This window comes from Bactrocera dorsalis, chromosome 2 (assembly GCF_023373825.1).
Source record: "Bactrocera dorsalis isolate Fly_Bdor chromosome 2, ASM2337382v1, whole genome shotgun sequence".
Taxonomy (NCBI): domain Eukaryota; kingdom Metazoa; phylum Arthropoda; class Insecta; order Diptera; family Tephritidae; genus Bactrocera; species Bactrocera dorsalis.
In genome coordinates, this window is record NC_064304.1 from 100526851 (window position 1) to 100989436 (window position 462586).

At 34.9% G+C, this 462586-nt stretch overlaps 10 protein-coding genes and 2 non-coding genes across 41 annotated transcripts; 6 read left to right on the forward strand and 6 right to left on the reverse strand.

Annotated features, from left to right (window-relative positions):
- Window positions 1–474: 474 nt before the first annotated feature.
- LOC105226063 (extended synaptotagmin-2-B) lies at window positions 475–27774 on the forward strand. 4 transcript variants are annotated; one of them, XM_049449055.1, is made up of 12 exons: window positions 475–748; window positions 3971–4222; window positions 12915–13386; window positions 13570–13611; window positions 13678–14229; window positions 14301–14471; window positions 16995–17080; window positions 25406–25454; window positions 25517–25693; window positions 25764–26192; window positions 26268–26756; window positions 26824–27774. In XM_049449055.1, the coding sequence occupies exons 2-12, from the start codon at window positions 4218–4220 to the stop codon at window positions 26908–26910; spliced, it is 2559 nt and encodes an 852-aa protein (XP_049305012.1). In that variant the 5' UTR covers window positions 475–748; window positions 3971–4217; the 3' UTR covers window positions 26911–27774. The 4 variants fall into 4 exon arrangements, with proteins under 4 accessions (XP_049305012.1, XP_049305010.1, XP_049305011.1 ...); XM_049449053.1 differs by lacking the exons at window positions 475–748; window positions 3971–4222; window positions 16995–17080 and adding exons at window positions 4249–4583; window positions 18072–18169; XM_049449054.1 differs by lacking the exons at window positions 475–748; window positions 3971–4222; window positions 16995–17080 and adding exons at window positions 4249–4583; window positions 20669–20754.
- On the reverse strand, window positions 20761–25399 carry LOC125776530 (uncharacterized). The gene is made up of 3 exons (XM_049449056.1): window positions 22935–25399; window positions 22651–22834; window positions 20761–21206 (listed from the first exon to the last, which is right to left on the reverse strand). Exons 1-3 carry the CDS (start codon window positions 23201–23203, stop codon window positions 21057–21059), a joined length of 603 nt encoding a protein of 200 aa, XP_049305013.1. The 5' UTR covers window positions 23204–25399; the 3' UTR covers window positions 20761–21056.
- Window positions 23935–24041, forward strand: LOC125776936 (U6 spliceosomal RNA). Its single transcript, XR_007422050.1, has one exon. It is a non-coding gene; the product is annotated as a U6 spliceosomal RNA (small nuclear RNA).
- Window positions 27775–28817: 1043 nt separating the features above from the next.
- LOC115066140 (U6 spliceosomal RNA) lies at window positions 28818–28924 on the forward strand. The gene has a single exon (XR_003845769.1). It is a non-coding gene; the product is annotated as a U6 spliceosomal RNA (small nuclear RNA).
- Window positions 28925–39005: 10081 nt separating this feature from the next.
- Window positions 39006–109916, reverse strand: LOC105226062 (protein CREBRF homolog). Of its 16 annotated transcripts, none has more exons than XM_019990186.3 (8): window positions 109765–109916; window positions 94051–94101; window positions 43908–45666; window positions 43275–43833; window positions 42989–43209; window positions 42615–42870; window positions 42415–42540; window positions 39006–41826 (listed from the first exon to the last, which is right to left on the reverse strand). In XM_019990186.3, exons 3-8 carry the CDS (start codon window positions 45396–45398, stop codon window positions 41720–41722), a joined length of 2760 nt encoding a protein of 919 aa, XP_019845745.2. In that variant the 5' UTR covers window positions 45399–45666; window positions 94051–94101; window positions 109765–109916; the 3' UTR covers window positions 39006–41719. The 16 variants fall into 16 exon arrangements, with proteins under 16 accessions (XP_019845745.2, XP_049305009.1, XP_049305008.1 ...); XM_049449052.1 differs by lacking the exon at window positions 109765–109916 and adding an exon at window positions 96927–97281; XM_049449051.1 differs by lacking the exons at window positions 94051–94101; window positions 109765–109916 and adding exons at window positions 73280–73892; window positions 78105–78695.
- Window positions 109917–110131: 215 nt separating this feature from the next.
- On the reverse strand, window positions 110132–112537 carry LOC105226061 (BUD13 homolog). The gene is made up of 2 exons (XM_011204810.4): window positions 110368–112537; window positions 110132–110304 (listed from the first exon to the last, which is right to left on the reverse strand). The coding sequence occupies exon 1, from the start codon at window positions 112434–112436 to the stop codon at window positions 110370–110372; it is 2067 nt and encodes a 688-aa protein (XP_011203112.2). The 5' UTR covers window positions 112437–112537; the 3' UTR covers window positions 110132–110304; window positions 110368–110369.
- A 324-nt stretch (window positions 112538–112861) lies between these two features.
- Window positions 112862–335625, forward strand: LOC105226060 (mucin-5AC). Of its 4 annotated transcripts, none has more exons than XM_049448617.1 (6): window positions 112862–113079; window positions 140807–142887; window positions 304817–312767; window positions 317676–317825; window positions 318060–318857; window positions 333273–335625. In XM_049448617.1, exons 2-6 carry the CDS (start codon window positions 141487–141489, stop codon window positions 333896–333898), a joined length of 10926 nt encoding a protein of 3641 aa, XP_049304574.1. In that variant the 5' UTR covers window positions 112862–113079; window positions 140807–141486; the 3' UTR covers window positions 333899–335625. The 4 variants fall into 4 exon arrangements, with proteins under 4 accessions (XP_049304574.1, XP_049304575.1, XP_049304576.1 ...); XM_049448618.1 differs by lacking the exons at window positions 112862–113079; window positions 333273–335625 and adding exons at window positions 134115–134269; window positions 324789–325231; XM_049448619.1 differs by lacking the exons at window positions 112862–113079; window positions 333273–335625 and adding exons at window positions 134115–134269; window positions 324830–325231.
- A 4323-nt stretch (window positions 335626–339948) lies between these two features.
- On the reverse strand, window positions 339949–341868 carry LOC105226059 (syntaxin-18). The gene is made up of 2 exons (XM_011204808.4): window positions 340614–341868; window positions 339949–340531 (listed from the first exon to the last, which is right to left on the reverse strand). Exons 1-2 carry the CDS (start codon window positions 341685–341687, stop codon window positions 340343–340345), a joined length of 1263 nt encoding a protein of 420 aa, XP_011203110.2. The 5' UTR covers window positions 341688–341868; the 3' UTR covers window positions 339949–340342.
- A 977-nt stretch (window positions 341869–342845) lies between these two features.
- LOC105226058 (ras-like GTP-binding protein RhoL) lies at window positions 342846–369493 on the reverse strand. 3 transcript variants are annotated; one of them, XM_011204805.4, is made up of 3 exons: window positions 369006–369493; window positions 344505–344851; window positions 342846–344392 (listed from the first exon to the last, which is right to left on the reverse strand). In XM_011204805.4, exons 2-3 carry the CDS (start codon window positions 344736–344738, stop codon window positions 344069–344071), a joined length of 558 nt encoding a protein of 185 aa, XP_011203107.1. In that variant the 5' UTR covers window positions 344739–344851; window positions 369006–369493; the 3' UTR covers window positions 342846–344068. The 3 variants fall into 3 exon arrangements, with proteins under 3 accessions (XP_011203107.1, XP_049304578.1, XP_049304579.1); XM_049448621.1 differs by lacking the exon at window positions 369006–369493 and adding an exon at window positions 365409–365520; XM_049448622.1 differs by lacking the exon at window positions 369006–369493 and adding an exon at window positions 348658–348736.
- LOC125776175 (uncharacterized) lies at window positions 353369–354257 on the forward strand. Its single transcript, XM_049447077.1, has 2 exons — window positions 353369–354181; window positions 354249–354257. Exons 1-2 carry the CDS (start codon window positions 353369–353371, stop codon window positions 354255–354257), a joined length of 822 nt encoding a protein of 273 aa, XP_049303034.1.
- A 7749-nt stretch (window positions 369494–377242) lies between the features above and the next one.
- Window positions 377243–424009, forward strand: LOC105226056 (TBC1 domain family member 4). 7 transcript variants are annotated; one of them, XM_011204799.4, is made up of 11 exons: window positions 377243–378639; window positions 393386–393871; window positions 414933–415208; window positions 415298–415896; window positions 416948–417175; window positions 417517–418422; window positions 418492–418637; window positions 418694–419286; window positions 419343–419765; window positions 419856–420002; window positions 420069–424009. In XM_011204799.4, the coding sequence occupies exons 1-11, from the start codon at window positions 378520–378522 to the stop codon at window positions 421197–421199; spliced, it is 5055 nt and encodes a 1684-aa protein (XP_011203101.2). In that variant the 5' UTR covers window positions 377243–378519; the 3' UTR covers window positions 421200–424009. The 7 variants fall into 7 exon arrangements, with proteins under 7 accessions (XP_011203101.2, XP_011203102.2, XP_049303118.1 ...); XM_049447161.1 differs by lacking the exons at window positions 377243–378639; window positions 393386–393871 and adding exons at window positions 400518–401639; window positions 401717–401884; XM_049447162.1 differs by lacking the exons at window positions 377243–378639; window positions 393386–393871 and adding exons at window positions 400518–401639; window positions 401731–401884.
- Window positions 424010–426256: 2247 nt separating this feature from the next.
- LOC105226055 (transcription factor castor) lies at window positions 426257–432398 on the reverse strand. Its single transcript, XM_011204798.4, has 4 exons — window positions 430670–432398; window positions 427702–428533; window positions 427225–427628; window positions 426257–427163 (listed from the first exon to the last, which is right to left on the reverse strand). The coding sequence occupies exons 1-4, from the start codon at window positions 431795–431797 to the stop codon at window positions 426696–426698; spliced, it is 2832 nt and encodes a 943-aa protein (XP_011203100.2). The 5' UTR covers window positions 431798–432398; the 3' UTR covers window positions 426257–426695.
- Between the last annotated feature and the right edge of the window lie 30188 nt (window positions 432399–462586).

A 462586-nucleotide genomic window follows, 5' to 3' on the forward strand; every position in this document is an offset into this window, starting at 1 on the left:
CGTCGCATGCCAACTTGACAATGGCCTATCTGCGAGCGCTGCGACCTATTGCATTCATGTCGCTTCCAAGCCATTTGCGGTAGCTATAAATGGCGCCAAGAGGTTGCACCAGCACATATGCGAGTTTTTGCTAAAAATAGCTCAAATAAAAGAGCTTAAACTGGCGATACACACGGTTGTATTTATGCATGTATACAACACAGTTATGCGCGACGAATTTGCCAAGCAAAACAAAGAAGCTGCAAGAAATGCTTATGTTGTGTACATATGTTCAAGTCTGTACGTACATGATAAAGAGAATAAAGCGCGCACACAACATCACTCACAACTCACTCATTCTTAACAATAAACACGCTCACGAAAGCTTTTAGCTGCTCAGTAAGCTTTCACTCAAATCATAAAGTTTTCTTTTAGTGCTTTTCAGCGAAATAAATCTTAAAGCCACAAAGTTTATGCGCTTGCTACAACAATCTTTCGGTTTTCTTCAGTTTCAACTCGGTCGATGTGTTGTGCGCTTTGTTCTTTGTTCTTCGCTCGTAGGCTCGACGGCTTCGCTGTAGTTCTGCGTTGATTCATTGTTTGCTTAGCGCCAAAGTTAAAAGTCAAACTTACCCTCTGATATACATACATACATATATATTAACTCTTTATATATAATAGTACAAAACGTATCGCGTAAAGGTTTTTGTGTTGTGGCCCGTGGATTTTCGGCTTCGCTGGTGCATTGTGCGGCTTTCTGTGCGCGCAGGTAACCAGAAGTGAAGCTCTAACAAAAGAGCAGAAACCAAGAAAAGTGCTGTAGTATATAAATTTACATTGACGTATTGTTTGTTTTACAAAGCCGGTTCCTTTTTTTCGTACGTTTTTCTTTTCTCGTCTTGTTTTTGGTAGTTTCGGTCGACGCTTTCGGAATTTTAATACACAAACATCGAGAACAACAAAACCGCTTCTGCTTTGTAATAAAACTAATGAAATCCATTTTATTCAACCGCCTTGTGCTACGTCAATTGTTATAATGAGGAAAAGCAAAAAAATATTGAAGGCGAAATGTGAATTTGTTTCTGCCAGAGAGCGGCGTTGAAAAATAAAACGCGGAGGCGGCAAAGTTTGGCAATTCGAAAGGCAATAAAGTGTGCGAAATTAAACATAAATTAAAATTAAAATATCAAAATATTTTTAGCATTAAAGCACATAAAGAACATTTTTAAAAATAGTGTTTGAGTGAAAAACATTTTATTTTAAGAATTTAAATAGTCTATGGAATACAATTATGAGCAAAATCTCGTAAGACTTTGTTCATAATTCGAAATTCTTAATATTTCTTCAAACTCTATGTCGTCCCCTCAAATTAATTCCCACTTGGCCCCAATACACTTGTGCCAACGTTTTTTTTTTTTTCAAATCCTTGAAGCAGTTGTTAAAGTCAATTTCCGGCATAGCTTTCAATGTGCGCAGCGATTTACGTTTGATATCTTCAAGCGGAACAGTCGTTTGAGTTTTCTGAATAGCCAGAAGTCACACGGAGCTAAATCAGGCGAATACGACGGTTATGGACCGATATTGGTTGAAAATTTGGCGAAAAACTCGCGTAGGATCAATGCAGTTTAAGACGGTGCATTATTGTGGTGCGAAAACCTAAAGTTGTCGACCCATAATTCCTACCTCTTTTTACGGACAACTTTGCTCAAACGACGCATAACACTCAAAAAGTATTCCTTGTTGACAGTTTGGCCGGTCGGAAGGAATTCGGAGTACACCACAACTCGTTAACCGAAGAAAACTTGCAACATAATCTTGATTTTACACTTTTAATGGCTTTTAGCTCAACCGTAGGTATCTTCACGAGCTACTGATTGAATAGAATAGAAAAGAAAGCTGAATTAAGTGTCTCCTTTTATAGGGCCGTTCACTAAGTAATTTCGTTTGATGACAACAGCTAATCATATTCCATTTTTTGAGCCAACTTCAACACTGAACCGCTTTATCAGGACAGCTGAACATGACTGACGCGTGAATTGTCAAAAAAATGTCATTGAAAAAAGTACTTCTGCGTGGATCACCCTTAGAACTAAATAATCTTCGAAACACAGTAAATTTTTACCTTTCCATGTTGTACTTTATTTTTGCTTCCTTTTCTTCCTATGAAGCCTTAGTGTAAAGCTCATTTACCTCTCGACCTATTTCCTTTTGGCAAAGCTAGACATTTTTCTTTCTTTTGCTTTCCTTGGTAATTTCAATAAACGAAACTTGATTGATATCAGAAGAGAAATACAGAAAAAAATCGTTTTAATATATTTGTAAGGTTAGGTGCCACCTCATTTGGTTGCCTTAACATTCATTGTTCTATATTATTTGTTTTCATATTGCTTCTGCCGAACACACAGCGTGAGTTTATTATATACGTACGTATTCGTCAGCGTTGCTGAGCGTTCGCCCACAGTCTTTAACGACTTTACTTTCTAGTTTCTTCAAAGTTGTGCAGAAAGATAATTTTTGTTTTCAGCGGAGTAGAAAGTTGTGTTGATTGCATTTTTAACAAAATCTTATAAAAGTTTTGAAGAGATGACAATTTTTAGAATATTTTAGGAGTTAGTTTGCTTCGGTATAAAAAAAATTCTGAGCTAAGAGTTGTGCTGAGAGAAAGTGCTGGATTTCACTGTGTTAAAACCTGTGTCTGAAGTAAGGGTTGTGCTGAAAGTCCTGAATCTCTCTGTGTTAAAAGAGCTTTCTTTTCTGCTTTCGAAATTGTATATTTTTGAAGACTTTTGGGGAGCGAAAGTCCCCTAAAGGTTCAAGTGTACGCTATTACTCATTTGAAATACCCAGAAAGAAACGTCGAAGACTTTGTAAAGTATATACATATATAAATAATTAGCATAACGGGGGAGTGAGTCGATTTAACCATGTAGTCTAGTATATCTTTCGGCCCCTTTGTCTGACCCTATATACATATGTATATACCGAACAAAGTCGCACAATTTTCGAGATATCGATCTAAAATTCCGCACACGTCATTTCTTTCGCAAGAAGCAGCTAATTTGTCAGAACGGTCGATATTAGACAACAATAGCATATAGCTACCATACCAACTGACCGATCAAAATCAAGCCTTTGTATGAAAACTTTTTTATTTGACGAGATATCTTCACGAAATTTTGCACAGATTATTGTCCAAGACAACACTTTAATCTCCGTAAAATTTTTTTAGATCGGACGACTATTTCATGTAGCTGTCATACAAATTGAACAATAGGCATCAAGTGCTTGTATAGAAAACTTTTTCATTTGACGAGATTTCTGCATCAAATTTGGCATGGCTTTTTATCTATAACAGTGATGACTTTTTTTGTTTTTTCTTTAAGCATGTTGAAAATCTTATAAAATCCATCATAATATATTTGAATTCTTCAAATATTTCATTTTCGAAAACTTTCGTGTGATTTTTCTAATTAATTTTAAAAGTTGCAAAAAACCAAAAATTCCAAGTAATCGATTACCATATGTTGATCGTCGAGAAAGGCGTCTGTTTAATTTCATTATGACCCAATTAAGTGGCCACCAGAACAGGCTCACGCACACAAACACAAATCAACGGTAACCCAACGCATATAAGAATGCAAATGTCCGTGAAAATGTAAACAAACGCTGCAAAAGCATGTCAACGCCCACATACATACATACATGCATCCTTATATGTATATGAGTGTGTGTGTTATTGTATGTAGGTGTGGAAAAGTAGCAACAACAACCACTTGTTGGTCAAATGGTCGGGATTAATTTGTGTTTTCAACGCCTGGGCGAAATGATACATAACGGTAAAGCGTTGCTTTTGTGCGCACGCTTGTGTGTGTGTGTATGTGTAATTAACAGCATATTTATTGCCACTTTCGTATTGCCACTTTGCCGGCTGCCAACATATGTTTCATCAACGTGCTGTAATTAATTGGTTTTGATTGCGTGCAATTTACAGTTATCTAAAACTCAGCAAACAACACAAATACAAAAACCAATAAATATTCGCTAAAAACAATAACAATAACATCTAGTGTAAACACGTCGTTTTTATTGACACACATACATATTTACATAAAAACACAAAACTTTCGTGCAACATAAACAACATTACCAAGAACAAAAACAGCAAAAACAAGCAAAACAACAACACTGCATAAGAAATAGAAATCACTTGCTGTCTGGCAACGATAAACGCGGCGAAAATGAGGTGAGCTTTGAAATTGGGTCAATATCAACGAAAACAACAACAACAACAACAACCGCAGCATCAACAACAAAAACGACAACGTTAACTTCACTAAACTCTACAGCGAACATTTACATCCCGGAAATTTCCTCAACAGATGCCTCCCAAATACTCATAGCAATCGTGCATCCTCGCCGGCTTTGCAAAGCTAGCCGAACAATTTCGATAAGACAACAAAGCAACGACTCAACCAAAATTCCATAGTACACACACATACTTTTGGCAACGACTGTATTCGTGACTGCGACTGTTTGGCGATGCGCGATCGCCGCCACGCGAAAATTTCGTTAATGTCGTGCTGCCGCGGCTGCTCGGACGATGTGTATGTTCATGGTTTGATGCCCGCCCCCGTGACACGCCCACTTTTATGGCACTTTGGCAAATATTGTTTTAGTTGTTGTTGTTGTTTAACCACTAACTAACTCAGCTGGTAACGGTACTATTAATGCATTGATGCGTTGACAGCAAAAACTAATTAAGTACAGTTAAGAAAGTTTGAGTTTTTCTTATTATTATTAAGTATAAATATTAAATTGCGTTTTTTTATTAAATTTTTAACGGTTTCATTGATATTTTCAACAATATTTTTGCTTATTTTTGCAAAGTTAATATATTTACATAGAGCTTTACTTATGGAAGTGCGTTTATGTCTTCAAAAATAAAATTTACTTTTCTAATTTGTACTTAGTACGTTTTTCATGTTAACTTGCCGCTAAATTTACTTTTAGTATTTTGTATTTATTATTTTTGTTTATCCGTATTATTATTTTTTGGCAGAGAATCTAATACTCGGAAGTACCAAATAACGTTAAAATATAGCTTAAGGACATGCTCAGATCTGTGTTGAAACCTTGTTGGGTATCGAACGGCTCGGAGAGCTCCTTTCCGATCCTAACGAAGCTTTTGGTATTGCTCAATGCCAGTTTACACAGCCGTATTAATTTTGCGGGAATACTAAATTCAGACATCCCGGCTTAAAAGTTGCTCCTTTTTGTGCTGTCAAAAGCAGCTTTGAAATTAGTCCTCTTTTCATTGGTATTTTCCAAGATTTGACGCATGATGAATATCTGGCCAGTTTTTGATGATCCAGGCCTAAAGCCACACTGATAAGGTCCAATCGGTTTGTTGACGACAGGCATTAATCTTTCACATAATATGCCCCGTAAAACCTTATATGCGAAGTTGAGGAGGCTTATCCCATGGTAGTTGGCGCAGCTTGTGGATTGGACAGAGCGCACTTAAATTCCAATCGTCGTGCATGCTTTCGTCCGATCATATTATACAGAGAAGCTGATACCTGCTCTTTATCAGTTCTACGCCGTCGTATTTGAATAGCTCGTCCGGCAGTCCATCGGCCACCGCCACTTTCTTAATCTTCAGACAGCTAATTGCTATTCGAACTTCTTCACGGTTGAGTAATGGAACGTCCGCTCTATTGTTATCGATTGAGCAATCGGGTTCGCCTTCTCCTGGCATTATGCTATCACTGCCATTCAGCGAGAAGTGCTGCCTCCATAATTTGATTATGCTCTGGGCATCAGTCATTAGATCACCTCTGGGACTTGGGCCTAAGACAAGTGAAAGCACAATTGGTTCAAAACTCACCCAATTTTTTCGAAAAACATGGTCGGGTTAACGTCTGTGAATGTCTGTTATGACACGTAGTATTGGCGCTGAGTTTTGGATCTATGTATGCTTATGACTCGGAAACAGACGATAAATCGGTCAAATATCGTGACAAAGATGAGCCGAAGCCGAAAAAACCACGTCAAAGTAAGTCAAAAATCAAGGTTTTGTTGTCAATTTTCTTCGATTATCAAGATGTGGCGCACTACAAATTCATTCCGACTGACTGACCAATTTGTCAACAGGGATTACTCCTTGAGTGTTAAATGTCGCTTACGCGAAGTTATTCGTAAAAAACCGCGGGATTGGGGCCAAGAGAGATTACATTTGTAGATTTTAAAGAATAAATTAAGAATTTTTAAATTAGTCTTACTACTATTTGCTCATAGTTGTTAGTATATTTATACTGCTTATAATAAACAAAATTGTTTGCACAAACAATGCTTTAAGTTTCCAACAATTCTGTCACATTAGAAATTTCCGCACGAAATCCAATTTGTTTTTGCTTGTGGATATTGCTTTTGTTTCAAAGATTTATGTGGCCAAAGAAGCAACAGGTGCAAAAACATAAATTTGTAGATATGCATGAATGTGCGAATATGTATATTTAGGTGTATATATATATTTGTATATATATAGCAAAAGCATTCGTCTCTACTGAGAATTCATTGCTGTTGTTGTGTTGCTGTTGGAAAGCAGCCACTTGTTGAGTCACCTTTAAAGGAAATATGTGTCAATATCAAAGCGTGTGCAAGTTCGTGTGTGCTTGAAGGTTCTTTGTCTCCTCTTAGAATATGTTCGTATGTACGCAAATATGTCGGTATTGAAATAATAATTTGTTTATTTATTTTGTTTTTTATATTACTCATACAGAAATTCAATTAAATCGCGTCTGCTTGAGTTTGTTTTGCTGAATTGTTTGCTGATGTCTTTGGTTCTCTGCTCATATGTCACCTTTATCTTCCTTTTAAGACACTTGCAAATATTTGTTTGTGCATTGACATGCAAGCGCACATATTTTTGGCATTAAAAGATAACGCGAAATTTTCAAAAGCGATTTTTTTGGGGTTAAAAATTTCAGTTATGTCTTGTATTAATATTTGAAAGAGATTAACCGAAAGCATTTAAGCTATCTTGAAATACGTCAACCTTCCTCCATTCTACGTTAGCCCTGTTTGTACTCAATATTTTGCCAGTACAAAGACCTCTTCGGCTATGCGAATTCATCTCCATTCGAGACAAATAAAGGGTGATTTTTTAAGAGCTTGATAACTTTTTTTAAAAAAAAAACGCATAAAATTTGCAAAATCTCAGCGGTTCTTTATTTGAAACGTTAGATTGGTTCATGACATTTACTTTTTGAAGATAATTTCATTTAAATGTTGACCGCGGCTGCGTCTTAGGTGGTCCATTCGGAAAGTCCAATTTTGGGCAACTTTTTCGAGCATTTCGGCCGGAATAGCCCGAATTTCTTCGGAAATGTTGTCTTCCAAAGCTGGAATAGTTGCTGGCTTATTTCTGTAGACTTTAGACTTGACGTAGCCCCACAAAAAATAGTCTAAAGGCGTTAAATCGCATGATCTTGGTGGCCAACTTACGGGTCCATTTCTTGAGATGAATTGTTGTCCGAAGTTTTCCCTCAAAATGGCCATAGAATCGCGAGCTGTGTGGCATGTAGCGCCATCTTGTTGAAACCACATGTCAACCAAGTTCAGTTCTTCCATTTTTGGCAACAAAAAGTTTGTTAGCATCGAACGATAGCGATCGCCATTCACCGTAACGTTGCGTCCAACAGCATCTTTGAAAAAATACGGTCCAATGATTCCACCAGCGTACAAACCACACCAAACAGTGCATTTTTCGGGATGCATGGGCAGTTCTTGAACGGCTTCTGGTTGCTCTTCACCCCAAATGCGGCAATTTTGCTTATTTACGTAGCCATTCAACCAGAAATGAGCCTCATCGCTGAACAAAATTTGTCGATAAAAAAGCGGATTTTCACATTTCGAACCGAACACTGATTTTGGTAATAAAATTCAATGATTTGCAAGCGTTGCTCGTTAGTAAGTCTATTCATGATGAAATGTCAAAGCATACTGAGCATCTTTCTCTTTGACACCATGTCTGAAATCCCACGTGATCTGTCAAATACTAATGCATGAAAATCCTAACCTCAAAAAAATCACCCGTTAGTTGCAGACTTGAGTCCATGCTGCCTTTTCATGGATAGGAAGCCGAATATCGAAGAGAGAGGACAAACGAGGCATCGATTGCCCTATAGTGCTGTAGAGGAGCCATTGGCCAGAGGTGGGGTCTTTCACCGAAAGTGGTGCTCTGGCTCTATGCCACCATAGTCAAGCCCTTTATGTTCTGTGGAGTCTTTATGTTGTGGAGAGCTCTACAAAAGACCATACTTGCAAAGAAACTCGAGACAGGCGGCGCTCATCAGCTTGTGTGATGCACTAAGGTCCACTCCAATAATGGCACTTAGCGGCATATTGAACATAGTGCCTTTAGACATCGCCGGAAAGTGTATGATTGCGAAAATGGCCATTAGACGCAGAGGATATGGATTCTTAAAAGAACGCGTATCTGAACACTCGCATATCCTCACACATTTTGACTTCATACCAGATCACTTAGATCATGGAGTCGCCAAACCGAACTCTGGTGGCTGCTTTTCTGTCCAAATACCGACGGGAAAGTTAAAGGTGGGAAGAAGCCGTTGAAGGAGAGGGACAGTGAGCTTCTTTCCGGAGCGGTCAAAACTTGGGAGGAAGGTTGGTGAGAGGAAAGGCACCTTAGAACCGCCATCGGTAAAATTTCCTCCTGTGTTCTACTACTATATAGCTGGGCTTCGCGGAAGCTTGGCCAGCGCCGGGCCACCATCGGTACTTGCACGATCGCAAAAGCAAGATTGATCACAGGAGATCTTGTGACCTCTTTGCCATCAGTAAGGCTAGCTTCTCCCTAATTGTGCGACTTTTGACAGGCCATTTCCCTATTGTTGTCCATGCTGTAAGGTTGGGAATCTTACCAAACGCCATCTGTAGAAACTGTAATGAAGAAGATGAGGTGAAAACAACTCAACACTTCTTTCTTGGCTGCCTCGTGTTTGAGAGGTTAACATTTAAACACTTGGGTGCGCATATCTACAGACATCTTACCGAACTACAGACATCTTGGCTACAAAGCCTTATGCTTATCTATAAAACCAAGAACAGGAGTTTTTCTTTTCTATAGCTTCACAAAGAACTATATACATGCATACATATGTATACGCAGTTCAGGGAATAAGTCATCGAACCTAACCTAACAGTTCTCCTAAAGTTTGAATTGGTTTGCTGTCCCATACATTTGTCACTTCAAGGTCGTTTTGGCGAATTTCAAAAATAACTGTGAAAGCTGTCGCAATAAGAGAATCACTTCCTCCATATAACGGGTGATTTTTTTGAGGTTAGGATTTTCATGCATTAGTATTTGACAGATCACATGGGATTTCAGACATGGTGTCAAAGAGAAAGATGCTCAGTATGCTTTGACATTTCATCATGAATAGACTTACTAACGAGCAACGCTTGCAAATCATTGAATTTTATTACCAAAATCAGTGTTCGGTTCGAAATGTGTTTCGCGCGCGTGTTTTGTTCAGCGATGAGGCTCATTTCTGGTTGAATGGCTACGTAAATAAGCAAAATTGCCGCATTTGGGGTGAAGAGCAACCAGAAGCCGTTCAAGAACTGCCCATGCATCCCGAAAAATGCACTGTTTGGTGTGGTTTGTACGCTGGTGGAATCATTGGACCGTATTTTTTCAAAGATGCTGTTGGACGCAACGTTACGGTGAATGGCGATCGCTATCGTTCGATGCTAACAAACTTTTTGTTGCCAAAAATGGAAGAACTGAACTTGGTTGACATGTGGTTTCAACAAGATGGCGCTACATGCCACACAGCTCGCGATTCTATGGCCATTTTGAGGGAAAACTTCGGACAACAATTCATCTCAAGAAATGGACCCGTAAGTTGGCCACCAAGATCATGCGATTTAACGCCTTTAGACTATTTTTTGTGGGGCTACGTCAAGTCTAAAGTCTACAGAAATAAGCCAGCAACTATTCCAGCTTTGGAAGACAACATTTCCGAAGAAATTCGGGCTATTCCGGCCGAAATGCTCGAAAAAGTTGCCCAAAATTGGACTTTCCGAATGGACCACCTAAGACGCAGCCGCGGTCAACATTTAAATGAAATTATCTTCAAAAAGTAAATGTCATGAACCAATCTAACGTTTCAAATAAAGAACCGATGAGATTTTGCAAATTTTATGCGTTTTTTTTAAAAAAAAGTTATCAAGCTCTTAAAAAATCACCCTTTATGTTTGCCATATGTGGCTGCATACCGGCATTTATTTATTCGTTGAAGCACGAAAGCTCACATATTTTAGCCACACATGAAGACTTTAAATGATATGAGTACAAACCTACATATAATATACATATGTATAGAAATATATGCATCTATATAATATACATATATAGTACTTGTAAATATAAACGCATAAATATTGTAAGTCCTTACCCATTAGAACTCATCGCCATCTAAACCAGGATCTTTGTGTGCGTGACTATAGCCGGCTGGCTTACAGAATGTTGTTGTTACTTTAGCCGAATAAAAAACGTAAACATTTTTTACGGCTTTTTACGACCGCCACTTTGAGGCAAATAAAAAAAGATGGCTGTCATTACAATTTTACTCCAATTGTTACAGTTTTTGTTATCCCTCACCGCTTCACTGCCTTTCTTCATAAATTATTGTCGCAAATCGTTTTATTTGAAAGTAAAACAAACCTAACAAAAGTGCAATTATTTCACGTTAGGAGAAACAGAAAATTATTTTGTTGTTTTCTCAAATTGTCTACTGTAGATCTTATTGAATTTTGAGCTTCACTTCTTTTATTAGAGACAAAGGAGTGGTGTGTTACCCGTTAAACTAAATGAACCCCACCTTTTTTGCCAAATAATTAACTTATCTGAAAAAAAGATTTAAAAATGTTAATCCAAATTGAAAAGCGTAAAATTAAAAAAAAAAATATTTTCACAACTGACTATTTTGTATACAACGGGTATTTTATATCTCAAAGTAATCTACTTCTTTCAGCTTTTCGTTCTCTACAATTTTTCTCTAAATCCTGAAAGAATGCTTTTGTTTCAGTCATTACCTGATTCTGCACTTGCTTTTAAATGATATGAAACCGTGTTTCCATTTCGAAATAGAAATTACTCCACAATGTACTGTAAGCTGATGAATACTTTCCGGTATCATTCCATGCCTGTGGATTTTCGATAAATATTCGAACCGCTTTTGAAAAATCAATAACGCCTTTCTCTAGCGATCTTTGTCGAGATAGAATTTTTTACGAGATATTCCATGACAATTTGGTCAATACTACCTAAGCAGACCTGGATTTAGTGCTAACCAATTAAGCCTTATCCAACAACTCTTTGGGTTTGGTAAAAACCCTGATTTCGTCCACCCCAGCTACTCAACGTCTCATAAGGTACTGCATTATGAGCTAAAGGTTTATGTCTCAGCTGGCTGAAGGCTGGGCATTCGCAAAAATTATGTCCAACGTCTAGACATCCTCCATGCATGTTCTGAATTCCGTCGTATCAACTTTACCATTCACCTTAAGGGTAGATGCCCCGTGATGTACAAATTCAGTTGATATCGTTAGAGTGCCTATTATCACGAACAACTTCAATTTACGGTCAGCGAAAACTATTTTGTAGACTTTTTTGATATTTTCGTGGGTAACAACCATAGACAGTGACCGAAAACTCGCCAATAAACCAAGTTACAATTGTTTTTCTTTAAACAGCAATATTCTATCAACACGCGAAATTACTTTTTATCCATTTTTTCACATTAACAAAAGTTGCTTCACTTATATTGATTCACAAGCTAATGATCCAACAGTTGTCAATTCTACTAGCGCCATCTATGGCAGACCACGACTTTGACCTGTTATTAACGAATACTTATATAATTCATTGCCGGCATCTCAAAATATTTCGACATTCCAAATGTATTTTTTATTTATATGAAGTAAGTATTTCAAGGTCAATGCAGTGGCTACGAAAGAAATTTCTTATCGGTTCTGTTTTTAATTATTTCGTTGTTTAGCGAGTATTATCACAATATGTTACGAAGTATGCCAAAGTCAATTTTATTGTGCTAGGCACTGGGAGATGACTTCATCGTGATCCATATGTAAACAGTTGTCCGTATAAACATACATACATACATACATTTTTATATGTATGTGCCACACGATTATCACGAATTTTTCTCGGTTGTAGTGCTAATTTATCTGAACTGTTTTCTTTTTCCCTTTCATTTATCTTATTTATACGATTTGCTAAACAATTGTTGTAGCTTTTTTCGCTAAATTTTCATATTTATTATTATTTAGCGAGAGACTTTCTCGAAAGCTTCGCCACTGATAAATTCGCCTAACGCTTTTGCCTTTTATTAATGCTTATGTACTCATTATATATAAATATTTATATGTTTGTGGTTATAAATAAATATATTTGCGACGCCGCACAGCTAGAGAATTCTAAGTAGCGCCACACAGATTCCGCAGACCGCGGCAGCCGACGGCAAAGCACGCCAACAGTCACACAGTTTGTCGGTTGATTAGGCACAAGCGTACTTATTTCACAATTTGTTGTTGGCGGTGTCTGTAATCGAAATTGCGTGACTCAATGAGAGCGTGATAAACGTTTTGAGCACTTCAATTCAAGCTGGAACAGCTGCCGACAGCCTAAGACACGGCACAGTAGATTGCGTGCACAAGACGTCAGCTTATGTGTAAGCTTGTGCTTTTACTCCATATAAAAAAATCACTAAAGTTCACTTGGAAAGCACGACGCTGGCTTGTTGACTTCTAACAAATAATTTAACTAATAAAGCATTCAAGAATGCACTCTCCACATACGCCGATCTCATGTGCGCTCTTCTTTTTAGCACCATCGAAGATATCCCCGAAACCCAGGAGGTCAGCTCCACCACCACCACTGCCCAACCAGAACCTGTGTCGACCACGGCAAACGAGGTATACGACCCCAATACGCCCATACCACGTCCACCGCTCGCCGAACTGACCGCACGCCCGCCAACACCCGTCGATGAAAGTGAAATGGCTGCAGCTAGCAAGGAAGTAAATCCCGAAAAGGCCGTCGCCACGACATCCGCCAGCAGTGATAGCATCTTCTCTATCATCTATACGGTTTTCAAGAAGGTCGCTATTGTGGGCTCCATCTATTTGGTTGGCTATATGGGCTGGAGTGTCGCGTGGCTAATCGCACCGGTAATCTTGTCAGTGGCGCGCGATGAACTACGCAAAACCACCGAGCATAAACGCAGTATTGCCAAAGCTTCGGCCATGGCCTCTGAAAAGGATGTGATACTGGCGCGCATCGATGAGCTGCCAGCGTGGGTGAGTACAAGTCTAGAATTTAAAGAAAGTACCGAGAATGAACAGTAGAATCATAACGCTTTACGAATTGGTGTATCTGCTGTAAGAAGCGAGCTTTCCTGATATTTTTTCCTTTGAATCATCTCTTCCACAACTGTTGATCGGATTGTCTCCTATTTTTACACTCTTGCATTACGTTTACAGGTCTACTTTCCTGATGTGGAACGCTGTGAATGGGTTAATAAGGTACATATTTCATTATACCTAAAAACACACCGGCACAAAATTTATTTTTACTTCCCTTTCGCTCAGATTCTCAAGCAAGTGTGGCCCAATGCTAACCATTTCGCACGCACTCTCGTCAAAGAGACCATCGAACCGAACGTAGCGCTCGCACTCGCTAATTATAAAATGAATGGCTTCCGTTTCGATCGCATCATTCTGGGCACGATACCACCACGTATAGGCGGTGTCAAGATCTACGATAAGAATGTCGATCGCAACGAGATCATCATGGATTTAGATTTATTCTATGCAAGCGATTGCGATATCAATTTCTATTTGGGTAGCATGAAGGGCGGCATCAAGGACTTCCAAATACATGGCTGGGTGCGCGTGGTCATGAAGCCACTCATACGTTCCATGCCACTTGTGGGTGGCCTACAAATATTTTTCCTCAACAATCCGAATATCGATTTCAATTTAGTGGGTGTTATCGATTTTATGGATATGCCCGGTTTGAGTGATTTGTTGCGCCGCATTATTGTGGAGCAAATTGGTGCGGTCATGGTCTTGCCAAATAAGCTGCCAATAACTTTGAGCAATGAGGTGCCAGCGATTAGCTTGAAGATGCCAGAACCGGAGGTACGTAGCAAGGTTGTGTGTTTATTGGGAAAATGTGGATGTTTCATTTTTTTCTTTTTGTTGTTTTGAAGGGCATTCTACGCATTCATGTCATTGAGGCTAAGGATCTCATGAAGAAGGATATCGGTGTTTTAGGCAAAGGCAAGTCAGATCCCTATGCAGTGATCAATGTGGGCGCACAAGAATTCAAAACGCAAATTATTGAGAATAATGTGAACCCAAAGTGGGACTACTGGTGCGAGGTAAGTGATTCTTAATTGATATTTATACATTTTTATGTTTTAAATGTATTTAAAATATTATTTTTAAATACTTTATGTTGTTTATTTATTTTATTTTATTATTTTACAAAATTTATAAATTAACATACATAAAAAATTAACTATTTTATACACATTAAAACAAGAAGTTTTTACTTGTCTTATCGATTTCTAAAATATGTTTAAAAATTTTAAAAATGTATATAAAAATTAAAAATAAAAATAAGAACTTTTTATATTAATTTTTGTATTTTTACAAAATTTATGAAAACTAAAAAAAATTAAATTAATGAATATATATAAAATAAATTCTTTTATACACATTTTTTTAATTTAAAAAAATCAGATAATTCAAAGAAAAAATAAAATTCAAATTTATTAATTTATTTATTATTGTTTATTTATTCTAAAAAAAATTAATTTATTTTTATATTATAAACTTCTTTAAAATAAAAAAAATAAAATAATTAAAGCGGTTTAATTTTTTTTAAATAGATAAATTATTTTTTTTATTTAAAATCAACTGTTAAGGAAAAAATATAAAAATTTAAAATAAAAAAAAAAAAATAAATTAAAAATATGATTCTTTTTTATTTTTACTAATTTTATAATATTATATTATAAAAATTAAAAAAATAAACTTCTTCAAAAAAATAAATTATAATTTATAATTAATTTATAATTAATAAATTATAATTTATTTTTTTTAATTTTACAAACATTAAAAAAATTAAAGAAAACTTCCTTTAATTAAAAAAAATTTGCAATATTAATAATTAAAAAAAAATTTTTTTTTAAGAAAAAAATAAAAATTTATTTACTTATTTATTCTTAAAAATATTGTTTTTATACACACCTTAAAAAAATAAAATTAATTAATTAAACAAGTTTCACTTTTTTTAATTTTTATATAAAGTTTTAATAATAAAAATTAAAATTAAAAATAAAAAAAAAACATTAAAAGATTTTTGTTTTTACAAAATTTATAAAAATTTTACAGTGTGTTATTGTTATTCTAAAAAAATGTAATATTAATTAATAATTAAATAAATTAAAGAAAAATAAAAAAAATATTTATTTATTTATTTTCATTTAATTAATTTATTTATTTTTATTTAATTATTCTAAGAAAAATTAATTTATTTTTTATGCAAACCTTTACCAATTAAAAAATAAAATAATTAAAGAAGTTTCTTCTTTTTAAAAAAAATTACGGAAAGTGTTTATATAAATACATATATTTTCTTATTTAAAATTAACTGGGAAAAAAGATTAAAAATACAAAAACATCTAAAAAAACTTTACTTTTCTTACATATATTTTATTATTTTTACAAAATTTATAAAAACTAAACAAAAGAAGTTTTATTTTTTTTTTAAATGTGTCATTAGTAAATTATTTATTTATTATAAAATATTAAATTAACTTATTTATTTTCTTTTTTGATTTATTATTTTTTATAAAAAAATACTTTCTCTGTACATTTTCTTAAATTAAAAGAGTAAAATAATTGATGAAAATGTGTTTATTTTTTAATTACTTTTGGTTTAGAAATTTTGTAAAAATAAAACATAAAATAAGTTTAGCTTTTTAAAAAAGTTTATTTTAAATATTATTTTTTATAAGTTAATCTAAAATTTTTAAACATATTTTAGAAACTTTTCTTATTAATAAAGAGAAAAAAAGATATGTATTATAATTTGTTGAATATTTAATTTTTTTCTTATAAATTGTATGTTTTTGCTCTCGTATTGATAAACAAATTAATAGTTATTGATTTTTGATATAAATAATATTTTAAATATTATACAATTTGTTATCACATTTTACTTTTTATAATATTTTGAATATTTTGAATATTTTTTTAAATCTTTTTAAGAAACTACATTTATTTTACAAGTCCAAATTGGCTGCTAAATTTTAGATTTTTATTTACTTTTCTGCTGTTTTTTTTTTTAATTTTCTTTGCTGCTTTTTTTTATTTGAGTTTTTTTTGTTGAAAAATTTTTATAAATATTACTAAATAAAATGTATAATATTGAACAATATTTCTAATAATTAATGATATTTATAAAAACTAGCATATAAGGAAGCATTTTAAATATTTAACACAAAAAAATTTATTCCACGCACATTGCAAAAGCTGAGTTATCAAAAACAAAATTTTGGCAAAATAGTTTTGATTTTTCACATTTGGCATGCCTAAACAGTTTTTGTTTGAAATTTTTGGACACCTCCAAACTTTTCCTCTCACACCCCCAAATGAGTGTTTTGTGAGTGTTTGCAAACTATCGCACCTTACTCTATCTACATACATATGTATGTATTTATATATGTTTATACTATAGTTCTATTCTCCTGATACTAATTTTTATTTTGTTTCATTTTTGGTTTTCACTTTGCATTTTCAAAAACCAAACCAATTTCCTAAACGAAAAAAAATCATACAAAAATATTTCGAAACATACTATCTACTAAAAAACAAACAAAAACTAAATTAAAAAGGCAAAAATATTTGTTGAACTGGGTCAAAGCGTTGATATAACGGTATTCGATATGGATAATGGCAGAGATGATGAGCGATTGGGCAGGTAAGTTAACGAGAAGCATTCAAGTAAAACAATAATCATTAATAAATAAATAGAATGAAGCAAATTAAAGCAATAAATGCGTAAATAATATAAAATAAATTTACAGAAAATAACTAAAAAAAAAAATAATAATGATAATAAAAAAATAAAAAAAAATTGTTAAGAAAACAATTAAATTGAAAAGAACTTCTATAGAAATAAAAAAAATTAAAAAAAGATAAAAATATAAAAATAAAAATAAGAAGAAAATTAAATATAAATTATAAATAAATGAATGTTTGTAAGGAAAACAACTAAAATGAAGTGAAATTCTACAAAAAAAATATTAAATTCTATGAAAATAAAAAATAACAAAATTAAATATAAAAAAAATAAAAAGAAAACTTTTTTTATCAAAATATCAAAGAAAAAAAAATTTAATAAAAAATTAAACTGAAAAAATTATAATTACAAATAAAAAAAAATTAATTCAAAAAATCTACTCAAAAAAATACTACTCATTCAACTTCACGCATTTTTATTAAAATAAACCTCACTTTAGACCGACAAACTCATATATATGTACCTACACACATACATATCATACTCATACCATAAACCATTATTACCATCTCACCCATACCTCATTTGGCTCCACGAACACCCACACATGTAAGTGTCGATGCGTGTTTACCGTTATTAACGTGAGTAGTTCGCTAGCTTGCTTAAGCGCTAAGCCGCTGTACGTGTTTTTAATTTTATTTATATTTACACTTCAATTAAAGAATTTCCATGCCTCTTACCCGAAAACTACCGTAAATATTATTTGCATGCCATATCCCACCAACACTTTTTGTACAAAACTCCGTTCCTTTTTGTGTTTGGTGTCACTTCAACTTTAATTAACCCGAAGTACCTACGCGTATATGCCAACGAGGCGGCACTATATGCGTGCCGCCGTGAAAATGCTGTCGACTTTATGCCATATTTACACAAACATATGTTTTTGTAGGCCCCTGCTTTTGCTGACGGCACTTTGGATCTGAAGGCCGTCTTTCATCTGTGGGATTCAGATATTCCCGGTAGTCCGAACGATGATTTTCTGGGCAGGTTTGCTAATCGCCTTTATTAGAAGTTCGTTTTATGTTGTTTGCGTTTCTTTAGTTATACCGTTATTTGCTTTATTTTGATTTCGTTTGCTGTGCTTTTTACTTCCTTGATTCCAAAATAGCTAAATGTTCCTTACTAACCCGTTTTGGTATAAATATGCTTAATATGTTGAGTTTTTTTAAGTTTTTATTTTATAAAATTGATTTTGTTTTGTTAAACTTAACCATGTTTTATTCAAATGTTTCGTTATTATTATAAAATATTTGTTTTAAGTCAGGCGGTAGGAGATCTTACCACATTAAACGGTGTTTTGTAATACTTCTAACAATAGGGTACAATATGACTTCAGAAATTCTAACGGGTTTTTTCGAAACTAGAGAAGAGTTTAAATTTAGCAGGCCAAGAAAGATACTAAAAATACAATAACTGACAAGTGCTCAGTATTTTCTCTATACATCAGTCCGCATGTAGTTATTTAAATGCTTTCTCCATAGATAAAGTATGGTACACACCCTGCTCCAAATGATACCAGAAGGATTTGGCAGAAGTAAGGTAATCTCTTCCCAACGCATGAAGGACCAAAATGGCCACTGATCATTCTCCCAAGGGGTAGCATTACCAAAAGGGTTAACTTCACTAGGAAGTTTAATGTTATCCGCAGCAATAAGACTGAATGGAACTATCGATCCACGCTCGAGCTACTGCTAGGGGACAGTACAATCATGTCCTACACCGACGACTCGAAAATGTCGGAGGGAATTGGCGCAGGACTCCACGGACCACGCACAAAACTCTCCAAACATATAGGTAGCTTTCCGAGCATATTCCAAGCAGAGAACTTTGCAATAAGTCGGTGCGTAGAGTTAAACCTCCAACCTACTAAGCGATAGCCAAGTGGCACTCAAAGCGATTTCAGTATACGCGATTAAATCGATATTAATGCAGGAGTGCATAGAACGGCTGAATAGTTTATCATATCGTATCTAAATGCACCTTACTTGGGTGCCTGGTCACAAATGTATAACCGGGAATGAACTGGCTGACGAGATTGTCCACTTACAACCTTTAAATTAAATTTAAATTTGTAATCAACCTCCCAAGGGAAAAAGTCAGACTACTTGTAAACTCAAGAAGTAGTTATGTATCTTGAGCGTAGCTTCTTTCGCGAATTGCCGGTTCTGCGACTTGGTGTCTGAAACTCCGGAACACCTGCCAATTGACTGCACAGCTGTCTGTTGACGCAGGATAAAGGTTCTTGGATCCAAATTGGGATCACACCGCCTCAATAGGGCTAGGCGACCTCCTTAAAGTTCGTAGCACAAAAAACTTTCTTATGATCCACACTCATACTAGAGTCCTTATTAGTTATTGAACTGCTTTCTCTGTAAATAGAGTATTGTATACCCACATATCAGTAAAAATATGACATTTGGTTCCGAACTTAGATGTGTAAACTAAATAAACTTGATCCAAGACTCCTAAAAGCTCGAAGTGCAAAATACTTTCCTTGGATCTACATTCATACCAGAGTTCCTTCTAAATTTTGGAAATTAACAAATTAGCTGTAGCAACGAATATCGGGAGCATGACTTGTAGTAAACTGTCTTCAATTAAAACGGTTTACATCCATATGTAGATATTAAAATAGACTAACATTGCGACTAAATTTTTTATCAAGGCGAATTCTTCCAACAGATGAGTCATCGATAATCTAGGTAACATTTTATTTCAGAACACGGCTATATATATCCCATAAATTGGACGAATTTTCGGGATAATGTTTCTAAACTCAATTGCCTTTAGAAGTTATATTTACTTAAGTATAAATTTCTAAAATTGCTCTGAGGAAACCACTGGAGTTTAAGTCTCTAGAGGCTTTTCAAAAAATGGTTTTTGAGTTAGCTAAAAACACACTCTTCCATCAATCTCTGTCTTCCAACAAACACACTACAAATAAACCCAGCAAACACATACATATGTATTTAGCATGACATCCGACCTTTCTGTGTCTCAGCTCGAATCCAAAATTGCATGAATTTGTACAATAAAGTAAACAAACAAAAAAACTACATCCTATACTATGTAACTAAGCACATGTTCGTTTGCCCGCAGTAGTCAAAGCAATGAAATTAGTATATAAAAATACACTCTTTAATTTTGGTAGAGTTCTTAGCTCGCTGAACTTTATATGAAAATTTTATTTTATACTCATTTAATTATGTAAATGGGCGTCACAAGTAGCAGGAGTTGGTAGAGCAATTATGCAAATATTGTTAGTTATATATTTAACGGTATACTTGTGTATAACGGTACATGCAATATTGTGTTTAGACATTGTAAAAGCAATTGAGCGAAATATATTAAAAGTTTTTATTTGGCTTTTGTTCTTGTATATCCCTCTCTCTCTCTTCTTTCTCTTTCGCTCGCTCCAACCATGTAAAATTATGCCACTAACCGTAATTATAACCACTCCATCACCCACAACTACCGAAAACGCAGGCTGTGGTTGAGGTGACACAACATACCTTCTTGGTGTTTAGACTGTATGATTGGGATCGCACCGGCGATGATGAATCACTTGGCAGGTTGGCAATTACTTATGCACCTAAACGCTCTCTAAGTAATTTATAACGTTAGATTTTCACAATAGAAGCGCATAACTCAAAATATTACAAAATTATGTTATTTTATTGGTGTTTCATTTTGTTTAATGAATCTCAGTTGGTTTTCGAAATTTTTTTATTACTTTTATTTCAATGATTTCGCGTATATTCTTGACCATAAGCTAAAAATTATATGCACTTTTTCTCATTATTCTTTCAAATCCGCTTACTCGTTCTTAAGTTAATATATTCCTCTCTATTCTCAATCTTTTCTAGCCTTTTCATTAATTTTCCTCCTTTGAATCCACGTTCATTTCAACCGCTTTCTTAGGGTGCCCACAATGCAAGCAACGCTTCGTTGTACAATTCTTCTCAGTTTGCACATTCCGTGAGACACGTGGCGGCTCCCAAGGGATACGTTTCTCGGGAATGACCTTGATATAAAATGAGAATAATATTTATCACTGTTAAGAAATGCGTTAGTAACTTAGATTAATTTAGGTTAGCTTAGTTTAAAATGTTGCTCCTAAGAAGAATCTCACTAAAACGCCGGTCCGTTGTGGTACCTATAATGCTGGTAAAATATTGGGTAGTCGAAAAAGTATTTTCGTATTTTGTCAATAGATGTCGAAGTTGAAAAAAGTTACAGCTGTTCAAAAAAGAAGAAATTCGCTATATTTTGAAATTTTTATGTAAATAAGGGAAGAATGTCACGCAAGCCAGCAATGAAATTTGTGAAGTTCACGAAGCCGTTGCTGTATCAGTTCGTTTAACACAACAATGGTTCGCTCGCTTCCATTCTGGAAATATCGATGTGGAAAATGCACCTCGCTCCGGTCGACCTATCGTTGAAAAAGTCGATGAAATTATGGAAAAATTTTACCAGGACCGTCACATAAGCTGCCATGACATCGCTAAGGAACTTCAAATTTATCATCAAATGGTTTAGAACCGTTTAAAAAAAGGCTGGCTACAAAAAGAAGTTCGATGTTTGGGTACCACATAAATAGTCTTTAAAAAATATAATAGACCGAATTAACAGGAGACGACAAGAGAATCAAATAAGACAATAATGTGCGAAAAGCGCAGTACAACTCAACAAATGGTCATAAAACCCGAACATAACCTATGTTGACTGTTTGCTGGGTTTGGAAAAGAACCGTCTACTATGAGCTGCTCCTGCCTGGTCAAACGATTGATTCTATATTTTACTGTCAACAACTGATGAGATTGAAGCAAGCAATCAAAAAAACAGCTAAAACAGCTTGACTTCCATTAGGACAACGCTAGACACACACATCTTTGATGACTTGGCAAAAACTGGTAGAGCTTGGCTGGGAAGTTTTGATACATCCACTATATAGCTCTGGTTTTGCACCATTGGACTACCATTTGTTTCGGTAGGCAGAACTTCCTTAATGGAGTAAAGTTGGCTTCAATAGAAGCTTGTGAAAATTACTTATAACAGTTTTCCGATAAATCAGAAAAGTTTTACACTGTTGGAATAATGTCTCCAGTGGAAAATGGCAAAGAATTACGAAAAGATTTTTTCGACCCAATATTTTAAAGGTCAGATGTTCGAACTTAATGAAAAAAAAGGTTTTACATCGGTCTGCAGTCCAAGTATGCTTCAGAAGCTTTATGCTCACTCTGACAGAAATTGATTAATCCTACGATATACATTCTGGCGAGACACTTCAATTAGTCTCATCTTATATTATGTGGTACATTTTTTACCGCATACAATTGTTTTTTGAAAAGTTCACACAAAGCTACAAAGTCCGAACTTCCGGTTTTTGACTTTTTCAATTATAAAGTTGCAATCCTGCTTCAACTTCAAAGTTCTTCTACAATCTTATCTTTATTTTTTCCACTCACCACTTGCGTACGCTCGGGTCTACCGCTACAAGTTGGGCATCGATGTGCTAATTTCGAATTCGGTGACTTCAAAGCACTTGTCGGTTTCGTCGCAAGTTCTGGCGATGTTGGTCCATAGATGGTAATCAGTTTCGGTAAACTCGAATAAGGGCGTGTTTCAAATAGTTTTTCGCGATTCAAGAAACTGCACAAAGAAAGTGGAACTAGTATATGGAAATCTCATACAAATTGAAAAATATAAAAGCTCACATTTGAGGATCCTACACTACAAAATCTCTACTCACTTGGGTCGCGGTGCCAACCACAAATCCGACATACGCTTCGTCTTCATAATATCACCCAATTTCTGCAAAAGTCGTACATTCTCCACCTCAATGCGTTGCAGGCGCTCCCTCTCGTTTTGCACCTTCTTCGGCTTGAGTATGACGTGCGAATAAATGGGGGGCGCACGCATATCAATGGCCGGTTTGGCTGAACGGAGATTGGCACGATGATGTTCGTAACGTTGTTGAGCCCAAGGCAAGTTCAAAAGCTTATCGCGTCGCGAAATCATTATGAAGTGTTGTTCTTGTTGACTCTTGAGATGAAGTGCGTTGTTGTGGTTATGTTGACACGATGGATTAAGTGCCGCTTTACACCCCAAATGATGTTGTGTTTGCTCTGTAGTAAATCAACTGTGTGTGGAATATCTTAACTTAGTATTAGCTGTAGACACTTACTAAACAAATATGCGCTTAAAAGTGGGAGGCGGCTTATGGCTTGTTTATGCTGTTACTCAGGTGGTTTGTACGTATGTATTTTAAGTAGTCGCTAAGTCCACTAAGTGATGTGTGTATGTACGTATGTGACAGTTTGTAGCTAAGCTAAGCGCTACCTGGAAACCAGTGTCAAGGACACCAAATTTGTGTGTTGTTAATGGGTAGCTAGGTTTTGCATTGAATATACAAATGTATGTGCTGCTACAAATCAATCATAAACGTAAAATAATATTTTTAATTTATTTATAAAGTGAGTGGTAACATCCCTTGAGTACCTGATTTATTGAAGTATTGCTTTACCTAGTGACATTAATCTCAGCATACGCGCACATACATACTTTTCCTGGTGTTCGTTCAATAGTTATACCTAACGGACTCATCCCTTAAAGGACGAACACACTGCAACATCGCAGCAATTGCATCAATGCATGCATTTTTCATGCACTTCTACTTTGAACTGCTGTAATTCTCATGTGCTTTTTCGTCATAAGATTAATATAATTATCCACTAAAATATTACAACTTTGTTCTTGCTTCGGCAGAACATATACTAAAATTGGAACGATACAGAGAAGATTAGCATGGCCCCTGCGCAAGGATGACACGCAAAATCGTGAAGCGTTCCACATTTTTTTGACAAACCGAGCTCAAAAAGTACTGAAGATAATACTATAGGTAGTGGTCAAATTAATAAAAATTATCCATAAAAGACAAAAAAACTAAACTAGCCATTTTTCGAAGTTAAATCTGATTTTTTAAACTAGGGACGTATTATTTCGAACAAGAAAGCAATTTTGTCTTTATAAATGTGCTTATGGCTTAAAGTTCTTAAGTTTGCCGAAAGTTTTTCGAAATTTAACATACTTATGATTAATTAAGAAGATGTCCTCAGTTCTTCTCCACCAGAGTGGAAGTCCTCCTCTTCCTCTGCTTCCCCCGGAGGATACTGCGCCGAATACTCTCTGAGCTGGGATGTTTTCAGCCATTCGGATGACAGGATCTAGTCAGCGTATCCGTTGTCTTTTAATTTGCCGAACTACATATGTCAATGTCGTCGTATATCTCGTACAGCTCATCGTTCCATCGACTGTTGTATTCGCCGTTGCCAATGCGCAAAGGACCATAAATCTCCCGCAGAACCTATTTCTCGAAAACTCATAACGTCAATTCATCAGTTGATGTCATCGTCCAAGCCTCTGCACCATATAGCAGGACGGGAATTATTAGCGGCTTATAGAGTTTGGCTTTTGTTCATCGAGAGAGAACTTTACTTTTCAATTGCCTACTCAATCGGAAGTAGCACCTATTGACAAGAGTTATTCTGCGATGGATTTCGTGGCTGAGGTTATTTTTGGTCTTAATACTGGTTCCAAGATAGACGAAATTATCAACGCTTTCGAAGTTATGACTGTTAACAGTGACGTAGGAGAAAAGCCGCGAATGCAGCGACTTTTTGTTTGATGACAGGAGATTTTTTGTATTGCCCTCGTTCACTAACAGACCTATTTGGATAGCTTCTTTGTCCAACCTGGAGAAAGCAAAGCTAACGGCGCGGTTGTTATGGTCAATGACATCGATGTCATCGGCGTACGCCAGCAGTTGCTAAAATCAAATGACTATGATCAATATTCAATAAAGGACAATACTCAAGCCTTCCCTAACACGCAAGCCAGAGATGGTCTCTCATCTATATTATATCCCTACTGTCATGGGCTCTGGCTAAACATATAGAGTATATTATCCCATCTCGCCTACAATGCTGTCTGAACTGTGCTCTCCTTTCTACCATGGAGGCCCTTTTATTACAAAATGATACCAGAGTTAAATTGTTTTCACAAAAACTAACCACAACGAGCCCAAACTATCTTTTCCGTCAATAAGATCATTTTTTATTCGAGTTTCATTGTTTTTAACACGATTTGTTTGATTTCTTTAGTTCATTCAAAACTTTTAAAATATATAATATAGTCGACACTAATATTTTGTATAACTTCTAGAGCCACCATCGAGATTTTCAATGTGATCAAGCGCGGCATAGTAGATACGGTAAATACATTAACAAATAGTACCCTATTTCTATAGTTTTTCAATACTACTTATTTTTACAGTGGCTGACATTGGAAGACGCCAAACACGGTCTCTTACATGTACGCATGCAATGGTATAAACTGACTGCCGAACCTAACGATCTACAAGCGGCGATATTGGAAACCCAACAATTGCGAGTAACTTCCATGAGCACTGCACTGCTGACTGTCTTCATCGATTCCGCCAAAAACTTGAAGGTACTAATTACACGTTTATTTTAAACAAACATACCAATATACATATATCTTCTACACTACCACGCAATAGCAAGCTCGCACCAGCTCCAAACCCGATCCTTACCTAATTGCCATGGTTGGCAAACATAAAGAGCAAACTGCCATGATTATGCGTGATGATTCGCCGGTTTGGGAGCAGGGCTTCACCTTTCTGGTGAGCAATCCGGAAAACGAGTCGCTACAAATACGCATTGTCGATCAGAAGACCGGCAATGATATTGGCCAGTACACTTATCCGTTAAATCTATTGCTACCCAAAAAGAATATGGAGTTGGTGTCACAGCCTTTCCAACTGCAGAAATCTGGACCCGAATCGAAATTGATTATGTCTCTGTCGCTGCGCATACTCAAGCCGGCCGAGATACTAGAGGAGACCGAGCAAAATACTGGTTCACCAGACTCCTCAGCAGCACTAACACGTTCGAGCTCACTGAAAACGCCCACGCAGGAAAGCGCTAAAGTAAATACACCTATATATATTAACAAATTTGAGCGATATTTGATAGATCTGCCTTTTCATTATTTCCACGCTTAGGATCTGCAATCACAAACTAGCCGCATTTCGATTGAATCGCCCATTGCCGAGGAACAAGTCACAACAATGAATGCCTCACCCGCTACCACACCTTACTCAGCCGCCCTCGAGTCGGGCGAAGCGGTGCTTACCCATCGTATGCCCGATATGACCAGCTCGGCCGGTGAATTTGGTCTCGGTCGCATACAACTTTCCATACGCTATAGTGTACAACGTCAAAAACTCTCCGTTACGGTGCATAAAATCATGTATTTGCCATTACGTGATCCATCTAGCATACCGGATCCCTATGTAAAACTCTATCTACTGCCAGGTCGTAGCAAAGAATCGAAACGCAAAACGATGGTGATCAAGGACAATTGCAATCCCGTTTATGAGGCGACATTTGAGTATCTCATTTCGACTGCTGAACTCGCACAAACCGAACTGGAGGTGACGGTGTGCTCGCAAAAGGGCTTCCTCTATGGCGGTAGTCCCATTATGGGCATGGTAAGTGGAGGTGGCAGTATCTGTTAGTAAAAAACTAAAGTTTTTTTTTTGTTTTTTTATTTTTCAGCTTAAAATTCCTCTGAATGATTCAGAGATATCCAGTAGTGGCCTAAACTCTTGGATGGATCTGCAGCCGGAGATAAAACACGATTAAGCGCATAGCTTAGCGCAAATGTTGATATGTAGCGGCGATATGTTTGGAGCTGCAGTGTCGGTATCAGCTTACTGCCGATCTGTATGGCGCTTCAGGGTCCATCTTTTAGCTGAACAATTGTTATATATACTACCTCTCCAAACCGATTCTGTCGATTCTTTTACATAAAAACTCGATGTACTCTCTCGGCTATGCTGTCTGTAGTGCCTATTGTATCAAAAACTTAAATATACGTATATATTTTAACACACAGGAATGCATAGGTCTTTCGAAGATCAACCTGTAAAACAAGATAATCACAATTTTTTCTTAAAAAAAAATAAACATTATTTCTTTTAGTGTAGTTTTATTATTTATAAAAGAAAAAAAATTAAACTAATATGCATTTAAAAAAGTATAAATAAAAAATTGTTTTAAAACGTTTTATTAAATAAAAATTATAAAATAAAATTTTTTCGCCTTTAATTAATTTAATTTTCACAATAATCTCGCTGAATCCATTATTTTTTATTATTATTCGAAAAATATAATATTATTTGTATAATTCTTACGTTTAAAAAATTTTTTAATATTTTATAAGCTATATTTAACAGATATACGTAAATATTCAACTCCTATTATTGCTCTGAGTATTAATTATTTAATTTATTATTTGCTCTATCAATGTCTAACCTCACTAAAATTTAATTATTTTTTACAAATATACACTACTATGTGCCTTCTTCACTACTGCGTTGTTGAGCACAATCTCTTGTGTATACATACTATATAAATGTATCAAATAAATGTGTATGTATGTATTCGCAAAATTTTCAGAAAATAATGTTTTAAATGTTTGTTACTGAAATTAAATAAAAATTTAAATAACTGGAGATAATTGTGAACTAAAATTAATAGTGGATGTAAGCCAAATAAATTAATAAATGAAATTATTTGAAAATATGTATGTTTGAATAAAAATGTTTAAAGTTTTAAGTAAAACGAACACTATTACTTTCGAAAATACTAATTCTAGTATCTTGAAATAATTGTTGTTCCTACAATGACAGAAAAATTCCCCCATACAATGCGAAATAGTGTTGACATGCCGAGGCGTGGTCGGATATAAATTACTCAGCCTATATCGACGAAAAAATGCATTCCCTTTATTTACTATCAGTCGTAAGAACATTTTTTGGCATTTATTTTTTAAAGGCTACCTCTTTCAAAAATATACCGCGGCTACGTCTCAGGTCCATTCCGTGGAGTCCAATTTTCGGTTACTCGCAACTTGTGAATGACACGCGCGATGCTTTGCTTCAAGGCCTGAATCGAAGCGGGCTTGTCGCATAGGCCAAAAAGAAAAAGGTAACGGTATAATATCACACGATCTTGGTGGCCGATTAACCGGCACAAAACGTGAAATTAGCTACTCTCCGAAGTGTTTTTTCAATAAATCCATTGATTCTTGCGATGGCTCGAAAACGACGGATCTTCTTGGAAAGGTTGAGCAGCTTCAGTTCTTGCCCAAGCTGTATTGACTCGCTACTGTCTTCGTGTACACTCTCAGCTCTCTTTACAGAATGTGATTTTTCGTAATAATATTTAACGATTTGTAAACGTACTTTCCACGATGAAATGCCAAACAATATTTAACGAAAATAACATGACAGCTTGACACGACTCTCGCGTAAGCTGTCAAAAAAAGACTATTGAGAATTGAATCTTTACTTGATCACCCGTTATAATCAGAACTACCGCTGTTTATGACAGCCAAATCAACTGTTCCCTAGGGTAAGTGTTCTCACTTTTCACTTTTGTCAGCTCACTGAATGCGGTGATTTCGTTCGTTTCTCTGTTATCTGTAATTCACATATGCTTTTTTGGTTTTTGGTTAGTACAAATATCATAATATAAATGCAACAATTGTTCTTGCTTCGGCAGAACATATACTAAAATTGGAACGATACAGAGAAGATTAGCATGGCCCCTGCGCAAGGATGACACGCAAAATCGTGAAGCGTTCCACATTTTTTTGCGAAATTTTTGTTGAATTTGATAGAGGTGTAGGTGCATAATTTGGTTAACTTTTCTGTGTACAAATTTGTGTTTTAATTTATTATTTTTTTTGAAAGTATATGAAAAATAATTTTTAGATTTTGTAAGGTCAATGCACATAAAGATGAAACTGTTAAGTTTAAGGAATATTTTAGTTTCGTGGTTAGAGTATAGACTGTTCTTCAAAGAATATATAGCGGTGTTTTTGTATAGAAATTTCCAGAAAATTTGAAAAATGTTTAATTTTTGTAATGAATATTTCAAGAAATTTTGAAAAATGCTTGCTTTTTGTGTATAACCTTACTAGATAATTTGAAAAATGTTTGTTTTTTGAAGAGAATATTTCTAGATAATTTTAAAAATTATTGCGTTTTGTATAGAAAGTTTCAAGATAATTTGAAAAATTTAATTTTGAAATTTTATTTTTAAAATTTTTCAAATACATTGCGAGCAGAAATTTTTTAAAAGAAAATAATAAAAATATAAATAAAAATGCTTTTCAAGTTTTTCGTTTGTATCTTTTACTTTTTTATTTGTTACTTTTTTATCATTACAATTTTTATCATCAATACATCAAACACCATGAAATTTTTAAATGTGTTTCGATATCCACCTAGAATGTTTTAATTACATACATACATATATGTTTGTGTATATGAAATTACATATATATGCTTATTAATATGTTTGTATGTTTATATAAATATATTTTTTAATGATTTTTAAGCATTATTTGTTATAACTGTTTATTCGTAGCTTTTTTAATATGGCAAAGCACATTATCAAATTGGCTGCTTTCTAGTTTGTAGCATACAAAATTAAAAAAAAAAATAAAATAAGTTATTTCTAGTGATGCCATAGTTTTAGAAAAACGCTTATAAGAAATTTTAATTTTTGTGCTTGCAAACATAAATTGCTGGGCTTAATACATACATATGAATACATGAATAAGCTTAAAGCTGCTTTAATAATTATTTTTTCAAAATTCAGTTTTTATTCAAATTATTTTGCATTCCATTTTTTAAATTAATTTCTTAAAAATAAATTCGTAAAATATTTATTATTTTTAATTCTTAGAAATTTTTAATATTTAACATATTTTTTTTGCTTTTTTAAGTATTGTTGTTGCAGTTGCTTATAAAAAATATATTAACCGGCTGAATTTTAATTATTTTCCAAATATATCCTAAACATATACTTTTTATTCTTATTTTTTATTTTTATTCGTAAAGAATTACGCATTTTAATTGTTGTTTTTTTTTTTGTACCACAGTTTTCAAATATTTTTTCATTGCGTACAATATCTTTGTAATTAAACGAAAGCTTTTTGTTATGAAACAAAAGTCTTTATATAATATACATACATATTTAATATATTTCTGAAATGAAACACAGTTTTTTTGTCTTACTTAGGTTTGAACCCATATTTTCACAGATTTTTGCGTTTCGAATATAGCTTAGTTTTTAAAATAGTTTTTCACCAAATTCTTAATATAATTTTTTTATTCGTTAGAGAATCTTTTGAATTTTGTTTTATGAGCATTCAAATAAAAAATCATAATTTTTAGTTTTGAACTTAAATTAAATATAAAAAAATTATTTTTCAAAGTTTTGAAATGTTTTCGAATATTTCTGCTGTTTTTTGTAAAGCCATATAAAAAAATAATTTGGCAAAATTTTGAAATTTTTTCGATTATTTTGTTTAGATATAAAAAATCAATTTTGGCAAAGTTTTGAAATTTCTTCAAAATTTTTGAAAGGTCTCGAAATTTTTCGAATAGGGTTGCCTTTTTTTGTAAAACCATTAAAAAATTATTTTGATTAAAATTTTGAAATTTTTCGAATATACTTGTTTTGTTTTTGTAAAAATATAAAAAATCAATTTTTGCAAAGGTTTGAAATTTCTTCGAAATTTTTGGAAAGTTTCGAAATTATTTCAAATAGGTTTGTTTTTTTGTAAAATGATTAAAAATTAGTTTTGACATTTTGTAATGCTATAAAAAAAATAAATTTTATCAATTTTGAAATTTCTTCGAATATACATATGTACATATTTTTCGTTTTATAAAATTATAAAAAAATCAATTTCTGTTTTGAAATTTAATTAACCAACATATTGCTTTAAAAATAAGTTGAAATATTGTCAATATCTAATACATATCTGTGGAATAAATTTTTTTTGAATTTTTTCTAAAACAAAAAAAATAATTTTGACAAAGTTTTTGAATTTGATATTTATAATATTATTCAAACATATTGCCTGAAAAATAAATTGAAAAACAATAAATATATTTTTTTTGATAAAAAATATTTTTTTTAGATATAGTGAAATGTTTTTTATAACTTTTTTTTCAAGCTTTCCACTTTTTTAAATCGTAATTATAATTTTTATTAAAAAAAAAAAAATATTTTAATAATTTTAAGAAAAAAATACTTAACTTTTTCTATATTTTTTTCGAAAATATAAACTTTTACAAAGTTATGAATTATTAAAATATAAAATAATAAATATAAAAATTTTTTTTTCTTGAAAAAAAATTGTTTGGCAAAATTTTGAAAGTTTTGTTTGAATATTTAGCTGTTTTTTTGTAAGAACTGAATTATTATGCAAATAAAAAATATATGACTATTTTATTGTAAATATGTTTTTTTTGTTTTAAAGATGAATAATGACAAGGATGTAGTATGGCATATTACAAACAAATTTTTTTGTTGAAAAACCTAAGCACATGGTGCAAAAAAAAACACAAATTTGCCTTATAAATAATTTTATTATTTTTTAAATGTTTTCTTTTGCCCTTTTTGATTACCATAGAATATTTTAACTTTATAATTAACAGCTATGAAAACATTTTTGCCAGCGTTGTTTGTTTTTACATTGAAACACTTAACATTATTTGCTTGCTTATGTATATAATGTTGTTATTTTATAGTGAATTTTAATGCTAAAATTTATTTCATATATTATGAAAGTAAGACTTGTTGTTCAGTTCTATTTAGTACCGTTAAGTGTGTGCTTTGGCGAAGTGCATGTTCTACTTCACCTTTCGGTAATCAAATTTTCAATTCAATTCAACATTTTTTTATTTTTTTTTAATTTGTTCTTTTCAAGGTACTTGGAATTATTGTTAGTCCTTTCACTTATTTTTTGTTTTTTTTTGTGTTTATAAAACAATGGACACTATGTTTCAGGCTTTTGGTTTTCGAAAATTTGTTGTCTCCTAAATTAAGTTGCTTATATTGTTTAGATTTTTGGATATTTCAACAGGTTTTGCGAGTCTTCAGCAAGTGCTGTACAATTTGCTTTTATTCTAAACTTTTTTTTTTGCAAAAAATTTATTTATATTTTTTTTATGCAAAAATATTTTTTTGAAAGTTTTTTGAAAAAATTTTTTTTTTAATTTTGTTTTGAAAAAAAATATATATTTTTTTATATTTTTTTTCCATAAGAATAATAATTTTTTTCACTTATTATTGCAGTTAAATATTGAATATTCTTCATTGAAATATTAAAATTCAATTTTCATTTTGTTGCTTTACTGCTCTTCTATTAAACGTTTTTTAATGTTTTTCTTTATCTTCTTCTTCGTTTTTGGCTTGTGTGCAGTTGAGCTCTGGAATTTGAGGTTATGATACCCAAATATTGACTTATGCATATTTTTATGCCAGCTTAAATGGCTCCTATGCATGTATGTGTATATAGTTATATTCAGCATGCAAATCATAAATTATTTCTCTTATTATATAAGCAGTTAATTTTGTTTTTCGTTTGTATTTCAAGTCACCTTGATATCCTTAGTATATTAATATGTATTTTTGTATTCACGTATATAAAATTTTAAATTTTTTAATTTTTTCACAACTTAAATAATAACTGCATGTGCATATGTACATAGTATGTATATTTAGGTCACACATTTTTGTATATATGTTGCATTTTTGTTAAAGTTCTACTGAGGTAGTTCTTTTCGCTTACACATTTGTTTGCTTTTGTTTTTGGTTTTTCATTTTATCTTATTTTACTTCAGCGCTGCACGGTTGTCTGCTGTTGTTGCTTTCTACTTGTCTGCTTTCTAATATTTAAAATGCTATAAACAATTTTTTTTTCAATTTCTTATGTTTTTATTATTCTTGGTTTGCTTATTATTCTCCATTTTCGCTTGAATTAATGAAGCACACTAATTTAAAGCACATTTAACATACTATGAATTATAGTTTTTAAGTTCAATTTCCCTTTCGAATTAAAAAAAATCTTAAATATATGTTTATATATATTTGAAGTCCTTAATTATTTTTTGTTAATTTTATTTTATTTTTTAATTTCATATTAATATTCATTGTTTTTACTTTCTTAATTCAGGTTCAATATATTGTTGAGGAACTTACGTGCATGGTTTAAATTCTACTGGCTTATATATTAAAAAAAAAATTGTATTAAAAATTTAACAAAAAAAAAACATATCTTATGAGGCTTCTTATGTCAAAAAATATGGATATTGATCAGCGAAACAATTTTCAAAATTTGTGAGAATATTTATGCTCATTAGTAATACTGCAATTGACTGCATTCGTGGAATTTATAAACAAAAAATATAATAAAATAAAAAAATAAAAGAAATTAAAAAAATATAAACAAAATTATGAAACAATTAAAAAAAATATTAAAAAAAAAATTATTAAGAATGTATAAAAAAACTTAAAAAAATTGATAAAAATTATTATTAAAAAATAAAAAAAAAATTTAAAAAACAATATAAATTTTTTTTAATTTAATTTTTTTATTATTTATATTGATTTTTTAAATAAAAGTAGTTTTTTACATATTCGTAAAAATTAAGTTTTATTAAAAGAATTTTATTTGGAAATATTGAATTTTTAAAATTTTAATAATAATTAATTAATAAAAATATTTTTTAACTTTCTGAAAAAATTAAAGATTATTTCGAACAAAAAAAAATTCTTTGGAAAAATTAAATTAAATTAAATAATTTAAATAAAAATAATTATTTACAAATTCGTTAAAATAGAGTTTTATTAAAAGAATTTTATTTGGAAATAAGTTTTTTTAATAAAAATATTTTTTAACTTTCTGAAAAAATTAAAGATTATTTTGAACAAAAAAAATTTCTTTGGAAAAATTAAATTAAAAATTTATGCATAACTTATTTTAATTTAAAAAAAAAATATTGAATTCGTCAAATTTTGTTTTGTCAAACATTTTTTATTTTGCTGCAGAATATATATAATATACGCCTCTGGGTTTTTATATTATTTATTACAAAAGGAGCCTCATCATCAAGTAATCAATTCAATTTCTATTTTATTACGTTAATTTCTGCTTACTAATAATTTTCAAGCCAATTTTTTTTATTATTTTTTCATTAAATTATGCCTTTTTTACTGCTACTTGTACTTTAGTTGCGATTTTAGGTTATGTTAGGACCATATGAATTGCGGATCTCTTTATATGCCTTAAATAAGCCTGTGTCAAGATTTTTTTGCAAATATATTTTTAATATACTTTTTTAATAAACATATATAATATATTACATATACATATATATTTGTTTCTTATTTTTAGTTTCAATCCCCTAAGCCTAGATGCCTTACTTAACCCCCACCACACCTGACTTTTGTAGCCTCCACTTTTGTAGTTGACGAATTTGAAAATTCTTATCACTTTTCATTTGTATGTGTGCTCTTATTACATATAATCCACACATCTCATCACTTTACGTTTGCTTCTCTCTTTCCTTTCTTATTTTCTTCTTCCTTTGCCTTCTTGCGCATATTCCATATGCGCTTGCATGCCAATTGTTAATTCGAAAACTAAAGCTAATTTGGTAAATTTGAAAATCCTAAATTTTAATATTAAATTTCCAAACACAATGCTTATTTTATTTGTTCAAATTGTATGCTCTCTTATAAACTAATTCCTCTTGCTTTCTTATTCTTTTGAACACTCTCTTATACACTAGTAAATTTCTCTTTTCTGGTTATTCAAAAATGTGCTTTCTTCATAAATTCATAAATTTGTTAGCATAACTACCTTAAAGACAACAGAAGTGTAGCTTAAAAACACCCAGAATTCTACAAAGTATTATAATTTTATTTTTCTTGCTTCGCTCTTTAAGCGTTTTCAACTTTTGTCACCTTTCTTTCGAGTGTGCTCTCTTCGTTTAGTGCTATCCCTGTGCGAAATGCTGTACTTATTATTTGCCCTCGACTTTGCAGCGTCGCATACATTACCACCTGCATTACAAAAGGCTATATAAAACTAAAAACATAACCAAAAAAAGCTAAAAAAAAATAGAGGCATTGAACTTCTGGCTTTTGAGTCATGCCTGCAAATCTTCATGATTTCAACAATATTTTGTTTTTAATGATCAGTAATACTATACTGAATTAAGCCATTTGAGCCACGTGGTCATCTTAGCTCTAGCGTTTAAAAATTTAATTGCAGTTTTCTACTGTGTTCCTACAGGGTATATGAACATAGAGGTTGTGAAGTTAAAAAATAAAATTTTCGAATTTTTTCCAATAATTGCAGCTGCGTTAACACGCTATGTTACTGTTGCATACTTTCAGGCGCAGCAAGTAAAATATGCTACTAAATTATTTTTAACACAAATAATTTAATTTTATTTTTTAATTTTTATCTTAAAATCTTAGAACGAGTTCTAAAGCTTACTTAAACCCAAAACAAACTTTAGCCAACTAATTTTGATATTAAACTGAACACAAAGCGTTATCTAACAACTAGAGGTACTTAAATGTTGCAAAGCAAGAAGTCCCGTTCGAAAAAAAAAATTTTTTAAATTATATTTTAGAAAAAAATTATTTGATGGACGACAACAACAGCATTGAAGCTTTGGTAACAGTTTAAAGCAGCAATCTAAAAACCTGGTAACAGACGTGGAATATAAATTCCGCACTCTTACCGTTACCTTTGCATGGGTTGGGGAATAATTATTTTAAATGACATTTATCATCGTAAATAATGTAAAAATTTAGTGTGTATTTTTGACGCAAATAGAAATTGTAAATTATGCAGCAAGATTTAGGTGTCTTATAAAGACATAAAAAGATATGACTTAACAAATTTTTAGAAAAATATCTACATATTTTTTATATAAACGAAACGCAATTGACCAAACATTCCACCATGGTAACAGCTATTTTCAACTTTTTTGTTTTTCAACATTTTTTTTTGATTAGTACAGTACCACCTTGTTACTTTTGAACTGGACTTCCTTTATATTTTTGTACTGAAAATTTCAAATCACAAATGAGCTGCTATAAAACGCAAATTTAGCATAATTTATGTACAACACTACTTTAATTTTTTTTATAAAACTAACTAATAATAATCAGAGACAGTTTAGGGCAAACAAAGAGCGAGAAAAGTAAGGAGTAAAGTGAGTAGCAACGTCTACTAAATGCGGAAAACTGTTTATGCAATTAACTTTGTATATTGTTGTAGAGGGTATAATAAGAAAATTATATGAGAATGTTTTCAAAAACTACGTTTTTATAAAAAAGTAAAATTTTTATAGCAAAAAAAAATTAAAAACTTCTTCTATAAAAAATTTTTATAGGAAAAAAATACAAATATTTGCATAAAAACTTTTTATAAACAAAATCAATTTCTTTCAACAAATTTTTTATGGAAAAAATAATAAATAAAATTTTTTTATAAAACGTTAAAATTTTTTGTAGAGAAAAAAATACAAATATTTATATAAAATTTATTTTTAAAACATTTTTATAGAAAAAATAAAATTTTTGTATAGAAAAAATAAAAGAGCATTTTTTTTTATAAATCAATTAAAAAAATATTTTTTTTTAATAAAAAAAAGTAATAAATAAATTTTCATTTATAAAAATTTGTGACCCCAGAGTGTAGGAAACAACTTTTTTTCACTATAGTGAGCAACTAAAGTGTTTAAACGCCCAAATCCATAAAAGAGAGAACAACAAAGCGTAACTAAAAATAAAAGCACTGAAAGTAATAAAACTCAATAGCATCTAAGTTGTTTTTATGTTTCATATTTTAAAAGTATTTTTTCATCGCATTAAATTACTAAAATTAAAATTTCTATGTTTATATAGCGCATGTACTCGTTTTTATGTGTGTGTATCGGCATGTTAAGTTAAATTATATATGTATATATATAAATATGTAGCTAAGTATGTACATATTACAGTAAGTTAAAATATATTTTTATTTTTGCATACATTTTTAGTTTACTATACATTTTTATTTCTTTTTTTATTTTTAATATTTTGTATAATATGAAACCCGTTATAATTTTTTGTTGTTTGGCTGTTTGGTTGCTTGATTGATTATTCGGTTACTGTTATATTTATGTATATAAATATTTTTTCTTGCTGCTGTTGCTTTGTAGACAATTTAAGTAATAAAAATAAAAATTATATTAATTTTATTTAAATAATTTATTAAAAAATAATTATTATTTAATTATTTATTTAAATAATAAATTATTAAAATAAAAAGACAACATGGAATAATAAAAAAAATCATTTAAGTAAAAGAATAATATAAAAATTATTAAAAAATGAAAAAAAAATTTGAATTTCGAAAGACCTTTTTCTACAAAGTATTAATTTTGTTAAACATTTTATATTGTTTACATGAAAAATTATATTTTGCTTGAATATTATGATAAACGAAATAAATATAAAAATTAATCAAAAAAAACATAAAAACATACGAAAATAAAATAAAATTAAAAAAAAATATAAATAGAAAGAAAAATAAAATAAAATTATAAAAAAAGTTAAATTACAAAAATAAAATTATAAAAAAATAAAAACAAAAAATAAAAAACTGAAAAAAGAAGTATTAAAAAATATGATTTGAAAACATTAAAAGGCAGATTCATAACAAAAAAAAATAAGATTTTTAAATTTATAATTAAAAACGCTTAACATTTTTAAAACAAATAAACTATTTAAAAAAAATAGTACGTTATTCAAACTAACAAATTTAAAAAGAAAATATTAAATTGCTTCAGCAAATTAAAAAATAAATAAATAAAGTAAACTTGTTAAAGAATACAAAAAAGTGAGCTAAGCGGTTCAGTATAAAAAAAAAAACATATTAAAAATAAAAATATTAACAAACAATATAAATAAAAAAATAAATAAATGAAAATCAAATAAATAAGTAAATAAAAATTAAAAAAGGAAAGAAATATTATTTAAAACATTAAATATGCAAATTTCCTAAAAACCCAACAATAATTATTATGAAAATTACCTACATAAAATATAATAAAAAAATTTAAAAAAAAATAAATAAATAAATAAAATAAAAGTAATTAAAAATGCTATTATATTAAATTAAAAAAAATATATATATATTTAAAGAAAAAATTGTAATTTCTTCAAACTAAAAATATTAAAAAATAGAAAGGAAAATTAATAAATTTTAAAAACCAAAAAAAAGCAATACAATATTGCAAAATTATAATGACATTTAATTTGAAAACAATAAAAACCTTTTTAAAATATTTTTTTTAGGAAAATTGCATAAAAGATAATAATTAATATTAAAATTCAATTAAAGAAAAAAGGTATTAAAATAAAAATAATAAAAAATCGTTAATTCTTCAAACTAAAATAATTATTAGAAAAAATAAATATTAAATATTATATATCCATACATACACATGTATAAAATTTATAAATACATATATACATATAAACTGCTTCATTTAGAAATATTATTTTTTATTAAAAAAAAACATTAAATTGCCTAGCCCACAACAACAACAGTGTACATATGTAAAATCTGGCGCTGATCAGTTACACTCAGGCACAAATTTCTAACAAATATTATTAAAAATTGCTTGTAATAACATATTTAAGTAGATATATGCATATATACACAAAAATACATATATATGCACACATATAACACCAATAGCAAGTATTTTGCAGCGCAGTTAAATGTTGTGCTTTCATTTTATTAAACAAGTTTAGAATTTCGCTCACGAGTGTTGTTATTCAGCGCCAGAAATTAAAAAAATAAATATTTCAGTTGCTTGCTTTATTATTTTTTAATATTTGCATATGTATATATATTTTTTATTTAGTTATGTAGTTTATTTCAGCAATGCATTTGGTTATAAAAGTGCCTTTTCATTCAAGACTATAAAATATTGCGCAATATTTGCTAATTTTCAGTGACAATATTTGATGCTTGTATTTATTTATTATTATTTTTTTTGTTATTGTTTTATTTACTTTTTTATATTTTTTTTGTATGTGCCGTATTGAAATATATTTGTTTATCGTTTTCATATATTTTTTAATTCCCATTTTTGTTTGCTGCTAAACGCTTGCTATAATTTAATTCACATTTCATTGAAAGCAATTGCGTTAATCAACAAAATTGTTGTTGTTTTTCATGCAAGATTTGCGTGCTTATGTAAAATATGTATAAATCATATAAATTTTAAATTATATAAAATTAAGCAGAACTCAGCCAGTATAGGCTGGTAAATAAAACTTAAAAATAATATTTAATTAAAATTAATATTTCATTAAAATTAGGCAAAATTTTTATTTTATTACTATTTATTTTCGAAGCATATATGTTTAAAGATAATAAGTGTAAAATTAATTAGCATAATTAGAATTATATCACCCTGTATATGTTGAAGTTCATAAAACTTATAGTAATTATAGCATTTGTATATTATGTATATGTAAATATGTATGCGTGTTTGTATAGGTGCATGTACAATTAACTGCTGGTTACGTATAAACTAAAGCAACCAAATACCCATAATTATATAATGCAAACAGTTACATAACGTCACTTAAAATGCAAAATAACATCGCTTTTCATAAGTTGATTGGAGAAAGAAAAACCATTTAATAGTAACCGCTCACATTGAAACAAAATTTGAGTTTTGGTTATAAAGTGGTTATGTATTGGTTATATATTGGTTATAAAATGGTTATATATTGCTTATGAAATAGTTATGTAAGCTATAAACAATTCAATTTCGTTTGTTTTGGTGAAACGTTATTTTGCATTTTAGTTGACGATATGCATATTCAACGGTAAATGGCTTGTTTGCATTTTTCAATGTTTTTGTATACTTATTTTTATTTGAAAAAAATTTTTTTTTTGGTAATTAACACGCATATTTGTAATGCAAGTTTTTTTTATTAAATTATGAAGGTAGCATTGTTATAATAAATTTTTAATATTCATATATCTGCATATTTATTAAAAAAAAAAAACAACTTTCTTAGCAAACATTATTCGGCTTTGCATCGTGCGTTCGTGTCTAAGTTCGCTACAAGTTGTGTGCAATAAAAATTAAGGTACATGTAGGTGTTTCTTTCTCAACAAAATCAAGCAACATAAAGTTCAAAAAACAACTATTAATGCATAAAATTACACTTATAGCTGAAATGAGCGCTAAATTACATAACAAAAATATTTATTCACGGAGAATTAAAACACAATAAATCGGCGCTATATTTCAAGAAAGTTATTATTGTAAAAATTTACATTACTTTCGATATTTTCTGGGTTTTCACACACGCCGTTATATACATCTGGATGTATGAGTGTGTTTATGGTACTTTAACAAACAAAAAACTTAAACGCAAAACAATAGCAGCCAAACTAAACTTAAAGATTTTTCATCAAATAATTCATTATATTTTTTAATGATAATGTGTGTGTGTTTCATTTATAAAATACAACGATTATTAGAAAAAAACGCTTAATATATAACATGCTTTATATATATATATATTGTATATATAAACGTATATGTGTATTTAAAAATATGTTTTAACAACTAAGTGCACGGCTCGTAGCGGCGCATATGCTTATGCGAGCACTTTCATGGCGCCACTGCACAATTGGTTTCGTTGACGTTCAGGCGCCTAAAAGTGCACCAACACATTGTTGAATGTGTGTGCGTGTGTTTGCAACAAATTTCTCATGTTTCTTTGCTTATCACTAGCTTGAATTCATTCTTCCATGCCTAACTCACTAAATTGTTATATTTAAAATAGTAGTGTTTATTTCTATATATACATATATGTATGTTTGTTTGTATGTATAGGTAGTGTGTTAAAAAATGTCTGCATTCATTTGCACGTGAAAGCAAAACTTAAAAAATCCTCAAAGCCTTGGCATGTCGTTAGTTTGTAAGCCAACAAGAACATTTATATATGTATATGCTTCCAGTTATATATATGTATATAAGTATGTTTGCATGCGTGGCTCATATTTAATTCCATAACGCTCCAGACAGCAACAACAACCGCTTATATTGTTTTACATCCACTCCTTAACCATAACTTTTCACCGCATAACATTAGCACTTAAAAGCTAGGTTATATATATATGTAAATATATATGTATTTATATAACTGTGGCCTCTTTCGTTTCCATTTAACAACTTTTTTTTTACATAAAAACATGCTTTCTGCGCCTTCTTGCAGCTGATAATCTTCTTTGTAACACAATTTTTCCGTAACTCCCGTAAATTCTTCCCTTCTTTCGCCAGTTAGCATTCACACCCCTTTCACCGTTGTTTGTGTGCAACTTTTAACTCGTTTACTCCTCAGCTACAGTTGTCATTACAATATGTTTGCTTTCGTTTTTACTCTCCTCACTCTTCATATCGCTTTTCATTTTCACTTTTGAGCCTCCAATATTTATCCTTAATAGCTATTCACATCTTCGATTTTTCCCTTCTCGTTTCTCACGCTTCTATGAGTGCTTTAAATCCTCGAGACCGCCATTTGGTACGCCACTCTTCACATTCTCCAGCACTTTGTTCACGAAGTCTGTGGTATCGCCAGCTATACGCAGACCAGCTGGAAGATAGGAAGGGAAATTATTTAGTAAAACAACGAAAATATGGTAACGACCCTAAAATTAGTCAGTTAAGTAACTAATGATTCCGTGGTAAGTCTTGAAAGTTGTCGCCATGATCTTTGTTTCGATTCCCACAACAGCCTGTTCTATGGTTGAAGAGGTAGCCGTTCCCGTTTGATCTAACCTCGTTTGGATCGGTAAGAGTTTTTTTAAGATCTTTGTTTCAAAAATTAATATAATTTATAGGTTAGGTTAACACCGAAATGGAAGAACTGATTAAATTATTAACTCAGGAAGACATAAATAAATTTAAAGTTAGTCAAGATTTCGAAATATATTATAATTGTTGTATTTGCCGTAGCAAACAATAAACTAAAAAGACCGAGCAATATATAGAAAAGGATAATCTATTAAAAAGTCCATGTTTTGAAAGCGTAAACTCAGTCGCGAGCTTTTAAATATAACAACTCATAATATTCTTAACCACAACAACTTTTACTGCCCACAAAAAGTGCATTTTTCACAGCAGATCTAAAGTCCCCAGAGTCCAAAATACCTAGAACACATTTCCATAGAACCGTACTCACTTTGTGCTGTTTTGTAGATCTGTTCGATGCGTTGATTAATCACCTCGGTGTGCTCGACATTATTTTGATTTTGATATTTGAGCGCTAAAGCTTGCTTCAGTTCGAAAATGCCATTAATTAAACGTTCTGTAAACGCAAAATATTCGGAAAAATTTAGTATGAACTTGCAGCTTGGAGCTTGAAGCTTGTGGAGTACTTACTGTGTTCAATTTCCAGTCCAAAAAGTTTGATTTTATTCGCCTCGTGCTGAGCCTTCTTTTTGAGCCGGCAAGCGCGTGAGGCCAACTTATTTTTCTCTTTGCGCGACTTCGGACGCACATTGAAGGGCAACTCGGACACGGGCGTCATGTCGTTGATGGTACGACCCAATTTGTCCAGCTCCTTGCCGATGACGTGCAATTTGCGAGGATTCGGTGTAAGATCATTGCCATCACCCTTGCGCGCCTTGCCGCTGTGCTGTAAATATGTTAGAAAAATGTCGTTAGTACTTGGAAAACCATTAGAGAACTACAGTTATTAGCAGTCTGCACTAAAACTGCTGCTGTGGTTCGATGACGCAATTGGTTGTATTTACTTTGAATACCTTGATACCACGCACGGAACAATTAGGGCTGAACACCGGATCGGTGGCCTCGTTCAAGACGTGCGGATCCTCCAGACGTGACTGGAATACAAGCCGTTTGCCCTTGGGCCCCTTAGCTTGTACATTGTACTGCCAAAAGTAGCGCTCTTTGCCTTTACCGCCTGACATGTGGCCGGAAATGGTGGTGCGCGAGTCGTCCTCATTATCAGAACCTGAGTGAGAAACGTAAAAAAAGTCATTAAATGTACTCTAAATTTCTAGCGCACACCAAACATACCATCGCTGGATAGGTCATCATAATTATCGCTATTGTAGTCTGTCGACGCATCGTCATCATCGTCCTGCGAGAAATCAATACCATCCGGCGACAACACGCTGCCGGTGCTAAGCGACGAGAACGATTCAGCCTCGGCCAGCGAGCCAGTAGACAGCAAATGCTGTCGCGGTTCACGTCGCATCCAAATATGTTCGAGTCCGAGATGTGTGGGCGCCGATGAGGACAAGCGCGATATGGATGTATCACTGGGATATTGGAACGATTTGCGCACCGAACCACCAGTGCTGCTGCCACCGCCAGTGGTGCTGCCGAAACCGCTACTACTGCCACCGCTACTGGGGCTGAGCGCATTACCGGAGAGCAGCAAGTGACTATTTCCCGGCACCGACTGACCCAACAAACCGGCACTGCTGCCATTGACACGATCGGGCGACATGGAGAAACCCTTCTTCTGCAATTCCAACATGTTGCGCGACTTCACCTGCAAGCTTTGTGAGCGATTGCCATGCGGCGGTGGTGGTGGCGTAATGGAATTCAACTGAAGTGGTGAATGCGAGGCCTGTTGGTAGAAGTGAACAAAAAATTATTGTAATTTCAAATCGACCTGTGTAACTTTCTAAATTTTGGACTCACCTGACTGCCCGGAGAGAATGAGTTCGAGCCCGAACTGCTCAACTGATGTTGCTGCTGCTTATTTGGTGTGCTATGGTAGATTTCGTATGGACTAGACGAGTTGTGGTGGTTATTATGGTGTGTGTGTATGGCACCACCAGCGCTGTTGCTGTGCTGTATACGTGGTTGTTGTTGTTGCTGCTGCGACTGCTGCTGTTGATGTTGCTGTTGCTGAGCTGTTTGCAGTTGTGTCAATTGTTGTTGCTGTTGTTGTTGCTTATGCATCTGCAACAACTCCATTGGTGGTGCACCACTAGGCGAGGCCTGTGGACTATTCAACTGTTGCAAATTATTTGAGCTATTATTCTGTTGAGGCGATAGAATGAAGTCATTCTGTCCAGCACCGCTGTTCAAGAGCTCATCAAAATTATCAATCACATCGAGGAAGTGTTCATCGGGTATATCACCGAAACCGGCAGCCTGTATCTCAGCCTTATCTATGGGAAAAATATAGTCCTCCTCCAGTGTAAATGGTTCATGTTTGGTGATGATAGCATTGCTGATGTCACTCCACATTGCGCTCGAGTTGGGCGTGCCGGTGACATCGAACAGCAGCGAATTGTTGCCATCATCACCGGAGCGTATGCTATCATTTAGACCCAGCAGCGTGCTGGCCGAGTCCACGGTACCAACGCTGCCAACTATGCTATTGCTGCCGCTGTTGCTGACCGGCGAGGCGTCGGCCGCATAGAAGCCGTTCGACGTGATGCCGTGCAGTGGCGAAGCAGCGCCCAAGCTGACATCTTGCAGCAGTGTTGGCGACAACGAGGCAGCGTCCAGCGAGGCGACATCCAAACCGTAGTCGGAGAAATCGACAAAGAGACGTGGCTGTGAGTGCTGCAACGATTGTTGTTGCAGCTGGTGTTGTTGTTGGTGCTGTTGCTGTTGGTTATTTTGTTGTTGTTGTGCAGACATCATGGAAGAGATTTGGTTGTGATTATGGCTATTGAGATGATGGGGATGAAGCTGCAATGGACTTGGGCTGGGATGATGATGCGAATCGCGTTCTTGCGTCCAGGGATTATGACTCTGATTTGGATTATTACTGCGCGGTATGCTTATGGCATTGGTCAGCATCACATTACTGCTACCGCTGATGCTGCCGCCACCAACACTACTACCAACGCTGTTGCCGCCGACACTGGTGAATGTGTGTTGCGACTGTTGCTGCTGCTGTTGGTGTTGTTGGTCGTTTGGTGTGTTGGCGTTCGAATTTGAATTCGTAAGGTAATTGGAATTGGGACTGGAGTTGGAATTTGTATTGAAAACGGTATTCACATTCAGCTGCTGCAATGGGCTAAGTGCGGGCAGCGTCGATGTGCCGAAGAGTAGAGTGGAAGTGTTGCTGTTGCTCAGAGCCAACGAGAAGATATCACACTTTAGTGGATTGCTGCTGTTGGACGAGGTGTCGAATAGATCGGTCGACATGGAAAATAATTGATTCTCGGTCATTTTACGACAAGTGCTGACACTTTTGCGGCAGCCGGTGCATAGATTGCGGTCACTAGAACGCTGCTGCTGCTGCTGTTGCTACTGTTGTTGTAGTATTGTAGTATTGTTGCTGGTGCGTCGATTTGAAGCGACACACGCTGTCACTCGGCTCTTAGACGGTATGTGTGAAAAGCCTTTGTTGTCGGCTGTGGTTGGGCGTTAATTAATGGCGTTGGCGCCGACGCCGCGGCCTGTGGCGGCTAATAAACGGCTCCTAGTAGAGATTGAGCTGTAAATAGAATCAATATAATCGTTAGGTTAATTTTAGCAGACATAAATAACTTATTTTTTAATATACAATTATTTATGAAAAACTTTTTTAAAATAGTATAAATAATACTATAAAATTAAAATACGATAGAAAGATAAAATACAAGAGAAAGAGGTTATAAAAAGATATTTATTTTGATTTTGATTAGTCAATTTGGATGATAGCTCTATGTTATAGTGGTCCGATCTCCCAATATTTTCGGAAAATCGCAACAACTAGTTCTGGACCTTTGTGATACCAGATGGTGTTCAGTTGCTAGGTCCAACAGGAGTGTTCCTTTAGGATGCCTGCGCTTGACGCGAATTTTAACAGACTCTGCGGTCTCACTGTCGATACCTCCTTCATTCATTACTAGGTTACTGCTTTGATTGCTGCTTGGCTAGTTGAAAAGTGGGGTCATGTAGTCGGTTTTTGCCCAACCGCCATTACCCCTCAAGCTATGTCCGAAGGTTCTATATGTAAATTCACCAGCAGTCAATAGTCGTCGCGCCGAATTTGCTGCGCAGTTTTCAGCTAAGAGGTCTTTAGGTGGCAGGTTAATACGAGCTCAAGAGTCGCCATTGGAGTTGTTCTTAAAGCTCCCGTTATGCATAGGTATCCTCTGAACGCTTTCCATTGGCTTCCGGTAAGTAGATTTCCGCAGTCAAATACTGTCAACTAACTTATTAATTGTCTCACCTAATTGAGCTAATTTAAAATTTTTTAAGAATATCTGTAAAATAATATAAAATACAACCCTGCGTGTATATAAATCTTAATTCGCTACAACTTCGAAAACACTAAGAGATTGCTTACTGCCAGGCATTTATTGAAAACTCATTAAGAATATTGAAAACGGTTTGGCCTTCTCTCTTTTGCACAGTTATGCTAGGAATTAAAATGCCATTAATGAGCGGCTAATGCAGACAGGGCGTGGTAACTCACCGCGCAGAGATCAAGTTCATTAAGTAAGCAAATCGCAAGCATAACTAAATCAATCGCCATTCAGTTATTTTTATTTTAATGTGTACAGCTACTATATACAGTTATATTTGCATATGAAAAGCAATAACAACATGAGTTATAATATATAGTACAGAAAAGTGTATAGCGACAGTTGGTCAAAACGACAGATCAAGTAATAATATAGTCTGTTTATCGACGTTTGGTGATTTTTATTACTCCAATAGAGATAGACGATGGATTAAATCCGCAAAAGCATATTTAGATGTTCAAAAAGCTACCCTACATATAACCTACAACTGTACGTCTGATCGAAAATATAGATATAGTTTATGGGTAGATATTTATGTATCGATATGTATCGAGATGTTGGTGTAATATTAGATATTTGTGGAAAAAGTACAACCAAAAAATAGTTTATCTTGTATATTAATAAATAAGTTAAATATAACGACTTATTTTACTCGATAAGTACAACAAAAATATCGATATTTATATAATTATATCGATAATTATCGATAAAAATAATTGAATGATATGTTTCTTAGCGCTGTTGTCGTTATGATTGTATTTTTCTTGATAAATATCTAAAATGTTGATATTTATGTAATAATCAATCGATAAATATCAATAAAAATTTACTACTTACAAAAGTGTTTCTTGGTACTGTCATCACCATGATTCTATTCTGTTCGGTAAATATCAAAATATCGATATTTATGTAAATTAATCGATAAAAATTTACTACTCTTGTGTGTTTCTTAGGAAGGGTAAGGTTTTCATGGTAAAAAAAATATTTTTTTGCGAATTTATTTCTTAAATATGGTTTGAGTAATTTTATTCGGACCTTTTGTACATTATTGAGCATACTATCGATATTTATGTAAAATTGAAGATAATTATCGATAACATTTTACTACTCTTATGTGTTCCTTAGTACAGTTATGACAACGATTGCAGTTTGCTTGATAAATATCCAAACTATCGATATTTATGTAAAAATATCGATTATTATCGATAAAATTGTTATCGATAAAATTTTACTTATCACCTGTATTTTTTAATATAATTATCATTATAAATTTGTCATAAAACAATCGAAACAATAATTCATATGGCAACCACGTTTGCGACACTCCATTTAAAAGCCATAATCTATATTTAATGTCTATTATAGGATGTTTCAGCGTACGAACGAAAATGTATCTAAACATAGAAATAATAAATACACGCGCCGCAAAGTGTGATAATCCACAAAGCAAAGAAAAAGCAACCGTGTACAGATCAGTCTGTCTGGGAAGAGTGCTTATTATTTACTGCTTTATATTATTTTTCTATTAATTTGCCATTAATAAAAGCGATATAAAAGCGTGCAACATAAATATGTTCATCTTTCATGTGTGTATGTGTGCGTATGTACATGTATGTGTACACTTATAGCCCATAATTGCGCTGTGCACAGCAAGCGCCAAGAAAATTGTAAACAAATTAAAAATTGCACTCGAGAAACGTGTCGGCAATCTATATGAATGTGCAGGTGTGTGTGTGTTTGTTTGTATGCATTTCTGTTGATAAACAGTTACTTAACTGCACAACATTGTATTACCAACTAGACCGTCATTAGCATTTTTGCTAATTTTATCTAGCTTGTGGGAAAACATGCTGAGGACGATCGAGAGTGACGCTGAGAGAGTGAATTCGCGGAGGAGAGTGTGTGAAAAAATAATGACGAAAAACAAAATACTCTAAATGTAAATGTAATTGAAGTTGGTGGGCAAACACTTGAGATGCCGCACGCCAATGCAGCGAGTAAATGTAAATATACATATTTACTTGTGTAAATACAGACAGATGAGAGTAAAAAAAATACTAAAAAAAAACAACGAAAAATCAACACGTGCCAATATAGCGAGAAATTATAAGTATATTTATAATGCAGTTGAGTAATTTTATCAACGCAACGAAATGCCGCGCGTTTCAGCAAAAACAATAACAATATAAATAAACAGAGGCATTCAAAAAACAGTATGGCAGCTTTGTTTTTAGTTTGATAATGGGTTTAATAAAAAAATTAAAGAGAGAAATGGAATAGAAATAGAAATAAAAGTAGAACCGATGACTAAAAAATAAATATACAAACAGTTTATATAATTTCCCTTAATTTAATTAAAAAATGAAAGATAGAAATGGAATAGAAAAATAATTAAAACAAAAAGAGATGAATAAAAAATAAACATATAATCAGTTTATATAATTTCCCCCATAGTATATGTATTTTTTAATACACAATAGTGCAAATAAAGAACTTTTTGTTGAATTCAATCAGCCAGTTGGTATGGCAGAGATATACTATAGTCGTTCGATTTGAATAATATGTCCAGAGATTGAAGCCTTGCCTTGGACAATAACCTGTACAAAATTTCGTGAAGATATCGTGTCAAATAAAAAAGGTTTCCATACAAGGTTTTGCTTTTGAGCGATCACTTTATATGGCAGGCATATGCTATAGCGGTCTGAACCGAACAATTTGTTCAGACATTGTAGTATTGCTGTAAACAATATTCCAAACCGAATTTCGTGCTGATATCTCAAGAAATAAAAAAGCTTTCCATACAAGGTTTTAATTTTGGACGATCAGTTTGTATGGCAGCTATATGCTATAGTGGTTCAATATAGGTAGTTCCGACAAATGAGTATCTTTTAAAGGAGAAAAGTATGTGTGCAAAATTTCAGAACGATATCTCAAAATCTGAAGGACTAATTCACGAAAAATCGATAATAAGCATACAGCAATATTTAAAGATTTACATATTTACACAATTGAATTGTGGCGAAAAAATTAAAATTATAAAAATTCCACAATTTAATGTGTCTGATGTTGCTCATAGCTGTTGTTGTTGTTACTATAAATGCTTCACATGAATACCACACGTCTAAGAGGCGCATGGCACTCGCTGCCCCCAAAATGCACTTACAGCTGCACAGCTTTGCAATTCATTGTCAGGGCTATGCACTAGCAACTAGAAATATGTATACATGTAAATACATATGTTTGTACACTTATTATATGTACATATGTATGTGTGCGCTTTGTAACCGCCAGCAAAAAAGAAGCATCATTGCTTGTTCATCATACGCCCCGTTGTACCGCGACAGTTTTATTGCCGTCTGCGGGTATCGATGTCAATAGGAGTGCATATGTACATATGTATGTACGTATGTATACAAATGTACATAGCACATGTGTGCGTCAGCAAATATTTTCATATTTGTTGTAATTTTTTTTTTTTTTGCTTTGCACCGCCGTCTGCAATGCAGCCAATGCAGTTTTTTCGCCCGCCCGCTCAATTGCAAGCAATTACTTTGGCGATTTGTTTTGTTCGTCACGCCCGTTGTTGCTCGCTTCGTTTGCCATTTCTCGCTTGCTGGCTGCAATTTATTGCATTTCGTTTGTTTGCTCATTCTGCAATGTTGATGTTTGCACTTCTCCGCTTTGTTTTTTTCCGCTTATTCTTGTTTCTGGTTTTCGCATTTTAATTTGTTTACAGAATTTTTTGTTGTTAGTATTGTTTCACCGATGCAGCGCGTGATTGTAATTTGCATTTTTGCAATTCATGTACACACGCTTTGGATTTGCGCGGCGGTGTTTCGAGTTGGAAGCGATTGCAACAGTTTTTACCGCTTGAAATAACAGATTTCTTAACGAACTAATTGGAAAGCCGGTAAGAGGACTTTGAAAACTTAGAGCAGATAACAGTTGTTGTTTTTGCATAAAAATATTTCACTTACATAATGTCAAAATTGACAAGTCTGAGCCTGAGATAAATCGGATTTCGTTCAGGTCATTACCGTGAGCATGAAAAAGATGAGACGTCGTATCTTCTGTTGCAACGCCGGCCGTTTAGATCACTCAAAATTTGTATAGAAGATGATATCTTATTAAAATCAATTTAGAAATATACATCTCTCTTCTTCGAATAGCTCATATTTGGTGAGATTTATGACAATTATTTCACTTTTGAGACGGTTTCGAACAGGTTAACTGAAAAGTCTCCGGCTTGAGATATAGAAGGCGCTACTAGAATTAAATCCATATGATTTTAGTTAAGAACTGAACACGACGAACGCGGTCCAGAAACGAAAGACCGTTAACACTGACTGTTACATAGCGTTACTGAACCGTTTGAAGGACGAAAACTTACCGAATTTGAAGAAAAAGAAAGTGCTGTTTCACCAAGACAACGCACTCTGCCACAAGTTAGTGTAAACTGTGACAAAAATTCATGAATTGGGCTTGTCAGCATCGACAGCATTTTAAAGATCTGACCTCCAGCGACTGTTTCTTGTTCTCAGATGTGCGCTGCGAAGAAACTTTCGCCGAACCAAGAGATGATCAACGGAACTGAGGCCTATTTTGAAGCAAAGAACCAATCGTACTACAAAAATGGTATCGAAAAGTCGGAGGGTTCTTAGTAATGCTTACTTCAATTTGCATTTTTTTCGAACCATTTTCATTTTTAGAGTGGTTAAATTGTTAAAGGTTCCTTAATTGCTCAATTAAGAGTCTGAACATGGTATAATGTAGATATATGTATGTATGTATATAATTGTCAGAAATTGAAGTGACTAATTATTCTAAGAAGTTCAGCGGTAGCAATTGTTGAAAGCTCTTTCTTGGATTTAGAATTATATTATTAGTATACTATATGTACATTTTAGTACTTTAGATAGTTCAATCTCTTAAAGGAGCACTAATTTGCTTGTGAATTGCTGACATGATTGAACTTGTATGTTAGTTAGTGATTTTTTCTAGTTACTGTTGTACTATAATATAGACCAGTTCCAGATCTGAGAACCTCTATTTCCATATTGGTACATAAAAATTCATCAGAAGTAGTTTCAAACGCGTTTTAATACAATAAGTAATCCATATACATATATATATCTATTATTATATACTCGTATCAAGTATTAATCAACACCGCTTATTCAACACTAGTTCTCCCTAAAGAATTGTTTTACAAATTAATGAGCTCACGTTTTTATACCTTCTATGAGATAATTACCAACGAAATTTTCCCTTCGCCCTTTAAATACTGAATCGTGTGATTTGATGATGAAATTTGTTGACTGAATTGTCATCACCAAGGCTTTTAATACGCAAATTTTACTCAATTTATAGCGCTTGACTCATTTAATTATTTAATTATAAACAATTTGTTGATATCACTTATTTATTGAAACAAGTAAAAGTTTGCGAAAAAGAAGCGGCAATTTGCAATGATTTCAGATTTATAACTCATTACACTAGTGTGTTAAAAAATTGTACAGTAATTTTTTTTTATAAAATCCATCATAGAGTTAGATCTCTTCTTGAAAAATTAAAAAAAAATTTTAAATAAATTTTGTTATTTAATATATTATGGTCTAGAGTTGCCAACCCTTAATTAATTTCTGATTTTTATTATTTATTTATTAAATTTCTAATTGTTGAATTTGATAAATTTCTAATTGATGATTTTGGTCTAGAGTTTCCAACTCTTAATAATTTATTTATTAATTCTTTATTGAAACTAATTGTTTATATATTATATTTTGGTTTAGATTGCCAACCATAACTAAATTATTAAATGCCATATTTAATTATTAACCTCAAATTATATTTACTTGCCCGATCAGGGCAAAAAAATAATCATTTCGAAAGCTTACTCTTTGCCTTTTTTTTTGGTTTTGAGCTCTGAACGGAGAAAAAATAGATTTATGTAAGAAAATATATTGCTTATAATTTAGTATTTAATTGAGTTAATGGTTTATTATTCAATTACATCTACTATAGTTTAATTATTAAACATTTTGCTATTTTATTCAATAAGAAATTATATAATTATAATTATTTTTAAAACAAAGAAGAAGAAAGCAAAAGCACAAATATATTTATGTATAATTGTAAAAACTGTTTTTTAAACATATTAATTAAATATAATTGCTCCACAAACAACCATTGCCACTCCATACTTCATGTGATATTTATCACAATTATGACAGCTAGGAAAATATGTGGCAAAAAGTGGGTGTGTCAACAGACGCAATAAATTGCTTACACACAAACAAAACATTATTAATTAAATTAATTTTTTTTCTAGAATTTCTTTCGTAACATGCATATCATATACATATGTACATCTGTAAATGTTAGAAGACTTTTGTTGTTGTTTACATGTGCTTCATTCTTCAAAAGGCGAGCGAGCAAAACAATATTGATGACGATGGTGTGAAGGGGAACGTCTTGAATTATTTGCCCCATGCGGAATATTTAGATGTAAGAATGAATGATCTAAGCCATAAATTTGTAATTATGAAAACAATAACAAGATTTCGAATATAAAAATAAAAAAAATGTTAAAAAACATATATTTGTTTGCATGTATAGTATAAAGTATGCTTGTATTACAGTGTTATTTCCATCATAACATTAAGCAACAGACGTCAATATAAGTACGATTCACAAATTAAGTTATTCATTTAACGCTATAAGTGTGCGCGTCTCTGTATTCGTGTACCCTTAACAGTCGTTTGGACTTCCGCAATTGATATCGGCGCGTTGGCTGTGACTACGGCGCCCGCACAAATTTGGCACAGTTTCACACAGATTGACGTCGGCAAGTCAAAAGTCGCGCGCAACGGCCCGCCATGTTACATATACAAATATTAAGCGGATTCTACATAAACAAGATAAACTTCTAATCACATTACTTATGTATAAGCAGGCAGTTGATATTGAATTTGTGGCAAAGAGTGCTACTAGTTCTTTCTAGTCTCATGAATATGAAACTAGTTCGCTTTAGCTGAAATAGAAAGTGGTGTTTATTACATGATAAGTACCTCGAAAAAATATTAAACAAGAAAACAGAAAATATTAAATATTTTTAGCATTTTCGCATGTTCGAAAGAATTTCGAATTTTCGAAATAATGTAATAATGTTATAATCATCCAGCAATTTTCTGCTGTGTATATTTCACTCGACTTCAAGTACCACGAAGTTTGGTTTATAGCTTATATTTGCATACATTTATTGACGATTATCAGAAATCGACTTAAGAGTACTCCTATCATTCATGAAAAGGTTTTTAAATGTTACTACATACATATATTCAAAAAAATTAACTGTTAAAAAATCACAGAAAATATTAATTTTTACCATTTTTGCATGTTCGAAAAAATTTCGAATTTTCGAAATAGCATAATATTCATCGAACAATTTTCTGCTGGATATATTTCACTTTACATCATTATTTTCGTGTGTTTTATTTATAGATTATATTTAAATTTATTGAGTTATCAGAAATCGGCTTAAAAGTACTATCATTCATAAAAAGGTTGTTTAATGTTAATCAAAGAAAAAATTATGAGAAAAATATGAATTAAAAAAAAATTAAAAAAATATTAATTTTTTCAACTTTTTGTAGAATTTTTGAATGTTCGAAAAAATGTCGAATTTTCGAAATAATGTAATTATCTCACAACTTTTACCCACTGGGTATATTTCACCTAACTTCAAGTTATTTTCGTGTTTTTTATTTATAGTAGCGATTAGTCGACCGTGCTTTTTTATTTATTATTGTGCCTGTTTTTATTTTTGAATTGAAAGTGCGTCCTAATCTTTTGGCACGATTATGTCAAAACAATTTTTGCGTTCTGTTCAATTTTGTTCCATACTTATCTGCCATATATCTACAAATATAGTTTGTCTGCAACGTTATTGTTATTTAAAAATATTTTGTTTACAATTTTCAACCCACTCTTTATTATAGATATGTATATGTATTTATGTATGTTTCCTCTCTTCGACCCCACTACAGCTACACAAATCCCTTTAATTTTATTACTTTTTCTCAATTTTTGTTTTTTGCGAATTATTCGCTTGCCTAACTGGAATAACAGCCACGATTGATCGTTTTACCTGCCTCTGTTCGTCAACCGGTTTTTTAATGGAATACAAATTATTTCCAGAATTATTCTGACGTGCTTTGTTTATGAAAGAGCTGCCAAAACAAGATTACGAAATTAGTTGAAACAGCTGATTTAGAAGCTGCTTAGTAAAAAGCTAACGAATGTTGGTGCTGCAGGTGTTGAGGTTTTAAGGCTTTTCTTTAAAAAATAATATAGTTTTTTTCTTCGAAAATTCATCATCAAAAAAAACATTCAAGGTATGTTGCTAGATACTATGTATACATATATTTGCATACAAAATGATGTCAGTCTTAGTTTCAAAAACCATGATTTCTTGACATTTTTTGCAATAAATCAGGAAGACAAAATATAAAAATATTTTTAAGACACGTGTCTATACATACATATACAGTTAAAAATAGGATCGTACAATTAAAAAAAAAAACATTTTCAAACATACATATCTGACAAGCAAAAGTCAGAAACATTAAATATATCGTCAACTGAAATGCAAAACAACGTATCACCAAAACATCGAAATTGTGTTTTTATTGCTTACGATTCACTACAACACATTATACATATGTAGTATAAAATTTTCAGCCTCCGCTGTCAGATATAACCAATATATGACCATTTTATAACCAATATATAACCATTTTATAACCAATATATAACCACTTTATAACCAATATATAACCACTTTAACGAAAACTAAAATTTTGTTTCAATATGAGTAGCTTCTACATATTATATCGTTTTTCCTTCGCCTGTCAACTGAAAAGTGTTATTATGTTATTTTGCATTTTAAGCGAAGATATGTTTCAATAATCTCGCGCCAACCTATTTTCGAAAACACTGTACTACAAAGTTTTTAAATGAACTAACTACTAGCAACAGTCATTTATAAAAAAAATTATTTCAAATGTCAGCTAAGAATACGGAACATTTATGAAAACACTTAGTCATAAAATTCAACAGGGACATTTATGTCATTTATGTGCATACCTGAGCCGTAATTTATGTTGCGCTCATAAAAATATTTACTTACAGGTGTGGGTGCACTGTATATGTCTGAATGAAAATATGGACTTATTTAAATTATGCTCGCTTTGTCGCAGAGGTGGTCAATAAAAATCATATGCAAGTTCGCTAATTTTATGGATTCACATACTAACGAACATACCTGCGTACTTAGATTGCTGGATTTTTAAAACATGAACATAACGGCGCTTTACTTAAGGTGTGCTGTTAAGACTTCCTGGTCGTTAAATTGAAAATAGCAGGTAGAATGTTATGGCTAGCTGTTAGCATGATATTATTTCTAGTTTTATGTTTCAGTTAGGTGAGAAAAATAAAATTCTGGGTGTATGTTTACCACATAAGTTTTTAAAATAATAAAAAATCGTGTTGGTGTCGGTTTCTAGACATAATTCGATGAGTAATTTAGTGTGAGAAACAATTTACGAAAAGTTCAATATTTATAGGAATTTACTTATATTGTCACATGAAGGCAAAACATATATCGGATATATTATTCTATACTAGATCACTTCGAAATCGAGGCATTTTGTCATTAGACAAATGTTCCAAGTTTTTGGTAGTTTTCATTAGAGATCGTATTCGGTGAAAATTTTTATCAAAAAAAAGTAAGAAATAAAAAAAATTAAGTAAGGTTGGAGAGGTTATGATATTGACCGACTATAAACAAAAAATTCATATCAAATTGTGACCGGAAATTGTAAATAAAACTCAAAATAATCCTCATCAGATGTAAGGGGATGCCAACGATTTTTTCAGTCCTCGAAACACTTTTCATAAGCAATTTTTGGTAAAAAGGTTTCCATTCCGATGTCCCATGTCCAATCGGCAATTTAAGCATGTCCAAAGAGACCTGCTGAGTACCGTACTTTTTGACGAAAATTCAGCTTTATCGGAACGAGTTGAGCAAGAATGTGTTTCATATTCACCAAAATCCGTAGAACGGACTCTCGAGAGATGTCAAGCTCTCTTGCCATTTCTCTAACACTAGACTGACGATTTTCAAGCACCATATCCTTCACTATTTTAATAATTTGTTCAGTTGAAGAGGTCGAAGGTCGTCCAGAACGAGGCGTGTCTTTCACGATCTTTTGATCGTCTTTCTCATAGGCTTATGCCTACAGGTCCTTTGTAATGCGAGAAAGAGTTTCATTATTAATATGAGCCGAAGTTTAGGTCATGCAGAATGTCTACACTTTTTGCAAAGTTTAATAGAGACTTAATATTTAATCCTGATACTTTATCCAGCACCTTGAACAGCGAAGGATATTTAGAAGATGTAAGCCGAGTTTCAGATAGAGGCAGACATAAACAGAGGATATGATCCACCGGATATCTTTTTTCCACATACATAAGTAAGCGAAGTAGAAAAAATTAGCGGATCTTATTAATCTTGATGTGCGCACCCCAAATGAATAAGAAGGTGGCCAAGAGATTTCGTAAGCGACCTAAAGGTTAAGAATTCATTCATCTAATATAAAATAAGAGATCCTAGGGGTGAAAGGTATAGAAACACATACAATCAAATGTTAGCTTGTGTTGAAGATAAGACCTGGATTAGCTTTTTAAATGAACTACGTGATTTCGGAGTAGTTTTGTTGAGTTAAAGCGAATAAATTTATAAAGACCAGAGAGAGAAGCTGATGATAACCCCACCTAACGAATGCATCAACACAGGGAGCCCTAAAAACCTTAGAACGGCAAAAAATCTATCGATCTAGTTAAGAATTATAGAATATTTTAGGAATAAGCACAAAAAAATTGAATAAATCTGAAACTAAATTGCAAAAATAATAACAGCAACAATTCAAATCCCACATGTCAACGAGAAAGCGGGAAAGGGGACCCAAAGTAAATAAATAACTACAATAATCCTAAAAAAATCCGAAAAAAAGAATTTTATATTATAACAAAGCGAAGAATTCTACATTTTACGGCATTTGCAAAATACATACTAATGAGGAGAGTATCACAACGCTTGGCATGAATGCTTGAACTGTTTAATCGCCACAAACCAATACTTAAAATCGATTTTTTTCGCTATTTTGTTTAACATTTCGGATATGAGGTTATTGAACTCGCCCGTTCCGAAGGCTGACTACATTCTTTTTTCTGGTATTTACAGCTATATAAGCGTGTTTGTATATACACAAATGTTTGTATGTATGTTTGAGGAAACACAATTATAATAAAAATATTAAAATTTGGTTTACTTTGCATGTAAAATAAATTATTTCAAGCATACATGGAAATTCATATTTAAAGATTAACAAGCACATAGGCATTTAATTGTCTAAGTGATTTGGTGAGTATGCGAATGATTCCTTGTTCATAAAAAAAAGTGGACTCGATTTTTGTTTAACAAACTGAATGTCAAAACACAGCTGTCTGCGATAAAAAATCGATTAATTAAAGTTGAAATGAACTAAATGCATAACCAACGTATGGGTTAGCTATTTTCGAACTAAGTAAAAAATTTAATGTTACTCAAATATGCAAAAGAGAAAGAAAATAATTAGAAATATAAGTAAATGGAGAGGAAAGGTAAATATATCGATAACAAGTTATGCCGCAATGATCAAAAAAGAGTGTTGAGTTGCTGCAGGTTTTCTTGAAGAATGTATAATCATCCAAAAACCATATTCTACCTAAACGAGTGCTTAGATACAAACAAATAGAAAGAAAAACTAGCTTAGAGCTAGCGAAATATATGCAAACATCACACACGACCAAACTCGCCGGTTGCTGTCAGTATTAGTAGCCATTTAAGCTAAAGCAGAGTTTGAAAGATAATGCGAAAAGCCGAAGAACATATGACTGGAACATAAAAAAATTAAAGCAAAAATAAATAAAAGCTTATAATTGCACAAAAAAAATAACCAAAGAAAGATAAAAAACTAGAAAGAATGCAATAAAGTTGAAAATTGGCCGTTTAAACAGAAGACAACAAAGGCTGAACTGAATGGCAACAAAGAAAGCGCCAAACTTGGAAAGGCAATAACAAAAATGAAAAGATTTCGATTACATAAATATATACATAAATATGTACTATAGTATATACATATACATATGTATGTATATAGATACTATATAAGAAAAGCAATTGGGTGATAAGTGCAAAATGTTCGGACTGCTAATTGAAGATCAACAGACGGAGCGAAAACGGTCAAAGAAGTGCTGGAGCGATAGGTATACATACAAGTATAGAATATACAAGATGTATGATATATAATATATATATAGTATAGATATATAATGTACATATATAGTATGTATAATACAGCATTCGAATAAAAGCATATCGGCATAAATTAGTGGGTAGCCAAAAGATCTTCTAATATATTAGATTGAAGGCTGCTATATACCTAGGTGATGAGATAATTTAAATTTATACTAACAAAGAATATTAAAAAGGAAGAAAATAATAGCTGGACCAGAAAGTTTTACACAAGTAAAGAGTAAGATTATGCTTTACAGTTAATAGTATCTCATTAGACTAGACAGTAAAATACTTATAAATGCTCAAGGAGCGGTGTTTCTAAGATAACTGCGTTTGCAAATGGGAACACTACCAGTTTTATAACAGCATTCCATGCAGTAGTGTCCGCTAAAACTTATTTGGAAAAATTTTGCTTGACAATAACAACAATACAATTTATGTTCCTTTTTAACGAAATTGAAATTAAATTAGAGTGTCAGACACTTAACTAAGTTAATTAGCATTTTTTCCCCTATCTATAGCCAGTTTGCAAATTAACTAAATTAAGGATGTGGTAAGTTTATACAATTTGCTAATTAACTAAATTAATTTTGACCATTTGCTAATTGACTAAATTAATTTTGACTATTTGCTAATTGACTAAATTAAGGCTAGATTTATTGTTAATGGATTAAATTAAGGATATGCTATCTTTAGTTAATTTACTAATTGACTAAATTAAACTCGACAATTTGCTAATTGACTAAATTAAGGATATGATAGGTTTAGATAATTTGCTAATGAACTAAATTAACTTTGACAATTTGCTAACTGACTAAATCATCTTTGTCTATTTGCTAATTGACTAAATTTAGAGGAAAGAAAAAGGGCTTAAAACATCACCAGAATCTCAGAAGCTGAAGCAACTATTTTTTGCCTAGTACTTGTATAAAATTTATAGGGATATACCAAAACACGTTTTTTTTTAGAATATTTTCCGAAAATTTTAAGTTGATCTGCAAATAGTTTCGGAGATAGGAGCGTATTTGTATGGACTCTTAGCGAAATCGGCGCCAAAAACTTTGAATGCGTTTTTTCGAAACACTGTTTTCAAAGTAGGTGAAGAACATATTTGCTAAAACTATTATACCGATCGCCTTGAAATTTTTACATAACTTTCTCAGATATATTTTTCAGGAAATGGTTGAAGGAATGAAATTTTTGATAATTATATCTATAACAATTTTATAATTTATCTAATCTGAAGTGTATTTTGATGTAAATTTATTTTTTCGGAAGCTGCCATTTTAGCGAAAATCAAAATTTTTCTATATTTATCGATTATAACAATAATCTTGATCTTAAAAAAATAAAACTTGTTAAAAAAATTTCAACATTTTTGTAAAAAAATGTCAAAATTTTTGTAAAAAAAAATATCAACATTTTTGTAAAAATATTCTCCTTACGGCAAACTAGCCATAGATTTGGGTAGGATGAAATAATTTTAAGCAGACAAATTTTCTTCGCCGACAGACACTTTTTTCGGAGGTGCTTCTGGAGATCGGCTTCGAGATCAAGAGAATCCAAAATTTCTGATAATATACTTATAATTGTTATATAATCAGGTACAATTTTGGAAACATTTGCTCAAAGATACATATGTATGTATGTGTTTGTACATATTTTAATTTCATATGATTCTATGTAAGCATTTCCCTGTCGAAATTGTCAAAGCAGTTTCGACCAGACCGATTACTGAACTAGTGGCGTACAAATAAATAGAGCAGTCATGGCATGACAGTGTGGCATATATTATATATAAATACGTATGTATGTGCATATATGTATGTAAGTATGTATGTAATTAATAGCTATCAATAATTTTGAAGAATATATATAAAGTTATGTAGGTGTTTGTTTAAAATCGTGCATGCCTGTGTTTGTGGACGAGGAAGCGTGACAGTTTATGGTCGCCCGCCATGATGAGACGCCATATTTAAAAAAAAAACACTTAAAACATTCATATACATAAAGTGACGGCAGATTGGTGCGGTGGGCACAGATACATACAAACAAACAAGCAAACATAAAATAAAATGTTTAGCGAGTGTCAGTGTACTCAACTAAAATAAACGATGAGCGATAAAACCACTGAACTGAGGACAAAAACACAAATAAATATTTCAGAAAATGTTTTTTTCTGGTGAAAAAATAACAACAATAAAAGGTGAGTTTAAATTAAAAAGAAAGCACTCAAAAATGAACGTACATATACATAAGTGTATAACTACACACAAGACACCTAAAAAATGCACACATAAAAATTGCCGAAAAAATAGAATTTTTGCTAGAAGCCGAAGCTTGTTAAATAAAAAATGTATGCATGTACGAATCAAGAGTACGAGTACAAAAATAATTAAGCAAAACTAAAAGGCGCACACAAAGTAATCTTAAAAGTTCTGCCAACGTCAACAAAGCCAAGCAGCTGTATTTTCATTTAATGAGCGCGAAATGTGCTCGTAACAAATAAGCGAGAGCGAGCGCACAAATATTGTAAACAGAGCGGGAGGGTGCCTTTATTTATTTATTTACCTTATTACTTTTTGCTTGAAACAAAAAAGGTAATCGAAAAATGTCAACAGAGCACCAAAGTGAAGCTTTCGTGGCACTCGTAACATTCCCGCTCACAAGTTTAGGTGCCGGAGCGTATCGCTCTCACGTAATACAAGTACTTGCGCACTCTTTAACGCTCTCTGTATACTTGCATGTCTACTTTGCTTCCATCGTTTATCGCGCTTTACTTTTGTTAATGAAATTCTTCTAACGTATAAGTGTATGTATGTATATGTGCGGGAATAACACGATGTGTGATGAATTCAGAATTCAAAACAAAATATAAAAAATAAACAGTATTGACCTTGAGTGTGGGTAATAACTGTGTATTCGCTTACAAGCGAGCGAAAAATTTAAACGAATCAAAAAAAAAAAAGGTAAACTGTTTTGACTGACAAACGACTGACTGAATGTTTGACTGTCGTGACTCTTTGTGTTGTGAGCTGACACGCTAAACTGCTCGACGAAGACTGAAGTGTTTGTGGACGTATGGTCGTGTGTGTGTGAATCGTAAGTGTACACCCGCATACAGACGCATATTACATAAATTATTTATTTATTAATCACTTATAAGTAAGTACATAATACTCATTCCATGCATACTTTCAATGTAATTTGATTAGGCGAGTCTCAATTGCACAATCTGCTAGAATTGTATAATGAACTTGTGCTTTTTTATATATGTACATATGTATTTGAGACACTTTATTACATAATCTACGCCACTATGAGCACACCTGAGAATTATTACATGCAAGATAATGAAGTTAACAGTTTGGACTCGCTTCGATTTTGTTTTATTTTACTTCCTTTAACTCATTTAAGTGCATTTTAATAAAATTTTACTAAATTTGTTTGGATTTCCTATTTTTTAACTAAATGGATATTTAATTAGAGTGCCAGACGACACTACTTCTTTTTCTTTATTAGCGAAGACACCGCTTACGCAATTAATGAAGTCAATCAGCAATTTTTTTCTTCTATATAACTTATATGTAGTTTGACAAAATTAAGGGTAAACTAAGTTTATCAATTAGCTAAATTAACTTTGACAATTTCCCAATTGACTAAATTAAGGATATTACAAGTTTAGACAATTTGGTAATGCACTAAATTAACTTTGACAATTTGCTGATTGACTAAATTAACTTAGAAAATTTTCTAATTGACTAAATTAAGGATATGGTAAGTTTAGACACTTTGGTAATTGACTAACTTAGGTAATGCTAACTTTAGACAATTTGCTAATTGATTAATTGAGATTTGCTAATTTACAAAATTAAGGATATGGTAAGTGTAGACACTTTGGTAATTGACTAACTTAGGTAATGCTAACTTTCGACAATTTGCTAATGAACTAGAATAACTTCGCAATTCGCTAATTCACTAAATTAAGGAGATGTCAGCTTTAGAGAATTTGCTTATTTACTTAATTAACTTTGACTATTTGCTAATGGACTAAATTAAGGATATGCAATGTTTAGACATTTTGCTAATGAACTAAGTTCAGTTTGGCAATATACTAATTGACTAAATTAACTTTGACTATTTGCTAATTGACTAAATTAAGACGTAATGTAGGGAATTGTTTAAAAGTAAATTTTATATAATTGAGCTGTATAGAGCTGAAATTAAATTAATTGAGTTCAAATGAAGTTAATTAACTTAAAGTAAAACAATTTACCTATATTTTCTTTTATTTTTATCGAAGAAGTAATGAGGATAACTATGTAATTGACAACTATTTGAATAACAATTAAGTAAAATTACGCCAACTCCAATAAAGAGACTTAAAATAAATTATATTAGATTAAAAATAATAAAATAAAAATAAAGGATTTAATTTAAGCTTAAAATAATTAGATTAAACTTAATTGAATTAAATTACAAATTAATAATTTATTTTGAAGTAAGACTGAATTGAATAAATATTAATTAAATAAGGGTTGAAAAAATTAAAAATAAAAATAACAATAACTCTAAGTGAACGGGTAGTAATGAAACTTTTCTTAAAATATACAAAACTAAATTTTATTCGATCGCATAAGACTTAATTAGTCGCTTTAAGTTCACAGAATCAAGTTATATATTCATTTTGTTCATAATTTCTAGATCATGTTACTGGAATTTCCGATATTTACTGAAACTCGCTCTAATGTAGTCAATTAATAAATTATACGGTCGCGGACACATGACTAATTAACTAAATTATGGATCAGTTGCTCCATAACATTCAGCACTTTCAAGATCGAAAATTGCGATTTATGAAATTAATTTCAATTTCAAAAGAAGTAACTAAAATAGAATTAAATGAGGTTAGATGGCGAAATTGATATAAAGAATAAAAAAAAATTAATTAAAAATAATATACAAAGCAATGTACTGCTGAATGAGTCGTTTACTCTAGAAAAAATGAGTCTTGACGGAAGAAAACGCAATGAATGAAACGGCACGCGTTATCTCTAGACGCGCTTTGAAGCTCCGCAATCGTGGCGTTGTTTAATACAATATTTAATCAAAAAAATATAAATAATAAAGGCAAAAAGAATTGAACAAAAGGAAGTGACTGCGAAAAGCATTGCAAAAAATATACACAAAAGAAAAATGCAAATTATGCAAAATCAGAAACAAGCGTTTAAAAGAAGCAATCAAACTATGGCTTTTGTTAAATGAAACTTTTTGCATATTCGCTTTGTAACAAAAACGTTCGGATGGGCGGGTAAGAGCTGGTGGCAACGTACGATTGATTTAGATTTTCATTCAATTGATTGTGCGTGCTGTGAAATGAAATCATGAAATATATATTTTTTTTAATATATTAAATATAGCATTCTATATATATCTTGACGGGATGCTGACGCACTGATAAAGTTGCCACATATACATATGTAAAAATGCAAGCGTTCAATAACATTTGTATGTATGCACACATACTCCAGTTGCAACAGGCTCGCGTTTCGCTGATAAACCACATTCCTTTCAACATAACCGTTAAACATTTTTCGAAGAAAATTGTGCATAGCACGAATTTACTTAGAAAAAGTATATATTGCCATTATACATGTATGTACATATATTTAATAAGTGTGACTTCTACGTATTCATATATAATATTTTTCGTATAGTAAATAAGTAAGTTCACTTACTTTTTAATATAATTTAATTTAGTTAAGGTCACTTTATGGAAATTAGCATACTTTTACTTAATTGCCCTTCAAATATTTCAATTAACTGAAATTATTTACAAAGTTGTCAATTAACTCATTTATCTGCATTATTTCATATCGTTAAAAATAGTGGTAGATCGGCTTAAGTTGTCTTTCTATAATTCAATTAACTTCATTTCAACTCAATTAATCTGATTTCAACTGAATTTAACTTAATTATTTACATTTTTTTAAACTGCTTCTTAATTTAGTCAATTAGCAAATAGTCAAAGTTAATTTAGTCAATTAGCAAGAAAATTGCCTAAACATAGCATATCCTTAATTTAGTGAAATAGCAAATAATCAAAGATAATTAAGTCAATTAGCAAGCAAATGGCCTAATTATCTTAATTATCCTTAATTTAGTCTATTAGTAAATAGTCAAAGTTACTTTAGTTTCGTAAAACATAGTTTGCAAATTTTTTACAACATTAAATTTTAAAGCAACCCTGTTTTGTGAACCAAAAATAATAAAAATTAATAACAATAAAAAAATAAAATATAACAAAATAATAAATAAAAAACAATAACAAAAAATAAAATATAACAAATAAAATTATTATTTAATGATACTAATATAAGTTTTTGCTATCAAACAAAAATTACTTTATTACTAGTGTAAAATAGAATTTAAAAACCAGTAAAAAAAATTAAATAAATAAAAATAAATTTAAAAAATTAAGTTGATGATTAATTAATTAATTTTCTTTAAATTTCTTTTTTAATATTTCCATTTCCATTTTAAATAATTTTTTAAATTTTAACTATTAATCTCAGTTACCATTCATTAAAATAACCTCCACGTAAAATACCAAAAACTGGCAAAAAGTGAGAAAGAACAAGAGAAAACACACAAAAAATCATTCAACTGTGAAATGTGATTTTCATATATTGCTGTCGATTCGAAAATGTGAAATGAATTCGCACGAAATATTTACTATTGACATTGTGGAGCCTCCTTTTTTAATATTGCTGCACAAATATTTGTTGTGGCCTTTCTCATTTTTATTGGCTCGACTGCTGGGCAGCTCAGCATTCCAACACAGTTAAATTTGCGTGAAGTAACGAATTTCTGCGCTTAAATCAATATAAATTGTTTTTAATTATCGATTCTATTAGCACAATATATTGCAAATTATACGTATATACAAGCAAATGGATATTTGTATGCTTGCACCGTTGCCAATACCCGACAGTTTTGACAACTTTCGCATAGAAAATAATATAGGGTGCTGGGGAAGTGGTTAAAAGCGATACAGATAACATACAATTCATGTTAAATTATGTATAAATATTGTATAAATTATGTTTATTTGAATCAGGTAGAACAAGATAGATTTCATCGACATAAAAAATTTCTAGAGCTTTCACCGATTCTTCCAAAAGCTTTCACCAAAAGCTTTTATACATTTTTATAATAACATGATGTTTATTTACAACTTATGGCAAATACTAAAGTATTTCATATATAAAAGCTTTAAAAAGCTCAGAGCTTAAACATAATCCTAAAATAATTACAAGTAATTCCAACTGCTTATATTGTTTTCTTCTTCGTAAAACACTAACAATATTCGCAACTCTTTCATATTTTAGTAATCATTTAAACTCTAATATTTCATTTTTTCACATTCAGTTCTCAAAAATACTTACTTTCTTATAAAAATAATTTGGAGAGTCATAATTGCGTTTTGAAGTAAAAATCAGTAATTACCTGCAATGAAAAAGATAATAAAATAAAGCTTAAATAAAAGCCGTTACTTGTATATACTTAAATTCAGATTTTTGAATGCCAAGCTTTCATTAAACCTTTTTGTTTGGATACATATACTACTTTTGAATAAGCTTTATAGAATATAATAAATATTTTTGCTTAAGATGTTGAAAGCTTTCTTTGAAATTTTTAAATTATATAATAAAAAAGCTTTCATTAAAGCTCCAAAATGTTAGTTTGGATTTTATAATTCATGCTTAATAGAATAAATTAATTATTTTCGTTTAAGGCTTGAACGCATTTTTTAAACGTGTTAATTTATATAAAATAAAAGCTTTTATTAAAGCTCCAAAATGATTGTTTGGACGTTTAAGGTCTTAAAAGCTTTCTTAAAATTGTCAAATTATATAATATAACAGCTTTTATTAAAGGTCCAAGACGGTGGTTTGGTTTTTTTAATTCTTCCTTTATAGCATTAATTTAATATTTTCGTTTAAGGTTTGAAAGCTTTCTTTGCTATATAATATAAAAGCTTTCATTAAAGCTCCATAATTTTTGCTTATTTTTGAAGCAGCTTTAGAAAATACATATATGTAAAATTTTTCCTTAAATTTTGAAACTTTCTTGAAAATTGTTAAATTATAAACTATAAAAGATTCCAGCTTTTTGCATGAATTTTCAATTTTTAGCTTCTAAAGATTAGTGTAATAATTCTTTTAAGGCTAAACAAATTGCTTTAAAATTGTTAAATCATATAATTGCTTGGGAGCTTTTGTCCGCGCCTCAGAGCTTTTTCAAGCTTTCGTTAATTGCACTAATAACGCTTACTTTCTTAATCATTTCTCATCAATCAATGGATTTATTGTAGGAACACTTCGGTGAGCAGATAATTTCACGTTTTGTGTCGGACGATTGGCTACCAAAACCGTGTGATATCACCGTTAGACTTTTTTCTGTGGGGATATGTAAAGTGTAAAGTCTATGCAGACAATCCCGCTTCTATTCAGACCTTTGAGCGAAATGAACATAAAATTTGTCTGACTGCCGAATGTGCTTCACAGATTTGTATATAAAACACCAAAATTTACTGTTATTTACATTTGTGTCTGTATGTATGTGAAAAGCTAACAAGCTATAGCCTTGACGTATGTAATTTACTAATGCAATATAACAACAACAACACCTAGTACTTTTAATCTCATCAAATTAACTGTTAATGTAGCACATATTGTCGCATATGTGCGTATGTGTTTCTTCACACATCTTCACATCAGCAATCAGGCTTCAGACATTAAAGTAGAACAGTCTAAAAATATGCTGACATTATCTTATCGATCAACAGACATGTACATATGTATGTAGACTTTTGCTTAGTGCTGTGAGTTGAAGGGATTGTTGATAAGTAACGGTACTGAAAAGTGAAAAAGTGAAATTTTGGGTAAAGGTCAGAGTGAATAATTTAAAGAACAATTTATATGAGAGAATAAAAGTAGTGAATTAAAGTAAATAGGAGATTAGAGTTAGTTGGGGGGATCGCACTAGCCAATGTTTTTGTCTATCTAAGAGTATCATATTTCAAATTAATAAATAAATAACACAAAAGTCATATATAGCTTTTATATTCAATAAGCAAATGCTCCGATTACCTTTTCAATTATAAGCAAAATCATTGCTATTCTTAATTGAAACATCAAAGGTGATTTCACACGAACAAAAATTTAAAAGTGAGTTAATAAAACCACATTTTTTATTTAAACATTTTTAATTCAGTCAAAATCATATAGATTTGTATAAACAGTTTGAAAAACGTGTAGTAAATTGCTCGAAGTCATTGCATTAGGCTGTCATCACCTCTGTTGTCAACATCACACAAATACATGCAAATGAGTAGCACACTAAATTTGCCTATAGATAGCACACACACACACATACATGTACATATGTATAGAGCGGTATTTGCCCAGATTGCTCGGTGTTTTAATTTGAACCTTTTTTTTTATTGCTGAAAACAGTGCACTTCGGTTGAAGGTCGCGGCCGACGCTTGCCAACCGGCAATGACCGATTAAATACACTTGAAATGCAAATGTAAAACAGCAGCGTAGAGCAGAGTGAGTGGCGCTAAAAGTTAGCAAGCCATAAAAATTATTAGCAAAGATGGAATTTGAAGAAAGTAAAGACGAGCGCAAAGTTTGTAACTGATTTGAAAGCAATTTGAAAAAATTAAATAAATTGTTAAAAAAAGCACGCAAGTAAAAACTGGGAGCAATGAACGTGAAATACGTTGTGGAGGGAGAGAGGGAGGGAGAAAGAGCGGGAGAGAGTGAGAGGCGTATATAATATGTTTCGCCTTGGAACACATTTTTGGAGCCTTAAAGATTTGTGACTTTCCAAACATGTTTGCCTACATTTAGGAGCCCATAAATTTTTGGATTTTTTGAAATTATATTTAGCTGAGAGTCAATAAACTAATATTTTATATATGTCAGTATTTGGTTGATAATTTGTACACGTTATCACTTTGTTATTACCATAAATCCTAAATGTAGGCAACCATTTAGAAGAGATTGAAGTAATAATTTCGCTTTTGCTCAAAACAGTTATCAATCAAAAGAATAAATGCAGGCAACAGTAATATATAATTAATTCATAATTTTATTTCTTATTATTGAAAATAAATCCCAAGAACGCCAAATGGCAAAAAAAATTTCTTTTGATGCTACCAAATAAATCGGGTGCTATCGCTGATTCGTTACAATTGTGAGCACATTAGACTGGTGGCCTAGCTTATTACTATTTTCCTAACTCTCTTCATCTTTTGGGCTATGAAAATAATATGTCATCAAAATGCAGGAAATACGGAAATTCTAAACTGCAATGGTGGGCGTGCTACCTCATTATATGCGCCAAAATGTAGGCAAGGCTCTTTGCACATGAAATGCTATATTCATGCTTATTTAATAAAAAAGAGCAAATTATCGCATTGAGGCAATTATAAAGCTGCATGTTATCACCCACCATTCACTAATACAATCTATAACGAATATACTTGTATATACATATGGATACGTACGCCTCGGCTACTATACTCCTAATCTCAACAGCCGCAGCACATGCTCTTAGGCGTGCCACGCGAATGCGATTTACATAATGAATTAGAGAAATATGTTTGCAGAAAGCAACAACAACAACATTCATAAAAAAACAAAAACAAAACATGATGCAATAAACAACGGGAAAGCATCAGCGGTATGCAAACGCAGCCGAAGCGTAAAACAAAATGCTATCAATAATAATAACAACAACAAAGGATACGTCAGCGCAAATCAGCGTGTATAACGATAAATGGGCAGCACACACTTGAGCGACAGCCATCGATGGAGCGCATTGTCAACCAAGTGTGAATGAGTCAAATTTTGTTTTTATTTTATTTCATTAGCTTAATATACATACAAGTATGTAAGTGTCATTGTGAGTAATTATCATAGCGGGTCATTGCTGTCAGAGGAAGAGATGTAAGGATGTACGTAAATAGCACAGCAATGTTTATGGGCCGGGAAGGCGCGATCACTTGCCATATAACGTGTGTAAATGTAAATATTAAATATATACTTTTTTAACCAGTAGGAAAATTTCGACTAAAAAAGACAAGAAAAAAAAGACTGACGTTTTGAAGATATCTTGTCAAATAAAAGAGTTTTCCTTACAAGAACCTGATTTGGATCGGTCAGTTTATATGGCAGGTATATGTTTAAATGATCTGATCTCAAAACTATATTCAGGGATGGTAGCGTTGCCATTGGACAATAACCTGAACAAAATTTCCTATATCTTGTCAAATAAAAAAGTTGACCAGTGAGTTTGTATGGCAGATATACGTTATAATGGTCCGATCTGGACAATATATTCAGGGATTGTAGCATTGCTTTATACAATAGTATATGCCAAATTTAGTGTAGATATCTTGTCAATAAAATTTTGTCCACAAAAGAACTTGATTGGGATCGGTCAGTTTGTATGGCAGTTCATAATTTCAAAATTCGTATTTCTTCAAAATCTATGTTGTCCGCCTCAAAGTAATTCCTCTTGGCCCCAATAAACTTGTACCAACGTTTCTTCCAATCCTTGAAACAGTTTTTAAAATCAATTTCCGATACCCGTTTAATGTTTTCAATAAACTCAGAACGGTTTCCCTGGAGCAGACGTTTGAGTTTGCTGAATAGCCAGAAGTCACATGGAGCTAAATCAGGCGAATACGGCGGTTCCGGCACGATATTGGCGGAAAAGTTGTCGAAAAACTCACGAAGAATTAATACAGTATGCGGTGCATTATCGGGGTGCAAAACCAAGAGTTGTCGGGCCATAATTCCGACCTCTTTTTACGAACAGCTTCGCGCAAAGGACGCCACGCATAACACTCAACTAGAATTCTATGTTGAGTCAACATTAATGATTATTTTAATGTAACTTTTGGCACAGATGTCTCTGAAAGTCATACCAATATAGAAAAATGTATTTCCAAGAAGGGATTTTTGGACGAAATTTAAATTACAAAGTCTTACTATTTTTTGCCTGATCCGATATCGGCAATTCCGACAAATCAGCGGCTTCTTTATATGAACGTGTGAAAAGCTACAGAATAATATCTCACAAACTGATAGACTAGTTCGATTATATACAAACAGACAGACATACTATGCAGATGGACCTGGCTAAATCGACACTGCTCGTCACGCTGCTCATTCATACATAAATTTTCTAGACTCTCCGACATTTCTTATTGTGTGTAACAAACTTCGTTACAAACAAGCATAACACATCAAACACTTCAGCCGCATTAAAAAACCGAAAAATATAAAAATAAAATACCTCAACCCTCACCAATATACAGGTAGCTTTAATAACATTTAAATCCGAGTGGCTTAAAAGAGTTTTAGTGGCTTAGTTTAGAGTTCAAATGTAATTTGCTTAATCACACACAACACTGTAACGTTATAAGCAGACACACGGGCAATAAATCGCCCAAAAGAGCCATTTTCCCTACAATCAAAAGCTTATATTTCTTTCTTTGGCATACAAGCCGCATTGGGGCGTGACTGTAAGGCGCTTTTGACCCTTTTTCGATGCCGCCACTTAGCGAATGAGAAAAGCAGCACTAAAAAAGTAATAAAAACGTCCAATAGGAGCAAACGAAACAAATTAAAAGCAAAATGAAGAATTGCTCATTGACATGCGATGCGGTTGGTGGCGGGGCAGCAGTGAAAGCGATTATTGAAATTAAGTGAAAACTGTAAAAAAAAGCTGGGAACAAATAAACATATAAATATCATAAAGTGACTTTTTATTGTGATTTTTTGGCGCTTTGAACTCTTAGCCATTCTGTCAACTATGAGCTGGCAATGAAAAATTCGATTTCAAAGCTGCAGCGGAATTAATTTAATTATTGAATTACATTTATTAAGCTCTTAAATATTACGGCTTCAATAATATGAAGGAAGATGCGCAATTTTACGCCAACAGTCAGCCTCCACGTTAGAATCTCAGCAGTAACAACAAAAGCTCTCCCACAAACATCAATATGGCACAATATATTTGCATTTTCTTACAAAACGCCCACTAGCAAATGGTCCTATTGCTTTCCCACACAGGTTCAGACATAAATGAAGACGCGTGTGTCCTTTGTCCACCATTTGCCACTCCCTTGAAGAGACCAAGTGACGCGCTTCTAAAAATAACCAAATACTAATCAAACAACCTAAAGTAAGTGTGTATGTAATCCAACACACCCACGTATGTAGTATGGCAGCAAAGAGGAGATGCACAGAAATGATTAGGGCTGAGAAGGAGCACAGGAAATCGAAAGCTCCTACGAAAAAGTAGCTAAAAATAGCCAAACCTCGAAATGGCATAGGGAAGCGAAACACGTAAGCTGAATGCTACAGAAAGCATGAATGGATTTGGATTGCGTTTGAAGGAAGAAATTTTGACAAAAATGTGTGAGTAGTTGTCGGTTTTTGTATGGAAAATATAGGAGTAGCTTATATGAAATAGCATATTCTAACTGTAAACACTTCTGATAACTTTCTATTGAAGTAAATAAATATAACGAGTAGTGATATTTTTCCGTTTCGACTATGATTTATGAATTTTATGAAAAATTTTATAATTTATAAAATTAATAATTAATGTTCTATAATAAATATATAAAAAAAATTATTTTTCATCTAAATATTATCGATAAAATTTTCTTACATATCGATAACTGGGTTGTTACCCAGTGTTATCGATTAAACTCTGATTATTAAAAAATACTGTAAAGTGACTTTCTTTAAAAGTTTGCGATATTTTTTCGTTTATCAATAACATGGTTTTCCAGTTAAATGGGGCATGAAAATTTATTATCGATTTAGCTCTGAAGTAGGCTTAAAAATACTGTAAACCGAAATCAGCCACAAAAAAACGTATTTTTAATAAGAAATGAACTTACAACTGTTTATAATTTGAAATCAGCTACAAATAATTATTGATATTTTTCATATATCGATAACATGATATTGAAACCAAATACGAGATGAATAATTGTTATCGATTTGACTCTGAAATAGGCTTAAAGATACTATGACTCGATTATTTCCTCATATGTCGATCGTATGATTATACAAAAAGGCTTAAAAATAAATTTCAAATCGCAATCAGTCATAAAACACTAATTTTTGCTTTGAAAAGTATCGATAATTTTTGCGTATATCGATAACATTATTTTACAACCAATGTGTGATAAAAAATTGTTATCGATTTGATTCTGAAATAGGCTTAAAAATGCTGCAGCTCGAAATCGGCCGCACATATGACTGTAATTAAAAGACTCTCAGATATTATGGACACCATAAATTCATTCAAAGCCATTTACCTTTTCCCACAAACGCCGTGCAATAAGAATAAAAAACCGCGCTGGTTAGGCTGTTAGGCCTGCTGGCCTTCGCACACCACTTCTTGCCTCGCTGTCCCTGCTGCAAATTTTGTGCTCGAATAACACGGTCGAACTGAATTTTCTGGACCTTTCAAATGGAGTCACGCTAAAATGCGTGCAAAGTTCGCGGGAAACACACAAAATCACTTATCGTTTGCTATTCTACGCTGCTTTGATGCCGGCTAAAGAATTAGATAATAAGGGAGATGGGTAGAAAGGTCGCTTGCTGTGTTGGTGAGTGTGATGAGCTCAAGCCGGTTCACTGCTGCCGGTTTTTCGTTGAATTTTATGTGTTATTGTTGTAGTTTTTATTATTATTTTATGCGCCGTTTATAGTTTCGACTGTTTGTCAAACACTTCCTTGTTTTTCTCTACACTCTTTCACCTCTACTTATGTACTTCTTCATATGAAATGATGTGCTCAACCGAACACTGTTGTTTGGAACTTTTTGTTTTTCTATTTTTTCTTTAGCTTCCTTAGTATCAGCTATTTTTAGACACTTTTTATTTGATTTTAAAGTTTCTTTTTTTTTTAATTTTCTGTTAAAACCTGCTATTAAACACCAAAAAGCGATAAGTAAATTTGATATAATTTGTGCGTTTTGTCTATCAAACGCCATCGAAAGTGTGTCAAGCAGCGTTTAGTTGTTACCACTTCTCTTTTGCTTGAAAATTTCGTTAATCTTTGCTGTTCATTTGCTAGTTTGCCACCTATTGTGTTTGAACTTTTTATTAAAACTACACACACATACAAGCACAGGCATTCCGAAGTGGACAAGACATAAAAAGTGTATCTTATGTGTGTGTGTTTATATGTATGTCTGTAGGTAGCTTTAAGCGAATGTTCCCCTACTAAACCCGAAATCTCGGCGAAACCGATTTTTTTGTTCGCACACTGTACACACACATTCATGCATTCATACATATATGCATATATATACACCGCGATGATATATTTGATTATAAATTTGTGATAATTTGCCTAACGAGCAAAAATTCAACCTCAAATCAAAATGCCTTATCAAAATTTGTATATTCGATTAACGTTTTGGTGCTGCCTCACTTGTCTAATTCGTTTGAAAGCTTTTGTGAGTTTTTTACTTTTATTTTTTGTGACTTAATCGACGGTTTATGAAGGCTGGTATACACACACACACAAAAATGATTTTTCTTAATCTGTTTTTTGTATTTTTTTTGTGGGTTTTGTAGGCTACTTATATTATTTACTTTCGCGGTCTTCTTTTTTTACCACATTTAGCTAGTGCCTTAACAATACATATTTCTTCCAAAGTGTATAAATTAGTACTATGGCTGATTCCATTTTATTGTCCGTAACAGTAGTCAACATAGAGTGCATATAATTTTATTTTTACTTGATTTTTTATATATTTTGTACTTATAACATACAATCAATTTAAATTTAATTTATTTTTAAGATATTTGAATTTATTTTTATTTATTTAGTTGATTTGAGGGCTTATATTCACTACAAATTAAAATAAATGCGTTTTTGAAGATTTTTTTCATGAAACATTTAATAAAATAATAATAGTAATGTATGTTTATAGAATACAATGTATTTTCATACGCAGCGATTATTTTCGAAAAATTGTATATCCCATAGCCGATAGCCGTAGGACCGCAGAAAAAACTCTGAAACTAACTATTTGCCGGATTGACCGCAAATTGCCGGGAATATCTTCAAAAATATGCTTTTTCGAAATATAAGCAAAAAATTTCAATTTTTTTTTAATTCACTAGTAGATATAATCGCTTATTTTATTCTAACTCTTGAACGATTTTAAATTTCTTTTAACATTTTTACTATATATTTATTATTTTTTTATGTTATAATTTTTTTTTAATTTATTAGGATACAAATGAATATAATTAATATGATTTAATTATATATTTCAAATATGCAATTGTAGTCTTTGTGATATATTTCCAACTTTTTAATTTCATTATATATATATGATTACATTACAGGTATAAAATAAATTGCATTACATATTAAATTAACACTCTCTACTCTATGCAAAATTTCTGTTAATAGAGTGCAAATTAAGCGTAAATTTAATTAATTAGCGCCAACCATCCAGAATTTTCGAAACTCCTTTGTGCCACTCTCCACGCACAACACTTCCACTACGGAAAATATGTTAATACTAGCGAGGGAAAGGCTAATTGTTTATGTTATCAAAGTAGAAGTAAACATGGAAAATGCAAAATTGCTTGTGACGTCATTGCCATAGTGAATTGACGATAATAGAAATCTAAATTATGCAGTTCATGTTAATGCTCTCTGCACTTCATAATGACAATTAGCAATTACTTTACTGTTCCAGTTAAAGAAAAAAATAAAAACAAATTCGGTTTAATTTTTTTTTAATTTAATTTTTAAAATAAATTAAAATTATTTAGAATTTTCGACATATTTAGAATTTTTAATTTAATAATTATTAATTTTTTTTTTAATTTTTTAAAATTAAATTATATTTTTTTAAATTCGCTTTTTTAGTTTAATAATTTTTATAGTAAATTAAAATTTTAGAGTTAAAATTATTTAAAATTTTTCATTTAATTTAGTTTTCTTTTTTTTAAGTCGCATTAATTTTTTATTTTAATTTTTTTATTTTAATAATTTTTAAAATAAATTACAATATTTAGAATCAAAGTTTTTAGAACTAATATTATTTAGAATCAATAAATTTTTTAGCATTTTTAGTTTAAAACATTTTTTAATTTAAAAAAAATTATGAAGAAATAAAAAAAATCGTTTTAATATATTTATTAATTCATTTTAACTTTAATAATTTTCAAAATAAATAACAGTTTTTAGAATTAAAATTATTTAGGATTTTCAATTTATTTACAATTTTTAATTTAAAAAATTATTATAAAAAAATTCTTTTTCGTTTTAATTTTTTAAATTCATTTTAATTTTTTTTTAATTCTTTCTAAATATTTTTTTAATTTAAAAATTTTTTAAATAAACTGCAATTTTAGAATTATAATTATTTAGGATTTTTAATCCATTTAGAGTTTTTTAATTTAAAAAACTATTGAAAAATAAATTCCTTTTGTTTTCTTTCTAAATCATTTTGATGTGGTTTAAAAAAAATTAGTTTTAATCTTTTTTATTTTTTTTTTTAATATGTGACCTGGTCTACGGAAAGAGGGCTTAGGTGTCAAAAAATCATTTTCACTTTTTAGTTGATTAGAAAACTAGTTTTCGCACGTTAGCTCCCTTTTCGTAGACCAGGTCACATATATTCGAAATTATGCTAATTTTTACTAACTCATGAATATTTCATTTTGTATTCATGATTATTTAAATACAAAATTTGACACAATTACTCGTATATTAAATTCGAAAATGCGAAATCAATTAGAATTGATTTATTTAAAAAACTTTTTTACTATTATTGTTATTATATTTGTATTATTAGTTATTTTTATAATTTTCAAAAAAAAAATGAAATATACATATTACGTTGGCAATAATAATTAATTTTTGAATTTTGTATTATAATTTTAGCGATTTTTTTCTTAGTTGGAGATTTAACAATTTTTTTTAACTTTCTTGTTTGTATTTATACTATTTATTTTTGAGTTAATATATTTTTTATTCAGCACAGTTTTATTTTTTACTATTATTTTTATTTATATTTCAACACATTTTCATTTTTAAATTTGTTTTGTTTTGTTTTTCTATTTTTTAAATTTTCTTTCAACTCTTCCAGCATCTCTAACTTTACCAAAATGTTTCTCTAACTCAATACACAAAGAAAAATTTAAAAATCTTAAGAATATAATTCTGTCATGTTTGCTCGATTTCCTCTACCTTTTCAGCACTATTTCGCAAATTCTAAAGTGCTTTCAACATTCGCGCGGCCTCGCTAAATGCTGAACTGAGATGCCGATGCCGAGCAGAGCAAATGAATGAATATATGAATGAGCGGCGAAAGACTCGGCCGACTGTCTAATAGACTGATATTGAAATGCATGAATGTCTTGCCCCGTGACCTGCCTGGGCGACCCACCACAAATCGCTTATATTATTTATATACATACAATTATTGCTATATAAAAATACATATGTACATATAGACATATGTATGTATATGTGTATATATTTTGCTATTGTTGTGAAATTATTTCATTTCGCGTGGTTCTTATTGCTCGAGTCATTTGTTCTATAATATATTTTTGATATATACATACATACATATGTAAATATGTAAATGTTTATATTGTACGAGTATATATGTATGTATGTATGTATGTATGTGTGCGTTTTATTTTGCAACTTTTAATATTGTGCTGGTGTTGTTTGTATTGTGGCTTTTTGTAGCAGTAATCAGCATGATTTTCACACACACACTTACACATACATGGAAATATAGATTTTTACATACATACTTATGTCTATGAGCACAGATATTTATTCTGATTATGCCTCACGTTGTGTTTGCACTTGTAATCCGTGCATATTTCACTTAATATTATTTGTTTTTTGTTTTTTTTTTTTTAATCTGTTAAAATTACTTTGATATTTGTTGTTGTTGGCACTGCTGTTATACAATGTTCACTGCACATTATTTTATATTGCCTACTATACACGTTTCAATTTTCTTTGTTTCAATTATTTTGCGATTATTTTTCTAAAAACTTTTTAATCATACACAGTCACACACAAACACAAACGCAAACGTCAAAATTAATAACAAAACTCACTCACAGCTGTTTTTTGTATACATACACAAGCAATATTTATTTATGCATATACATGTTTGTATGTATGTAAGTAGTTGTTATCGTTGTTTTTGCACTTCATCACTTCTGCACTTGCTGACTTGTTCTTTTTGTATTCATATGTAATTTTAATTAAGATCGACTTTTTTCTTCTGCACAAAATCGAACGAAATCAATCGAAATTCCTTCGGAATTCACATACTCGTATATGTATATATATGTATATCTCTTTTGCAATTGAATTTCTAAGTTTTTGTTGTTTTCGCACACACTTTATTGTTAAACAATTAGTTTTATTTATGTATCACACATATACACACACTTGCGTATGGGTGTATACAGTATAAGCTTTTCTTTTGTAATTTGGTGAATTTACGCGCGACCGCGTTTTAACGCGTTCAACTTCGACAAACGTTCTTGACCGATTGATAAAAGACTTTGGTCGCACCACTCCAACTGGCCCGAGTTCGCTTTGGTGGCGGCGGCGGCTCCCACACTCGCGCTCACACGAGCACAAACACTCTACGCTCTCGCAGTGGGGCACACTCACCCTCGCTTTTACGCTCATTTTTCGTGTGCTCCACATATGAGCTTGTAGGGATCTACTTTGCTCAAATCGACTGGCTGATTTGAAATTATACAGTATCTGAGCATAAAAATAGTTCAGGTTCTTCGTTTAATGTGAAGAAGGCGCCCACACAACCAATGGAGGGATCAAGCGCATGGCGATTTGTCTGCACTTGGAATGTAAAACTGACGTGACCGCGCAAAGAATAGAGGTAACTGGCGAAGAAACTTCACTTCTACTGGGTACCAGGCCACTGGCCACAAGGCATCGAGGGCAATGAAATAGTGGACGATATTGCCAAGAATGATGTGCGACTAACATCCGAAAACGTGATCAACATTGGGAAACTTATGCATTTTCAATAAGACGATCTCGACAGAAGCATGGTAAAGAAGATCAAAACAGAACGAGCTATCTGGGTGCAAAACGGCAAAAGTCATTTGCAAAACGATAGATCGGAAGTACACAAAATTCCTATTGCCACGCGATAGAAGAGACTGTAGGAACATGATGGGAATACTAAGTGGTCACTAGCTGGTGGCAACACACGCCCGCAGGATGAGGCTGACAGATCGAGAAGACTGCAGGAAATGTCTAGAGCAGAGCATCAGAGAAACAATGGAGCATCTCATCTGTACTTGTCCCGCATTGGCAAGACTATGTTGTAAGCATCTGGGGTTCCCACGGTATGATACACTGGAGGATGTTTCGACAGACAGTGAAACCGCAGGGTCTGTTGAAATCCACATCAAGCGCAGTTATCCCAAACGATGACTGCTCCTCTTGAACTTAGCAACTGAACTCCATCTGGTATCGCAAAGGACCAAACTGGTATATGCGTGGCTTATTGGCCTACCAGATTAACCTAACCTAACCAAACCTAATAAAATTAAAACACTAAAGTTCCCATTATTAACATACACATACACATACATACTTCCTTGTCCGTATACTGTATTTACCACTCGCCACTCACCGGAAACACTCTTATTATAAAATTAAAAGCTATATCAACGACTGCTTATGACAGCTCTCATCATTCAGTTATTTGTGTTCCACTGTTTTTCGCCCATTCTCCTTTAACCATATTTCGCTCCCTTCTGTGTCACACTAACACATATGCTTGCCATTATTTGATCAACATACGATTTGTTCGTGTGGCTATATAGCAGCTGCCGTGCCTATCTTCACTCTTCGCTTGTTTACACATTCGTCTTTGTCTCTTTTATTTTGCTTTACACATTTATTTGCTCGTCTTTGTTTTTGTTTTAATATATTTTTCGCAAATGCCTTTCAAATCGGCTCCGTTGGTGCTCAGCTGTTTGCTTTGTTGTGCGCGTGCTCGTACATTTGGCTCCCGATCACGACCGCCCCCTTACGACTGCTAAATGTTATACACACACACATTCACACACACAGTGGCATTCTTTGCGGCTTCTCTTTGCACTCACCAGTAGTTCTTTATTTCCTTTGTTCGGCAGCGTAAAGTTTTTTAGTCAGCTTTCTTGCAAGCGTACAACAACAAAAACCCGCGAGCAAGTATCTCACAGTTACACAAATACGAGTGTATACGAATGTAGTTGCTCATTTTTGCTCGTTTGTTTTCCTATGATATTTCGCATCTTATTTTCTGTTTTTCACCACAATTCTACACAGCTAATACTGGTCGACGGCTCGTTTCCCATCGGTGTTCTCAAAATTGGCTCGTATTTTATTTATAATGATTATTTTATTCATATTCGCTTTCTTTGGAATGGAATTTGGAATTTCTTATTTTAAATTTCTTTTTCTTACTTTTCCTTTCCACGAAGACATAAACACTCATCCGTTTGCACTATAACTTTTGCCCCCAAAGGTTTTCTTTGTTCTCCTATCGGTTGTTGTGAAAAAGTTGACGTTAACCACGAGGAAAGGCACTGTGGGTCTGACAGCTAGAAAAACTAAACTTTGAGCTCGTACTTTTCTTTGGAAAAACTTTAAAGTAGTTCTATCTAGGTCCACATTTTCCAGTTATGTGCTTTATATTTGGTAGTCGAAAAAGACTTTTCGTATAAAAGATGTCGTTGCAGTCGTATATCTCAAGTTCTACCAATCACATTGTGTCATACCACACAGTATTGGAAAGGTGAGACTTTAAGCTTCATTCAAAAAATTAAATTCGGGGAAGTTGGAAAAAAATTACAGCATTTAAAAAATGAGTGAAAATAATGAATAAGTACGCTATATTTTGAAATTTTTGTATAAAAAAGGGAAGAATCCAAGCCCCGAATAAAATTTGTGAACTTTACGAAGACGATCAATTCGTGTAGCACAACAATGGTTCGCTCGCTTTCGTTCTGGAAATTTCGTTGTGAATGATGCACCCCGCTCTGGTCGACGTATCGTTGGAAAAGTTGATGAAATTATGGAAAAGATCGGCCAGGACCGTCACATAAGCAGTCATGACATCGCTAAGGTACTTAATATTCATCATCAAATGTTTTTGAACCATTTAAAAAAGGCTGGCTACAAAAAGAAGCTCGATGTTTGGGTACTACTTGAATTGTCTGTGAAAAATTTAATGGAGCGAACTTACATCTGCGATGCTTTGTTGAAATGAAATGAAATTCAACCATTTCTGAAGCGAAAGTGAATCAAATACGACAATGTGCGAAAAAGATCATGGTCTAAGCATGGTGACGGTCAACAAATGGTCGCAAAGCCAGGATTGACGCCTCGAAAGGTTATGCCGAGTGTTTGGTGAGATTGGAAAGGAATTATCCACTATGAACAGCTCCAGCCTGGTCGAAGGAGTGATTCTACATTTTAATGTCAATAACTGATGAGATTGAAGCAATCAATCGAAGAAAATCGGCCAGAATTGATCAACAGAAAGGCCTTCGTCTTCCATCAGGACAATGCTAGACCACACACATCTTTGATGACTCGGCAAAAACTGGGAGAGCTTGGCTGGGAAGTTTTGATGCATCGACCATACAGCCCTGACTTTATACCATTGGACTACAATTTGTTTCGGTCAATGCAGAACTCTCTTAAAGGAGTAGAGATGGCTTTAAGGGAAGCCTGTGAAAATTATTTGTCGCAGTTTTTCGCCGAGAAACCAGAAGAGTATTAAACTGATCGAATAATGTCTCAAGCGGAGAAATGGCAAAAAGTGGTTGACCAAAATGGCACATATTTGGTTCATTAAAGTTCATTCTCTTCTTCTTTACTTAAAGTTGGCTGCAAGAGAAGTCTGTAAAAGTTACTCGTCGCAGCTTTTCGCCGAGAAACCGGAAAAGTTTTACACTGCTGGAATATTGTCTCTAGCGGAAAAATGGCAAGAAATGGTTGAACAAAATGGTACATATTTGGTTCATTAAAGTTCATTATAAATACAAAAAAATAAGTTGAAGTTTGTTTAGAAATGCGAAAAGACTTTTTCGACTACCCAATAACTCCACATATCCAAATGTATTTTTTTACCGAAATTTTTTTCTTTGATTGTAAGCATTCAGTGTCACTGTGCAACTGCTACACCACCTCCGCTTGCTGGTGGGTGTCTTTGTAGCTTGTAATTCGAAAATTCTTGCTAGTTTGGTCATTCACTTCTTTTTGGGGGTGGAAATTTTAAATTGTGCATACATACATAGTATATAGGCGTATGTTTTCTATATGTATATGTATTTATGAGAAATATGTGGTACATATGTATGTATGCAATATATGAGTTTTGTAGAATTTATATCATATTTTTATATAAGTATATATAATTTCAAATAATGCATATTGTTGTGAAATCCGTCTCTATGTACATATATACATATGTAAACATACATATGTTAGTCTATGAAACAATATTTACAAAATTTTCAATGTTTCCTTTTCGCTTATTTGTTTTGTTGGCAATTCACTTGTTTTGCTTTCCACCGATTTCTCGCCACTTTTTGCCATATTGAAGTGGTAAATTCTATCTATTTCAATGTGTGTGTGTGTTTAAGACTTTAGCTTTTACATACATTCCATCATTATCAAGTACAGTCGATACGTACAACAAAGCAATTTCAATTTGACGTTTCTACATCTACCTAACACTCGTATTTACATATTAATTTATTTTTGCTTAGTTTCTGTTTTGCTGACGACTTTTGTGATTTGTTTTCATACTTTTGCTTTCGAATACATGCATAGCATGTACATATGTATGCATGTATGTATGTGTGTTATATAGTATCGTTCCGTAGTGTTTCCCACACTTTGCCAGACTTTTGCTTATGTTTTGATTGTCGGCTTTCTGACGTTTGTTTATTTTCGTACTTGGTTTGATTTTTGTTATGGCTACTTTTAGTATTTTTATCTTTTACTTTTCACCTTTTGTTTGCACAATTTATGATGTTTATATATGCATAAATTTATATGATTATTATAGAACTTTTCAATGTAATTTACAAATAGACTGAGGCTTTGCAGTTAACGATAAGGCGGTGTTCCAAGAAAAGTTTGTTACGGCTTAAGATTTAATCATAGACATAATATACATACGTACTATATATAGAAGGAAGTTTCTATAAATGTAACCCCAACTTTATCAGTTAACAATAAAATAAACTTCATAATTAGTTCTTCTTCTTTATTGGCGTAGACACCGCTTACAGCCGAGTTTACAACAGCGCGCCTGTCATTCCTACTTTTAGCTGTTTTGTGTCAATTTCAGATTCCAAGTGTAGCCAGGTCCAGTCCACCTGGTATTTCCAACGGGAAGCAGAGGATACGATCTCCATCCTTTTCCTCTGTATTCCCCGGAGGCTACTGCGTCGAATGCTTTCTGAGCTGGAGCTTTTTTATCTATTTGAACGACATGACCTAGCCAGCAAAGTTGTTGTCTCTTAACTCACTGAACTACGTCAATGTCGTCGTATATCTCGTACAGCTCATCATTCCATCGAATGCGGTAATCGCCATTGCCAATACGCAAAGGACCATAAATCTTCCACAGAACTTTTCTCTCGAAAACTCGTAACGTCGACTCATTAGATGTTGTCATCGTCCATGCCTATGCACCATACTCGTATTAGCAGGATAGGAATAATGAGTGACTTATAGAGTTTGGTTTTGGTTTGGTCTTTGTTCGTCGAGAGAGGACTTTATTTGTCAATTGCCTACTCTATCCGAAGTAGCGCCTGTTGGCAAGAGTTATTCTGCCTTGGATTACGAGGCTGACGTTGTGGTTGATGGTGATGCTGGTACCAAGATTTACAAAATTATTTATCTAAGACTTTGAAGTTTTGACTGTCAAGTGATGTGGGAGATAAGTCGCAAGTGCGACGACAGTTTGCTTGACGGCAGGAGATATTTCGTCTTGTCCACTACCAGACCCATTTGTTCGCTTCCTTATCCAGTCTGGAGAAAGCAGAAGTAACTTCGCGGTTATTGAGACCAATGAAATCGACATCACCAGCGTACGCCAACAGCTCTGTACCTAGAATTATCTTCTCCATGAGTAGATTGAGGAAGTCGCACGAAAGGGAGTTACCTTGTCTGAAACTTCGTTTGATATCGAACGGCTGGGAAAGGTCCTTCCCGATCCCAACGAAGCCTTTGGTATTGTTCAGCGTCAGTTTACAGAGCCGTGTTAGTTTTGTGGAGATATCAAATTCAAACATAAAGGCATAAAGGGAGCTCCTTTTCGTGCTATCAAAAGCAGATTTGAAATGGACGAAGAGGTAGTCGTCACGCAAGTCCGGACAGTTTTCTGAACGCCATTCACTTGGGAGTGGGCAGAAACGATTCTTTTACATATGGCTCAAGCAGCTCGCGACTTCCGGTCTTAGACCAAGTATCCTCTGGGTAGCTAAAAAACATCCTTTTGAAGGCGAAAAGGCTGAAGTGAGAAAGCAAAACGTGCCTCCCCAAAGTTGTGTGCAGTACTTTAGAAGAGAATTGGTTTTTTAGAATTGCAAACTCAAATTATTGTTCTGAGATTTCAATAAGTGGTTTGTAATAACTCGAGAGAGTTGACTGTTAGCATGATAGAAGAGGTTTATAAATGACTCTCCATAATTTCACAAAAACATATATTTTTTAGTTTTTCTTTATTAGTTTTTACTATTTTCCATGTTTTAATCATTAATTACTGCAACAAATAGACTACTCCTTCGCGTAGCTCTCGGCACACTCGGCATCGCCATTTGACGTAATTTGTTTGTTTACATTTTCAGGTGTATGCAAACGTCAACTTTTATTATGAAATACGCCAATGTGGTCGCACCTTTTCATAAACAACAACACTTCACGCCTGACCACCTCCCTTTCTCTCAGCCAAACAAACATAGCCGCAAAGTAGTTGTTTTTGCAATCACGACAACAAATTCATTAATTTACATTCGATTCTCACTTTTGTGTTAAAAAGAATTTTTGCAGTTATTTTTGCAATGGATAAATAATGCTTGCGAATTTCCGAGAATCGCAAGAAAACCAGAAATAATGTAAACTCATTTAAATACAAAATATATAAGGTAAATAAATAAACATATACATATGTACGAGTATATTTGTGTATTGCAAGCTCAAACATTTGCTCACGCTTTAAGCACTTGCACTTATGCACCGGTTCTAATGACACCATTAAGCTCTTAATTGTGAAGTTATTGAAATTTGTTTTTCGAGCAAATCACTTGTATTTTGTGAATCCCCTCGCGAGTGCATTGTAGGTACATACATATTCATACATACAATTATTGTTTGTGTTTCCCATAATTGTGTTTATTTGTATTTTTCGATTTCTAAATATAGCTCCGATGGCACATGTGTTTCACTGTGAGCATCGCGTGACAGAAAACAGCCGGCGAGTGTGGTGAGCTGAACGGCGCCTAGCCTACATGCTGTCAGACGATTTGGCAGCCCACCAGTCGATCAGTTGTGGAAGTAAACATACATACATATGTATATATACATACATATGCATATTCATGGGGAATTTTATGGCGACAAAGCTTTTAATTTTGAAGGGTACAACGAATTTCACCGAGTATTTACATTTTCAAGAATTTTTAGATTGTCACCGAAAATTGCCGCCATACCATACATATGCTTGTCAACTATCTTGTATGTTTTATTCTATAATATCAGTTTGAACTTGGTCAGCAATATGCCGCAACAACAACACCAACAACAAAAGTATTTTCGGTATCCCGAAAACTTGAATTTCCAATTTATATGAATCCAATTTTAGTGAAACGATAATTATTAATACAAAACGATTGCATTATTCTCGCATGCAATTTATATTTTGAAAATTTCGGGATCCCGATTTTTCGGGATTTGAGATTTCTACTATAATTCATATTTCTATGATTACTTTATGGAATTATTGAGCTTGGCATCTTAATGTGGAAGCCTTTGATGGAGTAACGGACAGAAAATTTCGGGAGCACGAAAACTTAAATTTTAGATTTTTATGAATACACTTTTATAAATAATTACTTCCGAAAAACAATTAATACTGTCGCATGCTATTTATTTATTAAAAATTTCAGGATCCCGAAAACTTCTTAATTACATTTACTATTATAAATCAAATTTCTAGAATTGCTTTAGGGAATTAATCAACTTTATATACATATAATAATGTGTAAGCAGTTGAAGGGAAAACGACAGAATTTTGCCGCTACCACAACAACAAAAGAATTTTTCGGTATCCCGAAAACTTGAATTTCAAATTTATATGAATAAACTTCTAGAAATAATTAAAAAAATTAATATTTCCGCATGCTATTTTTTGTTGCAAAATTCGGGATGCCGAAAACTCAGCTTCTCCATTGCAAATTTACTACTAAAAATAATATTTGTATGAATGCTTTAGAGAATTAATGAACTTCATATATGTATGTATAATAATGTGTAAGAAATTGATGCAAAAACAAAGGATACATTTTTCGGGATCTCGAAATTTGGATTCCCAGTTCATATGAAAATGTTTTGAAAACTAATAAATAATAATGTGTAAGCACTTGATGGGAAAACGACAGATTTTTTCGGGATCCCGAAGCTTATACTTTATGGTTATATAAATATGCTTCGAGAATAAATAATTACTACCACAAAAAAATTAATACCCTCGCTTGCTATTTATTTTTATAAATTTTCAGGGTCTGGAAAATCAAAATTCGAATTTCTGGGATTTGTATTATAAATAATTTTTGAAAAAATATTGTAAGAAATTAATGAGCTTAATACATATATTAAATATATATATTTTTTCAAAGAATCCATTGACTCCCTTAGCTTCTGTGAAACAAAAATAATGCTTTTCTTGTATACAATGCGCCTAATTATAGGCAACACTTTTTATATAATGACTACATTTAGGAGAATCAATGGCGGATAAACCAAAATGCCTGCAATAAAGGATAAAAATTGGTAGTGTGGTGCTCTTAACCTTCATAGTGATCCAATTTGTTCACCAAAATATTATTTTTCACTAAAAATCATTTTGAGAAAAGAAAAAAATATTGCAATATGGAAAAAGTAAAGCAAATTCCCTTCATAAACAGAGAAAGAAAGTTTATTGGAAAATATTTATATACACATGTATATAAGTATTGGAGAAAGCCCTCACAAATGAAAGCAAAAGCAAATACACAAATAAATAGTATACATAAAAAAGCAATATAAGGCAAAACCGTCCTTGAACGCTGCATATAAAGTTCAACACAAAGAAGAACTGAACAAGCAAAACAAAATATATCAAAAACAAAACATAAATAAATGTAAATAGAAGTTAGAGAGGCCAGTGCATAATGGAGTACATGGAGGAGCAGGACGCCATCTTTCGCATATTTACAACAAAATAATAGCACGAATAGGCGCCGAAGGTGAAGAGGGGCTGGATTAAAAGCGAAAGTGGGCGATGAGTCAGCATATATGAGATGTATGAGTATTTGTGGTGGATATAGGCGATGTGGTGAGATGAAGTAAGGTCAGTGATGCTAGCAGCCGAGCAGATGTGGGGAATGGTGAGGAAAAGGTAGGTTTTAGGTCATAAAATGGTAAATACATATATAAAAAATATGTATATGGAAGGTATAGGAATGCTTTTGTCTAGTAAAAACCCAAAATGTAGTTTGAAGCAAGCGGCAAAAACAAATGAGAAGTGAAATAAAACACTTTGGACGCTTAAAAGAGACGCGACGTCGCGACAAAACCAAACAGCAAAGCAGAAACAAAGAGGAGTAAGCGACGAAATTTACTCAATGAATTTCGGCAAATAGGAGCTGTTGCGGCAAACGAGTAATGCAGAAAATTTTCCACTACCAGCGCTTGTAACGTACGAGTGACAACAGTTGTCCTTAGCAGAAGGCAGCACTGAATGAAGTCAGCGCGCTGTGAGTAGCGTGGTATTGACACGGGTGTAGGCGTAACGAAATGGCCTTGGAATTGAGTTTACGTTAGCGTTTTCACTTTCTCTTTGCATCACAACATTAACGTTTATTTTGTTTTGTCTTTTTCTACTTTTTATGTACATACATTTTATTACAACGTATTGTTATTTGTTGTAGTTGTTGTAGGATTTTATTGGACTGAACCGACTGGCGTTGCACACACACACAGCTGCAAGTGTTTCATAAATATTTACCAAAACACACACGCTAGCCGTGGCCACAGGCATACAGCAGTGGGCGCACAGTGCGTATACGCAACCTACATGCTGCTTGTAATTATGTAGTACTTCTTCAAGCGCATGAAATACAGCAGCTGCGTGGGCACACAAAGAAAAACGGCGTTACAATAATGCAATATGCGAAAATTAAGAAAAAATGTTTTATTTACAAATCATAGAAGCGTGAAGTGAGTTTGTATGCTCAATCAAATGGTGCCACGGGCAGCACAGATGCGTACTGTACCCACGGCAGTGAAGGTCGATCTTAATGAGCTGTAATCAAATGGACATTATTCATAATTAAATGTAGATAAGAAATTATTGCAACGGGATATTATGTATGTATGTGTGTGTATATATGTAATTAGCAATTCCATCAAAGTATATATGTATGTAATGCCGTATAAGAGTATAATGGAAAAATTTAATTTTTTTTGCCAAACATTTTCGTAACAAAACTCAATTAAGTACCAATCAAGTCCTAATTAGACACATAAATGCGTCAAAAGAGTTTATTTCAACATTTTATCGCAAGAATTTGTTTCGGCTAAAACTTAAATCTATAAATTTTCATTTTTAACCGAAAAAAGAAAACTTAAGAGCCTTAAGCTCTTATCTCTGATTGGCAAGTTTTTCGATTTTCCTAATTTGCTGACATTAGCTAGTCTGTCTGTCGAAACCCACGAGTAATTATTTGCTCACGGCGTAAAAACACCAACCGTTATTCAACAAAAAATCCTCAGTGAAGAAATTACAAATTTCTGTTTAAAACCGCTAAAAATTTTTATAAAATTTCCTAATTTGGGTTGTATTTGGTTTTCTATTAATTTAGCTGGCATTACAAGAGCTTAAAAGCTTGCTAAATAATGAAAAGATATAAACGGTAAATACTGGGCTAAAGCAAAGGTGGATGCAGAGAGAAAGGTTAGCTCCGAGTATGCGGAGAAAATAGAGAAATTCAGGTAGCTTGTTGCGAAAATAAAGAATACAAACAATAAAATGGGTAGATAAAAGCAATAACGAATGAATGATTATTTTCTATATATTTGTATTTTATATAAAATTATTAACAACATATAAGAGAGTTATACAATAATCATGTAGAAATTTTTAGTAAATTTATTATTGTATGTACTATGTGTGTGCATGTATTTGTATGCAAGCATAGTATCCTTCAGTATTATTACTGACAAGGACATGCGTAGGTGTATACATACAAATATATAAAGTTTGTAAACAAATACAACGAATTTTATGCGAGTATACATAAATATATATGTATGTATGGTATATGTATATAGTAAATATATATTTCGTAGGTAGTGTGCGTGAGCAAACAAAATTTAAGGGTGTTGAATGTAATGCGAAAGATGGCGAAAACATAAAAAGCATAATACATATACATATATGTAAAACAAGTGGATTCAAGGAGTGGCGCGCAGTGGAACACTGCACGCAACAAGATTATGGTAGGCATCCTGTGGAAGTTTACGTTGTAATATTTTGCATTTACTTTATTTATTTTTATCCTTTATTTTGCGTCGTAACGCGTTTCTCAGCTACCGCATTTATTTAAAGCAGAATGAGTACATTAGGTAGAAGTTCGGCTGCTAGGAGGACAAAAAAAATGTATTCGGATATGTTTTGACTGGCGATATCGATTTGTTTACATTCGTGTAAAGTACGTACATAAATATATGTATGCTTTTACATATTTATATAACTGTTATACATGACATTGCTTATTGTATTGTGTAAAAAACCACACCTACGCACGTTAGCTAGTACGCAGGCACCGCCGAGCAGTCAATGAAATAGTAAAACAAAATAAAGCGTTAAGGGTAACGGTAAAATATGGTGAGTAGGTGTCGTGTTAAAACAAAATATTTTCTTGTTTACAATTAGGTAAAATAGCTGGTGTATATGCCAATTACATTGTTGACAGTTAGAATACGAATAAATTTCCTAATGGTTGTGGGGGGCGTATACGCGACTAAATAATGAAAACATTGAACTTTATAAGGGCAAGTGTGTGGTTTCGCAAGGGATTTGATAGCGTTAGGGGTATTAAGTGGAGAATTAAATAAATTAAAGTATATTTTAGGCGAAATATTTGCTTTTTATATTTTGTAGAAAAAATAACAACTTATTCACTTGAAAAAAAATTTTTGTGTTTTAAAAATTATAATAAAAACAAATAATAAAAAATCAGATAAAAAAAAATTATAAATAATTGTTTTCTAAAATAAAATTGCAAACGAATAATATTTAAAAGCAAAAATTACCAAATTATATTTTATTTTGCTTGATTTGGTTTTTGTTTTAAACAAACAATACACATTTTTTTATTTATGCAGCATATTTTTTAAAATACCATTTGGATACAATAAAAAACAAAAATTTTATAAAAATTAAATTGTATTTGTATTTTTCCAACCAAAAATAGCATTTTCTGCATGCCCACATGTGGCTAATATAATTGCCAACCATGCAACAAAAATAAATAAAAGCTTCTGAAGAAATTGAACAAAAAATAACGCTTGAAAATTATTGCCTTGAAATAATTTCGATGAAACGCCAGCGATTGGAAAACCATTTTTGGATATTTTTAGACAAAGAATGAGTTCATGGACATGGGGGTACAAAGATTTTCAAAATTTGGAAAATAAAAAGTATAAAAATAAAAATAAAAAAGTTAAGAAGTATTAGAATTAAAAAATAAAAATAAAATATAAAAAACAAAAACAAAAAAAAAAAGAAAAAACAAAAAGAAAAACAATTAAAATAAATGAAAAAATAAAAATATATAAAAAAAATATAACTAAACATATGAAAAATTTAAATAAAATATTCAGCAAAAAATTTAACAAATTATTATTAGACAAAACTTGAAATGAAATAAAAAAAATTTAAGTTAGATAAATTTTTCTTAACATTCACTAAAAATTTTCTAATTTTTTTTCACCACTTTATTTAAAATAAAAATTCTAAAACTCTCAAAAATCACATTCACAGCAAGACAAGCAAGACTATGTTCATAGCACAATTAGCTCGCCATTCTCCAAACCCATTAATTCTCTCGCGGCAATTAGATAAAAATGTTTATGGAAAACTTAGCGATTACCGCACATCACAGAATTGCATAAATTCACGGAGCAAAAACAAATTCAAATGCTTTCCGGCAGCTTCTAATAATAACAACGGATTGCAGGCAATTAAATGTTGTATGCATGCGAAATGAGTACGGGGAAAAACGTCAGGCACGACATGGCATGAGATGACAATTTTTAAAAATAATATGCAAAGGCAAAAAAAATGCTCGAGCAAAAGCACTGAAAAGTAAACTAACGTAAACAAATTACCGTAATTTGTAATAACTAGCATGAGCAGCTGTAAATAACGGCACAAACAGACAAAGGTGCTCAGAAGCGCTGGCAACTCGTTGTCGACGCCGCCGCAGGGGGTGCGCGACTGAGCTGTCTGCCGCTCGCAGACGACGCACAAAAGTGCAATTGCTCATTTTGTTTGTGTTTCTGTTTGTTTTTGTTTTTGTTTTTGTTAATGAACGCTATTTTCAAGTTGAATGGCATTTCGCAGTCATGAGCGTTTTATTGCAAAAAAAAGTTGGTATTTAAAAATTAATAAACAAAAAAATGTAAATTAATATGTATAATAATAATATTTTTGCAATTTTTACCCCTCTCGCTCTTTTACCGCTTGAAAAAGCAGAAAGCTAAGAAAAAAATTTAAAAAGTTGTGGAATTTCATGCAAAAAAAGTATCAGTGAGATTGTATTTTGTATTCAAAAGCCAACCAAAGCCGGACGATAACAGTTAGTTTACACAAAGTGTTGACGCAGAGTTGCAAATGGATTTTGAGCGGAGTGGGCGAATTTGCTTGTGTTTATTTTTTACTTAACGCTGATCTAAGCTGCTTTGGTTGCCTAATAAGCTGTGTGATTGAGCGCTAGAAAAGTTTCCATTTAAGTATATATATTTGTTTATTATTAATGGAAAACAAAATTTAATAATATTATCTCTTTATTATTAAATACATAAATTAAAAGATATAGACACACAAAAATTAAATGAAATAAATAAATAATAAATTATAAACCCGATTAAAATTTTTTTTAAATCCTTAATACACATAAATAAATGGAAATAAAACTTAAAAGAAGTAAAAAATAATAAATATAAATTTGAAAAATTAAAAAATAAATAAAAAAGGTTAAAAATAAAAAAAATAAACATTTAATAAAAAAAAAAAACGATTAAAATTTTTTTAAAAATACTAATTATCTATAAATAGATGTAAAAATTAAAAGACATAAATAAAGTAAAAATTAAGACATCGAAAACAATAAAGAAAATAAGAAAAATTAAATAAAAATAAATGACAATAAAAAAATAAAAAGTAAATATTATCTAATTATTATTAATTTAAATAAAATAGAATATTACAAGCATAAAAAAAGATTTGGTATTCAAAAATGGAATTAAAAGCAATATAACACATAAATTAATTATTGGAAATATATAAAAAATAAAAATAAAATAAAATTTAATTTAAAAAGGAAATAAAAAAATCAAAGAAATAATAAAACAAAAATAATATATTAAATAATTATAAATGATTAATTTAAATTTAAAAAATTTAATGAACTTAAAAAGGATATAAAGGGTAGCAAAATTCAAAAAAAGAAATATTAAATGTATAAAACAATTAAACAAATGTATATGTTTATAAGAAAAAAATATTGAAAACACAAAAAATATAATAATAATCATTATCAATTTATTTTAAAAATAAAAGAAAAGAAAATATTCAAAAAAATAAGAAAAGATAAAAAAATACATTGAAAACTAAAATAATAATATTTAAAAAATAATAATTAAAAAAATAAACAATGGATCGATAGTTCCGGATAGGGATCACATTGCCTCACTAGCACCCGGCAGGCTGTTGGATTTTATTCATGCGCTGGGGCTGAGTGAGTCAATGTGAGTCAGGAGAGAGCACAATAGACCAAAGGTCGCAGTGCATTCCTCAACTTTAATTCATTCATTCAAATAAACAATATCATAATAATAATAAATAAAAAAAACAATAAAAAGGTAATATTAATTAATTAATTATAAATACAAAATAACTGTATTTATAAAGAAAAATATCAAAGAATAATAATACAAAATTAAAAAAAAAAAATAAAAATAATTATTATTATCTATTTATTATTTATAAAAGTTAAATTTAAAAGGAAAATAAAAAATATGTGGAAAAATTTTTACATATACTATGTATATATTTCAAACAAAATAAGTAAGAAATAATTATATCAAAAAATAAAAACAAAAACAACAATAAAATAATATAAATATTGTCGCTTTATTATTAAATATTTAATAAAATTTAATTTAAAAAGGAAATAAAAAGAAATTAAAATTAAAAATATTTTTAGTTACAAGAATTAAAAAGATTGAAATTATTATTATTTATTATTAATTCAATATAAAACAAAATTTAACTCCAAAAGAGAGTAAAATGTCAGAAATTAAAAAAAATTAAAAGATATTATATAAACACAAAAAAAATAAAAAAGAATATAATAACATAAAAATTAAGAAAAACGCAACTTCAAAATAAATATTATCTCTTTATTATTAAATATATACATAAATTAAAAGATATAGACACACAAAAATTAAATGAAATAGATCCACCAAATAATATATTACCAAACCTTACCTTAACTAAAAATGATGCGCCGTCTGCGTTTAAACTGGCTTTCTTTTGTTGCTGTAAATATAAAAAGAAAAATATAAGAGAGAGATATTGTTGTTGTCAGAGAATTAATAAAAAATAATAATGCTTTTGCATATATATTTATTATATAAATTCATATACATACATATATATCGACGTGGGTATATATACATACATACATATTTACAATAAATGCATTTATTAACACAGAATTGTTGTGTGGCAAGAAACCAAGTCCAAAGTGCAATTGAAGCACCGACGACTTTGTTATGTTTACAAACGCTTTCATATACGAATATGTACATACTTATGTAAATATATAACAAATTTTTATGATCTCGTTGAAAGCTATGAGCTTCATTTTTATTTTAACCTGGTAATTAGTAATAAATATGAAGAAATTTGAACAAAGACTTCTAATAATAACAATATTTCAGCAGAGATATATCTAGACATACTATACATATATTAGCACATAAAAGCAAGAAACGCTTAAGTACACTTTTGAATTTTTTTGAATTGGATTAAACATATTTTAATTAGCACGAATATAGAACCAAATTAAATTTTGGTTAAAAAAAATATTTTTATTGGAAAATTTTATTATTTTCGTAGCTAGCAATTCAAGTAAAACTATTTATAAAAAAAGGTTTTTGTGTTGAGAATGTAATTTAGACATCCAAAGACATTTTAAAGGGGGAAAACCATAAAAATTAAAAAAAAAATTTAAAAAACATTAGAAAAAATTAAAAAAAAAATAAGAATACATTAAAAAAAAAATATTTATAAATATATATATAAAAATATATATTTATAAATATAATAAAACAAAATAATAAAAAATTTATTTCAACCAAAAAATGTTTTATTACAATTTTTGGAGTCTTTTTCTAACTAAAGTTTTGCATTTCTAATGTAAAATACGTTTAGGTATAATATAAATTTTTAAAACAACAAAAAACACCATATTTAGAACAAAAGCACATATTAGCAAGGAATTTCCGAAGACAACAACAAGTCAGCCAACTAACCAGTAAATGGATGAATCAACACTTGGTACATGCGCCGATGGCAAATGCGGAAATGAACGAAAGAAACCGCTTTGAAAACCAAATATGTCACTTCATAGAAAAAGAAGCAAAAGAAAAAAGGAAAAAATCGGCAAACAACGGGTTAACACTATACTGAAGAAAATATATTGAAGAAATAGCAAAATAACATCTGTAATATAAAATTAAATTACACACACAACAGTAGATATGTACTTATTTGCATATAGTATACTACAGACGTGCATGTATGGGTGTAGATTGGGAGAATTAGAAAATATAATGAAATATATTGTTAAACGTACATTCATATATGTATGTATATGTATATAAGTAAATCCATTTATATGTACATATGTATGTAAGCTGAACAAAGACTGTGCTGATGTCAATATGTGGGTGAGAGGCGGACAATAGGAAGCAGCACATTTTTGGGGGATGATTACCCCAATTCAGTGGGAATGTATTAGATTGTGGAACGTTTCGCATGAAAGACATATCGACAAAGTACATATAAATTTATATATAGATATATAGAAAAAATGTATGTATATAAAAATTAAAATAAAACAAAATACATATATACATACAAGAAAATAAAGAAACAAAGTTTAATTTGCTTTAACTTAATTAACTTAATTTATGAGTTTATTAACCTAACTTTAAAAATTTAGGTAATTAATTAAAAATTAAATTAAATTTTGTTAATACAATAATTTTATATTAAACTAAATATTAAAAAAAAAAATTAATTTAGTTAATTTAAATTAATTAACGTAATTATTTGGTTAATTTAATAATTTTATATTGAACTAATTTTTTATTTATGTATTTTAATTTCTAAACTAATTTAATTACGTTAATTATTTTTTTAATTAATGATTCACTAATTCTACATTCAATTAAATTTTTTTAACATTTATTTAGTTTTGCAACCCAAATTAATTTAATTTAGGTAATTAATTTTGTTAATTAATTTTATATTGATAATTTATGCATTGATTTTGAAAAAGATTAAATTTTCTTTTAACAATTATTTAGTTCTGTAATTTAAATTAATTTTATTAAAGTAATTAATTTTGTTAATTAAGGTTTTTCATATCGATAATTTATGAATCGAATTTGAAAAATATTACCCTTTTTAACATTTATTTAGTTTTGTAATTTAAATTGATTTAATTAATGTAATTAATTTTGTTAATTAATTAATTTTACATTGATAATTTATGCATTGAAAAATTTGAAAAAGATTAATTTTTTACATTTATTTAGTTTTGTAATTTAAATTGATTTAATTAAGGTAATTCATTTTGTTAATTACATAATTTTATATTTATAATTTATGCACTGAATTTGAAAAATATTACATTTTTTTAACAATTATTTAGTTTACTAAATTAGTTTAATTATGGTAATTATTTTTGTTAATTAAGTAATTTTATATTGAATTAATTTTTTAAAGATTTGTTTAGTTTTCTTATTTAGTTTATTTTAATTAAGATAATTAATTTTGTTAATTAAGTAATTTTAAATTTCAAAATAATTTAGATTCAGATTGATTGGAAATATAAAAAATATTTCAACTGAATCAAACATTATCTTCATTATATTCGCTTATTCAATTTTTCTTAATTAAATTCGAAAATGAATTAAAGGCAGTTTTTCTAATATATTATACATAACTTAATTTAATAAAATTTATTAATAATTTCTCTAATAATTATATAAAACTCTAATTAAGTCTACATTGTTAATATTTCTTCTATAGTTTTATAAATATTTAAATTTTTGTAAAGCATCACAACTCACCGTCTTATAAACTGAGTCCCTAGCACCAAGAAATGGTTCATTAAAACTCGTCCAACAAAAAATAACAAACTTGCTTCAATAAAACTGGCGAATAATAACAAGTCAACAAGTAAACAAAAACGTTCGTAGAACATAAGCGGCCGGAACAAGTTCCCTCCAAACCGGCTGTGAACACAAGCACCTAAACCAATCAGGTACCACAAAAACTAACGACAATCGGAGCGTACAACTACACTACTACACGTTAGGATTGCGCGACGCGAGTCCCTATCAACGAAGCAAAACAACCGCACACTACGCGAGGACACAACAAAAACGTAAACATCCGACTCCGTTGGATTGCACTCGAAAACTGTGTCAGCGCTCAGGGCAGCAATGCTCAGGAAGCTAAGAATTTCACCAACAAGCATTGTCAGCAATCGAGGAAATGCAACCACCACTTTGCTTCAGGACTTTCAGGTTGTACGCTGCTTTGGTGAGCGTGTGCGCGTCTCCCCCTCGCCTTGTGCTTAACGCTCGGCGCGCACTCACTGCAGAAATAACTGGTCGATGAAGCACAACAAGTCCTTGCTTTCCTTGTGCTTTAAGAAGTTGTAGAGTAATAGCGAGCACTAAATGAACGCCAACAACAGGAAAAGAAGTAATCATACAACTCAAACACAGATAAATCAAAACAAGCAGTGGAGGAAGAAGAAGAAACAGTGGAAGAGACAAAATATATAAATTCACTGAAACATACCCTTATGGCGAATTGACAATTCAAGGATTTCTTATGATTTTCTAAAAAGGCAAAAGCCAATTGAGTAGACGAAGGCCACAAGGGGAACTTTGAAGGCAGAAGCGAAGGTGAAGCTGAGCCACAACGTTGCAAGTCCTTGTGTATGTGAATTTCCATTGAAACATACAACTAACCCTCTTTCATCGTTTTGATTGCTTGTCTTCCTCCCGGGCGCCGCGCATCCTTGCTCGGCAGCTCGTTAAATGCCAGCAAACAGTGCCGACACGAATGGCGAAGGGTGGAAAAGCATTTGTTGAATGCTTGAAGGTCTCATCTAAAGAACACAATCATAGCAACAGGAGGAAAAAATTTGCGATAGTAAATCATTTGGAATTTATATGTACATATACACATTGTCTGCCCGATGAAGTTGGTTTTTATTAAAACGAGAAAGTGCTTTTCTTGGCAGTACAGTTAAGGAAACTACACAATTTGGGGTTTCAGCTTTGGCATAGTTACAAGAGAAGAGACATTACAGTGTCCTAGAGCTTAAAACTTAGATAATTAAACAATGTCTCAGAGTACACCTAAACACATACGAACATTATTTCCGAAGAAGAAAAATTAAGGAATAGGTCCCTTATTCTCACTTCTAAGAAGTATACGTAATTTAATGCATTGTCTTAAAGCTTTGGAGAGTGGCGAATCGAAGAAGCAGCTAACGGCTAAATTAAAAGTGTACAAAATACAGCTTGTGCAAGAACTGGAGTCGCTCGAAGCGAACATCACTTCGCTTTGTGGGCTCTTGAAAAGATCCAAGAAGATCCGACGTTTTCCAGTCAAATTTTTCTCAGCGATGAGGCCAATTTTTGGCTCAGGGGTATGTAAACAAGCGAATTTGCTGCATTTGGGACGAAGAGCAATCTGACGAGATTCAAGAGCTGCCATTTCATCTAGAAAAAATAATGGTTTGGTGTGGTTTATGGGCCGATGGAATCATTGGTCCATATTTCTTTAAAAATTATGCCGGTGAGAACGTTACCGTCAATGGGGATCATTATCGCGTCATGATAACCGACTATTTGATGACTGAAACTGAAGCTCGCGATCTCGGCGACATTTGGTTTCAACAAGACGGCGGATAGTTTTCGTGGAAATACAAATCAAGACCACCAGTATCTACCTTACTTAATACGATAAGCTTCAAAATAAACAGCAGAAGAACGGACACTGAGTTAGCTAGAAAAGATAATATATGAAAAAATTTTAAAGTATAGTTCTGTCTTCAATTTATTTGTGAATGTTCCACTGTACTAATATGTATATTGGCATTATACAAGTATGTGGAACATAAATTTATAGAGGAGTTGAGTCATTCTACAGGCACAGTACAGTGTTCGTACTCTATGGGATAAGGATAGAGCACTTACACCTCTCTATTATGGCGATGGATGCCATACATATATTTATGAGTAAATACCAAAATTTCCTAGGTGCAGGTAATAAATAATGAGATTTAATCGTTTTGTGCGCCTATACTACTAAGCTATGAGGCCATTTCAAGTACATTCAGAGTCTTCCATTTTTAGGAGGAATGTTAGAAATCTTATGATCTCTTTACCGACAATTATTAAACACCGGATGGAGCCATAGAGCTTTAATTGGTAACTTATAAGATTTTCTTTCATAATTCAACTTCTACCTTGAAATTCACACCTTTAATCATCCAGGAGTGCTAGTTGGAAGTGAAAGATTAAACTGGCCTGATATGTAGATGGAGCTACTAGAATCAAATCCATATGATTTTTGAATTAAAATTCAAACGGCACGTGTATATATTTGGTGGCTGTCGGATCATTAGTTTGAGAATTATATCGCTGAATTGAGCACCGAAGACGGTGAATACAGTGGACGTCAAAAAGAGGTTATTACTGAAGAAAACATCAAAAAAGTCCACAAAATAATTTCTGATGACCGTAAAATGAAGTTGTTCAAGATAGCAGGGACTCTAAAGATGTAAACTGGACGTGTACATCGTATTATTCACAAATATTTGGGTATAAGAAAGCTCTGTGCAAAGCGTGTGCTGCCCGAGCTTACTTTTGACCAAAAAACAACGGCGAGTTGATGCTTTGGCTCAGTGTTTAAAGATGTTCAAGCGTAACAAATCCGAGTTTTTGAGTCGATATGAGACAATGGATGAAACATGGCTCTATCATTTCACTCCGAAGTCCAATCGATAATCAACCGAGTGAACTGCACAAATGAGCCCGCTCCAAAGCGTGGAAAACCCAACAGTCGGCTGTCAAGGTTTGTACAATTGACTGGGCCTTTTCGTGAGATAATACGTTCAACAAATCTAGTTTTTAATAAATCGATTGTGATATTCGCTGTGTGGCCGTCCTGTTAGAACCATATATTGTCCAAGACTACATCATCCAATTCAGGCCAAAAATATTCGGTTATCATTGAGCGGTAGCGATTCCCATTCACAGTAACATGCCGGTTTTGATCATCACGATAGAAGTACGGCCCAATAACGCCGCCGACCCATACACTGCATCAAACCGTAATTTTTTCGGGATACAATGGTGACTCATGGAGTACGTGTGGATTGCGGTCTGACCAATAAAGCGTATTTGGTTATTGGCAATGCCATTCAGCCAGAAATGAGCCTCATCGCTGAAGATGATTTTTCGATGAAAATCCGGATAATTTTCAAGTTGTTGCTCAGCCCAATTCACGAACATACGACGATTCTGGTGGTCAAGCGGCTTCAGTTCTTGCGTCAATTTGATCTTGTAAGGATGTAGGCCAAGATCTTTTCGCGAAATTCGCCACAACGACGTCACAGAGATGCCCAACGCTTGAGAACGACGTGTGAGAGACTGATTTGGGTCTTCCTCAATTGATGCGCTAGCGGCAGCAATATTCTCGACACTACGGGCACTTCTTTGTCTCACTGGCACGGGAACATTTTGTACTGTGCCTGTGGATTCAAATTTTTCTATTAGACAGTCAATTTTTGAACTGATAGAACGATTATGACGACCATAAATTGGACCCACAGTTCTTAAAGTTGAGGCCTCTGACTCCGAACTTCGGCAGTAAATTTTAATACTTTCGTCTCGTTCGATCGCGGGAAGAAAAAAGAGAGAGTTGATAAGTAACAATAAAAAACTGACGGGTGAGCAGCAATTCTTTCGTAACACAGTCAGCCACGTTACTTAATAACCCTACCTCGTACACACATACGCACACATAGACATTTCCACATCTGTGTCTACACATAAATTTTACTAAATAGTAAACTCCACTTACCATTCTCCTCACTTATTTAAGATTTACAACTTTTTGTGCTTTTTACAGCTCGAAACGCTTTGATTTCGCATTTTGCAGCGGATTCGTTGTGCTAAGGAATCCATGCAAACGAACACATATATACACACTTTCTTATATGTATAGATGTATGTATGTATGTATATTAACTTTATGTGAAATCCTATTGTTTTGCAAACAAAGGAGGGAAGAAAATGCCTGTGGGGCAGAGAACATGTTGAACGACAGTCACACACAGGACGCGCGCTTGCGCATAGCATGAACGCTACACACATACAAACACAGTTATATACTTACGAGTAATATCACATACACGTGTATGTATGTATGTATGCATGTATGTAGGTCGCGTTGTGTGTCTTTAAGCAGATCTGAGGACAATGGAGTAGGAACAGCAGCAACAGGATTCACGCACATGTAGCGCGTTGGGCCGAGAGCCTGCCGCCGCACGATCGCTTGCCTAATAAGGAAGATCACTGGCGTACATGCATGGTTGCCTGACTATTGGTGGATGCTACACTATTCTATTTTATTATGATTTTTATTATTTTTGGTCTATTGTTGTGCATTTGTTGTTGTTGTTGGTTGCTGTTTTCAACCTCGCGGCGAAAACTGATTCGCAGCGCCACCGCTTTTCTTTCAACTTAATCCCGACGTAGAGCCGGCGCGTTGAAAAATAATGCAAACAAAGCAACAAAAAGAAAACTCAGCTTAAGCCACGGCAAAAAATGGAAAACATTAAATACAGTAGCGTTAATATTTGTAGAAACACGCATACTCCAGCGACTTATTTGCCTGTAGATCAGTGTATATATAATATGCATGTGTGTGTGTGGCGTGGAAATGCTGCTTCGGCAAGCAAATACAATGTTGCAAAACCCTTTAGACGGCACAACAAAGCGCCGCGAAGAAGAACAAGAGCAAAACAAATAAAAGCAAAAACTATAGTTCCTTAGTGACTGCCTACTTATGCTCGCGCCATTGACATTTAAATGAGGAAAATCATCGGGAAATTTGAATGCAGCCAACCCACTTGGCAACTGCTCAAAGGGTGCCCCCGAACAAAAGCATATTAGACATGCAGAAGAAATGCAGAAAAAAAATGATTAACAAAAAGTGGTCGCAAGAAGGGGTCCGTATTTTTTCTTGAGTACTTTCTTTCTTTTCGCTTTCACATGTGCGCTTACAAATTATCATAATTTGGCATTATGCTTATTGCTCGCGCTGCCGCCGTGACTCACGTTCGTTTGGGGAGTGGCCACAATGCAGCCAGTCAGGCAGACGCCGTCGCGACATTCAAGAAATGCTTCCCACTGTGCCCGCTCGCAACTCCACGGCGAAGGGGTGTGTGCATTGATTTATGTTATAGGTTTTCCTAGTTTCTTCTAAACTGCATTTTGCATCTCATTACTTGCGAAATCTTGACGGCAATCAATATCGGGAGAAAATTCATATTTATTGCAAACCGCTGTGCTGCCGCGGGGCTTGAAACGATAAAAATAAATGTGTTACGGAATTCTGAAAACCACAAGTAATGATTTGCATACAATCTTATTAGAGGTTATGTTTGGTTATGAAATATTTGTTTTGAATGTTTTTAATTGCGAAGGGAGTGGTACAGTGTTCTGCAAGAGGGGGATATAGTACAAATGAAAAGAGAGTTAAAATTTGGATTTGTATTAGGTGCACAAAGATGGGATTTTTGGAACAATGGTTGGTAAATTCAGCCCCGCGAGGAAACATCCCCAATGGGTTGAGGCTGATCGATCTCGCCGGGGCCCGAAATATAGGGTTTGTCCGGAAAGTAATAGAACTGATTCGAAAAAAAATTTATTGAACCAATCGTTACAATTCTTTAACAACTTTCAAAGTAGGCTCCTGCTGCGTCGATGCAGCGCTGCCAGCGCGATTGCCAAGCATTGAAGGCGTCATGGAAGGCATTTTTCGGAATAGCCTTGAAAGCCGAGATGCATGCTGCTTGAATCCCCTCTGTCGTCTCAAAATGCTTGCCTTTCATCGGCCTATTCAGACAAGGAAACAAAAAATTCCGTGGGGCCACATCTGAACTGTAGGGCGGCTGCGAAAGCGTTGGGATGCCGGCCTTAGTTAGGTAGCTCTTTACAAGAAAAGCGGTGTGAGCCGGGGCGTTGTCGTGGTTCAACTTCCAATCGGCTTCGATGTCTTGTCGGACCCGATTGACTCTTCGTTTGAATCTCTTGAGGACTTCCACGTAAAACTTGGTGTTGACGGTTTGTCCAGGAGGAACAAATTCATGGTGGGCGAAGCCTTTGATGTCAAAAAAGACAATGAGCAGCATTTTCCCTCTGGCCTTCGGTCTTCAACAGCGACCTCTCCTCGGCTCGCCAAAAAGGCCTGGTGTACCGCAACACACCACTTCTTGTTAAAGCAAGATCTGGGTAAACCTGCTTGATCATATCAAACGTCTCTGTCACAGATTTGCCGAATTTCACACAGAACCACCTCAACTCTACCGAACGCTGCATTTTCGGCTTGCACCACTCACAGAAACACGTCTCGCAAAAATTTTTGTCTTGACTCTCCAGGTGCTCCGAGACATCTGTCCAGGCGCTCGTTTGTTAGCTAGAAACGCCCTCTATCGTATCCTACCGCTGGTATGATGTCGTGTCTTGTCGTTGTGGAGAGAAAACAGACTGCTTAACTCGCAACGTTACAATCGACCACAACACGTGCGGGATGGGATAACCACCGAGGGTTGAAGAGGAAAGCGAGACGCATTTACAGATAAAAGAGAGAGAGAGACCGAAATGAAAGAAGAAACGATTGATGGATTCAGCAGCTGGTGGTGATCGATTTTCATATATCCAAAACGTGATAAGCTTAACCTTAACTTAATATCTAATAACCTATGTATAAATTTCTCAGATCTAAAGCCAAATGGATACAGTCCATTTACGTTGTTGACGGTGGCCGTTAAGATTTCGTGATTCCGAGGTTTTGTAGAATAAGTCCACTAACGTTGGGGTATCACCTTTCTTGTGGATTGTGAGCAAGCTGTCCAGTCAGTTCTTTCCCGTCTACACCCTTGTGACCTAGGTGAGGAGTACTTGGTTGTGAACTGATAGACTATTCAGCCGTTCTTTCGTGAAATCCAGTTGGCTATCGCTGAATATGGCGATACTTTCATGGCGATGCTTGCGTGGAAGGTTTATCTCTACACGGATTTATAGCCTAGACTTCTGCTTAGAAAATGCTCGGAAAGAGTCCCATAAATATGGAAAGAGTCCCATAAATATGGAAAGTTTGGTAAGAGGTTCTGCGATGTTGGTGTAGGTGCCTTCAGACGTATTCGAGCCACTAGTGTAAAACTTAATAGAGCTATCCCTTAGCATGAGGTCAAATTTGGAGTTATTCAATTTAGCCTTACTTTTCTTCTTAGTAAAGTTCACCCTTTCGTAATACTGTCCGGTGTTCCAGCACTTATGGCCTGTTCAAAGAATTTCTCATCATCGATGGCTCGCAGTCAGAAATTAATATGTATTTTATTGAAGTGTATTTCGATGTAAAAGTAGTCTCTGCAACACAAATTTTCTACAATAACCTCAATCTCAGCACGTATTATTTTCTCCCAAAGAACACTCTTAAATTACCCCAATTTAGAAGGGGGAAAACATAGTTGAACTTAGAATGCCGCACTTCCTTGCATAGGTAAAAGAAAGCTTAAAGAACAATTTCTAAGAATTTTGACATTTTGAACTCAATACAACAACACTCCCCGACAGTTTTGACATCACTGAAGTGGCGAAATGATCAAAACAAAAGTTAATTGAGGCAAGATTAATGATACACTTTCTTAATGAAAGTTTTCTTAATTATTGTTGTTGTAAAGTCTAGTAACTATATATTTCAACAACAACTAATGATGGGGCATAAATCATAAATTAGCGTGCATAAATGCATAAGTAGACAAAAAGTAGTGATTTTAACGCAAACCAGCCGAACCGGTTAGAGCGATGTGAGCGGAGAAGAGAAGCGCAGCACAAGGAGGACGTCATTACATATAGCTGGCTTTGTGACATGCTTAAGGAGAGTGCCTTTCATCTTACAATTAGGATGAGGCGAAAACTTGTCCACTCCTGAAGAAAAAAATTTAGATACGGCTTTCATTTACAACAACACAATAGTCGCGCTCTAAAGACACACAAAAGCAGAAACTATTCATAAACTAAGCTCTTCTATACACATGTGTAGGTTTGTAAGACATCGGTCAGCTGAGGTGCAAATATGGTGAAGTGAAGGACAAGAGATTTATTTGCACGTGTTCAAATTAGCAGAACCAGTTTTCAAAGGACTTTTCGTGATAAATTTGAGGGAAATCGCGTTTACATGCCAGCACTGTGGCTATTGTTTAAGCTGCGAGAAAAGCCATGAGGCAGAGCACACTCGAAGCACAGGGGTGAATTACATAATTTCGTATTGAAGGGACTTGCAGTAAATGTAAGGATAAAGCAATTGTAATTTGAATTGAAAATGAATATAAAAAGCATAAAGAAAATTCCTATACAAAGCACACAACTTTACGTACCTTATACAAACATACAGACATTCATATATATAAATATATATCTGTAGTACATAGTACATTTTCTTGGCTTAAGCTCTTCAAGAACAATGATCATAATTTGGAAGCTTGTGCTGCATTGTTGGGCCGTACTGTACTCTCCACACTCGGATTGCGCGAATCAATTGTCGTAAATACTATAAATTCTTGGAGTGATCGCCGCATAGCTATACACACTTGGCAATGTTGTTAGTGTTTGCCGAGTTTCTCTTATTTATTTCTTATATCTTTGGAAATTTTACATTAAAGCAGGGTGTAAAGCAATTAAAACCACCACCAAGGGATAGGTAAAGTTCTTAGCTCGTACTGATGTAGAAAATACCACCAACACCTTTACAACTACAATGCAAGTCGAAGACAGAAATTCGTATTCTAATTACATCTGAAAATGGGGTGGCACGAAAGTACTCTTATTTTTTTTATAGAAAAGCGAGGTCTAATCGGAAATCTAGATAGGCTGTTACTTTTCAGAGAAGACACAGCACTTGCACATAAGTGGCTCGAGATATCTTTTGTGGTTATTTTTAGGCCCTGAACAAAGTTAAAAAAAAGACCCCACAATCTGCGCCAACTACCGTAGGATAAGCCTCCTCAACATCGCATATAAGATTCTACCAAGCATATTGGATGAAAGATGAAAGAAAGTCCAGCGTCAACAAATTGATAGGACCTTATCAGTGCGGTTTTAGGCCTGGAAAATCAACAACTGCCAGATATTCACCATGTCAACGCGGCTACGCAGGCTAGGTCATGTTGTGCGAATGGATGAAAACACTCCAACTCCAGCAGAGGAAGAGGAAGACCTGCACTCCTTTGGAGAGATCAGACCTGCCTGAACTTAGTATCTCGAAAATTACGAAAAGAAGAAACGAGTGGCATGCTGTTAAGCTTCTTCATTTGACAAGATAGGCTTAAGGCCCTTGCATCCATTTACGTGGACAGGGGTCACATAACCTCAATACCGATGAGAAGGTTCCTGGAATTCATCAGAGCGCTGGGCTTTTGGGAATGCTTGTGATGGAGGAGATGGGGAATTAGGGAGATGGGGAGAGGGGTGTTCGCTGGGCATACAAAGAAGTCGTTAGAGTCGTGAACTCTCTGCACGTTGGACATATATTTGGTATGTCACGGTCGATTCTGGATAAGCGGGAGTTTAATCTCCTACAGTATTCTGAACGAAATTGCGCAAGGGTCACTCTAGATTCTCGGAGCAACTCGAAGTCATCGTCTCTAATGGGTGATGGTTTGACTCCAGGTAGGCCATTTAGTGAGAGAGAGTTGTTGAACGTATTGATGGCTCCACTGTGAATGACTGTCAGTGCATATCGCAATGTTGTCGTTGTAATCAAGGAAAGGCCTTCTGATGTTTCTAGTAGGCGGCTTCGCTTCAAGCAGACGATTGCCGGGATGGTTTATGTCAAAACAAGATACTTCAAACTTTAGTGAGAATTTAATCGTTTCCCAGAACAACGGTTCTACTTTATCGGAATTGACTTGAATTTTATCCGGCCAAGGGCTGTACTTTCGGAGATCTAAACTCGTTTGGATCGGTAAGTTTTAGAATAAAATTTTTGGAATTGAAATTATTGCCAAAATTACCAAAGGTGTTGAGATATATTTCGGTTTCCAGGATAATCGGGCCTTAGTAACCAGAACTGACTCGAATTCTTATCCGGCCAAAGACTGTCAACTCGGCACCATACCACAAAATTCCATCAGACAACAATATACTTATTTCTGTGTGATGTTTATTTTCACTAGTCGATTTCATACAGGGTGGTCGCAAAAATAAAGAGCGAATTCTGTTTATAATTTTGTTTTTGGATTACCGAAATCACTTTTATGAATTCGAAGGCACACCATAACTCTTACCCTTGTGAAGAAGCATGTTCTAATTATAATAATAAACAACACCAGAAAAATACATGCCCTAATATGTATGTATGTACACATGTTTACAATTGTTGCGGGAAAATCTTAATATATTTACACTCCTGCTGTTTAAGCGCTTTTCTAGCAACAATGCATCGCCTCCTCTTGCACCTCCTCCTACCATTTTTCATAATTAATAATACGCAATCATGAAAAGCTGAGGCGAAATTAAAAATTTTGGGCAAATACAGTATACTCTCGAAAAGTAAATTCTCAGAAAGTAAATAATCGCGGAAAAGTAAATCACTTTTAAGATTACACATGCACCTCGAAAAAGTAAATATTTTAATTTACTTTTCAGAGAATGTGATAAAAAATTCGAAACGAAGCAAGCAGCGTTTTTTACGATGTTGCAAAAACACTTACTCTCTTGTTTATCGCGTCTGTTTAGTAAATAAACTTTGAGATATGTACATATGTAAATGGTCAGGAAATATATTGCAAAAGAAAAAAAACAAAAGAATATTCAAAATTTTTTCTCTTCATAATAAATACATATGTTTTTCATGTAAATCCATATGTTTTATTGAAGCAAATAAATGAATGAATTTTTTAAGTTTAAAAATGCATTTAATATTATAAAAACAGATAATTTATGTATATATTTGGAAAAGTAAATTATTCGAAAAAGTAAATTACCCAAACTACCAATCGATTTACTTTTCGAGAGTATACTGTACTTAGCGTACATACAAACAAGCGTACTTAGCAATACATACATATAAAAGCAAGCCCCCTGCGGTTCGCTTACTGCTAGGAATCTATATTACATAAAATCAATAGTTTAAATTTCAAAATACTTGCGTTGAGTTTATACACACATACATACATATGTACGCATGTGCCTGGAAAACAAGCAAACTCACTTAGAACTGGCGCCCAGTTTAAGTACGAGTATCAGTAAGTTCAGACATTCCAACAGTCTACAAAAACTCTTAGTGTAAATTCTTAGACTAGTTTTGACTTTGGGGTTTACCATATGATGTCAAAGAACTTTTAGAGGTGAAATACCAAATATATGCACAAGCATTTGTCGCTGACGTAATACTTAAAATACCAAGCAACAATTGTTGTCATAATGTAACTGTGACGTCAACTGTTCTGTGAGGGCAGCAACAACAAACGTTTACATACAAAATTAAATAGCAAAACTACTTTAAAAGCACAACTATAGTTGAGTGAGCAGATGTTGCCTCAGTGCTGTAGTTGTATGAGTGGGCCTGATAAACATTAGAATTTGTTCAAATATTGTAAATTTCGTATTTTTTTTGTGTTTACTACTTATGTTACAGTCACATAAATGTATTTCGGATGTGACGAGTTGAAGGAACGAATTCATGGTCAGAATGTAAAGAGTGTGAAACAATTAATAAAACAACACAGCCAAGGGTAGGAGAAGGTAAAGGGCTGCGCTCGCACTCGCTAATAACAAGAATCCCACGATATGTACAACTATAGCAAAAACAATAACAATTTATAAGACAGTAGTAGATTTAAAAGAGAATAAACTAAATTAAACAAACTGAATATACTTATGTACATATGTGTATGAAATATATAAAACATTTAGCAAGTCATCAGTTAACGAATATAAAATAGAAATGAGTGAGATACATAGTCGCGCACATCAACGAACTTTAACAGCAAAGTCAAGTTGAAGTCAAGTTCATGGCAAACAGAGTATTTGAAGTCACAAAAGCTAAACATGCGCACATAATACTTACCATATTTAAAGGCAATCATCTCAAACATTATAAACGCTTGGAAGATTAAAGCACGGATGGTTAAATAACTGATTAAAAACAAGCAAAAATCTATCAAAATTTTGAATTCCTTTAAGATGAGAACAATATAAACTCAAAACATAATAGATATTAGTTCTAATGCAAGCACTATCTTACCAAAATATTATAAAATGCCTCAATTGGATATTAAATCAGCATTAGAGGCGAACAAAAAATAAACTTATTTAAAGTTTTTTGGTTGCATTCTAAAATTTGTGGTAAGTTGGTTAAACAACGTCTAATAAGAAGGTTCTGTTTTTTGTATCTGCCTACATATTTGCTTCCAAGTAAGTATCCAAACAACTCAGTGTAATAATCAAGTGGAAATATATTTAGCTACCTGGAGCAAACAACCACCTTCATCAAGTCCCTTAAATTGTACACAAACATACCATCAATTCCAGAACTGTTCAAAACAAAGCGTGTAAATGTGTATAAATTTCCTTGCTGTCTTCGTCTACTTACCAATTGCACAATGTATTGCTTTTAATGAAATGTTTTAAACGTTTTCTATATCTCAAGCACAAATGTTTATACAAATTAAAGCACTATATTTCACGACTATATTTGCAGATATAAAACAACTGGCACATAATCACAATAAGAACCAACTGTTGTTGTTTTATTGTTTAGTACGTCCATTTTGAACGCTGCTTTATCTCGCTTTTTATTTTGGTTCTTCGGCTTTCAGCGCCAATTTGGAGTTATCGATAACAACTATTATCGACCAATGCAACGGGTAGAGTTGCATGCAATTGTTTAACAAAATGAAAAATTAAATGAAAAAAAAATTAACTAAAGCAAACATTTCTTAAAAAAACCTTCAAGAAAATTTTACATATAACGGCAGTAGATGTATTTGCGCAATAAATAATTTTATTCTCAAATATTTTGTTTTTATTTTTTGCATTTAAGAAATATAAGTTTAAAACAGCAATATGGAATGTCCACTTTACTGAATCTTGGTCTTTGATGCCAGAATTATATTGCCCCGCAAACGTCACACTGAAATTAAAGACACATTATTTTTTGTAAAATAAACCACTCGCTTGCTTATGCTATGCTCACCTTCACATGTCCTCCACACTGTAAAGATATGCTTCTACTTGAAGCGCACGTTTCTCATTTTGTACATCAAACCATTTCTTTTCAAAACCATTCGACCTGTCAACGCCATCCCACCTATAACCGGGACGTATACCGAAACGATTTTCTGGATAGGAGCCTTTGTACTTGGGTATTTCGGCCAAAGATCCCTCCTCCTTTTGACGCTCCTTTTTCTTCTTTCGCATATACTCCAACATTGGATCTTCAGCGCGCTCTTGGTCTCGTAGAAAATTATCCAAATCTTTGTCGTTCTCATAGCGCGCCAAGGGTTTACTACCTTCGTAGTTCTCAGCTTCAGTCCGTTGTCGATACTCTTCAACTTGCTTCAAACCTTTGCCCCAACGATCATATTTCTCTTTTTTCTTGCGCTCATGTTCTTCTTTTCGTCTCCGCACCTCAGGGTCTTCTGCCTCAGCGTCACGTGCACGTTGTCCCTTTCGTCCCGTGCTACGTACCCGCACCTCAGCATCCCGGCCAGATACTTCTTTAGACATTTCATTGTACATGCGTTCCTCTCTGCGGCGACGTTCTTCCGTTTCATGTGTTAGTGCTTTTGCATCTTGCAGACCAGCTTTCTTACCATCAAGCGTTTTAGTTGCTTTTGGCTTATGTGTAGGTGGTGGAGATTCGCTAGCTCTCTGTTCTATCTTAGACCACCGACTATGTTTTTGTGGCGGCGAAGATGAGCGCTCTTTTTTCACAGCAACTTGACGTACTCTTGATGGTGATTGTTTTGGCGAAACTTTTTCACGTTTTATACGAGGTGGTGAAAAGCTTTTTTGGCGCTTACCATCGTAACGTCTTGGAGGCGATTGATCACTTGAATTTCTTCCGTTTCTCTTAGTAGGTGAAATACTTCGCTTTCTACTTTTTTGTAAATCCTTTCGCCTTGGTGGGGACTGATCAGAGGATGAATTCCGCTTATTACGACGCTGTGGGCTCAAATCAACGCTTCTACTTCTACTTTTTCGACTTTTTGTGAGTTTTTTGGTTTCTTTTCTAGGCGGGCTTTGGTCAGAACTGGAAGATCTATCCACATGCTTTCGATTAGATCGATTTATTTCTCTATAAGGTGAACCATACTTTCCTTTGGACGAGACTTTTTGTGGTGATCGACTTCTTCTCGAATTTGGGCGATATCCAACTGAGAAATTGTTTCTCTTATGGCTTTGGTCTGAATGTTGACGTCCATTAAATGTTTCTTTAATTCGATTATCTCTTCTCGGTGGACTTTTATCAGGAGTGCCTTTCCGTCTTCTCTGAGGACTAATGTCAGGAGTGGACTTACGTCTTCTTGGAGGACTTTTATCAGGAGTACCTTTACGCCGTCTCTGCGGACTTTGATCATCATTTCGATTGCATCTTCTAGGTGGACTATTGTCGGGTGTGCGTTGATTTCTACTTCTGTGCGCCTGTTTCGATATGTTTTCTGTTTTTCTTGGTGGGCTTTGATCCGATGAATATCTTCTGTCTTTGTCTATTCGACAATGTGGGGAATGCCGTTTTCTCCTAGATCCACTTTCATCCGGCGATGTATTATTTCTTCTATGCTTACGTGACGCCTTATCGCTATCTTTTCGCCTTTGAGGTGAATTGTCCGGTGTACTCTGATGTAAGTCTATATTTTTATCACGACGTGGCGGTGAAAATTCATCCTTTATTTTACGTTTTATTTGTTTCGGACCCCACAAATCCTCTTGTGGCTTACTATTAAAATTGCTTACATTTTCTTCAACAGGCTCATCCTTCACAACAATGCTGCGCCATTTGGGCGCATTTGCAGCACTGCTAACTTCTTCTATATATTCACCAACAATTTGTGGCGCATCTTCACCGCCTAAAATAAGTTCCTCATCGAATTCCTCTTGCGTTTGATTATAAGCGACATCGTCATCAATGATTTTCACTTTAGCGGCGCCAAACTCCTTCTTATGCTTCTTGTCCTTCTTTTTCTTCTTCACTTTATCGCCGGACAAATATTTTTTTAAATATTCTTTTTGATCAATCTTCGTAGCCGCATGTGAGGACATAATTTGTTGTATATACGAATAATAAATTTATTTTATTAATAAATAAAACGTTTTGAAGTAACAAACAAACAGCTGGTTTGCTGAATTTTATCCGCTCGATAGCTATTCACAATAGAGGCGCACATGTGAATGCCTTTAGCTGTTTTATTACCAGCGACCTCTGCTGTTAATATAATCACATAGAAGTTTGAAACTTTGATAATTTGTTTGAAAAACAATTTTTAAAAATCCGAATTATACCTACATTTGATTTTGATATGTTGAGAAAACCGTTTGGAATTGTTTTTAGCACACGAATTTTATGTATGCTGTGCTTATTGTTTTATTATAATCCTTACATCTTGTCTAATATTACTAACACAGCATAACTTGATAGCACTGTTCGATTATCGGTTTTCAGCACATCAGCCGGTAGTTAAACGTCAAAGTGAAAATGTTAAAAAAGTTCCCGTGATTGCAAGGAAATTGTCTAATTTGAATGATTTGAATTATGTACAGATCTTTCTTTAAAGAATTATATAGTTTGAAATGATTTAACTCTCTTTCCAAGATGTATGTGTTCGTTTTAAGCGAAATGGTGTAATTTCATTTCGTTTAACAAATATGGATATTAATTTCAAAACAATTATGCCTACAGATTTTGGTAAGTACATTTGATTTTAACTAACCTCAAATTTATATTAGAAAAGTATTTAACTTTTTTAATTGAATGGCAGTTATGGATTTGTAGGTTATGATATTAAATTACCTATTGCTAATTCTACCTTCAGCGCCAAGAAGCTGCAAAATTGTTGCGCTTATTAGTCTACTTTCTTATGTTCTAAGCGCGTCCGTTGTTTGTGTGTGCGCTCATAAAGTGAATCGCTCATTAGAAACTATTGCATCAATTAGCGACAAATCAATTTATGTAAATTTAAATTGTCTATTTGTTGTTTGTTGTAATTCACAATTTTCTGTTAGTAATATTGTTCTTACGTTTGCTATTGTTGTAATTTATTTCTTATGGAAATATATACATATGTATTCATATGTACTTAAGTAGATGGATATATATATGCGTATGTACATAAGTATGTACATGTGTACATATATGTATTTATCTAGTTTGGAATGTGGACGCGCATTCATTTACATAATATAGAAACTAGCTGCCCATGCAAATTAGAAAATTGTATATGGAAGTAATTAAAAAGGAAGGCCTCATAACATAGGTGAACGCAGTGCTCCTATTTTGTTAAGAATTGTTACATAATTTTAATGGAATGCATTTGCATATGTACAAACTTGTGATAAATTCTATTGTTTTTTTTTAATATAGCAAAGCTATAATTCTCTCCACAAATGCAAAATAAAAAAGTTTTCATTTTCCATCAATTTATATCGCAGCTACTGTAATAGTCTGAACAATTGCAAATTGCATCGTTGCATTGGACAATAATCCGTGTCTAATTTTGTGAAGACATCTTAGCAAATAGGAAAGTTTTCCATACAATAACTGGATTTTGATGATGATCCCACATCCCAATTCCAACAAATGAGCAACTTCTGGGATATAAAAGGACGTGCGCCAAATTTTAGTTCGTTATCTCAAAAACTAAGGGCCTAATTGGCGTATACCCGATTCATTTACACTACTGTAGCCGTTTTAATGATTTTGTTCGTAATAACCTAATGTATTGGTTGTACAACCTTTACAGGAGCATATTCGTATCTGTGCACATATGCGTTATGTCTTAAGCATATTGTATTTCATTTGGAATTGTTCGAAATTTGGCTGAAATGCCAAACACGTGGCCCACGAAAAAATAATTTCATCATACATACCTATATATGTATGTACATACATACTTATGCACAAACAAGTGCACCCAATTGCCTCGAAATATTTGAAAGGCGCCAACAACTTGGTTTTTGTTGTAAAAGCAATTGAGAGAAAGGCGATAAAAATTTGAAAACAATCAGCATCCTAAAGTAAAGTAAAATATATACATGTATGTATATAATATGTATTTATATAATATGTATTTATATGTATATAGTTATTTATGTGCGTAAATAGACGCTATATTTAAGCAGCAAGTGTTTGGTCTCGGTGCTTATTTGTTTTCATATCTGCGCTTTTATAGCCCACAGCAGCAGTTTCGCCAGTGTTATTGTATACATACATAAAAGCGTCCAAAAATAAATGTTTGACGAAATGTGCAAAGGATTATACCTAAATGCTTTGACAAGTGTAGCTACATAAGTACATATTTGAGTACGCGCCAGCCAATATCTTTGTTGAATTATTTAAACCACTCAAGTGACCACATTAAATGTCTTTCGATTAGCTTCTATCTTTACAATCGACAATTCGACCTAACCGATACATTTCATATGAAATGTAAATTAATATATAAATATTTACTGAGCTGCAGTTGTGGAGAAAATAAAAGCAGCGTGTAAGGCGATATTTCCTATATCATATAAAAGGCTTTAGAAAATGTCACATATTCACATTAATACATGTCATTTTGAAAAAAATTAGGTTATGTGTTATTATATACTTTTGGAAATAAAAGGTTAGGTTATGTTATGTTTTTGTAGTATGGACGTTAGTGGTACAAAATAAAGCTCGAAAAAAATTTTAAAACAATTTTGTAATCTTTTAAAATTTGTAATCACAATAAAATGCTTCAGAAAATGCCACACTGCGTGTAAAAGTGAAAAAATATTCGAGTTAGGCAATATGGGCTCTAGCGATACAAAAGGAAGCTCGAATCGACATGTCAAGAATTTTGAAAAATTTTCAAAATAGTTATTTCCAAGAAAAAATGAAGTTTGTATCATATAATTTTTTTTACACAGCACTGTACTCATGTATTTTTACAGCAACACTTTCGTTTTTATATTTATTGTCCGGCAATGCTGTATTTTGACCGCAGATGTGCATAAACCGTTAGTCGCGTAAGTAAAAGTGACAATACCGAAAAATTATTGGAATTTGGCAAAGAGAGGGTTGAACTTTAGCTTTGATACATGCACATTAATATATCCGTAGACGTGTATCTATTAAATAAATGCCATTACAACTACCCGTTTGTCACACTCCTCCAAAAATGCGTATGCTATGCAACCCCATTGTGTCCCACGCATTACTTCCTCATGATAATCAGCTGCACAAAAGGACTAAATTGTTTAAGCAACTTTTTTTTGCCTTCACTTGATTTTGTCATCGATAAGAACCGAAGTGTCAAACACACACATATATGCATATGGCGGACCATGTTTAGTGTAACGCAGCATCGCATCCGACACGTTCATTACTTCATTACTGTTCGCGTCATTATCGCTGCTAAATACATATAGAGCTATAGTCAAGCATAAAAGTATACGTACTCTTATTTTTTGAGATTGAGATTAACCTTTAACCGATTTTTTCAAAAATTGTTTGATCGGCCATGTCTTTCGATTATCTTCTATCTTTACAATCGACAATTCGACCTAACCGATGCTTCGCGCATTATCTCACGTCTAGGGCCTGTGATAAAGCCTCCAAGATCGTGTAATGTAACACCGCTGACCTACTTTTTGGTTGGCCGTTCCCACGACAGTCAGGTCAACGTAACCGGAAAGGACCAGGATTTTTTTATCAATCAAGGACTGTCAACTCTCCCGAATTGCGCCGCTACAACAACAACAACAACAACAACAACTTTTTTGGTGGGGTTATGCAAAGTCGCCTGAGGCGATTGACGTCTTGGAAGAGAATACTCGACGAGTCTTTTCAGTTGAAGTGGTCGAAATTGGCTTCACGGTTGGAATTTATTAGAGCCAGCCGAGGGCTCACTTGCTTGAAGTCATTTTTAAAACATAAATTCTTGGTAATAGTATTAAATTATGTGTATATATTTTATTTATTTTTGAAAACCACAGGTCTAAAAAAAACTTTAGATTTTTATACCGTAAAAATGGCTCCTGTGAAGAGTATTATAGCTTCGGTGCAGCCAAAGTTACGCTTGTTTTTATTATTTTTGTTTTCTTAGTTACTATTTTCTTTTTTTTCAATATTTCATTATTTTATTTTTCTTTGTTTTTGGATTCTTATTATTATTATTTTTGATTTTTTTTTATATTTTTATTTTTATTTTTTTGAATATTTGTTTTTTAATTTTTTTTTAAATATTTTTAACTTTTTCTTCTATGTTTTATTTTATTATTGTTTTCATTATTTTTTAATCGGTGCAGCCAAAATTAATGTTTTTTTTATTCTTAAATTTTTGTTTTCTTTTTTTCCATATTGTTTCTTTTTATTATTAGTTTTTTCGAATGTTTTTTTATTGTTATTTTATAATTTTTTACATACATATGTACATATGTGTGTATATTTTTTAATTTTCTTTTATATTTTATTTTATAATTGCTTTTATTATTTTTTTTGTATTTTTTTTATCGTAAGCTAGCGTTTTTTTTTAATTGTTCTTTTATTTTTAATTTTTTTTATTTTTAAATTTTTTTCTATTTTTAAACTTTTTTTTTATTTTAAATTTTTTTTTATTTTTAATTTTTTTTTGTCATTTCTAAATTTTAGTTTTTCGTTTTTTTTTTTGAAAATTTTCAAAATATTTCTTTTGGGTATTTGTTTCTTTTAATTTTTTTTAACTTTTTCTCTTATATTTTATATTATTGTTTTTTTTATATTTTTTTTTTTTACTATTTTTTATTATTTTATTATATTTTTTTATTATTTTATTATATTTTTTTTATTATTTTAAAATGGTTTTTCGTTTATAATTTTGTGAAATATATTTAATATACATAGCTGTGTTTTTGTCATAAGCTCCTGCTCCTGCAACGCCATAATGCCAACAGCGTCATCACTTTTGACCCGCACTGTCTTGCCAAATCGTAGTGTATAATGTTATTGTGTGTCATAGGGATCGGAGAGCCTGTGCGAGATAATCGCATAGGCAAATAGAAAAGCAATCAGCAAAAATAACAAAACACAAGCGCGTTTTCATCAGCCATTGTATGGACTAATGCATGTATGCATGGCTGTGTGTATTCACACAACAAACAAACACCGAACATTTCGTCGGCGGAGGAGCGACCCATCTCTGCCTTGGTCCATTGTGCTAACTAAATTAAAATTTAACTATATTTGAGCATTTCTTTCTAACTGACATTTACACATACACGCGCGCGACTTCCTTTATGTACACTGCAAATAGTTATACGCATGTGTTTGTGTGTTTATGGGTTGTGACATAGCATAAAAGCGTACAATCGAAGAAAAAATCACGTTCGCATAAATAACCAACATAAACGCATTGATTGCTTGACGTGGGACAACAATTTTATAGTAAAATTCAAGCTCACCAACGCAAGCGCGTTTCTGTTTGTGGGTGTGTGTGTGTGCATGTACATGCGTTGTGTGTTGACAGGCCGCAGTGTCGTCGGTAGACAGCATCAAACCCATCAATATATGGAGAGTGGTTCGTGTGTGAAAAAAATAACACACAGATTTATCCCCCCTCCAGTTTGTTGTTGCTATTGCTGTGGGCAATCAATATTATGTATTTGTTGTTATTACTTGAATTTAAATTATTTTTTTTCGTGCAACCATTTGTTGATATGGTGATGATTTAAAGCCGAGCGGTGATAGTTGCTGCCGATACTCACACTCACGCACACACACACATATATGTACATAAAAACAAACAGTGAAGCATACTTGCCGACAACGGCATATTATGTTCCACGGTGCTTTGCGGTGTCCATTACACAGTACAAGTTCGGCTCAGTAGTAGGCCAAAAATAAGCACAATAACAACAACATACATATGTATGTATGTATGTATATGAAGCAAACCAACAGAGCAATTCAAATCAAAATTATAAAGTGGTTGTTGTTGTGTTGAGTAGCAAAAGGGCGCATAGTCGGCGAACCGGACAATTGTTATGTGTCAAAGGGGAATAGGGTTGCCACCCCCAATGCGGCCATGGGCACAAACATATACACAGCATTTTACTTTATTTTTTTTTTTTTAATTTCCTGTGTAGCGGTATTTGCGGGGTGAGAGGAAATCTGAGTGATTTTATCTCCCATACACACATTCATACATACAAACATACATATGTACATGTATTTACCGTTTATTGCTTTATTTGCCTTGCCGGTACTTGAAATTGAGACCTTAAGTGCAGAAATTAAGATTAAGTGGAACAACAACAAATATACTAATACACACGCACACATACACACTTTGCTAGTAAAGTAACCCAATCAAATCGTAAGCCGATTCTGCGAAACGCGAATTAATGAATGCGCACACATACAGAGGCATGCGCTCAATAATTATATCTCTCTGTGTATGTGTGTGTTTGTGTGAATAGTGAAATTAATGCAACAATTGAGATTATAATTTGGCGCACAATGTGTGTATAGTGTGTTAGTGAACCTTATTGTGGGATAAAATGATATTCATATTCATGTCATAAGCCAAAATATTTTTGGGTTGTCAAAAGTTGGGTTATGTCGAATGGAAACTACAAAATAATTACCTATTTTCTTAAAGCTGTGGTTTATGTTAACGTAAGCAGGCTGGTGGGGTGAATTTCGGGACTTGTTTGTGAAATTTCGTAATATTTACTGATTTTAAAATTCTTCCAAATTTACATACATACATATATCGTCGCCTCAAAGTAATCCCGCTTGGCCACAATACACATGTGCCAACGTTTTTTCCAATTCTTGCACCAGGAAAAACCTTCTATGCGTGTAGCAATTGACGTTTAATGACTTCAATTAACTCAAAACGGTTTCCCCGAAGCGGGGGCTTAAGTTAGCTGAATAGCCAGAAACCACACGGAGCCAAATTAGACGAAAACGGTGGTTACGGTACGGTATTGATTGAAAATTTGGCGAAAAGCTCACCAAGACTCAATGCAGTATGCGACGGTGCATTATCGTGGTGCAAAAGAGTTGTCAAGAGTTATCGGCCCATAATTCCGGCATTTTTTTTACGATTAGCTTCGCGTAAACGACGCAGTTTGGTCGGTCGGAAGAAATTCGGTGGCCACCACAACTCAATAATCGAAGAAAACTGTCAACTTAACACTGATTTTTGACCTGCTTTGACGTGTTTTTATCGGCTTCGGCTTACCTTTGCCACGAAATTCGACCGATTGATCGTCTCTTTCTGAGTCGTAAGCATAGATCCAAGACTTAGCGCCAGTAATAATACGTTTCATGACATTCTGTCTGTTTTACATTCGTTAATGCTACGGTGTTTTTCGAAAAATAAGTGATTTTGCTACCAATTGTGTTTTCACTTTTGCTTTACTTTTCCTTTACAAAGCTTTGGACTAACATTTCATATGCTCCTCCTCTTCTACCTCCTGATAGCTTCTAGAGCAGTCGTTGTATGGTGTTCCCAGCCTGCTGGAAAGTGTTCTAATTAGACAGTTACCTCTTAGCACTTCTACTAGAATTCTTATGACATTCCTTTAAATTTAACAGTCGGCATATGGCGGCCCATATTCCATTCACCTACTTATTTAGCATGTCAGGGATTGATTCCTGAGACTCTGCTATATTTTATAAGATGTTTATTAATTAAATATCTACAAGTAGCCAGAAGAGGCATATAAATTCCCTCTCTCCTGGAGTCTATTTCTAAGTTGGTGCGTACTCTGGCTAGTCCATAGGCCAGGAATATTTACAAGAAATATCACTATGTCCTGAACCCTTTGTAGGTTTATGGTGGCATTGGATGTTAGATCCACTAAGGAATCTTTGACGAGATCAAAAGATACTTTTGTGATTTAAAATTTGATTTGCTGTCTGTATATATAATTTTTTTTCTTTGTTGAGAGCACACTCCTTGGCTTTCTTTAATTGCTGTGATCTCCGCTTGGTAGACACTGCAGTGGTCTGGCAGTCGGAAGGCGATTCTGGTATCTAATTCTGCTGAAAAAACAAAACCTCCCACTCGATTATCTATTTTGGTCATAACCCCATAAAGGTTTATCCCTGCGTCTCTGTCCACCTCGCCCCTTTCCACTCTCCTCTCGAAGGGATATGTTCAATAAAGCTTTCCGACATGAGGTTTCCTGCTCCCTTTCTTCTCACAATTCTAATTAATTACAAGTTCATTATATTAAACAAATGCCAGAGTTAGACAGAATTTCTTACCTTGACGCTTATCTTTAGATCCATTCATTTTGGACATCTTTAGCATAAATGTACCTTACAAACCTGAATATATGCTCGCCCAAGTATTCATCGAAGTCTATGAATGGGGAAAGGCTCCCCACAGACTGATCATCAACCATATCATCAAAAGTTGCTTATAAAGGGTTATCCATTTCGAGGTTCTCTACTTTCTTTTTAAAGAAAGAACACGGAAACTTCAAATTTAATGGCGAATGTTTATTCATATTTTAGACCTTACATATCCCTATCAGAAAAAGTCTAAAGGTGTAATATCACACGGTCTGGTAGGCCACTAGTCTGGCCCAAAACGTGAAATTATCTGCTCATCGAAGTGTCCCTCACTAAATCCATTGATTGATGAGATGTGTGGCAAGTGGCGCCGTCTTGTTGAAACCAAATGTCGCCGAGATAACGAGCTTCAATTTCAAGCAACAAACAGTCGGTTCTCGAGGCGCGATAACGGTTACCATTGACAGTACCGTTCTCACCGGCATCATTTTTGAAGAAATATGGAACAATGATTCCACCAGTCCACAAACCACCGTTGTTTTTTTCTGGATAAAATGGCAGCTCTTGAATCTCTTCAGGTTGCTCTTCGTCCTAAATGCGGCAATATTGCTTGTTTCCATACCCATTGAGCCAGAAATGGGCCTCATCGTTGAACAAAGTTCTCAAGATGTTTGAAGACATCAAATTCGTTTTTAGTATGAAAAAGTTTCTATAGAAACTGCACAGCTGTTCGGAGCCAACTCATTACTTTTAAATTCTTCTCTACGCGGGACATTGTTAATAACTGGAACACAGATCGTAGATAACTGGCGTAAAGATTTCAGTATTTTCTTAATGTTTTTCTTTTATTTTTCTTTCCTTTTCCGATTTCGCGGTAAATGTTTCTACTGCCCTTCCGGGATGATTTATGAACCTTAAAGCATCAATACATACATATGTATGTATGTATGCACATGCAAATGTTTGCCGTTACCAACCGCACGGATTACCTAAACAGCGTTTCGAATTAGCACGCTCATTCTCTACGGAGTCATTTTTAGTCAAAACAACATTTTTTTTTTTGCATTAATTTTCTCCACTTTTTCATGACATCGTCTTTTGTTGATTATTAAAATCATATCAGAATTTTCGAAAATTCATCGACAAAAACCACCCTTCCCGACAATTGTTGTACTAAACAAATATACAAATATATGAGCAAACATACAGACAGAACAATCGCATGCATATTTGTTGTATATGCGTGCGTGTGTGTGTGTGTGTGATGCGCTTATGATTGAGTAACGTGTCGAATTTTGACCTTTTTAGCGTTTGTCTGGGGCGCACAGCGTATTCGCAATGCAACATACTACATAATTAACCGCATAATAAATTCTTTTCGTTCCGATGTGTGACGAATCAACCCTTTACCGGCTGCAATCTGCGCATCTACACACACACACATACACGCGCACGGTGTCGTGTGCTTGTGTGTGTGTGTGTGTCCTTGCCAAGAGCAAATATTAAACGTGCGAATGCAAAAACAAGCAACAGTGGAACTCAAAACATCTTGTACACCAATAAATTCACGCTCGCCTTCTCCATATGTGTGTGTGTGTGTGCGTGTGTCAGCGCATACACGTGTATTTATGTATTGGTACATGTGTATTAATATTTTTTAGAGCGTGTAATCATTTCTTCCTCACATCTCATTTCGAGTTTCAGGTATTTTTTCATGTTTTCTTTGCATTTCGCTCCTTCGGGGTTGTTGTTGTCTTATTGTAATATGCAGCTTATCCGCCGTTAGAAGGACTCAATATGTTAAGGACATTATTATGATTATTTTCCTTTATTTTCCCCCGCGGTGTACCGTACGTGTGTGTGTGTGTTGAGGTGCGCACGAATTTCAATTAATATTTTCTTTTATTTCTTTTATTTTAGTGCGACGTTCGTTCATCTTTGCTATGAAATTGAAATCGTCGATCATTTACTTTCACTTGAGGAAATTGCGAACATTGTTGTTTCTTTATTATTATTTTTTATACCGTGAACAGGGTTTATTAAGTCTTGCCATGGAGTTGGTAGCAGTCAGAAGAAAACGTTAGAGGCGCTTAAAAATCTATACATACATAGATGATGATAGACGGGAGCAAGTCTCTTGGTTTTTGAGATACGAGTATCGATTTGAAATTTTGCACACATCCTTTTCTATCCAAGAAGCTGCTCATTTATTGAAATCGTCGATATAAGATCACTAGAGTATACATATACATATGTAGCTGTCTCAAAATCCTTGTATGGAAAACATTCTATTAGTCTACATAGTATTACATTCCAAGAATGTATGTTCAGCGTCGTCTTCTGTCGCGTCGTTGTATAGGCATGATGGCTCTTCGACTTTTCCCATTCTGTGGAGGTACTTTTTGAAGTATCCGTGACCGGATAAAAGCTGGATGGTGAAAAATTCTACTTCTCCGAATTTGCAGCTTGTCCATAAGTCTAGAGCTTTCATTAGCCTAGCCGTCCATCTGCCGCGACTTTCATTCTCCCATCTTTGCTGTCATGTTATTGTATCTTTCCTTATTTGTTGCATTACACTTTTGTTATTATCGGATGATTTCTTAAGCTCCCACAGCCTTTTCCTTTCACATGCTAGAGAGTCAATAGGGGCATTACCGTTTATAACTAATATTTCACCGCCTGATACTATTCAGTAGGCTCATACAACTCTGAGAGCTGCGGTACGGTGCATTCTGGCCACTACCTTACGCCGGTTTTCCCTTTTAAGCCATTAATCGGCTCAGTTGAGAGGTGACCTTCGCTATCTTTCCTGCGGCGTGCTGAATTTGTACCTTGAAGGTTAGTCTGAGGTCCAGCCTTACGCCTAGGTAGTTTACTGCTTTTTGTGTCCTAAGAGTATCCAAAGTGGTTTGCATGCTTATCTCGAGGTGTGTGTGCTTGTTTGTTAGCAGTAGTAGCTCTGTTTTTTCCGTAGCAAGCTGGAGATTGCGTGAATCAAGCCGTGTTTGCTTCCGTATCATGAACTGATTAAGCTTTCTTCGCGCTTTTTCTGTGTCTCTTGCTGTAATGACTGCTGCAATATCGTCCGCGTCACCAATTAAGTATGATTCATTTGGCATTTCTAGCTTTAATATAGCGTCGTAGATAATGTTCCGCAGCTCTGGGCCTAGATTGGACACTTCCTGACGTAACCGCTATTTGTCGTGATTCCTCTCTAGTTTCGTACGGCAGTTTCCTGTTGCTGAGGTAGCTCCGCACATCTGTTCTGAGGTAGTCGGGGATTTAAAGCTTTTTTCGAGAGTGTCGATCATATCCACCTATCTCGTGCTTTTGAAGGCGTTGAGATCGAACTACTAAAGCATATTAACTGTGATCAATCAAAATCAAGTACTTGACACTTTTTTATTTGTGTAGGGTATTATAGCTTCGTTGCAAGCAAAGTTAAAATTTTTTCTTAGTTTTTTCCATTTTTTCCAAATTAAGCGTCGTCAACAGATGATTCTAATTTCCTTTATTATTTCCTTTGCACTTTGTGCGCTCTGCCGTAACCCGCAGGAAGGGGCGACAAATGTAATAACAAATATATTATGTTGTTCAATATTTTTCACAGCGGGACGCTTAATGGCAATTATTATTTTTTTTATTGTTTTTGATTGTATAATGTGTGGGGCATTGCGACTAGAAATGCAAATGTCAAACCCTACTTTGGCTTGGCTGAAAGTTGATTACTCTTACCACGGGTTGTTGGTTAACGGAAAACAGACGTATTATTCAATTGTCTTCTAACAGCCCTTAACTGTAAAGGTGTGAGGGAGAAGTGAAATAATTAAGTGTATTCAAATTTGTTGAAGTTTATACTTTTACCGAAAAGTTTTGTTAAAAGAAATCCATAATTTTTTCAGCAGATGGTTTTGGTAATCTCTCGTTGTACTATACAAACGGATCACGTTATATAGCGTTATGTTAGGTTAGGTAAATAGGCTGATATACGTGAGACCAAGAATAACTGCCAGAGACACTTGCTTGTTGTGATGCCCAGAACTCCTAAGTACGGATCAAAAATACCGTCGTAAATTTGCAAAGCGCCTAGAGCCAGCCACAAATTTATTGAGTTGGCTAATATCTACTCCAGACAATTCGCCGGGTTCGTAAAAAGTGTGACAACCAAGATGCTTCAACCTTAGTTTGGCGAAAGCTGGACACTGAAGGAGAATGTTTCCACCTCATCTTCCTCTCTGCGCCTCATCCACCTCCCTGCAATGTTGACAAGTTGCCTCCTCCTCGTGAGTGCACGATGACAAGGGAACATCTGCTTATTCCCATTCTATTTCGATTTGGGTAAGAGTGCCCTTTCTAGCGAGCCCATTGGCTTTACAGTTTCCGACGATTTCGCTATGGCCAGTCATCCAGACAAGTTTAATATAGAAGTAGTTTGATGCCTTAGATAGCGAGATCATACACTTCTTGACAAGCTACGAGCTCACTTTCAGCCGCTAATGTTGTCAAAATCATCAACGTACGCCAGCAGCACTCTTATACAAGATTGTACCTAATCGATTCAGCTCTACAGCGCGTATTATTCGCCCCAGCAGTATATTGAAGAAATCTCACGATAGGGAGTCGCCTTGTCTGAAACCTAGTTTGGACTCGAAAGGCTGGGAGAGATCCCTCCCGATTTTGACGGAGATTTTGATATTAGTCAACATAGCGGCATAAGGGCACCTCCTTTTCGAGCTGTCATAAGCAGCTTTGAAATCGATGAAGAGATGATGTGTGTCAATCCTTTTTTCCAAGATTTTGATCTTGATTTGGCAGACCTAAAGCCATACTGTTAAGGTCCAATCAGTTTGTAGACGTTGGGATTTATTTTTTCACACAGTACGTTCGATATAACCTTATATGTATGTGATGTTGAATAAGCTTATCCCACGCTAGTTGGCGCAGATTGTAAGGTCTCTTTTTTGTGGATTGGGCACATCGCACTTAAATTCGAATCGTTGGGCATGCTTACGTCCGACCATATTCTACAAAGAAACTGATGCATGCTCCTTATCAGTACTTTGCCGCCGTATTTGAATAGCTCGGCCGGCAATCCATCGGTCCCCGCTGCTTTGTTGATTTCTTGTCCAATAGACTATTAAGAAAAGCTTAACTAATCTCCATACTAATATGGATATAGAGGGCAGTGATATATAGGCGCAGTATTTCACTAAAAGTTCCCACAACAGCCAGGTGTGCGTAACCGGAAAAGACCCGGATTTTTGATCCGATCAAGGAATGTCAACTCGGCAGAATTCTACAACAACAAGAACTAGAAGGAATTGTCTTCTGCAGCACTCTCCACTACTTTTGTTCAATATCGCGTTATCAGTTGTAGATTAGGGGATGGGAAGGATCCATCCAAGCCCAAACAAACCAATTGACCGGCGAAGTAGCGTCCCGAAATGCATTTTCTAACAGTCAATGATGCGAGAAACAATTCTGGATTATAAAGCTTTGATTCAAAGGTATTTCAAGTTATACTAAAAACTCCTTCTGACGACTTAGTGCTCTCTAAAGTACTAGCGTCTTTTGTGAGAATGTTTTCCATTTAATTTTTTTAGAAAGTACATCTTTTATAATCTCTACAATACATAAGTTTCAGCCTCCAAACCACTAACTGTGGTCCGAGGCAGATTTTACACTTCATCGTTTGGCTTGACAACTAAATCGCTTACCTTAACACTCAATACCACAAATGTAACTAGAAATACCTTCTACGCTAGCAATATTTTCTTGAAACGACAACAGCAATAGCAAAATAAAAGAATTGCATTGCTTTAGATCCGATTGGATGCCTTTCTGTGCCCAAATGTCAATCATTTATCAAGACAAACGAATTTTTCCCAGAACATTCCAGCTGTTTTCCAAACTAACACATCACATAAACAACCATTCCTCTGCCACCTACTTATCCGCCCCAATCGCATCGACATTGCGCCGACTCACCCCCTCTCGCAAACAACGACATGCACATAGGACACTCGACTTTCTTGCAATTAGCTAGAATTTTCTAAACATGTGGCAAGCTTTTGGCATGCATAAAATGATTTTTCGCGGATAAAAGTGCGAATATGCACTTTTAACCTTTTTACTCGCATAATCACACACACACAGAAACTTATGCATTTGCTTGTATAACAATAGCAAGCGCAGGAACGCATCTAGAAGACAACAACAAAGTGCATACTATAAATTTCGTTGAGCAACACTGCATGAGGTGTCGATTACGCGGAGCCTAACGATACAAGCGCTCAAACTTACATACATATGTACATACATGCATGCATATGAGCGCATAAGTATAGTGAGTAGTACTTCGCAGCAACTGGCCTCCAGGGTAGCTGACTTCTCAGAATCTCAAGCAGCACAGCAACAATAAGAGCAGCATTATAAATATATACAACAATAGTAGTGGCAATCTTTAAGCAGCGCGCATACTAAGCGCATACGTATATGTGTGTGTGCATAGAGGAATTTCGCGTCGGTTTCGCATTTCGAGCACGTTTTTGATTCCATCTTTTAATTTCTAATGTGCGCGCCGACACCGCCAGCTAGTGTATCAACCGGCGCGCCAACAAGCACCGCAAATGATGCGCTACACAGTGTCTGCTACATATGCTGCATGCTTAGTAGGGAGTACTTGCAAACATACGCGTACACAACGGCATACAATGTATGCGCGCATGAGGCAGCAGCGACAGGCTGACGTCGCCATCGTCAACATTGGCGGCGGCGTTCATGACGCGCTCGTTGGCTGATAATAGCATCTCGAGGGGCGCAAAGCAAATACACAACAAATGAGACAGCGCAGGCGGCACGCAGAGGCGCGCGGTAAATAAAAAAAGTTAAAAATACGGCGGAAACAACTTTATTGTTTTAGCGCAATTTTTATGATTTTTCAATACAATTTATATGCTTTTTTATTCTATTTTTTTTGCTGCAATTTATTTGTATTTCCAGCTTTTATTTCATTTGCACGTGTTGTGCGCCGTCCTCATCGTAATCGTGCATACGTTCGCCACAGCTTCAACCCTGCGTAGCTACTAAACATAATATAGTCGCATCTAACATGGCACACGACGCGCGCCTCCCAACTCACCCTCCCAATCGCCCACTCGCGCCGCGCATCAAACATCGCACAAAACACCTATCACTTGTGTCTGCTGCCGCCCGACGTCCACCGCGCTTCAGCTACTTCGACAGGCGTGCGCGCGCCTACAATAGCTAGTGCACAGCTTGGTATCCACCTTTGAGTGTACTTGAGCAACTCAATTGAATGTGATTTATGCTGTAAGATACATAGAACGAAAAATACTCCACATCACATCAACATTTCAGATACATACCGCTTTTCTATTGAATTGTCTTATGAACTCCTTTATGCACTACACCCAGCCCAGCGCCCAACGCTCAGCGCGTCGAGCTCGCTAACTGCTTGGCTGCTGTCAGCCACCCGAACCCAAACGCCCCACACTCGCCACATTTCTAGCAGCATATGTACATTGTTCGGCATTTCTCATTGTCGTTCGTTGGCAGCCGTCGCGCTTGCCATTGCCGATGCTGTCGATGATTTCGCGATTTGTTTGCTCGTTCTTCGTGCGCCGCACGTACATATATTTGTGCAAATTTTTTCCTTTAATTTAGGGTAAATCAACACATACAAAATGATTTCCTTTCGTGCTGCTAGAACAATGGGCAGCGCGGCGCAAGCAGATCGGCACTTGATGACAGCCGTTGACCCCGCGCTCGAGAATTTTTGACTTTTCGCTAACTCGCAAACAGATAATCGCATTCATTGAAGTACACACTTCAGCGAAAAAAACGCAACAGCGACAGCATAGTCATCCTAAGACTCAGTCGCGTTGTTGCTGAGGACTTAGCTGATGGGTTCCACGCCGCGCTGTGATGGACTGGTTGGTGAGCGCGCGGATTATCGCGCTACGCATAGTTGCTGCAAATAATATACTGCACTATTTGACTGCATGAACTCGCTAGCAACGAACTATTTATTTGTTATGTGTATTTATTTTTGCTTTTGTTATTTTTCATATTTTTTATTTTTCATATTTTTTAGTTTTTATTTTTTGCTCCTGCGCCTATTTGTTATCAGCGCTGTTGGGTAGCTTCATCATGACTTGACAGCCTATGCATGTATGTATAGGCGCACTCGTCAGAGTCAACGTTGTTGCTGCTGCTGCATATTGCCATGTTGCCGTATATGCCGTCAGTATTGTTGCTCTTTCTTTTCACATGTAGCCAACACAAATACAGCAGCAATTCTAATATGAGAGTACATGCCATGAATGTGTTTGCGTGTGTGAAGCACTGCTATCGACCGGTAGCAGGTAGCACGAATGTTGAGTAAACAATAACAAAAGAAACAATAAAAAACATTAATAAAACAAATGCCCGCAGTGCTGCCGCGGCGCGCTGCGCGCATAACGACATACACCCAACGGGGCACTCGGCTGCGCTCGCCTTATCCACACCACACGAGCAGCATACGCATACACACATGCATACATAAGTGTGTTTGTTTGTTTGGCTATGTGCGCTAAAGCTTTTGCTGTTACAATTGCAGTTGTTGTTGCTGCTGCTGTGCTACAGCTGTTTGTTGGATAACTGCTGCTGCTGTAGCCTACGCTCTCGTTATTGCTGTTGTTATTATTTGTGCTGTTTTTGTTTTTGTTATTCATTCGTTTCATGCATTTTAAGCATATTCGCTTCGGCTCCTGCGCATTTTGTCCGATTTTGCAGAGTTGATGGGTCGTACAGGCGTTTGGTCGGCCGGGCGGTCGCTCGCTTGCTCGTTCGTGCAACGAGTCACACGTACACGAGCAATGCACATACGCTTACGTAAATTGGAACAACAAAAATGCATATAAATAGCGTGTAGAATGAGTGGCATTAGTGCGCGCTCTGTTTTATGATGCATTGCCGTTTGTGGAGACGCCGTGCGGTGCAGTGCGGTGCGGTGGGTGTTCACACTCAACCACCAGACAGTCAGTCGGCTGATGGGCCTGTAGGCGCTTTTCTTACTTACTGTTGACTTGTTGTTGCTGTATGTAGTTGCTGATTACTTTTCTGCTGTCGCTGCCGCAATTGTTGTTGTTGCTGCGGCTGCCGTGCTTGCTTAGTGCTCGTGCTCCCTGCTTCCAGTTGTTATTGTTTTGCATGTTGGTTTAGCTCAACAATGCCGCGACACGAGGCGAGTGTGTTGTTGGGTTAATGTAGTTGTTGCTGCTGCCGCTGTCGCTCTTGCTGCCGTCATTGCAGCCTATTGTCCTGCGTAGGAGCGAGCATATTGTGCGCTATATCGCACACATCCGGCGCATAGCACTCGTGGTATTTGAGTGCACTTTTGTACTCGGCAAACGCCGGCGGGAGTGAATGAGTGTGTAAATAAGCCACATTGAGTCACAATTGTGCGCCGTGAAAGTGCTCTCACTTGACGATGTACTCTCGGTACAATACAGAGTTTAGATGGTAAATATTATGTGGGAAAAAAATAGCCGCTGTCTATAATTAGATGACATTAAATGGAGTGAAAATCATTGGAAATTATAAAAATAAAAACACAAACAACAATGCGGTAATTTCATAAATTTGAGATTTCAAGGTTTCGTGCTCATTAACAATTTATTTTTATCCAATTAATGCATACTATTAATAGCAATTATAATATGGTTGTATGATAAATAATTTAAATTTAAATTTATCTGTCACTTTTGCGAAGAAAGCCGGAAAGTTTGTGATTTAATTTTTACTCTGCGACTGCAATGATGAGAAAATCTCGCAATTGTTTATATCTGGCACAGTTAATTCATTTTATAATAAATACAAATTTATGATTTGAGCTTTTGTCATAATAAAAATAAAATCTAGATAAGGTGAAATTTTATTGATAATTTTTGTTTGTGTATATTTTTGAGAATATTCTTCCTTGTTACGAAGCAAAAATTGAATTGTGTCTAGAAGCTTTAGAGCTGATTTCATAGAACAATTTAATCAATAAATTTTTTCATTAGTTTTCAAAATTAATAAAGTCTCAAAAGCAATGTCTTATTAAAAACAATGCTCAATTTAGAACTCTCTTTAAAATCATTTTCGAAACATTTTGATTTTTTATTTAGACATAGACGTAAAAAAATATACAAGTACATATGCACGTAGAAAGTCTTTTGCTCTAGGGAGGTTCAGTCAATTTAAAGAGAACTTTTAACAAAGAAATGCTGGACAATTTTTATAAATCGAAATTTAAAACATAATAATCGGTATAATTATCAAATAGAAGTACTTTACATATCTAGACTACGCATGAACATAGCTGGGTACCACAGTAGGATGCACTGGGCATCGATAGTGAGACCGCAGAGCTTGTTAAACTTCGTGTCAAGCGCAGGCATCCTAAAGGATGGCTACTCCTTTTGGACCTGGCAGTTAAACTCCATCTGATATCGCAAAGAACCGAAACTGGTATACGCGTGGCTTATTGGCCTACAAGATTAACTTAACCTAACATAACCTAACCTCGAAACCGTTTATTCAAAGTTTTTTGTCAAAATTTCTTGCGAACAACTCAATCGATCCTAATGAAATTTCACGCCGGTCTTCGAGTTATAATTTAAAATTGTGAACGCAGAATTTTTCATGTTCAACAGCAACTATTTAAAAAACCCCTACCAAGTTTCTTTGGAATAATAAAAAATTTGAATAAAATATTTCATTTTTTTATTTGAAAAAAAAAAATGGTTTATTGCTCGAGGAAGGTCATTTAACCTCTTAAATCCAGTGAATTCTACCGTGGGACCCCATATGCTCACAGCGTAGTCTTACCAATGCTGTACAAGTGCACAAGAAATGCTCCAAATGTTCCCCTGGAGACCTGCTTTAGACATTTCGTGCAGTTTCTCACTATCGATACCTCCTTTAATGTATCATACCGTGGTGACCCCAAATGCTTAAAGCATAGTCTTGCCAATGCCGGACAAGTGCAGTCCCTGGAGTGCTGCTCTAGACATTTCCTGCAGTCTTCTCGTTCTGTCAGCCCCATCCCGCGAGCGTGTGTCGTCAAAGTTTCGAGAAAAACGCGCTTAAGGTTTTAAATGACTATATAACTGATCTTGAGCGCACAACTTTTCAAGGCTGTGTTTCCAAAAGTATTAATCGGATTTTTATTTTCAAAATCTTTAATTCTTATAAATCCTGATCCACTTACATATATAAAGTTATGTCGATAGCCCATAAACAACAATTTGTCAATGTTTTGTTTGTTTGCTTTTTGTTAAGACTCAATACGGTGAGATCGAAAATTCTTCAAAATCAGGAAAAGGATCAAAAAATGTAGGAGAAAAACATAAAAAGATTACATTATTTTTGGATTACGAAACATTTTCGTAAGAAGCAGCACGCTTTCAAGTATCATAACTTTATTATAAAATTGAAGCATGATTTCAATCATGGTGTCTATCTATGACCAACTTCCAGCTATTTTTCTAAAATAATTATGTTAGAGCGTAATTTTTGCTAGCAACCAAACTACCGGCTTTTGAGCCTAAGTCTTCAAGAGCACGTTCAGCATATTGCCATAGTAATATTAAAACAACTCAAAAAATATAAAAACAATTAGATAAATATAATGAAATTCTTTCGCCACGCGTAAATGCTTTCGTCCTTTGTTGCTCCGCATGCCAACTTGAAAGCGATACACTGTAAAATGTTGAGTGCTTTGCAACAAACATATATGTATGTACATACATACAGTTTTCTGTTTGTTGTTAGGTGGAGTGGTTAGCGGTCGAACTGCGGTAGGACAGCACGTCGGCTATGCAAACGTCATTAATGCCGGTGCATTCCCCCAATTGAATGAGCTCAACAACAATGCAACCGAGAAGAGGCTGTCCCATCACTTGAGATTCTGTAACAATGCGTTGAGCTGTTGAGCTGTGGATGCAACTGATGTTGCTGCTGTTATTGCTGTAGCCATGCTGCTGTTGCTTATCAACGGCACTTTAGTGTAATTAGTCGCTGCAGTGAGCAATGATGCGTGCGTGTGTGCCGCGGGCTGCCGCAGTGAAGGGCCAAATTCTACAAGTACTCACGCTGCCACTCCAATACATACATACTTATAGATATGTATGTACATATATTTTTATACATAGTTCATATGCTTATCTATATTCATATGGCAGGTTTCTTTTTTGTATACATTTTGGTCAAGTGTGGAAGTTCTGCGGAGCATTCTACTCTACTAGAGACACCGTCCATCCATCCATCCATCCTTCCTGCTGCTGCTGCTTCTGTTGCTGTTAGCCGCATGCCTGCTATCACTAGCTGGCTGTTATGTGTTATATGTACGGTTTGGTATATACAGAATTGCTCGCAAGTACTCAATTGAGCCAGAAACTATTACTCGCTGTGACCGGCAACTATATACGTTTGTATGTGTGTGTGTATGGATGTACATTCGTGCGCACATAAATATAACAATGGAATTGTGTGTACGATGACGGCGCACAGCAGGGGCGCATTTTACGCTGCTTTGCCCAGCGCTGTGCGCTCGCTCTCCACCTTTATGCGCTCATTCATTAGCGGCGAGTTGCCAGATAGGATGAAAAAATGTACCGATTAGTGAAATGAAATGTCAAATTCGGTATTGCGGAGAGCGTGTTGCTTATTGAAGCTGGGTGCTCGAGGGAGATGTGCGAAAGAAAGAGTGTACATATTAAGAAAATGTAGACTTGATTAATAATTTCATATTCGGTAGGTTAGGTTAAGACGTGGGGTTGATCCTCACGTCACAGGTAGTTTTAGATATCAGTTGCAGGACTGTAACGTTGATCTTTGCGATAGCCACAAACTTCTGAAAATGAATCACCGGTCATTGTTTAGAAACAGAAAATCCGTTTAAAAATTACTTATTCGATTTTATATATATTGTTGTTTTATTTTTTTTTTTTTTGTTTTATATTTTTGTATTTATTTATTTCAGGGGCGGATCCACAATCCAAAGGTTAAAAGTTATACGTTATTTCCATCATAAGTGAAACTCCTCAAAGAAAAATACCTGGGGTTGCAAGTACAAAACTATATATGTACTTCCCTTCCCAAAATTCTACTCTGGATCCGCCCCTGTTTATTTGTTTTTTATTTTTTATTTATATACATATATATATACATATATATATAATATATTTTTATGTTTTCTTCTTTATCTTATTTATTTTACTTTTTTCTGTAAAAAGAAACACTGCAATTTTGCGACAAACCAATCACATATCACATGTGGCAACCTTCGCTTGAGCTTCCAAACAGCTGAGCGCAGCACAAAATCAAGCTGAAAATGAGTTGGTTTCCTATTGTTATTATGAGCGTGTAGACGTCGACGTTGACAGCGCCGGTAACGACGTCAACAGCGATAGCACCAGTCGACGACAGCCTCATTGCCTTATTGTCTCAGCTGACTGTGGCCAGAAGTTAGTATCAATTCGTCTTTAGAAGCGTACGGTACAATAGAGTGAATGGTGAATAATAAGTTCGGAAATTTTTGTTAAAGACCAGCGCCCATAGACCAAGTAAACCAAGAGTAAGTTGTTGGTTCATTGTGGTTGGAATTAGAATATTTGAATGGAATGGCAAGCCGACGAGCGCCTCGCGAAGGCGGTTGGGCAACGAGGGGGTGTTTTGTATATGTGTGCGTGTGTATTGGCATACTAAGACGAAAATTTAAAATATTCGTGTATCTTCGAGACGGTCGAGTGGGCGCGCGTATATACACACACACACACGTCTAAACAAATGTTTGCGCTTACACGTGGGGCTGCCGTTGAAGTGCTTAACGGTGTAGTTGGGGTGCTATTGCTGCCTCCCTTGCTTTCTATGCGTTGGTGTGCGAATTGTTTAGCTTTAACACGTGTATGAATTGGGCGCAGGGATTTGGGTGGCTTTGATGGCTAAACATACCTGGGCAGATGCACGTTTGGTCAGTCGTGTGCCCGAAACAATTACTGCCGCTACGGTCGTGTGGTTGTGAGGACGGGCTTTAATTTATTTAAGTATAAAGCTGCTAGTGATGTGCGAAGTGAAGAGTGTAGCTTGTCCATTGTGAGCGCTGCGAGAAACGCAAAATCCAATTGGCAACCATTGTTCAAAATCTTAACTGACAACTTCCCGGATGGGTGCTCTGAAAGCTAGCCTCTTGAGAAAGTAATATAAAACGAAATTGTATACATGTAGCAACAAAAACAATAATACGAAAATACGAAAAATTGCAGTCTGATACAAAAAAATAGTGAACTCGACGTTGAGGACGATTTCGAAATCAATTTTCAATGAAATACGCTGTGCGGCAACAACAATGTAGGCAACCAGTGCACTCATTGAAAATTGCTGATGAAAGCTGAAATATGTACATACATGAGCGCTGTGTACAAAAAAAAAACAGCTTTGTGTAACGGACAACGAAATATAAATAAGGCGAGTAGAAGAGTCCACCAGCAACGTCCGAAAAACCGCCTGAACAACAGCTCACTACTCTGCGTCCACCTAGTGTGTACATAGTTTACAAGATTTGGCTGCTCAGCGAAATTGTAGAAGGTGAGAAATTCAATTGAAGGAAAGGGAAAGTCATGGTGGAGCTCGTTTTTTGCGGACACTTGCTGATTTTGATAGGCGATGCTTTGGTGCGGTGGTGGAAAGTACAATGGAAATGTACAAAAAATACTTATGCATAAGCACGTATATGTGTATGTGTGTCGTGTATGTACAAATCGAGTGTACAAACAGACGTTTGATGGTTGACGCTGGCGGCAGTTTCGCAAATGCAAATCGCATGCGAAGACATCGCACGTTAGCAACGCTAATAACAGCAGCAACAACAACAAGAAAACATATGAAAGCAACAACCACAGCAAGAGCGCGATGAAGGCTTCGACACAATAAACGCTGGAGGCCGCCCCTTCAGTATCACTATCAAAACTCGAATTGTTTGTTGTTGTTTTGCCTTAAATTTATGTGGGATGTAAATAGTAGTTAGCGAGTACTTTTTGCGCCTACTCATTGCAATCGCGTGTGCGCGCTGCAGTACTAATTTGGGAAAAACTCAGTGATTTTGGTGCTTCGCTTTTGCCAATTTTAGCAAATTTTTTTTCCTGCTGCGCTTAGTTACCATCATTGAGTAGTCAAAATCGTGTGCCCAAATTTTTGGATGAGTATGTGTGTGTATATTTTTGGTAACTAATTTGTTTCCGCGGTGCAAAGAGTGCAAAGTGCGGCGTGACATGGCGGCACAATTTTATTTTAGTTTTTTTTAAATTTTTTTTTCATTGCCATGACTTCAATTGTTGCGGCGTTGCGATGTTTTCAATATTTTCCCTACTGGCCGAGCCTTTGCCATGCAGTGAGTTGGGAAAATCTTAGTTTGACTTTGCGCTTAGGTGTGCCATTAGTGTGTATAGGCAAGGTGCGGCGGCGTTTACAGACGACATGCTCGAAAGATGCGGTAATACAATAAGCGACGCCGGCAGGCCATCTAAGGAAAAGTGCAGCAGTCACGGTTTTTCTAACGAAAATTTATATTGGAAAAAAGTAAAAATAAAAGCACTGTATGACATAAATAATAGAAAAAATAAAAAGTGCACTGTTAAACTTTGTCTAGTGGTAAATTTATGTGTAGATATGTGTATGTGCCAAAAGTGTGAAAGTGCAGCGTGGCGATATTTATGCGCAAGTGACAATAATTAGAAGCTGTTTCAATTAAGCGCTAATCAAATAAAAACAAGACAGCACTCAAAGCTGCGACAGCGAAAGCAAAAACGTGTCAAAATAAATATGTTTATACATTTAAACTAAGCAACAAAAAAATATTATTATCAGCAACCTAGCGGTTGTTTTCTAATTTTTTGCGAAATTGCGACGGTTTTTTATATTATTAAATTACGTCAGTATACATACGGAACAGCTTGTGTTTTGTTTTAAATATTTTCAATGTCGGGAAGCAAGCTCTGAAACACCATAATTTGTCTCAAGTGTATAAGTTTAACGCCATTTAATGTGTTGGAAAAAACGTGCAGCGCGTTAGCAGCAAAAATGATAACAAGGACTGGCAACTTTTATCGCATTATAAACTGATTTGCATGTACATACACATGCATGTACGTATGTATGTGTGGCTGTAGAAATTTGTGGCTCTGTGGGGCATTTTGTAGTGTAGTATTTGTGTGCACATGTGCGGCTTATTGTACAGCCCGTTATGGTTATTTGCCCCAAATTCACGTTATGCCGTCGTTACGTGCACCAGCAGCAAGCAGCAACGTCAGCTTAGGCTTCATTTATTTTTATTGCGCTATTTTTGGATATTTTATATGTATCTGGTTGTTTGCATTGAGTTGTGAAACAATTGAACTGTGTAAATTTGTAAATTCTTGAAAATGTGCTAAATATGCGACTGTCAGCGTTTGTTTTGATTTTCACTAAACCTTCCGCACAGCGCCGCTACTTGACAGCGCCGCTGTTGTTTATTTTAATAGGTTTTTGTTTTTGTTTTCTATTTTCGCTAACAGCCAGTTTGACGTGCTGGTGTCTATACGCCGCTCTCGCCACTGCCACCACAACTGTAGTTGTGCAAGTCATTCAACGAGCGCATTTCGCAAATTTATTGTATTCGTAACTAAACACCTGACCCGTGCTGCTAGCTCGCCGCGCTGTAAAACATTGCTTCTAATTGATTAAATAGTGAGCGAAATTGTTATAATTGAAATTTATTGTATTGTTTAAATTGTGTAAGTGAAATGCAGCACGTTTGTTGTGTAGAAAATAAATCAAATTTGACATTGTGGCGATATAGTGTGTATGTATGAAAAAGCCACTCATATTTCTATGTACATACATGTTATGTGTGTGTATGTTTGTGCGGTTGAGCAGTGTATATTCAATGTAACGAGTCTCATCTCGATTGTTCTACTACCCGCGCATTAGTTGCTGTAATTTTATTTCGAAAGTAAATACACTTTACCACTAGTTACACTATGCATGGACTACGCTGCGTTGTCGCTTACACACATACTCGTATGCACAAGCATATAATTGTAGAATTGTCTACTGTGTGTGCGGTGTGCGTCTTTTGAGGTCAACGGCATCACACCAACGATGTGTCAACTCTTTCAACGAACGACCTAAAAAAGCCATGCAACGACCAACTACTATTATTCTCTGGGCCAGCATACATATTTGTTGGTGGTAGTGCAAGTCGACAGATTATTTTTAGTGATTTCTATATCTCTGCGCCTCTAGCTCCGCCGCTGTTTACAACTCGCCCCACAAGCAACGAAACAATACGGCGAGTTGATGAGTTCGTTTTTGCTCTTGCTTGTGCGTTGATAGCGGCAGCAGCAACAGCAACAGCATTCGTATGCTCGCTATCACTATGCTCATGTGCGTTGATTTGGTTTGTGTATCTGCGTGTGAGTGGCAGCGCTTACATACATACCTACATACCTGTGAACGGAGTCGCACGCGGGTGAAACGTGTTGTAACGTAGGATGCGAACGTGTCGGTTATTCTAATAACCTTCGGGTGTAAACAAATTTAAAGAGCGGAATTTAGAAAGAAGAAAAGCTTTATGCTATGCCCGTGCTATGCAGCACATAGTTTGGCAATCAGCCGAAACATGAAAGGAATTTCTCTCGCAGTTGTGTGAGTCTTGCAGTGCGCAGGTGCTTGGGGTCGGGTGTTTATACACACATACACACACGCATACGTGTGTGTCACCACACTACAACTTGATGGGCATAAAAGTAAAAATGTATATTATCTCACCTCTCCCACTGCGCTAAGCAACCGTGTCTCATCACAGAGCAGACAAAAGCAGTGACTAATCATGCAACATCTGAGGCTTTGACCAGTGTGGCGTACATACATACTTTATATGTACACATAAATATTTTTTTGTGTTTTTTCTTGGTGAAACTGCTTGCCTCCACGTCGCGCTGTCCACTTGTCCATTTTCGTTTTTATCGCTGTTCTTTCGTCCCGTCTATCCCATAATCCGTTCATGCGTCAATTTGCATATGCAGCGCTCAGGTACAATGGGGTATTGTAGACGAAAGTGTCGTCACAGTTATGAATGAATGCACATACAACAAGTCCAATGTGCTATTTGCAAATGCCGTCGGTGTGGTGAAATACGGCAAACACGTAGAAACTTGTACGCATTGTTATCAGCAAAAATGCTGGAAGGCAAGCACAACGCGTTGTCGATAACTATGAAAATATATTTTTAATAATATATATACATATATGCAGACAGCTATCAACAGCGATAAGGAAATGTGTTTGCTATTAATGAAAACTCTGAATTAAATGTGATAATAATGTCTGTACTTGTTGTTGCTTTGCTGTTTTCAAGCTTGTCTGCGGTGAAAATGCATTTACTCTTGTGTAAATAGCAGAATTTACTAGAATTTAATTAGAGTTTAGTTTTAAATCAAGTTGAAAAATAATTAAGGACACATAAATCCGCAAATGTAGTTGACTGTTGGAACTTTGTTTGCATAAAATCCATAAAATCGAAAGCGTTTTACTAGAATATAAATTAAAATGCAAAGCAAAAATTTTGAAAGTGAATTTTGTGTTGAAAGCGCGAAAATATGCCAATATGAAAGTGATTATTAGTAATAAAATATAGAAGAAATATATAATATGTAAATGTTAGTTTTAATATAAGAAGGAAAACGTTTTAATTTCGGCCTATAGAAGCTCTACAAGTGTATACAAAAGATTTTGACCGCTTAGTTTGTATGGCAGCAATAAGTATGTTGTAGTAGTTCGATCTAAAAAAAATATCCGGTGGTTAAAGGCTGCTCTCTATCATATTCTGTCCAAAGTTTCGTAAAATACCTCGTCAAATAAAGAAGTTTTTCATAGAAGAACTTGATTTAGTTCGTTCAGTTTATATGACAGCTATACGATATAGTCTTCCGATATAAAAGAAATATTCGGAGATTATAGCGTTAGTTTTTATAATATACTGTGCGAAATTTAGTGAAGATATCTCGTAACATAAACAAGTTTTTCATACAAGGACTAGATTTCATTGGTCGGTTTGTATGGTAGCTATAAGCTATAGTGGTCCAATTTTGGCGATTCCGAGAAAGGTGGAGTTTTTTGAAGAGTAAACGTCGTGTGCAAAGTTTCACAGCGTCGTGTATACATATACCGACGGACAGACTGACGGAGATGGCTAAATCGATCCAGCTCATCATGCTCCTGATTTACATATACTTTATATGGTATCTGAAGTTTCCTTCTAGCTGTTACAAATTTCATATAAAACTTAATATACCTTGTACAGCTCAGAAATATGAGTGATAATATTATTTGAAACATGTTACAAGCATATTAGCGGAGCGCACCGTGTATTATAATAACTACAATTGACAAGTAAAAGGCAATGCGTATACTTTAATGATAAGTAATTGAAAAATATATATGAAAAAAAAAATTAGAACAAAAACCCCGCTTTTATGCATATCAAGCCCTTGTCTCTAGGGTAACAGATAATTTCCTTATCTCCGCAACTACATTACCCACTTTATTAGTTGGCATTCAAGCATTCAAAAATGCGATAATAATTCAATAATCTATACACAACTGCTATCCCTACTGACGACAATACAATTTTTTGTCTATCATCGGCTACGAAGCCAGAACAAATTTGTGGAGTAAACCTTTCAAACTCAAAACGTACAACACAGTGCGGAACGCACAGCATCTCCAGCCATAAAAACTACCTGATTTGTCGCCAACGCCACTTAATCGAGCTGACTGACCGCTTACCTGTCACATGCGCGCATTCCTCGGTTTTTATTTCCACGCAGCCTATTCAATTTTTCGATTCTTATAGCTGCGGCCGGTGGGTCCCAAGAGATCGCATCGCACGATTGTTTATTTATCTTTTTTTACACTCTTTTTTTTCCTTTCAATATTTATTGTGCGTGTATGCGCACAATTACAATGCATTACCTGCATGCATGCATACACACATACATATATATGTATGTACATAACTCTTCGTTTGAAGCACTCATTAATAACAGATTTTTTCCCTATCTTTTAATGCTTGCAGATCGTAACAACAACAAGTGGCACCAATGTTCAAGCGCAGCATCTCCAACAACACACAGGCCGAGCGCATAAGTGAAGTGAAATAAGTAAATAAAAGGAAATATTAAAATGAGCAAAAAATCATAAAACTATATAAATGTGTACTTATGCAAGTGAACTTAAAGGGCACACACACAGCTATAACTAAATGTATCAGTTATAAAATATCTGAAAAGCAAAAGTGTGCGCGCGTGTGTTTTGGTGTGTAGCAGAATTGAGTTTTATTAAATTTATTTGCTGCTGCTATCGCGACGCTTTCAACATTGTTGCCAACAATTGCGAGCGTCGTTATCGTCGTGGCGCACCAGTAGCAATACAACAAATATACATGTGAAGTAAAAAAGCAACAAAGCAAATTAAAAAAAATATTTTGAAATTAACATAAAAAATACGCGGGACTGTAAATAAGCAGAAGTGAGTGAGTGCATAAAAAAGAAAAATACAAACTCACATACATATACGTGAAAGACAATAACAAAGTGCAAAAAGTGTCCATTAAAAAAATAAACACTGCTTGTTAGTGTTGTGCGGTGCATGTGCATTTGTGTGCGGTGTTTTCAACAATTCAACAAGTACTGCAGAAATTACAATAAAGTGAAATACTAAGTGCAGTTAGCAAGTAGAAGATCGGCTGAAACAGAAATGAACAGCGTTGACGGCGCACCCAATGCCACGACTTTAGCTGAGGGAGCCCCAACGAGCGCGACGGCAACGCCAAGCGTAACCACAAAAACAAATAATTCAAGCACAAAAACGACAACGCCAACAACAACAACTACTGTGCGCGTTAAAACAACAGATCCGTCGACAACAACAGCAACGTCAAGCGTAATAAAGCCAACGGCCGCTGATGCCACCGATGAATTCCACGAAAGCGACAAAAATGCACGCCGCATTGTTGTCGATGAGCAGCAGCAACCAGAACAAAAACAAATACAGCGTAATGAAGCGCCAATAAAGCAAATAATAATAACAAAAAACATAAGAGCAACAACAACAGCAACAACGACGGACGGCGTAGCAGTAACTGCAACAACTACAATGGGCAATACTAATAAAACCAACATTGACACAACAGACAAGACTACTGACGCAGAAACAACAACAACAACAATAACAAAAGCGTCAGCAACAACAATTGAGACAACAAAAAGCATTCAAGATGCGGAGAATAACGACGTTCCAATGACAGATATGGCAACCGCAGAGGGCAATCGCGACGGCGATGGTGTGGATGACGGCGGTGGCGTCGACGGCGACGACGGTGGGAATGCCACTGCCACCAACAGCACTACTAGAACAACGACCACACTGTCCACCGCAACCGCCGTCATTGATAACATAACGACGCTGGCTAAGCCACAGCCATTATTGACGGCGGAAGGCGATAATTGCGAACTCAATGAGTTGGAATTGTGTCGCTGTTGTGGCAAGCCCAATGTCACGCTCTATGATCTCTTCCCCAACATGCCAGCCGACAATGCAAATACATTACTGGAGGGCGATACAAATGTAGACGCCATTGCAGCAAATATTGAGACAACAGTTGATGTGAATCAAGCGACAGCGTGCGATATTGCCGCGAATGTTGCCAAAAATGGAGCACAAATGAATAATAATAAGCCCGTCGTTGACACAACCACTGTTGCAACGAAGACCGATGACAATGCAAAGACAAATACACCGAAACGTTGTTATCGCACTATTGCCGCATCTATTGCTGCGGCAGCCGCCGGTAGCAGCACAACGACTGGTTCGTGCAGTGCCGGCGCTCCCACCTGCCAAAAAACCAATGACCCAGTTGTTGGCACCACCATCAACAGTGATGTTGTTGCTGCTGATCGCGGCGCTGAGGTCGCGCCATCGACGGCAACAACAAGTGCTGCGCGTGTGAAACAATCTGCAACAGTTGCCGCGCTGGCAAATGAGAAAAATGCGGACGATGCGACCAACAATGCAGAGGCGCAGAACGCCAATGCCCAGGGACAAAGCAGCGACAACATGGAGAATATTTTGCAAGAGATGCAAATTTGGCGACTACGGGTGAGTCTCGTTACAATACTTTTTGATTTCTACTTTTCCGCCGATCGTAGACAAGGTCCACTCTGTGACTTTTCCAAAAGTATTATTTACACTGCTGCGCTGCAGTTGTGGTGTTAAAAAAAAAACGAACAGAATGTTCGTGTTTGCAATTTTTGCACTTTTTTACACGGGCTACAACGAACTCTTACATAATGTTGTAATTTATTTCTTTTACTAATTTGTTTGCCTTTGCAAAGTGCGGTTTGTGTGATTGCATCTTTGTTATTATTTATTTGTGTCGAGCGCCTTGGGATTTTGGCAATAACTCATCGGCAAATATGATTTGTTGTGTGTTAGTTTGTTGTTATTTTTTAAGCTTACAAAATGAAAGGAAAATTTGCGTCTGCCTTGGCAAAAATAGTTGAAATAATACTGGTATGGCCAGTGGTCGGCTAGTGAACTGTCGCTATGTTGGTTTTGTAACAGGTTATGTTATTTGAGGTTAGGTTGCATTTTTTCGTACTTTTATACTTCATACCACAGATATACACCCATAATACTTTTCCATATATCGAATGACCTCAAATATGATTGGATCAGCACAACTAGCGGTGCTCTAGTTTAACTAGTTGTTTTGAGAAATATTTAAGTTCTCAAGTGATAAAAGTAATACAGGTTAGTAAATGATGGTATGAAATCGTTTCCGCAGGGTCGTGTCCTCTCCCTGTTACTGATCTGATCTTTCACGCTTCTTCTATGCAAGGAACTTTACACTCGTCCCCACTAAATCCACAGGGACTATATTTACTAACTGGACGAAGAAGTACAAACTAGATCTAATACAGTCAATGGCGTTAAAATTCCGTCTGTCAACTCTAAGACTTTAGCTGTTATATTCGACAGCCTGTGCTCCTTAACTCCTCATACGACCGCGATAACTGTCAAAATAAAAGGCCGTAACAAACTCCTCAAGTCGCTAGCCGGCAGCACATGGGAGATGTAGTGAAACGCAGGCGAAGACATTTCAAACGTGTCAAAATACAGCAATCTGAACGATTATAGGATGCCTCTTGACTGAACATTTGCACAGAGAGACCTGTATGCTTTCAGTTCAAAAACATAACGAACTCCTCTCGAGGCAGTTTTTGCTGGAATCCACCTAACCACCTCTTTGCATGCCCAGCAAAGATCCACTGATCTAACATATCTCTTTGCCTACGAGCCGACCCCAACGAAACAGCACCGTTTCCTGGGCCTACCGTTAGATGGTCTCGATGACAATTAACGTGATCCTTATCAACTGAGTTGGCTATATAACATTGGCAATTTTTTAGAGTAACCCGACCTCTTTCGATCTTCCGCCGCTTCCGACAAAGCAAGCAGTCATTTCGACCTCAAAAAATGTCGCTCCCAGACAGTCGGGTGTACGTAATCGGAACGGACACGGATTTTTATCCGGCCAAGGAATGTCAACCCGGCAGAATTCTGGCTCTAAACAACAACAGATTCAAAGAATAGAAAGTATATTTAACTCCTTTAGAGAATGTCACATCGCTGTGCAAATGATCTGATTCTAACAGTAAAGTGAGCAGCAATGTAAAAATTTAAGGTTATTTCCGTATTCTATACATTTTTCTCCTAATTAGCGCATTACCTCTCCAACTCTAAAATTTTTTGTTCATTTCGCCTCCAACATTATCTCGCTGATCTATACAAATTAATCAAATGGACTAATATAAACCGCAACCTCTATGACTTAACCACCAATTAGTGGTTTTCGCTTTGTTGGAACTTATCCTCAAACCAATCATCATTAGACCTATTATTCAATCAATATTAAGCTTTTGATAAGAATCTTTTGTTTACAAGCATGTCGGACGCGTAAATAATTTTCGATATACCATACATACATACGTACCATACATACGTACAAATGTAAAGCATGTATGTATGTACGAAGGCAGTCGTTGTAATTCGCCTCAATTAATATGTATAAGTAGGCGATGCCCTTTTGTAGGTGTTACAACCGTTTATCAGCCGCAAAGCTACATATATACATACACATATACAAATGTTTGTAATTTATTGACTTTGCTGCAATTAGTCTTCCTAATGATTGGTGCCAGCCACCCCTGTTGGGAGTTCAAATCACATAACCTCAAATCAGCGACGGGGGTTATCTTCACCGCTACGCAATGCCATTTCTTTGTTTGCTTAACAAATGATGGACAGTCATGACTTAACCTTTTTTCTTCGCCGTTCACGTACGCACTCATCATATAAGGTGTCGATATATATTACTCGGAAATATTTGCTTTTAACGACGCACAGCTGTTTGGAATTTTTGGTCATCAATTCACCGTAGGCGCTGAGTAATGTGCATGCGCGCATACGTAATGCCACCCACCATGTTTGTATGCCCAAAAAATCCACAAAATTGTAGTGAAAATAAAAAATCGACGCCTGTCAATTTGTAATCGCTGGCCATTTTTCATTTTTTTCGAACATTCGATTTAAAAGTATTGTCGTAATTGTTCGATTTTTCTCACGCGCTCACTCAGCACTCAGTCAGTTGGTCAATTCACATACTTGTAGCTTGGTGCTGTCTTTTTTTCACAATTTTTTTATAGTTCTATTTGCTGCTATTCCATTAAAGATCGTGTTTGCGCGCGTATTGTACACGCTTGTGAACATGACTCCATTAAGTTGTATAGTTTTTTCGAGCCAAATGCCTTCGATTGGGGTTTCGAATGTATATTTTTATTGGGTACTTGTTTATTTTAATGTTTTTTATACATATTGCTTTAATTTCTAATATTATTATTTTATATATTTTAGTAAAAAAGTGAGAGTTGAGTCGATTTAGCCATCTGTCCGTCGGTTGGTCTATATATACCTCGTACATCCCTTATTCTTTGAGGTATCAATCTGGAATTTTGCGCACATTATTTTCTCTCGAAGAAGCTACTCATATGTCAGAATCGCCGATATCGGTCCACTATAGCATATAGCTGCCATACGAACTAAACACTCGGGATCAAGTGCTTGTATCGAAAACTATTTCATTTGATGAGATATCTTCGCGAAATTCGGCAAGGGAGTTTGTCTTTAGTAATGGTACAATCTCCGTAGAAATTATTCGGATCGGAACATTATAGCATATAGCTGTCATATAAAGTGAACTTTCAAAACCAAGTGCTTTGTATTATTTTTGAAAGATATTATAGCTTCAGCTAAAGTTTTTACTTGTTTTGTTGTAAATTTAGTTTATGATGTTTTTTTTTTACTTTCTACAAAATATATTCCTTTCTATTGTTACCTACGGCTTCACCGTTGCTCTCAACTTTACGTACTTTTAAAACAAAAATCAAAACCTTTCATTGCGTGCACGCCATACGTTTTATAATTTCAACTCTGCTTCACTTCGCTTCACCGCAATTATTTCTGGCAACTTTTTGCCTCTTGCGGCCACATACGGGTTCCCTACGTAAATATTTGCTAATCCTTAACTTGAAAAACGTGCCGACATTGCCAGACTGCTAATTGGTCGCACAATTTTGTTGCTACTTTTGTTGCTGTTGTTGTTGTAGTTGCTTTGATTTTATGACTGCGCTTAAATGGCCACTAAACATATATTTGATTTGCCATAGTTTAATGACGGCCTAAGCGCTGAATCGCTGAATGGCTGCAAGGCTGCGTATAAATGCTTAATAAATACCCATAAAAAGGTATTCGGTATTTTTGTATATCTCTATATAGATTAGTGACTTATAATATAGTAAGATTTATGCTTTTATTGCGCTAATGGCAGTTGGTGCGTTGCTTCGTTACACCTTTTCGTTCCTCGTTCGTTCGTGTCTGCGTGTATGTGCTGTTTGTTGTTGTCACTTAGTTTGTTTATTTGTTGTTGGCAAATGAATCACGTGTGCTCGATTTTTATTGCTTTCGAACGGCAATAAAAATGATAAGAGCGCCATTGCAAAAACAAAAACATTGGAGTTCAATAGCAACCGAGATATGTAAGCAAAAATATACTTATTTATAGCGTATGCGTTCACAACAAAGTAACACATTCAAGCAACAACAACAACAATATAGCTTAATTGAGTAACAATTTCCTCTGCGTATGTAGATATTGGCACAAATACATATTTGCAGCCATGGAGTGTAATGCTCCACTTACCAGTGTTATTGAAGCTGCCCTGTAGGAAAAGGAAGAATAAATAAATGGCACAAAATAGAAGAATTATTTACAAATAAATATGCAAAAAGAGAGTGGGAACGATTTTTCGAAGTTTTATCTGCCGTGAGAAGCGTCTGGGAAGTTGCATTGTTTCTCACAAAATTTCGAAAATGATATATTTCTGATCCGTCTGTCTCTACAGCCGCAGCTGAAATACCTGTTGGAGTCCATATTAAATAAATGTGACCAATACTTTTATAACCTTAAAGAGCTCTAAACTGTTCGTAAACAGCGCTCTTAATTGAGTCGATTAAGCTTTCAACTGTTCAAAATCCATAATCTTACTCCTTTTTAGTTAAAGAAATGTCTATTAGTTGCCTTTAATTGTTATAAGTAACTTACAGCACTTTCAGACCGTCTTTTAATTGAGTCAATTAACAAATTTGGTTAAACAAATTAAGACTTTTTAACAAAATTAAAGAAAAAATGCAATAATAATTGCGTAATTTGTCTGCCAAGTAGTTAATTGAGTTCAATTAAGTTTTAATTGAGTTCATTTAATTTATTAATGTGTTAGTTTATTATCTAGTTAAAGCAAACACAATTAAAATATGGTAGAATTAATTGTGTTCAAATAATCTTAATTAAGTGCAATTAACTTATTAATGTTTTAATTTATTAAACTTAAATTAATAGATTTACAGTTATTATATTGTTTTTTAATTTAATTTTTTCAATTAACATCTTAATTGAGTTCAACTAATTATTACAATTGTAACTAGCGATATAGAATTAAATAATAATTACTAATTAATATTTTGTTTAGTTAATTGAGTTCAATTAATGTCTTAATTGAGTTCATTTAATTACTATAACTATAATTAGCGGTAGGAATGAATTAATAATTGAGTATTTAATGTTTTGCATAGTTAATTGAGTTCAATTTATGTCTTAATTGAGTTCTATTAATATCTCATTTGACTTATAAATTTCTAATTAACTCAATTAAAATTAACTGTAAATCTAACTCATGTGTAATAAATAGGATTTTTTTTGAACGTTTACTTTTAATACTTTTTGACTATCATTTTTGTTATATAAGCTTTTCAGAATCCTCTCTCTCAGTGGAGGTAGCTTAACCTTCAAAGTTCATTAAAAGCATTGCTTCAATGTTTGTTTGCACAAACCTTCAGCGCGATAATAATTTGATTCACAGCCTCGATCTTTGGCATGCTTGCATACAAAGCAACAGACAATGCATTTTGGACACGCAGACTTGATGTCTATAAGTCATAAGTTCGTTTACCGCCACATGTCAAGTGTGCGTGCAACTTGTGTTCCCCTGCGCCTGCCGCATTATTTGACTTCTTACCGCCGCGCTGCAACAGTTTCATGATGCGCATGCGCGCTCGCCTTTGATAAGCGCAGAAACCGCATATCCATATCCATTTGCTGCCCAATTCCTGGTATTGTTTTAAACTTCAAAATTTTCACTCCTCAATTTTGTCTACTAATTTCAGCCAAACGCTGTTGTTATAGCGGCTATTGCTGTTATGTCGTTGTTGTTGTTGTTGTTACCTTGTTTGTAATTTCATTTAACGTTGTTCGCCAACACTTTGGTGATTGCTTTCGGCTTTTCGGCATCTTTTTTCTTCAGCCGCGCCGCCGTCAGTGTCTGTTGTTGCTTTTGTTGTTGTTGTTGTTGTTTTTTGCGTTTGTTCATTCTTTTTCACATTTTTATTTGCCTTATTGGTTTTTCCCTGCGGGAGTAAGGTGTGAAATTTTACTGTGGCTTAACGAATGAAATAAATTTGTTAATTTAATATTTGGGTACCGAGAAAAGGGTACCCGAAGAACTAAACTACCTCTTGCTGCTTCCTTATACTTATTTATACACCTATCCACCTATGTAGTTATTATGTGCGCTCGTTTTTGGCCTCTTTGCGCTCACTTAGACCACATTTGCTGGACTCTGTCTGCCTTGGCTGGTGTTGTCTGCAGCGCACTGTCGGCTGTTCAGTTGTACTGCGCAGACGCGCACTCTGTTCTTTAATTTAATTCCGCTCCTGCTCCGCCGTTTCACTGCCGCCAGCTCTCCACTCTCCACTCGTCGTCCGTTGGTGCAACAGCAGCGTTGACCATATGAAAGATCGACGTTTGCCGACATTGCCATCGGCACTCTTGTCGGCACTAGTCTTCTTTCTGCTAACGCTGCGGCAACTATCTTTTTTACTTGCCGCGCCTACTGCGCCTCCTCATCGCCGCTATTTGAAAACGTGCTGTAGATTGACTGACTAAGTAGGAGTCATTATTATAGTGGTTGTTGTGGCTGCTTCATTTAACTTATATTACGCTATTGTTGTTGTTGCTGCTGTTGCTGTTATTATTGTTGTCAATGAGGCTGGCAGGCAATCTGTTTGGACGGCTAGCGCGCCGCGCACCGCACCATGTTGTCCTTATTATTGCCATTATTGTTGTTGTTGTTGTTGTCGTTGTTGGTAATGTTGTTGCCTTGCTTAAAGGCTGTTACCACACGCACCGAGCATACCAACTGCTGCAGTTTTTGTTGTTACTGCTGTTGTTGTTGCTTTTTACCTTTTTAACTGCTTGGCTGATAGATTGCCTTGCGGTTTGTTGTTGTTGCTGTTACTGCTTTAGTTGTTGTTTGTTGCGCTTGTTTAACTTCGCGCTTGTTTGGTTGTTTAGTTTAGTTCAAGCAGCCTGTCAGTAAGTGCTCTTGTTGCACAAACACACACACACACACACACGTGCGCTTGTGCGCCGTTACATAAGCACACACAATTAAGCTTGCGTTAATGTTATTGTTGTTGGCGCGCTGATTTATTCGCGTTGCTCGCGTGTTGTTGGTTTTTCGCCTTTCATATGCACACTAAAGCGCCCAAGCACTCCAGAGCCACAGCGCTTTGTATGATGAAGCAGCTCAAGCACAACAACAACAATAACCGCTCATATTGCGCAGAAAAAATGCTCGTTTATTTAACGTAAATTCATAACTGCTCATACGGTTACTTATGCGTGGCGAATGCGAATACGCGACGACTGCGCAACCGCGCGCAACAACAGCAACAACACGCTTGGAAATTGACTTTTTAAAGCCACAATCACACGTGCGTGTGCGCTGGCATAGCAGCATCTTAAGAAAACAACACCTCAGCACCTTCTTCCTTGCGCGCCGTGTCGAGTTGAGCGAATTCGCCGGCGGTTTATCGGTTAACTTCGCTTATAATTTACTGTTGCTTTTGTTGATCGCATTGTTTGTGCCTTAATGTGCATTTCTACGTGCTTTGCTTGCGGTTGCTGTTGTTGTTGTTTTCGTTTTTTTTTTTGCGCTCGTGGTTGGCCGTGTAGCTGGTCATCCTTCTGCGTGCATTTGTTTCGTGCGCGGCTGCTACCTTCGCCGCCCCTCCCCTTGCCCGGCCACGTCACGTTGTTATTTATTCACTTTTTTATTGCGGCTGCGCGTCAATTTTATTTCGCCACGCATGATTGCCAACATATTTGTTGTCTGTTTATTTTGATTTTCTACACGCTTTGTTGCTGTTATTATTCTTTACTTTCGCATTGGTGGTTGCATGCGGTGTTTTTTCTTTTCTTTTTGCTTTTGAGCGCATCAATTTCATCAATATTTTATTATTTAGCATCAATTTAGACTTTGTATGGAAGACTGAAGTGTGGGGTATGAGGGGAGATATTGCTTGTTTTGTAATTTGAATTACTTTATTTTTTTATTTTCGTGTTTTTTCCTTTTTTTTCAATTTTGCTTTTTATTGATATTTGAATTTTGGTTTTCGTTTTTTGGTTTTTAATTTTTAAGCACTTTTTTTATTTTAATTAATTTGATTTTTAATTTAAGGTTTTTAACATTTTATTTTATTTTTAAAATTTGAAAATTTTGTTTTACATTTTTTTAATATGTTTTATTTATTTATTTTTTTTTTAATTTTTTTTTACATTTTTTTAATATGTTTTATTTATTTTTTTTTTTTACATTTTTTTTTTACATATTTTTAATATGTTTTATTTATTTTTTTTAAATTTTTTTTCAAATGTTTCTGAACAATATATACATATGTACATATATTTTTTTAATGTTTTTATTTTTTTTTAATTTATTAATTATTTGAATTTTGGTTATGCTTTATTTTTTGAAGTTTTAGTGTTATTGTGTTTTTTTAATTTTTGTGCTAATTAATTTTTTTAATCTATTTTGTAATATTTAACTTTTTTTAAATTTTTTAAATTTATTTTTGATAGTTTTAACTAATTATTTTGAATTTTTGTTATATTTTATTTTATTTTTTTTTTTTGGATTTTATAGCGTTTTTATTGTAACTTTTTAAAATATATTTTAACGTTATTTTCAACTTTTTAATCTGTTTCTTAACAATATTTTGTATTTCTTTTACTATTATGTTTTAAATGTTTTTTTTTATTGAATTAATTATTTTAGTTTTTTTTGTTTTTGAATTTTTAGTGTTCATTGTGATTTTTGAATTTGTCATAACTAATATTTATTTTTTTAATATTTAAATTCTTTGTTTAATTTTTTAATATTTTTTCTTAATTTTTGAATATTTTTTTTAGTTTTTAATTATTTTTTTTTCAAATTATTTTATAATTTTAAATGTTTTTAATTAATTATTTGAAATTTTTGTTATATTTTATTTATTTCCTTTTTTTCAACTTTTAATGCTTTTATTGTGTTTTTTTCTAATTTACATTCTTTTAATATTTATAACTCGTTTTACCACCGAAATTCGAATAAAAATTTTTAACGACTATTTATTTTGAAAATAAAATTTTTATTTCGATTTTGCATTTAATTTTTACGAATTTATTTTTAAATTTAATTTTACTTTTTTAATAATTTTTTTATTTTTTTGAAATTTAATATTTAAAAAAAAAAATTATCTATTTATCTTTAAAAAATTTATTTTTAAAAATTTTATCTATTTTTTTTTTCAAATTGATATTTTTATTTCATTTTAAATTTGTTTTTCAATATTTTTCTTTGAAATAAAAAGAGTTGTTTATATATTTTCAATTTTATATTTTTTGATTTATTTTCCTGATTTTTTGGATTTTTTTTATTTCCACATTTTTTTTATCTTGATTTTCGACATGTTCTTTTATAATAAAGTTGTTTGATTGTTTTTTTTATATATTTTGTATTCGGATATATTTTTAAAAATTTTTTTTGTATAATAAGATTTTTTAAATATTTTTTATTTGGTCCTTTGGTTTTTTTGCTTTATAATATCAATATTTTTTTAATATGTACATACATACATATGTACATATATATTTTAAATTTTTACATTTTTGTATTTATTTTCTTTCTTGATTTAATATTTGTATTTTATTTTTTTATTTATTCTTAATTTTTTTAATACTTTTATATATATTTATCATCATTTTTATTATTTCTTTAATTTGTTTTTATTATTTTTTGATATTTGATTCATATATTTTTAGGACTATCCTACAATTTTTCAATATTTTTTATTTGTTCAAAGTTTTTTTTATTTTATTTATATATTTATTTGTTTGATTATTACTTGTTTATATAATTTTTTAATACAAATATACTTCATTTTTTATATTACTTTTTGACATTTTTATTGTTTTTGTTTTGTTTATATTTGTTCATCGTGTTTTTTTCCACACACCACTTAAACGTTTTTAATTCAACGCAATTGCTGCCTCAATTGGCATTGTTTGGCAGTCAATTATGTACAACAACACAAACTCACATACCTGCGCTCATATTTCTCTGCGCTTTACTTAATTTTATTTACTTTAAATTATTTATTTTTGTGCTTTTTTTTATCAACTTTTTCTCCGACCGCCTTGTCTGGCGTATTATAGTACGCTTTTGACACACATGTACATACAATACATACATACATACACATATACACTTGCAGAACATGTGTATGTTAGTATGTCCGCTTGCACGCCTTGCGCTCATCTCCGACGCAGCAGCACTTTGATTTCTTTTCGGTATCAATGTATTTAAAAACAAATTGAAATTGCATGATCTGATCTCTCGACAGCAGCTGCTTGTTTTTGTTTTTTTCTCCGCTGTCGTTGTTGTTGTAACTGCCGCTGTTAGTGTTGTTATTGCGTCTTTAATTCACGCTGAGCAGCAGAAAAAAATCAGCTGAATTCCGCGTCGCCCGCGCACCCTCATCAGCAGCGTGCGCGTTTAATTTTTGATTCTCTTTTGTTGGCGGCACGAATTCGCACAGTGTGGTGTCTGCAGCAAATCACCGCCGCCTATCATTGTCGTCGTAATGAAGGTACTTATGTAGTTGAAATTTGATTTGTAAGAAATTAGTTTTTCCGTTTACTTTATTTTTTATTTTTTATACGTTTATTTTTTTTTGAGGGGAGCGATTTCATTTTTTATTTCTCTCTTCTTTTTTTTTTCTGACTCGCAAAAAGCATTGTTACCGCTTTGTTGACTTTCTTCTAATAAATTGAGGTAATTTGTTTTGCTCTGTAGGCTGTCTCGTCTAATGATTACTTATGCATTACGTGTTAGCTCCACGCACCCCATTTTGTATTTATTTTTATTGCATTTCTTTTTTCTTCTTTTGCTTTGTTGTTATTACATGACCACGTGTCGCACCCTTTCAGCTAAATTCAATTCCTTCTCTTGACCATTTCGGCCGCGCTTACGCAGATGTGTGGGCGCACGTACTCCCTATCACATTGCTCGTACGCGCCCACATCCATTTGCCCGACTAGTTTGCTTTTACTTCGCGTTTTTGTTTTTTTTTTGTTGCATTTTTTTACAACTTTATTTGTGTACTCTAAACAAATTGATTTCCCTAAGTAACTAAGTACAAACGGATTTCAGAAGCTACTTTAGTTAAACAGTTACTGTTGAGCTTTTATCACGTGCCGCTCTCGAGTTTACGTGTGAGTAGTGTGAGCCGTGGAGTGTGTGCCCTTTGGCGCAGCAATCCATTAACTTTGATGTAAAGCGATACTTTGGCTATTCTACGCATTAAAATTGAATAAACTTACACAATAAGAAGTGACTTCAAAAAAGACTTCATATGTAAAAAGTCTGATTGAAGTACATATATAAATTATTTATGCATGTAATCCCGAAATGGAAAAATCGCATAGTTGTAATTTTTAACTGTAAAATAAAGTAGCAAGATTTTGTTTTATAGTCAGAGAACTTAATAAATATGTTTATCTTTGTTATTGAAAGCTTTAATATCACGAAAGCGCCCCAATGCAGGTTTTAATATTATGAAAGCTTTAAAATTCAAAAGCTCTACCAATAAAAGCTTCACTCACATATTTTTTTGAATTTTAAATCCTCTATCTAGTGTCATTAAAAGCTCTAAAATCATAAAATCACTCAAAGCTCGTCATAATCTATATAAATTAAAGCTCTAAAATCATAAAATCACATAAAGCTCATAGGAATCTATATCAATGAAAGCTTTAAAACATTAAAATCACATAAAGTTCATCATATTCTATATCAATGAAAGCTCTGAGTCATAAAATCACATAAAGCTCATCATAATCTAATACCGTGCTTTTGCTGTTGCACTTATAAAAGCTTTATTCAGACTTAGACCCATGCCATTTCTATTATGATATCATAAAAATTATATATATTTGGAACTTTTTACAAAAAGCTTCCCAAAAAGCTCGGAAGCAAGTGTATTGAAATAATTAGTAACATGGTGAATAGGTGATTAGGTAAACTATTCAATCCCAGCACACTTTCCTGATGATAGAGAAAAGATTTTTGCACTTCTAGGCAGGGTTCAGACGAAAAGCTTAAAGCTCATAGTTAATATTTGCTTGCGAAAACTCTAAACTAACTGTGCTTAAATTGGCAAAAATATGAAATTGTTGCATTTATGCATAATTTTGAAATAAATAGTTTGGCTGACAGCACACGGTTGCATTTTTGAACTCAACCACTACGCAGCGCGGTTCAAGCGGCTCCTAGACGACGAAGCGCCCTTACTATACGCTAGTCACAACACTTGTCTACCCTTTCATTTTTCTCCTTAAATAACCGTTACATACTCGCCAAGAATTTTCGCTCAAAAATTCCTACCGAAATTTCATCTTTTCAGTAAGCAATTTGCCGCTAGCGATTCACAGCATCCACAGCCCCACCGTGCATAGCCGCCAAACGAGATGGACCAACAACCACACTCAACGCATCAACACATCACATTCGCCTCATTGTCTCGTTTATATCAACATTTGTTCCGTCTAACAACCGGCAACCACGCAGCGCGCTCGCCAAGCCACGAACGGCTACGCTTTGTTATTACAGCCTTACAGCGCGGCGCAAAAAACACCTCATTTACCACCACACTTTAGCAAATATTACGTGCTCACAAGCGGTTGTGGCGCGTTTACACGCCGAGAACCCGCAAGCTGTTGCGCGCAACCAGGGTGCCACAACCGCCATGCCTGTATTCGTGTATGTGTGAATGCATGTGTAGGTGCCACAGCGCGGTGTGGGGGTTGGCGTCGACAACAATGCAACACTCTTTGCACCGATGGGACACACGGTCGCATGGTCGTACGGTCCAACACCCGGACGCTTGTGGAAGCTGCGGTTGCAGTTATTTAAAGGAATGTTGAGATTCTACTCTGTCGCTTCATTTTTTCGCTTGCATTTTTTGTTTGATTTCTTTCTTTTGCTGCAGAAAACGCGTGAATCTGGCAATTTCTGGACGCGAACGGGGGACGCGTGCAACGCCAACAGCGCTGGCAGGCACAAACCGCGCGGTAGAGAGGTGTCGAAAACAATTGTTTGAATGGCTTGCTACTCGCTTGTTGTGGAGCGGGCACTTTAGTTAGCTTTTCTGCGCCGCGCCGAGTCATTATACTTACAATTTGCTACTCTGGCAGGAGGAAGTGCGCGAGGCGCTCGGCGGCAAAACGCGCGGCAGTCGAGCGCCTCGGGCGGTGCGGCGGTGAGCGGCGCGCAACATTTGCGGTTCGGTTACTTGTAGTTGAGGCACTTAGCATGGCTGCATTTTTATTTAGTGCTCATGATGAAGCTTATTTGCTCGGCTCGCTTGCTTATGGCTGCCACTTTGTGTGTTGATTTGCAGTGGTGCTTGTTGTTGTTGTTGTGTTGGTTGGTGGCTGTTGCGCTGTTGGCCGTGGGCAATCGACTTTTTAGCCGCTTCTACAAACATATTTTGTTTTCATTAGCCCTCAAATGTGATTGCATGTTGGTTGTTCCCACCGCAATGCACAAACACAAACACACACACAAAGACAAACATACACACACAGCGTACAAAATAAACGACCGCCTGAGTGACTGACTGGCTGTTATTTGACTGCCGCGTTGGCTTGCTCATCGTAGCCAGCCAGCCGTTGATGCGCCGCTGGCCGTCGGCAAACACCATACGCGCTGCAAATGCATTGAATGGCAGCACAAACGCCGCTGCTGCACCTGCGCGCCTTTAGCTATGCGCCGCGTTTCGCGTGATTGTCGGCATGCAAGCGGCAGCCGGCAGTCAGCAGCCGGGAATACTACGCGCCATCTCTAGCCTGTCCGGCCGTGTCAGCTAGCCAAACGTTCGATCGTGCTGCCACATTGCCACATTTATGGTTGTGCATATATATTTGCTGTTTGTATGTGTGTGTGCGCGCGCAACTTGACGGCCTCTTTATGGCTTGTAAAGTATTGCCGCTTGACTTAGTTATTGTTGCAACATTTGGTTAGCTGCTCTTGCTGCCGCTTCTCAGGCAATTAAAGTTGTTGTGTGCTGCATCCACATATATGTGCATTTGCACAAGTGCAACAATGAAAAGGATCGTTGAACGCATTTATTTATAATACACTTGGACACATAAACGACTACTCGCAACTTGTAGATTGTCCAAGAATTTAGGTTATGTCACAAGAGTGATGTATGTTTGCGCAAATCTACAAGCGCATCGCCGTTGATGTCATGGCAGCGCGAGTTGTTGCTGATGTTTGTGTATTGCTTTTGTCATTTTTTGTTGTTGGATTTGTAATTTTTGTTGTTGTTTTTGCCATTTCTGTTTTGGTTGTTTTTGTATTTTTTTGTTGTTGTTTAACTTTTTTTTATTGCCTTTCGGTGATTTTCCGCAGCATGCGATGTACCCATTTTCTCATGCCACCGCAGCGCGCTGATCGTCCTATTGTTGTGCCATGACAACAGCATTTTGAAAAAATAAGCAAATAAATCTGCTGTCTGCAATTATATTTATTTGCATTGCAGCGAAAAAAAGCACAAGAATTGCGAGTAAAATAAAACTTTTTCGCACTATTTGTTTGTGCGGCCTGTCAATATGTGCTCTCGTGCGTGTGAATGTGTCTGTGTGTGTGTGCGTTTATTTGCAAGCTGTCAAATATTGACATTTCTGCGGATTTGCGATTTATTAAACTCCAACCACGGACACGGCGACCGTCCAAACAGCCAACCTTGGCTGTAAACGCTCTACCTTTTCATCTTTCCACCTTTCTGCCTTCTAGCATTACATTATTTCTGCTGAACTTCGCAATCAATACGTCAGCAAATAAATGCCGACACGCACTCATATACATATATTCAGTTATATTATATTGTATTAGGGTGGTGCTATTAAGAATGTGAGCATCAATTTTTTCACCAGACGGTTTTAACCTCATTCTTTATAAACGATATTTTTCAAGTGAAAATTGGCATATAAAAGTTTTAGACGTGCTTCTTGTAGACGCTCGGGCCACCTGTGGATAATTTTTTACATAAACTCGGTATTTATCATACTAAAAATTTCATTTTAAGTCCTTTTAAATACAATACTTTTCATTGCATAAAATTTCGTATTTCGGGCTTATGTTTCATAAACTCGAAGTTTATTATACAAAATGTTTTTTCTTAAACTCGTCGGAAATACCATGATTTGGTTATATAGACTTGACGTTTTTTATTTACTCATAAACTCCGAGTTTACGATTAAACTCCTCTGAAATATTACGTTTTTTGGTTATAAAGATCTCACATCCATGGGACATTTTCTCTAACTACTCATAAACTCGGAGTTTACCATACAAAATAATTTTTCTTAAACTCGTCTGAATTACCATGTCAACTCGGAGTTTACCAATCAAAATAATTTTCCTTAAACTCCCCTGAAATACCGCGTTTTTAATTACATGGACCTCACTTTCTTAGAAACTTCGAGTTTTTTTCGATCTGCTCATTAACTCCGAGTTTACCAATCAAAATTATTATTCTTAAACTCCCCTGAAATACCGCGTTTTTAATTACATGGACCTCACTTTCTTAGAAACTTCGAGTTTTTTTCGATCTGCTCATTAACTCCGAGTTTACCATTCAAAATAATTTTTCTTAAACTCATCTGAAATACCAAGTATTTGGTTATATAGACCTCGCTTTCTAAGGAACTTCGGGGTTTTTCCAACTACTCATAAACTCCGAGTTAATCATTTAAAATAATGTTTCTTAAACTCGTCTTAAATACCAGGTTTTTGGTTACATGAACCTCACTTTCTTAAGAAACTCGAGTAATTTTTCCAGCTACTCATAAACTCCGAGTTTACCACGCAATATGCTTTTCCTCAAACTTCTCTGACATACAACGCTTTTGATCACACTTTCTTAGGAATTCCGATTTTTTCCGAGCTCCTCATTTACTCGTAGTTTACCATACAAATATCTTAAACTCGTCTTTAGTACCACATATTTTGTGTTTATGGAAATACAGCCTTTACTTTGTCGAACCTTCACCACCATATAAGTAATAATAGTAAAATTAAGCTTAGAGTTTCTTAAACACCGAATTGGGAGTAGTTGTTCGTAAACTCAAAACCATAAACTCGAGTTTACGACGCGACTTTAACTAATTGTTAAACCGACGCCAAATTTAATACTAATTACAATAGATGATACAAATTTGAGCAGGATTAAGCCTTTCAAGAATCGTTCGTGCGTCTTAACAGCCTCCAATCGGTACCCAAACTAATTTGAATCACCGTTCCGTGCCTAATAACGCACTGAGCAGCGTAAAACTGCGCAAATTTCCGCATTCTATCTTTTGCCGACCACCCCAATGCAAGTTTCAATCAATAAATGTGCACTCAATGCTTCTTTCACTGCACACTGCATACACACCCCCTTTATTATTGCGCTCCCCTTTTACGTCAACCTGCAAATATAAGCATACTTTTCAGCTGCCTATGCTCACTATATGCCAAGGCTTTAAACACCGACAGGCGCTTTGTTTGCTGCCGCGCGCTTGTCTCACGCTTTCAAATATCCGATTACGCTTTCGCTGCATTTCTAGCATAAACCACTGTGTAGCGTTCGCGCTCGCTCAATTCGTCATGTCTGCAGAATTTATATTATGATTATATTTTTATTTTGTTTGCCTTGGCTTTTGTCTATTTAATTTCAGGGAATCGCTTTACTTACCGTATTAAATACACGCACATATTCGTATATGCGAAGGACGCGTGTCCATTATTTCATATAGTAGCCAACGCCAACTGTAGCGCGCAGCAAACACGCGTGTCGCGGCACATGGCACTACACTCGAGAGCGACGCCAAACTTTGAGCGCACACACAGCGCGGTGCGGTAGCGGCAGCGCGGCATAGCGGTGGCCACCCGCAGCATGGTACAACGTCTGAAATCCACCGCTTTGCCTTGCTAAGCTGCCTCGGTTGGCTGGAAGAAATTTTTGAAAATCAATAATCCGCCAGTTTATTTTATTGTTATTAAGGTTTAATTTTAATTTTGCATTTCATTGCCTTCCTTTATTTGAAAAATCGAGAAAAAATGTGCGCCTGTGTTGAAGGGTTGTTTCGCCGCCGTGCGCGCTCATGCCCGTCCGACGCATCGCTGTTTTGCTTGTAATGGGATTTAAAGGTCAGGCGCATACACAGTAGGCGTTGGCCAAAAATAAATACAGAAATAGGACAAAAGCTTAAAGGCGCGGAAGGTTATCCGCAGTCGTTGTGTAAGTGTATGAGTGTGTGTGCGCGTAGCTGTTTCGGAAAATAAGCGCATAGGCAAACATATGCGATTTTAATAAAGGGTGTAAATGCGCGCTCGCTGACGTGAGAAAATTATTTCCTGTAATTGTGGAATAATTGGGGAAAAATTAGTATATACGATTGCATCGCCAAACGTGCGCGCAAACTTGCATTGAGTTGGGCATGTCCTTGAATTGGAGATATCCGCATTTAAAATTTTATAACCCAGGCGTTAATTTATATACGTCGCTTTATTGACGTTAGAAGCAGCAAGGTCAAAGTGAGATTGTTGTCTAAAAAATTTACTCGAAACCATAATTTTAAATTCAAGTTTGAAAAAAAGTATTTAAAAAAATCTGAAATATTAAAAATAAAATGCTTTGGTTTTCATTATTTCTTGTAGTTTTCAAAAAATTAATGTGAATAATAGGTCATTTGAAAAGTCTTCGGCCTACCATAGTAGAACTCATTTTTTCGACAATATTCGTTTTGGTTTTTTATTGAACATAGACTTCCCTTCAAGGATAATATATTGATTATAGTTACTCTTCAACTTTTCGATACCTTTTTTGTAGCACGATTTGTGCTTTGCTTCAAAATAGGTCTTAGCATCGGCTATCATCTCTTCCTTCCATGAAAATTTCTTCGCAGTGAGCATTCTATTGAGATCTGAGTACAGGAAATATTCGCTGGGGGCCAGTTCTGGAGAATACGTTGCATGCGGAAGCAATTCGAAGCTCAATTAATGAACTTTTGTCATCGTTTTCACTGACTGTTGTGTTGGTGTTGGTGAAAGAGCACTTTCTTTTTCTTCAAATGCGGCCATTTTCCGACGATTTCGTCCCTCAAATGGTCCATTAATGCTATGTAGTAGTCGCTGTTGATGCTTCTTTCTTTTTCAAGACAGTCAATTAAAAAAATTATTCCATGCGCATCCAACCTTGTCTACTGTCTTATGTATATTTCCACGCTTTGGAGCGGGTTCATCGTGTGTTCTTCACTCGGATGACTGTCGATTGGACTTCGGAGTGAAACGATGGAGCCATATTTCATCCATTGTCACATATCGGCTAAAAAACTCGGGTTTATTGTGTTTGAACATCTCCAAACACCGCTCCGAATCATCAACTCGAAGTTGGTTTTGGACAAAAATGAGCTACTTTGCAGAGAGTTTTTTCATATCCAAATATTCAGTTGATGTCTTTAGAGTGTACTCCTATCTCGACTAAGTTCACTTTACGGTCATACAAAAATATTTTGTGGACTTTCTTGATGTTTTCGTCGGTAATAACATCTTTTGGGATTCCACTGCGTTCACCTCACTGTCCTCGGTGCTCATTTCACCCCGTCTAAACTTAGCATAACAATCCAAGATGATTGATTTTGTAGGGCAGTGTTCGAAAACACGTCAGGAAGCTAAGTTTGGTTTTCATTCAAAAAGCAATATATTATCATTTATTTTTCGGTCCTTGGGTCACCAACTAAAATTTTGGAAAATTTCATCCTTTACCTATATTACCTTCTGAGAAAAAATTCCAGAAAAAACATTTTCTGCCCTAAAAGGTAGAAATCCTCTTTCACTTATAATACATTCCATAATTTTATAAATTTTTTGTCTGTATCGTGAGGGTGTAAAAAATTCTAAATAAAATTATAATTATTTTTTGAAAAGTCTGGCATCAGCAATATCAAGAAATAATTTCCTCTTACTTTATTTTTTATTTATTCGTTTACTTTCACTTTTTTCCCTCTAATGCGGTAAATCTGCTTTTCCTGCGCTCCTAATGATATGCTACAAATTGCTTCAAGCATACTGCGTGAAATGACATCGGTTAACGGTAGTTACCGCTGAAAAGCTGCCAGCTAAATTATGTTTATTTGTAAACAGTCTAATAGCAACTCAGCACTAATATTATGCGAGATTAAGACTCTGCCAAGTTTACACACTTTATTATATACAAATTAACGCCTTCGACGGCAAACTTGCAAGCCAAGCATGTATTTGACTTTGACCTTTAGACACCCACGCAACACTTATATATAGTGTACAGACGGGTAATGATTATATATATATATGTATGCATATGTATAGAGATGCCGACTCCACCACATTGCGACCGAGACCAAACAGTTGTAAACATAATCAACAAACAGCAACTAACCTTACCAGCCCACAGCCGCCTTGCGCTCCACCGACAAAAATCATTCCCCGGCGTCAGATTATAATCGCTGCAAAAACCATTTTGACACAATTTCGTAACAACTGTGTTGGGAATAGCAAAATGATACCTGTGGCTTAGAGCATGGCCACGAAAAGTCAAACCGAAAGGGCAACGGCACGAAATCAAGAGCAAACAAATTGAGGGCGCGCAAGCGAGGCAAACGCTACGCAACCTAAACCACTCTACCACTCAACCCCAGCGCCGGCAGCCCAAAACTCCGCCGCACTGTCGAATGTCAAGATAACACTGAGTGTATTTACAGCATTTTACAACACTGGCGTGCCGACGAATGCGACTTTAAATACACTTTAAATAAATTTGCGAGGAGATGCCATAAAATCACAATCTACTTATGCTCTAATAGATATGGCGGCCAATAAAAGTCGATACGAGTATACGCGCGCGCCATACACACACGCATACATACGTGTATATATACATGCACACATACAATTTGATATGAATTAAAAAAAGGAAGCGCGCTCAATTGGTCGTAAAGGAAATCAATCAGGATAATGTTTGTTTTAATAACGCAAAAAAGCCACAGAAAAAAGCAAGCACGAAAAACAGTAACAACAAAAAGTGTGTAGCAGAGCCAATAAAAGGCAAAAACAACATGGAGCTGGAGCGGCAGCAGCGCAAACAATGCGGGCACCACTTTACTCGTAGTTTGCTCAGTTTATTGGTGGCATTGTAGCGCCACAAATGAGGATTGTAAAAAGATTAGTTGGGAAAAACAATTTTGTTTGCTTGGCTTGCGTAGAGTAGCTTCAATTGATTTATGATCTGGTTGCGGTTTGTAGCCATGCCAGTGCACGCGCCACACTATATAAGTATGTGCTTGTGTGCGAGTGTGAGTGTGTGTGTGTGTGTGTGTGTATGTGTGCTTGTTTCAACAGCGCTTGATTCCGTGTCGGAAGCGTTGGTTGGGGATGCGCTGCAGAAGATTTATAACAAAGCACAGCACAACAAGTGTGTTGAAGTGATAGAGGAGCGAAAGAGGGGGCAGGTGGCGCATTGTAGTGCGCCACTGTTTCCGGTGCCAACATGTCTGGCATATGTATTTGTCTGGCAGCGGCCAAATGGTTTGTGTTAAAAAACTGAAAACTGCAACTCATCGACAGCGTGTCGTAACTGTTTTGCCGTAAGGGCGGGCGGTTAGCTAGTCGTGCTGCTGCTGCTTAGTATCAGACAAAACGGTTGATTGATTCAAAGCTGTGCCGGCAAAAGAATCCAAGTCATTAAGCCTTTATTTGTAGAGTTTTTCCTGCTTTTCGCTGCTTGGTGAGAGTGAGTAGTGAGTTCAAGTGAGTGCGAGCGTGTGTTAGAGTCTGAGCGCTTGCATTTTTTAAGCGCTCAAAGCGACGTTGAGCACAATTACCGTATTGTGTAACCGGAAACCACTAACATGCCAAAAAGTGAAAGTCATTTTGTGTAATGCTGCTTCCGTGCGTTGTTTTGAAAAAGCTAAAGCTAATGTTCTTACAAAGGCCTCACAAGCGTGATTTATGCTGCACTTATTGTTTGCGCGTCGCAAGCATAAATATTAACTATTCTTGGTTACTTTTGGTGACTTTTGAAGTCAGGCAGTTGGGGAAAACGGAAATCCTTTTCAAAGACGAAATGAGGCTTAGGGAATTTTCATTGCCATATTGGTTATTTCTTCTGAGTTTTATTCTTCTTCAATTTTTTATTTATTTTTTTGTTTGCTATTTTATGTCCTGAACAGGGTTTGTGTAGCGACGTTTGTACCAACCAGAAAGATAAAGTATATATTAAATGATCAGCGTGACGACTGCGTCGGTTTAGTCATATCCGTCTATCTGCATATACCCGAATGAGTCACTTAATTTTTGAGTTATCAAGCGGAAATTTCGCACACCTCCTTTTTTGATCAAGAAGCAGCTTATTTGTTGAAATCGTCGATATATGACCACTATAACATATAGCTGCCATACAAACTGATCGATCAAATTTAATTTCTTGTACGGAAAAGTTCTTTATTTGATAAGATATTTTCTCTAAATTTCGCATATATAATTGTTTGAGACAATGGTACAGTCACTGAAAAAATTCTTCAGATCCGGCCACTATAGCATAGAGCTGCCATACAAAGTGTCCTCTCAAAATCAAGTTCTTATATGAAAAAGTTTTATGTTTGACAACCCACCTTCACGAAATTTTGCATGTATTGTTCTCCGAGACAACGGTATAATCACCAAAAAAATTCTTCAGATCGGACCATTATAACATATAGCTGCCATACAAACTAATCAATCAGAAATATTCTCTTATAAGTATGGAAAACTTTTTTGTTTTGAAAAATAATTTCATAAAATTTGGCACAGATGATGTTCCAAGGTAGCGCTACGATCTGATTATTTGGATCGGACTACACACATAGCACATATGTAACTGTCATACAAATTGACCCATCAAGTTCTTATATAGAATTTTTTTTTTATTTGTGAAGGGTTTTACAGCTAGGATGCAACCTAAGTTAAAATTTTTAACCTTTTATTATTATTTTTATTACTTTTTTATTTTAAGTTTTTTTTTTTTATATATTTTTTTTATTTCTATTTTTTTAAGTTAATCCTTTTAACTTTTTATTATTATTTTTATTACTTTTTTATTTTTAGTATTTTTTTTAAATATTTTTTTATTTCTATTCTTTTATTTGTTTATATTTTTTATACTTTTTTATATTTTTTTGTGATAATTTTTCTCTATACCTCATTATATTTTCTTCAATTACATTCCATTGTTCCTTCCAGCTCCCTCAGAACCGGTATTTGTGCTATTTATTTGTTGTTTATTTGATTCGCTCTTAATTTGGCTCATTTAACGCTCTTCTATTTCACTTAGTAATTCATCGCTTAACTTTGCGAGCATTTTCTAAACTTTCCGCGCCATGCCACATATTTTCCCGGCTTTTAACGTTGCATATAAACAAACAAAAAAACCGTAATGACATTTCGAAACTTTTGCCGCCCCATTCGCTTTTAATTTAAATTACCCATTGTTCAACTTCTCAACTGTCTGTCTGCTATTGACGCTTGCGCTCATTAGTATGCGACCCCCAATGCCGAACATTTACTTACTCCACACACCCAATTACTCAGCGCTAACTACCTTTGTACCTAAACTCGACACCATTGTTCGCCGGAATAAAACAGATTTCTTTATATGTGCGTTTGTTTGGTTATAAGCCTGTGTGTGTGCATGCCACAGGGACTGCCCGCTACAACCGCAGCTTCTTCGACTGCTCAAAGTAGCCGAAACTAACTTTTGTTTTCGACAAGCGCTGCCACTTCCACCAACTAACGAAATCCTAACCTCATTCATTACACGCTACTAGACAAACATATGATTCCCTTTGGACACATTTGGTGTGAGTCGTACGCCCACCGCCCTGCAAGGCTTTAGCATACATATGCGCCTTGTGTATTTGTGTGTATGTTGCATGCGAGTGTCAAAAAAGGCGAAAACTTTTGAGTTGCGTGATCCATTTAACAAGACAAACGCGCCTCCGGCCGCACCACCCTTACGCGCGCCGTATTGATCGTTTGCATTGTTGCCATTCTTTCATTGCCCAACCGAAATAATTGTACTCTGGAGAACTACATAAATATGGGCGCAAGCTCGGCGTGAATTGGTGCAAATTCCAGTTTCCATTACACGCTCTGTGCCTGCTCACAATTGTTTGACATTGTGCGCGCGGTAATGCGTCGCGTATTCACTGCAACTTATTGTTAAGTATTTTTTCTGCACATTTTGTGTTGTCACTGTGGTCGCGGCTAACTTGTGAACGCCGCGTTTTTGTGGTCACAATACGCTTGCGATGCTGCGCTGCGCTCCCATGCGCCTTCTCTTCGCCTTCACTATGCTGACTCCCATTTGTCCATTCGGTTTTCGCTTCGCTTTGACACGTACATAATTGCATTTGCCGCCCCATTCGCCATGCACACGCACACGTACATGCCGTACACACACACGCATATTGTCCGGCGCGCAGACCGCAAACAAGCATATTTTAAATACTCAACGACATTCCTCGCATAGTCAGCGCTACCGTCAGCAGCACCGCGCCACCACTGTCATCAACACAGTGAGCGAGCGGTGTGAGTGTGTGTATCGCGCGCACAAATATTTCCGTTTTAACGCTTAAAAATGTTTGCACACCTCTGCACCCACCAACGATGGACGCGTCGCACACGATTTTTTTTTTTTTGCGATGCCTTACCTACAATAAATTTTCCGCTTTGTCAGGCAATTTTCTGCCAGCGCGCTCACTGTACTTGACAACCGCGCTAATGTGGTGGCGTTAATGCTACTACTTCATAATACTGCCATTTGGCCGGAAGATTTGTCAAAATCTATTGTGAAAGCCAGCAGCCGGGCAACAGCTCAGCCGGAAGTTGACAGTCGTTGCCATTCGCAATACACACATGCGCGCGCACACACGCACAAGCGTGTTTGGCGTTCATTGTCATATAGCATTCTGTATGGCTCATTATTGACTTATTGTTGTGCCACTGATTGTGCGAGCGCGCGCGCGCACATGTGTGTGTATGCCGGGAGCGCGTCTGCTTTGGATATAGCTTTTGTTATGGCGATTTGCTGATATGCTTTTATTGTCTTCTTGTTGCACAAAGAAACAAGCTTTTTACTTAACTGGTGGCTGACATGTTCGACGCGCCTGTCGTTGATTCACCATTCTGAGTTCGCGCCCACACAGGCGCATGTCACATACGCTACGCGCTTTTAATGTCCACACATTGTACGTATACCTACTTAAGGCAGTCAACCAATAAATTGACAGGACCATCAACTGACCAGCAGCCAAACGCGTAATCGCAGAAACGTGTGACTATTCAAGTGACGCGGTGGCTTGTTTACTGCGCCATACATTTGTTGTCGTCGCCAGACGACCCGACCGCCCGCTTGGTCGCCTAGTCGGTAAATACAACTTAAGATGTTGCTTTGTCGTCTCAGTTATGACCAGTTGACCAACTAAAGTAATACCCGTTTACATTGCAAGCGACCGTTTGTTCATCTTGCAGCCCCATTTCTTAGTCTTTCTTGGCTTCTACTTCAGTAGTTGCTTTTTAAGTAGTTACAGCGCTACACAGTGGTGCGGAAGCATATATTTTATGAAAAATAATTAGAAATACTAGTTCCTCAGTTTGTTAGATATCATTCTGAAATTTAGTAGACGTCCTTTTCTCGTCAATAAGCTGCTTATTTATCCAAATGTTCGTTATCAGACCACTATAGCATATAGCTGCCATACAAACTAAACGCTCAAAGTCAAGTCTTTGTATGAAAAACTTTTTCATTTGATAAGATATCTTCATGAAATTTGGCACGGATAATTGCCCAAAGCAAAGCTACAATCCACGTACAAATTGTTCAAATCGGACCACTATAGCATATAGCTGCCATACAACTGAGCGCTAAAAATTAAGTTCTGGTATGGAAAACTTTTTTATTTGATAAGAGATCATCACGAAATTTGGCGTATATTATTGTCCAAAGCAACGCTACAATCCACGTACAAATTGTGTAGATCAGACCACTATAGCATATAGCTGTCATACAAACTGTGCGTTCAAAATTATGTTTTTGTATGAAAAACGTTTTCATTGGACGAATTATGTTCACCAAATTCACCGTGGTGTACTGAGCAAGGTAACGGTACAATCTTCCAACAAATTGTGCAGATCGGTCCACTATAACATATAGCTGTCATACAAACTCAGCGATCAAAATCAAATTTTTGCGCCGAAAACTTTTATATATGCAATGCATATTATTTTTTTTTTATTTTTAAATAAATATTGACAAATTTTATAAGCGAAAAATATTGCAAGTGCAAAACACTGCAATTTTCCCAAAAATAACCCACTGTGCTTCGCGTCACACGATGTCAACTCAACACTCCCAACACTCAACAGCAGGCGATCGACCCAATTTTCGCAGGAAACTTGAAGCTGTTCTTCCATAACATACATACCCATAATAGGTACATATTTGTGTGCGTGTGTGTGTGTATTACTGTCTCAGTGCCCCTCCAGCTGTGTGTCGCATTCAGCAGTGTCCTCAGCGCTGCCGTTCATCATATGTTTATTTTTGATCATCGTTTGTCAATGCGTTGTCGTCGCATTTTGTTTCATTTTATTTTTATTTTATTTTTATTTTTAGCTTTGTTGTTCTCCACATTGTGGTAGCTCGTCTTTGTGGGCAATTCTGCTTGTCACTCGACCGGTATTTACAAAGCGATTTTTCATTGCATGGTTGATTTCAGTACGGCTTGATTTGCTAGGTAACCGACGGTGGGCAGCAAGTACTAGCAGTAGCTAGCTAGGCGTTCTGTTGTTGACACATTAACGCACACACATATAGACATGAACGCACACGAAGGTTTTGCTGGCAGCACACATGTGTCCGTCCACGTATTTGCTAACATTTCTGCCACACCATCAACACACAATCGATTGCTGCGCAGTCATCCTCAGCCTCAACCTCAACCTCGAACTGAACCGCAGCCTCCACCCTAGCCATCACCAGCCGCACCAACAGCGTTATCGACATCTCATCGGCAGCTCATCATTCGACATTATTGTCATCATGTGCGTCGTTGACAGTTAACATGCATACATACACACATATTTAAGTGTATATGTATTTACATGTGAGAAGATTCTTTTTTCCCCTCTGGTCATTATTGATGAGCAATGCCTATTTAGCGCATACTCTGTGACGCCTACTCAACTTACTTCCCACAAACACACACACGTATTCGCACATCCGTCTAAATGCCCGTAAAGGGCCAGTTGGAAATTGTTAACGAGATTTGATTACATTTGATTAGATTGCCCAGCGCTGTGTGTACTGCATGTGTAATCAATGTGTTTTAGCTGGCGTATCAATCGCCGGTGAATTGACAGCGTCATCTAATCGCCGGAGGTGTGTAGTGTCGGGTTTCTCGGCGCACACATACAAACATTTTATTGCCAGTTCTACGTGCCGAGGAGCGCAGCACGGAAGCTGACCACAGCTGACAGTCCCACAAACAACCAATCACCCAAGGGTTGAGCTAAAGCGCCGTCGCAACGTGTAGCCCTTGATATGCCGGATGTGTCTCACTATTATGTTGCAAATGTCATTTATTACCTCATCAATTAGTAATCTATAAGCTGTAGCGCCTTTCAAATGCACTAATTTTGGGGGAGATTAGCAATATTTAGAATTCGCTTTATGTTTTTTCTTTTGTTTTTATTGCCGCTAAGGATTATGTCAAGTGCAGCTACTTCGGTGTACCTTGACGCTGACCTTTTATGGGCACATTAATTGCCTTTTGCTCGAAATCGGCAGCGCTATCGGGAAATTGCATTAACGCTGTAGCATACCTCTAGGCGCATACGCTGGTAATTTACTGGATTAGCCACAATGCTGCAATGGCTTAAGAAATTCGCACTTTCTTTGTCAAAGAATTGGCCCGAGGAACAAAGCAATTTCGTTTAACTATAAAGATTAGCCATGAAAGTCGATAAAAGTTGCAGCGCCAAGGCGATTTCAGCAGCTAGACACAGCGAGCGCTTGATTACTTTGTCTAATTAACAAAGTTTAAATATGAACGAAACCTGGCGCAACACAAAAACTTATTAAACTTAACAAGCGTTCTAGCTTAGTAGATTACGCGTTTGTGTAATGAGTTTTAGATATAACACACAAGAAGTTGCCATAATTTTGTGACTAACTTGTATGCTTTAAGTGTCAAAATATCAACTGAAATCTTTGCTAAGTTAGCTTACAGCGATTATGACTACATAACTTTATTTCTCGCCGCCTTTATAAGCTTAATAACTTTGCGAGAAGTCACTACTACTTATAAAGTAAGTTGCATAAATCATATGAGAATTCCAGTCAATGACTTGACCGCGTGTGAAATTGCATGCAAACACAATGATTTGTTTAGCAGTAGCGTATTGAGCACCACTTTTCTGATTCAATAAAAAAGTCGTTTTTTGTCAGAAACCGTGCTTCTTTTTTTTGCCGTTATTACTGTTATGTCATTGTTATTTTAGTTATATAAATGTCTATCGATATAAATATAAATGTCTACCAATATTTACATACATACATATATGTAGTTCAATTACGGCAGTCAATTACACAATTAATTATTCCTAGAAGCCCTCAAATGGGCACTTAATGCATTGTGACTTGACTTGAGGACACTTGTCACATAGCGCCATAATTATTGCGACAATTTAAAAAAAAAAAAATATCAGCGTCACTGATTGTGTAAAACTGTGCAAGTAAAAAGTCATCACGTAGCATATTTTTAGAAAATAAATTATTTTGACAGCATTTTAAATAGCCTTTTCAAACTGACAATTTTTGTTAATTATTTTTTCCGCTTAAATTAATAATAATTTCGCATTAAAAGTTTATTTTTCATAATTTTTGACAGCTCACTTATGTTGTGTTTAAAATCAGCTGATCTGAGCGTTTGAACATATTTGACAGTCAGCTTACATTTAACCTTTATAACTGTTGATTTAGTGAAGTCATATGTTTGAAGTTGATTTCTTAGCTAAGCGACGTTTAGAGAGCACTTCGGAGGTTATCTATCTACACTTGCAAGGCAGAGAAATCTTTTTTTTTTGGTTGAAGAAGAAATGTGCTGTTTCGACGGGATCGGACCAAAGGGAGAGGGGTGTCAGATGAGTGGTGTTATAGGAGTATGAAAAGAGGCGGCTAGTGTCATGCGGAGACTAAAGGCACGCAGGACATATATTAGATATGTCTGGTTCTATTCTGGATAAGTAGGAGTTTTACCTGCTACAGTATCCAGAATGATGCTGCGCAAGGGTCACTCTCGTTTCCCGCAGCAACTCGAGCTCTTCGTCTGCAATGGCTGATGGTTTGACCCCAAGTACGCCGCTCACTGAAAGGGTGTCGGTGAAGGTGTTGATAGCTCCACTGTGAATGGCGGTCAGTACCTGTCGGAAGGTAGTTGCGTCTGAAGTCTAGTCGGCGTACTTTTTGATGTCGTCGACGTGGTTGAGGAATGACCACTTGATGCTCCTAGGAGGCGGTTCCGCTCCAAACAGGTGACTGCAGGGATGATTCTGCTGTTTTACTTGGTTTTTTGAACTGTAGCTATTGATATGAGTTCATCGTGGGTGTCCGTGGGTGATCCTGAAAGTGAGAAACTTCGGGTTAATAATCGAGGCTCGAAACCGGTTTTAGACCTATTTAAGCAAAGTTTTCCGAAACGAAAGTGCTTCTAGTCTATTTAATGCGCAGAAAAATATTTTAGGTTAAAAAATTAATAAAAATAATAATTTTATGCAATCAAAAAATAATAAAAATAAAATATTTCATGCCTTCACAGTCAGTTTAGTGCTACTCATAAATTGCAGCACATTAACATAACCTCAAACCCTTGTGCCACAGCGGCCACTTACGTATACAAACTGCTACTTAAAAGTGCGCCCACATTGTCAACAGCAGTCTCAACACCGTTCAACAGCAGCAGCAACAGTTAGCCAAAGTCGACACTAACCGCCGCATTATTGGGGGACGCCCCACTTCAAACACAATTCACCTTAAACTCAACACTTTAGTTCAAGCGGCTGTGAGACTATTTTTATTACCACTTCGGCTCGCGCAGCGGTTCTTTGCGTAAAGCTTATAACGTTTCCCTCTGCTGTTCTTACCATTGTTGTTGTTGTTGTGCTGTTGTTGTGGTTGTTAAGTTTTTGGTTTATTTTGCAGCTTAAAGCGCTATTTTATTCATATTTTCGTTTGCCTCTATTTGTGCTGGCCAATAAGTGTGTTGTTGTTGTTGTTGTTGTTGTGACGCGGTGCGCTTTTCACAGTCTTTTTGCCGCGCGGATCACCAACACACACACACACATACACAAACAAAGCCGTTGTTGCTTTTGTTATTGTTGTTAAACACCATTTTTTTGTGGTACTTTTTTGCTTGACACTCACGTGTATTGCCCCTCGGGCCACCGGTTGGTTGGCGTTTTCGCTGTTTGACTTAACAGTTTGTTGCCTCTTGAAGTTGTCGACTTGACTTGACGCTTTCTTTACATTTTACATATGTAAATAGCTAAATTGTGCTAGCCGCGCGCGATCTCCGCCGTCCGCCGTCCGCTGCTGGTGCGTGGTGTTTTGTTAACAGCAATCAACTCAAATTGCGCTGTCAGCGATGATGCTGCAGTTTATGTTTTGTGGTCAAAAATTGCTGTGTTGTTGTTGTGCGTTGTTGGTTATGGTTCTATTCTTACTTAATCAAGTATTGTGTAAAGAAAATAATGATTCATGATTTTTAAGCGTTTGCTTTTAAGTAAATATTATTTGATTGTATTTATATTTCATTCATTTCTGATTGTTTGTGCTTCTCTCTTTAATAAATTGTCGTTTTAAAAATTATTTTTGAATGACGGCAATTCATTTTTTTTTTATTTTTTTTTGTTTATTTTTTTGTTTGAAATGAGTTTTAAGTTTACTCTGCTGCTTAATGGTGCACCGCATATTTATGGCGAAGCCGTGCTAAATGGGCTTAATTACAAAGTGAACAATCGGGAAGCTGCTGCCTAAGTGCTTTCAAGGGTGATGGAACACAATTCGCACAACAACAAGTGCGCTGGAAAGGAAAAAACTAATATTCTGCATACAAAACCGAAGTAGTTGTTACACAAAGTGGCGTAAAGTTAACGATATTTTGAGAGCGCATTGCACAAAATCGATCAAATATGGTCGAAGAGTGCTTCAAAGTTGTTGAGGGAGCTTGTAATTGTTAGTAAGTGTCTGTAATATGTCCAATTTTGTAAAAGCAGATACACGCTTGAGGATTTTACAAGAGAATTTAAGAAGAGTATTTTATGGGAATACCTAACATATGAGATATAACCACATGACGTAATGTCAAGTAGTATAGCAACGCCGCTATAGGAATGAAGAGACATTTGTCAAGTTCGAAATAAATTTTGCATCACTATTTTGACCACAAAGCATACTTCAGATTGAACAGGAAAGACGCGAAGAGTTATACAAAGAAGGAATTAAGAAAAAGCGAAGACGTCAAAGGACTATTCACCTAGAACGCCAAACTAGGTCAGGTTAGGTTAGATGGCTGATCTAGAGAGTTCGTACTTGGACTGATATATGCGGTTTTCACTTTATCTTCTTCCATACAGCTTCTGGTAAGATTCCCAGCCTTACAGCATAGATGCCAATAAGGCAATAACCTGTTAAAAGCCCCACAACTACGGGTTTGGTTAGCCTTATGGGAACAAAGAGATCATAAGATCTCTTGCGATCGATCTTGGGCCAAAAGGCCCATATGTATGCCTTCACTCAAAGTCAAAATGACACTCTTAAAGTATTTAATAAAAAAATTCTGCGATTTGTAATATTTCTTTTTTTTAAGGAAAAGAGTATTGGTTGTTCCTATTCCTTAAGGAAAAGCAAAAATGTATGTGTTGTGGTTGAGGGATATTGTAGGCAATATATACTCGCTAAAATGCCGTCATCAAAGCAGTTTGCATTGCAAAATATGCTTAAAATTTGAATTAAAATTAAATTGCACCAGCTTCAGTTCAAAAATTTAAGTTTAAATTTAAAAATTCTTCAGGAAAGAAAATATTACAGAGCTTTTGATCTACTCCCGTTTTTATTTACGAAAATTAATTTTTTTAATTTTGAATTCTGTTTTGGTAATTGTTTTTTTAATTGTTATTATTTTTAAACTTATTTATGTTTTTAATTTGTCTATTTTTTAATTTTTTAATTTTTTATTTTTTAAATTTTTGTATTTTTATTAAGTTTTTAATTTTTTTTTCATTAATATTTTTTATTTTTATTTATTTTTTTGTCATTGTTTTATTTTATTTTTTTATTTTTCCTATTAATTTCTTAGCTTTATGTATTTAGTTTTATTTTTTCCATTTGTATTTTTTTTTTATTTTTATTTTTCATAGTTTTTTTATCGTAACTATTCCTCTTTTTATTCAACATTTTTTTAGTTTTCTTTATTGCTTTGATTTTAATTTTTTATTATTCGCTTTTGCATTTTTACTTTTTAAATTTTTTATTGCTTTGTTATTATTTGTTTCTTTTTTTATTTTATTTTATTTTAATATTTTTAATTTTTATTTGCTTTTGGTTTTAATTTTTACTGGTTATTTTTTTTTAATTTTTAATTTATTTTATTATTTTTTTGATATTGTTTTTTATTTTATTTTATATTTTTAGTTTTTCTTATATTTTAATTTTTATTTATTTATTTTTTTATGAATTTTTTTTTATTTTATTAATTTTTTATGAATTTTTTTTATTTTATTAATTTTTTTTTATTTTATAAATGTTTTTTCATTACTTTTTTTCAATCACTCAACTTTCATCGCCTTTTGCTTGCGCTTTTGTCACGCACTTACTCGCAATATTTATATGCCGTTATTTGCTCTCCACCACGCCACTTTAGCGCGCCACTCGTCGTTGTCATCGTGCGCAGCTCGGCTTTTCTGCTACTATCAAGTATTTGCGCCAACTTGTTAATGAAGTCAAAGTACACACGCCAAGACTTGTCAATATGCTGCGCGCTGTTCGCAGTTGCTGTTGTCATTGCCGTTGCTATTGTTGTCAACATCGTTATTGATCGATTGGCCACAGGCAAAACAGGCCAAGCCGGCGCTACCAGCGGCAGCGGCCGATATGTTGACAAGTGACCGCATACCTTCTCTTGCACTCACCTACCAACATACATACATATAAATGTGTCGTAAATGTATGTGTGTGGATGTGAATATGCTCACTTAGCTGTGCGCTTAGCGCCAATATTATTGGCAAACATTTAACATTTTTTTATTAGTTTCTCGATTTTTATTTACTTAACCAGCACTTGCACTAGCCGATATGCAAATATGTAACTATATACATATATACTTACCTATACATATCATATCATGTATGTTTGTCGCTCGTAAGCAATCTCCAACCAATTGTTGTAAAACGCGTTACTTTTACTACGCTTTTGGTGCCGTTGGCGTCGATTCAGTTTGTCACTGACAAGTGTGTCGGTCGCGCTAGACTTCCTGCCCATTTCACTTTGCACGATTTATTGCTGGCTCTTACTTTCGTTGTTATTGTTGTATGGTATTATTGTTTGGCAGCTTTATTTCGCATGTACGCGCTTTTACTGTTATATTTTTTGTAAGTTTTTCTTATTCATGCTCTCTCCTCTCTTTGTTTATGTGCTTTAGTTTTTTTTTCTTTATAGCTGTGTTTTTGGGTCTGCGTATGCACATACATACATATGTATTTGCTTTCTTGGGGTGGCGCTAGCCTCTTTGCGCTTTAGCATATTTGCTTTTAATGCCATGCCTTTTTAGTGCTGCCATTTGACTTGATGTGTGGCAGCGCTTGTGTATTTGTGTTTGTGCGCGCATAATGTATGTATCCTCACACCTCAGCTCCGACTTGGCCCGGCCACCTAAACACTTAAGTCCTGCCCCACGCCACTTTCTTCGTTTTGTTTTCCAACCTATTGTGATTTTCCACCATTTGTACGCGTGTGTGTGTGCACTTTTTCTATTGTATTTTTTTTGTAAATTTTCAAATCGCTTGCAGCGCCGTTGATTTGCTGCTATTGTTGTATTTTTCCTTCACCTTTTTATTTTTGGATTTTCTTACATTTTGTTTGCCACTTTACTTTTACTTTCGATAGCCATGTGCTTGCGCGTGCATGTGTATGTGTGTGTGTGTCTGGACTTTATAATGTCATTGCTGCCACTCAAGTCCATTGTTGCCACCGCCACCTCACAGCAGCGTCTGGGCGCATTTGCCCTTGATACGCCCGGCCATTTGTGTGGCTTTTATGTGCGTCTTGACGGCGTCCGCGTCGGCAACTGCGGCGGTGGCAATGGACGCGTCTTAAATAATGTAATATATGCATATATACATATGTGTACTTGTATGCGTGGTGTTGCGTGTGTATACTCGCCGCTTCTAACAGCTCGCGCAAAATGGCAGCTCATTTTCTTAAGTCGCTTTTTGTGTTTTGCGCTTATTTGCACAAATACCTATTTGTATTTTTCGCTTCCCTTCAAACACACTTTTATTTTGCGCTGCCGCTGTGAAATTCAGTCATTTCGTCAATGCGCACACACACGCTTACACGCGCGCGCCGCAGCGGTTAATCAAGTGTTAACCCCAATATGTGCGCGCTGGCTTTTATACATATTTTCGCTTTGTTGTTATGTTTGCAACAGTTTTTGTGTTGTTGTTGTTTGGTTTTATGCCACTCATTATTTATTTGTATTTTATTTTTACATTTTATTCGACGTGTTTTATCACTTTTCCCGAGCATTCTTTTTTATTTATTTGCATTTTTTTTTTCATTTTTTCATTTTTTCTCTTTTTCTTCTTCTAACTGTTCTTCTTCTGGTTACTTAATAAATATTGCAGCAAGCTCACAGCGGCGCGAATGCCAGGAATTTCGTATGCGCGAAACGTGACTCGGGGGAAATGCTCCAGCGCGCGCCGCAACCCCCAAACGCAACACCCTTTCTTTGTTATTTTTTCACTTATATTTTATGCCACCTCACACACACATATGCGCGCACATACACACTACCACCCTTGAGAGTGCGAACATCAAAAGTCACCACAAAAATGTCATCTAAAGTGTTGGCCCCCGCGCGGCAACTGGCTACGGCTTCAATTGTGGCTTTGCATACACAGCCATACACGCGCTTTTAAATATACATACATATATATGATATATGTCTGAGTTGTGTGTGTGCTTGCGCGTTCTTTCAGTTGGCACATTGTCGCTGTGTTGAATGATGCGCGAAGAATTTAATGACTCGCGCGAGGTTTGCGCCCACCCACCTACCCACTCATCAAGTCTGCCGCCGCTTATTCCTCTCCCATTGTTGGCATGTGTAACGAATATTAAATAAATTTCTGTCATTCTTCGCCGCGCTTCACTTTGATTTTATTACTTAGTTACAAATAAATTCGCCCCGACGAAAAGTGAGTGTCTAAATTATTATTGTTTGCATACGCTACTCACACCGCGCGCGCGCCCGCTCCTTTTATTATTATTTTATATTTTTTTGTTTGAAAAGTTTCAAGTTTTTCATTCTAATTTTTTCCGATAATGGTTTCTTAATGCACAACCCCAACACGCATACACTCATAAATCGCGCGCTTGTGCCTGCAAATCGCGTATCGACATTAGCCATGAGCGCATCAATCCGCCTGCCGCCTGCTCGCGCGCTGTGGGCGCGTTTCATGCACGTTTGCAGGCGCTTGTTGTTTTCGTACCTTCGGCGACGATTGTTGTTGTTGCCCCACTTATAAAAATTTGTTTAGGTGTGTCCTTGCCGCTGCCGCCAACATCGCTGAAGTCATTATTTCCGCCGCTACACATCTACAATCTTTGCATGATTTTCGGCGCAAAACTTTGAGTAGCATGCAAACCGCAACCCACATACACGCGCGCACACACACACAGACGATTGTGCGCCTCGAATTATTTGTTATTATAATGTTTTTTAGATAATTTATGACCGAGGGCGTGAATTGCAAATGCGCCAACCGAAAGGGTTGCCATCTGCATAATGAGGAGCTTAAGCGAAAATCGACCCTTGACTTTTGCTACATGCGTGTTGTTGTTGTTGTTGCTTGTCCTTCTATTAGCTTATTAAAAACAAATACAATAAGCCTTACAAATCGTCGAAAGCGCTTACAACCGCACGCATTGCGCTAGAAAATTGCTACATCACGCGTTCTTATGAAGCTTGCCACAGTGTTGTTTTGATTTTTTTGTTTCTTCGTTTTGCATTTCTCCGTCATTTATTTGCTTTGTTTCGCATTGCGTAGAAACTTTTGTAGTTAATTAATTAATTGTGGCTAATAAGCTGTTCGATTTGTTTTGTTGTTATGGCAAGCTGTTGAAATTACAGTGCGTCACTGTGGCAACGTTGCGGTGAGCGCCAAGCATTTAGGCAGCAAACTTTGGCCTTTCATATTTATTTGTACATTTGTTATGACTTCAAAGTGAACTTTCAACTTCAATTTGTACAATTAGAGTTGATGTCGTTTGTTCTTGCAGGCATACATACATACACAGGTACATATGCATGTATATATATATTATATATATGTAGCAGTGTAGTTTGTTGTATATTATTTGTGGCTTAAGCGCTCCTGCAACCGCTCTTGCTTTCAAAAATTATGCTCTTTTGTAATTATCGCACTTGTTCCCCAGAGATATTAAGGAATTTCATATTCATAAGCTGCTTTGTTGCTAATGAAGTGAGTGTGTTAACACACGATTATTATGATTGTTTGTGTTGTTTATTGTTTAAAGTGCATAGACAAGTTTTATGCTTCAGAAACTTTGCAACACTCTGCGCTAATTTATGCCACGTTGGGTGTAAGCGCCTTGCATATGTTATAAAGGTGGCTCAGGTCTTCAAAATCGTTACAAGTTTATGTATAAAAATTAAAAAAATATATATTTTTAAACATATATTAATTATAAAAATTATAAAAACATAACTATTTTTATTATTTTTCTATTAAAATTTTTTAAAAATATTTTACCAAAATTTTTTTCTCTTTTTTACAGGTAAGTTTTCAAACTAATATTGCTATGGAACTTCAATGCTGAAAACTTTTGTATATGCATATAAGTGTGGCATATTATTTACTACATTCTATGTAAGTACAAGTTTAAAATTTATATATTTATACATTTGTATGTCGTAACTGTTGATATCGGACGACTATAGCATATACATAAGTATGTAGCTGCCATACAAACTGAGCGCTCAATATCGAATTCTTGTATGGATTTTTTTTTATTTGACAAGATATCTTTACGAAATTTGTCACGGCATACGAGACAACGCTATAATCGACCGAAAAAATTTTACGGGTCGGACGACTATAGCATATAGCTGCCATACAAATTATTCAAACAAAATCAAATCCTTGTATGAAAAACTTTTTTATTTGAAAAGATATATTTATAAAATTTGGCTTGTGTTATTGTCTTATTCAACGCAACAATTCCTGAACAAATTGTTCAGATCGAACCACTATAGCATATAGTTGTCATACAAACTGAACGTGCAAAATCAATTCCATTTATTAAAAACTTTTTTGTTTGAGAAGATATCTTCACGAAATTTGGCATGTATTTTTATCCAAAGCAACGCTATAATCTCCAAGACTTTTTTTTTAAATCGGATCACTATAGCATATAGCTGCCATACAAACTGAACACTCAAAATCGACTTCTTCTACTAAAAACTTTTTTATTTGAAAAGATATATTCACGAAATTGCGTATTAAGTATAGTCCAAAGCAACTCTGCAATCGCCTAAAAAATTGTTCAGATCGAACCACTACAGCATATAGCTGCCATACAAACTAAGCCAAGAAAATAGAGATAATGAACTTTCTATACCCTTTTATACAATAAAAAAACAGCTGTGAGGATTTTTTTAATTTTTATTTTTTATTTTTTAATTAATTTAATTTTTGTATATTTTTTTTATATATTTTTTTATTTTTTTATTTTTTGTATATTTTTATATTTTTTGTATATATTGTTTTGATTTTTTTATTTTATATATTTTTCTTATTTCTTGTATATTTTTGTTTATTTTATTTTATTTATATATTTTATTTTTTTTTTCAATTTCTTCATTATTTTTTAACTTTTTCTTTCTTTTTTGCTTTTTTTATTGTCATTTATACATTTCTTTCTCCACTTTTCGCCGCTTTCCGTTCGCTGACACATTTGTATGTACGTGCGCACACGCTACTTCTAAATTGTTTTTTCTTTCTTTTAACTTGTCTGCACAAAATCACTTTTTAATGCTTAGGCTTATTACACGAGCATGCAAGTTTAATCGCCATCGTATAATCTATCGGCATGACATTAATGTCTTTATAACGCCAACTTTCACTTAATGTCTCTTTTGTCGAATCACCATGTGATTTTATTTGTCTTCGCATTTTCATTTGGCGACAGCGCTGTGTGAAATTGCTGGAATATATCACTGTATAACAATGAAATTCCACATATGACTATCTTGGCATTTGCATGCCGTCGGCCTTTGGTTAGTCGCAACTATTAACTGACAGTCATATATTGCGCCAAACTATCCTGTAAATCCTGCATAAATTTGCTTAACCGCCTGCCAGTTCCTTTTTAACGCCTCATTTATTCGGCAGCATTCATAGTAAAAAGGCTTTGTACTCAAAATACACACCTATGTACATACATATAAATATGTATCACACACGCACACACATACTTGCACTTGTCGGCTTGTAAAGGCTCCTACATTACTGCCTATGTAATTAATGACGTTTAACACATTGTCGGACATGCTTCTGCTGTTGTTGTTCTTTTTGTTGTGATTGAGTACATTCCAGATGAGTCACTGTAAACAATATCTTGTTGCATTGTTGTAATAGCAATCTTCTAGTCATTGTTGACGCCGCTTCTTGCTTTAGAATACAAATGCATTCATTATTTTGCACTTTGTCTACACTCGCCGAACAATGCGCGATTTAGAGTACAATAAAAACAACAGTTATGCCACCCCCTCGCTTCTTGCTCGCACTCGACTTGCCTGATTGATTGATGTTGTTACGTTCGTCATTATCTACTTACTTATATCTATTATGCATACTTACATGTTTATGCATATGCATGTATGTGTGTGTGTATGTATGTCGCTGATGGCATTTTCATTCTGCCCTTTGCTGTGTGTAATCCCCCTTTGAGTGGGACCAAGCAAATCATCGTATCACAAAAAAAAAAGCGAGCGAAAACTTTCATTACAACGAAATTAAAGACCTTATACATTTTGGGGTCTGTTGAGCAACAACAATAACATGAAAGCTACAAAACAAATAGAATACTTAATTTGCATTAAAAGGTTTCGAAAATCGAGCGCGCAGTATGCAAGCAAATGAGCTGAACTCCGGAGTTCTTCGAAGAAAACAACTTTCAAAACATGAAGAAAAAAGCTGGCAACAACAAAAGCAAAGTTTAAAAAGTGCTGACAAAGAGTTTACAATAATAGCTTTGTGCTATAATATGTAGCACGTCTCTCGTGTTGCGGCTTATCGCTTTTCACAATCCACTGCTCAATTCACATAATGAGATCGTATAATGAGATTTGCGCAAATCCAACAGAGACAATATTTGTTTTAATTACTTGGCTATGATATGTTCTTTGAAAAGACCATATGGCATTTATACAGTTCACTAGCGCCGAAATGTGCCTGGTTGATGGTGTGTGTATGTGCGCTGGCGTGCTTTACCACAGTTCACATAACCTCAATTTTGAACTGTTTTGTTGTTGTTAGTATAAAGTGTATTTTATCTTGCTGAAGGTAGACCGAATTTAGCTATTAGCCTAATTAGAACTTTCTTTAAGTCAAATTAGCTCTTGAATCTGACTTTGAAGTTAATTTTCGAGTATTTTTTTTATTGGCTAGTTAAGTAAGTATTAAAGGTTTTTATTATAGGGCTCTTCTTAAGCAGAAAAAAAAGTTTCTCATTAAATTTAGTGTTTAGGATTTTTTATTAAATATATTTAATTTTTTTTATTTATATTCAAATTATTTATACTTTTTTATTTTCGTTGAATGTTCTTAATCACAAAAAAAAATCCATTAAAATTTATGATGCTACGGCACGTTCCAACAAAAACAAAGTAAGATAAAAAATTACAAAATATTAAAAAAATTAAATTTTTTTAATAAAAAATACTTTTATATTTCGCGTGCTAAATTTGTCTTTATATTATTTCTTTTATTTTTTATTTTGTTAAATAAGCTTAATTAATTTTTTTTTTGGGTTTTTTTGTATTTCCTTATTTTTTTTATGTGTTAAGAATATCTTTTATATCACTTTTTTTAGTTTTTTTGTTTAAATGGCTGTAGTTTATTTTTTCAATATTTAGAAATTTATATTATTTTTTTTGTGATTTTATATTAATTTTTATAATTTTTTTTTGTACGTTATACAAAAAGAATATTTATTTACATTATTTAAATAACAAATAACTTTTTAATTTTTTAATATAATTTCTTTTATTTGTTTATTTTTTTTGCTTAGATAGCTGTAATTTAATATGTAATTTAATATGTAAATATTTATAATATATTTTTTTAAATTTTTATATTTTATATATATGTATGTATGTACATTAAGAAAATTTGTTTGCATAATTTGTTATATATGTACATATGTATTTCATTTGATATTTGTTTTATCTTACTTTATTTTTTTGTTTAAATATCTATAATCAAACTTTTTTCAATATTTATAAACTTACTAGCTGACCCCGCAGCCGTTGTCCTGCGTGAAATTATATGCTTTGAAATGAAAAGAAATTTGAAATGAAAATTCATATTGTGTTGATATCATTTAATTGAGATTTTTCTACATTTTTTTCAATGTAACGCAGCTTGATAAACAACATTTTTTGGTTTCTGTCCCGGTGCGTTAATGTACAGAGAAGATGGTTTTCCAACTCGTGTGCATGCCACTTATATCTGGCCGTGTGGAAAACATAGCATTTTCAAATTTATGTCACCCACTATGCGACTATCCTGTTGATCGTCATCTCAAATTCAATTTTCACTGGAAACGGAATACATTTGAGCTGAAATGGCAAATCGTTAGAACTCAAAGGAATTCGTACAATCAAGCATTCTGCGCCCTTGTTTTCGATGGGTGCTTCACAATCAGTCGGGTTTCATTACACAGTTTCGGTGCATGAAGATTGCGAAACATAATAATGACAGGTCCAACTTTGAGACGCACAGGATGCGGTAGCATACCAAGCCTCTCCAAAGAATTTAGAAATTTCACTGGATAATTGACGGCGTCGTCGTCATTGTCAAGATGATCGATTGATTTGTATGAACGCAAGTCTTCCGGAATTTGACTTTGAATCTTCCAGTTTAAGTCATCAACATCGGTATTTTTGGCAGCTAACATTGCGCGTGCACTTAAGGAATCGTAGTTACGATAATTTGGCCAATGTCCGAACATTCTTGATGAGTTCATCTTTCGTGAATTGATAAAGGGAAGATGGAATTGATATCGAACCACCGGAAGTATCAACCGTTATTGTACCATTTCCAATTTTTAGCGAAGACGATGTAAAATGTCTTTGACAATCTTTATATCGAAAAGTATGCGAACTTCATTTTCATTCCAGTGATTAACGTGTTCCAGCATTTGTAATTGCTGGCTTACTTCTCCAAAACTTTCACATATTCCCATATACCATTCACAGTAAACAATGACTCAAATAAAGTTGAACCGCGTACCTTAATCAATAGCAACCGAAGGTAGAAACAATCGTTGTTTTTCGGGTGGGTTGTGTAAATTCGTCCTAATGCATTAGTTAATAAGACACCTGGATGTCAATCTACTGGTTGGCCTTGCTTTCTGCGTAACTATTTCTTCGACGATGCATCCCAATTATAATATCAAAGTATTTCCGAATGTCCTTGCAAATGGATCACTGACGAAAGTTGTGCTTCCTTTGGTCACGTATTTCCAAACGTATTTTATCGATTTCACCAAACTGCAATACTAAACACTGATATGAGTTTTGAATGTGAATTAGACAATAATGGTGAATACAGTACGATCCATGTGTTGTCAACTTCGATATTCACTCTTCTAAGTTGAATGCTGAACGTTCTGTTATCTGGTGAGCGACGCCGATAGAGTTGATATCTACCATTTCTAGTTTGTGCTTCCGAAAGAAAAGCAGAGTGAATAGTGTTTCGTGCATTTATTGTCAGACATACAAACCGAAGTGGGATTGTAATGTCCGCAAGGTCCATGAATCATATTATGGTGTAACCATCATCCAAAGAAGATTGTGTGCATGCAAAATAGAGGTTTTTGCCACTCAACAAAGTACATCTCATCCAACAGCACCACATATAACTTGCTTCAAGATAAAGACAATCAAACATCGTAACTGTTGTAGGAAAAGTCGTGCTGTAACATCGTGACGATCACTTGCTGATTGACCGCGAATTATAATTCCGAACGTATGTCTCCGCATCCTGGGAGTACTTCTTGCCTTGCCTTGCCTTGGCCTGCCATACTTTGTTGGCAAAAAGAACACCGACCGATATTAGGTCGACCTCTTGGTGGCTTCGTAACAAATTTCAATCTGCAATTGACCTCTTTGTGTGAAACACACGTAAAGTTTTCACTGAATAATTTTCAATAATTTTTCTTTTGAATAGACGAAAAAAAAAGCAAGCGACCGAAATTGAACGAATCAAATAATTTACAAATCAAAATATTGAAAAACAAAATAAACAAAAATTGAAAAAAAAATGTGTATGGAAAAAATTTACTTTTTAGAAATGTCCAATTTTCCGACTTTTCCTCATAATGATATATATCCAACGATATCGCCTTTTACTTTGGCATCGTTTTGTTTCATACACGTTTACGCCAATTTAAGGTTTGAATATTGGATACTGCGATGGTAGCGCCATCTATCGATCAAACATTACAAAATTAAAAATTGATTAAAAATGAAAAAATAATTTAAAAAACATTTTCCAGTGGACCAAATTGTAAACAGAAACCTTTCCCGAATCTCCTTGAACGTACAGACAAAATTTCATCAAAATCGGCCCATCCGTTTAGGAGCAATCTCAAGGCAAACACACGGTCAGAAGATTTATATATATAAAGATAATATTTTTTACATGTATTTTTTTAATTCTTTTTTTGTTTTTTATATTATTTTATTTTTTTTTTTTGTATTTTATATGTGTTTACATTATTTGTTACAATTTTTCTCTTTAAATAGCCATCATTTTGTTTTTAATATTAAAAATTTTATAATATTTTTCTTTTTATATATTGGTATTATAATATCTTAAATTTTATTATTATTGTTGTTTGATTTTATCTAATTTTTAATATTTCGTTGTCTTAATTTTGAGTTTTTTGTAATATTTTTTAATTATATTAAATTAGTTATTTAGTTGAAGTAGAAAATATTTAATTTTATGTAATTTTTATTATTGTTATTTCTTTATTTAATGTTTTATTTCTTCGTTTTTTTGTGTGTTTTTAGTTTTATGTGTTATGTATTTTTTAACTTTATTATTATATTATTTAAATTTATTTTAATTTTTATATATTGTTTCAATTTTGTTATTAGTGCTTTTTATTGTATTATTATTATATTTAGGTTTTATTTTATTTGTTTTTAAATATTTTTACCGATTTTTAATATGTATATACATATATATATTAATATATTATTATTATATTTTTTTTAATATCTAATATATTTTTATTTTTTCCTATTTTTATATTTTAGTTTTACTTATTTATTATTCTATTTTTCTTTTTTTATTTTGTAATTTTTAATTATTATTTTTTTTTTTATTTATTTTTTTTTTTTGTTATTTTCTTATTTTTTATTACATATTTTTATTATTAATTTTTAAAATAATTTTTAATTCTCTTTTATCATTTTTTTATTATTTTTTATGTTTTCTTATTATGTGTTAATTTTTTATCCTTTTCCTAATAACACGCGTCCTAAATTTCTCTTCGCCATGCGTAACCGTAACCATTACCATACTTGTCAGCTCACGTATTGATCCTCCGTCGTTTTTAGTACATACCATACACGCGTACTTTTAGTATCGCAGCATAAACTGGTTCGTGTCCAAGTTGTCCGCGTCACGAACAACAATTGAACATTGATAAATGTTGTTGTTTGGTATATTTTTATTAGTTTCATTATTTTTTTACTTTATTTGTTTTTCTCTTTAATACACACGACTAACACTGTTTTCTGCTTCGTTTAACTATTTTCATAAAGTACATACACCGATACACCCATGCTGTTTGTTGTCGTGTTATTGTTGTCCGCTTGGTCCATTACTTGTGCAGTGGAATTTTTAATTGAAAACTAGTCAAGCCAGAAATTAAGAAATGTGCTCAATTGTACTAGTCGTCGCATACCTTTTATAAGCAAACGAGCACATACATGCCTATCTGCATGTGTGTCTGTGCGTGTGTGTACAAATGTAACGATATTAATGGTTATCGGTTTTGTAAATGGAAAAAATGCAAATCACTATAGGCCGTGTATTGATAAATACTTGCGTGGACTAAATTAAGAATTTGCTTAGTAGTTATTGACATTTTCGTCTGTCTGTCAGTTAGTTACAAGCAGCTATGTTGTTTGCTAAGTGCTTTCATTGATTTATTTATGTTTCTTTTGCATAGCAGCAGTTATGTAACCGTTGTGCTTAATTATTATTATTTTTCATTATTTAGTTTTCAAAAGAAATGTTGCCAGCTTAGTCAAGTCTTTTGCTAATAATTATTTAAAGAATAGCAGCTGTGAGTAACATTTATGCTAATTATACACATGTACATACATACATATGTAAAAATTTATGTACAATATGTACATAGGTGTGTTTGTATATAATTCTCCTTCAAATCCAATTTGTTTATATTTGTTTGCCATAAACACTTAACAACGGGGGATTTTTGTTGAACTGTTTGAGGTGTGTCGTCACAATATACTCGTACAAACTACGTATGTTTGTAGGTGCATGTGTTCTAATTTTATTTGCGCAAAGCAAAGCTTTTAGTATTCCTGTTAGGTAGTCAGTTGCGAAATTTCTAGGAAAAATTTAATCAGCAGACATAATTTGTATTTATAACGTTGGCTGTGAAAAGCGTGAACTGTATATGGTAGGACTATTAATTTCAAACAATTTAGAATAAACACATTTTTTTGATTTTTTTCAGCAAAATATGATAAACAAAAATATATTAAGTAAAAAAAGTTTAGTCATAAAATTATCAAATAAAATTAAATTTGGTAAATTCTTGAAATAAAATTCAAATTTTATGTTATTAAATAAATTTTTTTTCAGATCAAAATAAAGTATCAAATTAAAATATTGAATTAATTTTAAATTAATTAACTTTAAATAATAATAATTATTTAAGTAAAAATTTAATTTTGTTTTAATTAATAAATTGATTACTAATTAAATTTTAAAGATTTATTGCTAATTATAATTAATTACTTAATTAAGTAATATAAATTAAATTATTAATAATTAATTATTTATTTTTTAAACTGCAACGAAATTTAAATTAAATTAAAAAAAGTGATTAACTAATTATTATTAACATATTAATTATCTTAATTATTAATTAAATTAAATAATAATTGCGGTGACATAAATTTGTAATTAAACGAAATCAAGCAATCTTAATAAAAATAAAATTGCCTTAAACTGCCCTGATGTCATACATTTTTTTTTTACTTCCTTATTTTCGCTTATGATCTTATTAAAAGTGTGACCGCTTCAATTCGCGATTGCTACACATACTTATAGCAAAAACTTGATAACACCTGCTACTAAGCCTTATTACTTATTGGCAATCGGTATTTGTATGCGCGCAATTGCTCACGCGACATTTCAATTTTATATTTAATTTATTTCCACTGCCAACTTCTTATTTATGCTCATCGACAAACATATTTGCTTACAAATGCTTTAATTGTTTACTGATTACCAACAAATACGCACGCAACAACAATTTCCTTTTGACAGACACAGGTACTTACTTGCTAGTAAAATACGAAAGCATAAAATTGAGCGCTTCAAAGCCAATGGCAAAAGCTCGGCTATAAATTTGTTTCTACTCAACAGCTCGTTGACTGTTTCATTGCCTTTCGCGCTACAAAAAAATATGACGCTTTGAACTGCACCTACAGCCATTTGTGGCCCAAGCGCACACAATCGCTGTGCACATATACATACATACATACATATGTATGTTTGTTTGTGTTTGCCATAAATAAAGCTGCCACCTTCATGTTAAAAACTAAAGCACACGCTCAACTTGACTTTGCCCCGCTCATACAAGCATTTGAACATCGCTTGTCAGCCAGCTGCCCCTCTCCCCGCTGGGCATGCCGCGTAAATACGCTTGGCCTGGGCATACACACCTCTCATATCTTATCTAATTTTCCAGGTAAACTTTTTTCACAGTCATAAATTTTTTTCACCGCAATAATAGTAACTAATCCGCAGCTGTGCGTGTGTACGTGAGTGTGTGTGTACTTGGATTTTTTGTTAATATTTATTTGACTTCTTTTAATTTCATATGCCCCAATTTGTTGTTAAGCTGGTTGCCAATCTAATATTTACTAATTTCGTACTTGAAACTGTTTATTCACCTCATCTTTTTTTGTGAGTGTGTGTTGTGTAATGAGGAAAAAGTAAACTATTTGGCTTAAAATTAATGCTAATATAAATAATTTTCTGATATCGCTTTATAAAAGTGTATCTAAATATTTTCCTTGGTTTCCTTTCCTTCGCTGCGAGCAAATATTTTGCCACTTTCCATGTGTGTGTGCATGTGCGTGTGTGGCAAATTCGTAATTCGCCATGTGCTGCCATTTGTTTTCTGTGCGCCACAATTAGATAATGCCATCAGTGTTTTTTTATTGTGTTCGCTTTATTCACGTCATTATTTCAGCATTGTCTGTCAAGAACGCAAAACAAAAACAAAAACTAAAATTTCAATGTTAAAAAAAGTAAATCCAAGTCAACGCGCTTGATGTGCACGTTAGTCGTTAGTCTGGCGTAACTAGTTAACGCTTGTGTCTACAAAACATGGTGATTGCTAATCTCTATTTACAGTTGGTTATGTGTACCGTTATGTGGTGCCTTGCTGCAGTTTAATTGTTGTTAATGAACAATTTTATTTTATGAACTTAAAAAGTTTAGCGTGTGGCACGGAAATATGAAACACATACATATGTACGTATGTACATATGTTTATGTAAGTGCATTAGCTCGATTAAATCAGTAGATACGCTATTATTTAATTTCTTTTTTGTAGTTCTCTACTTTTTTAATTTAATTTTTTTTTTAATAATTTTTTAATATATGTATACATATGTAGGTACATATATATTTTTTAAAATTAAAAAAAAAAAATTTAAATAATTTTTAATTAATTTATTTTTTTTTTAATAATTTTTTATTTATTAATTTTTTTTATTTAATTTTTTTTTTAATATTAGATCTACGTTGTTATTTAATTTCTTTTATATATTTTTTATTTTTTTTTAATATATTTTTTGTTTAATTTTTGTTTTAATTTATGTATATTTTTTTATAAATTTTTTTAAAAATAATTTTTATTTATTTGTTTTTTATTTATTTTTCGTTTAATACATATTTTTTTTATTTTTTTTTAATAATTTTTATTTATTTTTTAATATTTTTTTTTTTAATAATTTTTTATTACTATAATTTTTATAATTATTTTATTTATTTTTATTGTTATGTAATTTTAGTTTTTTTCATTTAACTTTACATTGTGTTTATTCTCAAGCTGTTTACTCATATGTATGTATGACGGGATGTGTGTGTTTGTACTTAATGTTAAGTGAAGTGATAAGCTTTTAAACTAATCTAGATTGACATTTAGGTGACTCCAGTACATGCATAAGCAGCAATTTTCGTCATTACAAGGTTGTTACGTACGCACTTATTCATACAAATACATACATAAAAACCTAAGTATGTTCAATATGTAATTGTATTTTGTTTTTTGTAATGATTACGGCATTACAATATAATTCTAGGTGCCTTGATTTAACACTGAGTACTTGAAATTACTATACAGTTTGAAATACATACTATATCACAGGCACCTTGCAATCGATAATGTGATTTTGTAATGATGACTACTGAATACATTGATGCAAAGCTGAGTACTTAAAAGTGATACCGGTGGTTTGCAGAGCTATATGAAAAAGGAAAAGCTTTAATAAACTGTTAATACTTTGAGATACTAGAGAATACTCCAAAGTAATGCTAGAAAAGCACTATATAAATATTATAAATACAAACTGACTATCTTATGTTGGTACTGAATACTTTTCTGCTCTTATGAAGTACCTCGCACTGATATTAGGTAATTCAAGTGAGCGCTAATAGCTTTTACAACAGCAAACAACAATAAGTAATTTTAATTGTAATGGTAATTGTAATTGCAATATATGTAATTGTAATGTTGGCTCAAATCTTGCATTACTTTATACTTCCAACTTATGCTGCGTTGTATGAACAATTCAGTAATATATAAATCGATATTATTTACAGATACTGAGTGCTTTGAAGATTAATTGATACTGATTACTTTTGAGAAAAATTAAATACATTGAACTGATAAAACAATTAAGTGCAGAAAACTTTTACAGCAGCGTCTTTACAAAAGCACATAACAATAAGTAATTGTAATTGTAATTGTAATGTTACTTCTAATATTGCATTACTTTGAACTTCGAATTGATGCTGCGCTTTAATATTATTCTAACTTATGCTGCGTTGTTATAAACAATTAAGTCATTTTCAATTGATATTATTTACAAATACTGAGTACTTTGATGATTAATTGATATTGATTACTTTTTCGAAAAATTAAGTAATCTATAAAATGCTTAAAGTAAGTGCAGTTAACTTTTAAATTAGCAAAATAAAAATTTGGTATAGTAATGGTAATGGTAATTGTAATTTTTCTTCCAATATTACATTACTTTGTACTTCAAATTGATGCTGTGTTTTATTGAACAATTAAATAATATTTAAATCGTTATTAAGCACCGATGCTGAATGCTTAGAAGATTACTAAATACCTTATATTGGTACTGATTACTTGTATGTAAATATTGAGAATCTCGAACTAATATTGAAAACTTAAAACAACAAGAAGCAATTGTAGCGGTAATGGTAATATATACTTAACTTGTAATTGTAATTAATGTAATTTCATTATTAAATCAAATATCTTAAATTAATATTGATTATTTGCATAAATTTTAAATAATTAGAACTGATTACTTCGATTTTAATACTGATTTTGTAATAATAATTATTATTCATATATGACAAACAACAATAAATAATTGTAATCGTAATTGTAATGCTAATTGTAATCGTAATGGTAATGGTACTTGTAGTTTTAGTTATAATTTCAATGGTGATTAAAGTAAATGTAATAGTAACTATAATTCAAACGAATTACTTCGATTTTAATACTGAATACTACCATATTTTTGTAGTAAGTATTGAATACTGACCAATTAAGTAACTTACTTTGTCGTAAAAATTTTCATAAATTGCAGTTATTCAACTGCACCTCTATACACTAATTTCGTTTGACTTTTGTTTTCTTTGATTATGCTCGCGATTAGCTCTATTGCAAAAAATCAATAAATTCATTAACAGAAAACAACTTGCAAATCAAGTGTAATTCTTTAGCTGTAATTACACTTGCGCTAATGGACGCCTACACCATGCATTTGTATTTGAACACTCTTTCATTGTGCCACTTGCGCTACCATCCGCGCCGCGCCGCCCCGCCCACACAAAGCTCGCAAATCACCTCAAACTTTGCCCTCACTTAAATCCTTGTTATTATTTTCCCCATTATTTCACCAAACAAACAAATGCATATTCATCATATGCGAAAAGCACACATTTGCACTTATTTCATATGATGCCTACACATATCGTCCAGGCATGCATGTACATATGTGTGTGGGTGGATGGGTGGCTGTGTGTGTCAGCACGTCTGTTGACCGTAAATATGCGCATACAAATATGTGCGCTTGATATTCGTTCGTTTGTAGGGTCTTAAGTAAAGTAAACACACTCGACAAAGTGAAAACAAACATATCAACAAAATGATAAGTTCAACCCTCTCGAAGCTGAAGCCACTATTTTCCCCGAGCAGACAATGTGCACGAACCCGGTGGCTGACTTTGGGACGATCGTGTTTGGGTCGCGTTAACAGCGTCAACGGTAACTACTTGCAACTTAATCTACACACACATAAAATATACATGCATATACATACATATGTGCATACATACAAACTCACAAATGGCTTATGTATATGTAATTTTGTGTATATGCCGACCACTAAATCTGCAGTTGTGTGTGTGTGCGCACGCATTTACTATCGCCACCACTGTTATTTATTAAAAAAGGAAAAGGCGAAATGGCAGTTCATGAAATAAAGCAACTAAAAACAAACTTAGCTTTTGCTGCTTGCGTTTGTATGGCTAGAGACCCCAAACATTTCATCAGCGCGCAGCATTGTTAATTTCCCTTTTCTGTTCTTGTTTTTGTTTTTGCATTTCGCTTTGAGTCCATTGATTGCATGCTCGTGCGACCCACCACATTGCCTGTCGGCCCAAAGAGCTATTCGACTATCCGTCCCACCATCCGTCCAACCGTCCAACTATCCGTCCCACCATCTGTCCAACCATTCATCCAACCATCGGTCCATCTATCCGCACACATCCATCAATCCATCCAACTAGCCGTTCCAGCCGTCCGTTCGTCCAACTAGTGGCAGCCAGCAGCGTGTTTCTTTACAAAGCGCTATTCCTATGCCATCATGCGCCTTTATACTCATATTGCAAACAATTGGGCTTTCCTCATACACTTTCATGTACGTGTGTTGCAACTATTTGTTATTTTTGCTTGTGCTCTATTGTTGTAGGCCTCAGTCCCCTCAGTTGGGGCGTGAGTGTGCTGGCGACGTGACCTAGAGACATTCTGGCCCAAAACTATAACGCTTCATGTGTATATGTTGCTGTGTGTGTATATGTGCCTACTATTGAGATTTCCATTTTGTGGCAAGCAACACAGAAGGCAGGCGCACAAATTACGCTCGCTTTGTTTTACTGCTTTTATTTTAATTATTTTCTTGTTTGGATTTTTCAAATGCAAATTTCACAAATACTTTTGCTGCGCTATGCTTTCATATTGGCGCTGAGGTCATTGAAATATTCTCATGTTGCTATATTTTCATCTTTCTATTGTTTAATAATGCCTTCTTGGCTTTTATGAATTCTTTCATGTATATATTTTAATGCATATAAATAATGTATTGTTGCTGTTGTTGTAGTGTTATGAAATGTGGCTTACTTTGGTTCTATATGGTCTATGTGGTACTTTTAGACAACCACAATGCAAAAGAACGCTCGTTAGTTTAGCTTGTGCTATGGAAAGCAACAACGAACGCGCGGTTTTGTATAAGAAATATTAATGCGAGCTGTGCAGAAGCGTTGCCCAGTTGTAGAAACAGCAAATGTGCAAAAAAATTCTCAAAAAATACAAGTCACGATTTCTGCACATATTTTAAAGTTTCAGTAAATATTTATCAGTTGAAAGTTTTAATAAAAAAAAATTGCTTTTATTGGTCTGCTGTTTACTCATATATCTCGTGTTTGTGTATAGGCGTATTTATATGCTAAGTTTTGAAGATATCGTTCTGAAATTTTGCACACATTCTTTTCTACCCAAGAAGCTGCTCATTTGTCGGAATCGCTGATATCGGACAACTATAGCTTATAGCTGCCATACAAACTGATCGTTCAAAGTTAAATTTTTGTATGGAAAACTTTTTCATTTAACGTGATATCTTTAAGAAATTTGGCAGGGAATATCGTCTACGTCAACACTATAATCCACGTAGAAATTGTTCAGATCAGACCACTATAGCTTATAGCTGCCATTCAAACTTATCAAGCAGAATTAAATCCTTGTATGGAAAACTTTTTCATTTAATGGGATATCTTTAAGAAATTTGACAGGAAATATTGTTTACGTCAACACTATAATCTGCGCAAAAATAGTTCAGATCAGACCACTATAGCATATACCTGCCATACAAACTGATCGCTCAGAATTAAGTTCTTGTATGGAAAACTTTTTCATTTGACAATATATTTTCACGAAATTTCACATGAATCCTGGTCCAAAGCAACGCTATAATCTACATAAAAATTGTTCAGATCAGACTACTATAGCTTATAGCTGCCATACAAACTGAACGAACAAAATCTGGCAATTGTATCGCAATTTTTATTGGTGCAGGGTATAATGGCGTAGGTTTAACCGAAGTTTACTTCTACGCTTGTTTTCTTTTCGTTTTTCCACTTTTTTCGCCATAAGATGACCTTCACTATTTAGTATTTCTTTATATTTTAGCCTTATCGCCGTACACCCTCACTTTATACATTTTTTTTATCACATTTTTAGGTCACATTTTCCACTTTATTTACTTATTTTCGTATATTTATTAAAAATTCTTAAATCTTATATCACGTTTCGCTTTTGTTTGAGTTGCTTGCCTTTATTTAATTTCGCTGATAGTCCGTTATTTGAGTAGATAAGCTAAGGCGAACCATAAGTAATTTTTCGCTAAAGCCTTATTATGTAATTAAATACATATTTCCTTCCATGCTTAGTTGCTGATTTTTTGCTGCTGTGTGCATGTAATTTGACGAGTGCTATAATTGAAGTTGAATAACGCAACAAATACATATGTGCATATGGATATTAATATATGTATATAGTACATATACATATGTACCTCCATTTTGTATGTGTGGTATTAGGCATTTTTCGGTTTAATTACCTAAAATAAATAAATAAATAGTTGAAAATTTTACTTAAGCGCAGCATTTTCGAAACATAGCCGCTCATACATTATGCCACCAACGATTTTTCTACAGTTGTTGCTGCAAACACACATACATATATACATATGTATGTAAAAATTTATTTGTTTAAGCATTTTTTACGACTTCACACCTCAATTTACTGTGTCTCTATAATGCCCAGCTTGGTATCATCCCGCTACGTCGTAAATTTCCTTCCTTCCCTACCTGTATTTCGCTCGCCGGTCTTTATGGTCGTTCTTAGCGTAAATCCCGCTGAATTTGTTTGCTCAGCGTAACACCCAGATTTTATAGAAATTTTTTTAAACTTTTTTCAATTTCAAATTCATTTTATTGTGTGCTCTGCAGCCAGCCATTAAGCATTTTTACATTTCCTGCGCACCTCTCTATTTACCGTTGGCTTAACGCAGTTTTCACACTTGATAACGGCCACGAATGCGGCTGAACGCATAAATATATTTACTTATATCTATGCATATCACATACAAATTTATGTAGGCATATGTGTGCTATGCTTGTGTGTTGTGAACAAATTCAGGGCCAGGCGCACGCGCGCTAAATTGATTTATGGCGGCGTTGCAGCAGGCCAAAATGCTGTTTGCGCATTTTTCTTTATAACCAAATATGTACATACATATGTATATGTATAAATATAGTAAATAAACATATTTACGTAAATAAATGTACAATATTTGTGTTAGTTGTCGGAAATTAGAACAGTTTGTAGAATATGAGTCTAGTTATAGTACAAGCAAATATATCTTTGCATATACAAATTCATTGAGTGTACTTATTCTCACTTCCTCAAGTGAAACTGATTAGAAAAGTATCTGCAGCAATCTGTTGTCAGCATCTAGGCCGTCGGAGAACCTAAAAGGTATACATAAGGAAGTACTCAATTAATCGATCTCTGCCTGTCCGCCTTTATATACGCCATCTGGTCTCTTAATTTTTGAGAAATCGATCCGAATTTTTGCATACGTTCTTCCCTCCCTAAGACGCTACTCATTTGTCAAAATTACCTATATCGGACCACTATAGCATATAGCTGTCATACAAACAGTTCTGTCAAAACGAAGTGCTTGTATGGAAAACTTTTTGATTTGACGAGATATCTTAAGGAAATTTCATATGAATTTTTGCCCAAGACAATGCTATAATCTGCGTAAAAATTGTTCAGGTCAGTCAACTATAGCCTATAGCTGCCATGTATACGGATCGATCAAAAACAAGTGCTTGTATGGAACACTTTGTTATTTAACTGGATATCTTTAAGAAATTTGGCAGAAAATATTGCCTATGTCAACACTATAATCTGTGCAGAAATAGTTCAGATCGGACCACTATAGCTTATAGCTGTCATACAAACTGAACGATAAAATTTAAGTCCTTGTAAGGAAAACTTATTCATTAAACAAGATATCTTCATGAAATTCGGCACGAATTACTGTTTGAGATAATGATATAATCTCCGAGAATTTGGTTGAGATCGCACCACTATAGCTTATAGCTGTCATACATACTCCTCCATTAAAATCATGATACAAATCTTTTTATATCCTTGTATGCTACAAGAAACGAGCCTGTGGAGGATTTTATAGCTACGGCATGTTGTTCAATATTAATTCTATTATTTCTTAATAAAAATAAATAAATTTAATTATATCTTAATCTAATTCTACTAAATTACAAATAATTAATAAATGTTTGTTCCAAATTTGTTTAGCTGATATTAATAAGAATTTGAGTAAAGTCAAATATAAGTTCAATTAATGATTTCTTAGTACTATTAACGCCATTTCCGTTCACAATTTGTACATTTTCCACAAAAGGTTGAGCTGTTTTCAAGTGAATAAAAAATATTTGTTGCTTTGTTGACGTCACAATAGCGCATGCTGACATTAAGCTGTGGTAACGCACTCCGCTCAGAGAACATACAGTACTTTCCTGTCTCATAGGCTTAAATTCTAGCTGTTTTAATTTTTTTACTTATTTATTTATTTTTTTTTTTTTGCTTTATATTTTTTTTTTTGATTTTTATTTTTTAGTTTTTTTTTTTTTAATTAATTTTATTTTTAATTTTTTTTTATATTTATGTTTTATTTTTTATTTCACTTTCTTTTTTTTATTAATTTTTTCTTATTTTTAATTTTTTTTTATTTATTTTCCTTTTTTTATTTATTTTAATTTTTATTTCTTTATTTTTATTTCTTTATTTTTATTTTTTTTTATTTTTATATTTTTTTAAGTAGTTTAGTTACTAATTATTAGCGCAATTTAATTTAGTTTTTTGTTTAGTCCACTTCAGTTCTTACTTAGTATGCACTCTTAGCTCTGGGTAGATCCCCAACTCAGCTGCATTGTTGTACTTGTAAGCCTGTTGTTGTGAGAGTGCACCTACTTCAGCTGAAATGTGGTCAAAGTACAAGTACAATCATTGATCATGCCGATTGATTTTCGCCAGAAACCGCCAGTAGTCGCTTTACATACCATACACATGTATGTATGTATGTGTGTGCTGACAACCGCCTTTATTTCATTTCCGACGAGGTGTTTGCGGTTTCCGGCTGTGCACTCAATGTTTGCTGATGCGCCGCTTAACCGCTTCAAAATGCTTTACATAAATAAATACTTACTTATGTACATGTTCGTATGCATGTGTATGTACAGCAGCTACACGTTTAATTGCGGCGAAACTTAAATTTAATTGCTTGAAAATATTTTTAAATGCTGAAGGTGGAGTTGGCGTCGAAATATGATTTAATTTATGTAATTAGGCACTATTTTGTTGGTATTTTGCGGGCAAGGGCGCGAAATTTCAAATAGTTTTGGTTGTGCTTTGAAAGTTTGATGCTTCGCTAAGCGGCGAATTAGACTGAAGGCCAAGCTTTAGTGTTAGGTTCTTAAGAAAATTTGTTATAACTACACAGCAGCGGCGTTCAAGTGCGTGAAAACGTATCATGTCGATATTACTTTTTTTATTACACAATTGTAACAACGTAATCACCATAACAACAACAATAACATTTATCATAATATCAATTGTGTCGAATTTAATTAAAGTGAAAAATTCGAAGTCATTTCAAAAGAATTTATACAAAGGAAAAAATATATCTTTCTTTGTATGCAAAAAGAATGAATGCATGCGTTTTTTAGCGTCGCCAAGCTTAGAATACATAAAAGGAACACAAAAGTAAGCGGATTGCAAAGATAATTGAAGCAACATCAATGAATTTTTCGCTGGTTTGGAAGCGACTACAATTGAGTGAAATAAAAACGAATAGTTGAATGCCAAGTGAGTTCATTAAATTCCTACGAAGCAGCGTGGATTTATGCAATAAGCGCTGGATGCAAGAGTGTGAAAGGGAAAATCAAAATAAAATAAAAAGTAATAATAAAAAGTGTCATGAAATAATAATAAAAAGTGTCTTGAAAAAATAATAAAAAGTTTCGTAAAAAAATAATAAAAATTGTCTTGAAATATGAGCGAATATGGACAAAAATGAAATCGCACTGTCGTTATGAAATTCGAAAGAATATTTCAGTGAAACTGAAAACCACATAAAATCACTGAAAAAAATTAAAAAAAGAAGTTGCAAAAAAATGAATGGAATGAAATGGAACACGGAATAAAATAAATTCACAGAAGTGAAAACGGCATACATACAAAATAAAAAATACACTGTGACAAAAAAGTACCCGGAAATTGCAAATAAAAAAATTAGATTAAAAAAATATTTAATTTAGCATGAATATTTATTTCGTCGCCGTCAAAGTAATCCCAAATAAAAAATACATTGTGTCAAAAAAGTACCGGAAAATTGTAAATAAATATTTTGTGAAACACTTATGCCAACGATTTTTCAATTTTAATTAAATTTTTTTTAATTTAAACTAATTGATTTGCTTATTATATTAAATATACTAAATTAATATAAAAAGAAACAAAAAAATGCAGTCAAATGTATAATTATGAAATTATGGTGAAAATTAAATTTAAATGATTTTTTTCAAGGTTAGTTTAGAAGTACGCTGAATTCTAGTAGAAAAAATGTTTTGGAGATATAAAATTGAGTGAAATTAAATAAATTTTAAAAGAAAAGTGTAGTGAAATCCATTCCACTTTTACGAATCATTACAAAAACGAATGAAATGTAATGAAGCAAAGTAAAAATTATGAAAACGTGATGAAATTAAGTGGAACTGAAGAGAAAACTTTACCGAAATTGATTATTTATTATTAAACTGTGTTGAATTTAGGTTAAGTTGTAGTGAAAGGTTACGAGAAATAGATTGATTCATAGTAAGGCATAATTGAAACAAAATGAAATGAAATAAATATTATAAAAAATTAGTGAAATCGAGCAAATTTGAGTGAAAAAGTGCAGTGAATACAAATTGGATTACGCCTGAAATGAAACTAGTAGCTCGTTTTAACAAGACAATCCACCATTTCCCACACATTGCATCAATCAATGGATATATTTAGGAAACACTTCGTTGAGCAAATAGTTTCACGTTTTGGGCCGGTCGATTGACCACCAAGACTGTGTGATATCAAACCGTTAAACTTTTTTTTTACAAATACTTTATGCCACTCGTTTACTTTTTAAGAAAACTATAAGCTTTATAGTGGTCCGATATCGGAGGACGTTTCCTTCTGGGTGTTACAAACTTAGTGGCGAACTTACTTTACTCTGTTTAGCATATAAAAAAGTTTTCATGCCAAGCTACTAAGATTACTCTAACTAATATTGTTGATAGAGTCTTCCAAACCTGTGAAATTTAATGAAAAATTTAAATAACTCTGTCAAATCTAAACAAATATTTGTGCCATAAATCAGCGTTAGTTGCTCACCACAATAGCTGCGCCCTTGCCGCCACTTATCCACTTCTATATATGTACATATATCTTCACTATTCCGTGCAATTATCGCTTTCTCGCCCACTGAACCTCATTCGTCTGCTGCGTAGGTCGACACACATTTAAGCCTATTATTCACGATCGAAAACGTTTAAAAAAAAGTTCATTGTGCTAACCAAAATTGTACATACGAGAGTTTAATAAGTTATTGACCGCTGCCCTGCTAGTGCAAAAGGTGCTAAAAGAAAGTAATTGTTTATGCCAATGCTTAATATATCTTCGCAGCTGGACTTGAGCGCCCGGCTTTATGGCGCGCGAAACTGGTGGATAGATAAATAATTGCTGCATAAAATCGCTTTCTAATAAAAATATGGAGTCATGTGACTTTAAATATAGTAAAAAGAAATTAAGCATGATTAAAAAATTAATTCCATTGTGTAAATCGCATTATCAACGAAAGTTTGCTGTTGCTATAACTTTTGTCTGTCTGATTAAAAATTTCCCTTACCGTCGCGGGGCCAAACGAACACTCGCTAGTCGCATGAACTGCAAGCAAAGCACAAGTTTCTTACTTTTTTTAATCTTTACTTAATTTTTTTTCTGATTTGAAATAAGCGACTAGAGCAGAAAGCGATTTAGCGTGAAAAAAATATTGGGTAATATTGGTTCCGGTAAATACCGTTCGAGAAATTTTAGCTCTCGCTTGTATGAGTACTAGTCTGGTTTAAGCTTATTTGGAATATTTTGTTGTTGCTATTGGTTTAACTTTTTTGAACAAAATTCAGCTTTTTTACTATTATTTCTCAGTATTTCAGTTTTTTACTATTATTTCTCAGTATTTAAACTTTCTTATTAAAGTAGAAGTTATTTGTTTTATTTATTGATTTTTTTTAGCTTTTTTTTCTAAACAAATTTTAGCTGGCAATTAGTGCCTGTGGTCGAGATTAATATTTTTATAGTCTCCGTTCACACTTGGGTGTTAATAAATTTTCAATAGCACGCTTGCTATATAAATATATCGTCTACTAAAATGCAAAACAAAGTATCATAAAAAAATATGGACAAGCGCTGTTTGATAAAAATAACCGATATACACCCATTTTATAAGCATAACATCTTTATGAGTGTATGATAACCAATATAACCATTTTATAACCAAAACTCAAATATTGTTTCATATGAGTGGTTTCAATTATATCGCTGTAAACTTTTGAAAAGTGATGTTACGCTATTTTGCATTTTAGGTGCATATGCAATGAATAATATAATTCGCGGCTTCACAGCGAGCTCCTGAGTGAATTCTTGATTTTGTAAACGCTTGACTTCGACGCGACATAATTCTCGGTAGACACGTGGTTACATTGTAAGTTCGGACGAATTTCCATCATTATTAATATTTTAAATAATTTATATTAAGTTGTCACGAAGTTTGTATATTCGTAGAACATACATACATACATATAAGGGTTCAGCGTGTCAAAACTGAGTCACTTTAGGTATGTCCATCTTCTCGTCTATGTAGACGCGTACTAGTCGCTCAGTTTTTGAGATATCGAACTGAAATTGTGTACACATTCTTTTCTCACCATGAAGTTGCTCATTTATTGGCATCACTGTATTGGCAACCTAGCCGCCATACAAAGTGACGGATCAAAGTCAGGTCCTTATAAGGAAAAGTTTTTTTATTTCACGAGATATCTTCATAAAATTCGGCATGAACTGTTGTCCAAGAAAGCGCTACAATCTTCAAAGGCATTTTTTATATCGGACCACTATAGCATATAGCTGTCCTACAAACTTATCAGTCAAAATCGAATCTTTGTATGGACAACTTTTTTCTTTGGCGAGATATCTGCACGATATTTAATATGAGGGAATTTAAAGCAACTGTACAATATGTGTGAAAATTATTTAGATCGGACTACTATAGTATATACATATGTGTGTAGATGCCATGCAAAGTAACCAATTCAAATCAAGTGGCTGTGAGTGTTTTATTCGATGAGGTCTTTTCTTGAAATTCAGCATGTATTATGCTAAAAGACAAAGCTACAATCTTGGGAGATATTGCTCAGAACAGACCATTATAGCACATAGCTGTCATGCAAGCTGACCTTTCAAAATAATTTTTTTTATTGAAAACATTTTTATTTGTGAATGATATTAAGCGTAGTTAATGTTTTTGTTGTTGTTGCTATTTTTTTATTTTTTATTGTTTTTTTATTTATTTTAATAATGCTTTTGTTGTTTTTTTACTTTTTTATGTTTTTTTAATTTGTTTTATTTGTTTTTTTTTAATTCTTTTTATTTATTTTATTAATTTTTTTATTTTTTTCTGTTATGTTTTTGTTGGTATTTTTATAGTTTTTTTTAATATTTTAATGCTTTTGTTGTTGTTTTTAAAATTGTTTAATTATTATATTTTTATTTTTTTTTTTTTCATTTTTTTAATTTTTTTTTGATTTTTATATTATTTTTTTATTTATTATTATTTTTTTATTTATTTTTTTTTTGTGTTTTTATTATATTCTTATTTTATATATCATCAATTTGTTTTTAATTAACATTTTCATTTAAATTTTTTTTTCAGTTATTCAGAATTTTTTTTTTAATTTTTTTAAATGAATTATATATTTTTTATGCATTTCATTTCATTTTTATTCTATACTTTTATCTTTTTGTTAATCAAATTGTTCTAAATCTTCCCCGTCTAACTCCTCAATTTATGTACTTTTCATGCAAATAGAAATTGCGCATAATTTAATAATTTCACATGGCCCAACAACAATTTATGCCTCACTTAATTGCAAACTAGTGCTCTCATAAATATTAGCTTAAAAGCAAGAAAAACACAATTAAAATAATCAAATAAATAATAACTGAAAACACTAGATTACTCGCGTACCTTTTTAAGTTTGTGGCTCCCTGCAGCGTGCGTGGCCCACTTTAGCCGCGCTTAATTGTTATTGCGCTTTATCATACATGTTACAATGTATGGATACTACACATGTATGTGTTTCATAAAAATGTAATGTTTCCTCTTTTACATACAAAACTACTTGAAGACATATGTTTCCTTCACCTTACAACATGACCACACTTACATGTACATATATAGATCATGCCTGCATATACAAAAAAATACACACGCACACTCATATGCGTACGGCATTTACTTAGCATATGCTCGCTAGTTGGGCCGCAATTAGCCGCAATAAAATGTGTAAATTAGTCAAGTGCTGGGGATTCAGTGTGCCATGACTCGGCAACGAGTGCTTCTAGTTGTTGTTTCTACTGTTGTTGTTGCTTCGTATTTGTTTTATGTATTTTTGTTTTTACTGCAGCTTTTGTTTTCGCTTTAAGTACTTGACTTTCAAAAATACAAACATATGTTGGAAATGTGCATATTTTACCAATTCACGTCTCACCTCCCGTCTTGTGCCATTTATTTTCCCATCTTTTGTGTTTTATTGGTTGCGTTGCTTCTTTTTTTTCTCATTGCTTATTGTTTAATATTACTGATTGCTGCGACCACATGCCAAGCGGCGATCCATTAACGTCGCCGCTGACGCGCCTTTTACCTCATATTTACCATATATTCTCGGATGTGTACGTGTGTGCTGGGGCCCCTTCCGCAGAATTCTTATTTGGCTTGGGGAAATACAGTGCAGTATCACTTTTGTAGACATACTTTCCTTTTTTGTATTTTGTATTATTGCTTCATAAAGGTTAAACGCATAGGTGGCGGAAATAGGTGAAGCGCGCCACAGCGGACCGTTGGTCCAAGTGCTTGCCCGTGCGTCAGCCGCTTGACTAGCTGTTAGTCAATTGTTTGTCTTGCTGTAAATGTTTGCGTTGGCTGGCCGGCTGACAGGGTTTGGTAGCATAAAGTTTGGTTTTAGACATTTCATATTGGAATTTTTGGCATCTCTGAGGCGCGCTCTCTCGCGCTTCACATATTTACTCAGCAGCCGTAATTGCTTTATGGCGCATATTTGGCAGCAATTTTTAATAGAATTTTTACTTTTTTCTGTTTTTTTGACAAATTTGCGATTTTTACTGCGTTACATGTACACATTTCTTTTCTTCTTTACATCAATTTGGTGTACTGATTCTTATTTTTTCCGCCTTATTGCCTGTACGGGCGCTTTGATGGCGTAGTTTGAGTAGGAAAGCTTGATTTTAATAGCAAATAACCGCATATGAACACCGGATTTTCTTGCCGATTTAAATAAAAAGATAAAAAATAAATTTTATAAAAATAGATAAAAGTGGTAAAAAAATTTAAAAAATATCATAAAAATTAAAAGAAAATATTAAAAATAAAATAAATATTGAAAAAAATGATAACATAATAATTACAAAAGAAAATTAATTTTAAAAATATAGTACCTACAAAAATTAAAATAAAATATCAACAAGTAAGGAAGGGCTAAGTTCGGGTGTCACCGAACATTTTATACTCTCGCACGATAAAGTGATAATCGAGATTTCATTATCCGTCATTTACATATTTTTTTATTTTGCTGTAAAATAAATTAGAATTAAATTCTGAGAGATTTACCGATATTTTCGGTGAAAAATTAGGTTAGGTTGGATTGGGCACTGAGTTCTTCGTGTTCGATATCAGGGACCTTGAAAAGTTATAGTCCGATCACAACAATTTTTCCACAAGGGATACCTCAGCTCACATACCGTATTTGAGTAAAGTTTTATTCCGCTATGATCATTGGTTTCTAATGTATATATTATACAGAGAAGGCATCAGATGGAATTCAAAATAGCGTTATATTGGAAGAAGGCGTGGTTGAGAACCGATTTCGCCCATATTTAGTATATGTCATCAGGGTATTAAAAAAATATTATATACCGAATTTTATTGAAATCGGTAGAGTAGTTCCAGAGATATGGTTTTTGGTCCATAAGTGGGCGACGCCACGTCCATTTTCAATTTTTAAAAAAAGCCTGGGTGCAGCTTCCTTTTGACATTTCTTCCGTAAAATTTTGTGTTTCTGACGTTTTTTGTTAGTCGGTTAACGCACTTTTAGTGATTTTCAACATAACCTTTGTATGGGAGGTGGGCGTGGTTATTATCCGATTTCTTCCATTTTTGAACTGTACATGGAAATGCCTGAAGGAAATGGCTCTATAGAGTTTGGTTGACATAGCTATAGTAGTTTCCGAGATATGTACAAAAAACTTAGTAGGGGGCGGGGCCACGCCCACTTTTCCAAAAAAATTACTTCCAAATATGCTCCTCCCTAATGCGATCCCTTGTGACAAATTTCACTTTAATATCTTTATTTATGGCTTAGTTATGACACTTTATAGGTTTTCGGTTTCCGCCATTTTGTGGGCGTGGCAGTGGGCCGATTTTGCCCATCTTCGAACTTGACCTTCTTATGGAGCCAAGAAATACGTGTACCAAGTTTCATCATGATATCTCAATTTTTACTCAAGTTACAGCTTGCACAGACGGACGGACAGACGGACGGACGGACAGACAGACATCCGGATTTCAACTCTACTCCTCACCCTGATCACTTTGGTATACATAACCCTATATCTGACTCTTTTAGTTTTAGGACTTACAAACAACCGTTATGTGAACAAAACTATAATACTCTCTTTAGCAACTTTGTTGCGAGAGTATAAAAATTAAACCAATATTAAAATAATGAAAAAAAATTAAAAACAAAAAATAAATTAAAAATACGGGATAAATATTAAAAGAAAATAATTAAATAAAAAAAATTTCAAACCCATATATTCAAAACGTAGCATAAATTCTAAAAGAAAATAGTAAAATAAAAAATTAGAAGAAAGAAATTAAAAATATGTATGCTGAAATATTCAAATAAAAAAATTACAAAAAATTTAAACTAAAAAAATAGCACAAAAATCAAAAGAAAATTATAAAAATAAAATAAATGTTGAAAAAATAATGAAATGAAAAAAATAAATAAATTTAAAAAAAATTACAAAAATTAAAAGAAATAATAAAAATAAAATAAACAACATAATGAAACAAAATTACAAACAAAAAAAGTAATTTAAAAATATAGTTTAAATATTAGAAGAAAATAATGAAATATGTATATAAATTACAAAAAAAAAATAATTAAGAAAATAGCTCAAAACAAAAAAATTAAGAAAAATTTAAAAGAAAATAAACAAAATAAAAGAAAATTATAAAAATAAAAAAATATTAAAAGAAAATAATGACAAAAAAAAAAATTCAAAAAAAGTAAGTTAAAAAATGCCTCAAAATTTTAAAGAATATAATAAAATGTAATACAAAAATTAAATTAAAAATTATTAAAAGAAAATAAGAAAAAATAAATATATGTGTTCAAGGGAAATAATACAAAAATTAAAAAAAAGATTAAAAACGAAAGAATAAAACAAAAGTAAAAAAACATATATTGCCACAAAAATACCCTTAAAGCCTAGCGAATTATTGCTCCTTTCAAGAAGCACTTCATTTTATTATAATTAAAATATTTGCCTTTTTCGCGCTACCTACCGCTTGCACAACAAATATACACATCTAACTGCAAGTTTTTATGTATGCAATATGTATATGTGTACATTTATGCCTACTACCGCAATTGCCTTCGCATACTTTTGCCAATTTTGCCACCGTGCTGCAAGTAAACATATTTACTACTGTATGACTACCGTGCAGCTCAAAAATATGTGTAAGCAGCCAAGCATGTCAGCGAAAAAAAATACAAAAACAAAAAAAAGAACAATAAAAAAGTTAAAAACAATAATAATACCCTTAAAATGTGCATTTCTGGTAGCATATAATCATCAGTTTGTATGGCAGCTATATACTATAGTGCTCCGATCTGAACAATTCCTTCGGATATTGCACGATCGTCTCTAGCAATAGTACTTGCAGAATTTCGTGAAGATATCTTGTCAAATAAAAAACTTTTCTATATAAGCACTTGTTTTTGATCGAACAGTTTGTATGGCAGCTATATGCTATAGTGGTTCGATCTGAATAATATCTTCAGATATTGTAGTGTTATCTTTGAAAATAAGCCATGCAAAGTTTCGTGAAGATATCTTGTCAAATAAAAAAGTTTTCCTTACAAACACTTGTTTTTGATCGAACAGTTTGTATGGCAGCTATATGCTATAGTAGTCTGATATCGACGGTTGCGACACATAAGCAACTTCTTTGGGAGAAAAAGACATGTGCATCTCAAAAACTGGTACTAGAGACTAGTACGCATACATACATATAGTACTACAACACTTAATATACCCTATTAATGGTATAACGAAGAAGTCCATAAAAAATTAAAACAAAAAAAAAAACAAAATACAAAAAAATCACAGACTACAAAATAATTGCAAAAGTAAAAAAAAATATTTTTCCAGCAACAAAAAAGCACAACAGCCGACCATTAAACATACAAGAAAACAAAAAAAAAAAACAAAAATTTGAGAGAACAATGAAAAAATTGCAAAAATTAAAACTGCAACAACAACATTGTCTTTTCCAGCAATTACAACAACATCGCCGTCCTTAAAGCATTCAAAAAAATTGTCTGTTGTGGTTATTGCCTTTTAATTGAAATATTTTTCTCTGCACTTCTTATGCAGCTACTTCCACGGGCAGGTCAGACCGCTCGCTACTCGTCAGCCGAAGTGCTCTTGACTCCACGCCGACTGACTGCACTGCAAACATACTTATTTAAGTACCCATAAAACCCTATTAGCTTGCATCCTTTACGCTTAAGTACAATGGGCGAACGGCCGCCGGCAGCAGCAGCAGCAAAAATTTACAGTAGTTACATTGACTACAAGCGTTGACCCTTAAAAACTACACTTGGCACTGTACACTTACCGTTCAATGTCTACCCCAAATACATGTATGTGTGTGTACGTGTTTTTAATTTTCGCCTCCTTTGTGCAAACAACAAATACAATGAGTTTGTGGAGAATAAAATTTACACTTATGCCTCGGCATGATTTATGGCTTGGTTAGGTTACCGTCGAAAAGAAATGAACCAAAAAACGTAACAACAATAACAGCACACTTTTGAAAACTGCCAACAATTGCGAACTTCTATGCGCTCCGCTCCTTGGCTGCTTGGATCCGGCTACTGCTGCTGCCGCTTTTGTGCGATTTTGTATGTAAATTCATTAATTTCTTGTTCAACTATTCGTTTGGGTATTATTGGTTTTTCAAGCATTTTGATTGATTTTCGCTCAAGGTTAAGCAAAGTTGAGGTAATTGTCATGCTTTTATGAAAGACTGCTACCGCCGGTGCTGTCAATAGCATGGACGTTTGTAGGTTGAGCGCTTCTCGCAAGGATTGCTTTTGGCAGTGCGAGCGCATAAAATGAGCTTATAATTGATTTACAACAACAACTATGGCCGGAACAATAAATCAAGAGTGAGAAAGCGAGCTTTTTCGGAAAAGTGGCAGTAACTTGGACTTCATTCAAAGTTTAAAATAATTTTTTTCGTCCACGGAGTTTGAAATTTTACAATTAATGCGAGAATTTCCAAATGTAACGAGCTTTCAGCATTATGACAGTCGTCTTGGGGGGTCTGAGCATTTTTTGAGCTCGCTTATAGGTCTCATTTGTAAAGTTGGCTTTAAAACTATGTTTCAAAAATCGATTATTATGTGTTTCGAAGTTGTTTGAGCTTAAATCTTAAGCTCTAAGGTAGTTGGAAAGGAGGCGAAAATCCACCATTTTTGCGGGATCTTCAAAATCTTACGAGCTTTGTTCATTATTACTGCTCTTTGGAGATCTTAGCTTTTTATGGTTCAAAGATCGATTATAATGTGTTTTTGTTTGGAAGGTGAGCTTAAAGCTCAAAGCAGTCGAAAAGAAGACAAAACTTTACTTCAGCATCTTAGTTGAATTGGCTTTTCTTTTATTCCTTTTATAGTTCTGCGGTTTCTTGAACCTCACTTAATCTTAAGAGCTTTGACCATTATTATTGCCCTTCTTGAGGGTCTGAAGTTTCTTTGAGTTCACATATATGTAAGACTATTTTTAAATGTTCTCTTTAGTATTATAGTTCGAAAATCGATTGTTACGCGGTTCTAAGATGACTTTTGGAACGTGCCCTTAAAGTTCAAAGCGGTCGAACAGAAGACAGAACTTCACTTCAGTATCTTAGTAGTTTTTCTATTATTTTATTACCTTTATAGTTTTGAGCTTTCTTTAACCCTTTCAGCCCCGAAGTTGCTTATAAGCAACTTCATTATATGTTTGACATCGTTTAAAAAGTCAAATACACAAAAACTTCTTTAAAATACACATCTTATAGATCAACTTCATGATCATGATTAACCCTTTTAGCCCCTTCTATATATGTTTGACATCGTTTAAAAAGTCCTTTGGGGCTGAAATGGTTAACCTCACATAATATTTAGAGCTTTGACCATTATTATTGTCTTCTAGAGAGTCTAAAATGTCTTTGAGTTTACATATAAGAATTTGAAATGTCATCTTTACTATTATAGTTCGAAAATCTACTGTTACGCTCTTCTAAGACAACTTTTGGAACGAGACCTAAAGCTTAAAGCTCAAGCTTTGCATTACTGTCAAAATATATGACTTATTTGGAAGCTTTCTAATATTTTTCGAAGTATTGAAAATGTTAATTAATTTCTATCGCCACCACGCCTCCGTTATGAATATTTATACATATGTACATATTTTTGCTTATGTTTTCCGTTCTTATGACGTCACAAATGATATTAAGCATTCAAAAATCGTTGACTTCGTCGCTCTGCACTTGTTTTGCACACTTTTCTTGTTTAGAATTAAAACGATTTTATTTATTTATAGTTTTGCATAATTTTCAGAACTTTTTTGAAAAATTTTGCTGTCTTCTTTTTGCATATAAATTACTCAACAAGTTCAGTTTATAAGCAAACTAATTTGTGTTTATATTTTGTTTTTATTTTCAGGTAAGTTGAAACACTTGAATTTCAATGAAGTCTACGAATCTTCGACTGCGACTATTTAGCGCTATTATCATAAATATAAGAGTTATACATACAACCCTACACATGACGGAGAGAGCTATATTGAATGGAGAAAACCATTAACCAGGTATCTAAGCTTGCATGATGCAGGCTCATCACTGGAGCGATGTATTTTTTATTCAAGTTAGATTGTATTTTTTATAAAAAATATTTACTCACTCATTTTTTAAGGTATTGTTTCAAATGATTATTGTTTGCATAATTAATTTTTTTTTTTTTGCATTGCCTGCATAACATAAGTGTGCATGTATTGTCACCTGAAATGCTGAAAAAATCGAAACTGAGTTTTTTATTGCATAGGATTCACAACATTATATTATATATACATATTTATAGAATTTTCAGCTTCTGCAGTCAGATATAACTAATATATAATCAATATTTAACCGATATATAACCAATCTATAAACATTTTATAACCAAAACTCAAACTTTGTTTCAATTGGTCTGGTTTCTATTACATCGTGTTTCCTTCGCCTTTAAACTTATGAAAAGTGATATTATGTTATTTAGCATTTTAGGTGACGTGTATGTGTGCACGCATGTGTCTATCAAAAAATCAATATTTTTTCTCCTTCAACACTCTCAAAAATTCACGCATAATTTACATATGTTCAAGCGCGCGAAGGCGCAAACACCTGTTTGCATTTTCCATGCAACAACAACGAAAAAAGTTCAGTATAAAAAAATGCGTTTAATTATGCAAATCGTTGTGGCCGTGATGCATGCAAATAAAGCCGCAAGCTCGCAAATTATGTATGTCGCTCTGACATTCAATCAGGGCGAGCAAAAAAAGATAATAAAAAGCCAAATAAAAATGAAAGCAAGCACAAAGTAAAAATAAAATTTTTTTAAAATTAAAAAAAGCAAAAATAATAAAAAAACTATAAAAAAGCAAAAAATAATTAAAAAAAATTAAAAGCTAAAATTAATAAAAAAAATTTAAAAAGTAAAAATAATAAAAAATAGTAAAAAGCAAACAAAAAAAAATTTGAAAACAGAAATAAAAAATTTAGAAGCCAAATACAAATTGTAAAACAAAAAAATCCCTATATAGAGATGCAGTAATACATACTTATGTATGTATTTATTTATTTTATTTATTTTTTCAACTAACCCGTCTACCGACATTTGCCTCCAACTCGCATACGGCCAATTGTTAATAATTCACTGAGAATTGGTTATCTTGTGAAACCACGTGTTTTGTGGCTCTCACAGTCTCTCTTTTGCAGTGTCCCCGTCCTCCCACTTGACAACTTGTATTATTTACATTTAACGCTTGTTCCGCTCACACCTCACACGACAACAACACAGGTCACACGTCACACTTGCATGTTCGAATGCACTTTTTTTATTTGCTCTCAAGAGTCGTGTGACAAATAAGCGACGCCAGTAATCAAATAAGTTATGAAATGTATTACATGTGAATATTAGTTGTTGTTGTTTTGAAACAATAGTGCTAAATGTTTATAATTTCACATACATATTTGTGTAAGGCGACAAAGTAGTCGAGAATGTGACTATGTAAATATGTTCATAAATAAACATGCATATATATGTATATATGTACACAGTAGAGCTAGGAAAATAAGGGCAACAAAGATTTCGTGATTTCAAGATACTTAGTTACTAGAAATGTGCGTCTAATAGATTACATTTGCGACTTTGCGGTATTTATTGGGTCTATTACCAGCTTCGTGCGGTGTTTTCTCAAAATTTGAACTTATATTCAAGAAAAACATTTTCAATGTTATTAATCAAAGTATTGCCTAACTAAAGCTTTCAATATTTTCCCAATTTTCTGGCAGTTTGTGGATGTCATATCGAAAGAACTACGTCGGATTTGGATGGGTAGGAAAAGTGGGTTTCTGACGACGTACATAGACCTTTTGGAGGCTTATTGTGAAACCAGCGGATTAAAAATCCCCTACTGTTGTTGTCGTAGTGGCAGAATTCTGACTAGTTGAAGGTCCTTGGCTGGATAAAAATACAAGTCCGTTCCGGTTACGTGGATCCGACTGTCGTGGGAACGACACTCTCACTCCCACCGTCGCCTCTACGGCCAATCCAATGAATCAAGCCAATATTTGATACTTTGTTCTGTTATGAACCATATTCCAGTGATAGCATTCTATAACGACCGGACCGAACCAACAGGGACCGTTCCGATTACGTAGACCCGATCGGCGAAGTATCTAAAATTCCGTTTTATTAAACGAAACGCTTTAATAAAAAAACTTTATTAAACTGGTCCATAACGCACTTCACAACTGCTACAAAATAAACTAGTGTAAATTACACCAAAAATATAACCAGTTTGAAAGTAGATACTTTGTAAAAGACAAGTTTCCCACAAACTTGAAACAATTCAATTTCAACAGATTATCTGCTACAACAAATATTCAACAATAATTTTGTAGTAAATGGAAAATTTTTAATTAACTTTTCGCCTAAGCCTTTTATAATAGCGCTAGAAGGGCTACTTAGAGTCCAAGTGCTAATGTCACGATCAATTATTGCTCGCTCAGACCAAATCTACTGCAACAAAGCAGCGCATTTTTCGTTTGTATTTCACACAATGCTTTCATAATCAAGCTTGTAGATCAGTTTGATGCTTTATGTCTGTGAGTAAGCGGTAACTTTTTGTACGTGTATGTATGTACAATGTATTTCACTATCGTTGAGCCAAAAGGGCGCGCTTATGCCCCAATCAAAGTAATGCTGTAGCTTATCTCGCCTTAAACGGGTTTACATGCCAGGGTCCAAGTGCTGATAAATGTATATGCAGACATATGTATGTACATATAAATATATTATATACTAAGTATTCATATGTATGTATGCATATTTTTGAGGCATTCTTACATACATATGTACATAGTATAACATTTTCATTCAAGCGTTCAATGGAAAAATGCTGACTCGGCTTGTCTGTAAATACGAACACATGCACACTTATGTATGTATAGGTATATATGTAAGTATAGCTATCATTTGATGCCGTTTTTTCTTTCTACACGTGTTGACAATCATGTGCGACGGCCGAACAGTGAACAGCGAACAGCGAAGCATCGGCGTATTAAATTATTAAGGGAAACTTGATTAAGTTTGAGTGGCGTTTGGGAAATCACAAAAAATTTTGTAAATAAATAAACATAATTTAGTGCTGCATAATTTCACGTTCATAATATTGACTTACTCGCTTACGAAATTTGTGTGTAATGCGATAAGCGGAAATAAAAAAAAAAATTATCTGTGTGTGTATGCGCTGTGGAATGAAATGAAATCGTGTGAACTTTTGGCGGTTCGGCGGGCGCTGGTGCTCCTTTTTCTGGTGTGTAAGTGTGTGTGTTTGTTTGCCTGTTTGCCTTTGACATTGAATTCACATGCTGTGGGGAGGAATTTAAAATATTTTCTTCTTCATACTTTTGTTATCTATGCATATTGTTTTAGTAAATTGAATTTGTAGCGTAAAAATAAAGAATATGTGCTTTGTATGAATATGCTTAGTATTATTATAAATAGAAATATATTCAAAACATAAGCAGGAAAACTATTTGAAGAAATTAAATGTGAATAATAAATGAAATTGATAAGAAATAAGTGGGCATTAGCCATTTGCTTGACCAACCGTGCTATTATGATTCAATATTAAATAAAAAACTATTTTTTACGAAACATTTTGCTATAATATTTTTTAAGGTTCACATTTTTTGTAACCTTAAATTTAAATAAATAATAAAAGTTAAGCGTTTTGTTTTTAATGATTACAATTTGATATATATTTTTATTTTATTATTTAATGTTTTGTTATATTTTACTTTACTATATTTACTTATTACTAAATTTTATTTTATATTTTTATTTAGTTTTTTTTTTCTTTTTTTCTTTTTATATATTATTTGCTTATTATATTTTTACTTTTATGAAAACATGTTTTTCTACAATTTTTTTTTATATAAATTTTTATGTTTTATTATTTTTTACATTTTTTAAATATTTTTTTAAGAATTTTTTTATATTTTATATATTGTTTTTATTTTCTTTTTGTTATTAGTATTCTTTTTTTAACATTTTTAACATGTCATTAATATTCTATAAAATTTTTTAGCCTTTAATTTAATTAAAAATAATAATATGCAAAATAATAATATGTTTTTGTTTTTTAGAATTCAACAAATATTTTATTTTAATATTCAATTTCTTTTGTTATATTTTAATTTATTGTGTTTATTTTTTTTTAATCTTCACTTTATATATGTATGTATTTTGCTTGATTTTTTATAATTTTTTATTTGTTTGTTATTTTTTATTCGTTTTATTTATTTTTTGTTTTTTTTACTTACTTTGTTTATACTAATTTTATAATTTTTGGCTTAATTTGTATTTATTTTATTTACAAATTTCATGTTTTTGGCATTTAAAAAATACTAAAAAGTAATCATTTTAGATTTTTTTGCAATAACCATTTTTTATTTATTTATTACTTAATTTTCTTTTGTTATATTTTAATTAATTATATTTAATATTAATATTTATTTATTTTTTTTTAATTTTTCTTTACTTTATTATTTTGTTTTACTTTATTAATATTTTTTATATTTTTATTCAATATTAAATACTAAGTATTTTCTATTTATATTTTATAATAAATTATATTTGTTTTTATTTTTTAGTTGTTTTTTTTTCTTATTTTTGTAAAATTTTTATTTGTTTATTATATATTTATTCAATATATTTTTTTATTATTTTTATTTTATTTTTTATTTTTCTATATTTTTTAATTTTATTTTATTTTGTTGAGTAGTGCTGTAGTCTACTAAAAAAAAATTTCATTCAAGAACTTCATCTGAGCGATCAAGGAAAATATTTATTATAAAAATAAAGTTAAAATAATAAAAAAAAAATGTAAGTAAAAATATAATTTTCAGCACTACCAATGCTAAAACGCATACAAAGCAAAGTTAGCACATTAGCACCCACAAATTCCATAGGCCAGTTCATTTTAGCGAAGTTCAACTGTACAAAATTATTAAAATTGCTGTCATTTATAGTAAGATGAAGCTATGCAGCCATACACTTAAATCTAATAACACAGAAAACGAAACGAAGGTGAAAAAAATAAATTACCGTTACTCAAAATTAAAAGTATTTAATTTTAATAACAATAAATTTGCCGCAATGTGTTGACAATTGTGCGCAAACAAGCAGAAAAATAACAACAATAAAGTAAAAATAAGCAGATGACAATGCCAAAAGCAATGAAAGACATTTTTATTAATAAAATTTGAAATTGCCACAGAGCAAAGTGCCGCGGCAGGTTATTTAAAAACAACACTTATACAGACACACACATACAAATGCACGCCAAGCAAATAACTAAAAGAAATAAGACGACGGGTACACATAGCGATTCATAAATTAAGCAACAATAAAAAAGTATATTGTAACTATTTTTTTTATCTTTTCAACTAAAAAAAAACGTTTTTTTGTTGATTTTTATATATGTATGTACATATATTATTACTTTTTTTTTTTTTTTAAATCTTTTTTTAATTTTTTTTTTGTATATTTAATGTTTCCTTAATTTTTTTTTTTTTTACTTTTTAATATTTTTTTTTTAATTTTTTTGGTAAAATTTTAAGTATTTTTTTATTTTCTTTATGTTATTATTATTCTTTTGTTTTTAATATTTTCTATTTTCTTTATGTTATTATTATTCTTTTGTTTTTAACAATTTTTTTCTATTTTTTTTTAATAGTAAATAGTTGCTTATAATGTGTGCATAATTTAGCAATTTTTCTAAGCGCTTCAAAACCAAAACTACAATTAAACCACAAGCTAATGACAAAAATATGTACGTGGGTTGCTTTTTCTTTAAACTCGACAACTATAAAGCCACATGCGCACAAACATACACACATACAGACGTCGTTATTTTGTTTGTTCCATGAATTAGCGCTGGGCGCTCGGATGACCTCATTAACATAAATAAGAAAAAATAAAATAATTATTAAAATATTCAAAAACCTGCGTATGCATATACGTGTGTGTGTGTGTATGTGCGTATTAAAAATAGTGTATTACTAAGATATTAAAAATCAACTAAAACAAAAACAAAGCAGCAATCACATAAAAACACAAGCGCAAGTATCGAATGTACTGAAAAGGAGAGAGGAAAGCTTAAATTAAGCAGCACACGCACACATGCACCTGTCGTTTATTGTTTTCTGTGCTTCGTGTGCAGGTGTGTAATTTAATTAAAACGCTTAAATTATTCCGTGTCTTTTTTTTAAGTCTTCAATAGTAGTCTGCACTAAGCCATACTATTGAACAGCGACTAGTTGCCGAATAAATGCGGTAATAAACATACATATGTATGTAGATATGTACACACACACTCCTACCTACATACATACATATGTGGATATGTACAAATATAGACAGCAGGCAATTGGCCGTTGGCAACATTACTTGGCTGCCCGTTCAGCAACCGGAGCTTGAGCGACAACTTGGCTGGCTTTAAGTCGGTTGCGCTGCTCAAATTTGGCGTTCATTGACTTGTAAGCTGCTACACGCCGCTCAAAATTCTCTATTCTATTTATGCAAATATTCTGATCACATTGTGGTCATGAATTAATGCAAAATTGTGTGGCAATAGCTCTAGCTGGTAGTGATGCTGTAGTGGTCAAGTACATAATTGTGTGAGTTGGATAAAAACATATATGAAAATATTTAGAATAAAAACAAATGGTAGGTTTCATGAGAACATAAAATTACTAAAAAAATGTAATACATATATTAAAAATGCTTATTTATTAAAAAAAAATGTTTATTATGTTTAACTCGACTGATCTTAAAATAGAAATTAAATAATATCAGGAAATACAAGTAAAAATTATATAAACTTAATACGAGTAATAAGTAAAACACCATTGAAACATCAAAAATATATAAAATATTTAGAAAATTTATATAAATAATAAGTAAAATAAAATTTATTGCAATAAATAAAAATGTTTCCAAACAAAAACTTGATTTTCAGCGCTCAGCTTGTATGACAGCTATACGCTATACTGATCCGTTCCAAAAATTTTGTTAGTAAATATTACCGTTATTTTTGACAATACTTCGTACTAAATTTTGTGCAGATATCTTGTCATATAAAAAAGTTTTCCATACAAGAATTCGATTTTGATTAATCCGTTTGTATGGCAGCTATATGCTACAGTGACCGGATCGGAAAAGTGTGTTTGGAGATAGTACCGTTATTTTTTGACAATACTTCGTGCAAAATTTCATGAAGATATCTTGTCATATAAAAAAGTTTTTCATACATGGACTTGATTTTGAGCGTTCAGTTTGTATGGCAGCTATATGTTACAGTGATCTGATCTGAGGAATTTGTTTGGAGATATTACCGCTATTCTTTGAAAATACTTTATGGCAAATTTTGTGAAGATATGTTGTCATGTAAAAAAGTTTTCCATACAAGAATTCGATTTTGATTAATCCGTTTGTATGACAGCTATACGCTAGGTTGATCCGATCTGAAAAATTTGTTTGGGGATATTATCGTTATTTTTCGAAAATAATTCGTAGAAAAATTTGTGCGGATATCTTGATATATAAACAAGTTTTCCTTACATGGACTTGATTTTCATTGTTCAGTTTGTATGACAGCTATATGTTGTAGTGCGCCGATGTCGACAATAGCGATAATTTGACAGCTTTTTGGGAAGAAAAGTACGTATGCAAAATTTTAGTTCGATATCTTAAAAATTGTGGCACTAATTCGCATATATACAGACCAGCGGATGGGGCTAAATCAGCTCAGTCCGTCACGTTGATTATTTATTTATGTACTTTATAGACTTTTCGGCATTTTCTATTAGTGTTACAAACTTTTAAATACCCAATTATTATTTTTACTATATACATATGTACATAATTTAAAAAATATATAAATAAAAATTTGCTCATTATCAAAATTTCGCCGGCAATAAAATTTATGAACTATTACACAAAATTATGCACACAAATAATTTTCAACACTTCATAAACACAAAGTATTTGAACGTTAAAAAAATGCTAACTGCAAATAAATTATGCCATAAAAGCGCCATAAAAATGAATTGACAGTGTTATGGCATGCGAATAAAATAGAATAATATATGTACATATGTATTTATTTTAAGCAAGCATGAACTGTAAGTACTCCCACCTTACGGCAACTCGCTAAAAGTAATTATAATAAAATTTTATAACAATAACGTAAATATGTACACACACTCACACACACATTAGAAGCGAGCACAGAATGCACGCCGTATACACTTGTCTTCGCAAATATTTATCTTTACACACACAGCCACAAGCTAACATTTATAATTATTTGTATTTAACTATCTGCTTATTTGCCCGTATTTATTTACATTTCTGCATGCGCTAATGTTTCGAAATTCAAACAAATTCTAAACGCTGAGATAAAAAAACCACAAAATCGCTGAAATTTTCTGTTTAACTTGCGGCATATTTCTTCCACTTCATCTCGTCGTGACTTTTGTGGATAGACCGGGGCGCGCGGCAAGATCATGGTGCATGTAGTGAGAGAGAAAAGGCCACAAATCGCAAACATTATTACAAACAAGTACACACATACATATATACATACATACAGACAAGTGCGCTTACAGGCAGCAATTGCATGACAGGCGGGCAGACGGACGCGTGAGAGGGCCAAACAGACGAGTGAGGGGCCCGACAGACACGTGAGACGGCCGACAGACGATTGAGAAGGCAGGCAGACGAGTAAGACGGCCGCCAAACTGACGAGTGAGACGCCATACAGTCAGCCAGTCAAATAAACAGGCAAACAAAGCACTTAACAACGTCTAAACAACCGCCAACACACCCGCTCGCACACTTACGCGCTCGCTTGCCGGCGCGGCCGTGCTCTGCTTTCCTTCAAATAGCCACCCAAATGCATGCAGTCCACATACACACACACACACACATGCATGCATGCAGGTATTAAGCGCGCCGGTATTTAGGAGCATGACTTTCATTTCAATTTCAAGTGCCTGCTTGACTCACTGCCTCAGTAACTGACTAACTGACTGGTTGGCCTGAGTGACGGCGTGATTGAAAGAGTGACTGGCGTAGCAGTTCGTGTAAATATCTTATGTATATGTGTGTGTGTGTGTTGTAGGCGTTCGATATGCGCGCCATACGCCGTTAAGTAAACACACGCATACAGACACACATGCATATGCACACAAACAAACATTACTTACTATTCATTATTATAAATTTTCATTTAATTGCTTTTGACTGCTCCCCCCATCTAATGGCCAACCCAGCCTACCTCACACACTCACACACATATACTAAAACATTGTTGCGCCTTTTCTTTTGCTCGCTGTGTTGACTTTGTTGCTGTTTGCCTTGCGCTTTATCACATATGTATGTAGTATATTGAATTGAATGACCTGCAGCCACAGCTTAATTCTACCGTCAATTATTTCGTCAATCGTCGGCGGCATGATACGAACGTACATACGCTACCAACGTCTCTCCGCTGTTGGGGAGATTAAAAAGATTAATTTATTTCTATTTCTAGTATTCGTTTATTGTTTTTGTTGTTTGTTGTGTTGTGCTTCTTTTGTTTACGCTTTTCGCCAAAGCCCAAGTGCTCATACATATTCACATATGCAAATATTCTGTATGATTTCATGCCATGCACGTCTAATTAAGGTCATAAAATACGTAAATTCTTTATTTCGCTATATGAAAGTGCGCACACACACGCACACGCACACGTGAACAAATATACAAGCACAATTCCATTATATGCGAAACGAGTCATCATGCACTTAACCTATATGCGCGTATATGTGATTGTATATTTAAGTGTTTCTATGTATGTTTGTATGTATATGTGTATGTATGTGTATACATATGCTTTAATGTGTATGTGCGCCTCATGCCAAGCGTTCTGTGATAGGCTTTTGATATTGCTTACGCTTTGGCAGACTTGTGCATTAACAAATTGTTGAAAATTATGGCGCCGCCTCGCTCCACTCAACCTCTCTCCACACAACCCTACACTCACACACACTCTCATACACTCATACTCACCTTTGCATTTACTTAAACAAACAGCGTTTATGCTTTCATGTTTTGATTAAGCTTCTGTCGATTGCGATATCAATGAAAAGCGCTGCTGCTGCTGCCCCAACTCTGTTGCCATCGTCGCAGGCTGTTTGCATTGTTGTTGCGCCGTGAGCGATACGGCTAATCGGCGCTCATTGAATTTGTGAATAACAAACTCTTTTGATGACTTCGCCGTGGGGCTTGTTTGCCAAAGTGCGGTTATTTGACTATTGTTTGTTTATAAGAATAACAAACATGTGAATGACAATTAAAACTGTTTAATCTGTCAATCTTGCAACAAAAACATCGACACACTAAGTTTAAGAGTGAGGCAGTGTTGCTTACCCCGCGTTATGCATACTTATTACAACTGTAAGATAATGCTCGGAAATTGAATATTACGCGCAAGCTTTTGGTAGTGAAAGCTCGCAGCAAAAACGGTTTGTTTCGGTACTGACGACCAAAAAATCCGCAAGAAGCGTCAAAAAACCTTCAAATAATACAAATTCGTTTAATTAAATATTTGTATTTATTTATAAATATATTTTATTGCCAATATGTGTGCACGAATACGCACAAAGCTTTAATTTCGATAACGAAAAGCAGAAATCGGCAGCAAATATTTCTTCAAACAGACTTTCTGGACTAAGTAACGTGTGTGCTGTAGCCAAAATAAAAATTTCTATTAAATTATGAAATGGTTATGGATTTCAGACTTGACTGAAAAAATGAAAGCTCTGGAAAAACTTTTGATAGTGAAAGCTCGCAGCAAAAACAATTTTTCCGGTATTGAAGACTAAAAAGTCTACTAGAAACGCTCAAAAAACTTTGAAATGGACTGAAATAAAAAAGCAAAAGCTCTGGAAAAGCTCTTTGTCCATGTTACAACGACGGTTAGAATTTTCTGGTAAATTCGAAAACTGATTTCAGCTGCGACTACGGCTTCAAAAACAAAAGCTCTCTAAAAGCTTTATAAAAGCTCTTGGTGCAAGTTGCATTTATAGAAAATTTAAATGTATTGAAAAATAATAAAATGCTTTTAAAAGAGATTTGCACACATCTTGATAATATTTATGCCTGCAAGTAAATATTAAAGTTACCAAACTATCGCATTTCAAATATCAAGATCAAAAATATTGTATGTATTTACAGTTAGCACTGCGATAAAAATTACGAAAAGTAAATAAGAAAGTTCTTTATTCTTTCAAATTAATTTCATCATCTTCGAAGTAATCCCACTTCGATGAAATGAACTTTCGCAAAGCTTTTTTCAGTCCTCGAGACAGTCATATTATTTGTATCTTGGCTTTTATCTACTCAATCGTGTCAAAACGGCTTTCCCGCATTGGCATTATTTTGAGTTTAATGACTATCCAAAAGTCGCACGGAATCTAATCAGGCGAATACGTTGGTCGTGGAATGATATGAGACGAGTTTTTGGCAAAAAAGTCACGAAGAACCAACCGCTCAAGGCCTAATGTATTATACCGATTAAGGCACATGACGCGTTTGGTACACAAACCATCCAAATGATATGCTAGCACTATAAATGTTGTCTCTTGATTGTCAATCAATGATTATCAAGCACCGGATCTTTGATTTTTGGTCGTAATCCTCGTCGGTAGCGATTGTGGTGCAGTTCGTCCTTAGCCGAGTTTAAAACAGCGCGTCAGTAGTTCTTCGTTTTCGCTGTCTAGCGGCAATTGAAGATTCCAAGTGTAGCCAAGTCCTTCTCCACTTGGTCTTTCCAACGGAGTCTAGGTATTCCTCTTCCTCTGCTTTCCCCGGCGAATACTTCTTCGAATACTTTCAGAGCTGGAGAGTTTTCATCCACGTCATGACTTAGCCACTGTCTCTTAATTCGCTGATTAATCTCAACGTCGTCGTATATCTCATACAGCTCGTCGTTCTATCGTATCTTTCTCTCCAAAACTCACCAGATGTTGTCAGTGTCCATGCCTCTGCATCATATAGTAAGACGGGAATGATGAGTGACTTTTAGAGTTTGCTCTTTGTTCGTCGAGAGAGGACTTTACTTCTCAATTGCCTACTTAGTCCGAAGTAGCAGAGGCAGCCATTGTTGTTGGTGTTAATACTGGTTTCAAAATTGACGAAACTATTTATGAATTCGAAGTTATGACTGTCAACAGTGACGTGGGAGCGAAGTCCCGAAAGAAGTTACACTGTAGAGAGTCTCCTTGTCTCTGAAGCCGCGCTTGGCGGGTTCTTCCCGATTCTGACGCAGCTTTTGGTGTTGCTCAAAGTCAGCTTACAGCTGATTATCATAATTTAATAATAATATTTAATTACTCCATTATGTGCTTTAAGCATTGTTTATGCAGTGGCCTCGTAATTTATGACCCATATTAATTCTGTAAGACCTTAAGACTGGCATATACAACCAAATACGCTACCACCCAGCTTGTAACTGTTATTTATCTTACGCACATAAATTATATGGCGTCCACATTATAGGTAGATATACATATACCTAACTTAGCCAATAAGTCCAGTAAATGCCAATTGATCACTCCGCTTTGCAAACTTTATTTGCCTACAAAGTTTTAATTTCCTCCACTTCATAAATTCAAATCAGAATTTCAATTTATTAACTCCGCATAACATTCGCTTTGCATCGTGATCACTCGATTACATACATACATACAAACATGTGCATATACACAATGCGACAGCCTATGCAGACAGACATGTGTACAAACACATTTTATGGAGCACAAACAAGGCTTAAGCTCCACGTTATCAGCTTGTTATTTGATTAGTTTTTATTATCTACCATTTATTTATTTATAAACTCAAGCGCCGATAAGATAGAGCTGATAGTGAGTGACAAGTAAAAATGTATGTAAATAGAACCAGCAGAAAAAATATTCCAACATTTTGACGAGTTAATGCTCACTTGTCAGCGCATACTAATCAATTAGGGAACAGCCTTAGCCGGCTAACTGACTGTCAAGCTGCTCAGCGACGCTCCTCGCGTCGATCTGGCTGTGTGTTGTTATCGCAGCTTTGTCAATATTGTTTTCCTCTGAAAATGTGTCGCTGGCTCCGGTGTGTTTGACACGTATGTATTAAAACGTCAACATGTCATGGGAATGAGGGAGCATGGAAGGGAGTGGGGTTGTCACATTGGTGTGAAGTTAGTTACGCATTTCCTGCTCACAAACGTGAACCTTCGGAAAGAATTTATAATACACGATCGTAGACTACATGAATTCAAACCATTAGAGCAGATCTTTTATTGTCTTGAGTGTAATAAAGACGCTTGCAGTTTGCCTAAGCTTTCGATGATGTTTAATTGAGCTTTAACTGGATTGAAAAAATACGCTTACACTTTGCCTGAGCTTTCGATGAGCTTTATGTGAGGTTGTATGAGGTGTGTGTGGTATGCATTTTGAGAAAAAGTACGCTTACACTTGCTTAAGCTTTCGATGAGCTTTAACTGAGCTTTCTGGAGCTTTATATAAGTTTTCGTTAGATGTGTGTTATGCATTTTGAGAAATTCTGCCTTATTATAACTTCACTCAAGTGTTGGCTTAAAGCTTTTCATTGTACAAATAACTTAGGACATAAAGTTTCTAGATTTCGAGACCGGAAAGTTAAGTTTACGGGTTTATAGTTCTTTTCAGCATCAAACTTCTACAAAAACTCATATGCGAACAGCAATCTTCTAAAATTTTTCTTTATTGTTTACAAAGTTTTGTTTGACTTTCGCAGGAATTTCATTGTTTTAATGACCTTAGATAACTCTACTAAATAAAAAATACTTGATGACAATTATTACAAAATATGTCAATTACAACAACAATAATAATCAGTATAATATTTAATTATTAAATATTTTTTACATAAACTAATCGAAAGTCAAAGTACTCAAAGTAGATCTGAGAACATATTGCACAATAAGCTTGCATGCCTCCAGTACTGTTCCAAATTGTATTGTTGTTGTGGCATTTGCCGTGCTGTGTATAATTTGTGAATATTTAACTTTAATATACTTGTTTTTTTACTTTTTTATTCTTTATACTTTTTTTCCATTTATTCTCCGTCATTCAACGCTTTTACGTAGTTGCTTTAATTTCGCTCGTCTGTTTCTACACGTTTCTATTGATCGACGTTAGTTGTGTGACAGGAAGGGGGTAGCTACACACACATACTTTTTCGTGCTTCTTCTTCGTATCACTTTAATCTCATTACAATATTTTCCCATTCCCCTTTCGTCGAACTTGTTGTTGCACGACTCGCTACCACTCGCGCTCGCTTATCTACGCTTTTGTGCCGGCTTCTTAACAATTCCGGTCTATTAATTTCACAAATTACCAGATCAGAAGTGTAGTAAGCTCGTTCGTTCGACTCATCTTCATCGTCCGCATCGGCGTCGTCGCCGTCGTCGTACGAACGACCTCCACATTGCGATTGACAAATTCATTTGTTTATTTGCATTTAGAATTCATTTCGATTTTTGAAAATCATCATTTCATGCTCTGCCGCTGGTGAAGTGCCCGAGATATTTATGTTTTGTATGCGCGTACATATGTTTCAGCTTCTTGATTCTCCTTGTAAATCAGCGGTATTTAGGGCGCATTGCCGTGGGTTGACGCCGTTCGGCACTCTGGTGAGTGGCTGCGCCGGAGACGAGGCTGAAGGCTGTGCGCTTTATGCTTTTCATTCACTCCCACGGTTTGGTGCGGCGAGCGGCGTACTGCGCACGACGCTTCATTGGAGGTATTGACGAGGAAAATTGTCTATCAGAAATCACATTTAATTTGAACGGCGAGTTTTTGTTGTGGCTTCATTGTATTGAATTAAATAACAGTAGTTTTAATTTCCGCAAAGGAGTGTGGTGGGAAATGCGCGCGTCTCGGCGTACGTTCGGGCATATGTGCGTTGGTATATTTTGGGGTGTTGTCTGAAGGATTGAGAGATAGGTATGTAATTGTGGTGATTTCTGATGGGAATTCATTTGTTATCAGTATATTAGTATTCCATCTTGCGTTCTGTTTTCACTCATTGTTGAGTTAATTAATTTCTCTAATTATTTTGTATACATATGTACGTACATTTTTTGTAGAACTTCGAAGAAAACCCTGCGTACGTTTTCGCAAGGAGAACGGTTGCCAAAAAATTATGCAAAAGACCGTAGCATATAGTATGTATGTATGTATGTATATCGAAGGTTTGCTTTATCTCATATAAATTTTAATGGTTTTTGTTGCTTTTGTAGCATTTAAGAGAATTTCTGAATTTTCAGTTGGTTGATGCTGCTTTTGTAGCATTTAAGCGAACTTCTTAGTTTTCAGTGAGTGTTCCAGAATTTGTTTTTGAGAGAATTTTTCCGAAAAGAAATAAAGCGCTTTTAAAACACTGGTTTTTACAAAGCTTTTAAGAACTTCGGCGTTTCTTCTGTCATATTACATGTTTCTTCCCGATAAAAGAGAAATTAAATGCAGAAAGCAACGTTTTTACAAAAATTTAAAGAACTGGGTTATGCCAAGTGGGGTTTCGTCACCGAAAATATAACCAGTATATAACCAATATATAACCATTTTATAACCGAAACTCAAATTTTGTTTCGATATGAGTGATTTCTGTTGGAGTGGAGTGAGAGCCTTCCCAATAAACTTTTTTTCGAGGTTTAGTGTTCACAACGGTTCGGCGCTTTCAACTCTCCTACTGAGTTCCTAGTAGTGAGTGATTTTTGCCGCAATTAACGACCTTTTATCTTAAATTAAGATATACTTGGAGGACTACAATTTACGAAAAACGTCCTAAGTTCATCTAGCTGAATTATGTTTGCTAATTGTATGAAAATATATAATTTTTGGAATGTATTTATATTGGTTAACATAAACTTAAATAGAAATTGTAGGACGATATTATTCTATTTCACACTATTTAAATATTTTTGGTACTACATCAACAAGCTTTCAATCAAACTATGACAAGAAAAAATGCCAAACAAAGAGTAGATTCAACAACATCCGGTCTGCTACTAAATGTCACTGTATTCCATGCTTTAAAGTCCTGTAAAATTCAGCTGATTTCGTAGCTAAGCCCACAGTCTGACTCACAACTCGTATTCAAAGCAAAGATGCGCTTGGTTAAATCTTTCAAAATTAAACGCAACAAGCGTTAATAATCCTCATAGCAATTTCATGCTTAAAGAAAGCAAATGGAAGCGCATAAAAGATTAATGCTATAAATTATTTAGAAAAAAAACATTGAAATTTCCGCACACGAACATTACTTTCTTAACGACCGCCAACTAATCCTATAACAATGCCGCACAACGTGGCATGGCAACCACCGGCTAAATAAGTTGTGTCGGAAAACTATTTTTGTGCACTGCTTTTTTATTGGAAAAATTCATGCTGTGCGCTGGACCACCAACAACAAAGGCGATGCTGGAAAACGACAATAAAACAGACTTTTATGCAAGAAAATCCACATTATTGCATGCGGCAGCTTAAGCAAATGTTTATCTTTATTTTTATTTAATTCTGCACTCACAAATACATACTTACATATATGTATGTATACGTACATGTGTGAAATTGTATGTCGCGTAGTGCAGCACAATGCTTGCGCTTTTTAAGTTGTTGCTGCGAAGCATTGTGTTTTGTATCGATGAAATCGAAAGCAAGAGTCTAAGGGGAAGGTGGGGGAAAACACAAAGCTAACGCATTGGCGAAGGAAGAACAGCTTATAAAGTAGATACATATGTTGTAAGCAACAAAGTACAAATTATAGCTAAATATTAGTATTATCAACAGTACATATTAAATACAGCGCAAAGCTGGTGTTGCCATGTCGTTAAAATTTTTATTAAAATAGTATTAAATAAATATTTGTATATGAGTATAAATTGAAATTATAATAGTTTATAACAAATAATAGTCATAAGTCGAAAACAGCGTTGCCAGATTGAAAAAATAGAATAATGAAAATAAATAATACAAATATGAATTTAATAATAAATTTAGTATTGAAAAATTGTTTTTAAAAATAAATAATATAACATTTTTTACAACAACCGTGTTGCCATATTGAAAAAAATAATAAAAAATAATAAAAAAAATAAATAATATAAATATGCGTCTACTAAAAATAAAACCAATAAATAAAATATTTTATACCAAAATAGCGTTGCCATATGTAAAAAATAATAAATGTGTTAAAAAAAAAATATTTTTTTAACAAAATTTAACTTTTCTAATGTTCTAAAAACCTTAAATATTTAAAAAAAAAATTTAAAAAATATGATATTTACATTTTCTAAATTTTACAGGCAGAAAGCAATAAAATCACACGTGTTATATTTTTTTGCTTGAAATTTACATTCAAATATCGATATAAACTCTGTTTTGTCGAAAAAATATGCTGACCTAACCTTACTTAATCTATTTTTATTGCAGCACACACAGTTGGCATGCGAACATTTGTAATTTATTGAAATAAAAAAATTTAAAAAAGCGGAAATAAAATAAAACTGAATTAAAGAATTAAATTTAAAGAATTAAACTTTAATAATTAATTAAATTTTAATTTTCATTTTAATTTTTTAATTTTTTTTTTCACCAAAAATAAAACTGATAAAAAATTGAATTTTAGTTTTTAATTAATTTTTTTTTTGATATTAACTATATTTATTTTTTCAACTTAAATCTTTTTTTAATTTTATTTTTTTTTTCACCAAAATTAAATTGAATTAAAAAAATTTAGTTTTAATTTTTAATTAGTTTAATTTTTTAACTTTAATTTTATTTTTTTAATTAAATTTTAATTTTTTAACTTTAATTTTAATTTTTTAACTTTAATTTTAATTTTTTTCATCAAAAGTGGCAACATTTTGCACCATCGAAGCGCAGTACTTTAGTTACAACACTTTATCTTCTCGCAGCCTAAACCACCTCGTGGATGGTGTTGTCTGCTTTTTCCATTGTTATTGTAGTATTTTTTTATTCTATTTTATTTGTTTTTTTTTTTTTTTGTTGGTCAAATCAAAACCTTGTCTCGCCTCGGGGTGCCAGTTTTATTTACTGCCAGCACTTATAGTACACACTTTAGACACATACGTACACACACACACATGTTTATGCATATATTTATAACTTTCTGACAATGATTGGATTTATAGCTTTATCGCCGCATCTATTGCTTCAACTTATTTATCAAATCTACAGCTCCACTAAGTACAAGTAGGCACACACACAACCATACAGCCGCAACTGCTCACATATTCATTTTCATATATATGTATACATTACTATGTACATATGAATGTACATACAGAGTTTTATTTGTCGTTTTTATTTGTTGTTCGTAGGTCGGCTCTCATCCGCACCGAAGATTGTCATATCGAATTGTTGCGCGCTTCATTTCCAAGTCCAATTACGAATATGTCAGCTATTGCGCTCGTTTCTGTCCCTGTTGGGAGTTAAATACACACTTATATACATATGTACATTTAATCGCACATATTTGTGTATGTAGTTGTATAACGAGGTGTTAGTGTTTTCTTTTGATATGTGCTAATTTTTCGCATAGATAAGCTTTCAACAATTCTTTCTTTCTTTCATTTTTTGTAACAATGAAGTTTGGTTGCCAAGCGCTTGTCACTTGCTGGAAGCAATAATTCTATTGATTAAGAAACGTTTTTTATTACAACTGTTTTTATGTAGTATGTACATATGTACATAAATAAGTACGTACTATGTGTTTGGTGTAAATAAATGTAAGCTTTGAATTCTCTTTCAATCAAATTATTAAGAAAAGGTGTTGCTGGTTCGTTTTGGAATTTCACTTCTCGTGCGCTAAACTAAAATCTTTAATTCTCAACAGGTTTATGAATATTTGTTTAAATAAGACATTGTGTTTATTTGTATTAAATTAATGAAATTAGTAAGAAAATACATTTATTTAAAAGCTGTTGTTACAGTTTTTTGTAGTGACTACCTGTAATAATTCTACTGTATACGTAAACATTTTTTTTGTCAGTCCGGTTCAAATTTGATCGACTGGTATGATTATGACAAAAAAAAATATTTTCGTATACAGTAGACAAGCAAAATTGCCGCATAAAAAGTAGAAAGCAGAAAAATGATCAGCTGGTATGATCAAATTTGAACCGGACTGACAAAAAATATGTTTAACGTAGACAGTCGGAAGATGTTCGCACATCGAAAATTATTATTATTTATACAATCACAAAACTACTGTTTGCTTCATTCGACGTTTTTCCTATTGGGTCATTACGGACGTTCATATAATTGCGCACACATTTAGCTTTACTCGCATTTCACTCGAATCGAATCTGCATTTGAACGGCAGTTGCTACTTTTTAAGGTGCGCACTGTTATTGTATGCTATTTAATAATCATTTTATTTGCTTTCCAAGTTAACAAGCGAACCGTGTTTGTAACAATAATTGTAAAAAATAAAAAATAAAAATTTCATATTCATTGTATTACTTATTTTTATATTTATTACCTTATACCCAGCGCTTGCATACGCCCAAATGTTAACTGATATGCATGCAAGCGCCGTTATGAGCACACATTTTCCTACGATTGCAAAATATGACATAAACTCGGCTAATAATCTATATTTGTTGTTCTATATACTTACAAACATATACGCTGTGCTAATTAGTGTGTGCTTGCTATGTTTGTAAAGCACATTTTTGCACTTCGCTCCACGCGCCTCACATGCCCCACCCCACGCGAGTGGCAACCACACCCAGGTGCCGTCGTAATGATGTGTTAGTTTGCTTTTTGGCCTGTGTCCGACATTATTACAGCTCATAAATAAAGCATATCTAATACGCTGATAAGCGCAATGCCGAAATACTCATAATGGTTTATCGCCATTATGTCGAAATATCAAAGTGAAAAGAAATGCTAGCAAGAAGAAGCAGAAAAGCGAGTAGGAAAAGAAGGAGAAAAGCGGCTTAGCGACGACCAACAATCGCCAAGAATGCGAATTCCCTTGACATAAAGCCAAATAAAGTAATAATCATAATATCTAACTGTAATAACAACATGCTACAACGCATTACAGGTGATTCATATCGGGCGTGACAAACTGACAAGCGTCAATGGCAGCATTCCTGCGACTTCTGCGGCGAGCTCAGAGTTTTTCTTTTATTTTTTTTTTTGGTTGTTTCTTACATATTTTTTCTTTTATTTATTTTTTGGTGTTTTCTTTCATTTTTTTCTTTTTTTTTGTGTTTTCTTCAATTTTTTCTTTTATATTTTTTTTAATATTTTTTTTTTTTTGCTTTTCTCCATCCATTTTTCGGGTTTATTTGTTTGTACATCTGTATGTGCGTGTGTTTGCCTTAATTTCCTTTGTAATTTGCTCGCTTGCCTTACACTCTCGCGCTTATTTACATTACTCAACGGAATTAACTTATTCAATCAGCAAGATTTATATCGGCGGCTACTGTGTGCGTCTTGGCTAATAAATTTTTTGACAGGCGTATCTATCATGAAAGCAGCGAAAGGAAGGAAAATCAAGCATACACAAAAACAACAAAAGCAAATAAAATAAATAGTAGTAAGCGGTAGGTAGCGCAATGCAGTCCATAAAACAACAACAAGCAAGTAACTAGTATCGCTAACAACAACAACAACAACACCAACCACAGCAATATCAGTGAGCGCTACCCTAAAAAATATGCAACAACAACAAAACGTACGCAAATGGCAGCCAAAACCTATCACCACCGCGCCCATCCTCTTGCTTTGTCCGTCCGCCCGCAAATGCGCTTTGTAGCAGTTCCTCCTTTCCATGCTGTTTGCTTTATTTATCCAATTTCCCGCTTTTATAGCGTAGTTTTTTCACGATATTTTCTTTTTTTTGATTACAGGTGAGTGGTTTTTGGCCTTTGACCTGCAGTTCAGTTAGACAAATATTTTCTGTGAATTAATTGTGTAGCGCGCTGTCTCTCTGCTCTGCCTTTGTACACAGCATTTGTTTGCTTAGCGTTCGCTTTGTGCTCGCTTGCTTTTTGTTGTTGTTTTTTTTGTTGTGTTCCTGTTCATTGCTATAATTTTTGTGCTGTCTCAATTTTTATTATACGCCGTATAACAATCTTATCGTTTATTATCTTTAAATACCATAAATGAAAGGCAATGTGTGTGAGAAATGCGTGAAGACGGCAGACGTAAAGGGGTTTCTTCAATATTTTTTGTTGTTGTTATTTCATTGTTTATACTCAACTAATGCATATGCGTCCGTTTACTACTGAAATATGAATATTTGAATTTTAATTATACACACACTTTTCATGCAGACTGTAATGAATTAATTTCATTTTGCTGCTGTCGCCTTTTCGAGTTGAAAGTACTTTTAATTTATACAAACTTTCAATTTATGTTTAGTTTATAAATTTTCCAACTAATCGCATATGGGTTGTTGCTGTTGTTGCGCTTCTAACTTGTTGTGAAGATATAAATTTCGGTTGTCATATTTTTTGTTGTTGGTGTTCTGTATGCGCCTACTGAGCAAACTGTGTATGACTGCTACATTTTTGGAAAAATTATGAAAAAAATTGAGAAAATTGAAAAGAGAAATAAAAAAAATTAAAAAAAATAAAAAAAAATAAATTAATTAAAAAAAATACAAAAAAACAAAATAGAAAAAAAATTAAAAAAAAAATATTTAATTTAAAAATTTTTAAAATAAAATAACAAAAAATTAAAAAAGAAAAAAAAATTAAAAAAAAATAAATAAATTAAAAAAATACAAAAAAACAAAATAGAAAAAAAAATTAAAAAAAAAATATTTAATTTAAAAATTAAAAAAATGAAAGACAAATATAAAAAAAATGTAAAAAATATAACAATAGAAAGTTAAAAAAAAAAATAACAATAGAAAATTTAAAAAATAAAATTGAAAAAAAATAATAAAATCATAATAATAAAATTAAAAAAAAAAAAATTAATTTAAAAAAAATTTAAAATTTAAAAAATAAAAAGGAAAAAGGAAAAATAATAATAAAAACTAATTAGAAAAAATAATCTAATGTCAGTGATCTTAATATTTTCATGAAATATGCCTTTAAAAGAAAGCGTCATTAAATCTTTTATTTCATTCTCGGGGTCATGATCGCTGCGCCACAAACGAGGTTACTGACCCACACATATGTATCTCTTGTTTACTGGAAGAATATCAGCGCTACAAATATATAAAAGTGTAACGAAACTTATAAAAAGATTTCTGGCGTACATCGTTAATAAATTTTCAAGTAATAGCAGCTTCAAACATGTACAGCTGTGTTCATTGAAATAGACATGCAGATGACTTCTATGTTTTAGATCGATAAATTCTATTATAAAGACCACTAAGAGATTAAAAATGTTTTAGAAGTGATTTTGATATTAACCAGTTCAAATGGCCTTTGGCAAACTCCAACCGGGCTTTGATACTTACATATGTCTTTGACTAAATAAAGGCGCTTTGAAATTTTGTACACACTCTCTCTTCCATATAAAGACTGATTTGTTGAAATTGCCGACATCGGATCATTATATAATAGCATTGGGTCTGACGGACCCAAATCAAGTTAATATATAGAAAACTTTTTTATTTGTTAAGATATTTTGACGAAATTTGGTATGCGTTATTGTCTAAAACAGAAATACAATTTCCGAGAAATTTTTGTATATCGGATCACTATAGCATATAGCTGTCATACAAACTGGGCGTTCAAAATTAAATTTTTGTAAAGAAAACTTTTTTATTTCTTAAGATATCTTGATGAAATTTGACATGGATTATTGCACAAAGCAACGGTACAATTTGCGAGAAAATTGTTCAGATCGGACCACTGTAGCATATAGCTGCCGTACAAATTAATCGATCAAAATCAACTTTTTTATAGACAAATTTTTTATTTGATACGTTATCGTCATGAAATTTGGCATGGATTATTTCACGAAGTGGGGCTGCAATCTCCGAAGAAATTGTTCAGATCGGACTACTGTAAGATATAGCTGTCGTACAAACTGGTCGTTTAAATCAAATTTTTGTATGGAAAAGTTTTTTATTTGATAAGATATCTACTCTAAAGTTGGCATGAAATATGTTTCAAGTCTACACTATAATCTCAGAGAAAATTGTTCAGATCGGACCGCTATAGCATATAGCTGCCATACAAACTGTGCCATCAAAATAATGATAAATATCTTTGTATACCCTTTTTTGCTATAAGAAATGCACTTCTGAAAGTTTAACGTTTTTTTTTGTACTTATTAAAATTCTTAATATTCAACGAAATTAGTTTTTATTCCACTCAAATAAAATACTTATGCCAAGCACGCAGTAAATTCAGCTGAAAAGGAGTTCCACTCAATGCAGAAATTACACATTTTCCCATTTATGGCAAACATTTCCGTTCGACACCGAAAAAGGCCATAATTTCTAATTTGAGCGTGCGTCCAATGCTTAGAAATTACAAAAAACACTTAACAACAAACCGATAGAGATAAAACCACACGCCTGCTTGTGTTTTTGTAAGTGTGTGCGTGTGCAACAATGGACTGTGGCAAATTTACAGTTAATGACATTTTCCACATATAAATTACTGGCATGCTTTTATTTTCGGGTTTTGCAAGTGACTCTGGCAATTAACAAGTTCCCTACATAGCTTAAGCAAACGGCAGCGCAACAAACACAGCAAGTGCAACAACAACAAGCAGGAAAGAAGAATGCTCGCGAGCACTTAACTTGATTGCACTTAATTGCGGACAAGTGCGTTTTATGCGCACAAATTCCGCACAATCCGCACTTAATAACAAAAACAACACTGCCTTGAAGTGCAGTTATAACAACAAACACGGGTGTAGTGTGACCCAAGTTGTAAATGCAACAATGCAGCGTGATTTCCGCCAGCGACAAACTTGCCATGCCTAATCAATTTTGATTAACGAAAATTCACCAAATGGTATTTCGAAAAATGGCAGCCATAAAAATACATATCTTAAGTGTATGTGATGTGTGAGTGTGCGTTTGTGAAAATCTATGCGTCGTGGCGCAAATACAAATACAACGCATCATTAGCCTGCTGCCAATTGAGTTTGAAAGCTGTTTCGTGTCAACGTTCGGCTTGTTGTTGTTGTTTGTGTGCAAAAATCACACCACACAATACATGTTTGTATGTATGTATAGTATGTTTTGTTGTCAATAAGTAAATATTCGCACCGAACTCCTACTCAAACTCATAGCCAGGCGCTTAAGGGAGGACTTGCTGTACTTACATACATACATATCTTAACATTTGTGTATGTGTGTGTGTAAGCGGCATAAAATTTCAATGCAGTTGCCTGAAGTAGATAGTGGGCTTGGAGTGGGGTGTGGAGTGGCTTATAAGTGCTTGATAAACACTCATCAATGAGGACATTCAAGAGCTCTTGCGACGCGCTGCAGAAAATCCACACGAGTGTAGCTACGCGTATGCACGAGTTGACAAATATGTCTATAGATGTGTGGGTATGTATGTGTGTTTGTATATCTATTTGTAAGGTTTATTTACATACTTTTGTGCTTTGCAAAAATCCTTCAAATACGAATTAGGAATAGTAATGACGAGGTTAGAAGCCAAACACATGCACATGCATATAGAAATACACACACATATACATATATAGACATTATGCGTACATGTATAATACACACTTAACAATGAAACAAGCAAACAATGCAAGACCAAATTATTAATCAAATCAACGACAAAGCAGCCAAAAGTGATACGCTTCGCTGTTTATTTGTCTGTTTGTATGTAATTATGCAATCGACAATACAATGTTGCAATTTATTGAAATGAATCAAATCGCACAAACACGCTTGCGCCGTCGTTCGCTAATAATTTTACAATTTTATACACCCCACAAAGGCGAAAATATTTGCAATTGCTTACAAGCATGAATAAATAAGAAAAATGTGAATATATGCATATGTATATGTGTGTGTGTCTATCAAATCGACGTAAGCGTCAGATATTGCTGTATACTTTTGCCAGCGGCCATACAAGAGTTCGAAAACAAAAGATGCCAAGTTTCGACTGACAAACACACACACTCACAAATACTCTCAAACACTCACAAACATCCAAACATTCAAACATGCACACACTCATACATGCAATCTCATTTGTACCACAGTAGCGAGCCAGCAATTGAGCGATCGCGTCTTTTCCCGGCAGGGGATGGAAATATTCATTCTTATTTTAGTTTACAATGCTTCTTGTGGTTTAAATGCACTCACACATGTGTACACATACACAAATTTGTGCGTATGTCTGTCTGTATGACCATATTATACGCTCATAATTACATTGTGTTTGTTTAGGGGCGATCGACAGCGATTCACTCTCCAATGCAACTCGTAATGTGTAGCCGAATCAATGCCCGATCATTTTGGTTTCGAAATCGAACGGTTTCCTGGCACTTTTTTCTTACATTTTGTGTATTATTTTTTTCTCACGCTAATGCACCGTTGGCGGTATTTTGCTGCTGTTGCGCCGATGTGAACTTTTTCGAGCAACTAATGGCATTACATTAGTATGTAATGTTAATGATTCGGAGCTTCGTCTGCCTTAATGCAGTTGGTCAGTTAATATCAAAGCAAAATTTAAGTATATTTTCAGAAATTATGAATTTGTAAGAATTTATGTTTTGCATTGGCGTAATTTCATGTATCAAATAATCGGTTCACAAGGCTCGGTCGTAGCGGCAGAAATCTGTCGAGTTGACAGACCTTAGCTGAATAAAAAACCGGATCCGTTCCGGTTACGTAGACCCAACTTTTGTGAGAACGGCGGCAACGGTCACCATTGACGGTTACGTTCTCAGCGGCATCATTTTTGAAGAAATATGGACGGATGATTCCCGGTCGGCTCACAATCCCGACCAAACCGTTGGTTTTTCCGGATGAAATGACAGCGCTTGAATCTCTTCAGGTTGCTCTTCGTCCCAAATGCGGCAATTTTGCTTGTTTACCTACCCATTGAGCCAGAAGTGGGCCTCAGCGCTGAACAAAATTTTGCTCGAAAACATCGGATCTTGGATCTTTTTAAGAGCCCATAGAGCGAAGCGATGTCGCTTGGGGAGGTCGAACGGTTTCAGTTCTTGCATAAGCTGTGTTTTATACGCTTTCAATTTTTAGATATCGACGTAAAATGCGCCAAGTCGTTCCATACGTCAGTCCGAGTTGCTGCGAACGGTGCCGAATCGACTCTACACGGTCCTCTTATACACTCTCAGCTCAGCTTTTCTTCACTGCATGCATGCTGGACGTGGTCTATTCGGTCCACGTATTATCCAATAATGCATGCTGGGTCTCAAGATAGTCGATGGTGTTGCGAATAATACGCTCAGTAGGCTGTTTATGTTGACCTTAAGTTGAGCGAAGCGCGCGAAACACATTACTCACAGAAAAATTCTTTTCGTAATAGAGTTGAACGACTTGTAAACGTTGTTCAGGCGTAAATCTTTCTTGAAACGTATAAATTATTACCACAAATATTATTCATTTGATCTTTACTTTACAAATGCAGCTAATAAGGGCGTTTGAAAATTTCAAGTCAATCGGTTAAGATGTTTCGAAGATATTTTAAAGTTTTGGGAACCGATTACAGTAAGTTAAAAAATTCTTACAAATTTTCAACATCACATTTTCAAGGAATATTTTCAAATATAGTATGTATTGGATATATAAGCAATAAAAACGATATTTTTTAATGTCCAAGTGGATACAACTTCTTAAATCATTGTTGTTACAGTGTATATTTTTTTCATAAAAATTCCATATTTTGCATCAATTGTTTATTTAAACTAACATGTTATATTTGATGTAATATTTTGCATTTTTTTTCTTACATAAAAAATATTACAATCGTACGTTTTCTAATAAAATGTATTTTTCCTTTTCTCTTTACAGGTAAGTTCCATACAAAAATGGTTTTTCTGCTCTCCAAAGTTGCTTATGTGAAGCGCTCGTTCGATTGTATTCCGTATGTATTATTTACAACATTTATGGTTCGGAAATTTCGGTGAGAACGAAAATGAAAACATTATAAATGACTTAATTATACAACTCCGTCCAAATGATAACATCAAATTTGATAGGAAATCTGTTGTAAGCAATTTTCAAATTTAACCAAAATCTGTGCAATGTTAATGTGGATTTTGAAAAATATGCTAATTTAGACATTATGAATTATGGCCACTCCGCTCTTGAATGCGCGAACCGTTTGTTAATGAGCAGCATGAAACGAATATGGAAATGTATGACTTTTTATTCATGAAATGCCGGATACTACTATATCTGCTGCTCGGCATTGTACTCTTTAAGGCCAATAAGTTTTTTAATTAATTTTTATTCACGTTTTTTTCTTCAAAATTTACTGTTTTTTATGCAGTTAGTGCAAGTGAATTTCGTCAAAAAGACACAACTTCAAATTGCATAAAAACGAAAAGTAGCGCTTTGAGGTTATGAAATAAAATCAGGAAAGAGAAGAGTTTTGAAGTTCGATTTTTATATCGAATTTAGACGTGTCATTTTTTTGAAATAGTTTAGTTTTGAAAATTGCATTTTTTTTTAGAAATCATTAAAAATTTTTCTGAATCTAACTAATCACATACTCATAAGCTCAAAAAAAGCATTTTTATTTAGCTAAATTCAAAACTTCGAGTCAAATTTGATCATACATATGTACATATGTATGTATATTAAAAAACATATATTTTTATAGTTATAGATTATACCACTACACGCTAATTATCTATTAAGTGAAACAATTAAAAGTATGTGACCTACACTATCATACATAAATAATCACAATTCCACGGTTACTTGTCTATCAAGGTCTCCATTATCACCTTATTTATAGTATTGTTCAAGTCTAAATATGTGCATATCTACATATATATTTATTTACACAAGCGTCATTTATTAATTACTTAATATCTATTATTTGATCAATTAAGCTGCTACGGGGGAAAAAAATAAATTGTTTTGTTGTTGTCTTTGCCAGTGAGCTGAGTTTTCTTAATTAAAGTTGTTGTTGTTTTATTGTCAAGTGCCGCAGTAATGCACGGCATGGCATAGCGAGCGTAACGAACATATTTATGTGTGTGTGTGTATGTATGATTGCGATCATTAGTTGATTGATCAGCATTTTGCAACAATTTAAAGTATTTGTTGTGCTATCTTTGGAGCGTGTTTAGTCATACTGAGGGCGGCGGGATTCAAGTGGCATTAAGTGGCAATGTTTGCTTAGTAAAAATAGAAAATAAACAATTTATTGTAATTTGCATTTTATGATTACTTCTGTTATGTTAAGTTATGTTATGTTATGTTATGTTAAGTTAAGTTATGTTATGCTAAGTTACGTTAAGTTATGTTAACTTACGTTAAGTTAACTTGGAAAAAAATAAAATGGCAATTTTGCTGTATTTGGTATTTTATTGTTACTTTTTGCTATGTTATGTTAACTTACGTTAAGTTATATTAAGTTACGATAACTTCACTTTGAAAAAAATAATATGGCAACTTTGCTCTATTTTGTATTTTGTTATTACATTCTGTTAAGTTGCGTTAGGTCACGTTATGTTATATTAATTTAAGTTAAGTTAACTTAGCAAAGATAAAATTGCAGCTGTGTTATATTATGTATTTATTTATTACTTTCTGCTAGGTTATGCTGCTTTAAGTTAATTTAAACTGATATACTTTATTATGTTGTTATGCTAAGTTAAGTTACCTTAAGTTTTGATTAGTTATGTTAAGTGAAGTTACGTTATTTTAACTTATGTTACGTTATGTTATGTTAAGTCATGTTAAGTTAAGTCACGTTAAGTTACGTTAAGTTAGCTTAGAACAAAAATAAAATGGCAACTTTGTTGTACTTTGTATTTTGTTATTACTTTCTGTTATGTTATGTTACGTTACGTTAAGTTATGTTAAGTAAATTGTTAATTTAAATTATGCTATGTTTTATTATGTTGTTAGGTTAAGTTATGTCATGTTATGTAATATTATATTACGTTACGTTATGCTATGCTATGTTATATCATGTTATGTTTTTTTCGATTTATTTGTATCAGACTTATAATTTAAGAATATTCATATTTCTTAAACGAATTTTTAATTTTATATTTTTTTTTATTTTAATTTTTTTTTAGTTCCACAATTTTTTCTTTAATTTAATCATTTTAGTTTTTTTATATGTATTCAGCATATTAATATGTGTATCACCTCAACTTTTAGCCTGCTCAAGATTTTACTGCAAGCTTATCGCCTACAGCACACTCAAGCACACACATTTCATAAATCACTCTTTATCTTTGTCACAATTTCTTGCGCGTGAAAATCACGTTTAACTGCACTGACCATTCGCAACAATGTAAAAGAGCACACCACAGACAAAAAGACGTTCGAAAAAAGATTTCTCTGAAAATTTCATAATATCTGCGTTGACTTGCGCCGTGTGTTGCCTGCGTAAATACGCGAATATTTTCTAAATTTTGCCGTTGTTTAATCTTGCGTCAGCCGAGCTGTCAAGCATGTTTCGCTCATCTGGTCAGCTAAAATACACAACCTTGCCAAAAAACAAAAAAAATCTACATTCAAACAAAATTGAAAAAGAAAATCATAAAAAGCGACGAGTCGAGCCCCGAGCAGCGAGCCAACAGGTTTATTACGTTGCCAATGCAATCAGCTGTTTTTGCTTTTTTTATATTAATTTATTGCGGTTTTTTAGTATTTGCCAAAGAAACATTTAAACATTTGCCGATTTTCTTATTTGTGTTTTGTAGATTTCTTTTGTTTTATTATTTTTGACACAATTAATGCTGAAGTTGAATGCACTTGCCATGAGTTTTTGTAATTTTTGTTGTTGGCAAGCATTTTTGAAGCTTTTTTGTTTTCTGTTTTTGGTTTATTTTTGTGTATTCTGCTTTGTTTTTTTTCTTAATATTTTTTTTTAGTTTTTAATGTTTATTTTAATGTTTGATGTTGTTTTGTTTGTTTGTTAGGCTGTTTTTCGTGCTTTTTTCCATGTTAAGTACATATTCAATACAAGTAGTTTGGAACTACCGAAACTTATGTTACATCGACACTCTTCACTAATTTGTTGTTGTTATAAAAGCTGAACCACTTCAAGGTTCCCCACATAAAAAAGAACACAGAAACTTCATATTTAATAGAGAACGTCATTTGAAATAACATTTTTTGGTATTTCTTTTTTGAGTATCATCTCTTTGAAATGTTGGCCCGCGGCTACGCCTCAGATGATCCATCCCTTGAGTCCAATTTTCGATGACTCGTTCCAGCGTTTCGACTGTTAGCTGGCGAAAGATATGCGTGATAGTTTACTTCAAGGCCTGAATCGAAGCGGGATTGTCCACATAGACTTTAGACTTCACATATCCACACAGAAAACAGTCTAACTGTATGTTATTACACGAACTGGGTGGCCAATCGATCCATCCAAAACATGAAATTATCTGCTCACCGAAGTGTTCTGTCGGTAAATCCATTGATTGCTGCGATGTATGGGAAGTGGCGTCGGCTAATTGAAACCAAATGTCGCCGAGATCACGAGCTTCAATTTCAGGCATCAAACAGTCGGTTATCATGACGCTATAATGGTCGCTATTGACGGACACGTTCTACCGACATTATTTTGGAAGAAATATGGACCGATGATGCCACCAGCTCACAAACCACAACAAACCGTTGTTTTTTTCGGGATGAAATGACAGCTCTAGAATCTCTTCAGATTGCTCTTCGTCCCAAATCCGGTAATTTTGCTTGTTTACCTACCTATAGGGCCAGAAATGGGCCTCATCTCCGAACAAAATTTGGCTCGAAAACGTCGGATCTTCTTGAAACTTTTCAAGAGCCCATAGAGAAGGTCGAGCGGCTTCAATCGAAAATCCTGACAATCTTTAAAAGAAAAATTAGAAATAAATTTTATTTAATTAGAATTTGAAGAGTTTGTAAATTTGGAAACATTATCTGCGTATTTTTTGTCATCTTGTGCACCTGGAATATATGCATGAATTTACTTCCACTTCCAACATATATTAGCAGCAAAATTTCGTAAATCCATTAAAATGTATGTAACTAAAACAGACGTGCCGTAAAACAAAGCAAACACACCACCGAATTCAGCAACTGTCAAAAGGAAGCGAAACCAGCAAGCTTCACAACATCAAACAAAGAACTTTCAAAAACAGCAACAATTCGCATCAAAAGTGATTCGAAAAATGCGATTACAAATGCACGTGCTGACAAGAGCTGTTTATTGTGCGGCGGAGCCTTATCAGCGCCCACATCTCAGCCAGCGCACGCACGCACAAGCATTATTATGCACAGGCCATATGTGGAGACGAGATCTTTTACAAGAAATATCATTTTCCTTTAACTCAAACAAATAATGACAGCACATATACACACGCACGCTTATCAACCGCATTGCTGGGCGATACACCGCCGCAGCCACAACACGTGCCTCGAAACAACTCACTCCAACTTACACCAACACACACCCACACACATACACCTCCATGTCATAAGTGTCAAAATCTGGTTACTTGACAAATGATATAACAAATAATGCATTCCGGTTATGCCTGAGACGCTGAGCGCTGCCTTCGAGCGCATTTTGTGGCCAAGCATCAAAGTATGACAGATGATTGAAGAACAAATAAATTAATAAATTTAAGGCGCTGACAACTTGTCAAATGTAATATTATTACATTGTAGTGCCAATAAAAATGTGTAATAAATAAAATATGTAATAAGTAAGCAGCGCCTAACTTATTATAATGCAGCAACAATCGACTGATCAATCATCAATCAATTGTTGCACAGCGTAGCGGTAAATAAACAAAAAACAAACGTTATACTAGCAGTAATCTTAGGCGTACGCCACTCAAAGTAATTGGTTTAATACAAGACATTGTTATAGCGTTGCCAACGAATTTTGACGCCCATCAATCGTGTATGCTTGAAGTGAAATATGCTCACAAAACGTTAATAACTTTGAAATTAAATAAATAGTTACACAGTGTTGGGTAATTACAGTAATTACAAAGCAAACAGTAATGCCCCTTCATTAAGTGGAATTGCAGGTAATTAACGAGCTCGAGCTTTGGTCAACTGAGTAATCAGCTGTGATCTAAGGTTAAGTTGAGCCGTTGACGCAACATTTATTATTGTTTGTTTTCGAAAGTAAAATATGGGCAATTTTATTGATGATATGACATGTTTTGTATTTTGTTGATACAATAAAACGATACTTCACAATAAACTAATATAATTAACCAATTAAATCGAAATAATATTAAAATGGGAAATACTCTTACTCAGGTTTATAATAACTTTGAAGATTTTTTTATTTTGTCAAGTGCTCAATGTCAAACAACTTCTTCGTTTTCTTTAATGGCGTAGACATCGCTTACGCGGTTATAGCCGAGTTTAAAACATCGAGTCAGAGCCCTCTCCACTTGGTCTTTCCAACAGAGTGGAGGTCTACCTCTTCCTCTGCTTGCCACGGCGGGTACTGGATCGAATACTTTCAGAGCTGAGTGTTTTCGACCATTCGGATTACATGACCTATCCATTCGTTGTTCCTTCAAATGCGATATTCGCCGCGGTTAATGCGCAAAGGACCATAAATCCTCCTTTCTGTGGAAAACTTGTAACGTGGACTCATCAGATGTTGTCATCGTCAATGCCTCTGCACCATATAACAGGACGGTGATGACGAGTGACTTGTACAGTTTGGTCTTTGTTTGTCAAGAGAAAACTGTACTTCTCAATTGCCTACTCAGTCCGAAGTAGCACCTTTTGGCAAGAGATTTCGAGGCTGATATTGTTTTCGGTATTAATTCTAGTTCTAAGACAGACGAAGTTATCTACGACTTCGAAGTTGTGAATGTCAAAAGTGACGTGGGAGCCAAGAGTGGGATGACTGTTTGTTAGATGATAGGAGATATTTCGCCTTGTTCTCGTTCACTACCGAACCCATTTACTTCCCTTATTTATTCAGTCTGGAAAAAGCAGATACGATAGAAATCCTTCCCGATCCTGACGGAGCTGTAGGCGTTGCTCAACGTCAGTTTACACAGCCGTATTAGTTTTGCAGGGATACCGAATTCAGACATAGCGGCATGAAGGCAACTCCTTTCGAGCTGTCAAAAGCAGCTTTAAAATCAACGAACAGTTGCGTGATGATTCGCTTTTCACGTGTCGTTTCCAAGATTTGGCGCATGGTGAATATCTGGTCTGATAAGGTCCAATCAGTTTGTGGACGGTGGACTTTAATCTTTCGCACAATACACTCGATACAACCTTATACGCGATGTTGAGGAGGCTTAACCCACGGTAGTTGGCGCAGATTGTGGGGTCTCTCTTTTTGTGGATTGGGCAGAGCACACTTACTATAAATTCCACTCGTCGAGCATGATTTCGCTGATGCATGCTCCTTATCAGTTCTTCGCCGCCGTGTTTGAATAGCTGGCCGGCAATCCATCGGCCCTCGCCACTTTGTTGTTATTCAGAAGGGTTATTCCTATTCAAACTTCTTCATGGTCAGGCAATGAAACATCCGCTCCATCGTCAACGATTGGGATTGGGGTCCCCATCTCTTGGTCTTTTGGTTTCACTGTCATTCAGCAGCTTGGAGTAGTGTTCTCTCCATAATTTCAGTATTCTCTGGGCATCAGACGCTAGATCACCTGTGGGGTTTCTACAAGAGTATGCAAATCAAGTGCTTGCATTGAAAACTTTTTTATTTGACAAGATATCTTCAAGAAATTTGGTACGGAATCTTATAAAAGATAACACTACAATATCTGAAGAAATTGCACAGATCGGATCACTATAGCATATAGCGGCCATACAAACTGAAGAATCAAAATCAAACTTTGTATGGAAATTTTTTTTTTATTTGACGCGATATCTTCACGAAATTTGGTACGGTATAATTTCCAAGCATATTGTTTAGATCGGATCAATATAGCAACTTCCTTTCATAACAACTGATCGATGAAAAACTAGTTGTGATATGGAAATCTTTATTATTTGTGAAGATATCTTCACGAAATTGGACACAAATTATTTTTTTTGAAGCAACTCTACAATTTCCGAACAAATTGTGCAGATCGGAACACTATAGCATATAGCTGCCATACAAAATAAGCGATAAAAATTAAGATAACCATCTTATGCTTTAAGAAGTCTACTTCTGAATGGTTTCGTTTCGGCGCAGCAAATACCTTCTTGTCTTAATGCAAAGCTTCTATTAAATAAAAGTTGAAATTTTACTTCAACCGTTGTAAAATCCAATAATATTAAAATTGTATTTATTTATTTTTTTTTTTTAATTTTTTCCTAACGGCATTTGTTACATTTCATTTTCGCAAATCCTAGTTAGTGCAACGCCAAACAGCTTAAGACCTCAACTACCAAATGTTAAACCAGTTAGCCAAGTTAGTAGCTAGCCACTAAATTCACTTAACAACATTGCTGCCATCAGATATGCTGGCTTTTAGAGCGAAACCAATGGTTTTAGCGCCGTTTCTTTTTGCAAAAAACCGCAAATTTTACTCACACCAACCTCCAGACTCTTACAGAAATCTGCCATACTCATATTTTATACAATTAAAAATAAATCTTGTTGGCAACGCGTGCACAAAAATGCAAAACAAAAAGCCAAGAGTGCACTTTTCGCAAACGCAGCCAAAAAAACACCGCAAAAACAATGCAAATTGAATAATATGCCACAAGTCAAGCGTGCAGGCTTCTGTGCCACCATAGTGTACTGGGCTACTAACGCACATGCATATATTTTGCTACACTTGTGGGTTTATAAAGTCAACGCTTGTGGTGAAATACCACCTGCTGCTGACGCCCGCCGACTAACGGTCGCGGCTGGTTGCCTGAGTATGTAAATGAGTGGTCGACGAACTGTTGCGGCATAAGCCGTTTCATAGCTTTATCACTACTTAAGTGTAGCACTTTGTTGTTGTTGTAATTTTAGCGTGGTTTTAAGCTGTTTGTTGTGAGTGTATTTAATTTGTCACGTGCCGCCGCCTATCTGGCAATGCGCGCTTGGCTACATTACAGTTTAAAATTAATTTGCATATGCAGAAATGCATGTGTGGGTGAGTGAGTGTGTGTGTGAGCCGCTGAACTGCATGCGAACCGCCATTGGTGTCGTTGCCAGCAATTAAATTGAATTGTCCCCGCGCATACACATATGCGCACACATACATATACACGCTACGTATGCAACGCTAAACTCCCCCACAAACAAAGATACGCACACATATACATACATACATGCGCACATGCATTATACATAATGCTTTTATGGCTTATGCTCTTTAGCAACGCCCACATAACAACAAAACATGTTAACGGTGGTGGCAACAGCAAGAACAACAATTCGGCCGGCCCGCATGTCTGCCACCATCGCTGCAGTGCCATTGTGGCAACAAAGTAAACAACAATAACAGCAACAGCAATAACTAAGCGAACATCAATACACTCAAGTCGAAACAGCCAACCGTGAAGCGAGCAACAAACAACAACAACAGCTAACTACAGCAAAAACAACAATAACAAAAAATAACAATACACACTACCTGCAGCAACAGCAGCAGCCGACATAGCCACAACCACAGCCCCGGCTACAGCCTCAGCCCCAGCTCCAGCCCCAGCCCCAACCACAGTCACAGTCAGAGCAGCATTAACAGTTACAAAAACAAACACAATGGCTCTCAAGTGCTTTGTAGTTCCACAAGCAGGCAGGCAAGCAGCCGACATTATAGAGCCCCAGCAGCGCCAACAGCAAGCCGGCAAACCGACAAGCTGCCAACCTGACAAGCTTTTGCCATCCGTCCAATGAGCACCGAACGCCATGAACGAATGAACCAACCAAAACAAAGCCATTTATTCTGCCATTCATGCTGCCATTTCCCATACACCGGCCCCCGGTGCACCGCCACCGCACGAACGTTGGCAAAACAAACGAAAGGGCGCTGCATACTTATGCTCCGTCTGTTGGTATTGTGTGAAATCGGCACAGCCCACCAAACATCTAACTCACACACACATAGCTAACGCACACACAAGCACAAGCTCACCTTTCGTCGCAGTTTCTTTGCTCCATGCCGCACTCCATTGTGGCATCCTACAAGCTGCTTTATGCAGCACGCTCTCCCAACATTGCGAACACACACGAACAACGAACACAACTACGCTCAGCAACACAACCTATTATTGTGCATGCTCATTGTTATTGCTGTTATTGTGTTGTTCGTTCCGCCTGCTCTATTGTACTCAAAGCTCCACCGAATTGTTCTGCCACAGGCATCCCTCGGATGCGACAGGATTCTGTGTCTGTATATGCGGCTGTGTGTGTACGTGTGCGAGTGCATTTGTATTTGTTGTGTTTGCGCTCAAGCTTCCGAAATCGTCAACTTCGGCGAATGCGAGTGTGAGTGAGAGCGTCGCCAGTGAGTGAGTGCGAGTTTGAGTCGGCCGAAAATTGAGCATTATGCCGTTGCAGTGCAGCGGAGTGCTGCGGTATGGAGTGGAATGGCGAACGTCGTGGCGTTCGTTGCATAATAATGGCAGCAATTTGCCTGTCTATCTATCTATTTGGCTGTCTCTTCGTCTCCAGCTCGTCTCCGGCTCCTCGTCTACAGTTCGTTTTCACTACGTACATATTTGCGCCAGTTCGTTCGTTTGTCTGGCTGCCAGCCATGCTCTCTCAGCACTGGCTCTTTATCCTTATGAGTATTGTTATTGTTATTGTTATAACTGAATGTTATGTGCAATTACATTTGTTATTGCTATTGTTATTGTTATTTGGTGTAGCATTATTTGCTCGTTATTTTGACGGCTTTTCATTCGGTTGTTGATCATAGTAAGCTCGTATTTTCGCATCACGTCTCCTCTCCGCTCACACGCTCCCCTGTTCAAACGCTGTTCGATGGCGCGTTTCCAACTGTAATTGTAATTGTGATTGTAACTGTAATTGCCACATGCCGTTTCGGGTATTCTATTCAACTTGCTCTTCGACGCGGAAGAATTTAGTGGCACGACGCGACGCTTGTTGACGGCTGTAAGGCAGGATGTGCGGTTCGGTGCGGGGCGGGCGTGAGCAATGGCGGCAAATTCGCTTGTTTATTTGTAATGCATAAATAATATGTTTGTAAGCGTGTTGAAAGCTCTCGAAATATGTTTGTTTTTGTTGTTTGGCTGTTGTTTTTTTCGTTGTCCTTTTCCTTTCATCAATTCTCGTGGGACAATGTCACATGAAAAGCAAATTCTGTTTTGTCTAAGTTATGGAAACGTATAATATACACAACTAATACGATTATTTCGTAATTGTTGTTGTTGTTCTTGTGCGTGTTGCTGCTGTTTAATAAGCCGTTTAGCAGCAGGCAAATACATAGCTGGCTGGCTAGCAACCCTTCAAAGCGCATCAAATCCCAATGTAATTTCTAAAACTTTGATTGTTGAGGTTTGTACTTCAGTGAGGTGTGCTTGCTCTTTTGAACGCATACACTCATACAAACATAAAATCGCATACACTCTTACATACATATAAATAGTCATACACCCATACATACATGCATATGTATATTTGCCTGCGAATGCGCATATATTTCACGCTTCAGTCAATATTTGTTATTATTTATTCATTCTTATTTGTCAAAGAGTCGTCCGTTTTTTCTCAAAGCCAATAAAATCGTCAAAGTTCTGTGTGAAGCATGCAAATATTTGTTTTAAAATTTCAATTTCCCATTGCATTTACTTAATTAAACAATTGTTATATGGTTGTGAATGGCAAGAAGTCAACATGGCCGGGCCACAATGGAACACTTCTCATTGATTTTTTCCTTATGAAATGACCCTTTGATAGCTTTCTGCTGGTATTGGCAACGCTGAAAGCATTTTTTCGAAGCTAAGTTAAATAATACATCATTATTATATTGATAAATCTATACATTGTGACAAAGAAGTAACCGGATATTGTAAATCAACATTTATTTTGTCGCCTTCAAAGTAATCCCGACCAGTTGTACGAGTAATACACATGTGCAAACGATTTTTCCTGTCCTCGAAACAGTTTTCATGAGCACTTTTTGGGATGGCCTTCAGCTCCTTGAACGAATTTCTTTTCATCTCTTCTTTCTACTGAAAACGGGTTCCACGGAACGACAATTTCAGTTTGAGGAACAAGAAAAAATCACACGGAGCCAAATCTGATAAATATGGTGGTTGATCGCTGGAATTTATTGCCTTTTTGACTTTAAATTCGGTCAAAATGGTAGCTCGTTGCGATGGTGGATTAACATCGTCCAAAATCCGTGAACTGTTCTTCCACAATTTCGGCCGTTTTCGACGGCTGTTCACGCACACGCTTCAATATGGCTAAATAGAAGTCCTTATTGACAGTCTGTCCCTCTGGTAGAAATTCAGGATACACCGAACCACGAATATCGAAAAAAAAAACAACGAGCATCAACTTAATTGAGCGGCTTTCGCGTGTTATTTTAACCCTTACCGATCCAAACAGGGTTAGATCGCCGAAAAAACAGCCCTTGGCCGGATAAAATCCGGGTCAATTCCAGTGCGTAGAACCGTTTTTTTTTTTTGGTTTTGGCTCGCTTTTTCGCTTCATTACGGTAATTTTTGACTTGTTTGGATATCAAACTCATAAACCCATGTCTCATCGGCAATAATAATGCTTCTATGAATGTGGATCAAGCATGTCCAAACAGATATGCTTACGGTACTTTTTGAAAAAAATTCAGCTTAAACGGGGTCGAACGCATTTCATACCCAAAATATCCAACAAAATCGTTCGAACGGACTCGCGAGAGATGTCGAGCTCTGCTGTCATCTCTCTAATACTTGCCTGACGATTTTCAAACACTATATTCTTCACTTTTTAAATATTTTCATTAGTTGAAGAGGTCGAAGGTTGTCCAGAAAGAAGCTTGTCTTCAACGATCTCTCGACCGTCTTTGAAAGACTTGTACCACTCGTAGGATTCTATTTTGATAAAACTGAATCACAGTAAGCCTTTTCCGACATTCGCAATGATTCCGCGCAAAATATTTGGTTAGAAATACAAAATTTTAGACAATTTCTTTGCATGAGCGCCGGGCTCCCGAGTGGAAACCCATTTAAGTCTTATGCAGAAACCCAGTGGACTTGGTAAAAAAAAACTGAAACTTTTCCACCACAGCTGCCCAATGTCTCTTAAGTGGGAGGATTGGAAGCCGTGGAATATGGACTTTCTCATTAGGCAGAAAGCTGGGTATTTGTATAGATAATGTACCAGCATCTCATCATCATTCCCGCATGTTTTGTATACCGTCGAATCTACTTTTCCCATTTTCTGAAGTCTTAAAAATAGGTGCCCTGTGATAATCCCTACAATGTTACGAAGCTCCCATTTGCCTAAAATTCGGAGCTTTTCGGTCTGTCCACGTTATGGCGAACCAAAGTAACTTTGAGGTATTCCCAATTAGGTTTGTGTTCCAAGATCTCTAGGTGTACCTGCAGTATGCCCTACTTCATACAATCCTCCAAGAAGCTGAATGGCCTGATTGAATTGTAGACATTTAGTTGGAAGCAGTCTTCCCTTTACGGATTACTACAGATGAGTCCTTGATGAAATGGCAAACCTTACTGAACTCTCTGACAAAATTCGGCAGAAATCCGTTAACAAATATGGCTGCCACGAGCTGTCAAAATCACTTCATCCCCAATATGCCAGTTGTTCGATCTGATCGAAAATCGCATTTCGGCTTGCTTTTCGACAATAATGTTACTGGTTTTTCTTGAAAATGTATAAACTACTGTATAAATTTTTTTATAAAAGTGATTTTTTCTTAAAATAACATGAGTTTTGCCGCTAACATCCGGTTCGTCTTTTTCTTTCTTTAATTCTTGTTTCTCGAAATATCTACTTTTTGCATTAATATTTCTTTTAATTTCGCAACATTATTTTTGCCAATTTCTATTTCATTGTTTTCTTTGCAACTTTTCTTCAAAAAAATTTTGCGAAAATAATCGCACAAAGTCACTAGATAAATATTTACCTTAGTACTTTACCATAAGTCTTTCGCTTTCAACCAAAGGTTTGCGCCATCCCTGGCACATTGGCCACCTCGGTCGGTCGCACAGCCGTGTTTGCTCATTTTAACCGCTACTTTCTTATTTATTCAAATGCTTCATTTATAATCCGTACGCAGAGCACCCTATGCTTTTGTGTTGCCTTGCAGTTCGTCTACAATGAAAATCGAGATTCTATTGCGTGCATTACAATTGCAATTTTTCTTTTCGGCTTTTGTGAATGTAAATTTTGCGCCGCAAAGCAAAACAACAATGCAATATTGTCACAAAGGTTTGCAACCCTGACAAAGTTTTCATATCATTTTCAATTGTTAAGCCCAGTCGTGTATTCAAACATTGGCCATTCTTCAATTTATATTATTATTTTCACCTCCGGCCACGCCCCCACTGAGTTTGACCTGCGGCAGCATGTAAATTTTCCGCTTTTTATTCCCTTGAGTAGCGCTCTTGTTTTTAGCGAAAGTTTTGGAAATTTGCAATTTTCTGAAATCCTTGGCGTATTGTAATGTATCGAACAATTATTCACGCGCAGGTTTGCGTCTCTAATCCGCGGAAAAGCCGCAAATGTTGTTTTTATTAAATCAATTTTTTCAGTATTTTTTTGTGAATTTTTTTTATTCACTATTTTGTTTCAATTTATTTTTTCGTTCCTGCTACCAACGCCACCCCTAATATGATAAAAATATTTTTTTTCACTTACAATGTCTCTCAACAAAACAACAGCAAGCGTGTGAACAGCCTCTTACCAAACACTCCAGCATTGATTAATAATCGATTATCGATAATAACGTCTCGTCGCACCTCAGTGAGCTGTCAGCGTTCGCTGAGACACACCGAAAAGTAAACAATGACGCTGCATTACTGCTTTTCTGTCGCGGGTTTGTGCCGTTGAATAAATAAAAATCTGCACGGTTCAGCAACAATAACAAAAAACGCAAAGGTTTAATCTTTGAAAAAATATTATTACAGCCTTTAACAATTGTTGGATTCCTTTTACGAACGATCTATACAAATTTATCCTATTAAAAATGCATTCGAGCGACCGCAGGCCTATTGTTGGAGCGCCATTGTGTGCCAGACTCTTGAAGACAGGCCAGGATACACGCACCAATCCTTGTATATAGGCACTTAGAGATTTTTTCTTATGCTAAACTCATTAATTTTATTCATTGTACTCTTCTTTTATAAATTTTAGTCCCATTCAATTTATTTTTTACGCTTAGCTTGTGAGACACTAATGTACTCGCAGAGCGTGTTACGCACCCGAAGTTCTTTGAAATCAATTTTACAATTTTAAAAAGAATAGCAGACAATTGAATGAAATCAATTTCAATAAGTCTTCTACTCACGTTTAGGTTCCTCAGCATTATTATTACTGCCTAGCCAGTTCTTTTATGCGCCGTAGTGCGGCGACAGAGTAAACAACCCTCGGCCATTATTTAACACCTGTTTCAATAAGCAACATCCTTTATTTATTGAGAACACGCTGTTCTCCCGGCCCGTGTGCTGTGGTTGCAGACAACACCTAAGCCAAGTGCTTCCTACATTCCTTCCATTGGCATATTACATAACCGTTATAAAGTAATAATATGATACAATTGCGTTCGCTGACACCGCCTCGCGCTCTGACATATACGAAAGCACCGTTGTTTGCCACACAAAGTGAGCGCTCCTCAACTGAGTCGCCATTATTATTGCTTCTGCAACCTTTGTCATTTTGGCAAGTCTAAGCTTTAATCCTACGCACACATGCATACTCGTACAATGTAAGTATACTTTTCTATTGTTTATAACAAACCTTTGTTTTTGTCATCTGATTTTGTTGCACAACCATGCCTTCATGTTGCCTAGGTGTTAATCCCTTGTCGTAATCTCTGGTTACACAATTTGTTCTTTGCTTTGTTTCAATATGAAGCGGTTATTTTATGTGGCATTCGATCACGCTGTGTGTAATCCCTTAAGTAGCCGCGTCCTCTCGACTTGACTCGGTGCGGCTTGCCACGCCCAGGCTACGTAATTACTTATGCTTTGTTTGGAGCTGCCCGGTGCGTGTGTTTGTGTCGACTTACGCCGCGGTTTCCTTGGCGTCTCAGGCACATTATTGGTTTTTGCGGAGTTTGCGCAAATTTTTCGGGGGCAAATAGTTTTATTATGTGTGAGTGATTTAATGCTTTGTGCTGCAGATTATCTCCTAGTTGCGTTAATAACCATGAAAGGCCGTCGTTGAATGCACATGGAATTATGGATTTATGTTGATGGACAGGTGGCCAGATGGACTTAACTGGCGCTAATGATGTAGAAGTAAGAAGTTTCAGACCAGATTATTTTATTGCTAATGTTTGGGATAAGAGTTCCACCTTTATTATATTTATATGTATATCGAGTTAATGTGTTATAACCCTGACAGACGACAGCGCTAATATGCATTAGCGAGCTTAATTTACATTTATTTGCGCATTTGACCCATGTTAATGCAAGTTTGTAATGCACAAGAATTTCGTGCATTTGGTTGAATTTACCAAATTTGAGTAGGCAACACTGCTCAAAAATGGCAGATTATTGCTATTTTTTGACAGATGTCGCACTGTTGCTATCCATTTTTCCAATATTCTTAACTTTTTTGCACACTTTTTCCGCATTACAATCACGTAGATAATAATAAATGAATTTTTTCGTTAATTTATATTGATTTTCCAAAATTACCAAAATTTTAATTTTTCTTATTCATTTTTATTTCACTTTTTTTTTAATAAATAAACAAATTTCAGTATCAGCTGTCTAAATGCACAAGCCTGCCGTCTGTCACCATAAAATTTCAATGCGCATTAGCGTTGCTTAAGGCGCATTAATTTTGCTCGTCTGTCCGGGCTATTACGCATCAACTAATCGGGGAGGAATTGTAGAGTGAGGGAGAAGACAGTGTTTACAGTTTCCAAAATTTTCAAAAGAACTCAGCTTTTATAGAGCGTGTTTTGTAGAGCCTAGTTATATATTTTTATCTCTTTTATCTCTACGATCGACTTAAAGTTCCATGAAACCGCAATTTCAATTTGGTGACTAAGAAAAAATCACACCGAATCAAATCTGGTGAATACGGTGTTTGATCGATGGTATTTATTGCATTTTTGGCTTCAGTTTGGGTTACAATTGTGGCTCTTTACGATGGTGCATTATCATCGCGTAAATTCCATGAATTGTTCTTCAACAATTGCGGCCGTTATCTACGGATCTTCTCACACAAACGTCTCAATATGGCCAAATAGGACTCCTTATTGCTCGTATGTGTTTCCGGGACAAATTCACGATGCACGAAACCACAAATATCGAAGAAAACAATGAACATCACCTTGATCTTTGAGCGGCTTTGGTGTGTTTTTTTTTGGTTTGGGCTTCTTTGTTCCCACTATTCCGATGATTGTTGACTTGTTTGCATGTCAAACTCATGAATCCATTTCTCATCGGCAGTTATAACGGTCTCTAACTAACTAATAGATTTTTTTATAAAGCAAAATCGGTTTGGGATATCAATGAAATTCTTTAAACCTTTCAAAATACATTCGATGCCATTATGTATGGAACTCAATTTCTTTTGCACGACCACCACGGGCACCCTGGCAGAAGTCCGGTTATCAAGCATAAACGAAGTTCATCAATCGTCACTGGTTTGTTGGCATAGACCATAGACTTGACTTAGTCCCACAGTAAATAATCTAACGGCGTGTATTCGCACGACCGAGGCGGCCAATTGACTGCACCATTTCGTAAGATAACACGTTCATTAAACTTGGTTTTCAATAAAACGGTTGTGACAACCGCTGTGTGGCTTGTGATACTGTACTGTTGGATCCAAATATTGTCCAAATCCATATCATCACGGAAGAAGTACGGCCCAATGACGCCGCCGGCGTTCATGTAATGAAATTGGATCTGCGTTGCCAACTACATACGACCTAAAGCAAAGCTATTGCCATGCTTGTGCCAGCTTAAGACCATGGATGCTCAATCGTCACCTAAAATCAGCGCTACCTCGAGAAAAATTAATCCACAAACCCGTATAATTCACCACGACGTTGCAAACAAACCCTAACACATATTTACATAACCTATAAACACTACATTATAATCTTAATTACATGGTGTCCAACACTTTTGCGCCAGCTAAACCAATATTTTGGTATAATTTGAAATCAGTCCACGTCAAGAGGCAAGAGCACGTGTTCTCTAAATTTTAAAGTACCGTTAAATAAACAAACAAATCTGTATGTTTGTGTTAAGCACTAAAACCATGAATACTAATACGAAAAGCGCAACTAAAGAGTCTAATCAAAATATTTTTTTTTTTGCCGCTGTTTTGAGTGCAAGCGATTATCCGTTAGTTGCGCTGCAGCTGCAAAAACATAGAGCAACCACCGACGGCAGCAAGTCCAACGGCAGTAAATGCTTTAGAATGCCATGCAGACGGCTTAGTGCTCATTTAATTATTTTTTACTAACATTTTTGTTGTTGTTGTTTTGGTTTTTATAATTTACAGTTTTTTTTTTGTATTTTTTCGTTATAATTGCTAGTTTTTATGTATTTTTTGTGCTTTGGGGTAGTACTAGTTTTTGGCTCACGAATGTGGAGATTTATATACATGCATATGTACATATAGTATTTACATACATACATATGTACTTATGTATGTACAAAAAGCCGAGGTGCGGACTTTTAGTCCGCTAAACCTATTCTTCTCCCAACTCTACACTCTCGCACGGAACCAGCGGTCATTTAAAAAAAAATTTATTGAACCAATCGTTACAATTCTTTAAAAACTTTCAAAATAGACTCCTTCTGCGTCGATGCAGCGCTGTAGCTTCGGTTTCCAAGCACTGAAGGCGTCACGGAAGGTATTTTCCGCTTGGATCGTCTCAAAATGATTGTCTTTCATCGGCCTTTTCAGGCAAGGAAACAAAAAACAGTCCTGGGGGCCACAACTGCGGTCTAGGACTGCTGCGGAAGCGTTGGGATGCGGGCCTTGGTTAGGTTGCTGTTCACAAGAAAGGCGGTGTAAGCCGGGTTGTCGTGGTTCAGCTTCCAATCGGTCCTACCCCTATTGACCATTCGTTTAAGAGAGAGAGAGTTGGAGAAGGACCTGGCTGCACTTGGTATCTTGAATTGGCGCATTGTTGTAAACTCGGCTATAATTGCGTAAGCGGTGTCTACGCCAGTAAAGAAAAAGAAGAAGTTATTAAAAAAAACTCCTTGAAACTTGCAAGTGGTCATGACCCCTTAAAGCCGCCTCGAACGCCTCATGGCTGCTCTGTGAAGCTTTTCGTCCGATAGCAATGCTATTTTAGTTTGTGTTTGTTTATATAAGGTGTATATGTATGTACATATGTGTGCTTTTAGCCTCATTATAACGTCCTCATTGGCTCGAAAATGCAAATTTCAAATTCTCTTTTCGACACTTGATATACTTTTTTTAATTAGTTTTTTGGACTAATTTGCTGTTTGCGCTATATTAGTGTTATTTGGGCTTTGTGGATACGCCACTACACTATTCTAATCATTTACGGTGTGCAAACTTTCGCTTGCAACCCTCGCATATGTAAGTGGGATCCTGTAACCAACGAGTACAAGTCCTCTTTCAAAGTCAATTAAAGCATGGCGATAAAGATTGTCTTTTTTAATTAAGCGCTCGACTGCCTGAACTCAACGGCAGAATATATTTGCATATGTACATATGTATGTATGTGTATATAATATATATACATACGTACGTGTTTGTATGTTTGCTTGTAGACATATAACATTAACCATTTCCTTGATTGGGGCTAGTTAAAAAGCCTTTAATTACATATATCATTATCGCATGCCACATGGATATGCCCAATACACTCACACACAGCCTATCGCAGCGCAATCTCCACTTCAAAAAGTTTTACTTTCTCTACTTTTTTTTCCAACTTATTGTTGGCATTGTATTTTTTACATTTAAATATGGATGTGTCTGTGTCTGTGTGTGTGTGTGTATGTGTTTGGGTGTAATTTTGCTTTCAAAGTGCTTTACTCCATTTAATTGTCGACTATTGTTTGTACTGAAATACATTTTGTTTGTTTCATTATCTATGTTTTGTTATCGCTGATCCTTCAACAAAACAATCAAGCAACCAAACAACCAACACTCCAACCAAACAACCAACACTCCAACTATGCTTTCATGCATCCAACCATCCATCCATCCTGGCGTCCATCCATGCGACCAGCCAGCCCGCCATTCATTGAGTTAGTCATCCAGCGCCAGTCAGCCAACCAACCAACCAACCACTCATATGTTGCCGCTTTTATTTTTAATTGTTGTTGCTGTTGTTTATAATTTCCTGCCACCTCCACTACTAGCGCTCAACTACAACATGCTCTCTGTCTACTTATTTTGTATGCAATGTAAACCGCCTCCTTTGAACTTGCAACGCTTTGTATTTATTTGTATTGTTTATTTCCGTATTGCCAACGCTTGCTGCAGCCGCTGCTGCGCCTTTCGCCTTTTGCAAGCGTACGCTGAACGAAAGGCGCACTTCTTCGTCCTTGGCACACTCGACTTGCAAATTTATGTATTTCCTGTTATGCTTTGGCTCTCGATTTGAGGCTTTTATCCAGCCTTCCTGCTTGTCCGGCGTCCGACTGCCAGCCATACAGCCATCCAACCAGCCATATTGTCCTTTTTGACTCAACTCAGCCGCACACGAACAAACAAACAAACAAAGCAATGAGTTGTATGTAATTGTATTTATGGCTGTGTGTGTGTTTGCTGCTGGGCAATTTGTCTGGTTGTTTTGTGTTTTATTATTTGCTGTTGTTATTGTATTTGCTTTTGTTAGCAATGGGTGTTGCTTGTTTTGCATCACTGGCCAAGCTCGCTCGTTCGCGCGCTGTCTCGCTCACTCACTCACTGGCCTATCGTCTCTCTTTCACTCTTGTTTATTTGCGCTTATGCTCCGTTGCATTTTTTCAATGTGTGTATGTATGTATGTATGTACGTGAGTGTGCTTGCGGCCTTTTAGCCATGTTCGCGTTTCCTTTCTCTCTGCACTTCTATTTTGTACTCACTTCCTTACCGCGACGCCCCTTTTTGGCACATCCATTGTATCTATTGTTGCTTGTGTTGTGCAGCGCCATTGTATTTGCATTCTTCTTTTTTGTTGCCAAGTTTTCACTGTTGTTGTTGTTGTTGTTGTCGTATTTTGGCCCCAGTCTACACAGTGCGGATTTTCGCTACTTTGCTCCACATTGTACTTACTTACATTCGCCAAATTATTATTATTATTGTAATTACTGTGCCATTGTGCCGTTATATTGCTCCCAGCATGCGCCAGTGCTGGAAAAGCACGCACAATTGAATAATTTTCCGAGTTTTCTAAAGCTCCACAGCCACATATTAGAACAACATATGCACTTACTTCAATATACTCGCATAATACTTATTCTATTTAGCTTAGTGATTTGCTATTATTCTGATTTGAACTTTCATCATTTCATTGAATGAATGTTGCTTAATTTCTTTTCTCTCATCTAGAGTCCTATTGTTGCTCCCAAAAACGTGGCTGCCGTCCAATCTATTGTTGGAATATAATAATAATCTATTCTTTTCAGTTGCTATACAAATGACTTGGTTGTTTGAAGTCCTTTGTATTGTGTCTCCAGTGTCGGTATCCCAACTCATACCAATTATCCCCAAAACAAAGGTGACGTAATCTACAAAGACCGTCTGGCCAGATTTTCCTCCTTCTTTTTCTTTTTATAGGTATGTAGATTCTATGAATCAGCGTGCTGTTAGCTAACTTAAAGGAGCCGGACTAGATTAAGTTCTATTCAGTTAGTTATTTTAATAAGATCTTGTTGTTAAAGTAGCCTGTGATTTCTAACACTGCAACAAAATTGGCAAATTATTGTTGTATTCCAGAAAAGAACTTGGCTCGAGAAGCGTATTTTGACTTGAAAGCACACAATTGAGACCGTTTTTCTATTTGGAACTGTTACCAAAGTTAAGAACTCCAAAGTTAAGAACTGCGTTTTAATTTAAGTGAAAAGTAGTAGTTTGAGTTTTTCTGGAAACTGTTTAAAACTTTAGTGTTGAGCTGTTTAGTAGAAGAGATCGAAACCTATATCGTCGTCTTCCTCGGACTCCGACTCCTGCTATAACCCCTTATATAATATCGAAAACTCATAGAGTTAGATTCATAACGAGAGAATACATCTACTTCTATGAGTTTTCGGTATTACAGCAAAACTCTAACACTCTTCCAAATGTCTATTCAACTTCTATAGAACTGTCAAAGAGAGTATTTGGTCCAGGCAACTAAATGAACTTTTTCTCTTACAGTTGAAGTAAAGATAGACCCTGGAAGCCGGATATTTTTTCTAGATCTATCGTTATGAAATCAGATTTATTGATCTGAAATTTTGAAAACACCCTTTTTTCTTTAAGAAGCTGATTATCTGACGAAACCGCCGTTATCGGACTATTTTAGAATGTAGCTGTCATACAAACTGAGCGATCCCAATCAAATGCTTGTATGGAAAATTTTTTTATTTGAGAAGATATCTTTATAAAATTTGGCATGTGTTATTGTCCAAAACAACGCTACAATTTCTGATCAAATTGTTCAGATGGGATTACCATAGCATATAGCTGCCAATATAAACTGAACGATCAAAATCAAGTGCTTGTATGGAAAACTTTTTTATTTGAGAAGGTATCTTCACCAAACTTGGCATGGAGTATTTACCAAAGCAACGGCTTACTATGTATAGAAATCGATGCAGATCGAATCACTATAGCATATATGTAGCTGCCATATAAACTGAACGATTAAAATCGTATCTTTATATGGAAAACTTTTTCATTTGTCGAGATTTATTTATTGTTTTGATAACAATTAAATAAAAAATCAATTTCAGGTATATTTTTCAACATAATGCGCCAAGCTCAATTTCGCTAAGAATTAACTGGCATTGAAAGCATATTTCCGCTTTAAATTTGTCGGCAATGAATTTAAATTTTACCAACACTGCACAGCGCAGCGCAACCCTTTCGGCATGCAGCTACTTCCACCCTAACCTCAAAACCGAACATACTCCACAAGCACAATGCAGTACTACGCGCTGCCGGCTACCGGTGAGGCATGCCGTGCTGCCATGCTACAACCTACAGCCACAATGCGGCAGTTTGTTGTTGTTATAGTCTAACTGTTTTTTGCTCAACAACTTTAGTATGTTATTGTAATTGTTTTATTGTTGCTGATGGTTTTATTATTGCTGTTGATTTTATCACCGGCCCACTGTGGGCTCTTACAATGTCTATTGAGTTGTTGTTGCCGTAACAGTTGTTGTTGTTGTTGTTGTTGTCTGAGTTTGCTATTGCATTTGTTTTTGTTTTCGCAAGCGATTTCTGTTGTTTTTCGTAATTGCTTTTATTGTTGTTTTCTGTTTTCGCCATTGTTGTTGTTATTGTTATTGTTTTTGCAGTTGTATTTAGCTTTTGCATTTCCTTCCACCTTCTGTGTTTTACTTTTATGGCCCGGCACAACAGCTGCTGTTCACTTTTGCCGTTGTTTACATTCCAAAATGTTTGCATATGTAAGTGTGCATGTGTGTGTGTGTGTTTGTTTTTGTTGTGCCACCTGCATTGGCAGACCGAGCATGGTATGCGCCTGCCGATATGCTACATGTTGCGCTCGGTCATTAAATCTGTTGTTGTTGTTGTTGTTGCTCATGCAATTGTTGTTATATTGCTCATGCTATTGTTGTCGTTGAAGTTCTTGGTAGTTGTTGTTGTCTTTGTAGTTGTTGTTTTATGCAATCCATTGTGTTTCCGCAACATTGTTGCCGGTTGTTGGCTGTGTTGCTGCCTGTGCTGCTACCTGCTACATACATGCCTATCTTCATTCATTCATTTGCATCCGTATGTGTGTGCGTGTGCGTGTACATGCATTTTCCTTTGTGTTTTTGCGCTTTATTGCGCCCGGCTATACATCGCACTTGCTTTTTGCTGGCCTTGTGTTAATTAGCTAAACATGTTGTTAGCCTTGATTATTGCTCTGACGGCTTGCGGGGGTGCAATTATTGTTGTTGTTGCTACTGCTGCTGCTGCTACTGCTTTTAAGATTGTTGTTTTTGCTTGGCATTGTTGCCTTCTGCTGTTATTCTTTTGCAAATGTTATTGTTGTTTTAATTGTAGCTCGCATTGTTTTTACTTTCTTCGTTTTTGCTGCTGCTTCTTGTTCTTCTTCGTCGCTTTTTTGACTCATTCATACATATCAATTCAATTTTTCGCTTTTATGCGTCAACCTTTGATTGCAAGTACGTACTCCACTTTCTGTTTGTTGTTGTTGCTGCTCGGTTGTACTCCAATTTCTGTTTGTTGCTGTTGCTGTTGTTGTTGTTCGGTTGTTTGCTATATTAATTGAATTTTACGCGTTGGCGGCTGTGGGCGGCAACAGTAATCACCCGACATCATTGCTTTGTTCGCCGCGGGCTTTTGCATTTCGGTGGCACTCTCTTTTATTTGTATGTGTGTGTGTGTGTGTTTGAGTGTGTCGAAGCCCTCGGGGTTGTTTTCCATACATCACATCTTCATCATCGCTTATATTGCCTTTTTCGCTAGCTGATTTCCGTTCGTTACACTTTGACGGCCCGAAAAATAATTTCGCGCGCCCATGCTATGACCGTATATAACGGTATTTACATTTATATCTACGTAAAACTCCAGTTCTGTACATTAAATGACGAAAAATTAGATTTAATTTAAAGTTTGAAATATTTCACCTGGAAAAATAATGGAAAATATTAGAAAAAATGTCGGAATCAAAATTTTGTGCCAAAACTGTTTCCCCGAGAAGCCGGAAAAGACTTTTTTAAAAGCAATCTATCCAGGAAACCTGCAAACTTTTGGAAAAATAGTCTCACTCTTAGTACTAAAGTACCAAAACGCAACCCTGTGTTCACCTAAAATGTGCTGGAACGCGAGGTGCGATCGCATATTCAATAAAACTTCAAATATAATATGAAATATGCCGATATCAACTCCTCTACAACAACTAGAAATACAACTGTCGCAACAATAAAAAAAATAAATAAAAAGTTTTCAACATTTTCTAAAAAATTTTCCAATAATTTAAAAAAATGTTTGACTTTACAACAACAATAAATGTAGGCACTTTCCACAACAACAATTTATTAAAAAAAATCGATACAACAACAAAAACTTGGAATATAATTTTTAAAAATTTTACAAAAATTTAAAAATAATTTACATAATTTTCACTGCAACAATTCCTTAAAAGTATCGCTACAACAAGAAAAATTTTAAAAATTATTTTAAAAAATTTTACAAAAATTAAAATAATGTCGCTACAACAACCAAAAAATTATAAGTAATTTTAAAAAAATTTACAACAACAATTTCTTTAAAAAAATTTAAAATTTATTTTAAAAAATGTTTGAATTTCCAAAAAATTTACAAAATGATTAAAAAAAATCCAAAATAAAAAAATCGTTCAATTTCTTTAAAAATTCGCTACAACAACAAAAATTTAAAAATTATTTTAAACAATTTTTGAATTTCTAAAAATATTTCCAAACTGTAAAAAAAAATTCAAAACTTTAACTTTATTTAAAAATTTTCCACAGCAACAAGTTCTCAAAATGTGTCAAAAAAATTTAAAATGAATTTAAAAAAATTTTGAATTTCCAAAAAATTTCCAAAATATTAAAAAAAAAATCCAAAATAAAAAAAATCGTTCAATTTTTAAAAATTCGCTACAACAAAAAGAAATTGAAAAATAATTTTAAAAAATTTTAGAGTTTCTATAAAAATTTCCAAAATGTTAAAAAAAATCCAAAATTTAAAAAAAAAAATGGGTGCCGCTACAACAAAAAAATTATAAAAAAATGTCAAATTAAATTTTTTACAACAACAACCTGAAAGCATGTGTCCAAAAATGCTTACAAAATATTTTATGTCGCTACAACAACAACAACTTCTGAACTAACAAAGTCTGTAATACAATAATACATACATATGTAAGTAATAAGTGAAATAAGTATAACTAACCTTGAAAGCCGTGTTTACATTCCAAGGACCGCCACTGTATGGCGCTATGGTTTGTGGGCGGGCAGCACTCGCATGTTTGTACATATGCCAACATACTCGCATGAGTAAATTCTAGTGACAGCAGCGCATCAGCACAAGCTTTTAATTGTAATCCGGTCGCCCACCCACTCGCGCTTCGTTTGCGAGCCGCAGCACCGCGCTCTTTTGCGTGGAGTGTTGTGATTTTTTGCGCTGAAAATTCCTTTTGCAGCAAATTTGCTTATCTCTTTATTTATCTATGCTTTGTGTTTGGTTTTTTTCGCTTTGTTTTAATTTCTCCCTTTGTCGCTATTCCACCCCTCCCCAAGTTTTTGATAGATTCGGCGAGTTTTAAATTGAAATTGGAAATTATTTGTCAGCTCTCCGTCCTCAATTACACACATACATACATACATACATATGTACACATATTGTTTTTAAATCAAATATGTAAATTTAAACTGTCTCTCTCACCTCGCCGTCTCTACCAGTGCCGAACATCCGTGGCATGCCCATTGTAATCGTTTATGCCCATTTCCTTTGTTATTACTCGCTCCCGCTGGCTTGTTTGTGTGCAGATCGCCTCCCCCATCTTGCGCTGCTTAACCGTAGTGCGCGATTGTATAAGCTACGTAGTTATGCTTGTCTTCATTGTCACTTGGCATTAAACAGTGTTTCATCTTTTTTTCGTCGCCTAACTCCCCGCTCACCACTAACGACTTCTTCATCTCAGCAAACGCGCGTGTTTGCGTGTTTGTATGCGTGCATTTATAATGGCTGTTTTATGACTCCGTTGGGAGTGAAATGTGCGTTCTTGATTAAATTCAACATCTACAAATGTTTGCCATTAGACAGTGATTTCCTGGCTGCAGATGAAGTTTTGCCGCCGGAAAGCGGATAGCTGACAATGGCGCTACACACATATGCGTCACTTACTCTCTAAGTGTTTTTTGGGTGTGTGCTTTACATTTTTGGAGGGTTCTTTGACAAATCGCTGTGCAAGTTGCCGGCATTGTTGTCGTGTTATTTATGTTCTTGGGGCTTATACATTGTTTATTGTTGTTGTAGTTGATGCTGTTGTTCTAGGTCAAGTGCTTATTTGTCGTGGTATGTGCGAAGAAATAGTTTCAATAATTTTAGTATTAAGATATTCCATAAAAGATTAATGTAACAAAAATATTTGGATTGAGAATTTACCTACAATGTAGTGGTAATCCAAAAATTATAAAAAAAAATCGATAACATAGCAATACAGCATTACAAATATGTAAAAGAAAATCCCGAAAATGACAAATTTAGATTAAAAAAATAAAATTTATTACCGTTTTTAACAAATAAATTTAAAATTAATATCGATAAAATTTGATATAAAATATCGATAAATTTAGAATTTAGATTTAAAAAATGTAAATTAAATTTATTACTTTTTTTTAACAATTAAAGGTACTTTGCCAAAAATTATAGCTAAAGAATCGATAACTTGCAATATATGTATGTGAAAATCAGAATTTACATTAAACAAATTTAAAAATTGTTACCTTTATTCCAAATTAAAAGCATTATTTATCGATTTAGTTTCGATACGATTACATGTAAAATATCGATAACCTAAAATATAAAAGTTATCGAAAAAGTTATAGTTAAAAATCGATAACAAAACAATACAGCTTAGCAATATAATTTTAAATCACGACAATTTTTATTTACTTTGAAAAACGAATAACAAGATATTTTTTTAACAATTAAAGAATAAAGGCATTTATCGATAAAATATGATAATAATATTTAAAAGATTTTAGAGATATCGATCTGAAATTGTACACACATTCTTTGTTTCTCAAGAAGTTGCTCATTTGTCAGACTCGTCGATATCGGATCACTCTAGCATACAACTGCCATACAAACTGAATGATCAAAATCAGGTTCTTGTATGGAGAATTTTTTTATTTGACGAGATATCTTCACGAAATTTGGCATGAGTTATTGTCCAAAGCCAGACTATATTAGCCGCAGAAATTGTTTAGATCGGACAACTATAACATATAGCTGCCATACAAACTTATCGATCGAAATCAAGTTCTTGTATGGAAAACTTTTTTATTTAACGAGATATCCTTACGAAATTTGGCATAGATTATTGTCCGAAGCAAGCGTACAATCTCCGTAGAAAATTTTTAAATCGGATAACTATAACATTTAGCTGTCATACAAACTTATCTTATTATGAAGTTCTTGTATGGAAACCTTTTACTTGTGCAAATTATTAAACGGTAGTTTTTGCACCTTTGCAACTGAAAGTAACGTTAACAAAATGTATGCTTCATAGTATGCTATGAGCATTTTTTCAAATTTATTTCGGTTAAATATCTCAACTACACTCACGCTTAGTTTAGGAGTGGCACCCTAACTCACAATATTCAACCTATAAAACGTTTTATTATCCATTTTCTAACACCGGAAATCGAAAATACAACATGTCCTTGTTAACTGCTTGCTATATTTGTGTATTTCTTTTTTCAATTTGCTGCATTTTTGCCCCAAAACGAGTACATAGAGATACATACAAGTACATACAGATGCGCACACATATGCATATGGCGGCGCACTCGATTTGCAACATTCCAGCTTTATGTAATTCTATCATTTCCAACATATGTAAGCGACAACGACAAGGCACGCACCAGGCAGCAGCCACCAGCCACCAAACACCGGTGTAACTGGTTACATCTGCCGACGGCAAACGGTGGTGGCTTTGGTCGTAAGCGTTTTTGGGTGGCTTGCGTGCCGTCGGCGTGCAACGCTTTATCCAGATTAGCCAGTTGGACATGTTTTTTCCATACAACCGTCATGCGTGTGAAACTGTGTGAGCGTGTGTTGATTTGTTTTTATTTTTTTTTTGTTTGTTGTACGTGTGTGTGTGTGCGTAAGCGCGCGTCGCAGTAGCAGTTTGCGCCGGCTAATAGAGTCTATCGACCCAGTTCCATTTTACGTTCGTAATTAACACATTTCAAGCATTAACCCCCCCTCCACACCCGCCGCTAAACCGAAAGGTTGCACGCATTTGCATGTTGGCTTGTTTCTATGTACAATATGTGTGTTCGTATGTGTGTGCCTGTGTGTTTTTCTCTCCAGTTTGAGTTATAACTTCATCAACCATTTTTATGAGAGTCTCAATGCAGCTAATAAATATGCTTGGCAGTTAGTTAGCCCTCATTTTCCCCCTTCCGTTAATTTTTCTCTTTGTGTGTGTTTGTTGTTGTTGCATTCTGCGTATTTGTCGCATAGCGTTTATTTCTAAGCAAATTACTTTTGCATAGCTCATTTCCTTGCTTGCCGTGCACTACTTTTCAGCCGCAATTGCCACATACTAGACACTTGTGTATGTGCCTGTGTGCCTGTTTGCTCTCCAATTCTGGTATCTTTTAGCTGCATTTCACACGTCTGCTAAATTGTTGTTTGCTTTTAACGCATTTAGTTTCTTGTTATTTTGCTGTTAATTACAGGTTTGCTTCGACAAGCTCTTATAAACACCCTACATTACTCTTACTGTTGCTGCTGTTGTTGTTGTGTCTGCTTGTCTGCAATTTACTTACCCATACAGGCGCATATGCAGTCAGATCGGCCTTTTGTTTGTTTGTATACATAAATTGGTTATGCTTATGCGGCGCTCTTATGTTTCGCATAAATATGTTTACATTTCCCTTTCAGCGCTACTTCAGCACTTTTTGTGCCCCCATACAAATGGGTATTTTGTACCTTCAACGCTGCTGCTGCTGCTTACCTGCTGTGCCGGGTATCAGAGGTGTTGTGTGTCGGTACTTTCAACCTTTCGCCATTGCTGCGCGTCAAAAGCCCAGCAGGCATTTTCATTTTCTTCATGCGCTTCGTGAGTCATCGGAGTCTTCGGCGGCAAATTCATAACTCATTCGTCGGACGTTCATTCAAACACCTTGGCTGACATAACCTGACATTAACTTGACGGTATCAATTCTTTCATATCTATTAGATAAACATATACTTACACACATACATACATAATCGCACATATATTTATGTTTTGTGTATAATTTGTAGCCGGTGCGTGATAATTACCGCTATTAGTTTCGCTGCGGTTGCTGATTTTTTGACTTTGCCGCTGCTGGCCGCGTAATTTTGGACAGTTCCTCCGAAAAAGTTCAGCAAACAAGCGTAAAATATCAAAAAACAAATTAAAAAGAAAAGAAAACAATAAAAAAAAAACACAAAAAAGTATATAAAAAAAATTCCGAAAAAAATTTTATGCACTAACAATAATAACGTCAGTCCCTTTGTCCAATGCCGGCACCTTCTAAACACGCTGATTAGTTTCGGCCATCAACAAGCTGTAGAGATTCCATCTCGCCATTATTATTAATCGTTTTAACGCAGCTGCCGCAAAATTTCGTTTTATTAACGTACTTATTAAGCGGACGAGTGGTGTATAAAGCCTTCTAATTTTCACTTGTTACGCGCGGCTACGTGCTGGTCATTCTCGTTACGGCAAAATTATGCTTAAACCAATCTTTCTGCCACATTTCGTTATCCCAAACCACATGCTACTTTACGGTTACTTTTCGTTATCTTTAGTCTTTTTTAAAAATGCGTATTCTTATTTGAGAATAAACAACTCTCCAATTTAAGTATAATTAATTCACTTTGTCCTTGCTATAGCTCGCTCATGCAATAGATACAATACATTCCTATTTATTATTTGAAAAAAACACATATTTTGCATTGAAACCTAAAATGTTGCCTACATTTGGGCGCTTTGCATAAAATAGTCCTTTTTATAATAAAAAGTCATTCAATTCTTTTAATAGAAATTTTGACACAAAGTAATGTAAGTGTTGCCAGATTTCTCATAGAAAGTTTTTCACTGTAATATTTGAAGAAAATTATACTTTGGTAAATTTTTAAAACTTTTTTAAGAAAGGTAGAATCAGTTCTCAGTGAAAGTAAAAAAAAAATATACAGAATGTCGACGACTTAGTCTAGTCTGCAAGCAAGATCAGAAAAGGTTTTCTATACTCGAAAAAAGAGAAAATAAAACATAACTTTTAAATTTTAAAAGAAAAAATGTCCCAAAATATGAATGAATTTCATTCAAGTCTCAACCCCTTTATAATATATTAATGCTTTCAAAACCCCGCTGCTTATAATTTCCTATATATTTCCTTAAGAAAAAAAATATTGCCTACAATTAGGCATACTACAAAAACTCAAACTTAAGGTAGTCTCTAGCCTGCGAATAAGGTCTCCTAACCTCAAAAAAATACGCTAAAAAAAAAACATTGCCTACATTTAGGCCTACTTAAAAAATTCAAAATTAAAGTAGTCTAGTCTAGTCAGAAAGTTCGCCTAGTGGCCTCCTAACGTCAACAAAAAAACCAAAACATAAGTTTAACCTAAAAAAAATATAGCCTACATTTAGTCATACTCCAAAATGTCCAAATAAAAGTGAACTCCCCCCAGTTATACGTTATTTCCATCATAAGTGACACTCTGCGAAGAAAAATACTTGGAGTTGCAAATACAAAGTTATATAGTTACGTCCCCAAAATTCTAGTTTGGATCCGCCCCTGAGTCGCACATTCTTTAGTTATCCGCCCAGAGCCCTTCTGATTTCGATTCTCTCATTACTCCCTTAAAAATTAATCACAGTCAGCATAGGTTAATTAGTATAGTCTACGTGAAAGGTCGCTACAGATTTCCAAACTACAAAGCAAAAACAAAAGCATATCATTAAACAATTAGGCATACTCCTAGCCTAACCTAATCTTTTCTAAATTCCTGTGAGAGTCCTTTTGATTACAATTCTCTCAAATTTTTCCTAAGAGTTAGACGCAGGCTTCATATATTGCTATTTTCTGCTTTTTATTTTCCGTTGTTTTTTTTTAACTTGCCTTCTTATTTGCCCTCATATGTTTAATCCCCCATATGCTCTCAGCCATTCTACATACATATATTCATATTCTTGCTGGTATCTGTTTAATAATCTCCACTACTTTGCTATTGTTGCCACCAGAAAGCAAACAAACCCATTGACTGCTTAATATTTTGTGTCATCTTCTTTCAAATTAATCCTGGCCACATCTAAACATTTCGTATTATTTAACGGATTACTAGCACATTATCTCCGCTCTACCCAAATCTAGATGACTTTGTCAAAATATGCACTGCTTTTTACCCCTCTCACACTGCAGCGTAACGTACTCACCCATCCCTGCCACGTGTTTCCTTAATCTATAATCCTTAACACTCGTCGCCGTATGCCGCTTTTTGCCTCCATTTCGCTCCTCTTCGCTCTGCAACCTCGTTATTGTTTAACTTTAATGCCATCTTCATTACTTATGTCTCCCCTCTCCCCTTTTGTTTGATCTGCCGCCTGCTATGGTTGCACTGACCCCCTTTGTCTCACGTTTGTCTCACTCGCTCTCTTGCTCTTTCCCACTCGTTGGCTCTTTTAGTAATTATTCAAACTTCGCCAGTCATACACGAAATAATAAATCGTCGAAATGAAAATTTCAAACCGCAAAGCAAAGTCGCTTGAAACATAAAGCACTTACCGCTGAGATTTAACAATTATTTAATAGTGTAGAAGATAACCGCAATAACCAAGCAGCAGCATTGCCGGCGGTAACAACAACAACCCCAATAAATGATAAATTATGGCGAATGACACTACATTGGGTTTGATTGTCGGTTGATTGTTGTTGTGCAATGCGCACGTTGGGGGTTTTCAGCCGCAATTTGTATACTTAGCAGACAGAAATGCCGCAATACACACATGCATATCTAGTTACATACATGTGTATGTACGTGCGTCATGCTTTTTCACAATTTTCTTTGTATTGTATTATTAGCAGCAAACAATTACTTGTATTTTTATTTCATTAATTAATGTTTGTATAATTTACCATACCCATTTGACCTCTGCGGCGTTCGGCAATTTTCAAGGGCCTCAAAAATATAATTAATGGAATTATGTGTCGATATGTATTTAGAAATAATTGGCATTTTTCAATATTTAACTACGCGTATTAAGTTACAAATGACGGCTGTGAGAGTTTTTTTATTCGTAGAAAGATAATTGCCATATTAATCAAACAAAATTACAATAATGTTTAGTAATTAGTTAAATAATCATTACTACATGCAAACATGTCTACAAAAAATATTAATCGTTAATTTCAATTAAATAAGAGTTGTCAAATTAAATAAAAATATATAGTAATGTAGAAGTAATGACGAGTAATTAAAATGTAATCATTATTAAATTGAAGCACAAAAGCAAAAAAAACTACATAGTTTTTGTAAATTTTTTCTTAATTTTCCAGTTGTTAACTTAAACAAACAAAACTACCGAGATGTAATGCTTAGTAATTAAATATATAATCATTACTAATTCTAAACATATGCACAAAAATATTAAGAGAAAATTAGTTAAGAGTTGGCAAATTAAACAAAAGCGATACACAGCAGAAATGAATGGTAATTAACTATGTAATCATGACTAAATTGAAGCTTTGTAATTAAAGATGTAATCCTTATTAAATAGAAATACGTAGATATATTCAACCAAATAATGTTTGTCAAGTAAAAAAAAATAGATATTTCAAAAGTAATGATTACAATTAATTATGTAATCATTACTAAATTGAAAACAAAAAAAAAACAATTTATACATTTTACAAAATTTTCAGTTGCCAAAAATAAAATTAACGAGTAATGATTAGCAATTATAAATATGTAATCATTACCAAATCAAAAAAACTAAAAAACAATTTAAAGACATTTTCCAAAATTTTCAGTTGTCAACTTAAACAAATAAAATTACCGAGTAATGATTAGTAATCATAAATATTTCATCATTACAATATTTGCATAAAAAGTTGCAAAAAATATAAACAAATTTTCATTAAAATAATGATTGTCAAATAAAAGAAAGACATATTATAGAAGTAATGATTTGTACTTAAATATGTAATCATTATTAAAATAAAAAATGCAATTTATAGTAATTTTCCAAAATTTTCAGTTGTCAACTTAAACAATTAAAATTACTGAGTAATGATTAGTAATTATAAATATTTTATCATTACAAAATTTGCATATAAAATACCAAAATCCACGCGCATAAAAAATATTAACAGATATTTTGATAAAAATAATCGTTATCAATTAAAAAGAAAAATATATAATGTAAAAGTAAGGAGTAGTAATTAAAAAACTAAAAAACAATTTAAAGACATTTTCCAAAATTTTCAGTTGTCAACTTAAACAAATAAAATTACCGAGTAATGATTAGTAATTATAAATCTTTTATCATTACAATATTTGCATATAAAGTTCCAAAAAATATAAACATATTTTCATTAAAATAATGATTGTCAAATAAAAGAAATACATATTATAAAAGTAATGATTAGTAATTAAATATGTAATCATTATTAAAACTAAAAATAATGAATTTATAGACATTTCTCAACTTTTCAGTTGTCAACTTAAACATATAAAATTACCGTGTAATGATTAGTAATCATAAATATTTCATCATTACAATATTTGCATATGAGGTACCTACAACTATTTAAAGCTATTTACAATATTATTATTCTAGCAAATTCTTATCACTGCATAGTTTGATAATGTTTTTGGCTAAGACGCTAGACAAGTATTCAACAGCTAAAGCTTATCTGTAATCATTATTTTCCATGCCATATTGATTTTCTAGAACTACTGTACACATTTCTGCCTACAAATTGAAAGCATAATAAATGCATTGAAAAACAACAAGAAATTCACTTTGTGAAATTACGAAATATCAATTTCATAACTGCCATGACACATTCTAGGCACATGTTTGTATGTATGTACGTAGGCGCCGCACTAAATCAAAATGCTCAATAAATTGCTTACATTATTACAAACTTGTTATATTTCCACAGTTTGTTCCACTTTTAAGTGCCACTCACACGTGTACATACATACATACATACTTACATACAAATTATAATTCCCCGGCAGCTCGTGATCCATGTGTTATCGCTTATTTAGTACCTTATCGTCTGCCCAATGGCTTACAAAGTATTAATAAAATATTCATAAGTACTAAGTTAGCTTTTGCTAAGCACTCAGAATAACTCAGAATGGCTAGCTACACCAACAACAACTGTTATTGTGGAAAGTGTTACAAATTCATATGTAACGGCAGTTATCTTATAATATGTACATACATATGTATGTATGTACATATATAGTAAAACAATTTGTATGTCTGTATGTGCCCGTGTGTCTGTGTATAAGCAGTCAATGCTGAACATGCAACCAGCCCAATGACCCAAACCAACTCTGCTAATCTCGTATTCGTTAAGTATCACTCAGCTAACTGTAACTGGCGTTGTAAACAGTCAGTTATAAATATTTAATAACGGTATTACGCATTTCAAGCACAAATAATTGATTTCCAACGTGCAAGGCGTTAAGGAAAATATTAAAAAATTATACCCGTTAAATAAGGAAAAGGCAGCGAGCGGGGAAGCGAGATTAAGAATCGAGAGGCGTTACTGTTCAGCCCACTTATATAACAATTTGAAGTCGTCGTATTATAAAAAAGTAAACAAATTATATAATATGCCATAATATTTATACAACAACAATCGCCGTACAAGTCTTAAGCGCTCTTAAGTGTAAGCAAAAGTCACACTTTGCTACAAAGACGAGGGTAGTTTGAAAAGTGCGTTAGTGACATCAACAAAAAAGATTGTATGGTATTTTAACAGCGCGAATTTGGTGATTTTTTGGGCATTTTTTAAACACTGCGCTTAAGGTGGATTAATCAAACTCTAGAGAGATAAAACTCTTGATTATTCTTATTCTTTATTGCTTACGCGGTTATAACCGAGCTTACAACAGCGCGCCAATCCTTCTTTCTTCCTTTTTGCTGTTTGGTCCTAATTGGAGATTCCTAGTGTAGCCAGGTCCTCCTCCACCTGGTCTTTCCAAACGGAGTGGAGATCTTCCTTTTCCTCTGCATCCCCCGGTGAGGACTGCGTCGTACATTTCCAGAACTAGAGTGTTTTCATCCATTCTGACGTCATGACCTAACCCAAGCCAGCGTAGCCGATGTCTCTTAATTCACTGAACTAAATATGTCAATGTCGTCGTATAACTCGTACAGTTTATAGTTCCATTGAATGCGATATTCGCCGTTGCCAATGCGCAAAGGACCATAAATCGTCCGCAGAAACTTTCTCTTGAAAAGTCGTAGCACCGACTCATCAGATGTTACCATCTTCCATGCCTCTGCACCACATAGCAGTACGAGGATGATGAGTGACTTGTAGAATTTGGTCTTTGTTCGTCGAGAGGATTTTAGTTACTACTCAGTGCCAAGAAGCACCTGTTGCCAAGAGTTATTCTGCGTTGGATTTCGAAGCTGACGCTGTTGTTGGTGTTAATGCTGGTTCCAAGATAGAGGACTTTTGACTTCTTGAGTTAAATATTGGACCCAAAATAGGCCCATAGGAGGCTAGTTCATTAACAAAGCCTAAGTGATGTGTTTTTGGGATGTTTTTGTGGATTTTTAGTATATCATTACTTCGGAAGTAATCATCCCTGATTACACTAGTTTACAGTCAATTTGCGACTGTAAGGTTAGAGGCTGTTTCTTGCTACTTTTGGGTGGCTTAAACCAAAAATGACAATAAAAATGTGCCAAAACGTAAAATTTTAGTGTTGTAGTCGGGGCGTTTAGGTCTCAAGCCCGGTGACAAAAATCATATGTTGTTACTGTAGCGTAGTGGAACATTTTTGCACTCAAATTCGCTATCAGGACACTTCAAACACCACATAGACCTCTTACCAAAACAGTCGAACATTTTTCCTCCAAATTTGTTCCTTCCTTCATTCCTTCTTTCAGCTTCGTTGAGTAGCGCTATTTGATAGCCTTAAAAAGGGTTAAAAAATCATAAAAACAAACTACGAAGCGACAATTCTTCTCATTTTAGCCCAAAAGGTAATTATGCCAAAAGAAAATATCAATGAATGACAACTCGAACCACCCTCGTACGCGTAATCGCCGCTGGTCAAGCCAAATGCTGGCTGCAATTTTTCATCAATTGTTCGTAGATTACTGGCAATTTTCGCCGCTGAATGAGCATTTAAGTAGCGTTGAGTAGACTCTTGAGCGCCTAAATGCCATGCATATTGCCGGCGTTGAGTAAACTTGATAGCCACTTGACGAAAAACAACTCCTACGTGTACGTAATATTATTTACTTTATGACTCAAAGTGAACACGTAAGTGTGAGCATTAGTACGCCTGTGTGTGTGTGTGTTTGTGTGCGTAAGCAAAGTTTGGCATTAAGTAAAGGCAATGAGACCAGTGAACGGAAACAGGCCTGGCTGCTTGCCACCGATTGTTTAGCTTTCAAAATAAAATGAAGATGACAGGCTCTATTGAGTTGGCAACGATCTACTTACTACATACATCTGTATGTGTGTATGCGTATATGTGTATTTGTGTGATTTTTTATTGAATTACCTACCTTTTGTTGGGCTTTCACCTTAACTACTCTTATTTGCGCTTCAGCATTCCCTCATAAATAAGAACACCTAACGACGCACCTACTTTCCTGCTCACCTTCTTACGTGCTTAAAGCCGTCACGTGTCTGTTTGGATGTGTATATGTATGTGTGTGTGTGTGTGTTTTAGCGCGTAGTGTTACGCTTTTGTGTTTATGGTAAATAAATATTTCAAGTATGCACTTACATTTATTATTAGTAGATTGCTTTTGTTGCTGTTATTTGTTGTTGTTTGTAGGCGATTGTGTTTTGTTGATTATTATTTGGCATTTTGTTTGACGTTTCATCGCGTTTTGAAGTACATACACGCACACAAACAAACACAAACACATACACTCACACAACTACTATGTTGAGTTTTGATTTGTTCGGTGTTGTTGTTGTTGCTTTTGCATTTATTAAGCCTGCCAACACGGTCACGCCATTGACGCAGCTCCATCGCATGCCAACGGTAATTATGGGCCGCGAAAAATTCTTGACACGCGCACTTTTTTGATAGCGTTAACGCGCACACACGCACATACATATGTTTGTATATACATGTATACACATAAATGCATATATGTGTATGTGTGTGTACATGTAAATACAAATAAATATGGATTTTTCCTTTTTTTCCTTTCTTTTGTTCTCTCTTTGCCTGTCCCTAATCCATATAGGGTGCGCTTTTGATGGACTCCATTGTTTCCTTGACACCAAAACAAAACTTCGTCGAAATAATTTGAATATAAAATAGCACAATTTCCATGAAGTGCCCTACGTAGTTATCATACGCTTCTCAAAAATCCATTTGCATACAAAAGTTTGATAATGAAGTAGCCACGCTGGGCGAACCCAATTACAGGCTACCATCAAGCGCCTGCTTTTGTTTAACCATTCTTTTTACACTTAAAGTAAGTTCTTTTGTGGATTTAGAGTGGCTTGGAGCGTGCTCCATGTCACTACACATGCAAATGTGTGTATGTGTGAGTTTTAGTTAATAAAAAATGCAATAGATAAAGCTTGTCTACTTTGCATGCTCATTGCGTTAAGTCATTATGCAACAGAGGATATTATTTTTTGATGTATAATTTTGTTGTTGTTGTTTTTTTTGCTTTTGAACTTTTGTTTTTAGCTTGATTGATAGAAAGAAAATTCCTTTTTTTAGTTTTTTCTGAAAGTTTTAAAAATATGTAGTAGTGGCAGAGAGGCTGAAAAAAAGAAAAAAAATATTATCGGAAATAAATTGAAACAGATTTTTAACTGCTTTATCCACTATACGATGGCGAAAGCGACAATTAATGATCGATAATCGAAAATGATACTTTTTCCCGATTTAATGATATTAGAATTATACCCTGCAGTATAAAACACTAAATTACACTCAAAACATAAATAAAGATGTTTTTTATGTATATATTTTTTTTATTTGGTTATAGTTGCTATACACTGCGATACAGTGTTCTTTTAGAGGCTTGGTAGTCAGAGATTATTTTTTTTTTGAGAGACATTTTATTTAAAAATAATAAATAAAATTAAATGATTAAATTTATGCAGAAGTCAATTTAATTTAATAAAATTTTATTTGAAAATAAATACTGTTTGAAAAGTTGTTACAAAAAAAAATTAATTTAATTAAATGATTAAATTTTCAAAATTTAATTTACTTTAATCATAAAAATAAAAATTATTACAAAAAAAAAATAAAAAAAAAACTTAAATTAAATAAAATAAATGTTTAAATTTATTCAGAACTCTTACCGGACAAATACATACATATGTATGTATGTATATTTAAAAAAGACGTTGGAAAATTTCAACAGAATCGGTTCAGTCATTTCGTTGAAAATCTCTGCGCCGTTTTTGAAAACAGCGTTTCGAGAAAAACGAGTTAAATGTATATTGACACAAAGATTTTATTTTTAGTTTCAATTTTGAATTTATTTGTTACATAATATGTATCACTTTTTTTAATTTAATTTATTTTCTCTCTTTACAGGTAAGTTTCACTCAAAAATGGTTTTCCTGCTCTCCAGTGTTACTTGATTCAAGCGCTCGTTCGACTATATACGGTTATACAATAAATAGCATAACATTTATAGGCTGAAATTGGGGTGAGAATGAAAATGAAAACAATAATAAACGATACTTTAATAATCGATTTTTAATAATCGATAATTTGTAATCGATTTCAAATAATCGATAATTTGTAATCGATTTTAAATAATCGATATTTTAATAATCAATATTTAATAATCGATATTTTAATAATCGAGAATAAATATATACATACATACATAACGCTAACTAAATACTGTTTGAAACCGTCGATAGTTTCTCTTATAGGCTAGGTTAGATTAATCTGGTAGGCCAATAAGCCACGCATAGACCAGTTGGGTCCTTTGCTCTCACCACATGGAGTTCAGTTGCTAAGTCCTAGAGGAGTAGTCATCGTTTAGGATGCCTGCGCTTGACGTTTTTTATACAGTTCTTACAACATACTCACATATAAATTGTTGACTATAAAAATGTCTAACGACTGAGCTTGCATCGTCTGCTTTTTGCTTAACCAACACTAAATTCCTAAAAATTATTGACGAGTAATTTTTTTCTTCCCTTAGCACTCAGCAATAACTGCTAATTATAAGAATATGACAAACGATGCAAAGTTATGATATATGACCGTATGAAGATTACTAGCCAGCGACATGCATAAATAAACATACATACATATATAAATTATATCCATATAGGGTGATATTTAGAGCTCTACGACAAATTTCCTCTCTCCCACTGCCTCTAAGATGAGGAGTATCGCTTCATTGAGCAGTGTATTGCAGCTTTTCAACTAAAGTCATCTCTCCACTAGCAGCACGTCCATTCGGTCTGTATATTTTTATAAATAAAAACCATTTTCTTGCATATATATTTCTTGTATATTTATACATATGTATGTACATATGTATGTGTGAGTTGTAATGTTTTACGGCTATTTATTTATCAATTACCCACAAAAGTACACAACAATCATCGTCTAGGATTAAATTTCACTTTTCACTTAAGGGGTCCACACTGTGCTTGACCTTGTCGCTCCGCTCACGTTCTCACTTCCGCTATGCGAGAGTATGTGCGTGTGCATGTGTAAATATAAACTTCATTATAAATAAAATTTATGACTGCGTCGTCGTCGTCGCCGCCGTTCACTTACAGCCGTAAGCACTTTATTTTTATATTGCCGACACTTTGGCCACAACAACAACAACAAAATATACACGGGTGAAAAAAGTTGTATACATTTACGCCACAATAACAGCCCTTCTTAGCTAATTGTTTGCAATTTTCGTTGGTTGCACACATACATACGTCGATCTACATAGCACAGCAGAGCATGCGGCAAGTGTGTGGCAATGCGAAAAGCCTATATTGTAGCAATAAATCACCAATTATGTACAAAACATACCGACATGCAGGCGAACGTGCGCCACCCAAAGCACAAGGAAAGCTGCTGGGGAGCCATTCGTGTGCGCCTGTGTGTGTGTGTGTGTCTATGTGCGTGGTGTTGTCCTCAGGCGGCTGCTTGCCACAAATACGTGCCGAAATTCTAGCGCACTTAAATACTTATGCCCAGTTGTAGGTATACATTTGTATTGGTGTAATGGAGACATGCTAGCTGCCCACCAAAGTGGTATTTTCTGCGTCTTTGATGTATGTAATGTCCACAAACAGCCAATACAACAACTAAAGGGTGTTCCGGGTAAAATTTAGAGTAGTCTTGTTGATACCAAATGTTGCCAAGATCATGAGCTTCAATTTCAAGAATCAAATAGTCGAATATCACGGCGCGATAACGGTAGTAGTAGTTGTAGCGGCAGAAGTCTACCGAGTTAATAATTCTTGGCCGGATAAAAATCCGGGTCCGTTCCGTTTACGTAGACCCATCTGTTGTGAGAACGGCGGTAACGGTCGCCATTGACAATTCCGTTCTCACCGGCATCATTTTTGAAAAAATATGGAGCGATGATTCCACCGACGCACAAACCACACCAACCGTTGTTTTTGTCATGAATCTGTTCAGGTTGCTCTTCGTCTCAAATGTGGCAATTTTGTTGGCAATGTTTACATACCCAATGAGCCAGAAATGGGCCACATCGCTGAACAAATTTTGACTCGTAAAAAAATTGGATCTTCTTGGAACTCTTCAAGAGCCCAAAGATCGAAGCAATGCCGCTTGGGCAGGTCGAGCGGCTTCAGTTCTTGCCCAAGCTGCATTTTGTACGCTTTCAATTTGAGAACTCGATGTAAAATGTGCCAACTCCTTCCATACGTCAGTCCGAGGTGCTGCGAACGGCGCCGAATCGACTCTCCACGATTTTCGTGTCGTGCTACGCTATATTTTCTTCACTGCGTGCTGGACGTGTTCTATTCGTTCGAATATTATTCAATAATTATTGCTGGGCCTCAAGATGGGTGATGTTGCCACGAATAGTACGCTCAGTAGGCCGATTATGTTGGCCACAAGTTGAACAAAGCGCGAAAAACATAATTTTTACAGAATGCTGAACAAAATTCGCATGACAGCTTGCCACGACGCACGCGTCATCTGTCAGAAAAGGTTGTTACAAAAGAGTACCTCTACTTGGATCACCCGCTACAAAATACATATGTACAAGTCAAGTGAAATGCACATGCTGTGCTAAGCTATGTTATGTCGTGCGATGCTATGTTACGTGGTGTTATGCCGTATATTTGTGCCTCAGCGACGCAACTTTTTAACGCTGCTTTTGCAAGAGAGCACACTGGACATTACTTAGCCGCTACTCGACGGCCCTACACGTCGCACTTAAGTGTGTTTGTTTCGCAAGTTAAACTGTGACATTGAGTTATCTGCTGCTGTTGTTGCTGCTGCATGAGCCATGATTAAGTAATTTGTTTTTCCTCTTTTGCGCTACCGCATGCTCTCGTCGCCACGCCAGCGCTCTTCTGCGCTATACCATCCTTATCCATTTCCTCTTTTTTCGCTTTTGTTTATTAAATTTGGTCTGTAGTATGTTGGTGTGTGGCACGCAACAACACTTGCCTGCCACTTTTGCGCCCGAGACCCTGCCAGCCAAGCCGTCCACTTGTTACGCGAGAGCACTCTTCTCCGAACTTAACTTATTTATTTATTCGATTTGATTTAAGATTTTTTATTGTTATGTGCTTTACACTCACTTGACTTTTACGCAGAGTGGAGTGTAGTGAAGTGCTGCAATGTGACGTGCTGTGGTGGCATGGCGTGTGGTGGTAGCTCGACTCGCCTGCACTCAACTTAGTTTGGCTGCTGTGCAACCAAATGTTCACAATTGCTTGGCTTAGCTTGCGTATCCGCAGCCAATCCACTAACAACAAGTACCCTCAGTGTGCTCAGTGCTCGGCGCTTTGCTTCTGTTTTTTTTGGTGAAGTGCAAGGCAAGTGAACTTAGCGGCATACAATATTTCCAGGCGCGCGTCTACCTGGAAAGCCAACCACCCCCTTTGTCAACTAAAACAACGCACGGCGCCGGGTTCTAGCAACTTTTTCGGCACGTTCTTTTGTCTATCTCTCTATCCTTTATATGTATGTATGTATTTACCGTTTTGCGTTATCGTGACAGCTGTTCCTCGGCTGTTGGCTTGCTCTGCTCAGCTCACCTCAGCTCGGCTCTGCTCTTGAGCATATCCAAATCGTTCAATCATCAGGCATTCCGCGCCATTTAATTTCGGTAATGTAACACCTCGGTAACAATAAAATTGTTGCACGCACCGCCTGTCTAATAACGCTAAGTTCGGCAAATGGAAGCTGCTACGGTGTGCTTGCAAGTGCTATAGCTTTATTGTAAGCCATGGCACGAGCTGGACGCTCGCGTCGGCAACGTGCAATGACGCAGTCTTTCTAAGGTTTTACGATTATCTAGTTACCTTTAATGAGATATATGTATGTATATGTGCATATATGTATATATGCATACTTACATACATATGTATATGTGTGTAGGTTTTTATTGTCTTGCCCACGTCGAACTACTCAATTTTGCGCACATTTCGGTTACTATGACGCCTTTTATTAAGCTATATTTAGCAATTTCGCTTGTATTCTTTTGCTGTCTGGAAATACATATATACGCGCTTACATACATACATTTGTAATCGTGCACATCTCAATTTTTGATTTTTTCGTTTTCCTGTTTTTTTTTTTGCCTCGCATTACCTTACCTTTTTCACCTTTGCTCGTTCCATCTGTTATTGTCGGCCGTTTGGCCTGCAGACCTTAGCGTATTCCATTTCGGATTTTCACATTCTTCGTTTAACTACTCTTTTGTATCCGCATTTAATCTCATTTAATTGTTTTATACCCAAAAACAACAAGCACGTAAGAGAAGGTTTTAAAATATTCATTAAGTTAATTGAAATGCCTAGTTTAACGTCTCATCGCAGCTCACCTCACCTCACCTCACCTCACCATACATAGTGAGCGTGGTCGTTGTGCAGTCGAAGAAACAGAAACTCGTTAAGTTCCGTTTAGGTTGATTTTAGTTTCGTAAGAAGCATTCCATGCGTTCTTCGGCAGTGTGGTCCGTTAAACGTCCGTCTGGCGGATATTAACAAATATGTCTGTTGTAGGCTCATACTACATATGTACATATGTTGCAAATAACGACGAAATAATCAACATACTCGTTTAATTTCCCATTGTGGAAATGAGAAAATATGCGCAAGGCTTGCAATCTCGAGTTCGCACCGAAATTGTTGGCATAAAATTGGGTGCCCCAGTTGAGCAAGTTGACTAAGCGTGAATGAAGGATGTATGGGAAAAATAAGTAGAAATTTGGAATATCTCTGCAAATATTTCTGCAAAGGGCAGGTCAAAAACTAAACTATTTGAGCTCAGATGACAATAATTATAAAATCGAGGCCTATACTGGGTTATATGCTCAACTTCTGGGTCCATTTGTGAGATTTTTGGTATAAATTGTTCTACAGCTTCTAAGCCATCTTTTGCCAGTTTAAGCAGAAATATGTTATTCGATCTCCAGGAGGACTTCCAAAAACAGTTGTCTAACGGTGAGCAACATTATTCTGTTTAAGGGGTTATATACAGTTAGAAGGCCGAAAAAGCGAATTTTCCAGAATTTTTTTCTGAGAAAACTTTTAACATTATTGATCCGAAAATTTGTACACATATTATGGTATCTTTTAACTGTATTTTAAGACTTATTGTAAGGAAAGGAACCACAGCTGATCTCCGGGAGCTCCTCTCACAAAAGACGTGTAGCGGTGGGAAAAAATCTTCGATTAATTACTAAAAAATATATTCAAGAAGCTTTTTTAGATTTTTTGAAATTCACAAAAAAAGTGTTATACGACATTTTTTACCAAGAAAGCACTGATAATATTATATCAGCTGCTTTCTATAAACCAGTGGAGAATTGCATACACTTAAATAAACGAAATACAGTGTTACGTTTAGTACCACAATTTAACCGTTCTTTGCAGCTTCATTTCAATAACAACAAACCCTCACGACAACGCTACTTCGTTTAATGATGTCGCTTCTCGCTGCTTTTACTACCATTTTGCGCTAGTATTTGTGCAATATTTTACTTACATACATGTATGTATGTACAAATACATATATGGCTATACATAAGTATATAGGCGCTCAGCGCACTTGCGTTTGTATAGCAATTTGCACGACATACCCAAGCCCGCACCGGTCATTTGTCATTGTTCGCCACGTTTGCTTGGCGCACTATTTCTGCTAAGCGACGCATTTTAAAGGCAAATTTAATACACTCAATTGATTTCGTATGGCGATAAAAAGTTTCTGTGACTTAGCATCACATTTTCACCCGATACGCAACGGGTACACGCGCACACACGGACGAATGTACACCGGCGAGTCCCACAAGTGTAGCGCCCTGCAGCACTCTGCGTCATACTTGAATTGACTTCAACTTCCCGTCACTTGGTTAGGTAGAGGCATGTAAATATATAACAAATGCATATACATACATACATATTTACAACTTTGTGTGGCTTGCGCGAGCGCAATGTGTGTGTGCTTCCCCTCGCAGCTTAGCACCGACTCATCTTTGTAGCACTAATACTCATTTCCTCCCAGCACCTTCGCCTTTTTTAGACAACAACTGGCATCATCATCTACTTAATGCCATGTTGGCTTTTATAGTCATATAAAGTAAGTTCGTGCTAGTTTTTGATGGCTTCACTCTTTTGCCTCGGTTGTTTTTTTGTATTTTGATATTTTTTTTTGTTGCTTTGGGTCTATTTGTATTTAGAATTTCTTAAGTCAACTTCATGTCTTTATCTTGCTTACTTGCTTCTAATTTACAAATTTGCCCAACCGTTAGCTTTTGTTACGCGTATTTCACCATTTTGTGTAATTTGGCTCATAAACTCTTCGTCAATGGCCCTATTGCGAATCGACTCTCTACATGCGTCCCAATAATAATTGTACCTTTGTGGCAAGCAAAAAACTCAAATTGGTTTGTTACTCGTTCTTAAATCGTAAATTGTATTATTTCTCGTTTGCAGCACTAAAACAATTTAATGCCTCTGAGCTGCGGTCACTTATCGCTTTTTCTCTCGAATTAAAATTTATCCGCTAACTTTATGGCGTTGATTGATTGACGATCGCCGGGCATTGTTGCTTCGTTGGTTTAACGAATGCTTAGCTGTTTTTTTTTGATTTCAAAATTGTTTTCTTTCTAACTCACTTGTGTGGTTTGTCATTTGTTCTGCTCGGATTTCAAGTTGAATTCTTTATTCGTTAGTTTTTGCTGCGTGTGCGCGCTTCGTTGATTCATACAGAGTTCGTCGTACATTTAATCCGTCGTTTAATGCGTGAGACTTGTATAAAATATGTTTGTTATTTGTTTAAGGTTTTTATATAGTTTTTTTGACATTTTTTATGCATTAGCTTATGATTTGGCGTTGTTAAGCTTAGTTAGATGGTTTCGCTTGGCATTCAGAGTCTCAAACGTTTGCTGAATGCTTCTTCTCTTGATTTTTGCGATATTTATGTGCCAGCATATAGTTTATGTAGCTATGTACGTATCTATATTTTCTTATGACTTTTTTAGCGCATCTTTCTGTTATTTCCAATATTTTTTATAACTTTGAACTGAATATTTGCTAGCATTAAAGCAAAAAAGCAAGAAAAAAATAATAATAATAATTTCCATGAGGAAGCATTTGACCTTTGATGTACGAGTAAAATTCATTAAATAATCTACATACATCGTTATTATCATCATATGAGAACTGTCCGTTCGCACTAATAATTTATTAGTTTATTTTCTCTCTTTTTGTTTAATGTTCTGCCCTCTGCTCTTTTACTTTCAGCAAATCGTATTTTCCTTCATGAATTTGTATTATTATTGCTATTTGCATAATAAAAATAAAAAACCTCTTGAGTTGCTATAAAAATTACACACTTCAGCAAATAATTGTTATACACTTACAGCTGATGCAAATACAATGTTTCTATCGATAATCGATAAATGCATTTGATGAGTGTTTATTTAAGGTGTGAACACACTTCAGTTTTGATTAGATATTTGTGATTGAAAAACAAATCAAGACAAAAGATACGCTTTGAGTTGTAATGATTTTAATTTTGAATTATTTGTATTATTTTATTTATTTTCAAGCTATCTTTATTTTTTTTCATGAGCAATACAGAATTTTTTCAATCCTGAGCAGGGGGCTTTTAACAACACCGAATTTTGTAACACCCAGAAGGAAACGTCGCAGACCCTACAACTGTTTTCGAAATAATAGCAGTGGCTTGTGAAAATTATAACAATGTATGTGTGTAAATGATCAGCATTATCAGCTAGGTAAATTTAGCCCTAGCCAACTGTCTGTCCGCCTGTATTTATATACGTCCACTACTCGCTCAGTGTTTGAGTTATCGCTCTGAAATTTTGCACTCATCCCTTTCTCTTCAAGTGGCTTCTCATTGATCGCAACCGTCCGCACCGGACCACTACAGCATATAGCTGCCATACAAACTGAACCTTCGGAATCAAGCGCTTGTATGGAAAACTTTTTCATTTGCAGAGATACAATCATGAAATTTGGCATGGGTTTTTGTCTGTAGCAGTGGTACAATCTCCGTAAAAATTATTCAGATTGGAACACTATAGCACATAGCTACCATACAAACTGAACAATTAAAATCGAGTCCTTGTAAGGAAAACTTTTTCATTTGACGAGATATAATCATGAAAATTGGCATGAAGTATTATCTATGGCCATATTGCGATTTCCGAAAAAATTATTCAGATTGGAACACTACAGCATATAGCTGCCATACAAACTGAACGATCAGAATCAAGTTTTTGCTTCGATGCAACCGAAGTTAATGTTTCTTCTTGTTTTTATTATAATTTTATATTAATACTAGCTGACCCGGCGAGCTTCGCCCCGCCCAATTTTTATTTTTTTTTTTGACGTCATAGACTCGTATAACTTTACCACAAATAATATAAACTTCAAACAACGCATTTTCATTTAATGTTTTTAATGTTTGTAGAGCCATCTACTGTAACATACCGCACTCAATACCGCTCTTAGCGCCACCAACTGGTGGATAGCTCTTTGCTAATAATAAACAAATAATTTGCAATAAATAAATAATGCGACTATAAGGAGAGTTATAAATTATCCTATCTTTCAAGTTGGACCAAACTGCACACAGTGTTAAAAATTTCATTAAAATCGGTTCAGTAGTTTAAGAGTCCATCGCAAACAAACAATGTGACACGTGATTTTTATATATTAAGATATATATTTTTTTAATTTTTAACTTTTTTGTTATTTAATTTTTATTATTTTTTATTTAATTTTTAAATTTTTTTATTTAAAATTTTTAATTTTGTTTCTTTTTCTTGTTTTTATTATAATTTTATATATATTTTTTTTAATATTTAATTTTAATTTTTTTAAATAATTTTTAAATTGGATTTTAAAGTATTTATTATTTTATATTTAATTTAATTTAATTTAATTTTAAAATAATTTTTTTTCTTTTATTCTTAACCAAAGTATCGCATAATGTTTCAAAAATGCACCACAAAATATACCTCTTTCCTCCACAATTAACAAACAAAAATATGACTTATGAGATACATATCTGTGGATATGTACATACATACATATGTATGCATTTCAACGCATCCCGTCAACGGCGCAGCAGCCACAGCCGCAACAAAAACGTCAAATCTGGAAACAGTAATATATCAAAAGGCAAACAGTAATTCAGAAAGGTGAAAAAATGGTAGTGGCATGTTTGCTTTACGGATTAATGAAACCCTCGCCACTTTTGTGGGCAAGCTGGAGAGCGCGGCACGACGCAAACGCCGCCAAATTTTGATTTAGGTCGGCCGACAGTAATTTCAGTGCCCAAACACCAAACGATTTTTTCGCTCTTAACCTTTTGCAAAATGCACGAACACACACACATACACACGGGTGTGCACGGACAGTTGCGGGAACAGCGCAGGTTTTTCACTGGAATTCAACGCCCCAAAAGGCATTTTGGTCCGCGCACATGAAATGCGGCTACACCGCAGCAGCGCATATGTATGTGCGCATGTGTGTTGTGTACGTCATATAAAAGTAAATGCAGGAAAAAATTAACTTAAGTAAATATTGTTCGCACGCAATATGAATGCGTTTTTAATGGGATTTTTACTCCTCTATTTCCCTTTATGCTTTTGGCAGGTAATAAACGCGGTTTTAAAGTCAGTTCAATTAGGCAGAAAAATGAAGTAAAAAAAAATATATTGACAACAACAAAAAAATGACTTAAATTCGAATATCGATGTATGTATGTAGGTATTGTCGAGAGCCGAAAAGCAATTGTCTGTCGCTTTGTTTGTTTGCTTTTGTCTGTCTGTGTGGCTGACTTCCTTCGCGGATAATTAATGTTGTGAAAATTGCTTATGAACCTCGCAGCCTCAAAAGGCAATTAGACAAGGCAAGTAGCGAAGCACATGCATATGTACATATGTACCCACACACAAACTTACTTGCTGTCATTTAAGCCTACAAATAATTTAGTTCAAACAAACAAATATTATTAAGCACACATTTACTTTTCGATTGTTCAATTCCCACGTTGTTTGTTGTACGAGCAGAGCGCGCCTAGCCTCGGTTCACTCAACTCAACTGAACTCAAGCCTGTTTATTGCTTTGCCCCTCAGCGCGTTCGCCTCGCGTCTACTACAGTTATGTATTTTTCTAGTCGACAGCGATTTTGCCTAAGATTACAGCGCGCTCATCGATTAATTAGACTGGACAACGCTGCACACACGCACACATATTCAAATACATACAACTAGATTTGAAAAGAAAAAGTAATGATTGCCTTGTTTAAAATTCTATTATCGCAACAGCCATTACATGCGTCGCATTGACTTGCTGGACCACTAGCACAGAGCACGGCAACTCGGCGCTGCAGAGAACCAGCTAGGCCAACTGACGGCAACTAGCTGCGCTGTCACTGCTGTGGTAGTTGTCAAAGGCGCAAGTGGTTGTTGTAATGACAAACTATGGATCGTTAATTATGCCTTTGATTACATGTTGATTACTTTTTTATTATTTTTTTATTTTTATTAATTTTTTTTATATTTTTTGTATTTATTTTTTTTACTTATTTTTTATTTTTGGTTGTTGTAATGACAAACTATGGATCGTTAATTATGCCTTTGATTACGCGTCGATTACTTTTTTATTGCTTTTTATTTTTATTAATTTTCTTTTAATATTTTTTTATTTGCTTTTTTTTAATTTTTATGTATTTTATATATTTCTTATCTTTTATATATGTTTTTACTAATTTTTATTTTTTTGATAATTTTTTTTATTACTTTTGTATTATTTTTATTATATTTTTAATTTTTATTTTTTTTATTATTGTTTTTATTTTTTTGTACCTCTTATAAAATCAAGAAGAGCGTAGTGTGCAAATATTGAGTTGTATACTGTTTTTTACTTCACCATCATTCATTATTAACATTCAAAGAAAAAAATAATAAAACAATGCGTACATACCCTCAATATGCGTGTTAATCTGCAATTATTTGCGCCGCAAAATACATATAATATTAAAATGTTGTGCCCCGTGGCAGCAATTTTGAGTATATTAGCTGTTATAAGCCGACAAACTTGAAAGCCACAGCATAATAATTACGCGCACACAATTGGTTTAAGTATTTTGCACACTTGTTGTGCTTTATGCAAAATTTTTGAATGAAAAAATAAAAGAAAGTCCACCAAAGGTGTCTGTCTAATTGAAGCAGGCATAAGAGTGGTTTTGGAAAGCATACTTCATTACTTAAATTTTTTGGTTTTTTAATTTTTATTATTATTATTTTTCTTATTATTGTTTTTTTCTATTATTGTTTTTTTGTTGTTATGGTTTTTGTTGTTGTTATTTTTTTCTTATTCTTATTTTTTTATTATTATTATTCTTATTGATTAGCATTTATACACTCTCTACTGTTGACTGCAAGCATTTCTGGTCAGTCTTCTATGCAAATAATCTTCAGCAAGCTACTTATCTATCTTATTTATTCAAGCATTTGTGAAGGGGTATTGACTTTCGCAAGGAGTATATTTAATTAATAATAAGTACGTAAAATTATAAATAACCAAGTACTGTTAATGCTGAGAGCCTTACATTGTATTTCATTATTATAATTGTTAAAAGCTTTTTGCTTGGACGCAAAATTTATTGGAATTTATAATAAATTTTAATTTTGTATGGGATTTGACTTAATGTTTTTAATTTAATGTAGAAAAAGAGAAGAAAAAATGTAAAAATATAGAAAAATAAAAATGAAAGTAGTATGAGTGATTTTGAATTAAAAACTTGTCTGAAAAAATTCGTATACTTATAATTTTGCTTTCATACAAAGGCAATATATTTTTTGCTTATTTTATATATTTTTTTTTTTTATTATTTTATTTTCATATTTTTTTATTTTTTTTATTTTTTTTTATTTTTTTTTTAATTTTTATTTTATTTTTTTTTTAATTTTTATTTTATTTTTTTTTTAATTTTTATTTTATTTTATTAATTACCTGTAATTACCTGTACTTGAAGCTGTGCAATTTAGTCCCCCTATGTATCTGTCTTTATATACATATGTTCATCCACTAGTCCCTTAGTTTTTGGTATATCGATCTGAAGTTTTGCACACATCCTTTTCGCCCTAAGGAGCTGCTCATTTGTCGAAACCACCGTTATTAAACCTATATAATACCATATAGCTGCCATACAAACTAATCGATAAAAATACAATCTTTGTATAGAAAACTTGTTTATTTGAGAAGTTATCGACACGAAACTTTACCAGGATTTTTGTCAAAGACAATGCTATAATCTGTAGGGAAATTGTTCAGATCGGACTACTATATCATATAGCTGACATACGAAATGATCGATAAAAATCCATTCCTTGTATGGAAAACTTTTCTATTTGAGAAGATATTTTCTCGAAATTCGGCCAAGATTATTTTGAAAGGCAATACTATAATCTGTAAGCAAATTATTCAGTTCGGACCACCATAGCATATATGTATGTATGTATGTAGCTGCCATACAAACTGTTTGATCAAAATAGAGACAAAGTTTTTTTTATACACTCAAATATACCTGTGAAGCGCATTACAGCTTCGTTCCAGCCGAAGCTAATATTTTTTTCTTGTTATTAATACATTTTAGAAATAAAATTTGGGCTGCATACTTTTCCATAAATAATTTATATTTTCAAATAAAAATAGTGGAAAAATACACATGATTTCATTAATTAATTTTTTATATATAAAAGCCGAAATATTTATTAATTACTTTATTTATTAATTATCGAAAGTTTGAGTTGCGTTGTGAGGCTTTTTCAATTATGCCGTCGCCATTTCACCGTTTCGTTTGAGCCAAATTCGCAACTACCGTCGGCACTTCAAAGCAACTACTCATGCTCGCGCTGGGAAACACTGAAAATAATTAATTAATCTTAAATCATTTTTTACAGTGTCTAATTTTTTTTTTTTTTCAATTATAAAAAAAAATATTTTTTTATATTAGATATATATTTTTATTTATATATATTTTTTAACTTATAAATTAATTATTTTAGTATTTTTCCTTGTACAAAAACAATAACACTTTTATTTTGTTTATTGCTATTTTTTCGTTGATATTACTTATACTTTGTTGTTTATTATATATATTTTGTATACAATAAAATCGTAGTTCATTTAATTCATTTTGAAGTGTAAATCTTAGCATTTTTAACAGGATTTTGGAAGAAATCAAAATTTTAAGTTTTGTGCAACAAATTTTGGCAAACGATGTGAGTAAATAAGAGTTCGTTTTTTGTTCGCTATTTTATTTTTTTTCATAACTTTTTTTAATTATTATTTTTTGTTTTTAATTTTTTTTTAATTATTTTAATTTTTTTAATTATTTTAATTTTTTTTTTAATTATTTATTTTTTATTATTTATTTATTTTTTTTTATTATTAATTTTTTTTATTATTTTCATTTTTTATTTTTTTTTTTATTATTATTATTTTTTTATTTTTTATTTACTTTTTTATATTTTTTATTAATATTTTTTTTTAATTTTTTCTTTTTATTATTTTTATTTAAAATACTTTTATGGCACTATTTTCAAAAGTTTTGGACTAACTTCGGCATATGTATATGTATGTATGTACATATATAGAAATATTTTGGAAAAGTTTGTTTTCCAATTAGTTTTAGGTTATGTTTTATGGAAAAAGTTATAAAAAATGAAACGTTTTTAAATGTTAACAATATTTTTAATCTAATAAAATAATACTAGGTTATGTGCAAAAAAAAAAAAATCAAAAATTCTTTGGGTATTATAATTGTATGTTTACAACAACAATAATGCAATAATTTAAAAAGATTCAACAAATTACTTTAGAATACTTCCTGCTGTACACACTGCGTGATGCCAGTTTTAGTAACTTTTTTGTTTTTATTTTTATTTTTTCTTCTGTAATTTTTTTTTTTTTTTTATTTTTTTTTTTTTGTAATTTTTTTGTTTTTCCGCAACTTTTCTTACTTTTTTTTGTAATTTTTAAAAGCTCCTCTGTGTGAATGGTAAACAAGCCATATAAGTAATAAAGTAATTAAGCAAACTCGCGCATACTGTTCGATATGCGTCTACAAATATTTAACTTTTTACCGAAATCTTGATTAATTGTTTTTGCATTTTGTTCGAAACATCAACGTATTTGTTTATATACCGTCATTTAATCATGCGACCTCAAAAGCCAATTGAAAATCATGTTTATTTACACGAAAACTCCCACAACTGAATTTAAAGAGTTAATTGCTGTCAGCAACGCTGTCAAATGGCATAAGCTTAGAGAGCGCCGGGCGGCCATTTCAAATGTTTATATTTTCACTATTTTGTTTTTGTTTCTATTTCACTGCCATTTCTCTTTTAACACGGCTTCAATCGGTTTTGTTTTGCTACATTTTACAAATTTTTCCCACAAATCTTGTAGCCACAGCGTTGGTGTGAGTGTATATGTGTGTGTGTGTGTGCTTGCCTGCAGTCTTGTGCGTGGCTGTGTGCGCACGTTCGCCCCTATGATTTATTATAGAGCAATCAAAAAATCACCTAATTTGTGTAAACACACCGACAAGAGCGACTGACAAGCCAGCAAGCGCACACACACACACATACATACATACAAACCTACAGACGTACATATATGTATGTATCTGCTGCCAGACATAAATATATTTGTACGCAGATTTGCAGCAGCATAGACGGACGTGCGTCTGGTATGCGGGTAGCAAAGTAGGTGAACGATTCGTCGTCGTAAGCTACTCCTGTCGGAAGCAGCTATCGGGTTACAAGCCGTCGCATGCCGCCTGTGGCAGAGCAGCGGAAAAAGATGTTGCTTGGCAGAAAAAAAACCTGGAAGTTATACATAAGTAAGGAAAAAAATGTGTAAAAAGCAATACAACTTACTTTCCTTCTGGCATTTTTTGGTTTTACTCACTTTTTTGCTGCCATATTTTTTGCTGCTGCTGCTGTTGTTGTTGTGCGGTGCGCCTGTGCTCTGACCTTAAGCATTCTTTAAGTTCGTAATCCGCCATAAGTACATCCGAGTGGTTTGATGACACGTTGCTTTGAGTGATTGCTTTTGTTGTTGTTGTTGTTATATGTCGGTTTGTTATTTTTGTTATTGTTGTTTGCTGTTTCTGTACATTCTTGCGAATACCTGTTGCTGTTTGTACTTTTGACATGTGCTGTTGTTGATGTTGCTGTTGTTGTAGCTACTTTGGCAAACCGTTGGCATTTGCAGTCGCATTTTATCGACTTGTTTTGTTGTTGTACCACTGTTGTTTGTTGTTGTTGCTTATAACTATGTGGTTTATTGGCATTTTGTGTTTTATGTGGATAGTTTGTCATGCTTTTGCTATCATCTTATGTTGTTGTTAAATACTACATTATACATTTTGCTTCTTAGCTTTGTTGGACATTTTTGTTGTTGTTTGCTCGCATAATTTCCGTTTCCTTGCTCATTCGTCTGTTTAGTTCATCGTTGCGTTGTTGAGTGATTGCTTTTGTTGTTGTTATATGACGAATTCTTACACTTTGTCTAACCATTTGTTTGTTTTTTTTTTTTTTTATAGTATATTCATCTCAGATTCTAGTTATAATAAGGTGAGGTTAGGTCACAGATCGCATGTGGACTATATGTAGTCCTTTATGAGGCCATGGAAAAGAAGAACTCCTGAAGGTATGCGCTCCCGAACGCGGGACCGTCAAGAAGAAAGTGTTGATTTGTTTCCACCTCACCTTCTCCCATATAGCCTCTGCAGATGGCGTCGGATAGGATTCCTAGTCTTACTGAGTGGGCGCTATTAGGGCAATGGCCCGTTAAAAGCCCCAAACGAGGGAGAGGCTAGCCTTACTGAGAGCAAAGTAATCACTAGATCTCTCGCGATCGATTTTGGGCCAAAAGGCTGCTCATGTACCGATAGTGGCCCAGCGCTGGCCAAGCTTCTGCAAAGTCGGGCTATCTAGTAGTAGAACCGTTCCCATTCTACTGATAGCGGTTCTAGGGTGCCTTGCTAGCTCATCAGCTTTTCAGTGTCCTGCGATTCCGCTGTTGCCTGTCATTCATAACAGTCTTATCACAAAGAGACTCGATGCTATTGATAGCGAGGTTAGGCACTCTTTGACCAACCCTGAACCCACTGTTAATAAATTTAAGGCTAGTATCGCCGCTCTGCCATATAAGTGGATGGTCACTTCTCTGAACAAAGCTCCGGAGCTGTAAATCTACTGCTACCTTAATGGCTGCAACCTCGGCCGTTGATAGAGAGCTCCTGAATGTAAAGCCCTACGCAAAGAAGCTCACTGCCTCTATCCTCCAACGTTTTCTTCCTGTCCACAACTCTCTTGCCAGTAAATGGGTAGAGAAGGATATGAGTATATGGGTTTGGTGTCTCCATGATCTAAGTAATCCGATATAAAATCAAAGTTAGGGTCATATCTAATGTGTGGTAGGTCTTGTACCATATATAGGCGAACCCCCTCAGTTTTTGAGATATCGATCTGAGATTTTTCATGCTTCTTTCCTCTTCAAGAAAGAGCTCATTTATCGGTACCGCCAATATCGGATAACTAAAGCATATATTGCGAAATTTTCACTTTTCATTCGTCCAAGTTCTATGTTAAGGTTTTCATTTTAATAGAAATAAGGAATTATCCTACCAACTACCAAATTTTTTCCGATGGGGTCACCGGAAATGGCGTCGCAATGGCTGAGTTTAAAATATTAAATTGCTGTTTTTACCCGAGGAATCCGCTGTAACCCCTTAAAATTCCAAAATCGACATGAAAAGTTAAAAATAATAATTCTCTTTGATTTGCTTGTTTTTATTGTTGTATCAATTTCAACAAAGCCTCGCGTTCTCCTATACTTATGTGCCTTTTCTCCACTTAAGTAACTGTTGTACCATAATCATATAATGTGCTCTATTACTCATAATCTTGCTGCTACTTGCATTTCATCAGGCTGTCGTCAGCTACTTAAGCCGTCAAATTTGCCAGCACTTGGCAACCACTGAAGCAGGCAGCGCTCAACACATACTTAAGTGTCATTTTTCTGCTTCTTCACCCATATAAACACATCGATCAAGCAGCACTCGACTGCGGATTTACATAATTGGTGAGCTTTTGACAATACGCAGAACAACAACAACAACAGCGACAACAATGAAATATTTGTTGTTATTGCTAGGCATAAGCTGTTTGTGTTTGTTTGATTATTATTGCCAACTATTTAATGCCATTTAATTATGGACCTTTGAATTTGAGGGAAAGAGACGCTGCACACACACATATTCATGATTTGTTGCTTGATTACATTGCCAAGTACTGACGCAGTTGTGTTCCTTTTTCACCTAAGTAAAGCTTACTGTCATTGTTTGTTGGTTATTGTTGTTGTTTTATTGTGTGACATTATGATAAAATCTTCTTCCAAACTCGCAATATAAAAACTCAGTTTTTATCAAAGGAATGAATGCCTCAATACAAACACATTGAGAAATGGCAGCAATTGTGTGAGTGCTGCTTGAATTGGGAGGCAAAAAAGTGAAGTTGTGTGTTTGTGTATATGTGTGTGTGTGTTAACTCAATTATGTGTCTGCGCCCTGTATTGTGTACATATTTACTTAGGCGCACACAAAAGCAGCAAAACATCAAAAGCATTCATATTTACTTAAGCATTTTTCAAAGTAAACGCGAACAAGCGGAGAGTGAACGAGCTGCTGCTGCACTATGGCACGAAGGGCGCAGAGATGCCAACGACCAACTAGGCAACAGGACAAAAAGCACGCAAAAAGCGATCAAATGAGAAAAAATAAACTTTTATAACGGAGGGACAGCTTGATGATGCTGTTAAAGCGGCGCACAGAAGACACATCGAGCAAATACGACACGAATATTTTCTACCTTTTTTCAACACATACATGTGTATGTTTGTATGTATATGTATATGTAATTGTATGTGTGTTTACTTTCCTTACTACCAATTATTGTTACTTTTTAATTCTTTTGAAATACTTTTTCTGTGTAGTCATCTGCTTTTGGCTGTGTCAATCAATGCTCTTGAGGCCAGACAGCAAGCAGCAGCAGCAGCAAGCGCAGCGCGGCAAAAACCGTATTTTTTTCTCAAATATATATTTTTTACCAATCGCTTATTTTAGTTTTTTCTTAACTGCTACAAAATGTTGCATGCAGCAGTCATGACAGCAAGCCATAATAATAATGGACAAAACACATAAAACACAAACAAATACAAAGCGAAGCGCAGCAACAGTAACAGCAAGGGCAACAAACGTATTGTTGTTGTTGTCAGTGGCAAAGCTTGCAACAATCGGTCATTAACAGTTATGTATATGTCAGACTGTCGCGCAACACATAAAGTTTAATTTCCAAATATTTTTTTTTAATTAAGCTCGGTTAAATAACTGTTTTAAACGCAATTTGAATTTTTATTTCAAGAGTTGTTGTTTTTTATTTATTATTTGGCGCTTAACATATTTTCTAAATTGTTCACGAAACTTTTATTGTTTAGTGTTTTGGGTATGAAAATTCTATTGTTCTTATTCTGTTATAACTAAAATTCGCTAAATATCTACATTTTTTAGATTGTTTTCGGTTTGATCCTTTTTTCAATAACCGAACTAGTCCCTCGAAATCGAATTCTTGTATGGAAAATTTTTTTATTTGAGTAGTTATCTTTATGAAATTTGGTTTTAACTATTATTTAAGGCAATGCCCCAATCTCCGAAGAAATTGTTTATATCGGGGCACTATAGCATATAGCTGCCATACAAACTGAGCAATCAAATTCCAGTTTTTGTACGAAAAACTTTTTTGTTTTATAAGATATCTCCACGAAATTCGGAATATATTATTTTCTAAGTAAACGCTACAATCTCCATACAAATCGCTCAGATCGAACCACTATAGCATATAGCTGCCATACAAACTGAAAGGTCAAATTCTGGTTTTTGTACGAAAAATTTGTTTATTTCATGAGATATCTTTACGAAATTCGGAATATATTATTTTCTAAGTAAACGCTACAATCTCCATACAAATTGCTCAGATCGAACCACTATAGCATATAGCTGCCATACAAACTGAACGCTCAAATTTTAGTTCTTGTATGAAAAACCTTTTTATTTCATGAGTTATCTGCAAGAAATTTAATGCTAATTATTATCCAAGACAGCGCTACAATCTATTTTACATATTTCCCTGCTTAGCTCACCCATTGCTGCCACAAATATTGATCGCAGCTCAATTTCATTTGCAACAATCTCGGCCGTAATTTACCAACCTGCTAGACACACACTTATGTATGTATGTATGTAGGTGCAATTGTATTTAAACTTGTCTAAGTACACACAATAAATGCGCCGCGCTACATTTGTATCTGTCCATGTCCACTTGCTGCTTTGTCGTTTTTAAGCCAGAACATTACAATTGATTTTTATGACTTTTAAAGTGGAAAACTGGTTCTGATTGCAGCATGTCCCAAGCACACACACACACACGCGCGCATGCAGGCATGCTGACATCTCTGCTATAATTAAAAATAAAAACAGTCAAAATCAACACAAAAAGCATTGTAATCCAGAAAAGAATGAAATTTGAAATAATGCCGTGTCTATGCGGCAACATTGCGCTGCATCACTTGTCCGTTCACACACACACATATACATACATATACACAATCAAACAAACAAACATGCGTACCAGAAATGTAGATAGAGCTGGATATGCAGCATCGAAATCAAGACAGCATTGTCCAACAGGTAATGTCTCTAAAACCAACATTGCGATCAACTAAATATTTAGATACCTGCTCGCAGCTTGCTGCTGGCGCTGCTCCGCACGCCTGTCTGCCAATAATTGAAGTGTAGCAGCATGAGAGTGAGCAAGTAAGTAAGTAAGTTTTAAAAATACTCGTTACAATAAGAGTAAGAAATGTGTAATGTGTGAGATTTCCATTGCGTATTCGTGCATCTTTGCTCGTATACCCCACACGCATTTCCATACGTATGTGTGTGTGCGTGTCAATTGTAGCATTGTTTTCCGGAATTCGAGGGTATGCAACAAAATTTGGCTTAAAGCATAACAGTTATAACTCAATAAAATAATTTCATGGAATTCACAACTTTCTACGTGCGTGTGTGTGTGTGATTGCTCAACTGTCATATTTTTCGACACAAGAAACAGCTGAAAAATGCCAATCATTGTAACAAGTCTGTTTCTGGGTGGTTTTGGGATGAGGAAGGGAAAGGCATACATTCGTATGTATGTATGTATGTATTACACTTATATTGCCACATTTCGAACGATATTTTAAAATTTAAGTAATTTTTCTTTTTAATTAAAGTATGAGAGAATATTTTTTTTATTTTTAAGAAAATAATTGAAAAATGTTTAAATATTATAATAAATATATTTTTATATAAATATTTGTTTTTGTAATATTTATAATATAAATTTTTTAACGTAATAGCGCAATTTTTATAAATAAAATGTATAGAACTAAATAACTTACTTTTGGTTTTCAATTTTATCGCATTTTTATTTAGCTTTCAATTTGTTTTCAAGTTTTTAATAATATTTAATATTTTTTCATTTTTAGTTGTTATTAAATAATTTCAAAATTTGTCAGAATTTTTGCAAATTATTTTGTTTTAATACTTATAGTATTTTCTTTTTCTTTTATACTGCTCATGTATTTCTAAAATTATTTCATTAAAAAATTTTAATTTCAAATTGTTATTAAGGGGTTACATGGCATTACGGGTTTTCAAAAATCGAATTTTTTGATTGTCTTATTAAATTCTACAACACCTCTTGAATATTTTCCTAAATTTTTTAGTTGAACCGAGTAATAGTTACTGAGATACAGCTTTGAGAATTTGTCCGCTCGAGGCTAGATAAGCTAAGTGCGCCATCTTTCATCGCTGTTTACTCAAAACTGTATTTTTCAGGTCGGTTGGCAGGATTTCTCGGAAACTACCAAACGATATTCAAGAAATTTTAGATAGGCCTTTAAGATACAATTCTTAAAGACTTGGACGAAGATTTTTTTTTCGACTAAAACTATTTGAAAAAAAAAATATCGCGAAATTTTCACTAAAATTTTCATATTTTTTTTTGTAAAATGTCTGCCAAAAGTAGATTTTTTAATTTGTTTGCCTTCGTCCAAGTTCTAAGTTAGGGTTTTAACAAAAATACGTATTTTTTCACTTTAGATAATCCTGCAAAAAAGTTATCCTGTCAACGTGGATGCATCTTTTTTCCGAAAAGTCAGCAGAAATGGTGTCGCAATGGCCGAGTTTAAAATATTTTTTCCAAAAAAATTTTTTATTTGCTAATAGTGTATGTTTTTAACAATAAAAAATTATAGTAAATTATTTCATTTTATATTTGAGTAAACAATTTTTGTAAATGGCTGTTTTTACCCGAGGAAAGCCGTGTACCCCTTAAGTCTCCCATACTCTTACCCACTATGAGGTGACAATATGAACATACTTAGTTTTTTTTGCATAACCTAACTTCATTCAAATGAATTCTTATACAGAGCAACAAAGCATGAGTCAAAGCAGAAAAAATGCTTCTCATTAAAAAAATATTTCAATAAAAATAGATTTTTCTTGTTTTTTTTTTGAAAAAAAAAAGGTTTTCCTTTTTTTTGAAAAAAGTGTTTTCAGCTTTTTTTGAAAAAAAGTTTTCAGCGTTTTTTTTACAAGTTTCTCTTTTTTTTCTAGAAAAAAGTTTCTCATTTTTTTATATAAATTATTTTTATTTTTCAATACTTAATACCAACTTGTGTCTTTCACATGCGCTCAACCACCGAGGGGTATAAACCTTGATAAGCTGACTTACAAACTTGCGTTGCAAGCGCTGTGATACTCGTATTTGCCGTCGGCTAGTCATTTATGCAAATGCATTGCGGTACATACGAAATAGTGTAGCGAGTTGAGCAGCAGTACAATTGCGCGCACGAACGAGGGCGACAAAAGATATGACCGTCATTTCCGTTCATATGCGGCTTGCATGCACATGCATGCATGTGGGCATATGTGTATGAATTAAATTGACAGTCACAATTGCCCAACTGGATGTGTGTGTGCAGAGAACAAAGCAAGAACTATGACAACAAACAAAAGTGCATCGGCACTTGCTGCTTCGGCGCTTGCTTGGGCACCTCGGAGTCGGTGAGGTGAATGGATGCGCCAGAAGGTGCTCTGCGCCACACACACACACACTTGAACGCCAAAACACAAAATAAAACAAGAAACCGTTGCCGAACGTTAGTGAAGGGGTGTAGGGGGTGCACGGTGTGCAATTGGCTTTGTTGTTGGTGTTTATCTGCCGAAATGCATAAAATGCTGAAATTGTCGCTGCTGCCTCTGCCACAGCCTGCCAGCGTCACTGCGGTCCATTTGCGCTTGCTTATGCGTTGCGATAATGGAGCAGTTGGAATGCAGTAATACAAATTTATATACTCAAATACAAAAAAAAAAAATACAAATGTGCGTGCGCGTGTGTGTGTGCAATTGCGTGCATGCGTGTGCCTAGCAATGCTCATTTTGGCATTTCATTTAAGCGCTATTTATTGTTAGTATCTATTGGTTCTTGGCTTTGTTTTCGCATATGTGCGCAGTCAAATCAGAGGATTAACTAGTTTAAAACTAGTGTTACATATGTGCGTACGCATATGCATAAATAAATACATACAATGGTGTCCACACTGGTTTCTCAGCCGCATTCGTTGCGAAATTGCAACATTGTAGCAAGTGTAATCTATTTGCGGTTTAATTATCGATCAACATTGTTGCTATTGTTGCATATGTACATATGTATGTAGAAAAGTAGAAAAGCTATTTTTAAAAACTAGATTGAAATGCATTTGTTGAAGATACATAGTCGTGCTTATTAAGTAGTTGAAGCTATTGTGCTGCGATTTTGCCATTGGAATATTCAATTTTGATATTTTTCAAAGGAATTTTTTGTTAAATAAAAATTGTAAACAAAATAAAAATTATAAATAACATAAAAATTTTAATAAAACAAAAACACACGTTGAGGTAAAATACTCTTCACAAATAAAAAGGTTTTCCAGACTTGATTTTAATTGTTCAGTTTGTATGGCAGCTATATATTGTAGTCGTCCAATCTGCACAATTTGTTCGGGTATTGTAGCATTGCCTTAGTTAATAATTCTTGCCAAATTTCGTGACGAAATCTTGTAAAATATAAAATATCCATACAATAACTTGATTTTGATCGATCCGTTTGTATGGCAGCTATATGTTATAGACGCTTGAACTGAAAAATTTATTCGGATATGGTAGTATTTCCTTAAAAAAAAAATTCGTGCAAAATTTCATGAATATATCTCAAAGATTAAAAAAGTTTTTCATACAAGAACTTGAGTTTGATGGGTCAATAATGGCAGCTATATGTTATAGGTTTGATCTGAAGAATTTCTTCGAAAATTTTAGTGTTTCCTTAAAAAATTGTTGCGAAATTTCATGAAGATATCTTCTAAATTAAAAAGGTTTTCCATACATAGACTAGATTTTGATCGTTCAGTTTATATGACACCTATATATGTTATAATATATTAGACATGTCTTCAACATCAGTTATTATGAATTTTTTTACAAATTATTTAATAATTAAATTTTTTTTTCCAAAAAATAAATATATTTGTTAACTACTTCCGTATATTTTTTTAAGTTTTTTTAATAAAAAAATAATTCCACCATGTTTAAAATATTTTTTGCTTTAATTTTTAAAATATTCTGCAAATTTTAAATATTTGCTGCTTAAATTTTAAAAATTTCTCAGCACTTATGTGCATTTTTAACAATTCTTTTCCCACAAAAAACCCCTTCATGCAGAAGAGGAAGTCGCTTCACGACGCATATTTTAGGGCGCACAGCACAAGTTTCGTGACACAAAACGCCCGCAGCTCAACATTGACAAGACAGAGTAAGGAAAAATAAATAACATGCTCTAATGGTTAGTTAGTTTTGAAACAATTCTGTTGAATTTTTCGTTGTTTTTTTTTCATTCAACTATTCGAGCAGGTGGCTTTTTGTGGTTCAGACTGCTCCTGCTGCCTCTTCTGCTACATATTTAATGCTGACTTATCTTGCACAGTTGCACTACCGTGTACATATGTATGTGTATATATATATATTAGCAGCAGTTTAGGCTGTTGTGCGAGGTCCGCTCACTTGAGTAATAACAATTAGATGAACCCCTATATAATCCAAATTAGCCATGGCTCAGTGGTTTGGCATTACATTTCACCGCATAGACATTTCATGCATATATGTATGTATATATGTATTTGTGAGCGGATGTGTGTGTGGCTTAGCGTTAACTGTCGTAGACTTCAAACTATTTTTGCGCTATTTCGAAAGTCGTTTTTTTATTTATTTTTTTAGTGTTGTTGTTGTTTTTTACTTTTATTTTTGTTGTTTTTTTTACTAGTATTTTTGTTTTTTTTTACTTTCATATTTGTTGTATTTCATTTAAACTTTTGCACAACCATCAAATTCACTCTGACAGCCCTACAAAAGCTCTTAACATTGTGCTCTTAACGCTTACCTTTGTCCTCAAATAGCGCAGTCTGTCCCGCTGCGCCCCCTTAATGAGTCACCGAAGCGCTACTAGACCGTTTCTACCTTCCACCAATAAAATGACAGCAATTTTGAGTTCCTTGTGTGGTTTGCTATATTAAATATTTATGTATGTATGTATGTATGCATGTTTATATAACTATGTATATGGTTGTATGTGTATTTATATAACATATACATATGTATGTGTGTGTGTAAGTGAACTAATTTTATTTAATACAATAGCAAGGATGTGCTCGAACACTCTACTTACTTATTACTATACTTAAGCATTATGCGCTTAACCAGTCCAGGGTAGGATAGGCGGTTCACTCATGTTCCAACAATGTTGTCAATTACTTGTTGAAAACGCTCTGAACTGACATCGCCTAATTGACATACAATACAGTGTTTTGAATAATAAACAGGTGGTTGGTTGTGCGTGGTTGCTTCTTCAGCCACTTCCTCTGCTTCGAGACTCGTACCTCTGCCGCTACGGTTTTCGTACCCTCTTTTTTCGGTCGGTTTTTGTTTTTTTTTTGAGTTCTCGGAGCTTATAGTGTGCGTGCTTTGTTTGTTAATCGTTGGTGTTAAGAGATCAGCCCAATTAACAACAAGCAGAACAATCAACCGCTTGATTACATCACATTTATGTACATATTGTATGTATGCACGTGTGTGTGTTAGTATGCGTATTTGTTCTATAAACGATCACCTTCCCGCTGATTGCTTTCATATTTTCCTTTCAGCTATTATTAAAAATTATGCATGCTTTATAGCTTGCTTGCAAGCCCATAAAAAATAATGGCAAAAACATAACCTCAAAAAAAACTAAAAAAATAAACGAAAATGAAAAAAACAAGTAAAAACGTCAACATCGACTGCACCGCAGCGTCAATATCCTTCACAGTTGCATTTCTTATAGCATAAAAGGCTATAAAAAAATGCTTATCTTCATTTTGATCGATCAGTTGATCGTGAAAATATCTTCTAAAATAAAAAATGTTTCCATACAAGCACTTGATTTTGATAGTTCAGTTTGTATGACAGCTATATGCTATGGCGGTGCGTTAGCAGCGATTCCTGCAAATGAGCAGCGTCTTGGTGAGAAAAGCAGGCATACAAAATTTCAGTTCGGTATCTCAAAAACTCTGCAACTAAATAGCAAACTCATTATACACCGTTTATGGTATAAAAGTATTTCGTAGCCCTACAGACTTGCACGTAAATTAAAAATATAATATTTTTCGCATGGCTAACTCATGCCACACAATGCTGGTCAAGCAGTCTAGCCTATTACTAAGCGCTTCGCCACAAAAACGCACGCTTACACACACACACAAATATATTTACACATACATAATCAAATATATCCTTTATATCCTCTTGCTGTTAATTTGCTAAGTCGCACGTGAGAGTCGCCAACTTGAGGAACAGGCCATGTAGGCATATCTAAATAAATATGTTAGTATGTGTGTATGTGTGTATGTACATATATGTGTACGTGCCTTCCTGTTTAAATAATCATGGTCAATTAGTTTTATTTAACTACAGCTGTTAAACAATTTAAAAGGACAAATAGCAGCAGGATCAACGGCGCTACTGATTACGGCCAATTCAATGTGACAACCAGCTGTGCGTGTTATCCCACTCACCGCTCCACTTACCTAATACCTTTCATACATTTCATCAGTCGCTCTCTCTCTCTCTCTCTCGCTCTCTCTCTCTCTGTGCCAGTGGTCGCCCGCCACCTGCGGTTTGTTACAGCTTAGCTTTGCGTTAGCCTCCTTGCTTAGCGCAGTTGGTTGCGTGTGCAGTCCACGAAATGTCCTGCTTTTGCAGTTAGCCAACAACAACAACAGCAATTTAAAATGCATTTAACCATTGAATAATGCGCGGTTTAAGCGGATTAGATCGTTAAGCATTAGCGCTTAATCACTTGCATGAAGTTCGAAAGTATTATCCTTGATTATTCGTGTTTAAAATTTATTTGACATGTGTGATCTTTTGCAGTTTAGTGTATGTCTCCAGCTGCTTTGCTGACCTTTCTTTGCTATAACATTAACAATTATGACATTTTCAGCGGAAAACCTGCTAATTAGCGTTCACTTATTTGTACAGAGTTTGAGGTTAGCTCACAGCCGGTTGAGGCTTGATGATCTTCGTAGATTTCAAAACGATTCTCATGAGTGGTATCACTCTTTTGTTCGCATTATTGGTTCGATTATTGGTGGTTGAGGCTTGTTTCTACAGTTCTCCCCTAACAGGAATTTTTAGATCTATTTTTCAGAATCTGGTTAGGTGGAATAGTACATTTCGTGTGCTTTTAGAATGTCTTGAGAATCTAAAACCTCTTTTCTGGACAGAAATTCGACTTTTTAGGTGTTTTTCCCCGTTTAATCTAATACTTATAGTTCGTTTTTTCTTTTTGATTCTCTCCTCTCGTTTTGCTGCGGGGAACGTCTCTGATAAGTTATATGTATATTCGCGTGAATTTGTCTCTGTGGATGTCAATCGGTGCCATACTGGCTAAATTTGCTTTATATGTCGCATTTTCCAAGTGCTGCGTGAGTTTGAGTCTTGAGTCTACTACCATCATACTTTGACTCTGGCTGTGAAGTATTCTCACATTATCCTATGGCGAGCGATATCTTTTCTTTAATTTTCCTGGAGATTATGAGCAAGACTTCAGTTTTCTGGGCAGCCAGCACTAGACTCATCGTAGTAAACCATCGGCGTAGACCATTGTTGCAATCATTGCATTTGATCTGGAGGTCATCCAGATATTTAGCCACTGCTAACATTATGAGATCATCCGCATAAGCGATTATTTTTGGACTTTTTAGTTGCGGTAACCTCAGCACCCCGTCCGTCATACATCAGGTTCCATAGTAGTGGACCTAAAACCGAGCCTTGAGGTACACCACTGAAGATCGTGTAGCTCTGAGTGATCTCGTCCGTGTCGCATAAACATCTCCTATTTTGAAAGTATATTTTGCTAGATCTATCTTCGTACACATGTTTTGCATCACTTCCGTCTGAAAGACGTGCTGTTAAATAACCAACTATCTTACTATACAAAATAAACCGATCCACATCCTTTTGTTAATTTTTTAATTAATAATAATACTAAGCGCGCAAAAATTGATTAAGAACATAGACAAAACAAAATTTCATGCTTCGCTATAAATATTGCTGAAAAGGCTGCGCTCTTCTTACTCAATGAAAGCGCGACTTTTAGGTTAGGTTGGAATTCATTGCAAGACAATTTCAAAGACAGCTGTGAAAGGCAATTTAAATTTAACTACAACTGAGCGTATGGATGTGTGTGTGTGTGAACTCTTCACTGCCTCAAATACATACATTTTAGACCGTGCCGAGCTTCTGGTTCTGCACGATTTGACATGCTTCCAGTTAGTTTTCAATTTCGTTGTCACATTTGTGGTCAACCAAAGCAATGAACCATTGTCATATACTCGTACATATGCAAATAAACACTAATGTATGCACACACATATGTGTGTGTGTTTGTAGGTAGCGATGATGTAAAACTGGCACAGCCATCACCATAAACCTGCATTAAACCGTATAACTACATCTCTGAAGGCATGCAAATGTGGCAGGAAAAAATTCAAAAACAAAACATATAGAAATCAAAGAGCAACAACAAGAATCGGAGCTACTAAATTGCTACAGATCAGCAGCGGCAAGTATTCATGGCCAGACAGACGGGGGCATAGAATTATGTGGAAGAACTCGCGACGGGGCATAATTGTTTTGGCAGTCGGCATTTGACGTCATTTGTTTACACGTTGTGCCCTCTTCGCCAAGCTTCCACAACAACAACAAATTCAGCTTCAACATCAACATCAACAGGAACCGCGCAGCCAAACTGGGTGTTGCCTGGTATTCTTTTATTATACGAATATTTAGCGATTTTCAACACCTTCGAACGAGCGAGCGAACACTGCCGTTAGCGAAGCGCTCGCGATCCTTAAATAAAAACACACCGTTTATTTGTTGTATAGAGTTGATGCATTCACATTTTGAGCAAACTGAACATTAATAAGCAACAATTTCTTTAATATACACTCGTTTATTTATTATTTCTTATGTCTGGTTTTTGTTTTTTGCTCATCTCTTCCAGATAAAATCCAATGATGGACTGCCACAGCGTATCTGCTCGAAATGTAGCGCGCAATTCTACATTATCCACAAGTTTCGTCGTAAATGCCTCAAGGTACAAATCAGATTGCGTTCGCTTTTCGACAAAACCCAGTGTTGGGAATATGAAGAGCTGTTGGCGCGAGTGGCGGCCGAGCAAACGGAGGAACAGCCGGCCGCGCTGCCTTCACAGACGAAATCGAAGCCAAATAATTGCCAAAGACGGCGCAACCAGGAGACGCAAACCACAGACGAGCTGGAGACCGCGTTGAGCGTGAATCTGCCACCGGTGTTGGACATTGGCAACGATTTAATTAACGATAACTACAGCAAATCTCCGCGTACGGGGCTGGAACTCAACGTTAATGCGGCCAATGCTGCCAATCCCGGCCATACCGGCAATCCGGCTAATAATACGACGACGAGTCTGAGCGGTAATGGCAACAGCAGTGAGACGTTCAAGTTGTCTGCTGCAGAGAAGACAGCAATCGCCACAACAACTACAGCAACAACCACAATAGCTACGGTACGAACATCCTCCCCTTGCGCGATACAAAAGCCATTACTGGGCGTTGAACCAACAAAGCCCAAAACGAAAGTGCCAAACAATGATTTGACGACGTTGGATGTTGAGGCGGCTCTGGGACGTGATGTAAATAGGCGGCGTGGCGGTCGAAGCGTCGATCAAGAGTCACTGCTGGCAACGCATATTATTTTTAAGCCCACAACGGCGGCGGAACGTACAAAAGCCAACAAGAGAACAGCCTCACCAACAAACCCAACGACTGTGCTGATGCGAACTCGATCGGCGCGAAAAAGGCCGATTAGTTGCCAGCAAGCGAGCAATGAGGATGAATTATCCTCGGCCGCACGGTTGAAAGATGAGGCGCGAGCAGATGATTGTCTTGCCGCTGTTAATGACGTTGATGATGATGATGACGATGAGGTGAAAAATGAGGCATTGGCGCGGACAGACGACGAAGTGCCGACCGACGCCGACCAGTCTGTGGAGGCCATAGCCAAAACGGCGTCGCTATGCGCGTCTCCATCTCCATCTCCGACGTACTCAAGCGGCGAGCCAAAGCATGCCGAAAATTGTGTGCAACGCGAGAAACGTGCAAGGGAGCGGGAACGGATACGGGACGATGTTGGCGAATGTGTACGCGAAGGAGAACGAGAAACAGAAGCGGAAATCGCGTCAGCAGCAGTATTTATGGATACGCGACACGCCCACTCGTACACAGCGACGACTGAAGGGGCGGTAGAGACGGAGCCGGTGGCGGCGATCTCATGTGATGCGGACACGTTAATAGCGCGTTGTGGCGGTGATTGCGGCGGCAATGTTGTTAAAGCTATCACAGATGAGCCTCTGACTGAAATTTCGAGTTCAACGCGGCACAACAAGGTAGACGACGACGACGTCGTCGATTTGTTACAACCAGCTGTTGTTGTTAACACTGCTAAGGCAACACCAATGGACGTCGACACATCGTCGGTGCAACAGAAACCGATTAGCGGTCAAGCGGTCACAAAAACACCAACAATTGCTAATAATACCGAAACGAGCGCGACTACAGCGACGGCAGCGGCGGCGGTGGTAGAGTTAACTAAAGCACCGACGAATGATGTACAAAGCAGTAAACAAACAGTGGAAGCGTCCGAGATTAGTAATTTGCCAATTTTGCCGGCAACAACGACGAATACGACGACGTGCAACAACGAGGCTGTGAAAGATGGTGCGGCTGCTTTGCAGATAATTGCCAGTGAAACTGATGCAAGCAAGGCGGCGACGTCGGCGGTAGTTGAGGCTAATAATAAGGGAGTTGCTGGCAACACTTTAAAGTCAAGCTTGAATCGCACTTCGAGTCTGAGTAATGTACAAGACGACGACTGCGGTGTTGGCGGTAAGCATCATTTGCAAACTGATGAACGTTTGGCTGCTGAAAATGTGCCTGTTACCGTAGACGCTGATGGTAATGGTGATGATGAAGGCGTTGAAACGCTAATGGCAACAGTTGAACAGCCAAGATCAACAACAGCTGAGCACAAAAACAACATTGAAACTATTACCAATGCGTTCTCAGGAGAAACCGAACTACTAGAAACCGCAACCGCAATAGATCCCAACTCCGAGAGCGCGGTTTCCGCTTTCATAACAAAAGCTGCGCTCAAAGCGTACAGCACATCGCCGAAATGTCGTTCGCTCGCACGTCGCCATATGCAGCACAAGCTGCGACGTACACTGAAGGGACCCATCGTCCATTTGCTCGCCAACTCGCCTGCCTCTACGTCGGCCGCCGCGGCGGCTTTCACCGCCATACATTACAAGAAAAAGCAGGTACGACGTAGCCTTACAAAGCTAACGTCTGAGCGCGCGACGGCTCTGCTCGATGGTGAGGCAACCACAGTGGCGACGGCTAGCAACGATATTGACACTAGTAGCATAGCGGAAGGCGCTGACTCTATGACGCTACCAACACAACCAACATTCTCCTATTATGCGACAGCGCGTCGTGGTCGTCGACGACTTAAATGGCGTGCACGCTCTCGCCACCCTTGTTTCGATAAACACTCACGCACAGAGAGTGCGTCAACCGATTGTGTTGGTGACGTAGATAAGGCTGAGTCGGTGACACGGCTACCCTCATGTTTTGTACGCTTACGGCGCTTGGAAGCCACAGAGTTGTACGAAGAGGTGACAAAGTCTATGTCAGCAGCAGCCGCAACAGTTGCTTTGCAACACACGAACGAAACAGATGTTCACACAGAACCACTAATGGACAAAGAATGCGTAGCATTAAAAGTCACTGACGCGACTGAAGACGTGTCCAATACACGCTTAGTGCTCAAACGTAAACTAGCAGCCGATGAAAACGAAGGCTCACAATCTACGCGCTCACCTTGGCGCACCAAAGCCGAAATGAAGGAAAGCCTACAGAAAGAAACTTCTATGGATATTGTGGATGATCAACTACCACCGCCCACACCAAGCGTACCAACACCGTTTGTAATGCCCACCGAAACCCAAAAGACTGAATTATATCTAACTGAGACAGCTTGCAGCACAGATGGAGATAGTACCACGACAACCGCGGGCGGAATTTGCATAGAGCGGCGCAGCAAACGCATTAAGAAGCGACGCAAATTATTAGAGGAAACGAAACGACGTGACAATGCCACCGACGGCAAAGTGATGCCCATTATTTTGAAGTTAGTCCAAGAGAAACTTCCGGAAGCATGTGGTTCGTGCGCCACCAAGCAATCTTCTGATAAAACAAGTCTTACGCCGAATTCACAATGCGCTTTGCCACACCCATTGACAGCAGCGCGTTATCATGTCGTTGGCAGCTTGTCCAAGCCGCAGAATGTAGAGGTTCCGAGCAGTGAGTCTCAAAAGCGGCGTCGCTGCCGTCCAAAACGCTCGTGCTGTCGCGAAAACTGTAGCTTGACTGATGACGCGGCCACCACGGAGGACGAGCACGCGCCAAATGTGATACACAAGCCAGAAAACACCACTACTCTACCACCACAGCTTATCAGCCAAAATAAGGGCAAGATGGTAATAGATAATGTAAATATAGTGAGTGTCAATACTTGTAGTGAGTCCACCAAAGAAAATTGTGATAAGAATAAGAAGAGCGTCGCAATGACCGCTTCATCCGGTACGTCGGTCGGCTCAAGCTCGGGCATGACTTTGCCCAGCCAAATAGTGCCTTTACCGCCCGTTTTACCAGCGCTCACCCCAACTCAAAGTGATCCAGTGAATACTGCTGAGGTCTCAACTACTGATAAGCCGTCAATTGCCGCCGTTAAGTTGACGCCAACTAAAGCCGCGCCTGCCGCGTCCATGTCTTTGAAGACCTTTTCTACACTTATGTCCAACCCAACAAAGTCTTCGTTGTTTACCTCTCCAGTGAAAACGGATATTGTAGAGTCACCCACAAAATCTTTCTCGTCACCTGTGATGGCAAAGATGACAACGCTCACAACGCCAACATCAACATCAACTTCAACCGCAAACACCCAACCAGTGTCCGTTCTCTTACGTAATCAGCTAATAGTGCGCGTACCGCTCTCTATACTATCTGCCGATTTCCAAAAGAAATTCCTTAAAACAACAAATCTGCAGAAAACACCAATCAAAGCGACCTTGTCCGACACCTCAACGGTGACCACTGAGACGTCAAAAGTGTCAGAAAATCTGACGACAAGTTCCCAAGAGACAGAGAAGGCAGAAATAGCTGAGCCCGATCATAAAAAGGAGGAAAATAATGCAATGCACAGCAATAGAGATGGTGAGTCTGAAGGTTCCATAACATCAACTGAACTACCGCATGCCAGCGACGAACAGTCAGCTAACGAAGGCCAAACTTCGAAAGGTAATGCACAAGCAGCTCAGTTCCAAGCTGATGCCACTAAGGCGCAACTTATGCCTTACAGCGGCTATGCTTGCGGCAGCAGCCAGTACGAAAGCGAGCAAAGTGATTTTATGGGCTTCAGCGACGGTACTGGATCAAGTCCGAATCGGCGCATAGACTGCCTAACGAACAACAGTGCTTTGTATTCGAGCTGCGCCGTACCAACAATTACAACACATACCCCAGCGTCCGCGGAAACTTTGACTGACGCAAAATTGCATGAATTCATAAGTGAATTCGCGCCAGAGTTCGCAAATGAGTCCGAAGCGCCGCAAGCCAACGAATTGCAAGCCACCTTGCCAGCCGGCGAAGTGACCGCTGCATTACTCGCTGAAGCTGAGGCCGAGAAAGTTGCAACACAGCAACATACACAGCTGCTAAGCGAAACGAACTTGAGTGAGATGCAGGACGTGGAGAACACACTAAGTGGTATACTCAATGAAATGCAGGATCAGCACATTTACACGCCGGTATCGTCCAGTGCAGATGACTTTTTCGCACAATCCGTATACTCGCCACTCTCCGAGCCACCAACCACGCCCACACACAGCATGTACGCTGAAAGTCCGCTCGGTGGCGTCGGCAGTGTGGGTAGCAGCAGCATGGCCGGTGGTGGTGGCAGCTTGTCGGTGGCCTCCAGCCCTTACGTCCAACATATGCATATGGAACCAGCAAGCGTAAGCAGTGGACAGATGTCAGAGCCATCACCACTGCCGGCGCCGATGTCCGTCGGTCCACCGACACATCAACCGCAGTCGACGCAGCAAACACAGGGTGCCGCTGCTGGTTATAGCAAACAATATGGCAATAAATACGGTGAGTGCTTCACGGAAGACAGCACACAGTCGGAGTTGATCGGCTTCCAAAATGATATACCTTGCTTTGAGAACATTGAGCTGGTGGGAGCAGCTGCCAACAATGCGTCAGCTAGTCCGGCAAGCAGCCAAAATGAGAAAAGCCCGCGTGACTTGGAAATGCGCGCATTAGCGGCGGTGTCTCTTGAGGAGGCGACTAATTGCAAGGTGGGCGTTGCAAAGGCGGATACTCTACAGTATATGGGCACTGACATGAACGCCTGCGTCAACGAGACTAACAACGGTGTGCAGGTGCATGCGCCTGCAACGGACTTACCCGCAGAGTGTGGTGCAGACGTCGGCTCTACGAAGGAGTATTCAGTAGATAGCGCGGCGTTCGCGCAGCTGCTGAATGACATCCAGGAGACAGAGCGAGTGGTGGAGCAGCGTGCGCGTGCCCAGGCGCAAGAGGATAAAACGCAGGATGCAGCAGTGCAGAAGAAACAGCAACACCGACGGCAGCAGCAACATGTAATACCGCAGCCGCAACAACAGCAACAACAACACCAGCATGTGTTGCAGCAGCAAATATTGCCAGCAGAAGGCGCGCCGTCGCAGCAACTAATTCAACAGCAACAACTGGCGCAACAACAACTGCCGCAGACTGAGCTACTCTTACAACAGCAACGTGAGGAAGAGTTACTCAAACAACAACAGCTGCTGCAGCAACAGCAGCAACAACAAGAGCATCTGATGCAGCAGAAATTGTTGGAGCAACAACAACAGGAACAGCTAATGCAGCAACAATTGTTGGAGCAACAACGGCGACACCAACAGCAGCAACAGCAACAACAGCTGTTGGAACAACAACGTGAACGGCAGCGCCAACAACAACAGCAACAACAGGCATTGGAACAGCAACGCAAGCAACAACAACAGCAACAGCAGCAACGCACACAAATCATTCACCAAACTGTGCTTGCCACGCCCAAGCAACAACACGCACAGGCACACGCGCACACGCAAGCCGGCCAACAACAGAAACAACACTACATCACCTTGCCGCCCAGCTGCGCTTACGAGGCGGCGCAACTGCAACTGGCGCAAGCGGCCAACGCCATACAGCCAATACAAAATCTGGGCGTTGGTGTGAACCTGTATGCCCACGGCCTCGGCAGCGGACAAGAAATCCAATGGGCGTCCAGTGCCGATCTCACAGGCCTCTCGCCGGCCATCATCGAGGCGCCAGCCGCCGGCGGTGGCACCACCACCTACTACATTAGCGCCAGCGATTTGTATCAACCCAATTTGATTGCCACCACCGGCATGTCGCCGCATTTGGCTGGTACAGCGCAACAACATGGCCACCACCACCACCAACAACAACAACAGCATCGCCATGCAATTGAGTTGAACAAATCATCGGTGGTCGATGCAAATGAGAATTATATTGAAGGCGCTACCTCCGCAGTACAACAGCGACCAGCGTGCCAACAACAACCACAACAGCAGCAACAAATAATGATTGTGATACCGCAAGATTACGGCAAACCCGGCAGTAACGGCGCCACCCCACAATTGTACGCCACAACCGCCGGCACACCTGAACCGCCGACCACATATCAATTGTCGCAGGCGCCACAGGCCGTCATCATGCAACATGCACAACCACAAATGACGGGACAACCGCTGCCACACATGTCAACGGTACAGGTGAACGGCATCAATTTGAATCCACAATTTATCGCTTCACCTACAGTGAATTCGGCTCAACGCACTTTGCATCAGACGCCGCCTCCGCGCCACATGCAACACTATCAGTTGCACAACGCCACACCACCGCCACACTCAGCCGCCGCTCAGGTTGCCAATCGGCCGCCGCGCTGCGCTTCAACACCCTCCGCATCGCACTACCAACAACGACAACAACATCCGCAACAACAACAAATACAACTGCAAGCAGTGCACGGCACGCCGCAAGTACGCATGTTGCAGCACTCGCGCGCACGTCAACCCGCCATGCAGCAACTACAATTGATCCAACCGCATCCGCAACCGCAAACAGCAAAACCAATTGCCACAATCGCAGCTAAACCAAGCAATGCCGGCAACGCAGGCACATCCTCGCAAAAAGTCAATTTGGTTTGTCGCTTCTGTCACAAACGCCCCAAGTTTACCAGCAATCTCGACTATAGCAATCACATTATTGCCATGCATCCGGTGGAGACGCCATTCAATTGTCCCCACTGCCCGATGCATTTCACGCGTCGCGTAAAACGTCAACAACACATTGTCGAAGAGCACGGCGCCCAGCGCTTCCAATGCGCCCAATGCGGCCAAAGTTTCTGCACGCAACGCGCACTCGATCAGCACTTGCAACGCGCCCATGCATTGGAGCCAACGCAGCCACTGCAAACGCAAGCAACAAAACAATCGCCCGCACAGGCACAGGCGGGCGGCGTACAGCAACGTGTATCGCGGCAGCAAACACAAAATTTGGCGACCGCACAGCCGACGGCAACGCATCAAATGCAACAATCGCCACAGCGGCGCAAATGTTACCTACAACAGCGGCCTACGTGGCTGGAGAGTCGCCATCGCAACGCAGCAATGGCCTCGGCAGCAGCGGCCGCGGCCGCGTCCACCAATTCGCAAACGTCGATGGTGCGTGTCGAGGATGTGCATCTGCAACTGTGCGACGATGCGGCTAAAGGCAAGAAACGTAAGTGAATCTATAGTCATTTGATTTTTATTATTGTTAGATGTGGCTTTGTTTTGTTTTTGATTTTTTTTTGTGTGTTGTACGCTGCTAGTTTATGAATAGAACAAAGCAGAAAAATGTTGAGATGCGTTGAAAAATGTCTTTTGAATATTTATTGTAGATGCGTGCAGGCGTACACTTGCATCCGCAGCTATTTGCGTGCAATTCATAATTCACACTTGAGTTATGCCCTTTACGTAATGTATGGTGTAGTGGAGGAACAGTGTGTATGTTTGCCGTATTAGCGAGATTTAGAGTTTTGTAACCAAAAATTGTGATTTTATTCGCCGTTTGTTTGAAACCGCTGATCCTTTCTTGGGGTTGACAAAAATCGATTAATCGTTCAATATTAAAATCAAATGTACAAATTAGTAGAGAATAAATAAATTTTTATTATTTATTATTTCTATTATTTATTTTATTTTATTTAAAAAAAGTATAAATAAAAAAAGTTATAAATGAGTAAATAAGTGAAAAACAAAATAATCGTTTATAACACAAAAAAAAAATAATAATAAATTTTTGTTTTTGTAAATAATCGAAAAGAAAATCTATTAATCTTTAATAATTTTTGAAAAATGTTAAAAAAAAAATACTTATATTATAAATATTAAAAATTAATCATTTATCGATAATTTAATTACAAATAAAATTACCATAAATATTAAACCAAAATTTTAAATAAATTTTCGAAAAATATTGTATAGCTTTTAAAAATATTTTTGAATATGCCTAAAATGCTTTTGAAATGTGTTTGTAAATTAAAAAATATTAAAATTTAATCGTTTATCGTAGAGTTGATTACAAATAAAATGACCAAATATTTAATAAATTTGCGAAAAACATAATTTTTGAAAATCTATTTGAATACACACACAATATAATGCTTTCCAAATGTACATATGTGCAAATTTACAAATACTAAAATTTAATCAATTATCGACAAGTTGTTTACAAATAGAATTACCAAAAATATTAAATAAATTTTTTTTAATAAGTTTTCGAAAAATATAAGTTTCTAAAATCTTTTTGAATATACATTTATGCTTTTGAAATGTATGTAAATTTACAAATACTAAAATTTAATCAATTATCGACAAGTTGTTTACTAATAAAATTACCAAAAATATTAAATAAAAAATCACACACTTCACCGCAAATAATTTGCACATGTTGTGTAGGGTATAAGGAAATTCATGTCAATTCATTGTCATAAAATTATGAGTATATTCCGTCGGCTTGCTCATCGTGTGTTCGTTTGTTCATTTGTTTTTCACTTAGCTACATAGCGGTTTCCTTTAATATCCCAAATTAACAATGGCAAGCGAAGGCACAATGCTCGTTTGCGAAGACATCATCAACGCACTTGATTCACATTCATATTTTGTGCACAACAAAAACACTCACACACGCATACAAATGCATTTGATGTTCTTGCTTGGGCATTATAAAACACAAATTTCACTCTAATGAATGAAGTTATTTATAAATTTTGTAAGCAGAGCAGGCAAACGCTAACACACACACACACACACACACACACTAACAAATACATTTGAACTTTTATGAAGCGTTTTTCACAGCGGAAGTTTAATTTTAGCGACGACTTCACGTTTCATAAATAGCAAAATAAAGAAAAGAAAGGAGTTCGAGGCATGCGTTCTACATATGTATGTCATTGTGTGTAATTGTGTGTTTATCCAAGCGAGATTTCCGGTACAAGTACTAAATACTCTTCTAATGTGCATAAATGCGTTAAGTTATAAATATGCCGGTGGTCGGTCGATGGCCTAAGTCAAGCAAGTGTGATAGGCTTTTAGGGTGGCAGTGCGCACAGAACAATTGTTGACACAGGTCACAACAACAATACATATACATACATACATATGTATATGGGTTTATATGCATCTACTATTGCTCAACTCGCTATTTTATTGTAACATCAAAGGAAAATAGCAAAACTTTGTAGTTGCGCTATCTATTGCACGCTTTTTCAGCTACTAAATTTTCTAATAAACAAAAACAACAACAAAGCAAGTCATTAACGTTGTAACACTCGTTAATTAACTGCCACCTCTAGTTCGTAGCTATTCCATTATAACGTCACACTTCAATTACTGTTGTTGTTGCTATTGTTATTGTTTTTAGCGGCTTTATGCGTCCAATTGAGTGTATAAACACAAAGTAGAATGCGAAAGTGCGAAAATAGACAGCAAACACTAATTAATTGGACGCAGTAGAGTGCAAATATTGTGTGAGAATGAAAAAATACGAAAAATAAAAATTCTAAATTAAATCGAAATAATAGTTAAATAAAGATAATATTTAAATAGAAAAAATTTACGAAAAATATAAAATTAAAATTAACTGAAAAAACATTAAAAAGTTTCTAAATGTAAAATAATAAATATTGATGAATAAGAAGATAAAAAATTAAAAAAATTTTTTTTTGAATATTAGAAAATTTAAAAAATATCAAAAAATGTATAAAATAAATTCAAAAATTATTTATAATAAAAAAAAGTATTTATCTAAAAAATGAAAATGATTTTAAAATAAAATTTTAATTAAAAGTTTTAAATTGTAATTCAAAATTATTTTCGAAAAAGTTTTAATTTTAAGAAAATTTAAAAAACATCGAAAAATATAAAAAAAATCAAAAATTATTAACACAAAAAAGTCAAAAAACTATAAAATTTAAAAATTTTGGAAACATTAATAAAATATGAAGATGAAAAATTAATTTACAAAAAATTATATTAAAATAAAAAATGAAAACGATTTTTAATTAAAATTTACCCTAAAAATTTTAATTGAAATTCAAATTTATTTTCAAAAAATTAAATGATAGAGAATTCAATAAAATTCAAATAACAAAAAATTGGAAATTATTAAATTTAAAATTGAGAAAATATAAAAAGAAAAATTAAAAATGTTAAAATTAAAAAAGTGAGAATGATTTCATAATAAAATATAAGTTAAAAACTTAAAATTGAAATTCAATATTATTTAAAAAAAAAATTGTAAATGTAAGAAAATTTAAAAAATATCAAAAAATAAATTCAAAATATTTAAATACTATATAAATAAAATTAAAAACCTGAAATTAAATAAAATTAAATTATAAATCAAAAATTCGAAAAATATAAACTTAAAAAGTGAATAAATTTAAAAACAATAAAATAATTAAAATATAAAATATATTATTATTTATTATATTATTATTTTTATATAAAAAGAAGAAAAATTAATTAAAAAAAAATAATATTTAAAAAAATTTGAAAAATAGGATTAAATTAAAAATAAAAAGAGAAAATTTAAATAAAAATAAACATATACATATCTTGCAAAGCAAATTACTTATATGTTTAATTTAAAAAATATATAAAATTAATAAAAAATTAAATTTTAGTTTTAGTAGCTTATAAAAAAAATAACAGAATAAAATAAATAAAAACAATATATTGCAAAAAAGTAAATTTTTAAAGTTTTTTAAATTAATAGCTAACTTAATAAATTAGAAAAAATTTAGTGCGTTTATTTATTTAAAATTTAACAAATTAAAATAAACTAAAATTAAAGGAAAATAACTAAAAAATATAGCAAGTTAAATAAAAAAATCAATTTAAATAATATTAAACAGTAAATAAAATGAGCGATAACTCTTTCGCCGCTTGAAGCCCCTACCATCCATTGCATGCACGCACCACCCACGGTTGCATTTCTCACTTAAACACACACAAAATATATATTAAAGAGAAAATGCGTGCGCCCTGACCACACACAAGCTTTATTTGCCTCCATTATTTCATTAATTGCTTGACACAGCTACTTTTGGCTTAACGGCTGCTTCTTCTTCTTTGCGACCGTTAAATGGTCTAAATCATTTTCACTTAAAAAGTTATAATCCACTCATAAAGTATGCATGTAATTGTAATCACTGCATTAATGTATTCCCTTTCATATTTCAACATGCCCACCAAGCGCCTCCTAACCCAAGCGCGTAGGGCTCACCACAGTTAAAAACAAACAATTTTCCCAAACAACAGCAACAACAAAAATGTCGAAACCATCGCTTCAACTCAACGCTGAATATTAATGCGCTCTCTGATTAGATTAACATCGTCGCTTGTTGTGTTAGCTGTGTTGTTGTTGTTGTTGTTTTTCGAGCAGTCTATCGCTGGAGGAGGGTGGCCTTGAAATCAAAGCTGATGTTTCAATTGCCCTTAATGGCGTTCTTAATTGGTACTTGTCGAGTCATGAATAAACGTTGGCTCGCCTCTGGTCTGGCCGGGCCATGGCATATCATTGAGTTATCACTCTTGAATAATGGCGATTTGGAAATTTCCTAATTTGAGTATTTCCGGTTAAATGAATGCCGAATCGTGTGGGGAAATTCAATTATTTTTAGCCTGGCAAATGTTAATGGCAATCATTTACAATGAAAATTCTCACAGGAATAAACTAACGGCGGTGTCACTGAGGCAGCGAAAAGTATTTTGTGAGCAAGTGAACGTTAAAAATCAAGTTCTCAAGTATGTTTTTTATTTGACAAGACATCTTCACCAAATTTGGCATAGTTTATTGCTCAAAGTAAGGCTACAATCTCTGCAGAAATAGTTCAGATCGGACCACTATAGCATATAGCTGCCATACAAACTCAACGCTTAAAATCAAGTTCTTGTATGGAAAACTTTTTTATTTGACAAGATATCTTCACCAAATTCGAAAATTTTTATTTTTGTTGTTGTTTTTTTTTTATTTTATTTTATTTATTACTTATTTGTTGTTTTTTCTGCAATCAAAGTGCATTTAATCACTAAATTACTTAACGTCTAATTTATATGCATTGTTTATTCTCGCCTACAGCCATTGATTTGCAACTGGACACCACGCAATTGAGTGCCGAGTCTACAACTACAACAACACACAAGCCGGCCGGCGGCATGCACACGCCATCGCCCAGCTCAAGCGGCGGCAAGCCACAACGCATACTCTGCTGTCCCGACTGTGATGACCGTAAGTTGAAAAAATACAACAACAATAACAATAGCAACTACTCGTATAATAATAACATAATAGCGCCAACAACAAATTAATAAATACTTGCATGTATGATATAAATGGACATGAAAATGTGAATTGCGTGTGGAAAATGATTGGAAAATTGAATGCAAACTAGCTTACTAACTAATTCAATTAACTGGCATTAACTTTTTTGTTGTTTTTTTTTTTTTTGTTTCGATTCAACAGCTTTCAATGAAGACCATGCGCATGCGCAACCATGCGCAGCACCACAGCAGCAGCAACAACAACAGGAACTGCAAGCGCAAATGCAACACCAACAGCAGCAGCACCAACAACAACAACAACACGGTGACTTCCTCCAACAATTAGAGGACGAAAGTGCATTTGAGGAAGAACAACAACAGCAAAGTGACGAACAATCACTGCAACACCGCGCCAAGCGCGCACACGTCACGCTGCCCTCACCCGAGCAAACGGAACCGGACAGCACCTCCACCAACACCGGCACACTGCGACATTTTCGCAAGCGACGCGCCAGCGCCAAATTGGCTGGCATGCCGCCCCAGCAGCCAGCTGGTAGTGTTGGCGACGGCAATGCCAACGCTGCCGCTGCGCTAATGGCGGACAATGCGAACGCCAGCGAAGATGAATTGCTGCTAATGGAACGCGTCTTGCGCACCAGTCATAATTGTCTCTTCTGCGATGCACGCTTCACCAATGACATAGCGTTGCGCAAACATCATCAGCTGGCGCACAGCAATCAAGCCTCCATGCCGTTTGTTTGTTCGATCTGTAAGCGCGGTTTTCGCATGCGCTCCGCCCTCCATCGTCACATGGAGACACACGATAGCGAGGGGAGACCATACGAGTGCACGTTGTGTCATGTGCGCTTCCCGCGCCCCTCCCAGCTGACGTTGCACAAATTGACGGTGCATTTTCTGCGCAAACCACATGCCTGCGGTGTGTGTGGCAAGCAATTTGGCACGGAGAGCGCACTTAAGACGCATAGCAAATTTCATGCAGGTAAGCTAAGTGGTTGCAACGCATGCGCGTGAACCTATATTACACATACATATGTACATACATACATGCCATATACTTATGAGTTAAGTGCATTGCTGAGCCGCCGACTGACAGCTGACTGGCTGGCAGCGCTCAGTCGGTTGGCTGGCATTTATTGTTTAGTAAATAAATAAATGTGCATAAAGTACATACATAAATAAATGCAGACACACACACATATGCGTGCATAAATCCCTTAAACTCCAATTGTTGTAAAAAGAAGCGGCGGTGATGCTTATTTTGCTGCCGCTTAACCCTTCACATTTGTTGTTGCTTTTTGGTTTTGTGTTTTTGTTGCTAGTTTTGCTTAACATTGTCGGTTGTGAGTTATTAAGTCGTTAAATGGCTAATATATTTCCACTACTATACACTAACACTAACACTAACGCTAACACTACCACTATTTTCCGCTACTTTCCGTCTATTTTCCTTCTATTACCAACACTACAACAACAACTAGTATTGTTACAATGTATTATATTGCCTTACAACTGTCGGCACTACTCCTTCGGACCAACTTACTGCTTTCCTTCACACCCTGTTTACCACATGCGCTGTGCGCCGTCGCCAGTTTGCATGCTCCAGCGAACTTTATGAGCGCGTAGCCAACTATTTGTGACAAACCTTTAGTTGTTGTACTTTAAAAGCTTTTTTTGTACAAACAAAACAACAAACCTTTTGTTGTTGTACTTAAATTTTTTTCTTGCAAACTTTTTTTCATTTTTTTCTTGAAAACTTCTTGCATTTGGTGCTTTTATTTGCAGTAAGCACCCTTAATTTAAAATAATTGCAAAAACAACAACAACATTACTTCAGTTTTTTTTTTACATTTCTGCGTTTTTAATTTTATTGCTTTTTAATCTACACTCCACATATGTAACAAGTTTATCTAAATTACGGCATACGTACGACAAGATATACATTCATATTTATAATTGCTCCACTATTTGCCGCTATTTTCTATTTGCTTGACATCACATGACGTTTAGCGGAAATGTAAAAAGAAGCAAACAAAAACAATTTATAAGCTTAATGCTTTTAATGGCTCGGTGAAAATGCGGTAATCGCACGCTGCGTGTGTCAACCCGCATAAACCAACAACGTTGTAGCGCCAGCTGTCATAATTTGCCATAACATTTGCCTCTTCCGTTCAGTCCACATATATATATGTATGTATATTTTTGTACATATATATATATATGCATATACTTTCTGCATTTTCTTTTAATTGCTTCACGGTTTGGCGCTTATGGGTTAGACATGTTTATTATTTACCACTGTTGTTCTCAATTAAGTCGTCGCCGTAATGATGAAGATGCGCAACTTGCCGTGTTTCTAAAGTATCATAAAGTGTCACACATACAAGCTTACATAATTGCGGCTTCAAGTCGTTCACGCTGCAACGGAGTCCAGCATTTGTCATGTGTTTGCTCTACTTCTACTTACATATGTATGTCGAAGAATCATTAACTCCACTTTAATTAACTGCATAGGTGGAAGTTTCAGCGTGTCATTGACATTACAGTGATTTACTTCATTCTTTCATTATAATTTCTGCGAACTAAAGCAGCTTTTTAGATAATATGTGAAGAAAATGTAAACAGAATAGTTTCCATAAAGAGATTTTGGCATAAAAATAAGTTAAAGCACACAAAAGTGAAAGCTCTTTGCGTAATTTGGTAGAATTTATGCGTAAAAATTTTCATGTGAACCTTTTTACCGTTTAATTAAACAAAAGTGAAAGCTTTTTACATAAATTGATAGAAATTTCGTTTTCAAACTTTCTTTTGGGCTTTTCTAACATCTGAAGTGAAAGCTTTTCGTGTCATTTGATAAAAATTACGCTTACAACATTTCCTTCGAGCTCTTCTACAATCTAGAACAAATAGAAGTGAAAGCTTTTTGTGTCAAATTCCCTTCGAGCTTTTCTAACGTCTACAGCAAACAAAAGTGAAAGCTTTTTGTGTCATTTGATATAAATTACGCTTACAACATTTCCTTCGAACTTTTCTACAATCTAGAACAAATAGAAGTGAAAGCTTTTTGTGTCATTTGATATAAATTACACTTACAAAATTCCCTTCGAGCTTTTCTAACATCTACAGCAAACAAAAGTGAAAACTTTTTGCGTCATTCGATTGAAATTAGACTTGCGAAATTTCTTTCGAGCTTTTCTACCATCTAGAGCAAACAAAAGTGAAAGCTCCAAAGGATGCTCTATTCTTCATTTGAAAAAGCTTACATTTACATTTCATTTGAGCTTTTATACCATCTATGTGACTCATTGTATGCTAAGTATGTATGTGATGTTTCTAAAAAATGTTTAGAAGTTCAGTATTCATTTTTAAGTTTGCTTCTAATTTTATGTGAATAGTGAAAGCTCTGTGTAAGCTGTATATTGGAGTTGTATTTTAAAGCTAAAGTTTCAATACAAATTTCCTTCTTATTTCAAAGCTTTTCGAGGCCGGTTTCTTTTAAAATTTGTATATGATTATCAATGAAAGCTCTTTCTATGAAAGTTTTATACAGACCAGCTTCAAATTTACAGCTTAATCGATATGACGTTTAAAAAGATATAACAGACAATTATTTTATTAAGAAATTCAGCAAAACTTGATTGTTTTACTCTTATTTAATTTGTTTTTAAGCACATTTTATTTTTATTTCGCAATAAAACTATAAAGCTTCTTCATTAGTTGCTTCGCATCAACAATAAAACCAAAAAAATGCTTTTAAGTATTTTTTATTTAAGTAAATTTTTAAATTTTTTGGTGCTACTGACATTTTTTTAGTTTAAAAAGTATGACACGTCAAAAAATTTTATTTTTATTAATAAATAAATAAAATAATTCCGCTTGAGATATAACCTAAAAATTATTATAATAAATTTTCGATACGCATATGCTTAATAAATTTATATAATTTAAAACTAAAAATAAAAAAACTGTTATAAAAGTTTAATATTTTTTTCACTATTTTTTATTTTTTTCTATATAATTTTTTAATAACTTTTTATTAAATTTTTTAATGTTTTTTAAATATTTTTTTTTTTATTATGTACATATATTGTTTTATTTTATTTTTTCTTTTTTTTAATCTTTTTGTTTATATTTATTTTTTATTTTAATTTCCTTATTTTTTATTTTATTTTTTTGTTGCTTTTATTTTAATTTTCATATTTTTTATGACATTTTTTAGTTTATTTCTAATATTTCTTAACAATTTTTTTTTAATTTTTTTAATTTTTTTTTAATTTTTATTTTTGTTTTTTTAATTCTTTTTTATTTTTAATTTTTTTTTTTTTAATTTTTTTATTTTTTTTTTTAGATTTAATTAGTGTATTTTAAAATAAGGAGATATCCAACTATAATATACGTCCTCTCCAAACAGTTATTCGAAGCACTGTAGAGAAGTATTGAAATATAAAAGCCAACTCAGCTGCATTATAACTGTCATATAATTGCCTCTAAAATTTATATCAACCACCAATAAAAAAAATATGTCCAAATAAATGACATACCCAAAAATATTAGCACAGAACGCATGAAGAAGTCAGAAATCCAATACCTTTTTATAAATACAGTTTTTTAATTTTTTTTTTTGCTCGCTCTCTACCCTTCAGTACCGAACAAATGGTCATTCGTGTCATAATTTGCAAGTTTCCTACACTTACACCGCAGCAGAGCATAAAATAGAGCAAAAATATACATGTATGTATGTGTACGTAATATACTTCAATAACTGTAAATGTACACCACACTTAGTAAAATTGTAATTCAATTATCATATCGGCATATCGAATAACCCTTCATTTCGCACCCGAACACCCATTAACCAGCGACGCCCCTTTTACGCACCCAACCTACGCACCCTTCGGCAGCAGTGGCAGTAGCAATAGCAGCAAATAAGACATATTATTTTATTATTATTTCAAAATGCCAAAAAATAATGAAGTACACGCATATACATATACACAAACATACAAGCAAATATAGTTAGGAGTACATGGCTGGTGCATAGAATTTATTGTGCGGCAATAAACCCTGCTTTAGCTACCAAAAAGCATCAACTGTAAATAGTGTGTACATATGTATGTATAGGGTGATTTTTTAAGAGCTTGATAACTTTTTTAAAAAAAAAAACGCATAAAATTTGCAAAATCTCATCGGTTCTTTATTTGAAACGTTAGATTGGTTCATGACATTTACTTTTTGAAGATAATTTCATTTAAATGTTGACCGCGGCTGCGTCTTAGGTGGTCCATTCGGAAAGTCCAATTTTGGGCAACTTTTTCGAGCATTTCGGCCGGAATAGCCCGAATTTCTTCGGAAATGTTGTCTTCCAAAGCTGGAATAGTTGCTGGCTTATTTCTGTAGACTTTAGACTTGACGTAGCCCCACAAAAAATAGTCTAAAGGCGTTAAATCGCATGATCTTGGTGGCCAACTTACGGGTCCATTTCTTGAGATGAATTGTTGTCCGAAGTTTTCCCTCAAAATGGCCATAGAATCGCGAGCTGTGTGGCATGTAGCGCCATCTTGTTGAAACCACATGTCAACCAAGTTCAGTTCTTCCATTTTTGGCAACAAAAAGTTTGTTAGCATCGAACGATAGCGATCGCCATTCACCGTAACGTTGCGTCCAACAGCATCTTTGAAAAAATACGGTCCAATGATTCCACCAGCGTACAAACCACACCAAACAGTGCATTTTTCGGGATGCATGGGCAGTTCTTGAACGGCTTCTGGTTGCTCTTCACCCCAAATGCGGCAATTTTGCTTATTTACGTAGCCATTCAACCAGAAATGAGCCTCATCGCTGAACAAAATTTGTCGATAAAAAAGCGGATTTTCACATTTCGAACCGAACACTGATTTTGGTAATAAAATTCAATGATTTGCAAGCGTTGCTCGTTAGTAAGTCTATTCATGATGAAATGTCAAAGCATACTGAGCATCTTTCTCTTTGACACCATGTCTGAAATCCCACGTGATCTGTCAAATACTAATGCATGAAAATCCTAACCTCAAAAAAATCACCCGTTACATATATGTATGTGTGTGTGGCATACACGCCCAGCTCGCTGAAAAGCATAGCGCACATAAGCATACACATACATTTATATGTATGGATTGAATGAGTAGTGTTTAGTTGCCGCATAAAAATATTGCTCCATACGGACACGTTCACGCCCACCGAAGCAGCACAAAAAGAAAGCAAGAAATGAGGCTGCATTGTGGCACAACACGTTTGTGTGTTGCATGCTGCAAACACTTGGGAGTTTATTTTTTACACGCCAAACACATACATACATTCCCGAGCTTATATGTAGATGTGTGTGTGTCGCTTTGGCTGTATTGTTGCTACACATAAATTACCTGCTGCGGCGTGTTTGCATATGCGTCGAGGGTAATTTATGTAAATTCGAAAATTATTTGTATCTAAACACACATACACACCCATACATACAGTAAGCGTGTCCTGCAGGCACAACTCCATACACACACAGGGACACTTTGTTTGCGGCGTTGTAATCGTATATCCTGGTTTTGTTCTCGATTTAAGGTTTTTGATGTTCGCTGTTGTTGTTTTTACTTTTTAAATTATTTGTTTTTCTTACTTTTCGCTTTGTAAATATTTTTTAGTGTGCTCTCTTTGTAGTTGTTTTTTTTTGCGTTGGTTTTGTTGCGCTTGTTTTATTCATCCACTCATCCACTTGTTGTTTGGCCGTCTGAATTTTAAACAGATTTTGTCCTTTTTGTGTTTCGTCGTTGGCTAAAAGCATAATACGATATTACTGCAAGCGCGTGCTGTATTTTTATGCCATTTTTTATTTTCTTCTTTTTTTATATTTTCAATGCTTTTTTTATCTGTTTTCGGTTCACCCCTTGAGTGCGCTCTTTTGAATTCTTACAAACACTTAAATATGATTAGACGAGCGGCCCGTTGCTGGAGAGTGCAAAACTTAACCCTAAATAATGCGGTTAACGGTGGCGAATTGCGGTTGTTTACACATATATAAATAAATAATGATTATTGTCTGGGGCTTCTGCGGTCCAATCGAATGTTAATTTATAGTCAACCGTTTTTTGTTTGTAATCAAAATGAAGGCAGTTCAATATTTTTGGCTATACTTTGATCTTTACTGCGCTTTTTATTGTTGTTGCTGGTTACTTACACTCAAGTTAATTTGTTTTATAAATTATGCAGTGACTTCAAAAACTGGAGCTTAAAATTCGTATTTGACTATTCAACAAATGTACCATATTGTAAGCATTTGAAAAATATTTCATTATTATATTTTTTTAATTTTAGTATTATTATTTTAGTATTATTATTCTTTTTTACTTATACACATATCATTTAACTATTACTTGCTTTAAGTAGAAAATGAAGAACATTAAAAACATTTATTTTAAAAAGTGTAATTATGCAAACTTATATTATTGCGAAAGTTAAAAACAGATGTAAATAATTATGAATTAATTTAATTATTCATTTTTTATTAAGTAGGTTAATCTAAAATATTTTGCAGTAAACAAAATTTATTTTTTTTTTAATTTCAAAATTTTCAAAAATTAATACCCAGCCAAATAAAAAAAAAATTATACACCACATCAAATAAAAATTAAAAATAATAGTTTTCATTTAATCCAAGCAAAAAAATATAAATTTAATAATATTTTTGGTTTTTATATGAAATATATTATTTTTAAAACTCTTTATAGTAAAAAAAAATTATTATTATATAAAAAAATTATGTTGCTGTGTCTTTACTTTAAACACAAACAAACTTAAAACAAAAATTTTAATTGTTAAAAAGGCTCATAATAACTATTTTCTTTTAATTTTCTGAGTGAATTAATTAATTAAGCTATTTTTATAAATTAAATACAGTTAAAATTATTTTATATTTTAAATAGCCTGTGCTTAGTTAGAACATTAAAACAGTACTTAAATATAAGCTAAACACTGAAATATTACTAAACACAACTTAAACGCCTAAAAGCAGGCTTAAACTAATGCTACATACATATATACTAAACGAAAACAAGTAAATAAGTTTTTATGAAACTTTAAAAAATTGAAAATATAAACAAATATAATAGTATTAAATAATTAAGAATGATTTTTGGTAAAAAAAACATATTCTTCATAAGTCATTTCAAAAACACATACATATATTAAACACAATAAAAAAATTAAAAAAAGAACAACGAAATTAAATCGAAAACTAAATGCGCTAGCAAATGCAAAATTTAATCTATATAAATCAAACCAAACAAAAAATTGCTGTATTTAAATCGGGTGTGGAAACTAGACTACAAATTTGGAAGATTTTTTATGAAAATAACACAACTTTTGAACGCTTTTTAAATAAAAAAAAAATATATATAAAATAATTAGATTAAATAATATATACTAAAAAGATTGATATAACAATGTTGCTTGTGATCTAGTAATAATTGAAAATTAAATATTTTTCAAGTTTTGAATTGGTCTTTGACTTACATACTTTTGCAATAAATAATTGCCAAACATTGTTTTTTTCTTTTTCTCTTATAAACGCAGTTTATATGGTACATACATACATATAGAAGTCAATTTTTTGTTCAAAAAACCAAAGTAATAGTACAAAATTCAAAAACTAAAAATAATAAAAAAAGAAATTAAAAATAATTTCACAAACTAATTCAAATTATTTTAAAAGCCTGAATTTCAAGAAAAAAATAATAATTAGTAAATAAAAAATTTAAAATAAAAATTAATTTGAAATTAAAATTGAACAAATAATATTTTTTTATGGATTAAGCGTTCTGAAGTTGTGCTCTTTTGAAATAGAAGACTTAAAAAGGAATTTAATTAACTAAAAATTAATTAACCAAAAATTCGACAATTAAATAACAAAATTAAAAATTTTGCAAAAATCAATAAATTTTTATGACTTTTAAATAAACATAATATTTTTTTTTAATACTCAGCATTTAATAAACAGTCAAAATTATAATTAAAAATGCTTTTCTATCTCACACTGAATAAAATTATATAAAAAATTAAATAAATTTTAATTAAATTAACCAAGCATTTTTTTTTAAATACTCAGAAATTAATAACCAGCCAAAAAATAATTTAAAAACAATTTTAATTAAAAAAATTAATTAGAATTAAAAAAAAATTTTATGTTAAAAACAATTAAAAAAAAAATTAAGAATTTAAAAAAATTAAAAAGAAATAAAAAAACAACAAAATTAAAAGAAAAATTTAAAAATTAAAAATAAAAATTAAAAAAAAATAAAAAAAAATTAACAAAAATTAAAAAAAAAATAACAAAATTTTAAACAATTAATTTTTCAATTAATAATTCAAGCAAAAACAAAAATAAAAAATATAATTGAAATCTACCAATTTTTTGCATTTTTGCAATTTTAATATGCTTTGCAGCGCCCAACGTTGAATGCGATGTATGCAATCGAAAATTTTTCCTCAAGAAAGATCTGCGCAAACATTTGCGCATACATACCGGCGAACGGTTTTACAAATGTGACTTCTGTACGGCTTCGTTTATGCATTATACGCGCCTCAGGGGTAATATTATAACTGTATTTGTAAATAAAACATCAACTACAAACATATATACATACATAAATTTACTATTATATCGCATTTTTATATATTTTACTATAACATACACATATGCATATGTATATACATATATATAAATAACTATTTATTTTAATATATTTATTGCTATATAGTCCATTAAGTCCATATGGCTGAACATTTTACGCACATACTTACATACATAAAGATGTGTTAGTTGCTAACCTAACTTAACTGCGCATTGTTGAAAGCATTCTTGTAAAGTTTTCAAGTATTTAATTAAATTAAGTTTATGCTTGTACTTGACTTTGGTTGACTGCATGGCTGAATGCCCTGCACGGCATCTTGTCAATGCATGCGCAAACAAATCAACAACGTCTTACTAAACATATACATACATACACAGATATATACACTATAATGTGCTATGATATGTGCGCTAGTTATACATACATACTTATATATATACTTACATATGTTTGTGTAAGCGTGTGCGTGTATAGGTGCATGAGTAGTTTGGGCTTGTGTGCTTTGCACAATTCTGACTAATATGTTTGCCTTTTAAGTATATAGATGTGTATGCATATTAGTGTCTGTGTGTGCGTGTGCCGTCTGGTATTTGCTTAAATGCTGTATTTGCTGTACTTAAGTTAAATGTGCTTTTTGTGAGGACCTTTTTAAGCAGCAATTCAAGCATTCACTGTACAATAAACAGACAAACAAAACCGCAGCAGCAAACATAATGCGCGCCACACACACACGCACACACATGCATACAAGCTCGCCAACTGGAATAGAAAAAGCACTGACTGACAGCCAGTCGCATGGGCTGCCGCCTAACCAACAAAACAACACAGTCCAAAGGATGCGGATGAGCTGGCGATCACCATCACCATCAGTGTACAGTTAGTGGCACAGTCGCCAATTGTGCTTCTTCGGAGACTTGCTTGCAAAGCAAAAATTTTCCATTTTTTCCTTTATATTATTTTCATAATATTTAACTCACATTGTGTCTGTCAGTTAGATTTGACTAACTGTCAGCGGCGAACAGATGCTCTGATGGGCTGTTGGTCGGCCGCTTGTTGGCTTGCGGTGGAGAGAGGAGGAGGCAGGCGGCGGCCAGTCAGTTAGTTAGTCGGTCGGGACGCAAATGGTGTTTGCGGTTAAACAATTGCTGCGTGGCCTTTCAACGTCACTGCAGTCCGCTGCAGCTCTTTAATGTTTTGCAAATGTGTTTGTTGTTTTTCGGTACGTACTACGTACTTGCGCATGCCAAAAGCGTGAAAAAGTCAAGAAATAATATTGTCAGAGTGACACTGTTGTGAAGTGTTGATTGCAAGGGGTAATAGGTATATTTACCTATTGTACATACATATGTACATAGATGCCTAAATACATGCACACATACATACGCACATACATATGTATATGTACATGTGAGTGTAGCGCTTTAGCTTGTGTAATTTTAAAATTCGCAAGCATATAAATTTTTTAATTGTTATTTGCTCATAAAAGTTAGTAAATACCGTTATATCGAAGAGTATCGAAAATTGTTGCTACTTATTTTATATTTAAAATTATCAGTAGCTTAAAATTAAATATTTGAATATTTTTCTATTAATAGTAAGTATATGCAAAAAAATATATATAGAAATATAAAACATAAATAATCATTAGGAAATTCTGAAAATTAAATATGTATATTTTTTAATTAGATTTAATTTTCATAAAAATATTTTTAGTTGTTTTTTTTTTAATTTTGCACTATTTAAAAAAATATGTATTTATTTTTTAATTTAATTAATTTTAATTAAATTTTCATAAAAAAACTATATATTTAGTAATTTTTTTATTAATTTAATAAATTAAACGTTTGTATGTGAATATATTATATATTATTAAAATTAAATTACACATATTTTGGATTTTATTAATTATAATTTAATTTCTTTAAAAATATGTTTTATTGTTTTTTTTTAATTAAATTAATGTAAAAAAAAAATTAAATAGTTTATTTTTTTTTAATTTCCATAATTTGAATTAAATTTTCATAATAATTCTTTATTTAGTATTTTTCAACATTAAATGCATTCAACAATTAAACTATATATTATTAAATATTATATTTTTCATTTGATTAATTAATTTTATTTTTCATAAAAATTCTTCTTTTTGTTATTTTTTCAATGTTGCATTACTTAAAAAACTTGCACCTTATCCTATAATGTTTAAAATTCTAACCACATTATCGTTCAATTTCAAGCACCATCACTATTAGACTCGCACCTTTGCACCTCAAGCCAAGAACAATTGCAAGCCGATTGCAAGTACTTTTCATTATTATTATTTTTATAGCTTTGCAACAGCATATTTATTGTTATTGTTGTCATTTGGCAGCATCAGCTGTCTTTTAGCCAACATGCAGCTCACGCCTCAAATTTACACCTTTAAAAAATATATGGTATATTTAATATTTCGAATGCCACCACACTTTTACGATCGCTGTTTGTACGTGAGACTTTTTTAAAGCTCAAACCAGCGCATTTCTTAACGCCAGACTATTAATTATGCCAGCAGTGCAGCCAAACGGCGCGCAGCTGTACTTGGTCTATTGCAGCGGTTAGCGGTTCTTCCGAAAAGCGAGTAGGGATCCTTGCGGTTGCGCTTTCTAACAGCTGCCGATGTCCGTCACTCGCCTCAATGAGTTATGCCGCATTCGTTATGCCTAACAGAATGTTATTTTCCTGACGCAAGGATCTATGCGAATGCGTTGTGAATTTGTAATTTTCTTCCGGCAGTCACGTGGTCGGTCACCTGTAAGTGACAGGCGACACAAAGAGTAACAGAAGCCTAATGTCAGCTGTAATTTTTTTTAGAAAGAATGAACGCCTTCGGACCGACACACACAACACCACATTTGTTTGTTATACATTGACAATTTCAGCTAAACAGTGCAATGCGCTGGCACAACAAAAATAAAAGCAAAAACAATGGGAAAAGGTGTTGTGATGCTAATCAACAATTGCTCAGCGGCTGACAATGTTGTGAAATGGAAGTGAATGATAATTTAGTGTGTTTGCCAACTTACTTCACGCCAATTTCACGGCACGCCGTAATTTGCAAAAGCAAAAACAAAAAACGCAGACATTAGTTAAAAGAAAACCTCCACAGTGATTTGGGAGTAGCGCGCAAATTGGCAGGATCGCTTTAACAATCGATCATCAGTTGACACACACAAGCAAAAGTAATCAACTATACACCGCCTGTTGTGCAGTTATCACAACAAACCCATCGAAGGACTCATCAAACATAACCTCACCATTGCTCGCACACACTCGCTGCCTGCCTCGGGCGCTAGCTCGCATTCATCAGCATTCCATTGATGAAGTTGAGATTTTCAGCGTGTATGCGGTTTCAAATACAGCTGCCGAGAGTCACACTCCGCATAAACACACACACTCATACACACACAGTAACGCTTAAAATCGCTTGACAAGTCCTTTTCCATTGCTATCTAATATCTGCTGTCTGTCATTTGGCGTTAACTGTCTCCTGTCGCCTATCCACCGTCGCTTGTCTACTGCTTAAGCAGCTGCTTACTTCCTTGCGCTGCTCATCACGCTCCGCAGCGCAGCGCTCGGCATGTGTAATTGTAATTACGTGCTTTGTAGCGTTGGCGTGTAAACACTGATCCTTGATTATGCTTTTTTCCCTTCTCTTTTACAAACACACATTGATACTTTAGCTGCCGTTACTTATTTGTATTTTCGTGAAACTTAATGACGCTTCCTCGCTCCACTTGTATTGTGCTTCAATCGTTTTTTTGCTTTGCTTTTGTTATATTTGTGTATATTCGTGCCCGAAACAAAAATGTTGCACATTAGCAAAGAGCTTCATCGCCATTTGTCACTCTTTTGGAGCTTTGTCTTTTATCTCTTCATTAGCAAACTATTTGTTTAATATCCAAAGGGATAAAAGGCATTCCAGCGCCACTAAATAATGCGAAGGTCGTTTGTAGTTGTTGTTTACTATGCTTACAGCACTCGCACCCTAGTTGGTGCTGAAATATTTACAATTAAAGAAATTCGACAATATCTGAACGGTTGATTTTGAAAAGGACTTTGGTGCGCATTCAACCATTTCTTTCAATGTGATTACTGTTATGTTTGCTTTGTGGCGCACATTTGTGTTTGTTTTGATTATGCAATGATAAAGAAAGCTGTTAACTAAAATCAGGCAGTTTGTTATAGAAAGCACGCTTTAGTGGTATTTACTCAATATCCTATCATCTAACTAGAAAAGAACTGTTATGGTCGGATTATATAATTAAGTAAAAAATAGTCAGCTCTCGAACTCAGCGCTCAACGCAAGTTAGTAACAGCCTCTATAAACTTCACTACGTTGGCCGCGAGTTGCAAATTTTCAACAAAATGACATTGATGATAGCATACTTTTAGGCGCCAATTTCTTTTTTGTTCATTTTTGCAAGCTTTGTTTGAAGTTAAGCAGATTTTGAGTATTCTTAAAGGCAATAAGCAAGAATTTACATTATCTAGCGCTACAAAATTTATAACACGTTCTTTCTTCCCCAAGAAGCTACTCATTTGTCGTGACCGCTGATATCTCACTACTATATCATATAATTGCCAAACTGATTGATCAAACTCAAGTCCTTGTACGGAAAACTTTTGTATTTGACGATATATCTTCACCAAATTCAATACAGTTTATTGCCCAAAGTAAGACTACAATCTCTGCAGAAATTGTTCAGATCGAACCACTATAGCATATAGCTCCCATACAAACTGATTGATCAGAGTCAAGTCCTTGTATGGAAAATTGTTGTTTTTAAAGAGTTATCTTCACCAAATTTGGCATTTATTATTCTCTAAGGAAAGGGTACAATCTCCGAACAAATTTTTGTGATTGGCCTTCCATAACATACAACTGTCATGCAAACTGACCGGTGAAAATCAATTTCTTTTAAGAAAACTTAAACCTGTGAAGCCAAAGTTAACGTTTTTTCTTTTTTTGTTTTTGTTTTCTTATTTAACATTTTTTTTAATCATATTCGCTTAACAATATCGTTTATTTACCTTTATTTTCACATATTTTCCATCATTCACTTAACAATATCGTTTATTTACCTTTATTTTCACATATTTTCCTTTCTTTTAATCATTGCAAAATTATTTCGAAGTCCATAATTGCTCGCGTCGTGTGTGATTGCCACACAATTATGGTATATGGGCTTGAATTCGCAACATTCACTTACAACTTTGACTTGCCCACATTGAGCTGCAACGCACATAACCTATAATTTAGGCACGATAATCCGCGATATAATTTATATTTAGCATTTAATGCAGCCAGCTGGAGCTGCTAAGCACATGTTTACATGCGTAAGTGCTTATCAATAAGCACTAGTATTTAGAAGCTTTTTCCAGCTGTTCGATTGCCATCATACGTGCACACATACACCCATATGCACCTAGTATTTATCTTGTTCATGCTGTCCTTTATTCAATTTTGTAGTTTAAGCGCTTAATTAATCCGTTTTGTGGTCCTGCTACTCTTACTGCTTACTGCTGCCCACACACATACCACCGACATTTATAGACATACATTTTCATACGTATGTACGTGTGTACACGCATTGCATTTTTTTGCCCAGCTTAGCTATTCGTCAGCCTTATCTTTATTTATACACATTTCTGCTTCTAATTGTAATTGAATTTCATAATTACTAAAAGCATATTCTTTGCATTCTCCACAGCGCACATGGAGAGCCATATGCCTTTGGGCGTTTTTATGTCCGACGGTGCCGTCCAGCTGCCAGCCGGCGTTGAGGCCGAACACCAACAGCCAGTATCCGACTATCACGAAGAAGAGGATGAGGAGGCGCATGAAGAGGAGATTGTGCTGGAGCAGCAACAGGAGTCGCAAATCGAAATTGAACAACCACAAGCGCAAGCGATACGCGAACAGCAAGAGCTAGAGCAGCTGCTTGAAGATGAGCAGGAGGAACAAGATATGCAGGATGTACAAACAGCTGAAGCACATGGTGAAGTTGATGATGAAATGGCCGGCACGCCAATTGCTGTGGATAGTGTTGTTGAGCAGCACGAGCAACAAATGTTGGCTGAGCACGAGGCGACAGTGGGCGATGAGTCAACACAACAGCAACAGCAACAAAATGCTGATGACTGTATGTTTGCGGCCAGCTGTAGTCCTAGCACCACCACCGGCGCCAGTCCGTATGCCTTTGCGGCAGATGCCAGCAGTCATTTAAACCATTCCGATATAAGCACCACCAGCAACAGTGGCGCACAAGCCAACAACAGCACCGCAAATAGCAGTTGCATTGAAGGGGCTAACGGTTGCAGCAGTAGCGCTAAATAGTCTCCGGCCATTGCGTACATTGTAGGGCAACAGCCACCGACGATTGTGCTCTACTATTGTGCGGACAAATAACAGGAGAAGATGGTGGTGGCGGGGAAGGAAGAGTGTGAGGGTGAGGCGTTGAAACATCAAGCAATATGCCACAGCTAGCAGGCGCAACTATATGGCAGCGCGGGAGGTGTTGGAATGAGCACTTAAATACGTCGTATCACTCGCTGTCAGCCCTACAACAAAAAGAACAGTTATAATAGTATCTACTCTGACCTAAATTGAATTTTACACAATGTCATTAAATGTTTACATTTTCAATTTGCTTAACTTGGCCTTGCGCTGGCGAGCTTTTTCCTATTTTTATTGCTAAAAAATCATTTAATTCACGTGAATTTGAGATATATGAAATTTTACTGAGGCATGTATGCGTTACTGAGTCAAAAAAAAACTTAATTTGCAATTTTATAATTGTAACTGTATTTTAAGTGACTCATTTGTAGCATTACTTAAAGGTTTAACTAGCAAAAGAAATGAAAAATAAATAAAATTTACTGAAATGTATAAACTAATAACATTTTCCATTTTTATTTTATAAAATTAGTTTATACGATATAAACATTACTAATGATTACTTAAAATATGAATACATTACATATCATACATTTCTTTATTGTATTTAATTTGATAACGGCACAATTTTGCTCTCCAATGAATACTTATAATTATTACTGATTAGTACTTTAATATATTTAATTTTAAATATAATTTATTCATTTAATTATAATTAATTAACAATTAATTAAATTAATAATTAATTAATTAACAATTAAATATAATTATGATTATAAAACAAATAATTATATAAAAAATTAATTCTAAGCACACACCTACTTTATTTATAATTAAACACATTGTTTATACAAAATACAAGTACTTCATACATTCTCTTTTGTGTCCCACCCACCAAATGCCATTTCCATTTTTCTTATATAATATTTACATATAGTTGTTAAACACACTTCCATTCAATGAAAACTTTGAGCTGTAATTTGCCATTGCGCCAAAAATAAATATATTTTTGAAAGAAAAAATTAATCGTTACATTCAAGCGCGTAATTTCTAAGTAAATGTATATTGTATGTATGTAATTTTAATTAAAATTAAAATATAATAATAATAATTCAATGCTTAGTACACGTAGGCTATTTAATTTAATGTTAATTTAATGCAATGTAATACAAATTAAATAAAATTACAAAACATAACCTTAAAAACTAACAAATGTGCACCAGTTACAAAAAGACTTGTAAACAAAATTTCCAAATTTGAAAGAATTATATAATTATAATTGTATGTATGTAAAGTAAATTGACAAAACACAAAATTATATTATAGAATTATATTTGATAAGCTGATAAGCTGTGCTAAATGTAAATATTGTCCTATAATTCTGTATAGCTTGCTTATGTTTGTACATATTGACATCTCTATGCATATTCGCCATACATCAATCCATTCCATAGCCATTATTGCTATGCAATTATTGAACGCCGCTTATGTATGTACTTGTATGTATATTTTCATATTTAATTGTGCGTTGATAAACATTGCATATAAAAAGTTCGTCCAACTATTATTTTTTATAAAAAAAATATTTTTTACTCTCAATATGTGTATGCATTATATAGTGCTTAAATGATTATTTTATTGCATTCTACCATATTTCATATATTTATATTTTTAAATTAAATTTTTTTAATTTTATTTTTTTTTATATTTCTTTTTTATTGTAGTAACTATTATATAAAAAAAAATAATAAAAAATTATTTTCTTAATATGTGTATGTATCATATAATAGTTAAATGATAATTTTATTGCTTATATTATATATATTATTATATTTCATTTTGTTATATTTATTTGATTAATTTTTATTTTTAAATTAAGGTTTAAAATATTATTTTTATTTCACATCATTTGTTTTTTTTTTTTTGCATAATTCTAGTTATAAGTTCATTTATTATTTTTATTATTGTTATGTTTATTTAAATTTTTTATATTTTTATTACTTAAATGTAAGCATATTTTTTTAAATTTATTTTTTAATTAAAACTGAACTACTTACATCCTTAATTTTTATGTATTTTTTATATTAATCTTATTTTAATTTTTAATTTTGTTGTTTTTTTTTTAATTAAAACTAAACTACTTAGGACATCCGTTATTTTTATTTTATTATTTTTTAATTTTTTATTTTATTTTTGGTTTTTTATTATATTTATCTCTTTTTGTTTTAATTTTTATATTATTATTATTTTTTTTTTTTTTTAATTTTTTATTTTTATTTAGTTTTTTATTTTATTATTATGACTTTTTTCAATTTTAGTTTTATTTTTTTCACTATTAGATTTCGTTGTGTTTTGGTTTTATTCTCTTCTCGCGATTTATATTGCATAAAATCAAAATAATTGTTATTTTTTGTTTACGTAATTTTTTAATTTGCTTTGTTTTATAAATATATTCTGTTTTTTATAAAATTTTATAGTTATTTATCTAATTAATAATTTTTATTTTATTATTATTATTATTATTATTGAGTGGTTAACATATAGCTTAATTGTAATATTTTTTTTGATAATTTTTGCATTATTATTTTTCCATATTTATTTTTATGTTCTCTTTCATTTATCTTTTGAAAATTAATTATTAAATTGTTAAACTGTATATTAAAATATTTGGCGGCTACTAAAATAAAAAAATGCTCACATTCGTCTACTCGTCATAATTCAAACGTCAGAGCATATGAATTTTTAAAATACTAGTTTAAAAAAATATGCTTGCAATTATATTTTTATTCAAATAATTAAAGAGTATGAATATATGAATTTTTAAAATAGTTTTCAAAAAGAAAATATGCTTGCAAAATTTTTGTTGATAATATTTTTTAAAAAAATAATTAAAATTATATTTAATTGTTTGTATATTATTCTTATTAAACTGATTAAAATTCTTTTAATTTCCAATTGCTACATTTTATTTATAATTTTTAATTGGCGATATTTTTTCGTTTAGTCTTGCAAAAATTGCATTCCAAAAATTCCATTCTCATAGCTTTCAAGCATATGCCAACTATGTTCGGCTAAATTATATAAACGTAAAAACGATAAAATTTGTTTCCATTGTTAACAAAAATTACACTACACAATAAATCTGTAGGAAAAATTTACTGCTTTTGCTTAAAAACACTCGTATAAATGAATACTAGTGCTTTCATTCAAAAATATATAATAATAATTTTTTTTGCTAAAATTTAGCTACATTGTTGCTATACTTTGATGAATGCTGCAAATATTTGTAAATATTTGTTATTCTGGGCATTCTATAATACAATGACATTATATCGCACTTTATGCAAGTGACCGCCAGCGTTTTCAAGCAAAATCTAAACTAATTATTAGTAACCTTATTCTTATTCTCTCAAGAATTAATTATTGTTATTATTATCATTATTATCATTAATATTATTATTATTATTACTATTATTTTTATTTTCATAATTTCTATGCTATTTACATACTTATAATTCTATTTCTTATAATTACCATTTAATAATGCATAATTTCCAATCGTACAGCTCACATGCATCATTGCGCTTACATTCATATGGATGTACATATGTAAATTCAGAAAGGACCCAACAAAGAAATGAACTCTAGTGCCTAAATATATATTATAAATTCTTATTTTTGTTATTAAAAAAAAAAAAAAAAAAAAAAAGAAAAAGAAAAATACTTGCACCTGCGTATGTAATGATTACACAAATTATATATGTTATTTATAAAAAGCATATGTATTCTCAATGTACCCGCTATGCATACTCACTCGTACATGGATTTTATCTCGACGTCCGCTTGTGAAAAGCTTCAGAAATTAATATTTAGCAAAACCTTAAATACATGTATGTATGTATGCGCTTAAATAATTTATGAGCAAATTTAGCAAGCAAATCAAAAAGGATATCTGTATTCCTCAATCAAACAAATAGTACCAAAAATTTGCGTCGCATACTCCGCTACTAACCTTAAATTCGTCGTCATATCGGCTTAATACGTGTATTAATTTATTAAAAGATCAAAATATACAGAAAAAAATGTATAGTTTAATAATTGTTTCTGTAAAATAATTGAATATTTTTTAAGTTATTAATAAAAAGAACAATTTTTTGCTGTAAAACTAATTTCTAAACTTCTTTATGAATTATAAGTACATATAAATGTTTTTTGTGACAAAAATTAAAAAACAAAAATAATAAAAAAATGAAATATTAGTAAGTAGCAGAAATGAAATGAAGTTCCACATTAAAGACTTAAGCCATTTTAAAAAATTCATATAATTTATTAATATTAAAAGCAATTAATTTACTGCTGCCAAAAAAGCGAGTAAGAAAAAACAACAAAAACTGAAATCATGCCAACATACTTCTTTATTTATGTAAATGTAAATTATAAGTATATTCAAATTGAATTACTAATTACCTATAATTGTTAAGGACTTACGTTAACTGTAATTCATGCTAATTTTAATTACTTGCATAAGCACTACTGTAATACACACATACTTACATCTATGCAATTTATTATTATATGTATGTTTTTCACTTTGAAATGAAGGAAAATATTTATTTTACATTAAAAGAAAACAAAATCCAAGCATGCCACAATGGAGCAAGAAAAACACAGAATTTGTAGTTGTTAGCAAACAAGTATATACTCGTATATGTACATACATATATATAGTTATGTATAATTGTAGAAAATAGCATATATGTATATGGAAATGTGAGGTGTTTCTTTTAAGGCTTAAATAGTTGTGTAATTAGTAATTATAAATGTAACTACTACTATTAATGGTTGAAATGGCGCAGGTCAATTACCAAGCCTGGCGCTTTTATTATAAATTTTAATATTGAATTCAAAAGATGAAGCAATAACTTTTATGCAATAATAAATAAAAGAACGTGGTTTTCTTGTTTATGCAAAGTAATACAAAAAAACTGTTTTTCACTCAAATTATATCTCTTAGGAATTTTTTTTGACAATTTAAAGTGCTATAGTTGCACATAATCTAAATATATCTAATAATTGCAAATACAGCAAAAGTCTGCAACATCATAAGCTCAATTACCGAACCTAACCTAACTGCAGGGGAGAATTACTGTTCCCACAACAAGGATCCGATTTTTATACGGACTGTCAGCTCGCTCGTATTCTTCAAATCTGAGGAATTTTTGCCCCTACAACAACCACAAATACTATAATATGATGCTATGCGGGCGCATCATTATTTATTTTGATTTTTTTGTATTAATTTTAAAATCAATTTAGTCCTCTAAAGTGTCAATATCAAAGTCAGCATTCAATAAAAGAAATAATGTTGAAGTTGTTGCGCTTGCTTTAAAAATAATAATAAATCGTCTGATGCAGATCCAAGTATCAAGAGAATAGAGTGCAAAGGTCGCCAACCGTTTCCCCGACAGGTCGGTCTACGTAACCGGAACGGATCTGGATTTTTGTCCGACCAAGGACTGTGAACTCGGCAGAATTCTGCCGCTACAACAACAACAATGGCGAGTGCAAAAAAAAGTTATTGTTATAGCGTTATAAAGAAGCCATTTCGGAGTTTACTTACGTGTATTCAGAGAGGGAGAGAAACATCAGTCGAATATAAATCCAGGTACATTAGTTAGAACCCCCCGAGTGTGCTGGGAACATACCATGACATATGATTTCGCCCTACTGAAATTAAAATGCCTTCAACCTGCCAATGGCAGGATCACAGAGTTATAGTTAACAAATTAATGAAGCTTAAGAGAAATGCGTAGGAGTGATAAGCGATATGCGGGTGCTCATTTGTGTGAAGAGAAATATAATAAACATTCCTCTGCGCCGTCATTAGACGAAACTTAGCCGTGACAAATACGACTACTTATTACAATCCTCGTCTATTGTTGTACTCTTACCGTTACATTACCTTTTCAAACAAAAAAAAAGGGAAAGAATTTGTAAAATTATATTTCCCACATATATTTTTCTAACTAAATGCTGTAAAATAGCCGTTTTTATTATTGTAACGTTGCGCCATAATTATTGTTTCAGTATTTCATATATATGTGTATGTATGTATGTGCTTAAGCTAATATCGGTACAAAAAAGTATTATTTACATATTAAATGTAAAAATGCATGTTAAAGTGACTGCGTACGACCGTTATAAATAATTATAAAATTTCAAACTAAATAGCTTAATATTTTTAACAGACGTTATGCCGTTTAAAAACATAAATTCCTATTAATCAAATTTCACAACAAATATTATTAAGACAATATCATATAATGTGGACTTATTATATATTAGTTCGACGCTTTAAATTCGCACTACTTTCATTACATAATTTCAGTCGTAGTACCAGTCAAGGAAGAGTAAAGCAAATGACATTACTAACAAGAAGAAAAGGGACCACACACGTAGGCCGGCATTGCGTTGTATGGCTTGTTTGATCTGTTCATTCGCATCTTTGACATTTTCCGTTGCTCCAATAACGGCGTTTGCGATACGCTCAATATTGTGTTGCTGTAGTGAAACCTAATTATGTGGAGAGAATACAAATTTATTAATTAAAATATATTTTTAAAATTAGATAGTTTTTTAAATATATACAACACACCTTCTCAGTAAATATGTCTTGTAATTGCGCAATGTCCACCACATTTTTCTCAATTTGTTCCACCTCTTCAGCCACACCTTGCAATTCATGGTAGAGTTGCATATTCTCCTGTTCGAACATTTGCACATCTTCAGGTGAAAGCGTTTTCGCCGCTTCAGCCTCATCTTCCAATTGTTGCGACTTTTGCAAATCTTCGTCTACGGCCACTTTTTGCGTAGATTGAGTTGGCTTAAGCTCACCGCCACTACCAATATTATCTTCAGTTGTGGTGTGCGGATGTCGATGTCGTAGTTGTGGACCATTCGTGTTTAAATTTTCATCGCCACTAATATATCCGTTAATACTAGCAACAGCCGCATCATTTACTTCGTTTTTATAACTCTTAGCGCTTAAGTCATCGTCATCTGCCCAATCGCCTTGTAAATCGGACACCTCTTCACCAAAATCACTGCGTGGTCTTAACTCGTCGACTACATCATCAGCGTCGTTGCTGCTGCTTGTGGACTGTCGTATTAAACGTTTTCCACTACGCTCACCAGCTGGTCGCACTGGTATTTTCTTCTTATCAGCTGCCAATTTTAATAGTTTATAGGTTTCCAATTCATATTGCACACGATAACGTTTTTGTTCTAAGTAGATTTGTTGTACACTGTGTAGATAGCGTTCTAGCAAATCGATTACTGCTTCAATATGTTGTTGCTGTTGTGCTTTTCTTTTTGCACGTTTCCAATCGGTGCGCATTTGTGCTAAATGCTGTGTATAGTATGCTACAAATTTTTCTGATTCTCGGTCAATTAGATCACGCTGTTCATCGCTCATATGGGTGGCGCTCTTCAGGTGTTGACCTACACGCATATACGCTGAACGATTCTCCACCAGCACATTACGCAATGTTGTAATTTTATGACACACATCCTTTGCTTGTTTTGTGAAGTCATCGCGACGACCAGCTCCAGCAGCAGCGCCACTCTTGGGTACACTGCGTTGTTTGTCCACACCTTGTGCTGGCAGTTCACCTTTGCGCTGTAATTTCACTGTCATTACACCGGCTTTGAATTTTTGCGTTATATCCATGTTGAGAGGTGGGTTGGGTGCAGCCGAAATTCAATGCTACATTAAGGTAATAGTAGAGTCTACAACAAAAAAGTGATATTTTTATGACTGCCTTATATATTTACGAATGTTTTGTGTAAATTATAAATTTTTAGAAACCACGTCCACTGACACATCACTGCTTTGCTACGTTTGACAGCTGCGGTCAGCTGTTCGATTAGTGTTGATAAACGGTGGTTGTAAATATGCGATACTCATTCGAGACTCGTAAAAATTCAGCGGAAATTAGTAGAAGTCCAACGTTCAATAATCGTTTCCAAATAATTTGAAGAAAGAGTTTTTATATTATTTGCAAATAAAGTGAACAGTTTATACATTTGCTAACAATTTTTTTTATTATAAAGTGTTTTTATAATTTACTGATGTACGAATTTGTTAAATTGTGTGTATTTAGTTGTAAAATTGTATTATTTAAAGTTCACCTACGACTATGAAACTTAGTACCACAATTTCAGCCGGAAATCTCATACATATATATGCATGGAAAGAAACCAAATCCTATTCCAAAAGGAACACACTCGACTTTTGTGGAAAACCGTCATTTGCCACAATTTGATAAAAAAAATACGAACTCAACTTAGTAAATTTGAGGTTAGTGCTACACAATCATTCTATATGCAATTTATAATCGAATATAGAGTTTTTCCACTGCCGGAACTTGAAGATAGTGTTTATATAATCTATAGAAGTTGTATAAATACTACTGTTATTGTCACACTATATTTACATATTTATAACGAAGGAGATATGTATATTATAACATCAATTGAACAGCGCCATCAAATGCGATATTCTCCTTGCATTGTAAGAGCGTTTGCCAGATACTTCTAATTATATGGATTGAGGAGTTATGTAAATGGCAGCAAGTTTACGCTGCCAAAGGTTAATAGTTCATGTTAGAATGTAATTTATAACTCAAGGCTATTAAACTTTTCGCAAAAGTAATCGAATTGTATATTAAGCAATTGTTTGTAGATATATACTGTCTGTAAGTTAGTCTCGTCCCAGTTCAATCTGGCAAATAATGCACTAAAAATTTTTGGAAGAAAATGTAATACCAAATGCAAAAATTTTGAAGTAAAAAATTCGCAACCCTGCTGTCAATAAAAACTCGGAAAATTAATGACTAGTTTAAAAAATGTTTATTGCATCTTAAAAATGTTGAAAAGAAAATTTAATTACTAAATATATTTTGTATTATACATTTATTTTAGGTACATTATTATACTCATTTAATCATTTTAGTGATATAATTGTAAATCACATATTATGTAGATATGATTATGGCCAATACTCGCACATCTTGTTATTCTATCTAGACATATTAAAATATTACCAAGTAAAACTCATTGAATTATTTGTGCTGTTTGTTTCAGACAGGTTTCAGACCTTGTGCTATGCGTGTCGTTATAAATGTTACCAATAATGCTTTAAGGTCACGGACAATTATTGTGAATATAACACAATTGAGCTAGCTTATTCACCAATTTTTGGCGTAGATTCAAATGTTGTCTTATTAATAAACATTTTTGCTGTCCTAAGTCATGTCCGAACAGTTCTTCAGACATAATTTAATTGCTACTTTAAGCAGTTCACTTTTGCGTATGATATTGACTGCTACTAACAGCTGATTCATGGACATATTCACGTATTTATTCGCATTTATTTATTTCGTTGTATTTATTTAAATTTTTGATAGTTACTATTATTTTATATATTTTTTTACATTTTCTTTAATTATTTTTTATATATATCATGTTTTTTTTTTATTTCTTGTTTATGTTATCCAACTGTGCAGTCAGTTTGACTAAGCTCGGCACGCAATTAATTTTACATTGATAAATATTTTATTTTTATTAATAAATACATACATACATATGCTTGTATATTGGTGTATACAATGTTTTGCGCTTAAATCACTAAATGTAAAAATAGTATATTTGCTTTTTTACAACATTACAATATTTAATAAAGATGATACAATAATAAAACAAAGCGAAAGAACTCATAGTTCTCTCAACCCGCCCAACTAACTACATAAATCTGTCAAACTCGTCTGTATTCCAACAACTTCAGCCAGAGAACATAAAACAATTGTTTTTAAAGTTAAAATTTTTTGTGTTCTCTGCTTCAACACTAATTTTTAAATTACTGCCTTTGCTGCACCAAAAATTAGTCGACTTTTAGGCGTACAAAAAAGTAGTATCAGGCATAAATACAATATATTATTAGAGTTTTTCTGATTTACAAGCATTTTTGTTTTACTAATTGTTGTTGTTGCTATTGGATTTACAATTTCTACGCCATCTATCACTTGTTCTCCAACGTCATTGCGACACCGCCTATAGCAATGTGCATTGTTTCGGTTTAGCACTCGGTTTCTTCTCCACGGCTCTCACTGCCTCCTCGAAGACTTGATTCAGATTGACCTTCTTTTTGGCCGAACATTCCACCAACGTATGCGCATGAATTTCCTTGCGCAAGCGACGTCCCTCGCTTGTCGTCACGAATTTCTCCGAATTGGGTACTCGCAAATCCAACTTGGTGCCGATCAGCACAACGGGCACATTATTGGAGAAATGCCGTATCTCCGGCCACCACTTGCTCTTGATATTCTCAAAAGATGTTCGACTGCTTATCGAATAGCAAAGCAGGAAGCAACTCGTCTACGCGGAAAAAGAAAAAAAAAACAACAAATATAACATAATGAATGAATGAATTTATCTTCTATGAATTTTTTTATTGATATTAAATTGTTTTTGCTGTTTGTATGCTTACATTCGGATAACTGAGCGGACGTAGGCGCTCGTAGTCCTCTTGCCCGGCTGTATCCCAGAGTGTCAGGCTGTATTCATTGCCATCGACCGTGATGTTGCAGGCATGGTTATCGAACACTGTGGGTATGTATTCTTCGGGGAATTCGTTCTGTGTGTATGTGATGAGTAGGCAGGTCTTGCCCACCATACCGTCGCCGACTATTGTGATTTTAAGGGGACGTAAACTTCTCGCCATTATGTTGTTGTTGTTGTTGCTGTGAATGCTGCAGTTGGTACTTTGTTTTCACTTGTCGGATTTGTTGTTGTTTTCTAGTATTGTCGGAAGATAATGTATTGCACCGGTTGGCGCTGTAAAAGAAGGAAAAGTGAAAATATAGTAAAGTGTGTGCATTTATCTTATGGGAAAGATATGTATGTATGTTTGTATGATTGTAGTTGTGCGCGTTTGATTGCATCTGTTTGCATATGCAAGTTGGTTAGCGTACGAATAAGTGATATATTTTAGTGAATGAATTACCCAGCAGGCATTTCGGTTTCCACTCATTCATTAAAATCACGGAGTATTTTAAGTTTGCCACGAATTTTGTAACATCAGGCAAGAAACGTCGGAGACCCTATGAAGTAGATATATGTAGCTATAAATGTGCCGCGTGACAAGCTGAGTCGATTTAGCTTTAGAGTTATCGATCTGAAATTTCGCGCACATGCTTTTTACCCAAAGATGCTGCTCATTTGTTAGAACTACCGATATCGGATCACTATAGCATATAGCTGCCATACAAACTGAACGCTCAAAATCAAGTCCTTATATGGGAAACTTTTTTATTTGACTAGATATCATCATGAAATTCACCATAGATTATTATCTAAGTCAACGTTACAATCCACGAATAAATTGTTCAAATCGGTTCACTGTAGCATATAGCTGCCATACAAACTGACTAGTAAAAATTAAATTTTTATGTGGAATCTTTTCTATTTGCAGGGCATTATAGTTTCGATTTAACCGAACTCTACGAATTTTCTTGTTTTAATTTAAAATTATTGAATTGTTGTTGTTTTTGCCATATTTTTAATTTCTGAACTTTATCAAAGTAACCAAAATTTTCACGGGATGGTTCAATACTTTCCCCAACAGTATTTACCGCCAAATTTACTTGTTCGTTTGCTTTATTGTATTGCTTTTGTAAGTGCATTCCTTATGTTTCTTATATGTTTTTTCGACATACTACTGGCTATTGCCACTTCTTTCAAATGTTCAGACACACACATACCACATGACACCCCAATGCCGCTGCCTCCACAGCTGCGCCGCCTCAAGTGAGTGTGTGTGCGCCATACCGCCAACTTCAATTGGAGCTACAACAACAAGAATAAGCAACACCGGCAGTGCGCTGCCATCGACACCGGAAATGTTAAGCTAAATTGTAAACAAAATTATCGTAATTTGGATGTGAGCGCAGCAAGAAATGGAAAAGGAAGAGAACATTTTTGCGAAATCAAACATTACATTATTCGTATACTTGCTCGTGTACGCATTTATTATTTCTACAACATTTAAATGGAATACTTGTCACCGTTGACTGACCGCTTTTCGAACACTTTATTACAGCCTTTTAGGATTTCCAAAACGAGCGGGTTATTCTCATGTAAATTGGAGAAAATGATATTTTTGCGCCACATTTATGGCTTTTAGATGAGTGAGTTACACATTCAACTCGTGAAACATGCTCATCATTCTCGAAGTTTGCGCAGAAATTGAGGTTAAGTATGTACATATGTATATAAAGTGTGCTCAGGCCTCTAAACTTAAAAAACGTTAAAGTAATGCGTCTAATCTTTACATAACATACAATACTATATTTCATAACAGCAACAATGCGATAAAGCCATATCTTACTCTTTTTATAACCAATACTTCATAAAAGTCTACCCATGATAAGTTATGAATTCATTTGTAAGCAGCCTTGCAAATTTTCATATAAAAACATTTCATTTATTTAGCAATAAATACATTTTAAAGAAAATGAGTCAAAAACTCACTATATATACACACATGGCATACATATACACGTACATATGTACATACAGTTGTATGTATACACAAACAACTCATAAATATTTAGCGAGTATTGTGGTAGTAACATTATATCACCATACATCGCCACTTATCTTATCGCCATTTAACAACAACAACAACAACAATTAATAAACCATAATAAAAAATATGTACATATGTATATTGTTAGAAAAAAAATTAAATGCACGAGTGCAAACGACGACTGAAGAAGCCAAAGGTACTTCAACAGTCATTTATTTGCGCGAGAGGTTTTCTCAAATAAATAAATTCTTCAAATGGCTTTAGTTGCTAACGCAGCTGATCGAAAAAGTGCTCAGCTTGTTTATTTGTGTGAAAGATTTTTCAACTTGCGATTACCTAATCATTAGATGAAATGCTATTCCAGCAAATTCTAAAATTTTGCCGAAAAACCACAAGAATTTGGCTTCTGATTAAAAGCTATACCAAGAAGTGTGTTCAATCAAGCAAGAATTTTGCTTATTAAAAAAATTATATGTGAAACAATTTTATAGCTAAGCTTAGATGACTGATTCCACAACATGGCGGTGGATCACACTTAAACTTACTTAAACGGTTATGTACTGTACTGCGTGTGTGTCTTCAATTGGATATCAGCTACCTTGAACTTATCATAAAACTTAGAAGCTTTATTTCTATATCCGCTAATTCACCTGGATATCTTATAGTATGAGTGTGCTCTACCCAATCCACAAAAAGGGAGATCCCGCGATCTGCGCCAACTACTGTGGGATAAGTCTTCTCAATATCGCATATAAGGTTCTATCGACCGTATTGTGTGAAAGATTAAAGCCGTCAGCAAACTGATTCGAGCTTATCAGTGTGGCTTTAGACCTGGCAAATCAACAACTTACCAGACATGCACCATGCGCCAAATCTTGAAAAAGACTTATGAAAAGAGAATCGACACTCACCACCTCCATAACAACCGCGCCGTTAGTTCTGCTTTCTCCAAGTTGGTCAAAGAAGCGAAGCCAGTAGGTCGGGTAGTGAACGAGGGTAACACGAAATGTCTCCTGTCATCAAACAAACAGTCTTCGTATTCGCAATTTGGCTCCCACCTCACTGTTGACAGTCATAACTTCGAAGTCGTAGATAATTTCATCTATCCTGGAACCAGTATTAACACCAACAACAACGTCAGTGTCGAAATATAACACAGAATAACTCTTGCTAACAGCTGCTACATCGGACTGAGTAGGCAATTGAGAAGTAAAGTCCTCTCTCGACGAACAAAGTCTAAGCTCCATAATAACTTATCATCTACTATTTGATGTAGGGACATGGATCTGATGAATCGACGTTATACGTTTTCGAGAGAAAGGTTCTATGTCTTGGCAACGGGGAATATCGCTTTCGATGGAACGATGGGCTGTACGAGTTATACGGCGGCATTGACTCCGTTCAGCAAATTAAGAGGCAGCGGCTACGCAGGCTAGGTCATGTCGTCCGAATGGATGGAAACACTCCAGCTCTGAAAGTATTTGACGCAGTACTCGCCGGGGGAAGCAATACTAAAAAATTAAACATCATATTTTGATGTCTTAATAGCGCTTTTGGGAAACTACAACAGACACTAATGATAATTTCAACAGTTTCTCAGGATAATTAGTCGCAAAATTGGTAGAAATTAGAGATATTATTCCGATCTAAAGAAAATTTAAATAATCCAAGTTTACCTCCAAGCTGATTGTATCTAATTATCATTTGATTAACAGTTCGAAGAGTTTACTTCAAAGATGTTTGAACTACTTTGTGGCGTATGATCCTATAAAGGTCTACCCTAACTGTTCTCCCAAAAAAACTTCTTAGACTCGTTTGATATTGTTAAAGCCAGCTAAAGTAGGAAGTCAAATTCCTCAATCAAACTGACTTCTCTTCGCTGTCATACACACAGCTTTGTTTGTAAATCCACTTTTGGAAGTGATCATAACTACCAAATAGAACATATATAAACAATTTATTCTGATATTTCTTGTCCGCATATTTCAAAAATTCAATCACTTTGCGCTCAAAACGTTCTAAATATTATCTGCAGCAGTTAATCTATACTCACAAAAGTCAACATCTGCGTGTACTCGTATACACTTGTCTGCAGCTAGCGCCACAATGGTCCACACTTAACCCGTAGCACCCTAGAACCCAAACAATTAAGGTTAATTGAAGCCACTTCATCTTGAAAATCGTTCAAATAGTTTCATTTCGTATCAATTATTCGAGTATCGTAGAAAGGTGGCGGAAAGAGGGAAGAGAGGATATGAGCTTCTAAGCAAAAAGGCAGCTGCAAAATTTCGTGCCGAAAGGCAAGCAAAGTATTTGAAATTTTATCGAAAACTGAAAAATAGTACATTAATAATTATGAATAGAACATACTTAAATAATTATTGAACTTTATGTATTTTATTGGTTTGCTGAAGTATTTTCTTTTGTAGATGATAAAATTATGTTCTCAATTGTTAGTTTAATTAGAAAAAAGATATTTGGAAATGAACCTGTTATTCTAATTGATCACATTTAAAACAAAAAATTTTAATTTTTAGCTATGCTTCGAGATATGTATGTTATGCCATTTTGATTGCAAGAATTGCCACAAACTAATATGGACTCAGTGTTATATCCAACCATTTTAAGAGTTCGAAGATAAGCAAAAAGGATAAATAGGCTGTTCTATTCAACGTAATCTAGACAGTTCACTGATTTTATTGCAGTTGAATCGTTGAAACTGGTTCCACTCGCATGCGAAATTAAGCAATAAATAAAAAAAGTCCGGGTCTACAATAGTAAAACATTTTTTTGGCAAAACTATTATTATTATTTTTATTCAACATAGTTCCATTCAAGGGTCATACCCTGGTTATAGACCCTCTAACTTTTCTATACAATTTTTATAGTGCGATAAACGACTTGTTTCAAAATAGGCCGCAGTTTCGGCGATCACCTCTTCATTCCAAGAAAATTTCTTCGCAGCGAGCATTATTTTCAGATTTGAGAACAGGAAATAGTAGCTGTGGGCCAGAACTGCAGAAGACGGTAGATGCGGAAACAATTTGAAGACCAATTCATGGATTTTTGCCACCGTTTTCACTGAGTTGGGACACGGTGCATTGTGTTAGTGATACAGCATTTTCTTTTTCTTCAAATGCGGACGTTTTTCGGCAATCCTTTAAGCCGTCCAATAACGCTATTTATAGTCGTCGTTGATGGTGCTCCCAGATAGTCAATAAAAATAACCTCATGCGTATACCAAAATATAGACGCCATAATCTTGTCAGCCAATTGTTGCGTTTTTCCACGCTTTGGAGCGGGTTAATCGAGTGCAACCTACGCGATTGGACTTCGGAGCGATATGATAGAGACATGTTTCATTCATTGTCACATATCAACGCAAAAACTCGAGTTTATTACGCTTGAACATCTCCAAATACTGCTCTGAATCATCAATTCGTCGTTATTTTGGATTAAAAGTGAGCCTTAGAGCCAAAGAGCTTTCTCATACCCAACTATTCGTTAATGATATAATATACATTGTCAGTTGATATCCTTAGAGTGTCTGACATCTCGAACAACTTCACTTTACGGTCATCCAAAATTTTTTTCGAGGCTTTTTGATGTTTTCATCGTTAACAACATCTTTTGAGCGTCCACTGCGTTCATCGTCTTCGGTGCTCCTTTCACCACATCTAAACTTAGCATAACAATCCTTTACTCAAAAAAATGATTTAATTCACAAACTAATGATCCGACAGCTGTCAAATTTATACTCTTGCCTTTTGAGGGTTCGGGTCAACTAAAAATCTTATGGATACTAGTAGCGCCATCTATATGTCAAGCCGAAGCTTTTCAATTGTCCTGTTAACTACACGTCCCAATAAATCTTAAAGAAACTTTCCCTCGAACGTCTATAACGTGCGACGATCGCCAAACATTGTACTACGCCTCAATAGCTGGGTTAGATTACAGTTTCCAAAGAATTTTATTATGATAGCGTTTTTTTGAAAAGTTAATTAGTTTCCTTTTCCGTACTATTGCTTAATTTTTAAAAGAAGAAAACGTTGGTGGAAATATTCGATCTTTTTATGTCGTTGGCGGTTAGAAAACAAAATGTTTAAACTTTTTTCTCGAATTTTAAATAGTAAGCCTTTTCATAATATTCAGTACTGAGTCTACATTAACAACTCATCAGCCAATGTCGCTTTTTGCGCCCACAATCACATCGACATTTACAGTTTTAACCTTTCGTACCAGAGAATACGAAAACCGTTCTGTTGCCGCATCCCGCCTCATCACATCAGCCCCCCTAGCTGATGCCTCACATAATTTTGTGACTCATACCATTCCCAGTTCGTTGTTGATGACGCAGATTTTGGTATTGAAATGGTTAGCAATGTATGTGTATATAAACTCGTGAAACCCGTTATTAAACGTGAAATTGTTAGTTAACAATTAAAGAAGAAATCAAAATAAAATGCAAACGATAAATTGCGGCAAAAAACCACTTGCGGTCAAAGACACAAAGGCACACTTTTCATTAGAACTAATTACGAAATTACACGATTTATTCATATGGGTGTAGGTATACATACATATATGTGATATATGTTTTCATTGTGTCTCATAATTTATCATACTCATTTTATGTGGAAAGTCTGTGATTTATCGCATTTGATTTTATTCATAACTCCTTGCTTTATCAAACAAAAATTGATGATACAATTTCCCTGGCTTAAGCGAACGACAAGAATACTTGTGAAAGCTTCTCTCCTTCTCTCTCTCTCTCTCTATCTCACTCTCTCTTTCTCTCTTGTTCTCGGCAAGTCGCACTCACCGCTGTCTTGCTTAGCGGTGGTCGATGATTGTAAACGCCTCTTCGCCCCTCTTTCCTCACACTCAGTTGACTCACTGCCTTAAAAGTGCTGGCATTGTGGGCCATTTGTTGAGCCACACGCGTCACACGCTGGCTGGTGGCAACCGAAATGTAGAAAACGATGAGTAAATAAATTTTGAAACCGTTTTGGTTGGCGTGAATTTAATTTATTCATGCTTCTAAGAATTTTTATGATTTTTAGTGGAAGTATGTAGATATTTTGAAGTGCAGTGGCCGGTCGAGCCGCTTTTCTTTTCGTAGTCTTTCTCTTTTGTTGGCTTTGTTTTAAAACTTGTCACAGCTGTTTTTGTTAGCCGTTCAAATCTGGTCGACTTGCTCACGTTGTGTCTGTTAAACTGATCAACCGGTTGTGTATATGTACGAGTACCTTACTACTGCGTGTATAAATGACTATTAGCTTGGTAGGTGGGTCACTCGTGTCGCTGTGTTGTTTGCAACGGCTTTCAATGTTGCAACAGGTTCTTTTCTAGATTATGGGTTTTATAGATTATGGTGTTTATGGGTTTAATTAAAATTATTTACATTTTGTTATTAAAAAAACCTGATGAGCCAACGATTCTGACGGAAATGATTAGCAGGGTTCACGGAAAAATAAAGAGGCCTTGTTTGCTGCTTCGTCCCAGACCTCATTTCTTGTAACACAGTATACGATCTTACTTCATCCTTCGGTAATTTGTGATCTGAAAGGCTCCTAATACATAGATGCTTCCCTGTTACGAGAGACGGCTGCATAGGAAAAGTCACCCCGCATTGAAAAAAAACTATAAATTTTTATTCTATCGATACCTATAGGGTTAGGTAATCATAATACACGGATTAGTATATGTAGGGCACACTTAACCACAGAGGCAAGCCGTCCAGAATATCTTTTTGTTGTATTTTCTCTGTTGATCCCTTCGAAGTGGAACTCTCCTGAGTACTATGAAAATTATGACATTTTTGCTCAAAGATTGTCAAAATTAAACCTTTTTTACGTCGAGATCTTAAATTGAAAGCGTACAAAACACAGCTTGTGCAAGAACTGAAGCCGCCCGACCTTCCCAAACGACGTCGCTTCGCTCTGTGGTCTCTTGAAAAGTTTCAAGAAGATCCGAGCAAAATTTTATTCAGCGATGAGGCCCATTTCTGGTTCAATGGGTATGTAAAGAAACAAAATTGCCACATTTGGGACGAAAAGCAATCTGAAGAGATTCAAGAGCAGGCATTTCATTCATATGGGGCGGTTTGTGAGCCGGTGAAATCATCGATCCATATTCAAAACAAAAAATTTTTTTTCGTTTGATAGACAGTCCCGCTTCGTTTCATATATTCTGTATAAAATACTTCCAGTAAATAATCTAAAATCATAATTAAATCCATTACTTCTAATTATGACAAATAAATGCCAATTAAATGGCGAAATTACACTCAAATTACTGTAATGTATAATTAGTATCAAAGAAGCTGATACCGTAATTCTAATAAATTTCGATGCAGTTGGGCACAGACCTGCAAAAGTAAAGTTTCAGCACGCGCTAACACATCAAACTCAACTCGACTCGGCATGGTTAAGTCTTGGCAAAAAACGATTTTAATAATATGGTTTGCATTACTTTGTTCGAAATCGGTGGAGACAGCGGTATCTGCAGAGATTCCACAACAGTTACAATTCTATAAGGATTTCCTTGTACAAACTTATGCCGAAGAGAAGTTTGAAAGCTGTATGATTTACGGAGAGGTACGAAAGAGTGAAACCCTTAACTTATTGCTGCGTGTTGTCGTCGAAAATTTCAAGAAACCGATTATTATTCAAAACGCAAATACGTCTTACGAAATTGGAAATTTATTTAGCAGTGAAATACTCATCATCGCACGGTTAGAACATCTTGAAGGGGAACTGAGGATGCTTGCCAAGGCGCTCAATCATATACGACAAAAACGTATAATAATCATCGCGGCTAAATCTGACCTTAAGTCGAAACGCGATCAGTACCTAACGCAGCTTTTCCAATTGTGTGAAGCAGAAAAAATGCTTAACGTGGTTGTAATCCCTGTGGATTTTCCACAGACCAATGTTTTTTACAGCTATACAATTTTTCCGAAATTTCATTTAGAAGAGAAAACGCTCGGTTCCGGTGGTGTAGAGGTTTTTCCGCGTCGCTTGAAAAATCTACATGGTTATGGCATACGCTCAATGCCCGATCAGATCCTACCGCACTCATTTGCTTACGAGCTGGATGGACGTGTACAAGTGGGAGGTTATATAGTGAAAATTGTGCAAACATTCGCAACAAGCATAAATGCAACACTGTTCTATCCGTTACCAATAAAGTTAAAAAATTACGATCCAGTGGGTGTGCACAGAATGTCACACGATAATGTTATCGATATACCCATTTCTAACAAGTATTTGTTGGGAATGCGAGATTTAAATGAGGGGTCGAGCCCTTTTGAAATTAGCGATGTTTGTCTCATGACACCAATAAGATGGTGTCGCACAATACAAAGTTTTTACGAAGTATACACGGATGAAACACACTTTCAAATGATTATAGTCTTCACTATTATGATATTGACCTTGTGCTATTGCTGTCGATGGTTGCAATACAAGCTAGATGGCAGACCTTACCATGCAACCGTACTGTCGGCATTCACTGATCCAAATTATCTTGCTTGTCGTTTTGAGTTGAGCAAACCTGCTAGATTACCACGTTTGGTTACTTTGCGAATTTTAGTTTGTTGCTCCATGTTATGGACTTTATGTATCTACACCCATTATTCAGCAAATCTAAATACATTTGTGATTAAGCCAGGTAAGGTGCAGAATCCCAAGAATTGGGATGACCTCAATAGACATGATTTCAAAATATTGATCAGTGCGAACCTTTACAAATATGTGTTACATCTTTGTGGCGACTTTTGCGAAAATACTGAGCAATCCTGGGTGTTTGCGGATACATTGGATGAATTTCACCATGCATTCTATAATTTGAATAACAGCTATGCGTATCCTGTCGATCAACTTTTCTGGCACTTTGTCAAACTGAAAATGCGATTGTTAAAGCAACCCGTTTTTCGTTTATCGAATATGTGTTTGAGAAAACGTCTCTTACGTGCTATACATTTGCCTGAAAACTCAATTTTTAAAGAACATTTAAGTCTATTCATGACCAGAAGTGCTGACCATGGCCTATACAAGGCTTGGCTTGATTCAACGCATTTCGAAATGGAAAAGTTTAAGATCTATAGCACGATTAACACAACTGAACAGTTGGAACGACCGCTGGACTTGGCCTACTTTTCATTATTGTGGAAAATGCTTGGAGGTGCTTGGACCTTGAGTACATTGATATTTGTATGTGAAGTGATAATTGGATGTTGGCAGAGAAGAGTTAAAAGAAATAATGTTTCAAAATGATATCGAATAAATGGTTAAATATGTTTCGTAAAAGTGGTTTATTTTCTAAAACAGTTTGCAGTTTTGCTCCAATTTTCGGTAAGGCATAATGCTATATCGTTTTTAGAAAATTCTTGCAATAAATAAAATATAAAACTTGCTACAGAGGCTTGTTCGATAGCTCAGCGCCGGTTATGGTCCAAAAGACTACTAGAATAACGGAAATCATTATGTGTAGTATACGAGAGGTGGGGTAGTTCGTGGACCAATTTCACACATTTTCGGCATGGAACTTTGATATAGTTAATTTAATTTTGTCCGATATATGTATAAGGCATCAAGCTAACTGGGGAATGACACGCGTGATATTTTCCTCCAAGACCTGAAACGAAGCGGGATTATGCGCATAGACTCTAGACTCTACATATTCACACAGAAAACAGTCTAACGGTGTGTTATCACACAATCTTGGTGGACAATCGACCGGCCCAAAACGTGAAATTATCTGCTCACCGAATTATTCTCTCAATAAATGCATTGAATAATGCAATATCTAGAAAGTGCCGCAGTCTTTTTGAAACCAAATGTCGCCGAGATGAGGAGCTTCGATTTAGTCATTAAATAGTCGGTTATCATGGCGCGAGAGAAATATGGACCGGCGAAACCACACCAAACCGTTCTTTTTTCTGGATGATATAACAGTTCTTGAATCTCTTCAGGTTGCTTTTCATTCCAAGTGCGGTAATTTTGCTTGATTATATACCCCTGAACCTGAAGTGCGGCTGCTACATTTTCTTCACTGCGTGCTGAGCGTGGTTTATTGGGTCGAATATTATCCAATAATGAATTTGGGATCTCAAACCGGGTGATGGTGACGCGTATAGTACTGTCCGATTATGTTGACCATAAGTTGGGCAAAGCGCGCGAAACAGATTCTTTAACGTGAATTTTAGTAAGTTTTCTCGAACCGAATAAAAATAATATGAGAGCATGTTACGACTCATGCGTGATTTATCAAAAAAAAAAGCTATTGAAGATACTACCTCTACTTGGATCATCCGTTATACTAAGGTATAGGAAGTCTAGTGTGCTAGTATTGACCCGATTTTATCCATTTTTGGAGTCATTATATATTATTAATAGAAAACTTTAAGTTCAGTTAAGGTATCTCAAAGGTTGACCGATATCTGTGGTATAAAGTCAACCGACTATTGAAAAATCCTCATATTAGGCATATGGTAGCTATGAAATGTATTCACCAGATTTTATACAATTTTGGCAATTAGGACATACTATTACCAAAGGAAGATGGGTACCTTAAAGGCAATATGTGTGATAAGTTTACATCTATCTCGATTAGTTTTAGGTCTTACCTACAACCGTTAGGTGAACAAAACTATTAAACTCTTTGCAACATGTTGCGAGAGTATAAACATATATCAGGCAATAAAATGACAGAACACAAAACGAAAACAGAAATCGGTCTCAATCGTACTCATCAATGGCAAGCAGAAAGATTAATATTAATGGCATGCAGTGAACGATATTACAATAATATCTATGCGGTATATGACAAATGTTAAATGTATAAATATAAGCGACTTTCAAATACATATGTATGTGTGTATATGTATATGGCCTAGAAAAAATTACTTTCCAAGGGAAAGAACGTTAACGCGATGTAAAAGAGTATATACCTACGAGTGCATATGTATATTTGTGTATATATAAAGTGGTAGTAATAATATTTAATCTTTTTACAGTATTAGTTATAAGTGAGTATACAATTAAGTCATTGACCATTCGAAATTATTGTGAAAACTGCAATAAAGTCATGATGACTAGAAAAATAAAAGAAATGTGAACTTAGCAAATGAATTGAATCAATTATGGTAAAATTGTTTTAAAATCGAGAGATACGTTGTTTTCTTCCTAAGAAGCTGCTCATTTGTGTCATCCGTTGATATCGGATCTCTATATATGTATATAGCTGACATAAAAATGGAACAATCGGAATCAAGTGCTTATATCGAAATATTTTTACCTCTTCACGAAATTTGGTATTGATCATTACGTAAGGCAACTGTGCAATCTTCGAATAAATTTTTGAGCTCGGACCATTATAACATAATATGTATGTAGTTGCCACATAAACTGAACGATCAAACGAAATTTTAAGTATATTCCCCGGCGCAATGATATTTCAAAAAATGTATTTCGCTAAGTTGATAGGACGATCCTTACTTAATATTCCAAAAATGAGCGCGATCTGTCAAGCGGTTTGTTTACAACAGTTGCGAATGTTGGAAAAGGCTTATGGTGATTCAGTTTTTTAAAAAACATAAGCCGACGAGTAGTACAAAGCCTTCAAAGACGGTCGAGAGATGAAAATTTAAAAAAATTGAAGAATATGGTGCTTGAAAATCGTCAGGAAAGTATTAGAGAGATGGCAACAGACCCGCGAGTCCGGTGCATATTTTAGGTATGAATCGCGTACTTGCTTAACTCGTCCTGATAAAGCTGATTTTTTTTTTTCAAAAATAATACCGTAAACAGTCTTTGAGGCGTTTGCGTGAGTACATCTGTCGAAAACCGCCAAAAATGTCGAAGAACAATTCATAGATTTTACACGATGATAACACATCATCGATTTGAGCCACGATTATGACCGAATTTAAAGCCAAAAAACGCAATGAATACGATTTAAGAACCACCGTATTCACTCCGTTTGATTTTTTCTTGTTCCCCAAATCGAAATTGCTTCTCCATGGAAGCCTTATGAAAAGTGCTTTGAGGACTGGAAAAATGATTGGCATAAGTGTATTATTATTAAGGCGGGGGTTTCTTTGAAGGCGTCAAATCAAATATTGATAAATATATTGCTTTTTATTTACAATTTCCGGGTACTTTTTTGTCACAATGTACATATGTACTTTCAAAATAGGGTTTTTACAAACATAACAACTCATTATTCGTAGTCATTACGGCAAAGTAAACACAGTATTGGTTTAGTACAGAACGCACAAAGAAAAAAATTTTCCCGCCAATTTGATAACACGAAGGCCAGCAAGTCAGCGCCACCAAGAAGAGCAGCAAACAGCATCCTTTCATACTCGTTCCTAATATCTAAGTTTGTATGTATGTATGTATACACAGGACAGCATGCAACAAGTGCAAGCAACATAGATACGTGTATGTTTAGGTCAGACGAAGCGACGCATAACCACAAAGCCAGAAAATGGAAACCGAAAACGGAGGCAGTCTGCTAGCTGCCTATTAATAATAACAAAAAGGCACTTATTATACATATCCATCAACAGAGTAAACAATACTGATTACTAGCTGTCGGTGGCGGAACCACTGACGTCTAATGAGCTGTGATTAAAAAGCGATTAAGCCGCGAGCGCCATCAACAAAGAAGTTGATGGTTAGGATTTTTGTTGTTGGGCGTAATTTTTCCGACAAGAAGCTGTCACCAATTACTGAGCGTCTACTTTGAGTACCGACAGTTCCAATGTGTAGTATCATAATATATAGTATAATATTTTAATAATAATAAGCATGACAAAGTTGGGCTGAGTATTGAATTTCATTTTCTATATATGTATATTTTTTTTTTTTGGAATTGAGTAGTAACTGATTGCAAATATCTTATGTTTTCATGAAAAAAAAATTCCAAGGAAAATATTTCAAACACACATTATGCGCTGTTAATATTGAATGGTTTATGTTGCAAATAGAAATGTGATAAGTCAGCCAAGAATGGCGTGATATTTATACTGAGAATGGGTTTACCCAAGCAAAAGGGAATATGAAATGATATGTGAGTTAAAAAGCGACTCACTTAAATGTGTTATATGTATGCGTATGTATTTTATTTTCTAAAACACTATCATGACCGCTCAATGATAATTGAATATTTTTGGCAGGAATTGATTGATATGGACTTCAAAAATATGTGGTTCCAACAGGACGGCGCCACAAGTCGCACAGCGAATGCCACAATCGATTTATTGAAAACCAAGTTTGGTGAACGTGTAAGCTCACAAAATGGTCCAGTCAATTGGCCGTCTCGGTCGTGCGATTTGACGGCGTTAGACTATTTCTATGCCAACAAGCCAGCGACGATTACTGAACTTCGTACGAATATCGAACGTTAAATTACAGCAGTATCGGCCGATTTAAGTTTGACAATCATCGAAAATTGCTTTCAGTGTCTGGACTTCTGCAAGCGTGCCCGTGGTGGCCATGCAAACGAAACGCCATGTCTAACTATCTTTATTCTCTCACTCTCTCATTAGCATAAACCTCAGTCAATTGACTGATATTGGGATCTCTTTAAAGCAGCCATTTGGTAGATCGTACATATACATACATATATATTATACATACATATGTATACATACATAGATACACACATATATGTACATTCAATTATTTTCATAATCAACAATAACAGTTGAATGCACTCTACATAAATGTCAACTACTTGTTATGCCAAAGCAACTCTGTCGTTCATTTTTATAGAAATGTCAAAGACATCGACGTCAGTTGCCGACAATGCGATTATATTGTAATAAGTGTTGCAATTGTGCTGAATGTGTATAATAAATAATACATACAAGTCAGCACTGAAAATAATAGTAATGCGATAGTGCATACAACCTTCGATACAGAAAACCGTTATATTGTACATATGTAGTGCCATGACTTATCTGTTGCACACCAAACAGCCGCAACGCCACAAGTGTGGGTCATGAAAAGCGGCCTGAGTGCCGGTTCCAGACCACTTGTCATTTGTAAACATTCATTGTCGTCAGAGGAGTAGGCGTTCAACGCGCACTTTCGTGGCAAATCAGAAGGAAGAGAAAGTAAAAATCCACCATAAGTTGTATGTACGATTATATGTGTATACTTGTATGTATATGTATTGCAGATAACGAACAAGAGTCGCGGAATTTCACACATAATCTACATACTTACATATGTAAATATGCATAAAAAAGGAAAACCTAAAAGAACTGGTGAATACAATGGTGAAAAAAATGTATTTAAATATAAGAAATATAATAAATATGGGTGGTACCTCATTTTAGTTGCCAAAATAATTAATTTTGAGCAAATTTTGAAAAAAAGAGAGCGTTCAAGAGAGATATATAGAGCAAAGCCTTTTTTTCCTGAAAAGAGTGGGAAAGGGCGAGGTGCACAAGGGTACAGTGTTAAGCATCTAGACGGTCCAAATTAGATAACCCAGTGGGAGGTGGTGTCTTTTCAACAAAACTGGACCCCAAAATCACCTTCCATTTACCAGCAGTTCAACAAACCTATTATAGATATGTCTGAGTCTCAGTAAGTCAATCATTGACCTGCTTAACAAGCAGGTAAACATGACATGATAAGAATATAGGCCACACCTGTCGACTATTAAAATTCAAATAATAATGATATAAGAACTCTAGTAGAAGGCCATGCCATGAGACTAGGAACGCCATACAATGACTATTATAGAAGCCGAGGAGACTATAAAACATCTTATATGCGAATGCAAGGCTTTATTCAGAAAATTAATCACAACTATCGGTCAAGGGTTTCTTGGCGACGGTTCGGTGGTTGGACAGATAGATAATGTTGATAAATATAGTCAAAAAAACGGGGTGGTTTATAAAGGACACATTATGGGAAGGGGATTTTAGTACCAACTTATACGGCTATGTAAGCTGACGTTGGGCAACACCAAAAGCACCATCAAGATCGAGGCGGGCTTCTCCGAGTCGTTGGATACTAAGCGGGGTTTCTGACAAGGTGCTACTTTGGACTGACGAGGCAATTGCGGCAAGTCCTCTCTCGACAAACAAAGACCAATCACTCATCATTCTGCTATATGGTATGAATGCATGGACAGTGAAGTTAATCTGATGAGTTGTCATTAGAAGTGTTCAAGAGAAACGTTCTTTATAGTTCTTTGCCCGTTGGCAACGGCGAATATCGCATTCGATGAACATTGGCATAGCTTAGCGAATCTAGAGACAGCGGTTGCGCCGGCTAGGTCTTGTCGTTCGGATGGAAGAGTATATTCCAGCTTTGAACATTGTCGATTTAGCACCCGCTGTTGGAAACAGAGGAAGAGAAAGACCTCTACTCCGTTGGAGAGATAAAGTGGAGAAGGACCTGGCTGAAACGAAAAGAAGAAACGAAGAGAAGAAAGAAGTCTACGCCAGTAAAGAAATAGAAGGCATCACAGAGGCCCTAGGTACGTCGTTAGACATCATCCAGATTTCCAATCACACGGGTTCAACGGAAAAATTTTAATTTTTTAATTGCTGAATGGGAGTAATGTTTGCGTGAGCCGTTTTTTTATTTGCAACAAAGAAAATATCAGACCTTTGAATCCGTTTTTGGACGGAAAAAATATTTACATTAAATAATGCGCCTTTTTTTGTTTTATTGCCCACCAAATACGTATGACTGTACGTAAATGGAACATGGATCCATATTTACATAGAAGAAAATCAGCTAACAAAGATGTGTACCTGTATATATAGCATGTGGCTATGGATATGTTTTTTGCGTAATACTTAAAAAAATCTCTTGACCTACACATGAAACTACGAGTTACGTAACGCCTTTGCACACAGCCATCTTTAAAATAAAGGCAGATAGTAATATTCATATAGCTACATATGTATGTACATACACATAAATGATTTTATTTTTGCGAATAAACACCTGATTTTAACAAAGAATACACGCTCTTATATATTTTCAGTTCATATGACTGTGCTTTTCATATAAACAAACTCTTCACTGAAACCGCAAGCTCTCACTGAATTTAATGAAGCAACAATTTATAAATGAAAACGCGCTAATCAATTCTTTATCTATATACATACATATGTATATACATATATATATTATATAGTATGTAGTAGTATCCAGCATGTACATACAGAATTCTTCATGTAGTTGTGGTGAGTGCGTCAGGTGAATTACTTGTAAACAATCGTCAGATATTTGAATCGGTAATTTATAAACTACAAGTGCGAGAAGTGATGAAAAAATATGGAAAAATTTTATTTAGTTATATAACATACATGTACAGTGAAAATTCACACTATGGACGTCTCCCATAACTGGACAATTTTCATACAAAAGCAAAGTCTATAACTGGGCACGGACACTGGTTTGGTAATATTCATTGAAATTATCTTTAATAAAAGGACAAGATTTCATTAAACATTTCAGGAAAATTGTGTCAAATTATAATTCGCGCTTTTTTAAATCAATAATAATTTTTGGTGTTTTGGGACAGATTTTTCTATAATTCATTTAAATAGATCACAGCAACAGACAATTTGTTTGCCTTGCGATGGTGACATCTAGTTCGGGGTGGCTCAACGAATGAAAGTATCGGGTATCCTTTGGTAAAAATTTAAGTCTGAATTGCAGCTTCTGCTTCTAAGAATACTATTTAAGCAATTGTTTTTGTCACGCCCTCACATATTGATAGCTCCCTCTCTTAGCCGCACAAAAACACTGCAACGGTAGGAGTCCGGTTATGAGGAATTTCACTGTATACAAATAGTATAGTACATATAGGTATATGTACTTATTCAGAAGTTTAGTTTAACAAGTCATTTCAAGTGAAATGCTTTTCAATGTGTGAGTGGTTTTTTGAAATAATTCTTGAAGGTATTTCAATGGTTTTTGTTTTTAATGGAAAAGCAGTTGAAATTGTTTAGTGAGTCACGCTTGAAATATGCGCCTTATCATGGATTTTAGAAACAATGAAAATATAGTGAAATTAGAAAGAGTCTACTTACTCAGCAGCACAAATATTTTAGTGCCAAAAAATATCGAATAAAAAGCAATTTTGAACCGTTAAGTGGGATCTTATTTTGCAGTTTCTAAGAAAACATACCATAGTAATCTATGTTTTTTACACCAACAAAAAAAGAGATTTAAACGAAGAAAAAGTCGACCGACTTAAAAAAGCAGATATTTTCTACAGGGTTGTGCGCTGAGTTTGGGGCTCGCCACGTAAAAAGCGCACCCAATTAAAAGGAACAGAAAAGCCTCGGAAGAGATCCCCAACTCCTGATGACGACCATAACAAAGGAAATGAGGATAAATATTTAAGGGTATGCACCTGGAAGATCCGGGCCCTTAATTGTGAAGGTGCCGCTGTCCAGCTGGTTGATGTCCTCGTTAGAGTGAAGGCTCAGCTATAAACGCGTAAGCGTGTAAGATTTTTTTTATTACAGACAAAAAGAAAAAACTAAGCACTTGCTTATTTTTGTGTTTTCACATAAAATTTGAGGTTATGTGAAAAAAGTAAACACAAATGTTGTAGATCCTTGTATTACATAAAACTTTGTCAGGTAAGCTTTTTCCATAGGATTAACGGTTTTCTCCGCAAATTGAGATGATCCGTTTTTAAGCCTTAAAAATTCAGACACTCCTCTTCCTTAATTCTTGCCGACCCCATCGTCCGCAAATTATTTTTCGTTTGATTTTTGTTATTTCATCTTTCTTTTCCAATGGGAATTTTTCACTTATTGCCTTTTTCAAACGCTTCAGCACCTGTCTGATAGTAACAATCCGCTTTAACTTTATCAAATATCGAACAACACGTGGTTATTGCTGAGCAATAAAATAATAACTGTTTACACGCGTGTCAAATTAACTCGAAATATATTTTTAGCAAAAATTTCCAAGATAAAATTCACACAATACATATAGTATATGAACTCGTGGATCCGACCTGTGTTGCTGTGGTCTACATGTTATACTATATAAGTATGTATTATTCAATACAGCGAAAATGTTATTTACGAATAAAGGGGAAAACGTTTTTGCCGATAAAAGAATCCAAGGGATTTTACTTGAAGTTTAATTTTGGATATATTCATAGAAATAAATTTCATTGGAAAAAATAACGAATTTATGGCTGATTTCTCAATGTCTGGTTGCCAGCCTTTCTGTCCAGTTGGCTTAATAGATTGTACTTAATAAACATCAACTAGTTGTGGAAAAGGCCGATGTGCATGGTTAATGGAGATGTCCGCTTAATAGAGCGTCCATTTAATAGAGCTTTCACATGTGTTTACTAACCTATCTTCTAAGTTGGTTGTGTCTACCGGGCACAGTGTGCTAAATTTTACTAAAATCGGTTCAGTAGTTTAGGAGTCCATCGCGGACAAACAACGTGACACGTACCTTTGGGTATGTATAGCAGTTGGTTAGTTAAGTAGTTTAAGAAGTAAAAATCTGTTTGCTAGTGCGTTCTAGTAAAAATCTGAACATGAGCTTTATTCCTTCTTTTCAGAGAATAAAGCTGTCGTTTTCCGCTATTTAAAAAAAAAACAACGAGTCTCGCAAAAGTCGCGTATAAGAACTCAATTAGTTTAGTGCTCGCCAAAAATAAGTTAACATAAGCTATTTTAGCAAATGGCCAACGGATTTATCTGTATGCATAACTAATAAAATGCATTACTTGGCACGTAACGAATAATTAATATATATTTTATCGCTTTGATAATACTTTATCATTTCATTAAGTACTCAAACAACCTGTTGGCGTTCTCAAACTCAGCAGTGGAAAGAGCGTTGCGCCAAAATAACAACAACAAATAACCGAAAGTGGAAAGAAATGCTAATCACTCGCTCGTTTAATGTCCAATAGATGTACGAGTAAAACCAGTTTTATCACCAACGTGAATTATGCAAAATAAGGTGAAAAACTCGTACACATTAACGATTGTGGCGATGGCGGGGCCAACACACTCAACGCAACTAGCGCCTACACAACCACAACAATAACAACGGCAATAATATGCCACAAACAAATAGACACACCCGTCGAAGTGATCATCAGAGCAACAATAAAGGCACGAAAGGCAGACGAGAGTTTTTTTGTGAATCTGCATGTGTGTATGTGTGTGTTTATGTGTGTATGTATGCGCTTGTGTATGTTATTAACTTATTTCGTTAAATGCTTTAGCCATTGTGCTGTTTCGCTTTTGACGTCGTTACAGCCACAATTTAGTGTCGGCCAGATTGGTTGCTACTAATAAGTATAATCATGCGAACATCCATACAAACATACACACACTCACATATGTACATAGTACATATAAAAATGTATGATAAACGCAATTGCATAACTAGACAAAAAACCTTTGGAAATTCCAGAAACGACGCATTTGCGACGTGAGTTCGATACAAATGGGCAATGGAGCCTTAAAATAGTAACAAAGAGTGGCAACAACAATAACAAACACTACAACAAAACATTTAGATAAGTGAAAATGAGACAAGCTGGGATGGCTTTCTAATTTAATATTAATGTGATGCATTGCTGTTGTTGTAGTTATTGCGTTTACGTTGAACTTAATTAATATTGTTGTTATTGCCTTCGTATTGTTTTATTACTGTATAGCGTTGTTGTTAATGTTGATTATTATCTCATATGATGCGATTGTCTACTTATACGCAGATACATATATACAACCATAAATAGATATTTATATAGTATGTGCATACATACCCAGATATCCATATACATACATACATACAATAGTTATATACATATGTATATAGTTTATCATTACATTCGCTTCTATATGTTGTTATTCCTTTTATTATATTTACTTTTATGCTTTTCCTGTGACAAAATAAATTTATGTATGTGTATATGTGTTGCTATACATGTACATATGTATGTGTGTGGATATGCCGGTACCGCTTAAACGCCTACCGATTTTCCGGCGCTGGTATAATTTGATTTATCTACTGTCGGTGCTGCCGTTTTTCGATTATGAACTTGTGAAACATTTCATAAATTTTGATAAAACACCGAGCAAACACTACATACATACATACATACATATGTACATTGGATACATACAGTATGAAAGATCGATAAGTGGTCGATTAAAGATATTAGAGGGTTACAAGGGTTTCCTTTTTTCAAAAATTTATTTTTTCATATAAAAATTAAATATTTATTAGAATTTTTTGTTGTTATAAACATACACTATTAGCCAGGAAATTTTAAATTTTTGGAAAAAATTGGGGTACTCACAACGTGTCATAAAGCATCGTAAAATCATATAATCATAAATTTTTATACTAGTTTAAAAAATCTGTTGTTGGATTGCATACTAAAATAAGTTTACGCAAATACAACTCTAACCGCTATGTTTTCGGATCGTTATAACTTATAACTTTATGAGACTATGTGAAAGCCCTAAATATTTTAAACTCAGCCATTGCGACGAAAAAATCGAAAAAAAAATTTTCGTCCAATTAGACTAGACATTCTAGAGGTGCTGTAGAATTTATAAAGACTATAAAAATTCGATTTTTTGTAACCCGAAAACTCATGTAACCTCTTAAATATGGTGTGTTAGACTTCTCACGATGGAACAATGCTCAATGTTCTTGAGTAGATTTTCGTGTATGTCGAATATTGGGTGCTACTTTATGGTACTTTAGAGGGAATCAGAAATTCATTTGATGATTTGATTTCCAGATGACCCATCTTCCATTTCATTTATCAACAGATTTTTCCTACAGGGTAAATATAGAAACAGGTTATGGTAATATACATACATATATGAAATACATATGTTTTGTATGTATGTACACACATAATTATTTAGCATAGTTTCATTTTGTTGTTTGATGTTGCCACATAACGTTGTCGGCTTGTATAAAGTGATTTTAACACGTTTGTACGTTTTGTTCAATTATTGTTTTTCTTTTTTGTTTTATTGCAGAACTTTACCTATACTAGTATGTATGTATATGCGCCGGCTAAGAATCGGCACAACTTGTGCTAATAAGCTGATTGTGATAATTAAAAATAATAAAATATTTTTGATTTTTTTCTTAGTGGTGAGCGACTCTGGAAAAACAGTGAAATTTCCCAATACGGACAGTCCTCCTAACCGGATAGCTCCCTAGCTGCATAAATTTCATGAACACAACGTTTTCATTATTATTTTGATATAAAACCAAGTTTTTGAACATAAGTACGTTTCAATGACCTACAACGAACACTAACTATTTTGCTAATATTTCTTTCAAATTAACTTCGAAAATAAACGCACATGTTTTCATAAAATTGGTCAAGAAAATTGTGTACATTTTATAATTCCCACCTTTTTAAATTCCTAATAATTTTTGGTGTTTTCAAACAGTTCTTTTAATAACAATATACGAAATTAACAAATTGACTTGCACAGGCGCCGTTTAACTCGCAATGGCTCAAGGAAAACTAATGATATAATTGTCATTCATTCACTTCTGGTTGTCACTTGCTCGCATTTATTAGTCCAGTAGATAAGTATATAGCTCTGAGTTGCAGCTTCTGACTCTAAGAATATGTTTTAAACACAAGTTTTTGCCACACCGCATATGTGGACAGCTCTCTTAGCCGGACATTTCGACATACTTGTTTCGATATGTGTCCGGTTACGAGGAATTCACTCCAGTTCCATATTTAATTAAATTATTATGGAAGAGTGCTACTTGCATTAGAACAAAAATAAATTGCATAGATCGTTTTTAGAACATACATATGTATGTATGTATAAAATTTATATATTATTTATCTCCATCTCTATTTTACCTTCGAAAACTAAAAAACCGTCGTTTTAAGGTAAAAAATTAAGTTGCCGGAAATCTGAACGATTATAGTAAGTACAACGTTAGTCTCTATAATAAATGTAATGGTAAAAAATACCAAAAAAAAATATATACATATGTAGCAAAGAGGCTTAAATTTCTAATCACCGTAAGCGTTTAACAATCTATTCCTGAGAACAAAACTCTGAATTTTTAAAAAGAGAGTCTCGTCAGTAACATCAACAAATTTACTCAAAATTTCTTACATTTTCCTTGTATGGATAACAGTTTAATTTAACGAGATTTATTCACGAAATTTGGTAAGTTTCATAATCTAAGGCCACAATGCAATATTCGAAGGAAATGTTCAGATGGGATGACTATAGCATATATGTATGTATGTAGCTGCTATACAAAATTAACGATCAGAACTAGTGCCTGCGTGGACAACATTTTCATTTGTCTTCTGGAAATTTGGCACACACAGTCCAAGGCAACTCTGCAATCTTCATTCCAATTGTTCAGATTGGATATAGCAGCCATGCAAACTGATTCAAAAAAAATCTAAATAAATATATTTTTATACCTTCTTATGCTACAAAATATGCACCAATGGAGAGTGTTCCAAGTACGGTGCAGGCGAAGTTAAAGATTTTCTTGTTTTTTTTGTATGCTTATTAAAAAAATATTGATAATAAAAATGGGGAAATTTTTTTTAGAACTGACAAAATCCCCTTCAAATCTCAAATTTTGTCCTTTATATGCCATTTAGTTAATTAAGGACCGTTTTCAGTTAAGTTCTGGTTAACTTAACCAAGACCGCTTGTTTCCGTAAAGAACTTTTGTTTTAAACAGAACTTAACTAACAGATCGCTGCTAACCAGACATTGAGAAAACGGCTCTAAATATAATCTCAAATAGCGGCAATAGTGTTGTTATTTTTACCATTTTACTTATAAAGTTCTGAAAAATTTGCAAATAAATAGCTAGAACACAGTTTTGCAAATCATAAAATGAAAGTTATTTCACAGCTTTTATTTTACATTTTTCTGCTCAAGTATTTCATATTTCAAAGCCAACTTAACTTGGCTTCTTCTTTTAACGCATATCGCGCAATTTATTTGTTGCCGCTGTAAAAAGTAAACAGCTCAACCTAACCCTAAAAAATATTTGAAAGATGCACAGTTGCAATAACGACATCAAAATAATAATTTGCATGCAAATGTATAGACGAAAATGACAGCGACGGTGGCAGTGACAGTAACAGCCGCAACGACGGCGATAATGACAGCATACAAGGTCATTACGGCATTACGTCATTTGTGCGGGCGCAAAAACAATATTTTGAGAAAAAAATTAATAATAACAAACTTAAAAGTTATTTGGTTAAAATACAACAACACAAATACACTCATGTGAGCAGCATACGCAAAACTTATTAAATTTTGAAAACAAAAAAGCAACAAATATACTGTAAGTAAAATGTAAAACAACAACCAACTGTAACACGTACACAATATTCCGTCAACGTCTTGATTTGTATGGCTTTCGATAAATTTTATACGCTACTGCTTAGCTGACTGCTCGCTCACTGCCTTTGACTCTCGCTTTTGCCTCGGCGTTGGGCTTATCGCACACTTTAAACTTTAGCAATTCTTATTTGTTTTATTTATTTATGATTAAAACTCAATGCTTTTTGAATTTTGCACGTCAGCTGCTTTTGCAACAACACAAATATATGTATTTGTATATAGATATGTACATATGTATGTATGTATGTATGTATTAACAACACTTGCACTATTCGAATAAGCACCCTTCGTTTGCTCGCGTTTCGCCAATACGAATTTTTATATTTAAACTTTTAGCTTCTTATCGTACACGTCCTACTACACCCTCACGTCTTAGAAAAATCGTTGTTGTTGCGCCGTTTTATCCGCAATGCATAAATTCAGTAAAGCCCACCGAACCGATCTCCACGTACTCAGATACTCGAATGAATAGCCGCGCCGCATATTCGGCGGCAGTCAGTGTGGCGGCCTGGAGCTCCAGTCAATCGCAGTCACACCCAAGTGTGTGTTAGTTTCACACACACACACGCACTTAGCTATTGCAATGGGGAGAATCGCTTGATCACAAATTGTCGACTGGAATAGATAGTGAAGTGAGTAAAGAGTCTCTTGTGCGTGAAAGAGTTGTTGATGGCGTGTAAGAGTGCGAGAGAGGGAGAGAGATTTTCTCCTAACCATGGTTTGAATCGAGTTTTAATAAAGTTGACTCCGAGAATATAAAAAAAATTTCTAATTATTTATTTATTGATAATTGTTTTATGTACTCTGGTTGAATATTATGTTCGCAGATTCTCTCAAATTAATTTAATTATTCAATACTACACCCTTTCTCTCTTTAAATATTTTGGTGGTGTGCTTTTGTGCGGTATGTATCGAATAGTAGAAAGAAAAATTAAGACTATTTCATGAGTTGTAGGGATGCCTAACACAGGGCTTATGCTACTTTGGTTCTTCCACAACCATAAAATGTGTCATCTAGATCTCCTACCACGCTAACTAGTAAACTGTTAACATCGAACGCAAACGCGAACTCCATTTTTTTGCAGTTCGCTCCAGACCTTGTAAATTATATCTCTCGAGTAGATCGCAAGATATCTGACAACCGACTTTGTGAGCATATCTTCGAGAAAAACACGCTTAAAGTTTTAAGTGACTATATAGCTGAGCTCGAGCACGCAACTTTTCAAGGACAAACTTTCAACAAGAGTTTAAGACAAGAATACACAGTATTCTATAGATGTTTTTGAATTAAATAAGATAATAAAAAAGTTTTTGAAAGCCCTTAAGCGCGTTAAACGAACAGTTCTCAACATTTAAGCAAATAGCAAAAGTCTCTTCGCCACAAGCAAGATTATCCGTTTCCCCTTTTGTAAGGGTTTTAAATGGTCAACGCCGTTCAATTGGACGTTGGTAACTATTGGCTGCCAGTTGTTAAAGCTATTAGGTAGAAGACGTGACGTAAAAATCTTGAATAATATTCGAGCATTCATTATTGGATAATATTCGACCGAATAGACCACGTACAGCACGCAGTGAAGAAATTATAGCAGCCGGAGCTGAGAGTATACACAAAGACCGTGGAGAGTCGATTCGGCGCTGTTCGCAGCAACTCGGACTGGCGTTTGGAACGACTTGCCGCAGTTTACGTCGATATCTTAAATTGAAAGCGTACTAAATACAGCTTGCGCAAGAAGTGAAGCCGCTCTACCTTTCCAAGCGACATCGCTACGCTCTATGGGCTCTTGAAAAGTTCCACGAAGCTCTGACGTTTTCAAGCCAAATATTGTTCAGCGATAAGGGACTTTTCTGGCTCAATCGGTATGTAAACAAGCAAAATTGCTGCATTAGGGACGAAGTGCAACCTGAAGAGAATCAAGAGCTGCCATTTCATCCAGAAAAAACAACAGTTTGGTATGATTTGTGGGCCGGTGGAATCATCGGTCCATAATTCTTCAAAAATGTTTACGGTGAGAACATTAAAAGTTTCTGTGTTTTTTTTATGTAAAAAAGTAGGGAACATCGAAATGGATCACCCTATAAAATACAACTCTGAAGGATATTGTAGACCAGTGCAGCTGAAGGTAACGTTTTTTCTTGTTTTTTTTTTTTTATTACTTTTTCCGATTTTCGTCTTTTTTTCATAAAATATAACAAAATTAATAATCTTTAGAAATTCTCACAACAAAACTCTGACTTATTTGCAGCTCTTCTTATTTAACAATACTCTTTATTATTATTGCTTGTTACACCAACACAAACAACCACACAAACATACGCTTAATGTATTTGCTGTTGTTATTTTGGCGTGAACTCGCAATTAATCATGAAAAACATTTAGTAAAAGCAAATAGTTAAAAGCAGAATAAACTTTATCTTTGAAACTGCTGCTGATAAGATTGTCATCTAGCTCATAAATGTATATAAACATGATGTATGTATGTATGTATGTATGTATGTATGTGTATTTTGCAACGCTACAAACCCAGATAAGTGAAACACACTCACACATAAATGATGCAACAACAGAACTCAGCGGCAAAGCAACAAATACAAAACTTCTTGGATAAATTTTATTTAACAGAATAATATTTTTTTACGCTGTCGATTGTTTTTCATTCAGGAATAAATAATATAATTAGGAATTATTTTTTGGTGAAATAATTATGAAGTTGATGTGAGTAAAGTAAATTATTGCAAAAAACCTATGACTGTTTGGAAATCCAGTAAAATGTATACTATAAATATGTACATATATGCATACATACATACATATGTACATTTATTTATGCATGATTTATGAACGTAAGTAAATTAGTCACTGCTACTAAACCCTGGAACTCTTAAGTTTAACAACCACAAAAAGGAGAAAAACATCTTAATTAAACATAAACTCGAAAATAATGAAATAATAATGCGTGATACTCTTTCTCACACACACATGCATACATATACACATACTTGCCTTGTGCTTCAACCCGCGCCCAAACTCTGCGCTAATTAAATTAGCCGCTTTTACGCACATTTAACGCAATTACTTGGCGTTTTTGACACACACACGCACACGAATTCTAGCTCAGAAACGAATGTTAGATTTAAGTAACTAAGCGGCATTGCAATGCATATGAGCATTCTCATAATTAATCATTACGCAAGCATTAATTGCTCTTTTTTTTTTGCGCTTTTGTGCTCGGAGTTCAAATTGAGAGTTAAGAGGGCAAGTAATATGACAAATCTACTTATCGAGTTAATTGAAGAAAATACACTTGTTACATATCTACTTGCTATACATATGTCAGTATGTATGTATGTTTGTATGTGTACGTGCAACAATGCGATGACGTCGGTGTTTCCTTAAACGGAAATAAGCATCTACATACATAGTGGTATCTCTAACTTGCCTCGAGCAAACTAAGCATGAAATTAGCCTGACACATTCACACCTACAAACACATATTACTTATCCATGCTTGCATATGTATGTTGTTGGTTCAATTTGTATGAACTTTTGATTGAATTCGGTCAAAGTGTTCGGCTGAAATAAAGAGTTATTCATGCTTCAAAGGAATTAATGAAGCAAGAAGCCGAAAGTCTTACATGTAAATATGTATTTATGTTTGTGCTATATAATATCGCCTACACATGCAGAGCGCACTGAGAAAATCCACTGCAATGGCGGAGCTGCGGTTAACTTCTGAGAACACCCTCAAACCTGTGTAAAAACAAGAAAACACTTTAACTTCGAATTTGATTAGGACCGGTCAATTAAAAAAATTATTGAATTAAAAATTGTATTTTTCATCCAAAATTGTTTTATTAAAAAATTCGTAACCCCAGTCAGACTGTATGGCAGTTAGTTAGCGAGCTCAGCATTCGACGTGTACTGTTTCAGACTCCTTTATAAACCTACATAGCTTCTCATAGCGACGATAGTCTTGGGGGTCTCACAAACACCTCTTAACAGAGCGCTGTATAATGATTGCCTGTTTGCTTATGCATATGTCGCACCGTCTCAACGGATGCTATGCAGGTTAGGTGCACACGCTTGAAGCTGATTGTCATACAACGTTTCTATTGCATTCACGTTAAGAAGGAGCTTGAGTGTATCACTGCTGCGGAATGACAGGATGATGTGAAGAGGGAGGTATATCTAGGGAGCAGGAGGCTTCTAGATGATATGGTCAGGTGTTGGTGGCAAGACCGTTGACAATAGTCCTAACGGTCGAGTAACTTATGAGTACATTCGGGATTGATTTGTCTGAGGCTGGGTTTTCTGCTTACGGGGCATGGGCCTCTGAATGCATTATTGCATCAGAGGCACGTATCTGATTGGTCGGGTTGTTTTTGTAGGGCGGGGATAGAGGACTGGGTGCATGTAATTGCACAATGACCGATGTTCGCGGACATTAAGGGATCTGGGTTAAATGGGGGTTAGCTGGACTGATGACGTTAGCGGTGTGATCTCCACTAGTCGGAATGCCGAACAGTTAGGGCCGTTTGCGCGACAATTGTGTAGGCGGCGAAGACGTTTAACTGAGAATTAGAAGCTAGTGTGAATGGTGTGTGCATGTAATGTGCGTATGGGCTCCGACCACTGGTCACCAAGTCAGAGCAGTATGGAAGCTCAACGGGTCTACGTGGTCTGAACGGAGACTTAATTCTGGTACCACGGGGAGCAGGTTGTTGTGTGAGCGAATTTCCTTCAGTTTTTTAATTAATATTTCGACACCTTTTTTGCGATTCTTCCAGTTACTGTCTGATCGTAGTTAAATTTACAAATTCAGACACTTTTCAGGTTTTTGTGGACTTATGTTACTTAGCCTATCTTCATGGCCAATGAATAAGCTGAAAGCTGTTTGAAATCAATCAATCTTCACCGAAGGGCAACAGATTGCTTATTGTTTATAAAACAAGTAGAAACTGCCGACATATAGAATCTGAATTGTCCTATTTAAAGCTACGAGTATATCAATCTTTATAATATTGATTACATATGTATATATGTATGTATGTATGTATAATATGTTCATTTGTTTGCCTAGCAAATGAAATACGCGTTTCGCCCTTATGTGCCGCACTTCCCCATTGCTTTATTGTTGCCATACCGAAGTTGCCAAGGTCGAATTTCCGTTTCATTCGACAGCTAATAAAATCGCAATATTAACTCCCACCTCACTGCTGCTCCGCAACCAAAATATTCGACTGGAAAAAGTGGTATTTTTAGAATTTGCGATTTGTGTGTATGTATATTTGTCTGATCAAAGGCAAGTTACCTGCTGCAGATGCCGCCACCAACGCCACATACACCACAGCCAGCCGCGTCTGTTTATTTATAAACACTTGGCGCAGCTACTAGTTTAAGTGTAGGAAATTGTGTATGTGCATACCCTGCGGGAAATACCTTCTATAAAGTTGTGAAAATTTCGGTGGAGATTTTTTTTGGCAGTAGCCTTGTAAAAGGGCTTGAGACACGCAACAAAAAAGTGCATTAACCGGTTAAATATAAGTAGGTGTATACCAAAAAAACGATTTTTGGGAATTAAGGAGATGTATAAGTTGAAGATTTTTTATTCTGCTTATTCCTTCGATTTTCTCTACTAGACTTAACAATACTTTAACGAAATCTGTTTGGTTTTTTAATTTCAGAGGATCCAGTTCATATAGTGGTCACTGCAAAACGTTCTTTTTGGGAGGAGCTCGGCCTTCTAACTGTATGTAACCACTTGCGAAAAACTATTGCATCAATAGTTTTAAAATTTAAAGGTATGTTTACAGATATTTTAAGTATACTCAGTAAATTTTTTAAAGAAAAAACATTAAATATATTTCTGGTTAGACGTGATTAATAAACACAAATTAACACTCACCGATCCAAACGGGGTTAGATCGCCGAAAAACAGTCCTGGATCGGATGAAATCTGAGTCAATTGCGGTGCGTAGAACCGGCTGTCGTGGGAAGGAGACGTGATCTCCGTTGGCGCTACACAGCGGTTCTCTACTGTTGCAGTAATTCCGACTTTCCTTGGAGGAAACCTGAAAACAATTTTCTATTTGCAGATATTATCCTAGGATCGAAAGAAAATCAAAAATTGATAAATGCCTGATGGTGCCTTTTTTAAAAAAGTCTAATTTTACCTAAAACGTTCATTATTTTTGGTCATTGTTTGGAGAACTACATATGTATATACATACACAGAACAGAAAATTTTAAACGAAGCCGTTTTCAGAGCTCCCACTCCATTTCGAAAATAATTTTTCACTAACTTATTATTTTTTTTACGTTTAATAAATATCCTCGCATTCGTTGAATATTTTCTACAGGGCTGCAAGCACAAATAAGTACTTTATATGTATAAACATTTTGATTTTGAAAAACTAAATGCGTTACGAATTTAACAATTTTGAAGGGCGAAATATATTATGAGTAATAAAAAAAATCATTCACAACATGCAGCAAGTTCTATTAACAGGAACAAATTTCCCCTTTCATGACATTCTTATCTAACAATATGCACTCATACATATGTACATATGTAGGTATGAAATACATACATATGTATAATATGTGCTTGTGTGTTCGAATATGGCTTGCACTCCTTTTTATTACTAGGTATGTCTTTTATTTCTACTTCCTCGTTTCCGGTTCGCTATCGTTGGCAATGATTAAATTTCAGGCGGCTGGCATATGGGCGCACAGTGATATGAATATGTAGGAATGTCTTCACAACTGCACTTTTAGATACTTAACTTTTATAATCAAGCACTTACAAACATATGTGCTTAACATTCCTCAACAAATAAAACTGTTCGCATATACAAATGTACTTATGTAAATGTGTATCAGTATATGTTCATATGTATGTTCACAAATCCATTTGTAAATACTAGCCAAGAGCGATATCTTATCAGTCGTTCGCTATTGCATTTTGTTTTTGTTTGCCATAATATCATATAATTACAAATTGCCAGGCATATGAGTGCAAAAAGAGCAATACAAATGCTATTTCGTATATACATACATACATATACATATGTAAATTTTGTATGCCTGCAACACATACTCATTTCAGTCAAACAATTCATTCCTTTCTACTGCCTTTTAGAAGCTACGACGTTTATTTGCTTGGAATTGTAGGCAAATTAATTAGCCATACTTATATGCGCGCCATACGTGCTTCAATATATGTTTGTAAATATGTATGCATTTGTGTGTAAGCACTTTTGCCGGCTTTCAATGCAACAGTGGATGCCTTGCATGAGATACTCGACTTCATGCCATATTCGCCCAGTCAAAGACCAAAAATTTTAAATGCGAAACTGAGCAAAAACAAATTAAAATGTTTGATGTCTATTTTTGGCGAAAATGAAGGGCGGACGCGGCAATTCAAAAAAACTTGCTACTGCCGTTGCCATTTTTGCACAGAAGCACGTTGACTTTGCAAACATGACACAGGGTGACTCGGATAGTAAATTTTAAGACAAAAATTGTGTGAACAAAACGGTGGGTTTGGATTGAGATTGGATTAGCGTTTTTTCTCGAATTTGAGAATTTCTCAAAAGTCATAAGAGGGTTTTCGGATCATTAGATAGAGTACATTGTTAATAACAGTACACAGTATAAAATATGCCTCATTCTGAGTAAGTTCAATAAACAAATTGAATTCGTTCTCATTCGTGAACGTCATTGCATACTTTTAGGCAGCATTTAATCTATTTACACCCTATATCCAGTGAATGAAATTTTAAAACCAAAATTTCAATTTTATTGAACATAGACTTCAATATCACGAAAATAAATAACATTAAAACACGAAACTTAATCCATATTTATTTTTAAATTTAAATTTAACACTACTTGCATCATTATTTGCATTTTCTGCGTTCCTAAGTTAAAATCTTTTGCTAAGAATGTATTTTTGAATTTCTTTTAACATAACCTAATGAAATATTAATTTTTCTTGGTAATATTATTTTTATTAGTTGAAATATTAATAATATTTTCTAAAAAAATGAAAATGAGGAAATAATGCTCAATTTTTGCATTATGAATCACCTTTTGGTGTTATGGTTTACGTCTATGCTATTAAATACTTTTTGACAGTTGTTTTAATAAAACGTCAAATTCAAATGTCAACCAGGTGCAAAATAATGAGCAAAATAAAAACAATACTAACCGCGACTGCGCCGATAACCGCGAAATTCAAGCGATTTAGGGAGCATAAATCTAAACCTTATAGAAAGGAATGTGGTGCTAACTGAGAAAGGATAATGTGAAAGGCGAAATATTCGCAAAGTAGTTTAGTGCGCAAGGATGTAGAGAAAATGGCATAGACATACAATTCACTGTGGTGTCATATTTGGTCAAGTGCAGTTTTCATTGGATTCTCGTTGTGTACAAATGGTGCGGATGAATGAATAGTGTTGGAATTTGATGAAAAATAAAATATTTGATATCTTTTGGAAGGAGTAACTCATAAATGATATATCTGTATTATATACATATGTAAGAAAAACGTTTTTATATAACACAAACGTTGGAAAGTCCTCCTAAATTAGTAAAAAAAAATACGAAGTAGTGTTATGTACGTACATCTATTGTGCAGAAAAGTGTCTCTTGTGTATAAAGTAACTTACTTTTTGCGGTTTGTCTAAACAAGCGAGTGCGTTTCCTAAGGGAATGAAAGGAAATCTTTTATATTGCTACTGTGTGTGTGCATGTGAAATCCAAGTGACACCCATTGCTATAGAAGCGAAATTCATGAAAAATCGATATTCGCCAAAAAGGAAACGGTCAGTCGCGTTTTAGGTAAAGTGGCTATATGTACGCCTCCATTTGGTTCAGACGCGAAAACCAAAGCGTTGTCAATACAAATTTACCAGAAATAATTACTTAAACAGTTAATAACAGATATAGGTAAATTAAAAAAACAAAAATCTCGGTGGAATCAATACTAACAGCAAATGTTGAGATTTATATGCTACTTGTGTTGTTGTCATTTGTCCTAAATTCCATTAGTCGCGTGCTCAATTATATATTTTAGACAATAACTTGTATACTTACGCATATTCACATATTTAAGTGTACATATGTATGCATGTATTAATCCATTATCCTCACTGCCATCAACGTAGAAGCTACCACGTACCACCAAATTTCTCGTTCTGTAAATTCATTGTCTACTCAAAACTGCCTATTTCTGTGTATGCATTTTTTTACAAAACGTCCTCAATTCCTTCACTCATTACTTCAAATGAGTCATGTGCGTCCAAAAATATTCGAATACTTTGAAAAACTTTAAAGTAACAGTGATTTGTGCGGATCGTAAATCAAACGCTATTTAGTGCCCTAATTGGAAAATTGTAGATAAATAAATGTGAATGTTTGCGGACGGGATTTAAAGTCCTTTCGGTTATTATTACAAATATAATTATTGACTTGATACTACGTTTGGAAACAAAATGAAGACGCGTCTTGTTTCGTTAACATACCGCGGCAGCGCCTCTGTGGATCCGCGCTACTCCGCCGCAATGTTGCCATGGACCATAAATGATATCCGCTCCACTGAAAGCTACTCGAAGGTAATTAGTATTTTTTTATTGCTTTATGAATGAAAATAATTGAAACCCTACTATACATAGATCAAGGTAGATAATAAAAAAAATATATATTTAAACCCATTGGAAAAGGAAGATAAAATAATCAAAAATAAATTCAAAAAGAAGAAAGAGAGGCACGTAGATGTTGGACAATGTTGCAACTGATTATAAAAACAACAAAAATGTATGTTACCGCGAAAATATTTCCCATTCAATGCTATACATATATACTATATTTAACAAATTAGAGGTTATGCTTCTAACCTAGCATAGTTATAATATATACATATGTATATAGTTATAAATATACACATATGTATGGTACATACTTGTACATTATTTATATATACCTGCAGTGTCAGCTTGGCAATCTTGCGCGCTAATTAAGCGTCACAAAAAAGCACCCATCAACCACAAAGTCACCATGGTCACTCCTTTGCGGGTTCTACACTTTCTGCCTCCAGCACTCCGAGTTGACCATAAAATGATTAGTTAAGTTGAATGCTTCACAACACCAACACCACAAACAACAACACCTAACACTGGCATTGACACCATGTACATTGCCTTTTATGACAACCTGCTCGTTATTCGTCGGAGCCGGCATAAACGTTCTATATATAAACTAAGTGTTGTGGAATAAATGAATAAATACACGCGCCACAGGATATAATCACTAAGAACCAATTCAATTTGCGCTGTTGAGAAAATCTGTAGTCATTAGTGTGCGACAAAGCAATAACAAAAACAAACATAAACACTTTTGATGTTATTGTTGTAGCTATTATTTCCATTTATTTCTGCTTTGTCTTTCAAGGAAAGTGAGTAGTAGTAATTGAATGTGTCGAGGGCTTAACAATTTGACGGGGGTGTACAGGCCTAAGCCAAAGCGGATGTGTAGGATATGTGTTGTAGGGAAACCTTAAAAGTGTTATAACTACAATAAAGCGCATTAGAAGTGACAGTTTGTTGTGAAAGGAACTAAAGCTAAGAATAACATGTTTAGTTTTGTGCATTACACTTTATAAATGAAAGTATATACATTCACATCCTGAAGACAATACATATATAAAGTTTGCCACGAAATTTGTAACACCCAGAAGAAAACATCGCAGATACTAGAAATATTTATAAAAAGAATCAGCCTGACGACCTAAATCCATTTGGCTACATCTGTCTGCCTATCCCCCTATATACCATATACGCTAATTAGTTTTTCAGATCTGAAATTTTGCACATGTCCTTTTCTCAACAAGAAGTTGCTCATTTGTCGGAATCGTCGTTATCGGATCACTATAGCATACAGCTGCCATACAAACTGAACAATCAAAATTAAGTTCTTGTTAGAAAAATATCTTATTTGGCAAAATATCTTGACGAAATTTCGCATGAATTATTGTCACAGGCAAAGGTACAATATTTGGAGAATTTTTTCATATCGTACTACTATAGCATATAGCCACCATACAAATTGGCTTATCTAAATTAAAATAGAGGTATTTTTATACTCTTTTATGCTATAACAAATGCACCTGTTAAAGGTATTATAGCTTCGTTGAAGCCGAATTTAACGTTTTTTTGTTTGTATGTACATATGTAGTGATATAGTACATACATACATCGGTTATGAATGATATCACGAGCTCATATTTCATTAATCATAGTCTTATTCCATACTAATGAGAATCATAAAATATATAATTTGCTGTCTATAATTGCTTGAGCAATCCCCATCTCGCATTCCTTAATAATTATCCTTATATCCATATTCGAATATGTACTTATATCTACAAAAATTCTTTTACATTTAACCAATTAATCTATGTACATACATATGTAATTTGGTAGACAGCAAATTACTCTATTCACCAGCCTTTCATATGTATCACACGAAGTTTTACTACTTAAATAAAATATAAAGGAAGGGATTCGTTCCAGAAATTTGTATAGACAATCTAAAAATAGACTACTCACAAAGCTTGCTCAATTTACTATGTTCTTCAACCAATAGAGTAGATATTTGGGTATACCAGTATACACACATACATATGTAAATACAAATATTATAATACATATATAACACATACATATATGTTTGTTTGACTACCCAATTATTATGTTATTTTATGCTTTTGACCACAACTTTTTGCCAGCAGATATACTAATACACATAACCACACATATAACCACATTTTTATGAAAATAAATAGGTATATATACATATAAGGAAGTAGATTACCGTAACATATATGTGAAAAATTTCTTCTGTGTCAAAACAAAATTATCGATCCTTTCAAGCGAGGCAAGTTGACGTCACTGCATTAAGTCCAATTGTCTCCTCCTTTCACACAACATTTCCGCCTGCCAATGTTCACAATTTTTTTAACGAGACTTGTCATACTCCAGCGGCACTCATATTATTATATTGGCATAATCCTATTGTCCTCGGCAAGAACATAAAACGTCGTCGCCAAGTGCCTATCAAATATGCCACCGGTAAAAATTCATACATTAGCGCCGAAATTGAACATAAAATTTGCATAAAACAAGTCGGAAGGTGTTGTTGCCTTTGCGTTTAATGCATGGCTCATAAATAAACTGTAGTAACAGTTACCAAGCATAAAAAGCAGTTGTAAACTGTTATATAACGGTACAAAACGTCACTGCTGTCAAGTGACAAGAAAATTAGTTTATGAAATGTCAATAAAAGGTATATTTTTCATTGCTGTTCTGAATAAATGATTCAATATAGCCCATCTATAAAAAGAGAGGACATGCCATGCCGTTTGTTTATTTATTTGTCTTAAACTTTTTCAGTGTATTTAGCCTTTTCAGCATGTCACGTTTCACTCCGGTACAACGCTTGAAAATTTTCCAAGATTAATACGCAAATTCACGTTCAACCAAAAATTATCTTCTCAGTTGAGGCCCGTTTCTGGCTTAAGGGTTTCGTCAACGAACAAAATTGTATGTCAGATTCTCGTGTGGTTCAGGAAACACAACTTCTTCCCCAAAAATTTATATCCCTCTCCGAAATAACAGCCCTTGGCCGGATAAAATCCGGGTCAATTCCGGTGTGTAGAACCGGCTGTTGTGGGAATTGAAATTGTTCCGTTTCTTATTGGTATAGCGCCAACATCGGGCTTTATAACACGATCTTTTGAAGAAATCGGCGTGCACTATCCTTATTTCCAACAATACGTTCACATCTAAACATGGAACATTGCGTGCAGAGTTTGGCCACTCGTTAATTTTTAGAAATGGCGCAGTCTAATGGCCGCCAAGCTCATGCGATTTAACCCCTGTAAATTATTTTTTATGGGATTATGTTAAAGATTTACGCCAATTCCTGCTTGGGGGCTTTCGCAGAAATCATCTCTGCAGTCACCTGCTTGTAGCGGAACCGAATCCAAGGAGCATCAAGAGGTCATTCTAATTATTAGGTCTTCTATTGCTGAAAAATATACTAGTCTCATTCTACACACCAAAAATACAGTATTTTGAGCTGCTGGGTATTTCCATAACTGCCATAATTGTAGCGTTTGTGTTTGGACAGCATAGCGCCCTAAAAGCACAAATTTTGCATGAAAACATAAAGAAAGGAGTTGAAAAGGAGACGAAATATGATGTTAAGTTAATAAAAGAAAGCTATAAAATGAGTCAGAGTAGCAATACCACAAAAGCTGTCATTTACAAAAAAAAACACAAAGAAAAGAGAACATACGAACTAGGGCAAAAAAAAAAAATGGCCGCCTACAAAACTTTTTTCGTAATGAAAATGAAATAGCGACTCTTCACAGGCATATTTTCGCGGCGCATTTTTGTCAGCGCCGAAGGTGGCAACCACTTGCCATGTTTATGCCAATGTGCGTACAAATCTACATAAGGACTTATTGAGACATAAAAATAATATCAACAAAACTTTTTATAACACATTTGCAAACGAAGTGTGTGATGCACAAACAAATGGAAATGAATTCCAAGAACTTTTGTAATCCATTGCGAAATTTGAAGGACTATATTAAAATATTGCTTTATTTCGTTTTATGAGAGGATATTTAAAAAAAAAAAGTTTTTGTTTTTTGCAAATTGATGTTTTTTTCTAACAAAAAGGACTAAAAAACACTTTTTTATATTTTATGAGATATTTTTAACAGAAATTTTTTAAGATGAAAATATTAGTTCAACAAATCTGATATATCATATATTGCTATATTGGGTTGTCAAAAAAGTCTTGCGGTATTTTCGCTAGTTGGCGCTGAAAGCGCGTAGTTCTAGTTTTGGAAAGCTCATTTCACGCGCTAACACGTGTTTGATTGATTGTCGTTTCTTTTAAGTCATTCGTGAGTTATAGCGTCGCAAACATGGCGGAAAATAAAGAGAAAATACGGCATATTTTACAGTACTACTACGATAAAGGCAAAAATGCATCTCAAGCCGCCAATAAAATTTGTGCATTTTATGGACCCGATACAGTATCCATTTCCACCGCACAACGATGGTTTCAACGTTTTCGTTCTGGTGTAGAGGTGATTGAAGATGCCCCACGCTCCGGAAGGCCTGTCGTCGAAAATAGCGATAAAATCGCTGAATTGGTCGAAAGAGACCGGCATAGTAGCAGCCGTAGCATCGGCCAAGAGCTGGGCATGAGTCATCAAAAATTCATTTCAATTTCAATAAAAAAAAAAAATCCAATACAAATACCTCAAGACTTTTTTGGCAACCTAATATTACTATTTACTGAACAACATTTTGCTAAAATGTTCATATATTTCGCGGTTTTAGTATTGACTTAGCATACTTTAAGGCGCGCAACAACTTTTGACCTGTGACGCTTCAACACACTTACTATGCATGACACTCAAACTTTACGTAAAAGTTTCGTATTACAGTTGTCGCTTACCAAAGTGCCATTGACTTTTTACTGTAGCCTGGCCCTTAGGTGTCCTTATGTGCCGCCTTGTTAAAGTTACGCAAAAACAATTTCCACTTTTTATGAACTCTCAAGTGTTGGACACCAGTTTAGAGCCCGTATCCTTGCGTGTTTTTAGCTTTTCGGCGTTATATTTATTTTGGTTGACTGGCCTCTTTTTTGCTGTCATTTCAATGTCGTTTGGGGGGTTTAAAGAAAGTGGAAATAGAAATATTTGGCTATAACCATACATTTATGAAAACAGTGATTTGTTCTTTTCGGTGGTGTGGTACATACGCCCTCATATGACTCGAGCAATTTGTGTGCTTAATAGAAATGTATTTATATAATTATGGCACCCATAATGGACAAATCTCTTTCAACAACTTGTTATATACTATTATGAGCAAAAAAAGTAAGAATTTGTTGATTATTTTAATAATCTTAATTTATTCTTCAAAATCTATGTCGTAACTCTCAAAGTAACGACGCATAACACTCAAATCGTATTCTTTGTTGACAGTTTAGCCGGTCGAAAGGCATTCGGAGTGCAGCACATTTCGATAATTAAAGAAAACTGTCAACAAAGCTTTGATTTTTGACTTGATTTGACGTGCCTTTTTCGGCTGCGGCTCACCTTTGTCACGATATTCCGAATGATCATTTGTTTCTGCGTCGTAAGCATGGATTGAAGACACGTCGCCACGTTTCATGGCATCCTGGTAGTCGGAAAGTATTGTTTCACAGACGTTAACGCAACGCTGTTTTTCGAAAAAGTTGAGTGATTCTGGAAACAATCGTGCTTTCACTTTTCTTAGGCCCAAATGACCTTTCAAAATAGTTTTCACTGATCCCTCAGATATTGCAAACATGCCAGTAAGACTTCTGACTGTTAATCGTCGATTCTCAAGCATCAATTCCTTTATTTTATTGACGTGTTGATCATCAGTTGATGTTGATGGCTGTCCTGGACGTGGTTAGTCGTCAAACGCGTTTTTGGCCATCTTTGAATAATTTGTACCAATAGAAGACTTGCTTGGGTCAATAAATTATCACCGAAAGCCTTTATTCCTTTTATTCCACACACAAAATTTAACGGAACTTTGCTGAATAATTTCACTCAACGTAAAAATCGCCGAATGCACTTTATGTACTTCAGAAAGACAAGCGTAAACTAAACACTAATGATTATTTTGGTGTGACATTTGGCACAGTTGTTACTAGTCGTACCAACCTAGAAAAAAATATTTCGACGAATGGGTTTTCGTGCGAAATTTAAATTAGAAAGTCTTACTATTTTTTTAATTATATAGTAGTTCTTATTAAGCGATATAAATTTAATTCATACAGGTTTTAGCTAATATGCTTAGCCTAAATGTATACTTTAAAAAATAATGAAATAAAAACGAGGCCTACATTTCGGCGCATAACTTAATATCAAAATTTAAGAAAACTTTCTGTGGCGAATACGAAAAAAACTTTTTATTTTAAACCTTTTTAAAAGTTGAATAAAATTTATGAATTATTATACTTTAACCGAAATTGTAAACTTTAAACTTTTTATCTTTGTGTTTGTTTTCTTTAATTAAATACGACAGCTCAATTTCAATTTCAACTAAAAATCTGAACTCCACCATCCAGTTCCCAGCGGTTCCCAGCAATTATTCCATTGCAACGCGTCATGAATTCAATACTTTTGCAACGTTACCCGTTCTTCCTCGCCGCTGCTGTCACGGTGCACAGCTGTGCGGGCGAACGAGTATAAATAACGAATATAACTGCCATTGGGACCATGAGCCGCGCAAAGCGCTTGGCTTGCATTTTTGCCGCATTTACTGTTGTTGGATTTCATTAAAATGCGCAGCATTACTCCGCTGGCAGCAGATGAATTGTTTGAATGGCTGGTGGTTTATTTGTTTTCGGTTGATTGGTTGGGTGGCCAGTGTTTGTGGGTGGGTGAACGGCGGCAGGTGAATTGAATGCTTCGTTTGGGTTGCCAGTTGGGTGGTGTGGGTGTGTTTGGTCAACGTTCCTGAACGTACCATTTCTGTCTCCCTGGTGTGGCCCGTCTACATAGGCATTCAAAATAATGACACTTTCGGGCACGTGCTTCTCAGATGTTTTTGTGTTATGAATTGTAAAGAAAATATTAAAATGAAATGCAAATCCAGTGAACAACTAGAGTATATATACGTATACATATATTGTATTCAACTCTTTAGTATCCCCGACTTTCGGAATAATCAGTGAAGGATGCAAGGGTTTTCAAAACTATAAACCGAAGAAATGTGTAATTACTTCTGCTGAGAGGTTTTGAGAATAGATCCTTCCGCTTTACTGTAACGACACATTTAATAAAAATATGTGCCGTAGATACCTTGTAGAGAGGATGGAGTATGCGACGTAGTATCCGCCTGGCGAAGCCAAGGAAGCATCCACTCCTTTGGAGAGATCAGGTGAAGAAGGACCCGACTGCACTTGGTATCTCAAATTGGCGCCAATTTCGAAAAGAAGAAGCGATTGGCGCGCTGCTGGTAACTCGGCTATAACCGCGCAGTCTTCGCCAGTAAAGAAGAAGAAGAAATAAAAAAGTATTCCAAACAAAATTCGATCAATCATTTTGTATGACAACTATATGTTATAGTGGTCCGATATGAATGATTCCTTCGCAGATTGCATAATTGCCTTGGACAATAATCTGTGAAGATTTTTCTTGAAGATATCTCATCAAATGACAAAGCTTTCCATGCAAGCACTTGATTCCAATCGTTCAGTTTATATGGCAGCTATATGCTATAGTGGTCCGATAGCGGCGGTTTCGACAAATCAATAGCGTCTTGATGAGAAAAAAACATGTGCAAAATTTCTGGTCGATATCTCAAAAACTGAGGCACTAGTTCGTATACATATATACAAGCAGACAGACATACAGACGAACATGGTTAAATCGACTCAGCAAGTCACGCTGATTAATTATCTATATGGTAAACTATGGGGTTCTCGAAGTTTCTTTTTGGTATTACAAGCTTTATGGCAATCTTAATATACCCAGTTCAGGTGATAAGTCGTCTTCTCTCGTTGGCATTTTCTGGTTCGGAGTCTATTGTTTGAAACTTCTTGCGAAAAAAGGTTTTCATGTTGCTCATACCCCACATAAATATGAAAATTTAATATAAGCGGCTAAAATTTTGTTTCAATAAACCGTTATGGCGATGTTCAACACTGTTTTCGGACTAATTATTTTATTTCACAAATAATTTTATATGAAAAGAGAAAAGTCAAAATTCGTTATTCAAAAAACACTGCAGTCTACTAAGTATGGACTTACTTTGAATGATTTTATGTTTATCGTCTGCCTAACTAAGACTTGATTGTGTGACCACACAATAGTTGTGACATTTTCATTATCATGCAGAGACACAGGCACATCTTCAACGTATTCTCCAGCTTTCATAGATACCAGCAGACCACTCGCTTTTCATTTGCTGATACCTTTCAGACGCGGCGACATTTGTGCTCAGGAAAAGTCTGTCTGCACATCATCAGCGCACGATGAATTATTTGAGCAAACAGCGGCTACATCAAAAATAATGAAGCAAGAATGGAAATTGTGTCCTTTCGGCGACTCTGCTGGTTTGTGGCTTGTTTCTGATGCGCTCGCTCCCGTTATGAATGACAACATTGTAAAAATAAGAGTACGTCAACTTTTCCATTGCTCATTGCCTTTGTTTCAAAACTTTCATAGTTCACATACATACATACATACGTGTACATACATATATGCATGGATGTGTCTCTCATTAGAACATTGTCGCTACAGATACAGATATCTATGTGTTCCATGCAGTGCATTTTACCGCATTGGCATTGATGGAAAAATCAAAAACAAAAAAAAAATGGAACAAAACTCATCTCGAAATGAAAGCCAACTTTTGTGTTTTTGTTCAATACAATAACTGTGCACAAATACATTATTCTCTCTCCAGTTACAGCATCCTCGCTGCGCTGTTCCACTCCGACCGTTCGCCGAATCCTAACTTTCGCACATTTTACATCACATTCCGTTCGGATTTACAGTTAATACATTGTCTCAAACCAAAAAAAAAAGTACTAACTATAGAACTTTAATTAAATATGTGTGAGTGCATGTGAAAACCACAGATCTTCGTAATTTCATTACGCAGTCGTCGTAAATTGGATTTATTTGCCTTACATAGTAACACTGTAGTTGCCCTCTTTTATAATAAAATTGATTGAAGTGCTTTTTAATGTCGCAACTTTTATAGCTCACTTATTCATTAGTTGATAATAAAAATATTTAAATTTTTCGACCCACAATCAGTTTCAGTTGCACAAATTAATTTAATGCCGATGTAAGCACATATGAAGTATTCAGGAAAAAAATCCTTCAAAAATAGCAAAAAGAAAGAAGTAGAGTAAATACATTCTGTAACGCTAATTATTTGTTCCAAGCGCCTATTCTAACAGTGCGGCATTCGAAACAGTATGAATCAATGGCTCAGCTAAAATAAAACCCAAAAGCATAGAGAGAGGTGACACTTGCTAATCTCAGAGTATTCTATACACAAAAAGCCTCTCATAAAAAGCATATGCTTTCGGAGAGCGGTGAAAAAAGTTTTAGAACACCAAATTTTCGGTTTACAACAAGTGATCCGAAATTCAGTGTGATAATTTTAATCAAGCTTTTACTTCTCAGTCAGTTCAGGATACTATTACTTGGCACAATAAATCTAAGGTCGCTGTGTATTCCTCGTTTATCAAACAACTAAATATTGTTGAGGTTGATTTAAAATTAAAAATACGTAAACTGTAGCCGCAAAGACACTATAATTGAATCGTATGAAATCAATTGCAAAGCAGGAAGTACATTCATGTTATATGTACATTGTAGGCAAAGGTAGCTCTGAACCTGTTTTACTATATCCATACACTAGTTATTATTTGTTATAAAAGTGGTAGTTTGCCGACTAAAGTGACATTAGAAACGATAATTATCGTCGAACCCACAAATTGAGTTTTTAATTGAAGGTTTTCTCCAACAACTGTCCCGCACAATGGCGCTAGCACCAGAAGAAAATGAGCTGACAATAACTCAAGATTTCATTTGTTCTTATTTCTCTGAACTATTGAAATTTGTAAAAATTATTTAATTCCTAAAACTTTTTCTCGAATCGCACTTTTCGATATCGGTAAGGAAAATTTTACCGAAAATCAACTTCAACAACATTCATCAACATTTTCCCACGACCTTCTAAGATATTTTTATCAGGTGATGGTTGAAGGTGTAAGATTTTTGATAATAGTTTAGATTTTTTAAGATATTCGCCATTTTGTTAAAAAAAATATGTTTACAATCCCTTCGACTATTACCTATATTTATCTATTGTAATAAAATTTGTATACCCTGAACAGGGTTTATTATGTTTGCTACGAAAAAGGAGATGTAGTAGGCCTTATAAAAATAACGGGGTTTTCAATAAGTTTAAATAAAACAAAAACGGTGTGGGATATCAATGAAATTCTTTATTTCTGTGAACGTAAATTCGATGCCTTTATGTATGAAACTTGATTTCTTTTGCATGGCCACCATTGACACGCTTGCAGAAGTCCAGACGCTGAACCCAGATATTGAGTTATCATTAAGCGGTAGCGATTCTCATTCTTAGTAACGTGCCGGTCTCGATCACCAAGGAAGAAGTATGGTTCAATGACGTCACTGGCAATTTCCATGAAGAAATGACAAACCTCACTGAAGAGAAATTTCAAAAGAGCAAGAAAAATATAGCGCTGTTTGCTGTCCCTATCGGTCTAGTTTTGTATATTTCTCGGAGGTCTTCCTGTAGATCGGCTGTGAGATCAAAGGAAACCAAAATTTTCCAAATGAATCGTCGATAATTAAAGTACATCAAATTCTCTAAATGCACAATATTTTATATTTTTCTTTATTAAATAAATCGCCTCATTCGTAGAATTATTTTTCTACTCTCATCATTTGATACGACTAATGAGTCTAGTAATCTTCCGGCACTGCCTTTACGAGCCTTTGACCTTTGTGAAAACCATTTGGAAACAAATATATGTATGTATATAATTTCAAAAGAAATCTAAGCTCGTACTGGTTTATATCACACGTATTTATTGTCATATGTATATACTCACACATTTATTTGCATGTTCCATACAACCGGTGGTCTAATAATGATTGTCTATTGCACAATAACTGTATTTTACGTGAAGGTTTTTCTTCTCGTATTGTTCCAGCTGTAATTATTGCCTCTTATTGTACGTATTTGTTGTGCTCGTTATAATCGCATTCAACACTGTTGTGGCAACATCCCATTTCTCATTAGCAATTTGCGTCACAATTTGTCGTGGCTATCATTTTTTTTTTTCTAACACAAGACTACAATTTCAAATATTTAACTAAATTACTTTATACTATGATAGCGAGTTCAATTTACATGCATAAATATGCTTTTATATAACATATACATTTATAACATTTTATATGCATATGTATGTATGTATATGTGTATGAATTTACTGTGTAAAAATTGTGAGGGTATCTATTTAAATGGTGTGTAGCTTGAGTTGTAGCTGTAATAAAGTATTTTATTGATTTTTGTAATATTATTGATTTAAAAGAGTAATATTATATCAACTATTTATGACGTATAAATCTCAAGAAGTTAGCGTCACCCATTTGAAAATGTACCTCTACCAATACTATAGAGTTGTTTCAGCCAACATCTGTTGCAACTTTCCCTATCATTCAATGTATATTCGACGAAATCTATGCCAACCTCGAAAAAACGGTAAAGTACGGTTCGTAAAGATCAATTCTAACAATATATTTGAAGCTGTTAAATTTTATGAAAATGTTGTAATGGAAATAATAGAATTTGCCGTTTTTTGGAGAAAAAGGGACTCTGTAAAATTTCAAATCGATATCTCACAAACCGACTGGTTGGCGTATATACAGACAGAAGGACGGACAGCCGGACAGACGGAAATGATGGGTCTCCGACCTTAGAAAGCTTCAGCAACTCGGACCGACCTATAAAACGACCAGGCACATTTTACGTCGAGACTGTGCAATAACTGAAGCCGCTGAACCTTCCCAAGCCAAATCGCTTCGCTATGGCCTCTTGAAAAGTTCCAAGAAAATCCGACGTTTTCGAGCCAAACATTGCTCAGCGATGAGGCCCATTTCTGACTAAATGGGTATGTAAACAAATAAAATTACCGCATTTGAGAGGAAGAGCAACCTGAAGAGATTTAAGAGCTGCCATTTCATCCAGAAAAATGTGGTTTAGTGTGATTTGTGAAGCGGTGGTCCATATTTCTCAAAAATGTTGACGGTGAGAACGTAATCTTCAATGGCGACGGTTATGATAACCGACTATTTGATGCCTGAAATTGAAGCTCGTGATATCGGCAAGATTTCATCAATGAATTTATTGAGAGAACACTGAGAAACTGTGAGCAGATAATATTATACTTCGGGCCGGTCGATTGACCACAAAAAGATCGTGTGATATTACACCGTTAGACTTTTTCCTGTGAGCAGATGTAAAGTCTAAAGTCTATGCGGATTATCACGCTTCGATTCAGGCCTTGGAGCAAAACATCTCGCGTGTCATTCCCCAGTCGAAATGCTCGAACGAATCATCGAAAATTGGACTCAACGGATAGATCATCTGTGACGTAGCCGCGGCCAACATTTTAAAGCGAATTTCTATAAAAACTAAATGCCAAAAAATGTTCTTTCGAATGATAATAAACATTGCCCATTAAATTTGAGGTTTCTCGAACTGGATTACCCTTTATTAATGATTTGTTTGAGCTTTTCACGTGGTCGAGGGCGGCAGAGACATTTGATATGATCAAGCTGGCTTACATAGATGGATCTTTGAGTACGATCATGAGACAAAGAGACAATCTTCCGAGTGGCACACGCCGGCTTCTCATCCCCCAAAAAAGGGAAAAATGAGCAAATCCAAAGTTAAAATGATGCTTGTTGTCTTTTTTGACACCAAAGGCAACGTCCACCATGAATTTGTTCCTCCTGGACAAACCCTTAACGCTAAATCCTCAAGAGACTCAAATGAAGAGTCAATTGAGTCCGAAAAGATATCGTTGCCGATAGGAAGTTGCACCACGACAACGCCTCGGCTAACATCGCCTTTCATGTGAACAGCTATCTAACCAAGGCCGGCATCTCAACGCTTCCACACCACCTTGCGTGACGTCTTCAATGCTTGTAAATCGCGCTGGCAACGCTGCATCGACGCGAAAGGAGTCTATTTGAAAAGTTTTCAAAGAATCGATTAACGATTGTCCTACATAGTCCTATTACTTGCCGGACAAACCCTGTATATGACTTAATCCTGATTTTAAATGGAATAAATATTGGTGCTGAAGTTTAACTTTACAACTTACTTACTAAACTTAAAACCGTCGATACTTCTTGGCGTTCGTAATAATTACCCAATAATGGAGTGTGAATGATTGAAAAATCAAAGAAAGTATCAATAGTCCATACTTGCAAGTTGCTATCAACCATAGCACTAAACTAGATAAGACTTACCACATAGTGGAGCGAGAAGCACTGTGTAACGGCAAAGAAAAATTAAAATGACAGCCAAACTTAATATTTATTTTAAACACACTTTTTTCTTTAACATTTCATTGCTTATACGCTCGACGCTATCAACTTTTTTTATATTTTAGTTTCTCAATTCAAAAAGTTGTGTGAAAAGTAACGCCTGCATCATAAAACTTTAAAAACTTTAGTTTGTAAAAAAGCAAACTGCCGTTCAATACTAATTGATACTAAATTGACATTTAACGAATCGAAATGAAAGGAAAAAACTTGAAAACTGTGAAAGCGAGCAAGGAAATTGAGCACTGGCGCATATCCTGCAAAAAAAAATGTCACTCCAATATTGGCAAGCAACGTGTTGGCACAAAAAATGCAGCGACTTATTAAGCGGAAAGCCCCTCATACTATCCAACACTGGCAGCGTATTTCCGCCTGTTAATTGCGCTCAATTTCGTGGCAGACTTGCACTTTAGTGATTATGAAAGTTTTTCCTACTTTTTCCCAGGACTTTTGTTTCAATTAATTTAAGAAAAAACTTAAAAAGCAAAGTCGTATGAAATTATGACAGCATGAAGAACGAAGGGGTAAAAATTGTTTTCACAAGAAAATGAGATTATTGAATAATGCGACAATGGAAAAGTTTTGCCTCTGAAAAGCAGACAACAAGGTGGGTTGTTGTTTTGCTCGCTGAACTGTTTATATACATACATACATATATGCCATGTGAAATGGGGTTGTCTGACAGCCATTTTGGAGGGAAGGAGACGCGATGACAACAAGAAGGATGCCGTAGCATTTGCTGCATGCAGCTGTGTCACGGCGAGGCAGAGGCCATTTAGGGACTTGTTGTGGCAATGGCACCGTGCGTAAAGGCGTGTGCCTCATGGCTCACTGCTTTTGTATATACTTACTCATTCCTGCGCTTTTTATTATTTAATAGTTCGCTAAGCCAACATAATATGCACTCGGCTTGCAGCAATGCGGTAAGCGATGTGGAAATCGCATAGGTAAATGGCTGCAATGCCGACGCGTGCGTGTTATGAAAATATTTTCCAACACACTGCACTGACAACTCACTCAACATCACGGCGCAAAATTTTCTTTAAATTCGCATTTGAATTCAAATATTTTCTTGCTATTTCCACTCAAGCTTATTTTCAAGCATGTAACCATCTTTTCCATTCTTCCAGCTCTCCGTTGGCATCGAAAATGGTGTGCTCGAGTCATATAATTCCGATTTCGAATTACAATTCAGTCATCCGCTCAAGCATATTGTCGGCATGTGCCGCATCGTACACAAGCAGAGCAACACGAAAAGCGCCGGTAACGGTTTCCTCCAGTTGAAAGCCTTCACCAGCGTCGGCAGCGCCACAAGTAGCACAGCGAATGGTTTGAAATCGAATGGCACAGGTGGTGCCTTAACCACCTCTACTTCGTATGGTTCGCTGTCCTCGAGCGCAGCACTGCGCGAACGGGAGCGCGAGCGTGAACGCGAACAGGCGGCGTTGGCCGCTGCAAATGGCGTGGATGGTGGTACTAATGAGCCAGTTAATGGCGGAAATGCGAATAATTTCATGGAATTTCTCGGTCCCATCACAGGCCTCGTGTACTTGATGAAGGATCCGCGTGACCCGTTATTGCATATTTATCTATTCGAATGTGAAGCGGTTGAGGAGGTAAGTGAAAGAATTTCTTATGAATCATTAAATAGTCAACATTATTAATACTAAGAAAAATGTGAAATATTCAAAGAGACAAGACAGAGAAGTCAAGTTAAATGTGTGGTAAATTCAAGCAGCAAAATTTTATGGTTTCTAGAATTGTTAGATAACGTTACTTCAACTTTTTCTGTAAAGTGATTTGTCATAAAATTGGTTTAAATTATTGATATTGCAGTAGTAAAGCTCGAAAATTAATGCCACACCACTTTTTATCAGCTTGTTTTCGGTAGAATCAAATAAAGCTCTTGAAAGCTTTTATTTCAGAGTTTTTTTTTTTTTAATTTTTAATCAATATTTTTATTGTCTTGTGCTGCAATTATAATTTTGACAAGTGATCTTCATATTTTGATTCACCACTTTACTAAAACTAAAAGTTTTGACCTTGGAAACTTTCTTGGCCTAGAAGAATGAAATATTCTTTCCTCTAAGGACTTTTAAGATCAATTATAAATTATTACATGCATATGTTTTAGCCAGCACTATATATACAGACATTTTTGCTTCATGTATATGAATTGGATGACTCCAAAGGAAGCCCCTCATTTATATGTATTTTGCCTAATCTTCTCCTTCATTCGACCATTTTTTTTTCAAATTTGTTTTCGTTCGATCAGTCTACTTTTCCTTACTATAAAAAAGGAATATATACCTGTATTTACTGCAAAGAGGTCAAATGTGACTAGTGAAAAAATAAGGGACTACGACCCCGTATTTAAAAAGCAATTTAAACCATTAAAAGGACATGCAAATGTTTGCATGCGAGTGTACAAATGCAAATCCATATGAAATAAATGAAAAATTGCTTGAATTATAGTATTTAATGGTATTCGAATAGCGGTTGTTAGTTCTATTTGAAATGACCTCTTTTCAGCAAATACATATGAATATTTGTAGGTTTATATACATACATGCAAATGTGTCATGTGAATTTGAAATGCAATGTAAAAAAAATAATTTAAGTGAAGTGAATATGAGTGAATTTCTGTATCGGTACCACCAGCCCTTGAAGAATGGCAAATCGAATGAACAACAGGTCAAAATGAGATAGACTGGTGAAATGGAAATATATACAAGCTTCCAAATGTTGGATAGCAATTATTCGTACAAATTATATCCACTTTTTGGCCATTCACGCAGAGCTTACACTGAAATCTTGAGCCATTCACAATTGTAAACATTCTCTAAAATAAGTAGCATTGAAGACAGCTGCAGCACACGCAACTCTCTAACTTGATTGTTCCTTTCACATGAATGTTTTTGCCATGGAAGAACCATACTTATATTAGGTTAGCTGAGAAGTCATGAATCGCAGACGGCTTAGCCTCACATTCACGGATATTTATTCTTCAATAATTTTCTCTGTATGGCATATAATCTTACTTTTATTGGCGAATCGAATAAACAAGTGGCGTAAATCCCATGCATTTGTTTTACTTTGTATCCATGTTTGTAAGTATGAGAAATGTAACAAATGATATCAGAGTCGATATATGTATATATAAAAGGTGATCCATTTCGAGGTTCCCTACTTTTTTTTTAAAGAAAAGGGACATAAATTTCAAATTTACAGGAAATGTTTATTATCATTCGAAAGAACATTCTTTGGCATTAATTTCTTGAAGATTATCTCCTTCAAATGTTGGCCGTGGCTACGTCTCAGATGGTCCATCCATTGAGTCCAATTTTCGATGATTCGTTCGAACATTTCGACTGGCGAATGAGACGCTTAGACTTTAGACTTTACATATCCCCACAGCAAAAAACCTAACAGTGTCATATCACACGATCTTGGTGGCCAATCTCAATAAATACATTGATTCATACGATGTGTGCGAAGTGGCGCCGTCTTGTTGAAAGCAAATGTCGCCGAGATCATGAGCTTCAATTTCAGACATTAAATAGTCGGTTATCATGGCGGTATAACGGTCGCCACCAGCATCATTTGTGAAGAAATATGAACCGATGATTCCACCGGCCCACAAACCACCCAAATGCGGCAGTTTTGCTTGTTTATGTACCTACAACAAAAGGATTTACTTTCACTAACCAAGGGTTAAATGTCGTAAAATATTCATCAAATTTTGTTGTGATTTTACATTTGTAAGGCAGGAGCTTACGACAGCTCTACCAGCTATAATCACTATTTTATGAGGAATAAATATCCAAACCAATTTTTGTAGCGCCACACAACCATGGACAGACAGGTATTCGCTGCAATTTGCATATATGAATATGCATATGTATAGAAGAGTTTATATGTGTAAACATGTGTTACTTTTTCTGTGAACCGAAACAAAACTATATGCAAATCCTTTATGCACCGTTGGCAGCAGTTATATTTGCATAAGCAAAAAAACTGTTGCGAACTGCTTGCAGTGGCGCCAGGTTCGTTAACGCCCTCGAAATCAAGTTGTAAACACCCGACAATGTCTGCTGGGTGGTGGGAAATTCAGTTCACAGTTTGTTCGTGCAACAAAACACACATCCATAATAAAAACTTACATATGTGTTTGCGTGCATCCTTTTTTGTTCGATACTCTGAAAAGTCAATTTCCGAATTAACTTTAAAAAGTTTGAAATGAAACTTCAATAAAAAATTGACGCAACCGTTAGCAACTTTTTTTCCTAGTCTTTTGGATATTCATTGGCGCCTGTTCCAAAATTATTTCATAAGTTAGTGGGGAATGGTTTTTTTGGTTGGATGGCCTCCATACCTAATTACATTAATTTGGGTTTCGTTAATCCTCCTGCTTCCCGACGCTCATGTTAAGTCCACACTTCTATACGGCTGCGAAACATCGAATCTTGTAGATTCTGAGATCCAAAAGCTACAAGTGTTCACTAACCGATGCCTTTGCATTATTTGCCGCATTTTCGGACCCATCATCGCCTCTAATTCGCTTTTATGGTCATGAACAAACCAAAAACCACTTTGAGATGAAATTTTCACAAGAAAATCTCAGTAACTCTGTCATGATCTGAACGAGATCCAGACGTAACCACATGGTACGCTATCGATTGGAGGCCACAAAGCAGGCGCCGGAAAGCTCGACTCGCTCAAACTTAGAGAATAAATCAAATCAAAAAAATGACGCAAGATCAAAATAAATGTTAAAGTTTCATGCCATCCCTGTGCTCCCCGCGGAGCCTTAGTATGCAATATATGTATATGCTATATAACGTTAAATATAACAAATTGGAGATAATATAAGGATAAGGATTATAATAGAAGTACTTTTTCCTTTTCAAATGATGCCATTTTTCGAAGTCAGCTGAAATTCGTTCTAGAGATTTAGGTGTCATGTCCATGTCGCCTCATTTTGACATCTTCTTTTTCTTTATTGGCGTAGATAAAGCTTACGCGGTTATAGCCGAGTTTACAACAGTGCGCCGGTCGTTCCTTTTTTTCACTGTTTGCCGCCAATTGGAAATTCCAAGTGGAGCCAGGTCCTTCTCCACCTGGTCTTTCAAGCGGAGTGGAGGTCTTCTTCTTTCTCTGCTTTCCTCGCCGGGTACTGGGTGGAATACCTTCAGAGCTGGAGTGTTTTCGTCCAGCCTGTTTCTTAATTCGCTGAACTATGTCAATGTCGTCGTCTATCTCATACAGTTCATCCTTCAATCGAATGCGATACGCGGCTATGCCAATGCCAGTTGCCAATGCCCAAAGGACCATAAATTTTCTGCAGAACCTTTCTCTCGAAAACTCGTAAAGTCGACTCATCAGATGTTGTCTTCGTCCATGCCTCTGAATCATATAGCAGGGTGGGGATAATGTGTGACTTGTAGTGTTTAGCCTTTGTACCTCGAGAGTGGTTTTTTCTTCTCAAATGCCTACTCAGTCCAAAGTAGCACCTGTTGACAAGAGTTATTCTGCTTTGGATTTCGAGGTTGACGTTACTTTTGGTGTTAATGCTGTTTCCAAGATAAACAAAACTATCTACGACTTCGAAGTTATGATCGTCAACAGTGCCGTGGGAGCCAAATCGCAAGTATGACGACTGTTTGTTTGATAACAAGAGATATTACGTCTTGCCCTCATTCACTACCAGACCCATTTGCTTCGTTTCCTTATCCAGTTTGGAACAAGTAGAACTGACGGCGTGAATGTTGCGGCCAATGATACAATATTAACAGGAGCTGTACACTCTTATACTCGTAGAAGGTTGGACCTGCTCGATTAAGCTCTGCAGCACGAATTATTTTCTCCAGCAATAGATTGAAGAAGCCGCACGATAGAGAGTCGCCTTGTCTGAAATCTCGTTTGGTATTTAGATTATGATGACGTCAGACATAGTTTTGAGAAATGAATCAAGCAATAATAATATTTTTTATTTTTTAGAATACTTATAGTAAATTTCTATTTGCCATCGGTTTTCTAACGAAATTTCCTTAATTTTTTATATCAGCATTCAAGGTTTTACTAATGTACTTATGTTTATGTATTTTATAAACATATGTACATACATATATACTATGTATGTATATGTATAAATATTGTAAGTTCATAGCTTGTGTAGTATACTATAAATTTTAGTTGGTTTACAAATTTAAAGGAAAATTAAATGAAAATTGTGCATAACAAATCAATTTGTTCAATTTAAATTGGCTGCGATCACGAAAAGTTGAATTCAAACGCTGGCGATCGTCAATGCACTTTAATTGAGACTCAGCATATACAAACAGCGAGTACAAGCGTATAAACACGTGTGCAAATACATTGTTTATACATATGTATGTATATAAATGCAAATTAATAAATATCATGTGAATATATGTATGTATATACTTAGATATATCAGCAAAAAATTACAGAAAAGTCAGACAGGCGGGAGTCGTAGTAGAATTTCAAGCATTTCTTTACCAACTTTCTAGCTCCGTACAATATACGATATTATTGCATATAGTATAATATGTAAGGTCATATATGTATGTATATATATATGCATATAATATAATATTTATGCAAATGTATATAATTCTCGTAAGATTTTATTCATTTTCTTACTGCTTTTTTGACGTCCATGTATTAGCCGCACGATCAGTCCCGATCTCTCTCTCGCATTTGTATCTTTGTAAAAGAAAATTTATTTGAAAATATTTGCCAAAAATCGAATTTTACTTTCAGTGACCTTAGTCTAAGTCCATAGGTGCCTCTGGTCTTTTGTGTGCCCAGAACGTACATACATTCATATGTATACACAATTCGAAATAAGTGATTTACGTAGATACCTCTTTTATGTCTTCCCTTCATATTGTTTTCGTGTGGTCGTGCCAACTGAACTTTGGCCATTAATAGGGAAGAAAACGATAATATTAAGGCCATCAGGGAAATTATTGCTAACCAGTCAGAAAGAAGTCGTTTTAAAAACACCATTTCTTTTAAAATAAGGGTGATTAATCAGAGAGTATATCAAGATACACCTAGTTATTAAAGCCTCATTTATATTTGACGTGTCAAAGTCACACAAATTTTAGTGATACATTTCGAATTATTCTACGGTGAAATAAGAAAATCCGAACACAGGAGTTCTTCTTTTTCTATGGCTTCTCAAAGGACTACATACATATATCAGTCCATATGTGATCTTCGTTCAGCCATCTAACCTAAATCAGAAAATCAAAAAAGCAAAAGTTGCTTGGGTTGAAGTCATATTAACTCGAGGATAAACTCGCTGAACTTCCGTAAGAGATATTATTGCGCTTGCTTTGGACATGTCGCTGGTTTCCTAAGGAATTAGTAAATTACAAGCTTGATTGATTTAATACCATGTTTCGAAAGAAATCGGTTGCAATATCCACCAGTTTCCAATGCCTTTAATTAGATTGGAATATTCATTGGCCACCATGCTTTTAATTTATGGATTTGTTATTTATTTTGCCTTTTTAAAAGTTCCTTAAAGTTTTTTTATATTAAATTTGTTTAGAATTTCTTATGTCTCAGCTGTATTTACATAACATGCATTAAATTTGTGTTGCTTTAGTTTTACCAACGGTAACAAATCACTCATTGTTGCGGGGGACAAGTCATTGACGACTCATCTTGTCACTTCTAGCCACTGAATGGTACGATCACTTGGTCGAAACGAGTGCGTTTGTGCCATGTGTGTGAAATGAGAGAAAGCTAAACATGAACATATGGATGTAAATAAACTGAGAGAGTGAGCGCTTTAGACACAACAATCCCGAAAGACGAACAGAGCGATTTTGAGTAATCAGTGGCTTGAAGAAAATAATACATGGGACTAGATTAGATTAGAGTAGAATACTCGTATAACATAATGTTTTTATATTTCTAAACATTTTGAAATAATTTGTATCGAATTAAAAGTTTGTAACAGAGTTAATGCTTCTTTTTCGTCGCGGAAAAGTTTCTGGTAGACTGAGCCATCTTTAGAGACATCTCATGCAGTGAAGATATTTTTATATTTTTTGGTCTTAGTTTCGATTGAAAAATATTTTGCTTTCGTTTACAAATGTAAGTACCTATAGACTACGGGATTGATAACTATCATCACTAATGAATACAAGCATACATTTGCTGTATATATCTATGTATTCGCAAACAATAAGTTCGTGCCACCAAGCGGAGCAATCGTCCGCCGCCCAACAGCTGTTGACCAGCCGTCGCCGCGATCACGTCGAACAATTCACGATTTTGCGTTGCCCGTCAGTTGAAAAATTAACAATTTGCCGTTAACATGCTAGTCCAGAACGCTCCCTCGTGTATAATGATTAGGCAGGGAGTAGAAAATATTAATTAAATTAAATAAAATATTATTGAATGTCTGAAAGTGCATATTGAATTTGTGATTTTTTGTTTCAACGTTAAAACTCACCGTGCGTTTGGTGATCGTACGTTTACAGTGATTACTTACGTAAAACAGTTTTGTCGGTTTGACGGGCGTTACAAAGTTTAAATGAGCAGCTGTGAAAATGTGATTTATGCTAAGTTTTTTTTTTAGAAAATGTCGGCTAGCAATTATAAATATTAATTTATAATTTTAAAATTAAAATAAGAATGATTTCATAAAAATTCGCAAAATTTCAATTCGCCGCATAAACCAATAAAAATAGTTCATTGAAATGCTAGTGACCTACAAATAACACAAAGAATTAATTGATGCAAAAAAGTTTCCACTTGGTGATTTATTTAAAGGATCGCACGCCACACTTCATTATTGGTGGTGTGATCTTGGTTGATCGCCAAAACGCTGCATACATGTGTATGCTTGTAAGTGTCTCCAACAACAAGAAAAAACAAACGGATATCCATAAGTGAACATATAAGCAAATAGTATAGTCGTGTTTGTGGCATGCAACCCAGCTGTGCCCCTGTGTGTGATGCAATCGATCGTCATTGGTCGCACAATCGATCGATCTACATTAAAGTTAATAAATTTATTGTAAAAGCAATGTGAGAAGTCTTTTAAGCATTCAAGCAGTGTACAAAAATTGTGATTATATTATACTATTGTGATATTATTTAAATGACTGCAAGCAAATGAGTTAAAAATGCATTAAAAAGTGATCAAGGAAGCAATTAATAAAAATTAAAACACTATTTGTCCTTAGCTGTGTCCGCTAGGGTCAATCGCAAGCAATTAACCTATAATAAAAAATAAAAATAAGAAAATATAGCATCTATAGCAAAAGCTAACAAAATCTGTGCCAAAAACGCCGAACTGCCGAGAAATTGCCCAGCTGCAGTTTTGAAAATTCAATGGTAAATTGAATTAGAAATCAAGTGGTTGACATATTATCATATAATATAGGAAGTACTATATATATTTATACAACTAGACTTCCCCCAATAGCTGTTCCGGCTCATCGACGCAAAGCTTTCCCCTTGAATTCCTCTAGTAAGTGTAATAAATTGCAGAAAACAAAATGTTCACGGTGCCATTTCATCGTGACACGATTCTCACCACATCGCTTAGCGATGCCTCAACATTGAACAAGAGCCGTACAGTACGTAAATAAATTGAGTATATGTAAAACAAATTAAAAGAATTAAAAAAAAAAATTTAAATAACAAAAATTTGTTTTGCTTTGTTGCTGACCGCATTTGCGAATGACATTGAAAGTTGTCTGTGTTTGAGCAAGCAAAACACTAATAAATATCCTCTTCTTTCTCAAAACGGCAGTATTTTTTCTAACAGACAAACAAACAATTTTGCATGTGCATGTGCCTTTCGGCTGATCGTATGTACTAATAAAACTTGTATGCAAATTAATCTGCTTCGATTTATTATAGAATTTCCAACTATTCTTGGAATAGTAAATCTCCAATATAAAAGAATTTATGTATGTGCTAACTTTTCGGAATGCTGCACTTGCACCAGAGCTAATGGATTGAAAAAAAAGAAAAGTTATGGCAAAAATATTTACTTTTACTAATAAATTAAATTTGAGCAGAAAATTTTAATTTTCTGTTTAATTTGCGAAGCCGTTATGACATTCATATTTTCTCAGTAAATATATCGCTTTTTTTACTCAACCTCTTTCGAATTATACCATATAAACCTTACAAAGAGAGTCTTATTGGTAAAAGCTTTAGTCATATAAAGGGTGATCCATTTGGAGGTTCCCTAATAAAAAAAAAAACACAGAAACTTTAAATCTAATAGAGAATGTTTATTATCATTCGAAAGAATATGCTTTCGCATTTATTTTTTGAAGATTATTTCTTTCAAATGTTGGCCTGGACTACATCTCAGAAGGTCCATCCATTAGACCAACTTTCGATGACTCGTTCGGGCATTTCGACTAGTAATTGGCGAATGACATGCGTGCTGTTTTGCTTTAAGATCTGAATCGAAGCGGGATTGTCCGCATAGACTTTAGATTTTTCATATCCCTACCGAAAAAAGTCTAATGGTGTGGTATCACACGATCTTTGTGGCCAATCGAAGAACCCAAAACGTGTAATTATCTGCTCAACGAAGTGTTTTCTCAATAAATCTTTTGATTGATGCGATGCTTAGGAAGTGGCGCCGTCTTTTTGAAATCTAATGTCGCCGAGATCGCGAGTTTTATTTTCAGACATCAATTTGTCATGCCGCGATAACGGTCGCCATGGACGGTTATGTTCTCACCTTCATCATTTTGAAGAAATATGAACCGATAATTCTACCGGCCCATACCAAAACGTTGTTTTTTTCTGGATGTACTGGCAGTTCTTGAATCTCTTCAGCTTTCTCTTAATCCCGAATGGGGCAATTTTGCTTGTTTATATTCCGATTGAAATGATATTCAATCATCGCTGAACGAAATTTGTCTCGAAAACGTCGGATCTTCAACTTCATCTCGACGTAAAATGCGCCAAGTCGTTCCATAGGTCAATACGAGTTGCTGTGAATGACGCCGAATCGACTCTCCACGGTTTTCGGGTACACTCTCAGCTACGGGTGTTATATATTCTGCATTGCGTGCCTCTATTATGGATTCCTTTTCGTTAGTTTTTAGGAGGTACAGCCAGTCAAAAGTCGTACTCTTGGGTAGTGTGAAACTACAATTAAAATTTGTAATTAATACTAACGATAGACTCTGAAATGTCTGTAGACTAGCCCATACCCACCCTTCGATATCACAGGAAATTTGACAGGCATTTGTTTTCGAAATTTTACCAAATGAGTAGTGTTTTCAAGACCATAGACGTACTCATTTATCGCTTCGAAAGCCGAAGTGAGGAACTTTACTTCGTTACTCACACTTCATTTTTCTCCCACGGAACCACTAGACTAAGTATTAGAGAAGAAGACATTAAACAGAAGACTTACATATATATATAAATTCTATAAAATTTTTCACCGTGAAACTACCGCCAAGTGTGGTTTTCAGCTTTTTCCCTTATACTTGAAAACTGATGCAAGAAGTATGCAAAGTCTTGTATAAACTCTGTACACCTTAGACAGATCGGACAAAGGTCATGATGATAATACACTAAAGGTAGCTTCTAAATCACCCAAGACCACGGTTCATGTACAAATCCAGGTTGAATTTTGTCTATCTATCCACGAATGGGTGTATGTTATCCATATGTCCGCCGTCCTTTGCATGAGGTTTTGTCCCATTGTGATTCTTTCGATTCTATCCTCTCTTTTTCCTTAGCGTAAGTACAGAATCCACCCAAGTATCTCAAACGCTGGAATTTTTCATGAATCTGTTTTACTGAAGTTAAAACTTCAGCATAGTCACTTGATATGGTTCGGAAAGCACTTAGCTTCGATCAAAAGTAGAATCGCATACAATATACATATAGTATAGTCATCTCATTATTTTTTTTTGTTTTTTCCATTCATCTTATACATACGTAGTAGTATAGTCATTGTCGTTGTTGCAGTGGGATTTCCAAATTATGTTGAATCGACTTGGCAAGTTCTCAATTGAATATAAATCCTGGCGCGTTCCGATTACGTAACCTCCATTATAATATAAATGTTACTGGTAACATTAAATACCCGAATTTCACGGAGAGATGAAATTAATATAATCGTTGACGATAATGAAATTTCAAAACAATTTGTTCAACTTGACAGCTGGATTTGACATCTGACAGATTACAACTCTGCACTTCAAAAGCTTTGTGTTTAAACTATCAGTTAATAAAAAGCATAGTATAGTAACTTGTATCATAATTTCCTGAAAACATTTAAGAATGTTATGTACAAGTCTTCTCTACCTGATTGCAACGCATTGCCGTCAATTTCCGCATAATAAAGTGCAATGATATTCAATTAACAGCGTACCGGCGACGCTCGGTTTCTCACAAGCTCAATGCATTTTCAAACAGTTATGTATCGGTATGTACATACATACATAATATGTATAAATGTATGTGCTATATGCAGTATTTATAAACAATGCAAACGTTAATAATTGGCAATAAATATTTACAACGAAATCAGCATGTGTGTACCGTTAATAACATACGGCCACCGACTGCCCACATAACTGGTCGGCCATGTGATAAGCAGTCGCTGGCTGGCGGTTGTTTTGGTATAAAAAGCTTAATATTAATTCAATTAAAATTGTATTAAAAGCAATGAGTATTAAAAGCAAGTGCGTAAACGGCTGTGTACGCATACCTATCTGTATGTACATATGTAAAGACACACACACAGAATTAAAGATAAATAAATATGCGCGCAAACACGTTCCTTTATTGTAGACAAAAACATCTTTTCCCCCACAATATTTGTGTTATTTTAATAAAAAGCTAAATTGATTGAAATTCGGTAGGGAACCACAACACATTTTAAATTGGTTTACATATGTATGCATGTACAATTGTATGTATGCGTATCCAAACATACAAAAACAACGTCATAAATTAATTTATAAAAATAAACAAGTCGCTTTCATTGGCGTTTGAACGAACGCGTCTGAGTTAAGCATAAAACGCTGAAAAAACGATGAAAAAATATTTATGTTTAAACATATGTATATATATACTTACATATGTATGTACCTATGTATAATCCTATTTACATATGTAGGCAAAGGTACTTGCACACCTGAGTATGTACTTAAGTACATTGGTTTTTAGAACTATAACAATAAGTTTGTGATAGGTGATAGCTGTCCAAACAGTCATAGTAAACACATACATACATATATACATACATATGTTTGAACTTTATGCTTAGTAATATTCGCAAATTATCATGCAATCTTGCTCCAGAAATACAAAAAAAAATTATTTGCGATTATCATTGTGGCAAATAAAGCAAAATATTTAGTTATTTATCAATTTTTATTTGGTCGCCTTTAAAGTAATTCCCATCAGATGTAATATACTTACATATGTTAACGAGTTTTCCAGTCACACTTTTCATAAGCAGTTTTTGGATTGGCCTTCAGCTCCTCCAGCGAATTTTTTTTTTATCTCTTCGATCGACTGAAAACGGATTCCCTTGCGACGATTGTTGACTTGTTTACCTGTCACACTCCTAATCCCATGCCCATCGGCAGTTATATAATGCTCTCCATGAATGTGGGATCGGAATTCGCACGATTAAGCATGTCCAAAGAGACCTGTCTACGGTCGAGATCTCTTGCCATCTTTCTAACACTTGCCTGATCAAAGGTCGTCCAGAACGGGGAATGTCTTCAACGATCTCTCGATCGTCTTTGAAGGTTTTGTACCACTTTTATGCTTAATATTCTCGAACGAATGTCCAGGCTGTCTTTCATACCAGGCCAGCTAAGTGAAGAGATTTTAGTCAAACAACGTTTGAGGAAGTCAAAAACTGATCAATTGGAAATCATATTTGGCGCTTTGTTGGTGATATAAGGCCAGTTATACTAGAAAAAGTAATGAAAAATTGGACTGGATGGATGTTTTGTTGCCCTGGATATCGAGCAAAGTTCGATGGTTTTAAGTGTCCAGATTACGAATTTATTCGTCAAAGTATTGAATGCGCTCTTGTTTTTATTAGTTTACAACAGCGAGCAAGTTGTGGAGATTCCAAGCGTAACCAGGCCCTTCTCCACCTGGTATTTCCTACGTAGTGGAAGTCTTCCTCTTCCTATGCCTCCCCCGGCGGGTACTGCATAGATTACTCTCAGAGCTGGAATGTTTTCATCCATTCGGACGACATGACTTAGTCAGCGTAGCCACTGTTTTTTAATTCGCGGTACTACATAAGTACATATGTCAATATCTTCGTATATCTCATGCAGCTCATCGTTCTGCCAACTGCATTATTCATACTTTTTCTCGAAAACTCGTAACGCCAATTCATCACATGTTGTCATCTTCCATGCCTCTGCATCACATAGCATAGATGAGGATGATGAGTGACTTGTAGAGTTCGGTCTTTGTTCGTCGAACTTAAGGATTTTAGTAAAAAAAAGAAATTTATGCAAAATATGCTGAAGTGTGTCTGCAAGGCGAAAGAATGACTATATCTACAATCATTTGGACACATTTTCGGATAATTTACATAATTTTAGTGAGAAAAAGGGAGTGCGGTTTAAGCAGGATCTTAAAATGATGGAAATACTTATCAATACTGATAGGATCGTCCCATTATTGTAGATTATTGCTGATCCTTAAACAAATATTGTCAACTGAACAATATTACATACATATTTCTCTTGTCATCTTTGTCAACTTTCAATATATTTTTTAAAGTAAGCTCATTCATCATTATCTAAACATGATTTAGTTGTTTTCTTTGCAAGTTATGCAGTCGGTTTCACTTTATTTAAATCATTCTTTCATTAAATATTTCTAAATTCCATAAATATTTACAAACATGTTATATAAATATTCGAGGATTTACTAAGCACAAGTTATCTGTAGAAAGCCGCGAGCTATTTACAAGTACTTCACTTATTGGTCAGTCAATAAGTCCACTGTTTTGCTTTTCTTTTTCGATTTCAATATATTTTCCCTGCTTTTTGTTTGTGTTTAGTTGCCTTCGCCGTCAAATAAACAGTCACGTCGCCTTGGTTTACATAAATACAAACTTTAATGCGAATATGTAAATAAGTAGTTTAAATATTTACTATTAATTACATACATATGTACACTAGTTTAGTGCTTAGCCGACAAGTGTTTTTACTCACTTGTGTAAATTGATTCGTTTGGGCATTACAACATTGAGTAGTTAAAATGCGATTTTTTGAAAAATATTTCTTACTGTGTTTATGTTATCACAATTTACACAGATTCTTATTTTTAGCAAAAAATAAGTGGAGAATATATATATAATTTCGATTTCTAAAACTTAGAAGAAAATGATTGAAGAAGAACCAAATTGCTTTTCAATTCAAGGAAAAGTTAGAATTCTTGTGGGAAAAGTGTAGAAAATTTGCAAAATGTCATTTATTTTCTTTTTATACTCTTGAAACGTGTTGGTCAAAGTATGAACTGCTTAAGATTAATAGCATCCTACGGTCAAGGGTCTTCATCTTAAACATATGTAAATATAACAAATGTATCCACTATAAGCTTTTATGTATGTGTGTATACATCTGTGTATACATGAGCTTAATTACCTGATCAGTTAAAAACATATTTCCTCGACTATTTATAGAGTTGTTTAATTTATTGCGAATAATTACGCACTCGGCGATGTACATTTACAAATAGATAGTTTTGCATATGTATTTACATATGTACATATATACGTACTTACAAACATACATACATAGACTATACAAGCAACTGTGCTTGTTATTCGTAAGTTAATAATTGGGGTCACAAAGTCTAGCTTCAGTTGACTATATTGTTTATCGTACATTCATACATACATACAAGCTGCGTTCCAAAGTAAGAAGGACTTTTTGAATCTAGCGCCCCTTGTGGCGCCATCTATATGTCGACTGGTGCGTTAGAGTCTGCTATCTTTATCGATTGTCCAGTGAGAGTTTCATAACATTTCATCAATTGGAAGTGAAGTTATTGTGTTTTAAGTGTCAGTATGTTTGTGTTATCGGTGCGAAAATGAGCTTCAAACAAAGACCCAAACTCAAATTTTGTTTTAAAATTGGTAACACTTTTACCGAAACGTTTCAGTTGATGAAACAAGTTTATGGCGATGATTGCCTATTCCGTAGCAGAGTGCACGAGTGGTTTCAACGTTTTTAAAGTGGTCGTGAGGACATAAATGACGATCAGCATGTGGGCCAATCAAAATCATCATTTAAATTCATGGAAATGGAATTGAAAATCGATTACGAAAGTTGTGTGCACGGTTTGTTCCGCACAAATTGACTGGCGACCAAAAATTGCTCAGAATCCAACATTCGAAGGACGATTATTTGACCAAAAATCACATTTAAACCATTAACCACTCACCGTATTTACCTGATATGACACGCGCCTTGTATATGTATTTGCTTGTATGCATATAATTAGTATTAAGAACTCATGGTGTTCTAGTGGAGGCTTACAAAAAAGATAGTTTTTAACAGATTTGTAAAAGGAAATGTTTTGTAAATAGGTACTGTATATGCTTACATAAAACATCATGTTTATCACACAGAATTAATTGAAATTATTAATTAGATGCACATGTTTTCATATGTTCCTATTCTTTTTTTGCTTTCTTTGAAAATCATTTAAATAATTCAAATGTTTTTTTTTTTTGGTTAAAGCTCAAATATAACGCTGCTACAAAAATAGTTTATACCTTTCAAGGGAAGTTCTCCCATTTTTGGCTTTTGTTTGTACCCACACAATATTCTCTCCCACCCTGCGTTCTCTAAGGCACAGACATAAAGGAAACAATTTGTTATTGTTTGCCATTTTATTTTTATTTCTGCTTATATAACATCCATCTCACCTCTTACCGCATGCAATTGTTCTACTAACTGTACAAAATATATATTTGGAAACATCAAAAGAAAGTCCACAAATAAAGCCATAAAATGGCAATTAAATTTACGTGTAATATATGTATGTATGTAAAATATAAGCAAATTTATTTTGCATTTATTGTTGTAAAATTTAAATTGTTATTTTTACTTGGGGTACTCACAACCTGTCGTAAAGCATCGTAAAATCGTAAAATTATAAATTTTTACACTTGTTTAAGAAATTGTTGTTGGATTTCATACAAAAATGAGTTTACACATTTACAATTCTCAATGCTATGTTTTCGAATCGTTATAACATACAACTTTATGAGACTTGTGAATTGCACAAATGTAAATTATTTTCGACAACCTAGCTTTGTTTTGTATTTGTAAATGTGCCTAAAATATTAAAAAAATAATATTTAAAACAAGCAAAAATATATGTATACATGTACATATAATATACTTAATATATATGTATATATATATATGAAATTAAAAATACTTGTATATTTGGTCATCACCACAATACAAATACAATTTGCTTCTTCATATGCATTTTTTGGGCTTCTGTTACTCATGCATTTTTAATATATAATCTATCCGTATATATGTATGTATACATAACTACATACAAATATACATATTTGTACCTATATATAGGTAATATGTCGCCCACCAAGTACATGGTTGCACATCATCCCAGCCATGTGTGATCAGCGGCGTTCTGTCTTCATGATCATTCAGTGCGACGTCATTGCAGATTGCTCATACGCCATGGCGTCCACCGTTAGCAAAGTGCTCGTAATGCACGGTAGAAATAAGCACAGTGGTGGCACAGTAGGCCAACAAAGTATCTTTTGCGCTAAATGTTTTAAACAATTCATTTTTTCACAATTTACATGTACACATACATACAATTAGTTAGACAGTGAAGTTCATTATTTACGTGACTTGGCGTTTATTTAAATATGTAATTATCCAAACACTTCTCACTAGACAGAAAAGACAGAAGTTTGCACAGCAGTTCTAAGGAATTCACAGCAAATTCAAATGCAAATACTTAGCTGTTAACACGTTCGGTTGCGGGTTTTCCACACAAACATACATACACACAAGAGACATCTGTACTTTTTGAATTATTACAAACAAGCATTTAATAAATATATTTACTTCCATACATTATACACATACATACTAGTATTAGTATATGCATTCAGCGAACAGATACTTATTGTCTTGTTCCACTCAAGCATTGAGCGCACACGGAATTTTGATTTTCACACGATTTGTGGCTATTCCGGGAATTATTAATTAAAGCGTTTAGATAAACTACAATGTAGATATATATTTTTTCTTAAATATGCATATAATTGTATATATGTATATTAAGTTATTTTTTGTTTAAAACTTAAAGCACTTAAAACAGCTTTTTTTTAGTATATCGAATCCCCACTTCTGCAACTTATGCACTATTTGAGCCCTGCCCTCTTATTAAATATTCGAAATCAAAACAAAGTTGTCCAATTAATACAATACGAAATGATTACAAAGAACATGAGAGTTGCGTGTTCGATTAGTCACTAGTTAAGTGGTAGCTTTGTAAGCTTTTGATACGTTTTTGTTATATTTTTTATGGAAACCATGAATCCGCAAACAGACTTTATGTAAATATCCAAATACCTATTACTTTGCTTGAAAACAACGGATGCGATTAGGAATGTTTTTTATACACTGAATAGAGTATACTACTAAGATTGTCATGAAATTTGTAACACCAATATAAAATATATATGTACGTAAATCATCAGCTTCGTTGTAGAATTCGGTCGGACGAAAGCATACCCGACGATTGGAATTTAAGTGTGTTCTGCCCAACCCACAAAAAAGGAAATCCCACAATCTATGCCAACTACCGTAGGATAAGCCTCCTCAACATCGCATATCGAACGTATTTTATGAAAGATTAAAGTTCACCGTTAACCGTTGAGTTCGGCTTTAGACCTGCAAACTCAACAACAGACCAGATATTCACCATGCGTTAAATTTTATGAAAGACCCGTGAAAAGAGGATCGACACACACCACTTCTTCGCCGATTTTAAAGCTTCTTTTGATAGAACGAAAAGGAGTTGCTTCTATGTGGTTATGTCTGAATTTGGTATCCCCGCAAAAGTAATATGGCTGTGTATACTGACGTTGAGCAATACCAAAAGCTCCGTCAGGATCAGGAAGAACCTCTGAGCCGTTCGATATCAAGTATCGAGGTTTCAGACAAGGCGACTCCTTATCGTGGGACTCAATCAATCATCAATTCAATCTACTGCTGGAGAAAATAATTCGAGCTGCAGAGCTACATCGGGAAAGCATAATTTTTATAAGAGTGTAAGCATTGGCCTCAACTGCTTACTCCGGACTGGATAAGGAAGCGAAGCAAGTGGGTCTGGTAGTGAACGAGGGCAAGACGAAATATTTCTTGTCCCCAAACAAACAGGCGACTCGCAACTTGACTCCCACGTCACTGTTGGCAGTCATAACACTGAAGTCGTAGAGAATTTCGTCTATCTTGGAAACAACAACAATGTCCATAACATAAAATAAGTTCCTGTATTTACCGCCTTAAATATCTTTAAAATTTTAGCTATAATTCCGTTATTTTTCGATTCAATGTTGTTGTGCTTAAGAATGGGTGACTCACAGGAATATATTTTTCTACGATTTTTATAATGCGTTCGAAGAAAATATTTATGAGAACAATATACAAAGTTTAGTATTTTTTTATTTTTTGCCTTGAAACTTTTAGACGTGGTTGTCTGACTGACTATAAGCTATGTAAATACTTTTAAGTCTTCAATTTTTGTTGCACAACTAAATAAAGAAATGTTTCAGTAGAACAATTTTAGTTTTTGGCGATAATACTAACAAATATGCATACATTTTTTGTCGCATGAAAGAAAAACACAAAAAATAATCTCAGGACTACAATGACATTTAATGTTAAGCTTTTCAAAAAATCAAAACATTTTCAGTTTCTAAGGTTGAAAGTATTTATTTTGTTAATATATACCAAAACACAGGTATATATGTAGATAAATGTGTACATATGTATATAAAGAACTAGAAGTATATATATATCCTATGTTCCACCTAGGAACTACGAGAAAATATATATAAATATCTATTTATAATTTATTGCTGTCTATCAGTCAGTTTGTAGATCACACACTGAGCTGGAATTGTTTGAAAAGATACATAATTCCATTTTTCGTTATGCTCGAAAAAATCGAAAACAGCCCAAAATAAATCCAAAAGTGATTTCTTCATTGCTAATAGAAAGCGTTTATGAAGTTTTGTATGAAATTTATGTGTGCGGTGAAATTTTTAAAATGAAAAAAAAATAATAATAATAATTTGAGGAAAAAATGTAATAGCATTTGTATATATTTTATGTATATAAAAAAGTACACAAGTTCATCACACTTTATTTTGTTGATTTATGGTATTTGGCAGCACATTTTCTTTGTTGCTGCGCTTCTATCTATGTGTATTTACATATGTACATACAAATATAGCCGCAAATGTTTGTGTTTTCATACAAATATACTATACATCTACATATATACATACATATATACATATATCACAATGCAATTTTCCGTTTGAAGTTTAATGCTTTGTAATCCTTAATGGATTTGTTTGCTAAATTTCGTCTTGATCAACGTAGACTCATAAGCGCCCAACTAAAGCCAAATATACGTATATACATATGCATGTATAAGATATATTTATTTAATTGCATAAACTATTCCGATGTTGTTGCCACCCTTAGAAGCTTCCTATACACATAAAAAGTGTGACAAAAAAGTACCCAAAAGTTCTAAATAAAACCCAAAATATTTTTAATTATTAATCAATATTTGTTTTGTCGCCTTCAAAGTAATCTCCATCAGATGTAATACGAGTACACTTATGTCATCGATTTTTCCAGTCCTCCAAACACTTTTCATAAGCACTTTTTGTGATCGCTTTCAGCTCCTTCATCGAATTTCGTTTTATCTTTTTGATCGATTGAAAACGAGTTCCACGGAGCGACAAATTCCGTTTGAGGAACTAGAAAAGATCACACAGATCCAAATCTGGTGAGTACAGTGGTGCATAATCATCATATAAAAACCATGAAATGCTCTTCCACAATTTCGATCATTTCCGACGGATGTTCTCACTCAAACGCCCCAATACGGCCAAATAGAACTCGCTATTGACCGTCTGTCCCTCCGGAACAAGTTCATGATGCACCAAACTACGTATATCTAAAACATAATGAGCATCACCTTTATTTTTGAGCAGCTTTGGCGTGTTGTTTTTTGGTTTCGGCACCTTTTTTTCCTCCATTCTGATGATTTTCTCATCGGCAGTTATAATACTCTCTATGAATGTGGGATGGGAATTCGCACGATCAAGCATGTTCTAAGGAACCTGTTTAACGGTACTCTTTTCGAAAAAAACGCAGCCTTGTGGAACGAGTCAAGAAAGAACGCGTTTCATACCCAAAATGTCCACCAAAATCACGAACTTACGAGATATGTAGAGCTTTTAATATTTTCATCAGTTGAAGAGGTCGAAGGTCGTCCAGAACGAGACATGTCTTCTACAATCTCTCGACTGTCCTTGAAGGCTTGTACCACTCGTAGATTTTTGTTTTTGATATAACTGAACCACTGAAAGCCTTTTCCACCATTTTCAACGATTCTGCACACGAAATTTGCGTCTTCATCTTCTTTAATGGCGTAGGCACAGCTTACGCGGTTATAGCCGAGCGTGCAACAGCGTGCCACTCACTCGTTTCTTCTTTTAGCAATTTGGCGCCAATTCAAGATACCATCGAAAATTGGTTAGAAATACAAAATTTGAGACAAATTCTTTGTTCGATATTTTTATCCCTTATAAAATTCGCAATTCACTACTGAGGTGTGCCGACTTAAGCAACTGCTGTAAACAAACTGGTTGACAGATCGCGCCCATATTTGAACAGTCCTACCAACTTAGCGAAATACATTTTTTTGAAATATCATTTACCCGGGGAATTTAATTACAATTTCCAGGCGCTTTTTTTGTCACAATGTATGTATACTAATTACAATTTGTCGCTATTTTGTTGCTATTTTTAAACCTTTTTGTATATTACTCTTTTATAAAAAAAAACACGCGCGCTTTGGCAAAATGTCAACGTCTGCGACGTGCGACATGAACGCAGTGGACTTGGCGCTCATCATTACTAAATACTTAAACCCGATTTGCAGTAAATAATATACTAATGCGACGCTACATATATACCCCCGACTGTTGCAACATTTTGCCGAAAAAGAAATAAATGTTTGATTTGCATGCATTTTTGTATTTAAATTCTATACAACTACACTAAAACTACCGTTTGACGAAGTGTGAATCACGTTTGTATCACGTGTGACGCTAATGATGCACTTTTTTCTTGAAATCGTTGCCGTTTTTATTAATCAAAGTGAATCGCTGCCGAGCGGTAACAATTCGTAAGAGGTTGTCTAACAAAAATTTAATTATTTCAATAACAATTGCTTTATATTAACTGCAATTAATCGCAATATAACGTTGTTTTGACAAAATAACAAGATTATTTACCGTAATTTTTTTACACTAATTATTTTATTTGGTTTTTGTTAACCGTTTTGCAGATGGCCGAGCTCATGCATCAAATGCGTGATCCTGCGCACACACTTGGCGGCTCTGTGGGCAGTATACCGCAGACCTTTGTCGCCAACGGCTCCAGCAATGACTTATCCATGCAACGCGCACTCACCGGCAACGGCATACACGCCACACCGGCCACCAATCTCAAGCTCAGCGAAGCCGTACGCAATGCTCAACACGATGCTAGTCCCAATATTATTTCGTCTAAGATGAAATCATCTAAATCGTATACGCATGGCTTGAGCAACTCAGCGGGCACCGTAAGTACAATTACTTCAGTCAATCTACAAATGCAACGTAAATATCTATAAACACGCAACCTAAGCCAACTTTCCACACTCATACACAGGTGCACATTCCGACATCTACCTCTGCGCAGAGTAATCTGTCATTGCTCGCCGATATCTCACCCAATCACACACACTTCTTCGAAGTCATGTATGTGGGTAAAATACGTGTGTCACACAAGCGCGTGCCCTTCTCATTCATCGATGACGCCCTGCCCAAGTTCAAGGCGTACGACGCGCAACGTACACGTCTCATGCAGTTGACCGCCACCGCCACGGCCAGCGCAGCAACAACGGCAGCAGCGTCTAATCGCAAACTCTCCTTGAATGTTGAGTCCAGCAATGTCAACGCGCACGCCAATAGTAGCACAGTAACGTTCGATCTGAAAACCATTTCGCTCAAAGAGAGTGATGCTGAAGAGTCAGCGGCAGAAATGGCTGAGGGCGCGGGCGCAGAAACAGAAGCCGAAACATCAACGGAGACAGAAACGGAAGCTGAACAGCAGGATGCACTGCCACGCAAGTCGATGAAAGAAAGCATTGCAGAGGAAGGCGTTACACAAATCGTTGGGGATGAGCAGAACACATCAAACAAATCGAATAAATTACCAAAGCGATTACTGCGCGGCATTAGTCAGACTGAACTTCCTGTGAAAAAAGAGTAAGTGCCCATATGAGTACATATTTTCAAGGACATATGTTTCTAGTATGCGTGTATGTGGATATAAGCAAAAAAGATTAAATTTTTGAAATGGTGTGAGAACTTTAGATTTTTCTGTCGATTGCATAAGAGGAGAAGAGATTCTAAGTTGAAATGCAATCTAAACCAGTCGAGAAAATAACTAATTTAATAAAAATTCGGTTACATTTCTGGTGCTAGAAACACCCACTCAAGGATAAGCAATGAAGTTTGTGGTGATACTTCCAATAGGCCGCAATGTTTTTAACACTCAGAAGGAAAGGTTGGAGAACCTTTTAAATATAAATATAAATGATAAGTGTGACAAGCTTTTCGTCTTTGTTCTTTTATCAAGAAATTGCACATTGGTCAGAATCGCTCCTGTATCGGACTACTCTAGCACATAGCTGACATACAAACTGATCGATCAAAATCAAGTTCTTGTATGAAAAACTTGTTAATTTGACAATATATCTTCTCGAAATTTGGTATAGATAACAGGCCAAACCAGTGCTACAATCTCAGATCGGTTCACTATAACATATAGCTGCTGTCAAAATCAAGTTAAACATATATGTATATGCATTTCTTTTTTATAGGAAACTCGCCCTCATTTTCGTTATATCACAATTCGTTATATGAAGGCTTCACTGTACTTTATATTCAATGCTCTATGCTCGGACTGTTCTTTCCTCAATATGTTTTCAGGACTGATTGCTCTTTTTCTCAAAGTATTGCCTTATAACCAGGCAATAGTGCAACATTTTCTACCCTCTCAACACGTAATAGTGAGAGTTGCCCCGTGACTTTTTATTTATGGTTTCTTAAAGGGGCAAAGTATTTCAATCAAGTTTTTGCACAAAGTGAACTAACTAGGGAATTATTGCAGTTCCGCAATGACAAATTTCAAAAAAAAAAAATTATTTCGAATATTATTAATAAGAAGTTAGCGGTTCCATAAGCATTATGTCTAATTTAAAACGCACATTCCTCTTTTCCTTAATCAACAACAATAACAAAAACGGAATAACAGTGCAAGCACAGAAGAAGAAAAAGTAGCAGGTCCAAGGACAGATGTGTCACTTGCACCGAATGTTATAATCAACAAACATCCATCACCGCCACGTCAGGCGCAGGAGGCGGAGGCTCCAAAAGAGCAAGCGAAGCAACAAGAAAAAACGACAACAACAACAGCAGCTGATGAAACTCAACAGCAAATGCTCAAGATACCACAACAACCAACCTACGCAACGCTCGACACGTGAGTAGGATGTTGTAGCGTTTTCTGGCTTTTCACCAGCGGCATGCATTAGATTGACCGTGTACTTTGAAAAGTTGTAGCTTTTTGTTGCATTCTACTTAAACGCATTTTGTTGCTTGTTAAAGGCTCCAAGCTGATTGAAGAAAATGTGTATTAAGTTATATGTTTTTTTATGTATATTTGCTTAGAAGCTTTTATAGTTGTTTTTTTGTGTTTCAGAAGCTTTTGTCTTGCATGATTATTTAGTAGCTTGAGTTGAACCCTTAATTTTCGGTTTTCAGTAATATTACATTCGCAAACCATTCGCATAATAAATATCCACATTCTATCCCATCCAACAGCATACCCAAACAACGTGATCGCTCCGCCTCGTACGGTTGTATTCCTCCTTTTGTTGAGCAAAACCGCACCATGGTCTTTCTGGTGGGACGCTCTGATTTGCGGCTCATCTCGCCAGATCGCAAGCAAGTGTTGCTATACAAGGACTTCAAGGATGTGGCCAGCTGCGCGCAAGGACAGAAGAATCCCGATCATTTCGGCATCATCTGTCGTGAGGTGCATAATGATGGCTACATAGGTTATGTATTTAAATGTCAGTCGGATCATGTGTGCGACGATATAGTGGCGGCCATTTCGCAAGCGTTCGTCACTTGCGCAGAACAAAAGAAAAAGGAAGCCACACAGATCTTCTCGTGTGAACACTGTCCCATGTTGTGGTATCACAAACTCTGTAGCGACGTCGAAGGTTTGAGTGAGAAAAAAACACAAGCGATGATATTCCGTCGCATAGAATCGCTTACCGACGATGAGCAAGACATGATTTGGGCCAAATACTATGGTTCGGAGAAGACAAGCTCACCGCTGTCCGAGCAAAATCAATTTTTAATGATGCTCTTACGTGCGCATTGTGAGTCACGTCAGCAAAGGCATGTGCACGACACTGCAGAGAATCGTTCAGAGTTCTTGAATCAATACTTGGGTGGTAGTACGATTTTCATGAAAGCCAAACGTTCGCTCACCAACTCATTTGATCATCTGTTGAAACGTAAAGCATCCAAGGATGACATTGGTATAGCGCATGATCTGCGCGATCATCAGATACGTGAGAAATCGGCCGAGCCGCATCCGGTTAGCCGCAGTGGCAATGAGACACCACCGGAGGGTTTCCGCTCCCGTTCGAACACGATTGGTAGCGCAAGTCCGAGCAAACCGAATGCGGAGCACTTGAAGAGTCCCATGATGGATATGTAAGAGATATTAACTTTTTTCGTTATAAAATTTGTTATTGATATATTATCCGAATTTTTTTCGTACAGTTTCATTAAAGTCGGCAACAGTCCCAAGGAATCTGAAGCACATAAAGCTTCATGGCGTCACGCCATTTTAAACAGCGTGGTAACACCATCAAAGGGCATGGATGGCGATGCGCAGAATGAATTTATGTCACCAATGAGGATTACAAGTAAGTCTTCACGTTTAAAATTCATTTTGTTTTATTATTAATTAATTTCTACGTAGAACGCATACGCGGCAAAAGGTCGCGTGAGGAACTTCGCGATCTCTGGAAGACGGCCATACGTCAGACCATACTGTTGAATCGCATGGAAACCGAGAATGCTATGTTACAGGCGCGTCAAAATGAAAATGAGCTCAAACGCATAAAACTGGACTATGAAGAGATCGTACCATGCGACAAACAACTGATCGAGCGTTGGGAGCAGATCATTGAACGTGACTCCATGAAAATCGCCAATAAGAAGGATCCCAAAGTGTTGGCACAAGCGATTAAATGTGGTGTGCCACGTTCGAAACGTGGTGATGTTTGGACCTTCCTCGCCGATCAGCATTCCATGAACACAGCACCAGTGGATACAAAGAAATTTCCCAATTTCAATACGCCCTACCATACTTTGCTGAAAAATCTCACCGAACATCAGCATGCCATCTTTATCGATTTAGGACGCACCTTCCCTAATCATAAATTCTACAAAGATCCGCTAGGTGTAGGGCAATTGTCGCTGTTCAATTTGCTGAAAGCCTATTCCATACTCGATCCGGAGCTGGGCTACTGTCAAGGTTTGGGTTTCATATGCGGCATATTGTTGTTGCATGTAGGTATTGCATTTACCGTTATTTATGACATACTCACAGAATTTATTTTCTTTAGTGCGATGAGGCGGACGCTTTTCAATTGCTCAAACATCTCATGTTTCGCCGTCAGATGCGCACGAAATATTTGCCGGATATGAAGAAATTCCAGTTGCAGTTGTATCAACTATCACGGCTCGTCAAAGATCACTTGCCAGAATTATACATTTGGCTCGATCAGAATGACGTGTCACCCACTCTGTATGCCGCACCCTGGATTCTAACTGTATTCAGCTCACAATTTCCATTGGGTTTCGTGGCGCGCGTTTTCGATTTGCTTTTCCTCGAGTCATCGGAGGTGATTTTCAAATTCGCCATCGCTCTGCTGACAGTGCACAAAGACGAGTTGCTGGCCCGCGACAACTTTGAGGAAATTATGGATTATCTAAAAACAGTTGTGCCGAAAATGGAAGCGCACACAATGGAGAAAATAATGAAATTGGTAAGTTTGTGCAAAATTTAGGCAAAGGTCTATCGAATTCTGTGATCTTTATAATAACTGAAACTCTCATTATATTTCCATACATTGCAGGTATTCACTTTAGACGTCAGCAAGCAGCTGACCGAATATAATGTGGAATACAATGTATTACAAGAAGAGATCTCAACAGCAAATCACCACTTGGAGATGTTGAACCGAGAGAAAACACGTAATATGCATCTCGAACAGCAACTACAGGTGAGACGACTTTTGAATAACAACAAATACGTTTTTATTTCTAATTCTCTGATTTTCCCTACACAGTTTGCTCAATCGTCGATCGCACAGTTGGAGAAGACACGATCCTCTCAGCAAACACAAATCACCTCGCTGCAAACACAAGTACAATCGCTGGAGTTGACCATACAAACGCTCGGTCACTTCGTCACTCAATTGGCCGAACAAAATGTCGAGCTCGAATTGCCCGGTGATGTGCGACGCATACTGCAACAGCTGGACGATTTGGAGCGTCAGCGGCGCCGACCACACTTCACTGAACGCAAAATTGGCAAATCCGTGTCGGTCAATAGTCATTTGGGGTTTCCACTAAAGGTGTTAGAAGAGTTGAACGAAAGAGAAGAACATGGTTCGCCACAAAAGAAGAAGGAGAAGACACCTTTTTTTGAGCACACCTACGAACAATTGCGACAACAACGCTTTGCACAACAGCAACAAAACGCTCAAACTTCACCAACAACACAACAGCCACGAAAGTTATTAAATAGCGCTAGCAACTCGCTGGACGACAACCAATACCAAACACAAACGCAACATCAACGGCCAAATCGCCTACTTGACTCAGCAGACATACAAACGAAACCTACAGAACTCAAGTTACCCAACCAGTCGGAGCAACCGTTCGATAGCGCCAACATACGCAGCCCACTTGAGGTGGACAGCGGCGTGGGCACACCACTCAGCCCGCCCAGCACGAGCAGCAATAGCAGTAGTAGCGGCCTGAGCACAGGCTCCAGCAGTGGTGGCAGTCTCTTCAGCCGTATGGGTTACAGAAATACACCAGCGGCACTATCACCGTTAAGTAGTCGGCAAACTTTGTATGGCGCCGGCAGTGTGCCAGCAACAACAACGCCTGGTGGCAAAGTCGTGCCAGCTGTCGCGATTATTGCGCCCGCCGAGCAACCACAAACGGATGCAGAAATGCATCCGCTCAGCATGGTTGGTGAGGTGAATGTGCGTTTTAACGGTACAACACAGCTCAAATCGATACGACCCGTACATCATATGCGTCCGATGGCCACTGTGGCAGCAGGTGTGGCGGCAGCGGCCGCCTCGGCGCTGCAAGAGCAACCGACAAAGACGGCCAGCGAGATCAGCAGCAGCAACAGCGGCAGCAGTGAGGCAATCAATACTGATGCGGCTAATGGTCGCAGCTAACGGTTTTGATTCATAGCGAAAATTTTGCGTAGCTTCTATTAAAGCAACAATATAACACATGAAAGATACAAAAAAATAGAGGAAAATAGAAAATAAAGTGAAAACTGCGGCATTTTTCCAGTTTGAAAGCGGGCTTCAAAATAAAGTGGTTAACGCAATTGACAAAGTTTTATAAAAAATACCGCTTCTTAAAAACGATTTAAATTCATACCTTCTTAACATAAAATTTTACTGAAAGATGAAGTTAAAAGTCTAAGAATATTATTCTCAGTTCTATTTACAATTTGATGTTATCCGAGAAAATTATGAGTTTCACTAGATTTCTAAGCTGCGGATGTTATCAGCAATTTTTCCAATAACAATAAATATGTATGTATTTCGCTTTCAAACTGAAACTGATCGCAGTTGGAGCAACCAAAAAAAATCTTTAAGCTTTATGCGCTTAAAAGAAATCTAGCAAAAATTCTACAGTTTCTGAATGAAGAACTGCTTTCAAATGCCGCTAACAGATTTGATAACTTTAATAAGAGCACCTACGCCAACACGATCGCTATGCAATATCTCTAAAATTATAAGGTGAATTATGTATTTAGACAAATATATGTATGTATATGAATGTCAGCGTTAAAATGTAACCGCTAACCCCTTGATGATAATTACAGTGATAATTAAATATTATTTCAGTTAATAATTATTTTACAAAAGTTGTCCTTGCAAAGTCAACAGTTATTGCAAATATATAAATATTACTATTAACTTAAAATTTATAAAATATTATAAAGCCTTTTTTGTTATTTTTCTCTTCTTAATTATTATTAATATTTTTTATTGTTTAATTTGTTAATATATTCTAACAAATAGAGTGAAAATTATAAATATTCACAAAGGTATATATATTGTCATATTTCGCGTGTTTGAACATAGTTTTGAGACTAGTCACGAGTCAATCGACCCTGTGTAAGCATAACGGAAAAGTACAGTTTTAATGTTTTGAATAAAGTTAAGATATAAGTTCCTTAAAACTATTAGTTTATATATTTTATTTTTTTTTTAATATTTTTTTCTGATTTTGTTTCTTATAAAAAATTATAATAAACCAAATCGCTTGACATGTAAATAATATAGTTATTGGAATATGTATGCTTATTTATACGTATAGTAATGGCTTAATTTATGCACTTGGAAATAAAAAAATTATAAATATTATATTTAAAAACTTGCTTCGCTGAGTCCCAATTCATGCATGTAAAGATAACTTTAATTTTTCTCTTAATTAGTTTAAACCAAAAATAAAAATGAAAAACACGAATTAAAAATTTTTTTGATAATTTTCTAAAACAAATATTTTATCAGTAAACATTATTTATTATTTTTTTATTTTATTATATCTTTTTATTTTTTTTTTATTTTATTTTTTTTTTTATTTTTTTTTTTATTTTTTTATTGTGAATTGTTAACCTGGCAGCACCGCCCAAAATACTTTTGGGTATATTTTATGCCTCTAGAACATCAGGATTGAAGTTCACCAAGTTGAAAGTGATAGATCTCGCGCCTAGGCTTTGGTAAATATGTATGAAGAGGAAGCTAACCTTTATTATAATTTTTCATAATTGTTTTTGGACGAATAAATTTAAAAACATAATCTGAAAATGTTAAAATGCTTAGAAAGAAAGAAAATTAATTTAGCATTGTTTTTAGTTTATAAGAATACTTAAGTGTAAGTAGATTGTTAGTAATTTACAAATATTTTTATAGATTCTTATTCAAAGCTAATATACATAAGTCTATGTATGTATGTGTAATTATATTGCGAAATTTTACAAAATTTTCTGTTTTCATTTCCATCTGCAATTTTTTTTTTAATTTTTTAATTTTTTGTTTGCTTGAAACAAATAATTCGAACGTTGATACCACTCATATACTCGTTTACACGAACAGTAAATATTTACAAAAGTACTTAAATAAAAATTAAAAACAAAAAAAACATAACGTTAAATGTGTATGCTTGCTTATATGGACTATATGTGTTATGTTGTGATTAAAAAACATAAAAAACGAAAAATATTTAAAAACTTATATTTGAAAAAGTGCTAGTTGCAAATTACTCGCTTAATTACCTACAAATACCTACAAAAGTACATAAAATGTTTATGTATAATCTCTCTTAGCATAAGCTGGTGCATAAATTTGTATAATCACATGCCTATGTATAAGTATAACTTTTTTTTTGTTATTTACTAGTGCGTGTTATAATTTATTAAAATCGAATGTAGTCACATATGTAATCAAAATTAAATACAATATATATTGTAATTTCTAGCTTAGTAATGTAATTTGCAAGTCCCAAAAGCATTGCCGTGACTTAAATGTACATAAGTGTGTCCACACATACCCACAAATATATATACATATATGTATACTATATGTGTGTATATGCTTGCATAGTGTGTAGTGGTGTCGAAGTGTAGTGCCCAAGTATGCGGTCTGCTGCAATTCTTCGCAAATATTTATAGATGCTAGTACTCGTATATTTGTATCCGAATTTCGAATACCTACTTTTCAAGGTTTTATAAAATGCTTCAAATTGTTAAATTTATATGCTTACACAAAATTTACATACATTAATACAGATATACAGTTATATTATGGAAATGTCTCAGTAAAATATAAATTGCTATATGTCTTTGATTGCGGAGCAGCATATTTATTTGATTAAACAAATACAAAAACAAAAAGCAAATAAATACAATTTATTATGTAGTTCACTAAAAGCAATTGCAGCTATTAAATAAAAATGTATAAAAAAAATATTTTCAAACTTTTTTATTAAAAAAAATGGATATATGATTTTTAGGTTTAAAAAGCTTAGATTTATTTCATAAGGTTTTGACACACAATTATATAATAGTATCTGAGATTAGACATAAAAAGACATTAATGGCTGATCCACATGGAACTTCTGCTTCGCTTTGCGTCAGACATTTGCATTGACCGAACAGTTGGATACATGTGTGCTTATTTATGAGTTCTTTCACATCAAAGCGAAAGCTGCACAGTGAAACAAAATATGGGCCAACTCTCAATGTTTTACCCTTTGCCAAGCAACAGTCGCCATTTTTATTAGAGAGAAACACTGTAGAGGTTACATGGGTTTACGGGTTTCAAAAAATCGATATTTGTATTGATTTATTAAATACTGCAACATCTCTAGAATATTGTCCAAAATTGGTCCAAGTAATAGTTTCGGAGATACAGCTTTGAGAACTTGTGCGCTCGAGGCTAGCTAGGAAGGAATTGAAAAAAAATGTCGCGAAATTTTTATTTTTTTTATAAAAATGTCTGCCAAATATCTAATTTTTAGTTTTTTTTCCTTCGTCCAAGTTTTAAATTAAGGTTTTTACTTAAACACGTATTTTTTCACTTTAGAAGATCATGTAAGGAGTTTTTCTGCAAGTGGGCGCATATTTTTTCCGAGAGGTCACTCGAAATGGTATCGCTTTAGCCGAGTTTACAATTTTTTTTTAAATTTCAGAATTTCTTTACTAATAGTGTATGTTTGTAACAATAAAAAATTCTAACAAAATATTTAATTTTTTATATGAAAAAAAAAATTGTTGAAAAATGCTGATTTTACTCAAAAAACCCATGTTACCCCTTTAAGAGCAACTTGATAACTAATTCTTATTCTTTATCTAGTCTCTTGATCTATCGAAGTTCCTACATATTTCAGTCGAGTTCTAGATAATGCTAGACAGAAGCGTATGATGTGTTCCAGCGTCTCTCTCATGCCTACTTCCCTTCACTTTCTGCATGTATTCGTCCGTACTTATATCCACATCCAGCTCGCATGTGATGTGAGTAGGTTGTGACATGTCATTACACCAAAAACCGTGCTGCAGTCCTTTCGAGACAGTGTGAGTAATAAGCCTGCGCTCTTGCACATGATCTTGACGATCTTACATGTCTTTAGGCCGTTCCATCTCTTCATCATCCATCTCTCCTTTATCTGTCTGTCAGCCTTTTCGGAAATTTCATTGTCTATTGTTTTTAGTGACTTCCGTATTTCCTGTACTGGTTCGGTAGCCAGACGGATAACACTTTTGGCAATCTCTTCTACTACAATTAATTTGTAACCTGGAACTCGGTATATATGCCGCCGCTTTCCGGCTGCCATTATACCTACTGCTTCCCTGCCTCTGACACAATGCCATGTGAGATTATTGCTTTACTCGCCGCCTGGCTCTCGACATAAACACTGGTCACATGAAAGCTCTTGAATCGTCGCCTGACCTTTGCGTTGTCAAAGACCCTCAGCAAGTTCAATGACCTTTATTTCAACTTATATATTACTGATAAGGTAGATATTTTATACGAAAAGTTGCTACCTCATTCAATAAGTAAGCAAAAATATTATTTTAATGAAAACATTTTATTAAAAATTTATTGTCTACTATTTTTAACTGTATTTAAGTTTCATTTTGAAACACATTGAATTATTTTTAATAATATAAATTACATATGAATACACACCAATCAGTTAACAATTTAAATTAATCGCATTTATTTACAATAATTATAAGGAAATCACAGTTATAATTTGTTCGTTAAGTTTTTTATTAAAAATAATTTTTTTCTATTCAAAATATATACCGCGTATATTTTTATTTCATTTATTCTATTTACGAAAATTGTTTTGAAATTATTTAAAACACGCAATTCACTAAACAAATCTCATGTAAGGTACAAACACGTCCTATATAAAAGTTTCTACTTTCAAATACTGTCAATTTTATTCCGGAAGACACTAAACACACCCAAAAAGGTTTTTTGCCAGCTTTCCTACTTGCGTAATAACCACCATTGAAAAAAGCTTAAAGCTTTAAACAATGAGCTTGCACAATTTTTGAAAAGTTGCCAAAGAAGCTTTTTCCTTAATAAGGTTATGAAGCACATTAATTGTTTGAGAGTTAGATCTAGAAATATATGTCGTCTAGAGAATTTTTGCTAAGATATTATGGAATCGAAATGAATTTAAGCTATCAAATAAAAAAGATATATATTTTACTTCCTACTTGTATTCACATATTCATGGTTTCACTACAGAGCCATTTACAATAAAACTTTGTCAGGAGATGAAACGACTTTTTTAGACTCAGAAACCATTTGTATGATCGTACCAACGCTGTTGGTATGTACCATTCAGCTTTCACCATATGAATGCCGTTATATAGTTGCAACACAAACGCGTTGAGTCGAAGAACTCGCATCGACCTATTATCCCTCCCAAGGGACGAAAGTGCTCTTAAAGCTCTTGCAATAATTTGCACTGAAGCTTTTAAGCCGTCAACTCAAACGGGACAGTTCAAGTCCTCAGATTGTCAAAACAACTAACAGATAACCCTTTGAGGACTGCAAATTTAATTGCAATATTTCAAACTACTTGGCGACCCCTGTCACCATAACCTATCCACAAACTCCTTTGTCAGCGGCTCACATTCACTCCTTGTATTGTTGCTGCTTCTCACCATATTCCGATTTGATGGTCGCACCTGCCGGGCCACCAAAAGTCGACATATTACCATACAGACCCGTTGCGGGTGGCATTACGCCAGCTACCGCCGCAGCACCCAACATGTTCGCCATATTCGCTGGCATACCACCCGGATAGAGGTTTTGGTAGAAAAGTGGGTTCTGTAGCTGGAAGAGCGCCATCAGATGAGTCAACTGCATATTTGGTGTATTGGGATCCTGCATTTGCATGCTCTGTGCAGCAGCTGCCGCAGCTGCGGCTGCAGTGGCAGCATTGAAGTTGGGCAAGAAGGGTGGTGGGAAGAGACTCGCAGCAGCGGTGGGCATTTGCGCGTTGTTGGCAAGTTGTGTCGTAGCGTCAGTGGTGGCAGACAATTGGTCAGTAGTGGGCTCCAACTTGATGCGCTTGGCTGGCTCAGTCTTAGCGGGCAATTCCTAGAAATAGAAAGGGCAATGAAAAATAAATTCGTAAAAGTTTTCTTATTACTTCACTTACGATTTTCTTTGGTGGACGCCCACGTTTGCGCGCCAAAAAGCGATCAGCGCTGAGCGAAGACAAAGGTGTGGTGGTGTGCGTGGTCACATTAGCCGCAACAACGGTAGTAGCCGCTGCGGTTGTCGTGGCAATCGATGCTGGTGAATCCTCACCGCTGGAGTCCTTCTGTTTCTTGAAATTCTGATAGGCCTGCTCGCCATCGAGACGTTCGTGCTTACGCTTATGGCTGATCATTTGACTGCTTGAGTGCAGAATGTAAGTGCAGCCCTCGCGCACACAATGGATGTGATTGCAGACGGTGGAGAACTTGCAACCATCGAAAGGACAGGCCTCGGTCTTCAGTATTTTCTTGAAACCATCCTGTGTGAGCTGATAGTCGCGCAGATGATAGGACTTGTGTTTATCTGCATAAAGAATTAGAAATAGACTTCAAACGTGTGACAGCCAGCTAATTATTTATCTCCGCCCAACACTTACCCATATCAGCCTTATTCTTGAACGTGTGATTGCAACCCTCACGGCAGCAGTGATAATGCGACGTCTTCTTGCCATAGAATGGACAGTCTTCAATTTTGCAATTTTCGTGTGCGCGAAAGCGTCGGAAGCCTTCCTGTACGATTTCCGAGTTCTTGCGATGGAAATTCGCATGCATCTGCACATCGCTCGTGCTCACATAAACCTTCGGGCAATCCTCGTAGACACAATGATAATGCGTTTGCTTCCAACAATACGTGCAACCGGCGCCATAAGCAGGCTCACAGTCATCCGAGGCAGAGAAACGCGCAAAACCGAGCAACAAACTCTCTTTACGTTTCTTATGCCATTTCAAATGTCGAATAATATCATCTTTCTTGCTCAATATCTTACCCTGACAAGGCTCGTCGAAACAGTGAAAATGTTCGCGTAGATTCTCCTGCCGACAGAGCGCATTCTCACACTCCAAATAAGACGACACTTTGCGCAGATTCTTGAGGTTTTCTTCGTTTTGCAGGAATGCATCTAAACTGCTAACGGTGTTCAGACTCATTATGCCTGATGTGCCAGTTAGACCAGTTACTCCAGTTAGCTCAGTATTGAGCGTCTGTGTGCTAGGATGTAGACTATGTTTTTTGTGATTCGCTGTGGGCAACTGGTCACTAGAGGGTGGTGTAAGTAAGGTTTTCGCAAGCGACATTGGTGTCATGTTGACACTCTCGTTTTCTGTGAGTTGTGTAAACGGGCCGGCTACATCTTGAGTGAGCTCTGTAGAGCTTTGTTGTGAAAGGTAATGCGTGGAATCGGCTGGTTGCTTCGTGGGTGTTATGTAAGGCTAAAAGAGAATTAAATTTGTGTTGGAGTTTGGTTATAAAAAATAAAATTTTAATTTAGTATAATAAAACAATAGCATTGTAGTAGCCTTCTAACCGGTCAGCAGAAAATAACTAATCTATTTTATCTAGTAGTGGTAGGTTTAATTTCGGAATCGAGATACGAATCTAAGTTTATCATATGTCTGCTGGTATCTAGAACGCCTGTAGGCTTTTCTTATTGATATCAGCAGCAATTTTTTCATCACTCGACATTTCAGCGACATACTCCTCAATCAGAAATAAATTGTACCGTGAGTTACCCACTACAAACATATATGTATGTATAGTATGCATACATATACACATACATATATGAGAAGGCGAGCACGTTCAATCAGCCCACGCGAGCTCTCCTCTTGGAAGTCTTTGCACATCATCATAAAGTTTATTTACTTAAATCGCTCGTATTTTCATTAGAAATGAAGTTGTCGTTTAACTTTTGTTTATTTATTTCCATTTTTTTTTTTGTTATTTAAAATCGGCTGCAACATTGTTGCCGAATTTGTTGTTGATCATGCACAGCTGTAAGTCAGCAGACTGGTAATTGATACTATGTACATATAAACATAGCGTTCGAACATTTGTACGTACATCACTTTGAGATACATATATATTTTTCCACTTATAAATATATGTATATGTATACACATACCGCTTTTTCGGGATATTTTTTCAAAATCTGCATTGATTTTTCGAATTCCGAATAAAAGTCCGTACCAATGACAGTGATGTCAAAAAAACATAAACAAAAAGACAGTTGGAAAAAGAAAAGTTAAGACCGTTAGAAACCGTTAAAGTGTCTTATTCAATGTTGACACTAGCCAGCGGCTAAGATCAGTGACTCTTTATTAGTCGCACGACAGTGGGATCTAAGTAATCGGAGCGGACCAGGATTTTTATCCGACCAAGGACTGTTAATTGGCATCATTCCTTGAAATTACTTCAGTAATGCTTTCTACCGCTACAACGACATAAACAACTCTGCTTTGACGTTCCCACGGCAGTCGGGCTTAAGTAACTGGAATGGATCCGGGTTTTTATCCGGCCAATGACTGTTAACCGGCATAATTAATCGAAATTACTTCAGGAATGTTTTCTGCCGCTACAAAAACATCCATGACTCTGCTCTGGGTTTTCCCCATTACCATTTTAACGGTTATATATATGTAAATATGTACATATATATTCAGTCAGGATTAAGTGGAATTTAATACTTCGCTGGATGTACTGCAACATTGAGCTGAAGATCGAAATTATTTCTTTAGTACTCTATTCACCAAAACCGACTTTAAAATTTGAATATTTGGCCACATTGGCTGCATCGAAGCTATAATACATTTCCCATGTTCAGGTTTTCCTTTCAAGAACCTGATTTTGATCGGTCAGATTTTATGGCGCCTATATGCGATAATGGTCGGATTTTAATAATACGTTCGGAAGTTGAGAACTTCTTCTTCTTCTTTACTGGCGTAGACACCGCTTATGCGATTATAGCCGAGTTGAATTGGACGATGGAGTCATGGGTAGAAGTTCACGCAAGTGAGGAAAGTTCTTTGATTGCCATTCAGTTGGGAGTGGCCACAAACGATTCTTTTACATTTGGCTCAATCTGTTCACGATGGATAGCCAGAAAACATCCGTTTGAAGGCGAGCTACAGTGAGAAGGCGAAACATGTTTTTTTTTTGTTGTAGCTTCCAGAATTCTGCCGTTTGATATTCCGACAAATGAGCAGCTTCTTGGAGAGAAAGAAACGTGTGCAAAATTTCAAATCCATATCTCCTAAACTGAGGGACTAATTCGCATATATTCAGACAGACAGTCCGACATAATTTAATCGTATCAGCTCGTCACAGTGACATTTACATATATATATGTATGTATATTTTATTTCCTTTCGGATGCAAACTACGTGGCACACTTAAGATACCCTGCTCAGGTTATAAATATACCATATGTATGTACGTAACGTAGTTTAGTTAGAATGCGCCAGATTTAACCTCACAATTTCATACAGACCTCGCTTTCTTCAAACGGGTCAAAAAGTTTAACTTTATGTAACGGTAAAAACATAAACTACAAATATGATTTTACTCACCACACTCGTAGAACCGTCCAAAGAGTTCGAAGAGTTTCGCACATCCACATTACTTCTTGTCCTCAGGCAACGCGTCTCAGCGTTGCTATGCCGCAGACTAGCCAATGGCTTTTCGTCTTCCTCATCGTCATCAAGCACCTCTACAGCTTCGACTACATCATCGCTTTGCTGTTGTTGCACCTTTATCCCACATTCTTCTGCATCTGCTTGCCTACACTCACGCCAACGATCTGTCCGTCTATCGGATAAATCCTGCGCTTGTGCACGATACTTCTCCTCCTCCACCGTAACGGTGTCACTGACATCTTCAACGTCGTTGGATGTGGTCGAAGCATTGTCCAATGGACTGCAATCTTCCTCGTCCAGCTGCGTTGACGCCGCCGCCACCTCAGCTCCTTCTTCTACCCGCTCTTCATCTTCGGTGGGCGTAGATGTCACTGTAGAAGATTGAAGAGAATTAGCAGCTGTAATATGGCCTACATCACAAGCTAAATCGTTTGTGGGGAAAATGTGTGTTTGAAGGGGAAATTGACTGCCGGCCGAAACATTGTACGCAGCCGCTGCCAATGATAACGCTGTCGCCGCCGACATGCCCGAATTCGGTGTTGTTGGTGTTAACAATAAATTCGACGGCACGCCGAGTGCAGGCGGTGTGGTCGCTAGCATTGGTGGTGGTGGTGCTGACAATTGGCCGAACAGTAACTGTTGTAGGGGGGAGAGTGTGTTGTGTTGTGTATTGTGTTGTAGTTGCTGTTGTTGTATGGCTATTGAGGAGTTGGAATTACTATTAGGACTACGGGTGGTACAACTACTGCTACTACTACAGTTGGTGATGGTGGTGGTTGTGGTTTGCGAATTTTTGCGTGAATGCGTTCTTGGATTGTGCGGCTGCTGCTGCTGCTGCTGGTGGTGTTGTTGCTGTGTTTGTTGTGTCGCATCGACGAATGTTGTTGCTGTTGTCATTGTGCTGCTGCTGATGTCCATCTCCATTTCACGCTTACTGGGTGAAGGAAGATTATGCATTTGGTGTTGTTGCTGTTGCTGCTGCTGCTGCAATTGCTGTTGCTGTTGTTGTTGCAACAAATTCATCATATACAGTTGCATGATAAACTCCAGTTGTGTAGACATTTTGACGTTGATTTTATTGTTTACTTTTTTTGTTGTTGTAAAATTGTTTTAAAAATCTACGAGCACACTCACGCACAAGCGGACGATAAGGGTATTCACAGTCAACAGCGGCACTTTTCACAGCAATAATTCTTTTGAAGCAAAAATATTGTATTTTTTAGTATTTAATTAAAATTTTAATGTTTGCACAATAATTTTATTTAATTTTTTTTATTTTGAATTCTTAACTTCTTTTTTTGCACAATAAATTTTCCAAAAATTATATACAAAAATTTTGAACTAATTATTTTTAATTTTTTAATCATTTATTATTAATTTTTTTTTTCATAAATTTTATTATTATATTTTCAATAATAGTTTCTCAATATTTTTCCAACTTAATAACATCCAAGAACAGCACAATATTTCTACAATGATTCTTAGTTCGCAAAAAATTCACAAAACCACACTAATTTTTTTTTTGGAAATCTTTCAATTATCAATTCGTTATTTATTTCTTTGCAGCGACGTAGCTGTATCTTCGTCTACAACTCTTTCGTTCGCATGAAGTCTTAAAGAAATAGAAGCGATAGATTTAAGAAATTGTCTCGCTAGCTTGGCATCAAGGCTCAAACTGATTCAACTCTTCCACAGCAGGCGTCTAATATACGTGACTGTCCTTAAAAAATTCTTCTAATGCCAAAGATAGTCCAAATTGCAGCATCGCAACACTTTCAACCCTCTCCCTGCCGGTAAAAAGTGATCAGCAACTTTAGCATTAACAGCGAATAGCATGCTCACCTAGCGTTCTCTGCTAAAAAATATCTTCCACATACAAGCGCACACTCACGAATCCATAGCAATCCGCTCCGATCAGTAGCTCTGCTCACCATTTGCACCGACACACATACATTTGTATGTAGTAGTCGGCTTAGTAGAGCCAATTTTCACTTTTTAAGCGAGAGGGTTGCTGAGCTCAGCTATTTTTTAGCATTTCAGCTACATATTCTCTCATTCGCAGCCGGACTCAAACTCTTATACTACTTGGTTGTGCTCTTTTGACGCTCCGGACAAATGATTTTGTTCGGTAAAAAACATTTTTTGAAAATCTCTGCTACATTTACTTGGTGTTGTTGTTTTTTTGTGAGTTTTTTCCCAAATTTTGCAATTTCTTCCACCAATAAAATGCCAGCAAAATGCTAATCGCATGCGGAAAGTGGTGTTTTTTAGATAAAAAATGAAAATCCAACAACCAACGGCAAGTCGAGGAATTTGTTCTGTCCTGCTGCGCTCTTGTTTGAGTTTTTTCTACGTTGTAATTGTTGCTTTCTATTGGATTCGGACAGCTGTGCAAAAAATTCCTTTGGTGCGAAAAAATGGCATATGGACGAGCGAATACGTGTGCATTTGGATGTTTAGGATACATATACATAGATATGTATGTATGTACATTCGTAAATGTTATATAATATTTAAATTTAATAATTAAAATATTTCGATAAAACTCTAAAAAATTTTAATTATTTAGTAATTAAATTTATATCAAAATTCAATACTTTTATCAGCGCAATAGCTAGCGGAGAGAGAGTTCGATGAATATGTATGTACATATCGCTCATTTGCTGCAAGACCGGCATAAGTCAAAAAAATCGATTCTCCAGAAAACGCGTTTAAAGTTTTCAACTGACTACAACCTTACACGGTGACTCCAATCTTACACCTCTTCTCAAGCGGAGCATATAAGAGGTATTCATATGAATTTTTCACTCAACATGAAGTATGATATAACGAACAATTCTGCAGCATTAACTCAAAAATCACGTTTGATTTGTGACTTATGCCGGTTTTGCAGCAAATGAGCGATAGATATGTATGTATGCATATTGTGTAAAATCACATACTGTTCATTAATTTTCTAAAACGTTTTCTCGAACTAGTAGTTCTAGTAATATATGATAGAACTTTGCAAAGAACTAAAGAGGTCCAGGACCCTCATTCAAATATTTTAGCATAAGCAACGAAACCGATAGTTAATCTATAACGATGGGAATTAATCTCACATTTGTGCAATCATTTGGAAAAGTTATTATATTTGGATTACTAAACTTGTTGATATTGGAAATATTAAACAAACCTTTGTTGTCCAATTTATCTAGGACAAGAAAGGTTTTGATTTGCATAGGTTGGAAACGGTCGGAAAAACTCTTGTCTAAAAACTTAGTTTGATTATATTTTTCTGCTATAATAAAACAAAGTCCAATAGAAAACCCCTCGCTCACAAGACTTTGTTAAAATATTGGTTATTTTAGGTTATAATAAAGCTTAAACTCTTCGTAGCTGAGGGCTTATATGCTTTTATATTCTATTCTCTCAATACACTCAACAAAAAGGAACAACATTAACTTCTTATGAAAGTAATTATGAACCTTCTAAGTATTGTTCTAAAACTATGAACTAAAACTAGAATACAATTTTTGCTCGACTAATGTTTTTATGAAGTTTTCACGAGGATTTTTTTATTTAAGCAAGAGGCAGAGGATATTTTTGATATGCGAGTAGGTTGGGTTAATCTGGTAGGCCGAAAAGCTACGCATATACCAGTTTTAACAAACTCTGCGGTCTCACTATCGATACCAATGAGGGTGCACGAGAGAGGCTCCATTGTTTCCCTGGTGCCATGTTCTAAACATTTCCTGCAGTCTTCTCGATCTGTCAGCCCAATCCTGCGAGCGTGTGTCGACACCAGACAATGACCAGTTAGTATTCACATCATGTCCACTATTCATTGCCCTGGATACCTTTGTGGACTGGCACCCAGTAGGCGTGAAGTTGCTTACTTCTAGCAACACTTTCCACTACTGTTCTGCTTCCCAAGACATTTCTAGTTCATATGCGATACGACGTTCCTGCCTTGATTCCTACTTGGCTGTCTACGGATATGTTGATTCTGGAATTGCCTGCCGGTGCAATAGAGACCAGTTCTGCGACTTTCGCAATAGCAAAGACCTCAGCTTGAAATACAAATACGGCAGTGATCCGGCAACTTAAAAGATTGCTTTATGCCTAACTCTGGACAGTATATTCCCGCCCCAACTCCATTTTCGAGCCAACCGTATATATGTTTAGAGTGTTACGCGTAGATAACATTTACGTATAACAATACAGTATTCCACTTTTGGCTTATAGAACTGATCTAGGTATTAAGGTCTGGTTGCGAAATACTGATATGAGACCTACAAATTCACATTCAAAGACAATCAAGATGGCAATAATAAAAACGATTTTAGGTTGGTCCTTCCCAATGGGAAAATGTAATTTTAATTTTACGATTGCGCTACTTTTTATGCCGCTTACAATTACAAATGCAGATTTTTATTTACAATAGTTTCCTTGCTCCATTAATATGAAAAATTTCCCGCACCTTCTGGCAAGTCACACGCGGAAAATGGCGAAATAAAAAAGTGTCGAGCGAGAAAACTAAATCGAATTGAATGAGCGCGAATTTCGCAGCTGCAAAAAATGTGCTTGATTTCGGGAAAAACGCCGAATGCGCGCATAAAATATGGCACGACAAAATTATGATTTCCTTTACAATTACAAATAATGCGAAATCGGCACAAAAAAATCTGCATTACAAAGAATCAGTGAATGTGGAGGAAAAATGGCGCAAACGAATTTGCGAAAAATATGCACCGAAATTATATTAACGCAAATGAAGTGAATGAGGTTTAGGGAAAAACACGAATTTGCATAATTCATTGAGGCGCAAACATTGAAGAGCGCTGCCAGCAGAGGGAGTCAGCGGCAAAAAAGGTTTGTCATAAAAAGCCATTAAGAAGTACAACAACAAGATGAGAAAACACACTGGAAAAGTGTGCGCGCAGGATTAAAAGGCAAACAGCGCCGAAAGCAGAATGTCGTAGGACGAACGAAACAGTGCGAGCGCAGCAGTGTTGCCGATCGTTTGCCGATATCATTTGCATAAATTATTGCAAAGGACCTGATCGCTGTCGATTTGCATGCACAAACACATACACACATGTGGCTGTATATGCGTGCAAAGGGTAGCATAATTTTGGCAATCGCAGCGGAAGCCAGCGCGCTGCTCACCTTACGAATTTCAACCAGAACGAAATTCGGTCGGGGCGCGCATGCGCATAGTGTTATGCAAATGACCTGTCGAACGGTTCGATTGAAGAGTCTTTCACCATTCACTATTGCAAAAGTCTTCTCTACAACGATATATGAATGTATGTGTATGTGTGTCTCTGCGTCAGCAATTGAATGGCGCATGCGCACAATTTTCAGCGAACGTGTGCTACGTTTTTTTCAAAACTAATAGAAATTTATGCAAATTAACAAATGAATGAAATACTCGTAGTAGTGCGTGTACAAGCTGTAAACTATATAAGTGTATATATACATATTTATATAGGTTTGTATATCGAGCGTAAGAGATTATAAAGCGTAAGCAGTCAATATATTCGATTCGGTTCGATACGGCAGTTTGATTTGTAGGAAAGTTATTGTGGCTACAGGACACCCTCCCAACTTTAATATTATTAAAGCAATCGTTCTGCAAGCATTGCTGATTTTGGTAAATATGTACATATGTAATTTATATATAGTGTCTATTACCAGCATATATGTACATATGTATATGCTTTACCCAATATACGAGTTTCGAAATGCGCACATATGTATGTACTTATATATTTACAGAATGCCGATCGCAAGCACAACAACAACAAGTAAGCGTATCGCTTAGTTTAACCCAGCTCAAGGCGGCATTGTTAAATATACTATACAATTGTTGGCTTAATTAAGCAAAACACCGCAGACAAAAGGTGTCAAAGAGTTGGAGCAAAAGCTCAACTACATAATGTGCTTAGTAGGGTGGCTCTTTTTTCACTGCAAAATCTAGTATTAGGTTAGGTTAATCTGGTAGGTCAGTAAGCTACGCATAGACCAGTTTTGGTACTTTGCGAAAGCAGATGGAGTTCAGTTGCTAGGTGCAAGAGGAGTGGTCATCCTTTAAAGCCTACGCTTGACGTGAGCTTTAACAAACTCTCTGACCTCACTATTGATATCCTCTTCAGTGTATCATACCGTGGGAACCCTAGATACAGCGTAGTCCTGCCAATGCGGGACAAGTGCACAAGAGTTGCACCATTGTTTCCCTGGTGGCCTGCTCTAAACATTTCCTGCAGTCTTCTGAATCTATCAACCCCGAAATGCGGGCGTACGTCGCCACCACACTTTGACCAGTTAGTATTATCATCATGTTCCCACAGTCTCTTCTGTCGAGTGCCAATGGGAATTTTGTGTACTTCCGATCTACCGTTTAGCACCCAGGAGGCTCGTGCCATCGGGTTTTAATTTTCTTTCTGCGTCAAGGATATTCTGTTCAAGAAGAAATTTCGAATTGGTCCATATGGGATGAAGAACCTTTTGTTCTTTCTCCCCGTCTACTCCCGTCTTCGCTTTTCGATACCTAATATAGTGGTCAGCTCTTCACGTAGATTAAAAACTGAATGTTGGACAGCATTCTTGTAAAAGTTTGAAATTGAAAGTCCTGTAAAAGAAGATCCTAAGGCTTGAAAAGATATTTGGATGAAAATGCCACTTAAACTTTTCTAGGAACTGATTGTGGTATATTAAGTTGGAATTTTCTAATTTTGAATGCAACCGGAGCGATCTCCTAAAGAGTTTTAATGAACAAAAAAAAGGTCTCTCAAGGAAAAAAAAGGTCTCTCAAGTTGCTCAAACAAGTTTACGAATAGCATGTTTTATCTATATTTACGCGCTTATACAACTATGTGAAATGTTATATAAATACCAATACAACGGGACTGCCCTAATGTGTGCCTTTTTAACTTTATATAAACCCAGTCCAAAATCAATGTTTATTTCTCATCAACAGTCGTGCGGATAAGTATTGATTTCACTAGACCAAAAGACTAACGTATGCCCATTCAAAACACACGCACACACATGTACATATTTATTAATATTAGCATATCCACTTTGAGTTTATTTTCCTAACAACTTCCTTGCATAGCCAGAAGTTCATTTCCCCGTGTTCTCGGTATATTTTCGCCATTATGCGGCGCTACAAAATCGCAATAATGCCAGAAATCAGCATAAAAATAGCGACATACAATGGCCATTGTGCCCTCGTCTGTGACAGTTGCGCGAGTTTTCAGTTGACGTTTTCCGTGCTCAGTTACAAGCGGACAAAATATTTGCCGCCACGAAAATGCAACATTTGTAATTGGTTTGATGCAAATTTGCATATTCGCTGCCAAAGGCTTACACACGCACATACATGCATTGCATATACACACGGGAGCAGCCATTGCAGTGGCTTTTGTTCGATTTGATGCGTTTTTGATTTGCTTTTATTGAATCGATCCAAGTGATTAGGTTACAGTGTTCAACTGAACTATATACATATGTTTATGTACACATATACATTTAAACCGTCATTGTTATTTGCATTTTTAGGATTTTGCATTATCCTGCCGTTACAAGCTGGATTACAAATACAACTAACCAATGTGATTGTTAATCAAATGAAGCGACAACTAGGATCACGCACATTCTCAAGTTGTGGCATTTCACAGTTAATAACTACATACATACATTGCATGTTTATCAGAGTATGTACATGTTAATATGAGTAAAAAAAATTCTAGTATATTTATTAGCAGAATTCTGAATGGCAAATAAATATTTTAATAGTTTTTCTCTCCAACCTTCCTATTGAAGGAGTATTAATAAAAATAATAGTATGATACCAGCCTCTATCTAGGATCCTTAGCGATTTAAGTCATATAATTTTATCGATAATCTATTTGAAATACATACAAAGGTTCGCCATTTTGCCTTTCAAGGTATCTTTGAATGTTTTTTAAATTATACAGTGAAATATCTAGGGCTCATCCTGGATAAGAAGCTTTCATGAAAGCTGAATATCGAAGAAAGAGCAAAAAAGACATCAACTGTCCTATGCCCATTGGGTTCTCTCACCGAAAGTGGTACTCTAGCTCTACGGCACCATAGTCAAGCCCATTATGTTCTATGGAGTCTCTATGGATGGTCGGCTCTAGAAAAGACCACACTTCCAAAGAAACTCAAGAGCGTTCAACGGAAGGCGCTCATGAGCATGTGTGGTGCACTAAGGTCCACTCCAACTATGGCATTTAACGCTATTTAGAACATAAGGCCCGTGGACATCGCCGGAAAGTGTATGGCCGCGAAATTGCTATTAAACTCAGAAATTCTGGGTTCTTAAAAAAACGCGTAACTGAACACCTGGATATCCTCACACACTTTGAATGCATACCAAATCATCTAGATCATGGAGTTGCCAAACCGAACTCTGGCGGCTCCTTCTCTACCGACGAGGGAGCTTTAGGTGGGAAGAAGCCGTTGGAGGAGAGGGCGGTGAGCTTCTTTACGGATGGGCCAAAGCTTGGGGGAAGGTTGGCGGAGGGTTTCTATCAACTCCAGTTTCTGACTACCTGACTTTTCAGGCTGAGGTTGCAGCCAGTTGCTGCTCCGGAGGGTGACCTCATTTAGAGAAGTGGCAATTGACTCAGAGTGGCAATACTAGTCTTGAATTCATTTAAAGTGCGTTCAGGGCTGGTCGAAGAGTGCCTAACCTCGCTATCATTAGCATCGAGTGTCTTTGTGTAAAGACTGGTATGGGTGTCAGGCCATAGCGGAATCGCAGAGAGCCGTAAAGCCGATGAGCTTTGCCCTCAGTAAGGCTAGTCTCTCCCTAGTTTTGGGGCTTTTAACGGCCCATTGCCCTATTGGCGTCCACGCAGTGAGCTGGGAATCCCACCAAACGCCATATGCAGAAGCTGTTTGGAAGAAGATGAGGTAGAAACAACTCAACACTTCATTCTTGACTGTCCCGCATTTGTAAGTTCAAGACTTAAACATTTGGGAACGCATAAATAATGAAGCATAGAAATAATATAAATAGTTACTTATAATGATAAGATATCCACATACTATCCTCTTTTCAAATCCTCTCGAAACCGAGAACTTCGTTTTTGCTATCATTTGATAAGTTCGTTGTTTAGTGAAAGAGCAGAGCTCAAACAAAGCAGGCAGAGAACTATTCTCCTTTTTCTCCAAATACAAACAAAATATTTAATGAACATTGACAGTTTTTGGTGAGAAAATAGAAAATATCTGAGATCTTAATTGAGCCACGCAATTACGAGCGAACCTTAATTGACGACAATATTTTTTATTAGGGAAATATTTCAATGAATTTATGCAGAAATTAAGTATTTATTTTCTAAAACAAAACACACACATATCTTACACCACTTCGACGCATCTTCATTTATTGGAAATGCATCCTTAAATATTACGAGTCTTGCATTGCCTTTTCCACTTTGTGTTCTTTGTATTCTCCCATAACTGTGAATAGCTTACCATGCTGGGGGTTTTACCGCTATTGTTGCATAATCTTAGATGCCAAAAGGCGTCGTTCAACCACAGATTTATTGCCTCGTTTGCTGCCTACCCTCCCTTCTCAATGGCATTCTTGATGTGCATATTTAGAAGGAAATTTTAATATTTAGTTTTTTCTGTTCTTTTTCGGGTAAATTACCTTAATTTATAAAAATGCAATGTTCGCCACCCTTAAGTACTCGCAATGAGGATCTCAAATGCTCAAATAGGATTGCCTGATGAAGCAGTATTGATTTTCGCCAAAGGTGAGTTGGCAATTATGGTAAGCAGTTTAAACTGACCTTTGGTAAGTGATCTCGGGGCATTGGATTTGAGCTACTTTGCAAATTCATGCCAAATACGCTCTTTGTTTTCGGTGCATTCTTTGCTTTAGGTGTGAAGTGCGTGCTGGACCCTTCAACACCTCATTGTGCATAGTAAATACACACTCATACGAAGTGTTAGACAAACGAGTGCGTACGAAGTCTTAACTTGCTAATGACTGTGCATTGTCCAACTGACCATTAAGGAACGCATTTGTTTGCGGCGGATAAGCCGATAATGAGCCGACGCTGATCGTGTTTTGACTTTGTAACTCTTTCTAAGACGATGACCGTTTGATTGATGGCATTTATGCTAATGAGCGAAGCAAGCCGAGCTGACCAATTGGTCAGTATTTGTATGCTTTCAGCACGTGGACAAAAACGATAAAGAACACAAAGGGTGCAAAGACACGCGCCACTACTTAGAGTGGACATTGGTCAGTTGACAATAAACAGGTTTTAACCCATGAGAGTCATATTAAAGAGATGAGATTAAGTTGCAGAGTTTAGTTGACAAACGAGTTTAAGGAATGTCATTAAACGATTGTCCTCGCAAGCAATTCCTTAGACAACTACGAATGGCAGATGCTCTGATGTTAAAATCTAAATTTTGGACAAACATTTTAACTATCAAACTCGAAAAATCAAGGGCATATTTTATGTTCTACAATTCAACGGTTATTTAGATTCTATCTCGCGAAAAAAACTTCGAAACGCATGCAATTTGGTTCCCATACTTTGACTATCCGCTTTTTGGATAAATACCAAACTCTGCACATAAAAAAAAACTTAAAGAAAATAAAAGTTGATGATTCTTCAAAAGATTTGCAGTTTCTTACAATTACATAGCACTAAAAAAGATAGTGAAAATTGAAATAGCTGCAGGAAAACAAGCTGCGCGCCGCAGAGACAAAGGGATGAAACCGAACAGCCAGCGAACCAACCAAGCGAGCGAACGTGCAATCAACCAACAAACTAACCGAACGGACCCCAGCATCAGGAACACATCATAATTTGGAAAACCGGTTCGGACATCAGCATTAATTCCGCGCCCTAACGGTAAACGCAACAAAAGCCAAGCCAAAAAAAGCGGACAAACAACATTACACAAAAGAAACCCTTTCATCAACGGAGTAGCCTAAGAATGCGCCGGTCCATTGCGAGCGATCTCTGGTCAACTGCCAAGCGAAGAAAGGATGAAAATTATGCTGCATATGCTTAAAAGCGTATGCTGAGTGGTTTGAGAAAATGTGAGTGTATGTGTGCGCTTGGCGCATAAATTGCGATCTCCCGTTAGGTTCTACACGTAAACTGACACGACTCTGTGATTTGTTGCCATTTTCTAGAACCAATGCTGTTGTCTATTCCACCAATCGAAAAAAAATCGTTATGGAAAAGTGCGCTTGGTCGCACAAAGCCTCGGAATATGTCATAAGCCAACATCTGTGCATACAAACAGGAATGTCTTCCAATTTACGAAAGGGTTTAGTGGTCACAAGAGCATCCCGTTTGGGAATATTTTATTGTTTTTTTTGCATTAGTGTACTTTGAAGTTTAGGGTCCAGTTTGGTATTTAAAATTCAAGTTATTATAGACGAATTTGTTACGGTCGCAGGAGATGCGCTGACATTTCATTTGATTGGTTAGCTGGTTGAAAGGTTCAAAGGGTTCGGTAGACTGGTAGCATACCAAACCGATGTTTAACGGGCGCTGATCGCCATTCGATGCAGTGAGGTCAGCCATTTCGTCAAAACATTTGTTCTTCGCTTGTTAAGGGCTAAATGTTGAACGAAGTCTTGACCCAAGATGGCGGTCATTTGTTTACGAATTAACAAACATGCGTCACAGCTGCGTTGAACGTGGGAATTATTTTAAAAAATTAGAGTTAGATTACGAATACTCGTATAAGTATAAAGAGTCTATAAAAATTATAGTTTTAGTTTTTTTTTATAAGTTTATTTTTATTATTTTCTTATTTATTCGACTTCCATAATAACATTGAAATAATTCAAAGTTCACATATTATTCAACTTAATGTTACTTCGCAGGCAAAAGTACAGCCTTGTACTAATTTTTATTGTCTCTTATATATATATATTTTCCCGTAGTTCCTAGGTGGAACATAGGGCCTCTCTTGCCACCGTGGAATTCTGCAGAGCTTCGAAGAACTACTACTTATTATTTTTATTGATTTATTATTATTAACTTTTGCAGATATTTGTTTATACTGCTGCCCATTGTAATACAATTATATGGTGCTTCCGTTTTTCAACCTCCATCTAATGACTTTACTCACTTTGCCTATTTCCTTGCGTTCAGTACCCCTTTGGTTAAAATTTTCAGCATCTTAATTAATTGCAATCATGGCACGCGCACGTTGCACCCTTTTTAAACTGACCATTGCTCAATCAGCTCACCATGCAAGTGACCTTCATAAAAACGTTAAAACTCACTTATGTTGTTTTAATTTAGAAACTGGTTTCTCGCTTGACCAACACGCGCCAACGTTGATCTTAAGTGATGGTCAGTTTCAAGCAATTAGAGGGGTCATCTTTAAAGCAGAGATCATGACAAAATTCGTAAGGGTTATACAACAACTTAAAGAGAGTTAATTGCATACATGATTAACTTTTTACGTATGCAAAGTTGTTAAATCAGATATTTTAAAATTTTAAAGTACATCACGCCAAAAGATGTAGATTTAGAAAAGAAATGCATGTAGATACATAAGCCTCTGCGCAGACACTAAAATTTTTCTATATGAACTTTTGTTTGTTGACTCGGCTGTTGTTGACTCGGCTATAATCGCGTAAGCGGTGTCTACGCCAGTAAAGAAGAAGAAGAAGAACTTTTGTTTGGGAAAAAATGTGATAATAATAATCTTAATACTTAAATTTATTAAAGGAATAGCAAAATAGAAAGGCTATAGATTCTAAAAGTAATAGCTCTGTAACACAACACACACTGATGGCAAATGAAGGATTGAGAAACATGTGGATCCCGTAAAAAAGGCATTTGTCGGTGAAGCAGAATTTTTTTACTTAAAAATTTCTTAAATCCAAAAACAAAAACAAATTATTGTCATAGAATTTTAACAAATAGCAGCTGCCCAAAAAAGGTTTTTTGTGAAAAAACTTAAACTTCAGAAGAACCTTTAAGAAGGTCGCATGAAAATTTCAAGTCGATCGGTTTAACTATATCGGAAAAATTAGACTCTGATAATAGCGTTTCGAGAGAGCGCGGGATGAGATAGATACCGAGAGTTGAAGAGGGAAGCGAGACGCATTTACCCACAAAAAAGAGAGAGGCCGAAATGGGTGAGTACGAAGAGCTTGACAAGCTAGCTAACAAGGGTAATGCTCGAAAATTCTACAAAAAGATGCGGCGACTAACAGAAGGTTTCAAGACCGGAGCATACTCTTGTAGAACCCCTGATGCACAGAGAATATTAAAATTTTGGAAGGAACATAAAACCAGGAGATGGTAAACTGCACTTAGTATCTCGAATTGGCGCCAAATTACGAAAAGAATGAACGCTGTTGTTAACTCGGTGTTTTTTTCTCGAACTACTCTAATTTACAAGATCTTGAAAGAAGGATTACCATTATTTAAGAAAAACGGCCACAAAATTTCACCATAATTTTCATATTTTTGAAAAATAGTCTGCCAAAATTACAACTTTCTTTTTTTTTTATTTTTTCTTCGTCCAATACTGAGTTTATGGCCGTATCTAAAGCACGTATTTTTTTCTTTTGACTTTTGGTACAAGATCATCAAGATCATCAGAAATTCCACTGTCAACGCGGAGGCATCTTCTTTCGAGGGGCCGAGTATTCAAAATATTTTCCGTTGAAAAATTCACAAAATGTAAAATAGGTTCTAAAGATAGAAATAATAAAAAGTTTGGATAAATTTTTCATTTTTTAAATAAGAATGCTAGTGATCACTTGAACATTTTATAGAATGCTTTAAAATTTAGAACCAAATAGTCGGATACTCAAAACGCTGAAGTTCTTAAAATTTCATTATCACATCCTTGTCTATAATTTTATCAATGTCCTTATCTTCAATTTCCCAAGAACGTCCCTAACTGATATTAAAAGCATATTATTTTTTTTTATTCCTCAGCATTTTTCTTGGCAGAAATGTTCCCATAGACGAATTAAATTTCAATATTTCAAAATTTCATTGCGTGTTCTCATATTTTAATTATCGTCAAGTCATTTACGCTGATCAAAACAGAAATAAATCGAATTAGCAGGCATTACAAACATACATAAAGATTTTCGCACTCTCAAGATGCCCCGAAGAGTAAGAAAGTGGAAATGCATAATTAAATCAATTAAGAAAAGGGTGCTGCACTACTACGACATGGGCTTATCGAAGTTATTTGCATACAAATAAATAAGTGCAACTGCAACGAGCATTTGCATACTCGCAAGCCGCCTAAGCAGTCATAAATGCGTGTGTATGCAAGTGGTAGCACCGGAAATAGTGCATTGACTGTGGCGCATGCGCAAACACTCGGAAGCGCAAATACAATAACACTCGTGCATACATATACATATATGTATATGCAAATCATCGATAAAGTGAATTAGCATAACAGTGGCACAAGTCAAAAATGTGCCATTTTCAAAGCAATGCCGCTCACCGCAATGCGAGCAGCTATTCGCATATGTTTATACAAGTATGTAGTAGTGTGCGCATGTGCATAAAATTCGACAGGCGTCACATCGACGAAACACGATCAAATAATCGTTGCGTGCGAAAATTATGCAAATTAGGTCTCGAGTCCCTTCATGATTATTTACGAGTACATACTCGTCTATGGCACACACCTACCCACCTGGGGCGTCCTTCTTTATCGTGTGCTAACAAAAAAAATGGCGTCAGCTTACTTTTCGCACTTATGGATTTTGGCGTTTCGTAACGTATTTCCTGTGCATTGTTTATAATTATTTTGTGCATTCGACGTCGTTTTGTGACAGTTGGCGAATTTCCTTTCGCTCCGCAATGATTTATGATCGTTTGAGATTTAAAGTTGCTGCGATTTTTTACTTGAGTAATTATACGATTTTTCGCCAAGTAAATGCCGTGAAAGTTCAGCATTATTTGTGTCGAATATCATTAATTTTGTAGCGAATTTTTTCAAGACGATAGCTGATGTTAAGGAAAATATTGAAGAGAGTGACTGCCGATCGATTGGCGTAATGACATGACGAGTCGGCGCCCCAATCGAAGTTGTGTTGACAGAGGTTGGCGAAAGATGATTAATCGATTGCACTGCCAACACTTTGAAGTGGCAGCGCCGTGAGAAAATATTTCATTTCAGAAATGGACTTACTGAAAACTGAGACTTACAGAGTAAGGCGAATACATATGTACATATTTAATAAAAGAGGGTATTAAGTTTACGGTGGACTAATAATATATAACATATTAAAGGAAACGCTGCTTGAAAATTTAAATTTAATATACTTAAAGTGAGCTAGTCATTATTTTGAGAGCATATGCGCAATAGGGTGGGCCAAAAAAATGTTAATATTTTTTCCCTTTGCTATTCTGAAAAATAGGTTCATAGGCTTCTCTAAGCAAATCTCTTTAGGTATGAGTTCTTTATTGTAACTGGAAGGTTTTTCACCTTACGGTTTTCTTTTTTTACTTATTAGCAGATAAAAAAAATTCATATCTCATTTCCAACTACTTAAATACATATCTCCTATTTAGCACTTAAAATTTAAAAAGTCAGAAAAATACTAATATTTCTTATATTGTACTTTTATATTAATTCACTTTGGGAAGTCTGCAATCAGCTATTTCGTGGTTTCCACCCGAGAACAGTGTAAATACGACGGTAATGGATAACTATCGGGTATATGTATTATTTTTAATTCAAAGCAATCGATCAACTATTTGGAATCAAATTATTCCGAATCAAAAAATATAGTTCCAAACGTACATAATTATTTTAATATTTATTTCCATTTATTAAATTTAGAAAATAGCATTACAATATTTTACTATAAAATTTCCTTTCTTGCTGAAAATATTTTCGTTAAGGGTTGCTTGTAATAATCCGTGCGCCCAAATGTCCTAACCTAAGATGCTTTCAACATGCAAGACAACATCCTCTATCGATCATCAACCCGGCTCTACCCCTTTTGGCGAATGCAAGACGAAAATGTTTCAAAATATACCGAAAAAAAGGAGTTCGACAAAAAGATAAAATGAAATTAATGATCGGCAGAAAGATTGCCCAAAACTTCGACAAAGATCGCTTAGCTTGTTGCAAAAAAGCGAATGCAACGAACAATATACAAATGTATGTTACCTGTGCTGGCAAACAGCTAAAGGATTATTTGCGCAAGGATGCGAGACACGAAGGCGTCGGCAGCGCATGTAACCTTTTGCGCAAAAGGCAATGACATTCGCCTGAAGAAATCTTCAACGAAATTAAAAACGTCGAAAGACACATAAAAGAAATTGTACAGGACATATGTATGTACATATGTCTGTGTGACATGAGGTAATAAAGGACGAGGAGGTAGAGAGGAAAAAGGGGTGTTGCGACGAGTATCTAATATCACTGCAGGGCATCATTAATTTTAATATTGTCATTAGTTAAGAAAATATACGTATGTGCAAGGAAGAAAAAGGATTGAAAATCACCCAAAAAGCGCGTGAGAAAATGTGTTGTTTAATGACAAAAATAAAATGAAAGAAATATGAAATTCGAGAATTCTTAATTCGGTAGATCGTTTTGCGTAAATGTGCAAGTAGCTGCCGAAGTTTACGCAGATACGCGTTGGCAGGATCATCATCAATCATAGGGAGGGTTGATTTTTGTAAGCTGATAGACGCTGTAGGGACGCAATCGCTTGGAGCCTAATGGATTTTTGCTTAGAAATATGATCAATTATTGAATCGATTTATTGAATATTTCGTGAAAATAAATTCGGTGAAATTTAAGAAGAAAATCTCGAAGACCATGGAAAATCCAGCGACAAAAGGTAAGAAAATAGAGCTTAAATCAGAAACAATATAAATTAATAGCAGTATATGGTATATACGTACTTTCTATCGACGTTTTTTTATTTATTTTAACTATTACTTGTTTGGGTGCATCATTTCTATAAAAAAAAATGTATATTTATACTCAATTCATCCTTCAAAGTAGACTTCTGCTAGTAGATTGCATGGCGAATGTATCTGAAGAACTCTAAAAAACCATACGTATATCATTTTTTAAACGCCTTAGAATAGAAATCGATTTCAATAAATCAGAAATTTGCATTTCCCTATAAATTACAAATTTGCAAAGCCATTGAGAATCCACATTTAGTTTATAGTACAGTTACCATAGAAAATTTCACAGTTTCGTTTTTCCAACAATTTCAAAATCGTACTAATTAACATAATTTTTGGCGAGCAACCTTATCCACCCCAGCGCAGTCACCTTACAAGCGACGCAACCATCAATATAGGAACAGCCGAAAACTATGCACCACTTTCATGCCAACGCGCACAGTGTTATGCAAATGAGACCTGCGCATGCGCACAGCATCGGCAACATGCGCTAAAGCATTTGCGTGTGTGTGAAGCATTTGTATGTATGTAAGTGCAGTGCGCGCAGTTTATGCTAATTTATGCAAATTCACGAAATAAAATCAATTCGTTGGCCCACAGTTCAATATGACTTCTACATTGATTTCATTGATTTTTTCCAAGTGTACGGATGTTTTCCTCCTTCTTTCACTACTTGTGCTTTCACTTCTCTTACTGTAGGGCTTCTGCTTTTACCGCAAACGTATTTTTAACCAATGTACCTACATATATACTTTTATGTATGTATGTATATATAGATATAGTTTGAAATAAAACAAATTTGAAGTGGGGTTTTCCAATTGTCCTACTAATTGAGTTACAAGCAAGCGGAGGCATCAAGCTCGGCAGTCATTATTGTTGGTTCGCAGCGTATGACAATTTGTACCCGAAGTCACTGTGGCCTTTAGTTCACATCACCGAACTGGAGTAAGTATTGATTTCACAGCGGCAAAAAGCCATCAGTGCATTTCACATTTCCTATTTGCATTTGAATTTGAAACAGAATTGCAATAAAGCCGAAATCGGCATAAAAATAGCGAAATACAATGGCCATTGTGTCGCCGTCTGTGACAGTTGAGAGTTTTCAGTTGACGTTTTCCGTGCTCACTTACAGGCAAATACAAAACGCTTTCAAATGCAGCAGTTGTAAATGTTTGATGAGAATTTGCATATTTATGTTCCGAAGAACTACCGAAGCACATAATTCGTACCACTGAGTTCGAGAATGCCGCAAGAGATCGTAAATGCAGTTAGTTGTTTGGCTGTAAGCGAAAATTAGTAGGTTCGTTTCACTTTTAAGAAGAAAAAGAAATTAAATATTTGCTAGGTATCGAAATAAGAAACCAACTCGACGACTGGTCGTGATTAAGTCCAAAACCTTTTCTTTCAAAAAAAATCAGTTCTATGTTAGCATTAAAATAAGTAAGGAAAGGCTAAGTTCGAATGCAACCGAACATTTAATAATCTTGGAACTTGCAGAAATCAACGCCAGGGAAATACATTAAAGTGTAAAATGTCAAGCAGTGGATCGGAATCCAAGAATTTTTTTATACATATTTGTTAGGAAAACGAAAATCATTATAATTAATATATGGGATATATTTCGGTTGATGATTACGCCCATCTACGAACTCGTACTTTTTGTTTACCAAAGATCCAAGTTTCATCAAGATATCTCAATTTTTAATTAAGTTACAGCTTGCACTGACGGACAGACAGACAGTCACATGGATCTCAACTTTTCTCATCATCCTGATCATCTCAATATATGCATATCTAACCCTATCTTGATTAGTTTTAAGTGATACGTACAACCATTAGATAAACAAAACTATAATACTCTCTAGCAACATGTCGCAATAGTATACAATTTCATCCATCAACTGGTTCAATTTATCACAAGACAAGAAATATAAATATAATAGAGAATTTCAACAAGTTCTGTGGAACCACCAGTGTCCCTTACCGTGAGGCCCCCAAGTACTTGAATCGTTGTCTTGCGTAGTGGAAGTGAATGCGACACTCTATCCTGCTTCCCAAAACACTTCTGACCGACATCCGAAACGAGATGATTGACGCTTAGATACCTATGTATATAAATAGATGTTAGCTCTCGAGTTTCTTATTGATGTCTTGTGTGTCTTACGATCCGGCTGCTTGAAAGGCTGCGCCCGGATAGTATATTCCTCCACCGCATGCAAAATAGAACTAATAACCCTGGCAAAATTCTTACCCTATATTGGACTATATTGCTATTACATCTGCTAATATTAAGCCAAAGTTTCTGTGATTATCTCTTCATTAATGCTAAATTTCTTTCCAGCGAGCATTCTCTTGAGGTCTGAGAACAGGAAATAGTCACTGAAGGCCAGATCTGGAGAATACTGTGGCTCCGGGTGCAATTCGAAACTCAATTCGCGAAATTTTTGACATCCTAATCAATGATGTGAGATGAGTTTTCTTCGAAAAAAAGGAGAACTTCCTTCTTCTTCAAATGGGCCGTTTTTTTGCGTTTGCGTCCTTCAAAAGCTCCAATAACGCAATACAGCGACTATTAGTTAATGGTTTTTCCCTTTTGAAGATTGTGGATGAATATTATACCGCGTGCATTCCAAAATACTGTTGCCATAACCTTGCCAGTCGACTTTTGCGTCTTACTATACTTTGGGTTGGGTTCAACAGGTGCACTCCACTCGGATGATTGTTAATTACTTAGACTCCGAAATGATAGAGCCATGTTTCATCCACATCGACACAAAAATTTAGTTTTATTACGATTAAAGAGCTTCAAACACTCTTCAGAATGAGCAATTCGTTTTTGTTTTATTGGATTATAAACTTGCGTAGCACCCACTTTACATTCTCATACGCAAATATTTATTCACAAATCGTTCTTTTTGATATCTTTATTATCTTAACTCTCTCAAACAACTTTACTTTACGGTCATCCGAAATTATTTTCAAGACTTTTTTGATGTTTTCACCGATAACAGCCTTTTTAGTGCATTCACTGCCTTCATCGTCCTGGGTCCTCATTTCGCCTCTTCAGACTTAGCAAACCACTTTTCAATGATTGATTTCCCTGATGCTGAGACCAAATAATGTTGATCAATCCAAGCCTTGGGAGGCTTAAGGCAAATGTATTATAAAAATGGTACTGAAAAATTGTTTGACCGCTATAATCACTACATCGCCCTCGAAGATGTCCATATCTATGGACTTTTTAGCCCACCTAGTACTATATAAAAGCAGGACAATTTGGGTGATATACAAAAATATATAATGTACTATCGAATTGTCAAGATCAAGAATACTTAAAAAAAGCAATAATAATAGAATATTTTGTGAAATCAAATATTCCGGTACATTCTCGAAAATATATTTTTAGTATATCAAAAAAATTAAGATTTTGTTGAAAATTAAAAGAGACTTTCGAAATATAGTCAACTTGCTCAGCCTTTCTGCACAGAGGACTTCCTTCGAATAAAAATAGATTTTATATAGAATCTAAAGGGATTGGAAATCGAAATAATTTTTTATTTCTAAACTTGGTGTTCTCAGCCATTTTCACGCTAAAATTGCGAGCTTTTCAGTTGATTTTCGAAACTATTTTCATTTAGTGCTTTGCAATGTCGATTAAGTATTTTATGCAATTTTCTGTGCGGTATATAAATATTAATTACTTTATCTAAATACATATGTACGTATGTACCGTTACCTAAGTGTCAAAAAATATTCATTACATTGCCGTAATGAAGCACCTTTGGCCGCACTTTCCCAGGCTACTTAATTTGCAGTATCGCATATCCCGAACAAATCTACAAATTGCAATTCCAAAACATTAATAAATAAATAAATACATACATAGATACATATATTATGTATATGTGTGCATGCAAAACCATTTATTACAACTCCGGTGCTTAGGTGCAAGATCCGTGCACAAAAATGCCCAGTGATGCATATTAATATGCCAAACTTAATGAATTTTCCGCAAACCGAAACCAAAACCGGCGGCAAACTAATGAAACAACAAAAAATCGCATACCGTTACATGAAAAAAAAATTCCCAGCAATTGTCATGCAGAATTTTTTTTTTTGCATTACAAAGATTTTCAATTAAGATTTTTGGCAAGAATGCGAAGCAACAACGTAAGGCGTTCGCAAAAGGGTGAAAGAAAAGGCCAGGAAAGGGTTGCGAAAAGGTGTGCCGCATGCAAAAGTACGCAATTTTATTTTGCATCACTGGAAAACTCTTTTCCTCGGCAAAGCGTTGCATGTACGCACACTCACACCCATACACTTATACATCGAAACATAAAAGGCATTGCAAGCGAGTGATCTTTAAGAACATGTTAGCGAAAAGAGGTCGCGGATTATTAATTTACTTTTTCGCTACCTACACTACTCCTCGCAACCCCTTTCGCGCAATTTTCCTTTTCTTTCCAACAAAAAAATCTTTTACGCCAAATCAGCTTCCTTTTCCGTTCGCGTTTGTTGAACTCTTTTCTTGCACTTTCACCTCATTTTTGGTTTACTCCTCTAATTCTTTTATTGGGTGAAATTCAATGCGCTTTCCACATGTAACAATTGCAAGTCTGCGAATGTATCGAATTTCGCGCCAATGCAGTATTTATGTAATAAATTTTTATGTGTGTTGAACTTTAGACAAAAAAAAAACATATTTTTACTTTTCATTTACACTTTTTAGAGCAGATTTTGCAACATTATTGCAATATTCGAAATTTACGATCATTTCCGCTTACTTGTCGGCAGAAAGGCTTCATTACGTAAGAAAAAAAAACTAGATAAAAAATAGTTTCTTCAATCAAAAATGCCACAACTTAAAGGGGAAATTATTGAAATTTGAGAAGTTACTAATGGAATATTGGTTACTAATGTGGAAGGAAATTTTCGATTATGTTGTCAGCATCATGAATTTGAAGCCATGTTATACATATTATAAATATATATATTATATAATATTATATCAACAAAATAGCTGAAAATTAAAAGCGTTTTACTCAAAAATAGAAGCTTGAAAAGCTTTTCCACATCAGCAACACACACAGAATATTACGATCCACTATTAAAATGATATTGTCTGCTTTCAAAGTAAATCATACTTTTGGTGTATCTGATTTGACAAAATTTACTGAAGCATACAATTGGGAGTTAACACCAGCTTTTAGTGAAATTATGCAAATTTTGTCATTTAAAGGTCGACTTTCGAGCTTTAATTATTCATCAATATATATTTGTTGCCTGAAAGTAAGTGGAGTCGAGCAAGAACGCGTTTTATGCCCAAAATATCCACTAAAATCATTCGAACGGAATCGGGATAGACATCGAGCTCTCTTGCCATCTCTCAAACACTTGCCTGACATTTTCAACCACCACATCCTTCACTTTTTTAATATTTTCATCAGTTGAGATAGAGGGCATGTCATGTCATGACAAGGCATGTCTTCAACGATCTCTCGTAGGCTGTTTGCAAATTCTTCAAATTGTTTCTTCTAAGACTTCCATTTTCTTTGAACTTAAGAACCACTGACTTTCAGTAATCAGAGGAATGTGATAGTCATACAAACAATTTTCCTTACAGATATTCAATTTCCAGCATGACTCCACTATTTAGAAAACTTGCACTACTGTTTATTAGTTATTTGAACTGAACTCAGGATAACAGAATCACGCTCATTCCCTCGGCATATCTCTAATGAGTCGCTTTAGTTCAACTGCTTAAGACAAATTCACAATATCTCAGAGATATAGAGCATATTTTTGCCTTCTTCTAAATAAAAAATGACAGTAGAGATATGAAGAAGTTGACATACGTACTTTTTTCTCATATTTTTTGGTGAAAATTTCATATCTTTCAAAATAATTGTGACACAAATGCATTCCAGGCACTATCTCTTGCTTTACAAACAAATGTATAATTTCCTCAAAACTTCATAAAGCCACAAAACCAGCTGCTTTTCCGACGGAAAATCGTGCACCGGCCGGAGATACGCAAGCATACGTCCTAAATTCTCTTTCTCGAAACAAATCAAGATTACGAATATAAAAGACATACACGGAACATAAGTATGTACATCCACAAATACAGAGAAATGTGGAAAGAAGAATGAGCACGACAATCCTTTAAGCAGCCGAGAACATCGTTGTTGCCCTTTACAACGTCAGTGTAGAAAAAAGGATTACGCAATGGCATTTACAATTCATACAAGAGAATGAATGAAAATTAAAGAAAAAAACTACAATATAAAATAAGCAAAAGAAATTATATGTATATAATAAGGATCTTGTTATTTTTACTAGACCGTGCGTGCGCATCCAATAATAGGTGAGGAAGACAGAACAACAACAGCCAAAACGTAGTATTTTCCTAGCATAATTTTGCTCGCATTGTAATGACCCCAAAAGAAAACGAGGGTGGATTTTTTTCACTAAAAAATATAATTCGGTAAAAAGTAGAATATAAAAATCATTGCAAACTTCGCACAACCAACGTTGCAGCCGCCGGTGGAATTGTGAGCATTGAATCCTTTAGAATTTCCAATAATGAAAATTACACAAGCGCCAATACTCATGAGCTCAACTCAACTGCGCAGCTCATCGGAGGCAATGTGTGCGTAGTACACATGTAAGCCATTGCCAAAGCCAAAGCCAGAGCCAGCGCCAGAACATGATGATTGATTTCAAGGGCTGTTTTCATTGCTGGTAAATCAGGCGTACAACGCCAACGCCAATCCCAATACAATCGAACGATCCTGGTGACCTGATTAACTGTGTACTTATACGTACACTTATATGTGGTATGAGTCTACTTATAAAGACGTGTGCATGTGTGCAATTGCCGAATGGTTATTTTGAAAAGGATCCTGATGTTTTCGTTGAAAGATCATTGCATTATTTGCTACAATTTTGTGTGGTAAATTTTTGACACTTTAAATTGAAAAATTACAAAAAAATGTTGAAAACAGTTGACAAGCGTTAAATGCGAGTATGAATTTATTTATTTTTGGAAAATTAATTTCAAGCATGAATGCGTTAAAAACGCTACGAAAATAACTGGTATTAAAATATATATAAATATGCTTCATTTAATCACATTATTCGGTTTTTCGTTCCACTACTAAAAACTAAATTTACACACATTAATGAGCGGTTTACAACTAACTATCTTCCTCTATCTTTATCTTTTCGCTTCGATCATAAGACGATCGTCAAGTTCAACTAATTTTGGCCACATAACTCAAAGACCTGAAGGAATTACAAAAAGCTATCCGCACTTCATCTTTCCAACGCTTACGAAGAATAGATCTTCCTTTGCTACCACTATCCTTCGTTATCCTTCGAACGATGTGCCAGTCATCCAACACATTTTTTATTCGCTGAATTAGACGACCATCTTCCATCTCCGCCAAAATTTTTTTGCGTAATCTACCCCATGATAATTCTGTCATCCATACTTCAGCTTCAGATATTTATATATGATCTAGAAAGATTAAAGGCTTCTGAATTGCCTACCTAGGAATAATAATAATACGTAGTTGGGTTTGTAGCCGAAAATTGTTATCAGTTCTGATGTAGTTTCTAATATAGACGAGTTCTAAACAATTTTCCTACCTCTGCCTGGAATCTTCATCTATCCAATGAGGGGGAAGGTTCAGACATCTTATCTTAGGTTAGGTTACGTGAGGACAAGAGGTTGTCCTTATCAGTGAGCGCACTTGGGCAGCTTAGAACGCAAGACCGGCGATCAATTACCTAAAAAGTCCTATATAAAAGATCATAAAATATTTATAAATCGACAAAGCGCTTTGAGCCTATCACAAATTTGTTGAGGCGGCTAATATCAGTATCTGCTATGTTTCCTAGTTCACCGAAGATAAGACTGCCGAGATGTTTCAACTTCAGTCTTGCAAAAGCTGGACATTGGAGGAGCTCGGATGTTTCCTTCCCATCTTCCTCTATAAAAATTTGATAATTTCCATCCGTCCATATTTTTAGTCTTACCGCATTGTTCCTATTGGACAATATCCAGTAAGTACCCTTCCGATTGCGGCAAGATAAACTTTGCTAAGTATAAGTAGTACAGAGATCCCCTGCGTTCAACTGTAGGCCAAAATGATGAATGATTTACTGAACTTCTCCAGCATCTCCCCCATCTACACATGTCTCGAGCAGAGATAGTAGCCTCTGCAACGCACTGATCCAAGTTTTCAGTGATGCAGTTGAAGAAGGAGAGAATTTCGACGTGTCCTTGTTCGTATCCCTTTATATTTCCAGCTTTCCTGAGCCTTAGAGCATACTACGCAGCAATCCATCTACCGGCAATGTTCACGGGAAACGAAATATCTGGTTCAGACTGGATAAGAACAGACTAAGTAATCCTTATGATTTTTAGCAATACTGAATTTATGATTCTAATTATCCAAGAAAGCTGTGATAAAGCTGAGTTGTAAGTGACGTTGCAACTATCTGTTAAATCGCTGGTTAATCCCTCAAGATCGCTACCAGAGATTATGTCGAGATGGTGATGTATTTTACAAAATAATATCATCCGTTGAAGCTTTCCCAGTTTTTAATAAAAAAAAACACTCTATCCACTCATTTATTATCTGGATGATTATTTCTGTAAGACATGAAGTTAGTTGAGATAATAAAATACTTAATTAATGATTCCTGCCGATAAATATTCTTGAATGATAAATTTCTATAGAAAAACATCATATACATATATCAAATGATTTTATTGAAATGTATTTCTATTTTTTAAAAGTGCCTATACGATATCTATTATGAAACTCTTGGACCACATTTATACCCTCATTTAAATATTATTCTTTCCTCTTCAACTTCAACAAATCTTCCCATTCACACTTCCCTTTTACCAAAATTACCATTTGTCACATACGCATAAATCTCCATATCGATATCCATGTTGACCCCGCATGACCCACAGCTTCCTAAAACTGTCAACACAAACGATCGGCCATACACCTCAGCACTTTTGGTTTCTGAATAAATAATCTTATTAATTGCATTATTAGCACAATTTCCAAGACATTAAGGCGAAGAGAATGGAAACGAAAACCAAGCAAAAATTACATAACAAAGGACGAAGAATAGTAGCTGAAATGCGGCAAAAATAACAGCTCAATAAAGAAAGGAAAAATTCAAATGTGAGAAAAAGATAATTTTCATATGATAAGGCAGACGATAGTCAAATGCCCGTTGGGCAGATCAGCGCTGCAATTTGAACTTCCCTCAGACAATTCTTCAAGAAATTGCATTCAATTTCTCCTTAAATACCCAAAAAATTTGTATTTGACCCGTTGCGTCGACCCATGCGTGCTTGCTCAGGTAAAAGCCATAATAAATTGTACTTTAAGTCGTCGCCTCACACATCTGATGCGTTCGTCGACTGACTGCCTGCCTGCGCGTTCACTCACGATCCTCACGATTCGCACGATCATCATTTAACCTAAATGGATTTTGACCTCTGCACATTCGCACAATAAATACACACACACGCACATACGTACTAATATGCCTATTGAATAGGCATTGGGTAGGGAGGATTGCAAGGACGACCGCGCTAAGCTGTGGCAAAAATGTCTTCACGGGTGATTTACTTCAGTTTCACTTAAGAAGACTTACTTTGCTGCGAAGCGTTAAGACCTATCATTATTTTTTTATAGTTATCCACATCAGTCGATTCTTAGTCAATGTATATGTATGTACTCTTAGACTAAGGGTTGTCAGGCTATCTTCTCGCTTTTATGCCGATCTCGCTGATCTCAATCGCAATCATTTTGCAAAAATGTGTCCAAACAAATATTCATCAATTGCTTTATCTTGTCATTATTTATTTAGGTCACAAAGTAAACTTTTCTTTGGAAAACATACGTATAAAGATGAGAAAAAGTTTGAGAAATTTCGTTTTTACAGTTTACCGATAAACTAAAGATCTCAGATTAAAATCGAACTAGCATTTTAGATTGAATTGTTTTAAGATACACCAAGGTCTAATTTTACAATTTTACCATGCTCCAATAAGCTAGCTTCCCCAATAAAGTTTTCAGCTTATAATAACAAAATATCTAGAGACGGTAAGTCAACATTTAGGTTATTTGGAGAATGATGGGAGAAATACGGTTTTGGGATTATGTGTGAGAATTTTACCTTCTCAACTTTTAAGAAAATGAAGATGTTCGGATGATAAAGCGACTATTGATAGAAAGTTGCTTTCATTTTATACTATTCAGAAAGGACGTAGTTCCAAAAGAATTATAGATCTTCCTACCAAATATCTCATAGGAACTTCCATCGAGCTTGTAGTGTTTATTTAGATTTTAAAAGTTTAAATTGATCGAAAATGCATCTAATCTAGCGAAAGACTCAGGAGAAACAGAATTTGTTTCCATTAACTTTTTGTGCATTTTAAGGCGATTTCCACTGGTCTCAATAGCATTGAAATCTTAGACGACTGTGTAAAGTCATGTAGGAGAAAATATTGCAATCGGTTGGTCAGACTACTCATATTTCAGAGTCTGAAGACTGGAAAAGTCCATTTGCGCTACCTCATGAGTCATCACAATAAATCCTCTTTCTTTCTAAGCCAGTGAGATTAATTTTTATACCCTGAACAGGGTATATTAAGTTTGCCACTAGTCGTAATCGAGTCGATTTAGCAATGCCCCTCTATCTGTGTATCCGGTAATTTTTGAGATATCGATCAGAAATTTTGCACATATTCTTTTATTTCCCAATGGGCAGGCGTCGGAACCACGAGTATCGGACCACTATAGGATATAGCTGTCATAATAACTTGTCGATCGAACTCATGTCTTCGTATACATTTTTTTTTATTTGACGGATTATTTTTCAGCGCATCTCTAAACAAACTTAACCACTAAAACATATGGCCGCCATACAAACTGACCTATCAAAATCAATAAAAAGATCTTTTTATACCCCTTTTTGCTATGAGAAATTCACCTGTGAGGGGTTTCACACGTTACGTTACGTTTTTATAATTTCGTCTATCTTCGAAACGGTATTAACACCAACAATGGCAGCCTCGAAATCAACGCAGAATAACTTTTGCCAACAGGTGCTGCTTCGGTCTGAGTAGGCATTTGAGAAGTAAAGTCCGCTTTCGACGAACAAAACGCAAACTCTACGATTGACGCGCTGTTGTAAGCTCACCTATAACCGCGTAAGCGTTGCCTACACCAATAAAGAAGAAGCATCTTTTATTAGAAAATATCACTTTTATAGCATATTTTAAGCAGTTTCGACAGTTCGCACTTTAACCTCTAATTTTATCTCGTTACAAAGCCAACAAATAAACACGATGCACATGTGTGGACGAATTTAGAGTAAATTGAATGGTTATATCGGTGTAAATTATCAGCGTGCAATGGGGTGAAGGGGTGGCAAATGCGGCACAACAACAAACGCATAGGTGCAGCAAAATACATATGGACACACTACAACTACATAGGTAAACGCTTGCAAAAAGGCGTGCAAGCTATGAGCACAGATGTGCCGCCAACAAAGTGCAATGTTTGTTTGCGCGCGGAGTTCGCACTGGTCCAGGCAAGCTGGACGTGCACAAAATTACACAATTTATTAGCTAAGCTATTCTTTTCGACGTAATTTTATATTTCGAATTGTCTACTACCGCGCAGACACACAACCGACGTGTCATGACACTCAACCCTTTTCGTTACGCCGCATCACCTCATGGCAACTCTTCACGCCGAGCGCGCGGTCAACCCTTTTACTGGTATTTTTCACTGTGCACTTATGGCATAAAAGAGACCTACTGCTTGTTGTAGTTATTTTTGTATAATTTTAAAATAAAATTTTAGTTTTTTAAAAACAACTGTTATTACTGTTTTCGTTGGCAAAATAACCAACGAGTACCAAACACCTATGAATTTAGCGAGTGTGTATGAATGTTTGGCAGGAGGGATGCTGCGACACAATGGCAGGCCAAAACAATAGGAAGAGTTGATAGAGCGAGTTGAATTAGGTAGCTGAAATAAAAGACACACAGAAGAAGAGAGCAAAAAAACGTTATGTTCCAAGCGCTAAACTGGACCTGATGACATGGCGATGATCGTGCGCTCTGCCAGATGGAAGTAAGTAACGTAAGAATTTCTGTCAAATCACGGTGTGGCGCATGCAGCGCTACGCTGGCGTTTCGGAAGTTGCGTTCAATTTGTTCCCTCATGACTCAGACAAACACACGGCAGCTGGGCAAAGAATGACTTAAAGATGAGCTAAGCTTGTGTGGCGAAAGGATTAATTCAGCGATAGACGAGTATAGTTGAGGGCAATAAGCTGTTGAGGAAGTAAGGATGTTCTTAAATGTGACGTGAGATATTGATTGGAAATACATTAGAACTATGCTAACAGTATCCAAAACTAATTTCCAATATAAAGGAATTCATACCAATTTAATTTAAAAGAAACCAAAGGCGCATGCAGTTCGCACACAAGCCGAAGTCTAAAAAAAAAATCAACCACCAAAATAAAAATGTGGATGCAGCAAGGCATATTGCGACCACAACTACAACGCGTACTAAAATGAATGATAATTCACAACAATAGCTTCGTGAAAACAATAAGCGACGGCAGAGAAACACACCAGCAATTTTGACCAAACAACCAAGCACGTTCCAACGGCGCACGAAACGTGCCAACGCTGGCTCTGGCTTGTGGTCACTCAGCAGCGAAATCAAAGCAAGCCATAGACACAAGTATATAAATGGTGAGTGTGAGACAAAAGGATGCGTACACAACAATGCATGTTGGTGTAGTTCACCCAACAACTGGTCAGTTAACTCGATCGCGGTCAGTGCGTGTGTGTTGCCCACACGCGAGCGCTGCTTGTGCGCGTGCTCCTGCGGACTTGCACTTACATACATGCTGCTATATCCTTGCCAACGTACGTAATCTACGCAGTTGTGCGTGAGTGTGTGTTAAAAGGGTGCTTGCGCGTGCCAAACTGACCGAACGTGTCTACACCACTCAGCTTGTCATTAGCTTTGTTTTGGTTGTGATTTTTGGGGAATTTCTATGCAATTTCAGGGTTTCTACTTACTTAGTATTCAGGTGCATTGTTTGCGTAAGACAATGTCTAAACATCCGGTTTTTAATCTGTTACAATTAATGAGCTCTGCGGTGGTGTATTTGTAATTACGGTGTATGCGGGTTTATATGTAATTGACTGCGTGTGTCACTACTAAAAATGAACATATGTACATATGGATATTCAAGGCATTGTAATTTGTGATCTATTGTTTTTGCAGAGAAATATTTTGTCTAACAGACAAACGAGGTTTTTACTCTACCTAACCTTTTTTTAAAACGACCAATTTATTTTAAGCATTCACAGGTGCATTTCCTACAACAACTAAATCAGAAGACGTAACCAGCCAACGAGCTGCATCCAACAGAAAACGTTCTTTCCGCCACGTTGCTTCCATATAAAAACTTGATTTGAATCGAACAATTTGTATGACAGCTATATATATGCTATAGTGATCCGACCTGAAAATTTTTTTCAGCGATTATAGTATTGTTTTGGCTAATAGCCCATGCCAATTTTTTTTATCGTGTCATAGATTTTCCTTGATACAGAAGGAATTTTCAACAACGTCCTACCGGAAGCAGTCGTATTTGCTCGGGGCGGTATGGGGGTAGAATCAAACCTCAAACACCTCATTTTCAGTCTTCCGTGCGACAGAGTGATTGAAACGGAATGGGGAATTGCTCTACAAGATGGAGTTCTCTCTCCGCTCCATCTACAACCAGCGAATACAGTAAAATATCTAGGGCTCATCTTGGATAAGAAGCTTTCATGGAATAGGGTATCTCAACGGAAATGGTCTCTGACTCTACGACACCATTATGTTCTATGGAGTCTTTATGTGGTAAAGGGCTCTAGAAAAGACCACACTTGCAAAAAAACTCAAGAGCGTTCAACGGGCGGCGCTCATCAGCATATGTGGTCCACTCTAACTATGGCACTTAACGCCATCTTGCACATATTGCCCGTCAGAAAGTATATGGTAGCCTTGACCAGCTCTGAACGCACTGTTAATGAGAGCCTAATCTTTTTATATATAGCATCGAGTGTCTTTTCAATAAGACTGGTATGGGTATTAGGCCACAGCGGAATCGCAGGAAATTATAAAGCTGATGAGCTTTGCCCTCAGTAAGGCTAGCCTCTCACTAGTTTTGCTATTTTAAAGGGCCTTTGGCCTATTGACATTCACGCAGTACAGTAAGACTGGGAACCTGTCAGACGCCATCTGCAGAAGCTATATTATTCCAAGGAATATTGAAAGCTTTTGCTTACAATAAACGCACCCATAGAAACAGCATCATATCTTCAAGTATGTTTCGAAAATGAAAGAGCTTCCTAAAAATTGGAGTCAGCTTTTAGAGGCACACTTAATTTATTACCTTCTCCTTTTTCTTCTTTTTCTGCTATGTACTATCATGTGCTAGAAATATAGAGTTAGGTTAAGTTCATGCATATTTTACGCTTTGCAGTAAATCACTCTAATAAGTATCAAATGTGGTGTACGTTTGTTTATCTACGTAAATCCAACCCTTTTCATATCTATTGTATCTATTTGTGTTTTTCAAACAAATTATGCAAGATTTTTAATAGCAAGAATTGTGCAGAAGCTATAAAATAAAGCTATTTAGATATTTTTTTTTAAATAAAATTCATTATTTTGATTCCTTTAAACCACTAAAAAAGAAGTGAAGCGAAAGCACTCCGCAAAATCAGACAAAAGAATGCCAAGAAGAACAGCCATATGAAATTCCTACACAAAATAGACCAAGTAAAAGAAAAAAATAAGTA

Bases quoted from the DNA above. Each gene is read 5' to 3' on its own strand.
- LOC105226063 (XM_049449053.1), top strand. From the start codon at position 4,519: ATGCGCGATCGCCGCCACGCGAAAATTTCGTTAATGTCGTGCTGCCGC. The intron at 13,387-13,569 runs GTGAGTACAAGT...TTACGTTTACAG, and splicing joins TCGATGAGCTGCCAGCGTGG to GTCTACTTTCCTGATGTGGA. The intron at 13,612-13,677 runs GTACATATTTCA...CCTTTCGCTCAG, and splicing joins GCTGTGAATGGGTTAATAAG to ATTCTCAAGCAAGTGTGGCC.
- LOC125776530 (XM_049449056.1), bottom strand. From the start codon at position 23,203: ATGATTTCGCGACGCGATAAGCTTTTGAACTTGCCTTGGGCTCAACAA. The intron at 22,835-22,934 runs GTGAGTAGAGAT...TTCTTTGTGCAG, and splicing joins TGGTTGGCACCGCGACCCAA to TTTCTTGAATCGCGAAAAAC. The intron at 21,207-22,650 runs GTGAGTGGAAAA...TTTTATATCAAG, and splicing joins GACCCGAGCGTACGCAAGTG to GTCATTCCCGAGAAACGTAT.
- LOC105226062 (XM_019990186.3), bottom strand. From the start codon at position 45,398: ATGACCGAGAATCAATTATTTTCCATGTCGACCGATCTATTCGACACC. The intron at 43,834-43,907 runs GTGAGTCCAAAA...TTCTACCAACAG, and splicing joins CATTCTCTCCGGGCAGTCAG to GCCTCGCATTCACCACTTCA. The intron at 43,210-43,274 runs GTATGTTTGGTG...TTTCTCACTCAG, and splicing joins TGATGACCTATCCAGCGATG to GTTCTGATAATGAGGACGAC.
- LOC105226061 (XM_011204810.4), bottom strand. From the start codon at position 112,436: ATGTCCTCACATGCGGCTACGAAGATTGATCAAAAAGAATATTTAAAA.
- LOC105226060 (XM_049448617.1), top strand. From the start codon at position 141,487: ATGAACAGCGTTGACGGCGCACCCAATGCCACGACTTTAGCTGAGGGA. The intron at 142,888-304,816 runs GTGAGTCTCGTT...CATCTCTTCCAG, and splicing joins TGCAAATTTGGCGACTACGG to ATAAAATCCAATGATGGACT. The intron at 312,768-317,675 runs GTAAGTGAATCT...TCTCGCCTACAG, and splicing joins TGCGGCTAAAGGCAAGAAAC to CCATTGATTTGCAACTGGAC.
- LOC105226059 (XM_011204808.4), bottom strand. From the start codon at position 341,687: ATGGATATAACGCAAAAATTCAAAGCCGGTGTAATGACAGTGAAATTA. The intron at 340,532-340,613 runs GTGTGTTGTATA...CCACATAATTAG, and splicing joins AAGACATATTTACTGAGAAG to GTTTCACTACAGCAACACAA.
- LOC105226058 (XM_011204805.4), bottom strand. From the start codon at position 344,738: ATGGCGAGAAGTTTACGTCCCCTTAAAATCACAATAGTCGGCGACGGT. The intron at 344,393-344,504 runs GTAAGCATACAA...TTTTCCGCGTAG, and splicing joins GTCCGCTCAGTTATCCGAAT to ACGAGTTGCTTCCTGCTTTG.
- LOC125776175 (XM_049447077.1), top strand. From the start codon at position 353,369: ATGCTTGCCAAGGCGCTCAATCATATACGACAAAAACGTATAATAATC.
- LOC105226056 (XM_011204799.4), top strand. From the start codon at position 378,520: ATGAAGACGCGTCTTGTTTCGTTAACATACCGCGGCAGCGCCTCTGTG. The intron at 378,640-393,385 runs GTAATTAGTATT...CCATTCTTCCAG, and splicing joins CCACTGAAAGCTACTCGAAG to CTCTCCGTTGGCATCGAAAA. The intron at 419,766-419,855 runs GTAAGTTTGTGC...CATACATTGCAG, and splicing joins TGGAGAAAATAATGAAATTG to GTATTCACTTTAGACGTCAG.
- LOC105226055 (XM_011204798.4), bottom strand. From the start codon at position 431,797: ATGTCTACACAACTGGAGTTTATCATGCAACTGTATATGATGAATTTG. The intron at 428,534-430,669 runs GTGAGTAAAATC...ATTCTCTTTTAG, and splicing joins TGGACGGTTCTACGAGTGTG to CCTTACATAACACCCACGAA. The intron at 427,164-427,224 runs GTAAGTGAAGTA...TTCTATTTCTAG, and splicing joins GGCGTCCACCAAAGAAAATC to GAATTGCCCGCTAAGACTGA.